The sequence below is a fragment of the Orcinus orca genome, chromosome 2, assembly GCF_937001465.1.
Source record: "Orcinus orca chromosome 2, mOrcOrc1.1, whole genome shotgun sequence".
NCBI lineage: Eukaryota > Metazoa > Chordata > Mammalia > Artiodactyla > Delphinidae > Orcinus > Orcinus orca.
In genome coordinates this window covers 190,691,849-191,175,462 of record NC_064560.1, presented here as the reverse complement: position 1 = coordinate 191,175,462, position 483,614 = coordinate 190,691,849, and the positions used below count along the sequence as shown (strand labels likewise).

At 44.8% G+C, this 483,614-nt stretch overlaps 4 protein-coding genes across 23 annotated transcripts; 2 read left to right on the top strand and 2 right to left on the bottom strand.

The window, feature by feature from the left end:
• The first annotated feature begins 1,684 nt into the window (after positions 1–1,684).
• On the top strand, positions 1,685–49,781 carry ASB2 (ankyrin repeat and SOCS box containing 2). Of its 4 annotated transcripts, XM_033419303.2 has the most exons (11): positions 1,685–1,820; positions 3,660–3,793; positions 20,370–20,646; positions 27,586–27,684; positions 30,776–30,942; positions 31,795–31,950; positions 33,984–34,229; positions 37,228–37,399; positions 44,698–45,262; positions 46,215–46,368; positions 49,075–49,781. In XM_033419303.2, the coding sequence occupies exons 3-11, from the start codon at positions 20,441–20,443 to the stop codon at positions 49,209–49,211; spliced, it is 1,902 nt and encodes a 633-aa protein (XP_033275194.1). In that variant the 5' UTR covers positions 1,685–1,820; positions 3,660–3,793; positions 20,370–20,440; the 3' UTR covers positions 49,212–49,781. The 4 variants fall into 4 exon arrangements, with proteins under 4 accessions (XP_033275194.1, XP_004262410.1, XP_033275202.1 ...); XM_004262362.3 differs by lacking the exons at positions 1,685–1,820; positions 3,660–3,793 and adding an exon at positions 6,567–6,713; XM_033419311.2 differs by lacking the exons at positions 1,685–1,820; positions 3,660–3,793; positions 20,370–20,646 and adding an exon at positions 26,921–27,084.
• A 4,269-nt stretch (positions 49,782–54,050) lies between these two features.
• FAM181A (family with sequence similarity 181 member A) lies at positions 54,051–56,517 on the bottom strand. Of its 2 annotated transcripts, none has more exons than XM_033435828.2 (2): positions 56,169–56,517; positions 54,051–55,456 (listed from the first exon to the last, which is right to left on the bottom strand). In XM_033435828.2, the coding sequence occupies exon 2, from the start codon at positions 55,368–55,370 to the stop codon at positions 54,492–54,494; it is 879 nt and encodes a 292-aa protein (XP_033291719.1). In that variant the 5' UTR covers positions 55,371–55,456; positions 56,169–56,517; the 3' UTR covers positions 54,051–54,491. The 2 variants fall into 2 exon arrangements, with proteins under 2 accessions (XP_033291719.1, XP_049561584.1); XM_049705627.1 differs by having other exon boundaries at positions 56,227–56,517.
• A 98,930-nt stretch (positions 56,518–155,447) lies between these two features.
• Positions 155,448–218,864, top strand: PRIMA1 (proline rich membrane anchor 1). 8 transcript variants are annotated; one of them, XM_049705618.1, is made up of 6 exons: positions 155,756–155,960; positions 156,373–156,496; positions 161,605–161,645; positions 163,475–163,610; positions 202,058–202,187; positions 215,661–218,864. In XM_049705618.1, the coding sequence occupies exons 1-6, from the start codon at positions 155,868–155,870 to the stop codon at positions 215,761–215,763; spliced, it is 627 nt and encodes a 208-aa protein (XP_049561575.1). In that variant the 5' UTR covers positions 155,756–155,867; the 3' UTR covers positions 215,764–218,864. The 8 variants fall into 8 exon arrangements, 5 of the variants coding, with proteins under 5 accessions (XP_033275187.1, XP_004262406.1, XP_049561575.1 ...); XM_049705619.1 differs by having other exon boundaries at positions 211,874–218,864; XM_033419296.2 differs by lacking the exons at positions 155,756–155,960; positions 161,605–161,645 and adding an exon at positions 155,448–155,590.
• Positions 218,865–232,918: 14,054 nt separating this feature from the next.
• UNC79 (unc-79 homolog, NALCN channel complex subunit) lies at positions 232,919–482,620 on the bottom strand. 9 transcript variants are annotated; one of them, XM_049706558.1, is made up of 52 exons: positions 482,509–482,620; positions 445,544–445,664; positions 438,493–438,638; positions 434,452–434,622; positions 425,949–426,041; positions 419,446–419,501; positions 418,643–418,772; positions 391,877–391,941; positions 385,562–385,650; positions 384,903–384,943; positions 382,480–382,508; positions 376,330–376,559; positions 373,812–373,983; positions 365,681–365,911; positions 350,650–350,840; positions 349,948–350,071; positions 347,806–347,946; positions 345,375–345,596; positions 343,147–343,374; positions 338,994–339,135; positions 335,344–335,423; positions 335,111–335,259; positions 332,863–333,020; positions 328,132–328,313; positions 326,170–326,371; positions 325,194–325,373; positions 323,671–323,736; positions 315,546–315,832; positions 312,765–312,947; positions 312,025–312,187; positions 309,416–309,565; positions 307,616–308,833; positions 300,432–300,539; positions 296,916–297,032; positions 294,236–294,319; positions 290,235–290,337; positions 287,631–287,771; positions 284,541–284,579; positions 281,576–281,688; positions 281,402–281,487; positions 280,333–280,506; positions 276,691–276,759; positions 273,186–273,296; positions 265,536–265,640; positions 257,431–257,508; positions 251,754–251,843; positions 249,465–249,640; positions 248,309–248,495; positions 246,503–246,700; positions 244,368–244,445; positions 235,130–235,171; positions 232,919–233,486 (listed from the first exon to the last, which is right to left on the bottom strand). In XM_049706558.1, the coding sequence occupies exons 1-52, from the start codon at positions 482,528–482,530 to the stop codon at positions 233,286–233,288; spliced, it is 7,962 nt and encodes a 2,653-aa protein (XP_049562515.1). In that variant the 5' UTR covers positions 482,531–482,620; the 3' UTR covers positions 232,919–233,285. The 9 variants fall into 9 exon arrangements, with proteins under 9 accessions (XP_049562515.1, XP_049562514.1, XP_049562519.1 ...); XM_049706557.1 differs by lacking the exon at positions 482,509–482,620 and having other exon boundaries at positions 445,544–448,640; XM_049706562.1 differs by lacking the exons at positions 309,416–309,565; positions 482,509–482,620 and having other exon boundaries at positions 445,544–448,641.
• Positions 482,621–483,614: the final 994 nt, after the last annotated feature.

Below are 483,614 nucleotides of genomic sequence, written 5' to 3'. Positions count from 1 at the left end.
GATGACATTGACACTCAAATTGCCTGTGCTTAAGCCTCCAGCTGGTCACTGGGGCTTGTGGTCTATTGCAAACCACAACCTCCCTGCCTCGAAGCATCTCTGGGAGTCTCCAGGGGGTAACAGGCATCGTAAATGTGCCCACGAGGATGTCTGGCCTACTTTCTGGGCCCATCCCCCTCTGACATGGTGGGATTCCTGCCAATTTGCCCAGCAACTGGGGTTTTAGGGTCCAGGGCATGATGTGATTATCAACCACTATGATCACACCGTAAGCTTGGGAGGGAGCTGCGGAAAGCAGAATGGATTTCTGGAAGCTGCGGCTTCTGCCTTGGTGAGCCCCTCTCACCCTCCAGCCTCAAATTCCCTTTTCTCAGAAGAAGGACAATGGAGCAGACGAGCCCCAGGACCTTCTGGTTCTGACATTTCTTCATCTTCTGATCTTTCAGTTCTCTGTGGGACCGAGGCTATGTGGACAGAGGTGTCACCATCACCAAGTGCAGGCGAGTCCCAGGAGGGCCTTGGTTCCTCCATCAGGATGATAACACTTACCTCCCGGGACGGCCATGCAGGTGCCTGGACCCCTGCAGGGGCTGCTAAACGGGGGCATCTGCATCCCTTCCCACCCCCACGATGTCGGGGCGCCTGGTCCACTGCCTGCCTCTTCCTCAGCCCTGCCTCCCACGCAGAACACAGGCCCTCCTTGTTGCAGCAAGCCCAGGAGCGCCAGATCTGGCTGACGTCTCTGCAGTGTCACGTGGCCACTTTGGATTCCCCGAGGAGTAAGGCCAAGGTGAAGCAGTCAGCTGCCTTTCAGCTGGCTGCCCTGCAGAGATGCCAGACGGGTGAGAGCTGCATTTCTGGAGTTGTCACTTTGCTCCCCGCAAGCTCTGCCTCCAGAGCGGCTGGCCAGGGCTGAAGACGAAAGGCTCCTGCCCTCACCGCTCCACTGCAGTTATGGAGGGATGGCGCTGGGCCGGCAAGGAGCTGCTGGATCCAGCAGGAAATGCAGCGTCTGACACAGCCTGGCCCATCCCGGGGCAGGAGGGAGGGCCTGCTCCATGCTAGTCTTGGTTGGGAGATGAGATGCCTTTTCCTCTTGCCAAAGGGCAATAGAGAGTTCCCAGACCTGCTTGAAACATGTTTATGTTCATGGATAATCTGTTCCCAGCAGCTAACAGAGCTAACTCGAGTTCCCAACAGTGACTTAGGCATGGTGACCCAGGTTGGCCCACAGGGTCAGCAGCCTCCAGGATGGCTCAGTCCAAGGCCCACTCACTGGTCACCTGAGCCTGCCTGACCCATGGGAGATGCGCTCCCCTGCTGCACACACCTTCCCCCTGCAGGTGGCAGGTGGGAAGGAAGAAGTACCATGGATGAGCGTCTCCTGAGTGCTGGGCCCTGGGTGGGCTGCTTGAGCCCTGGGACCTCATGTAACCCCTTAACAGCCATGGGAGAGAAGACTCATCACTCTCCTATTCTCAGACGATGAAACTGAGATTCAGAGGGGTGCAGGGCTGTAGCCAGGTCCCACAGCAAGGGAGGGTTGGGCTGGGATTAGCCGGCACCAATGCCCGTGCTGGAAACAGGACAGGGCGGTGCTAACTGGGATTGCATGTGGGTGGTGTCTCTGCAAAAGGAAGATGTTGTCTGCACAGGGCTGACCACGCGTGTCCCCACCAGGCCCAGGACCACCCCCTACTGGGACCTCCTCCAAGGGCAAGACACTCCTCGGAGAAAGAGCTTACAGACAGTTGGTGCTGGGGCTACAGTGCTTCTGCTGCAGATGTCCCGTATCCGAGGGCTGAAACCCAGGAGGCGAGGTAGACGGCCTTCCTCTGCGTCTCCGGGCAGGGATAACTCGGCGCTGCCAGCTGAGGATGGCTGGTGATCTGCGTGACGGGGGAAGAGGTATAGAGCAGGGAACTGTGAGGCTGGCTGCGGCCGTGGCTCTGCCATTTCTTTCTGTCCTGCTGCTCTGTCCTGGCCGCTCTCGTCTGAAGGGTCAGTCGTGGATGGTCATGGCTCAGGAAGGCCCCAGCCGGCTGCAAAGTGCTCGTGTCCCACAATGGATCTGTGCCTCAGATCCGCTACCTGTGACGCCATTGTTCCTCCCTTGACATGCATGGAGGCTGCTGGAGGGAGCAGGGCCGGGGTCAGGCTGCCCTTCGCCAGTCCTCAGGGGCCCCCTCATCCTTGGGGTGTCACCTGCACATCTAGGGTGTCGATGGGGTGTGAGGCTGACCTGCCCTTCTCTCCCATCTGAGGGGCAGGGTTACACCCTCCCTCTGCTTTCTATGAATGGGCAGACTGTCTTCTCTCCCAGGAGTTCTCCTTGGCCCCCAGAGCTGGGAGCTTGATGGGGGTCCAGACTGCTCCAGAGGAAATATACCATCAGTTGGCCGCACCCCAGAGGGCACAGCGTTCATTGTAAAGAAAGGAAGAGGGGTGGGGGACTTCTCTCTGCCTTCTCCTCGCCCCCTCCTTCCTTTCCACGATGCACCTCCCTCCCTCCCAGGACTTGGGGCCTTCGTCTGCCCTCCCCCCCCCTGCAGGCTGCCCTCTGTGCTCTCCCTCCCAGAACTCTGCCCAGGGTGTGGATCTGACTCTTTCCTGTCCCTCTTCATCTCTTGAAACCAAAATAAACTGATATTAAGAGGCAGCCAGGGCTGGGGGCCAGGACGCCAAGGCTGCAGGGGTGCTTATTTTAGCAGGTGATATTCCATCACTGGGTCAGAACTGTCCCAGGACTCGGCACTGAACCACATCCCAGCTCCCGCCCCCTTTTGCTCCTTCTCTGGCTCTTCCTCTCCCCTCTCTCTCTTTCTCTCCTTCCTGAAAGAGGTATCGCTGTCATATGGAAAACATGCTGGGCTTGGCTCCCTCTTGGGTGCCTACTAGGTTTGGGGCTCTATGAACTGCCTCCCTCCCCAAAACTTTACTCATTGAATTCAGATTAAAATAAACATGGAGGGAAGCCTGAAAGGGAGAGGTCTGGTGTGTGTGTGTGTGTGTGTGTGTGTGTGTGTGTGTCTGTGTGTCTGTGTGTCTGTGTGTCTGTGTGTCTGTGTGCGTCTATGTGTGAGAGTATGTGCCGCCAAGAACCAGGATGAGTCTGGTGGACGTGCCACAGCCCTTCCCAGTTTAGATCCAGGAGCTGTGTGGCTTGCGTGTCAGCACGTATAGCAACAGTCATTTAATGAGCACCTACTATGTGCCAGGAACGGTTGTAGGTACTGATACTCAGCAGTGAACAGAAAGACTATTCCAGATGGCACAGACAGGCAATAAACAAGTGACAAATAAATATATAATAGTTAAAGGGGGGTGATAAGTGCTATGGAGAAAAATGAAGCAGGGTAAGGAGCTAGAGAGGGAGGGAGGGGAGGCTCTGTGTAGGATCGGGAGAGTAGAACCCTCCTGGTGCCGTGCGTGAGCCCTGGGGGCTTTCCCTTGGAGGCCCAGCCTTCTTTCTGCTGCCCTGCAGGTTGACCAGTTGTTTGGTTTCTGCCTCTGCATCTCTGCCCCATTTAGCTCTTTCTGTCCCCATAAAAACCTTCCCTGGAGGACTGTTCCACAGGACCACCTCTGGGGCCTTGCACAAAGGCTCCAAAGATCACTGGGGCCAGGACTTCTCAGACGCTTGCGTAATTTGTTATCAGGGACACATAAATTAAAACTGCAGTGAGCTACCACTATCGCCCATCAGAATGGATAATGAGAGAAAAGGTGGAGACTGCCCAGTGTTGGGGAGGCTGTGGAGGAACTGGAACTCTCACACACGGCAGATGGGACGGTAAGTTGGTACAACGACTTTGGAAAACTGGTAGTGTTCCTGAAACTGAGCCTATGCTGATTTTCTGATCCAGCGATTCCTGTTTTAGGTGTTGACCCGACGGAAAAGGGTATGGGTATTCACCAAAAGATAGTCTAGAAAGTTCACAGCTATGCCGTTCATGAGAGCCGAAAACTAAGTACCACCCAAAGGTCCATCGGCAGTAGAGTGAATTAACTGTGATATATTCATAGCATGGCAAGCTCCCCAGCAACAGGGAGGAACAGTCCATAACTACATGAAACAATATAGATGGACTTCACACTATACAGTTCAGTGGAGGAAGACACAGGCGTGACTCCATTTGTATGAAGTTCAAACAACTTGAACCACTAGCTGTTAGGAGAGTGGTCACCCTTGGCAGGAGGTGGTGGGTGGTGGTATTGAGATGGGTGCAGGGAGCAAAAGGGGTCTTCTGGGGTGCTGGTAATATTCTCTCTTTGACGTAGATGCTGGGGTGTCTGGGAGTCGACTGACCTGTATGCTTATGATAGGTGTGCTTTTCTGTGGGTATATTATTATTTAATGAAAAGTTTTTAAAGATTGGTGCTGTTCAGGCCTTGCCTCGGATGAATGAAATCAGAATCTCGGGGGTAGAGGCAGGTGTGGGTAAGTTTAATAGGATTCTGACATACAGCTAAGGTGGGGAATCACCAGGTTAGCCCAACCTGTTCATTTTGGAGCTGAGTGACCTGTGATGTCAACAGACAGGCCAACCGGTGTTTATCTCAGGGTCTGTGGACCTTTATGTGCAGCATCAAGCCTCCCAAGTGGGATGAGTGAAGGACCAGGGGAACAGCAAGTATTCACCAATTTAGAGTCGTAGCCTTGCAGGGCTCCTTGTTCTGCCCCAACATTTGGATTCCCATTACCTGGGGGATAGACCTGCCTTGACTAAAAGCACTGGCTTTTGCATCAGGCAGATGTGGTTCAAACTGCTAAACCGTCACTTATAGATTCTGGGATTATGGACAAACTCCCCAGCCTCTCCGAGCCTCAGTTTTCTCATCAGTGAAATGGGGTGACAGGAGCACTTGCTGGAAAGGTTGTGTGAGTACAGCCAGAAGACGTTATCATATACAAGTCCAAGTGTATCTGGCCAGTCCCCTCCCCCTGCTGTCCACCCCCAATGCACTTTCTGTTCCCCGTGGTGCTTCACCCACCGTCTGGGCTCTTAATTTTCAAAAGATGAGTGCAGGCACAGGCAACAGGATTTGGAGACTGAGTTTCTCCAGGTTTCTTGACTATAAGTGGTTTGTCTCAACTGGCAGGGAGAGGCAAGGCAGAGGGTCACCTGAGAAGGGGCCCTGTGTCTGCCCATGGCCCAGCCCTCCCAGGCCAAATCTGAGGTCTGTGACACATCGATAGGAGAGGAATCTCTGCCCCATGTCTGGCAGGGAGGCCAAGGAAGGAGCAGAACCCCAGGGATGCATTCCATGGAGTCCACTAGAACTCCTTCCTACTGAGAAAAATTCCCAGACATTAAAGAGCCCTAGACAGCCGCCACCTTCTCTTGCACCCGCCACCATGGCACACAGTCTGGGAGGGGCTGAGCGTGAGCTGTCCTTGAAGGGTCGCCAGCCACAGTGGCCTGGGGGGACTGTCCCAGCGGGAGTGATGTAAGTGGCTGGGAGACAGCCTGAGACTAATCATGTCCCCCCGTCCTCAGCCCCAGGTGAGCCCTCAGAACACTGACCCGACCATAGGGCACCCTGAACTCACTGAGATTTATTTCCAGATGAACTACGCAAAGTGAGCCATGCCAGGGGGTCATAAATCCACTATCTGGAAAGGGGGAAGGGGTCTTGGAAATTGAAATTATTTTCCACTTAGAGGAATAGACCAAGTGACACTTCCAGCCCCCTGACTCTGACACCTGAGAGCTGAACACAGGTGCAGGCATATGGGGGCCTGGTACCCCGTGTGCCCAGTGCGTGTGCCTCTATGTGTGTTGTTTTTTACCACCGAGGCTGACATTTTGTGGCACTCCATCGATTCCAGAAACGGGGTATTCTTCCCTGGCCCTGGAGGAAGGGCTCCCTTCTGCTGTGTGCCTCCACTCAAGGCTTGCTCACATGCTTATTTGCCCTTTGTAGCTCCAACCCCACCCCATGGCCTCCAGCATCTAGATCCTGGTACCTCCAAGTATCAGGCTGGGCCACCTGCTGCGCGCGCAGTGATTTCTGCAAAGGCCCTGACACTGAACGCTCTCACCTTCCCTTCCCTCTCATTCAGCCCATCCTCCTCCCTGCCTTCCTGCCTGCTCTCCATCTCCCTCCTTCCTCTCCTCTTTCCCAGCCTCCCTGTCTCCTCTCCTTCCTTTTACTTCTCTTCTCTCCATCCTCTCTTCCCACTTTTCTTCTTTTCTCCCCATTCTCTTCCCTTCTCATCACTCCTACACTTCCTTCCTTGCTCTTGTGTCTTTATCTCCCAGCTCCGTGTCTCTTACCCTCTGCATCTCTCTCCTCTCTCGCTCCCTCCTGGGGAGTTCCAGAAACATATCCATATATGGCCTCCATGTCAGGGATCACAAGTGATGACATCACGGGAGGGCCAAAGCTCCGAGATGCTCTCCGAAGTGAAGTCCGTAATTGACGCGCCCTGGAGGAACCAGGATCGCGGCTTCCCCAGTGCAATCTTTAAACAGGAAATCTGAGATTCATAACATCTTATAGCTTGGCTCGCCATCATTGGTCATGCGGTGGGCCCAAAATAAACTCCCTGGTTCAAAGGAGAGTGTTTCAGAACTGCCTGGCACAGCAGCCAGGAGCCCAGGGCCAGGGCAGAAGGCAAACTCAGGGAGCATGTTCTGAATTAAGGCACTCTCAAGAAAATCTTTTTTATTACCCCTGAATTGTACCCTTGTTTCAGAGCCTAACAGGTAATGCATGCTTTCAACTTTCTTATACAGCAAGATTGCTTGTCGGGCTGGGGCTTACCGCTGCGGTGCCTATCTGTAACCTCTTAAAGTCAAAGTATGTTCTTGCGTCTCCCTCTTTCTCTTATTCTCTCGAGTTACAAAGCAAGCTGGTGATTTTCATTTTGGATTTGGGGGACAAGAATCGGCTGTTTGCACGTACTTGTTGGATCTTCTGGAGGTTTCTGGCTCAGAATATCACTCTGCTGTGCACTTCTAAAAATGGAAATGCAAAAGGAGTTATCAATGATGCTATTGTTGGTTCCATAGGCCTTGGTCAATGTCTATGTCGGACAAATGAATTTCAGAAATGCTTTTAGGTTGAATGAAAGATATTTTCATGCATGGGGGCGTCAATTTCATGTGCCATTTAGGGAGCATGTATGTGTGTGCAGTATTGTCGGGGGGGGCAGGTGATAGCAGCATTGGGTGCCAAGGGCTGTACCTGCAATGACGTGGGGTTTAGGAGAGGGAATAGGATCTGCAAACAAAAACTATGACACCACGTAAATAATGAGAAGCGTTGTGTGTGTGCAAACATGAGGACATATTCAAGGAGGTGATGGCCTTTGAAAGGATGGGTGGATGTCTTCAGGCGGGTGGAGGGTGGGTGGGAGAGGGACCTCCAGGTGGAGGGGCGGCTCGCGCAAAGGCAGACAAGCCGGGGTGGGTCTGGGCTGATGGTGGGAAGTGCAGTGTGGCTATAGCAAAGGGTCAGGAGGTGAGAAGCGGGGGTGATGCTGGGAGGGGAAGCGGGGGGTGGGGATGGGGGATGCAGGTCCCACCAGGTGAGGCAGGAAGATGGAACATTTTCTGATCATTTTTGAGCAGAGGAGGCGTGGGTGGAATCTGACTTCAGGCAGCTCCCCAGGAAGCCAGGGGGATGGCCCGGAATGAAGAGGCAGGGAGGCAGTGACCCTTAGGTAAGTGATGAAGACCTGAGTCGGGGCAGAGGCCAAGCCCCCTGCCCAGGATGGAAGAGCTTATGTGTGAGATAGGGACTGAGGGAGTTCACAGGGGCCCAGACAGATCCTGAGGGGCCAGCCCACCAGCTATAGGCCCTGACCTGTGCTGTCGGAGCCTGGGGCAGAGCACAGTGAGGCAGCCAGGGGCAGATGCTCCAGTCACTTCTGGAACAGTTGGACGGGTCCCGACAGCTGGTGGCAGGTCTGTTTACAACACAACCTCCTCCAGGGGCTGGCAGCCGCCTCCACTGGCACCCTTCTAGTTTGCATCATCCACTCTTGCACAAACAGGCCAGCCCATGATGCCCTCTTCTTCCTCCTTGGGGTGGGGACCCAGTATGACCCACCCCTGGTGACCTTACAATTAATAAGAGTAATCAGTATCTGTGAGTGTTCACTGAGCATTTACCGTGAGCCAGGCACTGAGTCCAGGGCTTGCGGTGGTTGTTCCCAATGACTCTTCTCATGGGCATAAGTTAAAGGTGATGGTTACTCCCATTTCCCGGATGTGGAAACTGAAGTCCCGAGAGGTTAAGGGTCTCGCCTAAAGCCAGACAGCTAGGAGGAGTTGGAGCTGGAACTCAAATCCTGGCCTCCTGGCCGATGGGCCTCCAGTGCCCACAGTCTAAGCCGTGGTCTCTGCAGCCTCCCAGCAGAGTGGCACTGAGGTAAACAGACACGTCCTGGCACCTTCGAAGCATCATAAGGTGCTGTATATTGTGGACAGGCTGGATCCAAGAGAGTCCTCCCAAAGGAGGCACAAAAATATCTCTGGACCCACCCACTGTCCTTCCACTGCTGAGCTGTAGAGGGTCAGGCGGCCCGGAGTGGGCGGCTGTCACAGGACTTGTTTATATCTTTACTTCCCATCCTCGGCACTTTCTTCTGGACTCATTAATGCCTGGGGGTATCAATGAAGTCATTAAGAGCTTTGCGGTTGAGGGAAACGTTTCGGGGAGATGGTGGTAAGGTAAAAGTCAGGTGATTCCTAACCTGCCTGAAGTTTTTAAAGAAAAGCGCACAGAAGAGAGGGGTGGAAAAAGAGAGGAGAAGTAGAGAGAGAGAAGAAAAATATTTAAATCAAGGCAGGAGAGCAAAAAGCAAACAAAAAAAACAGAAAGGAGAACACCCCTAGCTGATTTTGGTGTGATCTCGAAGAAAACAATTTCCAGTCAGTCCTGCGTGTGGTTAGGCTGGGTGAGGAGGGGGCTCTGGGAGGACACCCCTGCCCCGCCTGACACTTCCCCCTCTGAAGCCTGGAGTTAGAGCTTCCAGAACCTTCTGCCACCCAGGGGCCAAGATGAGGGAGAGTCCCTGTGCTCCAGGTACCCAGGATAGGGCTAGGCAAGGCCATACTTGGGCTGCAGAGGGGCGGAGCAGCGGCTGTCAGAGGCTCAGCCCCACACCGTGTGGGGTGCTGGCACAGATGGCAAAGCAAGGCATTCGCTGAGCCCTGGACGGAGGCTGGGGCAGGGGCCTGGAGTCCTGCGTCCAGACTGTATGTGCCAAGCGAGCCAGGCTGACTGCAACAGGAAAAGACAGGGAGATGGATAAGGGGGACCTTGGGAAGGCGCCTAGCTGTGCCAGGGTCAGCATAGCTAGGGCTCACCTCCAGCCACTGCAGGGCCAGGGGGTGAGAGACGTGTCCTCCACTTGGGAGGCTGAGCTGAAGGTAACCCACGAGCCTGGGGACTCAATAGCATGGGGCCCAAAGAGATAAAACTTGGCATTCACGGGCTTCCCTGGTGGCACAGTGGTTGAGGGTCCGCCTGCCGATGCAGGGGACGCGGGTTCGTGCCCCGGTCCGGGAAGATCCCACATGCCGTGGAGCGGCTGGGCCCGTGAGCCATGGCCGCTGAGCCTGTGCATCCGGAGCCTGTGCTCTGCAACGGGAGAGGCCACGGCAGTGAGAGGCCCGCGAACCCAAAACAACAACAACAACAAAACACACTTGGCGTTCACGATGCTTTTCTTAGCTGGTGCTCATGGTGCCACCTCAGATTGTGGGCCTTTGGGCCTGTGTGGAATTTATGCTTCTCCTCGGAAAATGGAATATTTTCCACCAAAAACAGGAAAGAGGTTTTTTCCTCTTGTTCTTTCTTCTTCCCTCTCTCCCTCTCACCCTCTGTTTTGGGGTATCTTCCTCAATGTACAACAATAAGTAAATAATATTCTAAAACTTGTCATCAGGGTCCTAGACCACTTGTGAGTGATTCGCCCTGATTCAGGTTAGCAAGGGGCGCTCAGCCCATTTCAGATGGAGTTTTGGTCTCCCAAACATACAGTGGGCACAGAGGGTCTGGCGGTGTGGTGGCGTGGGAGCGGAAGCAGCTTTGGACAGGTTCAAATCCCTGGCCGTCACCTCCTACCTGGGTCATTTGGGCCTGTCATGCCCCGTCCCTGGGGCTCAGCTTTCCCTCCTGGGCTATGGGGTCAGCTGTGATAAGATCCCCTCGGTAACCTCCAGCAACCCTGGCCCAGCTTCAGAAACCTAAAGTCCTAACTCCCGAGAGAAGCCAGGAGTGTGTAACCAGCATCAAAGTTTCTGGGATTAGCAGAGCTGGGAGGGGCTTTTGAGCTTTAGAGTCTGGACAAAAGGCTCCAATCCCATTAGCTGCCAGGCCCTGGACGCCGGCAGCCAAAGGCGTGTCAGCACTGCCTGTTACGAAGGCCCACCCTGGGCCTTTGACCTGGGCCCCTCTGGGGGCCAATGAAGGTGGCCTGGATTCCACTCTCCCTCCCCCGCAAGGCCGGTTCGCTCCTTAGCCAGAGCAGAGACTTCCAGAGTAACTAAAACCCCTGGCCACTGCCCTAAATATTCGGTGTCAGAAGGTCTGATGAAAAGAGGGGCAGGCAGGCTCTCTGCCACTTACAATCTGGGCCTCAGTCTCCTCATCTGGGCAATGGGAAGAATCCTCCCCTGACTCTGGAGGTTTTGAGAAGTCAAATGGTGTAATACATGAAATTGGCCAGGAAACATTGCAGGGACCCACAGCACCAGTTTTTATTTTTATTTTCAAAATTTTATTGAAGTATTGTTGATATACCGGAGCCAGCGTTTGGGGCCCCGCAAAGGAGGCAAAAGAGGAACTCCTGGAAGCCTCAGGGGTGGCGCCGGTCTCCCCTGTTCCAAGCGGGCCTTGGATCTCGACCACCGCTCCCTCCACAGGCCCCTGGCTTGACTGGTAGGGCACACTACACTCTCGCTTTCCCCGGGAAAGGGCTATTTTTTTCAGGTGTACAGCAAAGTGATTCAGTCATATATATTCTTTTTCAGATTCTTTTCCATTATAGGTTATTACGAGATATTGAATATGGTTCCCTGTGCTATACAGAAGATCCTTGTTGTTTATCTATTTTATATATAGTAGTGTGAGCACCAGCGATTTTTACGGTTTAGGTTTTAAAGCCATAGGACCCAGGAGGGGGAGAGAATGCTTTAATGTTTTACACTCACGAGCTCTCCAGCTGGAAGTGTTTCCTCAGATTTCCTAGGACCCCTCTGGATCCTGGGGGAACAGCAGATCAGAAAGATAAGCTTTGACGTAAACATACTGGGCATTGCAAGGAGAGGGGGTTGAGGACACTGGGGGCCAAGGAACAGCTCAGGTCAATTCCTCACTTCCTCATACGCCCAGGCTCGCCAAGCGGCAGGTATTTAGGACTGCCTTGGGCTAAGGTCATGTGATGTGAGGCCCTGGAATGGATAGATAGATAGGTAGATAGATAGATAATTAATTTAGTTTAACCCAGGCCTTTACTCAAAACTTAAAAAAGAACTGGAGGCTGTGGGTTACATAGGATGAGGGCTAGGTGTGAAGTCAGAAGATGTAGCCTCTGGTCTCTTCCTCATCAGTTTCTTCCTGCTGTGCCTCAGTTTCCTAATCTGTAGAATGGGAACCATACCCTCATCACAAATCTATGGGAACCGTACCCTCATCACAAATGTATCACACAGCTCAAGCTAACAACATACGTAAGAGTGTAAATTAACTGCAAAGGGAGGCGTTAAGGCTGTGGTTCTCCCAGTGCTTGTTGCAGTGTCTGAACCATAGTGCTTTGCATAAGAGCTGAATTGCACAGTCCACACTCACACCTAAAACACCCAGGTGGACCCTGCCTGATATACTCATCCCGCCCTTACTACGTGCGGCCCTGATCCAAGAACTAAGCGCTCACCAGAAACCCACTCTTGTCATTTGTAGGTGGTCACCTCATACACGACTTCAAACCCAGGATGAAGAGGAGTGGGTTGGGCTCTGGGTCCTTCTGAAGTTCCTAGGACAGCGGGTCGTGCCAGCAGGAAGGGAGGCGGCAGAGGGAGGGGCCCTGGGGAGCAGTGGATTTGGAAGTGGTGGGGAGAAGCCATCCTGCACCCAGGCTGGGTTTAGGGAAAGCGTGGAGATCTCCCTCCTTCCCAAGCTCTGACCCCGTTACTGACCCCTGGACCCACCCAGCGGGTCTCTGCAGCATCCCTCTGGGCTACCCGGGACAGCCCGGGGGCCGACAGCCACAGCCGACCCTCCTGACCACCGCTGTCAGGGGAAAACAGTTTGCATGGAAACTGCCAACTGGGAACGAGTTCCAGGTGACAGCATCTCAGCAGGAATGGGTCAGAGCAGAGAACCGCAGCATCCTGGGAGCCACAGACTAATGTTAGCGGATTTTCCTGGGCCGCTGGCCCCATGCCGAGCGCCCTGTCCCACATTTCTATATGTTACCTCGCTTTGTCTGACAGCACCTCTGTAGGCCGGATGCTATCATTATCTCCATTTTACAAAGGGGCAAAACGAGGCAGAGGGAGTGGAGTAAGCTTCTCCCCATCACACGGCCAGCTGGTGGCAGAGCGGGCTTTGAACTCAGGCGGTCAGACACCTGTGGTCACGCCCTCTACCACGCACAGTGTCTTCTCATAATAGCTGTGCTTCCAAGGTTTGACCTAATCATTCATTCGCCTGCCCATCCAACATTTATTAAGTACCTACTGTGTACCTGGCCTTGGGTATGTCCTGGGGTTATGGCACAAATGTGATACAGGCTTGCTCTGTGGAAGTTTCCAGACTCTCTAGGGAGCCAGGCCCACAGTGGGCAGTCAGAGCACTAGAACGTCAGGGGTGCCCTTGGAGGCAGCTCTGAACGCCTCAGCCGTCAGATCAGGGAGGCTTCCTGGTGGAGGAGCTGCGTGAACTGCGTCTGGAAGGGTGACTAGCCAGGGGATGAGGCCAGGAGGGGAGGGAAGGGAAGGCAGATGAGCAGAGGACAGGAAGCCTCTTGTCTGGGCTCTCACTCCTGACTCAAGTCCCCGGCTGAGGGGGAACTTGATGCCCTGGAGGATGACTGCCAGTCCCTTTTCTGCCCGCAACCCTTCCAGCCACACCTCCCACCCCCAGTTTCTGATAAAACATCCAGGAAGCCACTCTTCCCGCCGCAGGCCCCCAAACGGCTACAGAGACCCCACCGCAGCTCCCAGAGAGACCCTGGCTGTCAGAGAGCCTGGACTTGTGGAGAGGGGAAGGAACTGGGGGGAAGAAGGACCACTTTTCAAATGCTATTATTTAGTCCTCACTCCAGTCCTGCAAGCGTCCATGTTTCTATGCCCATTTCACAGATGTAAAAACTGAGGCCCAGCTTAGAAGAGCACTGGCTGTGGATGGACCAGGCACTGTTCTGAGTGCTTTACTGTGTTAACTCAAGGAGCCCCGTCACAGCCACTGTTATCCCCATTTTATAGCTGCCCTGGGAGAGGTGGGGGCTCCCCTGGAGCCAGAATTTGGGGCCCCACAAAGGAGGCAAAAGAGGAGCCCCTGGAAGCTTCAGGGGTGGCTCCAGTCTCTCCTGTTCCAAGCTGGCCTTGGATCAGCTACTCTCGACCACCGCTCCCTCTGCAGGCCCCTGGCTCGACTGGCAGGGCCCACTACACTCTCGCTTTCCCTGGGAAAGGGCTATTTTTTAACCCCAATCAGCCTCCCAGAGGGTCCCTTGAGACCGCTGGCCTCTCTCCAGGACTCAGGCCCAGAAGGTAGCCTAGCCCCCAGGCTGAGGCCTCAGAAATCAAGCTGGACAGCACGAAGATGATGAGAAACTGAGGGCAAGAGAGGGGCAGGGCATCACCCAGGATCTCACCTCCTCACCCCTGCCCTCACTCTGCCATGACATAGGTACTCTTTTAGGTACATTTTAAAGGTGGAGAAATTGAGCTTCTAAGAGGTCACAGAGCTAACAACCAGCAAAGCTGTGATTTGAACCCGGCCAAGCTGACCCCATCTGCTGCTTCTTTTCCTTTTTATTTTTTTCATTTTTTGGCCATGCAGCGTGGCCCGCGGGAACTTAGTTCCCCGACCAGGGGTCAAACCTGTGCCCCCTGCAGTAGGCACGTGGAGTCTCAACCACTGGACCACCAGAGAAGTCCCCCATAGGCTGCTTCTTAATTGCCCCCTCATGCTAAGACTGAACAGTTCCACCTGCCAGTGTCCCTGGCAGCAGCCCTAGCCTGTAACTGCACAGGCCCAATGATGGGGAAGTAGCTGGTATCATACACGTCCTTACCAGCGGCCAGGCCCAGCGCGAGACCCGTCCGTGCTTGAACCTCCTAATTCTACCACCACCTCCTTAACCACAGTACTTACCAGCGTCTCCGTTCTGAACAGGAGGATTCTAAAGATGGGGACTCACTCAAAGCCCCTCAAAGGCTAAGGATCTCAGTGGGAAAATCAAGAGATGTCCGACCCCACAGTGAGGGGAGGGAAGTTCTTCTCCCTCAAGGTCCCTTCAAGGTCAACCCCCATCTGTGGGAACCCACCGTGGTCCCCACCGCGCAGGTGCCGGGTTGGGTGAGGATGGCTATATTACCCCTGCCTGCTCAGAACCCTTGTCAGTGCCACTTACTTGGATTGGTGTCCCTGGAATTCCCAGAAGGAGCACTGGATTTGAGGTAGGAAGCCTGGGCTCAAAATCCTACTTTCCAGCTGCCTGTCCTCATGCAAACCTTTCCCTTCCCCTTTCGGAACCTTAATTGCCTCGTCTATCAAATGGGAGAGAGGATGCATAAGAATGAATAAGTTAATTCAACAAAAAACGTTCTCACTTTCTAGGGCAGTTGTTGGGGCAATGCCATGGAATAAGTGACAAAAGGGAAAGTCTCTGGACGCTGTGTGAGCCACGGGGGAGGGCCTGGGAGTCTGGAATTAGCTGCGGGACATGGCAGTTCCAGGGAACCATCACCTGGCTGTCCTCACCTCCCTAGGAATCTGGTCAAGGAAGGGGTGCTCGCTGGAGCTGGGTGCTGTCCGGGTACCTCTGAGCTACCCACACCAGGCTGCAGGGCCAATGCTGCCTTAGCGTGAGGGGCTGGAGGGGCCCCCTCCCAGCTGCCTGCACTCGACCAGCACATGTATATGGCCCCTTCAACATGGTGAAGTGGGTTGTCTCATTCCCATTTTTACTGATAAAGGAACGGAGACCCAGAAGGGGAAGTGACTTGACCAAGGTCACATAGCTAGTAAGTTGCAGAATTGAAACTAGACCTAGGGTTCCTGACACTCAGATCTGAGATCCTTCCATTCCTGCTTGGTTCGCTATTCCCCCATGACCGATGCTAAGCTCTATACATACGGTGGACCTGTTGAAGTGACCATAAGGGACTCCCAGGGACAGAGAGTTTGGTGTTCACTAGCACGGAGCTAACCAAGCATCTCAACGAGTTGTAGAAGCTTTAGAACTGGAAGAACCCTTGGAAACCTTCTAGCCAAAATCCTCTTTTTGCAATGAGAAAACTAAGGCCCAGAGAGGGACAGGGATGTGGCTGAGGTCACACAGCACTTTAGCATCAACTTGGAGACTATAACCCAGGTCCCTGACTCTTAGTCCTGTGCTCTTCCCCCTCGCCCCTGGTCTGGAGCAGATGCCCTCAGGCCAGGGCACCACGACGCTGGGCAGGCACTGGGCATCGGCACTTCCGGTCAGGGTAGCACCACATGAACTGAGCCTCTGCCTTGTGCCAGGTGGGGGTAGAGCCAAACTCCAGCTCTGGAAAAGCCAAGGCAGGGACCTCAGGCACAGGGAAGCAAAGAAGGGGTGGGAAGCAGGGCCTGGGTCAGCTGGGGGTGGGGACCACCTGGCTGCACAGTGCCCCCTTCCAGGATGGAAGGGATGGAGGGCAGGTTCTAGTCCATCCCGCCATTTAACAGATGGAAAAACTGAGAGCCTGAGAGAGAAAGAGAGACGCTCGTGGCTGAGCTGGGACGTAAACCCCCAAGTCTCTTGATTGCCGTTCTCTTTACACAATAAACAAAATTGAGGTTGTCGGTGCTGCAAAATAATAATGATGGTAATAATAATAATAATAGTACCCCAAACATTAGGCACAAAGTAATTTTGAGGTCAGAATGTCCCTTTTCCCTCCCCTAGGGTGGAGCACAGAGCAGCTACCTGACTCTTGATGTGGAGCTGTGGTTCTCAGCACTGGCTACCTACTAAAATTATCAAGGAAGCCTTGAACATTGCAATGCTTGGCCGCCAGCCCTGGAGGCTTTGAGCTCATGGTCTCAGGTGGGACTAGAGCCTTGGCGTGTTTTCAAGACTCTCGGTCAGGCCTAAGAACCATGCTTAAAGATGATTTTTGACTGCATATAACAAAAAATCCACCTAACATTGGCTTAAACCATAAGGATCTTCAGTCTTTACCTAATAAGCAGGCCAGGATGGGCAGACCCAGCACTGGTTCAGCGGCTCAACAATATAATGAAGGACTCAGAAGACCTGTCATTCACTCCGTCAAACTCACTGTTGCGACACTGTCCCTCTCATGGTTACAAGATAGCTGCCACCACTCCAAGCAGCAAGTCCTCCAACACAAAGCAGGGGTGGCGAGGAGTCATTTTCTTCACTGCTTTCTCTTTTATTAGGAAAAGGAAAGTCCTTCCTGGGAGACCCTGGCAGAATTTCCTTTATGTCTCTTTGGACAAAACCAGGCTACATGCCTACCCCTAAATTAGTCACTGGCCAAGGGGGTGAGATTGTCCCAATTGTCTTGGAACAGTCATGCTTCATCCATGGAAGAGGGCACACTGCTGCCTGAACAAAGCCAGGTTCTGCTATCAGAGAAATTGGGGGAAATGGCTGTTGGGTGGGCAATCAAGAGGGTCTGCTGTACCCTACGATAGTGGAGACATACAGCCACCCGCACAGTAAACTTGAACCAGGCATTCTCCCCTTGTAAGGCATTGGCCTTGGGAAGACCACCCAGGGTCAAGTCCACACATGAATTACTGACCACAGCCCGGAGGGAGAAGTTCTAGCAGCAGAATGCTCCTTGGAAGAAACTGGGTAGGCTTCCTGGAAGAGGAGGCACTTGCTCTGGACCTTGAGGAATGAGAAGGAGTTCTTAAAATGCAGGAAGGAGGGAGATGTGTCCAGCACAGCTCAAGCAAGGGCACTGGGGTAGGAACCACGGCTGGGTTGGGGGAGAGGCGTGCCCTCGCCTTACTTGGAAAGTCAGGGATGCAGAGGAAGAGGGTGAAGGGAGAATGGGAACTGGATTTTGAAGAGGTGGAAGGCCAAGGCCAGGCGTGCAGGCTTTATTCTGTTAGGCAGAGGAAGGACTTGGTGAGGTCTGGGGTGTGGGGCTGGGAGACCACCATGAAGGCCACTGCTGAGGCCAAGCAGGAGGAAATCAAGGACTGAACCAGGCAGAATTGGTGGGGAGAAGCGGGTGGAGGGGAATGACCCCAGGAAGGCTGAGGCAGGGCGCAGGACCGCCGTCCCCAGGTGCCCTTGTGTGCTGCCTTCGGAGCTGCAGCCTCGTCTAGCTGTGTTTGGAAAACCCACATTTGTGTGGTAATAACAACTCTCATTCGCTAGTGCCTTACAGAGCAGTAGGTGTTACTCTTAGGGTTGTGACAGGAAGTAGATGGAAGAGTATCTACCAAGGGTTCAGCCCATGTCAGATCCCACCCCTCGCCCCGCTCCCACCCCAGATGGGTGACCCCCCCCCCACGCTTGTGCTTTATGGCTGGTCCTCCTGCCAAGTGGTGGTTCCCAGTCACCCGTGGAGCCCTTCAAAGAAGTGGGATGCTCAGGCCACACTCCCAGAGATTCTGACTTAATGGGTCTGAGACGGGGCCCAAACACCAATCCTTTCTAGAACCAGTTTTATATTCTTTTAAGTAGATGTGTTACTGTGGTATCATGTACAGAAATGTACAGATCATACCCGAACGGCTCCAGGGATTCTTACAAAGGGAACCAACCAACCATGTAACCACTTAGATCAAGAAATACAGCGTGACTGGCCCCCCTCATGTTCCCTCCCACTTAGTAACCCCCAAAGGTAACCACTCTCCCGACTTCTGTCACCATAAGTTAGTTTTGCCTGTTCTTGAACTTTCTACAGATCGAATCGTGTACGTATGTTCTTTGTTATCTGACTTCTTTTGCTCACTCGGGTTTGTGAGATGCATCCTGTTACTGTGTGTAGCGGCAGTTTGACTATTTCAATGGTGCATACACTACCCATCACCTGAATACACCACAGTGCGGTAATCCATTCAAACGCTGATAGACATTTGGGGCGTTTCCATTGGGGTTTATTTTTATTTTTATTACTTTTTTTTGTGGTACGCGGGCCTCTCACTGTTGTGGCCTCTCCCGTTGCGGAGCACGGGCTCCGGACGCGCAGGCTCAGTGGCCATGGCTCATGGGCCCAGCTGCTCCGCGGCATGTGGGATCTTCCCGGACCGGGGCACGAACCCGTGTACCCTGCATCGGCAGGCGGACTCTCAACCACTGCGCCACCAGGGAAGCCCCATTGGGGTTTATTTTGAATAACGCTGCTATGAATTATTCTCAAAGTTGTCTTTTGGTGAACATATGTACACCTGTCTTGGGCATAGAGACTGGAGTGGGATTTGGGGTCACATGACACGTATATGCCCAGCATTAGCAAATGCCATCCCATTTTGACACTTCTGCCACGAGTGGGGAGCATTCCGGTTGCTCCACTTCCTCTCCACCGCTTGCCATTTCCCATCTTTTTCACTTGAGCCATTCTGGTGGGTGTATAGTGGTATTGCATTGGGGTCTTAATCTGAGGTCTTCCCAAACACTTAGGAAGTTAAGCACCCTTGCGTTTGGTGGTTGGCCCTTTAGATGTCCTCTCTGTGAAGTGCCCGGCCTAGTCTTTTGGGTGTTGGTTAACTAGAGCCACAAGAATTCTACATGACAAAGCACCCGCAGCAAGCATTTAGTCTCGTGCTCTGGCGCTGCGGGTCGATAGGCCGATCTAGGCCAGGCCAGGCTGGGTCACTCAGCTTGGGCTCCCCAGCTTCAGGCTGCAGGCCCACTGGACAGAGCTCCTCTGTGCAGGTTGGGCTGTGGCAACCCCAGGTGGGTTCACTCTGGGGCCCAGCTAAAGGGCAATGGCTCCAAGGGGGAGTCCTGGCGATGGCAGAAGAGCGAGTGCCACTGCACACGCGCACGTCAAGTGGCTGCTTTATCATGTCCACTAGCATTCATTGGCCAGAGCAAGTTACACGGCCAAGCCCAAGCTCAGTGGGGAAGGAAGGGGCAACATTCTGCCTCCAGGGGAAAGGGGAGGGTGAATATTCGCCGAGCAAACAAATATTTGCCGAATTACAGCACTGGTGTTTTCTGAAAAGATCTCATGTGACTCTAATCTTCAGTCAGGGCTCAGAATCACTGACCTACAGCCACACTGCATGTGAGCCGGTCACAATGAAAATCAGGCTAAGCTGATTTGACTTCATTTCCTAAGAGCAGTTGACTCAACCAAAGTCCATTTCTCCTTAAGGCAATTTTTTTTAAGAAGACAGTCCCTGGAATTACACGGCAAATGATTTTAACCATCGGTTTTAACTAGATCATGTGATTCATCTCTAATAATCTCACCTCTAGCACAAGGCAGAGAAACGCATGGATAGGGTGTTGTTGGATGATTGGAAGGAAGGAATGTGGGCACGGTTGTGTAATCTCCTTGAGGGCAGGGATTCTGTCTCTTGGGATCGTGTTGCTGTATCACCAGTGCTTAGAAGAGTGTCAGACATAGAAGAGGTGCTCAGTAAACAATCCCTCAGTTAACGATGCATGCACACGTGTATAGATAGGCTGTCTGGAATGGAAAAATGAATGGTGGATGAGTGGATGGTTAGTTGAATATATAGATGTATAGATGGATGGATGGATAAATGGATGGGTGGTGGATAGACAGATACAACTGAGGGTGAATAATGGAGAGATAGGTGGATTGTTGGATGATTGGCTAGACAGATGAGTGGGTGGATGGGAGCATGGATGTTGGATAGATGATTAGATGGTTGGACAGATGGATGGCTAAGTGAACAGATGGGAGGGTGAGTGGATAAATGAGTGGGTGGGTGGACAGCTGGATGTGTGGGACGATGAATAATTGGATAGATGGGTGGCTGGTTGGACAGATAGTTAGATAGGCTGGTGGAGTGATGAATAGATGAGTGGGTGGATGGATGTGTAGATGAATGGGTGGTTGGGTGGATCATATGACAAAATGAATGGATGAAAAATGATTGTGTGATTGCCACAAGAAAGCACAGCCTTCCCTGTGTGTAAACATAGCTACCTTGCATAGCTCTTAGTGACCAGGGTGGCTTTGATCTCCTCACAGACTTTTCTGATCTGATGCTTGCTCCTCCCCACTGAGTGTCTTCTGGAGGCCAAGGTGAGAGGTGGAAGAGGATGGCCACGGAGATCAGTGCTCAGGGCAGACAGCGTGCCATTGGGCAAGAGGAGTACAACCTGTATAGAAGCCTGAGCGAGGATGAGCTGGTCCAGATGGCCATTGAGCAGAGCCTGGCTGACAAGACTCGGGGCCCAGCCACCACTGAGGCCGCTGTGTCCACACGCGTCAACCGCGAACCTGCGCATTTCTACCCGTGGACCAGGTGAGGGAGGGGAGGCCCGATGGGGCGTCCATCAGGTACAGATCCCAAACACTGTTAGTCCAAGACCAAGTTATCCTGGTCTCTAAGATGCGTTCTCACACTGTAATGACTTTCATTTGTTATCTAAACTTACTGAGCTCTGAAGGCGCCAAGTGCCACCTTGAGTGCTGTACACACTTCGCCTCATTTTATCCTCTAAGGACCTTCTAGGAGGCTCTATGCTACATTCCCATTTTACAGATGAGGAAACTGAAGCTCAGGGCTGAGTAACTAGCCCAAGGTCACACAGCTAGCAGACAGTGGTGCAGAGATTGGAGCTATCTGATTCCAGAGCCCATGGCTCGACCTTGTACCACTGGCTTTATGTCTGGATGCAAAGGAACTGATGTTCTGAATCTGGCCAGGGCTTCCAACCCTTTCTATGCCATCTCCCTGGAAAAACATGTCTGAGAAGCAATGACATCTGCCCAGCAAAACCATCCTGCCTCCTGTTCCGGCTACACATCTCAGCACAACCTCATCCTCCCATTAGCAGGACCATCTAGAGCAGTTCCATGTCACACCAGTAGAAATATGACACGGGCCACAACTGCAGTTCCACAGATGCAATTTTGAATTGTGTGACCTTGGGCAAGTCATTTAACCTCTCTGAACCTCAAACAACAATGGTAATAACAGCAGCAACAATAAACAGACTTTTTCCGATGTCCAGAGCCAGTCGACACGGATGAAGGTGGGTGACGGTACATCTTGACCCTGTGCCCTGATGAAACCTACCAGGGTGTTCCCCAAGTGACTCTGGCCCTTCCAAGGCTGGACCACTTCTGCCAGGAAGGCTGGGCAAAGGCCTGGGATGCCCATCACTCAGGAGCCCCCTCCCTAAAGGGGAAGGCAGGCAACCTCCTTGGGCAGCTGGAAGGAATATGAAGGCTCCAGATTACTGAGCTGACCACAAGGACATCCCATCCTGAGACCCAATCTGAAAAACAGAAGCCCAGGGCCAAGGACTCGTGGTGGCTGATGCTCTAGAGACCCTGGTTCCTGTTTTGGCCGGTTCAGCCTAAGTCAGACCACAGGTTCCTCTTTCTCAGAGGGATCAGAGAGAGAGAAGAGCAAGTTCCCTCCAACCCGGCCTGCAGCACAAGCCATACGTCCTGGGACCTCTGCAGCCTTCTCCCCAGCGTGGGAACCCCCTCCAGGAGTGCTGTAGACACTTGAAAACATTAGAACTGGGCCCTGACCTCCTCCTTCCTCTAGTGGTAAGGAAGTGGCGGCTCCACGTGGGGTGTAAACATTTATCCTGAGAAAGAAAGCGCTCACGCAGCAGGGAAAGGACTTATCCAAGGCCATGCGGCCCTCACCCAAGATCCAGGCACAGTCAGGCAGGGCAGGATTCAGCCTGCATCTCCTCACTCTTGATGTGGCCTGAAGCCTCCTAGGCTCTGTTCTGCCCTTTCATCTCCGAAAGGAGGCTGGGTTGGGCCCTGCTAGGGAAGCAAATCCCTTTCACGGGATTGTTAATCACATTCTCTTCCTCCACATGCCCAGCCCACAGGCGTTCACTTGATCCCAACAAAAGCCACGCAAGGTGGACGTTTCTGTGCCCATTTTACGTATGACAAAACACGCGCCCGGCAGGGCCAGGAACTGAACCAAGGTCTGTCCCACCCTGAAGTTCAGACACTTGCCCAGCTCCGTTGATTCTGCAAAAGCCTCTCTCTATTTCCTGTCCCTCCTCCACCTTGAAGAGACGTCTCCCCACAGAGATTCAGGGTCCCCCAAACAAGAGACACACGGATTTGTGCTCACACTCAGACATGGTGTCACAGTAAGTATGGGGCCCAATAGGGTCCTTGTCCACTTTTTCCCCCAAATATCATAGTGTTCATCTAAGTAGACCCCCGGCAGGCTTAGAAAGCGGACATCACATATGTCCCCAGAGGCTCCACTTGGCCAGCTCCGCCTCATTTTTGACCAGCCTCCCAGGTCAGGCAAGTTGCTCTCTTACTTTCCTGACTGTTTCTTTCACTGCCCTGACTACAACAGTCTATGTATTTCTTTCTGCCATTAACCTGTGAACTCCTTGAAGGCAGCGGCCTCAGCCGTCTTCCTTCTGGTGAGGCCTCGTGTCTAGCACACAGGGCCTGACCCGTGGCAACACCTCATAGCTCTTGGTGAACGGATGAAAGGGTGAATGAGTGAGGAGGTGGCAGACTAGAGTGGAAACAGGAGTGGGTTGGGAGGTTCGGCTCCTTCTTCTGTCACCTACCGGCTGTGTGTCCTTAGGCAAGTTACTTGACTTTTCTGAGCCCCAGCAGCCTTATGCCTAAAATGGCAATAACAAAAACTTGCCCAGGCCTACCGTGCAGTATTCTTATGAAAAGCTAATCAGATGAGGTGGGTGCTGTCCCACATCCTGCAGCCTGAACAACTTCGCTCCTCTTCCTACCTGAGGACCCTGAGTGCCCATCTCAAGGCTGCCTCTGTATCATGGACAAGCTTTTGTGTCACCCTAGGAAGGCATTGCCCGGACTCCTGAGAGTGTCCCCAGGGACACTGTGTGACCTCCTTGGGGACAGGGAAGAGATATTACTCACTTTTGTATCCTCAGTACCTGGCAAAGAGCCTGGATCATTGTAGATGCCCAATGAATGTTTTTAGGCAAATCAATGCATTTTTTAAAAATATGTATTTATTTGGCTGTGCCGGGTCTTAGTTGCGGCATGCGGGATCTAGTTCCCTGACCAGGGATCGAACCCGGGCCCCCTGCGTTGGGAGCGTGGAGTCTTAACTGCTGGACCACCAGGGAAGTCCCTGCATTTTAAATCCAATAAAATTCTCTAGAAATATAATTTATTTCATCAGCTTGTGACCAAAATGGCAAATGTGGACGTAAAGGTCAAGCAGGTCTTTGGGATCCTAGAAATGAAAGTCAGCTCAGCATCCCAGAGAAAATATAATATTCCCTTTCAAAGTCATCTTCCAATTTGTTCCTCTCCCACCACGAGGTAAGGGGTGAAGTCTGAACGTGTATGAGGATCATTTTCCAAGCCTTGGCCCGCTGAGGGCCCCCTGAAAGGCAGACCAACGTCCCATCCAGTGGAGAAGTAGGGTTCATGCACTCATGGAACAGGGAGCCCAAGGGTACGAAAATAGCAGTCCGAGTGGCTCCAGGAAGCTGAGTCTTCCAGTCTTTAAACTTCTGCATTTTATTTAAGGTTCAATTTCTAAGAAGAAGAAGGAAGAAAGCCTGAAGCAGGAACTTGCTCGGGCTGACGTGTGCACAGCTGCAAACAATTCAAATAAGCCACCTACACTTACCGTACACTTACGATGTGCCAGGTGACTTCCCTGCACCTGGATGTGTATCAGGCCTGGTTCCTGTTCTCCCTAAGCTTTCAGTCTAATGAGGGCAAAGGCCCAGAGGTACATAATCATCCAACAGGATGGATGCAGCAAAGAGGCTTGCTTCGGTGTCAGAGGGACACAGGAAGGGTTGATCTACTTCTTAGTCAAGGAGGTGGGTTTTGCAGGATTAATAGGAGTTTGCCAAACAGGCTAGAGGAAGCAAACCTCTTTGAGCCTCAGTTTCCTCATCTGCAAAAGGGAGCCAATTTCATCTCCTTCACAAAGTGGACTAGAGGATGAAATGAGATGACTTGTGCCATGTGCCCATCATAAGACTTGGTACAAAGCAAGCTCTCAATGAATCTTAGCCATGGATGGGAAGGCAGAAGTTGCTGCAGCTTGGAATCCATGTTCTCTACATGTGAGTCCTCTCTGGCCAGCCCAGAAAGGATGCATTGGCCAGTGGGTGCGGGGGATACAGAACTCTCATGGGGGGAATGGGCCTGGAGGGGGCAATCCCGTGTGAGCTCTTCCTTTCTCCAGCCAAGAGGGCAGCGGGCTGGTTCTCCAGGAATTTGAGGTCTTGGCATACAACAACGCAGCACCAAGATTACCATACGGGACACTATCCCTACAAAGGCTTTTGTTTGCTTGTTTTGTTTCATTCATTTAAATTTATCAAGCGCCTGTGGTACCAGGCCCTGTACTCATGACACCTGTGTTCGTGTGAGGACCAGATGGGAGGACAGGTATGGGATGCTGCTCGGTGGCAGGCATGGGAAGATTCTTGTATTTGTCAGCTCCCTCTGCTATTAAGACGCCTGCTTGCCACCCGCATTCAGCCAGGTCCAGGCCAATGTAACACCCTTCCCAGGGCTGGCCTGGGCTTCTCATTAACTCAGACAGGGCCCACTGAGAAGTCAGGGGGCCTTGTCATCACAGCCCTGGTCCCCACTCTCACCGAGCCTGACCTGTGTCTGAAGCCGGGACCAGCTGGACCCCAGGACAGGGCTGTTGGGAGCTGGTGATGGTGACATACTACCGACCCCCACCTGCCCGCCCACACAAAGGACGTGGGGCCCTACCTGGGCCCCTTCCAGGGCATGACCTTTGCCCACATCCTGCCATGTTCCTCTCACTTCTGATGACTCAGCCCTAGTGGTTTTCTCTGCTGGGAATTTCCCTGCTCTGGACCCGAGGTGAAATGGGGCCTGTCGCCTTGATCAGAAAGAGCACGGAACCTGGTCAGCGGCCTGGCTCCCCTTCCGGCTCTGAGCACTCATGCTCCCTGCCCCTAAAGCCTAGTTAACACGCTCAGTTTCAGAGCGCCCAGAGCGGGTCCTCCTGCCTCTCTCCCAGCCCCTCCCTTGCGGCTCTGTGGTGGTGTGTGTCCTCACCACCACCCCCGCCCGACCCCGTGAGCCTCTGAACACCTGGGGATCAACAAAAAGAAATATGCCATCCATCTGCACCCCCAGGCCCTAGCACAGGCTGTGCAAGCATAGAAAGGAGGCGAAGCCATGCCCCATCGTGAGGGAATGTCACCGTCGCCATCTCGCTGCCATCCCCACCAGCCTCACCGTTCCATTGTTGCTGTTATTATTATACCGTCAGAGATATGTCCTAATTTTAGGGTGGTGGGTAGGTTTTCATCAATGAGTTTTACCTGGCTAAAAGCATTCTAACAACAAAAAGTGACGGGAGGCCACACATGGATCAATGATGAGAGTGACCGGGTCCCCAGGGCCATGTAGAGATAGAAGCCCAGGGCTTTGTCATGACCACAGGGCTGGGGACTGCTCAGGTGGGCCTGGCCTCAGGCTGCTTCTGTCTTGCCCAGCATCCTCCGCTTTTCAGGGCCGGGAGCAAGTGCAGATAATGACACTGAAACAGCAGCTCTCAGGGCTGGGGAAAAGGGGCCCTGGCAGGGCCAGTCTCTGCACCCCTGTCCCCAGGATGTGGTGTGAGATCTGTATGGCATCCTGAGTTTCCATGTGAGCTCATTGCAGTGAAGGCTCCACAGCAACAACAGCAGCGAGGAAACCCCTGGTCAGGTCCTGCTTCCTCATTTTGCAAAGGAGGAAACTGAGGCACAGAGAGGGGTGGGGGCTTGTTCCCAGTTTCAGGGCCTGTCAGCGTGGCAGCCTGAGAGCCAAAGAAGGGACAAAGGGGCGGGAGGCACCAAGCCTCTGGAGGAGGGAGCATGTGTCGGAGCTCCGCGGCAGACAGGAGTCGACTCTGCAGCTGCGTGTGAGCCTGGGGCCGTTTCCTGCCTCTAGGAGCCTCAGTCTCTGAGTCTAGGAAAGGCAGTGGCATTGGCACCCGCTCTAGCATTCATGGCATCACACTCGGCCTCGCTGCTCAGGAGCAGGTGGGGGAGAAGGAAGGTGGGAGGTGATGACCGTGGTGCAGCAGGTGAAGGGGGCTGGCATCCTTCCCGTCTCTCTCTGCTCCCTCCCTTTCCCTGTGCCCCGGCCTGGCTGAGGGTGTCCACAAAATCTGCCGGGCCTCAGGGTCACAGTTCCAGCACCTCCGTGGCCCACAGGATGCTGGTCACCTGTAGCAACACCCTTCCCAATCCCGCAGGGGACTCCGCAGAGGGGCGCAGGAGACCAGGCCGGGTCCGCTGGGGTGTCTGTTGCACCAGGGTCCCCAACCCGCTGGAAGATGGGCCAGCATGCCCTGTTCCCATTCCAGCTCCAACCAATCCAGATCTGTGCAGTGGCCACCTCCCCTCCTTTCACCCCTCCTGTCCTCACAACAGCCCAGTGGGGTGGGAAAAACTGAGACTCAGAGAGACGAAATAATGATGCAATGAATGGTGGACACGTGTGGAGCCCTGTGCCTGGCCCTCTGGTAAGCACTTTACACCATTCACGCATTCAGGCCTCACCAGACTAAGTCCCAGAGAAGATGCACCTGTTTGAGGTCACACAGCCAGGGAGTGCCAGAGCCTGGATTTGAACCCGTGTCACTCTGACTCCAAGCCCTGACTCCGATGAACTTCTTCGCGCATCCTTTTGCTCTACCCTTTGTACTGCTTGTTCCCGACCCTGGGACAGCAGGACCCTCTAAGGAGGAGCCAGTGAGGTGAGGGTGGGAGCACAGACCTGGCTTGGCGCCCCAGCTGTGCTCTCCTAGCCCCCCACCCCGGTGAATCTCTTGTCCATCCCTGTGGGGACCCAGCCTGGCCCGCCCTGGGACCGAGCCCCTTTCATCCTGGGACCTGCTGCTGACTGCTCCTCACATCCTCCTGGGTGAAGAATGTCACCTTGCTTCATATCTGCCTCCTGCGTGGCTGCTGGGGAGGGGGACCTTCGGGGGTGGGGTGAGGTTAACCTCATTGTTGTCTTATATGGTCATTTAAATCTCCCAGGGCTTCCTCCAAGGGCCAAAAATAATCTGGAGGCACAGCAGCTGTGTCCAGCGCACAGGGAGGACCCGGCCATCTGCTTTGGTTCAGAGCCCTGTGTCTGTCTGTCAGTCTCTCCCCCTCGCTCTCCCTCCATCCTCGTTCCTGCCTCCGGCCATGACCCGCTTCTCATATGCAGAGTATTTTTCCCTCTTTCACTCCTGCCCTGCACCCTCCAGGTCCGCTGTGTCTCCTGAGAGCGCCACGACCGCAGCCCGCAAGGGCCTGTTCCAGGAGGTTATGCAGAAATACAACCGCAGCAAGTCCTTCCAGCTGGCGTAAGTGCCCCCCCCCACGACCCCCCAGACCATCCAAGCTCATTCTCCTCTAAACTGGGGTTGGGGTGCAGGGATGGGAAGCAGTCCCACAGCCCCCAGGAAGAGGGGTACTCTGGAGGGACTCCAAGGAACAACCCTCCCAGGTGTGTCCCCCTGAGACCCAGCAGCTCCTGCTGAGCTGGGCTTGGTGGTCGCAGGCTCCATCCTCTAGGAACTGCCAGCCAGGCTGAGCTTGTGATTAACCCCTCAGTTCCCCCAGAATGGGCCCTGCGTGCTGGAGTAGCCCCGTAGGGCTCTGAACCTGGGGACCCAGCGAGAGGGGGACTGGGGAGACGGCTCTAGTACTCCAGGGGCTCAGAGCTGAGGCCGATGAGTCAGCCCCCCATTCTGCCTCGCTTTCCCACATGCCATCACCGTGGGTCTATCTGAGCACACCCACGACGCCCACACCCACAAGTTTTGGTTTGCTTCGTTGCCTTTATTTATTAAGTGCCAGGTGCTAAAACCAAAAGATAACCGAGCTGCAGGAAAGGCTCTGTTTGCCTGGCACCAGGGTGCTGGGCTAGGTGAGTCCTTAGAAAGTAGCTCTGTGCTGTTTCCTTCTCTGCTCGACCCCAGAAGCAGCTAAAAACAAAAAAGCGGTCCCATCGCTGGAGCCCCTATTTCCTTGATCGGTTACATTGTGGGGAGGAGACAATTGGCCTATGTTTTGTTTCTTCTTCCCAGCCCTTTTCAAGCCCTGCCACCCCTCTCTTCCTTGGCGCTGCAGGTAGGATTTTGACAGTCTGGAAAAGCGAAACCAGGTTCTGGTCTCAGCGCTGTTGCCACTTCCTGTGAGACTGCCTGTGAGTCGCTGACCCTCACTTAGTCTCCGTTCTCCGTAGAGAAGGTTGGAGAGGACAGAGTGGCCTCCAGGGTCCTGTCCAGCTCCTCGGTCTCTGATGGTCTGATACCCGCAGCAGTTCCCCCCAGCCCTGGGGCGGGCACTTTGGCTGAGCTCGTACAGAAGCTGGCGGTGTGTGTGTCTGAGCACTCCAGGGTCCTTGCACCACAGCTGGACGAGGCCCAAGCTGAGCGGTGCGTCCTAAGAATGTTCTCATGACACCGCACACCCGCCAAAGCCACAAGAACAGCCAGCCCTCCTCCCTTCCACTTCAGCCGGGTCCCACAGGAGACCTTCTGGGAGAGACAGGACACCTACCCCACTGGGGCTTTTCCTGACACCAACCGGGGCTGCTCTGGGCCGCTCGTGAGCGGAACTCATCAAGGTGGCAGTGATGGCGTTGATGGGGACTTCAGGGCTTATCTGGTCAGTTACCCATCGTCCTTGCTGGGTCTGTCCTTAACCGGTATCTGTGCTCTGAAGCTATTAATAACCAGAGAGGCTGAGAGTCAGGAGGAAGTGCTGCTCATGCTGGAGGGGGGAGCAGCTGGGAGGGTAAAGGGGCTGGCCCTGGAGACACTCTGGGCCTATCGTGGCCACTGACAGGGATGACGGCCTTGGGACAAGGCCTGCCTCCGGTCTCACCTCCTCCATCAGGGAAATGGGACCACTTACGCAGCTCTTTCCCCAAGAGTGGACCCACAGCAGTCTGTTGTCCTCACTGACTCTCCAAGGATGGGGGAAGCCAGCTCAGTGCATGAATGAATGAATGAATGAACGAACGAACAAACGAAGTGCTTGGATGAGCCAAGCTAAGAAGTTATCTTTCATATTAGCCCTGAAATCTTTTTGATATTCAGAAGTTTTAAATTGTGAAGGTGTCAAACGTATTAATCCTTCAGGTACTTAAATCTTTCAGCAGCTGAAAGTTCTAGAGGTGAGGAGAAGGGTCCGGAGAAAGGAAAGGGGTTGGGAAGACCCCAGAGAGGTGCTCACTGTACAGACTCCCCCTCTGAAGGGTCTGCGCCTTTGTCTTAGTGCAAACAGGCCCCGAAGGTGGAGGTGCTTGGTAAACTCTGGAGTGCTATGTTCAGGGAAGGAGTTTAATTATCACTAAAACCTCCAGGGGGTCAGTTATCCATCCCTTTGGGGGGCCGACACTGGAAGCCCGAATCCTCCTGGTAGAAATGGTCTTGGTATAGCAGATGCAGCCACTGAAAGCTGCAGGGACAGAGGGGTCCCCTGATTCTCTTCTGGCCACCAAGGAGCTCTTTAAAAGGGATCCTTGGTTTCCATCTGTGGAAGTGAATGAGCCGGCCATGTTTCTAGTGGAGTTTCCCAGTGTGGTACCCAACTTGGAGATAAAGGCATGGGAATACTCCAGGCCCAGGGATGCTCACAGGGGGACGGAACACTGGCAAAGCCCGATCCAGAGCCCTCACCTTTATCTTCTTAGGCCAGTGCGTCCTCCAAACGCTCAGAGGAAGCCATTGCAAAGACTGTGTTGAAAGAGATATAAATACAATCCCCAAAGACACAAGCAAAACTCTAACAGGGAAGAGGCTGTCTTTTTGGAAATAGAAGGGATGAAGGAGTGAAATAATTGTCAGGGTTCTTAAATTCTGAATCCTTCCTCTCTCCCTCCCTTCCTTTCATATTTTCTCTCTCTCTCTCTCTCTTTCAAGCCGCAAGTATTTATTAAGTACTTATTATGGACCAGCCACTGAGCTGTGCCGTGGGAACCAAATCATAAGGGATAAAAGAAAGACACGGGCCCTGTGGTCTTGGAGCTCAGAGTCCAGTGGGGGAGACAGACAGTGGGCAAACAATCAAAGACATGTAAAAGCCAGTGGTTAGCTGAGGGCTTAGGACCGGAGGCAGGGAGAGGCTGACCCAGTCACAGGCAGGCTGAGGAAGCCGTGACAGGGCTGAGAGTCAGAGAGGCCAAGGTCAGGGCCGAGGTCAGGGCAGAGTTTCCAGGGCACACCCATGTGGGTTAGGAAAAATTATTCTCCTTATTGAGAGGACACGGCTGCAGGGGCTGAGCACCTGTCCCAGAGTAGCAGGGCCAAGCAGGACTGTGCGATCCCACAGCCAGCCCCACTCCTGGTCACCAGCACGCCCTGCTTTCCTTCTGGGAGAAAGGCCACCTGGCCCTGCCTCTGCCTGCCCCAGTCCGGAGGAATGACCTGCCCCTTGCTCTTATAGGCCCGTGGACCCTGTGCTAAAGGCCATCAAGGAAGGCGATGAAGAGGCCTTGAAGGCGATGATCAAGGCGGGGAAGAACCTCGCAGAGCCCAACAAGGAGGGCTGGCTGCCGCTGCACGAGGCGGCCTACTACGGCCAGCTGAGCTGCCTGAAGACATTGCACCAAGGTGAGGCGCTGGGCTCTGTGCGCAGCCACAGGTGGGGACGGACGCACGGGCAGGGGCACTCTCCTTGCGGAGCTTTGCCTCACCACCACCATGGTGAAAGGGGCAAGGCAAAGCTACCACCCCGCTCGCAGAGTTAAAGTCATCAAGTGGGAAGCAAGGAAGTGCTTGGGGAAGCAAGCCATCCCGCCAGCGCTGCCCCGCCCATCCCGCCACCTCTCCAGGCCTCCCAGGACAGGAGGGCCGAATTCCTAGAAAAGGAATGAGGGAAGGCTGACTTGTGGGAGAGCCACTGCCAGTTTGTTCGAGAATGTTCCAGGGGCTGATTTGGTGTGGAAAATACCGCAGCTGTGCCTGGGCCCTGCCAAGGCCGTCTCCAGCAGCTGTGACACTCTGGGCAAATCATGCCTCCTCTCTGAGCCTCGGCTCTCCCCCAGGCCAGATGTGGATGGGGAACACCTGCAGGCAGGAGTTACCTCTGCTCTCAAGAAGCATGGACCCCAGGCAGCCCACCACACTCCAGGGCAGGAGCGACTACATGAGACGGACTTCTGGCAGTGGCTGGTGGGAGTGTAAGGGAAGGACAGGGCCATTCAGAGAAGGAGGGGGTTCAACCAGGGGAGGCTTCCCAGAGGAGGTGGCATCTGAGCTGGATTAATATGACCGGGAAGCTGAAACAGCCCTGTGAAAGTGACTGAATCCAAGGCCAGGGCAGTGTGGCAGTGTGGATGGTAAATTCAGGTGGAGGCCACTCACATCTGTCCCTGGAACTGGGAGGAAATTGGGACCACCCCTGTGTTGGAGGGGGAGGTGGGTATCTTCCTCCTTTTGAATTTCCTGGTCTATCCTCCCCAGCATACCCGGCAATCATTGACCAGCGCACCCTGCAGGAGGAAACGGCCCTTTACCTGGCGACATGCAGGGGACACCTGGACTGCCTCCAATCCCTGCTCCAGGCTGGGGCTGAGCCCGACATCTCCAACAAGGCCCGAGAGACACCACTCTACAAAGGTGAGCCCACTGGGGTGGGCTTCCCCGAGGGAGGGTCCAGAAACTAGGTGGGCAATGGGGAGGATTGCTTGCAAATTGTACAACTCCCCAAGGGGGTCTACTTTGATGATGCAGCCTCCTTTAGATGTATAACTTCCATAGTTGAACCATTCATTCATGTACATATTCAGTCAACATTTCCCAAGTCCTCCCATGGGCCAGGCGTGCTGAGAGCCCTGAGATGAAAAGATACGGTCCGTGTCCATGTGCTCTCCCCATCTGGTGGGCGTCGATTCGCAGATGATGTAATAGTTAGCTACTGGCATTGAAGAGCTTGGCACAAGGCACCTGGGAACATTGGGGAGGGGCCCTGATGTGGAAGAGGGCATCCGCAGGAGGGGGTCCCAGAGCTGAGCCTGAATGGGAGGGATTTACCAGCTGGACAAGCAAGGGGAACAGCATAGGCAAAAGCAAAGAGGCGTGAGAGGGAATTTGTACCTCCAGGATGTTCGAGAAAAGGAAACACTCCTGGCTTACCCAATACATCATCCAAGGACATTCACTGGCTGCCCTGGCAGTACCCAGGGTCAAAATCCGAATACTCATGACAGTTGGTATTTATTGAGTGCTTACTAACTCTGTTCTTTTTTCTAACCCTCATATCCATCCACGTACGAGGTAGGCGATGCTAGTATCCCATTTTACAGATGAAGCCGTAAGGCACAGAGAACTGACATGAGGCAGTCAGGATCACACAGCCAGCAAGGGCAGATCTGGGATCTAAACTCCGCGAGCTGGATGTCAGCACCACACTCTGAACTACTCCACGATCAAGTGTTTAGTTCATGCCTATACGCTTAAGCAATCAGCTTTGGGGCTTGCCAAAATGATAGGAACTTTACACGTTGAAAAACTACAGAAATCTCCAACTTTCCCTGTGTCTGGTATCCAGCACCTGGAACATTCCATAGGCAGCAGGAGCCAGGTCCACTGCAGACCTGTGGTGGAAGTGTCTTGCCTAGAACTCATGTCCCCTGGGCACTGGAGCCATCACCTGGAGCCTCAGCTGACCCAGAGAGAGCGCCCAATGTGCTGGGTGACTCACAGCTGAAGCCTGGGCCCTTGTCCTGCATGAGCTCCACGATGTGCCAAGCTCCACCCTAGAGCCTTCGTATGCTACCTCTCTCCACCCTCCCACGGCATCCTCTCGGGAAGGTTCCATTATCTGTGCTTTACAGGTGAGGAAACCAAGCCTGGGGTCCTGTTTGAAGCACTACACAGGCAGCCCCCCTTCCTTCTCACCACCCCCTCTGACTGACTCAGAGAAGCTTCTAGGGACGGTTAATTTGGACAAGTGCCCAGCCTCCCTGGTAGAAGCTCTGCCAGCGCTAAGGCTGCGTTTAGGGCCCACTGCAAGATGAGGCTTATAAGCGACGTCTGAGCAGACTCAGAAGACAGATTTTAGCCCAAATTAAGTGAGTAGCTTTTGAGGAAGTGTTTTGATCAGGACGATGGCACTGCCCTCCTCCTCCCGTTCTGGCTCGTGGAGGACCGAAGCAGGTAACACTGGAAAGGGAGATGAGGTAGGGGCATTCCAGAACCTTCCAGGGGACAGAGACTCCAGAACGGACTACCTGGATTTGAATCCCAGTTCTGCCACTTACTATGTGTGTGACCTTGGGCAAGTCACTTAACTTCTCTGTGCCCCATTTCTCTCATCTGTGAAAGGGAATAACACTACATCCTTTAAGGGTGGTTGGGAGAACTAAATTAGTTAATTATGCAAAGTGCTTAGAATAGAGTGCCTGGCACATAACCAGTGCCAGACACATATCAGCAAATATTAATTCTCATTCGTATTACTATTACTTTTAGTTGTATATCCTAGGTTTATGCAGAGACTGAAACTTAGTGCAGATCCAGTAGATATTTGTTGAGTGAATCCACTTACGGCTGATGAGTGAATGGGTAGATGGACAAACGAATGAATGAAGTCTTGGCTGGCCAGCTCCCGCCGGGGCCCTGCTGACCATCTTGCTTCTCCCTGGGCACAGCCTGTGAGCGCAAGAACGTGGAGGCGGTGAGGATTCTGGTGCAGTACAACGCGGACACGAACCACCGCTGTAACCGAGGCTGGACGGCTCTGCACGAGTCTGTTGCTCGCAATGACCTGGAGGTCATGGAGATCCTGGTGAGCAGAGGTGCTAAGGTGGAAGCCAAGAATGCCTATGGCATCACCCCCTTGTTCGTGGCCGCCCAGAGTGGGCAGCTGGAGGCACTGAGGTTCCTGACCAAACACGGTGAGTGCTAGGGTCCCTGGGTCATGGAGTTCCCAAGGGGCACAGCTGGGAAGGACCTCAGAGACCAACTCTAAGGGAAGGCAAGTTTAGGGGTCCTCTACGGATATACTCTGACTGAGTGATGCTATCTTCCGGGAGTACTGTGTTGAGAAGGATTCTGAGGCTGTGTCTAGGCTCAGCCGGAAATGTGTTGAGCTCCACAAGTGATCCCCGCAATTAGGCACAAACTTGGAGTGGGGTGGCACACGTGCTGTACATTAGCCATCTCTAACCTAGCCCAACAACCTCATTTTACAAATGAAGAATCTGAGGCCCAGAAAGAGGAAGGGACTTATCTATCTATAATCACGTAGCAAATTAGTGATAGAACTAGCCAGAATCTTAGTCTCCTGACACCCTAACCGCTTCTCTTCTATCACGGCCAGAAGGAACTTCAGACAACATTTAGGTCACCTCCTCACTTTATAGGTGATGAAACCAAGGACCAGAATAGGAAAATGACTTGTCCAAGGTCTCACGGAAAATTAGAACTGGGATTTGAACCCTGGTCTTTGCACTCCTTGCCTCTGAAAAATCTTTGTTCACTTAATGGGACAAAATAAAATAATATTGCCTGAACTATCATGTCCCAGTAACAGAAGACTCCAAGACTTTGGCCGACATTCTTTTGGTTAAAGAGTATTATATTCTGATCTACCCCAAGAACACTTTTGATTTCCTTTCTCTCTCCATGGGAAGTGACCCTTCCACTTGAGCAACAGAGAACCCAGAGGTAAGCCAGACGCTGGGGCTGAGTTGGAATAATTTGTTGAGGACCCACTGTGTGCCAGGCACTGCACTAGGCATGAGCACAAGAAGCCAGTGGGGTTTCCTCCACAGCCCTAGGAGCTAGGGAGTGTCCTCATGCCATTTTGTAGATGAGGAGACCGAGGCTCGCAGAGGTTAAATGATTGGTCACAGTCAGAGCCTGGACTCCGACTGCGTCCATCTGACTCCAAACTGCATGCTCTTCACACCCCGCCACCCCGCCCCAGGCCTCGAGAATTTCCATCCTGGGGCTTGGCCTGGATAGCATCCACCTACTCAGCACGTGCCCGAGCAGTTGGGAAAACAGACCCAGGGCAGTTCCTTGCCGCTGGGGACATATCTGGGCTGACCAGCCTGAGGACAGAGGGGCACAGGGAGGGTCCTGGGAGCCAGGAAAGGAGGCTGGGCAAAGGGCGGGGTGCTCAGCAGACAGGCGAGGGGAACTGGCTAACGCTAGACATCTGCCCAGCTCTCCCGCTGAAGCCCTGAGTCAGGGTCTGTTCCCGTTGTGGGCTGAGTCCACTTGCAAATGCAAATATTTTTCTTGTGTGAGCAGGCGGCTCTGCCTGAGGCCGGCGGGGTCCAGGCTTCCAGGGAGCCTGACTCTGAGAGCTCGGCAGTGTCAGAGCCGCTGGCCAAGTCTCCCTCGGGGTGGAGGCAGAACCAGCCTCTGCGCCCCGGCCCCTCCATCCTGGAGAACTCGCATTTGCTGAGCAGCCCCTCTGTGCCAGCCACCTGGTGGGGAGGTTGTCTTAGTTCACAGAATACCACAGACTGGGTGGTTTACGGACAACCAAGGTTTATCTCTCACAGTTTTGGAGTCTGGGAAGTCCAAGATCAAGGTGCCGGTGGATCCAGTGTCCCATGAGAGCCTGTCCCAACTTCCTAGGCAGCCAACTTCTCTCTGTGTCCTCACATGGTGGAGGGGTGAGGGAGTTCTCTGTGGTCTCTTTTATGACGGCACTAATCCCATTCATGAGGGCTCCACCCTCATAACCTAATCACCCCCCAAATGCTCCCCCTTCTAACAGCATCACACTGGGGATTACGTTTCGTAAGAGTTTTCAGGGGACATGAGTGTTTCAGTCTATAGCTGATATTTGCTTACATTGCCTTATTTACTCCTTGCAGTTGAGTAGGTACTATTATTCCCGGTCAACAGATGAGAAAACTGAGGCTCCTAAAGGCTGCCCAAGGCCACAGAGCTTGTAAAGCATGAAACAGAAACTTCAACTTGTTCTTGTCTGGCATGAAAGCCTGTGCTCTTTCCGCTAGACCAGAAATCAGTCATCAAAAATTTTAAATTACAAGAAAGCTTGTGATAAGCTGGATGCCCAGAGAGAGGGGATCTGTGGTTAACAGATGCTCTTGATTTCAGCCCTGACTGACATTTCACTGCCGTCTCAGTTCTATTTCCTTCCGGAATAGGGAGGGACTGGGAACAGGCTGCACCGCTCTTTGCAGAGAAACCCCTGCATTCTCTCCATCACCACCAGGAGACGGAGAAGGCATAGGGGACTGGGCTCACGGGAGACTGTCACCAGGCTGGATTCCTCCCTCCTGCAGCACGGTGTAGTGTTTCCTTCAGAGGAGACAAGAAGTAATTCCTCCCTTATTCCTTGAAATGGAAGGCAGGGAAGAGCAAATCCCAGTGAATACAATTATTAGGGTTTTCTGTACGAGGAGGCTCTGTGCCCTCCTAGAGCTGTGAGGGCCTTCCTCAGGGCAGGATATGGATCCCTTTAGGTGGAATGAGTGTTGAGAGCATGGTCTCTGCCATCTGACCATCTGTCAAGGCTTCTGCCATCGGATCATCGGGGTTCAAGTTTGGGCTCTTCCCTTATGGGCTGGGGGTTCTGGGGCCAGTTGCAGAGGTTCGTCGTCCTTGTCTGTGACGTGGAGATAAAGTTGTTGCTGATTGCATGGGGTTACAATATGCTGCGGACTCAAAGAGATAGCATAGGTAAGGCACAGCGTCTGGCACAGAGCAAGTGCTCAGTAAATCCCAGCATCGTTGTGGCAGCTCAGGATGGCAGACAGCGGGTCTCAATGTAGCAGAAAGGAGCTGGAGGTCCTCTGGGTGATCCAATGTATCACAGTGGTTAGGGCAGCAGCGGTCAGCCCGAGGTGGGCGTTACATCAAGGACAGTGACCGCCCTGATCACTCACCCATCCGCCTCTCCTTTGCCAGGTGCTGAGATCAACACACAGGCCAGCGACCACGCATCTGCCCTCTACGAGGCCTGCAAGAACGAGCACGAGAAGGTGGTGGAGTTCCTGCTGTCGCAGGGTGCCGACGCCAACAAGGCCAACAAGGATGGCATACTCCCGCTGCACATCGCTTCCAAGAAGGGCAACTACAGGTCAGCCCAGGCCCCGCCCCCGCCCCCTGAGGCTCCTCCCCGCCCCGCCCATTCCTCTGAATGCCCCGCCCACGGGGGTAGGGAGGCCCAGGAGAGGTCAGAGCCCAGGCCACGTTTTAGGTGGAAAAGAGGAAGACCCCTCAGCAGTCGGCAAGCTAGAGTGAATGCTTACAACACCAGGAACAATAATAATAGCCAACACCTATGTGGCACTTTCCAGCACTTTACATTAGAAATGTGTTCAATCCTTTTAACAGCTGTACTTTTCATAATTCTTTTAACAGATCTACTGAGGTAGATACGATTATTTTCATTTTTTCTCAAATGAGGAAGCTAAGACAGAGAGGTTGAGCAACTTGCCCAAGGTCACTCAGCTTGCAAATGACAGGAACTCACCTGTTCCAAACGTCACATCTACTGGATTCCACACAGAAAGCCAGATATGAGTCTGGACTAGTGGATATTTCTGTTGGGGATGCAAAGATAACCTCTTAGGCAGTTAGCAGGCATACAGGGGATACCTACAATAATACAAATAGTACCATTGATACTAGCTAGTTTTTCTTAAGCACTTACTGTGCGCTAGGTACTTTGAGTGAGATGAGAGAAGTTTAAGTTTTCAGGGAGCAATCTGGTGGGACGGAAGATGCGCGCGCACACACGCACACACACAAATTCATGACAAATGAAAGAGCATGAAGAGCTGAGGTCCGTGGTGGTCCTAGAGACTAGCATGGGCTGGAAGCAGAGGAGTGCTAGAGCTGGCTTGTACAGCTCCTGTGAGCTGATTGGTCACATTGGTAGCCTGAAAATGGCCATGATGAGAGTATTTACACCATGGAAATTAATGATTGTTAGAAATCAGAGGCCCCTCCTCCCCTCAGAGAGCAAGTTGTTAAACCTCCACCTGCACCACCACTAGCTGGAGGGTCAGGGAAGACTCGCCTAGGAGGTGCCCGTGGAGGATGCACAGGGCCCAGTAATTTCCATTCGACCAGTGTTCCCCAAACTTTGAGCATTCACAGACATTCTTCCTGATTTTAGATATCTGTACCCTCACTTCTTAGTATTTTCCTTTCAAGACGTTATTATTTTCAATGAATTTATTTTCAAAAGGGAACGTTTATCACACTATTAAATTGTTAAAATGATCAAGTTACAATTAATACAAAAACCTTCTCACCTAAAATCCCATCTCGTGTACCCCAGACGACACACTTTGGGAAATGCAGCCCTGTCCTCAGCAGGGAGAAGATCGTGTGTGCTGGAGGGTGTGGGTGGTCTCCACTAAGGCAGAGGGAAATGGGGGTGGAGAATGGAGTGGAGACACAAGGAGACAGAGCTGACTCTCAGGGGCCCCAGGCCCTGCTCTGTAGGTACCCGCACAAATGACCATCCAAGGATGCCCTCCCCGCTCCATGCCCCATACAGGCACAGAGGAGACCCCGCCTTCTCTGGACCAAGTAGCTGGCCGTGAGGCAGACATATCTGGGTTTGAATGCCTCCTGAGGCCCTGGGGAGCTTGCTTAACCTTCCTGAGCCTCAATTCCCTCTTGTGTGAAACGGGAGGTAGGTTGCACTGCCTTGGGGGCTGTTGCGGGGACTAGTGAAATGGACATACGCGGCTATAGAATGGAAATAAAGCCCTCAGCAGAGCACCTAGCACACAGTAGGTGCTCACTGGGTCTGCATTCTCTCTTATGTAGGGAGGGGACATTCCATACTTTTTCAGTGAAATCAATGAAGGGATGAAAGCAACTTAAGTCAGGCAGAGGTGGTGGGCAAGATAGCATCTTGCTCTTCAGCTCCAGAAAGATCCAGCATCAGTCAACAAACATGGATTCTCTTAACCTGACTCCAGAGAGATCCCGAGGGAAGGAGACAGAAGGGCTGACCCTTGAAACCTCCCGGTACGCTGGCTCCCCATACTTGCCTGTACAGCACAGTCACTCTGGGCTATTTTTTTTTTCTTTTTTTTTTTTTTATGGTACGCGGGCCTCTCACTGTTGTGGCCTCTCCCGTTGCGGAGCACAGGCTCCGGACGTGCAGGCTCAGCGGCCATGGCTCGCGGGCCCAGCCGCTCCACGGCATGTGGGATCTTCCCGGACCGGGGCACGAACCCGCGTCCCCTGCATCGGCAGGCGGACTCTCAACCACTGCGCCACCAGGGAAGCCCTCTGGGCTATTTTTTAAATGGCACATCCCAGACACACGGAACCAGAATCTCCAGGAGAGAAGGAGCCCAAGTCTCTATCACTGAAAAGCTCTGGGTCAACCAGCCCAGCCAGACCTCTGGGGGGGAACATTGATCTAATCCAAGCCTGATTTTGCAGAGGAGAGACCCGAGGACAGAGATGGGAAGTGGTTTGCCAGACAGTGGCCGAGCTGGGACTGTCACTTGGCATCCTCCAGTCACGCCCAATGCCTTCAGGTGGAACTAGATGTCAGCAGTCTGGCCCCAGCTGGTGGGGAGTTTGAAAGAGCACTGGGTGTGGCTAAGGATGGCCAGGGAGAAAGGCTGGGCCTCTCTGGAACCACCAACGTGAATGGCTTATGCTCTCCCAGAGTCTCCTGCTTTGGACTCGTGCTGACTCCCAAAGCCATTTCCCTGGTTATTCACCCTCCATTCTCAGACCTCAGTTCCCTCTCGACCCCAAGACTGAGGGGGCCAGGCCACCTTTTGACGGCTGCCCTACACAGGGGTAAAGCCGATTCCCAGCAGCTCCTGCCACCTGGCAGGACCCGCGGCCAGGCAAGCCCCCAGTGCTGCACTCACTCCCTGGGCATGTGGCATGTGGCCCTCTCCACGCTGTCGTCCCTTGGCTGCTTGGGGATTTGATGTGAATTTCCCTAAGCCTTCCGCACCCACCACCTGCCAGGACGCCCCGCCTGTCCGTAGCATGGAAGGTGGCTCCAGCATCTGGGCTCGGTGCTCGCCAGATGGTGTCTTCAGCACTTTTAACTGGAGGGCGTGACCTTTGGGCGTGGCTGAGAAAGGAGCCCCCAAGACCCCAAAGTCTTAGGCACCTCCAAGACACACTTCTTCTTTCTTTTTTTATAAATTTATTCATCTTTTTTTAGTTTTGGCTGCGTTGGGTTTTCATTGCTGCACATGGGCTTTCTCTAGTTGTGGCGAGCGGGGGCTACTCTTTGTTGCGGTGGCTTCTCTTGTTGCGGAGCACGGGCTCTAGGCGCACGGGGTCAGTAGTTGTGGCACACAGGCTCAGTAGTTGTGGCGCACAGACTTAGTTGCTCCGTGGCATGTGGGATCTTCCCGGACCAGGGCTCGAACCTGTGTCCCCTGCATTGGCAGGCAGATTCTTAACCACTGCGCCACCAGGGAAGCCCCAAGACACACCTTTTCTTATTTTTCATTTCCAGTTTAGCAAAGACACCTTATGAGATTAAAACTCAGCACCAAAGATAGACTTATTAAGAAGTAGTATTAGACAAGAGCAGATGGTGCAGGATCCCTTTAAACTGAATTTAGAATAGCACTGAAACCACTGGTTCTCAACCTTGGCTACACACTGGAACCCTGGGGAACTCTTAAAACCCTGAGGCTTGGGCGCCGCCCTTAGAGATATCGCTGTAAGCAATCTGGGTTGGGGCTAGGGCTGCAGGATTCCTAAAAGCCCTCAGCTGATTTTACCAGGCAACCCAGGGGAGAACCAATGTGTAGTTTGTGGCTGACATATAATACTGACGTGTATTTTGGGCCTTCCCTAATTTTTAAATATCCTTTCTCTTTTATTTCTAATTTATATTACCTTTGCAAGCCACTTAAAACTCTTTCTGGGAAAGGCAGAAAGAGAACATTTAATACATTAAATTAAAATGCATTTTTCAACACATTCATAAGCAAGTTAGCATGCCCGTTAATTAAAAGGGAAACTGAGGCTCAGAGCTCAAGGCCTCCCAGAAAATAAGAGGACAGGCCCCTTTCTCTAACCCCATCCACTCCAGGAAACTGGTTTACTGCTTGTACCTTCTGGAGGAAAATGAAGGTTTGCAGCAAAGTTTCTCAAGGCGTGATGCATAGATCACCCACCTCAGATTCCGGGGCCCCTCCCCAGACCTGCTGCATTTTCAGCATTCCCTCAGGGATTCTGAGTTGCACAGGGATTGAGAGCACGCAGTTTGTATCCTCAGCAGGCTCCACTGTCTCTCCGGGGACCCAGAGACCCCTAGGCTTGCTTGTTCATCCAGCAGGTGGCACAGAGTGGCAGTGGGCCTGTTTTTCCTCCTTCGTGGAGGACCTGCTCCTCTGCTCCAGCTCCCCGGGGAAGAGCTGCAGACTTTCCCCCAGAGGGATCCCTCGTGGGCAGGAGTCCCACTGTGCCCTCGGGAACACCCTCAGGCAGATTCTCCACTGGTGGAGCCTTTGCTGGCTCCGTAAGGGCTCAGAAAAGAGGTAATCCTCCCTCAACACACACACACACACACACACACACACACACACACACACACACGCACGCACACACACACGTACACACACACTGCCAGGTTGACACAGTGCTACCAGTGGTATTGGGAGCAGAGCCATTTGTGGGCAGCTGGTTCCCTTGTGAAAGTCAAGTCCATGGTCAAATTTATACTGAATGCTGGCAGAGGTCACACCACCGTGACCCGGTGACCCAGGAGGCTGAGCTGGAGGGTGCAGCTTCCATGCTGGGGAAAGGAGAAGAGAGGGACAGGGAACTAGGCCTCCCAGACACCAAAGTTTCTGCCAGGCAATGAGTACGTTTGTTCTCTTCTTAAGGTGCATTTTGAGCACCTGTGGTCCCAGGACCTGCCCATGGGAGAAATGGGAATGTCCCAGTCTGTCTTGTGGGGTCTCCCCATCGTCCTCCTGCCCTCCTCCCACCAACTGGTCTGTGGGAGAGAAGTGATGACATGCAGTGGGGCGACCAACACTCCCCAGGCCTAGGGGGACTGGGGCATCATGGAAAGGCCTGGTCTTGGGCATTCTGACGCCTGCATTCTGCCCTGGCTTTGCCATCCACCTCCAGTCCAACCTCCACCTCCCACGCCACACCCAGGTCTCAGTTTCACCCTCTGTAAAATGGGAGGCTGGACACACTGATCTCCAGACCAGCATTACAATTACTCTCAGCTTGGCCAAGTCCTTCAGAAGCGTACAACAATTAGATAATTTCACTGTGTTATTTTCTGGGACTCTAGGCAACGTCCAGTCACGTTCCCACATTTCTGCCATTTTCCCTTGGTTCGGCAAAGGACCAGTGGAGACCAGCTGCAACCTGCCAGAGATACCAGCCCATCTGGCCAGTGGCCCCAGGCAGCCCCTTTCGCTGTTTTTCCCGTGCTTGGGCATGTTACGGCTGTTAGGGAGCATTTGTTGGCGATGGCTGTGGTCCAGGCTGAGGCCCCGGCCCCCGCCTTTGACCAGCACCTCAACAGAGCGAGGTCAGGCCTCCTGAGCCTGCACAAATAGAAATTAGGAGGCAATTAGCCCCCCTGGGTGTGTGAATTTCCTTTTGAGGTTTGAGAGGCAGATTTTAAGCAAACACAGCGTCACTAACCATAATAATACTTTCCACTGAGATCCTAAGGGGAGGTCCCTGGCATCACATTTCTAAGAAGCCAGAAGCCCCAGGAGCCCAAGTGCCAGGAGGCAAAGAGGTGTGGGAATGGGCCTGGTGGCGCCTGCTTGCCCTGCCATGGCCACTTCCTTGGAGCCCACACAAGGTCACCTGTCAGCCGGGAATGTGTGGGTTAGGGGCTGTAATCACGTCAGTGGCAAGAGCTTGGCAGGTGGCAGGGGTCTAGGGGAAGACAGCAAATACAAGGGGTCAGGATTCCTGGGGTCAAGCCCCAGAACTGCTTTATGGCCCTCGATCAGTCACTTCATCCCTCCAAGCCCCGCCTGTTACAAAGAAGGCCACAGACCCACTCTGGCTACCTCCACAGCCTGCAGGGAAGATAAAATGGGGCAGGCAAGTAATGTGTTGTGAAGAATGTAAAACCCTGTGACATAGCAGCTCTCTCCTGACTGCCACACAAGAAGCAGAGGAGTGGTTAAGAGTGCGCTCCTCACTCCAGGGGAAATCAGACTAGCTGGGTTCCAATCCTGGCTCCATCACCTACTGGCTGTGTGTCCCTGGGCTTCTCTTTGCTCATCTGTAAATGAGGTTAATGCTAGTACACATCTCATAGGGCTGTTGGGAGGATGTAACAGATTAGCGTAGGTTAAGGGCTGAGAATAGTGCCTGATTCATCAGAGGAGAGCAGAGTCAGGGCTGGCAGCAATCTCCAGCCTCAGCCACAGCTGATCAACCCTCTCCGAGCCACAGGCAGGGCAGAGAGCCTGGGAGAGGCTAGAGTCAGCCTTCAGGGGAAGAGGCTTTGAGACTCCCAGGACCGGGGAGGCGACCTCATGGTCACTGAGGGCTAACTGGGGTCTGGGGCAGGAGTGGCTGGGGCCAGACAGATTTGTCCCCTCCTGTCCCCCAGGACCTGGTGGACCCACCAAGGCCTCAGGGCAGCAAGACAGAGATGCAGGACAGCTCAGCCCTGGAGTCAGAGGAGGGTACAAATCCTGGTTTGTGTTTCCCGATGTATGGCCTGGGCAAGCCCCCTAACCGCTCTGAACATTGAGTTTTCTCATCTGGATTAAAGGGAATGACGAGACATACTTTGTGGGGTGTTGTAAAGAGTAAACCGAATAGCGTTTGTAAAGCCTTTGGATGTCTCCTGGCACACAGTGAGCCCTTGGATACGGCTGTCCCTGCCCGCCCACGCCCACCCACACCCCCAGCCTACCCAGGCAGGGCAGGGTCTAGCTCCATGCTTCACGATGTGGCTCTACTGCCTCCTGAAGATAGTAGCCCAGACAGTCATTAGGTTTGGGGGCCTTCTAATCAATTCCTTCAGATAATTGAGCTGGGAATGGGCAACACTCCTTAGCCTGAAATAAGTCGGCAAGAGATTCTTGAAACCACAGGCCAGTCTGGCTGAGGTTTTTAAGGACTCAGACTTTGGAGGCTAAGGGTTGTGAGTTTGAAGCCCAGCTCCACTCATTACTGGCTCTGTGATTTTGATAAGGTGGTGGAAGCTCTCTGAGCCTCAAGTGTCCTTATCTGTAAAGCAGACCCATTCTCCCCCAAGTGGTAATTGTGAGAACGGCTGTCTCCGCGGCGCCCCCTGCTGGTGGGTCCGTGCCTCCTCACTCAGTGGTTGCGAGTGGCCGAGCCTGGCCCCTCCGCTTCCACCGGGCGCGGGTCCGGCCCAGAGGTGCTGGCCGCCACGTGACCCGCGCGTGCCCGCCCCGCCCGCAGGATCGTGCAGATGTTGCTGCCGGTGACCAGCCGCACGCGCGTGCGCCGTAGCGGCATCAGCCCGCTGCACCTGGCCGCCGAGCGCAACAACGACGAGGTGCTCGAGGCTCTGCTGAGCGCGCGCTTCGACGTGAACGCGCCCCTGGCGCCCGAGCGCGCGCGCCTCTACGAGGACCGGCGCAGCTCGGCGCTGTACTTCGCGGTGGTAAACAACAACGTGTACGCCACCGAGCTGCTGCTGCTCGCCGGCGCCGACCCCAACCGCGACGTCATCAACCCCCTGCTGGTGGCCATCCGCCACGGCTGCCTGCGCACCATGCAGCTGCTGCTGGACCACGGCGCCAACATCGACGCCTACATCGCCACGCACCCCACCGCCTTCCCCGCCACCATCATGTTCTCCATGAAGTGCCTGTCGCTGCTCAAGTTCCTCATGGACCTCGGCTGCAACGGCGAGCCCTGCTTCTCGTGCCTGTACGGCAACGGCCCGCACCCGCCCGCCCCGTCGTCCTCCAACAGGTTCAACAACGCGCCCGGCTCGAACAAGGCGCCAGGCGTCGTCCAGGTAGGAAGGCGCGTCTGGGGGAGTGCGGCCAGGGCCAGTGCGCTCCGGAGACTGGGGGGACTAGTGGTTCACTCGCTCCCGAGGCTGTGTGCACCGGAGGTGGGGTGGAATACACTAGGGAGGCAGCAGAAGATGATGGTTAGCAGGATTTGGAGGCAGTGTGGACTCATGGTCAGTGCACTTTGGAGGGAGTGTAAGCTAGTATTCAGCGCTCTTCGGAGGCAGCAGAACCCGGTGTTAGCATGCTTTAGAGGCAGCAGAACTTAGTGGTTCACGTGAACGATTAAGTCCTTTCTTTGGTCTGCTGTTTTTGGGGAAGGAACAGTGGAGCAGGGGATTGGTGAGGAACTCTGCAAAACTGAGGGGTTCATCACCCCCAGCAAACCTACACCTGGAACATGAGGTTGATTGACCAGGATCCGGGTGGAGGTGAGAGCAGGCTGGTACAAGGTCAGGTGAGGTGCAGAAAGTCAATGACCCCAGCGGCAAGACCTGTCCATGGTGATGACTTAAATAAGCCAGAATGTAAAATGAAAAGGAAATTAGAAACACCCTCCTCTTGGAGATATTAACAATGGCTAATGGCCATCACTTATGGGCTATCCTCTGTGTGCAGAGAAGTTTATGTTTATATTACCTTAATTCTCATAGAAAAAAAAAACCCTTGAAGTTGGTGTCATATACCCATTTTCTAGACAAGGACGTTGAGGCTTAGGGAGGTGACGTGACTTGCCCAAGTTGCCCCCCTCCCGCTTTTGGCAGCAGTAGGCCTGTGTTGATGAGAGAGGGGTGTGGATGTGGAGAACTGGAATCTACCCTGGGCATGCCCAGTGTCTGTCCTCAGACGTGTCCCCTGCCCTCACTGGCCACAGGTTCCCACCTGTAGGATGAGCTTGTCGAGGCAGTGCCCTTGGTCCTGGGTGTCCCAGCACTGGTGTGTGCTCCCTTTCAGTTCTGCGAGATCCTGTCTGCCCCGGAGGTGAGCCGCTGGGCAGGGCCCATCATCGACGTCCTCCTGGACTACGTGGGCAACGTGCAGCTCTGCTCCCGGCTGAAGGAGCACATTGACAGCTTCGAGGACTGGGCTGTCATCAAGGAGAAAGCAGGTAGGGGCTGTCACTGCTGCGGCCGGCAGCTCACCCTGCCTGACTCAGGCCGGGACTCGGGGCCTGTGACTGTTACTGACATTTGATGAGCACCTTCTCGTGCCAGGCTCTGTGCTGCGTGTCACATCCAGTGGCTCCGTGATTCCTCGTTTTGTAAGTGAGGAGCCTGACCCTCAGACTGTCACTGGCGAGCGTCTCACCACTAGTTAGTGGCAGAGCTGGGCTTCAAACCCAGGTTTGATCGACCCCAACATCCCGCCACTAAATCTCTCTAGGATGCTTTAAACAAAAACTCCGGCTCCCCGCGGGGTATCAGGACCTTTAGAGTAAGTCGCCCAGGATTATGGGCCGCTGGGAAGCAGTGTGGTGGGGTGGAGGAGGGAGTTAATGGGCTAGGGCATCTCAACTGCAAAGTGCACACGAAGCACCTGAGCATCTTGTTTAAAAATGCAGAGTCTGCCTCAGCAGGTCTGGGGCGGGGCCTAAAAGTCTGCATTTCAACATGCTCCCGGGTGGTGCCGGTGCTGTCAGGTTACCGGTCTAGGGGCCAGGCCCCCGGAGCTCTGGAACCAGGGGTTTGCTGGGCGACCGTGGGCAGGACTCCCCTCTGGACCTCAGTATCCCTGTCTGAACAAAGCAGGTTGGCAGGCTCAATGTCCAGCCCCACCCAGCTCTGCCAGCTTGGGGTGTTTGCAGGGCCGGGCGTGTACCTGGCACAGTGAGGGGGCTTTGGCTGCGGTCCAGCAGCTGTGTGCTGTGCAGATGGAGCAGCCTAGCTGAGTCAGGCCAAGAATTCCTGTAAGAAATTACGGGCAGGTGAGGCGTCAGAGCCAGTTGAACTGGGTGCTGCAGCCGATACTGAGGAGATGCCTGACCCGAGGCAATCCAGCTGCCCCAGGGCTTTCTCTGGCGCTAGAGGGCACAGTCCTGTCTCTGACCAAGTGCTTGTCAATCACGTAGGACAGAGGCTGACCCACAGAAAGTTATTATTATCCCACCATTGCTGCTGCTGTCCCCAGGTGAAGACGCTGCCTCATTACCTGTCCAGTTGTCCCACAGCCCAGTGCCCCAACTCTTGACTTGCCAGGTTCTCCTTGATCCCTGTGCCCCTTTGAACCCACACTTGCCGTAGGATTTTCCATTTGCACAAATACCTGGGAGCTCTTGAATTGAGGCCCTTAATAAAATTACTGGGCTGGCGATAGTGGGGAGTAGGAGGGGGCGGAGGACGGGGGGAGGGTGGGATGGACTTGCACACTCACTGGGAACTCTAGATGCTCAATAAACAAACGTTCCTTGAATTAATGAATAATTGGTTGCCATCACCGTGACTGGCCACTAGAGGCCACTAGAGAATAGAGCGGTCCTTGCTTAGATGTCGTCCCACCTCTCACTGTCCCCTCCTCAAGCCCTGCCTGGGAAGGGTAATTTCCAACTAAACTGTGTCCATGGAAAAAAATCTGCTGAACCCTTTAGTGTGCTACAAACATTTATTAACAGGAAGAACAAATAGTTCTTAACCAATACTTCTTCCGGTTACTTTAAAGCCCACCCTCCATCTGCGAAACACTTTCCCACGTGCGTTTTCATTTAATGCTGTGACGTTGACATCAGAGACTCCAAAGCCAGCCAGGATACCAGCCCTGGTGGCCCTGTGTCCTTTGCCTACGCAGTGGCCTTTTGCCTTCCCACAAGCTCAGACTTCACTCAGCAGAGAGCGGGGCTGAGCATCCCAGAGGGCAGCGGAAGTGTCAGCAGGGCCGTGATGGGGCAGCTAGTGAGACAGCCCTGCAGCTGGCTGGGCTCCCCCCCTCCCCCCACATTCCTACTGCACCCTGATCTTCCCTGAGTGGCGGTGGCCTCTTTGGCTTGGCACCGCTACTTCCGCTGCCTGGAATGCCCTGCCTCCCTCCCTCCCTCACCTGGCAGATTCCTACCCACCCATCGGGACCCTGCTCAGATACGCCATCTGGTGTGGAAGCCTTTCCCCAAAGCTCCTGAGTGGGTACCCCTGCATCTCTGGCCCGAGCATGGGGCCAGCCACAGTGAAGGCGTCAGCATGTGTTTGTTGAATGAATGAATGGCATTCTTTGATTCAGCAAATACCTACCCTGTTCCCAGGGCTGAAATGAATTACTAGATGCATCAGGCCCTGCTCTTACCTCTCTCTCCCGTTCCCCCCGCCCCCCAGCTGTGAAAACTCCACTGAATGAGGTATCCCGGGGGCCTCCTGGAGGAGGCAGCCCGGTAGGATTCTGGGACCTGCTGGAAGCTGCCCAGTCCCTGCCCCTTGACCCTGACTTCTCTGCACCCTCCAGAGCCCAGAGCTGAATTCCATGCATGGGGGCACTTAAGAGGTCATACTTGCTAAGGCTGTGGGGAGGGGCGGGCTCTGGGCTGGTGTGTAGAGAAGGGGGCACAGGACAAAGGAAATGCCAGTTCTAGTCCCAGGTGTGATCCCCGCTAAGCCCTCACCTGTAAAATGGGTTTGGTACCTGCCCTACTACTTCCCCGGGCTGTGCAGACGGATGAGGGGTGACGTCTTTTCAGTTTCAGGGGCCGGGGTTATGGCGCGTGGGGGTAGTCCAGGCACCCGCTCTCTTAGCCAGCTCCGTGGGTTGGCTACTTCCCACAAGCCAGGGTCACAGACGCAAACCCTCTGCCGCTTGCAAACGGCGAATCAGCATCTCTCTCTCCTTTTTCCAGAACCTCCAAGACCCCTGGCTCACCTTTGCCGGCTGCAAGTTCGAAAAGCCATTGGGAAATACCGTATAAAACTCTTGGACACGTTGCCACTCCCAGGCAGGCTGATTAGATACCTGAAATATGAGCACACCCAGTAACCGGGGCACGTGGAGAAGGAGTGGTTCCCCAGACTGTTTCACTGGGCGTCAGGGCAGCAGTGGTCCCAAATCCAAGGGGGCCTGGTGGCAGACGAGGCTGTGGGCTGCCTCCGCCTCAGCTGGGGCAGCGCCGCGATCTCACCGGCCTCCGGGCCAGGGCTTTGCCCAGAGCAGAGGACAGAATGTGTCACGTTGCAGAAGAACCATGTTTGTTTTCAAATGGACAAGGAGATCCCCGACCTGCTCTGCCATCAGGGATGGCAGAAGGCTCCATTCCTGGGGCCAGGAGATGGGACCAGGGCAGGACTTGGGGTGGTCTGGGGAAGGCAGGGGCCAGCAGGGAAGCCCTGGCGCCGCCTCTGGGCTGTGGCTGGAGAGCTTTTGGGGGTGAGTCTGTCTTTCCCAGACAGCCTTGCTGCAGAGTGTCCCTGTGCCCCTCCCCCTTTGCTCTGGGAAACTCTCCACTTGACTCTGAGCTCTCTCCCCAAAGGTGTGGCCCAGGGGAGTGGGGTGGGGAGACCTCGGTCCCAGAGGGCTTCCTTAGGTACAATAAATGTTGCACAGATGGTGCCCTGCCCGGTGAAGTCCCTTTCGCCAGACCCCTCCGGGGCCTCAGGTCCTTAGCCCAGCTCCTGGCAGGAGTGGGGGAGGAGCAGGTGCTGGGACAGGGCACGTGGACCCCTGATAGTGTCACTTTGGTTTGGGCTTCCGAAAGGCCCAAGGGAATGTGTCCTTCATTCACCAGAAGAGACCTGACAGCCCCAGGAGAGGGGACAGCGTCCTGCCCTGTGGTTGGCGTAGCCACTGTTGGCTTTTCTCTCCCGGTTCAGTTGTCATGGAAACTGGAGCTTCATCACAAACAGGGTCTCAGATCCTACAAGTCTCCTGACACCTGGGCTTGTCCTATACACGTGTCCCCTGGCGCTGTCTTCACGTCTTACCCGTTTTGCTACAAAAGCTGAGATACTGGGAAAAACCATTCAAATACCGGCTCCTGTGAGCAATCGCCGGAGGGATGGACATCGTCAGCCCTTGCAAAGGCACCACACTTGAGAGACAGGAAGCCTCGTGCCCCCCATTGCATCCTTCCGTCCTCACGTGGGTGCAGGAGGAGTCCGGCAGGAGCTGCGAGCCCATTTGGGGTGGTGCAGGTGAGAGAGCTGAAGTCTGGCACGGCTCTAGTTCTTTCTCGCCATCTGAGTCCTGCTCGGCTCGCTGAGATTGCCTTGTTTCCATGGAAGTCCCAGTGACTCATAGGCGCTGCCTTCCCTCACTGGTTAAAGCCACTCAGGTGACACCAGAGCAGGTGACCTTCCTCAGAGTCTGCTCCGGCCCCGCCCCAGGAGAGGCTTCAGTGAGGTCAGACGGAGTTTCTGGCTTTTGGCAAACAAGCAGCAGGGCAGGTTCTGGGTCCCAGGCTGGCTCTGCTGTCGGCTCACTCCTCTGGGGCCTCAGGTTGCCATCCTTGTGGCCCCTGGTGGCCTTGCTGGCTCTGACACGCTGGCTTGCCATGGAACCAGTAAGTCCCAGTGTCTTCCTGAAGAGGATGAGTCTGACAAATGACACCTCCCAGCCAGGGGTCAGAGGGAACCAGGCCACATCTTGCCCACTCCCTCCCGGTACAGGAGGGAAAACAGGCCCAGAGAGGGGAAGGGACTTGCCTGGGTACACACAGCAAAGCCCCGGGATTCCAGCCCAGCAGTGCTTGGCTAGAGTCCCATGCTGTCTTGCTTCAGAGATCCTGAGGAAATATCGAAGGAAACCTGCGTCCTCCCAGACTGGGGATGTTCAACCCCAGGGTCCCAGGGGAAGGGGCCAAGGCGGGCTCAGTGCATAGCCAGAGGAAAGCCCTGAATGAAGAATGCCTTTGCTGACCTGGGAGCCAGAGGGGGTGGCAGTCAATGATGGGACAGAGCAGAAAGATGTTGTTTGGGGGCATTTGGGGTGGGGCTGGGTATCAGGCAAAACTCTTAAACCTACAGCACTTCTCAGGTTGCCTTATGTCCTAGAGGGTCCTAACAGGCAGCGGCCACAGGCATTGGGCAGGATGGGGACGCTGGTCTGAGGGAGGTCTCCCCTGGAGGAGGTGAGTCTTGAGGAGGTGGTGGGAGATGTGGGAAGGGAGAGCTCAGCCCCTGATTCAGCATCAGCACCGTTTATTTGCAGGATGTGGGGCCCGGCTTGGGAGGCACAGGAGTCGCCTTGGGTTCTTAGAATATTGATGTACGTCCATACCAGTCAGTCGCAGCCACTGGTCAGAGCCCCTCCCCTCCAGTGCCTTGCCCAGCCCCGCACCTCCGAATCACCCAGCAGCTGAAGCGTAAATGCCCTGCTTCCCCCTGGGGCGTCGGTTCTGAGTGGTCAGTGCTCACACTGTGCCAACGGTTCCGTGTTTTGACCATCTCTGCTGTCAAGAGGACTGTACAGACACCACTCCTGTGCTTACCCAGCCCCTGGGAAGACTTCAGCCACAGAGGTGTCTAGACAGCATCACCAAACAGTAAACGTCCTGAACGTGTCTTCATTTCGTGAGCAGGGGCACATTTGACCCAGTGCTGGAGATCTGAGCCTGTGAGCAGGAGATGAGTTCCTGGGTTTCATGTTGAGACAACACCATTCACTTCTTGGTTAGGGAAGCAGCTGCTCCTGCTACTGCGGCTGTCTTTTGTTTCTTTGTTTTTAATACTGAAGTTCTCCAAGTTGTGTTTTTCCCCAACTTGCTTCGACGTGGAAAATCACGGTGTCGGGTGCTTCTGTTGAGTGGCATCTTAGTAAAGGTTTCTGCTTCCAGACAAGGCTCTCAGAATTTGAATTAAGGCACTGCCAGGTATCCCCTGGGAAAGATTGAGCCCCAGAGGAGCTGTGGGGACCCAGGCCCGGTGTACTCGAGCAGCACCCCAAGAAAACATGCCTCCCAGAGCTGGGCTCCTTCTCTGAAGGAGTGCGGGTGGCTGGATGACCCGGGCACCCGTTCCCGTGGGTTGCGCACTCTATAAACGACACTGAGATGTCGGTGTGGAAGGACCTACAGACACCGTCCGATAACTAGGAGGGGTGACTCTGGGTTGGTGCACTTTCCATCCTTTGTGAAGTACTAGAGTGCCCGGCACTCACAGCATCCCCACGGCTACCCACGTGGCAGGTCTATTTTCAATCACAGTTTTTGGATGAGGACGTTCTGGCACAGAGAGGGCAAGTAACTTGCCCAAGGTCACACAGCTAGCTGGTGGCAGGGCCCAGATTAGAGCTTTTAACACCCTGCTGTACAATGTGGAGGGGCCGAGCCTCATCACAGTGGGTCCTGCAGGGCCTTTGTAATGATGTGCAGGTGGGGAGAGAAGGGGACATGCCTCCTCCAGGCCCCCTCTCTGTTCTTTAAAACCAGAGCAGCCTGAGGCAAGGGCTCTGGCTGAGGACTCCCTACCGCATGAGCCAGATAATAACTCAGGACAACCCTGCCTGCATCATGTGGCCTCATGGCTCTGAAGTCCTCTGAGACCATCAGGCAGAAACCACCAGAAACCCACCGGCTTCCCAGTGACGCTGCCCCTCCATGTGGATGCCCCTCTCCAGGGGAATGCTGGAGTAAAAACAGGCAGGGTAGCAAGTGCCCTTAGCAATCACTAATCCTGAGGCCTTGTGTTAGGAAGGATTCTGAGGCCATATCCGGGCCCCAACAGAGAGAGTGTGTGACCAGTTGATGGTACTTGCCTTGGACTCAGAAGTGGTGGGTGCATCTGTTTGCTATCTTTGATCTAGCCCCTGCTTTACAGAGGAGGAAACTGAGGCACAGAGCGGGCATCAACTTGTTCAACAGTATGCTGTTGATTTGGGAGCCATAGTCCCCAACCAGGCTGGTCCCCTGCACCTGTCCCGGTCGTGAGAACTGTGTTTTCATGAAAGGAGCCGCTTAGCGCCCATGGCAGCCCCTACGCTCTCAGCCACGGAGCCATGCCACACACAGCAGCGCAGATCCTGGGCCAGTGTGCGGTGCGGGCCAGAGCAATGCCCCACCGACTGTGGTCTGCACAGGCACGCGGGTGATCCCTCGGGCTCTGGCTCTGCCGGCCCCCCACCTCCCAAGGCTGCTGGTTTGGGCACTATTGGGGCCAAACCAAGGACCACTCCCCGCCACCAGTGCCCCCCTCTGTGCATTGTCCCAGGCAGAGGCCCTCATCATTCCATTGGCAGGACACCGAGGGTGTGCCAGGGACTGCAGCAGGCCCGGGAAGAGAGCCATTGGCAGGTAACCTAGGAATCTGAATGAGCTAGACATGATGATGGTGATGATTTTGCCTGTGGACACAGAACCAAAGACTATGTTGAAAAAAGGAGCAATTTGGTCAAACAACCAGTTGTTTTGTCCACAAGGGGCTCTGCTCCTGCTTGGTCTTGGCCCAGTCTCTGCCCTGAGGCTGTGATTGGAGTGGAAGGTACTGCAGAGGGAACCATTCTCATCCCACCCCTCATCCTGCAGGTGGGGCAGAGAGGCCCCAAGAGGAAGGCTCCAGCCCCACATCCCACGGCAGAGCCAGGAGCACAGGTCCCCCTGCCCTGGTCCCAGCCTCCCTATTCTCTAGAGCAGTTTGGACCCTCTGGGTAGCCACACCTTCCCCGCTCTGTTCTCTGGCGTGGGGAATCAGAGCATCCTTTCCCGTGAACTGTCTCCACCCTCCTTCCTTGGAATTGAGCGGTTGGGCCCCAGTGCCCATCCCCAGACATCACAGAGGTCTCTGGGCCACTCCAGGCTTCCCCCACAGCCTCTGTAGGTGGCCCTCCATCTGGGCCAGCTAGCATGTCCTAGGCCTGGGGACCATTCAACTTCATGGACCCAAGATGTGAAAACTGCAAAAGAAATGTCTTTATTCTTTTAGCCTTCTTAATATTTACAAAGAACAAGAAGAACAGAACTGAGATTGGCTTACACAGTGGGTGGCAGATGCACAGGTGCGTAACTCTGGCTTTTGGAACGGCTGGCAGGCCAGAGCAACGCCCCGCCGACTGAGGTCTGCACAGGCCTGCGGGTCATCTGTCGGGCTCTGGCCCGGGTGGAGAGGGGCCGGCCGAGCCCGGCTCCACCGCTCCCAAGGCTGCAAGGGCTGGCTGGGCAACTGCCTGAGAAGCCCCTGCCCCGATCCTGCCCTCCCCCTCCCCCCACACACAAAGGGAAGGCTCTCAAGAGGCTACACCACTGCCCAGCCCACTGCTCACCAGGAGAGCTCCCGGGGTCTCCAACACCCCTGCAGGCCAGCGGTGGGGACCAAGGCCCTCCCAGCCCGGCTAGAGGTAGCCAAAGACGTTGAAGATGGGCGGGGGCATGGCCGGCTTGGTGGGAATAGGCTTCAGAACCACGGGTCTGTACACTTTCTGCCCGGGGCCTTCCACATCCTTGCAGAAGTGGGCCAGCTCGCCGGGGGAAGCCGAGCTTTTCCGCCAGAGGCCCAGGCTGGGGAGCGGGCTCTGAGGCAAGGCCCCTGGAGGGCCTGGGTAGATGGGCTGTCCATGGTACTGGAAGGGGCAGCAGCTCCAGGCATTGACACGGCCCACCAGGGAGACCCCAGGCATCTTGAGTGGCTCCTTTTCAGCGGGTGCCCTTGGGGATGCGGGCACTGGGGCTGTCTCGGGCCCCCGGGGCTCCAAGCCCTTGCAGTGTTTCTTACCCTCATAGGGAGGTCCCTCCCTGGGGCCCAGTCCCCCCTCCAACCCCACGGGGTAGCTTTGGGTGGGCCGTGGCTCTTCCCAGAAGGAAGCCGGCAGCTGTCTTTTCCTCATGGGCACCTGGCCAGGCCTGGCAGCTTCTGGATCCGGCCCGTGTAAGGTCTGCTCCTTAGAGAGACATTCCTCCCTGTAGGGGTTCCCCAACGCCTTCTCCTTGCAGCACCCACCCCCGCCGGGGCTGGAACTGTGGCCAGAATCGAGGGGCAGCCTCCCAGGCCGGTCCTCGGACCCCCTTTTCAGGTGAGGCTCGGCCCCTCTGCCGGGGAGGCCCCGCGGGAGCCGGGAATACTTCTGGGAGAAGCGTTTGAGCTGCTTCTGCAGGTACTTGCGGTGGTCCACTGAGCGGCGGCAGGGTGCAGACTTGTCCAGGGCCGCCTTGATGTCGCTGGATGCCAGGTTCACGAAGTTCAGCAGCATCTTCACGTCGCTGTCGGATGCCATCACCAGGGGACCGCTGCACGGGGCTTTCCATGAAGAGGGCGGCTCTGCAGGCGGCTGGCGGCTCCAGGGAAGGGCACGGAGCTGACCTGGAGGGACACAGCAGCCGTTGGAGTCTCTTTGGGCAACCACACTCAGCCCTCCCCAGAGGGCACGTGGTTGCAGACAGTGGTGCTCACCGCAACACCCCTCAGCCCTAGACAGAGTCCTGGGTCGTGGGACGCTCCTTCGAGCCTCTAACCCTTCCCAGCGCATCTGTGATGCACAAACACATTTCGTCTTCTTGGGTCTGTTGCCCTGCACACGCAGCCGAGGCTCAGAGAGGTCGGGCGACTTGCCCAAGGCGACCCAGCCACAGTGGCATTGCTGGGGCTGGAGCCCACTGTGTCTCCCACATACCACGCCGCCGACATCCACAACCTGCCAGCAAGGTTTTCATTTGCTGAGCCGAGGCAACCGCTCCACTTTAAGGCAAGGCCAAGCCCCCTGTCTCCCCGGCGGTGCCCTCCTCCTCCCACCCCCGCCCCCAGCCCTGCTAGCATCCACCCCCCTCCTCAGTCCCCACGCTCCACCCACAGTTCTCACGCAGGACAGGCAGGACCCCTGTCTGGCACTCAAGCCGAGGCCTGCCTGGCGGGCTGATCTCAGGCTGTGGGCAGCAGGGACTCCCCCGTAGAAGCATCTGCAGCAATTTCATGCCTCCTCGGCCACCACCCGCAGCACCTCGCCCCTCCCCCAGGCCCCAGCCTGCCCCACGTCCCCACCCAGTGGGGCCTGAGACGCCTGGACCTCCACACTGACCGAGGGTGCGGGGCCCCGGGCCCCGCCAAGGTGGCCCGGCAGGTTCCCCGCCGCAGACCTGGGCCAGGCCCGGCGCGGCCGGCGAGCTCCGTGGTCCGGCTGGAGGCAGTTGTGCAGCCCTCGAGCGGGCTGAATGGAGGACGAGTCCCCGGAGCTGGGGGGCCCCTCAGGCCAATCAGGAGCGCCTCTCCAGATACAAAGCATCCCAATCAGGCGGCAGCGCCCCGTTCCCACATTCTTTGCCGTCACAAATTGTCACCATGGGGACCATCACAAAAAAGACAGCTCCCAAATGCAATCATTTCCCGGTAAATTTCTACCCTTCAGCCCACTCTCCTTCTCGGCCTCCACGCCCCTCCTCCCCTTGACCTCGGTTCCCTGATTTCTCGAGGGGGCGGGGGGTGTGTGTGTGTGTGTGTGTGTGTGTGTGTGTGTGTGCGCGCGCGCGCGCGCGGGTATGTATGTGTGGGTGTGCGCGCGCGCGCGCGCACGTTTAAAAAGTCCAAGATTGAGGAGGGGCTGGGCCCAGAAGAGATGGGCTGGCAAAGCTCCCCCAGACTCCAGGCCTACAGCTGCCATGCTCCAGTGCAGACAGACAATCGGATGGGGTGAGCCGGGGCGGGCTGCTTTCCCCGCTGTCCCTGAGTGTTGAGTGGCTCTCTCTGCTCTCTGTCTCCCTCTTTCCCTCTCTCCTCTGTCCTCTCTCTCTCCCCACCCCCTTCCCAAGGCATCGGGCGCTGGCAGGCCTGCGAGGGCGGGCAGCACACTGATGTTGGAGAGGTAGCCAGGGCAGGACTCTCTAACGAGGTGCTGGGATATCCATGGGAAGGGAACTGGAGCTCTCAGGAATCTTGTCTTTATGTTTGCTTCCTCAATTGAGCTGCACAAAGCCTGAATTGCCCATTCAGCGCGGCCGGACAAAAGGTTGGCGTTGCACGGTCCCCTAGCATTTGTAGTCAAACAGTTAGGGACTTAAATCGAGTCGTCATGATGGAGAAAGAGGTGGACAAAGCCCATAGAATTGCCATCAGCAAACATTTTCCTGTGTCATATTAGCCAGTCTCCATGGCTCCCCCTGGCCTGGGGACAATGGCACAAGTTTGCACACTTGGCTACTGTCACCGTGCCAACGCTGGCGGGGCCCGCAAGCAGGGCCGCTCTGAGCAAGTAAGGGAGCCTAGAGCCAGCCCCTGGCCCTGCCCACTGACGGCCCAGAGGGAAGGTGAGGCCGCAGGCGGAGGGAAGCTGCCTGGGAAATGCTGATGGGCGAGGCCTCCATGCCAGCCAGCTGGGTGGGCTCCCACCATCCCACGTTCTGCCTCTTCTCTCCCCTCCTCCTTTCCTTCCTCTTCCTTTCTTTTCCCCCTTTCCTCTGCCACCTTCTCCTCCTGTCCCTAGCCAGCTGACACCAACCCACACCTTGACATACAACCTATAATGCCAAGGACTCCTCTCCAAGGCTCCCACTCCCCCAGACTGGGAGCACTGGCAGGGCAGGAGGACTCACCCAGGAGTGGTGGTCCCACCCCCTCCTGCTGGCCAATAGGCAGCCACCGCCAGCACGAGGCGCCTGCCCACAGCACTGGGCTCCAAGCCGCCTCCTCTCTGGCCTGAGAGTCTCTACAGGCAGAATGACGGGTTCGGAGGAGAATTCAGTTTAGGCATTTATGAGCCAGTGCCCTGTTCTCTATGCCCTCTTCCCCTGCTGCTGAGATGAAGGTGACCTTGGACCGGAGCATCCTGGCTTATTGGCCCGTATCTGCAGCAGCGTCTGTGTGGCTGAGGGCTACACCGCTGTCACTGTAAACCCCTGAGGTTTAGGGGTTACTTGTTTCTGCAGCATAACCCAGCCCACCCTGACTGGTAGAAGCAAGAAACATCCTTTCTGCTCCAAAATGCCCTGCACACACACGGCTGGAGAAAACACTCTAATGCCTGAGGTCACCAGGTTAGGCTCTGGAACTGCTCTCATCACGGCTCCCCACTGCCTGCTGCCCGATGGAGGCTGGGTCAGCCAGTCTGATGTGCGTTCCAGTTCCTCCATAAGCCAGCGCCGGCCCAGGAGACCTTCTCCATTACTCTCTGCTGGGACACTGGCCCCATTCCTGCCTGGCCTCCGGCACACTCCGTGTCTGCTCCTGCCTGCCCCTCTCTCTGGAACGCCTTCTCCCTTCTAAGAGCATCGAGATGCTCTCGGGCCACTCTGCTCAGATCTCAGCTTCCTTTTAGACTCCAGGGCACCTGCGGTCACTCCAACCCACCTGATGCTGCCTGCCTGTGACAACATCCCCTTGCTTTTCAGCCAGTAATGGACCCTCGTCCCCAACAGGTCCCTGAGCTGCGTGGGAGTTGAGTCTGCATCTTTAAAAATCTCCAGAGCTCTTAACACTGGCTGTTCTTCCACCAAATACATTTTGAGGAAAGAGGGAAGGGAGGGAAGGAGGGAGGGAGAAAAACATGGGGTGAAGACAATCGATACTTGTAGGGCATCTGGTTCGCGCTGAGACGCATGCACGTGGACCGTCTCACGTGGCCCTGAGACAGCTCCGAGGGTGTGAGTGTGGCCGTCACAGAGGAGGAGCACGAGGTGCAGTTACTTTCCCAAGGCCCCGCAGCTACTAACCGGCAGCACTTGAACTTGAAGCCAGGACTGTCTGTGTACAAAGCCCGTGTCTGTCCCACCAGCCCTCACTGATTCCCTGAGCTGTCAGGAGGCCTCGCAGACCAGATTTTCTACATCAAGTCCTGGGTTCAGCTCTTGCGTCCTTTCGTTGGAATGTGACTTTCAACTTCCGACTCAGGAACATGGGAGCCGTGGCTATCGGTGACCAGGCGAGGGGAGCGGGGCCAGCTGTGGCTTGAACTGTGGCCTGAGAACCTGATCCACGGCCCCACATGGACGCGGCCGCACCCCAGGCCTCAGGCCAGGCCTCTGGCGCTGCCGGTGACCCCTGCTGGGGAAGGCTTCTCCGTGATTTTCCAACGGGCCGTAAATACAGGTGGAAAAACATCACTAACGATAATCATGCTTCCGTCTAGAGAGTCCTTCCACGGTCATTCTCTCATTGTGGTCCTGGTCCTGTGCAGGGAGTGAATTGTTCTCCCTGTTTACAGTTGGTGACGCACCCAAAGACAAGCCTCAGGCTTCTGCTTCTTGGGCCCAACTCAGGCAGCCCTGTCCCCTCAGCATTCTTCAAGGCCCAGCTCAAACATCCAGGAAGACTTCCACCTGCCAGCACTGTATGCGACACCGTCTCCCATCCCTCCATTTACAGAGTCAGAGATGAAGTCTAACCTCCTTGGCTTGACACAAAAGGCCCTTTGGAGTCTGACCCCTCCTGGGGCCCGGCACGGAGTAGCTTCTCCTTAAGTGGTTCATGAATTAAATACTTGGGCCATCCTGCCGAATAGAATGTATCCTTTGGACTGGAAGCAACTGCTTCCTGTCTAGTGTTATTGTTCATTGCTTGCCCCACCCTCCCAGCCTTGCCTGGGCAAGCTCCAGGTTCTGGAGTTCTGGAGTTCTGTCTGCCGGTTCATTTCTGTATCTCTGGTGCCTAGAATGGCCTTGGCACAGAGCAGGCCTTCATGACTGACCCTTGTGGCTGCCATGGTTGCACTCGATGAGGAATTCTGTGTTCCTTCTCGACTGTGTGTTCCTTCTCGACTGTGTGTGCCTTGAAAGCAGGAAGCTCTTTTTCACAATTGCATCCCCCTGCGCCAAGCAGGGGCTCTAGAAAGCTCTGTTGAAAGCAAGTGAGCTGTGCTGAATTGAACTTGAGGGTCCCGTCCCAACCATCTGCTGTCATTGCCATGCATCTCCTACGTCCCAGTCGTGTTAACCCCGCCTCAAGTTTACCCACGCTATTCATCACGAGGGACTCCATTCGGTACCTACTGTGTGCCAGGACCAGAGGGTGCAAGGGTGGGCGCATTTCACTTGCTTCTCTGTTCCCAAGGCAACTTACTGGCGGGGAGAGATCAACTTTGTCTTGATGATTAAGCATTCATCTTCGGGCCCATCCAGCGGTGAAACGAACGACACCCTAACTTTCCTTGGCTTCCCAAACAAACTATTAGGGACCACCCATCCAGAATCTCTGGATGTCATCTGACATGGTCCTCTTCTAGAATTAGCTGACACCGGTGCAGCCTGAAACTGAAAAGCTAAAGGAGGCAGTGGGCCATGTCTTGTGCCAGCCCAGCCAGAGGGAACCTAGGGAGGTGATCTGGGGCAGTGCGCTTTCAAACTGCTTTTACGCAGAGAAGCCCATTAAGCAATAGTGTGTGGGAGTCCAACATGTAAAACAGTGACAGCAGTGTGTGGTGAGTACAGATTGATTTTGCACACACAAATGCATACTTTCTACTTATTTTGCAAACAGTGGATTAGAGCAAGGAGTCTGTTTTGATGACAGGGAATGTGGAAATAAGGGCCTGTAGATTACATTCTGACATCAGCTGTACTGTCCAGCAACCCCCGCTCAGGAAACGTACAGAGGCTACGCTGGGGGCAAGGGCACAGTGGTCCAGCCGGCACCTCTGTGGATGTATGACGCGGACATCACAAGATGATTTATGTAACCTCCTTACATAATGGGAGTATTTCTATGAAAGACCAGCCTGAGGCTCGCTGTCAACTGTAATTAGAGCAGACGGGCTTCCTGTTTCCTTGTAATGGGAGGTGTCGGGTTGAAATTTGGTGCTGGGCCGAGGGTTTCTGGCCTTGGCGACCTTGCCTCACAACTGAGGCTGAACATTAGTCTGGCTGTGCCCTCAGAGCAGCTAGAGACCTCACGATGACCTGGAGAGGTCACAGCCCAGCTCAGACAGTCCCTGTGTCCTGGGCCACAGCTCGACTGCAGTGACAGAGACAAATGTCAGTGTGATCAAGTCCCATATTGGAAGTGATTTCACTGCATTATTATGAAGCCAGAAGGGAGACTGGCTTTGGAGATAAGACCTCTGAACTCTGCCCATACCTGGCTGTGTGATCTTGGACCAGTCACTCACCCTCTCTGGGCCTCAGTTTCCTGGCTGGATTACATTAGCAGCTCTCAGCCTCCATGTTGCACACATGGTCATTGGTGTGGGGCTGGTGTGTCACAAGTCAGTGTTATTTACAAACGTTCCAAACTTAGAAAGTGTGCTTTTTCCTAACATAAATTAGAGCAGATTCAGCATAATAAAGTTAGGTGAACTCCTTTGCATTCTCTTGTGCTTTCTGGAAAGTTATATGAATGAGCAGGTGAGTCTGAGGACCCAACTCTCCAGGAAGAGAGGCTAGAGCCTCAAATTTTCATTCATCACATGGGTTCTCAGGAAGGGCAGGTTTCAGAGAAAGAATTTTATGTTGAATGAGGTGAGAACAGACATCCGTGCCTTGTTCTTGTCTTGGGGGAAAGCATTCAGTCTTTTACCATTAAGTATGATGTTAGCTATAGGATTTTTGTAGATGCCCTTTATCTGGTTGAGAAAGTTCACCTCTATTCCTAATATGCAGAGAGTTTTTTTTAATCATGAATCAGTGTTGAATATTGTCAAATGATTTTTTTCATCAATTTATATGATCATGTGGTTTTTCTTGTTTAGCCTGTAGATATGGTGAATTATACTGGTAGATTTTCAGATATTGAACCAGCCTTGCATTCCTGGGAAAAACACTCCACTCAGCTAGGGTGTATAATTCTTTTCATATATTGCTGAATTTAATTTGCTAATATTTTGTTGAGGATTTTTTTTTCTCTTCTCTATGTTCATTGTGTGTATTAGTCTATAGTTTTGTTTTTTGTACTATTTTTGTCTGGTTTTGGCTTCATGGTAACAATGGCCTCAGAAAATGAATTTGGCAGTGTTTCCAATTTTTTTTTCCTAGAAGAGTATAAAATTGGTGCTAATTCTTCAAATGTTTGGTAGGATTCTCCCATGAAAACATCTGGGCCGGGGGATTTCTTTGGGGGGAGGTTTTTAACTACAATCTCAATTTCTTTAATAGTAATAGGATTATTCAGATTATCTACTTCATATTGGATGAGCTTTAGTAGTTTGTAGTGTTTGAGGAATTGATCCATTTCATCTACGTTGTTGAATTTATGTGCATAGAGTCATTCATAGTATTCCTTTATTATCATCTTGATGTCTGATGTTATCTGTAGTGCTATCTCATTTCATTCCTGATACTGGTGATTTGTGTCTCCTTTTTTGGTCAGCCTTGCTAGAGGTTTATCAATTTTATTGATCTTTTCAAAGAACAAGCATTTTATTGATATTCTGTATTGTCTTTCTGTTTTCAATTTCATTGATTTCTACTCTTTATTATTTCTTTTCTTCCCCCTTCTTTGGGTTTGTTTTACTTTTCTTTTTCTACTTCCATGAACTTAGATAATTGAGACTTTCTTTTCTAATGTAAGAAGTTAGTGCTATAAAATTTCCTCTCAGTGCTGTTTTAGCTGCATCTCACAAATTTTGACATCGTTTATCTTAAATTTCCATCGGGTCAGTGCGTCCTTGGTATTTCTCTTGATATATCCTCTTTGACCCTGTGATGGTTAATTTTATGTGTCAACTTGACTGGATTATGAGGTACCCAGATGTCTGGTTAGTCATTAGTTCTGGGTGTGTCTGTGAGGGTGTTTCTGGAAGAGATAAGCATTTGAAATAGTGGACTGAGAAGAAGGCATTGCCCTTCCCAGTGTGGGCGGGCATCATCTAATCTGTTGAGGGTCTGAATAAAACAAAAAACAGAAGAAGGGAAGATTTCTTCTCTCCCTGCCTCCCTGCTTGAGCTGGGACATTGGTCTTCTCCTGCCCTTGAACTGAACTGGGATTTACATATTCAGTTCACTTGGTTCTCAGACCTTTGGACTCAGACTGGAAGTACACCCACCAGCCTTCCTAGGTCTCTAGCTTGCATATGGCAGATCATAGGACTTCTTAGTCTCCATAATCACATGAGTCCATTCCTCATAATAAATCTCTCTCTCCCATATATATATGTATGTGTGTGTGTGTGTGTGTGTGTGTGTGTGTGTGTGTGTATAGATTAGATAGACAGATAGATAGATATAGTTTCTCTGGAGAACTCTGACTAATTACAGATGATTACAGACCCACTGATTACTGAGAAGCATGAGCGGTATGTTGATTAATTTCCGGTGCCTAGAGATTTGGGGAGTAATCTTTCTGCTATTGATTTCTACTTTGATTTCATTATGGTCAGAGAACATACACGGTATAACTTGAATTCTTTTATATTTGTTGAAGTTTGTTTAATCACTCAGGGTATGGTCTATCCTAGCAAATATTCCACAAGCACTTGAAAAGAATGTATGGTCTGCTGCTGTCGGCTTGAGGGTTCTATAAATGTCAATTAGATCTTGCTGGCTGATGGTGCTGTTCAGTTCTTCTACATCTTTGCTGCTTTTCTGTCTGGTAGTTCCGTCAGTTGCCGAGAGAGGGGTGTCTAAGTATTCAACTATAATTGTGGATTTGTCTACTTCTCCTTTCAGTTTTATCAGGTTTTGCTTCATATACTCTGCAGTTCTATGGTTTGATGTGCAAACATTTAAGATTGCTATGTTTTCCTGGTTGGTTGACGCTTTTAGCATTATGTAATGCTTCTCTTTATCCCTGGTAATTCTCTTTGCTCTAAAATCTACCTTACTTGATATTAATATAGCCACTCCTGCTTTTAAAAATTAATGTTTGCATGATATATCTTTATTCATCTTTTAACTTTCAACCTGCCTATATATTTATATTTGAAGTGAATCTCTTGTAGACAATATGTGATTGGGTCACTTTTTAACCCACTCTGCCAATCTCTTTTAATTTTTATACCATTTATGTTACATTAACTGTTGATACGTTAGGGCTTAAGTCTGCCATTTGGTCATTTGTTTTCTGTTTCTTTGGATATATCTCTCTGCATAGTTTTATTAGTGGTTGCTCTACGTATTTCAGTGTACATACATAACTGTTACAGTCTATTAGTTTCAACACGTTGCCATCATCTTACTGTTGTCCTAAATCAGTGCTTCTCTACCCAATGCCAGGCTCCTCCTGAGACCAACAAATTCAGAATCTTTTCTACTGGGGCAGTGGGGGGGAAGGTGAGGCCGGCCCCGGTATTTTTAAAAGCCCCCCAGGTGATTCTAATGTGCAGCCAGGATGGAAGTTCACTGCCTGGATGCTCTCTGAGACTCCTTCCAGGACAGATAAATTGGGCAGGTGTAGGTTCTCACAAAGCCTGGAAACATGTCCAGGTCTGAAACTTCACTATAATTCCAAGGCTAGAAGTCACTTAATACAGTGAAGTAAACCTGTGGCTGAAGTTAGGAGGAATGAGACAGACACATGGCCATCTCACCAAGGAGGGCTCTGCTCTTAGCCCATGCTCAGTTTCTCTAGAAGTCAATGCTCCCAATTGTTCTAGAGGCTGGCCATTCACAAAACACCTGAGTCACTGAGTGAGCATCAGGAGACTGGGGAAAGGCTCAGGATCCCTTCGCCACCATTCCTGGGGCCAATTCCCAGCCAAAGAACCAGCCTTTTATCATTTCCTTCACAGATGCCAACTGTTCACATCCATCCCTGGGCAGACATCACAGCAGGTCAGCACCCTTTCCTGCTGACCCCTGCAGTGGCTCTGTACCTTTCAGCAGCCTCCACCAATTAAGATAAAACCCATGGTCAATCCCTACCCAGCTTATGGGCACCTTGAACTCTCTTAATTCACTTTATATCATGTTCATTCTTCACCTTCCACTGCCTCGGATCAAGGTTAGCTTGGAACACACTTATCACGTATCTCAGTTACCTTATAGATCTAGCTTTCAGACTTCATTGGTTAATTAATTCCTTCTGGTCAGAATCACTGTCCACTCACATCCTCCTATGACACGTGGTTACATATCCTCTATTCAGGGGCTCAACAGCAGGTGAGTCTTTGGAACATTTTAAGGAAAAAGTGAAGGGCGAAGCCCCTGAGGGAGGCAGGAGCAAGGGAAGCACTCTGGGCTCACACACACCTGGAGTGGAAGTTCGCTCCACCATTTCTTAGCTTTGGGACTTCGGGCAGGTCACCTTATCACACCAAGCTTCAGTTTTTCTCTCTGTGAAACGGGGACAAGGAGAGCTATGCGAGACTCTTCTAAGGATAGTCAGAGCTCAATGGCTCAGTTCCAAAGCATTTAATGAGCACCTACTATGTGCAAGGCATTCTGTGAGGTGCTGGAGATATCAAAATAAATAAGACACCCGTGCAAACAGCCTAGCAAATAGACCTCTTACTCTATGCTAGAGGATGTTCCCAAAACGTCACCTATATTAACTCCTTCATAATGAACTGGCTGTTGCTATTATCCCCACTCTACAGATGAGGAGACTGAGGCACAGGCTGACTAGGCGACTTGCCTAAGACCCCACAGCCAGAAGAGGTGAAGCTGGAGTCCAACCCCAGCAGATTATTATGGTTTTATGGTTAATCATCATGTTCAATAAGCTCTGAGACTCAGGTTCTTCATCTTTAAATGGAGCTAACAGTAGTTCCCAGGCAGGGTGGATGATGGGAAATAGGAAAGATCATCTTTGAAAAAGACTAACATGGTGCCTGGCTCATAGTTAATGCCCTTCCTCACTTTTTCCTCCCCTCTGAGCTGGGTCCAAACCTGGCAGGTGAAGCCCACCTTGGGCATGTCTCACCCATAAAGGGGCTGATGTGACAGGAATGACACAGAAAGAGTGTCTTAGTACCCCTGTTGGGTGCCCCCAATGGACCGCTGCCCCCACATTCTCGCCACTGCCCCGTACTGATCCCTGCCACCCTCCACATGCCCGTCACCTTGACTGTATCTGGTGCCTTTCTGATGTGTCTCTTCACCTCATCCAGGGCACCAGCCAGGAATGAAAGTCTGTTTAATCTCAACTGCCAACTCGGATTTGATTGGTAATGGCTGGCAGGTGCCCCCTGGAAAGATTCTGAGGGCCCCGCAGTGCTCAGCAGTTAGAATGCCCTGATTGGCTAGTGGTGTCTTCTGTGGGCCTGGATAGAGATGGGCTAGGTGTCCCTGAATCCTGTCTGATATCACAGGATGCAAAGCTAGGGGTATGAAGCTTGACATTCTGGTAACCCAACCTCTGGGGTTTTCATCAAGGGATCAGGGCCCCAGAGAAGGGAAGCAACTCCCCGAGGACTCAAGTGCTCACACTTCCCAGGCCAGAGTTCATCAGCTGAGTTCACCAAACTGAGACTGGGGTGTTAGGCGTGCTGGAGAATGAAGACAGTGAGAAGTTTAGTGCAATGGAGAGGAGAGGTTGCCACAGGGAGTGGGGCAGGAAAAGGCTAGAAAGGAAGGTTGTCCTCCATGTATATTTGCATACAGTAGGCACATAATAAAGTGTGCTGAGTATATGATTTAATGAACAAACTTGAACATGGAGCAAAATGATTGGTTGGTTTCTGAGTCCTCTTGGGAACTCAACAGATAGTCACTTAACAACCTGTAAACAGGTGCCTCTTCAGTGCTCGGCTTTCCCAGCCACAGATCTCCCTCTCGCCTGCTTTGCGCAAACAACACACTCTCATCATCAGAGAGGAGCCCTTGCCCCCTAGGAATGGAATTTCCCAAGAGGAGCGTTTGCTCCCTGGGAATGGGATTTCCCGAGAGAAAGATAGTGGGCAGGGGTCTGACTCCCCTTGAATACTGCAATGTGCTCAGGGTTTTATATCTGCCATCTTGTTTAATCCTCGATGAATGAATGAGTGAGTGAATGAATGAATGAATGAAACTTTCTGAGGTGGGCGTTGTCCTTCCCATTCAACAGATTAGGAAACTGAGGCTTGGGGAGGTAGAAGAACTATTTCTTTTAACTGAGCTGAGCAGCAGAAGAGCTGGGTTTGACCTCAGTCTGTGTCTATACGGCAGCACCCCTCAGAGAAGGGGGGGCATTGTCCCCTCTTGTCTGTCTCTGACCTCACGGATTTCCAGCCCTCTGCTCCCCGTCTGGAGCAACTGTCCCACTTTGGCCATATACAGCGGACTCCTTTTCATCATCTAACTGCATTTCCTGACCTCTGATCACAACTCTGTGTGTATCCCAAATCCAACCCAAAACAACCCCTTTAAAGAATTCTCTGAACAAAGTCCACAGGAGAGGAACATTTGCATGATCAGCAAATGGGCTGTTCAGGCCGGCTTTGTGCATTCCATTCCCGAGGTCCCCAATGGGTCCTGATCAGGTGAGAGGGGAGTCAGAAGAGTTGCCACGGTGAATGCAGTAGGCCCCTCACCTCTGTCCCAGCACCGAGCCTGAGCTCTCCTGGCCATCGTCTCCCCCTTGTATTGCGTTCCTGTGCTTGGTACATGGTATAACCGTTCTCCTTGCTATTCCTCAGTCACCAGGCACTTGGCCTTTGCATGTGCTGTTCCCTCTCCCTGGAACTCCCTTCCCCTAGATCAGTGATTGGTAAGCCACAGCCCGCCACCTGCTTGTGTAAAGCTTTACTGGGACCCAGCCATGCCCATGCATTGACCTGTTGTCTATGCTGCTTTTGGGTGACAGCAGCAGAGCGGAGGGACTGTGACAAACACCAGAGGGCGTGCAAACCCGAAGTATTTACTATCTGGTCCTTCACAGAAAAGTTTGCCACCCCCTGCCCTGGATCTTTGCAGGCCTCGCCCCTTCACCTCCTTTATGTCTTGCCCCACTAGCCTCCTGGTGTGTCTTCTCACCCCCCATCCTATCCTCCTCCACTGGCTTATTCTTCTCCATCGCCCTCACCTCCGAAACACTGCGGCTATTTACTCACCTGCTTTACCGTCTGCTGCCACTAGAGGTCAGTCGCACGGAAGGCAGGAACTTGGACCTTGCTAACAGCTCTGTCCCAGTGCCTAGAACAGCACCTCACACAGGGTGCCGAAAAATAAGTTCTCAATGAATGAATGTGTCCCAGACTCCTGGGCATGGGTCTGGCCCATACCTCTGGGCCTCTGCCTCAGTTTCCTTTGCCAGATCTCTTGCCAGGTCTCTCCCCAGGGAGGCTGAGTCCCATGATGAATGGACGCTGTCCCCAGGAACATCCAGCCTGGGTTCAGGCAAGCCCTGTACCACTTCCATTGCATGAAGGTCTCATCGTATTAAAAACATTTCCAAAGACATTCTAAAGTGTCTTTTGAAGGTACAGAAATGGTGGTATTTTAAATGTTTACGTGTGACAGAATAATGCTCTCCTAACACAGAAAAGCACTGCAATATAATGGTGCAATTTGCAAGATAGTTACAGGGTTTATTTTCAATTTTAATTAATTAAATTCAGTTAAAATATTAATTAACCTCTATTAAAGTAAGCTAAAATAATTAATTTTGAAATAATTAAAATGAATGTTAACTTAGATATTAATGAATAGTGCCCAGGAGGACACAGGTGAATGTTGGAGAATCACTCTTGTTTTTTTGTTTTTTCTTCAATCCTGTCAAATGGTCATCTCATTGGAGGGAATGTCCAAAGCCTGGACCAAAAAAAAAAAAAAAAAGAGTCCCAAACCTCAGTGCTGGGCAACTTCCACTGAGGCACCTGGAGCAGCGCAGGAGGGTCTGCCTCGGCGTCATCTTCACCTCCACTCCCACCCAGCCTGCCCCTGGGCCCCTGTGAGCTCCTAGCAGATGCCTCCTGTTGGGAGCTGTTGCTCCCTGAGACCAGAAAGCACCAGCCAGAGCCTTACTTCCACTGTAAGGAGACACACTGGGACTCAAGTTCACTCATCAAATCCTCCACTTGTGCGGGGCGGAGGACAAGAGCTGCGCCCTGGGGCAGCCGGATCTTCTCCTGGGTAAGCAGTTGGCCCAGAGAACATAGTTTTGATGGCTAGTTGAGTGGTGGTCATAATTTCTTCTGCAAAGACAGTGCATTTTTGCTTTTTTTGTTGTTTGTTTTGTTTTGTTTTGTCTAGTTTGCATTATGCAGGCCTCTCATTGTTGTGGCCTCTCCCGTTGCGGAGCACAGGCTCCGGATGCACAGGCTCAGCGGCCATGGCCCACAGGCCCAGCCGCTCTGCGGTATGTGGGATCTTCCCGGACTGGGGCACGGACCTGCATCCCCTGCATCAGCAGGTGGACTCTCAACCACTGCGCCACCAGGGAAGCCCTGTTTTGTTTTATTTTTTGGCCACACCACGTGGCTTGCTGGATCTCAGTTCCCCGACCAGTGATTGAACCTGGGCCACGCAGTGGAAGTCTGCAATCCTAACCACTAGGCCACCAGGGAACTCCCATAGACAGTGCATTTTGTATATGAAAGCCCTGTTGACTGGCTCTTTACTTCCTGTCTTAACTGCCTGCCAGGACCCTAAGCGCTCTTGTGAGTCTCTTTCTCTCCATCAGATACCTTGAACCACAGGACAGAGGTGGCAGGGACCTTGGAGGCCATGAGAAACCCCATATGGAGGTGGAGAGAGAGGGCTTTGGAATCACAGCCTCCTTTCTGCCACTTATCACCTGGGTGACCAAAGGAAAGCCACTCAAGCAATCTGAGCCTCAGTTTCCTCCTCTGTCACCTACTTGTCATGCCCTTGGAGGAGGCCCAGGTAACACGGGCGTGTGCTTAGCCCAGGGCTGGCTGGTGGTCATTTCCCTTTGTGAAGGCCATTCATTTTATCCAAGCCCCTTGTTAATCGGATGAGGAAACCGAAGCTGAGAGGCGAAATGACTTGCCCAAAGCACCCTTGTGTATGAGCGGCATGAAGAGCCTCCCAACTCCAAAACCAGCGCTCCCACCCTCTCTTCCAAGCCCCTTTCCTGCACCATGTGTTGGTCTGGAGAGGAAAGTGCAGGATTCTTCTGTGGGCGCGTGGCTTTGGCATCAAGGGGCCACGAGAGGGCGCCCTCAGATTTGCTCAGGGTCTCCAGCATTCAGGGCGAGCGAGCCTTTAGGTCCATCTGCCCCAAGGTTTATGGCCTCCCAGGCGCGCAGCCCATGCTCCTGCCCCTTCAGGACTCTAAAGGGAGCCCTCCACGTCCCACCCCACCCCAGCACCTTGAAGGGATTCCAGAGCCCCTGCTTGTCTCCCTCTCGCCTCCACCCTCCAGCCCCTCCACCCCAGGATTATCTAATCTCTGTTTCCTGAGTGGTCTTGGGATCCTCGGGAACCCCGCATTGTTTTTGTCCAGCAGGGGCTTCAGGACCACAGTGATGCTGTTTGCTCGTTGCTTCCACCCACACCCCCATCCCTCTACCCACCCACATCTGCTCAGCACCAGCGGGTGGGCGGGGCCAGGCCTGGGGGATGGAGGAGGGCCCAGGGGCGTCATCCATGGGACACCGCCCCTGCCTCATAGAGGGAACATTCCAGGAGGGGAGCAGACTTAGCTACAGCCCTGATGACAGGATGCTCTCCAGTGCCTTACTGCGAAGCAAGCAGAGGGGCCGGGGGTGGGAGCCCCAGGGCGGGCTTCTGGAGGCCGGTTCTCCTGATTTGAATCCTAAAGGAAGCAAAGGAGTTGGCCAAGTAAAGAAGGCCCCCGGTTCAAAACAGCCACGAGGGGAGACCCTTGCCTCTGGGTGAGGACCCCCACTCTGGACACTTCCCCCCATCTGTAAATGGGAATAATAATTAACACCTACTCTGTGTCTTCTTAGAATGAAAGAAGGCGCAATGACTGAAAATGGAAGCATGTTGGAAACTCTAAAAAGCCATGCCAACCTGGGGATATATATTTCAGCACCAGTGTTGGCATCATTTGCAGGGCTATACCCAGTAAGCCTCCAGTTCACGGTCCCCAGCACACACCCTCCCTCCCCTGACCTGCTGGCAGATGCATTTCCTGGGTCCCTAAGGACATTCCCCTCAGGGACCCTGCTGCTGACCGCACCAAGGCTGCCCACTCCTCTTCCCTACCTTGCCTTTTCCCTGAGTCATTGTAAGGTCCTTCCTAAGGCCTATTAGAATAAAAGCAGGAAGAAAGGCAAGCCAGCCTCCCTGGAGGCCATCCTGCAGCTCTTAGAAGACTAAAGAAATGATCTTTAGACTATGGAAATGATCCCAGGCGACTATGGGCACTGTGCCCCCTGCACCCCAAGGGTGCTGGCCAGGAAGACCTGAGTCTGGGGTGAGGAGCACTGTTTGAATGTTGGCATTGCCCCATCGCCCCTTTTCCATCTTTTTAAACCACACAAATGACAAGCGATTTCCAAATTTCATTCTCCAAACACAGTCCTCCTGGTCTGGGGTATGGGTAGAATGAGAGGTGAGCCAGCGGGATGCTGCAGCCGCCCCCTCCATGTGCCCAGTGGACCACTTTAAACATCACAGGAAGCATGCTTACATTCTAAAGCCTGAAGTTCTCTTTGTTTTGGATTCTCTCCTCACCTGGCCATGTATCACCGAGTGTATTATTCTCCACTTCTCCCAAATACATTCCCCTCCCAAAGAGCAGGACGGAGTCATCTGGGATCTCACCCAGGTGGGCAGGAAGGCATTGCCAGAGACCAAGCAGCCTCTCTGGGGGCTCTGGTTGGTCCAGGAGCCCCCCTGCCCCCGGGTGGGAGGCCTGCTGAGGGTCCTGGGCAACGGATCCAGGATCAAGGGGTCAGCAGGGTTTGGGGAGGGCCTTTCTCTTCCTGGTCAAGGAGGAGTGGGACCACCACCAGTGCTTTGAGAGGCTGGAGGTTCAAATACCTACCCTGCACCCTTTCCAAACCTCTTCCTATGGAAGCCACCCTAAATGCCCATTTTAACCAGACTTCAGCTGGATTTGAATGTTGAGATGATCACACAGGTCAGAATTTTTAGAAAGTCTAATAACACTCAGAGACACACTTAAGCATTGCTGGTGTGCGTGTAAATTGGCATCAACTCTTTGGAGAATCCTTCAGCAGCATCTATTAAAAGTGAAGTGGGTTTGCCCTTAGACTGAGCAACTCTACTCCCAAGAGTCAGTTTTACAGAAATATGTGCACATGAATTGTGCGTGAAGATGTTTTTGGAAATCTTGTTCGCGCTCAAGAAACAAACAAAAAAACAGACAAAGACAAAAACCCCAAACACTTGGAATTTATACAGTGCAGTAGTGCTGGAGTATGGAATGTTCTACAGCTACTGAAAAGAATGGCCTAAACCTACAGGTGCTGACTTAGAAGGATCTCAAGATGGATCATTTCATGAAAAAAAAAAAAGGACAGAATTATGTGTATAGTGTGACCCCATTTGTGGTAAAAAAAAAGAAAAGAAAAGAAAAGAAAAAAGTAAAGGTAAAATAAAGTAGAAGGGAATGCTGAGGAAAAGTTTGGAGGGAATATACCCCAAACTGATAACAGTGGTGATTTATGAAAGATTGTAGGGGTGGGAGAGGGTTGAAGAAGATTTCATTTTTCAGTTCATAAACATTCATATTATTTGATTTTTTTCTTAATGAGCACGTTTTTATGCACAATGTTTTTGTCCCATATATACTGGGCTGGCCAAAAATTCGTTCAGGTTTTTCTGTAAGATGTTACGGAAAAAGCAGAACAAACATTTGGCCAACCCAATATAATAAATATTATATATGGTTTTGTGCTGAGACACCTGCCTCAGAATGGTCTTGCGCAGAACTTTTGAAGTAGGTTGACACTAAAATCATTCATTCCCCAAACATTTCCTGTATGAGCCCCTGTCTCCGTGAGCTCTGTGCTGGGTGCGGAGGACAGGAGGGACAAGGCCCCACAGGGAAAGGCACGTCAACAGATAAGGACCTTACAGCCTGTCAGAAGCTGTCATAGGTGTTTTCCCGGGCACAGCAAGGACAGGAAGCAGGCGAGGTCAGTTTCCCTGGGTGAAATCAAGGGATGCTTCCTGGAGGAAGTGAGTACAGTCTTAGAGATGACCGGAGTGTATCAGATGGACCAGTGGGAATGCAGGAGCCTTGGGGGGGAAAGCATTCCAAGAAGGGAGATGTATCTTGCATATTAAGGACCACAGGGGGAGGTGGTGGGCAATGGGGCTCGAGAGGGGGCAGGGACAAGGACAGAGGTGGGGCTCACCTCTCTCAACTCCTAGCTGTTTCTCTGACATGTAGGAACTCAGCCAGCAGCCAGCAGAGGGCACTCGAACCTCCTCAAACGCCTGCTGGAACAGTTGGTCCAATGGCCTAGGGTGGAGGACGCTGGGTTCTCAGGGCCCGCACTGGGTGCTCAAGGCAGGCGGGAGGATGTGGGTCGTGGGGTGAGTAAGACCCTGGCACGGACGATGAGGGCACAGCATGAAGAGTAGGGGTGCACGAGGGGCCACGGGGCCACAAGCCAGGCACTACAGGGGCATTTCCAGCCTTGACTCCCGAGGCAGAAGACAGCCCCACGTGCGGTGACCTCACAGATGATGCTTTCCTTTCCAAATGCATGTATCTGACTTTAAAAGCAGAGTGGACTTGGACGCTTGCGAGTCGGGCTTGTAGCCGGGAAATGAATGGCTGGAGTCGACAGCGCGCTGAGGGCTGGGCCACCACCCCTCCCCATCCTGTCTAAGCTTCTTCTCAGCTCCTCCCACGTACACGCTCCAGGTGCCTGAGTTCCCAGCCCTGAGGACTCCCTGGTCATTCCGCCTGACACCCAGCAGATGCACCTGCGGCGCTGCTCTGTGCCTGGGCTTCCCCGGATGCTGGGACACAGCAGGAACCGGGGAAGGCCCAGCCTGTTCCATCATGTGCCAGAGACAGACCCTGAACACATCAGGGCTTCTGGCAATGATGGGCCCCACACAGGGCATTAAACAGGGCTACCAGGGGCTTCCCTGGTGGCACAGTGGTTGAGAATCCGCCTGCCAGTGCAGGGGACACGGGTTCGAGCCCTCGTCCAGGAAGATCCCACATGCCGCGGAGCAACGAAGCCCGTGCGCCACATCTACTGAGCCTGCGCTCTAGAGCCCGCGAGCCACAACTACTGAGCCCACGTGCCTAGAGCCCGTGCTCCGCAACAAGAGAAGCCACCGCAATGAGAAGCCTATGCACCGCAACGAAGAGCAGCCCCTGCTCGCCGCAACTACAGAAAGCTCGCGTGCAGCAATGAAGACCCAATGCAGCCAAGAATAGATAAATAAATAATATCTGTTGAGGGGGTGTCCATCGTGTTAGTGGTCACTGCAGCAATTTTCAGCTTCTTTATCAAGGATGTTGGGTCTTCCTGGGTCGTCTCTGATTTGGTGAGAAGCTTGGTCTCTCTGACCCTGGCAGGGAGGATGTCACCATGAACAGAAATGCAGGAGAAAGGAAGGCAGCCCCAGGGGAAGGATCCACTTCCAGATGTGGCCCAAAGTGGGAGCCTCAGATCCCAGACCCAAGCCTGCCCTGGCTCTGGAGCCCCCATCAGCCTCCATGGCCAAGGAGAGTTACACATGCGTTGTCCCCTAAAGATGCAAAAGAATAGAGAGTGAAAAGAGACTCTCACACCCTCCCCTGCCCCAGCCTCCCAGGTTCCCTCCCTGGAGGCAGCCACATTTCCAGTTCTTGGCATATCCTTCCAGAGGTGGTCTAGGCAGCTCCAAGCTGCCAGTGTAGACACGCATGTTCTCCTCCCGTCTGTGTACGTTTGTCCGCAAAGGGCAGCACACTCCGTCTGACCACGGGTCTGTGCTAACGTGTTCTACTGACTTTATTTTAGTGATTAGTCCACAGCAGTTTGTAAATGAGCTCCTGCATAAAGGCAGGCTCTTAATTGGTCTCCCCTTCCTGAAGCCAGGATTCTGTTTCCAAAGCAGCTATTCCAAGCCATGGTCCTCAAATGCCCCTGTAAAATCCTGCTATTGGGAGGTCTGTTGCCAATTAATTGTAACAACTAGTACGTAAAGCACCAAAGCTTTGTGAATGATTTAATTGTTTTTCTGAATGAATGTCAGAAGATTTAAAGTTATTGCTCTAATAATACAAAAATGGGTTAGGAATCTTTTGGTTGCCTGTAATAGAAACAGTCCCAAGCTGTCTTAAATAAAAGGGAGAATTTATTTGCTCTTGTAAGCTGAGAAGTCCATAGTAGTGTCAGCTGCAGGTATGGCTGGCTCCAGGATTCAGACAATGTATGTTATCAGGACCAGGTTGTTCTCTAACTCTTCCACATCCTCCCCTCTGTAGCTTAGGCCCCAGGATTCGCCTGTAGCAGGATGGCCATCAGTTCTGTCCCTACCTCATCTCAGTTTCCAGGTCTAGGAGGTAAGAATAAAAACCTCTTTCCCAGAAGTCTAAGTGAGAATCTCACTGTCTCTGTATTGATTAGACAAAGCTAAACTGCAGTAACAAATAGACCCCAGAATTATGTGAAAACAGTTCAAACTATTAAATTGTATTTCACTCTTGTGTAATATCCATGGTGGGTATTCCTGGTCCTTCCTCCATATGGTTGTTCAAGAATTCTGACTCTTTGTATCTTGTGATTCTGCCATTGTCAGGGCAAGAATCTACAAAATTTTCCTGTAAAGGGTCAGATGGTACATATTTAGGCTTTGTAGTTCTCTATCACATCCTTTCCTTCTTCTTCGTTTTGAAACCTTTCTTAGCTTGTGGATCAGGCAAAAATAGGCCCACAGGCCAGACCTGGCTCACGGGCCTTAGTTGGCTGCCCCCTTGCCCTAGAGGCTTGTCATCTGTATCTAGACAGTGGAAGGGAAAAGAAAAACAAGTAGGTGACACACCCACTTCTTCCAAGTCTTGGCCCAGCAGTGGCACAAGTCACTGCAGCCCAGACTCCATTAAGTAGCCCCAGCCATGGGGCCACACCAAGCTTGGCATCTGCCCAGGAAGAAGAGGAAATGAACTTTTGGTGAGCAGCCAGCAGTCCCTACACAGTCTCATTGGCTCTTATAAGGTCACATGATTATCTTTTAATGAATCTATGGGTGTATCAGCTAGTTTTTGCTGTGTAACAAGCTGTATCAGGTTACTAGGGCCACCATAACAAAGTACCACAAACTAGATGGCTTAAAACAACAGAAATTGATTCTCACAGTTCTAGAAGCTAGAAGTCTGAAATCAAGGTGTCAGCAGGCCGTGCTCTTTCTGAAAGCTCTAGGGGAGAATCCTTCCTTGCTCTCTTCCAGCTTCCAGCAGTTGCCAGCAATCCTTGGTGTTTCTTGGCCTGTGGCTGCATCCCTCCAATCTCTGCCTCCATCTTTGCATGACCTTCTCCTGGGTGCCTCCTCTGTGTGTCTGTATCCGAATCTCCCTCTCCTTTCTCTACACAGGCCTCAGTCATTGGATTTAGGGCCCACCTCAATCTTGTATGACCTCATCTTAACTTTATTACGTCTTCCAAGACCCTACTCCCAAATAAAGTCACATTCACAGATATTGGGGTTAGAACTTCAACCTATCTTTTTGACAGACACAATTCAACTCACTACACAAGCTGTTCTGTCTTCTTAGTCCAGAACCTCATAATGTGATAAGTGCAATAGTAGAAGTGGACACACACAAAAGAATAACACAAAATCAGAGGTGGAGGAGAGAGGATGGTTGGGGAAGGCTTTCTGGGTGGGAGAATGGCCAGGAAGCTCAGAGGCGGGTCTGGGCTGCGGCAGTCACAGATGGACATGTCAACCACTCCAGGTTGGGAAGAAAGGCCCGGGGAGTGGACAGGCCATGAGGGAAGGAGCAAGAGAGAGAGGAAAGGATGGAAGGAGAGGGAAAGGAGAGGAGGGGGAGGAGAGGGAGGAAGGAGAGAGGAGGGGGAGGGGAGGGGAGGGAGGGAATTAACTCAAGACAGGTCAATAGGAATAGAGCTCAAGATACCTGGAGCGATTAAAGCAAGTTGAGAATGACAAGTACGGAATGATAAAACTAAAACGCCAAATGATCTACGCATTTTCTATGAATTCCTAACTGTATGTAAAGGCAGTTTATTTTATTTTATTATTTTTTTAAGTTGAAGTATAGTTGATTTACAATGTTGTGTTAGTTTCAGGGGTACAGCACAGCTATATATAAATATACATATATATATTCTTTTTTCAGATTCTTTTTTCTTACAGGTAACTATAAAATATTGAGTATAGGTCCCTGTGCTATACTGCAAATGCATTTTAAATGGGCTCAAAGGAGACACCACAAAGTGACCACCATGGTTTCATGGTAGGGGTGTCACTGCAATACATGGGGCTGGACCGGGGAATTCTAATTATATCTATAATGTTCTGATTTTTTTAAGGGATAATATATTTATATACTGTTTTCTTTTGCTTCTTTAATACACACAGAGCAAAAAGCCTGGGAGGAAATATGCGAAAGTATCAGTGATGCCAATTCCGGGTGGGAAACAGGTGGTGAGTGTTGTTTAACCTTTACTCTTAAATGAGCATGTATCATTTTGAATAAAAAGGAAGAGAGTGATTTAAAAAAAAAAAATTCTGTGAGTGAAAATGCCCAATTGTCACATAATAACAGCAGTTAGTTCGAGTAGCGGGGACACGTGATGTCATCATTTTCCTATGAGGATTTTTCTCTGTTAAATTTCCCCAAATTAAAATGAGGCCCAGGGTCCAGGTCCGAGCCTGGAGGACCCCAGCATTTGGGAGATGGCAGAGCCCAGAGCAGCCATGCCAGCCTTTGTTTGTCTGGGGCTTGATGAGGTCACAGTTGTGTGTTAGCAGAGGCGGGGGAGGGGGACATAGAGGAGGGGGTGCCGAGGATAAGGAAGGGGAGAGGAGAGGGAGAGAGGACGAGGGAGAGCGGGAAAGGGGTGCCTCCCCATGTGAGCTGCCTCCGCTTCTCCAGGGCTGGGGCAGGAGGCTGGGCTTGGGGCCCCGCGGGCAGAGGAGAAACCATCCTTTCTTCCTAGGTTGCAAACTATGCAGCTTTTCCTGCTCAAGCTTTTAGAGAGAAGCAGAAAAAGTCCAGCTTCACCCATATGTTCATCTCACTCCAGGGAATTTTCTGGAATGGAGAAAGAACCCAAGTGGCATTTGTTTGCTGTGAAAAGCGGCAGAAGAGAAGCTCCACCAGCTGGAAAGTGTCCGAGCCCCAGTGAGCCGCTCTCTGCTGATTAAGTCAGCAGCCCTGGGCCCTGCCACCTCTTATCCCGGAGTTACAGCCTCGTTTTTCAATTATACTTTAATTTGATCATCTACAGAAAATGCCTGGCGAGCACAGGAGTCCAGGAGGAGAGCCGGGTGTGACTCAGCCCGTGTTTCCCTTCCTCGTGGAGTGGATAAAGCACGTTTCCCAGCTCTGGGGTCTGCGACCTCTCGCCAAATCCTGAACCTAGACTTGAGAAAGAATTATTTTAGCTCCATCAGAGTGCCATCTTTTGTCCTTAGTCATAACATAGAAAACGTTCAGAGCCAAGAGGACTCCCCAGAGGTCGAAGCCAGCCTTTTCTCTGACAAGCAGGGAAACTGAGGCCCCAAAGAGCCCTGACTTGCTTGGAGCCCAGCCAGACCCGACTCAAAGACTCTAGATGTCTAAACTAGAATCAAAAGGAGCAAACACCTCAAATGGATGTTGGTGGCTCTGTGGAGGCATCTTGTCACCATAGGAAATGGACGGGCCTCTGCCACCCAAAGGTGCACAGATCGGGGGTCCCGGGGCTGGTGCCAGACAGGCCCCTTATGTCTTCCTGGGTACTTGCCTGCAGTTCCCAGGGCCGCCACCAGGTGGCCCCAGGCATTGCCAACCACAGCTTCAGGGTCCAAAGATCCAGTTTCCACCCCTAGGGACTGCAAGAGGGCAGAGTGCTGAGCGTTGGTCCCCACCCTCTCCCCTCATTGTAAATTCAATCGACAGAACACTGAAAGTTCAGATCTCAAATTTTCTGGGGGTGCAGAAGCACAGGGGGCCTGAGCACATTACCTCCTCTCTCTGAGCCTCCCTCACCCACCTGTGAACAGGTGAGCTAATAGCCACCTGACTCAGAGTTATTATGACAATAATGGGTGTGGAGCCCTGTGGGAATGGCAGCCCCAAAGTTCCCAAATTCCAGACCATAGTCAGATCCTCTGGGAGCTTGTTGATGAGCACAGCCTGGGACCCAGAGTCAGATGCAGAGAGTATGGAGCAGGCAAATCCGTCCGTGAGGGTCCTGCCTCCTCACAGGCAAGCGGTGGATGTGAATATGGCTCGACACAGAATACTCACAAGGGAGGTGTCCCGACCCTCAGCCCTGGTCCAGAGCTGGCCCCGTGCACCAGAGCTATCTTCCCCCAGGGCAGAAGAAGGGTCACCATGACACCTTGCACAGCCCCACTCTCAGTCTGGAAGGAGGTAGACATGTAAACTGTTATGGCCCTGCCTGGGAAGTGGTGACCTTGCAGTGGGACAGGATACACGCTGGGACGCTGTGATCTGCTATGAGGTGCGAGGCAAGGCAACTCTTACTAACCGCTGCCAAAAGCCCAGCACTTGTCCGTGATGGACTCAACAAATGAGAGCAGATTTCAAGTTATTCCTATACAAACATCACTCTCACGCAAGACACATTTTCCAGAATGTTCTGGGGTAGATTTAGCATGACCCTGCAGAGAGCTGGGTGCAACCCACAGGCATGTGTCCTGCTGAGACTGCCTTGGGGCAGTGGAAAAGATGGAGAGTCTCTGTGCTTCGAGCATTATACATCACTGGGTGGTGAGGGGGGTGTTAAGGGATGACATTAGGTAGAGGGGACTCTTGATCTGAGTCTTCAAGGAGGTGAGAGGATGCTCCAGGAAATGAGAGCACATGTGCAAAGGGACAGGGGACTGCCAAAGCCTAATGAGAACCACATGTATTTGGAAAAGGCTGGAGAGAAGGGTGCAGAAGACGGGCAATGGGTGGGAGAGCTCTGTGGGGGGCTGGACCTGGAAGGGCTCCTAATCCATGCTGGGACGCTCAGATTTTACACAGAAACCCACAAGGACCTCTGAAGGCTTCTCATCTCCTCGAGGGCATGGACTGAGGGACACGGAGGCCAGATAGAAGGAGCCGCGGGGAGCCGGAGCAGCGGAAGTGACAGCAGAGATGGAAGACGTTTCGGTTGTGACATCTACGGGATGCTGGTCCACAGCAGGAATGGATGGGCTGAGGACCACAGAGCAACCAGACGGGCCAGAGGGAAGAAGGAGGGGGCAGGAGGCAGGGCACCCGACAGCTGACAACATCTGGGTGTGAAGGGCCCTGAGAGCTTGTGGCTTGGTGAGCCCAGCTCCAGGATGGCCCCTTAGGAAGATGAATCTGGAGCAGAGGGAGGAGGAAGGATTGACAAGAGGAGGAGGAGAGGTGGTAGGAAAATTCCCTCCGCAGTGGCGCACAGAGCAGCTGGAAGAGGAGAGGATGCAGAGGTGGGCACGCATCCAGGAGTGCAGGGGACATGGGTGGACTCCAAGTGAGTGAGACCAAGGGCAGGCTCACGGAAATGTCCAGGGCCACAGAGGGGTCTGCAGAGGAGTTGCTAAAGAGTAATTGGGACCAACTCACTTTGTGATCATAGGCAAATTCCTTCTCTCCTCTCAGCCTTAGTTTCCTTATCATTTAGTTAAAAAAAAAAAAAAAGGGTGGATGACATGGCCTCAAAGGCCCTTATAGTGTGGACCTTCTTGAGTTGTCTAATTAGAGTATATCCCTATGTCTTAAGGAAAACACCAGCTAGCAAGAATGATGAAGACATCTACACTACAAATGGGCCACTTCTGGACATACCCTACACACTGTCACAAGAGTGTATTTTGTGTGAGACCAGCCAGGGCTGCTGTGTACAGCTGCACAGGCTACGCACTGCACAACTCCAGGCACTGCCATCTCTTTAGACTAGAGTAGGAGGGAGCCATGCACAGCAGCCACTCTGCTGAGAGCATCCTGGCTGTTCCATGGACATGCTCCACACAGAACACCTGCAATGCCTACTCCTGGGAGCCTGGAAACTATTCTCTAATGTGATTGGAGAGACTAGGAAAAGCCCTGACTCAGGAAACCGCGGACCTGAGTTCAAGGCTGACCTGCTGTGTTACATGGCAAGACCTTCCCTTTTCTGGGCCTCTGACCCTTTCTCCATAAAGTAACTGGGACAAGCGGGTCTCTGAGGCCTCGTTCAGCTTCTGTGTTCCCATTGCCAGAATTCACTTTTCTCTGTGGAACTTGCAGCAACCCTGCCAGGGTCATGACCACTTCAGCACTGACAGGGCCACATGGCCTCTCTTGGCCACTCCCTGCCAGTCCTGGGAGCTGAGACTTTTCCATGGGCCTACACACTGCAGAGCAGACCCTCTGCTGGGCTCAGTCCAACCCACATATTCCTGGGAACCCCGGGGACTCACTCCCTGCATCAGCTGCTTCCTCCAGGCTGTGGCCATGACCCAGGGCTTCCTGACTGCCTTGGCTGCCAGACCGGCATTAAATGTCCAGGCTGAGCAGTTGCTACCGCAGCACCTGACAGCCGGGTGGCTCTTGTTCAAACCGTCAGTATCTCCTTTAAATCCCATGAGTGAAACCTCTGGATTTGCCGCTGAGAAGAGCAAACAGGACATTCATTTTGGAGACCTTCAAGCCCACGGATAGGGCTGGTGAGATTCAGTTCTCTGCAGAAACTCGACCTCATTACAGAGCACCAATTAACATAATGAGTAGCATGTCCTTCACACTTTACAGTCTGTAAAACCCTTTCCACGCTCAGTAAGTAACTCAACAAACACTAAGGCCCACTCTGGGCTTGCTCACATGGGGGGACATGGACATGAACCAGCATTGCTCAAAATTGCTCACAGCCCGCCTGGCTCAGAGCTCATGTGAGTCTCACAACCAATGAGCTTGGTATTATTCTCAGCCCCAGAGTAGGAAACTGAGGACAGGATGATTAGGTGACTTATCCAAGATCCCACAGCTAGGTCTTGAACGCAGGCAGCAAACTCCAACCCCCAGGTTCTTTGTTCCACCCCACATGCTGTGGCCTGGGGCCAGCATCTTCCCTTTCTGGGCCTCAGTTTCCTGGTCTGTCCAGTGACAGGGAGCCCTGGAATGATGACACAGCTCTGACGCGCGCAGATCCTTTGATCCCGTATCTGAGGTGGATTTGGCAAACAGCAGAGTTAGCTTCCAAGGTCAAGTTGGCAGGTCCAGAGCGCTAAACCAGAACAGACTTTGCCTGAGAAGTCATCGGGCAAGCAGGTGTTTGGGCCAAGACTGAAATATGCACAACTCGCCTTATAAACTATACACAGCCCGCGATCTGAGTTCCAGCTATCCATCGCCCAGCCTGTGAGCTGACGTCTGCCAGCCCTGAGCCGAGTTTCAGCCCCAAAGCTGACATTTCATTTCTCCCCACAGAGTCCCATGTTGTGTATCAGGTGCTGGGCCAGGAGAGGGGAGGGAGGAGGCTCCTGAGGCTGGACCTTGGCCACGCTGTGCACAGGGTGGGAGCAGCACAGCCCACAGAGGGTGCAGGAGAGCTAGCGGGCCTTCTCGACAGTGATGGAGCTCAAGGCTCCCGTGCACCTGGTCAAGCGTCTGCCTGTGGGACCTCAGCACAGGGCGCCATGGTGAGAGCAGCAGGTGGAATTCGAAGCAGCCCACAGATAAACAATAATGGAAAAGAATATTTTTTTAGAAAAGGATGTATATATATATGTATATGTATAAGTGAATCACTTTGCTGTACAGCAGTAATTAACATAACGTAAATCAACTGTACTTCAATGTGGGAAAAAAAAGCAAGTTTGTGAAAACAAGCTCAACTTTTTCCTTAAAGATTATTTGCAAAAAGTAAAAAAAACAAACACAGAACTCAGAAACTTTTAAACTTCATACAATAAAGTAAAAACTAAAAACAAAAAAGAAGCAGCCCACTGGAACACTGGCCCACCCTCTGCTGGATGATTTCCATTTGCCCCTCCAGAGCCACGCCCACTCTCCACACACTTCTGTGTCCAGCAGGGGAATCGCTGGGCGCATTTCAATGACTTCTTTTTTTTTTTTTGCCGTATGTGGGCCTCTCACTGTTGTGGCCTCTCCCGATGCGGAGCACAGGCTCCGGATGCGCAGGCTCAGCGGCCATGGCTCACCGGCCCAGCCGCTCCGCGGCATGTGGGATCCTCCCGGACCGGGGCACGAACCCATGTCCCCTGCATCGGCAGGCAGATTCTCAACCACTGCGCCACCAGGGAAGCCCTCAATGACTTCTTGCCTCTACTTCTCAGTGGGGTCCCACAACGGTAGGCATGAGCATAGGATCGGGGTACCAGAGAGAGAGGCAGGGGTGTTCATTCCCCTCGCTCTTTCCTGCAAAGATGGCAGCACGAGTCAGGCCGTCCTCTCCTACAGTCTCTCCGGGTTTTGATAACTGCTCCTTCTTCTTGCCCCTCAGGCTCCCAGGCGTGGCCAACCCAAGAAGCTGCACCACCCTTGTTGATTTCCCTTAACCCTGCCCACAACTTTGTAAATATCCCCTCTATTAAACTCATGACCTCTTCCACATATGCTATGTATGCTATGGGATTTCTCCCGGGATGCTGACAGATCCAACCCTTTACTGTACATCGTGGAATCTAGGGGCATCAACTTTAAGGTGCACTATTATTTCTACGTCCCTCTAAGAAAGAATGAACCTCTGTCATAACGATGACACAAAGGAGACCCATAAATTATGACACTTCCCTGTCACCTTTTCTCATTTCACATTTATTGAAATAACTGCTTTAGACTTGTTTAGACTTAGAGTTTTTTTTAATCATGTATCACCCTTCTGCACACATTAAAAGGAAAATATAAGCAAAATAAATCAATTAAGGCATTCTCAGACCTTCTCCACACCCAGGGCCCACCTTTGCCTTGGAGTCATAACGTCCGTGTTTGTCCACATGGTGTCGGTTCTGGCCCATTGTGGGCACTGGCAATGCTGCCATTGTCCCTAGGATTTTTTTCCAAGCCACTGCCTGCAATCTGCAGATGTTCATGTGCATGTGTGGGCAATGGAATCTATATTATGACTTTCACCTGCCAGCATCAACTGTCCATTTATAAAAAGGTACATTTACGCAACTTGATCTATACATTCAATGAAATCCCAATCAAAATCCCAGCAAGTTATTTTTTAGAAATCACCGAACTCGTTCTAAAGTTTATTTGGAAAGATAAAAGACCCAGAACAGCCAACACAACACTGAAAAAGAACAAAGTCAGAGGACTGACTCAACTACTCAACTTCAAGACTTATTTTAAACCTATAGTAATCAAAACAGTGTAGTATTGATGAAAAAATAGACAAGTAGATCAAAGGAACAGAATAAAGAGCCCAGAAACAGACCCATACATGTATAGTCAAATGATCTTTGACAAAGGAGCAAAGGTGATAAAATGGAGAAAAGATGATCTCTTCAACAAATGATGCTAGAATAACTGGACATCCACTCACCACCCCACCCCCCACCAAAAGAAAGCAAAACAAAAAACACAAAAGGATCTAGATAATGACCTTTTGCTTTTTATAAAAATGAACTCACAAGAGATCTTAATGTAAAATATAAGACAATAAAACTTCTAGAAGATAACATAGGTGACCTTGGGTTTGGCAGTGAGTTTATAGGTACGTCACCAAAAGCAAAATCCATGAAAGAAAAATTGATAACTTGGACTTAATTAAAATGAAAAAACAGTCAAGAGGATGAAAAGGTTAGCTACAGACTGGGAGAAAATATTCGCAAAACATATATCTGATAAAGGACTCATGTACATTATACATAAAGAACCCTTAAAACTTAACGGTAAGAAAACAAAACAACCCAATTTAAAAATGAACAGAAGATCTGAACAGACATCTCTCCAAAGAAGAGAAACAGATAGCAAAGAAGCATATGAAAATATGTTCAACAGCGTATGGCATTAGGGAAATGCAAATTAAAACAACAATGATACAGCTACACACCTCTTAGAATGGCCAAAATCTGGAATATGGACATCCAATGCTGACGAGGATGTGGGACAACAGGTGGGAATGCAAAATGACACAGCCACTTTGAAAGACAGCTTGGTGGTTTCTTACAAAACTAAAAGTATTCTTACCATACGATGAAGCATTCTCACTCCTTGGTATTTACCCAAAGAGTTGAAAATTTATGCTCACACAAAAACCCACACACAAATGTTTATAGCAACTTCATTCCTAATCCACCAAAACTGGAAGCAACCAAGATGTCCTTCAAAAGACAAATGAATATATAAACTGCAGTACATCCCCCCAAAATGACATATTATTCAGTAATAAAAAGAAATAAGCTTTTTTTTCTTTGCTCTCTGACTGCTGTCAGCACCCCCAGGTGACCGTGCCTGGGCTGACCTGCTGGAGGAGAGGCAACCACATGCGGCAGAGATGAGCCATCCTTCTGGCCAGTTCAGATGTGCCAGTCCCAGTTAAACCTCTGGAAACAGCTAAGACTGGCCCGGATCAACAGAACAGCCCAGCCAACCCATGGTCTTGGGAGAAGTGACGATGGTTGGTTTAAGCTCCTAAAGTTTAGATTTCTATGTAGCCATAGCTAACTAATTCAGGTATATTTGCTTTCTCTCATATTTATCTATGGGTTTTCTTTGCATGGTTATGCTTATACACAATTGGATAACTTGCTATTTTTCATTTAACTTTATATTCGAAGTATGTTTCCTTGTAAGTACATGTTTTTACGACCATCATTTTAATAATTCAAGCATAAGTGTTTAAAACTAGGGATTGGCAACCCACAGCCCCTGGGGCAAATCCAGCCCATCACCTGTTCTTATAAATAAAGTTTTATTGGAACACAGCATTGCCCACATCTATGGGTGCTTTTTTTTTAAAAAAAAATTATTTATTTGGCTGCATCAAGTCTTAGTTGCAGCACGCAGGATCTTCGTTGCAGTGTATGGGCTTCTCTCTAGTTGTGGCACGAGGGCTCAGTAGTTGCGGTGTATGGGCTTAGTTGCCCTTCAGCATGTGGGATCTTAGTTCCCCGACCAGGGATCAAACCCACGTCCCTTGCTTTAGAAAGCAGATTCTTAACCGTTGGACCACCAGGGAAGTCCCTATGGCTGCTTTTGTACTACAGTGGCAGATTGAGTAGTTGCAACAGACACCATATGGTTCAATCAGCTGAAAATATTTATTATCTAGCCGTTTTCAGAAAACATTTGCCAACCCCTGTTTTAAACATGCTTTTGCCAAATTCTTTTCAAAAGGATTGTCATGGAAGAGCATCAATCTTTCTACATCCGGGACAGCATTCAGTGCTTGTTTGTTTGTTTTGCTTTCATATTTACACATTTAAAAAAATGAGAAACATAGTATCTTCCTGTTTCCCTTTGAATTTCTTAAAATACTAGTGAGCCTGTATACTTTTTTCATTTTTTCATTTATTTTTTAAATCACTTCTTTAGAGAATTTTCTATAGCTCATTTATTTACTGGAAGATTTTTTTTTATTTGTTTAGTTTGCCAATTTCTGTGAGCTCTTTATGTAATTAAAGTATCAATATAAATCAATTTCTTTCTTATTGGTCATAACTTCTAAAAAACCCTTGCAGAGGCATGTCTGTGATTTATTCATCAGGTGACTGTGCAATTCACTCAACCTCACTGAGCTTCAGTTTCCTCATCTACAGGCAGAAACAGTTATTTTTTTCATAGTGTTCTGAAAACTTGATGAAAGCCGAAAACTACTGAAGAACTGATAGTTATTATTGGTATTATTATTATCCATGAGAACAAACTAGCAGAAATTAAAACATCCAATGCATTCTGCCTGACTTGAAGGATGATATAGAACAGTGGTTCTTAAACCTTGTTCTGTGAACCCTAATGTAACAGTCAGGGTTCCTTCAGTTGTTAAGTGAGAGAAAGCCCAGTTGAAACAGGCTTAAGCAAAGTAGGAGATCTATCAGCTCAGGTAACTGTAAAGTGCAGGGTTGCAGGTACAGCCAGATCCAGGAGTCCAAACAATGTCATTAGTCCTTGCTTACTTTCTCTCCATCTCCTGAGTCTGCTATCCTCTGATTTGGCTTTATCAGGAAGGCTCTCTTCTGTGGATGCCCACAGATTCTGGCTTTCACTCAACCTACCCAGCAACCCCAGAACAAAAAGCAGACTTCTTATTCGGTGCTTCTAGGAAAAGTTCCAGTGCTGGACTCTGGACCAACACAGGTCACGTGCCTTTCCAGCGCCAATCACTGCAACCAGAGTGTGGCACTGGCTGATTGACCAGGTCTGGTGCATGGAATCGCTGCCTGAGAATGGGTAAGGGTGGGTCCCCGGAGGAAAATCAGGACCTGTTACCAAAGAGGGCATGAGTATGGGCAGGCAGAACCAGATATCTCTGGAGGTGCCTGGTGGGGCACACTGGGAGCTGGGGTACCCTGCTTTCCTCCCCCACTTCAGCCAGATTACCTTCCTGTTTATCTGTTTTATATCGTGGGCCTGCCGCTAAGATTTTGTTTGGAGAACAGCTGCTCCTGCTAAGTGAGTTTGGACATCTGTGATATAGACAAAGGGAAACATGTCCAGAGAGGGGGCTGTGGATATGAGGGCCCTGAACCCACTTTTTGCAAGTGACCATTGAGGAACCAGCCGCAAGGAGACTCTGAGGACATGGCACTGCATTCCTGGAACAAGCATTTATTGGGCATCTCCCGGATGCTAGACCCAAGATTATAGTGGGAACAAGATAAAGACCCATCCCTGGCGGAAGACTCGCATTCTGATTAGGCAGACAGCAACCTGTGACTAGGTAAACATTGCACTGTATTATAGTTAAACCATGGTACCTGCTCTGAAGGAAATGACATAGGATAAGATGATAAAGACTGATGGGGTCAGGGGCCACTTTACCGAGGATGGCCAGGGAGGGCCACTCTGAGGAAGCGACATTTGAGGAGGGATCGTTGAGAAGGAAACCTGCAAAGAGTGTCCTGGCACAGGGAACCGCATGTGCAAAAGCCCAAGGTGGGACTGTGCTTTGTGTATTTGAGGGATAGACAGCTTCAGAGCCTAGGAAGTAAGGGGGGAAAGCAGGTGAGGGTGAGGAAGAGGCCACAACCAAATGATGGAGGATATGACCGGCCTTGGAAGGAGGTAGGAGCCTGGTCCCATACATGGAGGGTGGCCAAGGGGGCAAAAGCTGGTTCTGAGAGGCCAGAGCAAGACGTGGCTCAGGGTGTAGAAATGACAGCTACAGGAAGAGAATTTCCATTCCAGCTCACTCTTCCGTCAGTCAGGCTGCCCTACGATGGAATGGGTGGCTTGGTCCCCGTCCCCAGAGGTATGCAGCCGGGGTACAAAGACAGAACAGACTAGAGCCGCGGGAGGGGGCGATTTCTGTGAAATCAGCAGAGGAAAACAACCGAACTTGATAATGATGCTTAACAAAGTTTACGGTGGCAAAGGACGCACTTAAAACATTTTAGCAGCAGGCTGCTGTGATCAGAGCAATCTCTGGAAAGGATTTATTTACATATAAAAATGAGACATTTCCCAACAGCCTCGCGACAGCCCCTGGGGTGAGGCTCTCATTGGACGGTACCTCCCCCAAGTCTGGAGGCTCGGCCCCTGTGGGCTCCAGCCTCAGCGGGGGGCTGATTGCCTCACCCAGGGGAGGCGGTGGCGCCAGCCCAGCCAGCAGTCCCAAGAGGTACTTCTCCAAAATAAACCTCGCATAAGCATTTAAATGTGCAGCTGAGCACGGAGTACAGTCACATTTTTATTCCAAGAATGCAAATGAACCCCTGAGGGGCCTGGAAGAGGGCAAAGATGCCCTGACCCTGAAGCACTCTTTTTAAAGGCTTGGGTTGGACCCAGCTAAATCCACCAGCTCAGGCCGACCTTGGGGAAACTGAGGCTCAGGGGTCAGCTCAAGGTCACAGAGTGAGGAAAGGGGAGGCGGGACTGGAACCTGGCTGCCTGATGCTTTCTGCCCCTGCACAAAATTACCCCATCAGGGCTCCGTTCCTTTGCCCTGAGGACACTCCCCGATGCAGGCAAGTAGCCCTGGAAGCCTAGGTAACGTGCATCATTCTACAGGAGGGACTCAGCACACTTCCGCTGTGTCTGTGCTGGACCCCAGGACCCCAGGGGGAGAGGGGCCCCTGGCAGCAGCGTCTGCTGGGACCTCGTCTGGTTGCTGCCGTCTGGACTGGGTCCCTCCTGCAGGCTCAGGAATTAGCAACTGACCCTGTGGGGGAGGAAGAGGGTCCCCTCCATCCTGCTCCCCCCCAATGCCCCCAAACACACCCCGCCCCTGCTGCATTAGGTTCTCCTCTGGGCTTCAATCACAGCACAGTCTGGTCCCTTCCCAGGGCCTGGCACAGAGCAGGTGCTCAAAACTTGTTGCTGTGATTCAACTGAAGCTAGTTGCCAGCCCACAGTGGACCCTTCTCCACTCCCCATCGGGCACCCCCTTCCCAGAGGTTCCTGCAGAGAGGGGGAGAAGCAATTAGGCAGGTGTGTCCTGGGCAGGGGCCTCAGAAACCCTGGGAGCTGTCCTGGGTCCCCTGTGACCCTGGCTGGCGGGTCTGGACCAGACATTGGGAATGGAGGTTTCTCAGTCTCCCAGTTTGGGGGCAATCTCAGACACCCCCTCCAGCGCTGACCCCCAGTAATTCATCCTGGCCTGGTGGGCTTGCTAGCAGGACCGTCACAGCTGGGCTCCCCCCCGGGTTTCCTCCCCCAGTGGGCAATCTCTGCTGATCAGGGGCTTGTTCACACCATCCCTAGAGCAGAAGAGACCCCAAACATTTGTCCCTGGAGCATCACACAGGCTCCCAGGGGAGGCGGGAGGACGGACCAGGCATGAGGGTGAATGGGTGTCTCCCCCCGACCCTCAGGTGGAGGAGGGCCCCTCACAGATAACCCTTCTTTCCCAAGACACATCTTGAGTTTACTTTAAAGTCTAGTCTTTTCCATTTGGAGGAAAGACAGTTTTTTCCTTCTTAGGAAGGATTTTGCATCCCGTCGCCTACTCCCAACCGCCACTCCACTCTCCCTGATCGTTATTGTGCTGAAAAGTATTTAACCTCTTTCCCTCAGGCCTCGTGCCCAAAAGCCTTTTCAAAATTTCACTGTTAGGGTTGGCATTCTTTATTGTCAATGAGGGAGGCCCTCTCCCCCACTCGATTCTGTTCATCCTGGTCACCTTCTGATAGAATTGGGCAGGGAAGGGGTGTGCCCGTAAGTCCCCCTCCTCACAGCACCCAGAGCAGAGATTCCTGGTTTTCGCCTGGGACCTGGCACTGGGCTAGGCCCCACCAGCTCCTCCTGGACCCTCGGGTGTCTGCCCGCCTTCTCCTTCTGGTACTGATGACCCTGGGGACGCAATCAGGGCACAAGAGGTAGGGATGCTCTGCTGGCCTTGCCTGGCCAACCAGGTTCCATTTCTCCGCTAGAGCGAGTGCCCTGTCCCCTGTTTGCTGGAGAATTATAACTCACTGTTTTTCCTCTATTGTTGTCATTTTTATTATTGTTGTTGTTGTTTTACATCTTTATTGGAGTATAATTGCTTTACAATGGTGTGCTAGTTTCTGCTTCATAACAAAGTGAATCAGTTATACATATACATATGTTCTCATATCTCCTCCCTCCTGCGTCTCCCTCCCTCCCACCCTCCCTATCCCACCCCTCTAGGTGGCCACAAAGCACCGAGCTGATCTCCCTATGCTATGCGGCTGCTTCCCACTAGCTATCTATTTTACATTTGGTAGTGTATATATGTCCATGCCACTCTCTCACTTTGTCACAGCTTACCCTTCCCCCTCCCCATATCCTCAAGTCCATTCTCTAGTAGGTCTGTGTCTTTATTCCCGTCTTACCCCTAGGTTCTTCATGACTTTTTTTTTTCTTAGATTCCATATATATGTGTTAGCATACGGTATTTGTCTTTCTCTTTCTGACTTACTTCACTCTGTATGACAGACTCTAGGTCCATCATTGGATGAATGGATAAAGAAGATGTGGCACATATATACAATGGAATATTACTCAGCCATAAAAAGAAACGAAATTGAGTTATTTGTAGTGAGGTGGATGGACCTATAACTCACTTTAAATGAGAAGAGGATGACTTCGCAGCCGCCTTCCCCAAGCTTAGCGGTTTAGCACCATCTGAATTCCAATTTGCTTCATCGTTTCCCCTGACATCTGCCTCCTTCCAGTTGCAAAAAGTTTGCTCAAGGCCAAGGAACATTTGCACTTTTGTGTGTCCATTCATTGAATATACATTTATTACCACCTGCTCTGAGCCCAGTTTCTGTAACAGTCATAGTTACTGCGAGGCCCAAGTGTGATGTCCCGGCCTGCTGATGAGGAGACCCAAGCTCTGAGAGGCTCTGGAACTAGTGCACGTCCACCCACCGTAGGAGCCCTGGATCTGAGGTTTAACCCAAGAATGATTTCAAAGTCTGGGCTATGACCAGTGACAACATCACCACAGCTGCCAAAGGGACATTGCTCTGGGGGTTAAACCAGATGATCATATGGTCAAGTGTCATGAACTCAACAAATGTTGGCTGCCCCCTTTTCTGGAGGTTCAGATGAAGAGAAGCTACGTCACAGGTGACTGCCCTCCTGGCTTAGGGACTGACGGGGGCAATGGCATGGCCTGATGGAATTCCAGCCAAAGAGAGGCACAGGTATCGTGCCCTGGGAATTAGAGGAAGGATGGGTCCTGCCAGCAGAGGGAATCCAGGTAGGCTGCATGTAGGAGGGAGCACTGGCTGGCCTTGAGGGATGGGGAGGATTTCAGGGGAAAGAGATCCTGCCTGATCCTAATGTGCCGAGAAGGAATTCTGGGCTGCCGTTTTTCCTCTCCAGCCCCTACCCTTTCAGTGGGCAGGGCCTGCCACCCAGGTAGCCCTGGGATCAATCCAGTTTGTGCCTATAACCCGTTGCTGTGCCTTCCCCAGACAGTCCCAGTGCCCTCCAGAGGTCAGGCCTGGCTCTGTGGGCCTGAGGACACCCAGGCCCGAGTCCCTGGTCCCTGTTCTTTCCTGGGGAGCGCATAGTTACTTCTGCCTTCTCTGTCTCTCTGCCTTTGACTGTGAGCCTCCTGAGGGCAAGAATGGGTCTCATCCAGTGGTATAGCCAGGCCCTGGCACTCACCCCAGGGCCGAGGAAGTGCCCAGTAGGCATCTGTACCATCTCTCCTCCGTCCTGCCCTCCCCACCAAGCTGTCATGCGACCCCAAATCCAAGCCAGAGCGTTCTCTAGCTGGAGCAAGTCACAAGGCAGCTCCGAGCCTCACTTTCCTCAGCTGTGCAATAGGGATAAATCATCCCTGTTCCTCCTTCCCTCCAGAGCTCTTGGAGGTGTCAGAGCAAGATTACTCAGGTGAGAGGCCTTCTGAAAAGTAAGCAGCCCTCTCAGTCTCTCTCTCTCCATATATGCACACAGGAAAAGTTTTTAAAAAATGAATTTAAGGGCTTCCCTGGTGGCGCAGTGGTTGAGAGTCCGCCTGCCGATGCAGGGGACGCGGGCTCGTGCCCCGGTCCGGGAGGATCCCACGTGCCGCGGAGCGGCTGGGCCCGTGAGCCATGGCCGCTGAGCCTGCGCGTCCGGAGCCTGTGCTCCGCAACGGGAGAGGCCACAACAGTGAGAGGCCCGCGTACCACAAAAAAAAAAAAAAAAAAGAGTTTTAAAATATTAGAATCCTTTGCTCACTTTTTGTCTATTGAATGTTTTGTTTTGCCAAATCCTTTAGAACTTGAACTCTTTGTACATTATCAAACGTCTTCACATTGTCATCTCCACTGACCCTCCCTACACGGCAATGGTTCACATTACCCCAATATTCCAGCTGAGAAAACAGAGGATCAGAGAGGTTAAATGACCTACCCGAGACCACACAGCAGGAAGAAGGCTTGAACCCACCCAGACCTTCTTATTTCTATGGTTGGATGAGCTTCCTTGCATCCTGCTGAGCTCTGAGCAGAGTCCCAGCTGATTCCTCAGGTCAGTAAATGCTCCCCCAAATCTGTAACAATAATTCTGACTTTGCCACGTCTCAAACCTAGGCTAAACTAATCTATGCTAAGAGGGTCTCCACAGCCAGCCTGTAGGCAGGGGTCACCCAGGGCCAGGCTGACCTCAGGGAGGATGGCAAAGTCCCACTCTCGAGAGACTCCCAGGTGACAGGACACCGCCACAGAGGCCGATGCTCGCAGACTAGCAGGGGGAGGGCCTGCTCTAAATATCTCCACCTCTAGACGGAGCGGCGCTTCTGCATAATTGAAGCCCCTGAGGAGCATGAATTACTCATCCCTGCAGTTGTCAGCCACCTCAAGTCTAGGCTACCTGGTATTTAAGTGGATGGGGGAGTGGTGTAAATGTTTACTTGTCCGCTTGTGCCCAGGACAAATGCCGGCGAAGTCACCTTTATCCTTATGGAAAGGGGTCATTTGGACACAGACACGCACACAGAGAGAACACCATGTGCTGAAGGTGGAGACTCAATCTCCGCGTTGATTCTACAGACAAGGATCCCCAAAGATTGCCAGCAAACCCCCAGGAGGCGGGGGGTGGCCTGGAGCGGATTCTCCCTCACAGCCTCAGAAGAACCAGCCCTGCTGATAACTTGATTCCAGATTTCTGGCCTCCAGAGCTGTGAGGTAATGCATTTCTCTTGTTCAGCCGCGCAGCCTGTGATGCTCTGATACTGCAGCCCCGGGGAACTAATACACCTCCCTGTCAGACATCGTCAGTGTGAGAAACTCCCATCGAGATCGGAAGGGACCTTTATTCTTGAAAGACATGAGGGTTGGGACTGAAGTCTTCCTCACACATAGGGCTCCTCAGACACCCCTGAGAGCCTGCTGTGGACCCCCTTGTCAACTATAAGCTGTCACTTGCCATGGGCACTTACCATCGAGCTCTACAAGGATTAAACCATGAACTGCTGCAGCTGCTGACTTGCAACACCCCCTGAGAGGAGTTCAGGGTGGGGGGCAGAGATGAGGCCCTCTGTTCTCTGGGAAGAACTAGCAGAACAGGCCTACAGAGAGTTAGATATTTTCAGGAGACGATTTTATAAGCTCAATTCTTGCATCTCCTCATATCTAGAAAAGCACTAAAACCCTTCATGGTGATGATGTCTGCTTCTTGTGACTAGCAGTAACCATCACGAGATTAGCAGAAACCTGCAAAAAAAATATGTGTCTGATTGCATGCACTCCCCCTTCACCAGAATCACATATATACTGACCTTCCCCCCACCTCTTTGGAGAAGTTTCTCAGAGCTATCTGAAATGCTGTCTCCCGGGTCATATTCCTCATTTTGCCCCAAATAAAACTTAACTCACAACTCTCACATTGTGCATTTTTTTAAAGTCAGCACCCTTTACACATGTGGATGTGGATGTGCCCTCCCCAGAGACCCCCTGGGACCTGGGGGTCCCCAGTCGCTCCACCCCCCCCCCGGGGCCTCGGGCTCAGGCTTGGTGGCATTTCTCCAGTGCCCCCAGCCCCCAGCCCCTGCCACACCATGCAGGCCTCCCCTCCCTTGCTGCAGCCCTGATGCCCGTGTCACTGGCAGTGACTCTGGTTCCCAAACCCAGGCTGACCCAAATCTCAGAACGCCACGACGTGGGTGCTCTTTCTGGGCCAGATACCAGCCTAACGCTGCCCTTGGCTGCCAAGGTGACACCGTCTTCTTCAAAAAGACAATAAACAGGCCACCAGGAGCGCCTGGCAGATCTCTGAGCTGTTCCGTCACAGTGACAGTCAAGGTGACAGGCGCACTGACAGATGAATTTCCATCTCTCAGCTGTTACGGTGACCCCCGGTCATGTCCCCACCCCCGCCCCAAGAGAGCCCTCTTTCTGGGGCGACCTCATCATTCACCCGGCAGAAGCAAGGGCCGCATCCTAAAACACCCTGTCTGCTACTCACAAGCTGGGAAGGGTGAGAAAGCTTTCCTAGCCATGTCGGGGGGGGACCCACCGCAGATGCCATCTGGGCTGGAGTGTGGCGAGGGCAATGACCTCCCGTCAGATCCCAAGCACACTGTTCCACTCGTCCTGGAAGAAGGTTCCAAGGAGAACCGAGCCATCAGGCAAGTCACCCGCTGAGGAAGGGTCAGTGCTGAAGTTTCTGCAGGTACCTTGAAGGCCTGGAAACCCAGAGGGAGCCTGATGGATCTGACACAAAGCTCACAAGAGATCCTCAGACTCTGAAAGCACCCACACTTGCCCTTGACCTCCCTTCCACCACCCTGGGAGCCACTGTGGGCCAAGAGGCAAATATTATTATCCCCACTTCCCAGAGGGGAAACTGACTCCCAGAGGGGCTAAGTGATGTGCCTGACATCCCGCAGGGAGTAGGTAGTGAAGCTGGGGACGAGCCTCTGCTTTCAACACCAGAGCCGTGGTTTTCAAGATTTGGTAAGTGGGAGGTTGTGCATAAAATGCAGATTCCTAGGTCCCGCCCAGTGATTTTGATTCAGAGGGTCTGGCCGAGTTTCAGGAACAGCTGAATCTGTTGCAGCCAGTCCACGGCCCACATCTGGGGAAGGGCTGTGCCAAATGCTTGTCTCCACAAGGACGTTCCGTCCGCACCTGGCCGCCTTCTCCAAGCGGCTTGCTGGCAGGAATTTCTCCCTCTGCACATTCCAGTAGTGCATTCTGGGTGAGCCCCCTTTTGTTGAAAGTGGTTCAAATCCCACCTCCTCTACTTATCAGCTCTGCAATATTGTCCTGATTTTCTAATTTGTAAAATGGGAAAAATACCATGACCTGTCTCAGAGTTGTTATAAGCATGAAATGAGTTCATATAGAGAAAATGCTTAGAACAGCACCCAGCACATAATAAGCTCTCAATAAATATTAGCTGTCATTATTATTGCAAACATTTCTGTGGTTATTATTACTACGGAACTATTTCAAGTGTATCTGTCTTGCCTACACAATAAGATTCTAAACTCCTGAAGGGCACAGGGCTTAGCACAGGCTGGGATATACAGCATATACTCAATAAATACTCATTGAGTGTATAAAGTAATCATTAAATGCCTAAGTAATCAAATCTTATCATTAATGTATGGGGGAATAATAATGATCATGGTAACAATATTATGAAGAATAATATTATTGATCACTTGTTGATCACTTAATACATACAAGGATTCCCACTAAGCACTTTACATGAATATCTCATTTAATCATCCCATTACGCATGAGGCGGGCACTACTTGCAATGAGAAAACGGAGGCACAAAGACGTGAAGCAATTTGAGCTACTGAGTAGTTGGGCTGGTATTTTACACCAGATTTTCCTAAGCTAAGAGCTCATTAATGCAAGAGCACAACATTGTGTGTTCCTTTTTTCTTGCTAGACTGGAAGCTTCTCCAGGGGAGTAACTGAACCTTGTTCATCTTGTTTCCCTAGGACAGGCAAAGGACTTCATATAAAGTAGGTGCTCAAGAAAACGTCTGCTGGCTACGTTTGCATGGATGGATGGGTGCATGGATGGATGGGGGGTTGGATGGGTGGGTGGGTGATGGATGGGTGCATGGATAGATGGGTGAATGGATGTGTGGGTGATGGATGGGTGAATGGGTGGGTTCATGGATAGATGGGTGAATGGATGTGTGGGTGATGGATGGGTGAATGGATGGGTGCATGGGTGGATGGGTGCATGGATAGCTGGGGGGATGGGGGGATGGATGGGGGCATGGATAGATGGGTGAATGGATAGATGGGTGAATGCATGGGTGTGTGGATGGATGGGTGGTGGATGGATGGATGCGTGGATGGATGGATGGGGGGGTGGATGGGTGCATGGATAGATGGGTGAATGGATGGATGCGTGGATAGATGGGTGGGTGGATGCGTGGATGCATGGGTGGAATTATGGGTGGATAGCTGGGTAGATACTTGGGTGGGTTGGATGATTGGGTAGATACGTCTTTGGGAGAGCAGGTGGGTAAATGAATGAATGTTCAGACAGAGGGGTGAATGAATGGATGAATATGTGGGCAGATCGGAGAATGAATAAGTGCAAGAATGAGAAGGTGGGTGATTAGATGCATAAGTGAAAGAACACCCTCCCCATATTACTCTGCAGAGTAACACTCATAGAATCATGAGACAGAGAAATGTAGGAAGCAGATGTGTATTTTTGGATAAAAGAAGCTGAGAAATAGTTGTTGGCAATGCTGTTCCTGGAAGGAAGACGGGGATGGGGAAGGCACATCTGGGTTACAGGAAGAGGTGTCCCCTAGTTCGGCATCTTTAGTCTGAAAGGGCCAGGGCTCCACAGCGAAGGCACTAATTGGATTTCATTAAAGTGAAATAGATTTCCTAGCACTGGAAAAGCTAGTTCATTAATTTAATACATGCTCTGCTGGCAGAAGGCACGGGGAGGGGCAGCCAGCCCCAGCTCATCTGGGCTAAGGTCAGAGCTGGGAATGCTGCAGTTTGATGCCACACTGGGGTTCTGAGCACCTGCTCTATGCCAGTGCCTGGGCTGGCCATTGGGTATGCAATGACAAATCAGGTACAATCACTACCTCCAGAAACTCCCAGTATCGGGAGAAGGCAGACACACAACAAGGTGGTTCATGCGCAGTGGCAGGGCACTGGACGAGGGCAAGCAACATAGAATGTCTGGTCTGTGCCCCTGGGGGTCCCGGCAGTTGGGTGGAGGTATGGAGTGGAGAAGGATGAAGCTGGCACAGCTGGTATAAGCGTCATGGGTCATGGTTCGCAAGAGGAAAGCTGTTTGCCCAAAGTGGTGATGATGGTACAAAACCAGTGGAAAAGAGAAGTGGGGTGGGAGTGGGACTTCTGTTCATCCAATTGTTCAAAAATATTTACTGAACACCCACTTTGTATCAGACATGCTGTAGATAGTACTGGACATTCGATGGGAAAAACTGACTTGATACCGGAGCTAAGGAGAGTGGTCTTGGTTGGAATTTAAAATTGGGGAGTTTTGAACATATAAAAGGTGGTTAATGCCCCAGCCCAGTCACCTGGGGAAAGAGTAGGAGGAGTGGTTCGTCTGAGTTCATTCTTCCTCCCAGAGTGGGAATTACTTCCACAGCATCGCTGACAGGTGGCCGCCCAGCCTCTGTTTGCATGCTCCAGTGACAGGGAGCTCACTACCAGCCAAGGCAGTCCTGCCTACCTTTGGAAGTTCTGGTCGTTAGTAACTTCTTTTGCATGTGAGCCCAAGCCTCCCTCCTGATTTTATTCCTAGTTGTCTGAGGAGCTACCCCAGCTTGCTTTTTTCTCTGGGTTGGAGATCAGCTCACATGCAACAGTGGCCATGCCCGGGGCCAAGGATGGCTAGCGGTGCCGTCCACCTCAGCCCCGTCCTGGTTGCCCTTCTTCTTACACAGCATCTTTATAACAACATTTGACCCAGTTGAACATCCCTCCCTGAATGGAGGCGCTTTGGTCCTCCTGAGTGCTTTCTTTTTTTTTTAACATCTTTATTGGGGTATAATTGCTTTCCAATGGCATGTTAGTTTCTGCTTTATAACAAAGTGAATCAGTTATACATATACATATGTTCCCATATCTCTTCCCTCTTGCGTCTTCCCCGAGTGCTTTCTTGTTCTCAATCCTTCCTTGGGCTAATGCAGCCGCAGGTCTGGGTAAGCAGTTTTCTCCTGCTAGCTGTGGCCCAGCCGGGCCAGCTTCTCTCCTGCCCTCTCTCTCCATCCAGTCTTACCCAGCAGGGAAAAGAAATCAGGCTCTGAGTTCTCTCTGAGTTCTGCTGGCAAAGGCTGACTTGCAGCAGATCAGGGTTGTCCACACCCTGAGAGGTGTGGCCATGGACCAGCTCCTGGGAGATAACCCGTTCACCCTTGAAATATTCTTCCTGATGAGAGTGTCTTTGGGCCATGCCAGGTAGTCTACACAAACAATATGATTTATGCTGGGGGCTTTGGGCCACGGGGCACCAGTTTGACCTCTGGAGGGGCTGGAGCCTAAGGTCAGCCATGCCCACACAACTGATGCGGACACCGAAGCTCAGGTGAGCGTCTTTGGTTGCCACACGTTGCTACATGAATCACCTCTGTCTGTAGGACTCTGCTGGGAGAGGACAAGTGGAAGCTCGTGCCTGGTCTCTCCTGACTCTACCCTGTGCCTCTTAACCCATTCATCTGTGTCCTTTCACTGTTGTAAACCATAACCATGAATAAAATAGCTCTCTGAGTCATGTGAGTCCTAACCCTAAACCCAAGCCTGGCCTTGGGGACCCTTGAATGCTTCTGCCACCACAGCATTCATATCTGCTTTGTTACATGTCTGTACCCCACTCCCACCCCCTCAGCCCATGAGCTAGGATCCCAGGTGTACAGATCTTCATCCCAAGATCCCACCATCCACGCTGCTCCCTCGTACCTCAAGCTGGACTCCACAGACAAGGCTCTAGCTTACCATAGATTTTCCCTAAACTGCCTTCTGATTTTTGCTCGACAAATGATAAACATGGGTTTCTCAGGCCAACGCTGTACGTGAGGGGCAGTTACACGCAAGCACTGGTCTGAGGTTCTGGATGGAGAAATCCACAGTGAGCTACGCTGTACAAGCTCAGCAGAGCCTTGGGGCCTCCATCACCATCCCCGTCCCCACTGCTGATTGTGCCGTCTCCCTTCACCTCACAGCTCTGATCCCTGAGAAAGTCAGAGGGCCCTGGGGGCTCGGAGAGGCGCTTCCGCTCACATCCCGAGCCATTGAAGTCCAGAGATGACCATGGCCCTGTCAGCAGGGGGGCCCTTGGTTACCCCCAAAAGGAAGACCAGAACTCCCCTCTGTAGGATGGAAAGAGTGCAGAATCTTCCAAGAGTTGGTTTCCTTGTTAAGACGTAAAAAAAATTGGAAAAGAACAAAGTCTGAGCGCAAAGAAAATCTTATTTGGTGACTTCATAGCTGGGCCCGAGCCTGGCCTGGCCCCAACACAGGCTAGCTGGAAAGGACAGCTGTCCTCACGACGCATGGCTGTGACGAGGCTGTGCCCTCCCTGCCTCACCCCCACCCCTTCTCCCCTGCATCCCTAACCTCTCAGGAAGGAGACGGCCTGAAATGGTTTTGCCTGTCCCTGGTTAATGGGGGTCTGGGGATATGAGAGGGGCATATTCAGCTTCTCCTTCTTTCATTTAATTTTTCTGTTTAGGCAACTAGCTCAGCTTCTAGAAGCAAGACTGGAATCTAAATAATATTGGTGTTTTATGAAACGCTTTTCCAACCATTATCCCACTTGATCTTCATCACAATCCTGGAAATTTGACAGGAATTAACACCTGCCTCCCACCCCCGCTTTCCGCCCTTTTCCAGACAAGAAACAGGATCAGAGAGATTATGTGACTGAGAGGGCAGAGTCAGACTAGAATCTGGTGTCTTCATACAGGTGCCATGGTGGACACTGCCATCAGATGCATTGGCTCCAGGAGAAAGGGAGCTGGAGGGGAAAACGGGTCCCAGCCTCCTGGAGAATGCCCCTGGGCTCTGCAGCTCTGCAACGTTTGCTCATGCTGTCCCCTCTGCCAGGACCCTTCTCCCTGTCTGCAAGTTGGGCTCCTACTCATTCTACAGAGCCCCACCTAAATGTTAACCTCTTAATAAAAATTCCAGGGTACTTGCGGGCCAGCTGGATTATCTGATTCCCTGGGCCGTCACAACTCCTAGGATGACTTTATCACCCTGGACTGTCATTCTTTGACATTTACCTTCCTCATTGGAGCCTAAGCTCCATCTTTCATCTCTGCAGCTCCTGCCCCTAGACAGGGCCTGTCCCAAAGGATACACGCTCTTTAATGTTTATTGGCTGAATGAGTGAATGAATGAATCAATCAATCAAACATATCAAGCTGCCACCCCCTGTGTTTCTTATCCACAAAGCAGATTTGCCATTTTTTGTTATTATCTTATGCATTTATTTTTAATTATTCAAGAAGAACATAATTATATTTTTGCTGTAAGCAATTCAAACTCCACAGAGAAATCCCAATTCCCCCTTGTCAACCCCCCTCCAGCCATCACCCTATGCCCCCCTTCATTCCAGTCCTTTCCCTAGAGAATGCCATCATCACTTTGGGGTGTCTCTTTCCAGACTTCTTACTATGCGTTGACACACATTTATAACTACATACAGAAACCTAAGGCTTTGTGTGTCTTTTAATCTAAATGACATCCCATGTTACATCATATTCTGCAACTTGCTTTCATCACACAATGATATATCTTGGACTTCTCTCCTTGTCAGTTTCAGAGAGCTCCCTAAGCCTTTGTTGTTGCTGATCTATTGCTTATTTATCTAGACTCTTCTTGATGGGCACTGAGGCTTTCCCCAATTCTTCGCTCTGGTAAACGAAGTGGCAGTACCACGTTCAAGTCTTATAATTTCCTTTCCCAGGTGAGTGCCTTCCAGATCGACGCTGGAGCCCCAGGTAAACTCTGGTCCTCCTCCAGCCCATATGCGCAGCAAAGGCCTGGGCTCCGGCCACACTGGTGGTCTAAGGATGGTCAGAATCAAGTTCCTGAGACCAAAGGCGTTTAGCGCAACCCTCCTCTGAGGTTTGTTGCCATTTATACAACAGCCTGAGTCATGGCTTCCACAGCCCGGGAACGAAGCCCTCGTCACCCCCCAAGGGAAAGTCGCTTCACTGCAGGACCAACAGGGTTTGCATGCAGACACGGTTGGTTTGGGGGACTTGGAGGCCTGGGGGCTCAGCCTCAGATCCCTGCTCTAAAGATGGAGGACGGCAGCCCCTGCCTGCAGGGCTGCTCTGAGGGTTAAGGGAGATGAGATGTCCACCGCGCCTCGCGCTGGGCCAGCTCTTCCCAGCTGCTCAGCGCCATCAGCTACTGGATCTGTACCCGCCTCTGCAGCTGCCCATCTGAGAGCCAGCTCAGCCCCACCCTGAGCCCCTGCTTTCCCGGCCCATCCTGCCCCACCCACTCATCCTCATCTTGTCCCTAATGAGGGCAGGTCATAGCTAAGGAACGGTCTTCTGGGATGTTTGGGAATATGAACTTTGTATTTCCTTATGTAAGACAGGATTGGAAATTCACCTGCCACCAAAGTCGCTGAGCGTCAGTGTTCCAGGATCCAGAAAGATCTGTACAGGGGCCAGCTCCTCCTGGCATAATCGAGCCGAGGCTGGAGAAAAAGAAGATAGATCAGCAAAGCACCTGCCAGGGCCAGGGGGCAGACTCCCATCCCCACGGCCTGGGCCCCGACTCAGCGCAGGGGGCTCCGGAGTCATCTGAGTGTTTGTCCGGAGTCACCAAGCTAGGAGTACTGGGACCAGGACGAGGATGAGAGAAGTGACGTTTTCCTCCTAGAGTGAAAGGCCCCTCCCCGGAGGAGGCCACAGGTGCACCGGGGTGGGGGGAGCTGGTCGGGTTGGCTGACTTGAGCTTCTCTTGTTTACTGAGTGATGTTGGGCAAGTCACTCACTCTCTCTGGGTCTCGGTTTTCTCATCTGTGAAATGAGAGCAGGGCTGCTCTCTCACTGGGTTGTTGCAACAGCGTGTGTAAAGTTCTTGGTGACATCTAAAGTCTAAAGCATCAGGTAGGTGCCAGGCCTTCCTGCTAGGACGCTCTCAGAGGGCAGAGACACGTGAACCGCTTGCAAAAGACCAAGGTAGATGAAGTAGGGCCTCAGGCGGAAAATAAGGAGAGGAGTTATAGGGTAAGTTACAGGAGAGAGGGGAAAGGGAAATGTGGACAGCAAGAAGAAATAGCAATGTGCTTTCCAAAGCCCATTTTCACTCTTCCCCCGTTTTACCGCTGTTAGTGTTACTCCTCGGCCCCTGTGGCCCGGGTTGATCTCTGGCGGTGTCTGTGGAAGCCAGCGGGGCCGGGCACCTCCCCAGTCCTGCGGCAGGCGAGCTGATCCCACGTGCTTCCCACTGCGCTTGCCGCTCGGGACTTGGAAGCACACGTGGTGGCCGCAGCATCGTGATCCTCTGGCTCTCAGTCCTCCGCTGGAGACTCCCCTCCACTCGGCCTCACCCTGACCCATATGCTCACCACGTCTCCCTCCCAGCCCCCTGGCTTCTGGGAGAGGCCAAGGAACCCCCATCCCACAGCCAAGGCTGTCCCGAGGCGTAGGGGACACGAGACCGAGAGAGAAAAAGAGAGAGAGAGACAGAGAGCTGGGAGTGGGCTGGGGGAAGGGCAGGTACTCAAGAAAGAAAGAAACAGAGACACAGAGACGCAGAAAGGAAAAGGGAGAACTGGAGAGGCAGAGATATCAATGAGCAGGGCCAGGGCACACAGCAGAAAGTCTAAGCTTATTCTGCAGGTTGTTCTAGGTGTTTGCGGGTGGGGATGTGGTTCTGTTCCCAAACAAGTCAGGTGGAAAGCACAGGGTAAAACAGGAACCAGAAAGGCTTCTCTTCTGCAGGGCAATACTGTGCTCTTGACGTGCTAATGTGGGTGTCCTGAATCTCCAAGAGGGGCCTCTAGGGTTTCCCGATACAAGTCACCACCGGGGACAACAATGACCAAAATCCGGCACCGTGACATACGCTGACACAGAGATTCAGAGGAAGACATGGACACAGAGAGCCGGAGGCTTAAAGGTAAAGGGACAGGCAGACAGGCAGAAGGACACAGAGAGACAGACATAAAGAGAGCGGGGACAGGGAGAGACAGAGACAGAGAAACGCACGCACAGTGATTCAGATTTCAATGCAGAGAGAGAGGCAGGGCTAAGACAAATGTGAAGGCACGTGAAGAAAGAGAGGGGCAGCATCGCAGGGACAGAGGAGTAGTAGAGAGAGACAGGGACCCAAAGAGAGAGAAGTGCTGGGCTGTGCTGCCCTGAATTTAAACCCAGAAGGGCTCTCGCTTGTTCTGAAACGTAAAGCCCAGCAGTTCGGGCCCCTCCTGTAGCTGGCCCGAACACTTCTCCTCTCTCAGCCGGCAGCACAGAGTCTGCGAGACCAGAGGACACACTCCCTGGGGAAAGTCACTTGACCTGCCACAAATTCAGCCACCTCTACGGAGAAGGCCTGAAAAAGAAATCAACCACGCAGCGGACTGGAGACCGTCCCCTGCTTCTGGAAAACTAAGACAATGATCAACAGTTACCACCGCAGCTGCGGCTTGGTTTCCGGAGGGCAAGGCTGAGATAAAGCTCCGAGAGTTAACTGAACCGATTGTAAACGATTTGCCATTAATTTTATGGGTTTGCAAGAGCTTTCGAGATGAGAGATGGACTGCGAGACTTCAGAGACTATATTTCACGGGTGTTAATGCCAATTCAACTCAACAGGCCACCAGCTCTTTTGATCCCTTGAATTCGTGCCTGTTCTGATGAAGAGCGGTCCTAGGGGATTTCTGTGGACACAAGTCCCCGTCGCGTCAGATCTATGTGGATCCTTCTCCCCAGCAGCCCCACCTGTCTCAATCTGTGCTCCAGGCAAGATGTACCAGTAGTCTGCTGCCCTGGGGTGCATGGTGCATGGTGGTCACACAGCTGCTCCCTTCCCCTCATGAGATCTTTCCAAAGCACAAATGTAAACGGGCTTCTCCCCTGCTCAAATGCCTTCCAAGACTCCCAGTTACCACTCAGGACGCCTGATCACCCTTCAGCCCTGGAGAGACGTTAGGCAGAATTCTTCACTGCCTACTGTTCTCTTACCTACTCTGAGGCCAGCGCCTCCCTTGTTCTCAATAAACTCTGGATCTTTCTTCTGCACTGGCTTCATGTTCTGTGTTATGGATTGACTTGTGGTCCTCTCTTCCTTGTCTCCTGGCCCTCTCAGGCTGGCCCCCTGTTTCTGGCCCCACTAGCCTCTTGGACACAGTGATGGGCATGGTGATGAGGTCGAGCTTCTCTGGCTCTGGCCTGCAGGCTCACCCTTCAGTGCTCCCCGATGCCGGCTGCTCTGGCGGGTATACACTTGGTCTTGTATTAGGCTACAGGCCAAACTACTGTAACACGGCATCCAAAAAGACATGTGAAAGAGGCTTCATTGTTTCTCACATAATCGTCTAAATGTAGGCAAACATAGTAAATTATTGGCCTATCTGATCACCCCTTCCTGTATCTGTCCTCTTTGCTGTGTGTCTTTATACTTTCCCCACTAGAGGTGCCAGGTATTTTACTGCCTTGCACCGTGACTTAATAATACTCAGCGAGCTGACTTGTCATGACCAATGGCATGTGGGTGGAAGCCACAACGTGCCAGTGAAACAAGAGCTCATAAGAGGCCTTGCGTGACTCTCAGCCAGCCTGCAGACACATGAATGGAATACATGCTGATTGCTGAGGGCCACGCAGATTTTGTCGTTATTACAGTGACGATCCAGGATGGGCAGACGGCTGCGCTTCATGGAGTTGTCCGTGGGCCCAGGTTAGCCGTGAGCTCTGCCATCCTGACGTGTGACTTCCATCTGTGTCCAAGGCAGCTGCTCCAGAGCCACTGGGAGGGGAAAAACCAAAGACAGGCGGCTGCGTGGCTTGCCTTTAGGGAATTGACCCGGAAGCTGTAGGCAGCTGTGCACAGCACTTCTGTGCATAGCTCATAGGACTGAATTCAGTTACGTGGCTTGCAAGGGGGCTGGGGAATGTAGGCTTGTTATGGGCTGAATTATGTCCCCTTAAATTCATATGTTGACGTCCCAACCTCCAGTACCTCACAATGTGACTGTATTTGGAGATAGGGCCTTTAAAGAGGTGATTAAGTTAAAATGAGGCCACTGGTGTGGGCCCTAACCCAGAATGACTGGTGTCCTTATGTAAGAGGAGATTAGGACACAGACACACACAGAGGGAAGACCCTGTGAAGACACAGGGAGAAGACGGCCGTCTGCAAGCCAAGCAGAGAGCCGTCAGAGGAAATCAACCCTGCAAAGACCTTGATCTTGCACTTCCAGCTTCCAGAATTGTGAGAAAATAAGTTTCTGTTATTGAAGCCTCCCAGTGTGTGGTGCTTTGGGATGGCAGCCCAAGCGGACGAATGCAGGCCACAACTGGGTGGCTGTGCTCCTCACTTAAACTTAGGGGAGAGTGGTGATTCTACTAGAAAGAAGAGAAAAGAGGATGCTGGGAGCAGTTAACAGTCGCCACCGGTCTCCCTCGTGTGTCGGATCTGACACGTCACCCCCACCTTCTCAGCTCTAGGCCCTAATGACATGGGGGTCTACCATGTATCCACTGGCCGTTTACCCAAAGCCAAAGTCATAATTCTCTGCACTTTACTGTGTGCATTTACAAACGCTGTTCTGAGAAGGGGTCCGTAGGTGTCCCCAGATTATGGTCAAGTGTCCATTGTTTGTGATGCTCTTCCCGGGTCACAGACAGGCCGTGCGCTTGTGCGTTACTGACATCATCTTTAATTTGGTGACATACGTGGCTTGGGGACCCCTCAGTCATTCCACCTCCATTAGCCAGCCCCAGGATTAGGCAGAAAGAGAAGTTAAACTCTGATCAAGACGCAACAGAGGCCCCAGCTGGTCCCACAGGCGCTCCGGAGCTGAGGAGGCCCTCAGAGTGTTTCATATTGAGGCAAGGGGCTGGGCCTTCCTACCCCTACAGGGACAGTCATTGGATGCAGGCTGCCCAGAGGTGAGGAGTGGCCTTAGGGGAGTCCGCTCCCTCCAGCTGAAGGCAGTGCCTGGCGAGGGACTCAGCTGCGAGCCCCCAGCGGTCGGAGGTCCCGGCAGCCAGGAGAATGAGGGAATGCCTGGGTCCTGCAGGGGCAGCTGGGTAGTGCACTGCGCAAGCTCTTATTCTAGGCGCTAATTCCAGCTCTGACTACCTGAGCCAAATGTGCTTTCTGTCTCTGTGTCCTTTTCGGCAGACCCGGGGCAAGCTTTGGCCCATGGCTCCAAGAGACACAAAAATACCTAGTCATTAGCCTCTTGGGCCTAGGAGGAAGCGTTCTCTTCTGAATGTCAGAACCCTCGAAGTGTCCACCTAAAGGACTCTTGCTGTTGGAGCTGCCACTGGCCCGGGTGCGGGTGCTGAGGAGGGAGCCTGGCCCAGCTCGGGGCTCTCGGTGATGGGCTCTCCTCTCCTTCCACATCCCATGAGACTCGACTTCTGTGCGCTGGGCTCAGAGGAGCAGTGGGTGAGAGCGGCCAAGCCAGCCGGGGCTGTCTAACCAGAGCTTAGCTCTCTTCCTGGGCTTCCGGACACTCTGGGGCTGCCCTTGTAGGCATTCCTAACCATCTCTGTCCGTGGACCCCTGAGTAAAATGTGATGGAACCGATTGACCCCTTCTCTGAGTAATATTTGTAAGTGCATACAACAAAATACACAGAATTACCAAAAAAACCCCTACAACAATGATATTGGAATAAACTCATCAAAATATTGTAAAAACCAGTTTTGTGATCTAGTACTATATATGTTTTTTCCGTGCATTAATGGTAAGACTGGACAAGATTAATCTATATCTCACACTATCTAATAACAATCTAATATTAAAGTAGTGCGGAGCATAAATGATATTTTGAGATACCTGTGACAACTATAATATGATACAAAAATATCTGTGATTTTTCTTGGTTTCAAAGTAGCGCTAACATTACCGTGGTTTGTTGCCTATGATATAATTTTTCCCACCAAGTTCATGGACACTCCTGAATTCTATCTTCAGACCACTTGGGGGTCGAGAGAACCCAGACTGAGAACGCCTGTTCACTAGTGAGTTAATAGCTAGAAGAAGCTGAGCCCAGCCTTGGAGCCAGGAGCTGGATTCTGCAGCTTAGCTGCAGTTCCCTTCTCCTCTTGCAAGGCTCATGACTTGCACAGCAGTCGTTTAGCATGCCTCTACACGCTGCCTGGGACTGATCATTACTTGGTCATCCATGCATCCATCCATCCATCCATCCATGAGTCATTCAACAAATATTCATAGAGATGGCCTCTGGGCTGATACCTCTATCCCCAACATGCTGGGGAAATTTCAGGATGCAGGGGGCCAAAAGGGGAGATGTGAGAAGAGAGAAAAGGATGACAAATCCAAATGTTGTTGGATTTCTCAACAGCAACAACAGAAGCCAGGAATAATGAAGGAAGAGCTTCAAGATTCGGAAGAAAAGTGACCTCCAATGTAGAAATATGCAGCCAGTAGACTATCACTTAAGTTTACTGCCAGTTAGACTATCAGAAATGCAAAGTCTCAAATTGTTTGCCTCCTGTGGTAGCCAATGCCCAAGATGACCCCCGTGATCCCTGCTTCTTGCTATTCCACCCCCTGGGGGAAGCCAGCTGCTCTGCTGTGAGGGCACTCATGCAGCACTGAGGAGAGGCTCATGTGCTGGGCAAATCAGAGGACTTCTGCCGACAGCCAGCAAAGAACTCAGGTCTCCTTCCACAGCCGTGTGAGCGGGCCTCTTGGCAATGCACCCCCGACCCCATGTCAAGCCTTCAGATGACTGCAGCTCTGCCCGACAGCTTTACTGCAACCTCATGAGAGACTGATCCAGAAGCACCCATCTAAGACACTCCCAGATTCCTGAAATGTAGAAACTGTATGAGATGATGCATTGCGGTGATCTGTATTTTATATATATATAATTTATGATAAAGAATTAGCTCACACAATTAAGGATGAGCCAGTCCCAACAACTGCAGGGTAAATTGGCAAGCTGGAGACCAAGGAAAGCTGATGGTTTAGTTTCCATCCAAAGGCCAGCAGGCTCAAGACCCAGTCAAGTGTGAAGGCAGGAAAAAATCCAGTGTCCCAGTTCAAAGGCAGTTGGGCAGAAGGAGTGCCTTCTAACTCAGCCTTTGTCGTATTCAGGCCTTCAGCTGATTGGATGAGACCCACCCCACACACCAGGGAGGGCAATCTGCTTTACTTAGCCTACGAATTTTTTTTTATATATATAATTATATTTATTTATTTTTGGCTGCATTGGGTCTTTGTTGCTGCGCGCGGGCTTTCTCTAGTTGCAGCGAGCGGGGGCTGCTCTTCGTTGTGGTGCACGGGCTTCTCATTGCGGTGGCTTCTCTTGTTGCGGAGCACGGGCTCTAGGCATGTGGGCTTCAGCAGTTGTGGTGCGTGGGCTCTAGAGCGCAGACTCAGTAGTTGTGGCACGTGGGCTTAGTTGCCCCGCGGCATGTGGGATCTTCCCAGACCCGTGTCCCCTGCATTGGCAGGCAGATTCTAAACCACTGCACCACCTGGGAATTCCCTAGCCTACCAATTTAAATGCTAATTTCATCCAGTTATACCCTCACAGACACACCCAGAATAATGCTGGCCCAAATATCTGGGCACCTTGTAGCCTAGTCATGTTAACACAAAATTAACCGTCACAGATACCAATGGGGGGAAAGTCAGCTGAAAGAGTTGAAAGCGCTCGATTCAGGGCATTTGAAAATGGTGGTGAGAGGCCTCAGGGGACTGCCATTTCCATAGCAAGCCTTTTAGAACTACTTTATTTCATAGATTCTAAGACATCTTTTTCACAAGTTAACATCTCTGAAACTAAGATTCTGTTTAACCATCAATGGCATCGGACAGTTACAACTGGTAGCATTATTTTCTTTCTCACTGGTATATAAAATTAGAATTCACCTTGCAATCAATATCATCCTAGACTCAATGAGATACAGCATTTGACTCTTTATGTTCAAGGTATAAATTTAGTATCAAAACAGAAACTAAAAAAAAGAAAAGATTGTGTCCATGAGACAATTCCCTCACGGACACATGCCTAGGCCAGCCTGGACCAGGATGGAGTAAAAGTGACAACACACTACCAGTATAATGTAGAAGAATCGTGACTTTTTTTTAAACCACTGAACTTTGTTCATATTTCTCTCATTATTAAGGGGATCATGTAATTAGCAATCAAACCAGAACCCTTTTGAGAGTAAAGGAGAGCCACTATTAATGATTCACTCCAGGACAACAGGCATAAAATGAGACTGTCCCAAGCAAACTGGGACTTACGATCACCACTCAGAGTGCTTACCCCACTCTAGCAGTTACCAGCCAGTTACAGATCTGCCTCCCAATCTCTGAAGCCTGTAATCTTTTGTAACTTTCATCTTTGTACTTCTCAGTATCTAGCATGGTGTCAGGTACACGGTTGGTGCTCAATAAATAGTCATGGGATGAATGAACAAATGGCAGGGTTAATGGACTCTGGTTAAAGAATTAGTGGTGGACCACAGAATCAGACTCTAGCTATTACTTTGCATCAGTTATTACTATGTCGTTCACTACTTAATATTCATGCTCAAATGAAGTCTCTCTGAAAGCATGTATAAATACAGGTACACTCAGTTCTTGTGGAAGTTCAGTTTTTCTCAACTAATTTTCCATGGGTTTCTTTCTCTTTTCCCTTCCTTCCTTCCTTCCTTCCTTCCTTCCTTCCTTCCTTCCTTCCTTTCTCCAATTAAAAGAATTGCTCCAGGTCCCAATAAGGCCAGGTACTTCCCTACAGTGGAAACAATACCTCCTACAGATGCCAATACATCTGGATTGCACACCAGCTCTGCCACTAGAAGCCATGTGTCCTTGACAAGGCAGAAGCTCTCTGAGCCTCAGTCTTCCCTTCTGTAAAGTGGTCAGAGAACAGTGCTGGAGCAGGTCATAGGGTGAGGTTGGGCAGCACCCTGCACATCCCCTGTTCCAGGTGAGGAAAATCCTCGGGCACACGGTTTCTCTGGGCCTCGGATGCCCACAACAGCCGAGCAGTGGCTGCTGGTACCGGGAGTCTTCCTCCACCGTGACACTCTGATGTGATAGAGCTGGGGGAAGTAAGACAAGCCTGGAGTATTTCAGCCTTGGAAACTGTGTCCCAGTTGACCTCGATAATTTGAGAAACAGGAGCATGTCTTTTCCTTGATCTACCCATGAAATTGCCACAGCTTCATTCTTCAAAGACAGGCGCTGTCTGAAACCCAGGCTTTACGAAGAGGAAAACCCCAGAGCATTCTCGCAGTGACAGTCCCTGGTCACCCCTGTGTGAGAAATCTCTGTTCCTCCATCTTCCTTTCCTGCTTTGGGCTATCTTCACCCCCAGGGACTTACCTGCTTAAATACTTTGTGTTAATAGCTCTCAGAATGTATCCTTAACGTGTCTGTGAGCCAGTGTGCCCTATCTTCAGTCTTAATGAAGACTCTGATTTAAACATGACCACAGACCTGGGGGAAGTCTGGGGGAAAGATGAGGAGGAAAACTTCCTTAAATTGTTTAGGCTCTGAGGCCCCTCTGAATTGTATTTGAAAATCTCTTACACTTAAATCCATCTTAATTAGAATGGATTTGGCTTCAATAATCGCCCAAACTCCCATTCCTTTAGTGAAGCTGTGAGCATATTTGTATCTCACAGCAGGAAGCCCAGAGGTGGGCGGCTCTGGGTTAGTTAATCAGTGGTTCTGATGCTCCCAACAACAGCAGCAAGAACTGGATTCTTCCCAACCTTCCCCTGGGCCATCCTCAGGGCACAGCTTTGGTCCTCAAGCTGCTGCCCTCTGGACACAGATGAGGAAGAGCAGACAGCGGATCTAAGGACAAACAGACAAATCACTGGCTTGGATTACTTTCCGCACTTGGCAGAAGAAGAAACTGAAGCACAGAGCAGTTAAGTAACATGCTCAAGGTCACACAGCAGAGCCAGATCAGTCTTCTTTTGAAGACCTCTTTCAACTGGATTATGTTGCCTCCCATCTCCTACCTGTCCTGTCTCCAACCAGAGCTCATCACCCTGCTCCTTGCCCAGGAAGGAGCAATAGAACAGGACAAGAATCTCCGAGGTTTGGGAAATAGGACCCTCTCATATCATATGACTATGGCTTTAATGCTGAATGTTTTAAAGTATCTCTACAGTTGCTGCCTCCTTTGTGTCTGAGAATACAGTGAGCCCAAATAAGGCCTCAGAGAAATGTAAATACGAACTGAATAGCAGGCTATGTTGATGAATTATAGTTCATGTTATTAGATGAAACACCAAGGTTACGTAAGAAAATGTCCACACACCCCTCTTTGCTGAGATGCAAATGCAAGTATTCATGAGTGAAATGAAGTTTGCAATCGACTTTAAAATACTCCAGGGAAAGGTGAGGTGGGACAAAGCTATGGTGGCAAAGTCCTGATGGCTGTTGAAGCTGGGTGCTGGGCACATGGCAGCTCACTGTTGTCTCTACTTTTGAATGTTTGGAAATTTCACAATAAAAATTAAAAATAAATTAAACATAAATTTCTAAATCAATAACAAAAGGGCCTCCCAGCCAAGCTAGGAATTAGTCCTGTGGAGTTAGTCAATGGAAACAGAGGGGCTAAAAATAGCAGAGATTTATTTGGTCTCTCCGCATGACATCTTTGATAATTTATCATCCACGTTCACATTTACCACATTTGTTCTCTAGATGTCCTGGATGGAGCTGGGTTTCAAGGAGAGAAAGAAATATTCCCCTATCCCCACTTAAATAAGTGCTCCTGCAACTTCTGATGGTGGGATGGATAGAAGTGCCTTTCTCTGCCCCCCACTACTGTGAGCCTCAGTTTCCCCAAAGAACATTAAGCATGAGGGTACCTGCTTTGACTCTCCAGTAGGGTCCTTGAAAGGAGCAGAGGAAATGCTATAACTGAAAATACTTTTTTAAAAAGCCTTAATTTTCTTGTTCATAAGTGAGACATGGCTCATTGTAGAATATTTAGGAAGCAAGATAATCAAAATAAAGAAAATATAAACGACTCACAGTACCACCTCCCAAATATAACCAGTATTATTTTAGCATATTACCTTACAGGTTGTTGTTTGTCATGCATATGTGCTTTTGTTGCTGTTAATTCACAAACAGGCTCAAATTATGTAACATTTTATTTTCTAACTTAACACATTGGGGACATCTTTTCATATTGTTACAAATTCTTCCACAATATTCTTTTACATTTTAATCATTGCTATGTTTTCCATTATGTGCCTATACCATAATTTATTTAACCAGTCTCATTATATTAGTTTCCTAGGGCTGCCATTACAAAGTGCCAAAAACATGGTGGCTTAAAACAAAAGACATATATTTTCTCACAATTTTGGAGGCCAGAAGCCTGAAGTCGAGGGTTGATTCCTTCTTGGGTATTCAAAGGGAGAATCTGTTCCATGCATGCCTCTCTCCTAGATTCTGGTGGTTGCAGGCAATCCTTGGGATTCCTTGGCTTGTGGCAGGGTAACTCCACTCTCTGCCTCTGTCATCACATGACTTTCTTCCCTGTGTGTCTCTGTGTTTCTTCTTCTTTTCTTGTAAGGACACCAGTCATACAGGATTAAGGATCTATACTGCTTCTATATCATCTTAACTTAGCTAATTACATCTGCAGTGACATTAATTCCAAACAAGTTCATTTTCTTTTTTTTATTTTTAATATTTATTTTATTTTTATTATATTTATTTATTTTTTATTTTTTTTTTTGTTGAGGAACGTGGCATCTTTGTTGAGGCATGCAGGATCTTTCGTTGCGGCGTGTGGGCTTCTCTCTAGTTGTGACTTATGGGATCCAGGGTGCGTTGCCTCTGTAGTTTGCGGCACACAGACTCTCTTGTGGAGGCTCGCGAGCTCAGTAGTTGTGGCATGCGGGTTTAGTTGCCCCACAGGCACGTGGGATCTTAGTTCCCCAACCAGGGATCGAACCCGTGTCCTCTGCACTGGAAGGAGGATTCTTTACCACTGGACCACCAGGGAAGTCCACCAAACAAGTTCATATTTTGCAGTTCAAAGAGTTAGAACTTTAACATGTCGTTCCGGGGATAGAAATCCATCATATTGGTGGGCTTTTTAATTAGCTCATTTGCTTTACATTTTTTTCTTTTTGCTATTACTAATGTCTCAATTTTTTTTTTTTTTTTTTTTTTTGTGGTACGTGGGCCTCTCCCTGTTGTGGCCTCTCCTGTTGCGGAGCACAGGCTCCGGACGCACGGGCTCAGCGGCCATGGTTCACGGGCCCAGCTGCTCCGTGGCATGTGGGATCTTCCCAGACGGGGGCATGAATCCGTGTCTCCTGCATCGGTAGGCGAATTCTCAACCACTGCGCCACCAGGGAAGCCCTAATGTCTGAAATTTTTGAACACATCTATGATTATTTTCTTAAAGTAAATTCTTAGAAGTGGAATTTCTAGGATAAAGACTGTATCAGTCAAAGTTAGGCCATGAAAAGAGAAAGCATAGGTATTGCAAACAGAGGGGATTTAATATAGGGAATTAATTACATAGGTGTTAAGAAGATGAAAAGCAAAAAGATGCTGAGATAACTCAGAGATTAATAACTGCAGGAAGCAGTTACCATCCCCAGGACTTGGGGAGCCAAAGGAAAGAGTTGATGTTACTAGAACTCAGGAGTGTGGAGGAGGAGCCCCCCTAAAGCTCGTGCTTAGACTCCTACAGGAGACACCGCAGTGTCAGTGCTTGGAACTCTCGAGGGAGCACAGACAACTGGTGCTCAGACATCTAAGAGGAGGGCCCACAAGTGATCTCTGATGGAGCACCACGTATCTGATGCTTAGACTTCTGGTGCTCCTCCAGGGGGTACAAATGGCATGGCCGCTGCTGGTGGGGTACAGACCTCAGGTGGAAGCCAAAAGACAGTCCTTTCTCTCCTCCTCTCACCTTCCAGTTTCCACTGGTTTTGAGGTCAGGCTTTTCAATTTATATGTGGTCAAACCTATTAATCTTTATTTTTTTATGGATTTGCCTTTGGTTTTATGCTTAGACAGCTCTTCCCCAGGCCAAGATTACATAAATATTTATATTTTCTTTATTCTTCATGGTTTCTATATTTTTAACATGAACTTTTAAAAATTTTAGTCTTTATATGGAATTTATTTGGGGATATATCAATAGTATAAAGTTAGAAATTATTGAACAGTCAATTTTCCTCTATTATTTGGAATGCCATCTTTATCCTTTATTAAATTTATATGCATATACATGTATCTGTGTCTATTTCTGGACAATCTCTTTTATTCCAATAGTCTGTCTGGTCATTACATTTTATTACATTCTCATAAAAATGTAAACTCCATGACAGTCATCTTGGTACCACCAGTGGCTAGCTAGAATGGTGCCTATCAAAAAGTAATTACTCAAGAAATACACATTGAATGATTGAGTGGACTGTTTCTGTGCCAGAATCATGTTCTTTTTGTTTTAAACTCAGATTTGTTGAGTATTAATTTACCTATAGTAAAATTTTCCCTTGTTAGTGTCCAGTTTAATGAGTTTGACAAACACATACAGTTGGGGAATCACCATCACAGTCAATGTATAGAACAGTTCCACTACCTCAAAAAAAACTATCATGCTTTTTTAAAATTAATTTTTTTAACTTTAAATTATAATTAAAAAAAACTCACATAACATAAAATTCGCCATCTTAACCATTTTTAAGTGTTAAGTACAGTAGTACCATAGTACTAGTGTTAAGTACAGTAGTACTATAGTACTAGTCAGTAGTGTTAAGTATATTTACATGGTTGTGCAATAGATCACCAGGACTTTTACAACTTGCAAAACTGTAACTCTGTATCCATTAAATACAACTCCTTATTCCCTCTCCCTTCAACCCCTGGCTACCACCCTTCTACTTTTTGTTTCTACAAATCTGAAGATTTTAGATGCCTCACATAAATGAGATCACACAGTATTTGTCTTTTTGTGGCTGGCTTATTTCCCTTAACATGTGTCCTCAAGGTTCATCCGTGTTGTAGCAAATGTCAGAATTTCTTTCCTTTTTCAGGTTGCATAATATTCCACGTTCTCTACCAAGTCCTTTTGTAGTGAATGCCTTCCCCACCTCTCAGTCTTCTGTCTCAGCAGTTCGGCCTTTTCCAGGCTGTTACATAAATGGAATCTGACAGTTTGCAGCCTTTTGAGTCTAGCTTCTCCCACTCGGCGTAAGGCATCTGAGGTCCATCCACGTTTTTGTAACTATCAGTAGTTCGTCTCTTCTTATAGCTGGGTAATACGTCATTGTATGCATGCATCACAGTTTGTTTACCCATTTCCCAGCTGAAAATAAATTTGGGTTGTTCCCAATTTTAATTATTATGGTTTCATAATGCATTTTTATAGTGAAACCATTCAGTAAGATGCCAAACATATACCAGTTGTAGCCAGAACTAGTGGAGAAGCAGGTGTCCCTGGAATGTGGAGATAAGATTTCATTCGGGGATTGAGAGCAGGAAGAACTCACTTCTGATGAATGTGGAGAGCATCACTGATAACAGAAGACTTGTGGGAAACCGCCAGGTCCTGCCAATAAAACTGGGCCAAGTGAGCTCACCGGCAGTGTCATGAGGAGTAAGGCATTAGGGACATGAGCTCTGAAAACGAGGAGCTCTAGATGTGGCTCTTTCCTCTGATGCTTCCTTGCTGGTGATGGGGCAACCTCCTGGCCTGCTGGAAGCCTTGGTTTTCCATCTGTAAAATGGGAACACAATAGCACATTCCTCATGTGAAGCTGTTAGTGCAGCCACTAGCGCAAAGTAAGTGCTTACTAATTGCTTCTTTTTGTTAGCTATTCTCTTGGGAAAGTGAGGCTGGATCATGAAAAAGAAAGCCACGTATGGATTCATTCAGCTGTGTTTTTTCTCTGAAGAAAGAATGTACAAACAATGCAGGTGATTATGGTGGTTTTGAAACACGGCTGAAAATTCTTCAACATTCTTCCTTTCAAGACATGAGTCTATATTCTCTCTGCTTGAATCCGGATAGACTTGCAACTGCTTCCACCAATAGAGTAGAGCAGAAGTGATGGCGTGTGACCTCTGAGGCTGAGCCATGAACAGCCATGTGGCTTCTGCCTTGTTAGCTGGGCCTTCTGCTTTTGGAGGCCTGAGCCACCGTTAAAAAGGAGCCTGGCTATCCTGACGCCTGAAGCTGCAGGGGTGAGACTGTAACTGAGCAGGACCCCACGGGGCCTTCCTGGGACAGGCCTTCCCTTATATCCTCTGCTTTAGCTCCTCTCTGTGAAGTACCTAGAAAGCAGGATTTGATGCACATTTCCTGACTTGTTTTACAGATGGGAAACCATACCCCCACCTGCTCCCCACCAAATGGAAGATGTTAACAACTTGATCACCATGAGCCCATAGCCCCAGGCCTCCTGGAGCCTAAGGACTGGTAATGTGAACCCCTGTGACACTGTTCCCTCACTATCAACCAGTCAGAGGGTTGTGCACTAGCTGATCACATATCCCCCCTCACCTGGCTTTTTAAAATGCTTTGCCGAAACCCTTCGGACAGCTCGGGGCTTTTTAGGACATGAGCTACCCATCTCCTTGCTTGTCCCTGCAATAAACCTTTCTCTCCTCCAAACTCCAACGTTTCCGTTTGTTTGGACTCACTGTGTGTCAGGTACATGAACTTGTGCTAACAAGACCACATGCAGACCACACAGAAAAAGAAACCCAACAGGCACCTCAGCCCAGGAACCAGACGTGTGAGTAAAGAAGCTTCCAGATGATTCCAGCTCCCAGCCATTTGAGTCATCCCTAGCTTTGGGGACTCCCCAACTGAGGCCCCAGACATTGTGGAGACAACCCATCCCCTTTGTGCCCTGTCCAAATTTTTGACCCACAGAATTTGTATTCGCAATAAAATAATGGGGATTTTATGTCACTAAGTTTGGGTTGTTTTGTTACAGCCATAGATATCCGGGACGGTGGTCTAGAAGGGATTTAGGAAAAAAAAAAAAAGGAAGGCAAAGAGGGAAGATTTATCAGTGTTCTGCTAGCAGCTGGTGGAAGCCTCCACCCACCCACTAGAGGAGCCTCACACACGTGGTGGGAGAATTAATCAGGCTTTTCCACGGCCTCAGTGAAACATCCCCCCAAGAATGTGTACCTTTGCTTCCTCTGCTTTTGTGCCTACTGAAAACCAGAGACTGACTAATTCAGCCATGATGGCCAGGAGTATTCCGGAGCCTGGAGGAGTTACATCAAAGCGGTAAACCAATAGCTCTGCGTTCTGGTTTGTACAACAGTCTCTTATGACTTCACATGTGTGAATCCCTTAAGCCCAAAACTTCTGGACCTCCTCAGCGGCACAGTGGAAAGTCACAGGCTGAGGCTCTGGGTCTAAATCCCAGCTCAGTTACTGTACCACCTTGGCAAGGTGCTTGGCCTCTGTGAGTCTCAGTTTCCCTGTCAGTAAAATTGAGTCAAGAATGTCTTTTTCGGGCTTCCCTGGTGGCGCAGTGGTTGAGAGTCCGCCTGCCGATGCAGGGGACACGGGTTCATGCCCCAGTCCGGGAAGTTGCAGTATAGTATTAAAAAAAAACGAAAAGACAACCTACAGAATGGGAGAAAATATTTGCAAATGATTCAACTGACAAGGGCTGAATCTCCAAAATAGTACCTCTTAATTTCTCTCCCCCCACCTCCTAAAAAGCTTGAGGGCAAGTTCTAGACACAGTGATTCCTCCTAACTCCCCCTCCCCCTCTCCAGGCATTAATCCTCAGAAAACCTGGCCATGGGAGCCCAGCTTGCTCCTCTCTGACCCCTCCACCTCCGGCTACAATGCTGCCCACACAAGTGGAAACTCTTGGCCTGGCTGTTGGAGCCAGTCTGGCTTCCTCGGTGGACCCAGAGATGTGTCTTGACTCTGCTCCTAACCCCACAGGCTCCGACTTGAGAGGCTGAGGGAGAATCAAATAGGAGACGACAGAGAACACATGGCTGGGATGACAGAGTATATAGTCCCTGAAGGTAAGCAGCCCTGTCCCATCAATTGGTAGGATGGGAGAGAAGACGGGGCTTGGGAAATTACAGCCCCATCAGGCTGCCATCATCTCTTGCCTCTCATGAAAGTGACCAACAGCCCTTCGACTCTCATTTTAAAGATCAAATGGGAGGAAGGATGACTCCATCAGATTTCAGCCCAGGCCGCTGGCAGCCCCAAATGCCAGAGAGTGTGATGGATTGAGTGCCTGAAACACAGAAAGAAAACATGAATCTCCATATATCACTGGAAGACGCCAGTCAGATCCAAGGAGGTACGTGGTCCCTGCATCTTCCGGCCTCAAGACAGATCCTTGTGCTCTCTTGGGGGTCCAGGCCCAGGCTCTGGAACATCAGTTTCAGGAGAGCAGGGGACCAAATCCATTTTGTTCAGCACACATTAGGCACTCAGTAAATATTAGTTGAATGAGTGAATGAACGAACAAACACTTGTTCTGTCTTTCTAGCTATGAGGTTTTGATCAAGTCACTTTGCACAAATCAAATGGCCTGTCTTGGCCTCAGTTTCCTCATCTGTAAAATGGAACCAGGAATATCTACCTCTCCAGGGTTGTTGTGAAGATGAAATGACATCGTACAAAGAAAGCACAGTGGCTGGCATCCAGTACAAGGTGCCCAGGCAAAGGAGAGGCCAGGTGGGAGAGTCAGGTCACGAGGCAAAGTCCAGACGGGTAGGATGAGAGCCAGAAGGCCAGGCAGGGCCGGGGGAGTGGCTCTGTAGGGCACAGTCCTGAGACGTTTGGGGCAAAGATGGCTCAGCTTTGACTCATCATCTTCACTCACCGCCCAGTTCTCTGTCTGCGTCCCGTCTGCCTCAGAGGAATCATGCAGAATGCTGTGACATGTGCTTATCGGATCCTTCACTCCCGGTGACAAGAGAATGGTATTCACAAAGGATTCACGGAAGGGGGTCCCTTTGTCAGGAACAGTTCTGAAGGCGTTGTGGAGGGAGGGACATCTGTACCTGTCTGTAACAGGCAGACAGAGCATGGCTGGTGGGGCTGGAACCCAGGCATGTTTGTGGGCTGGGTGCACCTTCTCTGGAGGCTCCAAAAGGCCAGGCTGAGGACTTCACACTTCACATCAAGGCAGTTGGGAGCTATGGAAGGTTTTAGAGCAGGAGTGATGACTCCAAAAAAATTCCTTAGCTTTGTTAAACAATTAGTGTTTTGACTCTTCCACAGAAAGGGGTCAGCAGTTCAACATTAGCGCCTACCATCCAGGCGAAAGAAAATAGCAGGGACGTGATGGCAGGAGTCACGAGCTCTGGGTTCAAGCCCCAGCTCTCCTGCTTACGGGCGCCAGTCCCACAGGCAGGTGACTTCACTGCTCCAAGCCTCGGCCTCCTCGTCTGATTACTGAGCTGGCTGCACGAGGATTTTGTGTCAACGCCAGGCAGGCTCTAGCGCAGTCCCCACCTGGCAGCAGGAGCGAGCAAGTCTCAGCTGGATTTTATTAGTATTTGTGTGAAACAGAGAAGGAGTGGGAAATGTGGTGAAATAAGTTATCTTGAAAGGGGGGAAAAAGACTTCCCTGGTGGCGCAGTGGTTAAGAATCCGCCTGCCAATGCAGGGAACACGGGTTTGATCCCTGGTCTGGGAAGACCCCACATGCCGCAGAGCAACGAAGCCCGTGCGCCACAACTACTGAGCCTGCGCTCTAGAGCCCGTGAGCCACAACTACGGAAGCCCACACGCCACAACTACTGAAGCCCACGCGCTCTAGGGCCTGCGTGCCGCAACTACTGAGCCCACGTGCTGCAACTACTGAAGACCGTGTGCCTAGAGCCCGTGCTCCGCAAGGAGAGAAGCCACCATAATGAGAAGCCCGCGCACCGTAACGAAGAGTAGCCCCCGCTCGCCGCGGGCACCTAGAGAAAGCCCGCGTGCAGCAACGAAGACCCAGTGCAGCCAAAAATAAAAAAAGAAAGGGGGAAAAAGAGGGGCAGGCAGGACATTGAAGTTCAGGTTGTCAGATGTGGGCGTCACCAGGGTGCCTTTGGGAAGTGTCCTGTGAGTGATAGCACCAAAAAATAACTGACCCTGGGTAGGAGGTTAAGTTCTTCTTTGCCCCCAGGATTCTTCTCCTGCCCCTCCAATTTTTCCAAAGCCCTAAGGGGCCTATTGGCTGAAAGAGGCAGTGTGTGGGTTTCTTCTCTCAGTGGGGGATGGGCTGGTTTGTGGTTGAATCTCGGGTTTCCTCTGGCCAAGGGCTGCCTGGTTACAGATCCCATCTGAGCGTGGGGTTCCTGGAGATGCACCCTCACTCCCCATGGCCAACACGGCATCAGGATCATAAACTCACTTTGTTTCCCCATAGATGACAAACAGACAGGGAGAAGGGAGCGGGGATGAAGCCCAGGCTGGTGCCTGGAATCTGGGATCATGACGTAGCCTGTTGGAATGGGATCCTTGGCCCAGAAGGTACACTCTGCAGCCTGGCAGCCACTGGCCTTGGCAGTTGGCCAATGTTCCCAGAGCCCCTGGCACTGACTGCCTTTCTGCTTAAATAGGCTGTGCCTTTGCAGAACGGGGAGAGGGCTACGAGCCCAGTGTCCACCTCAGCTTAGCAGGACGTACCCAGTCCACAGGTCCAGGCAAAGTTGGCTTAAATAAACACAATGAGGAAAAAAATCTAACTGGTCACTCATGGCTTCTCACTGGGACCTCCCCGCCACAGCCCCGTAGCTGCCATTTCCTAGCCCTCCAGACTCACTCCCTGCCCCGTTTACACCTGAGCATGCAGCCAGATTTCTCTTCCCAGATTACAGCTCTGGTCAAGTTATTCCCCACCTCAAAATGTCTGCTGTGCCACTATGGAGAACAGTATGGAGGTTCCTTAAAGAACTAAAAATAGAATTACCATAAGACCCAGCAATCCCACTACTGGGCATATACCCTGAGAAAACCATAATTCAAAAAGAGTCACATACCACAATGTTCATTGCAGCTCTATTTACAATAGCCAGGACATGGAAGCAACCTAAGTGTCCATCGACAGATGAATGGATAAAGAAGATGTGGCACATATATACAATGGAATATTACTCAGCCATAAAAAGAAACAAAATTGAGTTATTTTCTGTGAGGTGGATGGACCTAGAATCTGTCATACAGAGTGAAGTAAGTCAGAAAGAGAAAAACAAATACTGTATGCTAACACATATATATGGAATCTAAAAAATAAAATGGTCATGAAGAACCTAGGGGCAAGATGGGAATAAATAATAAATAAGATGGGAATAAGCAGACCTACTAGAGAATAGACTTGAGGATATGGGGAGGGGGAAGGGTAAGCTGGTACAAAGTGAGAGAGTGGCATGGACATATATATACTACCAAATGTAAAATAGACAGCTAGTGGGAAGCAGCCGCATAGCACAGGGAGATCAGCTCGGTGCTTTGTGACCACCTAGAGGGGTGGGAGGGAGGGAGACGTAAGAGGGAAGAGATATGGGGGTATATGTATATGTATAACTGATTCACTTTGTTATAAAGCAGAAACTAACACACCATTGTAAAGCAATTATACTCCAATAAAAATGTTAAAAAAAAAAAAAAAAAGAAACATGTCTGCTGTGGCTAAAAATTACCTGCACACTCCTCACTGTTGTTTTCCAGGCATCTCTGTCTCAAGGCCAATCGCAAATGCTATCTCCTCCAGGAAGTCTCTCCTGATTTATTTTTCTGAACTGTATGTGACTGCCCCCTTCACAATCCCCGTCAGCTTTCACTTATATCAGAACCGGTCCCAAGGCCTGGGGTGTAACACACAGAGCCAAGGAAGAGAAGAGGCAGTCCTTCCCCAGGGAGAGCTGATGGCTTCCCCAAGGTCCTACAACCACACTGCCATCTGTGAAATAAAGAACATGGTCACACAGAGAGTTACCCACCAAAACTGAGAGGCCGGGGAGGTCAAGCGCTGGGCAGCTTTGGTGTGTGCCTGAGTGTGTGTGTGTGTGTGTGTGTGTGTGCGCGCGCGTGTGTGTGAGTACACGTGTGTGTCAGGGAAGCCCGGGGGCTGGGAACATCCCAGGTTGACAAATTTAAATCAAATTAGAGCGTTAGAACTGAAAGAGGCCTCAGATCGTTCAGTCCAACGCTTTATACACAAGGAGGCTCCAGAGAGGGGGTGGGATGGATTTCCAGTTAGAGATCACAGGAGTCATCATTTAGTTCATGCAATCACATGGTCATTTGTTCTTTCAGTTATTCAACAACTTTACTAAAGCCCTGATAGATTCCAGACCTCCTGCCAGACTTTGGGAACCCAGAGCTGAAGAAGAAATGGCTCAGCCTGCACGAGGCTGAGTCCATGGGGAGTGACAAGTGCCAGTCTGGAGGTCAGCCCAAAGCGAGAAGAAGCAGAGAAGGGAGCAGAGGCCCTGTTGGGGGTGGCAAGGTGGGTGGACAAAAAGTGATCCCGGAAGGCTTCCCAGAGGAGGTGACATCTGGTCTGGGTGTGAGGAATGTTTAGGAGTTTCCTGCAGGGTCCAAAGAAGTAGAGTTAGCAGAACCCACGCATGAGGACTCCCTGCCCACTGCTCTTCCCTACCCTGCACTGTAGGATTTTAACATGTGAGCACAGCCTGAAGGTAGTGGGAAGAAATGGGCCCTCTGTCACCCCAGCTTGGCCCAACCTCCACATAGCCACAAGCCTGAGGCTGCGTAAGGTACAGCAATGATTGGTCCAGAGTGACTCTGAGAGAGCCTCTGCAGGGAGACAGAGAGATGAACAGCAACTCTGGGGCAGACCTTGTGTTCAATGATCCATCCACACTGCAACGCTTGACACTTGGAGTGGAAAAGACTGGGTCATTTTACAGACAAAGCAACTGAGGTCTATGCAGACAGAGCCGCCTGCTCAAGCTATGCAGTAAGTCAATAGCAGAGCTGGGACTCAGAACAGGCTTCTCAGCTCCTAGGCCAGCGTGCTTCCCTGGCGGGGAGTCAAAGAAATCAGGGAAGCCTCCCCTAGGGAAGCATCAGAACACATTATCTTAAAAGTCTTTATAAAACTCACAACCAGGGCTTCCCTGGTGGCGCAGTGGTTGAGAGTCTGCCTGCCGATGCAGGGGACACAGGTTCGTGCCCCGGTCCAGGAAGATCCCACATGCCGCGGAGCGGCTGGGCCCGTGAGCCATGGCCGCTGAGCCTGCGCGTCCGGAGCCTGTGCCCCGCAACGGGAGAGGCCACAACAGTGAAAGGCCTGCGTACCGCAAAAAAAATTAAAAGTAAATTAAAAAAAAAAAAAACTCACAACCAAAAAAGACCGAGAGCCTGATAAGAAATACAGCCAACACCAAATGTAGAGGTTAGGAGATAAGTCAAGACAACTTGTAAAAAAGTGTTTTTCAGGGCTTCCCTGGTGGCGCAGTGGTTAAGAATCTGCCTGCCAATGCAGGGGACACGGGTTCGAGCCTTGGTCCGGGAAGATCCCACATGCCGCGGAGCTACTAACACTGTGTGCCACAACTACTGAATCTGAGCTCTAGAACACGGGAGCCACAACTACTGAGCCTGTGTGCCACACCTACAGAAGCCCGTGCACCTAGAGCCCGTGCTCTGCAACAAGAGAAGTCACCGCAATGAGAAGCCCTCCCACCACAACGAAGAGTAGCCCCCGCTCGCCACAACTACGGAAAGCCGGCGGGCAGCAACGAAGGCTCAACGCAGCCATGAATAAATAAATAAATAAATATATAAGTTTTTAAAGGTGTTTTTCAGGCTGAGGGTCATTGATTCCCCTTCCTTCAAGAAGCATTCTCCCTTGAAGACTCCCCTCCGGTTGCACTGGGTGTCTCCACCAAGCAACCCGGGAACGGAGTACCGTGTATCCTCATCTACACTCGAACTTAACAGACCTCTTCTCCACAGTGAAGGAGAAGCTCCTTGAAGGCAGGAATGGTGTCTCTTTTATTGCTGTGCTCCAATTACTCGGCGTATTGTAGATGCTCAGTAAACATTTGTTAAGTTAATGACTGCGTAAAAAAAAAAAAAAAGAGTAATGCTTCTTCCTAAAGATAAGGTCTCTGCTGTAAATTGAATTTCCATCCATCATCTCTCTATTCTCCCATCCCTCCTTCCAACCACCATCCTTCCATCCATTCATTCCTCCATCTTTCCATTCATCCATCATTTCCTGCCTAACCCCTTCCTCCCTTCCTCCTTTCCTCCCTTCCTCCGTCTCTCCCTCCATCACCCATTTATCTATGTATCCAACACCATTTTTTGAGTACCACCATGGGCAGGCCGCTGAGTTAAACAAAGAGAAACGGAGTCTGGTCTCTGAAGTGAAAAGCTTTCTGCTGGCAGGGGCCTTCATAGAAAACCATCATCAGTGTTTTGGAGAAGACAGCAGAGTAATTTAGAGATGTGATTTAATCAATACTTCCTGGTCCCTGAAATCCATCTCTGTTAAGTGACCAACAAAAGACGGAGGCCAGGGAAGTACCACTGACAAGTGAGAGGGGAGAAAACTCAGTGTGACATCTGATGGGGAAAAGATCCACCTGCTGGGTTAGGGCTGCTAAAACCACCAGACACCTTTGTTATTAGTAATCACTGTACAAGGGCTCCTGACAATGAAAGCAGCGTCCCCATGCCTGAAGCTCTGCTGCAGGCAGCGACAACAGGTCTCAGATAATCACCTGAAAATTCCTCCTTGTGGGAAGCTTTGCCTCCAGCTTGACTCCAGTCGGCCTCCACACAGCCCATCACCACTCAAGACCCTCTGCCCCCAGAGAACCTGCCCAAGGGCAGCAGTGATGGTAGTAGCTGCATATTCTTGGCAGCAGGACACGCCTTCACATTCTTTTCTCCTTTGAGCCCTTCCCCTTTCCCAGCTAAGAAAACAGAGGCACAGGAGGATGAACCGACTTGACAAGGTGATAAAGTTTGCAACTGTCAGCGGGAAGGCAAACTCCGTTCCCTGACGGACTGCTCCCCTCCCCAGGCCTTCTGGGGACTTGACTCAGTATCAGGACATAATTAAAATCCTAAATGGCATTTTCCAGGTGACACCCAGAGTGAAAACAGCCCAGTGCTGGCCTGGAAACTAGGAACATTATTAGGACTTAAAGTTAACACCCCAGCACGGTGTTCTAGTACCCACGCTCACGATGCGGGTGGATGCCCCCTGAGCTCCAACTGCCTTTCAGAGGCTAGGAGAGTCCTTAGTCAGAGTACTGTATCCATTTCAAAGCAAGAAGGCATTCGTGAGGGCTGCCAGCTGTCATTTCTATAATGGAATTTGCTTTCAAAGCCCCAGGTCATGCTAATGACAAAATAAAGCACACTCAGGAGAAGTAGGCTCGAGCAAGGCGGGTGGGAAATGCCAGGACACCTCCAGCAAGGGCGGGGGGGGGGGGTGCGGAGCACCGAGAGTCACGACTGAGTTGCCTACACTTGTGTGCTTTTGCACACACGCACACATGCACATGTACTCACACACACTCCATGGGGAGGTTCTGGAAACCAGGGAGGGGGGATTTAACCTGGGACGGAGATCCTGGGGGGCACTCGAGAGCTGTAAGTCCGTTAAGGGCTTTTTACATGGGAGAGAAATTAGAATTAATTTGAACGATGGTTGCTCCTCATTGAGTGCTTACTATGGGCCAAGCCCTGCACTGGGGGCTTTTATCTTCTCAGTCAATCCTCACAGCAAACGCAGGAGGGATCCTTTTCATCCCCATTTTGTAGGTGACAAAGCAGCGGCTCAGATGTAAGACCTTTTGCCCAGAGTCAGAGCGCTGGTAAGGAAGGGAGCTGGGACTTGAAAGCAGATCTGTCCTCCTCTCCTTACTACTCCACCTCCCTGCAGGTGGAAAAAAAAATACTATAATAAAACAACAGGTTGGTGTCTCCACAGGGCAGAACTGAATCTCATGGGGAGATGTCACAGAGATGAAGCCACTGTCTCAATCCAAGAAAGAACTAAAAGCCAGGGCTGACCCCAAGTGGAACGAGTGGTGAGACACCTGCCCCAGGAGGTATGCAAGAAGCAGCAGAAACCGGTCACTGGGATGACCTGAGGGTCTGTTGGCTCCTGAGGCTGAAGCCAAAAGAGCTGTTTTTCAGCCCCCGCACAGAGCATCCACCCTCACTTCCGACTAGCCCCCGAGCTCCCAGGCAGAGGCTTCGCCCACATCCCGCGCTGCATGGCTCAGGGAGCTGCCGCGTGACAGTCCGCCTCCGAGGGCACCTCGACCCGTGGGTCGAGAGCCCCCATCGCCAGGGAGTTCCCACGCAGGCTCCGCCCCGCAGTGGCTGAGTCAGGAGCTGCCTGGTTGTCAGCACCGCCGGCAGCCCCGCCCACGGCAGGCGCTGCGGGGAACTGCCGCCCTGCTAACCGCCCCTGAGTGTCAGGTGCCACCCTCACGCACTCTGCCCCAGGCGCTGCCTTCTGCGTCCCCAGCTCTGGAGCACTCTCTGAGTGCCTGCTATATGCCAGGGCGGTGCTCAGGAAGCGGAGTCCGGACTTGGATGGAGTCCACCAGTGCATTGCCGATCCGGCTTCTCCGGGATCACCCCATGACTCAGTTTCCCCATCAGCAAGACTGAGTAGTCACAGCCATGACCCAGGCTGGCAGGAGCACTAGAGGCGCTGATTAACATGAAGGGCAGAGAAGGGTGCCCGGCACACACCGGACAGCAGTCACTACAGCCTCACTTAGTGCCCCCAGCAGGCCAGTGAGATCTCGCTTCACAAACGAAGAAACTGAGGCTCAGAGAGGCAAAACCGTGCTCTCAGCTGGCAAGGGGCGGAGCCAGGACGGGAACCCGCAAAGTTCTGACACCAAGTCCAGGCCCCTCATCACTTCTCCTCTGCTCAGTCCCAAAGCCTGACCACACCTCTGCCACATCCAGCAGCCCGCCCCCACCCCAAGCTTCGGGTCACACCTGGGGTGGGCTGCTGTGACCATTTCCTCTTGGCTCTCCCGATCTGGGGTCCCAGCAGGGTTTTCCCATCCAGCTGGAGGTGGGACTCTCATCAAAGAAGAAGCAGCGTGAAAGGTTTGGGCCAGATAGATGACAACCACAGAGGGCAGACACTGGGGCAGGGGCACCAGGAGGGAGGGGGCTGAGGGCTGAGGCTCCTCCAGTTAGTCACTGGTAACTTGGGACAAGTCATTCCACAGTTTTTTCATCATGAAATGAAGAGAGAAGAATTCTTGCAGGGCTGTTGGAAGGATAAAATGAAACGATGAATAGAAAGTACCTAGCACGGCGGCTGGTATAAAAAAGGTGCTCAGTAGCTGAGAATTGGAATTAGGGGTGGAACAAGCAGAGCTCACCAGGGGATCAAAGGCACCATCTCTGAAACTTGCTCTGCCCCAGAGGTAGGTCCATGGCTGATCTGCTCCCCATAAGTCATTCTTCTCTTAGTCCCACAACCAGGGATTGAACCTGGGTCCTTGGCAGTGAAAGCGTGGAGTCCTAACCATTGGATCTCCAGGAGATTCCCTCCCCGTAGGTCATTCTAATGTTTATTGAGCACCTACTATGTGCAGGGTTTTCAGCAGCTGCAGCGCTCTGCATTGAGGCTACGGAGGTGAATGGGGTGGGATTCCCAGCCTCAACAAGTGTCTATCTGGGGAGCTCAGACACACAAAAATAGCTCCAATACACCGTGTGATGCCTCCGTGAAAGAGGAGCAGGTAAAAAGCAGTGAGTATGTGGCGGAAGGAAAGCGCAATTCCGGCTGTGGGAGGAGGGGGGAAGTGGGGAGCTGGAGGTCAGGGAAGAACTCTAGCAGCTGGGCTTTAGGGGACAGGATTTGAATCAGGAGATGGGCGAGGGGCTTTCATCGTAGCAGGCACAGCCTCGGCAAAGGTGTGGTGGCTGGAAGGGCTGATGGAGCTCCAGGAGGGCAGAGCCCTGCGCTGGGAGTCTCTGTCCTTCCAAGGCAGGTGAGGTATGTTGTGAATTCCGCACGTTCCGTGTGGACAAGGCTGGGCCTGTACCCAGGGCCTGGCATGCATTAGGCACCCCGCAGAGATCTGTGGAATGAATAAGACGTGAACCAGTGTCCAGTTCCTCTGAGTTTTGTCCAGCTGTTTTCTAGAACACGTAGCTGAGTAGCTTACGGATTTAGTTTCTGGAAAAACTGCTCGGGTCAGAGTTCTGTGTCTGACTACCTTGAAGAGTTACCTAAATTCACCATTAGTAGTGAAAGTTAACATTTATGGAGCCCTGCGATGTGACCGGTTCTGTGCTAAGCGGGTTCAAGGATTGCGCCTTTAAGTCTTTATAACGACCATTTAAAGCAAGGGCTGTTGTTTGGTTTAATTTACAGATGAAGAGATCAAGGCCCAGAGAAGCTAAGTAACTTACCCAAGGTCACACAGCTGATAAAGGCAGGAGAGGAACTTGACTATAAATAAAGTGTTCATGCTTTTCACCACGATATGATGTTGCCTTGTCTCTAAGTTGCTGTACTTTTGTGTCCAATATTATTTGGACTGGAAAGAAAATGCATCCTCAGAGAAATGTTTCTACAGTGTAGATTTTTAATTATCTTATTTTAGCTGTAAAGTAAAATAGAGGTATATGTAAAATACATAAATATGTAATATAAGTAAAATAATATGGAATAATAATTTGAAAGAAGAACTAAATGACACTCATTTAAGAAAAGATCGATTCACTCACTCAACACTCAACATTATTTGGCGCCTACTGTGTGCCAGTGAGGCGTTATTCTCAATGCAGTGGTGAACAAAGCAGACAGTGCCCTCAGAGTTTACATTCAAAAATAAATGATAAGTGGATGATGGAAAGAGAGAGAGATACAGAGTGTGATGAGTAAAAAACTAAATAAGAAAAATAAAAAGTAGAAATAAATCTGAAATTTAGTATTGCAAAGTATGAATCTAGGGTGAAGTAACAAAAATAGGGTGAAGTGATACACAGTGACTCGGTGATTACTTCAGATGGGGTGGTCAGATCAGGGGGGCCCTCTTGGGGAGGGGGCAGTTAAGCTGAGAGGTGACGAGAAGGCAGCTGTCTGACCATTCTAGAATACGGGAAAGGGCAGTGCAAAGGCCCTGAGGTCAGAACCACTTGGCACATCCCTGAAAGAGAGAAAGAGTTCTATGTGCCGAGGTTGAAGAGGTGGGCAGGGTACACCATGGGGACTTCCTGTGCTGGGCGAGGGGGCTGGATTCTGGTCCAAGTGCTGGGGGAGGTTTGGAGGAAGTTGATGGGTTTGACTCCCACTGTTTCAAGGTCACGCTGGTGGCTGTGTGAGGGCGATTGGACTGCAGAGGGCAGGAGAGGAAGCTGAGGTCCAGAGTAGTGACAGTGGAGATGGAGGACAGGGTCACACTGGGGACACACTGCATTTTGGAGGTGAAGTCAATGGCTCCTCCTGATAGAGGAGATAGCGGACAAAGGGGGATGGAGATATTCTCCATTTCTAGGTGCTCTGCCCAAAAGACCAGGGGGACGGTGGTGCCTGTAAAGGCACATCTGGATTTGGGGAGGGGATGGTAATCAAGGGGGCTCCTTCAGACGCCCACGTAAAGTCCATTCTGGAAATACCAGCCTAGAGCTATGGACCTAGCGGGGTAGAGACGTCCATCTGGGTGGCATTGGCATATGGATGGTTCTTAAAGCTGTGAGCCTGGGTGGGGTCCCCTCAGGAGGGAGGGAGTCAGACAAAGGAGGTGGCCCAGGTGTGCAGAAATAAACAAGAATGAGGGACCAAGATGCCGTGTAGGTCTTCTCAGAGGAGGAAGGGCAGCACCGAGAGCTGAGCTGGGCGGCCAGAAAAGTAGGGAAGGCCAAGAGGAGAAGGAGGAAGCGGCCGCTGAACTCACTTGCTGCCCATCAGCAAGATGCTGGCAATGTGCTTGGCTGGAGTGAGCCGGGGGGAAAAGGAGGTACGGAAGCACCAGAGATGGTAAACGGAGACTGAAACAAAGCTCAGCTGAGCTTTTCATAATTTGTGCGCCGGGAAGAGTAGCAGAGAAATGGGGTGACCCCTGCAGGGGGATGTGAAGTAAGGAGAGAACATTTTAAAGCTTGGAGATGCTAAAATATATTCCTGTGCTCCTGGGAATGATCCAGTAGCGAGGGAGGAATTGCCAGTTTAGGAGATCATGGATAATCACAAAGCTGTACCGGGAGGGAAGGCAAAGGGTTTGGGCACGGAGTGTACCCACTGGTTGCTTTGAAGCCAAGACAAGGAGGGAACCCCTGTCCACTTGATTCCTGGCTGAGGCAAGGCTACCAGCTGAGAGAGGGAAAAGTATGCATTGTCAACTTAGAGAGCAAAGAGGAGTGTGGGAGGATTGGGGACAGGGTGGAGGCCCCCAGGGGCTCACGTGTGCCGATCACAGGCTTCAATGTGCTCAGAGCGGTCCCTGTATAAATAACATTGCGGTGAACATCTTTGCATATCGACCCGTTCCTATATTGTGCGCTGTTTTCTCAGAATTGAGTCCTCGAAGTGGCTGTACACATGGTTGTGTGTACAGCTTTTCCATTTATTTGATTCATGTTGGAGTGAAGCATTTTTTCATAAGCTTACTAGCTACTTGTCTTTTCTCTTACTGTAAATTGTCCTTTTGTGGCATATGTAAAGAGTCTCTGAGGTAAATCTCAGTGAGGTGATGGCCACACAGCCCATTAGGAGTGAACCAGGGGGTAAGCTTGCAGAGAGGGATTTTCTGGCTATCTCTTCTCCTGACAGTTGCAAGGGGGTAAAAAAACAAAAAACCTGTAAACTGAGTCAGGGCCATAAACAGCATATTTTGAAGCTAATTTAAAATAGGAGGTTTCTTTCAAACTGTTACCTCTCTCTTTCTTACATAAACACAAACACGCACATATGTGATGATGATAGCGAGGAATTATTTACGGAGTTCTATCTCGGCTGAGCTTTTTGTGATGACTTTTATTAATTATTGAATCATTCGATAAATAATTCATGATTTTCCTGCTGGTGAAGGCATCATCAAAAACTCTTGAATACCCGTCAAGCCGTCTCCTGGTCTTCCTGAAGCCGCAATAAACCCTGATTGTATTTCCATGAATGTGTGAATGTGTGTGTGTTTGTGTGCGTGCCCGAGTGTGGGCCAATGAGTGTGGAAGCCTGGTGTGAACAAGTGTGCGAGTGGTTATGCGTATGAGTGTATATCGAGCATGTGGTGTGAGTGTGCCAGTGGGGCGGGGCGTCTATAGCCAGGTGAGAATGAGTTGAAAAGGAATTTCTCTGTGACTCTATTCTGCACGTCGTTATCATTTCTTTGGCTTCTGGTGGTGGGAGCAATAGTTCTTTCTTTGTTATCTGTATAGATCGTTCCTTAATAAAAACAGATTTGGGATAGAGGAAATTGTAATAAAAAAATATGTGTGCCTTGGGGAGCAGTGAGGAGCTGGGGGGGCCGGGGAACGATGGGGAAAATAAGGAATGTCACCTCCACCAGGAAACTTTCCCTGATTCCCCAGGCTGGGCTTCTCAGTGTTTGGCACCTAATAGTTTTGGACAAATCACTGAAGGCTATAAAAGATAAAGAAAAGGAGAAGCTCCTTTAAAAAGGAAGACAGACCCAGCCATCGATCTCATCAGCAGGGCTTCTAGTCTGACCCCTTTGGAGGAGGGACCTGGGGCTCAGCCTGGAGATGGAAGGGAGATGGCTATGGTGGCCAGTTTGAGTACCCTGTGTACTGGGGTTGTTAGTTAACATGTCTGTGCTTCTGCCTATAAAATTACAACAAGAAATCCCTGCCCTGTGACCACTGGGGGCTACTGTTAGAGCCTTGAAGAGAAGTGAGTGCTTTGTGCCCAGGGTCCCCAGGGCTTCGTGGGAGTGGAAAGAACAGGAGACAGAGGACAGTTCTCAGTTCCTGCCTGGTCTCTCTACCATTAGCTGGCTGTGCAGTGAGGGGCAAGTCATCTCGTTTCAATTAGGCTCAGTTTCCTCAAGTGGAAAATGGGACACCATCAAGTATGAGATGGGAGCAAATGAAATCAAGCAGGACCATGGTGAGAATTAAATGGCTAACCCTGGCACACAGGGTCTGCACACAGCTGGCTCGTGGTAACAGTTTACTCGTTCCCTGTTCATCCCCAGGGGGCAGCATCTGAGCCCACAGATTGCCGTCTAGTTGCAGCACCAGTTACTGAGAAATAAGCATTACCATAACCAACTCTGTGGATGTGTCCACTTCATTATGCTCTGGCCGGTTTTGTTTTATGCATTTGGAAGCTATTATGTGCCACCACATTTAGGATTGTTATGTCTTTCTGCTGTATAGACCTCTTTATCATTATGAAATGTCTCAGCTTTGTTCTGAAGTCTACTGTGTCTAATATTAAGACAGTCACATATCAGCTTTTCTTTGGTTAGCATACACATGGTACATCTATTTCTGTCCTTTTAATTTAAACCTATGTCTTTATAGTTAAAGGACATCTTTTAAAGGCAGCATATAGTTGCTCTTTTATCCAGTCTGACAATCTCCGCTTTTTAATGGACATTTCGATCCATTTACATTTAGTATAATTATTGCTGTGGTTGGGTCTATGCCTACAATCTTGCTTTCTTTTTTTTTTCTATTTGTCTCAGCTCTTTTGCTTTTCTATTTCTCCAGTACTTTTGCTTTTCTACTTCTCCTGTTCTTTTGTATTAATTGATTTTTTTTTTAGTTTTCCATTCTATATCCTCTATTGCATTTTTAGCTATACTTCTTTTCATTATTTCTACTGATTGTTCTGAGGATTCTAATATACATCCTTAACTTACCATGTCCCCTTAGAATCAATATTGTACCACTTCATATTTCACTCTTCACATTTCAAATTTAAGAACAAGATTACAATTACATTTATCTTCTTATCCTTTGTGATATTATTGTCATATATTTTACTTCTACATAAGTGATAAACTTAACATTATAATGTTATCATTTTTACTTTAAGCTGTGACATTTTTTGTTAAAGAGATTAAGAGAAGAAAGTAAAAGCTAACGTGTTATATTTACCAACATCTCTATCATTCTGGTGCTCATCATTCCTACCTTCAGATCTGAATTTCCCTTTAGATTCATTTCCATCTAGCCAGAAAAACTCCCTTTAGTGTTTCTTGCAGCACAGGTCTGGTGGTAAGAAATTTTCTCAGCTTTTGTTTACTTGAAAATATCTTTATTTTCCCCTCATTTTTAAACAGCTTTACTGAGCTGTAATTCACATCCCACATGATTCACATATTTAAAGTGTACAATTCAATGGTTTTTGGTATATTACATTATTGATTTTTTTAAATTGTGGTAAAATATATATGACATAGAATTTGCCATGTTAACCATTTTTAGTGGCATTAATTACATTCACAATCTGCATGATTATCTCCACTATTTCCAAAACTTTTTCATCACCTCAAATGCAAACTGTACCTATTAAGCAATAACTCCCCATTCCCCACCCCAGCCCCTCTAATCTATTTTCCGTCTCTATGAATTTGCCTTTTTAGATACCATATATAAGTGGAATCACACAGTATTTGGCCTTTTGTCTATGTCTTATTTCACTTAGCATATGTTTTTAAAGTTCATTCATGTTGTAATGTGTCAGTACTTTGCTCCTTTTTAAGGCTTAATAATATTCCATTGTATGGATAGACCACATTTTGTTTATCCACTCATTTGTTGATAAATACTTCGTTGCTTCTACTTCTGACAATTATGAACAATGCTGCTATGAACATTAACATACAAGTATGTGTTTGAGTCCCTGCTCTCAATTCTTTTGAGTTCGTTCTTCTTTCTTAAAGATATAGAACTCTATATTGACAGTTTATTATTTTCTGTGCTTTTAAGACCTTATTTCATTTTCCTTTGGGTTTCCATTGTTTCTGATGAGAAGTCAGCCTTGATTTTTGTTGTCCTCCTGTATGTAATATGTCATTTTTGCCTGACTGCTTTTAAGATTTTTGTTTGGTTCTCAGAATTCTGACTATGATGTTTCTAGGTTTGCTGAGCTTCTTGGACCATTCATTGGTGATTTTCATCAAATTTAGGAATTTTCAACCATTATTTCTTCAAATATTTTTCTACCCTATTTTCTCTCTCCATGTCTTCTGGGACTTTAAGTACATGTGTGTTATACTGTTTGATATTGGCTCGGAGGTCACTGGGGTACTCTTCATCAAAAAAAATTGTTTTCTCTCTGTTCTTTAAATAGGGTAATTTCTGTGAACTGTCTTCAAGTTCACAAACTCTCCAATCTGATGTTAAACCCATCCAGTGAATGTTTCATTTCATTTCATGTTGTATTTTTCTGTTCTAAAACATTCATATGGTTCTTTTGCTTCCATTCCTCTGCTGGGATTCCTCATCTGTTTGCTCAATCAGACCATCTTTTCCTTTAAGTCCTTGAAAATATTTATAGTAGCTTCTTTAATGTTCTTGCCTGCTGATTCCAACATCATGGTCATCTCTGGATCTGTTCCTACTCACTGCTTTTTTATTATTTATTTATTTATTTTTGGCTGCATTGGGTCTTCGTTGCTGCGTGAGGGCTTTCTCTAGTTGTGGTGAGCAGGGGCTACTCTTCACTGTGGTGCATGGGCTTCTCATTTTTGGTGGCTTCTCTTGTGGAGCACAGGATCTAGGCGTGTGGGCTTCAGTAGTTGTGGCTCGCGGGCTCTAGAGTGCAGGCTCAGTAGTGGTGGTGCACGGGCTTAGCTGCTCTGCGGCATGTGGGATCTTCCCGGACCAGGGCTCAAACCCATGTCCCCTGCGCTGGCAGGCGGATTCTCAACCACTGCGCCACCAGGGAAGCCCCTACTTCTTTTTTCTTAATTATTGGACATACAGGTGTTCAAATCCCATCTCCTCCACTTTTTACATGTGCAACCTTGGGCAGATTAACATCTATTAGAGTATTTCCCCTTCTATCTACTAGGAACAGTAGCAGTTACTTTGCAGGATTGTCAGAGGATTGAATAAGGTACCATATGTGAAGAGCCTAGCACATAGTAGGCGTTTAATGCAAGGTGGCTATTACTGACCTTCAAGATTAGGCTCATGAGACATCTCTCCCACAGGAAGCTCTTTCTGATAACTCCATTTGGAGTTGGTTGCCTCTTTTCTGTGCCCCTCAATACCTTGGGCTTACCGCTCAATGGCACATTATTGTACTATTTACTCACCCCCGTCTCTCCTGCTAGACTATGATTCTTCCGAAGTAAGAACGGGTTGTATTCAGCTCTGTGTCCCTGGCTCACAGTAGGTCCCAATGCACATTTGTTCCACCCAACCAAAGCAGCCCTTTTCTGAGAAGCCAGGAGCAGTTTCACAGACAGCACAATTTACTACAGTCTGCAACATGGTAGAGAGTTGCAATAGTTCAGGAATTCCCCACGGGCCAGCAAACCTGGGGTCCCTTGTGCCTCCAGCCCTGTAAAACTCTAATTGAAGCTCACGCTGCATTAAGCATTGCTTGTATTAGGTCTCGAGGCAGTGCAGTTGCTCTTTGCCTCTAATATACTACTGACATTTCATTTTTGTAGCATCAGTGTCTCATTATTACCCATGGCTTCTGCCATGAGACCATAAACACCTGGTACACGCATCAGGCTTTTCTCGCCACGTGACACTCTCATATCTGAAACTGCCCCCAATCCTCCCCCTCCCCTCTAACTCAGAAACCTGACTGCTGGTCCACTGTTCTGTCCAGTGAACTCACGAGGCAGATATCCGTGATGGTGAGAATGATGATAAATGGGCCGATGAAGACTAAAGCTAATGAACTGAGGGATTACCGTGTCCCAGGCACGTGCTACCCCACTTAATCCTTATCAACTCTGAGCAATGGGTGTCGTTATTCTCATATAAGAGAGGAGGACTCTGGAGGCAAAGGGAGATGATGACTTGCCCAAGGTCATGTAAATGGTAAGAGAAAACTCAAACTTGCTGACTCTTTGTCCAGTGCTCTACTTTTTTTTTTTTTTTTTGCGGTACGCAGGCCTCTCACTGCTGTGGCCTCTCCCGTTGTGGAGCACAGGCTCCAGACGCGCAGGCTCAGCAGCCATGGCTCACAGGCCCAGCCGCTCCACGGCATGTGGGATCTTCCCGGACCGGGGCACGAACCTGTGTCCCCTGCATCGGCAGGCGGACTCTCAACCACTGCGCCACCAGGGAAGGCCTGTCCAGTGCTCTTTTCTGTGGACTGTTGGTGGTGCTCAGCAACCCCTGACTCCGTGGACAGGTGCATGTGCCCAATCTTACCAGTCACATCAAGATGCTCCTGGCTCTGAAAGCTCTGGGGAGTGGTGTTTTTTTTTTTTAAAGGGATGTGCCTATCTGTGACGAGTAAGGTGGATGGGGTGACCTGGGAGATCTGGAGAGGGCGAGGTCCACAACAATTGTAATGACAGACGTCACTTTTTGAGGACCCATTGGAGCCAAAGCATACGCTGGGCAATTGACTTATATTATCTCAGTCCTCACAACAATCCTGCAGGGTAACTATTATTCCCATTTCACAGATGTGGAACTGAGGCCTGGAGAGATTCAGTAACTTGCAGCTCCCCAGTGGGCCTGCTCTCCCCTATCCCCAGGCCTGTGTCTATCCTCTGCCTCTTTCCCTGCCTGGTCCGCTCCTGGTCACCATTTGAGTGAACTGAGAAGTCACCTTCCTGGCCTGTGGCTCCCCCAGGCTGGGTCCGGGCCCACCTGGCCCCATAGCAACCTTGCCCTTCACCTCATCATGGAGCTTCACATACCGCACTGTTCTTACCCATTTTCTACCCCGAAATTGAAACGGTGAATAGCTCACATCTCACTTGGCTCAATGTGTTTAAATGAATTAGTAAACGTAAAATGCCTGGCGCTGTCTCTGGTGCATAGTTGGGGCTCAGTAAATGCTGTTACTTTTTTTTGTTTTTTTTTTGGCCACGCTGTGTGGCATGTGGGAGCTTTGTTCCCTGACCAGGGTTCAAACCCACGCCCCCTGCACTGGAAGGGTGGAGTCTTAACCACTGGACTACCAGGGAGGTCCCAATGCTGTTACTTTTATTGTCTCTGTTGCTTACCATAATACCAGGCGCACAGCAGGCCAAGAGACATCTGTTAAATTAAGGAATGAATTACTACCATATGGCCATGCATTCACAGAGCCAGGGATATGATTCCTCTTATCCCTGAAACCCACACATTGCCTCTGTCACCCAGGCTGGATATGCGGGATGACCCCCAACTACCTGTTGCTGACGTGCCTTGACCTCCAGGCAGCACCCCAACTCCTAACCCACCAGCAGAGACAGGTGAGTACACTGGGAGCAGGGCTCTCTGCGACAGAGCTCACAGAGGCCTAAGACCACTGCCCAAAGCACCTTGGGAACGGAGGGCCCAAGCTCTGTCCTCTGCAGGGCTCGTGGAGGGAAGGGGACTCTCTGCAATTTTTCTTGGAATTTTCCAACATAAAACGCTGACCTTTCTCTTCTGAAAGAACAGGGTTTTAAGACTGGATTTGTTAATTGGCCTTCCCTGGTCATCTATGCGAGCTCCCTCCTCTTGCTGTCCTCCCCTAGCAAACCTTCATTTTGGTCCAGGCCCTACTCTCTGTCCATCCTCCAGACCCACGGCCTCTATCATCCTGAGGTAGCCCTTCTTCAGATGCAAATTCCGGGCTCCTTTGCTCCTTGTTCAGTCTGCTCTAATGATGCATGCCCCACCTCCTGCAGTGCAGCCCAAGGGAATCCCAGCTCCTCCCACCCAAATACTCACTTTTTCGTAACAGGGGAGCCACACCGCCAGATCCTTGGCCTGTCCCGCCAAAAGCAGACCGACCAGCAGGAGGGGGCTATGGCTGCGTTTCTTGCCCAAGCTAGAAATCATGTGCCCCAGGCATACGCCCTGGCACCTGGGGGTCCAATGGACCTCATCCCTCAACCCATTTCATTGGCCAGTTCCCCTCTTCCTCTTCATCTTCCCCTCACCGCCACCACCATCATCATTATCATCACCATCACTGCTAGCTCTTATTAAGGGCTTACAGTGTGTCAGGCACCGTTTGGAACACATTACATAGGTAAACATCATTTCATATAACTAGATCCCTACACTACTTTGGACAACTAGGGCCTGATCCTAGAAAACAGGTCCACTTGGTGGAGGTCCTGAGACCTCCACTCTGGTAACTAGACACTGTAACCATCATGGACAGAACACCTGGGACTTCATCCCAACTACCCTTCTAGAACCGAGGTTGCTGATTTGCCAGGTTCACCCATGAAACTGACTTCTCTTGAGCGTTGGCACTAGACCAGATGGGGTCCAGCTGTGCTCTAATACCTGGATCCTGGATGTGGGTTGTGGGATCTGCCATTAGGGCCAGGCCAGCAGGCCAGGGCAGCTTTGCCTTCCTCCCCTTACCCAAGTCATGCCTGAGTTCCCAGCCTGTGTCACGGCCAAGCCCACCTGGGTTAGGACATGAATTCTCCATTTGAACATCCACAGTGACCCAGTGCCCCCAGTAACTGATGAACTACCTGCTTGAATTGTCTTGGTGGTGACTGCCATCTTGAGCTGCCTCTCTAGTTCTTCTCCTCCCTCTACCCTCTCAGCTTTTATAAAAGGCAGGATGGAAACATCACGGGTGTGACTCTTGTTAAAGCTGAAAAAGTCCATGTAGAGACATGGTTATCTTGTTAAAGCCATAAGAGAAAACCTATTCCGTTTTATTTTATTTTATTTTATTTATTTATTTTCTATTCCATTCTAGACTGAAGTTGAGGGTCCCCCATGGAGAGGACGGTATTCCAGTTCCTACAGCTGCAAATCGAAGTACAGCAGCATCAAACAGACCTTTGTTATGCTCATGGATTCTGTGGCTTGGGAATTTGGGAAGGGCTCAGTTGGGCAGTTCTTGCCTGGGGTCTCTAATGAAGGTGCCGTTAGATGTTGATTGGAGCTGCAGTCATCTGAGGGCTTGACAGGGCTGGAGGATCCACTTCTAAGGAGAATCATCACATGGCTGGCAAGTTGGCACCAGCTGTTGGCTGGGAGCCTTGGTTTCTCTCCACAATGGCCTCTCCATGAAGCTGCTTGAGGGCTCTCATAGCATGGCAGCCAGCTTCCTCCAGAGTGAGATATCCAAGAGGCCAAGATGGAAGCTGCAACACCTTTTATCACCCAGTATTAGAAGTCACTCACTGTCGCTTTCACCATATTCTGTAGGGGACACAGGCCAGCCATGATTCAGTGGAGGAAGGGTCTACACAGGCGCAAACACCAGGAGGCAATGACCATTGGGACCATCTTGGAGGCTGGCTGCCATGTACACCATTCTCGAGGAGGGAGCAGGTCCCCCAGGTGGGAATGGAATTGGGCGCCAAGAGAAGATGCCACATCCCTCCCTCGGTTCTGGATTTGAAGGTGTCAAGATGTCCAGCCACACTCTCCTAAACTGTGGGTGCCACAGTCCTGTCCACCATGCGAAATAAGACTGAGGAGGAGATAAAAGGACCCTGGGATGGAACCCAAACTGGAAATGGGTAAATGTCACTGACACTTTTGGCACCCGCCCTACCCCCCTCGCTCACCTCTGATGCCAGCTGTAGCTGTGGTGGACAGTTCTGGGCACGCTGCAGAGTGTCAGCTACAGCGCCAGACACATCTTGCTTCCCTGCCTGGTGCTCACTTGGCCCCGACACAGGGCAGCCCAGAAATGCAGAGGGGTTAACAACCCCTACCAACAGGGGTGGTAGTCGGTGGGTACAAGCCCCTGCCTCCTTTCCCTTCCGGGAACGATGCTGAGTTCCTTAGGGGTCCTCAGTGAAGCTGAGCCCCAGTGGCCCACAGCAGTGTGATAAAGCACTTACTATTGCCTGTTTCTCCTTCCCCGTTCTCTCGCCTTTGGAATAAACACCTGTCACCCAACTCCTTGACTCAGACTCTACTTTGAGGGGAACTCAAACTAAGATTCATCTCACATTCTTTGTGGGCCCCATTTCCTCAATTCATAATATCCTCTGCTGGTTCTTTTATTCAGCAGACGCTTTTTGAGCACTTGGTCTGCACCAGACGCTGGGCGCAAAGGCAATGATCTCGGTCCTCGAAGACCTCAGCCTTGCCCACGGCAGTCCTAGACAAAGGCACCGACTATTAGCACGTTGATGAAGCCAAGGACCCGTGTGTGAAAGGAGCCCAGAAGAGGGGTCTCTAAATCAGACAGGGGTCTGGAGGTCTTCTCAAGATAAATGATGCTTGAGCTGAGAGGTTCAAAGGATGAAAAGTTGCTAATGAGACAAAGCATGGGGTGAGGTTGGTTTGAGCCAAGAGAATTGAAAGGGAACAGCATTGCCGAGGAACTACTGCTAAGGCTCTTTGTTTTTTTTTTTTTTTAACACTTCTGGAGGGCTTTTCCAAGTGCCCAGCCCTCACGTGGATTATTTCATGGAATCCTCACGACACTTTATGCGCTAGGCATAATTGTCGCCATTTTATAGATGAGAAAACAGAGGTAAGAGTTAAGTAATTTGCCCATGGTTGCCCACCCAGTAAGTGGCGGAACCATAATTCAAACCCAGGTCAACCTGATTCCAGATCCCAAAGTCTCAGCTCTACGAACATACTTGCTTGTACGGTTAGCAGTACATGTGGAGGGTGGTGGGGACAGAGCGGGGACAGGAGGCAGGTGCTAGGTCACAGACAGCAACAAACTCCGAGAGCTTAAACGAGGGAGTGACAAGCTCATGTCTGGTATTTTCCAAAGATAATTCTAGGCATTGTTAGAACATTCTCTCCCACGTTCCAGAGGATGAAAGAAAGGTTTTTGTCCATGTTGCACCCAGAGGGATAAAGGGCAAGCAGCGCCCCCATGAGGCTGGAATGGGGAGGCAGCAGGTGGGTAACACCATCCTCGTCCCAGTATCCCCCCACCTCACCCCAACCCCGACCTTAAGAAAGTGCCCTCCAGTGCGAACCTTCCAGGGCCCGGGATTTCATTAAGGAAAGAGGCATTTTCTTTCAGGTTTATCCCTCTTGGAAAGCGTAATAAGCATCACCTAATGAGCATCAAGGGCCTCCAGGGCGCAAGGCTATACACGATGACTATTTTTGACTCACCCTGTTTTTTTCCAGGACAATCTTAATTAAGTGGAAGGTGCCAGTGGCTCTAAAAGTATTTATCAACTGCCTCTCAAAGTGACTCTGATTAATAGCAGAGGCGCAAATGTGTCGCCATAACCAGGTCACATGACATAATACAAATGACTGTCTGTTGCTATTTTTAAATAATGTTTATTAGAATCCCTTGGTGCATAATAAATTTAATTTACAGCAGCTTGAAGCCCAGCCTGCACATGGCCTCCTGTGGCTTAGTTCATTAACACACTCAGGGAAGAAATGAGTTTTCTCCTTAATTCTCCCATTCCATTTCTCCTTTCTAATGAGGCCAGACAGTGAAACTCTTCAGGAGAGAATTTCTCCACTGTCTGCAGTAAAAATCATTCCTAAATGTTCAAATTTTTTAATTATCACAGAGGCACACAGCACAAATTCATGTTAGACGGCTCGGGGCAGAGCTGGAGAAATAAACAGTGAATCATCCATTCTCACGTGAGTGGGTGCAGGCCCTCAGAAGGGAGGACAACAAGAGGAGTCCTGTGGGTACCAAGAACATTCCAGTTGGAGACTTGGAGGCTTTTAAACAAATCCAACTAGAAAGTCCCCCTAGAAGCAGTAGCAGAGCTCTGGACTAGGAGACCAGAGACCTTGAGTCTAATTCTGCCTCTGAGTTTTGATTAGAAGACCTCTGAGGGCCTATCGAGCTCTTAACTGTCTGATTCTTTCCATTTCTGGGCCTGAGGACCAAACTGAAAGACCAAACATCTCAATCAAACTATCATGTAGAACAGGAGTGTACAAACTTGTTCTGTAAAGAGCCAGAGAGTAAATATTTTAGGCTTTGCAAGCTAAGAGGCAAAATCAGGGATATTGTATAGATACCTACATAATAAGAGCAAATTTCCCCAAGTAATGATTGATGAAATTAGAAATCTAATAATTACGTATAAATTTTGTAGAATAAGTCTACCAATGAGAAGAATGGAATTCCTTTTTGTGGGATAGCATTTGTTTAATTGAGGTTCAAAGTAACTGTTCCCTATCATCAAAACGATTGAAAATATTCATCTATAATAACCTTTCTTAGCTCATAGGCTCTACAAAAACAGGGGGCGATTTGGCTTGCAGGCCATAGTTTGCTAACAGCCAGAATAGAAGAGCATCTAAGAGTGTGGGCTCTGCAGGAAAACCACCTGGGTTCAACTCCTGGCTGTACCAGTGATTGGCTGGGAATTTACGTAATCTCCTGTTCAAGCTATCCAGCGTCACAATAACGCTGCTAAACCTTGGTGGTGTACAGTGAGAACTATCTACCTAGCTCCCAGATCTGCGGAGGCCCCCTCGATCTGGGTGGGCTCTGCTGATCTGGGTGGGTTTACTCATGCACCTGGAGTCAGTTGCAGATTGGCTAAGTAGCTTTGCTGATCTCGGCTGGGCTCACCCACAGGTCTGAGGTTCAGTTGGTTGTTGGCTGATCTAGGGTGGCCTCAGCTGGGAGCAACTCAATTCTGTTCCATGGGTCTTTCACCTCTGACAAGCTAGCCAGGGCACCATGTGACCATGGGAAGAGAAGCAAAAGTAAGAAAACCCAGTTACACAGCACCCTCCAAGCTCTGCTTACACTACACTTCCCCATGGGTCCAAAGTAGGTCATCCCACGTGTCCAAAGTAGGTCACAGAGGCCCAGAGTCAGTGGGAGGGCAATACCAAGTCACGTGGCATAGAAGGTGGATGCCGCAAGGGGCACACTCTGGAACCACTGATGCAGACTCATCATTCTTTCCCAGTTTCCTTATCTATAAAATGGTGACAAGCACAGTAACTACCTTATAAGTTTGCCATGAAGATATAAGGAGTTAACACTGTAATATCTTTGAAACAGAGCCTGGTGCTGTAAACGGCCGAGAAATGGTAGTCGTTCTCATTGCCTGGTTTACCCAACTCTGGGTACCAGCATCTTAATTCTATTCACTGTGTAGAATCTATGCATGCTAAGGAGCTACAGATAAAAGTACCTGGAAAGAATGTTTTACTCTGGGGCTCTTTTAAAGCTTTCTCTATGCTCAGTTAGGTATGGACCATGGATGCCAGAAGAAGTCTGGTGGTGTCTGGTCTCAGCCTGCCGCTCCACCCATTAAGGAAGTGCAGAGAGGCTGGGAGAGAGGAGCTGGGCTTTCAGGGAGACATCCCCGTGCGTTCCAGGTTGTGTGGCCCCATGCTGTCCACATGGGCTGGCTGCCTCTGGTTTAGAGGCTCTTTCACACTCTTGCAAAACTCAAAGGTTTGCCTCCCTCCGGACGGTCCACCTGGCCTGCTGCTGCCATGGGCCCCTCAGCCCCCTGCCTCTCTGACCTGAGCTCCATGAGGCTGCCCTCTGTCTTGCTCATCATGGTTGCATCAACACGAGGGGCTGCTCAAGCCTCTCCCAAGCAGGTAGGTGTCACTGTCTCCTTGGAATACGATCCAAAAGAGGGCCCCCATTACTGGGGAAAAACGGATATCCTTGAACCTCTTATATAACATAATTAAGCACCCTTCCTGCAACACAGCCTCTGGGGTTGCTCTTTCTTGTCCGATGTCCTAGGGGTGACATACATTTCACGTTTAAGAAATCTAACATATGAACTCCACAGTGCAAATCAAGAAATTGCTAGTTGTCTAGTTGTTCCCCAATATCAGTATCTCTCTTATTCATCAGTAATGGCATCTCTGATTTTAAGCTGGGCACATAGCTGCTCTGAAATGCTTTTCCCAGCTTCCCTCGCAGCTAGGTGTTGTCATGTGATTATGCCCAGGTCTATAGGCTGTAAGCAGAAATGTCATTTGATACTTTCAGAAAGTGTTCTTAAAGGGAGGAAGCTACCCTTCTTTTTCTCTTCCTTTTCCCTGCTAGTTGGAATGTGGATCTGATGGCTGGAGTTCAAGCAGCTATATTGGACCATGAAGTAAAAAGAAACCTACATGCTGAGAACTGCAGATCAACAAGCTAGAAAAAGCCTGGACCCTACTCTGTGGAGCACCATACTAGCCCCAGGCTTCCTTTTACCAGAAATAAACTAACATGTTTAAAGCCCCCACTGATTACTGATCATGTCTAGTACTTGCATGGTATTTTAGAGTTGACAAAACCCATTCCCATTTATGTTCTTTTGTGATCTTCCCAGGAAAAGAAAGTAATTTCATTGTTCCCATTTTACAGATGAGGAAACTGAGGCTCAGAGAGTGTAAATGATTGCCCAAGATCACACAGCTAGGTAAAAGCTGCTATTCAAACGTAGACCGTGTGACTCTAAGTCCAGGCTCTCAACCAGCACTCGCTTTGCCCACCTTCCATCTGAGCACCCCTTCACTCATATCCCTCTTTCCCGTGATGCCAGCATGGTCTTTATAAGTCACAAATGTACGATGCCATTTTCTTGCTTAAAACTGTTAAATGCTTCCCTACTGCCCCCCAAATGAATTCCAGATATGTTAGCATGGCTCACGAGGCCCACCACGGTCGAGTCTTTCCTTCCCGCAGCTCTTTCCTTGTACTTTCCCACCCTCTTCTCCAGCCATGCCCAAGAACACATAGCCAGGAAGCAGCAGTACTAAGATCCAAACGCAGCTCTGTTTGATATCAGAGTCAATGTGTTTTTCTCCCAAATCGTGCGCCCCACCCCTACGCCATCAATTACTCATTGCTCACACAAGACGGTAAAAAGGGCAGCTTCTAAGAGGCAGGCTACAGACAGCACAGGACAGGATGAGGTTGGTGGGGCGTTGGGATAGGGGAGGGAATCTTTCCTGGGCAAAGCGATGTAAGCCAGGATTTGAAGGATGACTAGGACTTTGCCATGAAGATGGAGGGAAAGCATTCCAGGTAGAGGAAACTGGACATGCAAAGGCAGGGAGTTGTAAACAGCAAACGTGTGCAGAAAATCACAGTTTGGTTAATCTAAAGCAGAAAGTACAATTATGCCGAGATGCTGAAAGCACTAGGTTCTTCCTGAAAGTTTGCAGCCTGCGCTCACCTCTATCACAGCCCTTCTCACACCGTGTTTATAAGCATCTCTTCCCTTCTCTGTCTCCCCCACTAGCCAGGAGCTCCCAGAGGGAGGGCAGGGACCCCGACTCAGGCAATTCTGATCTCCAGTGCTCAAGTCTGGCCCACAATCTGTATTCTATAAATGTTCGTTAAGTGCCTAAATGAGCACAGATTATCTCAGTTATTTCAGGGACAAACACACCAAGGTAATCCTTCTCATCATACTCTGAGGTAGGCATGCTCTTTGAAAAGTTATAACAAATAGCTGAGCGATGGGCCAGTCAAAGCGGGTGTTAGCAGATCTTCAAGTTCCTGGATGCTTCCGACATTTCTGACTAAAGTAAATGGCAAAATTCCTCATTCCCTGAAAAATCTACAAAGCTCAAAGACTGGCTCCCAGGCAGAAGCCATTCTGTGAAAACCCTAGTGTAAACAAGAGGAAACAGGATTCAGCAAGTTCACCTTGTGATTAAAAAAAAGTCACCCAAACATTGCATCAGAAAGCAAGACACAAAATGGAAAATTCTGTAAGTTGTCTCTCTTTCCGTTTACTCCTTCAACAAATATGTACCGGGCCGTCGTAGGTCAAGCATGCTCTAGGCTTGGAGTGTGCTGGCCTCTCGGTTTGGGTTCTCCCCAAAGCGGTGTGAGACCAGGACTCATGGGGGTGATCTGTTTGGAAGGTGAGCCCAGAGGAGGAGGGAGGAGCCAGTTAAGGCTGTGTTAATGGAGACAGTTACCCGGCCCCCTCACCGCAGTCAAAAGGGCCTCAGTCCACTGAGGGAGGACCCCCAAGGAAGTGTAAGAACGAGCTTCAGAATAGTCTTCAAAGAAAGGCAGGCCAGGGTATGTGTCCACAGCCCTACTCCATTGTTCAGGTCCTTCGGGAGGCCTCGCCCCCCGCACTTCTGGTTTCTCCCTGCTTTCCTTGGCTCTCAGGCAGCTTACTGGGCGGGGCAGGGGGTGGGGGGAGGGGGGGAGGACCCCAGCGTGCAGAGGAGCTGTCCATCATGGCTGTGCTGAAACCAGTGGTGTGTTGAGCGGATATGGTGCAGGATACAGGAAGTATCCGCTCCAGGGTATGAACAGAGGAATCCAAACCCCCTGCCCTCAGGAAGCTTACATTTTAGTATGAGAGGAGACACATACTGATCACAGGAAACAAGTTTTAAAAGTGTGTATTAGGAAGCAATATATACTAGTGAGAAAAATAAAACAACATGGGAGAATGGGGAAAGCCAGCAGGCATTGGCTATCAAGTTAAATAGGGTGGTCAGCACGGGTCTGGGTAGAAGAGTGACAGGCAAACAAAGACTTGAAAGGTGTGAGGGAGTGTGCCCTGCTGAAATGGGGGAAGGGCGTTCAGGCAGAGGGAACAGCCAGGCCCAGGCCCTGGCCCTGAGGCACGCTTGGGTATGAGTGTTTAAATAACAAGGAGGCTGGAGGCGGGGTAACAGGAGACAGTGAGAAGGGAGGTTGGAGAGTGAAGGAGACCCTTGCACAGAGGCCCAGTGGCACTGGGTTCTACAGTCATTCTCAAATATTTACGGAGCCCCTGTTAGACGTGGGGGGCTGCCGGGTGTCTGAACTCAAAGATGAATAAAACAGAGCCCCTTCCCCCAAAGCCCGCACAATTAGGAGAGGAGACAAACTTGCACCTAGGTGGAACAGACAGGATTTCTTGAGGGCCTGCGCTGTGAAGGCACTGGGCTCTACGCTTTACATGCGTTATTTCTAGTATTTCCCCCTGTAGCCCAGCAAGGTGAATGTCAGCACCCTTGTTTTGCAGACAGGAAAAGTGAGGCTCAGAGAGCTGAACGGAACTTTCCAGATTCCTCCCCTGGTCAAGCAACCCCAATACCAGAGTTCTTTCCATTAAGTCCACGCCCTGCTGCATCCCTGACTGCCCATGTCCTGATAATTCCAGTGCCACGATGGAGAGGTGTGTAAGATCGGGAGAAGGGAGACAGGGACAACTGTATAGGAATTAGCCAAGTTGGCAGGAGGAGAAGGGATTCTCAGCACAGGAAACAGCGTGAGCAGAGCTGGGAGATGTGAAACAGCAGGAAGTGCTGGAGCACCAAGGACAAAGAGGGGAGTGAGTGCGGAGTGGCAGGGCCTGGGGACGCTTGGGCGCTGTGTGAGAGTCTTCTGGGGGCTTGAAAGCAGAGAAGAGAAACGGTCCTATTTGCAGCTTAGGAATCATGTATGTGTCTCCTCCCTCTACTAGAATGTGAGAAATTGGGGAGGAAGATCTATCTCCTTCATCCTGACGGCTCCTGCTTGGCCCAGCACGTGGAAGAGAAGAGATGAAGCCAGCTCTCTCAGCTGGGCTGGCATTTGGACTTGACCCACTGGGCCAGAGGGGTGGCCCCCCGAGCAGTTCCAATCAAATGTCCTCTTGGATCATACCTGTGTGGACTCTCCTGTGACACTGGAAAATGGCACTGGACCAGGCGGCACCACCAAGCATGCCCAGTCCTGACAATTTCCCCCAAAGTTTTGGTCCTTTCTTAGGATTTAAGAAAGGACAACAAATGAGGGAAGATACAAGTGGTTTTAAACAAAAGTTTAAAATCCGGGCTTCTTCCTGACTCTCCTCCATGTCCAAACGTCTGGCTGCAAGAAATCTAGACCAAAATGTTCTTGGGGAAAGGGCCTAACTCAGAGTCTGGGGCAAGGCAAATCTGCCCACATAGCCCTTGTAATGAATCCAGCTCAGCTCTTAGGTCACTGGTTGGAGTGTGGGACCAACCTCAGAAAGACCAGTGAGGTCTGGGACAACACCTAGGAGAGACTTGGGTTCCCGTTCCCCCGATACGAGGGCAATCAGGAAAATGTCCTCTCTGGACAGAGTCATAGCTGATCTATCAAACGTGACATAGACGATTCCATATTTCACTCAAGCAGAGGTAATGAACGATTTGGACACCACCAATGTCTTTTTCAATAACTGTGTTTATTTGCAGTATTTCAAGACGTAATTACCCTGCATAACTTCATGGTTCAATGAGGGCTCTTTTACTGGTCATAAAGTGTTTCCTTTGTTTCCTTGTGTTTTACTTAAAAAGATTCCTGATGCCAATTAGCACTTTTGCAAAAGGGCAGCGTTTTTGCGCCTTTATCCGTCAAAATAATTAGAGACTCCTTCGCTGAGCAATTATTATGTGCCAGGCTAAGTGTTTATATGAATTATCTCAGTTAATCCTTCCAAGAACTCTGCAATCTAACTCTATCTAAATACTATAATTCCTGATAGACAAAGAAAAGGAGGCCAGCTTTTTTTTTTTTTTTTTTTTTTTTTGCGGTACGCGGGCCTCTCACTGTTGTGGCCTCTCCCATTGCAGAGCACAGGCTCCGGACGCGCAGGCTCAGCAGCCATGGCTCACGGGCCCAGCCGCTCCGCGGCATGTGGGATCTTCCTGAACCGGGGCACGAACCCGTGTCCCCTGCATCAGCAGACGGACTCTCAACCACCTCGCCACCAGGGAAGCCCTTTTTTTTTTTTTTTTTTTCCGTAGAGGCCAGCTTTAAAGGTTAGAGTATTCTACAAAGACTCCACAGGTTATAAGAATCAAGCAGTCTGGCTCAAGAGCTGGTGTTCTCAACCCTCATGAGACTCTTCCCACCTAGAACTTGCCTGGATGCACAGGAGTGGGGACCTGAAGAAGACCATCTGGATGCTTAAGGAACCCCTTTGAATTTGCTGTGGGCCTTCAGAGGTTGCGGTAGGAATGCAGTGTCCTACTTCATTTTATGCATGTGGCCACACCCTCTAGAGCCCATGACCCCTCCAAGAACTTGTCTGAGCCTAAACTCCCCAGGAACCGGAAGTAAAGCAGAGGTAATAACAAATGTGGGGGGAGCGAATTTCTAGGTCAGAAAGAGCAAGGGGAAATTGGCAGGGAGGTAGGGAAGGAAGGAAGGCAAAGAAAATGTGGGCCCTTCACTGGTCTGGCCACAGCTTTGCTGGGGAACACAGCCAACTGCTTAGTCACACAAGACAGACTCGAAGAGGCCAGATGGAACCAGATGGAGATGGAACCACGGATGGAGAAAGGGTGATGGATCATCTCCCACATCTTTCCCGACCCTGTCTCTCCTTGATCCAAGTCTGTATCACAGAGACTTAACTCTCTACACTTTCAGGTCGTCTTCCTTGGCCCCTACAGATAGCTGCTCTGGGAGTCGGATCCCATCCACCATGGTGTGGGGCTTCGTCTGAGTATGGGATTGGTAGTAGGAGCCCAAACCTCCATGAGTCTGGTCCCCTCCATTGCTGTTGGGACCCCTCCTACAGTGGGCATGATGGAGGCCACACTGAAGCTCAGCTCTGCCAAGGCGGGGAGGCTGAGATGGCCACAGTGATAGGAGATGGGATGGTGGTAGCTCTGGCCGCCCTCTCCAGGGAGCAGAGTAAGGAAGCAGGTGGAGCCAGACAAATCTAGGTGCCTAAATGTGGTCTAATAGAGTCCACCCCCTGCATTACTCAGAACTGTTCACATCCTTCTATGCTATTTGCAAGTAACTTGAGAAGAAAATGCCATCAATTTGAGAGTGAAGGTACAAGTCCAACTGTAACTTCCTAACAAGACAAAAGATGAGCAAGCCAAGCTATAGTCCCACTGCTGCAGCTGGTCCTAGGGCCATAATTGATATTCATCATCTCCCCCCCCACACCTCCCATTCTAGATTTCTATGGCCAGCTTTTCAGCTGGTCCGGGGTTCTTACCTGGACGGTCTTTGGACATCTTAACTGCCCGTTCATGTTATCTCTGAGCAGAGAAGCTCCAGAGAATCCCAGAGTATCAGCTCGAGCTGCCATAACAACATACCACAGGAGGGGTGGCTTAAAGAGCAGAAATTGGGCTTCCCTGGTGGCGCAGTGGTTGAGAGTCCGCCTGCCGATGCAGGGGACACGGGTTCGTGCCCCGGTCCGGGAAGATCTCACATGCCGCGGAGTGGCTGGGCCCGTGAGCCATGGCCACTGATCCTGCGCGTCCGGAGCCTGTGCTCTGCAACGGGAGAGGCCGCAACAGTAACAGGCCCGTGTACTGCAAAAAAAGGAAAAAAAAAAAAAAAAGAGCAGAAATTCATTTTCTCACAGTTCTGGAGCCTGGGAGTCCCAGATAAAGGTCCATAGAGTCGGTTTCTGGTGAGAACTCTCTTCCTGGCTTGCAGAGCTCTTCCTCTGAGCACATGCAGAGAGAAGGAAAGAGAGCTCTCATCTGTCTTCCTCTTCTTGTAAGGACACCAATTTTATTGGATTAGGGCCCTACCCTTATGAGCTCATTTAACCTTCATTTCCTCCTGAAGACCATTTCTCCAAATACAGTCACATTGGGGAATTATGGCTTCAACATACGCATTTGCGGGGTGGGGGCGGGTACAAAATTCAGTCCGTAGCCAGATATACTCTTCCCCGTGCCCACTGCGTAACAGCAAGCCTAGATCCCCATGGTAATCAAGGATGACCGCCCTGCCAGTATAGCAACTCCTCTCTCTGACTGCTGGTCCACTGGCAAGAGAAGCCCAAGGTGCCCAGGTAGAACTGAAAGCCGTAAGGCTTTCAGTTTTGAGCATCCCTTACTGTGTTCACTGGTGGAGGCATCAGCTTCTAGGAGCCAAGACCGCTAACCCCTTAGTGTCTACATTTGCAGGAACAAAAAACACAGAGTCTGCAGGTATCTCTCTGACAGGTGGGCTCAGAGGGGCCAATCGTACTTCACTCCTTTGTTCCCAGATTTCGTGTGTTCTTGCTGTTGGAGACACATCTATCAACTCACATGCAACCAGGAGAACAATGGCCCAACCCCACAGTTCGTTGTCTCCAAGCTGATGCCACGGCTCAGCCTTCAGCAGACCAAGCCATTGTTCAGGGAAGCACTAAGATGGCCAGAGAGAGAGGCTGGCTGACTTCCACAGGATGGGTCATCCTGTCCAACTGATTGCTGAGAGCCTCCTTGGCAATAGACACTCCCTGGTGAGTATGAATATGAGGCAGGACCATCCGTACCCTTTGTGTCCACCCCTATGCGTTCATCCATTGACTATTTACCTGACCTCCATGCCCCTGAGTTTTCAGTATTGTTATTTCCATAAACAATTAGCTGAGCCACTTCCCCCTGCAGACCTAAGATTTTCAGGCTTGTTCGCCCAAATATTCCTATTCTAAATCACAAGGTCCAACTCTTTCCCTATCAGAGCCCTGATGTGAACAGCTGGGTGGCTGCACGTGTAGTGTTCTTTCCAGCTCTGCCACCCTTACAGTCAGATCCTGGCCCTATTGTTCAGGTGTCTCGTGGATGTCAAGAGATGAGAGTGTCCTTAAAGCTTTCACAAAGTATGCCTCAAGTTGGCAAATAGCTTCCCTATCACTTTCTTTTTGCAAAATCTCCAGTGCTGTCAGAAGACGCCATCTAACCTCACAGTCTTTATGATTATCATTGATCAAACACAGTGGCCACTTGACCTCCCATAGCCTTGCTTTTTACCCACGTCTCATCTCGCTTAGCCAGAGGTGAAGCTTTACAAATAGTAATGTCAAATATATGCGTGATTATGACCTGCTTCCCGTCAGTAATGGGGCCCCTATGGCTTCCAGATAGACGGGAAATCCAGCTCCAACGTCTGACCCCGAAGACTTGCTTTCTGGACCACCTGTGGTGCCCATTGTCCCCGGTTCCTTAGGAGACAAAGCATGAAGCAATGCTTGCTTGCTAACACTTTATTGAGGGCTACAATTCTAGGACAAGAAAAAGAAAAGAAAACGGAAGTAAAGGAAGGAAGGAGGACAGTAAATACAAGGCTGTGGGTTATCCAGGTGGCTGCATCTTTGGAAGAAAACATTGCCAGTCACTCAATCACACCTCCTGGACATCTCCTGACAGGCCAAATGGAACTACGACCGTCCATATGCTGGTTCCCTCCCATCTCTTGTCTTTTGTTCGTCAAAATTTGCTGCAAGGTTTAACGCCCCTGCATTTCTTTTTTTGTGTGTGTGGTACGCGGGCCTCTCACTGCTGTGGCCTCTCCCGTTGTGGAGCACAGGCTCCGGATGCACAGGCTCAGCGGCCATGGCTCACGGGCCCAGCCGCTCTGCGGCATGTGGGATCTTCCCGGACCGGGGCACGAACCCGCGTCCCCTGCATCGGCAGGCGGACCCCCAACCACTGCGCCACCAGGGAAGCCCGCCCCTGCATTTCTCGAGGAGAGTTACTGCCCTGGTAGGCAGATCCCAGGTACCATGGGTTGCTTGGTCTTCACCCTAACAGAGGTGTGATATTCCATGGCGTTAGGAGGGCTGGGAGAACGTGGAGCCAGCTGACACTCAGGAGGTGCGTAGACTGGGTCCAGGACAGGAATACTGAAGATCAGAATGGATGATGCAGGCTTTCCAAGAGGCACAGCCTGCCTAGGGTCTCCTGAAGTGTTGGACCTCTGGTTGGGGCCAGTACTTCTGAATCCCAGGTGAGCAGCTGTGTGATCCTGGGAAAGTCGCATCTCCGAACTTGTCAAATGGGGCAATTACATTCACCCCACAGAAGTGTAAGAACTGAATTAGAATGTGATTTAAGAACATGTTTAAGTAGCAAAGTGTTCCATATAAACCTCAGGGGCTGCTGTCATATCTAAAGACTGAAGTTGTGGACTGAACAAAATACCCTGGCCAGCTTAAGTGGAAAGGCATTAAAATACCGTGTTATTTTGACCTCAGCTGACCAACAGGGCTCATTCTGTGCCTCATTCTCCTGCTTCAAACCACTGGTGAAAGCAAGTCATCCAGGAAGCCCCTCCTGCCCCAACACCTATATTTTCTCCCCATCCCTCCTCCCACTATGATGGGCCCCTTAAAGGCAACAAGAAGATCTGATTTGTCCACTGTTGTATACCCAGCATCGAATGCTCTGTCTGGCCCTTAGTAGGTGTTCCAGACACTATGTATGGAATGAATGAACAAATGAACAAGCATCTCCACATCTTTGCCCAGGGGGTTCCCAAGGCCTGAAATACTCCCCAACTCCCGGCTGGTCACCCAATCTTGGAAGCCTTTCCTGACCCTCCTTCCAACAGAAGGACATGAAGCTGCAAACACCTCACATTTCAGAGTTTTCACTGCTCTCTCCTCCCCTTATAGTGCTTTTGTCACACACAGCTGACAGCAGAATGCCAATGGACAGTGGAATGGCTGGTTTTGTTATCTGTCTCCCAGATCAGACCCCAAGCTCTTGGAGGGAAGGGACAGGGCCTCGTTCACGACTGTGTCCAAACACCTCCTTGGTTCAGATGCGGCTCTACGGAGTTTGCATGGAGAAGAGCCTCGGGTCAGCCCTCAGTATGAAAGAGGTCGCTAGGAAATTGGTCTGAAAGCCGGTTTGCAGAGCAGTTTATAGAGTGTGTGTTTACAGGGGGTGACTTAAGGGTACCCAGAGAGATTGGGGAAAGGAACTAAGTAAATGCTCCTTCGATGAATGAGCTATGGTGTCTGACTCTCCGCTCTCTGTCCTGACCCCCTGGTTCCTTCACCCAACCTAAAAATAAGATTGTCCATGCGTTGGGGGCGGGGGCGCTCTAGAGAGCGCCTCTATAAATCAAAGCGCTCGTCAGGTGCTCTCACCCGACCAGCGGAGGCCATGCATACCTGTGGTGCGGCCTGGCGGGGCCCGGGGCAGCTTGTTTGAAAGAAACGTAACGCGCTACTTCGCCACCGACTTGTTGATAATCTCGCCTCAAACAGGAGTTTGAGATGGCTGACGAAAAGCAGTGGTGGAGAGATCCTCCCCGGGGCCGTCGGCAACTCCTTCCAAGGTGCAGCCGTGTCGCTGGAACGGTCCCCCCGCCCGGGACTACAGAGGGGAGAACACAGCACTTGGCCCCGAGAGTGGCGGCCTGCACCTCGAGCCCGGGCAACCGGGGCGCCTTCGGCACCGTCCGAATGGGGTGGAGGAGGGGAGGGATTCCGCAGGGATCGAGCGCAAAAAGGGGTCTCCACGAGTCAGTCCTTACTCCTTTCCCGCCCCCTCGGAGAAACTTGGTCGGGGGGGGACGGCAGGCAAGGAGCAAGACCCTCGGGAGCTGGAGTCTGCCTCGCGGGTGGATAAATAAATTATTAAGCGCCCAATACACAATAGCCTCACTAGATGGAGACGAGGAATCACTGCAGCGGCGCTGGCGGCAGCTGCGGCGGCGGAGAGCGCGGGCGGGAGCGCAGCCCCGGGCGGGAGGCGGGCGAGCTCTGGCTCGGCTCACGTCTGTTTTCCTTTTTCGTGCATTATTTATTTCGCCTCCGCCCGCGGCCCTGCGGCCAGAACAGGCGCTCGAGGCCAGCGCCTCTAGCCGCTGCTTCTCACGGGTTGGCGTGACGGGCGGCCGGAGCTCGGGCACACCAGCGCCCCGGGCAGCCGCGCGGCGCCACCGGGGAGGGCGGGGACCCGGGGAGGGCACGCACCGCCCGCTCCAGGCGGCTAGGAGGAGACTTTCCCCGCCCTCCGCCTCCGCCTCGGCAGCCCGCCCCGGCCGTGGGCGCGGGGTGCAGCCCCTCCCGCCCCGCGCGCGGCCAGGCGCAGCCCGGAGCCACCGCGCCCTGCGCTCCGTGCGAGCGCGCCCTGCCGGGGCCCCCGGCTCAGCCGCCCCGGAGGCCCAAACCGCGCGCAAACTTTTGCTCCAGTGCCCGGCGCTCCTCCCAGGCATGTGAAGCCCCCAGGCGCCCGCGCAGTCACCAGGGTGAGGACCGAGGCCCCGCCTAGAGGGCGGGGGACTGGGGCGGCGGCTGGCTTTAAATGGGGGCCGTCCGGCCGCTCGGGAACAGATTCTGCCGCGGGGGGGAGCGGGCGCCTCCCTTCCTCGCGCCGAGGATCGGCTGGGGCCGCCGCCAGGCAAGGTGGCGTAAGGCCCCGGAGGGGTGCGGGCGGAGATGGAGACGCGGGGGGAGCTCGTGCCCTGAGGCCGAAGGCCGGGGCTCGGCAGAGCGCGAGGGCAAACGGGGCGCGCACTGAGGTGCATGTGTTGCAGTGTGCGCAGTGAGGGCCGGTGGGGCAGAGAGGGTGCACGCAGCGTGTACATGCGGGGTCAGCGAGCGTGCGGGCAGGAGTCGGTGGGTGTGCACGGCCGTTTCTGTGGGTGTGCACGCAGGGTGAATGGTGCCCGCCGGGTTTGAAGTGTGCTCTCAGTGGGAGAGAGTTGTGCATGGCTGTTTCTGGGGGGGTGCACGGGCCTCAGTAAGCGTGCTTGGCTGTTTCTGGAGGTGTGCATGGGGCCAGGGTTTGCGCGCAGGATTCCGGGGGCGTGCACCACGACGGACTGTAAGTTCTTGGATGCCGGCCCCTGTGAGTGTGCATGAAGGGTCAGCGAGGATGCAAGCTGGAATGAAAGGCCAGGCTTGGTTTACGAGGGTGCCCCAGGGTGCGGGGCGTGCCCGCCCAGCCGGGACTGCTACGTGTGTGCGGGTGCGCGACCACGGTGGTGCCGGCGGCGCCTGCCTGACCCGAGCTTTGCTCCCCTGACAGTTCGCCCCGGGAGCGGGTGCCGCGGGCCGAGATGCTCCTCCGGGACCTGGTGCTGCGCCGTGGCTACTGCTGGCCCTCACTGCTGCTGCACTGCGCGCTCCACCCGCTCTGGGGCTTCGTGCAGGTGAGCGGTGGCGCGGGCTGCGCGCGCCTGAGGACCTCCTGGTCAGGACCGGGTAGGGGGTGGTTGTCACTTCACTCCCACGACCCTGGCTTCCTGAAATCGCCCCTCTGATTGGTCCTGGGAAGAGTTTAGGAAGAGAAAGGATGCATACTCTCGCTCTGAAAGATAAGAAACTCCTGAAGGAGGCTTCGGTCCTGGCCTGCTGAGGCCTTCAGGACAGCGCCTTGGAACAGAAAGGGCTGAGGGAATGCCTTCTTGATGATAATATTCTATTGCAGAAATGCAGACAAAGAAACCTTAGAGCTTTTACAAAGTTAAAAAGAAAAATGATACCAAGAATATACCTTCTTTATTTCCCATCAGAGCCACTAGTAAGCTTCATATTAGCCTTCTTAAACTGGACTTCAACACAGAAGGGGTTGTTTCTTGTAGGTAGTAGAGTTGAGGATGTGGACAGGTTTTGCGAGGTGGCCACTGGTGGGGGAATGTAAGAAAGAGCTGTCCATCTAGAAGGACTGCCTGAGGATGGAATCTTCACCCCGGGTCCCCCAGTCCCCAGGGCAGAGACCAGGTAGCCACCAACTCGAGTGACCTGTGTTAGGGTCAGAGAGATGGTAAGATGGGATGGTCCCTAGTCCCTCCCAGAATGCACACAGTCAGCAGTACAGTGGAATGGTGAAGAGGTGGACTTTGGTGTCAGCTCTGAATTTTGAGCCCCAGCTCTGCCCCTTACCAGCTGGGGGACTTTAGACAGTGCGCTTAACCTCTCTGGGCTCTGGTTTCTTCTTCCTCCCTGTGCTATTATAAGTACTTGATGAGATAAAGATTACTTAGCGCAGCTCCTGAACCATAATAAACGCTAAATGGTAGCTGGTGCTGCTATTATTGATGTTAGTAATAGTAACGTCACTCCTCTGTCTGGCTAGCCAGGTACTCTGTTGATTGCTACGTAGTCTGATCAACAATTTTGAATGGTTTTGATCAGCATTTTTACCATTTCAGTCATTGAAATACCCACTCTGGGGTGTTTGCAGCTTCATGTCCTTCTGTTGGCATTTTGGGGCTTGGGGACTATTCAGGTAGTTGCCCTGAGTAGGAAGTGACAGTCCAGAGAAGATGGGATTGAGCAACACTGCTTGCCAGGCTGCCAAGGCTCATGAGCTGTCCCAAGTGACGGGGCGTTGCTGGGAACCAGGGTGGTCAGTCCTGCTTGTATGGCAGCCCTGGTGAGCCCTGGAGAGAACCAGGGGCTCTAATGCTGGAACCAGCCAGCTCGGGGGAGAGCTCGAGTGGGGGAGGGGCATACCCCCTGCTGCAGCGCCAGGCCCATCTTGTGCTCTCTTCCCTGGCTTGCTTCTGTGTCACTCACAGTTGTTTTCCTTTCGGAATTTGACAGCTTTGTTTAATGTGTGAAGCGGCAGTTATTAAACTCAGCTGTGCCTCCTTGGGATTCAGAATTTTGTCACTTCGAAACACTTGGGTGGTTTGGGACCAGTTTCTCTCGTTCAACTTTTAGCTGAACCTCAGGTGTTAAGCTCACTTCCTTTTTGTATTCGTTTGTTTACAATTTTCCCTCTTCTGGGAGACTTTTTCAGCTAGTACAGAGAGCAACATGATGATGTTGTTAATCTCCAAGGACTGGAATTTTCTGCAGGAACTAGCAGGATAGAAACAGCAGCTCCACCACCTCCCTACCCACTCCCACCACCAAAAGAAAGGATTTTGTAAAGTAGCTTTGTTTTTTAGCAGTGTTCTTCAGCCAGGCAGTGCTCACACAAGCAAATGTGTGTGTGAGTTTGTGTGTGTGTATTTCAGATGCTGTTTACTCAATACAAATCAAGTTTTGTGGAAATCAATTAGAAAAGAAATCCTCCAGGCAAGTAGAACGGGTAAAATCTTGGCTGGAGGCACTGGAAAGATTAATCTACAAATGATAAGGACGGAGAAGTCAAGGGAAAAGGGGCTTTGGAAGGAATGGATTTGGTTTTTGAGCAAAAGAGCCGAAACCAGAAGAGAGGGGAGAAGGGGAAAAATCGAAGTGCACAAAGCCATGTGTTTCCCTTTAATTGGAGAGAGTGTCATTTGTCACGTCATAGGAGTTTCTTGAATATAAAGAAATCTATCTGTGCTTTCATGAGCTTTTTGCCTGAAGAATCCCTCTAAGTAGTAAACATCTGGAAGGGGGAGACCAGCACAATAATTGGTGAAGCAAGAGGTCTGTGGTCCCTCAAAGCATCAGGTTCCAACCTTGAGATCAGCCCGGAGCCTCTGGCTGCTGCCTGGATGATAAGAAACGTAATCATTACAGTCAGATGACATTAAATGGCCACAAGGTTGGTGGGGGCACTCTTGAGGCTCTTCCCTTTTTTCCTTCATGTGTCTGGAATTGAGATTTTGAGCTTTTGTGACTTAGGGTTCTTCTAAGTTCACTTCCACATGAGTCCTTTTTTTTTTTTTTTGCAAGTGAAGAGGATGGCAGGCTGGCGAATTTATTAGGTGTGACAGGAGTGTGTCTCATCAAGTTGCTGTGGCGCTGCAACAGTATCGAGTTACTGTCTCGATAAAAGATGCCAGAAGCCATCATCCTTGTGGGCGCCCCCCTAAAGCAATTGTCATGGAGACAGGCTCTGATCCGGGCCTGTGGGTCTCTGTGTGGCAATGAGGAGCCATCCCAGACCCAAGCGATGCCGACCCCCTGCCCCTGTGGTCAGTCATTACAGCTTCACTTATCCAATTGTGTGCAATTATTGGGCACCTACTGTTTGCCAGGCCTCCCGTGTTAAGTGCAAGAGATCTAGGGGTCCCTGCCTTCATGGCATTGACAGTCTAGCACTGGAGAGATTGTTAGACAAGTCACAATAGGCAGGGGTGCTCAATAGGAGCAAATAGCTTAGAAACAGGAGCTTGTGGAGGATTCAGAGAAACCTCGCGGATGCAGTGCTTCAGCTGAGACACGGACAAGGAGAAATCAGGAGTCAGGATGCAAGCGTGAGTGAAGTGTCCAGGCGGAGGAGGGAACAGCCCCGAGGTGGGAGGAGAGGGCAGGGCATTGGAAGAACGCGGGTGAGGCCTCTGTTGTAAGCCACTAACATCGTGTCTTACAGTTTGGACTTGATCCTGAGGGCTCTGGGGGCCGTGGAAAGTTTTAAGAAAGAGACGACACAACCTCAGATTGGCATTTTAGAAATCTCAGTCCAGCTCCAGCACAAAGTTTGGATTCAGGGAGGGGGTGAGGCAAGGGGCACAGGGGCTGGTGAGAGGAGGGTTGCCAGATTTAGCAAATAAAAATACAGGCGGTCCAGTTCAATTTTCAGATGAACAATGGATCGTTCTTGAGCGTTAAGTATATCCCATACAATATTTGGGACATATTTATACTTAAACAATGTTGTTGTTTCTCTAAAACTTTACAGGGTGCCCTGTATTTTATCTGGCAACGCTAGGAGAGAGGCAGGGCTACCCAGGGGGGGATGTGATGGTGTCCTGGTTTAGGGCTGTAGCACTGGGAGTGAGGAGAGGTGGATGGATTCAAGGACTATCTAGGAGGACTGGGCCAGAGAGCTACACTGGTTGGCCAGAAGTGGGAGCTGGCTGCCCCAGCACTGTGTCCCCCAGACCACGGTGCCAGGGACCAAATCCAGTGACTGCGGAAGCTCTCTGGGCCCCAGGATTCTGGCCCCAGGAGGACGCGGCAGAGCAGGGACAGGATGGCAGGAGATGGCGAAACCGGAATAAAAAGTGGTCACAGGAAGTCACGATACCGGCTTTAGGCGGGTGGTTGACCTCTCTGGGCCTCTGCTCCTTCTTGGTTAAGTCTAGCTAAGAGCAAGTGACTTCAGGGGCAAGTTTCTTCTCCTTGTAAGACTCCCCAGGATGTAAACCAACCAAGCCAGGCATTGAGACAAGCTCGTGGTACTGAGGTTTCCTCTCTGCTGGTCTAAACACAACACTGCCGACCCGCAGAATCCCAAAGTGGACCCGGAGCTGGGGGATGGGGTAGATCCCATGTTTCTCCACTGCTGGGCAGACAGTCCCCGGCACACATTTTTACTGAGCGCCGACGGAACGCCGGGCCCTGTGCAACTTTGGTAAATCACTTAGCTTTTGCCAAGCCTGTCGTCCCAGCCAGTAAGCGTGGATGATAAGAGCTACCTCTCTTCATTATCCTCATGGCGAAAGGAGAGCCTGTTTCCCATGACTGACACACAGTAGGGCTCAGGAAGTCACGCTTAGTCAGGATTGATAAAGCACAGACCCACTACCTTTCTGCTCCAAGATGCTCACAACTTAGTGTGGAAGGACATTAACAGTGGGAAAAGGGCCCCAAAGGGGAGGGTTTACGAGGTGAAGAGGCAGCACTGGGCAGCTGGGTCTCATCTGGGGGGGCGTGGGGTTCAGGACAGATTGCCTGGGAAAGCCATGTAAGAGCTGGGTTTGAAGGATGCATAGAAGTCGGCAAGTGGATAAAGGACCTGTGTAACCAGCTGTCAGTCTAGGGAGGCTCAGCGGCCACAGGCTTGCACTGGACCAAACCAGTGAGGAGCCCCAGGGGTCCCCGCCTTGGGGAGAAGGACAGCCCGCTCAGGCTCGCTAATTTTGTGATGACCTTTGGGTAAGCAGTTATGCCCGCTCGCATTTCAGTGGGACCGTTACACGAGAGACCACAGATGTTTAACACGCCGTGTGTGCCTGCACTTCCCCCACTTCAGCCTTGAAACTTGGCCCTGGTTTCCCTGCCTGTAATTTCATCACATTAAGCACTCTTATCCATATGTGCCCTTACAGCCTCTCACGAAAATAGGTCATTGTTTTGGGCCAGGTTAAAGAAACGTGCTCCCCTTGAACGTTCTTGCAGAAATTGCACCTCGGAGGGTGGGAAAGTAATTGCTTTGGTGATGGCATTGCTTGAGGTTTGCCCACTTGGTAGAGTTCAGCGGAGGAGCAATCTCAGAGGCCAGCCGTTGGGAGAAGGGAGAGTTCGAGCAACCGCCATGGTCTTAGAAGGTCAGAATCCAGATGGTGATGGGAGGGCTGACAACTACGCTGGGGGAGAAGCCAGTGGATTTGCCATGACATCTAAGGAGTTAATCATCTCCGTAAAATAACAGAAAAGGCTCACGGTCTGAGGAGATGCTCTTCCCGGCGGGAGGTAAGATTGCCTTCCAGAGTTTGAAATGCAGTCAGTGGTCCTTTAAAAACACTAAAAGGTGGTGAGCAGGAGCTTCCTGGCCTCGTCAATATTAAGTCAGGGCTGTGAATCAATCCACCGCCTGCTGCCATTCCGGTAGCCGTTACCCATCCTGTTCACACCTGCCAAGTGGCAAGGGAGCAGCCGAGCCCTGCTGGCTCTGTCTGCGGGCCTGGAGCACGTGCAGCAAAGGGTCTGCACTGGCCCCCAAAGGCAGGCCTTCCGTGGCTGGTTGCAGGGAAATTGGGGATCTGGGTTTCTACTCACCGGAGATGACAGCCAGAGAGATGAACTGTGGGCATCACTGAAGTAGGGGGTGACCACCAACTCTTCCTTCATGTCTTTAAATCAGCTGTTCTCTGGACAGGCAGAAAATGCTAGGTTCAAAGGTCTATGGCACTCTGCCATAGAGAGGGATGTTGGCAGTTGGTCTAAACCAGCCATTCTCTCACTGGCTACATAGTTTAACCTGGGCTGCTTCAACAAATACGCATGCGCAGCTCCGCCTGTAGAAATTCTGACTTAACTGGCGTGGGAAAAGCTCGAGCATGGGTATTTTTTAAAGCTGCCTGGAGATTCTGATGTGCAAGAAAGGCTGGGAACCGCTGGGTGAACACAACCCACTTTTGCTCCCCTTTTTAGTTTACAGATGGGGAACGTGGGACTGGTGTTGAAAGAACACCAGCCCAGGAATCAAGAGGTGTGGATTTTGGTGAATTCCAGGCATTTCCTTAGGTGTTATGATGGCGAGAGAAAAAACAAAAGGCCTGACCCCTGACCCCATAGACCTTAGAGTCCAGTGGTAGATAGGCGGCTGAGCTAGGTAAAGGCCCCCGTGTGGATTTCTGCCTCACAGAGTGAAATCCGGTGCCAGGAGCACCTGTAAAATGGAGATCTGACCTGGTGGGGGCGGGGGCGGTCAGAGATGCTTCCCTGAGGAGGTGATGGCCAAGCTGAGTAATGGCTAAAGCAGAGGGAAAGGTGTCGGAGAAGATTCCAGGCCACTGGAGCAGCGTGCTCAAAGGGAGGGAGCGTGACCAGGCGCCAGGCACCGGAAGGAGGGCTTTGAGAGCAGAGCAGAAGGCCAGAGCAGGAGGGGAGGGGGGCCCTCCCTTGCAGGGCCCTGTGGCCCGGTGATTCCCCGGAGCTGTGGGTGAGCGTCCGGGCGTGGCGGGGCGGGGGGCTGCAGGCAGTGTGGTCAGGTGTGTTTCCCACAAGGCCACTCGGGTGGCTCGTGCATCACACTGGGGAGGTTGCTCTGCTCCCCTTCGTCACGTGCGCCACCAGAGCAGAGGCCTGGCCGGGTAAGGTTCCTCCCCCAAGGTGGGGGGGCCTTGGCCCAGAGTGGACACAGAGAGGCCATCAGGAACTGTGGCCAGAGAGGAGGCGAGGGCTTGGTCCTGCACCGTAGCCGGATAGATGGGAGAAGCGGTTAGGTCAGGTTACGCAGAAGGTAAAATCAGTGTCCTGTCACCATCTGGGTGTGAGAACCTCAGGCGGCCACTTCTCCTGCCTGGGCCTCAGTTTCCTCATTTGCACGATGGGGAGATTCTAGAAGCCTCTCATGAATGCCCAAGCCAACTGTCCCGGTCCCACAGAGCTGGAAATACAACCTAGGTCTCCATCCCTGCCAGGCCAGCCCCGCGTAACACTGTTCCCTGCGACCCAGCCCAGTTTCTGGCTCTTCCTCCTGCCTAGGTCTGGGGAGGGGTGCGTGCGTCGGGGTGGTCCCCTTTGGGCTCCCAGATGCCGCATTGGCTTCTCTCGGGCGCCCGTGCCCATTCCTGCAGGTGACACACGGGGAGCCCCGGAAGTCCTGCTCCAAGGTGACGGACAGCTGCCAACACATCTGCCAGTGCCGGCCCCCGCCCCCACTGCCCCCGCCCCCACCGCCCCCGCCGCCTCCCCGACTCCTCTCCGCCCCAGGTAAGTAAAGGCTCAGCTCTGGTTCCGGTTTCTCTTCGCGTTTTCCGGGGCCCAGGAAGGACCTGGGAAGCAGGTTCCCGGGAAGCCAGGAAGCAGAGGGCAGCCTTGCTTCCTTTGTAATTTTCCACTGGCCGAGCAGGAGGGAAGCCAAGACCCAACTTTTCCCTGCAGTCTGCAGAACGCCTTTCCCACAGAATGTTCCTGTGAGATGGAGAAGGATGTTTCTCCATTGGTTAATCAGATAAAAGTCAATCTCCATTTGATGAGTGGCTCTGCCTGGATTGTTCCGAAGGCCAGACCTTGAAGGGGGGCAACCATGGGCACTGGTCTGAAATACCCCTCCCATGAGCATGGTTTCATTTTTTGATTTTAATTCATGTGTAAGGGAGCAATTAGTATAGAACCGAGGTGGAGGCTCTGAGAGCAAAGTTACACGGGTGCCGTTCAGCTATTTGCAGCAAGTTCTGCTACACACACACACACACACACACACACACACACACACACACACACACACACGCGCATCCCCTCCCCCGCCCCGTCACTTGTTTTCCTTGATTTCATCTCTGAACAATCTGATTGCAAACAAAGGAGGGTTTCTTTGCCAGAAATGGCTTCAGTCCTGACCCGTAGGGGTTAAGTTCCCTGCTTACAATTGCCAGTTGATAAGGTCTCTAACAAGAGATTCTGTATTCGGGTTTGATCACTCAAGTTGCGGCCTATAGAATGCCCAAGCTCATGTGTGGAGCCACCTCATTAAACACATCTCTGTTGAGTTATTTGGGGCATGTTTTAAATAACTTTGACGAGGCTTATTCTCTGGTAAGCCGTGTTTCCAAGCTTGCGGTGTGCAGGCAGGGATGCGGTGTTCTGGTGGAATCTTTTGCAGTTCCCATGTGTTTCTGCACTTTGTCTGCTAGGCCCCCACCTGTCTCCATTCTTCCCTGACACACGTGGCTCAGTGCTTCTCAAAGTGTGGCCCTCAGCATCGCCTGAAGCATTCGTTTTAAAGTGACACTGCACAGGGCCACTTCAACCCACTGAGTCAGAGCCTTTGGGGTGGGACTTAGGAAGTGGCATCCTAACAGGTTCTGAGATGATGCAAGTGCAAGTTAAAGTCAAGAACCTCAGCCTACCAGGCCCTGTGCTCCCGGCCTCTGCAGGGTCCTGCCATCCCAAGATGCTCACCCTCCTTCTCTCTCCTGAAGGAAACCCTGGGCTGTACTGTAGGGCCCCACCTCAGGCCCCTGGCCCCTCACTCCCTTCCCTTCCATGAAATTCCTTCTCCCTCTTCTATTCAAGCTCCAGGCCCCTGCTGCTTCCAGGTGTGTTTGTACCTAAATGGATCCACATCCGCCAGTTAGAGTCTGTTCAGTTCATCTTGTGCGAACCGAGCATCTGTGCCAGACACAGACCTGAAAGACCATTCTGGTCTCTGGGATCTCTCGGCCTCAAGGAAGGCCTTCTGTCAGCAACCGACAAAAAGTGACCTGAGAGGGCACAGAAATTGTCCTCCAGGTGCACTGGAAATCCTTGAGTGGCTGGGCCAAACTACAGCCACAGTAACATTGACTTGGGTCTTCATAATAAATGGAATTGTTCTAGGTCATTGAAGGGGTGGTGGGGAAAGGGCATCCAGGCAGAAGGACCATCGAGAGCAAAGGCTTGGAGGTGTGACGCTATGGGACTTCTCATGGGAGGTCCAAGCCCCTCAGACTGTGATGTGCCTGTGTGCCTGGCCGAGTAGATCACATTTCATCCTGTGAATCGCTGTTTGCCAAACATTCCCCTATCCAGATACCTCCTGTTGTTTGCCTTATTTTTTTTTTCTTTAAACAGACTCACTTTTGTGTTGATACAAATTAATCTCCAAAGAAAACTTTAATAACTACCATCAGTGAAAAACCAGAATCACTTGCGTAAGTAGAAGGTGACATAAAAACAAATGCAAACACACCGGTGTTTTAAAGTTCTAGCCTGTCGTGAAAGGTTCTGAGCTCGAGGCCTCCTTTCTTTCTGCTAAAAAGGGAGCGCAGCAGGTGGTAGGTAGACGGGTGGCAGAGCTGTAGTAGCCCCGTGCGGAGATATTTCTCAAGAAAGAAATCAGAAGGTTTGTGAGAGAATCAAAAGGGGCCTAAGTTTCTTGTTCTATGTTTCTGTGTGTCTGAGCACCAGGTCCACGTGTCATCCAATACCAGCTCACTTACCTGCAGGGACACGCGCCCCATCCTTTAGGAAACGCTACTCTGGGCAGCGATGAGCCCACGAAGGTATTAAGCAAAGAAGTGACACGATCCCACACCGTCCGCTTCAGAGTCAACTTTCCTGACCATGTGGAGGGTGGATTGGGGTGAGCTACCCGACTGGGGTAAAGAGGGGACCACTGAGATACTTCAGGCCCCAGACCAGCCATGAAGGCCTGAAGCCAGGTGGGGGGCTGTGGAGAAGGGGAGGCGGGTGGCCGTGCCAGGTGTGAGGGGACGGAGGCCTCCTGTGAGCTTGAGGCCTGAGAGCACTTCCGGGTTGGAGGACAGCAGGTGTAGTTTGATTCTATGGTAGGACTTTTTCAGTTACAAGTAGCAGAAACCCATCTTGAAGTGGCTTAAGTGATGCAAAAACTAGAGAGAGCTGTTCGTTTTTTGGCTCATGTATTGGAATATTCCAGCAGCAGGTCTTATATGATGATGGTACTGGGTTTCTGTGTCCATCTCTCTCTTGTGATTTCTCCCGGGTCACCTTTTCTCTCAGGCAGGCCCAGTCTCTGTGGCTCCAGGCTCCAGGATTCCATCAACCTTACAGTTAGTAATCTCCCTACAAGGAGAGCTCCTCTTTCTCAATCATTCAACTAAAGACCCAGGGCTGACTTTCACTAGACCAGCTTGAGTCACATGTCCATCCTTGAACCAATCATGATGGCCTACGAGATGGAATGTGCTGATTGGTCAGGCCTGGGCCATGTGACCACGGTTGACAGTTGAGGCTTATGGATAGAGGTTAAGAGAGTGGTGGCTTCTGAAAGGAAAATCCAGGTAGAGGGGTTGTAACCCAAGGATGAAGACGTGGACACTGGGCAGGAGGACAGTGGATGCACCCCACAGCCATGGGGTTCCTGGCAGATTAGACCAGTGGCAGAGAATGTATTTTGTACACTGTCTTGGTCCTCACTGAGCTCAGCCCAGAACCCCACACACGAGTACTGCCTGGTAATGTCAGACAGAGCTATGGCCACGTCCACAACTTCTGCATATTCTTTAATCCCTGAGGATTTAGCCTCTCCCAGAGGGCACGAGGCTTCAGCAGGTGTGCACGGAGCTCCCCAGGTGCTGGCAGGGGCTTGGAAGTCAGCTATGATCAAGAGAGGAGCAGCTCCTGCCCACAGGGAGCTCACGGTGCGGTGGTCCATAATCTGCAGAGGGTGTGTCTAGGAGTGTCCTTTCCTGCCATCTTTCTGGATACACTGGCTCCAGGCACATGCCAGCCTTTGCTCCTTTGGTCATCAGGTGTGCCTGCATCCCTGCCGCTCACAAGGGCTTCTGATTTACCTGGTGAACGTTTGCCGAGTGTCTGCTCTGCGTCCAGCCCTGTGTCGGGTGCACTGGAGGCCCACAGAGAGTTGTTCTCAATGGCGGGGCCCGAGTCATGAAAAGACTGAGAACACGGCATGAGAGGTTGAGACCCTGAGCCTGGGTTGATGTGCTGGCTCTGCCACTTCCTCTGCATGATGATAAGAGGGCTGATAAACTTTTTTTTTAATTTTTATTTTATACTGGACTATAGTTGATTTACAGTGCTGTGTTAGTTTCAGGTGTACAGCAAAGTGAATTAGTTATACATATACATATATCTATTCTTTTTCAGATTCTTTTCCCATATACGTTATTATAGAATATTGAGTAGAGTTCCCTGTGCTATACAGTAGGTCCTTGTTGGTTATCTATTTTATATATAGTAGTGTGTATATGTTAATCCCAACCTCCCAATTTATCCTTCCCCCCAGCCTTTCCCCTTTGGTAACCAGAAGTTTGTTTTCTATGTCTGTGAGCCTATTTCCAGTTTGTAAATAAGTTCATTTACATCATTTTTTTTAGATTCCACATATAAGTGATACCATGTGATACTTGTCTTTCTCTGTCTGACTTACTTTACTTAGTATAATAATCTCCAGGTCCATCCATGTTGCTGCACATGGCATTATTTCATTCTTTTTTATGGCCGGGTAATATTCCATAGTATATGTGTACCACATCTTCTTTATGCATTCATCTGTTGATGGACATTTAGGTTGCTTCCATGTCTTGGCTTTTGTAAATAGTGCTGCAGTGAACACTGGGGTGCATGTATCTTTTCAAATTATGGTTTTCTTCAGATATATGCCCAGGAGTGGGATTGCAGGATCATATGGTAGGTCTGTTTTTAGTTTTTTAAGGAATCTCCATACTTCTCCATAGTGGCTGTACCAATTTACATTCCCACCAGTGGTGTAGAAGGGTTGAAACAGGGCTGGTAAACTTAAGCCTGAGTTTTAGGTGTGAGGTTTTCACCCACCAATGGGGTTGACTGGAGGATTCAGGTAAGGGGCAAGCACTTTTGAAAACTGGACCGGTGTCCATTGCTGCTAACCATTGTGGGAAACGGTATCCATTGCTGCTAACCATTGTGGGAAAATCTTTCTGACAAGGAGCAGCCTCTGAGTGTTAGACTTAGGGAAAAAAGAGGTGCTTTGGGAGAACGATATTTAATTCCAAAAAGGGCAGGAAGGGAGGATCAGGACAACATGGGAGAATTTCCAAGTAGACCTCGGATAGGCAGGAGCACGGGGTGGCCGGACAGTCCACGGAGAGGCTGAAGCAAAGGCCCGGAGTTCGGAGCCCGAGGATCAGGCAGGAGGCGCCCTGCTGCAGGAATGTCCTTCTGCAGGAGTGTGGACGTCGGTCCATGTGTCGGGGATAGAGGGAGAAAGAGGACACAGGGAAACCTCTGTACCTACTCACACAGACCTATAAAGTCGCCTGTAAAAGGAAGAGCCAGAAACGTTTGCCAGAATTGTTGGGCATCCTCCCTGTGGCCACGCAGGCCTCCCTCTTCATCCAAACAGCACCTGCTGCTGCCCTGCTGCTCCGGGCTACCAACGTATCTCAGGTTGGCCGGGACTCTCCTGGTTTTAGCCCTGAAAGCCATGCCTCCTGGGAAACCCTGTAGTCCTGGGCAAACTGGGATGGTGGGTCACCTACTGCTGGGCCACCCTTCTGGCAGTGGCAACATGGTCTTTCAATTTATTTCTTATGTTTTATTTAGTTTTACTGTGAAACTTTCAAGAGCACTGTCCCCTCACCCCCCGCCTCCAGCTCCATTCTAGAACGTGTTGATCATGGGGGCAGCTCAGCCCCACATTTGTCTGTGGGTCCCCAGCTCGGCTGCCCCTCCCAGCCGCCCTGGGACGTCTGTTGAGACAGCCTTGCCCTGAGTCCTACTTGCCACCGAGAAGGAACTTGGAAAGGGTTCTTGTGATGTGGAAGATTCTTGACCAGCATCTCCAGTTTCTGCCCTTTGTTTCCCAAGCTCTGCCCACGTCCTTCACACTTTAGGTGGCGACTGCCTAGGGCAGCTGCACTTTGTAAACTTTTGCAAACAGTGGGAGGCACTAGACTGGGTGATTCTCAAATGCAGGTGTGGTCCGAATCCCCTGGTGGGCTTGTCCAAACACAGGTTGCTGAATCCCATCCCCAGAATTCCTGATTCAGTAGGTCTGGGGTGGGCCGGAGGATTTGCATTTCTAATATATTCTCAGGTGACACTGATGCGCTGGCTGGCCAGGGCACACCCTTTGAGAACCAGTGTCCTAGAGAACGGCAGTCAAGTCAAGGGGTTTTGGAGTTACGTGCAGCTCTTCCACTCCGAGCTCTGCGACCCTCGGCACATCTCATCCCTCTCAGCCTCAGTTTCCTCATCTGTAAAATGGAGCTAATGGTACTTAACCTCAGGAGGGATTGCAGTGAAGACTGGAAATTATACAGCCTGTACTTGGCAGAAACTACATGCTTAAAAGTGGTGTTACAGCACAGTGGCTCAGCCTGGCTGTCCTGCCCTCTAGATCTGGGGTCCACCCTTGTTTATGAGCTAAGTGATTTGGGCAACGTGTCCTTAACAGCTTGGGACCTCAATTTCCACATCTGTAAAGTGGGGCTAATGACAATACCCGCTGCATATGGGCTGGGCGGTTGTGAGTATTCCATGCCATGAAGTTAACACAGCGCAGAGCCTGGAACCCAAGTGACACTCACTGAATGGCAGCTAATAAGTAATACTAATGATAACAGTAGTAGTAATAATTATAATAATAGGTCACTGACGTTCAGGTTGGGAGTTGTTTAAACGTGGTTCCGGCACCTCGCTGCTGAGAAAGGAACATCTGATTAGAAACTCAGGGAGGAAATGAGTGCTTTAAGGATGTGTAGATGCCCCTAGGTATTCAACAGAAAAGAAAAGGTTTACTGAGAATACCACTCCTGCCCCAGTAGGGGCAGCTGTCACCAGGCTTGTGATCCCCGGGGTCAGCCCCAGAGTCCCTGGGTGAAAGTATTTCTGGAAGGCATGGGCAGGGGTGAACCCTGGCAAAGCAAAGGAATAGACGTGCTCGAGGGCCCGACCAAAAAGCCCACGGCAGCTGCCAGGGCTCAGGACTGGGCCGACTTTGTAAATGTCAGCGATGGCCCACTCGTCCCCGCGTGTGACTCAGACGCTGCGGCCGAGGAAGGAGCCGTGTACCAGCCCTCAAGGAAGAGCATGTACACCCCCTCCACGAGACCTGCTTCTGAGGCTGACGGGGCCAAAACAGCTGTGGCAGAACAGAGGCGTGAGCCTGCATTCCCATAGTGCCTGTCTTTAAGGGGCTCAAAGCTGAGATAGATTCGATTTTTCGCCTTCATTTTATTCTTAGGAACCCGAAGAGAGGTTGACTCCGCAAAGGTCACACAGCAGTGGTGGAGCTAGGAATGGGGCCACCTGGTTCCCTTCCTATGTGCCAAGGGCCACGTTTTAACAGAGAGAAGCAAATGGGACTGTGGAAGTTCTAGAATGCTTTTCTACTCAGCCAGAACACTAGGAGAAACTGGTACTCAGCCCCCGGTACTGAGGTGGAAGGTCTGTGCTTCCCTTCCCCTTTAATCCTCACGTACTCCTTTGTAGGAGGTCGTATCAGCCCCGATTTCCCTTAGGAGCCTGGGACTCAGAGAGGGTGACTTACTTGTTCTCGGCGGCCCAGCTGGTAAGGAGGGGAAGTACTTCCAGGTCACCGGATTACTTCCTGCCGAGTCCTCTGCCTAACTCTCCTCCTCCATCCCTGAGAGTCCGCTTCAGGGGTCCCCTTTCCTCTCCTTGAATGGGCCTCGCTCCTTCCTGTCTCGGAGCCTCTTGTATATACCAGTCCTCGTGTCTGCCAGGCATCCCCTCAAAGTAGTTAACCTCAACTCAGGCAGATCTCAGCTCAAATATCCTCCAGAAAACCTTCCCTGACTTCTACAGAGGTCACTCCGTTGCCTGTTCTGGGTCTCGATGGCTATGGGGTCAGTCGCGCCAAAAGTTAGTGGTTAAAAAAACAACCCAAGTGTACTGTCCTTTCCTCTCAGCAGTTATGGGGGGTGACGGGGCTCCACCAGGAGGGTCTTGCTCGGGGTCTCCGTGCAATTGTAATCAGTTGGCTGGAGCTGGAGCCACGTCGAAGGCTCCCTTGCTCGTGCCTGGTGGCTGACGATGGCTCCTGGAGGGGTCCCCAGCTGGTCTTGTTTCTCCACGTGGCCTGGGCTTCCTCACAGCATGGTGGCAGTGTTCCAAGCTTGAGAAGCAGGTAGAAGCTGTACGCCTTTGATGATGTAACCGAGGAAATCATGCGGCATCATTTCCGCTGCATTCTGTTCCTTGGACTTGAGTAACCAAGGCTGCTCAGCTTCTAGGTTCAGGGAATTCGATCCTACCTCATGGTAGAGGAGTGTCAGGGAATTTGTGTACGTTTTAAAACCACACACATACATACACACACTCTTTGAACTTTTTCTTTTCCTTTATAGCAATCATTCTACTCTTTATATCTAATTAATCATTTGACTAATGCCTGGGCTTTTTGCTGGATACAAAGAATTGCGTGTGTCCGCCGTGTCCACTTACAGCCCCAGCTTCTTAGCATATGCCTGGCACATCACAGGTCCTCAGTAGCTACTAATTTGTTTCTTTTGCAAAGATTCTTAACGCTCTACTGTATGCCAGGCACTGTGCAAGGTTCTGGGCACTGTGCCAGGCACTGTACAAGGTTCTGGGAGTGCAGCGGTGAACAGGATGGAAGGGTCCCTGTGTGGGGGACAGAAAATAAACCAAAAATATCGCCAGAAAAATAGAAGACAGTGTATCCTACAAAGGTAATTAGAATCACAAGATCTGATAGGGGGTGACTGGGCGGTCACTTAGATTGTGTGGTCTGGGGACAGGAGATGACATTTCAGCTGAGACCCGATTGAAGGGAAGGTGTGGGCAAGGAAGACGTGGGGGAAGAGCGTTCCCAGCAGAGGGAACAGCAGTGCGAGTTCCTCGTGCGCTCGGGGTGTGTGAGGGGCCGGGGCTGCTGGCTGAGGCGAGGCCCAGGGGGAGGGCCTGGGAGGCCAGGGAAGGGGTTGGGGTTTTATCTTAAGTGTAAGCAGAAGCTTCGAGAGGGTTTTGAGCAGGGCTGTGGTGTGGCCTCATTTATACTTTATAGAGCCCGGCTCCCAGCAAGGAGGGTGTCCCTTCGGTCCAGGGGGTGATGGGGGAGCCTGTGAGGTGGCCTGGATGGGGGGAGGGGAGAGGCAGCAGCGTCAAGGCCTGGTCTGATTTAAGATGGTTTTGGAGGTGAGGTGATGGCTGCGGTTGTAGGGAGCAAGGGCAGCAAGGATGCTGTTAGGTCCTGTGGAATGAAGAAGCGGGGAAGCCTCAGGACGTCACTCACAAGCTCCCCCTCCTTGGTCCCCTTGGACGTTTGTGATCTCAGCAGCGGGATAATGATGCAGACCCGGGTGGTGCTGGGAAGAGGCGAGCGTGTGACACGGGACTTTGGATATCCAACACAGGCTGTGTCACTTGGGTCGCTTCTTGTTTCACGGGCCATGTTGGTGCCAAGCTGGTCTTCACTGCCGCCGTTGATCTGGACCCTGGGGTATTGGATGTTCATCATTTGCGGGAGGAGGGGTTTCTGTGCTGTTATCTTTGAGCCACTTATCTGGTCTGTGAGTAGTAGGATCTGGTGGCTGGGCCCGGCTCTGTCTCTTACCAACTGCGTGCTGGCCACTCAACCTCTCTGAGCTTCCGTTTCCTCATCTGCCGAAGGGGGTTCAGGATGCCGTCCTCAGAAGGTACTTGGGGAGCATGAATAATATGTGGGCCTAGCCCAGCACCCGCTACGTTCCCACTCCCAATAAATGGGCTTTTGTCAATATAATCCTTGCTTGAGCAAATCTCTTATCCAAACCAGTCTCAGCTCTCCCATCCCTAAGAAGGCCTGGCTGGCTCTGCCCTGAGTTCCCCTCGACACTGAGCATCACGTGTATGGTAGCGTGATTTTCTTGTGCCCGAACTCGAGTGTCTGATATCCGTAATATCTTTCGGTACATGGAATCGTTTGTCTTCCATGTATTTGCTCATATCCAGCAAATAAAAGATTACAAATTGACGTGGACTTTAATTTCTTAACAAACCTATATTCGTTGATTTATTGAACAAATGTTTGCCAAGAGGTTGTGCCCTGGCAGGTCTCGGGGCTGCAGAGATGAGCTGCGCACAGCCCTGCCCTCGGGTAGCCTGCCTCTGGCTGGATGCCTGAGCCCTGCTGCATATCGGCATCCCCTGCGAGCTTTAGACACGACTGATGCCCGGGCCCGCCCTCAGTGGAGGTGCTTTTTGCATGAATCAAGGTTGAGACCCTCGGCTGGAACCAGAGGCCAGAGGCAGGAAGGGGTCTGTACCAGAAGGAGGAAGACGTGAGGGCCCAAAAGACTGATGAGGCTTGCACGTGCGTGACCTCCTGGTACGGCTACAGACGCTGTGATGACCCCAGAATTGGGGCCACACAGGGCAGGGAGGGTGCGGCCCCCATAATGGAAGGGGAGCCTGCTGGGTGGGGGGCATGATCCTGGCTAAAGGGCCCCGCCTGTCGCATTGGGATGGAAGGCTGGTTCTGACGCCCTCTGACTCTGGCCTCACGTGGACCTCGTTTTCCTCATAGGGCTGTTGAGAGGGTACATGAGTTTGAAGGTGACGGTGCTTAGAACAGTGCCAGCACGGGGTGATCGCCCTGCCAGACGTAGCTATTTCATATTATTACGGAAGTCATCTAGAATGTCCCTCTTACGTCCGGGTCAAAGCGGCCAGCCTGGCCTGTTTAGTTTCTGATCCAGTCCCTGAGGTCGGGGACTGTTGATTCGTCTTTGTCCCCAGAGACAGCTCAGAGCTTGACATGGAAAGCGCGCACTGAGTGTTTGACTATATGAATGCATGTGTGACTAAATGAGGAAGACAGAAGAGAAACTGTCCAGGGCAAGGGGGTAGAGAGGGGACTGACATGTTTTTAAGCGTCTGCCATTTGCCAAGGAGCATTTGGGACCATGTCTTATTTAGGGCTCGATGGAGGGTGGGGTGTCGACTTACCCAGGCAGAGCTGCAGCCCTGGCAGTTGGAAGCCCAGCCAGCGAGCCCAGGAAGGGCACCAGCAGCACCTGGTACAAGCTGTCACCTTTTTCCACTGTCATTGCCACAGTCAGACCCAGATGGACCCACATCTCCTAGCTAGGAGCCCACACCTCTCTTTAGCAGCCGAGAAAGCACGCCAGCATTCGAGCGAGTGCTCTCCTTTCATAAGGATACCTAATTCATATATTTAAAGAGCAGCAAATCACTCACAGACATTTACTCATTCAACAAACATATGGAGAGCTCTGCTGAGGCCACAGACTGAGGAGGACACAGTGGGTAAGACAGGGCGAACCCAGGGAAGCTTCAGCGGGGGACGATCCGGGCTCTGCTTTCTCTCATGTGGAGTTTGGGATGCCTGTGGACAGCCAGGAAAGGCAGAACACACAGGAATTGTAGGCTAAACGGAGCACCAAGTGTCCGCAGGCCGTCGGGCCCCTGAGAGGAGCGGGTCTGTCCTCGAGCAGGTGTCCTACAGGAGGCACTGGCTGAGCTGAGCGGGGATGATTCTCCAGGTGAGGGCTGGGCGTGCTCACAGCACAGAGAATGGCAGGAGCAAAGGATGGGAAGCCACGGTGATGGGAGGCATGGTGAGAGAGGAGTGGAGGCGTGGCAAAGCCTGGAGTCTCAGACTCACTGCCCGGGCGGTGCGAGCCCTGGAGGGTCCGACTGGGTCCGACTGGAGAGCTGCCACCTAAGCTGCCTTTACTCAGCCCTGGCTGGGGTCAAAGTAGAAGGAAGTTGAAAGCAGAGGGTGGGGAGGAGACGGTGGCCTGGGACAGGCAGCCGCTATGAAGCGTGAGAAATTTCAGGACTCAGTGACCAGCTGCTGTCCAGGGTGAGGGAAAAGGAAGACTCTGTCCTGGAGACAGGACACGAGGGAGAGGGATGGCCTCAGGAGTTCCAGGCTTTGTCACGAGGCATTGGAGGTGGCACAGGACAGCGGGGGAGATGGTTGGCTGGTGGGTCTGGAGTTGAGGGCAGAGGGCTGAGCTGGCCCTAAGGATGGGGTGGGAGCAGCAACGGCCTTGGGGCCAAAGTCACTGGAGATCAATCACCTGGGGAGAGCAGGGGGAGGACAGAGCCTGGGGTTCGGGGAAAGAGGAGCCCGAGAAAGGGCAGCCAGAGGGGAAGGAGGAAAACCAGGAGAGGGGAATAGGCAAGGAGTCGAGCGCTGGGAGGGCTCACGGGATTCGTAACCAGGCGCTGGTATCCACCCTCCTGTATCCACTTACCTTCTCCTCTAGAGTGGAGAAGAATGAAGGAGGAAGAAGCTTAAGAACTGAAACAAATGCGTGCTCCCACTTAGGGACCACTGGAAGTCAGGTGGTGATAAAGTTAGTCCAATCCAGGGAGGCTTCAGGGAGGAGGCGAGCCCACTCTGCATACCTGCAAGGTGGGGAGAGGTACGATTGGCCTCAGGAAGATGAGCTGAGTGGGAAAGGGCATGAGCAAGGTAGGGGAGCTAGTGTGGATGTGGCTGGGAGCAACCAGGGGCCCCCAGTGGAAGATCTGGTCTGCGTTGTCACAGGTGGGTGTGCTGATCAGGGTTCAGAAGCAGAGTCCCCGGGATGCTAGGAGCTGAGGCTGGGGGAGGCGATGGCAAGACCGGGAGACCTATATTCATTCAAACATTTCTTGAGCATTTCTACATTCCAAGAGCTTGGGCTACACCGTGGAACAAAGTCAATGCAGAGCTGCTACTCTGGCAGGGGAGAGAGAGCAGAGAACAATAAACTTGGTGAAACTTTAGGCTGTAGGGTGTGCTAGAAATGTAACTGCTATGGGAAGAAAGCAGCGAGGGGTGGCCGGACACTGCAGTTGCTACAAGGCGAGCAGCTCCACTGGGGTCTGCCCCAGAGATGCTGGGACCAGGGCTGTCCTGGAACCAGGACAGAACCATCTGATTTCAGGTCCCAGCGAGCCCCTCAATGAGCACTCGGATTCGAACAAGGCTCTGATGAAGGGCTTTGTAAGTGGCCTGGTACTGGTGTAATTAAAAGAGGGAAATGGTTTATGCATCTGCCAGGTGGGGGATGAACGCCTACCACCCAGTGCTTCCGGGTGTGACGCCTGAGTCCTTCATCACTTTCATGGCACTGTGATTGGCTATGCAGCCCAGATCTGCCCCACCTGTATCTCCAGGGCCCTGGGACTGGCATTCCCAAAGCCACCTCTTGGGTCTCAATCCTGGCACCCAGGTCTAGCCCAGAGCAGAGGCCTATTGTGGAGGAACCATCATGGAGGTCATTTCTGTGGGTACAGGAAAAGAGTTGAACTCTGTAAGAAACATGGTGATAGTTTCTCTGAAGTGAATCAATGCTGACAAATGAAAATAACAGTTAAGAGTTTAAATATACTCAGAAGCGAGAAGCCACTCTTTTTTTTTTTACTGAAGTCTAGTTGATGTACAATATTATATGTTACAGGTGTACAATATAGTGATTCACAATTTGTAAAGGTTAGACTCCATTTGTAGTTACTTAAAAATATTGGCTATATTCCCTGTGTTGCACAGTATATCTTTGTAGGTTTTTTGTTTTTTGTTTTTTCTTTAATTTATGGCTGTGTTGGGTCTTTGTTGCTGTGCGCGGGCTTTCTCTAGTTGCAGCGAGTCGGGGCTACTCTTCCTTGCAGTGCGCAGGCTTCTCATTGCAGTGGTTTCTCTTGTTGTGGAGCACGGGCTCTAGGTGCATGGGCTTCAGTAGTTGTGGCTTGCGGGCTCTAGAGCACAGGCTCAGTAGTTGTGGTGCTTGGGCTTAGTTGTTCCATGGCATGTGGGATCTTCCCAGACCAGGGCTCGAACCCATATCCCCTGCATTGACAGGCAGATTCTTAACCACTGTGCCACCAGGGAAGTCCCTGTAGCTTATTTTATACATAATAGTTTTTCCTCTTAATCCCCTACTCCTGTATTGCCCCTTCCCCCCACTGGTAACCACTAGTTTGTTCTCTGTATCTGTGAGTCTGCTTCTCTTTTGTTACATTCACTAGTTTGTCGTATATTTTAGATTCCACATATAAGTGACGTCATATAGTGTTTGTCTTTCTCTATCTGGCTTATTTCACTTAGTGTAATGCCCTCCAAGTCCACCCATGTTGCTGCAAATGGCAAAATTTCACTCTTTGTTCTTCTTTCTCTAGTTGCTTTAGATGTAACATTAGGTTGTTTATTTGAGATTTTTCTTGTTTCCTGAGGTAAGCTTGTATTGCTATAAACTTCCCTCTTAGAACTGCTTTTGCTGCACCCCATAGGTTTTGGATCATCGTGTTTTTGTTTTCATTTGTCTCTGGGTATGTTTTGATTTCCCCTTTGATTTCTTCAGTGATCCATTGATTGTTTAGTAGCATATTGTTTAACCTCCATGTGTTTGTGGTTTTTGCATTTTTTTTCATGTAGTTAATTTCTAATCTTGTAGCGTTGCGGTCGAAAAAGATACTTGATATGATTTCAATTTTCTTAAATTTACTGAAGCTTGCTTTGTGGCCCAGCATGGGATCTATCCTGGAGAATGTTCCATGTGCACTTGAAAAGACAGTGTATTCTGCTGTTTTCAGATGGAATGCTCTGTAAATATCAATTAAGTCCATCTGGTCTAATATATCATTTAAGGCCTGTGTTTCCTTATTGATTTTCTGTCTGGATGATCTGTCCATTGATGTAAGTGGGGTGTTAAAGTCCTTCACTATTATTGTGTTACTGTCAATTTCTCCTTTTATGTTTGTTAACACTTGCCTTACATATTGAGGTGCTCCTATGTTGGGTGCATATATACGTAAGATTGTTATATCTTCTTCTTGGATTGATCCCTTGATCATAAAATTGCATTTTTTTTGTGGCTGAGTAGTATTCCATTGTGTATATATACCACATCTTCTTCATCCATTCATCTGTTGGTGGACACTTAGGTTGCTTCCATATCTTGGCAGTTGTAAATAATTGGGGTACATGCGATGAACACTGGGGTTCATGTATCTTTTAGAATTAGTGTTTTTGTTTTTTTCAGGTATATACTCAGGAGTGGAATTGCTGGGTCACGTGGTAGCTCTATTTTTAGTTTTTTGAGAAACCGCCATCAAGAAGCCACTCTTGGTTTCTGCTATAAAAAAGCTCACAACCTGGGGCTTCCCTGGTGGCGCAGTGGTTGAGAGTCCGCCTGCCGATGCAGGGGACACGGGTTCGTGCCCCGGTCCGGGAGGATCCCACATGCCACGGAGCGGCTGGGCCCGTGAGCCATGGCCGCTGAGCCTGCGCGTCCAGAGCCTGTGCTCTGCAACAGGAGAGGCCGCAACAGTGAGAGGCCCGCGTACCACAAAAAAAAAAAAAAAAAAAAAAAAAGATTATAAAAAAGCTCACAACCCAAAACCCTTCTAACTTTTTGGTCAAGAACCAAATGAAACTAGAGTCCGGATGCCCAGTGGGAGATTGTTGCAGGTGTTCAAACATCTGCTGAACTCTTGCTCTGGGGTGGATGCTGTGGCAGGAGCTGGGGATGTGAGGATATAGTGGTGATTACATGGCAGAAACGGAGGCTACAGAGAGGGCCCTACCTTGGACAGAGTGGCCAGGATAGGTCTCTCCGAGCTGTCTGATATTTGAAGGAGAAGGAACTAGCCTTGTGAAGACCAGGGGGAGCATTCCAGGCAGGGAGAATAGCATGTACAAAAGCCCTGTGGTGGGAACAACTGTTGTGCTGGGTGTGGTGATCAAGGGGGAAAGTGGTTTAAAACGATGTTAGAGAGGTTAGTACCAAATCACGCAGGGCCTTGAAAACCATACTTTACATACTACAGAGCTGGATTTTTTCCAAAGTGCCATGGAAAGCCACTAAAGAAGTTTGGACCAATAAGGTGGCACTAACAGATTTACTTTTGAAGACAATCATTGGTGGCCAAGTGGAGAATGGGCTGGAGGGGAAAGAGAGTTATAGGGAAGACCAGCCAGGAAGCTATCGCTGTTGTCCAGGTGATGGGAGATGGAGTCCTGGACTGGGGCAGTGGCCAAGGGGAAGGAGAGGTGGACAGACAGATCCCAGACACAGTTTGGAGAGAGAGCCAGCAGGATTGGGTGGAGAAGGATGAAGAGGAAAAGGAGAGAGTCTAAGAAGGAGATACAAGGACGAGAAGTTGATGCCAACCAGTGTCTGCCAACAGTTTGGTGGCCCTGGTACCATCTGCTGAGCAAGGATGCTGATTCACTCAGCTCATTTGTACGGAACACCTCCTATGCACTTACTGGGTGCTAGGGTGAGCAACATAGAGATAAGTAAGAACTGTTCCCTGCCCTGGAGGACCTCACCAGCCATGGGAGGGGGGATAAAAAGCTGTCATCCAGTGCAGAGTACAATGGATACAAAGTGCTGCTGAGCCCAGAGGCGGGAGCTCTGAACCATCAAGGATGACTGCTTGGAGGAGGTGGCATGGAATTGAGAGCAGTTAGGATTTTGAAGAGCAGACGTGGGGAGGGGTATGAGGGTTGATGGAAAAGGTGCTCCTGGGGAAAGAAACAGCATGAGAAATGTGGGGAGTCAGGAGTCCCAAGGCCTTCTGGGAACCTGAGCGTGGTCCCACTTGTTGGGAGCGTGGGATACCGGGGCAGGGTGATAAGAGTGGGCGCTGTCTTGGGATGGACCGGCTGAGGAGTCTGGATGTGATTCGAGAAGAACTAAAGCTTTTGAGCAGCTGAGTTAAGCCAACCAGGTGGTGTTTGAAGACTATTAATCTCACAGAGACAGGAAGGAGGCCGAGTCCACTGCACATTTGTGTGTCTCTTTCTAAGATTGTGCCAAGATGTTGGCCTTGTTTTGTTCCCCTTTACAGCCCAGTGTATGGGGACTTGATTTATGCTGGCTCTCCATCCCATTCCTCTCTCTAAATATGGTTAGGTTGCAAATGCGGATGGTATCTGTTAGTCCTGCAGCGTGGGCCTTCCTTCAGTTTATCAAGATTGGACAGGGGGCTTCCCTGGTGGCGCAGTGGTTGACAGTCCGCCTGCCGATGCAGGGGACACGGGTTCGTGCCCCGGTCCAGGAAGATCCCACATGCCGCGGAGCGGCTGGGCCCGTGAGCCATGGCCGCTGAGCCTGCGTGTCTGGAGCCTGTGCTCCGCAACGGGAGAGGCCACAGCAGTGAGAGGCCCGTGTACCGCAAAAAAAAAGAAAAAAAAAAAAAAAGATTGGACAGGACCTGACAGTGGCACCCATGCACCCCTTTGCCCTTTGGCCTCCAAAGAAAGAACCCAGTAAAGGTTCAAGGTGTCTGGGACCAGCCTGTCTGGGATGCTGGGATGCTCGCACTGGGGCCTCTGCCAACATCCAGAGAGGTGGTGACGGCAAGTACTTCTTCTTGGTCACTCCTCTTCCAGGAAGGCCTCCCCTCCTCTAGGCCTGGAAGTTGGGATTACGAATGGGTTGCTCCAGCTGGCTTGTTGGGCTGCCTGGGGAAGAGCTGTTTTTCTTCCTTTCTTACTCAGCCAGGAGAATTGCTGGGCTTAAGAGATTCCAAACTCTGATTGTGCTGGAAATACAGATACCTTGACTACTCAAGAGTATTTTGATTCTGTGAAACAGGCACTTTTCCTCTTTCCCCTCACCTCCCTCTCCAGCCCTTTCCCTCATACTCAAGTTCATACTTCTCCAAGTTCAGATGAATCTCCCCCACCCAACACACACACACACACACACACACACACATACACACACACACACACACACACACACACACACACACAGAGGCAGTGCCCTGCCCTCCGACACCCTCTTTCCCTCTCTCACCTTGAGCTGACTTTGATCCTACCTGTGGTTCTCAGTCAGGGGTAAATCAGCCCCTTAGAGTCCATTTAGAAAAGTGGGGGAATTCTTGTTTGGGGGGGGCGGTGAGTGCTGCTGGCATTTGGTGGTCAGGGGCCAGGGATAAGAAATGTCATGCAGGGGGCAATTTACACGACAAAGGCCCTCCCCATGATACAGGGATCCGGCTGAGAAACTGCTTAGCCGCCAGGCCTTGTTTTGAAGCAGCCAGTCTTCAAGTCCTAACCCGGTGTCCCCAGGAGAGTTCTCTCTTTCCATTTTTGGAAAACTCAGTGACCCGCATCGCTACCCTGGAAGACAGTTACTGTCTCTTTCGATGATTCTGTTTCACTTTGGATAATGGCTTGAGGCTAGTCCACATTCATTTATCAACCATTTATGAAACACTTTGCGAACAACAGAGAGATGCAGAATAGGCAAGACCTGGCCCAGGTCCTTAGAGAGCTTGTGTTTACGTTGCTGAGTGACTCTAGAGGTCTTCGATGACCCCAGCAACTCACAGTCCCCTGGAAGGCAGAGAAGGGGTCTGCTTCTTTCCCACGTCCGCCCCACAGAGCTGCTTTACGTGGCCTGCTCGCGACAGGATGCCGTTCACGCCTGTCGGCATTCTGGTTGGCTGGAGGACAGGGCTCTTGGTGATCCATTACCAGGGCTTTTGTTCTCCCCTATGCTGTCAATGCTGATGTATGAAATTGAAATTTGACGCGTGGTCTTACGTGGTCAGGTACTTGTATTAGGCTGTGTCTTTATAGGCGTCATGTTTTTCTTGACTTTCATTGGTCATCTTGTCTTATATCGGGTGCCCTAGGGGCAGAGCCTGAGCTGGGTTCAGCTGTGTCATCATTGAAGGAGGGTCCTCAGGAGGGAAGTGAGGGAAACAGGACCCGAAACGGAAGGAGCCAATCAAGGGTGTGGTTTCAGGGGAACCCACAGGGAGCTCAGGATGTGAGTGGCTCCAACGAGGAAGCCGTGAGGCAAGGGGGCAGCCTTTTATGCTTCCAAATCGCTGTCTGCCCCAGTGGTCCGTGGGGGACCCCAGCAGCATCTCCTACATCGCTCAGAAGCAAGGAGCATCTCCATCAGGTTAGGTGCTGCACAACATGCCCTCAATTTCTTGGCCCAAATCAGGCAGAATCCTTTGCTATAAAGACCTACCCAATTTTGTCCTCCTACCTTTGAGATTTTTAAGTGTTTCCCCATTTTTGTTCCTTTCATTCCCTTTGTCCCCCATTTCCACTGGTCTCCTGATCCCACCAAGACAGAGCCCGGTGCCCTGAAGTACCCAGCTCACCTCAGAGACTTGGGGAGCTGGAGGGGTGCACACGGAAGGGGATGAGTCACCCCAGCCCTTAGCCACAGCTGATCTGCAGCGCAAAGCCCCCTCCCTCAGGCCCCACCCCCAGGCCCGAACCCTACATTCGTCTACAGTGAGAAATACACAAAAGATTTTTGTCTCATCTCTGAGAACATTCTGGACCTTATAACCAGCAAAGCAGTTTATCTCCTTTCTCAACCCTAAGATGCTTTCTGCGGCCCCTTAAAGCCCTGTGGGATTACCGGCTCTGACGTTTACTGCTCCTCATTCCGGGAGAGACTATAGGAGGGGGAGCGTGCTGGTGGCTGTTTATTTAGTGCTGCTGTCTCCGAGGTGCAGCCGTTAGTAATACCGCTAATTCCTTTCTTGCTTTTTTTTTTTTAAAGCACATCCCACAACTTATCCATCCTCCCCTTGGACGTTTTCCCACTCTGTGCTGGCTCAGGCAGTTCTGTCACTGCCCGGAAAGTTTCTAGATTCTTCCCTATAAGGGTTTGAACCCGCGTGGCCAAAACGGGGAGGAAAGTTAGGCATGTGATTTACAGTTTACAAGGAGGATTCCGGCAGCTGTGTGGAGGATGGATGGGGGAAGGGAGAGACCAGTTAGGAGGCTGCTGTCAAGAGGGCAGGTGAGGGCGGAAGGGACGGGAGGCCAAATTCGAAGGAAGAAATGACGAGACTTTTGTTGCATTGAAAGGAGGGAACGGTGAGGGGAGGGGGGGTGTCAGGAAAGACCCCCCAGTTTCTGAATTGAGCAGCTGGGTGAATGGATGATTGGAGAAGGAGGGGGTTGAGGGGTGAAAAGTGAAGAGCTGGGTTTGGGACACAGACAGTCTAAGCTGGTCTGTGGACCACCTAAGTGGAGATGCTGAGTCAGGAGCTCAGGGAAGATGCTGGGTCTAAACGGGAAATATGGGAGTGGCTGGCACCTGGCTGGTGTTTGAAGCCCTGGGACTGGATACATCTTCTGGGGAGCGAATGGAGAGAGAGACAGGTATGGGAGAGGCCGCCTGCAGCTCCAGGACCTAAGAATGCTGCGTTCACTTTCTCTCTGTTTTTCGAGATGACAGCTTCCTTGCCTTCCTTTATTCCCAGAGGCATAAACTTTTACAGCTGATCCGTTACTGAGGCCATCACCTGGGTCATTGCCCCCCAGAAGGATGGGAAAGGCAGCCATATCAGATACCACGCTGATGGGCCCGTGGCCTCACGGGCCACACCCAGTGTTTAAAAAGAGAAAGAAACAATATGTAACCATCAAAGATAGTTCACATTTTAAAACTCCTGATTTCGGTGTTCTCTTAAAAATCAGCACCTCGCAGTGCTGTGGAATGAAGTGAGAGCTAAGGCTCAGAGTGGCGTCCTCCAGGTGACGAGGGCAGTTTGAGGCAGTGTGGGGTTGGGAGGGGAGAAAAGTAGAGAGAAGGAGGCTGGAAGGACTTGGGGGGGCGGGGGCGGAGGGGGGCGCCTGGAGGGACTGTAGTGAGTGTTTGTTCTTTGCTAAGCTTGGTGATCCCTTCGTGCTCCTCTAGGGAATCTTCGGCAAATGCTCATTCCTCATTACTGCCTGTGGGTTGGCCCCGGGGGCTGGGGGCGGGAGATGCTGAGTTGGCCTCAGGGTGAATTTGGGACAGGAGGCAAGGCCCCAGGAGCCCATGGCACCTGGTTTACTGTCTTTGTCTAACAGAAGCACTGGAAAGGCTCCACATCCCTTATCTGAAACTTGGGACTGGCTGTGTTTTGGAAATCGGAATGCTTCAGATTCTACAAAAGCGGTATCATATATCAATACATATCATATATCAACGGATTAAGTCACACCTCCAGGCAGTCCAGCAGCCAATAATATTCCTGCAGTGAAACGTGTGGCTATCCACACTAAATGAGACAATCACAACCATAAAGAAACCCACTTCCCCACAGCTCAGGTTTTGCTACCAAATTAATTTCGGCAGCAAATGACAAAGAGTTGAGGTCCTGCATTTGAAAAACATCCTCTTCTGAGCTGGCTAGATAAATCGTGGCATATCCATACCTTGGCACTCCATTCAGCAATTTTTTTAAAAAGGCAGCTCTGTTCATACTGACGTGAAAGCACTGCCAAAATATATTAAGTGAAATATATATTATATCTGACAGCATCCCTGGTGTATGTATAGGATGCTGTCTTAGTCTGTTCTGGCTACTCCAGTGGAATAGACTGGGAGGTTTATAAACAACAGAAATTTAATTCTCACAGTTCCAGAGGCTGGAAGTCCAAGATCAAGTTGCTGGTAGATTTGGTGTTTGGTGAGAGCCCCTTTCCTGGTTCATAGAAGGTGCCTTCTTGCTCTGCCTTCACATGGCAGAAGGGGCGACAGATCTTTCTACAGTTTCTTTTATAAGGGCACTAATCCCGTTCATGAGGGCTCCACCCTCATGACCTAATCACCTCTCAGAGGCCTCAACGTTTAACACTGTCACTTTGGGGGTTAGGATTCTGACGTATGAGTTTGGGAGGCACACAAACGTGCAGTCCATAAATGGTGTTCTCACTTGGAATATATATAAATACAACAGACCTGCTGTCTCAAGGGACACATGAGAAATCAGGTCCAGTAGCCTCTGGGGAAGGAAACTGGGTACCTGGGCTAACCCTTAGGCCTCCATGTCCTTTCACTGACCAGCGTCTGGATGTCTTGAGAACCTTCAGGGTTATTGATCATATTTTACAGTTCAGATTCCCTAGAACTGAGGAAATCTCAGCATCAGAAGAGCTTCTGAGACTCCACCTCATTCTCAGGGGAGGGGGCTGAGGCAGAGCCGGCCTCTGCCCAGGGCCGTGGCTGCCATGGCATTTGTTTGTGGTACCTTGGGTTTTCTGAAGCAGGTGGACACAGCTGGTTCCTAAAGTGTCACCCTGTCTGTATGAGGCAGCCCTTGTTTCAAGGCCCCATTGATGTCCCTGTCAAAGGCAGATGATGGGACAGTTGATTATGGTGACCTGTGTGGCCAGCTGTCATGAAAAATAAAGAACAGGCGACAGTGTCTGGGTTCTTGAGGTGCTCAAGAGCCGTTGGATTTTGGAACAATGTGTCCAGGGAGCTTGTGACTATAAGGAATTAAAGAGGGGAGGGCTTCCCTGGTGGCGCAGTGGTTGAGAGTCCGCCTGCTGATGCAGGGGACACGGGTTCGTGCCCCGGTCCGGGAAGATCCCACATGCCGCAGAGCAGCTGGGCCCATGAGCCATGGCCGCTGAGCCTGCGTGTCCGGAGCCTGTGCTCCGCAACGGGAGAGGCCACAGCAGTGAGAGGCCCGCGTACCACAAAAAAAAAAAAAAGGGAGTATTTATCCTGAATGTCATATAAAAAGTTTCTCCCAATCTCTCCCTTGCTGAGAATTTTATTTCCCTTTTCCATCACTCCTGGGGTCCAGGGTGGGCATGACTGCATTCCCAGGTCTTGTGCACGTCTCACGGATCTTCGGTTGAGTGAGTCCTGCCCCCCACCCTTAAGAGGAGTGAGTAAAGGGCTAGAGAAGGCTGGGAGTGTGGCCGGGGACACTCTGCATGGAAGCCATGGGTCTGAGGTCGAGGCATCCCCCGGCAATGTTCCAATCTGTTCTTCCAGCTGGGCCAAGGCGCCCTGCCGCCAAAATCCAGTAACAGTGGTCTTTGCCTGGTTGGCAATAGGATGTGGTAGAAAGAAGACGGACTTTGACATTAGATGGTCCTGGAATCCTGGCTTCTCCGGTGACCTCTCCTCACTGAGCGTTTGTAATTGGGGACAGTGACACCCACGTCTCCTGATGGATCAGGAGACCTCAATCAGGTGATACACATGCACGCAATGTGGCTTAAAAAGGGCTTAGCAAAGGAGGGGCTGTTATTATCATTATAGTTGTATTAAGCTCCTTGAAATATTTTTAAGACATAAAAGTAGTCCTCCATAAAATTTTCTGAAACCTTAGGCATTTGCTAGTCTGCCAATAGATAAGAAACACAGAACACTAGTGAAGGCTCAGAAACAGCCTGGCAGCCCCAGTCTAGAGGTCTGACGTGTGTGAACGCAGGCGACAGTGGCCGTGACTTTGTGTAGATGGCGATCACAGCACCTTTGTATGATGGGCAAGTTGTTCCTACTTCACCTTGTGGGATTTAATGCATCCTGGACCGTGACCTCCTGCACCCGGACTTTGAGTTGCTCTGCCCAGAACGGGACAGAGACACCCTGCTCCACTGTGCCTTCCACTCTAGAGGGAGTCCTGTTTGAAAAGAGGGTGGTATCATCTCTCCAGTTAAGAAAGGGACGGTGTCCAGTGGCTTTTAAGAAGAATCACTATTGTTAAGTCTTCTCCCCAGGAAAAATGACAGAGTTCTGCCTGGCGGGTCAGGGAGGAACGTCCATTAGTTTCCGTCCCCTTCTTTCACCAGAGAAAAAACAAGACAACGATATGAACAGTGCCCCTTCCCAGCTCCCAAGTTTCTGTGTCACCCTCACCAGCACTCAGAGAAGGCTAAAGGCTACCGTTTCCTGGAAGGGGTGTCGGCCTGCCCTCCGCCCCTCCCGAGAGTGAATGGGCTCCTTGTTCTCCGATTTAGAATGAACTGGACTGTGGGCAGCAAGGGCACATTGTCTCCTGCCTTGGCAGAGAGAATTACGGATGCTTCGGAAAATAATGCCTTCCCCTCTTCTTGGATGCTGTTACGGGCAGTTCCGCTGGGCAGCCTCTCAGTAGCTGGGGGTGGTCGTGGAGGCAGTTGGCTTGGAATCTCAGGTTCCAGCTGGGAGGCCATGAGGCCTAACTCCTTCCGTTGGCTGGGACGGGTGTGCTGGACTCTGGGAGGCGGGTCAGGGCTGCACTATTGGCCGTGCCCGCATTGGAGGCATCCATCTCTGCACCGCGTGGTGGAGCCAGGGAACAGCCCTGGAGACCTTCCAGTCCCCTGGTTTTCAACAGGGAGATTTTGTTCCCCAGGGAGCATTTGGTCATCACAGTTGGGAGAGGGATGCTCCTGGCACCCAGCGGGTAGAGGCCGTCAGCTAGTGTGTCCAGTGCACAGGACAGTCCTCACAGCAAAGGAAGATCCAGCCCAAAATGTCAACAGTGTCGAGACTGAGGAACCCAGCTCTAGACCAAGCTCACCACTCCCATCTGGCATATGGGCATTTGAAGTCCAGACTGATGAAGTGACTTTCAAAAGTTCCAAACAACGCCACCAGGTTATGTGGCCTTGATCTTGAGAATGAGCTGCTTGTCCGGAAAGAGATCAGAATTCCCAGGCAGGAGCCCGCTGCCAAGTTGAGACCTTCTGCCCGGGGTCAGCTTGCCCCGTCCTTCAGACAGGCCAGCGTCACGGAAGTTGTCCACGGGGAGTGTGATGGTGGGGTTCTCGTGGGCCTGGCCCCATTCCCCTGCAGCAAAACCACTGCACAGCTGCTCATCACGGAGGGCAGAGCCACCGCTTCATTATCTCAAAGGCAGAGTGACCACTCTGGGTGACGTGTTCCACTCACCAAGCCACATGGCTGTTGAGTGTGCTGGCCAAGCGTGGGTGTTAGGCTGCGCCCCAGCACGCTTACAGCTCCTCAGAGAGCCGACCTGTTGGGCCTCCCAGCTGCTGTCATTGTCCTGGAACCTCCCAGCAGTGGCAGCGGAGGCCTTACAGCTCAGAAGCTCTGCCTCTGTGACTCTGCCAGTGGCTCTGTGACTCTGCCTCTTTGGTCCTTAGGAACCCTCAGTTTCCTTACCTGTAAAATGATGCTCAGAGTTCCTGCCTTGGCCTATTTGTGGGGGAGGAGAAATGAGAATGAAATAAAAGAATCTGAAGAAGAAAGGGCTTTGAAAAGAGCACAGCCGTCATACGTGTGGCTGTCGTCATACATGTGGCTGCCGTCATATGTGTGGCTGCCGTCATATGTGTGGCTGCCGTCATACATGTGGCTGTCTCATTTTGCTTCCCATGAGGTATGAAAACTACTCTTGGCTGCCTCTTTGGAAAGCGAAGCAGGACATCTCACCTCTCATCACCCTGGACACGTGGCAGTGCCGTCCAGTAGACTTCCTGCAATGATGTAAATGATCTGTACCCGTGCTGTCCAGTACGGTAGCCATTAGCTACATGTGGCTACCGAGCACTTAAAATACGGCTATAGTACAAGTGAGAAACTGAACTTTTAACTCAATTTAATTAAATTTACGTAGTTACATGTGGCGGGTGGCTACTCTGTCGGAGCGCAGCCACAGACCATCCCTACAGGTTTCTTTCCTTCTTAATACTGTGGTTTTGCCCCAAAGCTACAGACATTGCAGGTTTCTTCCTTTTTCAACAAAGACCAATTGAGCAGCAGTGATCTTTTTCAGCTGTGTCACTGTCCCTTTGTAGTCGCATTCAGGACAAAAATCATCCTTGGGTTAACCCAGCAGGGACCTTTTAAACAGAACTTAGGCTCAGTCCAGAGAACTAGCAAAAGGTGGTTCTGGGAAGGAATCTTCCAGAACATAGAAATCACACATGAATCTCGTTGGGATGTAGTTTTATTTATTTGAGGCCTTAGAAGGCAGGCCATGATCTTTCGGTACCATGGTGACCTCGAGTCTAGGGCTCCTGACGTGGAACCTGTCCTCAGAGACAAGGATTCTTAAAGGAGGCGTTCCCAGGGGAGACTGGAAGGCAACAGAGGAGGGGGGACAGGGCGGGGAGGAAGCCAAGTGAGAGTCCAGGAGGCCTGAGCCTGACCCCATAGGGGGCTCTGGAGGCTTGGTGATGTCTCACCACTGTCCCCAGCCGGTGGCAAAGGCTGACTGTCCCACCTGGTACCTGTCATGGGTTGAGGACTCTCTGGGCTTTGGAGGAGTAAATTCCCAGGTTCTCTGCCTGTGCTCGGCCACTCTAGCAGCCCCAGGCAGTCTTCTAAAGAAAGTAGAGGTGCCCAGGGAAGTCAAGGTAGCTGCATGCCTCCTGCACCTCAGTGCAGGTGGGAAGCAGCGCCCGCCTTACCTCCCACACCTTCACAGCCAAGTCGGGGCAAGGCAGCTGCAGCAGCTGATGTCCAAATGCCCAGCAAATAAAAAGACCCCGAGATGTACCCATGAGAGGGGCCAGTGGGAGGAAGGAGGGGCCAGAGGCTCTCCCGTGCGCTTAGAACGGTCCGGGGAGGAATGGAACAGAGCCGCCTGTGCCGCTGCTAAGCTGAGGCTAAGCCTTTCAACAGAGCAGGAGCCAGAAGCGTCCTGGAGCCTAACGCCAAAGCGGCGGCTGTCCCAGCCTTAGGAATCAGCCTGCTGCACTGAAGGACAGTTAGTGTCGGCAGCTCCTGGGGGTGTCAGTCCTAAATCTGCCCCCGTCCCATTGCCTCCACTCACGGGCCCTAGACCTGACCTGAAGAGCCACCAACATGTTATGGTGGTGACCCTGCCCTTTGTTGTCTGCCCCTGCAGCAGGGCCGCGGATGGTACCTGGCATATTACCACAGTAATGCTCCCCACCCGCCTTCCAGGGAATGTTGTGCCCCCGGCAACTGACCACTTAGCAGGCGCGGTGTGGCCAAGTCAAGACTGTCACTGTTAAAACTCCCAGACAGAACAGAGCCCTGTGTCACATGTCTAGACACCTCCCCACCAGGGCACTGGTGGGACATTTGGAGTAAAGGGACTTTCTAAAATATAAAATAAGGAGTGGAACGTGTACTTGTGACATGCAAATATGCGGTATAATTTCAGGGGTCTCTCAGATCAGTTTTCTAAGCTTGTCTGAGAATCTCAGCTGAAGACCACGGAAGTTAGGGAGGGGTGGACACACTCATTCTGTAAAAGGCCAGAGAGTAAATAACTTAGGCGTTGCAGGCCATACAGTCTCTGCTGCAGCTACTCAGCTCTGCCGACGCAGCAAGAAAGCAGCGGTGACAATATGTAAATAAATGGGCGTGTGTCTGTGTTTCTATAAAACTTTATTTACAAAAGCGGGTGGTGGGCCAGATTTGGCCTGTGGGCCCGAGTTTGTTGACCCTTGGGCTGAGTTGATCCTGAACCCCTCTTCACAGTGATGACGGCTGTTTGGACCGAGCAGATTCTACCTGACGGGGCAGTCATGAGACCCCGTCATCTAAGTGCCCTCTGGAAAGGGAGAAAGTTCTCCCAACAGGTATTGAGTGTCAACTCGGTGCTGGGGCTCTGCTGGGCATTTAACATAAACCATTGGGGGCATGCTCCTGTCCCAAGGTCATGAGCCTCTCACGAAGATGAGCCCATTGCGCTCCGTCAACCTATGTTGGGTCTTCGTGTTCGGGGAATTCTTATTTTTTTGTTCTGTAGTTTCCTGCTCTTTGTACCTAAGGCACATGCCCAGTATCTTGGTGACGCAGGAATCAAATGTGTATTTAGCTGGTGGTTAGTGAATTAGTGTCCATTCTTCAGCAGACTGGACCACAAGGGCAGCGTCCCTGTGTGTTTTTGCCAACCTTCCTCTCCCCAGCACCTAGCCCAGTGCGTGGCATGTCGTAGGCTCTTAGCAGATAGGTGTTGAGTGAGTGAATGGATTTGTCCTCGAACAAGGAGGAGTCGGGGCAATGAGGGTGAGCTCACGTGGTCCCCCAGAGCTTTCCCCTGTGGCACCGTCTCCTCACTTCTGGACAGCGCTGCGCTGTTCTAGGCTGGCTGAACGTAGCCCTTCCAGGCAGCGGTGCATCTGCAGCCCTGGGTGGGAACCGAAGGCTCGGCAGATCTGGGGAGGGTCCCCAGGGCCGGGCACAGAGAAAGTGTGGGCTGCAGCTCCAGAAAGACAGCAGAGCTACTGAGTACAAGTCCCGGCCTTGAGGAGCCTCACAAAGAGGGCTGTTTGGGTGAAGAACAAGGGGAGACGTGTTCTGCAGTCGCCATCAGAGGCAAAATTAATTGCCCCAGGCAGCGGCCTGCTGTTCTCAGGCCTCCACCCAGGCCTCTCCCTGGCATCGGGAAACACCAAGGCTGCCCCCACCATAGACACTTCAATCCAATTCATAATTTTCCTTTCTTAATTAGGCACGGGAACGATGGAGACAATTCTTAATAATGTATTGGGTTTTTTCTTAATGCCCCCCCGCCAGGAGCCGATCCTGAGAATCGTGTCCTTTACGATAAGCGGCCATATTGCCACCACGCTGGCTCCATGCCCGGGACGCCGGGCAGAAGTAGATAAATCAGAGGGGTGAGCATCTCGTGGAGCTCAGGGAACCGGCCGGGACTCACAGATGGAAGGGCCCAGAGCCCCTCAGCAGGGCTTTAGCGGGGTGGTCCCATCACCAGGGGGGAAGCAGAGGCTTGGGGCACCAGCTGCCCATTCCCCATTCTTTCCCTTGCAGCCTAGGCCAACCCAGACAGGACCTTGCCATAGGGCTGTCCCCTGTCCCCAACCCTATAGGGCTCAACCAAAATGCCACTTCCTCAAAGAGGCTTCCCCAAAGCCCAAGGTGACACCGATTTTCCCCTTCCACACCCGGCATTGCTCCCCTGGATTTGCTGGCTCGCTGGTTTTTGGTCTGTGTAGCAGTTACGGGTTGGCCCTGGAGCCAGATGTCTGGGTTCAAATCCCAGCTCCACCACCCACCCAAGTGGAGCTGGGCGTCTTCACGTGACCAGGCGGTGTGCCTCAGTTTCCGCCTCTGGTCCAGCACGTCTTCACTCCCCGGGTGCACCCACTTCATCATACACGCTGGGCAAACCCGGCTGCCCCCCGCCGGCAGCTGAAGGCAGCTGGGCACAATGGCCAACCTGGAGCTGGACTCGCCTTCACATCACTGGCCCTTCAAGCTCCTCCCTTCCCCAGCCAGACCAGTCACCCACCTGCCCTCCTAGAAAACCAGATCGCCTTCTCTGCTCCCCTGGAACGCCCACCCCCTCCCCCATCCTGCTCTCAGCCCTGGCGCTGGCCTGGCCTCCCTCCGAAGGCAGCTTCCACTGACTCTCACCTGTCATCCCCCCACCTTTCCTCCACAGCACAGCTCCTGCCACCTGTGCACAGGCCGCCCCCTCTCCTGGGTCCTGCCCACCAGCACTCACACACGCTGCATCTCCCGTCTTAGAATCCTTCTCTTGCCACCACTGCTCGCCCCAGCTGTGGCTCCATGTTGCTGTTCCCTTTTGCAACACAACTCCACCAAAAAGCTGTGCATACTTGCTGTTTCCATTTCCTCTCCCCACATCCCCTCCTAGATGGCCCCGGTCAAGCTTCCTCCAGCGCTTCCGCAAAACCACCTGTGTGGTGGTCAGCGGTGACCGCCACGTTGCTCCGTCCAGCGGCTGGCTCTCAGCCTCGTGGCGTTTGTCCGTCAGCTGCAGCGGACACAGCGGACTGTCCCCTCCTCCTTGACGTCCTGCTCTGACTTGGCCCCAGGACCCCACATCGCCTTGGCCCCTGTCCCTGCTGGCCTTTCCTCCCAGCCTCCTTTGCTGCCTCCTTCTCTGTTCCTTGGCCTCGTCCCGTGGAGCTCCCCAGGGCTCAGGCCTGGACCCTCCTCTCCACTCTGCCCACGCTCCCTCACTCGATGATCTCATCCCCTCTCGGGACTGGGTGCTGACAGCTCCCAAATTTATGCCTCCAGCAGAGCCCTTGCTGCTGAACTCAGAATCTAGATCCCGCTGCTGGGTTGCCATCTCCCTTGGGTGTGTGATGGGAATTTCAGACTTTACTCCCGACCTCCACACCCAGCAAGACTGTCCTGCCCCAGCTTTCCCCATCGCTTGACGGCAGCTCCATCCTTCCGCTTGCTCGGCCCCAATCCTTCAAGTCATCCTTACCTCTGCTCTGTCTCTCACACCCACATCCAAGCTTTCGTGAACCCTACCTTCCAAACATATTCAGAATCTACCTTTGCCCACCACCTCCACTGCTGACCCCCATCTGAGCCACCGTCAGCTCTCTCCTGGGCTATCGGCAGTATCCTCCCAGCTTCCCACACTGGCACACACCCCCTGCCACACACACACACACACACACACACACACACACACACACACACACACACACACACACACACACACACACGGTCTATAGTCTACTCTAAACACAGAGTGATTGAGCCAATGTGTAAGTCACACCTCACCACCCCTCTCTCCAGACCCCTCAGCGGTACCTCATTTCTCGGTGTAAAGGCCCACACCTCTCTCATGGCCTCCAGACCCTGAGCCATCTCATCTCCTCCCGTCCTCCCTTTGCACACGTCATGCCAACATGCCAGGCCCGCAGTGACCTCAGGGCCTTTGCTTTGGCTCTTCCCTCAGGTACCTGCATGATGAACCCCCTTACCAAATCCCAGTCTTTGCTCAAAAGTCGCCCCTGGGGGCCACCCTACTTCGCATTGCAATCCACCCACCCTGCACGCCAGCACCCTCAGCGCCCCCAAAGCTGCTCTGTTTGGTGGTAAAGAAGGGCATGGCAGTGTCCACAGGGAAAGAAGGCTGCCTGTTTTCATGCCTCTAACAGCAAGGAGACAGGTCTGGAAGCGTCCAGCAGACTGTTCCCCCCGTGTCATTGGCCAGAACTGCATGACGTGCCCACCTCTGGCCCAATTAGGAGCAGAGGGCTAGAACGACCAGGCCTGGCTGAGACCTGAGCTGGTCCCGCCTCCCCAAGGCCTGGGCCCTGTAGAGGGGATCAGGGACACAGGAGGAGAGCTGGGGCTCTGCGAGGGAGAAGGGGAAGGATGCGGGGGCAGCTGAGGGGTGTCTGCTGTGAGCTCCCTGATCTCATATCTCATTTAATCCTTGCACCAGCCCGGTGGAGGAGGTGCTGTTGTTTCCTCCCAATTTATAGTGGAATTTAAATTGAGATTAAATCTAAAAGATTAAATGATTTTCCCAGGGTCGGAATCTGGAATTTAACCCCAGATCCTTCCAGGTCGTTTGAAGAGCCACTGTGCTGAACTGGGGGAGGTACCCCAGGGATGAGGGGCCTGGTGACAGTGATAACCAGACAGGGCTCCCCAGGAGTCAGGGAGAGGCAGGTGGAGAGGAGGTCTGAGTGCTCAGCTCCGCAAAACTGGTGGCCTAGCTGTGGAGCAGAGGGCGTGCTGACCCCCAGGCTGGGGCCTGAGCCTGGAACGAGGGCAGGACAGGAAGGGGGCAGCTCACTGATGGATGCCTCCAGCACAGAAGGTGGGGATTTGAGAGAGGCTGCACACACGTAGCAGTGGCGGAAAAGAAGCCGAGGCGGAGAAGATGTTTGGGGGGCCACTGGTAGCGCAGTGAGGGGAGGTCCAGGGGCCCTGGGCAGCCCTCCCTGTGAAGCCCAGTGAGCTGTCCAGCCCGCCTGGCCCTTGTGGCTCCAGCCCCTCTGGAGTCCTGGTGGCCAACTGAGGTCTGTCTTCTGGCTGAGCCCCTCACCAGAGGCTGGCTAAGGCCTCCCGCGCTTCCATAGACCAACGAAGTCCATCTACAGAGGACGAAAGCCAGGGAATGCTCAGCTGCAACAGCCCCTAGAGCCCGGCTGGCAGGAACAGGAAGGGGGCTCCCGGGCTGGGTGTGGAAGTCAGTGGAGACCAGCGACAGGACTGCGGGAGGTGTAGTGGGCAAAACAGATGGCCCTCCGCGCCGGCCCGGCACAGCACGGCTTCCCCGGAACACTGCCCCTCCCCGGCCGCCCTGGAGGCCAGGGACCCCCATTCAGGCTGCAGTGTCCAACCTGCAGGGTGGAGAGGGAGGGGCCCTGGGTTCTGGAAAAGGCAAACTGCTGAGGCCCCCCCCAGAAGCAGGGAATTCACGCCTTCTGCCTGCTCTTACTAGGCAGCCTGGGGCTTCCTGCTGTGGGAACCTCAGGTCTGGGGGAGGAATGGGGAAGACTTATGGAAAAGGGGGGTCTCTGTGCTGCACCCAAAGCCAGATTCCCAGTGGCCGAGAAGGGGTGGAAGGAGCCCCCGCGCTGAGGTGCCGATGCTCACTGCTTTCATCAGAGCAACTCAAACGAGGCTTCTCCTTTCTCTCCAGAAACGGGGGCTGATTGCAGGGCGTTGTGTAAAGCATCAAGGTCTGAGCTTGTATCTGTGGTTTAAAGTCCGGCCACACACGCTGGCAACGTGCCGGTAGGAAACGAGTGAGCGCCTCACCCCAAGCTGGCCCAGGCAGGGGGGTGGACGCCCCTGGCACAGACCTCCCAGTGGAGGCCTGTGCCGGTGAATGGAGAGCAGCGGCCTGAGTTGGTCCCTTGTGTCCCGCAGAAAATGGGCTCTGTGTGGGGTGTGAGAGGGAGGGGCCGTCGCCGTTGGATTTGGGGTCTGTGTCAAGCAGCCCAACAGAGGTGGGGCTGGGGACCCCGAGGCAGTGAAGGGAAAGGGCCGTCAGCCCGTGAAGGAACTTCTGAGAATCCAGGTCCTTCACGGTCCTTGGGGGCAGCACATAAAGCAGGGCTGGGGGACGGGAAGCCCAGGTCTGCCCCTCCCCTCCTCCCGGCCTCGTGTCCTCCTTTGTCTGAAGGGTCTGGGGGCCGGGTGTTGCCACCACACAGATGTACTAGCAAAGTTCCTGGACTCCTTGCTGTCCTCGTGAGCCACATAAAACCAGCAGGGGTTTTAGGCGAGCAGGCAGAGGCAAGACGAGAGTAACCATCCTCTTAAAGGCTCTTCAAACACTCCACCAACTCGCAGTGTGTGCATGATTCCTAGACATGCTGGACCCTCCACGTGGGCGGCAGGGTGTGGAAGTGAAACGGAGCCCACCCACCCTGAGGGCCAACTGTGCCCCGAGACCGTCCCTGGGATCGGGGCTGTGTGGCCCCCTTCGCATCTGCTCCCAAAGCCCAGGGCAGCACCTGATACCCAAGGGTGACGAGTCCCTGGCCGTGTCGTGAGGCCCGGGCCAGCTTCTGACCTCAGTTTCCACAGCGCAAAGGCTGAGCGTGTCCGCTGTGGTTTGAGAAGCATGTTTACAGACATCAGCCCCTCAAAGGAGACCGGTCTCTGCAGCCCAGGGCACCCTTGACACTGCAGCCCACGCTCAGTGGCTGTGATCCGCCCAGTGGGCTGGGAGCTGAGCTGTGAGGGGCAGGAAGCAGAGTGGCAGCTTTCTGTGCAGGTCACACCTCCTCACCTGGCCGTGACCAAGGCCAGCTCCTGGGCATCAGTCGGGAAGCCACTCGGGTAACCTGGGCAGGAGGCACCAGACTGTGAAAGTTGGAGACGTCTAAGGATGGCCTAGAGGCTACTGCATGCCTGTGGTGTCACCAGCAGGGCCTGGCAATCAGGCTGCGCTCAAGGAACACTGAGCCACGTGAGCGTGGGGCTGGCCTCCGCAGGTGGCCACGTGCGGGTCCAGAGGCCGAGCCAGGGAGAAATCACAGCCTCCATCTCACAATGGAAACATCAGGTTAAAACAAAGAACATGGCTCTCCCTCCCTTCTAGCAATCCTTGAAAAATATCTTGCAAAACTAAGGTTGTTTCTACCCAACTCACTGTTCCTTTGATTCATTCATGCCCCACTCAGTTCCCCTCCTGTCAATCAGACATCTCCGGTGCACAGTGGGCTCTGAAGAAGAGATGGAAGTGGCAGGCCCCAGGTCCAAGGTAAAGATGCGCTGCGTTGGCCGTGAGTGTTGTCACAAGGCACACCTGGTTCCAATCCTGGCAGGCCCCTGCCTGTGTGTCCCCACTGCAGAAGGGGGACTAATAGTGGCCTCAGAGTTGGTGCCGCGCAAGGGAGGGAGGTCCTCCTGGTACCCTCGAGAACACTGTCTCCGTCGTCCCATTTGATAGACACAAATACCCCAGTGAGGAATACAGGAAAGGCGTCCCAGAGAGCGGCTGACCTCACGCAGTTCCTCTGTGACACCGGACCTCAGGCAGGTCCACACACCCCAGCAGGAATCTCCTTGGTCTGCTTAGCCCCCGTGATACCGTTCAGATGGGGACATCCAAAGCGACCCCTCTGCCCCCAACTGCTTCTTTTCCAGACACCTGTGGGGGCATCTCGGCCTCTTCTCCATTTCTTTTCTAGCACTTACCATAATCTGTAATTGTTTATTTGTGGGTGCTGTTGGCTCCCTCTGCTTTTCTGCAGGTGCCCTTGGGGAGGGGCCTCGTCTGTCTTGCTTCCTCTCGGCCCCATTTCCTCGATGTTCTCAGTGGGCTAGACCTGGGCGGCATCTCCCTTCCAGGACCGATATTTAGAAACTGTCTCCAGGCAGTAAGCTGGGGCAGCCGTACCGCTCACCTTCTCTGTTTTTGTTTCGTTTTGTTTTTTGACTGCGCTGCACAGCTTGTGGAATCTCAGTTCCCCCCACCAGGGATTGAACCCCGGCCACAGCAATGAAAGCCCGGAACCCTGATCACTAGGCCTCCAGGGAACTCCCACCTCCTTTGTTTCTTGTCTCTCACTGCCTTTTGTTGCCTTGATGTCCGTTGTTTTGAGACCATTGTTTTGTATATTTGGTACATCTTTTGGATGTTGGGAGGGGATGGGTAGTGATGCCAACTCTGGGCCTTGTTACTCCACCTTGGCCGGAAGCTGCAGTCCCAAATATAAGCTTTTAACGCTGCATTTCTTGACTGAAAAGACAGCAGCTACTGCGAAAAAGCAAAACTGAGTCCGTGTTGTTCTAAATCGCTCTCTGGTTGCCGGGCTCATTATCTTTACAGGCATCAGGGGTGTTTAATGAATACAGCAGACAAAGCCTCATTGAGTCCCAGGAGAGAGGGTGTCGTGACCCCTGAGATATCATGACAGCTCCTGCCTGTCTGTCGTGTTTGCAGAATCTTGGCAGGGAGCGAGGGGGAGTGACAGAGAAGTCAGCTCCACGACAGCCTCGTGTCAGGGGCTTCACGCTCTGGTGGCCTCAGCACCCTCCTCCGTCTGACCACCTGCCTCTCACAAGGCGTCACCCTCCCCTTGAACCTTGGCGCCGAGTGGCTTCCTCTCCTCGGCCACAAGTGACCTTCCCCTTGCACATCAGCACCTCCTGTGTCTCCTCTCCTCTTGGAGCCTGCCGTCTCCTTGAGCAAGGTGATCAGGTCTTGGGCAGCTGGCATTAGACCCGGGAAGGGCACAGTTTACATCTAATTCACCTCTGTACTCCCAGCTCCTAGCACGGTGCCAGGCACAGAGGGTGATTAGTAAATGTGTGGTGGATGAATGAACAAATGAATGGATGAGTGAGAACCTTCATGATTCTGTCTTCTCGAATATGAGCCATCCGTCTGCCCACAGGGTAAATGGTCTTATCACATCTGGAAAGGAGTACTGGCCACGCCCAATGAGAAGGAAGTTCAGGCAGGGGCAGACCTGGCCTGCAGCCTGAAGATCCTGGGGTCCTAATCCTGGCCCCTGGGAAAGCTGCTTGATCCCCAGCCTCAGCATTTATTCTCTTTTCTGAAATGACACCTCCTAGGCTTCCTCAGACTCCGACATCCCCTGATCTTTTCTAATGTAAAAGGCATGAGTCAAGCAAGGATAAATAAGGATGCATTCTTTGAACACAATAGCTGTTTTCTTGGCAAAATCCAAGATTTATGCCTTGGACTGTTCACAAAACACCTCCCTTGCTTGGGGTGGTTTCCTCACATGCAAGTGGTGAGCAGTACACTGCTGAATATTAGAGGGGGACCCTCTGCAGAAGGACCCTCTAGAACAAACCTCCCTGCTTTCATTATCAACTGTGTTTGAAAAAAGTCAGCAAGAAGGAAATTCCCACCTCATTAACAGCGAATATAAAGGAAAGAACATCACGAGACGCACTCTGAAATTTAGCGTCTAATTCCAAACGAAGTTTAGAATCAACCCTTTCTTCTGTTTCAAGTTGATGGAATTTCTCAACAGGGGCCCTGGTGGCATTCTGGAGGGACAAGTCTACCTTGCGTGGGAATATCCGGGTCACTGTTGTTAATATCCATAGCTGCTAGGCGACCAAAGACAGCCCCCACACCCGGATTTCCAAATGCCCCCAGGAGGGATGCTGCCCCTGGCTGAGGCCACACACTGGTAGATGAATGCCCTGGCCATGGGAGTGTTGGGTAAATTGTGGGCCACTGGTGTGAGGGTTACCATGGGCTGCAGGCTTGACCCTGGACACTTGCCCAGAGGTGTCATAGCCTGGGTGGTAGAATGGACAGAAAACAAAATTGCTTCCCTTGGCAGTGAAAATGCAAACCATTGGGGGCCGGGACCCCGTGTATCTGGTTGCTCTTCTGATTCTCCAGCAATGACCACTGTTGTGGGGAATATCTGTCCCCAGTCACCCTGGGGAGACTGAGCGAAGCCAGAGGCACCCCCAAGATGAACAATGAGGGGGAAGGATTTTGTGTTTGATATTTCACAGAAAAAGCACTGAAGAAGTTCATCATGGGGAAAAATGAGAATCCTTTCGGATTGCCTCTCCCTTATTCTAGAGTGTGTTCCCCTTTTGAATTCTATATTCTCTATCTCTTCAGTGTTGCACTTTCTAAAGGCCGGCTTTCACCGGGCTGAGAGCAGCCGTGTGGCTCAGTGACATCCTGTTCCAGTCATTTCTTAGGATGCTTTTCTGAATCTGCTTGGTTTCTGTGTGGATCTGAGCTCCACCTCTGGGGACCTTGCACCTGTTAATGGGGCTTTAGCACCTGTTCCCTGGGAAGCACATAAAGGCTTCCTGGATCTCCTAATCCAGATGCAACAATGCCACAATTTGATAACAGTTTGGTAACCTGTAACCCCTCCCTTCTCTCCATTTTTCCTTGTTCCCAACAGGAGTATACAAGAGTACAAGCACTTGGGGAAAACAGCACGGCAATTCCTTACAAAGTTAATCATACACAAACCACAGGATCCAGTGATCCCATTCCTAGGTGTTTATCCGAGAGAAACAGGAACACGTGTCCATATCAAGAAAGTATGTCTATACCATGTGCGCAAACGTTTATAGGAGTTTTGTTCACAAAAGTCAAAACCCGGAAACAGCCTAGGTGTCCATCAGCAGGTGAACAGGATAAACAAATTGCGGTATATACATACAATGGAATACATCTCAGCTATAAAAGGAAGCAGTTACTGAAATATGCAGCGATGTGGGTGAATCACAAAACCACTGCTATACAAAGGAAGCAAACAAAAATACACACGGCATGATGCCATTTATGTGAATTTCAAGAACAAGCAAATCTAATCTGTGACTTTAGAAAGCAAAACAGGGTTTTGCTGGTTGCCAACAGGGTAGGGATTGATTAGAAGGAGGCACAGGGAAGCTTTCTGGGGTGATGGAAATATTCTATGTCATGATAAGAGGTGTGGCTTACACTGGTGGACGCATTTGTCAAAGCTGATCAGATGGTACACTTAGGATGGGTGCATTTCACTATATGTAAATTACACCTTGATGATTATAACAATAACAACATCATCAATAATAGTAATTTAATAATGAAGCCACCCATGGTGTCCTTTGGGAAATCTGTCACTATCCCCTGTTACTATTCCCTGTCATTTTCCTTTGGGAAATCTGTCACTGTTGTACCCTTCGAGGTGCCTATTATTATTATTATTTTTTTTTTTTTTTTGCGGTACGCGGGCGTCTCACTGTTGTGGCCTCTCCCGTTGCGGAGCACAGGCTCCGGACGCGCAGGCTCAGCGGCCATGGCTCACGGACCCAGCCGCTCTGCGGCATGTGGGATCCTCCTGGACCGGGGCACGAACCCGTGTCTCCTGCATCGGCAGGTGGACTCTCAACCACTGCGCCACCAGGGAAGCCCTCGAGGTGCCTATTATTAAGTCTGGGGCATAGTTTTGATTCTTTTGCATATATTCACGTCTTGAAGAACTGCCCCAAACTAGTAATGTCTGTATGTCTGTCTGTCCATCTGTCCTCCCTTACAAGCCCCCTGTCTCTTTCCCTCCCTCCCTCTCCCTTTTTCTCTCTCTTTCCCTCACTTCCATTCCTTTTGCAATTCCAGGCAATTCTTTCCAGTTGGGTCGAGGTCTTCCAGAGCCTCTGGGATAGGCTGTGTGATGTCTCTGCTTTTCTCAGAGCCGAGTAAACCGGCTCTGTTGCAAGCCTCATCTACACCTGTGTGTGGGTCCACCCACACAGCTCATGCCAAGGGGGAGGACAGGTTCACCCCAAGGACCCCACGGACTGAGTAACGACAAGGGTGCCCTGCAGCACCCGTGTCATATGCTTTCCAAATTGAGGGCACCCTGTGCAGGCTGAGACAGCTGCGGAAACCCACCACATGGACCAACCCAAGAAGGGAGAAAATTTGCCTCTTGCAAAAAATTAGCTTACGAAACGGATGTTGACAGGCTTCCCTTTCTCTCCCCCGCCCATCGTGCTCTGCGGGCCCTGCTCGTCACCCTCACCTTCAGAGGAAGCAGATTTAATGTCCCAACTGAGAGAATGAGATGTTCTGTTACTTTTCATGGGAAATTAAACCCGACCCTGCTGTCAGTTAGCTCATGCCAAGGGAGGATGGATGGCCCCGGGTGCGGTGCTTGACCCCAGCTCGGAGCACGTTGCCTGGCTGGAGGCCAACCATGATGTCACCTGCCGCTGGGCGGGGGTGGGGACAGCAGGACAGGTTGGAGAGCCTTCATCTGGGTGATGGATGGCGGTGAGACCAGCCTTGGTGTCACCCGCAACGGTCCAGCTCTGATGCCGGCTGGGACCCACTCATCCAGGGGACACTCAGGCTGCTCCCGTCTCTTTCAGCTCCCAACGCTACCTCGTGTCCCACTGAGGAAAGCTGGTGGTCGGGGCCGGTGATCATCATCGCGGTCTGTTGTGCCTCCCTGGTGTTTCTCACTGTGCTTGTCATCATTTGCTACAAAGCCATAAAGAGGTGAGTGCTCACCCAGCTCTGAGCCCAGAGGGGAGCCCAGCTGGGCTCAGGGGTCCTCTGCCCACCCCCATTCTGTTTTTGGTTGTTTTTTAATAATAAAAATTGTTAAGCGTTTAAGAAGCAGAAAGAATGTACAGTGAACACCCATCTACCTTCACCTCGATTCAACAGTTACCAAGATCTGGCTAATATTTACTCTCTTTCCTTTTCTTTGTACCTTTTTATTTGCTGAAGTATTTAAAGTTGATCTCAGATATTATGCCCCTGTCCTTTTAGGGGGTTCAGCGAGCAATTTGATGAGCGCCAATTATATGTCAGGCTCGATGCGGTATAAAGCTCCCCTATCCGTAAGTCGCAGGCCCTGCTGTGAAAAGCTGTCTCCAGGCCTGGGAGCATGGAAATAATCCTTGCAGGGTGGGTGATGGAGCGGCTGGAGGGGGTGCCATGCTGGTTTGGAGTGGGAACTGGGTTTCGGAGTCCGATCTAAATTCAGACTCCAGTTCAAGCTGTGTGACCAGGAGGAACTCAGCTCTCTGGCCCTCAGTTTCCCTATTGGTAAAATGGGAGTCAAGAATAACGGTCTCACCCTGGGGAACGGTGAGATGCCTTCTGTGAATGGCCTGCATAATATGTATACTCTGCAGTGCCTGGCATACAGTACGTGCTCACCAAGTACTGCACCAACTTTCACTGTTTCCATAGTCAAAGACAGAGGAAGAAGGCTGACAGAGGAGGGAGCGAGGTTCTCTTGGGAGGAGAGGTAGTGATGCCTCAGAGAAGGTTTTCCGTGAATGTGCCACCTCAGCTGGGTTTTGAAGGATGAATAGGAGTGTTCCAGCAGGATCATGAATGATCCAAACAGCAAATTATCTTTCAATAACACTCTCCGTCATTTCTGTTAACTACCATCTCACTTGAGTTGGGGTGTGCAGCTCAATATGGTTATTGTTGGGGCCTGAAGAGGTTTGAGGTGTGTCCAGGGTCCTAAGTACGGCAGAATAGGCCACGGTGTGACCCCCCCTGCACTTACAATACAGTAGCTCTGGCTATGTCCTTTGATTTCCAGTTCTTAGCCTCCTCCAAAAAAATGGCCTCCCTGGCCTTGGGGGATGTTAGGGGAAGATAAAAATCAAAAGACAAACAATAATGTTGCAAAACGCCAGCGGGCCATAGGGATTGTTAATATGTTTTTAAGAAAGTTTTTAAAAAATTCCCTAAGGCCCAAAGTTAGAGGATCTATTCTGAGCAATCATAAGACCAAAGTTATTTAACTTTACCCTTTTAGTCGGTTGTTCTGTGTGATTTCACTTTAATCATTCAAAAGCAGAAAGAGTAAAATATCAAAAGTCTTAACATGCATATGGTCAGGGCTGCATCAGGCCAACAGCCTGGGAGTGTCCTGGTGACCAGGCAGGAAAGGCAGAAGGCATGTGAACTCTGATGGGGATGAAACAGCATTTGAGCTGAGAGCCTGCTGCAGCGGGAGGACGATTTTAAGAAGCAGAGCAGGGGAGGCATTCCAGGCACCAGGAAGCCCCTGTGACGGGGCAGATGAGGCTGGAGGGAACCCTGAGCCCGACGGCGGAGGCGTCTGTCCCACCAGGCGAGCTGTTGGCCCGTGATTCAGTAGACACAGGGAGCTACTGAAGGTTCTGGGGGAACAGTGTGCAGGACCCACCTGGGGCACTGCCAGAGAACGGGGCAGCAGTCCCCTCAAGGACCCTCCTTCCCCCAGAGACAGGCTGCAGCATCTTCTTAATAAGCTCAGGCACTTCCAAAAGATACAGCGTCGCTTCTGCCTCTCTCTCTCTGCCCCAAACTCTCCTGAAGAAATGGGCTACCTGCTCCAAGGGCAGGAGGGCAGGGCGAACCAATCAGAAGAAGTTGACGGTCACAGCTCCGCACCGTGGCGTTGAGGCCAGCGGCGGCCTTGTTTCGGCGGAGCGGCGGCCCTCACAGGTGTGTGGAGGCCCCGCCCTCACCTCCTTGGAGCAACCGGAGGGGCCTCCCGTCTCCTTCCGCTGGCTCTGGGCTCTTGGTTCCCGGGTCTGTCAGCCGCCTGGAAAGACAGAGAACTCACCCAGACGGCTCAGTGGATCCCTTCCATGGTGTGGCTGGGACTCCTTCCCGGAGGGTGGGCGGGGCTTCCTCCCAGGGGTGTGGGCGGGGCTTCCTCCAGGGGGTGTGGGCAGGTCCACCGAGCGGTGGAATTCGTGAAGCATTTCAGGACTAAAAGCGGTGGGAGCTCTTAGCACCCCTAGGACAACGGAAATAATACAAGGGGGAACCTAGAGAGCCCGGAGACTCGAAAGAAGGGCTAATCAGCAGGACCTGTGGTTGGAACTGCGGGAGATGCAGCCCCAAAACAGCAGGTGGGGGGGAGAAAACTCCCCACCCTTTCTTTCTCCAGGCTCCCAGGTCTCCTGGAGGTGCCTCCCATTGGCCAAACCCAAGAAACAGAGGAGCCCAGGAGATACTGCATAGGTGTCAGCCTCCCGGGCCCACGTAGTAAACGGAGCACAGTCCCTCTTCTGCCCCAGCGCCCAGATCAGCAACCTCCTCTGGGTGAAGACCCAGCCGTCTGCCGTCCAGACCCTCACAGTCCAGAGAGGGCATCCCTGGCGCAGGAGGACAGATAATCAGTGACAGGAGGGGCTGCTACTCACGGTCAGTGGGGGCAGAAATAGAGGCCAGTTCTCCCAGAAGCCTCCTGGAAGGAAGCTTGACCTGGGGAAGGTGAGTTGGGGGAGGAGCAGCAGAAGCTACGCCCGGTGTAGGAGAGCAAATGCCCCCTCCCGGCTCCCCCAGTTGACCCTTTAAGAGATAGCCTGTCGCAGGCAGCTGTCTGTGCATTTCTCTCCCGAGTAAATGGAAGATTTCTTGCTCACAGTCAATTCTTTTTGGTTAATAATTCATCTGAAACATGCCTTTTCTCTCAGGAAACAAAAGCATTGCATGTCGCTATAAAACCATTGAAAGGAAAATTCAGTGATAGACCCTGCTTTCTTAAAACAAACACTGTCACAGCCTGGAGTCCTAGGGGAGGATTTCCAAGAGATCTTTGTGAATGGCCACAACACAGCCTTTTGGAGGCAGATTGCTGGGAGGACGGTTCTAGGATCAGCTGGGATGGGAAGGAGATGATTCTGGAGATGCCAGCTCGGCTTGGCATGTGGGTTGTGGCCGCAGGGATGAGAGAGACGGGGTGGGGGGGCAGATGCAGAAGGAGCACCCCCATGGTGCCCTCACTGGGCATTGACCTCGATGGGAGGTGGGGTCTACTTAGCACGTTCCACACACAGACTCAGTGACTCAAACGTCATCCTGTGACTCAACTAATGTTCCCAAGGTCCCAGCTCTGTGCTGGGAGGTAAGGTGCTCAAGGCATCCAGGTTGGGAGATCCCAGAGGAAGGGGCGCCTCACCTGGACCTGGGGGCTTGAGAAGTTTTTTGGAAGGAGATGGGCATCCCATGTGTTAGTCAGTGGGACTAACACGTACAGTGGCCCCCAAGTCCCCTGTCAATAACCCAAATTCTGGAGGGTTCCCAGCCGTGGGGAGCCCACGCGGTCTGCATTTCAGTAGCTCCTTGCTCTGAGCTTGCTGTGACCACGGGATGGTCAGGCCCCAGAGCCCTTGGGCGTTCTGGACCTCGTGCTCCATCCAGGCCGCTTCCCCACCCCAGGCCTGGCATGTACCCGTCATCAGACAACAGGACAGCCTGGAGCTGTTAAAAGAACCCAGAACTGGGAGTCAAGACCCCCGCGTTCTGTTCCCAGCCCCAGCCCAGCTCAGTGGGTATCACTGCCCTCATCTTCAAAGTGAGGGTCCCTCAAGCCTCTCTCCGGTTCCCTGAGCCTTTGTTTCTCTGTCCTGGCATGGCAGGCAGACCACTGCCACTAGGTCCTTCCACCGCCCAGACGTGTAAATGCTGGGCCAGGGGCCAGGGCTGTGCTTGGCCTGGGCGCTTTGGTGGTGGGTGCTTCAGGCACAGCCCCTGTCTTCACTGCACACATCCCTAGGGGGAGAAGTGGGTGTTAGATTGCCCCCCAAAGGACCGGGAATTACAATGGGAGAGGACTGCCTGCAGGGGAGACCAAGGCTCTGTGAGCAGGGACGACAGAAGAACCTCTTGGTCTAGGGCGGGACAAGGACCTCAGACAAGCCGGAGTCAGCGAGAGGCATGGAGATCAAGCTCCAAGGTGTGGGGTGCCCAGTGCCTGGGTAGGAGGGCCAGGTGGCACCCCACAGGCCTGTGGGCCCTCAAGAGTGAGGTCGTTCTCCTAGGTGGGTTTGCAGCTTCTCTGCCGGCCACACCCTTCATGCAGACGCCTGCGTTGCAGAGATGGCCTCACCCCTCCCAGCCCCCTCCCTTGAGCTACCCCCACTCCCAAGGCACAGGAAGAACACCTTGCTTCCTTTGCTGGTGCATGGCACGGGTCTTTCACCCTCTGCCACCGATTTGCCATTAAGCCACTCGACAACCATTTCCTTCTAATTTACAGGGTATTGGCTGAAAGACCAATAAAAGGCTGCAGAACAGTTTGGCCTATCCTGCAGGCTGCTAATTGCAGACAATAAGCAAGCATGCTGCTCCCTGGGAGTACGCTGCGGTGTGCACACGTGTGCCTGAGAGTGCCTGGGCACCCGCATCATTGCTGGGCTCCCGTGCACATCAGCTTTTCGTGGTTGAGTTGCTTCCAGGAGAACAGACACTTTTGAACACCCAAGTCTCCTTGATGGGCCTTAGAACCCACTGACCGGCATAGGCTGCTCAGTGAGCCAGTGCTGGACCACACATATTTATCGAGCACCTACTATGTGCTGGGACCTAGACTAGATGTCAGGGATGTAGCGATAAACAAGACTGGGTCCCTGCCCGCCCCCTCCTTCTGGGGGAAGCAGATCAAACATACACACACTGACAAATTAATAAATGAAGTGCTTTAAAAGACTGAGTGCTATGAAGAGGAAAAAAGAGAGCCTCGGGGTAATGAGGGAGAGGAAGAGAAGGGGGTGGGAGAGGTGCTTCCGCTACCCCAAGTGTCAGGAGTGCCGTGCGTGCCTCTTGAGGCGGCTTTATGGTTAGAAAGTATGCTTAGGGCTTTGAACGTTCATTATCACTTTTTAATTTAATTTTTATTTTTATTAAAGCAACACATGCGCATAGTTAAAAATGTCAAATGAGTCACAGCCTATTAAGAAAACCAGCAGCCCCCTGATTGTCCCTCTTTCACCCCAAATCTCATTCATAAGAGGCAAGCACTTTTTTTTTTTTTTTTTTGGCTGTGTTGGGTCTTCGTTTCTGTGCGAGGGCTTTCTCTAGTTGCGGCAAGCGGGGGCCTCTCTTCATTGCGTTGCGCGGGCCTTTCACTGTCGTGGCCTCTCTTGTTGAGGGGCACAGGCTCCACACGCGCAGGCTCAGTAGTTGTGGCTCACGGGCCTAGTTGCTCCGCGGCATGTGGGATCTTCCCAGACCAGGGCTCGAACCCGTGTCCCCTGCATTGGCAGGCAGATTCTCAACCACTGCGCCACCAGGGAAGCCCGAGGCAACCACTTTTGGGTGTTCGTTGTTCCTTCTGGTATTTCCCTGCATATTCTAAGTGATGTGGATACTCTATTTACCTTTTCTTTCAATCTGAAACATTATCAATTGACTTTTCACTATAGCAGACACAAGGTTCAGGACCCTATCACTACCCACAGACGTACAAAGCACTTCCCCGCTTCCCATCCGCTTCCTATAGGTGTCTCCTGTGAGAGGTTCAGTGACTAGCCAGTGTCTCCCTTAGTAAGTGATAATGTAAACATTGATCCCAGCTGACTGAACTATGATTCGTTTCCTTCCCTGGAGTGAGCAATGCCTCTTCCCAATATGGTCAAATACATCAGGTGATCAATCTGTCAGTTCCATGTTTGTCTTGGAGATCCGTCCTCCTCTGCAGGTGGATGGTAGCTCTCTGGGCTTGATGCACAGCTGTTGCATTCTCCAGCAGCCTTCCAAGCTCCCCTCTGGGAACTTGCTGCCCTCAGCTCTCTCCCTCTCCTTCTCCCACTCCAGTTCTTTATTTCTTTAGCTTGACTCCATCGTGGAATTTGTCCTAGATCTTTCCTGAATCATAGACTCGAGAGCGAGTCAGTTTAGTGAAGTTAGTTTTCTTTTTAGAATTGACGTGCTTTCTGGAGCTTTGGGATGGCCCAGAAGAGGGTTAGCTCTTACTGAGTGTGTGGCAAGTCAAGAAGACCTGGTTCCCAGGCAGCTGGAATGCCATGGAGGAGGGCAAAGGAGATTCCTGTGATGTCTGAGCCACAATAAACCTCCGTGGTCGTAGGAGGAAGCTGAGACCTGGATGGGGACGAGACGTGGCTCAGGTCACAGAGGGGTCCAGCCCTCGTCTCACATTCTTTGAGGATGCAGGGAGTTGCCCTCCTGGCTTCCAGCTGAGTCCTTACTGCTCACTCAGGACCCAGCTCAAACACACCTCCTCGGACATGGCGCCCTGGGCTGGGGTAGATCTTTCTTCCCCGCCAAGTGCTAGAGTTGTAGCTCTCCCTGGATTTACATTTCTGCTTTCTGCTCTAGGTCAGTTAATGTTGGTGTTTGCATGTGCATGTGCTCGTGCACGAGTGCGTGAGTGACTATGCACACGCACGCACACGCACACAACAGGCACATTAGACGGGGGAGTGGTCGTCCCGTCTCACTCATCTCCTCTCTCTCCTCCACAGCGCCTGGCACACGCCTGGCATGTGGTACTCTTCCATGACTTCCTGTGGTGCGAATGGAGGCTTGTTTGTACAGACTTGCCAGAGTCTGCCTTTAAAAATGACAAACTCTATGTACAATTTCAGTAAACTTAGTCTTTTTGTTCCTCTCCCTCTGGGTGAGTGAAGTAGGATCTGCTCTTAGAGTGAATAATGTGTGCACGGTTTTAATGCCTGGCCTCACCCCTTCATCAGCTTCCTGACCGTCTGCCATGTCTGCCCCCTCCCGCCAAGCCCCTTCCCGGTACCCAAGATCCAGTGCTCGCACACTGACTCAGCAGCCCCCTGTCACGCCCGAAGAGGCCTGGCCTCCCTGCCACGCGCACATGACACACTCTCAGACTGAGACTGCCTCAGAGGAGGCAGGCCCTGCCATCTGCCGCCTCCCCTTCCGCCCCAGAGGACACGCCCAGCAGCCCAGCCCTCTCTTCCCTGGCCTCTGCTGAGCTGCCTAGTCAGGGTCAGAGCAGGGGCCAGAGGAAGACCAGGTGGGCTGGGTTCAGGATTCGGAACAGGAGTGGAACCTCTTCATCCAGCCTCAACTTGCCATGAACTTCCAGGAGCAAGAAATTCACCTCGAATCCATCTTGCATCCCTGGGGTCTTGAGACTGAGGTTATCTTTTGCACCAACACCTCTTGGGACAGGTGGGGGCCTAATGCAGTGATTGGGTGCTTGAGACCCAGCCTTTCCCGTCTGCCACTTCTATAGCAGTGCCACTCCCCCCAGGCCCCCAAATCCAGCCTCTCTGGCTGGAATTTGAGACTCTCATGTCTGGCTGTACCGTGAATTAAGTTAAAAGTAGTACGCTCCAGGGAGGGACCCTTTTGGCATCGGTGTTGAGCACAGATGCATGGCTGTGCTCAGAAACCGTCTGACTTCCTTTGGGACCTGGGCTGGATTCAGAGAGCTGATTCCAGTGCTTTGCGGCAGGACCAAGACTCAACCGTCTAACTCCCGGGCCAGCACTCCTTCCCCTGAGCCACGCTGCCATCCTCTCGGCTGTCCCAGTGGTGGGACCAACACACAGATTTCTTCTGAGTCCCAGATGCCACAGGATCTCTCATTATTTTTACCATCACCACACCTCTCCCTCCAAGAAGAGACTGGGCCCAGAAGGGGCTGGGGCGCAGGGTGTCCTGACCTGCCCTGGGCTGAGATACTTACTTGGGCTTATTTGTGCTTCTCCCCCGCCCCATAGGGGTCCACATGCTGTGGCGGGTGATGGAATCCCATCCTGGTGGTAGGAGGCGGGCTGTAGGGACCAGCTGCTCTGTCTGCCCGGGATCCTCGGGTCAGGAGCCCTGTGGGGTGCACCAGCGGATGGGAGACTCAGACGGGTCCCTGCTTCTTAGGCCTTCTTTTGTCACCAGGAAGCTCCATCCTCCCTGAACTCGTCTCTCCAGACATTGGGGCAAGGCCATGGGGCAGGGTGAGGGGTAGACAGGAATCCCCGATACAAGGAGTCCTCTGATGGCTCCCACTGCACTCAGAATAAGATCCAGATGCCTGGTCCTGCCAGCCAGGTCCCGTGGAGGACATGAGTCCCAGAGCCTCCCCAGTGCCATCCTTCGACTTGCTCAGCAGATGTGGCCAAACAAGGAAGCCCTGGTGGTTGGTGGGGGGACGGTGAGCACAGGGGACGCGACTGGAGTGCGAGGTTCCCCAGCCACATGGCTGGCTCGCCGTCCCCTGGTGGTGGCGGAGGGTGCGGGGCGGGAAGTGGGGCTGCTGCTCCTCACGGTCAGGGACGCCCTCTGTGGCCCAGAAAGGCTTTTCTTTGGCTTCTTGACGAGGTTTGGAGAAATCTGCAGTCTACAGAGGCGTCTCATGGTAGAACCCTGTGTGTGTGTGTGTGTGTGTGTGTGTGTGTGTGTGTGTGTGTGTGTGTGATATACGTGTGCATGTGTGTGTAGTATGTGTATGTATGTGGGGGCATGTATGAGTGTATATGTGTGCATGTATGTGTGGGTTTGTGTATTGTGTGTGTGATGTGTGTAGTGTGTGTGTGAGCATGTGTGTGATATACGTGTGCATGTATGTGTGTGTATGTATGGGTGTGGCGGGCATGTATGAGTGTATATGTGTGCATGTATGTGTGGGTTTGTGTAGTGTGTGTATATGGGTGTGTGATGTGTGTAGTGTGGTATGTGTGTCTGAGCATGTGTGTGTGATATATGTGTGTAGTATGTATGTATGGGTGTGGCGGTCATGCGTGAGTGTGTATGTGTGCATGTATGTGTGGGTTTGTGTATTGTGTGTGCGTGTGTGCGTGATGTGTGTAGTGTGGTGTGTGTGTCTGAGCATGTGTGTGTGATATACGTGTGCATGTATGTGTGTGTAGTATGTATGTGTGGGTGTGGCGGGCATGTATGAGTGTATATGTGTGCATGTATGTGTGTGTTTGTGTAGTGTGTGTGCATATGGGTGTGTGTGTGATGTGCGTGCAGTGTGGTATGTGTGGGTGCATGTGTGCGTAGGTATGTGTGTGTGTGTCCGGAGTGGGCTGTGGAGAGGATGAATGCCTTTGGAAGAGGGGGTCTGAGACCTCCAACCTCACTTCGCTGAGAATGACCCTCCGTGGGGTGCGTGAGACAAGAAACCAGCCGACAGCCTCCCTCTCGAGCCCTCAGAGCTGTTCTTCGCTTCCAGTTACCCCCAGAGCAGGGGCTGCGGGTGGGGCCTGTGGCAGCCTTGCCGGCGTTGACCGAGAGGGCTCCGCCCTGCCCAGGCTGGACCAGCCGCTGTTCCGCAGGCAGTGAGGCATCGGCGCCGCCCTCCAAGCAGAGAACGGGGGGCCCCCTGTGCACCAGGCCGGGGTGGGGTGGGCGTGGGGTCTCAAGGTGGGAGACCTCACCCTCCGACAGCTGGGAGTCGGGCACAGAGCCAAGGAAGCGCTCACTTCCCTTTCTCTTGGTTTTAGGAACCAGGCCATGTAGGCAGCCGTTTGCGCCCATCTCTTCCCACACAGACCGGGTGGAAAGGCCTTTCTTTGGTTTAGCGGGACCTCCCCGGCTGGCTCACGGAGGGGCCCGGCTGGGTCCGCACGAGCCTCCCTAGCACTTCAGGAGCCCTGCAGGGCGCACACTAGGTGGGAAGTCTGTGCGGACTGGAGACCGCTGGCTGCTCCCCGCTGACCCCTTTCCAACCGCAGTACTGAGAGCTAACACACACTTACGGAGCGCTTACTGTATGCCAGGTGCTCATCTAGGGGCTTGACACGAATTAACGTATTTAATCCTCCCCACGGGCCTATGAAATGGACACCATTATTGTGCCCATTTTATAGACCAGGAAACTGAGGCCTAGAGAGGTTAAGTGGCTTGCCCAAGGTCACACAGCTAGAAAGTGGTGGAGCTGGGTTTACTGAGCCTGATTCTTCCTCCCAGCACTTCTGCAGCGTCACCCTGAAGAGCCGTGCTTAGAGAGAGGACGGAGATGGGGTTCAAGGCAGAGGCTTGTCCTGCCGTAGGTAAAACTCCAGCTTCCACCGGGCTCCAGTGAACCCCGGAAGGGCTTCAGGACTGGGCTCCCCAGGGAGCAGAGTGGACGGGGGCTCAGCTCCAGCGGGGAGGGGGGCAGACCAAGTTCACTTCTCAGAAAAGCCCTTGGGGCAGCTACTTCTCCCCTCAGCGCACCCAGGCCCTGGGACTGCTCCTGAGGCAGTGTTGCGCCAGCCAAATGTTGCCTTCTTTGCTGGGTGGAGCCGCTGCCGAGACCCCCTTTCCTGTCTGGGAAGCTGGCTGAGTCACTGAGGAGGCCCTGGAGCTCTCTCCTGGCCCTGCCCCCAGTGTCCCTCCAGCCACTCCCTCTGAGCCACCGTTGCCCCCAAGGCCCCGGGAATGCAAAGGGGTCTCCCAGCCAGCAACCTGCGTTAGCAATGTCTCCTCTCCTCCTGACAGAAGGAATCCTGCTCAGTTCCTACCTACTCCCTAAAAAGGGCAGGAAGGGCTTCCCTGGTGGCGCAGTGGTTGAGAGTCCGCCTGCCGATGCAGGGGACACGGGTTCGTGCCCCAGTCCGGGAGGATCCCACATGCCATGGAGCGACTGGGCCCGTGAGCCATGGCCGCTGGGCCTGCGCGTCCGGAGCCTGTGCTCCGCAACGGGAGAGGCCACAACAGTGAGAGGCCCGCGTACCGCAAAAAAAAAAAAAAAAAAAAGGGCAGAAACTCTGTGCCCTCCAGGCTTTGTCCATTTCCCTGTGAGTTCCAGGACCCCTTCATCTCTTCATTATCCACCCCGCTTTTTTTCTTTTTTTTGGCTGTGCCACGAAGCATATGGGATCTTAATTCCCTGTCCAGGGATCAAACCTGTGCCCCCTGCAGTGGAAGCGCAGAGTCTTAACCACTGGACCACCAGGGAAGTCCCTCATTATCCACCCTTGAAGGCCCTTAAGCCTCATCTCCCCTGCCCTGGACCCATTGCAGCTGAGTTTTCAGACCTAGCCCAAGAGTGAATATTTATTAGGGAGAAAAACAGAAAAATCTTTGGGCCCAGAGATTTTTGCCTCTATTTTCTGGAACCCTGATTCTGATGAAATCCCTCTATATTAATGATAAATTTAGGAATCTCACTTAAGTCCATCGGTGGCCTCATGTTAGGGGCAACAAAGGATCCTACTGTAAGAATATGCATCCCCACACCCGATTTTCCAGGCTGGGTAAAACTCCCTGAGTCAGAAATCAAGCCCACCCAGCGAGGTCAGAGCTGCTTGAGGCCCCTGGAAAGGGGTGGGTGGGACAGGAGGAAAGGTAAAGGAGACGGAGGGAGAAAGGCGCAGGGAAGAGGTCAACTCAGAGTCCGTCATTTCCAGGAGCCCATCACAAACACGGCAACTTGTCTGAGCCCTTTCTGAATTCCAGACAGTGTCTGTGAGCATCTACATAGATGGGGTGTTCAGACCCTAGAACATAGCATGTGCTGGGTTAAAGCAAAATGCGACAGGCTTCTGGGAGGACTCTTGAGAACCCTGGGGAATCTCCAAGAGGAGGACGGAGGAGGGCCTTCCTAAGGTGATTGGACCACAGAGCCCTTTTGGCAGGGGGCGGGGTGGGGGGGAATGCCTGCTTTACCATCAGTAGCAGCAGGATGCTGATTCAGCAGAAAGATGTCTGGACCAGGACATGGTAGTGGGTGGTGTTCCAGGTCCCACCATAAACTAGCTGGGAGGTCCTTGGGCAAGTCACAGCTCTCCCTAAGCCTCAGCTGCCCCGTGAAATGAATCCCATAACTTCAGGCCTATCTTCTTCAGGGGACCGTTGTGAGAGGGGACAACCACAGGGGACGTGTGATAACCATGTCACCTCTGAACAGGCCTGGTAGTCCCACCCCGTGAAACTACTGATAAGCTGCTCACAGACCCTCCCTCCCCTAAACTAATCACCAAGGCCCTTATCCCACAGGCATCAAACAGTCTCCACCTACCAGGCCTTCTCCTGATGGGTTTGGGGAGGCTCTGAGGACATTTGAGAAGGCAGATGCAATCAGTCCCTAGGCTTTCAACCATGACCGCAAGAGTTCAACTTAGACAACACACAAAGCCAGTTCAGGCGCAATCCCAGCATTATTGGGGATACAGGAGGTGTCCGAGCTGCTGCCTCATGGGCCTCAGATCCACCCAAGAGACAGCAGGATTGTGGCATGGGGTCGGGCTACGCAGCATGTATGGCATGGACCTGTTGGGAGGCTGTGGCCACTCGGGCCTGGGGCTGGGCGCCGAAGCCCTCCTGAGCCATGCAAGAGAGGAGGTGGGATTTGAGCCAGGCCAGAAAGCCGTGCTGTGAATTCAGAGTCTCAGCGGAGTGGGCACGAGCCTTCTCAAAGCCATCCTCCCAGCCTTCCCAATGCCCTGCGTTCGTAAGACGAATGGCTCCTGGGGTTAAAGGGCCTCTGGAGTGAGTTTCAAATGGCTCGATGTGAAGCGTTTGAGAACCACTGGGGTGCACTAGTTTAGTCTGGACATTCGCCATCACCACAACCACCACCGTTACCATCTCTACCGTCATCATTATTACCACTATCTTCAACTGCACCACCATTACTATTACCACTGTCATCATCGCCATCATCACCACCACCATGACCACCACTCTCATCACCACCATCAACTCCACCAGGACCTCCACCCCCATTACTATTACCACCACTTCCACCCACCATCACTACCACCTTTACCATCAGTGCCACCACCCCTGTCATCACCATCACCGCCTCCACCACCATTACCACCATTACCACCATCCACTTCATCACATTTTCCACCTGCCTTTGATCACACAGAGATAAGATTATAAAGTCCAACTACTAGCACCTCTCCTCTCTTAACCGTCTGCACCCCAAATATTCATCGTCATGTCTGTCGGCTCATAATCAAAGAGACCAACCCAAGCCTGATATCATACTAGGCTGAGCGTACATTCTGGTTTGTCCAGTACAGTTCCAAATCCTGCCTGTTGTCCCTGCTTCATTATTCACGGCTCCCCTCTTTCACTGTCAGCTACGTTTGCATGACATTATATTGTCACCCTAGTTTAACACCACATCCCGCTTCTGATTGAGTCCCACGAAGATTAGCACCCCAAGGATGCTGACCTGGAACAGAGCCTGGCGGGAAAACTAGGAGGGTGAGATACCCCTCGCCAGGCATCGATAACTAATGGATACCCCTGCCTCCCCCTCCCTTGCCTTCCCGCTGCTGCACCGGCCCCCAGGAAACCCCTGAGAAAAGAGGAAAACGGCACCGGTGTTGCTGAGTATCCCATGACCTCCTCGCACAGCAACAAAGGGGTGGACGTGAACAGCGCCGTGGTGTGAGTCTGCAGGCCCTGGGCCGCTGGCCAGAGGGGCACCTCGGCGGCACTAGTGGACACAGGAAAGCAGGTGGACACGAGCTGACACTGGGCTTGTCGGGACTTCATTGCCTTGCAGGCCTCGAGCCTCCCGAAGGAGAAACCATACTCTGCCCAGCCTTGCCCCCTGGTCAGGCCGTGGGCAGGGGCAGCGGACACCATGCTGAGCCAGGCTCACCTGCGTGCAGCACCCGGGGCAGCGCTGCCACCCGCGGCCCCATCTCTTCCTTGTCTTGCGTTTGATCCGTTGACTGTCTCCGGGCTGCTGTCTAAAGCACACGCTCTGAGAAGGCAGGGAGTCTGTCTGCTGGGGCGGGGAGGCATCCCCCTTTAGCCAAAAGGAAACCTCTCCTCCCCCCCAGGAAGCCCGCCTGCTTCTTCCTTGACAAAGCTGTCCCCAGCAGAAGCCAAGGGCGCATCCGTGAGACGTCCCCGTTCAAAGGTGCTTCCCACACATCTGTCCGCCGCCCCGTCTGCAGCTGTCTCAGTCTTCAGGGCCTGCCTTCTCCCTCCCGTCCCCACCGACGCCTGGGGCCCCTGTCTGCTGACCCCCTGCCACGGAGGGCCGTGAGCCCAGCCTACAGAGTCCCCTCCGGACCCAGCAGAGGGGCCCATTCACACCCCGGGGTGGAGTCTGGCCGTCCAGGGAAAAACGACTCACTGAACCTCAGACCCGGGGCCTGGGAATGGCAGGGGCCACTACGCCTGTCCTCAGGTTCATTCCCTCACCTGACCCTCAGAGGAACCAACGCTTCCATGTGAGCCAGGCCCTGCCTTTCCCCCGGCAGAGGCTGCCACTTGTGCCAAACCCACCGCCGGCCCTCTGGGCTGGGCCCACCCTGCCTGGCGCTGGGGCCCCTGATGCTCCCCTGAGGCCTGGTACCCAGACCCTTCCCTTAGAGTCTCCAGGCCTCCCGTCACCCAGAAGGAGGCAGTGTTCTTCCTGTGGCTTGCTTTGAATGTCTTTTATGTTCTAAAAGCGCTGAACCCTCCAGAGTGGTTGGTAGATGAAGGGAAGAAAAGGAGATGTGAGGAGAGGGACCCTCCAGGCCTGGTGACCCCCATCTACTGGCCCGGTGACCCCCATCGGCCAGCCTCTTTGGCAGTCGGCCACCTGCCCCGTGGGCACATTGCTAGGCCCTTGGAGACAGCAGCCTTGTGGTTCTGCACAGCCCATGCGCTGGGAGAACACGCCCCGCGGTTCCCTCACCGCCCACACACCTGCTGAGAAGGGACCCGACCCAGCCAGCGGCTCCACTGGCTGGCTATGTAGGGACTTAGCCTGGGGACCCTGACCGCCTCCTAAGCCATCAGTGTCGTTCTCTGGGGGGTGTTTGGGCCACAGGTGAGACTTTCCCATCCAGGGGAGACTGATAGACCGAAAACCAGTCCCCATTTGGGCTGAACCTTGAAACATCCATTGTCCAGGAGCCCTGGTGCCCACGGAGTTGTCTGTGGGCCAAGCGCAGGGAAAAAGGTGAGTGTGCTGTGACCCTGACCAGGTCCTGCTCCCAGGTCAGCGGGTACAGGCTGAGGACAGGTCCAGGGCAGACTCTCCCAGAAAGGATTTTTCCTGCTTTTCCATTTTCCCCGTGCGTTGAGGCCTGAGTGTGGGTGTGGATTGGATTTTGCTCTCCCTGTGCACCTTAGCACAGGGCCACCTGTGGCCTGCATCCCTGGTGAGCACGTGGCAGTACTCACGGTTCATGCCCTCCAGTTCCCAAGGATGCAGACCTGGGTGACAAGTGGGCCAGAGGCTGTGGGTCCTCAGCGGGGCACACCCCACCCCAGCGCACTTCCCCCACTGCCTGCAGCCTCCTGCTAAGTTCCCCCTGATCCCTGAACAGAGACCCAGGCAGGACCCCAGCCCTAAGCACACGCCATCCTGGGTTCGGAAGTGATAGGAGAGCACCTTCAGGCAGAGGGAAGGATCCGAGCTAAGGGATCGTGGAGTGCTGGACAGCCAGTCTCGGGGGGACCCCGAGGGGGGCAGGTCACAGCACGGCTTTTGCACAAACCTACTGGTCCACCTTCCCCAACCCGAGCTTAAATTTAGGAGGCCCGGATTTTGCAATTAGCCTAATCCTCCAGCCCCGGCGAGGCTCCCCACGAGGAACCCCAGTGGACCATCCATCCATCACTCTGGGGCCAGTATCCCCTTCCCTGGAGACACACAGCCAGGGCTCCATGAAAAGCTAACGTTTGTGCGTAAATTCCCCCAAATTGGGTTTGTCAAATCTCCTCTCACCAGTTAGTGAAAACTAAGAGAAGGGCCCAGTTTTTAAAAGAGAATTCACTTGAGAACAAACCCAGAACCGGCCATTTGGAAGACAGCTGTCACGGGTGCAGGGGGAGAGCCCCACTGGATTTTCAGCTTAAGCAACAGAAGCAACAATAAAACTACCCCAGCCTGGTGTTTGAGCTTAGAACTTTAATTTAAGGAGTGTATCTGCAGCCCCTAAACACGGACCAATCCTCAGACTAGTCTGAACTTTCGAGAACGAAATGCACATTCCTTCTCTGCATTTTCTCAAATAGGTATTTTTCAACCGTCTCCTAGTTGAGCCCAACTTTCGAGTGGCATATAGATCTCCCAGAGTTTTCAGGTGTTCCTTAGACGCTTCTAAAGTCAGTTTTAGAAGAAAGACTAATAGCTGTAAAAATATAGACATATATATTATATATAGTTATATATATATATTTAAAGAGATATCTATATCTATATCTATATATAATTACTGTACTCTCTGAATCTGTACAAAGTATGATTTAAACAGCCCAGGTAGTGTGAGATATCCAATGCATGAATGTAAATACCCTGAGACCTGCCTTCCTAACCGTGTGCCGAGAGTACCCGGGAAGATGGCTCTTATTCCCAGGAGTTCTGTCTCAATGGACAAATACACGCATCGGTGCCGTCTTGCCCACCAACAAGCCACCGATGTCGACTCTGTGCTGAGATGTTGCACAGGAAGCAGGACCGGCAGCGCTGGGCGTGGGCTCTGTGTTACTTACGACGAAGAAAGCATCATACCTTTTTATTTTCAATAAAAATATACTTATAAAGATGGCTGTCAGCTGTCCTTTGTGGCGCAGTGGGGAAGGAGAGAGCGGACTGAGTGTGGTGGTGTGGTCCTTCCCTGAGGCCCTGCTATAGACCCAGGTACCTTGGGTACCTGGCTGGCCGTGGTACTTTGCTTGCCTGGTTTCTATATGGTTTTATCGTAATGCCCCGAGGCTGGCATTTGTGGGCATTCCAAAGTACCAAGCCCCTCCGTCAGCCCCAACCCGGCCACATTGATTCTTGACTCAAGTGAGAGGAGAGTGTCCAACCATCCTAGTTCGCCTGGGACTGGGGGGTTTTCCTAAAATATGGAACGTTCAGAGCTGAAACGGGAAAAGTGCCTGGCGGACTGGATGAGCCAGTCGCTCTAATTTGACAAGTGCTCACGGGAATCATGGGAGCCAGGGATCCGCGGGCCACGCTGGAGGGGAGACGGGTTACTTCTGTGGCCAGTGACGGGCCTCCTACTATATCTACCCCCAGGTCTAGACCTCGGCCCCCAGGGTCAGTCTGCAGCTGCTCAGATCACTGTGGTGTGGCCTACCCTGTGCCCCCAAGCAGAGGGACCCCAGCCCCACCCGGAGCAGCCCTCTTTCCCTGTGCTTTTGGAGAGAAGAGGCTCCTGTCTGATGGGCCAGGCAGGATGGAGAAAGAAAACAGTTGCCCCTGCAGCATCATCGTTTTTATCTGAGGAGTGAGGAAACAGTTTGGAGATGGAGTGACAGCCAAGGTCACGCAGACACAGGAAACGGGTGGGACTGGGGTTTGCACCCAGACTTGGGTGTCTTCAGCATGCAGCCACTGGACACGGCTGAGGGGGACCCAACCCAGACTGTCTCCCCACAGCTGGGGTGCTGCTGGACCCCATCACCTCTACCTGGGTTCCCCACGGCTTCAGAGTCAGCTCCGTGGAGGCAATTGGGAGGCCCCTGTGTGCCCGGAGTTGGGGGCCTGGAATTTCTCCAAGCTGACAGCCCAGGGGGACGTTGGCTCAGTGCAGCAGCTCTGGAGGAAAGGGCCTGTGTCTCAGGCATCTGGGGTCAGGGCAGCGGAGGGGAGCCGTGGAAGTCCCTGCTGAGAGCCAGGAGGCTGTCATCCCAGTGGCACAACCCCCGACCTCCACCTGGGATTCCAAGAGCTGTCATTTCCCGAAACTTGACACGTGTCCTGGCAGACAGTAGGTGCACGGTGGGTGGTGGCCACCATTGCTGTCACTGTCACTGCTGTCATTAATAAAAGGCTGCCACCCAGGCCACAGGGAGAGCTCCTCCGCCCACTGGCCACTTACCCGGGTCCCCTGTTGGGGGCTGGTGAAGATTCGGTGGGGCACCTCCGGCCTTGCTCCCGAGCACCCCAGCCTGGCCAAACTCACAGCAGCAACGCCCAAGGCCAGCAGGGCGTGTGGCAGGGAGCACCAGGCCTGGGTGTGAGGCTCTGCTGACCCCTGCAGGTGCCCGGCGGGCAGGAAGCAGCACCAGCCTAGGAGAGGACAGGTGCTGGGGAGCCGTCAGCCCAGAGCGGCAGAGTGCCCCCGCCCCTTCCCATCTCCACCCCGCCTTTCTGGGGCTTTTGGCCACGCTTCCAGCTCCAGACGGAGACCAACACGGCAAACAACAGCGGGTGCTCCGGCCGTCTGCCAGCCCCGTGCCCACCCGTGAGCCTCGCCCCTCGTGCTCGGGGTCCTGCTGCCGCCACCCAGGTGTGGGACACGGTGAGATCCACAGATGACCGGGATGGCCGCACGGAGCTGTGCTGGAATGACTGCCCCTGCCAGTGGGGGGCGGCTCTTCCTCCTTGCTTCCCTCAGACGCCGCACTGAGACTCACCGTGTGTGACATCTCGGGAGACGGTCCTGTGAGGTGGAGGGAGCAGCGGCACGTGGTTCCCGGTGCGGCCTCGCTGCGGCCTCATCTTTGGCCATGCCCACCCACCCCACCTGCCTAGGGACCGGCCCCACTGGACCTCCACTTCCTTCCTCCACCCTCCCCTGCCACCCACCCCCGCCCAGGAGGGAGCCATTAAGCTCCCTCCTCCCTCTTCCCAAAGTAGCTGTCAGGAAAGCGCCTGAAAACTTCCTTGACATAGTAGTTTTGATGCCCTGTCTCCTGTTTCCATCCCTGGCACAAACAGTGCCACCAGTCCAGACTCCGGGCGCCGCTGTGACTGCCCTTATCCAGCACATCCGACCCCTCAGGCCACCCCTCCTTCCCATCCTCTGCTGGGGAGCGGCTCTCCCGAAAGTACATCCTCAGGCTCCTGACTTCAGCTGTCAATCATTTGCTCAGTCATTCCCCAAATACTTACAGAGCATCTGATACGTGGCAGGCAGCACACTGGACACTGGGGTTCAGCTTCGCCGATGCTTGAGGTCCCAGCTCGTCCCTGCCCTCAAATCCGGCGGGTCCCGCCCTGGCCCTCCAATCGGCTGTCCAGTCCCACCTCCGCTGTCCCAACCCCCAGCGCTGGTCCCACTCCCCACTTTCCCCAAACTCTGCCTCATTCCATCTAGCCTCTGTCTGCCCACAGGAACTTCCTCAAACCTACCCCGCTGACGGCTAGGGACCGCTCTCTGGCCACGGTCTCTGGCCTGGCTGCCCTTCCCTGGGCCATCCCACACCGCTCACTGCAGCGCCACTCCACGTGCACACCTCCCCGTCTGCAGGTTTCGGGCTCCCCTCCCCCACCCCTTGGCCTGGCTGCATGGCCACATCTGATGTGCTGTGCAGATCCTCTCAGAAGCTGCCTCTTCCCTGACCACATGGACCAAAAGCCCACGGGTGCACAGAGCCCAGTGATTTCTACCTTCTCTGGACGGCACAGACAGCCCTGCGTGCACAGCTCTCATGTCTGCCCTCTCCCGTGGACAGTTCCAGAAGCTTTCTCCTCTCTTGTGTGAACCTGTCACCCCCTGGAGAGCCTGCATCCACTCCTACCCTAGGTGTTGATCATGCTGTGTCCTGGGGATTCAGAGAAACAGGAGAGGGCCCCACCCCCAGGAGCAGTTTGGTGGTGGCGATGCAAACAGACAGTGACACCAGTGTGGAGATGGAGGGACACCCAGGGTCGACTTCCCAGCACTTCACATACATCATCTCTTTTAATGCTTCCTGCAAGCCTAGGACGATGTAGATCATCCCTATTTCACGGAAGAGTAAACTGAGGTTCAGAGAGGTTCAGAGGGGTTCAGTGGCTCACCAAGGGTCAAAAGAGCAGTAAATGGCAGAGCCGAAATTCAGACCCAGTTCTGTGTGGCTATAAGTTCTAGGTCCTTCCAACCCAGACAGGCCCTCAGATTTCAAATGGTCCATCCCAGCTAGATTTACACCCGATTATCTTCCCAGCCCACGAAAAGCAAACAGGACACTCAGTGTCCCCAGCCCCTGGAAGCTGGAGTCAGGGATTCATGGATCTAACATGAATCAATTTTTGTGATTTCTTTTTTTTTTAACCGATGTATAGTTGGTTTACAACGTTCTGTTAATTTCTGCTGTACAGCAAAGTGATTCAGTTCTACATATATATACATCCTTTTTAAAAAAATATTCTTTTCCATTATGGTTTATCATAGGATATTGAACATAGTTCTCTGTGCTATACAGTAGGACCTTGTTTTTTATCCATTCTAGATATAAAAGCTTCCATCTGCTAACCCCAAACTCCCACTCCATCCCTCCCCCAACCCCCTCCCCCTTGGCAACCACGAGTCTGTTCTCTATGTCCATGATTCTGTTTCTGTTTCACAGATTGGTTTATTTGTGGCCTGTTTTAGATTCCACATATAAGTGATATCATATGGTATTTGTCTTTCTCTTTCTTACTTCATTTAGTACTAACATGAATCAATTAATATGTGATTCTGGCAAGTCCTCTCCCCTCTCAGAGCCTCAGTTTTCTCACCCGTAAAATAAGAGTAATAATCCCTGGCCAGCTGCTTCTCCAGGATGTGCACATGGGAGGGACTGGAAGGGTCCCAGCATCACCGGATTGAGGTCACAGCAGTTGGGTCCTCATTCCAAGCCTGCAGGAACCTGAAGCTCTCCTGTCCTCTCTACCCATCCCTTGGGGACTTACATCTGGCTACAGACTTCAGAGCCTTCAGGGTTGCCCCTGGTCCCCAACAAGCCGGCCGTCACGTGACACCCAGTCCCTGCTTCCTGGGTCTCCACAGAAGATTCTCCAAGTCCTGTGAGACATTCATGTAGGGGACGGCTTTAGGGGGGCTCTGTGTAGGTGGGTGAGGGGAAAATTGCCTTCTCAGTCAGTACTGGCACCTGGACCCTGAGGATGCCCCCAGCCCCAGGGAAGGAAACAGAGATGGGCCTGAGACCCAGGCGGCCCCTCCTTTCTCAGTCTTCGAGAAGGCCTCGCCCCAGCCATGTGAGCCACAGACTCGGGGGTCCCTCCACCAAAGGTGGGGAGCCCACGCCAGGCCCCCCAGGGGTAGTAGGGGCTCCCTGAAACCAGAGGGACCTGCAGGGCTGCCCAGAACAATATGAACGGCGGCCCTGGACCTCCTGACTCCCCTTGGCTGGCGCAAATAGCCTGCTTCCCGCCAGGCCCAGCTGCCGCTGGGTGTGGGTGCCTGAGGTACCCTTGGCCTCGCATGTGATGGCTCTCTGTGGGTGGCCGTGTGGCCTCAAGAGGGTCTTCCTGGGACGGCTTCTCAGGGACAGGAAGCAGAATCCTGCCCCCACAAGGTTGCACTGGGCTCTCATCCTCCCTGGCCCCTGGTGGGCATCGTCACCCCTGCCTTGGCTGCAAGGGCGGTCTTTCAGAGTCATTCCCTCAACAGAAGCCCTTGACCTTTGACCTCAGCCCTGTGCTCCTGCCCTCATGCCACATCTCTATTTCTTCCACTAAGTTTCCTCAGGGGGATGGGGGTCCTTTCCTGTCGCCTAACCACAGCCAGAGCCATCTGGGGCCAATAGAGAAGCTCTTCTAACAGTGAAGCCCAGAAGGGACAGGGTTCAGGCTTAGTTCTCTTCTCCCAGGAGCTTCCTGAGGGAAAGCATCCTCCTTTTTTTTTTTTATGAAGACAAACACAAGCCCCCCTTTCCCAAAGGAAATGAGTGTCTACGGACTCCCAGCTAAGAGGGGCCCTCAGGAATTCCTCCCAGAACAAAGAGGCAACTTGCTGTCTCCACCGTTAGAACTGGAAGAAATCAGAAGCTTTTGTTTGTTGCTCCTCGTGTGCCCGCCCTACACCCCTTAATTAAAAAAAAAAATGTCCTTTCCAGACTCGCTGATACATGGGGATAATGCAATTATGCAAAGGGAGTCAGGCAAGGCCCCCCCACCAAAGAAAGAGTGGCTCTGATGGTGGGCGTGCAGGTTGGGGGACGTCTGAGTAGGGGGCACTGCACCCCTGACGTGAGCGCAACCCTAGGAAGTCCAATCCCTGCCCAGGAAGACAGAGGGGCCCAGAGGATCGTGGCGACGCAGCTAAGCACACAGACGATCGCCAGCGAGGCCACTCTGAAGCTGTCCTCAAAGAGCAGGGCTGAGGAGGGTCTGGTGGAAGGAGCCCCTTTTCTGTGGAATTCCAGGGGGGCTGGCTTCATGCCACTGACTTTTGCCTGGAGGTTTGGCCTCAACCTTTCAAATGGGACGCATTCTCAGCGGTAAGTCTGTTCTCTGTGAGAACTTCATTTTCGATTTCATTCTTAGTCAAACTTAAAGAAAAAAAAGTGTAATAAACATGTCTGGATCATAGGAATACATACTGAGATTTCAGGCCCACATTTGTGTTCACCGCCCGGTGACGACAAACAGCACCATTTTAGTCGTCGTGGGTGATGAGAAAAGAAGCCAGCTGGGCACCGTGGCTGGCTGGCCTCCCTGCTGCCTGGCCTCTCCGTGCAATCCCCCTCCTCTGTCTGCCACACCCTCCCAGAGAGCTCATCCAGTCCGGGGCTTCACACCCCATCAAACATGCATGACCCCCACGTTCGTGCCTCCGGTCCCCACTTCCCAATCATCCCCAGACCTGAGTGCGTCCAACTGCACACTTGCTGTACGCGGGCATCTCATCAGAGCCCGGAAGGACTCCTGGCTCTCCCCTTACGACCTCTCGTCACCCCATTGTCCTCACCTCCACACCTGGCCTCTTCAGCACCTCTGTTTCTCAGCCCAAACCCTGACAGTCAGCCTTTATTCCTCTTTGCCTCTCAAAAGGGACATGTTCTCAGGGGTGATCATTTGTCAGTGGCCAAAAAACCGGCAAGTCCTATCAACTCGGTCTCCAAAACACTTAAATCCATCTGCTTAACTCGGCCCCGACCACCCCCATCCAAGCCACCATCACTTCCTGCCTGGACTACAGTGACAGCCCCTGCCTGGGCGCTCTGCTTCCACCCCTGCCACCCCCAGGATTGTTCCCACAAAAGCCAGAGGGATCCTTACAAAACCTAAGTCAGACCGTACATGAGTTAAAAACCTGCCCATGACTTTTTTCATACTTAAACGCCACACTCCGTGCACTGGCTCACAAAGCCCGTCCTGACCTGGCCCCTGCTTCTCCGGCACCCACTCCCCTTCGTCACCCTGGCCTTCCTGAGCTCCTCACATGTGCCAGCACCTTCTCATTTTAGCTCTTTGCAGCCACTCTTTCCTTGGTTATCACCTGTGGCTTTCTTCAACCAGCCCTAGTCTTTCTCTAATCTGTCGCCTTAGTAGTTTATTTTCAATACAGCACTTCTCGCCAGCTAAGGACACTTGTTGAGAAGTGTATGCATTTCCTGGCTTTCTCCTCCCACATGAATATAAGATGCGTGAGGACAGGGACCTGCTCTGCTTTTGGGTCTTAGTCATTTCCAAGTCTCTAGACCCCCAGTGTGACTGACACCAGAAATGTTTGTAGGATTCATTGATTAATTAATTGTGGGTTACACATTTAATACCGTACACACAGCGTCAAGAAAAGAATACAGCACTTTATTTCCCAAAACTGTTCAGAGTCCCCACCTCACCGGGTGTAGCGGGGTTGAGGCGATAGAAAACCCTGAATTTGCAAATTGATGGTGTTTGGGCCTCTTCTGGTTTAACTAGTTTCTTTTGGATGACTCTGTCTCTTTGGGACAGACGCTCAAACTGCGAGCCATCTCCTCAGCCCGGCTCCCCTCCAGGAGGCTCCCAGGTGTGCCCCTGAGGGGGTATCCGTGGTCTCGGGCACAGGCAGAGGCAGGTGCAGACCACGTGGTACCTTCGGGGTCCTGGCAGGTCTCGTGGCAGGCCTGGGCTGCTTCTGGGCCAGGTGACTGCAGAACTGTGCCTGGGCCCTTCCGGTCTCCAAGGGTGACGGCACCTCCAGCTGTCCACACTGTGGCAGGCTCTTCCTCCTGACCACGGGCCCTGCCCATCTTCCTGCTCTCTCAGCTCCAGCCACGGGGACTCTGGAACCTGCACGCTCCCGCAAGCCGGGAGAGAGCTGCCGGGGCTGGGTGCAGGATTCCATCTGCAGCCCCCAGGCTGCCCAGGGCTGCCGGCCCTTCTCCTGGAGGCTTGTGCACCACCATGTGGTGGGGCTCCCTGGGACATTCCCATCAGGGCATTTCTACAATGTTCTCACCCCCAGCAGGGAAGCTGCCGACATGCCCACCTGGCCTCTCTGCCCTGCCCTACATTTGTCTCCCTTTTTCTTTGGCCAACAGTCCACTAGGGTCCAGAAGAGGCAGGCTCTCCATTCCCTCATCCTGTGTGACCAGAACTTTCCCTGCGTCTGAACCCCCTCCCACCCACGCCATCCATGGAGCTAGGCTGGGGAACGCGATTTCCTGGAGAAGAACAAAAGACATATCCATTTATTACTTTCAAAATATCATCCCCATTACAAACACAAGGATGTGTTCACACCATGTGAAGTCCCAGCGATGAGAGAACACACCATATGCAGGAGGATTTCCCAGTTGCTCATTCAAACAGAGAAACGCGGGGGAGCCTTGAGTCACCACACGCAGCCCAGCAGCGTAGGAATGCCGCATTCCAAAGGATGGGAGCCAAGGTCCCATTGCAAGCTGTGATTACATCTCAGCAAAACACCAGCTGTCATTACATGGCATTACAGTTGGAAGAAGAAACGGCTGCGTGAATGTCGGCTTCTTAGCCCACAGCCTGGCATTCCCAGGAGTAGCGAGTGTTCCTTAAAGTTCCACTCTTATTCCTGTTTACGACTCCCTCTCTGTGCTAAGTACCTGACAGACATCATTTCGTTTACTCTTCACAAAAACGTCAACAGAGAGGAATTAGCATCTCCATTTTGCAGCTGATGAAACTGAGCCTTAGCGAGATGAAGTACTTGCCGGTGGTCATAGAGCGGGTCAGCGGGAATGTCCGCAACTGGCCTGGCCGCAGAGCCTGTGTGTGTTCCCCTCCAGCTGCCCCCCAGCCCTGAGCCCAGCATCGGGCTCTCTAGCTGAAGGCTCTGGGCACACCGTGCTGTCTGAAACTGGCCGATCCCCTCTTGGGAGCTTTCCCACCACCAGCCCCCAGCACCCCACCTGGGCAGCGTGATTGTCCTCACCTGGAGTGTTTCTGTCCTTCATGCCTGATTACTTGCTTGTTCCTTTCTTTTCCAAGTGGCCACCTGAAGGAGCGGAAATCAGGGCATCTGCCAGGCAGCCCCGGGAGGCTCCCCTCTCCACCGGCCTGCAGGCGGGGGCCTGTCTGGACTGCATGATTAAAAAGCCAGCTCTTTGTTCGACCAGATCCGTGCCTTCCGCCAATGTCCCGGGCACCCTGCAGGGAAGACCTGCTGCCAGGGCTCACCTTGGAGGGACCAGCCCTGACTAGAAATGAGGTCGAACTGATGGGTCGGGGTGTGGAGGGGGCCCATGGCCACGCAGATGGAGGTGGGGGAGTGATGCCAGGGAGAGGTGGGCCACTGTGGGGCTGAGAGCACGGCCCCAAGTCCTGCTTGGCCACTGGCTCGCTAAGTGACACTGGGTCAATCCCACCCCGTCTTAGGCCCGTAAAATGAGATGGTCGGTCTAAACTGGGTGGCAAACTCACAAGCCTGCCGGGTGGAGCAGGTGAATGGGTGAAGCACCAACTGGGAGGCAACAGGATTTCTGCCGAGAGGCTGTGGGGTCTTCCTGCTTGGGAGGCAGAGGTCAGTAGTGGGAAACAGTACAGAACTGTAGACTGCATGCTCTAGCGGAAGTATTCAAACTGAAAGGGGAAATGGAAAGTTCAAGTTCATCAAACAAAATATGCTGTGGGCCAAGTTTCACCAGCAGGCTGCCGGCTGCTGACTTCTGGTCTATGTGACTCTAGGGTACCTTGCGGTCAGGTGAGGAGCAAAGGACTCTACCCATCGTTGACCTGCCAGAATTATGTAGTAGAAAGAGCCAAGGCTTTGGAGGCAGACATATCTGGATTCAAAGTTTGCTCTGCCTCTTACGGAGTGACTCCTGCAGATACTGTCTCTCCATGCCTCAGTCTCCTCATCTGTAATATGGGGTTAATAACAGAAGTACCTGCCTCACATCACTGTTGAGAAGACTAAATGAGACTGCTGTAGCTAAAGTGCCTGACATGCAGTAAGCCCACAGAGGGTAGCTATGGTTATTGGAATTAGGGGCAAGTCTCAGCAGGGCTGAGCGAACTCAGACCCCTAATCTAATAGAGTTCATCATCCCAATCTGATGAATTCAGAAAATTTTATTCTTTGCCATAAAACTATTATATTAAGTGGGAAACTAAATGTGATTTAATTTGTGAGCTATAATTTTTTGGCAAATAAATGAATTCCCAAAGTAAAGGAGAAAATGCCTTTGTCAGATGAAGTGACAGTGGCTCAGTGGAAATTTATTATAGATGATTAATAAACAGAGAAACCAACAAGACTGAGCTTCCTCCAAAAGAGCCCTCAGATTGCTTTATCCCATGCTCTTGGCACATTTCAGCCAAAAGAGGCCAGAATCAAAGAAAGGGAGAGAGAAATTAACATTTACTGAGGGAAGCTCTGATGGAGTCAGTTGGCCTTCTGGTCCTAATGCTACTACTGCCAGCTTGACCTTGGATGAGTCATTTAACTTCTGGGCTTCAGTTGCCTCACCTGCAAAGTGGGAATATTAACGGGGAAGAGAGGGCTAAGAGAAGTAAAGATAATGTTTGTGAAGTGCTTAACACCTAGTAGATACTCAGTAAACGGTGGCTCTGTGGTTTCACTTGAACCCCCTTCAAAAGAGGCTCACTGCTGTCAGTGGAAGGAACTGGCCAGCCTCTTACTGATAACCCTTCCTCTCCCAGAGGGTTTGACTCATAAAAACATAGTTTGGTTCCATTCAATTGAGTTCCAACCACTCCCTTCATTCTTCTTAAGACCATTACTGTTAAAACACCCAATTTGCCCAAAATACATAGTTTCAAATTAATTCTATTAAAGAGGTATATTAAATGATGCATTGTCCGATTAATGCCAGAAGCCCTTGAGTCCCAGCTCACGAAAGAGTCTTGGTGGATAACCCATCTTCTCTGATCCAATCCAACTTTATTTGTCCTGTTGTAGCTTGGAAATGGAGACGAAGTTGCTGCAGTCACTTGGCCTCAGATGAGACTCTTAGGGAAGAGAGTTGCTGAAAATATCCCATCGTCAGGCAGAATGACACGCTTGTAAAGAATGGCATACAATGAAGACTGGACACCCTTGGTTAATGAGCGCGTTTCAGCTCCCATGGGTCTTGTAGGTCTTGCTTCTGAGGGACTGGCTGAAGGAAAAACCAGATGAGCCTGCAGCTGTGAGCTGTCCCCTCGTTTGGTCTTCATAAGGTGGCACAGGTTTCCTCGGAGGTCCATAGAGTCTGGTACAGTCTCCCAAGCACCACCTCAGTCCTCCACTCGTTTGTGCTTTCCATCCCCCCAGGGAGATGCGTAGACAGCTCCATTTTACAGATAAGGCAAGACAGAGGTCCAGAGAGATTGAATAACGTGTCCAAGGTCACCCAACTAGTAAGAGGCATGCTCACTGCAAAACAGTCATGGAATCTACGCATTTGCAGATTTTGGCCCATTCTACCCTTGGGAATCTCAGAATGTTCTGTTCACATCCTGGAACCCGTAGGATTCCGTGAGGGAAGGAAAACTGAATTTATTTATTTATTTATTGGCTCTTCTCCAAGCCAATAATCAGAACTGGCCAGATCTGGATTGGAGTCTCTCTGCCCTCTCTGCTGTCAGAGCTGTCACCCGGGGCTGGACTGTGTGGTAGCAGGAGTCTATATGGACCGTGGTTGAGAGCACAGTCCCTGGCGTCAGACAACCTGGGGTCATGTTCCGGCTCTGCCTCTTACTAGCCGTAGACTTTGGGCAAGGAGCTTTACTTCTCTAGGCTTTAACATGAGAATAAAAACAGTAACCGATAACTCTTATTGAGGGCTTACCATGTGCCCGGCATTGCTTTAAGCTCTCTCCTTGCATTCTTTATTTCGTCATCTCAACAACCCTATGAGGTAGAATGTGTCACTGTCCACATTTTACAGATGAGGAAACACCAGTAATGCAACTTCAAAAACCCTGAGGCTTTGGGGAAAATATACCCATGCGAGGGTTCAACTCAGTGCTCCTCGGTGGCCTTCACCTAGGCCAGAGGTCAGGAGACTTTTTCTGTAAAGGGCCAGATGGTAAATGTTTTAGGCTTTCAGGACTATTCAGTCTCCTTCATGACCCTTCAACTCTGCCGTTGTAGCACAAACACAGCCAGAGACAATGTGTAAATGGCTGGTGTGGTTGTGTTCTAGTAGACTTTTTACAAAAACAGGCAGTGGGCTGCAGTTGTCTGACTCCTGACCTAGGCGAATGGCTTCTCCTCTTCCTTGTAAGGACCAATCCTGCTAAACTTCCATCTGTCCCGTCTTTTCCTGGCTTCTTTCTTCTAAGTGCCTGAGCCCCACTTGCTGGAGAGGCTACCACAATGACATAACAAAAGAAGATGAGGATACTGGGTAGGGGGCAGGGGGGAGTGAGTGTAAGCCAGAGAAGCCTGCTGGTCTCTGTCAGCCAATGAAGTGGCAGGGTCCCAGCAGGGGCAGTATTTTGGTCAAGCTGGTAGGAAAACTGGTCCCACAGTTCTGAGGGGCGAGGAGGGAGACCTGCCTGGATGGGACCAAGGACCCAGGTTGTGACTGGGGTAAAGGAAACAGGTCCAGATAGCAGGAAGCATTAGAGGCGACCCAGTCAAGAGGGCTGAGCTAAAGGGTCATCTCCAGCCCTTGGGGGGATGCAAATACAAAGGGAAATTGAGGCAGAAGTTCATTCAAGGAACTGGGCAAAGAAGATGGAGAAGAAGCTGTGGATGACTCTGGACCTTGTCTACTGGTAGAATAGGGCCACCAAGATCCTGGCCACCTGTGGCAGGGTGGGCTCAGGACCACTAAAGAGCTGGGCCTACAGCTGAGCCCAGATGGGGAAGTCAGTTAAACCTCCAGGGAGAGCAGCCAGGGCCTCCTGCTCCAGCCTGTGTCTGTAACCCCCTCTAGGAATCCCTGCATAAAAAAGAGAAAGTCACAATTTAGCCCTTGCTGAGCCCACTGGGTAGCTCAAGAAAGACCTGCTGCTTAATCAAATCCGTTCCATTCAATAGACACTAATTAAACATGTACTATGAGCCAAACCCTGGGGATACAGAGACAGGACATATCCTCAAAGCCGTCACAGTTTACAAGCGAGATAAGTACATGCGCAACTTTTTATCATACAAGACCAAATGTGCACAGAAGCGTAACCAAGCACGACTGGGACGGAGGAGAATTCTGAACAGGGGAAGGCCTTTCCAAAGAGTTCATTAGCAAAATATGAAGAAGAATCATTTCTATAGTCTTACTATAAGGACCTATTTGTTCCCCACAAGTTTTCATAAGAATGGAGATCTGCGCGCTTCCCTGGTGGCGCAGTGGTTGAGAGCCCGCCTGCCGATGCAGGGGACGCGGGTTCGTGCCCCGATCCGAGAGGATCCCACATGCTGTGGAGTGGCTGGGCCCGTGAGCCATGGCTGCTGAGCCTGCGCGTCTGGAGCCTGTGCTCCGCAACGGGAGAGACCACAACAGTGAGAAGCCCGCATACCACAAAAAAAAAAAAAAAAAAAAAAAAAAAAGAATGGAGATCTGCCACCCTGTCTTTCTAGAACTCATGTGAAATACTTAACATTTGAGGACTTGTTTTCCCCTGAGAAGCATTAAGATATCGGACTTCCCAGAAGAAGAGAGAAGCTTCTTTAAAACCAACATAAAAAAAAAAAAAAAAAAAAGTCTCATGCCCTCATGAGTCCCTAGAGAATGGACTTCAAATAAACTGTGTATTTCGCTCACCAAATGACCTTAAAGAAAGCCTTTTCCTCTTAAAATTGTACTTAGTCTTAATGGAAGTTAGAAGTTTTAAAAGTTTAGAAGAAATGGTTGTCAGGAACTAAACTCTAGCTCTATAAACTGATTTTAAAAAACCCCAGGCTCACAAAGATAATAAAAAATGCATTTAATAGCATGTCAATATACAGCTTAAATGTATATTAAGTCTTCTTTTAGTCAGTGCATTACAGGGATAGAGAAGAGAAATATCATTTGTGAATGCACAGTCAAATGTTAAATATAAGTGCTGATAAATCTTGGTGCTCTTACACTATTAAAATTCCGTTTTATGAAACATAGCTCCAGGTGCAGTGTTCTGTGCCAGCGTGGGGAATCGTCTGGTCCAGTATGCAATCTACAGTTTTAAATTGAATTGTATACAAGTATTAACAAAAGAATAAAATTTATTATTCACAAAACTAAAGTGGTTGTCATAAAGCTTACAAGAAAGTACAGCCTAGGACTAATGAGTTGAAAAACTAGTTTTAAAAATAATAAAACTTACTGGACAGTCCTGGAAAATGATATTATAAAACAAAGAAAACAGTTGGCACAGTTTAACCACCTAATTTCTAAGTGCACTTTGTAATGGTCCTTGCAAGCTGCCACTTTTCCCAGGATAATGACAAAAAGCTTCAGTCAAGTGTCACTGGCTTATGGTGACGGGTTTTTTTTATTGCATTGCCAAGAGTGGATTTTAAGAAAAAACACTACAAAGGTTTCAAAAACCCTATTTATTCTCTATCATCAAAAATAGCAACAGGGGGACTTATACAACTTTTCTGTGAGTACCCACCAGTCTATTTTTTTTTTCTTAAAAAAAATAGAAGTTAGTTAAAGAAAAATGATTTGGTTTTTAAAAAATAATGTAAGGAAACACTTAATCGGATAGCCCAAGGAGTCATCAGAAATGTGTAGCAAGAAAGCTTCATTTTGGCCCTCTCCGGCCTTTGCACATCTTTTACTAAACTAGAAAGAGAATGTACAGTACCAATATGTTCCCCAACCTGCTTGGATCGAATTGTTTTGTTTTGAAACCCATTATTGCTAAACCAGAGTGTTGACACTGAGAGCCGAGGAGTCCGCTCATAGAGGATAAAATTGAGAGGCTGCTTCTGAGGACTGGATCTCCACCTGGGCCATTTTGAACTGGGTGCACTGCAGCCACTTGCGCAGGGCCGCCAGGCTGGCACTGCTCTGGGTGGAACCCGGCAGCGTCCTGAGGCTGTGGTGGTTCACGTTGTTCTGAATGGCCTGGAGGCGAAGCTGGAGTCCCGCAGATAAGTGCTGTAAGAAAGGGCAAGACGGTAGTTTAGTTTCTTTCCTGCTCGGGTTCCCCGTCAACCCAGGGAGTGCCGGCCTGGACTTCTTCTGCAGGCGGGACTTACACGTGGCACGGGAGCTGTCTGGCCTGAAGAAGGCCAACTCCCAAATTTGGGGAGGGCTCAGGGCAGAGGGCGTGGGCCGGTGCCATGTTCTTAGAGCCCACCTGGCCCAAATCCATCCAAATAATGCCCCTCCCATCTCGACTCATTCTTTGCAACACCAGTGCAGGGGCTGACACTTAGACTTGTCCCCCGAGAGCTGTTTGCTATGTGGGCCTGGTGTCGCGGGCTATGCTGCCAGGCTCCCTGGGTTCAGATCCTCGGTCCTCTGTAAACACCTTGGGGAACAAGGTTTTTCGGTCTGTGTTTGGATTGTCTCATGGGCAAAGTGGGGATAGTAACACTCACCTGACGGGGTTATTGTAAGGATAAGTGATTTAACAGAGGGGTCAGAACAGAAGCCGGCACATAGGAAGGGCTCAGGACATTTTCATCATGATTATAGTCTCTCTGTTCTCACGTTCATGCACACGTTCATGCACACACGAAGGAGCTAGGTTGTAAGCTTTTCTTATTCTTCTTAGCTTTCCATGAAGTTCTGTTGGCCTCCACTTAGCACTCTGGGCAATGTCAAATTGCCACAGATGACCGCCAAGCAGGGGGAGGGCAGTTTGGAATACCTCGGGGTGAAAGTCCAAGCAGTTTTCACAACAGAAGCTAGTGGTGCAATGAGGTTTTCAGCAAAGCCATTGGCCCTACCGGTGGCCACAAACAGCAGTTAGGCCGTGAACCAGTACTCAAAGCCTGTGGGCACTGCTGACAGCTGTATATCTCTCTTGGTATCCCTTGAAGTCACCTCCCTTCCTTCCACAAGCATCCCTCCCCAACTCTGGGAGGAAATCCAGCAACAAGGCTTCCATCTTCTCCCCCTCCTCCCTGATACTCCCAGTGCCTTAGACGGGACCCAGTTTGGGAGGGAGAGGGTGGTGAGCTTTGCCATCTTAATGTTAAGCCCCAGTAACTAGATTTACAGCCATGGAGTACGTCTGGCCCTGCAGTGACAATGCGTCACTCAAGGCGGGGCCTGGCAGTGAGAACTACGTTCTGTCTCCCCCTCCCTGGCTGTGGGACCCTGTCCAAGTTACTCTTCCTATGTTTCCTCTTATATAGAATGAGGGGGGGAGTGGGCAGGTCCCTTCTAGTTCAATTCTGTCGTTCACTGAATGTTATCCTCTCTTAATAGAATTCTTCCCATCACAAAAAGTCAGTCTTAGTGGCCAGGAAATAGCACCGGACATGTCTGGGACCAGATCCCATGGGTATCCTCTGAAAGTAGAGTAGCTTTTCAGCCTGTGTTCTAGTCAGTAGCGGAGCCTCGCCCAGACTGTGGGATCCTCCCCCTCCCCCTTCAATCAACGATGAGTAGGACAGCGGCTCCTGCTGTCACCTCGGCCCACAGGCCCCCTACCTGTCCCGCAGGGTCTCCTGCATTATCAGCCCCCAGAGACCAGGAACAGGTAATGAGTGGCGCATTGTAGAGCCCTGTGAATGTTATGAGCTTCTCTGGAGGGAACTGAGCTTCCAGTCCACCCGGGGGTGACTTACCTTGATATTTGACTGAATCATTGGCAACCACATAGGTATCAGCTGTATGGAGAAACACAGAAGGCCCATTATTACTGTTCTCCATTCTCCCACATAAGCTCCGCTTACTGCCTGGCAAAGCAAGGCACACGGAATCCCTTTAACATCACAAAAGGATGTGGGCCTCCGATGCAGAGTTCCCCGCTATCAGACAAATGTCTCTCTGAGGCCAAACCCTGCTGAGCTGGTGGCATTTGGAGGTTAATAAGCGCCCCATGAGTGCCTGAAACACACACCGTAAATGACTGATTGTCTCTTGAAAGCTACCAAGCATGGGAAATTAAATGTGTATTTATTTAATTAAATCCTCTCTTTCTTGAAATAGAATTTCCTCCACGGGATCTTTAGAACTGAGTCTCCAAGTAGCATGGCGAAGCTCTCTGCCTGTGGTCGTTAAGAAAAGATCACTGGGAAGCGGTTAAAATGCTTAAGTGATGGACAAAGACAAGCCCTGAAGTTGCCTGGCTGTGATCTGGAAGACGAGACACAGCACGAGTGAGTGCCGGCCGGGGTTTCAGCAGTGTGGGTGCACGGGCAGGCGAGCAGCGGGTCCCTGCTCCAGCCGGGAGCAAGGCTCTCAAATCTTGGGCATCTGGGGAGCCCTGCCCCTCCGCTGCCTCTGATTTGCCCTGAGACCCTTCCTAGGAGGTCACAGGTGCCCCGCCCGAGCTCCCCCAGCAGCGGCTCTCCTCTGTCCGCTTTGGTCTCTTGCCACACTTCAGCCCTTCCGAACGCAAGTGTTGACTTGTGTTCGTGGCCTCATAAATCCGGAAGTCAGGGACAGAATACATTTCCCAAAGTGTATTCCACAGAACTCCAGTTGGGTGGGATTTAAATGGGGAAGGGGGGCTATGAGCTAATAAGTTTGGAAATGTTAGTTTCTTTCAGGACTGTTCAGATCTTTAATATGCTCAAATGCATCATATCATTTCAGTCCACGCTCCTTCTGACCCAACTCCAATAGAGTTGATATGGGTTGCATTGTGTCCTCTCATATAGCCGTTGTAGTCCTTGCCCACACAGCCTCAGAAGGGACCTTATTTGGAAATGGGGTCATTGAAGATGTAGTGAGTTAGGATGAGGTCACTCTGGAGTAGTGGGGACCCCTAATCCAATATGACTGGTGTTCTTATAGAAAGGGGGAAATTTGGACACAGATAGGTACACAGGGAGAGCAGCACGTGAAGGTGAAGCAGAGATCAACAAGCCAAGGAACGCCAAAGATGGCCAGCAAACCCCCAGGAGCCAGGGGAGAGGCTGGGACAGATGCTCCCTCACAGCCTCAGAAGGAATCAATTCTGCCATCACCTTGATCTCATAACTTCTTGCCTCCAGAACCATGAGACAATACATTTCTGTTACTTCAGTCAGTCACCCAATTTGCAGTGTTCAGCAGCCTAGCAAACTAATACAAGGGCACTCAAGGGAGCAAAGCCCAGAGGTGGGAGTGTGCAGAGAGGTGAGGAAGCAGTGGAGGTTCACGTGATGCTGAAGGGTGAGGTTCTTAGCACAGGATCATGAAAAGCAAGTTTAGAAAAGCAGAGTGAGGCCTCTTGATGTTTGGCCTTGATGTTTGGGAAATACCTGAACTGACCTCTTGTTAAGAATCCTGAGGGACGGGGAGGTGGGTTGAGACCAGGGAACACTGAGTACTCTGCCCCTGGGTGGACACCTTTCCCAGGGTTGCCCCACGGGCTAAGGGCCTTTATGAGGCAAACAAGGGGAATACTGAGGCTGATTTTAGAAGTGCTTTTGTTATTTCCCCTCTGATGTAACACAAGACCATAAGATTCTAAATAGACCTGCAAGGGGCCTTCAGGTTTGTGATTTACCAACCTGACTGAAGGCATCAGGTTAAAGTTCATTGTGAAGGACAGCGTTATACAATCCAGCAGTCATCCTATTTCAGGAATGCTAATTTGACTGTTTTGAATAACGGTTCATTTCAGTACCCTTTTGCTAGTGGCTCCTACAAAGCTGTCAGTAAGAATTAGATGTAATTTATTCTGGGCACTGTAATGTTATAATAAAATTGGTTGTTTTTTTTCTTCTCCAAAAACAATATCCAGAAAACTGAAGGACACTTAAAAAAATATGTTTTTCATCAAAGTCAAAGGGATACTTTTCCTCTTATCTTGGTTTATGTTATGGGATAAATTGAAGACTTCCTGCTCAGTTGGACTATATTCATTTCACTCCATGCTTTTTCCAGCCCTCAAAATAAAATTAGTCATGAAACTTTCTCTTTCACCCAAGATGGAGTAACAGAGACCAGATTTACAATCCTGCCTAAAACAAAACTAAAATTCCAGATGAAGGGTAATGAAACAATGATTTTCAGACATTAAGCATCAGCAATGCAGGACAGTGATCACTGAGGGAGAGGAAACAAACAAGGTGACCCCTACAGTTATCCTAGCTCACTGCCTAGACAGTGTTTTCAGGCAGTAGCACAGGGAGAAGGAACCCAGGTAGAGTCTGGTGGTCTTCCTGAGGTGAGGAGATGGAGCTGGGAGTCCAGGGAGGCCAGGGGAGCTAGAGTTTGTAAGGCAGAGTAGTGGAAAGGAGAGAGCTGTAGAGAGAGAGAGAGAGAGAGAGAGAGAGCGCTAACTCTCTGAAGATCTGTAAAGGGTTCCCCTTGAGTCTTCAGCTCACTACTGACCAGTATACACATGTGAGAAAATTATCCAAGCCTGAAGAAAAAATAACCTAAAAAGATTAGAGGGAAAAATCCCTGGTAATCACATAGCAATAGTTTGTGTTTCCACTAGTTATAGTGGAAAAATCTTGCAAATCATAGAACACCAAGTAGAGTACTCAGGATATTACCTTACCAGTGAAGAAATAGTAGCCCTAGACAAACTGCTGCTCCAATCCTACCTAACAAAGCTTAACACCAAGTTTCAAAGGCATAAAACTGTTTCTAAGTAATTTAACTATGGCATAGAGTACAGTTCAAGAATGCTTGTAGGAATAAAAAAATATCTAGCACCCAAAAAAGTCAAATTCAAAATGTCAAGAATCCAATAAAAAATTACCAGCCATGCTAAGAAGCAGGAAAATGTGATTCATAATGAGAAGAAAACTCAAGTAACTAGAAAAGACCCCGAAATGACACAGAGAACAGAACTGGTAAACAAGGACATTAAAACAGTTATTACAACTATATTCAATATGGTCAAGAAGGTAGAGGAAATACTGAGTATGTTAAATAGAGGTATGCAAGAAAATCTTAAAGAAACAACAGCTGATACTTTTCCAGATATAATGAAAACTATAAATTCACAGATCCAGGAAAGTCAACAAAATCAAGAACAAGAAATATGAAGAAAACTACACCAAGGCATATCATCATCAAATTGCTTAGCAACAATGGTAAAGAAAAAAATCTTCAGAGCAGCCTGAGAAAAAAGACATATCATATACAGGAGAAAAAAATAAGAATGACAAAGATTTCTTCTCAGAAACAATGGAAGCAAAAAGACAGTGGATGAATAGCATCTTCAAAATACTAGGGGGAAAAAAAAACTTTGAACCTAGAATTCAATAACCACTGAAAATAGCTTTCAAATATGAAGGCAAAGTAAAGACTTTCTCAGACATACGAAAGCTGAAGGAATTAAGCTTCAGTAGACCTACACGAGAAGTTGTAAAGAAAGTCCTTTGGGCAGAAGGAAGATGGAAGTTTAATTCTACAGAAAGGAATGAAGAAAACTGAAAAATGTAAATATGGCAAAAACAGAAAATATAAAACAAAATTTAAATTGCTTTGAGAGATAATTGTTTAAAGCAAAAAAAAATTATGGTTTGGTTTATAACATATGTAGGAGTAAAATGGATGACAATCATAGCACAAAGTCTGGAAATGGAAGTATACTGTTGTACATTCTCATACTATACATGAAGTGGTACATTATTACTTGAAGGCAGATTGTGTTAAGTTAAAAATGTTGACTATAAACTCTTAAGTCAACCACTAAAACAACAACAGCTAAGACATATAGCTAATAAGATAACTGAAAAACACATTTAAATAACCCACGGGTCAAAGAAGAAGTCAAAAGGGAAATTAGAAAGTATTTTGAACTGAATGGAAATGAGAATATATCAAAATTCAGAGGAATACAGCCAAAGCAGTACTTAGGAGGAAATTCAGAAAACCAAACACTGACAGCTGAATAGAAAAAGGTTCTCAAATTAATGACCTCAGCTTCCACCTTAAGAATCTAGACCAAAAAGTGGAAATTGTATCCAAAATTTAATCATTAAAAACTCAATTAGTCAAAAAGAAGGTAGAAAAAGAGGGAATAAAGGACAAAGAACAGATGGGAAATAAAGAAAACAAATAGCAAGGTATTTTAAGCCAAATGATATCACAAAACACATTAAATGAAAATGGTTTAAAAATCCCAATTAAAAGGGATTGTCAGATTGGATTTTTAAAAAAGCCCAATACCCAACTACATGCTGCCTATAAGAAATATACTTTAAATAAAAAGACACAAATAGGTTAAAAGGCTAGAAAAAGATATACCATACTAATACTAGTCAAAAGAAAGCTAGACTGCCTTTATTATTACCAAAGAATATTATCGAGGATAAAGAGAACCATTTCATAATTTCAATTCATTAAGAAGATACAACAATCCTAAACATTTATACACCTAATAATAGCTTCGTAATATGTGAAACAAAAACTGGTATACCTGAAAAGATAAATTAGGGAGATATTTCAATACCCCTTTTCAATAACTGATAGACTAAGTAGATAGAAAAAGAAGGAAGGACATGAAAAAATTGAACGATACTATCAACAAGCTTGAATCAACTGACATAGGAAACTATATTCAACAACAGCAGAAGACATATTCTTTTCTAGTACACACAGCATTTACCAAGATAGACAATATCCTAAACAAGACTCAATAAATTTAAAATGAGTCAAATTATACAAAGTATTGATATTTTCTCTGATCATAACGGGATTGGATTAAAAATCCATAACAGAAAATCGCTACAAAAGCCTCAAATATTTGGAAACTAAATTATTGCCTCTAAATAAGCAATGGGTCAAAAAGGAAAGCAAAAGGGAAGATAGAAAGTATTCTGAACTGAATGTAAACGAGAACAGAACTACCAAATTGTAGGATGCTGCTAAACCAGTGCTTAGATGGAAATCTTAATCACTTATGTTATAAAAGAAAAAAATCTCAAATCAGTGAATTCCACTTCCACCTTAAGAAACAAGAAAAAGAAGAGCAAATTAAATTGGAAGTCAACAGAAAAAAGAAACTGATAAAGAACAGAAATTAATGAAACAAAAACTACAGAAAAAATCTATGAAAACCAACCAAAAGCTGGTTATTGTTGTCATTGTTTTAAATCAAAAGCTCACTAAAATTGATAAACCTTTAACCAGATTGATCAGAAAAATAAAAGTGAGATCACAAATCACCATTATCAGGAATGAAAGAGGTAGCATAACTACTGATCCTACAAATATTAAAAGTATAATAAGGGAATATTATGAGTAACTTCATGCCAATAACATCAACTATTTTGATGAAATGGACAAATTCTTTGAAAGACACACTGTCAAAGATCACTCAAGAATAAGCAGATAACTTAAATAGCCCTGTATCTATTAAAGAAATTGAATCTGTAGTGTAACACCCTCCTGCAAAGAAAATTCCAAGCCCAAGCAGTTCCACTGGTGAATTTGACCAAATATTTAAGGAGAAAAAAAAAATGCCAAACATATATAAACTTTTCCAGAAAATGGAAAAGAAAGGAATACTTCCTGACTTACTCTATAAGGCCATCATTACCCTGATACCAAAACCAAAAATAGTTATTACAAGAAAAGAAAATTACAGTCCAATATCCCTCATAAACACTGATGCAAAAAAATTATTTTAAAGTGTTAGCAAATAGAATTCAGCAATACATAAAAGAATAATACTTCAAGACCAAGTGGTTTGTCCCAAGAATATAAAGTTGGTTTAACATTCAAAAATCAATCCATGAATCTCACTGTTAATAGTCAAAAAAGAAAAATCAAATGACCATCTCAATAAATGTAGAAAAAGCATTTGACAAATCCTACATCTATTCCTGACAAAAATTCTTAGCAGACTAGGAACAGAAGAGACCCTTACTCAATCTGACAAAGGGTATCTATGAAAAACTAACAGCTAACATTTATATTTAATGAATGCTTTCTTCCTAAGATCAGGAACAAGACAAGGTTTCCAACCCTCATGACTTCTATTCAACTTGTATTAGAGGATCTAGCCAGAGCAATGAGACAAGAAAAAGAAATTAAAAGTATAAAAATTCAAAAGAAAGAAAGAAAACTGCTTCTACTTGTACATGACATAATTGTCTACAGAGAAAATCTGATGAAAGCTACAAGAAAGCTACTAGAACTAATAAATGAGTTTAACAGATTGCAGGGTATAAAGGCATAAATCAGTTATATTTCTAAATACTAACAATAAAATACCAAAAATTTAAATGTAAAAAACCAGACTATTTATAATACTATAAAATTACTATACACTTAGGGATAAATTTGATAAAATATTCTAGTCCTGTATATGGAAAACTATAAATATTGCTGAAAAAAATTAACAAAGACATAAATAAATAGAGTGGTATACTCTGTTCAAAGATTGGAAGACTCAATATTGTTAACATCTCAATTCTCCTTAAAGTGATGTATACATCAGTGCAACCCACATTCCCAGCAGGCGTTTCGTAGTAACTGACAAGTTGATTTTAAAATGTGTCTAGAATGCAACGGACCTAAAATAGCCAAAACAACTTTGAAATAGGTGTAGAAATTTAGAGGAGTAACACTACATGATTTCAAGGCATATTAGAAAGCTATAGTAACCTAGACAGTGTGGTACAAAGGTAGACAAACAGATCAATAGAAATGAATTGAGTATCCATTAATAGAACCATACATGAATGGTCAATTGATTTTTGACAAAAGTGCAAAGGCAATTCAATGGATAGAATTTTTCACAAACAATCCTAGAATAATTGGATATCCACACACATAAAAAGTACCTCAATCCATACCACACACATCCACAAAAGTTAACTCAAAATGGATCATAGATATAAACTAACACCTAGAAGAAAACATATATAATATCTAGAAGAAAACACAAAGAAAACTCTTTGTGATCTTGGATTAGGCAAAGATTTTCTTAAATACAACATCAAAAGCATGATTCATAAAAGAAAAATTTGATAAATGGTATTTCATCAAAATTAAGACTTTCTGCTCTTCACAAGTCACTGTGAAGACAATGAGAAGACAAACACAGAAAAAAAATCTTTGCAAATGACATATCTGATAAAGGACTTGTATCTGAAAATTCAATAATAAGAAAAAAACCAACTTGATTTTTAAAATGGGCAAATAATTTTAATAGACATTTTACCATGCAGATATATGGATAGCAAATAAGCACATGAAAAGATGTTGAGCATCATTTGTCAACAGGAAAATGCAATTTTGCAGTACACAGTTCTTAGAATGACTAAAACTAAAGATTAACTACATTAAGTATTGACGAAGATGTGTAGGCACTGGAATGCATACTGCTGGTGTGAATGTAACAGGGTACAATCACTTTGGAAAACAGTTTGCCAATTTCTTTAAAAGTTATACACATATCATACAGCCTAGCAATTCCACTCCTTGGTATTTATCCAACACACCTGAAAGCCTATAGCTACACAAAGACTTGTGTATGTATATTCGTAACAGCTTTATTTGTAATAGCCTCAAACTTTTGGAAACAGCTCAGATGTCCATTAATTGATGAATGGATAAACAAAATGTGTTATATCCATATAATAGATACTACTCAGAAATAAAATAATCTACTGATACATGTAACATGGATTAATGGTAATATAATTATTCTGAGTGAAGGAAGGCAGAGAAAAGCATAACTACTGTATGAATCTATTTATATGAAATTCTAGAAAATGCAAACTAAGCTATTATGACAGAAAGCAGATCAGCAGGTGCCTGGCGATGAGGAAATGGGGTACAGGAAGTGGTGGAACAGAGACTAACCAATGTGTATGAGAAAACTTTAGCTGGGGAGGACAATATTCATTATCTTGACTGTGGTGATGGATGGCTTCACGGGTATAATATGTGTGATGTGAAGATATCAAATTGTACATTTTACATATGTAAAGTTTACTGTGTATAAATTATACTTCAATAAAGCTGTAAAAAACAAAATCAGGTATGATCACCCAAGTGTCAGTCATGTAGTTTCTCCCATAGTGTTGACTTTTGCTATTGACTGTCAAGCTAGATAAGCTGTATCTATCCCTTTTTAACCAACAACCTTGCAGTTTTCTGGTAACAGTCAAGTTTTCCCTAAAATCGTGCTGCTTTTCTTCAGCACTGTGTGAGTTAACTTTACAAATGTCCTTTACTGAAGGGAGTCAACCAAGGAGTGAAATAGGAAGTTATAAGGTTCTAAACTGATGCACTCTGTGGGTTGGCGGGGGGGAGGTGGGTGGTGATGGTGGCTGGGATAGTGGGATATAGACATGGAAGGCAAAGAAGGAAGTGGTACAAGAAGAGGAAGGCAAAGAATCAGTGAAACAGAGAGGTGGAATGATAGGAAGGAAAGGAAAAAGAATGGAAATAAAAAGAGAAAGTGAGTGAGCAACCAGGTTCTCCTTTGTTCTTTTATCTTTTTATCACACTAGCATGTTTCTGATGTCCCTGGATAGACAACAAATACCTGAGTTACTTTCACACACTGTACAGTGATTTAGAATAGTTATATTAGAAACTAAATTAATTTATCTTAGAGAAAAGTATCCGCTACCAAGTCAAACAATGACAGAGTATTTTCCTTGGTTGTCTGGATATCTTGCAAGGCGAGGCTCCACCAAACAATTTACATGACTCTAGGGTCATTTCCAGATCAATGCTTCTGGTAATATTTTAATTACTTATGTTGCATGCAATCATGGTGTGACATACCGAACCCAGCAAGAGTTGTTATAGGAGCCCGATTCCTCCAGCCCCAACTTTGAATGTGAAAATTAAATCAGTTTTATTTTCCTCTTCAGAAGGTACATTCAAAATAAATCCACATTTGTTTTTAGAAGCAAGAAATGGTCTATAGAAATCATAAGATTTTCCTACCTTGACAAAAATTGTTGAATTGCATTCTTGCAGTGCCTCCATTAAACTAATCACATGGAGACACACCATTTCTACCATCTGAAACAACAAACAGGAAAATCAATTCCACTCAAGGTGATACGGAAACAGTCTGCAGCCGCATGCCCTGTGCCCACGAGGACATTCTGCACAACAACCAGAGGGGACCAGGGGTATTTATTCCTCTCTAAAACTTCAACCAGAAACTGAATTTTATAGGCTGCAGAGGTTTCCTCATGCCATGCCTTCCTCATCTAACTTGGGGCTGCCAATGAATTCAGGTATCAATCTCGCTAATCTGCACCACACTGCGATTCACACCAGAGGATAAACGGTTTCTGCTTCCTTCATTTCCAACTGCAGAACTCTTGGGCTTGGGTCTTTTCTCCATCTTGATCGATCCTTTCTCCACAGTTTCTTCACTTGGAGCGGCTGTTTCATTTATTGCACCACCTCTGTTTGAGGCTTTATTCTCCGTGGAACAAGGCAGTCATATTTACGACAGTTTAAAAATACCATAGAAATGATATCCCTCATCAGAAATCCCTGTGGCTAGATTTTAAACACTCCAGGGGGGATTTTACCAGACTGGCTTATGTAGTTTAACAAAATTTTCAGAATTTAAAATTAATTCAAATTCATTTGTAACACCATTTGTGCAAGATTCACCAGTAACAAATTCATTTCCAACATTTGAATATTAAGAGACATTTGGAGGAGAGGTATTAATGGTATCAAAAAACGAGGACAATAGAAGGAAGCTCTGAATCTCTAGTTTAAATTTAAGGTCCCAGTTTCATTGTCTGTAACAGAGCAGAATAGAATACTTGACCTCCAAGTGCTTCTTCAGTCCCAGACTCTATGATCTAATAAATGTAATTATCTATGCGGTGGTCAGAACTGTTGGTGTACCCTAAAGTTTTCACATAAATTTCCTTTAAGTTGAATTAAAACCCCTCTCTCCCTACAGAACTGCCTTATAATATCTGCTTCTCTAAAGAAAAGAAAGTGCTTCCCTAAAGGAAAAATATAATCCCCTTTCCAATTACAACAAAAAGAAAATGTTTCTTAGACTAATATTCAATCAGTCAAAACCATTGCAGAATGCATTGGTGGACAGTGAATTACTGGGTTTCTGGGCACATTGGAATCATCATTATGGCGTTCTTCCAGGCCCTTTGCCCTTCACAGATAAGAATTCTACTGATGAAGCCCCCATAACCAAGACACTGGATGCTGCTTTCCCAGCTGAGAATCTTCCTCCAAAGTAGCAAACTAAACCAAAGGACTCCCTTGTAAATTCCTTCCATACACCCTCCAATCGTGACTCCATAGGACTAAGCTAAGCTTGTTCAATGAAGTGGGCTCATGCTATCCATACCTCAGCTATTTTCCAACAAGGTGAGCCATCCACATTAAAATGGAACTGGATTTGAAGATTGAGGAGCTTAGGTCCTCAGAGGGCAACTCAAAATGGTGAGACTCTTTTCAGCTTTGGGCCCTAAGTAGAATTAACACGTACAGTCAATACGCTCTTTTTTTTTTTTGGTACGTGGGCCTCTCACTGTTGTGGCCTCTCCCGTTGCGGAGCACAGGCTCCGGACGCGCAGGCTCAGCGGCCATGGCTCACGGGCCCAGCCGCTCCGCGGCATGTGGGATCTTCCCGGACCGGGGCACGAACCCGCGTCCCCTGCATCGGCAGGTGGACTCTCAACCACTGCGCCACCAGGGGAGCCCCAATCTGCTCTTAAACACCACAAAGAGATGACTTAACTGGCTATGGTTTTTCCAAATTGCCTTAGAATCAAAAATAATATAAATCTCCCTCCTCACTCTCTGACTTTATAGCACAAGACAACTCTTAAAGGTAGAAGTTTCACATAAATTTCCTTTGGCACTAGGCAGAGAAAACAAAAATGGTTTTTACTGAATTTATTTGTTTGCATTGTTTTTCATCAAAATTATTATGCAGGTAGAACACCCAGGTTATAACATAAAAATTCACCAATCCATTTATGTACTGTTACAACTGAAGTCTTTAAAAAAACATGTAATGTGAGGACTGAGAGTGGTTTTTGAGATTCTGTCCAAGAGGGGAAACTCATTTGTGAACTCACCACTTTGTTATGGGCCATCAGCTGAAGGATGCTGGGTGTCACCCTACTCCAAAATTCTAGTGCTGTCAGTATCGCTGTGAAGCTGAATTCATTCTGACTTTGAACATTTGTAGCTACAGCACTTTGTTCACAATATACGGTCCAGAGCTGAGCAAAGATAAATGCATGGAAAAGAGAACACATGTGCAACACGGAGGTCTGAAAAGGAAGAAAACAGGGAACCGTTACATGCTAGTGGGCTGTGATGCTCCAAGGAGCCCTCTCCGCATGGCTTCGGCTTTCCAAGGAGCACAGCCAAAGTACATGTAATTCAAGTGATCCAAGGCTGGAGGAGTCGTCTCCAAGTTACAAACTCATGATTCATCACCTCCAAACAATCTGCTCTTCACTCAGTTAGTGGGAGTGTGCTTAGAGACCAAGCATCTTTTCAGAGAGAAGCCACCTTAGTTTGCAGAATAAATCTACCCTCCCCCTTGCCCTTTAATGAAACTGACGTTCCTATCCCTACACTAGATTAGGAAGAACAATCATTCTACCATTTTAGGGTGTTTGCTGATCTGTAACATGGAGATAACAGTACCCTCCTCAAAGAGTTGTAGTTAAGAGTAAATGAGGTGATATACATGAACGCACTGCCCAGCACTTAATAATTATACTACTATTAGTAGTGACAGCAGTAGCAGCAGCAGCAAAGATAGTATTCCTAACTAGTAGTGAGTACTGATAGTATTCCTGACTAGTGTAAGTACTGATAGTATTCCTAACTTGTATAAGTATTGATAGTATTCTTAACTAGTAGTAAGTACAGATAGTATTCCTAACTAGTAATGAGTACTGATTGAGTAAGCACCTATAATGTCCCAGACACTGTCGTAAAGACTTTTTATAGATCACCTCCATAATTCTCAAACCATTTCATCTATTTTACAGATGAAAACCTGGAGCTCAGAGAGGTTAAGTAACTTTTTCAATGTCACAGAATTACAAAGTACCATCATGAGGACTCAAACACAGATTGGGTTGAAATAGTAGGAACTGACTGCCTAATTCCTTTTGCAAACACCATTCAGGTCATTTGGATGGGTGCTCTATTTGATTTCAGAATAAATCTATTGCAGGTCAGCTTGCCCTGGCCTAAATCCCAGCTGTTCCCAAACCCGCCGTGACCTCCTAGAATTTGCCTAAGCTCTGTGAGGGGACCTTTTCTCCTCATAACTGATTAGTACCAGTGTGTCTAGTTTGCTTGTATAGGTTCATGATTGATGCTTGCCTTGGATTGACTTTATTCCCTTAAGCACATCATCTGTCTCTACAATTTATAAGTTCCTCTGTGTAAGTGATTCCAACATATACTTTAGTGAGCTCCCAACTGGCCTTATTTTCATTTTTTATCTTCATGTATCTCTAGAGATTTAAGTTGAAAGGCAGTGCATAAAAAATTAGAGTGTAAATTATCCTCCTCTTCATATTTGGTTCTAAAAACTGATCACAGAATTTTTATTATATTTCTATCCTTGTATTGCTCTTCATTATTTTGAGACAGAAATGCCTAGGAAGCTAACTCTTGCTTGCCTCCATAATTTATCTTCATAAAAGTAAACCGAAAAACAATTTAGGGGGAAGAAAAGATAGTCTGGGAATTTGAACAACTTTAAATAAGGCATTAGCACAAAGTTGCTTTCCTAGCATCCACAGGAGGGCAAGTGATAAGATGCATTTTCTTCTCAGAAGAAACATAATTGGCTGATAAGGGTTTCCATTAGCAATTTTGATGCATTTGGTTTTAATCTTGCAGAAATCACTTACCTTTGATTGCTCTGGAAATCCAATCAGGATAACAATAAGATGATCTGCAATATGGGAACCTGCATCCAGAGGTATTGGCAGGCAGGGAAAGGAGGCATTTGGACACACTGCATTATGAGTGAGGGAACCCAGAAGCAGCCAGGACAGCAGCCGGATGTGAGAGACACACTCAATGAATTCTTTTGGTCTATTAGGGAGGAAGGAAGTGTTAGAGATGTTTTTGTGTTTTCAGTTTCTTTGTGTGCTTAACAAATGCTTATTGATGGAGGGGTTTAAAAGTGTGGTCTTGTAGGCAGTTACATGAAGTAAAACACCAAAGCAACAAAGTGAGAACAAAATGATAAATCTGTTTTTCTTGTTTTGCACTCTAATCCTGGATCTTAGCTTCTTGAGCAAAGAGTAGCCTTTGGCGACACAGGATTAAACATCATTCTTCCGCAAACCTGCCTGCCATTCTGACTAGCTTCTCTTTCTAAACTCTTTCCTTTCTTCTCATTAGAAAGTTCTCGGATATCCCCACCAGAAGGGAAGGAATAGAAGAGGAGATAAAATACACAGCCACCCACATTCCTGTTCTCCAGTAATTTTCTCCCCCTGCCCCCCTTACACCCCACTCCAAACCTTTCCTCTAGCCAGGAAGCTGCCCATGCAAGATGGCAGGTCAAGCGTGCTCCAAGGTCCCAAGTAAACTAGCCCACGGGCACCTGTCTCTTCTCAGCCTCCCTTATGGGCAGGGTCAGGGGCTCACACCTCCTTGAACTCTATTTCATCTCTGATGTAGATTCTGTTCAAGCTATAATCTAAGCTCCTTGAAGGCAGAAGCTATGTAAGTGCACAAATAAATACCTATCAATTTACTTAACTAGTGGGAATTAAGAGTTAAAGTGATAGTTCTAAGCTCCAAGTTTTCATCATCCATCAGGATGACTGAGGTCTTTGTAGGAGGGCAAGTTTTATTGCCAGCATGTCATGAAGTACTCGTGTTCAAAAATGCTGCCAGTTCAGCAAATAAGTATGGAAATTGGTCTCAATTCCCATCTCCCTAACCAACCATATTCTATTCTCATAGATCTTCAATGCATTCAGTAGCTCTTACTGAGCCCCAGGAAACTCAGGGGTGTTTCCTGCCTCGTGGCCCGAATAATAAGGGTCTTACCCTTGTTGCATTGCAGAAGGGGGATGATAGAGCCAAGGCAGATAGCGAATCACAGCTTTGTTATCTCTGTGGTTGCCCCGTGAGATTTCCATGGCTGCAATCTGAGCCAGCCCAACTTTGAGATGGCCACCAAAGGTATCTTCATGCAAAGGCTGGGAACACGTCTTCATGTGGCTCTACAAAACCAAGTGGTATTTTGTGACTTTGGCAGAGTAAATGGGGATGTTCCAGGGCACTCTTTAAGAAGATCAGGTTGTCATTTCCACATCTTCTATCACCACTCCCAAGCATACAACCCATTTAAACTGCTTCAGGGGCTTCCCATTGTTCTTAAGATAAAGGGGAAAAAAAATTCCTTAGCATGGCCTAAACAACCTGGAATGATCTAGATACTTCAGATTTCTGCATCTTACCCCTTCATCCTTGTGGTCCAGCTACACTGGCTCTCCACGTTCCCTTCCATCACTGGCCTTTGCTTATGTTGTTCTCTCTCCCTGAAATACTGTTTCTGCCTCTCTTCGCCTAATTAACCCTATTCATTGTTCAGATTTTAGCTCAAGTGTCACCCCCTCCAGGAAGCCTTCCTTGATCTACTTTAGGAGCCTTCCTAACCTCCCTGGTAGGTCATGTCACCCTATTAGAAGCTCTCATGCTGCTGTCTACCTCTTTTTCATAGCAATTGTGAAAGTCACAATTTCACTTTAGTTTGTATGAAATTTTCATTAAAATTGGCCATCGCTGCCAGACTCTAACTGAGGGCAGCCACTGTGTCTGTTTTTGCGGATCATCACATCCTTAAATGCCTAGAACAGTGTCAGGCATGTTATTGGTGCTCAATACATACCAGTTGAATTAATTCAGAAAAATTTCGTTGCTCAGTGTGGCTTAGTGGAAAGAGCAGTGAACTGGGAGTTGAGACCTAGGTTCTAGACCCAGTTCTGTCCTAACAGTCACATGGCCTTAGCTAAGCCACTTGCCACTTGACCTTTCTGATCTGTTTCCTAATATGTAAAATCGGAGGGTTGGATTATGTCTACAGTCCCTAACCTTTTGGTCATCATAGATCCTTCCTATTATTTTTCTCTGTATTTTGGAAGTGGCTATAAAACTATTTAGGTAATATTGTTTCCTCTTCAGACAGCGAAGTGGTTTCAGCGTGGGCAACCAGGTTCAGCACGTGCGTGAGCAAACACTAGGGGAGCTTACTCAGAAATGACTGGATTTGGATATTGTGAGAAATCATCAATTTAAATTTTGATTCTACTCTCTGCAGAGCATTTGCAAGTCTATCCCTATCCCAAGAAACACTTGGATCATCTGAGCAGAGTCTGGAAACTGAGTTGGGTGCTGAAGGGACCGTAGCTTTAGCTGATGAACTTCTGGGACGACTAGATCCTATTTATCAAAAAGCCACATTTAGTGCTGGACTGCAATCTGGCTGCTCATCGGGCCAGGTCTGGCTCCTCTTCTGCTCTTTGTCTGGGGCCTTCCTCAAATCTCTCGGACTATCAATCTTTTAGCTCCCTAGTCTTCTCGCGGCAGGGAAGTTGACTTGCATCAGCAATTCATTCCACCCTGCAAAGCAATCAATATCCTCAACAACCTCACTGGGATTTTATCCATATGCAAATTAAATGTTGTTCTGTCTTTAATTATTTTCTGGAAGGAGATAGCTTTAGTGCAGATAAAAACCATAAACAACTTACGTTTGCATAAGGTGTACACATTTCATACAAACTAAAGTTTACAAAAGTGTCTTCACGTGCATTATTTCACACCAAACTTTGGAACGGGCAGCAAAGGTAGGTTGATTTAGGTGGGTTTATTAGACTTCCTTTGCTAATGAGGAAACTGAGGCTCAGGGTAGTTAAATGGGTGGCACAGTGAAAAGAGAATGGATTGGGGGTCACTACAGTCTTAGGTCACCCCTGACTCCACCACTTAGCAGTAGCGTGATCTTGAGCAAATGACTGCACCACCTTAGGCCTCAGTGTCTACATTGGTAAAATGGGAATATTTTACAATAGGGGTATTGTGAGAATTGAATAAATGGCAAAAGTAAAGGTATGCACAGAACTGGAGCCGCCATGGAAATATCCTTTCCTTTCTTCACTCCCTCTTCACAGAGGTGGAACTCGGTTCTTCAGAATCCCAGGACATGGGCTCATTCAACAGTGCCACCACGGCCTCTCCAGGTAATGATAAATTTCCATCCAGTCTGCTTAATTCCCTAAAAATGTCTCTCCAGTCTCGCTAACCTGAGGGATGAGGGGACGCAGGCCCTCTTACCTTCAGTTTGGTCAGCGTGTGCATGTCTGCCATGAAGTCCAGCACGTCGTTGATGTACTGCCGCACACACTCCATCGCCGCCGTCCCGCACTGAAACACACAGGACACGGCGGGGTGCGCACTCTGAGTCACGGCCTGCACTTTTGCCCTGATGGAAGTGATTGTCTCGCTCTGGTTTCACACTGTTTACTAATGAGTTGTTTCATTTTCTGGATTTCTGACTCACTTCGTTACTCTCAGCCATAGCCTGTGATTGTCTGCCCCAACTTTGGACAAAAATTAATAAAAAGGTTTGTGGTGGAGAGCAAAAAATGGGATGGCCTAGGGAAGACAGGGTTTACAGGCTTTTTTTTTCCACTGGGTCATTGAACTGATTTTGTTTGCTTGTTTTTAAACTGGTTGGTATATAAAGATTTAGCCTATGTAAAAGTCATTAGTATTGGTCTTCATGACATGAATCACCTCAAAACAACAGTAACACTTTATCACTCCAGGGAGTCTTAGACACACAAAAAATATGTACCACCAAATTCTACCACCATAATCTTAGATGTCTTTCTCTATCAAAAAAAAAAAAAAAAGGACATAAACGAATATCATGTTTGTTGAAAGAGTCAAAAATTCTTATATTCAAGCACTTACAACTTCTTATACATAGTAGGTACACTATTAAATAGATAAATTTATCATTGTTGAACTCTTGCTAGGGAAAATTAAAGAAACAAAAGGGTCATCTTCCCCACATACTAGCAGCGTGCTTGATAAGTTTTAAAGGAAAAAAAAGCATACTTGTGTTTCAGGTTATTAAATGGAATAAACCTGCTCTCTCAGGGCAATGCAGTGAATTTAGGATTATGAACAAAGAAAAGGAAAATGCACAGACAGGCTGCTACATCAAAGCTGTATGAGAGAACTCATACATAAGACTGGATATAGTGTGGATCAAAAGCAGGCCCTCTTTGAAGCCATCTGAATACTATGCTAAGGCCTTTCTTAGCTTTCTTTAGGAAAATCTGGAACATTATATACTTAACTAGCTCACCCAGTGGCTCTCGTTTTCCCATATTCATGTAAATCTGCACAGCACTGAACTATATCACCTTCTATCTCTTCTAGAATGTTACGCCTGTCGGTTCCTCTGACAGGATAACAAACAGTAAAATAAGGTCATTGGCAGTTCTGTCAAGAGTGTTTTCCAAGCATTTCATATGTTTTAAGGTTTTCTTCTTTTAATTTAAATCAAGTGAAGGAATTATAAAAGGTTATTGTGCTCCTGCTTTGGGAATATTAGTCCCTTAGTGCAAGAAAGGATTTCCCCCCCAGTTTATTCCATTTTCTCTGACCTTTCACATGTCATGCAAATAAGAGCATATACTCTGCTCCTGAATTTCTTGAAAGGGATTTGTTTCTTTCATAGGCAATATTTTATACCATTTCAACTAGGCAAATGTCACAGAAAATAATTACTTGGAGCATTATTCAATATTTGTCTTTTACTCTTGAATTTCAAAAAATGAGAGGAAAGAATTTACTATTACCAGTTACTTTTGCTCTAGAGACAGTAACTAGATCTAATAAAAGGCTTAAAATACACTGTCTAGTCAGGATAACTTCAGTGAGCCATCTACACTTATAAAACAAAGCATATAATTTCCAATTGCCCCCCTTTTTTCTTTTACTTTGCAAAACATAAGTATAACCTTAGTGTGTTATTTTAAAAGACCAAAAAACATAAAGAGTCTAGCTCAACTTGTTTCAAAAGACTTATGTTTATTTCAGTGGGAAAACTGATGATAAAGGAGTTGAAAACATACTCTAATCTCAAAAACATGAACTGAAGTGAACCACATCCAATTCTTTCTCAAAACTTGTATCTGATTTTAAAGTTACATTTCTTACATTATAAAGATAACACGTGTTCAATGCAGAAACCTTGGAAAATATAAATTAATAAAAGAAAAAGAAAAATCACCATAATCCTAATTCCTGCTCTCCACCTCTGAGACAGCCACTGTTAATATTTCCAAATATTTTTTAATGCATATAACATACACACATATATAATTTTTTATAAGATTGAGATAGTTTTTTTCTAACCTGCTTTTTAATTAGATTCATCATAAGCATTTTCCAATAATTAAATATTCTTTGAAAATTTGATTTGGTCCACATAATAGTCTATCTTATAGATGTATTTTATTTTATTTAAATAATACCCTAATGTTGCACATTAATTTTGTTTCCATATTTTTGCTATTTTAAATCCTACTTTAATAAATATACTTGTAGATAATTCTTTATGTGCTTGTAGATAATTCTATATTTAATTACTTTCTCAAACATATTCCTAGAAGTAGATTGGCAACTCTTTTTCAGCAAAACTGACTATCACCAGTAGCTTATAAGAATTTTTGTTTCGGGCTTCCCTGGCGGCGCAGTGGTTGAGAGTCCGCCTGCTGATGCAGGGGATGCGGGTTCGTGCCCCGGTCCGGGAGGATCCCACATGCTGCAGAGCTGCTGGGCCCATAAGCCATGGCCGCTGAGCCTGCGTGTCCGGAGCCTGTTGCTCCGCAACGGGAGTGGCCACAACAGTGAGAGGCCCGCGTACCGCAAAAAAAAAAAAAAAAAAAAAAAAAAGAATGCTTGTTTCACTTCATCATCAGTAAGTTTCTTTGTTAAGAAAAACCTGCTGATTTGCTAACTGATTTTAAATTTTTATATTTTATATTAATTTACAGTTCACTGATTACTAGTGAGGGTAAAAGGCTTATTTTGAATGGCTTATTGGTCATTGGAAAGGGTTCTATATGTAGAGCTATAACTGTTGCTATTTTGTTGTTTTGGAATATTTGTCTTTTGTTGATTTCAATAAACCTTTATATATTAGGGATATTATTTTTTAGCTATCGCATAGGTAGCAAATATTGAGTTTTAGAGAATTAAATAAGGAAACCAGTGAGTGCTGGGCAGAGACTGGCTAGCTACTCACAGAACCATTTTTCTTCTTCCCTAGGATGCACTAGACCACATTTCCCATCCTCCTTTGCAGTCGGGTGTGGCGGAGTGACTGAGTTCTAGCCAATGGAACGTGAGTAGGAGAAATGTGCACCACTTTTAGACCTGGTCCATGAAAACGTTCCATGTACCATATTCCCTTCTCTTTCCCCAACCACCAGCTGATTGCAGAGGACTGCACATGACAGAAGAAAACTGATCCCCAAGTGCTCACGTGGAAGTCCTCCTCCCTTTGTTAATCAGGACACCCACTCAAACTTCACTTGAGCAAACAATAAACTTTTTTGGAGCTAAGTTGCTAAGAACTGGAATTTTATCTCATAGCATCTTGTATTACCCCAACTATTGTCAAGAACCTTTAAAAAAAAACCAGAATCTATTAATCTACTCCTAGAAATCTATTATAAAGAAATAGTCTAAAATATGAACAAAGATTTAAGCACAAAAATGTTTATCACACATTAGTTACAATTGCAGAATACTGAAAATAATGAAACTATCCAACAATAAGTAGTGTTTGTTAATAGTATTTTTTTTACTTTTAGTTGTATTTTATTTTTTTATGGACATATGTTTGACATATAACGATGTAAATTTAAGGTGTATAACATGTTAATTTGATGCATTTATATATTGTAATATAACCGCCATCGTAACGATAATTAGTACCTATATCACATTATGTAATTATCCTTTCTTTTTGGTAGGAATAATTAAGTTTTAGTCTCTTAGCAAGTTTGATTATTATAATACAATATTGTTGTCTATATTCACTGACCTGTGCATTACATCTCTAGGACTTTTTTACTGCTCATTGTAAGTCTGTACCCTTAAACATCACCTGTCCTGTGCCCTATCTCCATTAATATTATTTTTAATAGTTAATGTTTACTCAGCACTTACTACATATTTAACACCATGCTAATGTGCTTTACATGCATTATCTCATTCAATCCTCAACCTAGACCTTAGGCCCTATTATATCCCATTCTACAGATAATACAAATCAAAGCATCATGGGTTAAATAACCTTCCCGATCACACAGCTAGTCAATGTCAGGCCTCACACTCAGGTGTGAATCAAAACCCATATTGTTAACCACTATTATATGGTGCAGTCACATGAGGTAATGTCACTTTGGGGAAAATGCTTATGACATTTGAAGCCAAAGCTGCATCTATATTACGGTTTGACTATATTTAAAAATATACATAGAAAAAGAAGAAAGAAAATACATTAATATGCTAGCAGTAAAATTATCTCTGGGTTGAATGACTGTTATTCTTCCTCTCTCATAATATTTCTCCACATCAAAAAAAAAAATGAAGTAATGTTTAGTGTGCTGTGGATAAAACTGGTATACTTATAAATGTAAATGAATAAAACCTTCTTGGAAAGCAACATGGGAATACGTATTGTGAAGATGTTCCTGCCCACTGGCTAAGGAATTTATCCCAAGGATATCATTCAAAATAAACATGAAGAGGATCTTTGTGTATATGCTATATACTATGCTATGCTATACAAGCAAAGAAACTAGAAAGCATATAGATTTCCAACAATATGGGAATAAGCAAATTAGGATACTGAATAGATTAAAACATGTAAAAAATTTCTAAAACAATAGGGTTCTTATTTTAGGGCAGAAGGATTATAAGTGATCTTTTTTCCTTATTAAAATTTTTCTCAGACTTCCCTGGTGGTGCAGTGGTTAAGAATCCTCCTGCCAATGCAGGGGACACGGGTTCGAGCCCTGATCTGGGAGGATCCCACATGCCGCGGAGCAACTAAGCCCGTGCACCACAACTACTGAGCCCACGTGCCACAACTACTGAGCCTGCGCTCTAGAGCCCGCGAGCCACAACTACTGAACCCACGTGCCACAACTACTGAAGCCCGCGCGCCTAGGGCCCATTCTCCGCAACAAGAGAAGCCACTGCAATGAGAAGCCCGTGCACCGCAACGAAGAGTAGCCCCCGCTCGCAACTAGAGAAAGCCCACGTGCAGCAATGAAGACCCAATGCAGCCAAAAATAAATACATAAATACGTAAACAAATAAACTAAAAAATATTTTTTTCTCTACTGAAAATTTAAATAAATTTTTTCCATTAATAATTTATATCTCTAAGTTTTCTCAGTTTGTTGCAATAACCTTGCTATCAATAAGTTATTGTGGTTTCTCATATTCAATCCTATCTATAAGAATCTCAACATATTTCACCAAACAGTTCACTAGTTGATGATAATAGAAGTATTTTTCAATTTTCAGAGGAAATATTATAAAGGAAAACAAGGTATTAAATGCTTATTTCTTTCTGGCAGTAGTTAAATCAAATTGGTTAACAGAAGCCAGTGTAAGAAAACTGATTCTGGAAAAATTGAACTTTAATCAAATCTATGCTGTATGCCTGGTAATTTCTTCCCTCTCCTTAATTGGCTGCTTCAATTTCATTCATGTTTCCCGGAATTAAAAGTTTCCAGGGGCAGAGATTGATTTAAATTTTCACTAGTGCTCTTTCAAACAAGATACTAATGATTTCAATTTTACAGTGTTTGTTCTATCAAAAGCGAACCAGGACACAGGCCAAAAGTACCTCTTGGCTAAATGAGGAAATGAGGAGTAATAGAAAATGTGGATAGTTAACTCGGTCAGGACTTACTCCAGGTACAGAGGCGATCATCTGCTTGCTCAGGATCGTTGACTCAGCTAGTTTGGTTCCAGCATCTGCACAAATAAACTAATAAGAAATTGAAAGGATAATTATTTTTAAGAGCATTTGGACAGTAATAAGGAATTTGTAATTTTATTAACTTGGCTTAAATTCATTAGCGTCTACTTTGGTGACAAGCTGCCCTAGATATATGGGACTTGCTAGTCATGAGAGTTCATTCCTACCAGAAATTCAGAATCGTAGTACTGGGATTAACACACAGATTCTCACTTTAACCAGACAGTAGTTCAGTGGCACTGAAATGCCACATTCAGTCAAGGAAGAAAGGAAAGGTGTCACATTGCCAGATTTATTCTGAAGTCATGCTATTTATTCTTCAGCACTTTTTGACAGTTCCTGAATTTTCATAGATTTTCCGGACTTCTGTCATTATACCATACATTTTGACTGAAAACAGAAAAACAGTCAACTTCAGAGTGAGGACTGTACCTGTTTCTTCCCCTCCGAGGCCCCTCAGTATCTGGTCTTTCTCCTCCCACTTCATTCATGCCTATCCTCTGTGCTGATAATGACCCCCCCCCCCCCCCCCGCTCCCTCTCTGTGTCCCCACAGGACTTTCCACACATTTCCATTGTAACAGTCATCACATCAGGTTGCAATGATCTACAAGTCTATTTCTCAACTGGCTACAAGATCTTCGAGACCACAGATCTGATGCAGCTCACTCCTGGCGCTAGCTTCATGCCTGACATCTCGGAGGGGCTCAGCAAGAGTTTGTGAAATGAGACGATTAATCAGGTATGACTCGAGATCACGGTGAGGATGGATTTGTCAGCTTACAACCTGATTTGCTTCATTACAGATTTTTACAGGTGTTTCCCACTTAATGCAATGCCCAACTATTTATTAATGGTTTTAGGGGAAAAGTCAAACATGAAGTCTGTAGAGTTTGCTAAGAGCAGCTAGTTCCTGCTTAGTTTCTCTTTCCTGGCCTCTGGCCCCAGTGACTTGAGGATCCAAAGCTGCTGCTACCCAGAGCTCAGAGGTTCTCAAAGAAGCTTTGACCCTGACAGCTCTTCCTTCTAATTCATTTCACTCTCATACTGGAAGAGCATGATAAATTTAGGTAGGTCAGCCAGGCAGGCATGGTCCCCGTCAAACTGAGGAGAAGCAGTACAGATCGGGGTAGCAGAAAAAGTCTCAAGGAGGACGAGGAACAAAACCCAGCATGTTGTCAGCTTAGCCAGAGATCGGAATCTAGGCGTTATTAACAGGCAGCATTGGCCAATGAGGTGAAGCTCTAACGTCAAAAGACTTTCTGAGGGTCAGGGGCCTGTAGACTTCTCATCTGGGGCCATGAGCTGGTTTTCAAGTGTGGGAGAGGCGGTCCTCCCTGAAAGGTATTTCGGGACAGGTAACTGAGCTGGAGCTGAGACGACAGCAAGCAGAGCTGTCCCTGAAAGCCGCATGGCAGGAGTGGACACAAATCTCTAGGCTCACATTCTATCCTCTCCATTTGCCTCGCAGACAGTTAGAGAAAGCTGAAGAATCTATTTGGCTATTAACTCTGAAGACCAGCTAGTAACATCTAGGGAACACCTAAAATTTTCTATTATTTTATTCAAGAATGCTTATGTCTGCTCTCCTAACTTGGACTTATTTCTAATAAGAAAAAGTAAATAAATGAGGATAAATAATAATAATGAAGCCTACAACCTTGGCAAACCTCTAAGTAAAAAAGGAAAATATTTGAGGGACTTCTCTGGTGGTCCAGTGGTTACGACTCCATACTTCCACTGAAGGGGGCACGCGTTTGATCCTTGGTGGGGGAACTAGGATCCTGCAAGCCGCACAGTGCGGCCAAAAATTTTTTTAAAAAAAAGAAAAAAGTAAAATATTTGATAGAGATACATAGTGAAAAGAAGGAACACTCCCAACCTCCTGGCAGATGCTGCATGTTTTCCCAAAAAATGTATTTTCAAAAGCTATCAGAGTCTGCCATCTAAGACAAACGACTTACAATAAGTTCCAAAAGCCCCGTCAGGACTCCAGCGTTTTAATTAATTTCTTTACAGCAGAACCAAGAGACTGCACAGCTAAGAGAGGCAAAAAGAAAAGAGAGAGATGTATCTAACTGTGGGTGAAGCGGGTAGGAGTCCTCTGCAGTATCCTGTGTAAGGATGGTGTAAACCCTGACCCCTAAAGTATGCTTGCAAGCCTGGCTGTGCCCCTAAGGGCAAGAGAAAATGTGTGAAGAAGCAAAATTTCAAGTGTCTGTATCTCCCTCAGCAGAAGCGTTTCTCCCTCACCAAACTCAGGTTAGAGCTTCACTTTATTGAGTAGCATAACGTAAGCAGGTTGTTAGCCATGTGGTGTTAAGATTTGAGGCCAAATTCAAACGTCCGATCTGCGAGAGCTAATAGATAACTTCAGAAGTCAGAGTTAATTTTTTAAAAAATCACTCTAAAAGTTATGGAGGTGTCTCAGAGAGTCTGATGCACTAAAAGGCATAAAAGTACATAAACCTCTAAAATCATCTACTATTCTTTATCAATGTCTTTTCCTCCAGTGTAATTTTACATAATATGTATGACTAAAACCCTAACAAACCTTTCTGTCTTCATTTTATATAGCTGCCAACTGAAAAACTCCATTATTATTTTATAGAGTTGTTCAAAATATAAAGATATAACAAAATCAGAGGGAAAAAGAATGATGGCTATAGAAGGAAGAATTCAGTACTTTTAGATAGAAATATGCCACTGAAATAGGCACTCCCGCATGAATACAAAAGAAACGCAATACCCATTATGTGTCATTACTAAAATCATTATCAAAATGATACTCAAAATAGGATCACCACCTCTCATCCCGGAGAGTGATCAGATTATTACTAACGCAACAAATATTAATTACCCCACATCAATAGTATCTGGGAATTAAAAACAACAGCCGTAACTCTGCCGTTTCTTTGTCCTCCAGCCCACAACCAAACTATCTTTAAAAGAAAACCTTTCACCCACATGATTTCTCACAGCTTGATTATGCAGGTGTATCCCACACAGTGGGAGTGTTACATGCAAATTAGCAGAATGTCTACTCTTGACACATAATAGGAGCTGAGGAAATTCTTTTGGATTTGAGCCTATATAGATTTTATGGTAGCTTTCAATGAGTTATCACTCCATTATGAAAACTCTAATCCATCCTGAGAACAATAATAATAGCTTATTACACATGAAATATCTACAGCATGACAGCAGAAGAGAAAATGTTATAAGTGAAAGCAAAAATGTCAACAGATCTGAATTGAAACAAGATAGGGCAACTGTCCAAAGTATAAAAGGGGAACTACACCCCGATGGTCAACAATAGTAGATTCTGAAGAATACATATATTTTTTCTATTTGGAAAATTCTTTCCTGTCTCCACGCCTCTTTTTCCTTTTTTAAAAAATCCACTTGAACATTTAAGGCCACCTGATCGTATATGTAAGTTAAAACAAATAACAGGAGTGATGGCTGAACGACCATAATACAGCAGACTGGGAGATACTCCACAGTGCCAGGCCTCCAGGAAGAAGTTCTAGAAATTGAAAACCAGATTGGTACCTGTCACGGCCTTGAAATGTTTAGAACCTGAATGACCCTGCATCCCTTGGGCAAGTGTTCCACTGTCTTTTAAAGGAACACTCTTACTGCCAGAGTATTTGGTAAACAAAAAAAGTATGGTTTACCCACGAAAAGAATTATAAACAGCCTCATATCTGTGAACTCATCTATCTACTAAGTTATTAATTAGAGAAGTACAATAGTAGAGGGAATGTCCTAGTGGTTCCCTGTGGGGTGAAAGAACGAATGGTAAATCCAAGGTCTGAGCAACTGACTCTCTTCTCGCCAATGGGGCTAGTGTCACTCATGATGGATCACCAGGGGACTTTTGGTTTTTTTTACTTCTAAGCTTTAAGAAATTTATCTTTTTTAAAATTTTATACTGGAGTGTAGTTGATTAACAATGTTGTGTTAGTTTCAGGTGTACAGCAAAGTGATTCAGTTATACATATACATGTAGCTATTCTTTTTCAAATGCTTTTCCCATTTAGTTGGTTACATAATATTGAGTAGAGTTCCCTGTGCTATACAGTAGGTCCTTGTTGGTTATCCATTTTAAATACAGCAGTGTGTACATGTCAGTCCCAAACTCCCAATCTATCCCTCCCTCTCACCCTTCCCACCAGGGGACTTTTTCCTTCCAGTTGTTACTTTCTTTTCTTTTTCCAAGTTGCATTTTCAGTTAAACAGAGCCACCTCCAGTGTCCTGAGATGACGGTCATGATATCCAAGAAGGAAGTCGCTGTCTGCCCCAGACACATTGTTCATATTGTGAATCTGGTCTCCCAGGTACCAGGAACTGACACTGCCCACCAGTAAAGGGGAAAGCTTCTCTCTGACTCCATGCTAGATTCTCTGGTTTAAGAGAAACTACCAGAGAACAGGCTACCACTTCTGCTACCCGCCTGAACATTTGTCAAGGGCAAGAGAAAAAGGAACGGGGAAACACTGCAGAAAGATGCACCGCTTTCTGTAGTGAGACAAAAGATGCTTCTCCCTCATCCCATGAGTGGCCCTGTGGCAGACTTTTCTCCACGACTTAGCCAGGAAGCACAGTGGGGAAAAGGGAACTACTTTTGTTTTTTTTAAGGTATGCCTCACTTTTATTTCTCTCAGTAATTTTTTCATTACTGGTTTATTCTGAGTTTATAGAACAAGGATATGTTACTTCAAAATGGCATGGTGTTTAATATTTTTTGTTGGAGAAGGTCAAAATGTTATTCACTAGGTTGTTCCTCATGGGCATGATCTCAAAATGTCCCCCCCCCAGATATCTCTTTGATCTAAATAATTTTACAATCTGATTTTTAAATTTAACTTAATGACTCAATGACAAATACATATTTGTTTTTAAAGATGAAAATGTTATACATTTGAAATGGCATGAGAGAACCCAAAATACACAGAAGAATTTACTTTTTTGTCTTCCTTCTTCCTAAAGCTAATTTGTGTTTATTTATTCACCTAGCTGTGATGCAATAACCACTGTTTTCATGGTCTCCCGAAGCACTGAGCAATTTAAACTGTCGGTGTTCTTTCACCGTCTTGTGACAAGTTCTTATTACAGCCAGCTAATGTACTTCAGAGAAAAACCCGCCCCCAGTTGCAGTCACAAAGCGGGGTGCTAGAACCCAAGAAGATCAGCCACACAGACCGGCTCTGCCAGGACTGAGGGCAATCAAGGGACCAGCCTCTGACGCCCGCAGGAAAGCACCCTCAGGGCCTGGAAACTGAGGTTGCTTTGAGGTGGCATGTCCCCAATCTAAACGCTATCAGAAGCAACTGACTTCCAGACACTGTCAACCTGCTGGCCTTACCTCTCTCGTGGGCTACTTCACTAAGCCTAGGTCACCTGCCCTCTCCGTCAAACCAGTGTTGATCTTATTAACCTCTATGGTCAGTTGCATCAAAGTTACTTGTACTCAAAAGTGGTGTTGCTGCTGCTGTGTGAAGAGGTAGGACTGGCCAATGGCAATCCACTGGAAGAGATTCAATCTGTCTCTTCTTAGGAACACAGATATTTCCCAGCTATGCTTTGCTTCTGTCTCCCTCTTGGGCTGTCCAGCATCTTGGTACAATGGGAGCCATTTCACTCTGACTATATCATGCCCAACATCCACTGCCATCACTTTCCAGCAGTCACTCCTCTCAGAAAGCATCACTGTGCCTGGGAAAGCTCTTTAAACATGACTTAAGACCATTCTTCACTGAAAGTATACCAACTTTTTATTAAATCTCAAGCCTTTGAGAAAAACTCCGTTCTGTTCCCAAGGATTACTAGTATAAGGCGGGGGAGGAAGCGGACCAGTTAGTGGATATTAAATGGTTAATGACAAGGGTATTCCTTCTCTTCTCCCAGGTAAACACCCAAACTTCTGCACACCCTTCAAAAACATACGATCCCTTTTCTACACCACTTCCCTCCTCAGTACACACCTCTGCTACCGTACCCATCACACTGCGTCGGGAATTTTTGTTTCGATGTCAGCTACCCCTATCCGACAGGAAACTCCTGGGAGGAAGGGGCCATGACATTCATCTCTGTTTCCCCAGCACCTGGGCCAGGTCAGGGCTCATAACGGTTAATGAGCCTTCCTCCATTTCCCAGGCTGAGCTGGCCACTCCCTCCTCTACAGTAGTTTATATACCGTGCAGACTTTCAGTATACTGGTTAGCACGTTATAAGGGTAGGGCCTATGCCTTTATATCTCTATATCCTCAGAACCTAGCCGAAGATAGGTGGTCAGTAAATATTTGTAGTGGGAAATAATGCCAGATGATGGAAGACCTTGACAATTCGGGTACCACAAGGTCACCGGAGGTTTTCGATGCACAGAGTGATATGATAAAGAGCAGAGTTTTAGCAAAATTCCTCTAGGCAGCCATAGGCTATAAGACTGGATTGACGTGGGGAGAAATAAACGGTGCAAAACGCTAAGAGCTATTAACGGTAATCCGGGCAAGTGATGTGCGGGGCCTGACTAGGCTGTGCTCTATACTGATTAGACCCTGTGGTCAGGTGCTTACGCTACTTATGCCAGCTGTGTGATCGTGGGCAAGTCACTGAACCCCCCCGAGCCGCGGTCTCCTCATCTGTGGTACAGGACCAATTCCTCTCACGGTTGAAGGAGTGAGGGGGATATATAAAACCCCAGCATGCTGCCTGGCACTTAATAGGTGCTCCATTAATTTCCCCTTCTCCCTCATCTCTCCAAATGGCACCCAAGGTACCTAAGATTCAGGGAAACCGACAGCTTGATATCAAGCTCCATTTTCCTTCATTCATTTAAGCTCAACCTTGTAGGCCCAGACTCTGGGACTGGTCATAACGCTCAGCAGGGAGAACTGAAACAGCTGTGACACACTTCCTGGGTACTTTGCACAAACGCAGGCTGAATGATACCCTGATCCCAGCTGCAGCTCATGACCAAGTCTTTAAAACCAGGCTCAACCTTTGGGGTAAGAGGCAGGATCCCAGTTTACCTGATCCCTTGCTGACACCCCTGGCATGGCCAGCCTTTTTCTAAACCCATCCTCATGTCGTTATTCCTAAATTTATTCCATCTTTCTGCTAAAGCCTCCCTTTATTGCTTGAAGATGGTCAGCCTCTGGTGCTGAACTCCAACCCCAGGCAGAGTTTGGCCTGCACCCACCAGTCCTCTGTGACCCAGTTCAAACGCCACTTCCTTCATGAAGTCTTCCCTGATTTCACATCATATGAGGTAAGATGCCTCCTGCTCTTAACTCCCCCCTAGGACTTTATCTACATCTCTTTCTCACTCATGGCACTAATTGCAGCCTATCTTGTGTGATCAAAACCTGCACACTTGCCTAAGATGCTGAGCTTAGGATGCCAGGGATGGAGAGCTAGAGCCTCTCGTAAGCAGCCCTACAACCAAAAGCACTAATCTTTGCAAGTTCTCTAGAGCCTGCCTGGTATGTGTTCAAGCCCCGCCCCCTGCCTTAGGGCTCCTGTGGTGCTGGTTCTTTCACACCCACCCTGGTTGGACTCAGTCCGTCCTGCCTTTTGATCATATCTGGCTGGGCCCACCCTCACTTTCACTTCTGCTTCACAGAGATTTGGCGACCCATCCATACTCATGCGACTCCGCGATCAGACCTCAGCCTCCGGGTCGCTCATTTTTGGCTTCGTTAGTCCTGCCTCAGCTCTGGTAGCCATTAATGGGCTGCCCCTCCAACCTACTGGACCATAAACTTCTCGCGGACACATTATCGTTTCATTCTTCTTTTTCGTTTTTCACAGAACTAGTTCCACAGTAGGAACAAAATAAATACTCCTTTTCCGGTCTTTTTTGGCCAGTGGAAGTGCCAAGTGCATAGTGATAGACAGATCATGGCTCACGTAAGATATTATTTCTTATCTCTGGACAGACATTTAATTTATGCATATGTCCCACACCTTCCTTAAATTTTCCAAACATAAGTGAATTTCATGAAAAGTGAAATGAGGCATAAGCCTACCTGGACAAGCAGAAGGAGGTTTGTATCCGGTAAAGGAGATTTGAGCTTCAGGGCCTGCAGGAGTTCTAGAACAACACTACGAGACAAATAGAATTTATCCCTCTCCTAAACGAAACAAGAGAGAAGAAGGTAAGCGATTTCTAAAACTTCAGTTAGAATAGATCTATGTCAAAAGAGCTTCCAAAAGAGTCACAGATCAGAAATAAGAAACAGTATTTAAAAATGCATAATGAACTGTCCTTAAGAAATAAACCCAAGAAAAAAGAAAAAGGGCATTTTTGTGTTTGTAATGAGTTTAGTGAAGCACTGAGAACACATAATTTAATGGATGAGAAAAAGACAGGCTACCTCTTAAAGACTGAAACCACGAGATTTGGTTCTTATTCACAGAGGAGAGGTTCCAAGAACTGCAGAAACTAAACAAATCTAAAAGGATGTTTTTCAATAGAAAATGATTTAGAGAAAAACATGTAACACTGTTGAAAGGGTCTCATATCCTCTCAAAAGGAGCTTACTTTTTAAGTGGACTATTTCAAGCATACAGAAAAACAGAGAGGGAATGCATCATCTACCTATTACCCATCTTTGTTAAATCATAGCATTTTGCTTTATTTAATACTTTTTACCAAAAATCAAACATCACAGAAATAGTTGAAGCTACCTATAGAGTGCTCTCTTTTCTTTCTCCCTTCCTTGAAATAGCCACTATTTTGAATCTGGTGCTTATTATTTCATGTACTACACTTTTACTACATATGTATACCTCCATTATAAGGCTTACTGTTATTTTTGCTTGTTTTTAACTTTCTATAATGTTATCATACAATGCAAATCTTTCTGCAACTTATAATTTTTTACTCCATTTTACATATATATATATATATATATATATATATGTATATATGTATATATATATATATATATATATTTTTTTTTTTTGTGGTACGTGGGCCTCTCACTGTTGTGGCCTCTCCCGTTGCAGAGCACAGGCTCCAGACACGCAGGCTCAGCGGCCATGGCTCACGGGCCCAGCCGCTCCGCGGCATGTGGGATCTTCCCGGACCAGGGCGCGAACCCGTGTCCCCTGCATCGGCAGGTGGACTCTCAACTACTGCGCCACCAGGGAAGCCCTCCATTATATTTTTGAAGTGAGTCCCTGTTGATACATATGTTCTCATTCTTTCAACTGAACAGTTTAATGATGTTTTATTGTATGAACATACTGAAATTCATTGATCTGTCCTTGTTAATGCAATGCTAGAATATTTTCAATTTTGTAAGCTTTATTTATTGTCAAATATAGCACACATGCAGAAAAGTACATAAAATGTAAGTGAACAGATAAACAGATTAGCACAGATTGAACACTCATGTAATCAGCACCCAAGTCGGGTACACATCACAAGTACCTTAAAAGTCCCCTATGTGTCCTTTCTTGATCATAACCAACTTATTGGAGACCCTGTAGGTCTGTATCCACTGTCTTTTCTTTCTACTCATTCTCACTTGTGGTGTCTTGCCTCCTCATATGTCTGGTTATCTTTGCATGTTGCATCCTTTATTTTTAAAATATTTTTAGAAATAATTTGAGGCCTGAAATGTTATCTTCCTCCAAAGAGCTTTCTCTTCATTTTTTTACCAGGTACTGGAGGCACTCGTGATCCAGGGTTACCTTAATACACATACAAACCTTGTAATATCTTATCTTGGGCCACCAAAGGTCTTGACAGGGATCTGTGTCCATGTGAGGACAACTTTACTTCTGGGTTATCTTTACTTAGTGGTCCCAGCCAAAAGGTGCAGGAGGTGCAGGATCAGAGAGTCTCCACTCTTGGAAGGTCCTGGATTCTGACTTTTTTCCCCCTACCCTCCTGGATCTTCCAGAATTGTCACATCTTTCAGATAGGCAAACACCCCCAGAGCAAAAAAAAGGTCTTCAGTGCTAGGCTCACATCTCTGCATTTCTGTGTTCTCTCAGATCTTAGCCTGGTAATTCTATATCTGGTTAGCATTTTGATGATTTTTAAAAGTTTTCAGAGAATAGTTTGTTCACTTTTTTAAGAAACTTTTCAAATCCAGTGGGAGGATACATTCAAATTATCTAGTCCATCAGTATCAGGAGAGAAAGTCTAGGATATTTATTGGAATTATACTAAATTTATAGGTTATTTTGTGAGAATCAGCTATCTTTATTATGCTGGGTCCTCATGAACATGAGATCTGTCTCCATTTATTTAACGTTGTTTAATAAAATTTTCTGGTTATCTCCATAAAATTATTGCATATTTTTGTTAGATTCATTTTTTGTTGCCACAATAAATGCTAGTTTAAAAGTATATTTTATAATCATTTGTAGCTGAATAATTAAAGGTAGATGATTTCTGGGTATTCATTTGTATCAGCATCCTTGCTGAACTCTCATAAAAGTTATAAAAAGGTGTCTAGATAGATTCTCTTCAGTTCATTTGTAATCACATCATCTATGAAAAGGGAGAGTTTTTTTCCTTTCTAATCCTTATACTTTGATTTCTTCTTCCTGTCTTACTCAACTGAGCAGGACCTCCAGAACTAGAGCAAAGAGAAGCAGTGATAATGGCCATTCTTGTCTTACTTATGATTTTAAAGGGACTACTGTTGGCATTTCACCATAAGTATAATGTTTCCTAGAGATTTCTGGTAGACATCCTTTATCAAGTTATCCCTTTTAGTCCTAGTTTGACAAGATTTATCACAAATGGATGTTGAATTATATAGAATGCTTCTTTTGTGTCTCTTGAGATAATGATAAAAGCTTTTCCTCCTTTAATCTGGCAACATAAATAGATATTCTAATATTTAAACCAATTTTATATTACAAGAGAATCCTCACTAGGTCATGAGGCTTTAGTTTTTTTTAATTTTTTAAACTGAAGTATAGTTGGCATACAATATTATATAAGTTCCAGGGGAACAATATATTTATTCACAATTCTTAAAGGTTACACTCCATTTATAGTTATTATAAAATATTTCCTATATTCCCCATGTTGTACAATATATCCTTATATTTTATACATAATAGTTTGTACCTCTTAATCCCCTACCCCTATACTGTCCCTCCCCACTTCCCTCTCCCCACTGGTAACCACTAGTTTGTTCTCTGTATCTGTGAGTCTGTTTCTTTTTTGTTATATTCACTAGTTTGTCGTATTTTTAGATTCCACATATAAGTGATATCATACAGTATTTGTCTTTGTCTGACTTACTTCACTTAGCATAATGCCCTCCAAGTCCATCCATGTTGCTGCAAATGGCAGAATTTCATTCTTTTTTATGACTGAGCATGAGGTTTTATTTTTAATGCATTAACTTGGGATTATTCATTCAGAATTTTTGCATCTTTGAAGTATAACTGGCCTATAATTTTCCTTTCCCCTATTGCCCTTGTCTGGTTGGTATCAAAATTCTATTGGCCTCATAAAATATGTTGCAAATTGTTCTCTTTTTTTCTATTCTCTGTTTTAGTTTGCATAAAGTAGAGCTCAATCTGCTCCTTAAATGTTTAATGAAAGTTGTCTTTAAAATTGGAATGGTTTTTAAACTTAAGATAGATAGCTAGTGGGAAGCAGCCACATAGCACAGGGACCTTTGTGCTTTGTGACCACCTAGAGGGGTGGGATAGGGAGGGTGGGAGGGAGGGAGACGCAAGAGGGCAGAGATATGGGAACATATGTATATGTATAACTGATTCACTTTGTTATAAAGCAGAAACTAACACACCATTGTAAAGCAATTATACTCCAGTAAAGATGTTAAAAAAAATTGGAATGGTTTTTAACTACTGATTCCATTTTTTTATCATTTAAGTCTAGCCATCTTTTTTCTGATTGTTACACATTACATTTTTTCTAGAAAATTGTCCCTATTTCCCAAGATTTCAAATTTACTGGCTAAATCTTCTCTTTATATTCTTCATTTCTTTATCTCCCTTTGCTGCATGCTATATAATTTCTTCAGATCTATTTCCATTTCACTAAATCCCTCTTTGGCTATGTCTAATTTGCTCTCTAACCTGTCCACTGAGGTTTTTTTTATGTCAATGACTATTTCATTTCTAGAATTTCTACTTTGTTCAAATCTATCTGGTTTTTTTTTTTTTACTGACTAGATCTTTTCTCAAGTTTTTAATTCATCTTTTAATGCTTATCATTCAGAGTATGTTTTTATAGTCTCTATCACATTGTTCTAATATTGGAAGTTCTTAGGGGGAATAATCTGATTTTTGTTGACTATGCTAAAGTAGCTCATGGTGGATTATTTCTTCACATGTTTTGTAATTTTAGATCATGATCTCATGTTCATCCGGATTTTAATTATGGGAATCCTGTTGGGCCTAGGTTGAAGACATATCCCTCCAGAGAGCTTTGAGGATTGATTTTGAGCTTGCTTCTGCCAGACACTCCAATGCAATTACTTGCCCAGCACCAATTTATTTGACTTTTGGGGGTTCACAGAGCATGCAAATTCTAAACATGTTCAAAGACAGGCTCATGTTTACTAATTCTCAAGGGAAACTACAAATCTTTCAGTTCCCAGGCTCAGATAGAGCCCATTCTTTGTCACCTCCATATAAGAATATATCCTTTCCAAATCAAACTTTTCTCAAACATATAGCCTTTCAAGGGTTCTGGCTTTCTCCTGGGGACAACTCAGCTCCAACTCCCAGCCTGAAATAGTCCCAAGACTTCATTTCCTTTCTCTGTATGGGCTTTAAAACTCAAGTCACTAAGGAATATAACAAAAAAGAAACAGACTCACAGACATAGAGAACCAACCCGTGGTTACCAGCAGAGAAAGGGAAAGGGGTAGGGGACTAAGAAGTACAAACTATTGGGTATAAAATAAGCTACAAGGATATATTGTACCACACAGGGAATATAGCCAATTTTTATAATAACTATAAATGGAGTATAACCTTTAAAAATTGTGAATCACTATATTGTACACCTGGAACTTATATAATATGGTATATCAACCATACTTCAATTAAAAACAAAAAACTCAAGCTACTGAGTTACCAAAACAATCAACTTCTCTACCCCAGGACTGCTACAATATCAGCTTATATGCTTACCACTCTGGTTCTCAATTCCCTTTTCATTTTTTCAACTTTCATTCTTATAAAATTTGCTATATATTTAAAATCATGTTTATTACATTTCATCCATCACTTCTAGCATTTTAAGTGGGACAGTTTTCAAGTTATCGAGACTGCCCGATTGCCAAATAGTCTCCAAAGCTATTACCTTTCTATGTCTTTTCTTGGGCACATGAAAAGATGCTCAACATCACTAATTATTAGAGAAATGCAAATCAAAACTACAATGAGGTATCACCTCACACCAGTCAGAATGGCCATTATCAAACAAATCTAGAAACAATAAATGCTGGAAAGGGTGTGGTAAAAAGGGAACCCTCTTGCACTGTTGGTGGGAATGTAAATTGATACAACCACTATGGAAAACAGTATGGAGGTTCCTTAAAAAACTAAAAATAGAACTACCCTATGACCCAGCAATCCCACTACCGGGCATATACCCTGAGAAAACCATAATTCAAAAAGAGACATGTACCACAATGTTCGTTGCAGCACTATTTACAATAGCCAGGACATGGAACCAACCTAAATGTCCATCGACAGATGAATGGATAAAGAAGATGTGGCACATATATACAATGGAATACTACTCGCCATGAAAAGAAATGAAATTGAGTTATTTGTAGTGAGGTGGATGGACCTAGAGTCTGTCATACAGAGTGAAGTAAGTCAGAAAGAGAAAAACAAATACTGTATGCTAACGCATATATATGGAATCTTAAAAAAAAAAATGGTACTGATGAACCTAGTTGCAGGGCAGGAATAAAGAGGCAGACATAGAAAATGGACTCGAGGACATGAGGTGGGAGGGTGAGGCTGGGGCAAAGTGAGAGTAGCATTGACATATATATACTACGGAATATAAAATAGTTGGCTGGTGGGAAGCAGCAGCATAGCACAGGGAAATCGGCTCAGTGCTTTGCGATGACCTAGGGGGTGGGATAGGGAGGGTGGGAGGGAGGCTCAAGAGGGAGGGGATATGGGGACATGTGTATGCATGTGGCTGATTCGCTTTGTTGTGCAACAGAAACTAACACAGTATTGTGAAGCAGTTGAGGAGAAGCCTCAATTAGATACTGCTATTTCTTTAGCTATTTCTTATAGTTTCTCATTATCTGTGAAAAAGGTGGGAATGCCCTAGATCAAAGCTTTCTACAACTAACAGTCATTTTGAGTTGCAGAATGAAGAAGGGTAGATGACAACAGGAAGAGAGAGGCCACAGAAGTTATGATAGATTATGAGGGGATATAATGCATGATGAATATTTAAAACCAAAAATATCTTGAATTCAAAATAGTGGAAGGTCCACTGTAATCAATACTTATAGTACACAGCATAGAAAGTACAAACTCATTATGATTCCTCCTCTATAAAATATATAATTTAAACAAATCAAACATAAAGAAAATTAAGAAATAAAATGACTTCTAAAAATAGAATATCTTTTCATTGTATTTGCTGCTGTGTCTTTTTTTTTAAGTGGAAAAAAAGAAAAGTTATTTTTCAGGAAGGATTTGAAAGAAGAAAAAAACACTGATTATTTTCGTAGTTAGAAAACATATTGTTCCAGGCAGAGTAATAAACAGTTTATAATCATAAAGATTAAAGAGAAGGTTATCATGAAACACTTAACATGGTGGAATGGACACAAGATGGTAAGAAAGGAGACAAGGATGTTTTAAATAGAATGAAAACCTTGATAAAAGTTAGATTTTTAGGAGGAATTAAAGGGCTTGTAGAAGTGGACAACGTGAATAAAGGAGTATTCTGAATGTTTAAGAGGGAACAACAGAAACAGAAAGCCCATTGAAAATAAACTTGGAAAATTTGGAAATTGGAAAAGTAGCATTTGCACATTGTTCTTAAGGACAGAAACGCTCTCAATTTGTCCTGCCTTCTGCTTTTCCATTAGGACAGTGTCTATCAGCACCAACAAGGCTGCTATATGCACTGGGCAAGCAGTACTTTTCCACTTCCTCAGTAGTGGGGCAGGGGATACTAAAGATAATGCAATAGAGAAACCATTGTCAAAGCAAGATGACAAACGATGAGATTACAGTCTCAGAGGCCAAGAACCCAGAACTGGGGAGACAGACAAATGATGAGAATTAAGGAGCTCTCCACAGGCTTTTACAAATGACAAGCTGGTATTTTTCTACTCTGGGTATAAAATTGATATGTACTGATGGCTTGCCCACTAATCATAGGATGGTGAACTTGAAAAGGACATTAGAGGTCATTTAGACCATTATCTCATTTCATTCGGAATACCGCTTCTCCTCTAAACCATATGACCCTCAGTTCTCCACATCTGCATATATAACGTATAGTTTATATATTTGTGTGTGCGAAGTGTTTCCTTCTAATGAATTTTATTAGACCTCAGTTGAATTACTCACTTTTAACTATACTGAGGCAATTAACCTAAGAGGGATTTGATACTGATTAGAAAGAATATGTTTCTGCCAGTTTTTTGTTTCCCAGGGACACATAAACACACATGCAACCTTACCTTAGTGAAAGCTCGGTAACATAAGCCACACACCTCCACCAGGTAGGCCAAAGTGAAGATGGCATTCTGAATTACAAAGCTGAGCAGTTTTGAAAATGGTTCCAACAAACTCTGCAATGAGATTGGGGCCAAAATAAAACCAAAATCAATTGCTGATTCTTTCATTTAAAAAAGTATTAAAGTCTAATGATACCTTAACGAATGGGATCACTCTTTCTTAATTTCAAATCTGTTGACAGGTGGCTACTGTAGCAACCCTGTTTGTCTAACAAGAACAGAACTGAATCTTCAATCAATGGCTCAAAGAGCATGAATTAATCATTTTATTGCTAAAAAGAATCCATTTTTTTCCATGTGGCATCATTTATAAACCTATGTAACTCCAATCTTATCCTCATACCCACCACCAGCAATCAAGACTCTGTGAAGTTTGCTTTAGGATCTCCCGCTCTATTTCTCTGAATCTTTAGGCATGTGTGAGTTCATCAGACCCAGCTCCTCTAGAAGCCTGTCATCTCAGGTAAGTAGCACAAACCACCCTTGCACGTAAGTACCAAAGCACTATTAGCTTAGATAATACACATCAGGACCCAGCTTCCTGCCAGTGTTTACCAGGAAGGCTGTCAGTTTTGGTTTCCCCATCTGAATCCCACCCATAAAGGGTCAGTTTTAGATCCTTATGCTTTAAGTCATTTAGAGACATTTATTGGGCACCTACTAAGTCGCAAGCAGAGTTACACGCTTTTGTTTCGTTTATCTCATTTAAATTTCTGATAACAATCCTGGGGAGACAGTATATTATAATAATTAATGACACAAGCTCTAGAATTTCACACCAGTGTTTGCAAACTTTAGCTCTCTGTGACCTTGAATAAGTGATTTAACCTCTCTGGACTTAATTCTCTTCCCTGTAAAATGAGGATAATAATGACCTCCATCTCAATAGTGTTGTGAGAATTAAAGAAGATAATGTATGTAAAGCACTTGGCAACAGTAAGCCTTCCATCACTGTTAGTTATGAACTGCACCATAACTCTCTGAAGCTTAACTATCCCCATTCTTCAGCTGAGGCAGTTACGTAGGCAAGTAACTTGCCTAAGGCCATCCAGCCATTGAATGGAATTCAAACTCAAATTCCAGGGCAATTTTCCAGAGGGAGAATTGCTCTGTAGGGAAGACAGGATTTTAACTGGGCTCCAAAAGACTTCGATGCTGTGATTTCCACTACTTCTCAACCTCTATGGTCCTAACTATCTGGATTATGAAAGTAATACATGCTCAGTGTGCAAACGCAGGATCTGTAGAAAAGTACAGATAAGGAAATAAAAGTCATCCATATTCCCATCACCCAGTGATAACATTTTGATATATTTCTCTTCTTCATCACACACCAGTTTACTCAGTTGAAATCTTACACGTAGATATAATACTACATTTTGTTAAGATAACGTACGAAATTTCCAATGCTATTTAATTCTTCATAAAGATCCATTTTAATGGCCACAAAAGTCAGATTTTATTATATATAACATCTCAATAAATATGTTTTTGCATGAAATTTGCATTTTCTTCCTTAGAATAGATTACCAGAAAAAGAATGACTAAATCAAAGAATATGTGCATTTTTGAGGTCCTTTTTCCTTATGGATACAAAAATGAATTCATTACATGATAGCTGCCTCTGAGGATAGGAATTATGTTTGTTATTTGTATTACCCGCAAAACCATGCAGTGCTTTCCATACAGAAAATCTTAGAGACATTCTTTGAAATAGTATTATTGATTCAGTATTGTTTGCTTTGTATAAATGTTGTTGCCTTAAAACACTAATAATGAATGAACAGGGATAGGGATAGAAATACGTCTCTGGTTGATATACATCCTTATTGGTCAGAAAAAGAAACCTGAATTCAGACCTATATAGAAACTTGCTCTTTTATCTAGCAAAGCAGCATGGTAATGGGGCAATACAGTACAACAGACAAATAAAAAAGCTTGAAATCAAAGGACATAGATTCAAGTCTCAAATCTTCCAGTAACCAGCTCTGTGACCTTGGCCAAGACACTTCATCTCTCTGAGCCTGTTTCCTTATCTGTAAATGAGCAGACTAGACCAAATGATCTCTATGCAATTTTCCAGCATAAACCATGAGTCTATGCAAGCACAGTCAAGGTAAAAAGTTACAGGGGATGTGGCTTCTTGGTATATTAACTAGTAGCTACAAGCCATTGCAATACAAATTATTGCACTATTGCATATAGTGCAGCCTGGGAATGTAGCCAGGAATACGAAAGTAAATGAGCCATAGTGCTGGACTTCATAAAGCTCACGGGCTCACTGGGGAGACTTCAGTATAATATAACTGCTCATATAGAGAGCTCTGTCAGGTACTGTGGGATCTGATATAGGAGGAAGTTGCTACAGAAAACGTGAGCCTTTATAAATTAGAATGGAATTCAGATTCTCATCTTGAAGAATGAGAAGGAGTTCACTCACCAGCAAGGGTACAAAGCATTTCAGGCAAAGGAAATGGCCTAAGCAAAGGCAAAGAAGTATGAAATTAAATAAGATTATAAATGTACAGCAATTAGCACAATGTCTGCCATATGGTAAGTGCTCAGCAAACAGTGGTTATTGTTTCGCTGATGATAATGATGATGATTCTGAAAGTACGCAGGAAGCACAGGGATGGGACAAGTAGCCAAAGACTAACTAGGAAAGGTAGGCTTGCAAGTTAATGAAGTACCTTCTTGTATGCTCCATTAAGGAATTTGGACATTATCTTAAAAGAAGGGAGAAGTTATCAAAGATTTTAAACAAGGAACCAGTGCGATGAGATCTGTGTTTGGAAGGATCATCTAGTTCATAGTATTGAGGATGAACTGGTGGACATGGCCCAGGACTAAAAGGACCAATGATACTGTAATCTATTAGAGTTCTTCATACTAGGCACTTTCAGAAGGTTGAAAGTGGCAACTACAGATTATCATACTAAGTGAAATAAGTCAGAAAGAGAAAGACAAACACCATATGAAATCACTTACATGTGGAATCTAAAGTATGACAGTGAATCTATGAATGAAACAGAATCAGGGACATAGAGAATAGACTGTTGGTTGCCAAGGGGTGGAAGGTGGGAGAGAGATGGATTGGGAGTTTGGGATTAGCAGATGAAAACTGGTATATCTAGAATAGATAAACAACAAGGTCCTACTGTATAGCACAGAGAACTATATTCAATATCCTGTGATAAACCAAAATGGAAAATAATATGAAAAAGAACGTATATATATGTATAACTGAGTCACTTTTCCGTACAGCAGTAATTAACACAACATTGTAATTCAACTATACTTCACTAAAAAATAAATTTAAAAAAAAAGGTTGAAAGTGAAGCATTCATTATGTGATAACTATTTCTTCAGTATTGCTTCCTATATGTCTTTTTAGGTTAAAAAAATAACCAAATAACCAACTGGTTATGTTTTTCTGAAACATACATACCCTTGTGGCATTGGTAGAGGGTATCTTCAAGAGGCAAATCATAATTCTCAAACTGGAATCTAAAGAACACTATGAACAAATACAAAAAAAGTAAAAGTCAGTACTCTTCTTAACATATCTTTTGCTTCATATATTTCCTCTAAGCATTTATTTTAGGGAAAAAAAATCTGAAATATAGCTGCCTCCTTACAGTTTTCCATGCCATATATTCATGTTGAAAAAAAAATAATTCTTAGCTTTAAAAGTTTCATTAAACCATTAATTAAACAGTGTTAAACAATTAAATAATATTAATTGATATTAAATGTGCCCAATCCTAAAGAGGTCTATTAATTTGTGAAACGTCCTGTTGAAAAAAAAACCTACTTAGATCAATTTAAAACCATTAGGCTTATTAGTCCAAATAAAGAACATTTCATCTGTCATTTCTCTGCTACGAAAAGATATAACAATAACCTAAGAAAAAGCAGTAAAATTCCTACAACAGAAAATCATGCCTCACAAATCAAGTAGCATATTTTGGCACAATTCCACATCAAAATGTACTTTTTAAATAACGTGTACTGGGTTTGGGGGAAAATGTTATAGCAAGAATAAGCAATGATATTATTTAACATTGTTAAATATATGAAAATAGCAGGTTACAGTGAAATCTCTGCAGCTGTGCACAATACGAACCTCTTTAAGATAGTACAAACGAAGCCAGTGTTTCTCCAAGTATGATCCCTGGACCAGCAGCACCTCTATTACCTGGAAACTAGTTGGAATGCAAATCCTCAGGTCGCAACCCTACTGAACCAGAAGTTCTCAGAATAAGGCCCAGGATTCAGATTTTTAGCAAGTCCTTCAGGGACACTGACACACACCGATGTTTGAAATCCACTTCTCTAAATTGATGAGAACAAACTACAGAAGGTCTTTCAATGGCTTAATGTTTTCCCCAGAGATTAAATACACAGCATAGGATGATCAGAGGCAGTGCCCAGACAAAATCCAGCAGGGCAAGTTTTCAGATAAATGCTGAAAGCATTTCACAAGTATCAATACCTCCTAAGGGAACCACTGGTCTATTTAATCTGCTCAATACCCATAGGAGTTGACGTGACATTTACATTACTTTAAACCAGGGGCTGAAAACCGGGTGCTCATCAGGTCCCCACAGTGACCTATGAAGGAAGTCAGGAAATATCTTAGGAAACGTGGGGAGATGAGGATTGCATTCTCAAATAACAGTTGGCTAGAGTGGAGTAGCAGCTGACCCCATTAGAAAGGACTGGTGCTCTCCAGTTCTCAAGGGTCTCAATTCTCCTTATCTCACTCCACTCCACTCATTAACCTTGCAGTCAGGGTCCCTTTGGACAGGACTGATTATTACAGATTAGGTTTACTAATTGTTTCCAGCTGGCAATACTTCCAACTAGTCCATGTTCAAGTTAAATATTTTCATTATAGCACCGCCCTACAGGCATTTGAATTTGCCATGCCTGCCCCACACCTTCTCTAAAAGTGTGTGGCTCCTAAGCAATGAATGGCCCTGAATGGCTCTCTGCTCCTAGGGAGGGTCCATGTGGTTGTGTTAAAATGCATGCACTTGAATATTTTGGTACATGACTGTTTTTGAATTATGGTTTTCTCAGGGTATATGCCCGGTAGTGGGATTGCTGGGTCGTATGGTAGTTAGATTTTTAGTTTTTTAAGGAACCTCCATACTGTTCTCCATAGTGGCTGTACCAATTCACATTCCCACCAACAGTGCAAGAGGGTTCCCATTTCTCCACACCCTCTCCAGCATTTATTGTTTGTAGATTTTTTGATGATGGCCATTCTGACCGGTGTGAGATGATATCTCATTGTAGTTTTGATTTGTATTTCTCTAATGATTAATGATGTTGAGCATTCTTTTCATGTGTCTGTTGGCAATCTGTATGTCTTCTTTGGAGAAATGTCTATTTAGGTCTTCTGCCCATTTTTGGATTAGGTTGTTTGTTTTTTTAATGTTGAGCTGTATGAGCTGCTTGTAAATTTTGGAGATTAATCCTTTGTCAGTTGCTTCATGGACTTGAGGATACGGGGAGGGGGAAGGGTAAGCTGGGACGAAGTGAGAGAGTGGCATGGACATATATACACTACCAAACATAAAATAGCTAGCTAGTGGGAAGCAGCTGCATAGCACAGGAAGATCAGCTCGGTGCTTCGTGACCACCTAGAGGGGTGGGATAGGGAGGGTGGGAGGGAGGGAGATGCAAGAGGGAAGAGATATGGGGACATATGTATATGTATAACTGATTCACTTTGTTATAAAGCAGAAACTAACACACCATTGTAAAGCAATTATACTCCAATAAAGATGTTAAAAAATGCATGCACTTGACTTCCTAAGTGTATATGTACAATAGCTATGTACATATATAGTTTCAAAGTACCAATTCTCTTTGCTTGGATTTATTCAACTACTCTAGATTTCTGGATAGACAAGAATCACAGGATGTGAGAGATGGCAAAGATCTCAGTATTCCTGCTTCTTACAGTAATTTCAGACTCAAAGAAACCAGCATACACCAAGGTAAGGGTCCCTGAATTATCATCCTTACAGACCTTATTTGGGGGTCGCATTTTCCAAATTTGCCAATTTGGGAAAAGGTATTATCAGAGGTGGTTGGTCTTTTTAAAACATTTTACATATATGTAATATTCATTTCAGAAGTAGTGCTGCCAACGTGTAACTTCACTTGTCAGATCCAGTTTTGCTGCAAGTTGAATATTTTTATCTGTGACCTGGATAAAGCACAAAAAGCTTGTGGAACCAATGAGGTTCAAAGACACAGCAATGGCCACTCCCAGCTACCTCCTTTCTCCCTGCTATAGAGACCTGAGTGCCTCTAATTCACCCTTGTTCTAGAAGGACTCTAGGAGTCTGCTAGTGAAAGGACACTGGATTGGGAGTCAGAAGACTTGAGTTCTAATCTTTACACTGCCACTATCTCTCTGAATTTGCAGATCTCCATCTGGAAAATGGGAGCATTGGAAAGGATGGTTTTTATACCAGTTTTGACAGTATAGGATTCTGGTTTTGCATTTAATGGGTTCATATGGAAAATGTTCCTTAGGCTACCAGATTTCTAGCTAGGTAATTTTGTGTGTATTCTTGGAGGGCGGTGTGGCGTTGGGCAGGGGCGGGGGGAGGGAGGAGGGGGAGGAGGGGTAAAGTTGTCAAATAGAAAAATATCATCTTGGTCTTTCAAGTACTTTATTCACACACACAGAAGCAATCACTTCCCTTTAGATAATGCTCTAAAATTGAAGCCTTACATTATATATGTCTGGTCTCCTTTTAGATGAAACTATTATGCTTTTATTTAATATCCTTTTGAGAAAAATTTCTAGATAAACACAATCTACTAACGTCTTCCTGAACTTTTTTATGTTTTACTCAACCTGAAACATGAAATCACTAAGTCAAAAGGTCCACTGCATATTACTGTCAAGCTGTAACATTTGAAGAGAAAACCTAAATAACACTCTCTACTCTGTGGCTAAAGGAGACTCCTTATAGCCCTTTATGAAACATTCAATCACCCAAGACCCAGATGATCTGCAAACAATAAGGAAGTAATTTAAAATGAAATCCTGGGCTCAGCTTACCTTCAGAGGCAAAACACAAGGCAGCTTGGCAAAAAAAGTCTGAAACTGGTTGCTGATGATTGCCCAGAGGCTACTAGGAGAATCCATGGGCAAAGCTTCCATGAAGGTAGCAATGTTTTCCAAACAGCGTATCATAGCACCCCCTGCTGGTAAATTCTTTTTGTTATTTAGACCCTAAAAACACAAAGCATAGGCAATCAACTGCTGAAACAGTGTGGGAATTCATACAGCTATTTGGCGAAGATCAGTTTTTAAAAATCATATACTCGCACTATAAACACGTGTTGTGTGCCTGCTATAAAGGCTACTCATTGTAACTTCAGGAGTACAGGGAAAAATGGACAAGTCCACACAAAGTTGGGGGGGAAACTGTGATCTCTGACTCAGTGAGAAAGGGTGAAATGTGAACAGGAAATTAGAAACACCTTTTAAGGATCTACAATTGGTGTGGTTAGGTGTCAAGAAACGCAGTGAATGATGCTTGTTGGAAACTCCACCGGCCAAAGACTGAGGATGACTACTATAGCAACAGCAAAGTCCCTACGGCAATCTGCCAACCCTCCAAGCTAACTGAGAAAAGCTAATGAGCAGAGGACAGGAGACAGACTCCAAGTAAAGCGATACAGCGAATAAGCCGTGGAGGTGAGAAGTAGCTTTAAGTCTCATGATACAGAAAATAAGCAGACCTCGAACCCAGATCTTGTGATACACAAACAAACAGTGAAGCTGAAACCTGAATCCAAGTCTCGTGATGCGATGCACATGGATCTGCGCACCACCCATTCTGAAAGCTGGAGAGTTTTGTGGAGGTGAGTGTTCCACGCCTGGCATCCACCTCTTAGCGAAGGGGTCCAGAGACTTCAAGTAAATTCTAAGTCCGCACTAAACAGCAGTGTCCAACCGACACTATTCTATGTGTTGGCAATCTTCATTTTTTTAATTTTTTAATGTTAAATTACTTAAAATTTAATTTGACATTTAAAATTTAATACTTAAATTAAATGACTTTGAATTTCTTCCTCAGCAGTGATTTTGGCAGGGGCTCAGAGTGCCGAGAAAGCAAACCTACCTCCAAGAGCTGACTGAGGACAGCAACAGAGCTCAGTTCATTGAAGTCCATCAGAGACGTGGCCAAGGTCCGTAAAAAAGTCCCATCTGGAAAGACAACCATCAGATTTAGTAGCGTTTGGGTTTCAGCGACTAGCCACGTCTGTGGTGTCTGGATTCCCCATGGATGGATTACCTTTGATAGTGCTCTGGAACAGCTGCGGGAAGATGCCATTGGGAGCCAGTTGATGGAAGATACAGCGCAGGAACTGCTTGGCCACCCCCGCTGCATTGCCGGGGAGCATCATGCTGGCGTTGACCAGGGAGAGAAAACACAAGGAATCTTGGAGCAACCAGCATGAGTTCAGGTATTTATTTACTTATTTATTCACATACACATCAGTCCTCTTATGGAATATCCCACTGTCATTTTCATTAGCAAGATGAAATATTCTAGTCACATGGAATCCCTGTTAACGATACGTTTTTAGAAAGAGGGAACCAGGTAATGTCAGAGTTGGTCTCAGACTAATTCCAGCCACCCCACTGTACAGATGAGGGCTCCCAGTCAGAGAGAAAAGGTGACCTACAAAGGCTACAAGTCCAGAGAATGGCAGAGTCAGGACTAGAATCCAGGATGGGGATTATCAGCAAGATCCTCTCAGAAAGTGGCGTTGGCTAAGAGAGAGAGCCCCTCTGAGAGAAAATGCAGGAGGGAGATGTTCATTCCTACTGGAAGATCTGGGAAGTTTTCTTGGGGCATCTGAGCTGCTACTTGTAAAAAGGTTAGGACTTTGATATGTGCAGTTTTCCCCTTTACCCTCTGCACTACCAACTGCATGTCAAAACAGGGAGCCAAGAGATGATTATTTGGCCTTTCCCCTTAGACCAAAGTATCAGAAAGGACGTTCCCAGAGGTGATTGTAGCTGAGTTGCTGAAAAGAAGGAGGAAATCAAAGAGCCCAGCTGGATAACTAGTAAAAAATCCGTCTTGTCTAATTGTTTCTTTCTGCCTTGTCTACCCTGATATGCTGGCTCAAACTTATAGGTCAAAAATGTTCTTCAGGAAGAAATGACACCAAACTCTCACAAACTCTTCCGAAAATTAGAAAAGGAGGGAACCCTTCCCAGTGTATTTTATGAGACCCTAAAACTAAAATCAGATAAAGCATTACAAATAAAACAAAACAAAAACCAAGAAGGAACAAAATGAAAAGAAAAAGGACAGACCAATAGTCCTCATGGACATTGACTCCAACTGTAGATAAAAAGGATGATTGACCGTAACCAAATAGAGTTTATCCCAGGAATGTAAGAATCACTTAATATTCAAAACCCAATCAATGCAATTCAATATCTTAAAGAATAAAGGGTAAAAACCATAGTTATTTCAATAGATAACAGAAAGTGCATTTGATAAAATTCAACATGCATTCATGATAAAAAACTCTCAGCAAACTAGAAATAGAAGGAACTATCCTCAGTCTGGTAAAGGGCACCTATGAAAACCTATAGCAAACATAATTAATGGTGAGATATTAAATGATTGTCTTGTAAGAGCAGGAACAAGGCAAGGGTGCTCATTCACATCTTTACTTTTACACTGGAGGCCCTAGCCAATGCAAGAGAGTAACAAAAAAGTAAAAGGCATAAAAATCAGAAAGAGGTGAAACTGTCACTATTTACAGACGATATGACTTTCTACATACAATTGCCTTTACATTCTAAGGAATCTAAAAGGCAGCTACTACAACTAATAAGTGAATTTAGTTTATTACATTACAATATTAATACAAAAGATTGTATATCTGTATATCAGCAGCAAAAAGTTAGAAAACAAAAATATTTTAAATTTCATTTACATTGGCATTAAAAACCCAAAATTCCTGGGAATAAATTTAACAAAAGCTATGCAAGGTCTCTACAATGAAAGCCATAAAACATTGCTGAGAGAAACAAAGACCAAATGAAATGACAATAGACACCATGTTTATTAATGGAAAGACTCAATATTTTTATGATATCATTTATCCCCAAATTGACTTAGAGTCTGAATACAATCCTAGGAGGCTTTCCCCCGCAGATTGAGAAGCTTTTTCTACAATTTATATGGAAATGTAAGGAATCTAGAATATCCAAATCAACCTTCTTTTAAAGGATGACCAAAGTTGGAGAACTCACAATGACTTCAAGACCTACTATACGGCTACAGTAATCGAGACAGCGCGGCGCCAGCACAAGGATCAACATATAGATCAGTGAGACAGGACAGAGAGCCTAGAAATAGACTGAACCTAATACGGTTATCTGATTTTAACAGACACCAAAGGGATCCAATGGGGAAAGGGAAAGTCTTTTTTTTTTTTTTTAATGGTGTTGAAATAACTAAGGTATTCACATGGATAAAATGGAACTTCAGCCCCTACCTCACACCATACATAAAAATTAATTTGAGATGGATCATGTAAATGCTAAATATAAATGCTAAAACCATAAAACTTCTATTGGGAGACATTGGAAAATATATTCTTGACTTAAGGATAGGCAAAGGTTCCTTAGATAAACAATAAGAAGGAATAGTCATAAGTTGTTTTAAAATTTTAAAACATTAGACTTCATCTAAGTTAAAAACTTCTCATCAGAGCTTCCCTGGTGGCCCACTGGTTAAGAATCTGCCTGCCAATGCAGGGGACACAGGTTCGAGCCCTGGTCCGGGACCAAATGCCATGGAGCAACTAAGCCCGTGGGCTGCAACTACTGAGCGTGTGCTCTAGAGCCCGTGAGCCACAACTACTGAGCCCGCGTGCCACAACTACTGAAGCCTGTGTGCCTAGAACCCATGCTCTGCAACAAGAGAAGCCACCACAATGAGAAGCCCATACGCCGCAACTAGAGAAAACCCAAGCACAGCAACGAAGACCCAACGCAGCCAAATAAATAAATAAATTTATTTTTTTAAAAAAAGTATTTGTTGACTGAAATGAGTGAATGCAGGATTGAATAAATGAAGGTGTGAAGAGAAAATGAACGAGTGCTCTCTGGAGCTGCAACTGAACCTAACCATATTCCTCCCGTGGTAAACACTCTAGTGTTTTAGAAATGGATGAACATGCACAGGCGACAAAAAGAAAGTGAGATTTGAGCTCATTTTAGGACCTTACCTTTCTGCTTGATTAGAAAAAGTTGTGCTGGATGCCAATCTAGGAAATAAAGTAAACAGAGTCACAGGAGTATCTTAGGGTTTCATGATGAAATGCATGAGTACTCTATGCCGCATTGCAGCTCCCATTTAGATGGGGGACATGTAAAACCATTGACAATTCCTTTGACCAGGGACAGAGGATCCACTCAGGGGTCAATCTCCAGGGTTCAATTTAATCTAGTTTCTGAAATCTGCTTTCTGCATCAAATATTTCCATGGAGATGCATACAGTTGAGTTAGTTGAATAGCACCCAGTCAATCTACAAATATGTCCTTTGCAGCCAGGTTAGACAGATAACAGAACAGTATTTGACCCAGTCCATCCCCATATTAACTCAACTCAAAATTCATTTCTTTGTATACAACTTCTGAAACCTCACTGCAAACAAACCACAAACTGTCAAAGCCTCTGTAAGATAGCAAAATAGGTAACGGGTATTTGTCAGCTAATCGTTGGGTTGAAATGACGTATTGAAAAGAGAAATGTATTAGGTTAAGTAATCAATATATAACATGTAATTTTTGAAAAATATAATTATATGGTTCTATATGCATGGAAATATTCTAGATGTATAGAAAGAAAAAGAATGTAATAAATTCGTGGGTTTAGAAAAACATGTCTTAATCAGTGAGATATTGAAGAAACAAACAAGGAGAATGCTATAAATTTATTTACTTAAGACCACAACAGTGAATCGAGTCAAGAATGCATTTGGACGGGAATAGAGGGTCCAGCACCAGTAACACCAGACATGATTCCCAGTTTCTTTGGTTATGGCCTCTCTCATACTAGTGACACTACAATGAATAGATAAGCATTGGCAAATGAAATAAACAGTAATTAAGGGTGCAGCCAATGTGATCTTGAAGGCTGCATCTAGAAAAAGGGGTGGGTAAATGTTAAGAGATCTAAGTAGAAAGCAAAATATGAAATCATATGGAAAGCCTTGGGTGATAAATGAAAGGATGTGCTGAACTTACACACTCTTAGAACATGCTGGAAATAGTTCCTGTGGGATTAGAATAAACTTAAGTGTTCGTAAATCCACATTGCCTCACCTGGAATTGAGGTATGCAAGGAAAGCCTGAATCAGGTGACTACTGAATCTGCCTTCTTGGTAGGTTTGGTTGCTAAGAATTGGGCAGCTTGCTTTTTAATGCTCTCCCTGTCTCTTGCTAGTCTGCCCAAAGGAGGTACAGATTTAACGATTTTTATATGTAAGTATGTAAAAATGTATCTCTATTGTTTTTCCTTTGCTTTTCTTCAAAACTTGTTTGTTTCCATCCTAAGAATTGGCAATGCTTGAACATGATTTATTCTCCCTTATGTTAAAACAAAATAAAAACCCCTCTATGTGTCTATTACAACTTAGATCAGCTATTTCAAGGAGATGGTAACAGACCAGAACAATAATTCTGTCTGTTCTAAAACTGAAAAGTATTGATAGTAGGAATCGAGACCTTGCATTAATAAAAAACTTTCAATTACACAAGTATTGCTGATAGCTGGTATAACAGTTATTCCACATTTATTATGATTAGGTTAAAATCAAGGGCTTAATTCATCTTTTCTTACCTATCTCCCTGTGTTCATCACTTACTTTACACACTGGCTATTTCTAAGTATTAGAGGTGGAATAGTTATACCAAGTCTGACTGCATACTCCTAAGGATACACACACCTAAGGATACTACAGAAAAATTTGGGGAAGGGGGATAAGGGAGTCACATACTTCTGGGCTTGAGGGGTTTTTAATGCTTCCCTGTTTGTCTTTAACTTGAAATCATCATTTTTTTCATTAAAAAGATTAAATTTTAGCTCCATCAAGATTCATTCTCTTTCCTCCATCAAATACCAGGAATTTGCAGAATCCAGGTTTTTTCTCCAACCTCCTCTATAGAGACCTTCCCTAAGAAATCATTTCCATCCTGAACTCCCATAGCATTCACCAAACATATCGCTCATGAATACAGCTCTTAATCATGTCCCATCTTTTATGGCTACTCAGTTATTCCACACATCCCTGTCCTCTTCAACAACTAAGCCATAGAGCACTTGAGGGCAAGAGCTAGGTGTAATGCCTGCAACCTAAAGCACCTAGCTCTGTGCTAGCACAGATTGGAAACTTAACACATTCATGGGGAGTTAACTCAGTCCTCTCCTATACGTTGTGTATGCTAGGACTACAATTTGTTACTGAATTTGAACTTTACTTATATCCATGAAGTACATCACTTTTCTTCTAATGTCCTATCTTACTAAATGGAATTTTCTTAACATGAAAATTCTCAAAGCAGCTAAGTTTTAATCAGTCAGGCTGAAGGCTCTGTTCCCAAAATGAGTGCATCTTTCCTTTTTCTGAGTCAGAAGTATAAAACTACTATACTTCCATTTATCCCTTCACGTGACAATGCCGCAAGTTGCATAATTAAGTGAGCCACCCTGATTACAAGTGCCTAGAGAACCCATCTTAAAACAGGTAAAGTGAGGGACTTCCCTGGTGGCACAGTAGTTAGGACTCCACGCTCCCAAAGCAGGGAGCCTGGGTTCGATCCCTGGTAGGGGAACCAGATCCCACATGCATGCCGCAACTAAGAGATTGCATGCCACAACTAAGGAGGCTGCCTGCAGCAACAAAGACCTGGTACAACCAAATAAATAAATAAATATTTTTTTAAAAAACAGGTAAAGAAAGATAATAATAATATCTAAAAGTTACAAAGTGTTTAGTGTGAATTATGCACAGGTCTGAGCACTGTAACATACACTGGCTCACATAGTAGTTAATAGAGAACAACAAACTAGGGTTTTCTTAGTGCAGTTTCCTCTAGCTCCACTCTGACGTTGTGACTCATGACCCTACATGGCTGTAGAATTCAACCAAAAGTTTGGTACATTCAGTTTGTGAAATTAGTCTGAGTTGATCCCACAAATATCAAGCATCTGTAAGGTTACAAAATGTTTCACTTTGGAATTGGCAGTTTTTATTTAAGGATACAGATTACGTAAGGCTCCTTCCTACCAAACAAAACAGAAGCTGACATTCACCTTCCCACAGACTGCATGATATCCAGCAACAACGGGGCTGCCAAGTCTGGGCTTAAGTGAATGAATGTGGAGAGGACCACAATGGCCAGCCCAAGGGTTTCCTCATCATACTCTTCAAGAATGGCCCCACAGTCATGGCATCTGCAAAGAAAAGAGAGGAATGATTTCCGTGAAAGCCGACAGTGGTTTCAAGGTGTAAGTACATGCAGCCATTTTTGGTGAGTCTTGGAAAAGTCCCCAAAAGGAGGTCAGCGGTCCCATTCTAACAATAAATAGAAAACTCCAGCACCACCATCACCTTAGACACAGAAATAGCACACACACCAGAGATCAGGAAGGTTCCGCGGATCACTGAAAACGGTCTTTCAACTCATTAGTGTCTGGCCTTTACACGAATTAGTGCTCCCTTTTACAATGAGCGCCAATTGGACTAATAGTTTGAAGCTTCTGGTTGAAGGATTTTCTGCATGTGAAATTATTGCTGGGGATAGTCACTAACTAGATTTTTTTTCATTTGTTGAAATTAAAAGTAAAAAATGTCTAGACAAAAATGGAAGCCTTCCCAATCTTTCAGATTTAAAAACATCCTATTAATAAAGACGTAGACATAGAGAATGTACTTGAGGACATGGGGGCAGGGAGGGGGAAGCTGGGGAGAAGTGACAGTAGCATCAACATATATACACTACCGAATGTAAAATAGATAGCTAGTGGGAAGCAGCAGCATAGCACAGGGAGATCGGCTCTGTGCTTTGCGATGACCTAAAGGGGTGGGATAGGGAGGGTGGGAGGGAGGCTCAAGAGGGAGGGGATATGGGGACATGTGTGTGCACATGGCTGATTCACTTTGGTGTACAGCAGAAACTAACACAGCATTATGAAGCAATTATACTCCATAAAGATCTATTGAAAAAAGAAATAAAACAAAAATAAATAAAAATTTTAAAATCCTATTTGTGGGTGAGAGACAGAATAGTCTAGTCAACAGAACCCTGTAGAAAGCCTAGGGAGTCTGGATCAAGTCTCTTCTCTACCCGTCACTCAGATCAGTTTATGAACTCACCATGCCTACTGAGAGTGCAGTCTATAAAAACACAATGGTCCCTGCTCTTAAGGAACTTCCAGCTTATTGCTCTTTGTAGTATCTAATGTGGGTTCAACTGACGTCATCTCAACCAAAGCGGAGCTCTTTTTCTCAGTGGCCGCTGAACAGATTTATACGGTGAAGGGAAAAGCAAGGGAGGCAGCGCTAAAATAGCTACTGTGACCTTTCCATCTGAAAACTTCCTGATATACATATATATCACTCCTTACAAACTGACTTTTTTAAAAAAATATAGGATTCACACTTGTAACTAAAAACGAAGATAAATGGAGTACACACAAAGGCAACCGGGAAGACAACTAGGAAATATTGAGACTTGGAGGAGGACACAAAACGAGAAAATTATACCAAAGAAAGAGCTAAGAAGAGTCCTCCACAAGCAACTAGGTGCTCCCCATGTGGACATGGTAAGGAGCTGTTCAAGACAGGCCTTTCACTTCTTCAGTAATGACGGCCAGCTGTGGCCAGCTGCATGGATCCTCATACCAGCCCCTTCCACCTCACCTTCCTCTCCTTTTATCACAAGCCTACTCAATTTCTCACGTGGGTCACCTTTACCAGGAAGCCTCCCCGGCCCAAGGGATCTCTCCAAATTTGAAATTGTACAAGTCTTATTCTTTATCATATTCACTGAACAGCATTTATGTGCCAGGAAATGTATAGGGAGCTCAGAGTATAAAGTACAGAAGAAAGGGTACTAGTCCCTAAGGAACTCACAATCTATTACAGAACATGTGTGTATAAACACCTAACGATTAAAATATAGCATGATAAGTGGTAGAATAGAGAGATGTATCAAATACTATGGAAACTTGGAGAATGGCATGATGCGTTCTGCCTTGTGAAATCAGGGAAACTTGGCCTCAGGCTGGGTCTTGATGCATGAATAGGAGTTCACCAGGCAGAGAAAGTACAGAGTGAAGGGCACCTATGAGATCACAGAGGAGAGAACACATCAGGCATGCTCTGGAGAAGGTGAGGGGGCTAGGGAAGGAGTTCCTGGTGAGGAGTGGTTAAGTCCATACCTTCACAACCTAAAGGGCCTTTTACAATCAGCTAAAGCATTTGGACTTTATCCCATAAGAAATCTGGGGGGACTGAAGGCTGACAAACAGAGAGGCAACGTAACCAGTCTGAGATTCAGAGAATGAATTCTACCAGCTGGATCATATCTCAAACTTAGTCCCACTCTTAACAATTTGAAGTTTCTGGATGAGAGATTTCATTTGTGTGAAATTATTGCTAGGAATAATCAGTAAGTGGACATTACTTGCATTCATCCAAATTAAAAAAGAAAAATGCCTTGGCATAGATGAAAGCTGCCCATACAATACTGCATTTCTAAAGTAACAAATGCTTACCAACACTTATGGCTACAGCCATTTGAAGAACAAATTATGACTTAAAGGTATAGCATGCCTCCTCTGATATTTTCTCACAACCATGGTGAGCAACTTCTCAAATTCTGTAAACAGTGAAGAAAATAACTGTGAGCTTACTTGTCTGTCATCACCGTCGGCTGCTCGTCTGTGAATTCTTCGGGTGCTGGTACAAACATACTCACAATGCTGGGTGCTGACAGCAGGCTGGATTTCGTGGCACCTGGGTAAGCAGCAAAGAAAGAGCTGGTGAATAAATACGTGTGTCTGGGGGCCAGAAAAAGCCCTATTCTCCTCTTATAAATCCTCCAAAGATCACATTCACAGGGATGTAACAGGGACAGCCCAATTCCATTGTGAAAACCCGTCAAGAGTGAAACGAATTCAAGAAAGACTGATTTGTTTGGGCTCATATCATTTTAAGAGCTAGACTCCTATGGTTCATTTTGCTTCTTGACTCTGAAAAAAAATCAGAAAGAGTTCAGGTGTGCCAACAGGGTACTAAAACAGAGAGGGAAAAAAGTGTGTGTGGGGGATCTATTCAAGGGTATCCTTAAATGAGTTACAACCCTTAATTGCTAGGCATAAATGGAAGCTGCTCATACAATACTACATAAAATCACACATGCATGCCAACACTAAAATGTTGCTAATTTGGAAAGGGAACCAGATCCTAGATCTCTACACACCTAAGCAAGGGGAGAAGTTTGAGCTAAGAAATATCAGGAAAGTTTTCTACTTTGTAAATTAATATAAGCCCCAAAGCAAAAGACTTCATTTTTCAAACTGAAATCTTTATGAATGAAATATGAAGTTTTTTGAATGAACCATCTGGTGACTTCAGCCAATCGATATCACAGAGTTTAGTACTTTGGGTTTTGCTGCCTTCAGAGAAATCTGAGGCAGGAATCTAGTGCTCTAGTGATGAGTAAATCTGGAGATCCAGGAGACTGTTCTCCATTAAGAAAACTACCAGCGCTAGACAGATTCTCCAGGAACTATGGAAATAAGGCACTCCAAGAAGAATACCAAAGTGACAACTCAGAATAATACCATGTTCTACAAAGTACTAACTGAGACTCTGAGTTCTTCAAACAGGAAAGAAGCCAGAAAAACCCAATGGTCGTTAAAGAATCTGTTTTTCATTAAGGAACTGCTAACTTTGTGCTGAAAAACAAAACAAAACTGTCTGGTCTTTCCTTAAATAGGAGAAAGATAATGATTCAGAGAATTGGTTTCTAAAGGAATCAACATAAAAAATTTTAGAAACCTCACCAAGTGGGCAAAGTATTTCAATGTGAGGGAGAAAAAAATGGTATCAAAGCCTTTGATGCTTCCATACTATACAGACTCCCTTGTCTGATCAAAGGCTACAAAATCTGTTTATAAGGAGACCTTCAGACCCAAACAGCAAAGGAAATTATCTGAAAATATCTTGATGTCACTTCTGAGGATCCCAAATGGGAATCCAAATTTTGCTACTATATTTATCAGCTACCTCTGAGATAATACTCTTTCCAATTATATCATTAACAAAGATCTCCAGCTGTTTCATAAAGATGATGCTTTGAAAGGAAGCAACATATTTATTACAAGCAAAAGTATAAATTGATTAATAATAGAAAAGGCAAGAACTGGGCCAAGATAAAAGAAGATATGATTGATTATTAAAACAGTAAGGTAAACTGCATGAAGTTGCTTCAAGAAACCAAAACATAGAAAGTTCAACTCCAGTACTCCACATTTCTTGAACATTGACACACCACATCTGCCAGATGCCATAATGCCTGTGCTAAAAGTGGAAACTCAGCCCACAAGATACGTGGTGATATATATACAGTCTTACTAGAAACATAAGCAACTGATTTTTTAAAAAACCAACAACTCTGAGTCAAGGCTTTCAGAAGATGCTTGCTAATTACTATTGCATACATAGAAATCACAATTCAAGTGAAGAAAAGTGGGAATCCAAGTCATTTGGGTGGTTTCAAGCCAATCCTTACCTAATACAAATGCCGAGGAACATATTTTTTTTTTTTTTAAAAGAAGATGTTGGGGGTAGGAGTTTATTAATTAATTAATTTATTTTTGCTGTGTTGGATCTTCGTTTCTGTGCGAGAGCTTTCTCTAGTTGCAGCAAGCGGGGGCCACTCTTCATCGCGGTGCGCGGGCCTCTCACTATCGCAGCCTCTCTTGTTGCGGAGCACAGGCTCCAGACACGCAGGCTCAGTAGTTGTGGGTCACGGGCCTAGTTGCTCCGCGGCATGTGGGATCCTCCCAGACCAGGGCTCGAACCCGTGTCCCCTGCATTAGCAGGCAGATTCTCAACCACTGCACCACCAGGGAAGCCCAAGGAACAGATATTTTTGACAACAGCATCATGAATTTGTTTTTCCACACAACACAGAATGTACAAGGCAATTTTTATGACAGTCATTTATAAAAGCAGATAGGTTAAGTTATGAGACATTGGCCACCTTATGGCAACATTAGCTGAATCAATGGATTTCTAAATACTGCTTATGATAAGGGAGCAAAGAGTAATATACAAGGAGAAGGTGGGCAATGCAAAAAGGAAGCCATTGACCTCAGCCACCTTGTGCTATAGCTGAGTCACAACTAAGTCTGCAGTATGAAGGGCAGTCCCATTATCTCCCATCATCTAGGGCAACACTTCTGGTGCCACCCCTACTGGTTCCCCTACTGAATACCCAAAGTGCACTGTATATGGAATTAGGAACAGAAACAGAACATCCTTAGAAACTTGAATAAAGAGGGGACCTCCTCCAAAGCCCAACTTCATAGCTGGAGAATTTTTTGTTTGTTTGTTTTTTGAGGTACGCGGGTCTCTCACTGCTGTGGCCTCTCCCGTCGCGGAGCACAGGCTCCGGACACGCAGGCTCAGTGGCCATGGCTCACGGGCCTAGCCACTCCGCGGCATGTGGGATCTTCCCGGACCGGGGCATGAACCCGTGTCCCCTGCATCGGCAGGCGGACTCCCAACCACTGCGCCACCAGGGAAGCCCATAGCTGGAGATTTTGACAAAAGCTTCTTAGAGAGTCTTGGAGAAAGTATACAGGTGCTGGTTTGTCTCAAAGCGTAAATGCACACATCAGTCCCCTAGTTATATCAATGGACTCTTCAGTTTACCATGAAAGAGACTTTCTTTGTTCCCATTACCTCATGCCACTTTTGCTTCTACTGACCGAGTCACTAGATCACGGACAAGCACCAGAGTTTGTTCAACCACCCTGACTTCTGCTCATAAAAGCTTTTCCTAAGCCCATAAATGAGAAGAGTCTCATCTCATCGGATACAGCAGATAAAACTGCTACTCAATGCCAAATAAATGTTAGCCAAAGCTGGAGATAACTGTCTCCTCATTCCTAAGGAAAATCAGAAGTGATATGGTCCAGGATAATAGGTTTGCTTGATTTATGGGACTAGCTAAGAGATGTGGTCATAATTCATTTTTGCTTTTTGGTTGTCACAAGTAATAGGTTAACCTGCCTTCTAAATTAAAAAAAAAAAAAGAACAAAAGTAATGATTAACTAGACATAAGATGAATTTTAAAAATACATATTCTGATTATCTTAGCATAGATTTATTCTCAGCTTGCTCCTATGATCATCATAAAGTCAAGTGTATATTTTGTTCAGTTCCGGATAGCTGAAAAGAAGCTATTCATCTATGATCTCAATAATCTAGAAGAAACATAGATAAGCTGGGCCATGTTCAGAGAAGGAGATACAGGATGATATGGAAAACTGATACATATTAGGAGGAATACCAAATGACCAGGGATGTGTGGTTTAGAAAAGCCTGAGGAAACAAGCAACTGGTGGCTTTCTTCAAATATCTAAAAATTACGTGAGAGAGTCTAGACTTGCTTTGTGTGGCCCCAAAGGTTAAAAATTCACTATAAGGAAGAAATTTTTGTCAGTCATGTTCAAAGATGAGATGTCGAACATTCCCAGGTCCTGGAAGCGTTTGAGCAAAGGTTGGATCCACTTCATGGAGCTGCTGAAGAAGAGATTTCAGCACCTGCTGGGTGACTAGATGATTGACATATATGGTTTCTTTCACCCTTTCGGTCTGAGATTCTGCGACTCAGCTCACCTCTCATTCTCAGTGGCTGTCCCTCCAGGTCAGGGTTTAGGCACATTGGCACATTACACTGGCGTTTCCCAGGCTGTATCTGTTCTGTGGATAAATAGAACATTTCAGTCTTCATTGCGGTCAATCGCGCACAATTCACAATACAAAGAATTTAACCAATAATCTCTTGGGGCCATATTGTGGTGATTGTTACTGTTGATTATTAACATTTACAGGAAACATCCTAGATTTTAGGGTAGGGTTGCTTGGGGTTTCACTACAAACCTGCCATTCAGGTGTATGAGATGCAGCTGAAAGCAGGAGAGTATCTAAAACCATCCCTAAAAGTCCAGATTCTCTAATCCCTCCCCCAGAAAAGCTCAAATCGCAAATCTCTTGATATGAAATGAAAGAAATGAAAGGCTAATGTCACAGCCATGAAAGACATGTTTTATGCAAATCAATAAATACGTAAGTGATCATTTGTGGCAATGACCAGATCGATCGTACAGAAAACATGTGGAACTGGTAGCAAGGAAATGACAGGCCTTTGACTGAGGGCTGCAGAACAGGAATAAGGGGACAGGGGCAAATGGAGGAGTAGTGCTTCAGGAACATTTTTTTCATGTGAAAGATGAGGCAAAGAAGCAAGCCATCAGATGCACATGGGGGGAGAAGAGGCAGGTATCCTCTGAGCGAGCAGGTACATGCTGAGGTGAGTCGATCGTGACCCATGCTTTAGGCTGCCTTTCTCAGTGTGTCTGCATGACCAGATCTGTTCTTTTGGAGACTAGCAAGTCACTGAATCAACGTATGTGGTATAAAGTGACATGCCACGTAACAAAAAACTCCACTCTCATCAACTCTCTCTGGTCTTGGATGTGGGGAGAATTTTTATGACACTAATAAAAAAAAAGAATATTGAGATGAAGCTCTAGGAGGACTTGGTGACTAGCAAACCAACTTGGAGGATGGAAAACAAGCCCAGGAAAACTCAGACGAAAGAAATTCAGACAGCATGTAAATGGTTAAGTATTAGATGATAAACCAGAGTGACACGAACAAGGCTGAGGTTTAGTTGAAAAGTGAAAAATTCAGTTAAATGGGTTATTTGGCATCATGTAGGGTTTTTTTTAGATTAAAATTTGGATTAGAAATTGAGATCTATTTGCCTTTTTATAACTCTACAGAGTCAATCAAACTAAGCTGTAATTGTAGTCAGAATCTAAAATGGATAGCTTAGGCTGAGCTTGCTACAGAGAACAGCAGCATGGTAAAATAATCTTCAGGTCAACCTAACGAAAGATGGGCATTTAATCATCAGAGAATGAACCTAACAGCAGCTTCCATTCTCAGTTTTACATAGCACGAGCTCAGTAAAGAGAGGAACAAAGTCCTCTTTGGTGTGAACAGAAAAGCTTCACCCAAACCCAGTAAACTCTCAAGGCTGGTTATTCAATGTCTTTCTCCTTGTCTCCCTTGCCCGTTGGCTTTTGGCCATTTCATTATTCACTACCACTTATCACTAAAAAGAAGACAAAACACTAAACCTTTAAAATGTTAAGAACCTTAATAAAGGCCAGGAGAGTTGAAATTATCTGTTAAATATAGGATTGGGTATGGTGTGTAGGATTTAGTTATCTAGACAAGCTCTCTTTTTTTTCTTGAAGAACAGTGGGGAAAATAAGATGAAATATATGTAAATATTATGGTTGTGAAAAATTAACAGTATCTCAATATTCTGGTTTTGTGGACACTGTAATTCCTGGTCATAAAGAAAGCTATTAAAATAATTTTATATAACTGTAGCCAGAAAGTATACTAACCACGATACAAAAATAGTCCTATCCAAGTGTTGGCCCCCAGAGCATATCACAGTAGTAAACCCTGACATTTTCAAAGTGCATGCGCCTTGCAAGAAGCTTTCACATATATAATCTTGTAATCAAATGACCCATTTAATTAAAAAAGAAAAAAAGAAAAGGCAGGCACTCAAAAGAGCAGAACTGCAGCAGTACTACTGGCTTGAGAAAGTAGTACATGTGCAGAACGTGGTAACAAAGTTTAGAAAATGCAGAGTGATCATGTTTAAAATAGACATGTCATGGCGGTCAATTCTTACTTTAAAATTGAGGTTAGAGGCAGTTCCATCGTTATGAGCATGAGGGTGTGCGGCTGCAACCTGGTGACCCTGCTGACTAAAACACAGAGCTCATACTCCCAAACCTACCGGCAGATCATGACGTCACTAAGCTGACATTTGTTATTATTGTTATTATTACTATCAATAGTCCCTCATTTTTGATAACTCAGAGTTTATAAAACAGAGAATATTGATAATCTGGTGTTTTGTTTTGTTTTCTAATTTGCATCATGAAATCATAGTTCCATTCCCTCCTTTATGCATTTATATCATTTAACCCCCAAAAAGATAGCCTAACATCTGGTATCTGGGTCTTAGAGGAAAACAAACAAACAAACAAACAAACAAAAGAGTTGGACCAGCCGAGATGGAAGAACCGGTGGCTCTAGAATACTTGGAAAGTTTAAATAGACTTATTAATTACCTTAGGTTAAAAAAATTGTTTGAACCACAGAATATGAGAAAAAATCTATTCCTTCACAAGGAAGCAGAGGGGACACAGAGAAAGTGGCATTTGCTAATCTGAGAGGTAAAACAAGAAGAAAAAGCTTGACCCACCAGTGTCCCAGTTGCTGATGTTATGGGGGGCGCTAGACTGATGTTCCAGCTGTCGCTTCATTAACTGGCTCATTGTCAGAGCTCCCAGGGATCCCCTTTTCATCTGCCTATACTGAGCTATATGGAGGAAATTAGGAGATAATTACTAGGGGGAATAAATATGCACAGCACACAAAGGCTCTACACATCCATACAGACTCTTAATTGAACCTTCATTGGCTATTCATCATTGTTTAGTGAGTTGTATGCTCCTGTCCAGTTGAAAAACTAAGGCACTATGCTATTTCTGGTGCCTGTCTTCACTCGATAAAGAAAGAAACAGTGCCTATGAGCACTTATCTGTAACCTGTAAATATTTACCCCAGTTACAACAATATGATATTTTCATTTACTTTTTAATTTATATACTCTGCCTTGTTCCCAAAAGGATTCAAGACAGATACTACTACTTTGAATTTATAGCTTAACTTTCTCTAATGGAGCTGTGCATACATGCATAGTTTCAGTTTCCATTATATCCCTCTGAGGGCCCCGTGCATGTGTGTGTGTTTGTGTGTGTACATGCACATTTTGGAGTAGGATGACACGTATCAACCCCAGTTTTTAGGGAGAAATTGAAGGAAATGAAATTATGTTCCTTGGAACCAACCAGCAAATGAGGTGGTCGTAAAACCAAAACATGTTGACTCCAAAGTCAATGCTGTTTTCAATCTCTGTATGAGCCTCTGCCTACTGTTGGAAAAATGTGAATTGAATAACATTCCACAAGTATATTCTAGTACACATCTTTGTTTTTAAAAAAAATAGTGGTAACATTTTTATCTTGCAATTAGGCATTGACAAATATCCCATGATTGATAAGTCACGTACATAAGCATCTCCAAACCGGAAAAACAGTGAAAAGCACTTCTGACAACAGACTGCTGAGTGAGAAAGCAACCTGTCTCCTACCCTCCTATCCCTCCTCAAGTGGTCCCACCAATCCCTGCCACCAGCCCAGTGAGAAAGGAAGAGCATCGCTAAGAGGCCTTTTATACACGATCCCAAACAACTGGATATTTGAGAATTCGTGGTTATTCACTCTCTTATAAGGACAATTTCAGAAACTGAAGCTCTGAAATACATGGTCTAGAAGGGGATGGTAGAAACCGAGATGTCTTTATGGCCCTAGAAAGCCTTCCTTACGTGTTATACACAGGTTTCACAATCACGGTACCAGGGCAGCAACTTGGTGTGATGCGAAATCAATTATGACATTATTTTTAATGTAATTAGCATGCTGTTTGATTCATGGTGGTCATGGCATGTTTAGCTACAAAATAATCAGCTGATAAACTGAGCAAAAAAGAGGGGTGTGATGAGAATTCTTGTGTCTTGGAGTCCATGTTAACTAAATTCATGGAAATGACTATGCAAACTAATGAAAAATCTGATTTTTGTGGTTGATTGGTAAATTTTGCAATTTCATGGTTCACTTGAAAGTACAGCTCCAGGTAAAATCCAAAGGCAGAAATCTTTTAGAAAATTTAACAAATTTCAAGTAAAATTCAAAAGCAGAAATCTTTTGGAAGATCGACAAATTTAAAAATTAGCCCCATCTATCAGACAAAATCAAAGAAGGGTTAGAAACCTCTAGTGATTGATTAATTTCTCCAGTCCTCAGTATTTTTTTAAAGACAGAAGAATTCCCTGAGAGTAAAGTCCCTTAATGTTTAGCTCAGTGTGTAAAGCACCTGGCATTATGTCTCTAAGAACACACCACCAAGAGCTATCCAATACATGCTTTAAATGGAGAGAAGGAGGAAGGTGGAAATTTAATGATGCACTATGCTGAATCCAAAAGGGCTAGATTCAATCATGACTTCAGGATCATGATTCATTGATACACTTATTTTATGATACATGTAACTAGCACTGAAGTCAAACTGACTCAAGTCATCCTATCTCAAATTATATCCAACTTGGAATTCTAACTATAATTCACTTTTTTCAGATGACTCATGCAAATTAGGAGGAGAAGATACACTTTCATGATTTTAGTATATGGACTTAAAAATGGGCATTTTTTCATGTTATAAAACAGATTTTTTGTGATAAAAGAAGAACAGTTAGATTCAGAACGAGGCGTTCTTCTTTGCTGCCAAAAGGGCAAATAACTGTTACTTGAAAATGCTTTCTTAGAATTTCTGTAATCTCTATTATAACTGAATTTGAATTATTCTAAGGCAGTGTGGTATACTAAAAAACACCATGGGCTTGAAAAATCAAACAGACCTAGCATCAATTCCTGTCTCTATCACTTAATAGCCGTACGACTTTAGGCAAGTCACTTAGCCTCTCTGAACCTGTTTCTTAGTCTATTAAAACTGGGTCAATAATATCTGCCATGCAGTGCTGATGCGAGGATTTAATAAGATAGCAGTGTGTTAAGAGAGCAACCACTTAGCACAGTGCCTGGAACGTGGTGTCAAATAATTGGTAGCAATTATGACTATTATGTCTGTAAATGCCTGGAGAACAAGAGGTGTCTTATTTATTCACCTGTGATCACCAGTACCAAGCACAGTGCCTGGCACTCAGCAGACACTTAATAAATAGTTGCTGAATGAATGAAAGCATGAATAAATGAATGATGAAGATGACGACGTTGTTCCATACTACCAGTCCAGCATTTAAGTTAAGATCTTTATCTGGTTTTCAGGATCATCTTTATTTCAAAAGACTGTCAAAGGAAAATGCACTAGCCCTTGAGGCAGTGGCCACATGGAACACAAAATACACCAGCACAGATGACAAGGGTTTGCAGAAGTTGCACCACTGTTTGTATCTCTGATTCCTACTGAGAATTTCCCATGCTAAAGTCTTTTAATTGACTCCACTGAGCCAGGTGGACACCCTTATTTTCACCTCAGTGGAACTCAAGCTCCTCATGGGCAAAATACAGGACCCAACAAACAAGGTAGTTTCAAAATACTGAATAGTTGCCTCCAGTAGATCCAGTAATACTTCATGCCATTTTAATTTTCCGATCCAAAAGCGCTATATTCAATAATAACTTTGGGATCATGATATATCTGATATATTTATTTGATGATAACTTAGATAAAAATTTTGTCAATGATGGAGGTGATTCAAATTAAACAAAGGTGTTTCATGTAAAATTCTGTCACAGACAATGTTTTTCACTTGTCCCAAAACCAGTTCCATGTTTTATGTTTAGGCTAGTCATACATAATACTTATTTTATTGAATTATCCAGTGATTATACCTTAACAAATTAGGATTCTTGGCCTATCAGTAGCTGTACTGATCTATGAAACACTTGAGATGCTGACAAAAGTGGGCCTATGTCTCAGGGTCTCTGAGAACATACAACACAGTGTTACCTAGGAAGCTAACACAACGTTAAAAAAAAGAAGAAAAAAACAATACCAAGAGTGTGAAACCTGAAAACTATGCAGCAGATAATGTTCCAAATCAATGTACAGGTGAAATGATCACCAAAGGAAATCTTACTTGATATTGAAGAATGGCTACTTGTTTCTGGCACACCTGCTTCTAATGTAGGGGCAGATGAGGATTCTCGTGGCATTTCCAAAGTTGAAAGTCCTTTAGTAGCAGGATCTACAAACAGAAATATTATTTAAAACTCAGGACATTGATTAAAAGCAAGTTCAAGAACCTTTTTCATATATTTTCCCCTCTTGCCCAATTCTCCTATTCAAATCATTATATACTTTCTGGCCCTACTAACTACTTTAATGGAATCACATACACACTGGTTTCAAAGTTCCGTGGGAGTTGTATCCACATTATATTCTGCATGTGTTGCCGTGCCTCTCAGAAATTAACGACAGCACAATTACAAAGCTAGAGCTCAGCGCGCTCATATCACATATCTCTGCACCTTTCCGGAACTGAATTTCTTTTCATACAAAACCCAAAGACACCTACAGTTGATCCACCTATATCATTCCACCACTCCACCTTTGTCTGGCAATTTCCTACTCATCACTTACATCTCAATTTATATAGACAATTCCTCCTCCAGAAAAGCATCCAGGACCCCCACCCCCAGATTCAAACAAAAAACTGAATCATGTGACCCTCTTATGCAATCCCAGAACACCCTGTCCTAACCTGTACCAAAATGAACACGCCATAATGTAACTGTCTGTTTACCGGTCTACAACCTTTGCTAAATCATAAGTAATTTCAGAGCAGGGACTGTATCTAACTTGGAATAATTACTTACCAATTACTCAGGTTTTCGATTTTATTAGTTGAGCAAGAAAGACGTATCATTTGCTTCTGCTGTTGACAAATGCATCTAAGGTAAAATATTTTCTGCATATAATATTGTCTTTTTCATCTATGAATAATGGGAAACAAGCTGTCCCACATTATTCTAGGTAAAGATTATCCTTTAAAGCTTTTTGAAAGGTTTAGTGGTTTATCATGGCAAACCCCTAAAACTTTTTTATAAACTTCCTTGACATCTTAAGCAACACTCACTGTATATTGAGCTCAATGAGCAGCCTGGAATTACCACTGTGGGCTTCCATGATTATAACATGTCCACCCTAAACGGCTTCAAGTTCTTAAGCTTCATGACATCTGTCTCCTCCTTTTCAGGTTATCAATTGTTTTTCTTGCCACAGAGCAAGTCACCATACATTCACACATACATAAAATATAAGTATGCAGATGCTATTCTACTATTGGGTGATCATTAAACTTATTAAACTGTCAGAAATAAAAGTAAAATAGATCCTAGGTGAGGGCTGAGGAGAAAAGCTTTTAAGCACTGATTTTGGAACATCTATTTTTGGTTCTCAGAGGTCTTTCTGAATAGATACATTTGCCAGATAAATACTTTCTTGGTAACAAAAGAAGTATAACTGTTACAATGTTTCCCAAACTCTCCAAATACAGCATAAAAATAACTACCCATTAAAAATTCCTTAGTGATTAAGCTATTGCTTTTCTCTTAGGTATTCTCCACAAACCACAAGTTTAAAACATGCATAATTACCTCTTACCCTTATCTGCTTCTGGTTTACATTTGCTGCTACTCTGGCATAAAATCCCACCGATAATGTAGAACAAGAAAGCTTAAAGGCAAGAATTCTTTAACAGATTATTGAGACTTTTAGGGTCTTGATACGCTTATTAAAATCCTTGGTATCTTTAATTTTAAAGAAACGTCATAACTGTAAGATACTTATTAATAATCATTAGTGTACCAAGATTCTTTAAGCCAGGCAATTTTTGCTCAGTCCTAAATCATTTTATGAAGCCTTCCATTTGTATATAGTTTAAGACAACAAGTATTTGAATAGAGCTATACACTTAGCTTAAAATTCTTCTATTCAATTTTTTATACTGATGTGAAGAAAATGTCATGTTATTGATTCATTCATTCATCAAATATTTGCCACCACTCTACTAGGTACTTGGGATACAATCAAAGAACAAACCAGAGAAAATTTCTTGCCTTTGAGAGAACAGTGGGGACAGACAGACAATAATTAACATACATAAAAGTAAATAAATTATTATATATTAGAAGAATAATTTTTTATAGAAGAGAAACAGAGAAGAGAAAGTGATTCTAAGATGCCGGGCAGGGGTGGAAAGGTGGGGTGTGGTCCAGGCCTCATGGGGAACCTGATGTTTGAACAGAGAATTAAAAGAAATGAGAGAGGGAGCCAGGCAGGTATCTGGAGAAGACAGTTTCAGGCTGAGGGACCAGCCGGTGCAAAGGCCCCAGGGTAAGAAAACGTAAGGAGTGTTCAAAAAATGGCAGGAGGCCACTGTGGCTGAAGAGAAGAAATGTGGAGAGAACCAAGCAAAATGAAGTCAGAGAACTAATGAGAATCAGGACTACATAAAGCATTTTAGGAATTTAAAGGACTTGACTTTTTACTACGAAAGAAATGGGAGCCAATGGAGGGTTTTAAGCGGAGTAATGGTATAATCTTGTGTTTTAAAGGATCATGGTGGCTGCTGCGTTGGGCAGATACGAAGGCAATACGGTAAAAGGCAGGAGCCCAGTTAGGAAGGAGGCTATGGCAGTTGATCCGCATGAGAGATGTTAATGGCTCAGACCAGGGTGGAAGCAGGGCAGATGGTGAGAAGGAGTAGATTCTGAAGGTAGATTAAGGTGGCCAGATAAAAGAGGACACCCAGTTAAAATTTAATTTGGGATAAACAACAGAAAATTGTTTAGTATGAGTATGTCCCATGCAGTTTTTGGCAGATGAGGCCCCAATTCTTCACTCCTCTCCGAATCAATGACCGTTGCCATGTAACGTAAAAGTTCCTCCCACTAAAGAGGCAGAGTGTATTTCCCCTCTTGACTTTGGCTCCAGCCAGGTGATTTGCTTTGGCTCGTGGAATGTTTGCAGGCATAACATGACCAACGGCTTGCCAAGCTCCTGTGCAACAGGGCTTGCTCTCCTGTGCCTCTTCCATCACCCTAAGAAAAATATTTCCAGGCTTCATGGGTCCCAGGAGGCTGGCCACCCAGTCCAGCCTAGATTAGCTGATCTGCAGATAGCCAACAGCCCTTGAATTGAATAAATGCTTATTGTTATATGTTGCTGATATCTGTATGTTTATTTGTTACACAGCATTATTCCAGCAGTAGGTACCTAATAGAGTTGTCTCAGTATACAGACAGTATGTAAAACTACAAGAGTAGATGAGATCACCAACACGCTGAGTGTAGATAGACCTGAGAAAAGGACCAAGGACAAAGACCCTGGGGCACTCCCTCATTAGGGAGTTAAGGAGGAACCGAAAAAAGAGATTGAGAAGGAGTGACCACTGAATATGCAGAAAACCAAGAGAATGTGTATCCCAGAAGCCAAGTGACGTGGGGGTGATCAGCTCTGTGAACTATTGAGTCAGAAGATAATATCTAAGAGCTGACCATTGGATTTAGCAGTGGAGGCCACTGGTGACCTTGACAAGTGAAGTTTGGGTGAACTCTGGAAGCCTCATAGGAATGATGCGTACTTTTTAGAAAGAATAGTATGGGAGAAAATTGGGAATAGTGATAGTACAGATAACTCCTTAAAAAGTTTTGCTAAAACCTAGAGGGTATTATGCTAAGTAAAGTAAGCCAGACAGAGAAAAACAAATACTCTATGATTTCCCCTATATGTGGATTCTTAAAAACAAAACAAGTGAACAAGCAAAAGAGAAACAGATTCATAGATACAGAGAACAAACTGGTGGCTGCCAGAGAGGAGGGGGATGGAGGGATGGACAAAATAGGTGAAGAGGATTAAGAGGCACAAACTTCCAGTTATATAAAATGAGTCATGGGGATGTAACACACAGAATAGGGAATATAGTCAACAATACTGTAGTAGCTTTAAATGGTGATAGATGGTAACTAGACTTATCATGGTGATTATTTTGTAATGCATATAAACATTGAATTGCTATGTTGTACACCTAAAATTAATATAATATTCTATGTCAATTATACTTCAATAAAAAGGGGGGGACTTTTTGCTAAAACGGAAGAAGCAAATGGGATAATAATGGGGAGAATTAGGATCAAGAGCTTTTTTAAAAAGAGGGAAATAAGATGACGTTTGTATATTCAAGTCAAAGATACCTTAGAAAAAACTAAGGGAGGAGCAAGAGGGGAGATTTCTGGGCGTACATCCTTGAGTAAGAGAGATGGAATCATGTCCACATGTGGAAAGGCTGACTTCAGACAAAAACACAGTTCACTTGCAGCCCCAGCTAGGAAGGCCAGGTGTATGGGTGCAGTTGATGGAAGGGAGGCAGAGGAAGGGGTAGGAGGATGTGGAAATCTCTTCAGATTATGTCAAATAGGAAGAGATACTGAAAGTCTGGAAAGAAAAGTAGCTATGAAATAATCAGGAGAATGGAAACGTGAATGGACCAGGGAAATATGGTGTGATGCCAGGTAGCTTTAAGGACCCAGCTGAGGTTCATGGTCATGAATTTAAAATAAGACCAGTCAATATTGTTATGCGTTTTTTTCTCCAGCCACACTCATCTGATAGGTACAGGTGTTGGTAGACGGAAAGGCAGATTTGATGAGGGCTGTGTTTAGCCAAGCAAGTCTGAAAAAGCAGAGGTCAGGGATGATGTAGGCAAGAAGGGATTGTAATGATTGACTTGAGAAGGGAAGACATGAAGAAGGGGAGGAACAGTGCAAGGCAATAGGATCAATACAGTGCTGTCGAGAGAGAGAGGAAATGGTAATCAGAGAATGGGAGACATTGGACTGACACCATGGACAGGCTGCAGTTATTGATAATAACAAGTTCTGTGATATGACCATAGGAATAAGTAACTGAGTGAGGGTGGAAGATGAAAAAAAAAGTCTCTGGAGAAGACGAATTCGAGGAACTGAGAAGCCAGAGTGTCAGAAAACACTGTACTAAGACACTGTACTATGTGTATTAATACTGAAATCAACAAGAATTAAGACAGGAATAGTTTAGGAAAGAGTAAAAAGAGCCAGGAATTAAAATTGTCAATAAATGAGAAAGTCAGGGTAAGTAATGTGAGATTCAGAGCTGGGTGTTTTTAAAGACAAGGTGGGAATGGTCTGAAGGCGGAAATGATGAGCAAGGAAGATGCCTACACCCCGGCCCTAGTCCAAGGACACGCTTCCTCAGGGAAGAGCTGGGTTTCCATTAGACTAAGAAGGGAAAGGAAACAGAGCACATGAAGGACCATGAATTTCTGATGGAGGAAAAGTTTCAGGAATTGCGATAAGGTGGGAGAAAGGATCTGGACAGGAGATGTGCAAGGCCTTATGGAAATTAGAGTGAGAGAGATGAAGGGTGATCTGGAGCTTCTTGCAGGGACTGACATGAACAGAAGGAAAGTACACAATGCCATTAGACTTGGCAGACTCGAGGCAATTAGCAATGTCAAGGCTGTGAGTCCAGGCCTCCCCTGACTATGACTGAAAGAGGCAAGAAGGTCTGGGGAAGCCTGAGTCTTACTCTGAGCACATGGCCCTCCTTCCAACACCCAGCAAGGAAGGGTAGCTCTGCATGTCTGTGGCAGGTGGGACACTACGCAGATATAAAATGATTATGACAGTATAACCTATATTATAAAAATTTTAAATACGTATCATCTTAATTGTCAGATACTTTCCTTCTTGCTCTGGTAACAAATATATTAATATAATACCAATCTCTTCCCTGGTAGCCTGGGGAACAACCTGACATAAGGATGAATAAAGAAGGCAACACACACACACAAACATACATACCACAACCTATATACAGCCTATATATCATATACACCCACCCTATTGACCTCATATAGTTTCTTATATACCCACCCTACAGACCTTATATGGTTTCTTATATACCCACCTATAGACCTCTATAGTTTCTAGGTCAGTGCTTTGCTCCATCTATATGCAACAATTTTCTTGGCTCCAAATAATAAAAGGGTGTCCCAGTTTCCCTAGAAACCTTCTTACACTTTCTTGTTATTATGAGAATCTTTTTCTTCCCCCTGCCTGGCTGGAGCATGGCCTTTTCCAAATACATTAATGTTCATTTGACAAGTTTTTACAGAGCCCCTTGAAGGTACACAGCTCTGTCCTATGAAGTAGAGAACAATTGGAAAGCTCAGGAAATGCCCGGGGCAAATAAAAGGGCTGAGCCTGTTCTCTGAGGAGTTGCTTTTGTTATGGAGGCGGGGAGAAGTGCTGTGTGACCTGGGGCAGGGCACGTCCCCTCCTCCGAGTGTCAGTGTCCTCTTATAGGAAATGAGGGATTATACTAGAGGTCCCCAAGATTTTTGCCAGTGCTCAATGTTCTGTAGTCTACGGATCTACTAAAATAATCATCCCTGGCCAATCTCATTTTTTCTAGAGATTCACATTCTTTTTTGTTTTTTTTTTTAAATATGGGCTGAGAAATGACGCAACATTCTGATCAGTATTATGGTAACAGAGAAGAGAACTGTGTTTTAGGATGAGGTGGACTACCAGCTTGTCACTTTTTCAAGTTAATCTTTCTTGGAAACAGTGCCTCCAAGGAAACACAAGAAACAGCATTTGAGGCAGGAAGTGCTCGTACTATAACAACTTCACCATCAACTCGTGACCATGGATTAGAGTCTAGGTTGTAACTGGGCTCTTTTTGGTTCCTGAGGGCACACAATGTATGCCAGACTGCTGATACTTGCTTAGAATATGTAACCAGTATAGACCCTAAATGACTATACAGTCAATTCTTAATCATTCCAAGCACTCTCTGCTTTATTTTAGCCCTTCATGATATTTTAACTGTATCATAATTCACTAAAGTATAGCAGGAAAAAAAAGAAAGCAGTAAGAGTTCAATTAATGACTTTTGCTGTTTGAGGAAAACGAAAATGATACTTGGAATGTCTTGATATGAATTAATCATGGCCTCTTGTTGTCAAGGATGATCAAGAATTGAGTGCAGAGTTTAGAAACAACCAATACAGAAAACTTTATGGAGCCAATAGAACCACATCTGAATCCAACACACTCCAGTAAGCAGGAAGGGTTCAGAGTGATAATGAAGCAATTATAATGTCATTCCTTGCCATTTTAAAATTGAGAGTTTGATGCGTATCAGTGCCAAGACCCTAACAAGTAAAATGCAGAAACGTGAACGTAAGGCTGGGAGGAAGAAGAGAGACGCGCTCACCTGGATCTTTCTGATCTCCCAATTTGTCTAGAATGTTGAAGGAAATGTCAAGGTACTCTCTCTGGATGGCACTGACCGCAATCTTCCTCTGTTTCCTCTGCCTGGGGACAATCTGAATCTTAAATTCAGATTCCTCAGCTCCCTCCTCTTCTGCCTTCCTTTCAGGGTTCTGTTCTGCGTCTGATTCAGCACTGGCGTCTGGCTTCTCACTTTCCATTGGATTCTCCGAATCTTCAGGGACTTTGAGGAGGACGGTTTTTGCCCCTGAACTTGGCATCAGCCCACCGGGCTTCGCTTCCTCAGTGCTGGGCTCAGGGTTATCGTCCAGTGACATCTCAGGGAGAGCAAGCGTCTTCTGAAGGAGGTCTCGTTTTTGCTTAAGCGTGAGCGGGCTGCCACAGGAAAACCCTTGCAGCTCCTCAGGCTTTGATAATTCTTCGGAGTCCGTGGGGTCTTCCAGAGCTATGAGAGGGGGGTCCCTGTCACCCGCCGACTGGTTATTTCCTGAGTCCTTAGGAGAAAAGTCTTTGGAACAGTCTTCCACGCTTACTCGCACGAGGGGCGTCGTACTGAGGCTGAGGACAGAGGGGCGGTTGCGGATGGAGGGAGAGGAAGCAGCATCCTTACCAGAGGTACCATCGTCCCCTTGGTCCATGGTCTCCTCTTCATCACTCTCTACTATTCGGAGAGGGGGAAGAGGTTCAAACACAAGGGAGTCGCTGTCCGATGTTGAGAGCGTAGAGTGTTTTTCAGGCCCAGATGTTGAATCTGAGGACAAGTCTATCAGATCTAAATCCTCTTTGGGAGCAGGCTTGAGTGGGGAATCCACTTTCACCTCAAATGTCTCCATGCAGTTTAACCTAACTTCTGGTATTACAGGCCTCCGAGCTTCTTGAAAACCTTCCAGAGCTGGGTTCTCGGGGATTTCGGCATTGTCAGACCTCGTAGCAGAGTTCTGTCTAGACCGTCCATGGTCATGCTGTCTTTGCACGAAATAAGCAGCTTGGGCTGGAGGCTTGTCTATGTCACACCGGTCTATGCAGGACTTCCTACGGTGCTCATCTAGTGTGAACAAGAGGGAGTCTGCATTCCCTATATCAAGAGACTTTTGTTTTAAAGAGCGCAGCTTCTTTTTCTGAATGCTTTCTTCTCTCACACAGTGTAGAATGTTGTCTTGTAATGCACCCGTTTCTCTATATTCAGCCAGTTCTATTTCACCTGATTAAAACAGAAAAAGCTAGTACTATTTTACTTGGAGATTTCACCTTTCTCTTCCCCTCAAACTTGGGCATATAATTGGCATCAACCATAATCATAATCCCAGCTCTACTGGAAGGTAAAACTGACTTCCCGGCCACATTTTCATAAGGTTCATTCTAATTTCAAAACCCAGAAAACTCTGGAATGAGAGAACCCCAAAAGGCAGTTTAAGATCTTATTTCTGAAATCAGGCTTCGGGATAATTCCTCAGCTCTGTTCATTCGTGCACAGGAGAGGGGATCGCGTTTGGCTGAGGCGGATCTAGGAAACTTTATTCAAATTGTGTGGAAGAGAAGCAAACATTTTGCAACAAATCAAATCAAGCAATGGCCCTCTAAGACGATCATGACGTTAATGATGTATCTGTCAGTTCACGTATATATATAAGTGCATATATATATATACTGGTTGTGCATACATATATATCAAATCAACGGTATTAAAAATGTGTAGTAACATAATAAAATTGAGATTTCACCCCCAAAAAATGGTAGAGTACAACATTTCTGCATAAAACTACTAAGAGGAAAAAATTCATACTTCTCTGAACATTCATCTCAACCGGCTGATATTTCACCATTTTGCTGCCGCCTATCCTTTTCAATCTTGCAAAAAAAGTTTGAGACTCTTTATTGCAGGGTCCAGTAGGTGTATCATGAATATCAGATTCATCAAAAACACTATCTTCTTCTAATTGGGGAGAGAAAGTCAAAATTACACTTAAGAGGTTATTCTCTCTTAGGCTGTATCTACACAAGCATTTCATTGAAAGCATTACGGAACACAGCCTGGGGTGGTTCTAAACCAGCCCAAGTCTAGCCTGGCTTGGCATTTCATTCAGGTGTCAAATTATTCATGCGTTGAACAGAGCAACTGTTACAAGTTTGCCCCTCATACTTCATGTCACAGTGGGCAGCATTTTCAAGACAGGCATCTCGATATTCCAATGGGACCCTCATGGGAAAACTTTTCCAATGTACTTAAAACCAGATAACCAATACACGTCAGGAATCTGGGACACTCCTTAAATGTGCCTGCTTTGGGTGAATTTTCAGGCTGATTTGGCAAAAGAAAATTAAACAAAATGAGTGGATCTTGCCCCTTCCAAAAATATATGCCTTCCTGGGATTTGAGAACTGGCATAGACACAGCCTAACAGTACATGCACCTTAAACTTTGTGAATGCAAAATACTGTACTCTACATTTGGCAATGAAACACACAACACACAGAAAAAGCTTAGAAAAGCCACCGGTCATCTCAAACGCTCCACAAATGATTATGGACTGATAAACAAAGGAAAAAGAAAACAGAAAATAACATTTCCCCATATTAAAGTAAGAGTTTGCCACAGGTAGCTATTATGAATCCCAGAAAGAATCTTTGACTCTTATGGTCCTGAGGCCTCATAAACAAACTGGTCACTTAGAGTCCTATCAAGCTTGTTTCTATGTTCTCTTCTATCCACATTTGGCTACTTTTAAATCAAAGAGAAACCCAAAAACACAGTAATGAGGAAAAGGTTGCTATTTTGCAACCCATGAAGTCCACTGAATAAATTTTCTTCTTGCATCCTTTAGAAAGGCCAAAGCCATGTACAAAGCAGCAAGAGAAAAGGCTACAAAAGTGCATTTAATACCACAGTAAATGGAATTAGCCTACTCTTCAAGTTGAACATCACTGAAATCATAGTATTTGGCCTATATTTATATCTACCTATCTGACAAAATGAGCCTCAGGTGTGATTATGATTATTTAAGACTTCTTGAGTATAAGGGGAGTACCAGCATAGGGTTAAGTTTTAAGGACCGATTCTGTCTTAAAACACAAGATTCTATAAGTTAATGAAATTTGAAGCAGTAGATGTTAGACAAAGTAATCATAATAATCTTTTTGGTCAAATAAAAAAATAAGCGTTAATGATCAAAATGGATACAAAACTCCCAGTGAACTTCTGCGATGATGAGGAAGCCTATCAACACCATCTGTTTAATTTATTTCCTTTTTAAAAATACTCTCCTTTGAAAAATACAGTTTTTTGAAAAAATCATTGTGTAACTTCCCTTACATAACTTGGAAATAATTCTCAAAATGTACTGAATGAGAGAGATGGAAAGACTTCAAGATGGCTCCTCCCATCCAGAAAGGTTCATCTGGGATTGGCCCAAACACTGAGCCCACATTGACGACATCTATAGTTCAACTGAATCTGTCTAATTTCCCAGAAACTAGGGCCTAAGATATTCTTCAGGAAGGATCTGAATGGTACCAGAACTTAATGAACTTAGTTCTGACAGCTCTATCTCTGGCCAACCTAGGCTCTTGGACCTTTTGGCAATAAATGAACAGTGGAACACTGGCTCCAATCCCTCCTATCCAGGCATTTCCAGAGCAGTCCCACCAAAAAGGAATCTATTAACACCACAAAGGGCCACGGGGCACTTGGCTTTCTCCCAGGACTGGATTGATGATGTCACCTTTTACGAGTCTAGTCACCCTGCGGCATGCACTAAAGACACACACCTTGGCTCTTCAGCTCTCACCTGAAAACATCCAGGCTGGAAGTTTATCTAAAGTTTCATTCTACTGCCTCCTTTGCCAAAAAGCTATCAATATAAAGAGCATTGATACTGGAAATAATTTAAACCTATGCAGCAAAAATGTTTCATTTCAGTTGCCTTAAATTAATTCTTATTGAATAAGGAGGCGAGGAAAAAACACTTCAGCAAATTTAGGCTCCATTCAAATCTATGAGCACAAGGTCAGGAGCAAACTAGAGATGGACAAGATTATGGCTCCACTGAGTGCCAACCAAGATTTACTTCATAGTCCAAAGCAAGATGTTTCCAACATATAGGAAATGGTTTACAAAGCCTCCTTAACTAAACAGCAGACAATTTTTTTTACAAAACACGATTTCTTATGAAGGGGGCTTTAGAAGCATATCAATTATTTCTCTTGAGTGTTCATTTTAAATAATGAAAGCAGCAACATTCATGGGAAAGTTGGAAAACTAATGAAGCAGTAGGTCATTTTTTGACTCCAGAATGATATCTGGGGGGGCTCCTCCATCATCTAAGAAAAACATTGTCCAGAAATGTATTACGTATGCAAGCTAAGTTTGAGATAGAATTGAGATATGTAAAGTACCTTTTTCTTTTTCGCTGTATCTGCTTATGTTACTGTTGTCACTGTACAAAGGTCCTGCCGTGGCATGGGGCTTGCAGCTATGATATTGTGCATTGAGTGTATTGACTGTTATGTGAATCAGATGCAGCAGGACCTTGCTGATATCACAGTCTCGGTATGGATACTGCTCAATGAAATGGAGGGAGAAAAATATAAATGGTTATTTTGAAGGGTAAATTTTTCCACTTGATCTTGCTAGATACTTTTCTCAGTCTCTTCTGGGTATAATAAAAAGAAAAATATAGAAAAGCAGAAACATAAATTCTTATCATGGCCTTATTTTGACAAGGGACTGTATTCCCTTCGTCTTGCACCAAATCATGGATGGCAATGCATGCCATTTTGTAGTTATAATTCCTTTCAAGAAAATTACCTGGCAGAATCATTTGGTGTATGAATACGATTTTAAATAGTTTTCTTGTTTTCTGACATAATAATCAATATATAGATAAGATATGAGTTTCTGAGCATAAAGAGAGATTATTGATCAATATTCATCAGATTTCGCTTTAAGCATTTTGGAGTATACACTGGCATGGTCTACATTTCTATTTTCATTCCAATGGCTCTTTACTTCTTGACACTAATTGTGTATCATGCATCTTCCTCTGAAGGTCAAATTACTATCCTACAGAGATCTCTTAAATGTTCTCTCTAAGAGAATCATTCCACCCAAAAAATGAGTGACTACAGCAACTCACCTTGTAAAGGATGACAAGCAAGGCCTTCAACCACATCTGCCGGATGTGAGGTTTTAGGGACCAGAGAGAACAACGAGGTGGCTGTTGGAAATAATGCCGTAGTTGAGGACAAGAGCAGTATTTGAGCACCTGAACCACCAAGGGGAGAAGGTGTTTTCCCAAATTAATGTTATAGTCCATAACCTGAAATAGGAAAAAACGTAATAACTGAAGGAAAACTATAAAGAGCATTTATAAGCCAAAAGGAAAACTTTGAACCATCAAAACACGGGAGAAATATTTTACAGGTATCTCACAAAATAGTAATAGTAACGGCCAGTACATATAGAGGGGGAAAAATCCTAGCTCACAAGAAATTTAATAACTTGTAACTTAAATAGTTTTAATCTACTTACCTATTTAATTTATCTACTTAATTATCTGTTGAAAATAAATTTTATCTTTTAAAATGTCCTATTAAACTATTAACTAGAATTAAACTAGAATCAATGAAAACACATAGTATTGGTAATTATGTAGGGAAATGGGCATTCTCAGACACCACTAGCAAGAGTATTTCTCAACGTTTCAGGAGAGCAATTTAGAAACATGTACTCAGAAGTAGGAAAAAGCACATAGCCTCTAATACAGCAATTAAATATATCCTAAGGAAATAATCCGACAGGCATTCCCAGATGTATGCATAAAGATATCCAGCATTATAGCCACCGCAAATTGAAAACAACCTCCATATTCAACAATATGGAATTAAATAAAAGATTGTTTATATGACAACAGAATACTGTGTAGCCATTAAATGGAACATGGTACAAATTTATTTACGTAATATGAACTTCATAATAAATTTTAGGTTTAAAAGATACATATATGTATATATATACATATTCATACACACATCAGGCACATATATATATCAGTATGTATAAATGATCCCATTATTATAAAAAAATATGTGCACATATACATATACACACATATGTATGTATGCATGTATATATGAATGTATGTAAATCTGGAGGCAGTGACATACACCAAAATGTTAGTAAGTTATATTTGTCATGGGTTTCCTGGAGATTTGCATTTTAAATTTTTTCTTATATATCTAAAATAAATATGCATAATGTGAATATAGAAAGAGAGAAGTGAGGGAGGAAGGGAGGTAAAGTTTGGTATCTGAAATGATGTATTCTCTCTCCATCATAGACAGCTGAGTATTAGTGAAGATCCATCTAGTTATCAACACCAGCAAGAGACGTACATATTGCTCCCCCTGTGCTTCTCTGTGTTCATTATACTAACGATCTATTTGAGCTAAATAATAACAGCTACCGTCACTGAGTCCCTACCATGAGATAGGCACTGATTAAGGCGTTTGCAATATGTTGTCTCTAATCTTTCCCCCCAAAATCTATTACCAGTGAGCAAAGAAGCAAGGATGCTTAACAGTTAATAACAGTGGCAGAGCTGAAATTCATATCCATTTCTCTCTAGCCCCAAGTTCTACACCCTTTGCAGATTGGGACAGCCATTTCGGACAGTGAGATTTGTAACATTGGTCAAATTAGGCATATATATACCCAATGATCTGTTACGTCTGCTCCTGGACCCATATCCCAAAGGAATTCTTACACTGGTGAATAAGGTGCACGTACAGAATGTTCATTACTGATCTGTATAGGGTGGTGAGGAGTTGGGAGCAATGTAAGTATCCATCACTGGGGGACTGGATAGTTAAATCATGGAAAATGTATACCATGATGTATAATACAGCAGTTAGAAGTAGCAGAGAAACATGAAAAAAGCCAGTGATAAGGTGACATGAAGTAAGTTGGGTGATTAACTCAACTCTCCACTTGAAGCCAAGAAAGGAAAATGTTTTTTTAAAAAAAACCTACAAACAAAACTTCCACACTTCTTTATTGTTTAATGGGTAGAGTTTCAGTTTAGGATGATGAAAAAGTTCTAGAGATGGACAGTGGTGATGGTTACCTAACAATGTGAATATACTTACTGCCGCTGAAGTGTACTCTTAAAAATGATTAAAATGACAATGGAATATTACTCAGCCATAAAAAGAAACGAAATTGAGTTATCTGTAGTGAGGTGGATGGACCTAGAGTCTGTCATACAGAGTGAAGTAAGTCAGAAAGAGAAAAACAAATACCATATGTTAACACATATATATGGAATCGAAAAAAAAAAAAAGGTTAGGTTATGAAGAACCTAGGGGCAGGATGGGAATAAAGATGCAGACCTACTAGAGAATGGACTTGAGGACACGGGGAGGGGGAAGGGTAAGCTGGGACAAAGTGAGAGAGTGGCATGGACTTATATATACTACCAAATGTAAAATAGCTAGCTAGTGGGCAGCAGCTGCATAGCACAGGGAGATCAGCTCAGTGCTTTGTGACCACCTAGAGGGGTGGGATAGGGAGGGTGGGAGGGAGGGAGATGCAAGAGGGAAGAGATATGGGGACATATGTATATGTATAGCTGATTCACTTTGTTATAAAGCAGAAACCAACACACCATTGTAAAGCAATTATACTCCAATAAAGATGTTAAAAAAAAAGATTAAAATGCTAAGTTTTCTGTATGTTTTACCCCCCCAAAATCCCCAACTCCCTTTATGATATCAGGCGGTTGATGTCCTCCACGTACCCCTGCCTAATAAAGTAACTTGTGCAAAACTTTACACTTAACCAATGTCAGCTAAATGGAATTTAATGACTTGTTTGTACTAAAAGCCTAACGGCATGACTCCTGAAAGCTTACACTTACTTGGGCAATTCCTGCAATAAACGCATTAAAACAAGTTGACAGGCGCATTTTTTGAGGTGCAATCATGAAGCAACCTTCCTGCTGGTCGTAGCCAAGTAAGACATACAGGTGCCGCTTGACCGTGTTGAAGGCCTTGGCGCTGCTGATGTCTGACTCGGCGCTGCTCTCATCCTTGGCCATGAACTTCATGAGCACGGTAATCAGCTGGTGCACTGTCTGGTGGTCGATCCCAGCATCTTCAGGGAGCAGGTCCTTGATGGTGTTGTCATTCTCAGGGGATTGTTGGCCTGTCAGTACAAGAAAGGCCATCGGTGGGTGGTTCCCCCACAGGTAAGTTTACACTAAAAACTCACTGATCAATGAAGCACCATAGCACCCTGTTTCATTCTTTATATCGATAAAGCCTCTAAATATTTAAAGGTCTGCTCTAGACAAACTTAAAGGCACAATATGGCCTACTGAGCAAAGCACTGGTCCCAGGGTGGAAATTACAACGACCAAGTAATTTGGGAAGAATAAGGGAATGCAAAAAAAAAAGGAGACACTATAAAGCAAAGTTATCTTCAAACAGCAAGACAAATACCTACACAAACTTTGCATTTAGCAAATTTTTGAATATCTTGGCAAAGTTTTATCCTCACTAATAAAGAGAAGTTTCCCTTCCAGCTTTGTAAAATAAGCGTGTAAGAATAACCACAAAAATCATTTTCCTAAAATCTACTGAGCGACTAAAACATCCATTGAGTTATTTTGTCTAAATTATAATCTCAATTCAGTTACGTTCAAATATCAGCTGATGCAAAAAGAAAAGTTTTCTTCTCCAAATCCTAAGATATTAGCAGTGTGTACTCTTTGAATGATATAGTCAAAATTAGAAATAGCAAATTATAAGCCCTGCTGTATGTAATGAGAAACATATAAGGGGTGGGAGGGCACAGACAGAAAGAAAGAAGCATGAACTTTTAAAAACAGAGAAAAACACCACATGAAGGTGAGCTGAAAGTTCACATGGAAAGAAAAAAAAACCTTAGCCCTTGACTTACTCTTAACCTAACAAATAATTATATCTGAGTAGGTCCCTGACATTGACTTTCTCTGTTATTTCTCAAAGTCAGAAATTATACCCTGTCTCCCCTTGTTTTCTGCCTTTTCTGATCTGGTTTAGTTTAGGACTTTGAGGGAAGGAAGAGTAAGATTTGCTCTTCCATATTTATGTTTATGTTTTGGGCCTTATTCAAAATACCCTATATGCATTCTTGTCCTTCCTTTGACAAGCCACATGAGAATTTCTAAATTGGAAACAAAGTTTTTGCCTGGTGGGTTAGACCCACACACCAGCATTCTCATCTCTCATCCTGAGAGGAAACGTTCTAAATAATGACAAGCTTTGGTTACAAATCATTACAAACCAAACTTTGATTCTATCCATTTTAATTATGGCATGCAGGATACAACCAAGGGTTAGGTAGTAATTTATATCCTTTAACGCCTCAACTAATTTGGCAAAAATCTCAATCTTCTAGGACCAGCCAAGAGAAGCAAGATAGAAGAAATGTTTCCTGGAGACCACAGAAATTAGCTGTCTCAAGCCTAAACACTTTCTCTGAAGTAGTGGCATGAAGGTAATGTCAAATTCCAAATTTACTAGTTTAGAACTGCACGTAAGGTTACATGCTTGGTTGTCTAGTTTTCCCAAGATGATCAGAAGAATGTTGATCTTTTCAAAAGTGATACACTGAGATGGGATAGTTGACAATGAGTGAAGAGGCAGCAGAATCAACTAAGTCTAAGAACCTCTAGTATAGGGGAAATCACCTAACAAACTTCAATATGACTCTCGGACATTAACAACATTTTTCGGTCTCATAGAGTCTGTTCACAAAGGAATAAATGTATGCAATGTACTTTAGAGAAGTTTTAACCAAAAATTATTCAAATAAAACCTAAGGATTTGTTTATTACACTGTTTCACATGCAGAGAGTGGTCAATAAATTGTTACTATTATCATTATTTATTAGGCATGCATGACCCATCAGGAAAAAAAAATCAATTCATGTGGAACACCCTATTTCACGAAAGGTCATAAATGTAAAGCATTACTGTGTATTATAATTAAATTAAATGTCTGAAATAGAAGATCAGACCAAATCCTTATTTTAAAAGTTTAAAGAACTATCTTTTCAGCATTGAAAAATATTTAGTCTTGATTTTTTTTTTTTTTTTCATCAGAGTATTACTTTACAACTAGCAGGAGGGTAGTGCTCTGGGCAAGCTTGGGCCAAGAATGTGACAAGTGTGAGAATCTAGGTTACCTGCAGGGTTCAGTGTTATTGTAGCAGCAAGCAATGGCTGTTACGATGATATAGCTTCATTCCTCAATTCGTTTTAGCTCTGGGGGGCAAGGTTTAGGGGAGCATGTATCACTCAGCCCTGCTCAGCCACCTCCAAGTCTAGACTGGCTTGACTCCAAAGTTAAAAATGGAACTGAGGAGGAATTGAGAAGGAGATGCAACTTTGTTTTTTAGCCCTGAGAGTCTAGGGGACTCAAACAGAAGAAAGGGAGATCCAGACAAGGCCCAGCTAGGAGGACACTGGCTCCCTATTTCCTCCTATCTAGTTCAAGTCTAGAAAATACACTATCAGGCTTCAAGTTTAAATATTTCAAATCTCTTCGCCCCATTGCGAGTAGACATTCATTTTCAAAGTGTGTAACCTTAGTTTTTCCCATCAAATCATCTTTTCCTAATGACTAAGTATCATTCACAAAGGCCCCATCCTCATTTTGGATTCATCTTCATCGATCTGCAGTGGTTAGCTCTAAGTTTGCTGCTCTTTGCTTTCCCTGAATAGCCAGTAATGAGTGATCTTTCACAAACCATTAAATGTACTGAAAAAAGAACTAGTTAATGGAACTTTTTGCATAAAGTGAAAGAAATCTCTTTTCATTCCAATAATTTACCCCTCCAAATGTGGGCTTTGCAAGTCTATGCTTTGTATGTTGTCTTTCTTTAAAAATAGTGTAAGCATGTGACTGACACCACTCTTCATCAGGAAAAGGTACCTTAATCAAATCCCTAAGAAAAATGAGCTTAGGAAAGCTGAAATTTTCTTTATGGATGAAGACAATATTACTGTTTTAGTTATCTATAAAAGATATAAAATTTCCAGTTTAAAACTAAATGCCTATAATATTTTCTCTAAATGTGACAATTAAAACACTTCCTTTTGAATTCTAGTCTGTGAAATTCCTATATCTGTTTTAACTATAGAGATTTAACAGGTTAAGGGATTTGATTTTATCATTTTTGTAAAGAAAAATGTAAAAATCTTTATTCTCATAGGGGCAGAGCTACTCCTACCCTCACTTTAACATGGACCGGGTCCATCATGACCTGTCCACAGAGTGGCACAGCTGATTGAAACGCCACAGTATAATACAGTTTTATTTATTTATTATTCAGAAGATGTGAAACCAGGCAGGACCAGGATCTGCTTTTCCAGACTTATCTCCTATTGCTCCACCCTAAATGCTCCACAGTCTTACACACGGGGCTACTCCTGGATCTCAGAACGGGGCCAGCCTTTTCCCACCTTGGTGTCTTTGCTCGTGATGCTCTCTTCACCTTGCACGGTGGTCCTCCACCCGCACCCCCAACTTTATCCTATGGATCTGGTCCCCAGAAGCCATTCTTATTAACATGCCCACCCTCCTCTCAGCAACTGGGGTCCCTAAATCTATACATCTACAAAAACAAAAAAGGAGGGAAGATGGGTGAGAAAGAGTGCAGGAAAATTTCCTTTAGCATTTCCCAACTCTCATGTGGCAAATAACTATTATGCGAGGCAGAACTTTTTTTTTTTATCCATTTGCTGTATTTCCCCTGTGAGAACAAAGACTCCTTGAAGGCAAGTGCTATGTCTTATCCAATTTTACATCCCTCACAGAATACGGGACAGTGTTTGATATATAGTAGATGCTCATAATTCGTATATGTTTAAAGTGCATTGAATTCAAATAAATATTTCATATCTTTTCTACATGGGCAAAAACCTGATGAAGTCCCCAAACAGCAAGGAAGTGGGTAGGGAAATAGGGAACATTCCTCTTTGTAAGTCGACTCACTGATCCCTCTGTCAAGCCGACAAGTGACAATTAGGTAGTGGAAGGAAGTTTCTATGAGTTTACTCTGCATTTGGTCCAGAGAAACCAATGATCAAGCACTATAAATGAGTCTGCATTACGTTGGTAGTTCTAACTACACTGCCTCACTGGTCTCCGTGGCTCATTAAAACAACTTAAGGCTTCGTTCACAGCAGTTCTGTCCTGTATGCACAGAGCCACAGGAGGGCCGTAAAGCTGGGGCTGGTTACTAGCTGCATAGCCTCATGTGCTCCCCATCCCTGCCTTTGCCTCTCCTATCCCACATCCTATCACCATGCATTTACCTCCTATCCACCTGTCTAGGCCTGGCTGAGTCACCTGTCCACAAAACCTTCCTTGTTCCCTCCAGCTCTCCTCCCATTGCATTTGACGTGAACGATCCTGTAGTACTATCACTTTCACACGAGATGAGAGTTCACCTCTGTTCATACTTTATCTCCCTTACTTGACTATAAGCAAGTTGAGAGTACAAGAATTTCTGATGTATCTTTACATTCTTCATATTGTCTAGTACAGCAGGTGCCCAGTAAGTGTTTGGTCAATAGAAACTGTCATTTTCCGAAACTATCATTTCAATCAAGGTCATTCCTATAAAAACAATTGAATTCTTTGATTTATTGGCTCTTAATGATCAATAGGCATTTTGCAAGTTAGTGAAGACATGAAATGTAAACCACCTCTGGAAAGAAAGAGAGAGCCCAAAGAGAAGTAATTTGGAATTCTAGGCAGGACATTGAGGGAGGCGGGAAATACAAGAGAGTTTTACCAGTGCTACCCAGTACTGGGTACCTTCTCTTGTTGACACAAATTCAGACCAGGAGATCTCAAGATTTCTCTGCAGGCTGGAGTAGAATTGAAAGTATATATGTCCCTTTAGAGATCAGGATAGCTCTAGACCAATCTATAAGTCCTGGTCGGGAAAGGTCCTTTGGTCTGGACACTCATGGGCTTAAGTCACACTGGAGCTTGAGTGCCCAAGTCAGCTCCCTGATAAGACTGGTGTCCTCACGTACCCCAAGGCAGGGACACCCTAAGACCAATTTATTGAGAAGAAGCTGTAGTGGAAAGAAAGCAAATAAAGTCTCCTGGACTCAAGTATCAGTCTCTATCTAACTAACTAGTTATATGTGATCATGAGCAAATTATATAAGCAGAGTTACTTAGTCCCCCAGGACCTCAGTTTTCCTGTCTGTATGTAAAGTGGAAAAAAAAATAATACTTTATGTATATGCAGAGTTGTTGTGAAATCGAAATTAGATGATTTGCATTAAAAACACTCTTTATAAAAAGGTACTATACATATATAAAGTGCTATTGTCGTTATTAACATTATATACCTACTATTGTTTAATTATTCATCCCAGGGGATGAGGAAGAAGATATAACTAAGTTTCCCATGATCACATGGGGTTGATACCAATTTTCCAGTACGGTCCAATGGTAACCTACCATAACTGCTGCATTATATTCAATTAATATTCAACAGGTGTTCTGAATCACCAAAAGCAAAGATTTCCTGGTTCTCACAGCATCAGTGAAAAAACAGCTTATATCTAATTATAATTATACTAAATTCAGACTAGCAGGTAAAATTGTATATTTCATCAATTGGGATTAAATGAAGGTGCTGAGCTCCTGCTAGCATTACCACACATGCCTTGCAAGAGAGATCAAGACATCTGGGCTTGAGACCCAGATCTGTCACCAACAAGCTTGTGAAACTTGTTCCTTTCTGGGAACCTCAGTTTCCTCTTCTGGAAAATGAGAATGTTAACATATCTCTAACGTTTCAGCTATGACAGTCTATGAATTTTACTTATATGCACAAAGGCCTTTGATATGACTCATAAAAGTCACAGAGGGGGCTTCCCTGGTGGCGTAGTGGTTGAGAGTCCGCCTGCCGATGCAGGGGACACGGGTTCGCGCCCCGGTCCGGGAAGATCCCACGTGCCGTGGAGCGGCTAGGCCTGTGAGCCATGGCCACTGAGCCTGCGTGTCCGGAGCCTGTGCTCCACAACGGCAGAGGCCACAACAGTGAGAGGCCCGCGTACCACACACAAAAAAAAAAAGTCACAGAGGAATGCAACTCTTCAGTAGCCTTGCAGAGTTTACCCTCTATACAAGTGCATTTCTGCTGCAAAATTTGCTGTGGGCAATATGTAAATGCTAAGATCAGAGAGCCATAAACTGTAAATCCAGTGTCCAAAAGTTCAGCCTAAAGAGCAACTAAAATTAAGTCTTGCTGCATAATTAAAGGACACCTGCTTTATTTCAGGCCTGATCAATAAGAGGTGTTACACAGAGGAGCTCATTACTTGTACCAAACAAAAGCATGTTCGTTAAATAGCAAGGTCTTCGGTTTCCATTTAATTACTATCTTAAACCACTCTGTACAATCTTGTGATTATCCTGGCGTGTTTTGCTTCCAAGTTAAAACACTCAGTGTTCAGTAAATAATAATGCAAAAATGAAAAACTACTTTGAAATTGCCTTTAAGCTGAGCCACCTGTTTCCAAATCTAAGCAAGTTTTGCTTATGGTGGTGTCATGTAATTATCTTTCCAGAAGCATTAGCTTTATACTTAATTTAAACAATACTGTTATCTGCCCCTTTTCCATCTGATCACTTTTGATGGGACAATTAGACGCCTAAGGGCTTTTCTTCAAGAAACATATGTACATGTTTTTCCAAAGAGATGTGAGAGGACTCCTACGGTTGGATTGTTAAAATGGATAATAATAATCAAAGACTAGCTTTTCAACTAAGCCTTAAGACAAAAAGAAAAGACAGGGTAAGATAAAGGTAACTTATGAAATTGCATAAGACCAATCTCAAAAAGACCTAACTGAAGGGAAAATGGAAATTTTCACATTTTAAATGAAGCTCAGGATCAGAAATTCTTTTTTTATTCTTTTTTTTTTTTAAATCCCAGCACAATTGAGGCCCGAGTGATGCTCAAAACAAGGTAGAGGGACTCTGCCAAGTGTGTGCTCCCCTTTTCTCATCAATTTTAAAAGCAAAAATGCACTTAGGCCAACATCTGCCATGTGCATTCACAGTATTTAGGGCTCTCCCTCTTCCCCTCGTCTCCCACGCCTAACTGCTTCTCTTTCTACCATCGTTTTTACAACACATTCTTGAAAGTCTCCTTACTTGAAATACTCTCCTTCTGAGAGTATCGGTACCATTCTGAAAAGTTTATTTTAAAACTACTCTTAGATGAAAAGCCAAACGTTGTATAGCATGATACATAGGTGGTAGTTACCAGGTTTGTTTTGGACAAATAAGCAGGTATTCAGAACCTCCACAATTTTCCCAGCAAGTATGGCATCATGTGTGTAGATAACATTCAGTCTGTAACAGGCTCGCCAGCGTCCCTTCAACCCTTAAGATACTTCATGATAAGTTAATCTATCAAGAACGTCAAAGGACAGTTACACTCTACCAAGCAGAATATGATCCCATGGTCCTCTAAACAATGGAAATCCTCCTTTCTCGAGAGACAGAAATGCATGTAAGAGTTGCAAAGAATCGGAAATGGCTAAGGGGATGAGTGAATGATGGTGGTTCAAATGTATAACCTTTTAAAATGTAAATGAAATGTTTTTCCTAGAGCAGATATATATGAACATAATATTTCTATGTGTAAAAACACATACAAATATAAGTACTAGGTATAGTTCTAGTCATACTGGCTCTCGGGGGAAAAGTGCATACTCAGGTAACATGATGCTTCTTACTGGACCATAAGTTAACAGGATCAAAAGTCATCTGCCAATTTTAAGATGGAAAGAATTGCCATGTCAGGGGCTCAAACACTTGAGCATCTCGAAGGGGTAAAACCCTTCGAGCTTTCAAATCCTAAATACATCACTCTGGTCCAGTTAGAGACATCGTATTCTTTACCTCGTCCACCTGTGATAGACACTTGCACACGGCCCTTCAACGTCAGAAGTACCCACCTGGCATCTGTTCGGGTGTCCCACCGAGAGCTGGAGCAGACTGCTCATGCCTGGTCAACCTCACAGCTTAAAAATCAACAACAACTCTATTTAAATAAGCATTAAAAACAACTTGAGCCTAGAAAACATACTCAGTGCTAACTGCACTGGATAGCAGGAGCAAGTTTAGTTTTCATATTTGTAATTAACATCACATACAAGATGTTTACGTCACAGAAGTTCTGTGGCTTTCTTTGAATCTAAAGAACATCCTTTAATGTTACTTCAATTCTTATTCTTCAAAATTGTCATGTGAATCAATTAACAAGAAATAACAATAAATAAACTTTATATCCCAAACTGATTAGTTAGGTTATAAAAGAGCTGGGAAATTCATATAGAAATTGTAATTTATTGAATCTAGCTACTGGTTTCTAGAATCTGATGCAGTTTCACTGGGCCTAGCAATGCTAAAGGTTATTCTTAAATGGCCATCTGTTATTATCTTTGCTCCCTGAAAAGCTGGGTCATTGATTGCTTAAAGAGCTTTCATTGACTCTTCCAAAGTTCAAAATACCACATTTCCGTAGCTTGTCATAAAATAGAGAGAAATGCAATAAAAAAAATAAAATCATATTTATGATTAAAAATGGTTATGTTACATATAGCTGACTTCTAAGAAATGTCAATGAAAAAACAAACATTTCAGCTTCTGACAGGATAAGAAAATATGTTTTATGGTGTTATTTTATTAACTACATGACATTATTTAAAAATTAAATCATTTAATAAATGTTACAAGTTAGTATTATATTTAATGTACTTATTCACTAATATGATGATTTAGTTATGAATTTTTAATTATTTGTCTTTCATGAGCCATTGCTAATCATTACAGTTCATCTAGTCATTTGGTAATTTTTTGTTTTCTTTAAAAGTGCAATATAAAAAAAGACCTTTAGAAAACAAGTATATATGGTCTTTTTTTAGTTGGCAATGATGTTTGTTTTTATTTATAAATTATCTGGTGAAGTTGGGCAGAAATTCAACTTATCAGCCTGTTTTTTCTATTTTGAAAACACCATTATTATTGGTTTTCTAGGAGCTTGTTGGCTGGCTTTGTCATTCATGAAAAAAAAATGCATTCCAAAGTTCCACTCTACCCTCTTAGTTGCCATGGGTCTTGACAAAGTCTCATCCAGGAAGCTCTTAGGTTATAATGGTGGTAGTGGAAACTTTCATATTCTAGGACTTAGGAGCAAACGCTTCTCCTGCGTCTCATGCCATGCATCAACGGACTTAACTGCCTTCTACATTTCAAAACCATCTGCTGCTGGATCGGGGATTTGTTTCACCAGCAACTGGGAAAAGCCACCCAGGGCATTGAAACATCTGAGGGGATCCTCTAGGGAATATGAAGGCCAATGCAGCTGAAGGAGCTCAGTTTGCTAAATACACTACTATCTGTGAACATTCAACAAGACATGTCAGCCTCAGAAAGACATCAAACAGATTTAAGGGAAGGATGGAAGAAGATACTCAACGGATTTTGGAGGTTAGGGTCTCAGGGAGGGAGAGCGCCCTCTTGGACTCCGCGGGCCCTTTCACGCTGTCTCTGAGGGAACGCACACTCTTCTGGCGGTTCCTTGCAAAACGAGCCCTCTTGATCTTCCACAATGCTGCATCACTGAGATTAGCGACATTGGTCCTCACAGCAGTGATAGCTTTGCAAAAGGAATTAGAGGTGATCATTTTCCTTAACTTGCTATGTTATACAAGTAGTTTGAAACAATCCATCTGTGTATATTTTCAATATTAAAAGTCATCTTCCATGGATACATTTCTCATTCATCTATCTCCCTCTATAAGCCTTATATTAAAAAATCATGGCTATTACCTATTTTGACTATCATTTATCATTTTTCTGTTTAGACCATAAGATTAAAGTATCTAATTTTGTTATCACGGGATAAATAGTTGAGTGACCAAAGTCTTTCCTCCATCTGTTTAGAGCTCCAGGTAACTGATTACTAAGCATGGAAGAGTAAATTTACAAAGTGCAAATATATCTCACAAAATTGCTCACGGACATTACAAACATGATGGTTGAATAATATTTAAGGAACACAGAGTCACAAATAGTTCTCATCGGTCCTCAAATAAATGAGATTTTTTTTTTCATTTTTTTTTTTTTTGGCCACGCGACATGGCATGTGGGATCTTAGTTCCCCGACCGGGGATTGAACCCATGCCCCCTGCATTGGAAGCGTGGAATCTTAACCACTGGACCGCCAGGGAAGTGCCTAAATGAGAAAAATTTTGATGTTGGAATGCCAGAAAATAGTTAACCTGCAGATTACCTCAGTAGATATTCAATAAACATTTGATGAACTGAGTACATGAAGTCAAGGTATCCTCCATAATGGGAAATTAAACTACATGCGGAGTATCTTCTGTTTATCCAGCAAGCACCAGAATAGGAACTGTGACTGTTTAAAGCAAGTTCTTTGTTTTGCTTACTTGTAGGAAAAGGAAATTCTTTGTTACAATCCAAATGTAGCTGAGCTTCCAAAGAAAGCGTTTCAAATCTGTTGACAAAGAACTCCCAACTCAAAGCAGGAATATCTTGCTTAAGAAAATGCAAGAGTAAAAGCTTGCTCAATATTGTGGGTCGATCTTTAACCACAGTATCAAACTGGAAGTCAAGACAAAGACACAGACCCTGGGGAAAAGGTTAAAAAAAAAAAAAAAGGCAAGTCAGATGTAAATACACCAAGCAAAGTCAGTGAAACAAGGCAGCCTCCTCAATCCATGCTTACAATGAAGAATGATTCAACTGAAATCTTCTTTGATTGCATTTTTGGTAGGGAAAAAAAAAAAACGCAGAAGAGGAGCTTCTCCTAACTGTTGAATATCTCTTGAATTTTGACTCAGAAATCTGAGCTAAATGTATATTACTGATTCTTCTGATGCATCGAATAATAACCACTTAATCCAAATACCCTCAGACCAGTGTTTCTTTCTTTAATGTCTGTAGTTTCTATTAAGAGAAGCGTACTTCCAAAACTACATTTTAGAATACACAAGAATATGGTCTTTAAATTCCCTTTCAATGCTAAATTCCATGATTCTACAAGAAAGGAAAGTCATCTTGTCTTCTTGGAATGTGAGTGGAACATAGAATCTTAAATCCAAGTTGGAATGGACTGAGCATCTATTTCTCTAGTATGTGAGTCTACCGTTTCCCTTTTTTTAACTGAATGAAATTTTAAAACTAATTCATCCAATTATGCTATTAATTCATTCAACTCTCATCTAATGAGTGCCTCCTATGTTCCAAGCCCTGAGCGGGGGTTAGACATACAACTACCTTGTCTTATTAAGACCAACACAGAAGGACTATCCAGAAGACAACTGGGAATTTTTACATGGGGAGGTATGGGTCCACAAGCAGCAGAGCTCTACAATTTTTCAGATTCTGCATAGTTTGCCCTTTCTTCTTAGTCTTTTTTACAAGAGAAGCTCTCACACTGGTTTGAGAGACCTTGTGTACACACACACATACACACACACACACACACACACACACACACACAATTAAGAACATGGACATTATTATGAGTCAGACCTGAGTTTGTGCTGCCACTTATTAGCCGCGTGACTCTGAAAAAGTTACTTAAACTTTCTAACCCTCAACTTCTCTATCTGTAAAATGGGAACACACACAATATTATTGTGAGGATTAAATGAAGTAATGCATGATGGGACACTTCTCATACATTGCCCCGGAAACACAATACCTGTTTGACAAATGTTAGTTCTTGCCATTATTATTACTTTTAATAATAACAATATAATAATAAATCAGGTGCCAATGTGGAAAAACAGTAGATCAGGACTTTAGAGGTTCTAGTCTTGGTTCTCCCATGAATTCACTCTGTGTTCTTTGAAAAGTCACATTATCTCTCTGAGACTTGGTTTTTTCAAGTATAAAATAAAGGTGCCAAATAAGGTAAATAAACAACTCTCTCCAGGTCTCATATTTCATGTCTCTTTGATTTTACTTTGTGGTATTTCATTTCAGTAGTATATTTGCCATCTCTTGTTTTGCTTTGGTTTATATTATAATTCATCTGATTTCTCTTTGCATCTAGACTCAGTGACAAGGGCTTCTGCCCCAGGAGCCAGCTGAATGGTATAAAATAACCAACCTAGTTTAAAAATCTGCCACACACACAAAATTATACAATAATTACATCTGTCAGAAGCGATGGCAGCATAGGGACAAAGACTGGAAAGAAAGAATCAACAAATAAAAACAATACAGTGTGGTTCTGGGATGCTTTTCTCGATGTAAAAACTTCCACTGTTACCATCATCATCAGTATTCTATGTGTTTATGTGACAAATAATTCAATGAATTAGTAGAGTAGAGCAGAGCACCATCCGCAGAGCAGATAATGCACATCTGAGGGACGTCACCTGCAAGGCTGGCCTCTTTATGGTGTCAAGCAGGAGACCAGCCCTCGTAGCCACAGCTGGGTTGACGTCCTCCACAGCCGTCAGAAAGCAGCAGAAGGCGTGTGCCAGGGAGTACTTCAGCAGGTGGTTTTTGGTCACTGAATGAATATCCAGAAATCTACAAATTACAGCCACTTTTTCCACTGCAATGTCAAAGGCAGAGAACAAAAAAAATTGACATTTATTTAGACGGTCTGAGAAATGAGCCCACAGAGAAAAAGCTAACTCTGGGCCCCCCTACACTGATGTTAAATACCAAAAGGAAATTCTAATGCCACCTTTTTTTTTTTTAATTAATTTATTTACTTATTTTTATTTTTGGCTGTGTTGGGTCTTCGTTTCTGTGCGAGGGCTTTCTCTAGTTGCGGCGAGCGGGGGCCACTCTTCATCGCGGTGCGTGGGCCTCTCACCGTCGCGGCCTCTCTTGTTGCGGAGCACAGGCTCCAGACGCGCAGGCTCAGTAGTTGTGGCTCACGGGCCCAGTTGCTCCGTGGCATGTGGGATCTTCCCAGACCAGGGCTCAAACCCGTGTCCCCTGCACTGGCAGGCAGATTCTCAACCACTGCGCCACCAGGGAAGCCCTAATGCCACCTTCTTTAGTGTTCCATTTTATCTGTGCAGCAGAGACCGTTTCTACGCAGTGTAGTATTTTTATGGCAGGCAGCCTTGATTTAGTTCTGGGTTTTCTTTTCTTTTCTTTTTAATGGTCTTTACCTTTGTTTAACTTTCAGCCACATTTCAAACTTTTCAAAATGCCTCCATGCTCATACCTTTGTCCATTCTATAGAGGTTCTGCAGACCACACAGGGATGTGGGACGTGCCCACCAGGGCTGGCTCTAAGTCCTTAATATGTCATGAAGTGATATGACAACCAGTCTTCCTGGGGCTATAGAAGCCACATATTTCTTCCATGAAACAGATGCACCATTATTCTGCACATCTATATTAAATTATTCCAGCCACTCTTCAAACATAGCTTTATAAAAAGTTATAATGAATAGTGAAGCATTATAGTTCCATGCAAAGACATTTCAGGACTTTACTTGAGCTGTTTCAGCAGCCTAGATAGAATATTCTTTCTATTCTTTTCTGCTTATTGACATTCTACCATCCTTAAAGAGTCTGCTGCTGAAATTCTACTGTTCTGTAAAGTCACTCTGACTTCCCAGAGTGGCCTTTCCATCCCACGAACTCCTGCAAAAATACTATTCATTTACCTATGGCATTTGTGTGTTCATATATAGCTATATGACATATCTTCTGTTGTCTGAATTATATCTATACCGTTATCTTCTGTTGCCTTGAATTATATTTATACTGTTATAGTTTCTTAACCTCTTACATGTTTATATTTGATCTCATCAATTAAATTAGGAGCTTCTTGAGGGCAAGAATCTGCTCTTACACTCTTTGTATTGCTCCCATGATAACTAGTACATACAGTATTTATTCAATAAATTCACTGATTCACTTATTTTTAATTAACCATAATGGAAAAGAATATGAAAAATATGTATAGGGTTTCCCTGGTGGTGCAGTGGTTGACAGTCCACCTGCCGATGCAGGGGACACGGGTTCGTGCCCCAGTCCGGGAAGATCCCACGTGCCGCAAAGCAGCTGGGCCCGTGAGCCATGGCCGCTAAGCCTGCGCATCCGGAGCCTGTGCTCTGCAATGGGAGAGGCCACAACAGGGAGAGGCCTGCGTACTGCAAAAAACAAAACAAAACAAAAAAAAAACTTCCCTCTTAGAACTGCTTTTGCTGCATCCCATAGATTTTGGGTCGTCGTGTTTTCATTGTAATTTGTTTCTAGGTATTTTTTGATTTCCTCTTTGATTTCTTCAGTGATCTCTTGGTTATTAAGTAGTGTATTGTTTAGCCTCCATGTGTTTGTATTTTTTACAGATTTTTTTCAGTAATTGATATCTAGTCTCATAGCATTGTGGTCAAAAAAGATACTTGATGTGATTTCAGTTTTCTTAAATTTACCAAGGCTTGATTTGTGACCCAAGATATGATCTATCCTGGAGAATGTTCCATGAGTACTTGAGAAGAAAGTGTATTCTGTTGTTTTTGGATGGATGTCCTATAAATATCAATTAAGTCCACCTTGTTTAATGTATCATTTAAAGCTTGTGTTTCCTTATTTAGTTTCATCTTGGATGATCTGTCCACTGGTGAAAATGGGGTGTTAAAGTCCCCTACTATGATTGTGTTACTGTCAATTTCCCCTTTTATGGCTGTTAGCATTTGCCTTATGTATTGAGACGCTCCTATGTTGGGTGCATAAATATTTACAATTGTTATATCTTCTTCTTGGATTGATCCCTTGATCATTACGTAGTGTCTTTCTTTGTCTCTTGTAATTGTCTTTATTTTAAAGTCTATTTTGCCTGATATGAGAATTGCTACTCCAGCTTTCTTTTGATTTGCATTTGCATGGAATATCTTTTTCCATCCCCTCACTTTCAGTCTGTATGTGTCCCTAGGTCTGAAGTGGGTCTCTTGCAGACAGCATATATACAGCTCTTGTTTTTGTATCCATTCAGCCAGTCTATGTCTTTTGGTTGGAGCATTTAATCCATTTACATTTAAGGTAGTTTTCGATATGTATGTTCTTATTACCATTTTCTTAATCGTTTTGGGTTTGTTATTGTAGGTCTTTTCCTTCTCTTGTGTTTCATGCCCAGAGAAGTTCCTTTAGCATTTGCTGTAAAGCTGGTTTGGTGGTGCTGTATTCTCTTAGCTTTTGCTTGTCTGTAAAGCTTTTAAGTTCTCTGTCGAATCTGAATGAGATCCTTGCTGGGTAGAGTAATCTTGGTTGTAGGTTTTTCCCTTTCATTAGTTTAAATATGTCCTGCCAGTCCCTTCTGGCTTGCAGAGTTTCTGCTAAAAGATCAGCTGTTAACATTATGGGGATTCCTTGTATGTTACTTGTTGCTTTTCCCTTGCTGCTTTTAATATTTTTTCTTTGTATTTAATTTTTGATAGTTTGATTAATATGTGTCTTGGCGTGTTTCTCCTTGGATTTATCCTGTATGGGACTCTCTGCGCTTCCTGGACTTCATTAACTATTCCTTTCCCATATTAGGGAAGTTTTCAACTATAATCTCTTCAAATATTTTCTCCATCCCTTTCTTTTTCTCTTCTTCTTCTGGGACCCCTATATAATTCGAATGTTGGTGTGTTTAAAGTTGTCCCAGAGGTCTCTAAGACTGTCCTCAATTCTTTTCATTCTTTTTTCTTTATTCTGCTCTGTAGTAGTTATTTCCACTATTTTATCTTCCAGGTCACTTATCCGTTCTTCTGTCTCAGTTATTCTGCAATTGATTCCTTCTAGAGAGTTTTTAATGTCATTTATTGTGTTGTTCATCATTGTTTGGGAGGTGGCATTTAAACGGAACCTTGAATAGAAGAGGATTTCAGATGGAGAGCACAGAATGGCCAACACATGGATGAAGGGAAGCAGGAAGCAATGGAGAAATAGCAATGGTATATGTAGAAAGAAGAGTGGGAAATGAGGCTGCAAACACTTGCAGTTAGACCATGGAAAACTTTGAACGCCAGTTTAAGGAGTCTGAACTTTATTCTCTGGGCACCGAAAACCCATTAAAAATTTTTGAGTAGAAAAGCAACATAATCGGAGCTGTGATTCAGAAGATTAATTTGGCAATAATCTAATCCTTAAATTGTAATGAAAGAGCATAGTTAAATATTTACCTGCCTTATTTGTATTCAAATGCCTATAAAATGTGGCCAATACTATGTAGACTTTTGCTAGAAGGTTTTACTCTAATTTCATACAACATTATGTGCTATCACATAAATAAACCAGCCCCTGGGATTCATGGGGCATTAAAAGCAGGAACTCTTTGAAGTGGTCAGTTATTAGGGAACTGAACTCAAAGTAGAGTAGTTAACTCACCTGATGGAAGTTCCATTTCTCTGCTAAATTTTTGAGACACTAAAATATATGAAACCATTCTGATAAGGCACAGGTTGGTATGCCAACCCTGCTTGCTGCCCCCTGAGAACGGGAGTACCAGCAGATTAGGGTGACAGTGAGACCAGCAGATGCAAGACTAAGAGAGCACATCCCAATTCCTTCCTTACCATGTTCCTCTGGGAACTTGCCATTCTAAGCAGTAGGAATTATACCCATCACTTCACCAGATTTGGTCACTGATGCTCCAATGGCAAGAGTACAACAGCAGAGTTTCTCAAACTTCACTGAATTACCTGGAGAACTTGTTAGAAAATATAGACTTCTGGTCTCACCTCCTGAGATTCTGATTCAGTAGGTCTAGGATGAGGCCCCCAAATATGCATTTTTACCAAACATTCCCAGGTACTCAAATGCAAGTAACCTATTAGGTGACTACATAATTTATTATTCAAGCCAGGACCCATTTGAGAGTAAACAAGGGTGCAATTAATAAATACACCTGGACAACAGGCATAAACTAGGACTATCCCAGACAAAACTAGACATGGTCAACCTACCTAAGGACCACTCTGAAAAATTCTATTATCAAGGGCTCAACTAAGTAGAGCCATCAAAGAACACTAGCAAGCAGGACAATGCATTCTAAAAAGAAGGGAGGGGAAGGGAGGGCCAAAAAGAGATGTCATGACTAGACATCTGGTTTACCTTGTGACCCAGAGAGAATTTTTAAGCTAATACAGAGGTACCTGCTTCAAACCTCATCTTCCAGTCTTTGCTGTTGAAATTGCCATTAATGATTGTCCAAAAGATGTCAGCACCATGAGGAAGTGACAAAGCGTGAAGAAGGAGAGGAACTGCCAATGAAGATAGCTGGGAGAATTCAGATTTGACGACTCTCCACAGGCTGGGGAATCAAGAGGAAGCAAAGTGGTTACAGTTATGACAATCTTTCTAGGAAAAGAATCTTATTATCTTAGTTTGTGGGAAGTATAGTTAACAGAGGGCTGGTAGGGATGCTTTTGGTGAAATTCCACTCATTCACAAGAGTATAACCCTTGGAAAACCGTTCCTATGCTCTTTTCCTATGTTAATTTTTTTAAAGAAATTACTTTTATGTAATAACATAGGAGAACACTACCAGTTAACAGTGCATTTTTAACATAAAAGTTAAAAATTGTATATTATAAATGAAGGTACATAATTGAACAATGACTGTTAAATAATAACTGATATCAGTTATGTTAAGATGATGGGGTGATAAGTGATTTTTTTAATTTTTCCTCTTATTCTAGCAAAGAACAACTCTTTCTCTATTAAGAACAGCCTCTCCACCAACTGGCAGGGCTGTCAATCAAGTTCCCCCACCTTCTCTATCCTAATAATGAACACAAAACCCAGGGTGATCAATGTCATGAAGAGTGATTAGTCCAGGGGTGGGCACGTGACCCAAGCATGAGAGTGCTAGCATCCTTTTTCCAGGTTTTGATATGCACTCTGAAATCTCAAGAATGAAGTGTAATGTCAATCTAGGGCTGCTAGCAACCCTCTCTCTTTCCCACCTCACAGGAACAGCCTGAGGAGAAGAAGCCAGCACAGAGAGAACTAGGCTAAGTGATGGGGAGGGAGAAAGGGGCGGGGAAAGAGAGAGAGAAAAAAACAGAAGAGAGAGGTATCCCTGGTAACATCTTATGAGTACCTGCCATTCTTAAAACCAGACTACTACTGGTCAAAAACATACCTTAGCAAGTTTAAGCTAAGTCCCTATCATTGCATGCCAGAATAGTGCTGACTATATATTTCTAGTAATAATGTTTTCAAAATTTTTATTCAATTATTTAAAGTATGCCTTTTATTTCTTTTTGTTTTGTTTTCTATTTGGCTCCAGAGTTAATATCAGAATCAAAACTATGTTTGACTTTAAAAACTTATAATGCAGCACTAAGAGAAAGAAGAAGTGACACATTATCTCCGTTTTACAGAGAACATATTGAGGTACATGTCACTAGAGAGCCTTGTTTTTGAGAAGACGTACTAAAGCTATGGAATGAAAAGGAGTAACTTTCAAACACTGTGTGCTTCATCTTAATAGTAGAAATCAGACAAATATAGATCTAATCCCAACCCTGCCATTAATTGGCTGTGTAACCAAGCATAAATTTCTTAACTTCTCTGAACTTTTGTTTCCTCCCAATGCTGGTTGTATTAAATGAAATGATATGTAGTACTTATCACATAGTAGGTACTCAAAAAGCTTGAGCTACTGTTATTGTGTGATGAAGGATGATGATGCTTCCAGAGCACAAAAGTAGGTCTTATATAAGAAGAATGTCCAAACAATTGCCCTCATGGAGCCTGCAACTTAGTTGAAGGAGGCAAAGCATATATATATATATATATATATATATACACACACATACATACAGCACTAGTAGAAAACCGTCTCAGTGACAAAAAATTCCGGATTTGGCCAGTAACATATAGCTCTCCCAGTTCTCTAAGGCAGTCTTGTTTGAAAAATGGAAGAGTGTCCCTTCCCCAAATCCCTACATTGTCCACCATGGCTTTTGTGTCAGGGTGGTACTTTGGGGGAAAAACCTGGGATACAAAGCCCAAAGGCTGAGGCAGAGATCCCACGGCATCAGCAATCCAAATGGCCTGGGTTCATATTTGGTAGAGATCGCTTTAATAACAACAAAAGTCAGCCCACCTAGAGTACACAATATTCTTAAGCCATCTAACAACTGAAAGGCATAAAATAATCCTTCTTTTGCCTTTTCTACTTCTAAAGTACCTAGCAAAGACAATTACTATTCTTCATATTGACATACTCAAAAATTAGACTACATAAAAGAAAGAAAAGTAGTTCCCATAGGTAATTAGCCTGTGCTAGCTGAGAGAAATAACCCAATGAGTTGGTAAGTCTTATTCTAAAATTGATTTTCACAGATAAAAGCCTAAAATATGAACAAACAAAAAACTACTAGAAAGACATACCTTGCAATCAACATATGATCCTGAATATAGGCTAAAAACTGAGGATGATCTTTTTTAGCGCTGTATAAACACTCTCCGTGTAGACAGAGGATCTTCAGGCAATTGAGCATATTAAAAAGAATGTCTGGCTCTTCAAACTTGGCCATTTCCTATGCAAAGAACCACAAGTTTACTGAGTTATCTAAAACGGCAATGCTACTAAATATAATATTCAAATATTTCAAATAATATACCTGGAAAATGGTGTATATTAGTCTCAGCGTTACTGGAAGCTGCTGGTAGCAAAACTTTCTTTCAGTATCATTCTTTATTGCTGGGAAGAAATAATTACACAAAGGTTGGCATAACTCCTTCCCCTCACCGTTCATGAATTGATCAAGACCATAAAACAAAGAGGAGTAAACACAGAAATAGAATATATTAAAAAGTGTTCATGTAATGGGTTTATCTGTTCTCCAAGGTAGCATGTATCCTTTCCACGATGCAAGTGCAGGAAACCTTCTAGATTTAGGATCCTCAGCTTCCACCTTCCACTGTGTATTCAGATGTCTTTGATTCCCTGAGGCAACCCCAGCCCAGCCTATGCTCCTGTGGACAGCTATTTCTGCTGATACCTGGAAGGGGCTTAGGGCCTGCCGAGGTTTGCCCTTCTAACTGAAAGGGAGATAAGCAGGTATTAAAGAGAGATATGCAACTTATATTAGCACCTAAGGAGGGATTTACCCCAGGACTCAAGTGTGCACTCTTCACACGTGCACAGGACCCCCATGTGCAAAGAGGGAGGCTTTTAAAGAAGTCAAGCATATTCAGGTCACAGCTACTCATGGTTTTATCCTCCTGTGAGGAGCTCTAAAAAGACCTTTGGGACTTCCCCCGTGACAAAGTGGTTAAGAATCCACCTGCCGATGCAGGGGACACAGGTTTGATCCCTGGACCGGGAAGATCTCACATGCCGCGGAGCAGCTGAGCCCGTGAGCCACCACTACTGAGCTTACGTGCCACAACTACTGAGCCCACGTGCTGCAACTACTGAAGCCCAAGCACCTAGAGCCCGTGCTCCACAGCAAGAGAAGCCACCGCAATGAGAAGCCCGTGCATCACAACGAAGCGTAGCCCCTGCTCGCCGCAACTAGAGAAAGCCCGTGCGCAGCAACAAAGACCCAACGCAGCCAAAAATAGATAAATAAATAAATAGATAAATAAATTTATTTATTTATTTAAAATAAGTAAATAAATAAATAAAAAGACCTTTGCCTCTATAGTGGGTAGTGGTGGTATATTTTACATGAGGCATGCTAGAGAAAAGAATTCAAAAGTTAACCAGATATAGAAACTAACGTAAAATGTTTTCAAATCACCATTCTAAGTTTTGGCCATTCCTAGGATCATAGACAGTGAGAGTCAAACCCTCTTGGTGTATATACTAGTTTATTGGGGATCTTCCACCCCAATGTATTTTAAATACTTGTTATCAGCACTAAACTCCATTCGGTCTAGCATGAAAGAAACTTTTAACATTTTTAGTGGAGGACATCTCTGACTGCTATAAGGAATAGGCACCAGGCCACAAAATGCAGAAACAGGAAATACTCTAGAATGAGAGAGGGAAACCGCTGAACACGCGTCAGTAGAGCACCCATCTGTTCTCTGACAGAGGAGCTCAAGACCAACACCTGGAGACCCACAGAGCAGAAGCAGGGTCAGCATGCGTAGCAGCCAGGATGGCCGGGCTTGGAAGAAAATTCCTCTTCCCTGAGGACACAAGTGATAACTGTGTCCTGTAAGACAGCAGAAAGTAAAAGAAGGAAAACAGACCAGAGGCTGTGACCAGAGCCTGAAGTAGTGTTTGGGGGAGATGAATAGAGCAAGGGTTTAAATAAGTGGAGTTTACAACAATTAAGCAAAGGAAAGAGTAATTTATAAAAACAAATTGCTTCATTTTAACCATTGTTCAAATAAAATGTTACATATAAATTAAAATGGTAGTGAACTGATTTGTGTGCTATGTCAGGTTTAAAAATATATATTTACATCTAAAGAGTACAGGTTATTGGATCATAAGTGAAATCGTTGCTTCCCTTAGGCATCAATGCCTGATAGAAACATGGCCCTGGGATCTAGTCTCAACCCTGCCACTAACTAGTTGTACAATATTTGGGTTTCCAATTCCCAGTCCCCCGCCCCCAAATATGCCCAGAATCAGGGGTGAGCAGGTGGAACTCATTTCATTTTGTGTTTCAGCTCCTCAGATGACCCTGATGCTCTATTACAGTTTTGAAATCATGTTAAGCATAAAGCATAAATCAGGGCTTCCCTGGTGGCGCAGTGGTTGAGAGTCCGCCTGCCAATGCAGGGGACACGGGTTCGTGCCCTAGTCCAGGAAGATCCCACATGCCACAGAGCGGCTAGGCCCATGAGCCATGGCCGCTGAGCCTGTGCGTCCGGAGCCTGTGCTCCACAACGGGAGAGGCCACAACAGTGAGAGGCCTGCGTACCGCAAAAAAAAAAAAAAAAGCATAAATCAGGAATGAATAACTTGTGCTATATGACCATGGGCAAGTTGCTTAACCCATCTTGGATGTACTTTCCTCATCTACAAAGTGAGAAGGCTGACCTAGATCCGCAGGTTTCAAATTCCTTGCTATGGAATCCTTTGTTGAAAGAAAATCTTACTTAGAACTCCAACATAGGAAATAGCGCAAGTCAAAACACTCTGGTTGAAGCAGGGTGGGGAGCCTGGGTCTTTATCATTTGCCCACATGTTCTCACCAATTGCCACCCCAATTAAGGAAGGTCAAAAGGAAACAACACAGAGATTTACAACTCCAAGTACACACTCAAAACCAATGAAGTAGGTTATCTCAGGTGTTCCCTCATCTAAGTTTCAATGGTTCTAAATAGTGTGAGGCAACATATACATCCTCAACTGACTAGTTACACAATCATGCTGAAGCAGTTAGTTTCAACCAAGCATTTTGTACTAATGATGTAGTTATCTTGGTCTGATAAGACACCCCGTGACTTGCAATGAGCCCCACAAAACAGTCACTTAATAATGTTTGCTGTCCACTGAAGAAATGATGGAAAGCTTCCCAAACTTTGGTTCTGGGGAGTAGGCTCCCCAGGGGTCAGGTATTCTAACAATTCAGGATAGTGGAAGCAAGAAGATAAAAATTCCGAGAGTGTCACAGTGCAGATCCAGAAACCAGGCTTTCTCAGAGGCACGTGGAGTCCCATCCTAAATTCCTGAAACTCCTTCAGAGTTTGAGGAGCTGGAGATGATTCCAGGCCTGCCTGCCACCTTGCTGGTCCCAATTCACCTACATAGAGCCTTTAAGCAAAGTAGAAAGAGGTCACCTCTCTTCCCAGCTCTCAGCAGAGCCAACTAGCCTTAGAGTACGACTTGTACAGCTATTCACGGTGAGGCCATCCAGGATTACAGCCAAGCCCCTGGGGCTCAGAAGCTGCACGAGCTCAACTTTGGTCACCACTATCCAAAAACACTGTGCTTTGGCCAAATGCCCTGAGTGGCTTTCAAGAGTGTTGGCAGCCTCCACTTGGGCCCTTCAGCCTTGATTCACAGCTACTTCTCCACAGAGAACGTGATTCACTATATGTAGAGGTGATGCTTTCACGGACAGGGTAGGTTTTTATCGATAGCAAGAAATATGCTCAGTGACCTCTCTTCTGTGAGAAGCACAAGCTGGATCTGTTCACTTCATAATCCTGAGAGAAATGGTTCATGTGCACAAGTCTGTACTGAGGAACCCGAGTCTGAGCTTGCCCAAGCCGATGGTGACCTAAGAAATCTGGGCTCTGAGCGTTAGACCTGTGCAAACTGGGATGTGCACACCTCTCTCCCCATCAGCCAGAGTCCACCTACCAGCACGTTCCATGGGCTCGGTGCGATTGCCTGGGTTCTCCTCATGCTTAGTTGCTGGGTTCTCCTCGTCCTCACCTTCCGGGCCTATAATAAACTCTGGTCTGGAAGAAAGGAGGCTATCCTCAAGGCTGTCTGTGGGCTCCTGAAACAAATACGACAAGCAGCCAGATGAGCAGCCCTTTGGGGATGTAAAGAACGGTTCCACTTAGTTCCACAAAGATGGATGAGCGCCTGCTGTGTCCCAGGCCCTGTGCTGACCCCAGAGGGCAAACACATGTGCCCCCATAGAGACTTGAGTTTATTGCCACAATGGTTAAAGGAAATTTGGATCAGCTGTTTTCTGAAATATTTTCATTCCCTTAAAATAAATATGGAAAAAATCTCAAAAACATTGTTAAATCTTCCTAGGCCTGCTTTCTCATCTCTGCTGTAATCCCTGTGAGCATGTCTCACTTGCCAGGTGATTCCAATCCATGCTCATTTTGTTTAATCACAGCACTTAATTAGCAGAGAATAATAAGGGGTTCACACCAATATATTCAGATACAAATACTGGTTGCTGGGGGAAGTCAAATTTTTAGGAGCAAGAAATTTCTATAATATGTGAGTTAAAGAGAGCAAGGTACGGCAACCCAGGTGTCCATCAACAGATGAACAGATAGACAAAATGCATACAACAGCATATTATTCACCCTTAAAAAGGAAGGAAATTCTGACACATGCTACAGCATGAATGGACTTTGAGGACATTATGCTGAGTGAAATAAGCCAGTCAAAAAAGGACAAATTTTTTTTTTAAACATCTTTATTGGAGTATAATTGCTTTACAATGGTGTGTTAGTTTCTGCTGTGTAACAAAGTGAATCAGCTATATGCATATGTATATCCCCACATCCCCTCCCTCTTGCGTCTCTCTCCCACCCTCTCTATCCCACCCCTCTAGGTGGACACACAGCACCGAGCTGATCTCCCTGTGCTATGTGGCGCTTCCCACTAGCTATGATTTCACATTTGGTAGTGTATATATGTCCATGCCACTCTCTCATTTTGTCTCAGCTTACCCTTCCCCCTCCCCATGTCCTCAAGTCCATTCTCTACGTTTGCGTCTTTATTCCTGTCCTGCTGCTAGGTTCTTCAGAGCCATTTTTTTTTTTTTTTTAGATTCCACATATATGCGTTCGCGTACGGTATTTGTTTATCGTTTTCTGTCTTACTTCACTCTGTATGACAGTCTCTAGTCCATCTACCTCACTACAAATAACTCAATTTCATTTCTTTTTATGGCTGAGTAATGTTCCATTGTATATATGTGCCACATCTTCTTTATCCATCCATCTGTCGATGGACACTTAGGTTGCTTCCATGTCATGGCTATTGTAAATAGAGCTGCAATGAACATTGTGGTACATGACTCTTTTTGAATTATGGTTTTCTCAGGGTATATGCCCAGTAGTAGGATTGCTGGGTCATATGGTAGTTCTATTTTTAGTTAAAAAAGGACAAATATTGGATTATTCCACTTATATAAGGTATCTACAGGAGTCAAACTCATAGAAACAGAAAGTAAAATGGTGATCTCCAGGGGTTAAGGGGAGGGAGAAATGGGCATTATTGTTTGATGGGTATAGAGTTTCCATTTTGCAAGACAAAAAGATTGGTTGCACAACAATGTGAATATACTTAACACTATATCTGTATGTCTATATATAGATATATAACAAGCTGAAAAATGGGTGAAAAAGAAGATTTAAAGAGAGAGAGAGAATGTACTAGGAATAGCTACCGTTTAAAATATCCATCTCTAGTTATCCTCCTATTCCAGTTTTATTCTCTCTTTCAACTCCCACCTTCAAATATCCTCTTCTAAAATCATCCTCTTTTAGGGGAAAGGTTGGGGGAGGGATAAATTAGGAGTTTGGGATTAACATATACACAGTACTATATATAAAATAGATAATCAACAACGACCTACTGTATAGCACAGGGAACTGTGCTCAATGATCTGTAATAACCTATATGGGACAAGAATCTGAAAAAGAATGGATATATGTATATGTATAACTGAATCACTTTGCTGTACACCTGAAACTAACACAGCATTGTAAATCAACTATACTCCAATATAAAATAAAAATTAAATAAAAAAAATTTTTACATAAATAAAATTTTAAAATATCCTCTTTAGCTAACACTTTAACCAGTAATTACTTTAACCAGTAATTTGAAGAATTACTTGATAGCCAGCTGAAAGCAAGAAGGAGGTAAAGATTGATGGGATACACGAAGGACACCAAGAAGAAAGAAACCAGTGCTAAAACGGTGTCTGGGAAGGTTCTGAAGAATATCTTTGCCAACTTTGCAGTTTTGCTGAGGCTGGCCCTGTTCCTTGGTCACCCATGAACAAGACACTAAATCAAATTATAAACTGAGTTTCATAAAATTCGATATGGCAAAAAATTTCCTGCTGCATACACCCAGTTTTCTTCGGCATACACCCAATAACTCACGTATAATTTTCTGTAAATGGAAACATCATCAGCTCCCAAGCCAGAAAACATGGATTTGTCCTCAACTTTTCCATCGCTAAACGCTAACTAAACACCAAGTGCTGTTGATTCTCTTTCCTAAAAATCCGTCAGGTCCACACCTTCTCTTTATCACCACCATCATTGCTTTAGTTAAGGCTCCCCTGTTTCTCCCCTGAGCGACAGCATTACCTTCTGACTAGATACCTGTCCCTGGCCTCCAAATCCTCTAATCTCTCTCCTCCACTGGCAGAATTTCTCAAATTCATCAAATTATATATCACCACCCTGATTAAAATTCTTCAGGATTCCCCCATTGTCACCAAGACAAAATCCTTACCTCTTAGTTTGGCAGACAGAGCCCTTAATAAATGTGACTATAAAACTGAGTCTACCTTTTACTCCTTTGCCATCCTCCTCACTGCTCTAGCCACAATGAACTACTCGTAGTTTCCTGAGTGTATCATCACCCCCTTTCCTCTGTATCATTTAAACAGAGAGCTTCCTGGGTCTCAGCAGTCCTCCTCTCCTATCACCTTCATTTCATTAACTCCACTCCTCCTTCAAATATGTGCTCAGCAGACATCTCCTCCGGAAAGACCTTACCTATCCCCATCACACCTCTAACCTAGATTCATCCTCTCTCTGTCCTCCCATAGTTGTCTTGTTCATCTCTTTCTCACTATGATCATCGTAAGCATCTTAGGTTTTTCATTTACGTAAACGTCTTCCTGATTAGGCTCTAAGCTAGACGATGTTTTCGAACCATCTATTACTGTGACTGCTTTAGACTATATACCCAATGACGGTGTTAAAAGACCGTACTACAGGAACATTATGTTGTGGCAGGTAGGACTAATGAGTTACGTGGGCTGAAAGGTATTTAAAAACTGAAGAAACACTTTACTGCATATATACTATACATCCCCAAAGAATTTTTTAAAAGAAGTCGCTTTCTACCTAGACAAACACTAGGGGAAGAAAAAGAGAAGATGGCGAACACCGGCTCAAATGATTCAGGTTCATCTACCTATGATGCTATGTGAGTATTTTGGTGATGTGTGTATCTTAGATGAAAAATAGGCTAAACAGGGAATAACTAATATATGGAGTAGATAATTCATGGCATATATTAGCTGTTCCCTATTTAAACAATTTTCTTAAAAAGCAGAAAATGAAATGAAAGCTTTATTGGTTGTTGATCAAGTCAATTGGTGTTATACGCTGAGGTGGCCAAGGAATTTTCAGCGTCCATATCCAATCTACTTACTCAATATTTGATGTCTATATTTTGTAGTATTCATTTTTATCTAAACTTTGTAATATAACTTTGTGATAAAAGTTATTTCAAGAATACCAGTAATGCTTTGTATTTATGAAAACTGTATGAACGGATATACTACAACCCTAACTCAAGACTCAAGAATTCTGTGTAATGTATCTCCATCTCATGTCTCTTTCCAGGAGCCTGAGTTAGCAGAAGGAACAGGGAAACTTTCTTTTAACGCAATCTCACATATAACCCAGCATGGAGCATAAGATAATACTGGAGGAAGACTCCATTACACCATCTACTGCAGTCTTTATTACCATTAGGCATGGATCATCTCACGTCTTCAACTGCTTACCACCAGCCGGCTTTCTTCTTTGGGAGCCAGTCTCTCCAGGAGCTCACAAGCAAGCTGATAGCAGAGAATACTAGACTGACATAAGTTACACTCAATTGCTTTTTCTTCCTTCTGGCAGGTGTGGGAGCCCCCCCAGGGGGCTTGGAAGACATTGTTTATAATGGAAATAATGTCCTTTGATAAGCTGTGTTCTAAGCCCATCGTGATCCCATCATCTTGTAACTCCATCTGAAAGATACCAAAAAAAAGCCAAAAAAAAAAAAAAAAAAAGAAGAAGAAGGAGTTTGGTCCTTTTGTCCAATATTTCACTGGCACACTAACTGGGGACAATTTTCACTAACTGATGACAATATAAATTATTTAAAGATGATAAGGCTTACAGACCATGAGCATACATTACTTTCCATGGAATCTTCTAAAAAGAATATAAACACAATACAAAGTAATAGGAATTATTTTTTAAATCATGTAGGACATTTAAAAGAGAGTTCTTTTTTAAAGCCATCACTTTGTGAGATTTTACACATTTAAAAAATGCTGTTCCTCACCTAGTGTCCAGATCTTGGTTTCTAAATACCATTATCCACTAAAGGAACCAGGACTCCTTGGAGAAATGGCTGATTCCAGGGTTGGGGCTAGGAAAATATAAAATGAGCCTGGAACATTCTGTCATGTGAGACATTAAGGAAGTGTTCAAAGAATGATGGGAATATGTCAAAAGAACACAGAAGCCAGTTTGAAGGGACTCTCATTGGCCAAATGTGGGATGAAATGAGCCTCAAAATAAATAATCATAGTAACAGATTTTAGCCCACTGAACAAAAGAATCCATGACTACATTCGGGTATAAGTAGATTAAACAAATAAATATATAAATGGGAGAGGCAGGGAACCTGCTCCTTCAGTAGAATGCCAGCTAATAAATTAAAAGAAATGATGGAATTAGAATATTATCATTTGGTAACCAACAGAGTAAAAATTGATTCAGGCATGAATCATCCATGGATACTAAAACTAGAAGGTGAAAGTCTGATGAAAAACAGGAAATCTGTCTTAAAGTACCTCCCTACAAGTTAGTTATTAATTACAAAGGGGAAAATAGTGGCTTTGTAGTAGAGAAATCTGGCAGAAATCACCTTAACCAAGTTATTACCACCAGTAATGGGACATTATCATGTCATGTGCCCCCCGATATCATGCACTGAAAACAACATAACATCACATCTGTGGTATGACTGACAAAAATGCTTAACTCAAATTGATTCATAAGGAAACATCAGACAAACTCAAATTGAGAAGTATTCTATAAAGTAACTGGACTGTACTCTTCAGAAATGTCAAGAATATGAAAGATAAACAAAGATTAAAGGACTAATAAATCAGGACAAATCACTGTAATGAGTGATGCTGGATTGTGTCCTCAGTCAAAAATAACTTTTTACTTTTACTATAAATATGGTATGATTATTATATCAATTTTTAAAATGAATAATTTCTGTAAGTTTTATAATAGATAATAATATTATAACAATATTAATTTCCTGATTTTGATAACTGTCCTTGGTTATGTAAAAGTATGTCATTTTTTAGAAAATATACTCTGAAGTATTTAAGGATAAAGGGATATCCTGTTTGCAATTTACTTTCAAATGGTTCATTAAAAAATTCTACAATTCATACATACACATAATTAAGAGAGAGAGGAGAAATAAATGTGGTAAATGTTGACATCTGGAGAATTTGGGGGAAGTACTTGGGAATTTTTTGTAGTATTCTTGCAGTCTGAAATTATTTCAAAATAATAAGTTAAGAAAAAATGTTCTCCTGACCAAACCCTTTTTTAAACTTTTCTTTTAAAATTAACTTCAAAAATCAATTTATATAATATATTAAAATCAGCCCATCACTATTGAGTTGTACCTTGCTCTTCCCCAAAACAGCATTACCCAGTTTGTTCACCAAATTTGTTCAACAGAATCAATTCTAATGATGCTAGGGTGTTTCTAAAATTCATAACCATTCTCATGTGTCAACATCATTGAAGTTATTCATACGTATAGTATTTTTCAGACTCCTTAGGAAATCCCCATAGAAGTTTGTGAAATGTCTTAAGCGATGCTGCATCATTTCAGTAAGTGCCAAGATGTCCAACACATAGAAATAATCACTATACAATGCTTTCCCTCATTCTTCACCTCTGAACTAAAGGAAGTTCATGCTTCAGCTACCTGCTTCAGGAGAAGATCAAACATGAGGATGAAACAATTTAGATTCATTTCATCATCTTCACAATCAAAGTCAATAGTCCTTCCTCCTTGATGTCCAAAATTCTTGAAAGGACTACGAAATGGGCTACGCATAGGACTCCGAAATGGACTCTGAAAAGGACTATGAAATGGACTCAGCATATTGTGCTGAACTCGTCGACCAGGATCAGAGGCAACACTCACCTAGAAGAAAAAACATTAACACACATAAGTGAACTCACAGGAGCTCAAATGGCTGTACAAAATATTTGAGGACTCTGTGTAAGGTATTTCCAGCTGTCACACTGATTTCCTTCCTTAGCCAATGGCATTAGTACCTCCAAATCCTATGAATCTTCTCAAAACATAAAAATAAGAAATAAAATATCTAAACTTTCTAATTGTCAGGTGAATGAAACATAAGTACCCTGAAGAATGAAGGCAGCTCTCTTTGCCATTATATTTTTCATTCCGTAAAACATTTCCAATTAAACTAAACTGTCTGCATTCTACTTAAAACCATAACCTGAAAAATGATAACTTACAGAAGTAAGGCATTGCAAGATCACTTTTAAAATCATTAGCACAGAATCTCAGATTGACATGACTGGTTAAAGAAAAATGGTCTCTGGGTATAATAAGTATTAAACTGTCATGAAAAAACAATATATGTCAAGCCTGCTGTACTGTTTATTCTCCGTTTGCCAACCCAATCCTTCCCCCCCAGAAGGCCCTCACTGCCCTCTTCTGCCCTGTTCTATGCCCAAGGATGCCCAGGACTGAGTCTCTCCTGGCCCTCTTGCTGGCTGGCTTCCAGTTGGGTTCAGTTACTGAGAGGCACCAGTGGAAGACCTGAAGCTGAAGGAGCGAGAGGTAGGAGTTATTTCTTCCCACTTCCTGCCTCCTTTGATGCTACATCTTTGGCAGTATCTCCACCCTCTATAGTTCCTCTAGCCAGCCTTTCCTTATAATTTCAGCTCCCAAAAGGCCCAGGAAAATTTTCCCTTGCTCCTTCAGCCCTAGGGGTATAAAGGCTTCCTAGTGAACTACTGCTGGCCCCTGGGTGCCTCACCAACCCCATCGCCCCCTTAACCTTTCCCATAACTCTATAGGCAGAGTATCCATTAAAATCTCTTCATTTGAACCATCCAGGATAAATTCTGTAGCAGGACGCTGACTGACATACCTGTACATCATTCTGAAATCATCTTTTTTCTCTTTAAGATCTCTCTAATGATCAGGAATCTCCTTGAACACCATATTTAAAATAAAAGAGTACCCCCATTAAGAATCAGAATACCTGGATAATGATAGCGTTATCTATGGCAAATCACTTCAGTTCACTGAACCTCAGGTTAAGTAGTTGTAAAATGAGGCTCATGAGCTCTTCCCAACTGCCTCACACAATCCTGTGATGTCATTAAGTGTGAATACGTTACACAGTATAAAGTGCTAATAATGTACTGTAATATTAAAGATTACTGGACAGATCAATAAAATATAAATGTTTGGCAGCTGGCTCCTATGAGGCAGATGAGAAAAGAAGTAATGATTTTTTAAAAAGAAAGCACTGAATACAAACTATGATCCCATGATCACGTTATATTCTCATTTTCTAATCCCTAGAGAGCAGGTAGCATGACTGGGGGCCTGCAGCATACAACTGGGAAAATGTTATGGGGAGGCTTGGCACGGAGACAGGTGAGAACAGTCCCTGCCTTGGAGACGTTGATGAGAGTCAACCTCTCCAAAACTGATCATGGTCTGGGAATGTCAGAACAACAGCAGAAACTTTATCAGGTCCTCCATAGAAAAATTATCACAGATGTCCAATAGTTCTTGTGCACTGTACACCAGACTATATTTTCTCATCCTCAAAGGTACAAAGGGGTCAATAAGATGGGCTCAGTTAGTTTACAGTGACAACATCACTCACAGTCACCCCTAGTTGATCATCTTTTCCCAAAACACAATAGGGAAAAACAAAGAGCAAGCAAACAAAAATATCCAAACTGCTCATTCCCAAAGTGAAGCAGTGATCTGCCCACTAGCTGGTAAAGAATTCTCATTCACCAGAAAACAAAACAGAACAAAATTGGATAGTACCCCAAAAGCTCAAGCTACTCTTTTTGGTTTATCGAGGATGAAAGGTAGCTAGCAGAGATGTGTAGGAGAAAAACTCAAAGGAAAATGAAAACTCAATAACTTACTGATTACAGACTATACCAAACATGTCTTAGAACAGTGTTTTCTGTTATTTAATGTGCTTAAAAGGTTAACAGAGTGAGTGGGATAGGATGAAGAAAGCATTTTCAGAGCAGTTTATGAGGATGTGACTTTAAGGCCCACTATAATTGACAAGAGCTTTCAAAATCTTAACAAGTAAGACAAAAACAATTGTGGCAATAATTACCCTTCGAGCTGCAATGTTCCCTGCCAGTTCACTGACTCTTGATTTTCTTTGATTTGCCAGTTCTTTAACAGAATTAACTCCATCAGAAAACATACTGATTAATAGTTGAAGTGGAACCATGATGTCTAACTCCGATAATACCTGGGGAAAAAAGGCATATGTCCCCCAAAATATAAACAATAAAACTCAAAAAAACTATGTTTAACATTTTTCCCTAAGGTGACCTATTGAACATAAGGACATTTAGCCTCACACGTATTCTATCTGCGGTCATCCTCAATTATTCATGCTAAAAAGTTCAAAGCTATCATTGAACATTCCCACTCCTCCACTCCACACACCCGATAAATCGCCATGTTCTTTCTATTAAAACTTCTAAGTATCTCCTGATGCTGTCCCCTCCTTTCCATACCACTGCTGTTGCCTTAGTTCATCACTTTTCTCCTGAACTAGTATAATCTGCGAGCAATCTTCCTCCAATCCTTCCCCACTCTGACCTGAATGCCCCATCCGACCTTGCTCTCTGGTGCAAGCTCAGGTACCCTTCTGTCAAAATCATGTTACTTTATCTGTAATGAATTTTCTAGAAATAGATGCCTCCTTCCTTCAGACAGAATTAATCCATCTGTCTTCTCCGCTTTCTTAAAACTTTGTACATACCTTTATTAGAGCAATTATCACTTTTTATTATATTTGATTATTTGATACTATCTCCCCACTGTGAGTTCCTTGAAAAAAGGAAGTATGAGGAAAGGATCATTTCTTATCCCATTTTTATCCTACTGCCTATTACTGTGCCTGGTACATAGGAGCTCTATAAATGTTTCTATAATTAATTAATAAATGAGTCAAGCCAATCACTGTATTGTTCACTCTATTCCCCAAATGGTTAGACCAGAGGTTTAAAACCTCCTTCAACTACAGAGTGCTTTGAAGCACTCTGTCTTCAAAGCAAAATTGTGTCAAAGCCCAGTCTGTAAAACATATAAGCTGTAATTGCTCTAGCTATGGAGAACCTCTATGCTCTGGAGGTTTACAGGCCTGTCTGCTCACCTCCAGATGGCACAGCTAAAGGGTGTATAACTGAATAACGGAGGCGCTATCTAGCCATCTGCAGAAGGATGGGCTTTGCTAAAATGGAAATTATCTTATGCAAGTCTACTCGGGGATGAAGAGTTAAAATTCTGAGTCCCAAAAATGACTTTTTTTTTTAAATCCCTTTACTACTTGTCAGTTATGAAAAATATTATTCTTTAGTTTACAACCCAGAAAGGCATCTCCAGAACTTGAAAAGCCTTTGGGATCACATCCTTCCATGATACAGAAATGTATCTGCATCCATAGCTAATCTAAATATTGACTCTGTCCTCCTTTTCTGAAATTGTCCAAATTTTATAACAGGAATTCAACTCAATTTAATACATTTTTAAGAATGTACACTAAATAATAAAGTATGTGCCAGATGCTGAGAGGAAAGGATGAGGGAGTTATAAATTCAAAAATGAAAAAGACCTGGACCCTGCAATCCAGGCATTTGTAATCAGGAAAAGAGATAAAAGTTAACTATAATATTAAACAGAAATAGAGTTTACACAGAGAACCTATATGAATACTGGGGGAAGGAATAATGAACTCTAATGGGAAGATAAGGGTGTGACATAGGAGAAAACTTCATAGATAATTTCGGAGCTGAATTTTAAAGAATAAGCTAGAGTTCACATATGGAGACAGGAAATGAAATCATTCCAGGCTGAGGGAATAGCATGAACTACTCCCTAAATCAGTAACTTTCAACCTTTCCAAGTAAAGGACCTATTTAATATCAAAAACTTTATCAGAATCCCACAAGACAGCTATTACACTTTTAGTATCTATTGATAGAAAAAATATAAGAACCAAAAGCTACTATGAATTCAGTAATAGTATTGCACAAATTTGCATTTTATTAACCACAACTATAGCTAATATATTTGAAATATAGCTATTTGTCTATGCATATGAGTTACTAGTCTACAAATAGTCCTGAGCAAACATACGTGTTTAAGGATTCTTTGCAATAACTCTCTGCCCCTCTAACCAAGGAGCTAAAGTTCATAGGCTAAAAACTAGTGCCCAAAATGATCAAAAGTATCATTTACTTACATGAAGCCACAGTAAAGCTTGTTCCTGCACAGAGGAAGGGTATCCTGTGAACCGACAACTAATAAAGCCAAACATCTCTTCCATTGAAAAAGGTAGAGGACAAAGCTCAATGTCAAACATTTTGCTGAAAAGCAGAGCAACAAAAGTAAATGACCAATGGGCATATAGTAGGGTCTACTGTTGCATTTCCATCTATATCTTATTTGGGGAGCCAAACAGTTTAGTCTGTGTTCTGAACTATTAGCTTGTTTCATTTTACTGAAAAAGCTTATGTCGTTGAAATAGATATAAATAATTCATACAGTTGTTAATAACATTGGGGTTCATACTCATATCAGGTTTAACAGAAGGAATTGCATTTCTAGGGAATTGCACTTCTAGGGAATTGCTCCCCAGCATCTAAAAACACTGTCCCTTTGTACTTCTCCCACTTTATCCAAATCATAATTACATTTGAAAATAAACAATATGGTGTATCTTTTTATTATCCCGTAAGAACGAAATCCTTTCTGAACAATTACAAATCATCTTAGCACAATTTATAGCAACTATTTCATTTTGAACCTTCCAATTTTTCTATAGGATCATTTAAAAGTAAATGAGATTATACAAAATGCTTAGCACAGTGCCTGGCACACAGTACATGCTCGATAAATGTTAAACATCATAATTAACGGTCACTTCATTAAACTACTTACCCACCTTAATACTTCCCTGAATTCTTTTAACTGATTATCTGGGACTTCTGTTCTGATGGCTTCCAGCCATTCTGGCATGATACACTCCCACACGGACTGACTGATCACATTGTAGGGAATCAGGCAGAGGATTCGGTTGAGACCTTCCTTCAACTGAGTCACTGTGCTACAGGACTTATCCCAGTATCCACCAACCTGATGGCATTTCCACAGCCACAGGGGAAAAGAACAAAGTGCACTTGTTACATTTATACTCAAGGAAATACTACATGAAATGGGTACAAAGACCACTATCCATTACATCTGAAACCTGGGCCAAGTATATTGAGTAAGATTTGGAAAAAACTACAAACCACCAGGATCCCTTTGTTACCAAAAAGAAACCATAGTTACACATAGGTCCAAATAATGATCACAGACTGAATTTGAACTATTCTACTGCAGACTTCTCAAATCACACATGAATTAAAATTCCAAAGATTTATTCCTAGTAGGGTGAACAGGCTATTGGAGTGTTTTTCCTAAGGTTTGACAAACCCATTGCAAATATGTGCAGTTACACCTGTGTTTCAAAGGAACACAGATTTCTACTACTGTACACTTTGTATTGAAGATTTTTCATATGGAAAACGAAGGGACAGAGAGTACTTTTTTCCCCTATGCTGCATATTCTGCCACAATTTTTTCCCTAAGAATCTTCTAAGGCTGGTTGAATCCATGACTTTTTTAAAAGCTATATTTTTTACTAAATAAGATAGTATATTAATTTTCTAATGCAGAAAAACTTAAAATTACAAACTGAGGTTCTGTTTGTAATTCTGATTTTAAATAAAGATCCTATATTACTATTATACGTATCAAAGTAACAAAGGGTTGACTGGTCCTAGATCTTTACTATATAACACAAGATTTGTGAGAAAATATGTTATTTTTTTCCTTCCAGTTTTATTGAGTTATAATTGCCATGCGGCATTGTATAAGTTTAAAGTGTACTGTACACCATAATGATTTGACTTACATACATCATGAAACGATTACCACAATAAGTTTAGTGAACATCCGTCACTACAGATACAAAATTAAAGAAATAGAAAGATATTTTTCCCTTGTGATGAGAACTCTTAGGATTTATTCTCTTAACAACTTTCACATGTAACATACAGCAATGTTCATTATATTTATCATGTTTTTACATTATATCCCTGGTACTTATTTATCTTATAACTGGAATTTTGTACCTTTTAGCTGCCTTCATCTAATTCCCCTTTCCCCCACTCCCCACCTCTGGTAACCACAAATCTGCTCTCTTTTTCTATGAGTCTGTTTGTTCGTTTTTGGAGTATGATTGACCTAGAGCACCATATCAGTCCCTGTTACACGACATAGTGATTTGATATTTCTATATATTTCAAAATGACCACCCTAATAAGCCTAGTTACCATCTGTCACCGTATAAAGATATTACATAGTTATTGACTATATTCCCCACACTGTACATTTCATCCCTGTGACCCATTCATTTTGCAACTGGAAGATTATACCTCATAATCTCCCTCACCTATTTCTCTCTTCCCCCTAACCCTCCTCCCCTCCTGGAACCACCTGTTTCTTCTTTGTATCTATAACTCTGTTTCTGTTTTGTTATGTTTATTCATTTGTTTTGTTTTTTTAGATTCCACATATACGTGAGATCACACAATGTTTGTCTTTCTCTATCGGACTTATTTCACTTAGCATAATGCCCTGTAGGTTCATCCATGTCGTCACAAAAGGCAAGATTTCATCCTTTTTTATGGTTGAGTAATATTCCATTATATATGTACCACTTCTTCTTTATCCATTCGTCTATTGATGGACACTTAGGTTGCTTCCATATCTTGTCTATCATAAATAATGCTGCAGTGAACATGGGGATGCATGTATCTTTTCTAATTAGTGTTTTTGTTTTCTTTGGACAAATACCCAAGTGGAGTTGCTGGATCATATGGTAGCTCTATTTTTAATTTTTTTGAGGAACCTCCATACTGTTCTCCATAGTGGCTGCATCAATTTACATTCCCACCAACAGTGCAAGAGGGTTCCCTTCTCTCCACATCCTCACCAACACTTGCTATTTGTCATCTTTTTGATAACAGCCATTCTGACAGGTGTGAGGTGATATCTCATTGTGGTTTTGATTTGCATTTCCTGATCATCAGTGATGTTGAGCATCTTTTCATGTGCCTATTGGCCATTTGTATGTCTTCTTTGGAAAAATGTCTATTCAGGTCCTCTGGTCAATTTTAATCGGATTTTTTTATAAGAGTTGTATGAGTACTTTGTACATTTTGGATATTAACCCCTTATCAGATATATCATTTACAAATAGCTCCTCCCATTCAGTACGCTCTTTTCCTTTTGTGAACGTTTCCTTTGCTGTGCAAAAGCTTTTTAGTTTGATGTAGTCCCGTTTGCTTAGTTTTGCTCTTGTTTCCCTTGCTTGAGGGGACATGTCTAAAAAATATTGCTAAGACTGATGTCAAAGAGCATACTGCCTATGTTTTCCTCTAGATATTTTATGGTTTCAGGCCTTACGTTTAAGTCTTTAATCCATTTTAAATTTATTTTTGTATACTGTGCGAGAAAGTAGTCCAGTTTGATTCTTTTGCATGTCTAGTTTTCCCAACACCGTTTATTGAAGAGGCTGTCTTTTCCCCATTGTACATTCTTGCCTCCTTGGTCATAGATTAATTGCCCCAAAACTATCTTATTTTAAATGAATCCAATTTTAAATATTTAATTGTTATATCTAGAATTCCACATCATTCAAAACAAATAAACTCAATTTAAAGTTGAAATATCTATTTGGTATCATATTGGCCAACACGCTAGATGATTGACTAGACATTTTCAGGAAGTGACTACATTTCTGGGGTTGTTGTTAGTTACATAGACTCAGCAGAGCTACCACTGATAATGTTGCGATTGTGGAATGTATCATTACTGAGGTCCCTTTGGCTATTTAATTTATGGTTAAGCCATATAAAGGCCTATTGGTTTTGGGTCACATTTTGGAACAGGTATCCTTATGGAGATACTAAATTCTCAGTGACCAGACAATGGATCCTTTGATTTGGAAAAGTTTTTATGTTTAAAAGGATTTTAGAGAGTTCTCACCCTAAATAAATGTCCTCTTACCAATGGGGAAGGATCAGATTGACAGAAGCACACCAAAAAAGGATCACAGCTAGCCTAAAAGACTCCCTTAACAAAACTGAAGAACAGAAATCTGATTTAGAAAGAAAAATAAAATCCACACCCACCCTAAACCTCCCCCCTCCACCACCTCCCTCCTACGAATGACCCAGTTGGAGGTTGACATTCAGAGCCTGGTAGGAGCCATTATAAAGGCCTTCCCTCAGAAGTTTAATTGCGCTAAAATGGAATGATCTACTTGGAGAAAAGGAATATATCCTAAAACCTTTGTCACACAATTTATAAAAAATATTGCAAAGGCACACAGCTCTAAATCTACAAATCTCAGATCATAGGAGTCTTTTGTTTTCTACTTTAGTTGAAAATCTCGTTTCTGATATAAAGAGGTTACTTCAAAGTAATGTGGTTGCATGGACAGGCCAGCTCCCTAATGTTATTATTGAGGCTGTCATCTAATTCTTTGAAGAATTAAAAATAAGTGGCCTTGCCTTACTAATTGAATATTTACAAAAACTAAACTGTGGCTCTAGAAGAATCCCAAAGCTCATCCATCCTTCTTACCAGCCCCAAAGCCTCCCCTATTCATCTCAAAATGATTGCAGCTACCGTAAAAAGGCAGGACATTGGAAAAGGGACTGCCCTGCCCTTCAGAAGAAGAAACACTTAAACAGCAATTGTCTTAGGCCCAGCCTCCTCAGACAGGCTCCTCTGAGTCCTCTTCTCAACTAAGGCCTCACCTTGGACCTGTTAAAAACTTCAGACTCTCAACACAAATAATTTTGTCCACCTCCCATGAACCTCCTCAAAATGCCTGCTTGTAAAAGCTCAACGCTGCCAAGAGAATTTATTGTTTGTCCCAGTCAAAACCTGTTAAGAGACAAATCTGCCCTTGAAAACCCTCTTAGATTGTTATCTAGCAAGCTTGCATCCTTTCTCTCCCTCTTTGACATTTAAATCTTCTACCACCCAGCACTATCTTCTCAAGGACTTGAGAATCATCTCTTTAAAATGCAAATGTTCAAGGAATTAACTGTGGCTCTCTAAGGGGTGCCTTGCTTTTATTTGTACTATTGCCTCCTCTCATAAAATAGGAGAAATTTATTTCTCCTCCTGATAAGCATCACTTAACACTCCCCTTAACAAACCTCCAATGCCTTTTTCCTTAGCATACTCCAGCCTTTAAAAAGTAACTTCTTAGTCAACTAAAACAACTGTCTAAGGCTGAATCACAGCCTCTATCAGATTATATATCAGGGCAAATAAAAAGCTCTTAAGGGTCTCCCCCTACAAATACTGCTTAAAAACTTTAACACTATATTGAACAGATTAACTAACAACTTGGTCCATCTGCTAGAAACATAATTTGAATAAAAGTGAGGTAAAGATGAGAACCAGCTCTTATATAAACTAGTGAGTTTTGTATTAGGTCTGTATTTTCTATAAGGTCTGTATTTGTGTCTGCCTGTAAGTTTATGTATGTATGGTATGTATATATGGTATTTTCTTCCTCTGGATGGTTTTGCCAAATTATTTATAAAACACCTTAAAAGATCTCTATTCTAAATGGGCTTAAAAAATATAAGAGCTTTTAAAAATTAAATATTCCTCCAGTCCCTCCCATCAGGAAACTTGCACAACCCTCTTAGATGGCCTTATCCACCAGAGGGCAGACAGCAGAAGCAAGAAGAACTACAATCCTGCAGCCTGTGGAACAAAAACCACATTCACAGAAAGATAGACAAGATGCAAAGGCAGACGGCTATGTACCAGATGAAGGAACAAGATGAAACCCCAGAAAAACAACTAAATGAAATGGAGATAGGCAACCTTTCAGAAAAAGAATTCAGAATAATGATAGTGAAGATGATCCAGGACCTCAGAAAAACAATGGAGGCAAAGATCGAGAAGATGCAAGAAATGTTTAACAGAGACCTAGAAGAATTAAAGAACAAACAAACAGGGATGAACAATACAGTAACTGAAATGAAAACTACAGTAGAAGGAATCAATAGCAGAATAACTGAGGCAGAAGAACGGATAAGTGACCTGGAAGAGAGAATGGTGGAATTCACTGCTGCGCAACAGAATAAAGAAAAAAGAATGAAAAGAAATGAAGACAACCTAAGAGACCTCTGGGACAACATTCAACGCAGCTACATTCACATTAAAGGGGTCCCAGAAGGAGAAGAGAGAGAGAAAGGACCCGAGAAAATATCTGAAGAGATTATAGTCGAAAACTTCCCTAACATGGGAAAGGAAATAGCCACACAAGTCCACGAAGCACAGAGAGTCCCACACAGGATAAACCCGAGGAGAAACATGCGGAGACACATAGTAATCAAACTGACAAAAATTAAAGACAAAGCAGCAAGAGAAAAATGACAAATAACATACAAGGGAACTCCCATAGGTTAACAGCTGATTTCTCAGCAGAAACTCTACAAGCCAGAAGGGAGTGGCATGATATACTTAAAGTGATGAAAGGGAAGAACCTACAACCAAGATTACTCTACCCGCAAAGATCTCACTCAGATTCAGTGGAGAAATCAAAAGCTTTACAGACAAGCAAAAGCTAAGAGAATTCAGCACCACAAAACCAGCTCTACAACAAATGCTAAAGGAACTTCTCTAAGTGGGAAACACAAGAGAAGAAAAGGACCTACAAAAACAAACCCAAAACAATTAAGAAAATGGTCATAGGAACATACATATCGATAATTACCTTAAATGTGAGTGGATTAAATGCTCCAACCAAAAGACACAGGCTTGCTGAATGGATACAAAAACAAGACCCATATATATGCTGTCTACAAGAGACCCACTTCAGACCTAGGGACACATACAGACTGAAAGTGAGGGGATGGAAAAAGATATTCCATGCAAATGGAAACCAAAAGAAAGCTGGAGTAGCAATACTCATATCAGATAAAATAGACTTTAAAATAAAGAATGTTACAAGAGACAAGGAAGGACACTATATAATGATCAAGGGATCAATCCAAGAAGAAGATATAACAATTATAAATATATATGCACCCAACATAGGAGCACCTCAATACATAAGGCAACTGCTAACAGCTATAACACAGGAAATCGACAGTAACACAATAATAGTGGGGGACTTTAACACCTCACTTACACCAATGGACAGATCATCCAAAATGAAAATAAATAAGGAAACAGAAGCTTTAAATGATACAATAGATCAGATAGATTTAATTGATATTTATAGGACATTCCATCCAACAACAGCAGGTTACACTTTCTTCTCAAGTGCGCACGGAACATTCTCCAGGATAGATCATATCTTGGGTCACAAATCAAGCCTCAGTAAATTTAAGAAAATTGAAATCATATCAAGCATCTTTTCTGACTACAACGCTATGAGATTAGAAATGAGTTACAGGAAAAAAAAGTAAGAAACACAAACACATGGAGGCTAAACAATACGTTACTAAATAACCAAGAGATCACTGAAGAAATCAAAGAGGAAATCAAAAAATACCTAGAGACACATGACAATGAAAACACGACGATCCAAAACCTACAGGATGTGGCAAAAGCAGTTCTAAGAGGGAAGTTTATAGCTATACAAGCCTACGTCAGGAAACAAGAAAAATCTCAAATAATCTAACCTTACACCTAAAGGAACTAGAGAAAGAAGAACAAACAAAACCCAAAGTTAGCAGAAGGAAAGAAATCATAAAGATCAGAGTGGAAATAAATGAAATAGAAACAAAGAAAACAATAGCAAAGATCAATAAAACTAAAAGAAAAAAAAATTTAAATATTCCCCAAACTCTCAGAAATATAGGAAGCAACCCAAATGTTTTTCAAGTTCATGTGATTTTGAAACTGAGCAGAACCTTGAGCCCCCACCCCACCCCCAAGTACAAAGGCCCCTCTATGTCCCCTGCCTCTTGTTTGTAGAAAAGCTGAAGTCTCCCAGGCCTCCCTGAGTCACCAAAAAGCAGGCTCAAACAGTTAATGATTAGGACTAGAGTGTCACAGAATCTTTCAGTGTCTGGTGCACATTCCTGAGCTGTTTTACAGATACTCTAACTGCCACCAGAGGGGAAAAGCTGACTGCATGATGACCAGACTGTAGCCATGACATAAGGTGCTCCACTTGAGCAGTACTGAATCTACGGCTAGTACATTTCTAAGAACTGGCCTCAAAAGAATGGGATTAACATTATTGCTCATAATAATCTATATCTTTGTGGGCATCAAAATAATTATAGCTTGCTCTGCCCATATATATAAGTGGGCAAGTAAAATTGTCAGCAAAGAAATGCTATAGACCCATGTTGACATCTTTCACTCTGAGAATACAGTGCTCTATGTCAGCATGAAGAAGTTACAGAGAACAGACCTTCACCCCTAATCCCACAGAAATGGAATGATGTCTGAAAAGTGGGGATTTGTAAGCAGCTCTTTTGCCCCTTTCCTGTTTGCCTATTTCTGTTCCCCTCAAACCTTATAGGAACGAGATCACTAGACAATTTAACCTAACTCCTGACTTATGCTCTCCTGAGTGCACACCATGCCTTGCCTAACCTGTGGATTCTTCTCCTGGATTAAAAGAAGCAAGAATGAAGAATTAAGGAGTTAAAGAATAACAAGCTCTCTACCCCCAGCAGCCCCCTTAGCAATCCTGCAGGCAGATCACGCAGGCAATATAACATCTGAAGAAAGAGTCAGCCAGTCTGCACCCAACGGGGAATGATGCAGAACCCAACTTCCTGCCTCAGTGATTCAGAGATTCTTTCCCCTTTTTCCTTTTAAAAATTGTCATGGGGCTTCCCTGGTGGTGCAGTGGTTGAGAGTCCGCCTGTCGATGCAGGGGACGCAGGTTTGTGCCCCGGTCTGGGAAGATCCCACATGCCGCGGAGCGGCTGGGCCCGTGAGCCATGGCCGCTGGGCCTGCGCGTCCGGAGCCTGTGCTCCGCAACGGGAGAGACCACAATAGTGAGAGGCCCGCGTACCGCAAAAAAAAAAAAAAAAAAAAACTGTCATGGCTGAGCACAATCTTCCAACTTGGTCTTGGGACATGAGTTCACCTCTTCAGATTGCTGGCTTTTCTAATTAAAGCAACTTTCCTTTCTACAAATACTTGCCTCTCAAGTATTGGCTTTTGAGAAGTGAGCAGCCAAATCTGAGTTCAGTAACAATTTGTGTAAATCTTTGATAAATAAGACTATTTTAATACTGTTGGTTTAATAAAAACAGCTGCATCTTCTGAGTTATCAGCACTGAGTATGATATGAGCATACATTTTTATTCGACGTGGGTTTACTAGTCAAATAAGCTCATATTATATTTACTAGAGGTTTAAGATTATAAAATTTATAGATTCCATTTTAATCAAATTAAATTATTATTATGACAAGCTTTATTTCAACAGTAATTGTGTGTTATAATATGTCTTCTTAGAAGTAGGTTCCAAAATCTTTTTGGTAACCTGAAACTAAATTTATATTGAGTTAAATAATAGATATTCATTGAATATCTAGATCATTTCTAAATAAGATAAAACACCAAAACATTAACTACTGAATATAAGTTTAATTTTATCTACTTTTGGCTTCTTATTTTTACAGAGAGCTAAAGCTGTTTGGATCTGTTAATAAATGTGTTCATTTTGCCACTCTGAGAAATTATACTATGAAGAAGCATATCCTCTAGAAGTTATGAGATGGTATAATCATAAAATTTGCTAGTATGCTACAAAATGCTGGTATGTGACAAGCAATTCACAATTGTTTACTTCCTGGTCTTCGTGGAAAAATAGAGGTTATTAAGTGTTGAAAATTATAATCAACATATAAATGAAACTTCTAGAAATGATAAGGATGAAGGAAAAACCTCTTTATGCAAAATATTCAAGGAATGAGGGGTGTTCTTGTCAAGGGAAAAGATTGTAATTCTGTCCTAAGGTATCAATAGTGGTTTAGAGGTTGTGTGAAGGCTTTCAGATGAGAAAGAGGAAAGTGAAGGACAAAAACCTGAATGAAAATATGAAGTTGTAAAGGAACTGTGTGTGTGGGGGGGGAACATGTCTTCATCATGTCCTCAATTATTTAAAAGAACCGAGTCTTCTCGATTTTAAATTATGTTAGATCCCATATTTACTTTTGATATCTGTATTGCCATTTTGGTTAAATGGATAACTAAGTATCATTTCATAGTGACCTGTCATCCTGGTTAATTAAGTGTCCAAAACTTTCGACATTTTGACAACTTTTGATATTTTGCTTCCCCAGATCAAATCCTTATGCTCGCTTCGGCAGTACATATACCAAAATCAAATCCTAAATAAAATCCTGATCTCAAATTGACTTTGAGCCTTCTGAGAGGGCCTCTGGAAAACCTCAAAGGATTTGTTCTCTCCTAGTAAAAAGAGATGTTAAGCTAATTAGGTCTATTTAATATGTTGAACTGCATGAAAATCATGGTCAAATAAGAAGAGATTCTTAACCTTCCCTAGCTTATATCTGTATAGGTAAATGTTTTTAACATAAATATTCCAGGAATTAGATGTAATTTCTAAAAATCTGTCAACGCCTTTTTTGTTCACTATTATATTCTTATGCTATTTTGCCTGATAGTATACAATAATGGCATAATTTTATCATCATAATTCCAGTTGCTCTCATCAGATCTTTAATACAGCCATTTTAAGACTTTATCATTCACAGTTATTGTTTTATTCCAGTGTTTTCCAGAAAGCTCTTGCAATCGGCTACTATCCAGAATGCTTCATCTTCAGCAAAAAGGACTGTCTCTGAGACCCATGGAAAGGACTATAACAGGTAATCTGGGGTACAGACTTCTGATGGAATTGCTCAAGTAACTTTGAGACCATGCCACTGGACTGAGTAAAGATTCCAGAACTCTAGTGGAGAAGCCAATGGGTTCATAAAACTGCTAACCCAAGACCAAGCAGAACAAATAATTAATTACATGGGACTGAATGAACTGCTGAAGGAAGATGGTAATTTTTATGTGTTTTTTACTGCTGGTTCATTAATATTCTGTTTTCTGGGTATAAGATTTCTCTTAAGCTATCTATAACTCATGACTATTTAGTAGATTATACCTTTGTAAACAAAAGCAAAACATTTCTTTTTCTCCCTACCTGAACCTCCCAGAATTCAGAAACTCTTACAATACTCTTATTTATATGGCAATATAACTATTTCCACAAGTTCAGTAAGAATCTGTTCTCCTTGTAACAGGACATAATTGGAAAAATTGGTTATATTATCAAGGCTTTGACTGAAATGTCATATTTGAGAAAGATATGCATAGAATCAAATATGACCAGACAGCTTTAAGGAACTAAGGTTGACATCATGGAACCAATGCTTATAAAGCCCTCTTGGAAAAAACCAGCCTGGTACCTGACTTATGATGTTCCCAGCCTACAGGCAAATAAGAAAAGTCACTTCTTGACAGGCCCAGGAAACAGAGTATTTTGGGGACCTCAAGAAGAGAAATTCACCCAAATCTATAGGTACTGAAGATAAGTATGATGACAGATTGGCTTCCGAGCGTGGAGAGGCTTTTAAAAGTCCAATCTGAGGGACCTTCCTGGCAGTCCAGTGGTTAAGACTTCACCTTCCAATGCAGGGGGTGCAGGTTTCATCCCTGGTTGGGGAGCTAAGATCCCACATGCCTCGTGGCCAAAAAACCAAAACATAAAACAGAAGCAATATTGTAACAAATTCAATAAAGACTTTAAAAAATGGTCCACATCAAAAAAAATCTTTAAAAAAATAAATCAATAAAAGTCCAATCTGAGATTCTTTAAAAAAACTTCCAGCAAAGCAAATTTTTAAAGGCCCATGGGGTCAAATACCATTTTTGCTGCACTTATGCAAATAATCAGGCCAAATTTAATGAGACTAGACTTACGTTGTGAACAAGAATCATCTTACTTTGATTTTCTTTGATCAAAATGGTGGTAATTGAGAGACAAATTTTATGCTTCAACAGAAAACTATAACCCATCCTGTGGATTTTCAGATTCTAGTTCTGTTCATTGCCTTTGAGCTATTTTTAACCTCTTTATAAACTGGATCCTGCTGTCTTGCACATTTTCATCAATTAATGTTTCCAATTTTTCTACTACCCTCTTCACTTGGTGTCACTAAGAACTAAAACCTGACTGCCCAGTTCCTCATTGAGACTCTAGGTTGTCTTGTCCCAAAGTCCTGTAAGCTGAAGCAGGACAACTTGACATAAACTTCAAAGGACTTATTGCTGCAACAGTTTAGGTCACTGAGGAAGTTCACCAAACATCCACATCTTCCATGCTCTGCTCTAGGAAATAACCATGACCATGACACTGATGGTCTCATTCATCATCTAAAGATGCTTCAAGCCCAACATCTAGAAATCTTCTTGACTGGCTGCCCTTCGGACTCAGAAACTAGGTTTATTGTCTACTCTAACCACTAATCTTTGTTTTCTTTTTGTTTCCTTGTTCTAATTTATGCTCTTTCCCTCCTTTTCAGATCTCTTACCTAGCACTTCCTAACTCAAATCTTCTTTCCAAGTCAATCAACCTAGATTCCTTTTTGTGTGAAACTTCTAGGGAAGTTACAGATAGGAGAAATGTGGGGACCCACTCAGACCCCCAGAGTTGGTATAAAGATTATTTTTTATCTTTATGAAGTGAAGATTAAAAAAAAGTGAAAACATTTGAGCTAAAGAAGATGTAGAGAGAAACCTTATCTGAACTTCCCTTACCTGACTAAAACAGAGCCTCCAGAAAAACATGGCTGCCATTAACCCCCTTCAAAGGAAGTTTCCTGTGAATTCAGCTGCCTTGGAGACAGGCTGCCCATTTCCATTGGCATCAAAATGCCCAAAAGAACTTTCCATATCTTCCCATTCAAGCCTCCTCCGAAATGCCTCCTCCCACCCCCACCCCCCGGAAGTTTGGTATATAAACCTTTTATCTCTGGTTATTAAAGAAATAACCCGTCAATGAAGAGTACTCCTGTGCATAAATATTAATAAATTTTGTCTCTTCTCTTGTTAATACGTCTCTTATCAATTAATATGCAGGCTCGCAACCACTGAACCCAAGCTATAAGAGGAATAGTTTTCCTCCCAACATAATCACTTCTTCTTATCTTTCAGAATCAGATCACACCAGTCCTTTACTATTCCAAAAGGAACAATAATAGAAAACATATCAACACAGTCAAAGAATGCCAGGAAATGGCATTCTTTGCACATTTCCATCATGCAAAAATCTAATTTTATATATGAGTCAGTAGGTGGCACCAAAGAAGAAAGAAATGTATCTTGGTAAATGCAAAGAACGCTCTGACTCCTGGAAATCTAATAAAACCTACTCTTTAGAAGGTCTGTGTTCTGTTTTATCCTTAAATATCTTATTTAAACTGAAAACTGGGACTTCCCTGGTGGCACAGTAGTTAACAATCCGCCTGCCAATGCAGGGGACATGGGTTTGAGCCCTGGTCCGGGAAGATCCCACATGCCGCGGAGCAAATAAGCCTGTGCGCCACAACTACGGAGCCTGCGTGCCACAACTACTGAAGCCCACATGCCTAGAGTCCGTGCTCCGAAACAAGAGAAGCCACCACAATGAGAAGCCACGCACTTCAACGACGAGGCCCTGCTCACTGCAACTAAAGCCCACGTGCACCAATGAAGACCCAATGCAGCCATAAATGAATAAATACATACATAAATAAATAAATAAATGAAATAAACTGAAAACTGCCTCAAGACTTCATTGAAAGTAAACCCAAAAATCACACAAAAAAATTAAAACTTAGAAAATACCTTGAAAAAAAATTCATATATTGCTGCCAGAAACTGATTCTAGATATCCATCTTGCTGGGTTAGACACAAATCATATTGTATTCAAGAAATATGATGTCTTACCAGCTGTATATCTGAAGCCTGTGATCCACCGAGGCAGAAGCAAGAGGATAAGCACAGAGAAATTTGTCCTATAAGCCAGAGGAAAAGGAGCATTGTGGCAGTTCCTAAATCTTTTGGGCATTCCAGATGGGAGGGCAGGGACCATTCATCTCTAGAAATATATGTGAAACCACAGAAATTGCCCCTAGTCAAATGTTAGCCTTTCCACAGACTGTAAACCAGAAAAGGACTGAGCTCTTGCCACCTCATGGAAAGGCTTTTTTATTTTCTCCTGTTTCTTAATAAAAATATTCAGCGATATCAGGAAAGAATATTTCCTTAAATTTCTTAAAGATACTTTGCACATTCATCTTGCCATTCTTCCCCATCACAAACTATCATCAAAGCAGCACATCACTTAAAATGTAGCTACTAAACTCACTTAGCTATAATAAAAATTAATATAAATAAATAAAAGACTAAGTTAAAGAGAGATGTCCCTCTTCTACAGTCACTGATAATACTCTAGCGGCTAAGGTAGTGTAAACAGATAGGGTAGGGTGTCCCCAGAGAAAGAGAACCAGGCATGGCTTTTTGACAGAAAAGGAGCCATTTCACCTAAGCCATTTTGTGATCTAAGCCTGGCCACAATGCTTGGCCTTGAACAGGTCTCAGTAATTAATGATTTTAAGGGCAGGAACAAAGGAAAAGCAGTCAAGAAACAATAGTTCAGCAATAAAGCAGAGTCCTAGTTCCTCCTCAAGAATATACATCACAATCTGATACATATTTTTGAGTTCTGCAGGAACTAAGCCCCACCCCACCCCCACACCCCCTACCAGGTAGAGGATGGTAACTACATGCTGAGACCCCAGACTGGTCGGAACCTAAGGAATGATGATGTTGACCTTTTCTGACCCCCTGACTTCTACCCACTAAAGTCTGGACTCTGTCCATCTTTGCCCCAATTCTATGCTGAATTCTCTGCTCAAGCCCTTCATGAATATGCACATACCCTTAGCTTAAAACTTCCCCAATTTTGCTGTTTGGAGAGACACTACTTTGGGAAAGATCCCTGGTGTTCTCCTCACTTGCTGCAAGTAATAAATCCCTCCTTCTCCAGCTCTTTGCCTTGGTTGTGTCTTTTGGCTCGACACCCACCAAGAGGCAAACCCAGTGTTTCTGTAACAATAGTGCTTCTCCCTAAGTCCTCCTCTCCAACAAGGTCCAAGCTGTAGGACTTGATGAAAACAATTCATATTTTATAGCAAGACAAGAAAATTTTAAACATAAAATTTTTCTCTGGGCTTCCCTGGTGGCGCGGTGGTTCAGAGTCCGCCTGCCAATGCAGGGGACACGGGTTCGTGCCCCGGTCTGGGAGGATCCCACATGCCGCGGAGCGGCTGGGCCCGTGAGCCACGGCCGCTGAGCCTGCGCGTCCGGAGCCTGTGCTCCGCAACGGCAGAGGCCACAACAGTGAGAGGCCCGCGTACAGCAAAAAAAAAAAAAAAAAATTTTTCTCTGCCCATTTGGGCCTCCTCCATCCCCTTTAGTGTGTGTTGTGCAACTGCATTAACCAGACTTCCTTAGGAGATAACATTCCTTCTTAACCTCATCAAGGGTCACAACTCCTTAGAAGATAACTTCCCTTCTTGATCTTGTAAAGGGCCATGATGACCCATGACCCACTACGTGCTTTGTATGTGTAGATCTGGATTCTGTAAACTGTCAATAATACATCATTTGATGTAAAACCCTTTGTCTCAAAATTTTACATACCTGGGCTTTGACCTCTAATGGGCGGAACAGTCCTCAGAACTTTCTGAAAGACTCTCTCCTGGGTTATAATCCTCAGGTTGGCTCAAATAACATTTTCCATTTCTTTCTTAGATCGATTATTGATTATGTTTTTTCATCGACAGCCTCCACTTACCCTGGCAAATTCCATTGGTTTGGGAAGAAGGCACATGACCATGACATCAAAGCGAACATCACATACTGTCTTCAACCACTTGGTGACAAACTGAGGCTTCAGCTTTTCCACTAAACTTCCAACTTCATCATCCATCATATACGCTGTGGAGTGAAACCACTGAAACACCATGGCCACCAGCCTGGCCAAGCTTTCCGTAGGAGTGTTCTCACTGGGCGTGCAGAGGCTCACCTGGAAATAGGTAGATCAGACTCTCCTTCAGCCTCCTTACATAATTATTACATGTTTGGTAAAAGACGAAAACAAAAGAAAGATGCCCCGTATAATCCATTTGAAATAGGCAGAGTTTTTTTCAGGGGGTTTTTTGTTGTTGTTCTTTGAACCCTTTGAATGCCTATTTATTTATTTAAATTTTTGAACCACTTTAAGAATTACTGAAATATGATTTGTTTAAATTCTTATTAAAACTACATTTATGAGTAATTGAAATCTCCCCCCCTTGACAGGAGTGACATAATACCACTGTAGGGTAACTGCTTTACCTTGTCCTTCTCTTCTTGACATCTGCTGCAGCTTATTCACTTAACAAGAGGTAGAGGCCTTTTCTGGTTTTTGGTTTTGTTTTTGTTTTGTTTCATTTTTTAATGTAAAACTTGTCAATATTTGGCCAGGGAAACAAGTCTTTATAGCAATTGTATCTCTATCTTTTGGGCCAAAGTTTTTTTTGTTTGTTTGTTTTTTGTTTTCTGTTTTTTGGTTTTTCTTGAATTTTATTTTATTTATTTTTTTATACACCAGATTCTTATTAGTCATCCATTTTATACACATCAGTGTATACATGTCAATCCCAATCTCCCAATTCATCACACCACCACCCCCACCACTTTCGCCCCCTGGTGTCCATATATTTGTTCTCTACATTGTGTCTCTATTTCCACCCTGCAAACCGGTTCATCTGTACCATTTTTCTAGGTTCCACATATATGCGTTAATATATGATATTTGATTTTCTCTTTCTGACTTACTTCACTCTGTATGACAGTCTCTAGATCCATCCACGTCTCAACAAATGACCCAATATTGTTCCTTTTTATGGCTGAATAATATTCCATTGTATATATGTACCACATAATCTTTATCCATTCGTCTGTCAATGGGCATTTAGGTTGCTTCCATGACCTGGCTATTGTAAAGAGTGCTGCAATGAACATTGGGGTGCATGTGTCTTTTTGAACTATGGTTTTCTCAGGGTATATGCCCAGTAGTGGGATTGCTGGGTCGTATGGTAGTTCTATTTGTAGTTTTTTAAGGAAGCTCCATACTATTCTCCATAGCGGCTGCATCAATTTACATTCCCACCAACAGTGCAAGAGGGTTCCCTTTTCCCCACACCCTCTCCAGCATTTTTTGTTTGTACATTTTCTGATGATGCCCATTCTAATTGGTGTGAGGTGATACCTCATTGTAGTTTTGATTTGCATTTCTCTAATAATTAGTGATGTTAAGCAGCTTTTCATGTGCTTCTTCAGCATCTGTATGTCTTCTTTGGAGAAATGTCTATTTAGGTCTTCTGTCCATTTTTGGATTGGGTTGTTTGTTTTATTAATATTGAGCTGCATAAGCTGTTCATATATTTTGGAGATTAATCCTTTGTCCGTTGATTCATTTGCAAATATATTCTCCCATTCTAAAGGTTTTCTTTTTGTCTTGCTTATGGTTTCCTTTGCTGTGCAAAAGCTTTCAAGTTTCATTAGGTCCCATTTGTTTATTTTTGTTTTTATTTCCATTACTCTAGGAGGTGGATCAAAAAAGATGTTGCTGTGATTTATGTCAAAGAGTGTTCTTCCTATGTTTTCCTCTAAGAGTTTTATAGTGTCCGGTCTTACATTTAGGTCTCTAATCCATTTTGAGTTTATTTTTGTGTATGGTGTTAGGGAGTGTTCTAATTTCATTCTTTTACATGTAGCTGTCCACTTTTCCCAGCACCATGTATTGAAGAGGCTGTCTTTTCTCCATTGTATAGTCTTGCCTCCTTTATCAAAAATAAGGTGACCATATGTGTTTATCTCTGGGCTTATCTCTGGGCTTTCTATCCTGTTCCATTGATCTATATTTTTGTTTTTGTGCCCGTACCATATTGTCTTGATTACTGTAGCTTTGTAGTATAGTCTGAAGTCAGGGAGTCTGATTCCTCCAGCTCTGTTTTTTTCCCTCAAGACTGCTTTGGCTATTTGGGGTCTATTGTGCCTCCATACAAATTTTAAGATTTTTGGTTCTAGTTTCATAAAAAATGCCATTGGTAATTTGATAGGGATTGCATTGAATCTGTAGATTGCTTTGGGTAGTAGAGTCATTTTCACAATATTGATTCTTCTAATCCAAGAACATGGTATATCTCTCAATCTGTTGGTATCATCTTTAATTTCTTTCATCAGTGTCTTATAGCTTTCTGCATACAGGTCTTTTTGCTCCCTGGGTAGGTTTATTCCTAGGTATTTTTTTTGTTGTTGCAATGGTAAATGGGAGTGTTCCCTTAATTTCTCTTTCAGATTTTTCATTATTAGTGTATAGGAATGCAAGAGATTTCTGTGCATTAATTTTGTATCCTGCAACTTTACTGAATTCATTGATTAGCTCTAGTACTTTTCTGGTGGCATCTTTAGGGTTCTCTATGTATAGTATCATGTCATCTGCAAACCGTGACAGTTTTACTTCTTCTTTTCCAATTTGTATTCCTTTTATTTCTTTTTCTTCTCTGATTGCCATGGCTAGGACTTCAAAACTATATTGAATAATAGTGGTGAGAGTGGACACCCTTGTCTTGTTCCTGATCATAGAGGAAATGCTTTCAGTTTTTCACCATTGAGAATGATGTTTGCTGTGGGTTTGTTGTATACGGCCTTTATTATGGTGAGGTAGGTTCCCTCTATGCCCACTTTCTGGAGAGTTTTTATCATAAGCGGGTGTTGAATTTTGTCAAAAGCTTTTTCTGCATCTATTGAGACGATCATATGGTTTTTATTCTTCAATTTGTTAATATGGTTTATCACATTGATTGATTTGCGTATATTGAAGAATCGTTGCATCCCTGGGATAAATCCCACTTGATCATGGTGTGTGATCCTTTTAATGTGTTGCTGGATTCTGTTTGCTAGTATTTTGTTGAGGATTTTTGCATCTATATTCATCAGTGATATTGGTCTGTAATTTTCTTTTTTTGAGTATCTTTGTGTGGTTTTGATATCAGGGTGATGGTGGCCTCATAGAGTGAGTTTGGGAGTGTTCCTTCCTCCGCAATTGTTTGCAAGAGTTTGAGAAGGATGGATGGGTGTTAGCTCTTCTCTAAATGTTTGATAGAATTCGCCTGTGAAGCCATCTGGTCCTGGGCTTTTGTTTGTTGGAAGATTTTTAATCACAGTTTCAATTTCATTACTTGTGATTGGTCTGTTCATATTTTCTATTTCTTCCTGGTTCAGTCTTGGAAGGTTATACCTTTCTAAGAATTTGTCCATTTCTTCCACGTTGTCCATTTTATTGGCATACAGTTGCTTGTAGTAGTCTCTTAGGATGCTTCATATTTCTGCAGTGTCTGTTGTAACTTTCCTTTTTCATTTCTAATTATATTGCTATGAGTCCTCTCCCTCGTTTTCTTGATGAGTCTGGTTAATGGTTTATGAATTTTGTTTATCTTCTCAAAGAACCCGCTTTTACTTTTATTGATCTTTGCTATTGTTTTCTTTGTTTCTATTTCATTTATTTCCACTCTGATCTTTATGATTTCTTTCCTTCTGCTAACTTTGGGTTTTGTTTGTTCTTCTTTCTCTAGTTCCTTTACGTATAAGGTTAGATTGTTTGAGATTTTTCTTATTTCCTGAGGTAGGCTTGTATAGCTATATACTTCCCTCTTAGAACTGCTTTTGCCACATCCCGTAGGTTTTGGATCATCGTGTTTTCATTGTCATGTGTCTCTAGGTATTTTTTGATTTCCTCTTTGATTTCTTCAGTGATCTCTTGGTTATTTAGTAACATATTGTTTAGCTTCCATGTGTTTGTGTTTTTTACTTTTTTTTCCTGTAACTCATTTCTAATCTCATAGTGTTGTAGTCAGAAAAGATGCTTGATATGATTTCAATTTTCTTAAATTTACTGAGGCTTGATTTGTGACCCAAGATATGATCTATCCTGGAGAATGTTCTGTGCGCACTTGAGAAGAAAGTGTAATCTGCTGTTTTTGGATGGAATGTCCTATAAATGTCAATTAAATCTATCTGATCTATTGTGTCATTTAAAGCTTCTGTTTCCTTATTTATTTTCATTTTGGATGATCTGTCCATTGGTGTAAGTGAGGTGTTAAAGTCCCCCACTATTATTGTGTTACTGTCGATTTCCTGTGTTATAGCTGTTAGCAGTTGCCTTATGTATTGAGGTGCTCCTATGTTGGGTGCATATATATTTATAATTGTTATATCTTTTTCTTGGATTGATCCCTTGATCATTATGTAGTGTCCTTCCTTGTCTCTTGTAACATTCTTTATTTTAAAGTCTATTTTATCTGATATGAGTATTGCTACTCCAGCTTTCTTTTGGTTTCCATTTGCATGGAATATCTTTTTCCAACCCCTCACTTTCAGCCTGTATGTGTCCCTGGGTCTGAAGTGGGTCTGTTGTAGACAGCATATATATGGGTCTTGTTTTTGTATCCATTCAGCAAGCCTGTGTCTTTTGGTTGGAGCATTTAATCCATTCACATTTAAGGTAATTATCGATATGTATGTTCCTATGACCATTTTCTTAATTGTTTTGGGTTTGTTTTTGTAGGTCCTTTTCTTCTCTTGTGTTTCCCACTTAGAGAAGTTCCTTTAGCATTTGTTGTAGAGCTGGTTTTGTGGTGCTGAATTCTCTTAGCTTTTGCTTGTCTGTAAAGCTTTTGATTTCTCCATTGAATCTGAATGAGATCCTTGCCGGGTAGAGTAATCTTGGCTGTAGGGTCTTCCCTTTCAACACTTTAAGTATATCATGCCACTTCCTTCTGGCTTGTAGAGTTTCTGCTGAGAAATCAGCTGTTAACCTTATGGGAGTTCCCTTGTATGTTATTTGTCATTTTTCCCTTGCTGCTTTCAATAGTTTTTCTTTGTCTTTAATTTTTGTCAGTTTGATTACTATGTGTCTCCGCATGTTTCTCCTTGGGTTTATCCTGTGTGGGACTCTCTGTGTTTCGTGGACTTGGGTGGCTATTTCCTTTCCCATGTTTGGGAAGTTTTCGACTATAATCTCTTCAAATATTTTCTCGGGTCCTTTCTCTCTCTCTTCTCCTTCTGGGACCCCTATAATGCGAATGTTTTTGCATTGAATGTTGTCCCAGAGGTCTCTTAGGTTGTCTTCATTTCTTTTCATTCTTTTTTCTTTATTCTGTTGCGCAGCAGTGAATTCCACCATTCTCTCTTCCAGGTCACTTATCCGTTCTTCTGCCTCAGTTATTCTGCTATTGCTTCCTTCTACTGTAGTTTTCATTTCAGTTATTGTCTTGTTCATCCCTGTTTGATTGTTCTTTAGTTCTTCTAGATCTTTGTTAAACATTTCTTGCATCTTCTTGATCTTTGCCTCCATTGTTTTTCTGAGGTCCTGGATCATCTTCACTATCATTATTCTGAATTCTTTTTCTGAAAGGTTGCCTATCTCTACTTCATTTAGTTGTTTTTCTGGGGTTTTATCTTGTTCCTTCATCTGGTACATAGCCCTCTGCCTTTGCATCTTGCCTATCTTTCTGTGAATGTGGTTTTTGTTCCACAGGCTGCAGGATTGTAGTTCTTCTTGCTTCTGCTGTCTGCCCTCTGGTGGATGAGGCTATCTAAGAGGATTGTGAAAGCTTCCTGATGCGAGGCACTGGTGGTGGGTAGAGCTGACTGTTGCTCTGTTGGACAGAGCTCAGTAAAACTTTAATCCGTTTGACTGCTGATGGGTAGGGCTGCGTACCCTCCCTGTTGGTTGTTTGGCCTGAGGCAACCCCACACTGGAGTCTACCTGGGCTCTTTGGTGGGGTTAATGGCAGACTCTGGAAGGGCTCACGCCAAGGAGTACTTACCGGAACTTCTGCTGCCAGTGTCCTTGTCCCCATGGTGAGTCACAGCCACCGCCTGCCTCTGCAGGAGACCCTCCAACACTAGCAGGTAGGTCTGGTTCAGTCTCCCCTGGGGTCACTGCTCCTTCCCCTGGGTCCCGATGTGCACACTACTTTGTGTGTGCGCCCCAAGAGTGGAGTCTCTGTTTCCCCCAGTCCTGTTCAAGTCCTGCAATCAAATCCCACTAGCCTTCAAAGTCTGATTCTCTAGGAATTCCTCCTTCTGTTGCTGGACCCCCAGGTTGGGAAGCCTGACGTGGGGCTCAGAACCTTCACTCCAGTGGGTGGACTTCTGTGGTATAAGTGTTCTCCAGTCTGTGAGTCACCCACCCAGCAGTTATGGGATTTGATTTTACTGTGATTGATTGCGCCCCTCCTACCGTCTCAGTGTGGCTTCTCCTTTGTCTTTGGATGTGGGGTATCTTTTTTGGTGCGTTCCAGTGTCTTCCTCTCAATGACTGTCCAGCAGCTAGTTGTGATTCTGGTGTTCTCGCAAGAGGGAGTGAGAGCATGTCCTTCTACTCCACCATCTTGGTTCCGATCTGTCCAAAGTTTTAAATGTACACTTTCCTTCTGGCTATTAGGAATTGTATGTTAAGAAGTCCAAGACTGGCCTTCAGAAGAAGCTGAATCAGGCATTCTCTGCCCCTCAATCAGAGTTTGGGACTAGAGCTGTGTCCCAACCACCTTCTGCTACTAACTGGTTGTTAGCAGTGACTGTGGGCAAGTTGAACTGCCTCTCTGGGCTTCTCTGTCCTCATCAGAAAAGTGAAGGGGTAAAATAGGCAGTTTTTAAATTGATGGAGGACCACTTAGCCTGGAAACTGTGTTCTTCTCTACAGAGAGAGATGGACTGTAAGAATTTCCCCTCGAGATTGCACCTCCCTATAAGCTTTTCCCATATAAGAAATCTGTTACATAATCTGCACTAGATACTTTTAACAAGTTAAGTCTACAAAGTGAAATTTCATAAATATCTTCAGTAAAAAATAATCTATATATATTTCAGTTCTAAAATGATCAGATTTAGCCAAGAATTTCCTATCAGTAATAATTCTGAAACCTTAGAGCCCCCCCAGTTCACCATATTATAAATAGACTTTCCAAAACTGCTCATCACTTAGTAATTCAATCATTCGGAAATAATCTCTTATTAAGCACTGAAGTAGCGTTCAGGAATATAAGAAATAAGTAAAACGCTATCTTTGCCTTCAGGAGTTCACAATAATAGTCAGTATGTCATTAAATAATAAGTTCTAGCAGCAAGACATGCGAAATCAACAATTAAACTCCAATTTGGCAAAACAAAACAAAGCAAAACAAAACCAAAAAAATGTGTGAAAGCATAAAAGAGATGTATCACTTTGGAGACTTAGCCCATGTCTCCAACGGACAAAAACAAAAGTCTGCTTTTCTGCAGAACTGGCAAATTCAGCATGCTTGGAACTTTGGATCTGTATGTTTGATCTTTCCTGAATGAATACTGCAGTTGAATCAGTCAATAGCAATCAAATTCCTTGCATTGGTTTGGCTATAATTTTTCTGGCTGTATTGCAGACTTGCCATAAATACACAAAAAGCTCCACAGAGACTGAACTTTCAAGCAAACTTTCATGTCGATCGGATGAATGATCTGTAAATTATATTGAATCCAATATTTCACAATATACCCTAGCAACTTTCCCACTTGTTTATTGTCAAACTGTGCATTTCCAACAGTTTAGGGTCTGGCACGGTAGGTTTCAACACCTGGCTATTCATTAGAATCAACTAGGGAGCTTTTTAAAAAGGTCCCAAGATTCTGGGGTGGAATCTGGGCAATGGCATTTTTTAAAAGCCTTCCCAGGTAAATCCAATGTGCAGTCACTGTCCTAGAGTATAGAGTCCCTATGCTAAGTTTAATTTTTCACTATTTACTATTTACTTCTTTAAAAAGAACAGAAGAAATTCCTCATCAGCGCAATGTTGGAATGAAACATAAGAAAGCAGAGAAGAGTTAACTTCTTTTCTTACTAAGAACCATATCCCAAATTGACTGAGTAGCCGCTGGTCGTGTTTATCATCATCTTTGTTGTCAAAGTCAGCGTTATCCAGGGAATGGTGGGAGGAGGAGAGGCCCAGCTGCCGCCGGCGATTGAGCTCATGTTCCCGCTGCTCAGCATGGAACTCGGCTTCTTTCAACAAGCTGCCAAAGGGGAGAGATTTCAAGTGAGACTGCCAAAAAACACATTCGAGATTATGACCTATTCAGAGCAATTACTTCATGAGTACTCAAGCATTACTCATTGCTCTCCTTTAAATTAGAAGGAGCCTAATTTCCTTACTATTTTCTACTCCGTCCCCATTTCAAAGATGAACAAACTGAGGCACAAAGAGGCTACTTCCTCCAATCAATTAGAATCAAACAGAACTGATGCCTTCTGGCTTCTAGTTCACCAACCATCCCACTATATGTCAACGCTTCTCCTATATCTAATATGAAGCTGTGTGGACATCAAATGCATAATACAAGGAAAGACTGAGGAACTGGTACCCAGATGGAAAACTATTTAATATCTAGTATTCAAAGACCTGACAGTGAGCAACGAAGATTCCTTTTTCACTTGCTAAGCAAATGACAATTTAAAAACATAATACCCAATGTTGGCAAGGGTTTAGCAAAAACTATCAGTTTCATACAGTGATGTATGAAATTCACATACACTCTTGGAAAATCAGTTTGGTAATGTATCAAGCACCATTAAAATATTCAGACCCTTTGACCCAGTCAACCACATCTGGTCATCTACCCTAAGAAAAAAAATATACGAACAGCACTATACACAAAAATAGTTATCAGAGTTATTTTTAACAGTAAAAAAAAAAAAAGGAAGAAATTGAAATATCTACTGGTGGAGGAAAATAATCTAGATAAATATTATGTAGGCACTAAAAAGGATAAATGTGGAAACTACACAACATGGAAAAGAGCTAATGGTATAAAGTTACATCAAAAAGAATGTGGATACACTGTGATTACAGTTATATAAATAAAATATGCATTTGAATAAACCTAGAAGAACATGTGCAAAAGTGATGATGATGACAGCAGTATGGTTGATTTTTTTTTCTATTTCCAAACTTTCTGTAATGTTTTATTTAGCAAACATTTATTGCACTTCTACATGTATCAGCCACTGGGATAAGAGAAACAGAAGACTTAGTCCCTAGCTTTAAAACTTGCATTCTGGGGCTTCCCTGGTGGTGCAGTGGTTGAGAATCTGCCTGCTAATGCAGGGGACACGGGTTCGAGCCCTGGTCTGGGAGGATCCCACATGCCGCGGAGCAACTAGGCCCGTGAGCCACAAGTACTGAGCCTGCGCGTCTGGAGCCTGTGCTCCGCAACAAGAGAGGCCGCGATAGTGAGAGGCCCGCGCACCGCAATGAAGAGTGGCCCCCGCTTGCCACAACTAGAGAAAGCCCTCGCACAGAAACAAAGACCCAACACAGCAAAAATAAATAAATTAATTAATAAACTCCTACCCCCAACATCTAAAAAAAACTTGCATTCTAATATTTTTTCTTAATTTTTAAAAATCTTGCCTCAGTGAATATTATACAAAAAGAGAACAAATCTAGAGGTTATCACTTCTAAAGCTTCCTTTTTTGTGTGTGACAGAAGGAGAAAAAGCCAGAAGCCTGCAGGATCAGGCCCCTGCCTTACTCCACAGCCTTCTGGTTTACTCCAGTACCGAATTATCTAGAGCTCTCCCATCCTTCACTGCTATCAGTCAGGTCTGGGACAGCCTTATTCCCACCTCTCACTCTGACTGGCGCCTCCACTTCATTCCCCTAAGACCCCCTACTCTGTGTTGTCATTGTGCTCACCACACTGGATTGCAATTTCGTTCTTCTGTTTTTATAGTCCCTACATGGGTAACTTGAAAGCAGAGGTTACATTTTACTCTCTTCTGTCTTCCAAGTGTCTGATACATGCCTGGCACATAACTGGCATTAGATAAAAGTATTTGTTGAATGAATGAATTAAAACATCGTCACTGCAACATTGTGGAAGTTGAGCTGCCCAGCTGAGGGCACTTGAAGTTGAATTAAATTTGCACAACTCGGACTTCCCTGGTGGCGCACTAGTTAAGAATCCGCCTGCCAATGCAGGGGACATGGGTTCGAGCCCTGGTCCGGGAAAATCCCACATGCCACAGAGCCACTGAGCCCGTGTGCCACAACTACCGAGCCTGCGCTCTAGAGCCCGCGTGCCACAACTACTGACGCCCACGTGCCTAGAGCCCGTGCTCCGCAACAAGAGAAGCCACCGCAGTGAGAAGCCCGCACACCGCAACGAAGAGTAGCCCCTGCTCGCCACAACTAGAGAAAGCCCGCGTGCAGTAGCAAAGACCAGTGCAGCCAAAAATAAATAATAAATAAATAATTTTTAAAATAAAAATAAATAAATAAATTTGCACATCTCAATGTGAACAGGGTGGCTCAAAGCAAAGGCAGTGTTTTCAGGGTAAGTTTCTAATGAAGCTGTTACCTAATCACCGCCTCCACGGCGCAGACAAGTTCCTCGGCACCACATTCTCGAGTGTTGATGGGTGGAGGGGAGGTCTGATAGAGGTGGGTCTCCGAGGCAGCTCCCAGTTCGTTACTGTGATGATTTGAGTGGCATCTTTTGCAGTACCGAACAGGCCTGTTTCCGTGACGACCACAACACCCTGCTGAAAAGCAGGTGACAACAGCTCTTCTAACGTGGGAACTGCAGTTCTAGAAGAAAAAGAGTGAAATCAATTAAAAGTCACCACTGAGGTAAATCTGGCTACTAATTGGAACAAATGGAAACTTAAAGGGCCACTGGAAGTGGCAGCGCATTTCTGAAGTGCCACTAGTTTCCAAAATGCAGGTCATCTCTAACCAGTGAGATTTCAGCTATAGTTAAAAATAAAGGTGAGAAGTGGTTTCTATTAGTGTGAGTGGTAGAAACGTTCTAAATATGAGTGAAACTGTTGAAAAGTCCTCTGTAAAGTGACCTCAGCCATGGGGTATGGGGGTCTTCCTGGATTATTTCAAGTTAGCATTTCAAGAGTTTTCAGCAGAAATATGAAAAAAAATTAAAACTGTGGTCCAGAGAGAGTGCATCACAGCACATCAGAGTCGGAAACAAACAATTTTAACCCCTAAAATAAACTTTCAAAATTATTTTATCCACCACCTAAAGGGCCGATTTCCACTGCAGCTCATCTGTCCTTGGTGCGTTCAAGGACAGGCAGGGAGCTGTGCTGCACCGAGCTAATGACCCCAAAGCTGGCCTGTCCATCCCCACCGGCACTCTTTCTATCAAGACCTAAAGAATATGTCAGTGGACACCACAGGAACATCAAAATACAGCAAGAACCATTCACAGACTCAGCGGCTGACATCAACTAGAGGAAAGGAGTCAACAGATGAAGTGAGAAAGGTGGTGCAGTATAAGAGAGATTCTGAAGCTCAGGGGGGTTTATTATCAGAGCTGCCCTGACAAGAAGCAGGGGAGAAAGGCAGCGCCCACAGAATGCAATTTGAGGAGCAATCAGGAAATATCCCTGACCTCTGCACAAAACTGTGCCCAAGCCTTTTAGAGATGTCACCACCACATAACCAATGTCTTGTGTCAAGAGAGCATTTCAGTCTTTCAATAGAGCTTATTAAGATGGAACATACTGAAAAAGAATGAATATATGTATATGTATAACTGAATCACTTTGCTGTACATCTGAAACTAACACAACACTGTAAATCAACTATAATCCAATAAAATTTTTTAAAAGATGGAATATAATAGGGGAAATAATATCCTAAGCCATTATGAACTCAGGGCTTGAGGAAGACTGAAAACCTTCCATGACAGATATCTTGCGAAGTGCGGAGACAGAAGAAGGAAAAAGGCAAGTACAAGACCTATATCCAAACATTGACAAGGTACTGAATTGCCTATCGGAACAACCATTTCAAAGTCAGGCTTGTTCCACTTCGATTTTAGCACAAGGCTTTGGATACGAGTGCTAGGAAATCTCATTTTCTGAACAGGACCCAGGTCAATAAATCATAAAAGCAAGTTTAAATTTTTTATGATCTTTTTTCCCTTTTATTAACAAGTTTTTTTTTTTCCAAAAATAAACAAATTTATTTAAAAAAAAACAAAACTGTTCTTGTGAGGGTCAACAGTGACCTCATTGTTACTAAATCTAATGGTCAATTTTTAGTCTTCTTTTATTAGCAGCATTTGATGCAGACCATTCTTTCCTCTCTGATACACTTTCTTCCCTTAATTTCTAGAATACCATGCTAATTCTTCTCCTACGTGACTGGTTGTTCCTTTTCAGTCTCCTTTGCTGGTTCTTCCCTTCCCAGACCCTTCCCAGACTTAATGTTGAAGGAAGGGTACAGGTTTGGTCCTCGGTCCTCTTCCTTTTACTGCCTAAACTCACTCCCTTGATTATACATCTAGTTTCAAGGTTTTAAATATAATCTACATTCCATTGATTCCAAAATGTATATCTTCAACCCAGACTTCTCTTCTGAACTCTCTATGTATCTTCCACTACTTCGTTAACAAGTTTTAAAAAATTATTTGTTAAAATACAGTGTGCTTCCTCTGCATCTGAAGCCCAGGTCTTCTTCAGCATCCAAGTCAGCCCTGACTTCTCCAAGTGAGGTGTCTTTCCTGCTTTGTGCCTTTTCTTTCTCTTTCACTTACTAAATTTCATTCTGGAAGCACATGAATCCTTACTGGTTTGGGGCTTCTCCAAACCAAACCAAACCAAACCCAACCACATCACTAGCAGGGTGGGTTATATCGGAGTACATTGTTAGTGTTTATTTCTTCCTTTCAGTTATAGTTAGTCTTTGTTCCTCTGGGATTCCCACTGTTACATAAACAATAGGATGTGGATATGGGTTTAGTGGGTAGTTATTAGCTATAATAAAGTCCCAACGTTTAAGGCCTGCAATTTCCAATCCTATTTTCTGGTCACAAATTATTTACATTCTTCCCACATGCAAATTCCTGGCTGGAGGTCCAAGGTCTTCTTGTCTAAATTAAGTCCAGCTGTGGGTGAGGCTCTTTTGGTTTAGTTCCTCAGATATGCTTTCATGAGCCTTGAATCTGGATGGGCTGTGGCTGCTTCAACCAAGAGAGCACGGCAGAAGTGATACTCACAGGACTCCCAAGGCAAATTCTAAAAGGACATGCAGCTGCCAACTTGCTGTCTTAGAATATTCTCTCTTCAGAAGCTTCCTCATCAGGATACTCTTAGAACTGTGCCATGGTCAAGGCACATGGAGAGGCAATGTGTAAGTCTCTACTCTAAGCCCAGCCTTCAAGTCACCCCATCCCAGAGCCCAAACATACGATCTAGATGTCTCTAGGTAATTCCAGCCCCTAACTAGTCAAGTTAGTCTTCCCAGATGAGGCCCCAAACATCATCAAGCAGAGATAGGCTGTGGACTGTGTCCTGTCCGAATCCCTGACCCTCAGAATCTGTAAGCATAATTAAATAGTTGTTGTTTCATGCTGCTACATTTTGAGTGATTTCTTAGGTAGTATCTGGACATACTGTGTATGTTAGTATCTGGAATATCAACTAAAAGTCAACCTGCCTTATCCCCATGTGCCATCAATTCTAAATAATATCAGCAATAAAATACTTTGCCCCTAAATAACCTTTGGTTGGTCAAAGTTCTAAACAGTTGCTGTGGTTCCTACTAAGTTTTAATAATATATTTCCAAGCCACAATCAGTCCTAAACCCTGTGGACTCAGCTACATGCATTCATTTCAAAAGTAAATTAGAGAGATTTCCCTTAGGTTCAGATTCAGCTGGGCATGTTTTCAAAGGTTCGCTCTAGCCACTCTGTTTCACTGCTTTGAATTTTAAACATAAATAAATAATTCCAAGTGGTCTCACAGAACAGCAGAATTGAAATAAAGCATCTGTCTCTTGATCCTTATTTGATACAATTTTTTAATTTATTTTTTTACTGAAGTATAGCTGATTTACAATGTTGTATTTGATACAATCTTGATGTTTATCTCAAACCTACTATTCAAATGTAGGAATATGTGGTACTGAATATGTAGTACTGAAAGACACAAACTTTGCCCAAAGCAAGCTCAAACAATTCTGATCTATTAGGAACTTAAGGAAAGTTCTCCAAATTAACTTTCATATAAAACACAACATTTATTAAAGGATAAGTAATAAAAATGTGCTAATTTTAACCTTATTACTGAAAATAATTTTGTCATATAAAGGAGGGGAGTGTTAAAAAATGATCCACCCTGGGTGTCAAGTATGTTATGTATACCACCAGAGCCAGGAAATGCCAATTTAGAAATAAAACTGTTTCTCATCCTAGTCTCTCCAGCTTGTAAAAGATTCTCAAAGTAGGAAATAGCCTCGGAATAAAAATGAAATCAAAAGTATGCTGAATGACTATATGATCCCTTGTTAAAACTTCAGAAAGCTATATAAGGCGATGCCCAGTTGAGCCTTTCAGCTAGAACAGGGCTTCTAATAATGTTAAGGGCTGAAATGCCCAAAGTATAGAAGGCATTTCTATACTCAAAAAGAATTATAGATGTGCCTTTGAGGGCACTGAACCCCAATTAGATTCATTGAAAATCCACAAAGTTTTAAAGAGAGGCATACTAGCAAAAGTACCACCAGCAGACCAAACGGGACAGACACAGTTCAACACGAAAAGAGGACTATGGAACCCCAACTTCTACATACAGGAAGCAGACTGAGAGGGTTACTCAGCTGCAACATGGGCCATTTCTTATTATAAAGGAAAGATGTCTTAAAGAGTGGAGCAAAGATCCCAGGAAAGAAATGACTTAGGAAGCTATTCCCAGGAAGCAAAATCAGATCCTAATCAAGGCATATTTGCTATTCCTTAAAGACAGAGGAACTGTTGACATGTTCCTGGCTGGAGCTGCTATTGACTAGTAACAGCTACCTGCTTCCCCTTCCTCTTTCTGAACAGAGGTCTATTGCTGTTATCCAATCCCTGTCTCGCATTTTGTGTTGGGTATGTAACTTGCCTTTTTAGTTCACAGGTCTCTGGTTCAAGAAAATTCGTACCCGAGGGGTTTCATCAGTGACCAGACCAGATGCAGATCATAAGACAATGGACTTTAAGCCTGAAGCCATAAATGGGTAAGACTTTTGGAGGTCTTATAAGGTGCTGAGAGTATTTGGTACATGGAAAGAATGTAAGTAATGATGCCCAGAGGGTAGATTGTGGTACATTAAATATGACCACAAAATTCTTGCTGCTCCTTCTATAAAGAAGAGGAGTCTATTTCCCCACTCCTTGAAACTGAGCTGTCCTTTGGACTTGCTTTGGCCAATGGAATGCAGCAGAAGTGATGCTGTGTTAGAATAAAAGGTATAGGATACAAACTATGATTTAGAAATTAGTAATGAGTGTTCTTCTTTCTATAGTATAACGCTTGGAAACGCAGCATCGTAAATGTGATAAAACATAACATTTAACATTGTAAAAAAAGAAAAAAAAAGAAGTGATGCTGTGTGACTACTGAGCTTCAGGTTCAAAAGGCCTTGCAACCTCCTCTCTCATTTTCTCAGAACACTGATACCTTGTGAACAAATCCAGCCTAGCCTCCTGGAAGATGAGACACCTAATGGAAAGAGGGAGGGCCAGACACCCCTGTCATCCCAACCATTCCAGCCATCCCAGCTGAGGCCCCAGACATGGGAGTAAAGTCATCTGGGACCAACCAGTTGCCAGCAAACCCACTAACTGACTGCAAATATCAATACATGAGTGAGCCTAGAGGAGTTTATCAAGAGAACTACCCAGGCGAGCATAGGCAAAACTGCCGATCCACAGCATTGTGATCAAACAAATGTTTGTTGTTAAAAGCCAGTACATTTTAGGATGGTTTATTAGGTGGCAATAGATAACTGAAACAGCCCTGCAAAGGTATCCACTCATAAACAGCTCCCAAAAAGCGTAAATGACTTGTACATAGTCTCATAGCTAGGTGGGAATAGAGCCGACCAGAACCCAAGTATCACAACCAACTAGTGCAAAGTTCTTTGTATCACACCATACTACCTTCTCTTGTACTTTTCAACAACTGGAGCAAGAAAAGAAGATGGAAATGGCTTAGGGAAACTGTCATGAACAGTGGCTATTCAAAAGTGGAATCGTTAACTAGAGATATCATTCAACTTACATATAAATTAATATTTTCCATATATACTTGGTCTGGGTATGTTTCTGACACACATATATTGGACTATTTGCATTCCACTTCCAAACAATAAAGACTTTTAGCAAACACGATCATCCTTTACCAAAGTTAAGTTGCATGTATTGCATTGTCACTCAAACCTTTTTGTATTTAGACTTCTATCCCAGAGTTACACATATGCTTTTATTTCAGATTACTTTTCAGAAACACTGTGCATAGATGGGTAAGCAAAAGCAGAAATGTAAATAGAGACCATCCAGACACAGCAATCTTGCATGCTGAATTATTTCCTTTCCCCCTTCACAAATACAGTGACATGTACACACTGGGAAACCATGGTGCAGAAATGAGGCAGATGTCAATGAATGAATTTACATACAAACACAGCAAATCATGCCCCACCACACAGATGGTTTGCTCTTACCTTCTTCTGACATATAGCAGATATTTCAGCTGTAAGGGGAAGGTACACAAAATATCAACAAAGAAAGAGAGCCCGTTTTAAATAAGGGCAGCCACCAAGGTGAGCAAAAAACAAGCTTAGTAACACAACCTCCAGACTTGGCCAAAACAGCTTCTCCCTTCTCTCATAAACTGTCATCTAGTTATGTTTAATGAGGCTAAAAATACCTGTGGTATGTTTAATGAAGCTGCAAATATTTTCACCTATCCTTAGAAATAATTCAATCTTCTCAGACATGACGTAGAATTCAGATCAAATAACTTTAACCTCACCCCCTCATTTGACAGAGAACAAAATTGAGGGTTACATGGCTTCTTCAGAGTCACACAGGCCATCAATGGTACAGGCCAATCTGGAGCAAATGTCACTGGATTCCCTGTCTACTGTTTTTCCATTATGCTATGACACTGAGTTGATGTGATATGCTTAGAGTTTCACCATGGAGATGATTTGCTATATCAGAACTATAGAAAAAAACTTAATAACTTGGATGAATTAGACTCAAACTATCAACTTACATCAGTCTTTAACTAGTGCAAAACCAGCTGCAGGCTTATTTAAGAGAAAGCAATTTCAAACCCATGGATTGGCCAGCTGGAGTAAAGCTGTCAAATTACTTTAGTACTTCAGGATTGACTTTAATAAATGGATAAAAACTCTTTTTAGTGGGCATGCCAATTATTTCCATGAAAACTGATGCTTGGGTGTAATTGAAAATAATTTTTCCAAGAATCTGTTAACATTTCCCATGAAATAGTAAGTGCTCAAAAAATAGACTAAATGCCTATGTCACAATTTATTAAAAAGATCAAAGATAAATGTCTCCCAAACTGTGTCTGGAAATTATGAATTAGCGGATGGCAAATCAATGAAATTAACAACTCAGTTGTTAAAACTGATTTTGTATAATTAATGGTTATTTAACAGTTTGATATCTTGGAGTTTATCTTAACCTGAGGTTAATGGGTCACATCTCTGGATAAATAATGAAAAGTTATTATCAGTTTTCTTCCACAGATGAATATCATCTGCAGATCATGGCCAGAATTCAGCAACATATCTGAAATTTAAAACATAGTTTAGAACCTGACTATGGGTTTTACCTCGGAGCACTGGAAGTTCACTAATTTAAGGGGAAAAAAAGGTTACCTTTACCCATGTAAGCCCAAATCTTTTTACAGATATTCTTTTTTTTTTTTTTTTTTTTGCAGTACGCGGACCTCTCCCGTTGCGGAGCACAGGCTCCGGACACGCAGGCTCAGCGGCCATGGCTCACGGGCCCAGCCGCTCCGTGGCATGTGGGATCTTCCCGGACCGGGGCACGAACCCGTGTCCCCTGCATCAGCAGGCGGACTCTCAACCACTGCGCCACCAGGGAAGCCTCTACAGATATTCTTATATAAAATTTTTAAATGTCTCTTTAAAGGATATAGAGGCTGACATTATTGACCCATTTTACAGATGCAGAGCACTCACTAAACAATTTATTTCTTCAGGTTGAGATAACCTAATATTAAGAGTTAGACTACAAAGAAGGAGTGTAATTATCATCAGGCAAAGACCTTAAGTTTTGAAAAAAGTGTTTACCGAATTTAGTTAACATGAGGTTTTTACATTTCTTTTTAAGTGAGGCCTTTCATAAAAATTCTTTTATTATCTACCTCTGAAGTTATAGATCAAGTTCTTCCTGGGTGCCTGATCTGTGCTCAGTATGCCCCCAGCTTTTTCCGCTTTTCATCTTTCCTCTGCTAAGTATTTTTCCTGGTCATTTCATCCTGCAATTAGGTGGCTGGAATACCTGCTTCCCCATGTGTAGGGAAACACTCTGTCTGCAACCTGCCAACTTATCAGGCACAGCTTTCAGAACTCTAGCAAACTGCAAGCATTACAATCTCGTCTTTTCACTGAGATGGGTCAGATATATTTATCCCCATTTTACTGAAGGGGAAACTGACTCTCAGAGCGATTAAATAATTTTCCCTAAAAACACAGAGCTGGTAACCGTGGCAGGAGAAAGACCCATTATTTATGCTCTTCTCACTGATGTTCCTTATTTCCTTTCTGATGTGCACAGCAAACTTGCAGGCAACACCTGTTATATACACAGAAAACCCCTTAAGGCAGAATCCAGCTTTGGTCATACAGAATCCTAATTCCAACACCTACCTCTAATTGTGGTGGAGATGATACCTCTTCCCTCATTATTAAATGTGTGGGTATATTACAAGCAAGACACTGATATCATGCTTCATATCAGTGAATATGCACAGAAAGTAATACTTTGGTTGCTGTCTTTGTAAAATAAAACAGTACAAAAGGAGAAAAATCAACGGTGCCATTAGTCATGATTACTCATTATTCATCCCTTCTGAAGTAAGCCATACCTTGCGGCAGAAGAACGTCAATCAACCATTCACTGTGGTCCCTATAAAGAAAAACAGAATTCATTTTTGAACTTTGTTGCAATGTTACCCTTCCACATGAATGCTTATAAGCTGCATGCTATTGCTAAAAGGCTTTTACTATAAAGGATGTGTAATTAAGAGCACTATCATAATAAACTTTTTAAATGCCGAATGCATTCCAGCTAAATTATAAATTATAGGCATTTCATCATATTCAGTTATCTTTAAATGATACTTTCCAGATGCTAATTAAGTCAACCAAAATACAGCATGATTTGTACAAAGCTGAGTGTGATTCTGTGAAACGAACAAGCATAGAAAACCCATATGAATTTTATGTCATGTTTGAAAACCACAGCTTTCTTTTCTTTTGCTCTGCGGCCTTTTTCACAGGGTCACTTGAAGAGTGGAGCTGTTTTATTAAGTGGAATTGCTTTCTCTTGTCACATGGAGAGAAATACTGCAATTTTTCAGAGCTGAAATCTTTTCAAATGCAAGTTTGATATATATTAAATATCTGACAAACTAACCTTTAAAAAACAGAGAGGCTAGTGGAAAATGAAGGTAACAACCAATTTAAGTCGAAGTGATTATTCTTCTCTTCTCATTGTAGCCCTATTTCCTTTTCTTATACCTACCCTGCAATCCTCTGGCTGCATTCTTCACAGAGATACAATGGGGGTGGTTTATCACCCAAAGCTACAGACAGGGAGGGGTCTATACACATCTGAAACACATGAAAAGACAGAATGAACTCTCCTGTTTATCACGTTCCCTATATCAAGCGCACAAATGTTTCGATAATAGATTTTCGAAAGCAAAGCAGAATAAATATTTTCAGTAAAACCCATTCAACCTATAACTGTTTTCCCACGTTGGAGGTTTAAATGTGGCTGCTGTGGTTTTTCATTTCTCCTGTTATTTGCAATTCAAGTCACAAATAGTGTCAAGAAATCCACCCTCTGGACTTCCCTGGTGGTGCAGTGGTTAAGAATCTGCCTGCCAATGCAGAGGACACGAGTTCAAGCCCTGGTCTGGGAGGATCCCACATGCCGCGGAGCAACTAAGCCCGTGCACCACAACTACTGAGGCTGCACTCTAAAGCCCGTGAGCTGCAGATACTGAGCCACAACTACTGAAGCCTGTGCACCTAGAGCCCTTGCTCCACAACAAGAGAAGCCACCGCAATGAGAAGCCTGCGCACCGCAATGAAGAGTAGCCCCCACTCGCCACAACTAGAGAAAGCCCGCGCACAGCAACGAAGACCCAATGCAGCCAAAAATTAATTAATTAATTTTTTTAAAAAAAGAAATCCACCCTCATTCTATAAAGATAAAAAATCATCTTGTGGGTTTCCCTGGTGGCTCAATGGTTAAGAATCCACCTGCCAATGCAGGGGACACAGGTTCGTGCCCTGGCCCGGGAAGATCCCACATGCTGCGGAGCAACTAAGCCCGTGCTCCACAACTACTGAGCCTGCCCTGTAGAGCCCACGAGCCACAACTACTGAGCCCATGTGCCACAACTACTGAAGCCTGTGCGCCTAGAGCCCATGCTCCGCAACGAGAAGCCACGACAATGAGAAGCCCGCGCACCGCAACAAAGAGTAGCCCCGGCTCACCGCAACTAGAGAAAGCCCATGTGCAGCAACGAAGACCCAAAACAAAAACAAAAACAACAACAAAAAATCATCCTGTTCTGTGGCTGTTCAAATTGCTTCTGTATTACTCATATAGTAACTCCTTCTTTAATGCAGTAAACACAGTAATCTCTCTTTGGGAAAAGGAAAATGTATTATTAAGATTTAAAAATCATAACTGTTACCGAAATGCTGGCAGTAGAGAATTTTGCTTCTCAAGATAGACCTCATTCAGAAAACTTAGCATTAAATCTAACATTGAGTGATTCACTTTTCTTACTCTGGAATAAGTTCTATATATCCAACTTTCAACTTCAGGTAGTTTTTTTTCTTCCACATATGAACTGTAGTTTGTTTAACCCTGTAGTGCTCTGTTCAATTTTGAGTTATTTATGCCTGTTTTCATTAGTGTAAGTACAGAGATTAAAGTATTAATCTTAAATTGATCATTAGGATATTTCAAATATCTGGATGTTTTAAATCAAATGGACAAAACATTCAATGACTAGTAAAAAATGAATTTTGTACTTTGCATTGGTTTAAATGTCTATGACTTACTGAACTCTTTTTTTTTTTTTTTTTTGGCTGTGCTGGTCTTCGTTGCTGCGCTCGGGCTTTCTCTAGTTGTGGCGAGCAGGGGCTACTCTTCGTTGTGGTGCTCGGCCTTCTCATAGCAGTGGCTTCTCTTGTTGTGGAGCATGGGCTCTAGGTGCGCAGGCTTCAGTAGTTGTGGCACGTGGGCTCAGTAGTTGTGGCTCGTGGGCTCTAGAGCACAGGCTCAGTAGTTGTGGCGCATGGGCTTAGTTGCTCTGCAGCATGTGGGATCTTCCTGGACCAGGGCTCGAACCCGTGTTCCCTGCATTGGCAGGTGGATTCTTAACCACTGCGTCACCAGGGAAGTCCCACCAAAGTTGTCCTTTTTTTAAAAATAAACACTTATTTATTTTATTTTTGGCTGCATTGGGTCTTTGTTGCTGCACGCGGGCTTTTCTAGTTACGGTGAGTAGGGGCTACTTTTCGTTGCGGTGCACGGCCTTCTCATTGCAGTGCCTTCTCTTATTGCAGAGCACGGGCCCTAGGCACACGGGCTTCAATAGTTGTGGAGCACGGGGTCGGCAGTTGTGGCTCACAGGCTCTATAGCTCAGGCTCAGTAGTTGTGGCATACGGGCTTAGTTGCTCCATGGCATGTGGGATCTTCCTGGACCAGGGCTCAAACCTGCGTCTCCTGCATTGGCAGGTGGATTCTTAACCACTGCGTCACCAGGGAAGTCTCAAAGTCATTTTGAATTCTGTTCCTGCCCTTCAAGAAGTAATCAATCTATGCTACAGCTGAGTATGCAGTTTACATGCCTAGTACACAAATTCTTCTAGAACTTCACTCTGCCTTTTCTTTAGGCTTTTTTTTTTTTTTAATGATTTGAAGGGGATAAATGAACTGAACTTATGACCCAAGCAGCCTGTCATTTAAAGTTAAAACCCTTAGGAGTTTCAATGGTTGGGGAAGTAAGAGTTAGAATTCCTAAACTTAAATAATTATACCATCAAAATCTGTAAATTATATATTCCCTGGTGCTAAAGGCCCAGTGTGAAAATTTTCCTTAGGTAACTTTCATGCTTCCTTTGATACAGTGAATAACTACTTTCTGGTGTGTTAAATCAGGGATTGGCAAACTTTCTGTAAATGGCCAGGAAGTAAATATTTCAGGCTTTGTGGGGCATAAGTTCTCTGTCACAACTACTCAGCTCTGCTGTTGTAGCATAAAAGCAGCCAGAGACAATATGTAAGCAAAAGAGCACAGCTGTGTTCCAATAAAACTTTACTTGCAAAAACAGGCAGCAGGCCATATTTAACTGCGGCCATAGTTTGCTGACTCCTGTGTTAGCTAATTATCTGGGATTCAAATATTTCATAAAGTGATTTTCAAATAGGACCAAGTAAAACCAAAAAACAGAGTGGGATATAATGAACTATAATTTCCAACATACTTTCATTTTAGGATCCTATCATAACTTTTGGCTCTTGCCTTAAAAGTACTTTTTTGCAACCTACTGCAATATATATATATATATATATATATATATATATATATATATATATATATATAAATGCTTTTCTATTTGGCAAATCATTATGTAACTGAGCAGGACCTTATGGGGCCTTCCCGAGACAGACCCTTCCCCCATATCCTCTGCTGTAGCTCCTCTCCGAAATACCTAGTTATATAACAGTATCTGATGAACATTTCCCGAGTTGTTTTACAGATACTAAAACCACCACTAAATGGAAGAAATTAACTACTTCATGATCACGAGCACTTTGTAGCCCCCAGACCTACTGGCACCTAAGGACTGATAATGTTAACCCCTGTGACATCACCGTGTTACCTCACCATCAACCAATTGGAGAATTGTGCACGAGCTGATCACAGACCCTGCGACCCCTCCCCCCTGCCCCCACCTGGCCTTTATAAATGCTTTGCTGAAACCCACCAGAGAGTTACGGTGTTTTCAGCACTAGCCGTCCCAGACTACTTGTATGGCGCCTTACAATAAATGCTGTGCTTTCCTTCACCACCAGCCGGTATCAGTAGACTGGCTTTACTGCACACAGGCGAGCAGACCCAAGTTTGGTTCATTACTGCCTAGAGGTATAACTCACTATTATGGAGATATTAGGCTTTTTGTGAAAATAAATCCATTTTCCCTGAGTTTTTCCCATGCACTCCATGTAGACCTCTCCTTCAGTATAGGTACTTTACTCTCATTTCTAATGAGTCATTGATACCTCTGTCAGGTAAAGATATTTTTTCATTCCATTCCAAAGTAAAAACTCCTAGGATGTTAGAACTGTGAAGAGTCATTAGAGGTTAGCTAGTTGACCTCTGACATGTTAAATGAATTAACATGACCCTTCAGATTTGTGGCTAGGAGTGTCAATCCTGTTCCGCACTGAACAGGTCAGTTTACATCCACATTAATATGTTCACATCTGACTGTTACATTTAAAAATAGTTATTTTCTGTCTATAAATATAATACATGCCCAAGGTAAAGGCTTCAGATAATGAAGAAAAGGAAAGAAGAAAATTTAAATAACTCATTAACCCTCCATCTCAATGCAATCACTGGTAATATTTTGATGAGAATTAACTGGTTGGTGTTCATTATGAAGATGAACATAAAATTCATATATGTGATTTTTAAACTACATTTGCATCATACTGTACACTTCATAATTTCTTTTTCATTTAACATTATTCTGTAAGCATCTGGATGTTGGGTACCCTTGATTTACATGTCATATGCTCATATCTCTGTGGGTTTGTGGAGTGCTCATATTGTAAAGAAAGAATAACCCTGAGCCAGACCGGTGGTCGTGCAAAAACAGCCTCTGCACAGGAAATGACAAGAAGAATATTCCCTTTCTGGGAAGCATAGAGTGAAAATGTAAAAGGAAGCCCTTCAAGAAAACTGGGATTGAGAAAGTAAAATTTGGGGGGGTGAGAAAAACGTTTAGGAACTAGATAGAGGTAGTGGTTGTACAACATTGTGACTGTGATAAATGCCACTGAACTGTCCACTCTAAAATGGTCAGTTTTATGTTATGTGAATTTTACCTCAATTAAAAAATGACAGAAAGTGGGATGGTTTGGCTTCTCCTGGAGGACTGGCTATAGGGAATGGCCTGTGAGAAAAGTGAGGCCAGGCCAGAGGAGTAGACTGGGCTGTTTGCCTAAAGAGAGGGAGAATTTCTAATTCATGATGACTTCTGCGGGAAGGAAGCCAAAAACCATTACTAATCAGGAAGTCAGAGGACTCCCGAGAATGCAGTCTGACATAAAATCAAGGAAAAAATAACTGGAAAAATTAAACAGATTTTCAGTACCTCCTTTCTGTTGATGTCTGGGTGAACGAAAACAGGGCACTGTAACTTAGGCAGAAAGAGGAAAGGACAGATATAGAAACTACGGGAATTGCGAAAGTCTCACCACTGTGAAGAATTAAGCTGAATACTATATGAACTCACTTGTGTTTAGCTCAAAATGTCCTCACACCAAAGAAAAGTACCTTTGAACCCCAAATGTTTATGGAAGTTCAGAGGAAGAGTACACATCGTAGAATGGGAGAGGACTAAGCTTCCTTTGGTGGGTTACCCTCACCTGCTCTTTCTCAGCATAAATTCATTCAATTTACTTTCATCAAAAGCAGAGATCAAGCATAATAATATAAGGATGTCCTTTGTTGGTAAGATATATCTAGATGACAATGTGATAACTGGCACTCCTGTGCCACTTTTGGTATATGAAATACATGTTTTATTCCATTTAGAGTTCCTTTTGGTTCCATTTATATTTATATTTTTTATATCTCATTTTACCTCTTCTACTCTGTTTCTAAAAATTAGAGTATTATTTTTCTATTATTTGATAATCTTTACAATCTACCTCTCTATAGAACAAGAGAGGCAAACTTCCTTGACAATAGGTTCTAAAAAGCAACTTGAACTCTAATCACTTGCCCTAACTCCCACTCCTCAGAATTTAAAAATTAACCCTTGTAAATCCAGACACAGGTCTCTCCGGCCAAGTGTTGTATCCGACAAATATACCAAAAGTAATTTTGTTAAGTGGTGTAATTATTTTTCTTAATTTTCTACTTCAAAGATTCAGGATTATAACAGGACAGAACCAATTAGATGTGGTAGGAAAAGAATAAGGCTGAGAGTCAAGGTACCTAGTTCTGTCTGCGTGACCTTAGGAGAGTGACTTGACCTCTCTAAACCACTGTTCCCTTACCTCTTTTGTAATTTTCCATGTGTTTGCTGTCCAACTACCTCTCAGTCATTTCAACTAAGTCATATCTGTGATCTGAGCTAAGACTTAACAATTTTATCTGTTTTTGTCCTACGACTCTTGAATTCACATAGTCACACACTAGACCACTCATAACTTGTAGCAAACACATGAAAACAGGGCCAAAGTACATTCCCCTGAGTTTATTAGCCCAGACAGAAATCAGTCAAGGACTATGTAAGTGTTTCACCAGAATTATTCTGATAATTAGCGCAGTTCTCCACAGCACTTGGCTATGAACTCAGAGTCAAATCTGCAGATATCACTATTCATTGCTCTGTCTTGAACCAATCCACCAGAGTACAGTCAGATCCAAGTAGAGAACAGTCATTTGAGATGACCACAGAGTACAGGCTTCTGCTTTACAGAGAAGGATGCAACCTCCATTTCATTCAGCAATTTGCTCCTGATAATTTGACCACTGACAATATAATACAGCACCATGTCTAATCAAACAGTACCTTCACAGCTGGTTTGTTAATTGCATTGTGGCATTCAGTGTGCTGGCAGTGGATGGGGTTCCAAGCTGTAAAGCAAAGCATAGCTGATGAGTATTTCTCACTGACATTATTCATGCCCTAGGAAAAACACAGCAGATACTTCACTAGTTTTCCTTAAATAGAACCATCATCAGAAGGTTTCCTAAAATAATTATTTTTTTTTCAGTCTATGAAGTATTTTTAAATTAAGCAAAGATATCACAACCCCATCCATTTTCCTATGGGGAGAGACAAGCTAATATAAGGTGGCATACCCAATACCATAATATTATTTCACAATGATATACCATTAGTAAATTCTTAGAAGTTTTTACATCTATGTTTTCACTTGATCCTCCCAACAACCCTGTGTGATAGATACAGCAGATTATTAACCTCATTTTATGTGTAAGTTAAAATTTAAAAGGTTAAGTAGTTTGCTATGGTCACAGAGTTAGTAAATGAAAAGCTACGACTAGAACATATATCTCTTGGTTCTCAAAACTGTGCTCTTTTCACTATAGTATACTATGCTAAACATCCTAGATTTTTGGCACCAGGAAGTGTTTCAGATTAATAATAACTGAAATGAGTAGTAAGGCAACCTCCACCATTCCATTTCCCACCCATCCCCATTAAATATGGAGACTGAAAAGATGAGTTTCTTGCCCAAACGAAATGCGTCCCTCTCACACATTAGTCACAGTCTAAACCTCTGCTAGTTTGCTAATACCCAACTCCTGAACACAGTATACACACAGAATGAGGACAAGAACCAAGTGATCTGAGACAGATCAGAAAGAGAATTACAATTACTTCTCATCATCCAGATGATTCTGTAGCCCAAGGCACTTAGTTAACAATATTCCACCATAAAAAAAATGCAATAGGATTTTATGTTTGAAAGTAGGACATTTTTCTAAATCGCCATGTTCTAATCCTATAGGACCATGGTTGGCCTAATATATAAAAATCTGCAGATGAGAAGATATTCTTAGTTACATGTCTAATTATAATCCAAAAATATTTGTTATTAATGATCTGAGCCTAAGTTGTGCTCTGAACATTTTGTAAAATTTTCTAAGAGTGTCCCAACTTCAATTCTTCTATGCTATTGTTAGACCAGGAATAAGACTATGTGTCTGATTTGGAATTCAGGAAAATATGGTCAACAGAACCAGTGACCTTAAAAAAAATACACAATGGGTCTATTTATTTAAAAAGAAGTACAGACTAGAACTACTACTATAATAACATAATATCATATTGATTATATCTTTTGAGAGAAAGAAAGAGGAAATGAATGAGTAAGGAATGGATGAATGAAGAAATAATTTAAATAAAGACATTCCATATTTGTTTCCTACATGTGGAAAAGTCAAGATACAGTAGCAACAAGTTTTCTTGTGTAATTAGAGAAATCTAGAGAAAAAAGAGTGCCTTCAACCAGTACAGAAGTTGCAAATACATGGAACGTGTACCCCATTCCTCCAATCCCAAACTCATGACAGATAAGAGCATTCTTTCCTGCTGAGTCTAGAACTGGCCTTAAAATCTTTCTCAACACTGAGCTCCAGGAAGTCACCACTAATCAAAACAGAGTTGGCATACAAGATGAAATCTGCTAACCATCTCTGAATCCATGTATTATGAGAATATTTGCAGATCACTTTATAAATATTAAGAAAAAGTTCATGACATTTTAAGATAAAAGTAATATTTAAACTACATAACAACTATTATGGCACAGGTACAAGCAAATTAGAACGTGAAATGGCCACAGCACTTGATCAGAGTTCCAAAAACTCCTGCTCTGCCAGAAATTAATGCTTTATATGTGGATGGTGGGGATATCTAAGAGGTCCTACTCCTCTTTTTATTCTATTTTTACAGGGTGTCAGTAACTTAAGCACAGGTTGTAGAATACCTCCTTTAAGTTCACCAAAGTCACACTAGATTTAAGCTTACTAGGCCAGTGATTATTGGCTTTTGTTTTGTATCACAGATCATCTGTAAAGGTTTTTAAAATATGATGCCTGGAACCTCAAAGCCCAGGTATCTGTAACTGGGAAAAGCAACACAGTTGATTCTGATACAAGGACAATCTACATACCTTACCATATGGCAAATATTTTCATGATAGACCTCCCTTTATTTGAAAATAAAAACAAAAATATAGCATAAACATGGCAGACAAGAATTCTGCTTCCAACAATGACAGAGTAACTTGTATTAGACTCGCCCTCTTACCATAAATAACTAGAAAACTAAAAAATACATGAAACAACTGTTTTAAGAAACCTGACTACAGGTAGTACAGGACAATGACCTTTGAGAGAAGAAACAATGAAATGAATCCTACAATTACCCTTGGTCTCTTCCTGGAAGCAAGTTCCAGGTCTTGGTCCTAGAGGTAGAAAGATAAGCACAGTAGGGTGGTTTCATTGAGTTGAGGGGACAAAAAAAGAATTTAGAAAGGCAAAGCGGCTTAAATTTGCTGGGTAGAGTACCAAAAACGAGGGATCTATGCAAAGAAAGAGCTCCAGATATCTGAGTAGGAATCCTTTTGGGTCTTTGGCTTTACACTAAGCTGAGCATGTGTAAGGCAAAACTCCATTAAGCTGCTTAGAGAAAACTACGGGGGATCTGTAAGCTTAATAATTCCTACACCTCATACAGGGCTGAGAGATATTTGAGCTTCAACCGGCCAGAGTGGAGGGAACTCAGTGAAAACCTGCGATATTCAATTGAGACTCTAGGAGGTCACACCTTAGTAGTTGGGCTAAACTAACATTAGGGAAATGGCTAGTCCAGGTTCACCCTAAGAAAATATAAGAACAAGGCTTGAAAGGGTCAAGCTGATCCACCAGTAAGCTGGCTGCCAAAACAAACTTCAATGCACTGTAATGGAAGGCAGCAAAATCCAGACACTCAATAATGTAATGTTCATGAAGTCCAGTCAAAAATTACTTGATATTTGAAAGGGGAAGAAAATATTACCCACAATTAGGAAGAAAAAATTGGCCAATATAAACAAACCCAGAAACTACAGAGATGAGGTAATTAGCAAACAAAGACTTTAAAACAGCTATTATAAACATATTCAAAGTAAAACATGAACACAATGAGGACAGAGATACAGGACATAATAAAACAACCAAATGGAATTTCTAAAAATTAAAAATACAATATCAAAAATTAAAAATTCTCGGAATGGGCTTAAAGGATGATTAGACAATGCAGAAGAAACGATCAGTGAATTCAGAGAGGTAACAACAGATCCTACCCAAACTGAAGTACTGGAAGAAAAATAAATAGAGCTTCAGTAAGCTGTGGGAAAACATCAGGCAATATACCTGTGGTTAAAAGCCCAGAAGAAGCAAGGTTGTGGGGGTGGGGGTGGAGGCAAAAATTTGAAGAAGCAATGGCCAAATTTTTTCAAGTTTGATGAAAACTATAAACCCACAGGTCCAAGAAGCTCAATGAATCTTAGGCAAAATAAAAGCAAAGAAAATAACACCAACACTCATTATAATCAAATTGATGAAAACCAATGATAAAGAGAAATACCTTAAAAACAACCAGGGGAAAAAAGACATTACTTACAGGGGGACAAAGATAAGAATGATCACTGGTTTCTCGTCAGAAACAATGCAAGCCAGAAGACAATGGAACAACATCTTTAATAGGCTGAAAGAAAAAAGCTGTCAACCTATAATTCTAGACCCAGTGAAAATATCCTTCAAAAATGAATATGAAATAAAGACTCTTTGAAGGCAAACACAAGATAAGAGAATTCATTGCCACCTGAGTTCCACTACAAGAAAAGCTAAAGGAAGGTCTTCAGGCTGAAGGAAAATGATACCAGATGGATGCTAGGGCCTACACAAAGGCATAAAGAGTTCTGAGCATGATAAATATAGTGAATAACTACAAACAACTTTCTATATATATAGAAGTAAAATATTTGATAAAAAACTAAAAGGATGGGAAGGGGAAAATGAAAGTGCACAGGATTCTTGCATACGTGTAAACCAGTATAATATTACCTGAAGGTAGACTATGAAGTTAAAGGTGCATATGGTAATTGTAGAACTGTATTCTTTTTAAAAAGAGGTATAACTAACAATTTAAAAAGAGAAACATGGAATAGTAAAAATTAACCAAAAGAAGGCAAGATATTAAAATGAAAAGGAACAAAGAATAGATGGGAAAAATAGAAAACAAGCACAAGGTGATAGACTCAAGCCCAACCATATCTGTAATTACACTAAGTATAAATAGCCTAAACAATAAATACATTACATGTAAATAGTCTAAAAGACAGAGATTGTCAAATAGGATTTAAGTTTTTCAAAAAGCATGACCAAATATATACTGCCTGTGAGAAACACACTTGAAATACAAAGGTAGAGAAGTTAAAAGTAAACGACAGAAAAACTTATACCATTTAAATGCTAGTCATAGGAAAGCTGGAGTGTCTATATAAATTCAGACAAGTAGACTCCAGGACAAAGAATATTACCAGGAACAAAGGAGGATATTTCACACTGATGAAAATGTCAATTCATCAAGATAACATAACAGTCATAAATATGTGCGTATCTAAAGATAGAGTTTCAATTTACATGAAGCAAAACTAACAGAACTAAAAGGAGAAATAAGTCTATAATTAGTGTTGTAAATTTGAACAATCCCTCTCAGTAACTGATAAAACAAGCAGACAAAAAAAATCAATAAAAATAGAAGACTTGAACAACATGCTCAACAACTTGACTTAATTGATAACTATAGAATTCTCTACTCAATCACTGTGGAACAGACACAGTGTCTAGGTAACATTTACTGAGACAATATTCACATTCATAAAGTAAGCTCCAAAAATTTAGATGGAGTGATAGAATAAAGTATGTTCTCTGACCACAATAGAATTAAACTAGAAATAAATAACAAAAATATACCTGGAAAAAAAATAAAAAAATATACTTCTACTCAATCCATAAATCAAAGAAGAAATCACAAGGAATATTATAAAATATTCTGTTCTGAAATACAATGAAACCACAGCATATCAAATTTGTAGGATGCAACTAAAGGAATGCTTAAAGGGAAATTTATAGCTTTAAATTCTTATTTTGGAAAATTTTAAAGGTCCAAAATAAATGATTCATGCTTCTACTTAATAAGATAGAAAAAGAAAAAATTAGATTAAATAGTAGTAGAAGGAAGAAAATAATAAAGATAGAAGCAGAAATCAATAAAATTGAAAACAAAAGCAACAGAAAAAGTCATAAAACCAAATGCTGGGTTTTTTTGGAAAGTTCAATAAAATTGATAAGCCCCTAGGTAGCCTGATGAATAAAAAAATAGAGAAGAAGTAAATTATCAATATCAGGAATGAAAGGTAGGACATCACGGCAGATACTGCAGACATGCCAATAAATTGGACAAGTTGGATAAAATGCCCACATTCATCAAAAAACTTGGTTACACAATTACAAAATTCAACTCAATTAAAAGCAGACAGTTCAATGCCCCATAACTGTTAAATTGAATTCATAATGTAAAACCTTCCCACAAAGAAAGCCCCAAGGCCAGATGGATTTACCAGATGGATTCACTATTAATTATTAAAGGGATAAATAATACAAATCTTACATAAATTCTTTCAGAAAATAGAAGAGGAGGAAACACTTTCCAACTCATTTTATGAAGCCAGCATTACTCTATAAACAAAACCAGATGAAAACATTATAATAAAAGAAAACTAAATCAATATCCCTCATAAATGCAGGACCAGAATCACTTAACAAAAAATTAGCAAATTGAATCTGGCAATATAATATAGCCAATAATGTGGAATTTATCCCAGGAATGCAAGGTTGGTTTAACATTGCAAAGTAAATCAATGTAATTCACCTTATTAACAGAATTAAGGGGGGAAGTCATATGATCATCTAATAGGAGAAAACACATTTGACCAAAATAGACATTCACTCATGATAAAAACTCTCAGCAAACTATGAATAGATGAGGACTTCCTCAATATGATAAAAAGCATCTGTGAAAATCCTACAGCTAACATCATGTCTAATGGTGAATGTCTGAACACTTTCCCCCTACAGATGAAGGAAAAAAACAATGATATCCACTCTCAGCACTTCTATTCAACACTGAACTGGAGTTATGAGCCAGTGCAATGAGAGAAGAAAAGGAGAAAGGAAGAAGGGAAGAAAGCAATGGAAGGAGGGAGAGAGAGAGAGGGAGGCAGGCAGGCAGGTAGGCAGGCAGACAGACATACAAATTAGAAGAAAAAAAAGTTTAATTATCTTTATTTGCAAGGAAGCATAATCATATATACAGAAAATCTTAATAAACTTACAAATAAGCTACAAAAATTAATAAGTGAATTTAGGAAGGTTCAAGGATATAAAAGTCAAAATACAAAAATCGATTATATCTATATAAATAATGTCAATAAACAAGTAGAATATTACATTTTAAAACACTACTTATAATAGCACCCAAACCCATAAAATATTTAGGAATACCTTTAACAAAATATCTACAGGACCTGTACACTGAAAACTAGCAAATATTGTTGACAGAAATTAAATACGACCTAAATAAATGGCTAGAAATGGCACGTTTATGGATCAGAAGACTCAATATTGAGTCTTTTCTCAGGAGGTCGATTAAACTACAGATTAAACTACATATTCAATGTAATCCCAGTCAAAATGCAATCAGACTGTTTTGTAGAAACTGACAAGCTGATAGTAACATTTCTATGAAAATGCAAAGGTCCTAAAAATAGTCAAACAATTTTGAAAGGGAACAAATCTGGAGGATTTACACTACATAATTTCGAGATTTACTATAAAACTATAGTAATCAAGATAGTGTGATACTGGTGAATGGACAGACAATGAAATAGAATATGGGGTCTAGAAACTGATCCACACATATGTGGTCAATTGGTTTTCAACGAAACAGTCCAGGTAATTCAATGTGGAAAGAGTAATTTTTTCAACAATTGAACTGGAACAATCGGATATCCTTACGGGAAAAAGTCAACCCTTACGTCCCACCATATACAAAAATTAATTCCAAATGGATCATATACTTAAATGTAAAAGCTTAAACTATAAACTTCTAGAATAATACACAGGAGAATTTCCTTAAAACCTTAGAAGAATTTCCTTATAACCTTAGGGGAGAGGAAAGAACCATAAAAGAAAAAGGATCGATACACTGAAATCTACCAAAATTTGAAAATTTTGCTCTTTGAAATACCTGAAAAGGAAATCCCCTGATTAAAAGAACATATTCACAATACATATATCTGAAAAAAGTCTTCTATTTTAAACATATAATAGACAAGCAACCCAATTTAAAAATGAACAAAAGATTTCATTGAGAACTTCAAAAATATATGTGTGTGTGTGTGTATATATATATATGTATATGTATATATATATATATATATATAAAAGCACCTATAAGGATGTTCATTAGCATTAGTCATCAGAGAAATGCAAACTAAACAACAACGTGGTATTACTACTTGGCCATCAGAATGTCTAACATTAAAAGACCAACAATCCCAAGTGTTGATAATAATATAGAACTAGAACTCTCATATACTTCTGGAGGGAGTATAAGATGGTACAACCACTTTTGAAGAAGTGTTTGGACATTTCTTATAAAATACACTTACCATATAATCCAGCATTTTCATTGCCAGTTATTTATCAAAATAAATAAATGTATATCTTCATAAAAACACTTTGATATGAATGTTTATAGCTTTACTCATAATAGGTAAAATGTTCATCAAGAAGTGAATGGATAAACTGATATAGCCATACAATGCATTACTACTCAACATTTTAAAAAGTGAACTACTTATATACCAACATGGATAAATTTTAAAAACATTATGCTGAGTGAAATAAGCAGACACAAAAATAGTACATTCTATACGATTCCATTCATATGAAATCCTAGGACAGGCAAAACTAGTCTATAATGACAAAAAGCAGATCAGTGGTTGCCTATGGTGGATGGACTGAAAATAAAACTAGCAGATATTTGTGGGGTGATGGAAATGTCCCGTATGTTGATTACAGCTTTGGTTACATTAGTGTATACACTTGTCAAAAGTTATCAAACTATGCTTAAAATGGGTCATTTTATTGCATGAAAATTATATCTCAACAAAATTGATTTTTTAAAAAAATGAAGGACCAACCAAATGTATACTTCAAAGGAAATGAAATAGTATACTGAAACCTGAGAGAAAACATTTGTCTGAAAATTATCTAGTCAATGAATCAAAAGATTTTAGGAAAGTGTGTGGCATCTGCAACATGAAGCAAGAACATAAGACCTCTATAAAAACAGGAGTAGACAGTCACAGAAATTCAGGGTGACATAGGACACTAACAGAATGAGATAAAAATAGAGTTAGGTAAGAGACATGATAAACGTAATTAAACTAAAAATTAGATAGCAAAATTAGAGACCCTCATTTAGTGCAATAAATAGAGCTGATTTGGGGAAAAAGTCAAGTAAGTTATAGAGCAAACCAACCTGAAAAACTAAGAATATAGAGGAAAAGATAAATGTATGGAAAATAGTGGCTATTAACAGCTACACAGCACAGAAAATGAAAACATGACCTATGAATTACAGGTGTTCCTGAGGAATAAACCAAGACAGTTTGAAGAAAGCAATAATTTAAAATTTCATTAATGCAAAATTTCCTGAAAAAAGGACCTGAATTTGCAGATTGAAAGTGTTCTTCACATTATAGAAATTAATGAAAAGATACTTATATAGAAATATTTAAGAAAAGGGTTTTTTTTAATAAATAGATAAGGCTCCAAGAATTAAGAACAACAAAGCTAACTCCTGTAACAGATAAGAATCACTGGTCTAAGATTTGTCTTCTATGACTCTGAAATTCCAGGAAACTATGAAGCATTTTTTACATATTTTTCACAGTACGGCAGAGGTTATTTTCATGTGTGAAGAAATAGAAAGACATTCTTAAATATGCCTGACCTCAAAAAATATATATGACCTTCATTTCACCATTGAAAATATTACATTAAAAAAAGTCTGGGTTCCATTTCTCCAGAAACAATAGACAAATAAATTCAAGTCAGTTCTCCTAATGAGAACAATTAGAAAACCGGACAAGATTAAATGCAAAAGGAAATAAACAAACAAACAAAAACCCAGAGAATTGTATGGGAGAATTATGGGGCCATGATCCAAAAGAAAATGGGATTGCCAAAAGGTAGGCCTGGCATTTGAGGCCACTCTTTCTCCTTTGCCTATTTCTGTTTCTGCCAATTCCACAAGATGAGCAGATTTCAACAGACTCTCTGAAATAGGGGAACTAAATTTGGAATTGGGTGACTACCAAGGAATGGGAAACCTAAAAATCTCCCTGGGCTGTGGGTAGAGGTCCCAAAAGGTCACACCTAGGAGTAAAGAGGAACCAGAAATAGACCACCCCTCACAGGGACTGAAGACCAGCTTCAAATCATCTCAAGAATTGACCACAGATTTTTTTTTCTGAGCTGCATTAAAGTGACCTGGGTTACCAATTCTACAGCCTCCTGCCAGAAGCAAACACACAAATACTCTCTGAAGAAACATAACTTAATCCTAAACCTCAAATTAACTCCATAGTTTTTCTATCTAATACCTTGCACACAATTATTTAAAAAAATACAAAGACAAAGACAAGAAAAAAAAAAGAAATGACAATAGAATCAGAATCTCCAGAGATCTGGAATATTGAGTTATCAGGAAAAGACTTTAAAATAACTATGCTTAATATATTCTATAAAGTAAGAGACAGTTAGAGAATATAATCAGATATTGGAATTTTTAAAGAACCAAATGGAAATTCTAGAACTTAAAAATACAATTAACAAAATTAAGAATACATTTGGGAAGTTAACAATTAATGATGGGGAAGAAAAGTCAGATAAAAAGATTCAGAATGAAGCATAGAAAGATGAAATGAGAGAGGAGAATACAAAAAAATATTCATAGAAGACATGGGAGAAAAGATGTAACATATGTGTCATTGGAATTCCAGAAAGAAGGATGAGAATATGGTATAAGCCATTATTGAAGAAATAAGGGAACTTCCAGTTACAGCCATGATGTTTTAAGAATGTACTGGACTTACCCTTCAACTGGACAAAATGTATAAAGCAACTTGTTTCCGACACTGGGCATAGATTTTAACACAAGGTTGCAATCCTCTGAAAAGAGGGGAACACACAAATTAAGTTCTACATTCACCTTGGTTTTCTGCCTGGGAACACTTGCAAACTGCAGCAAAGAGAAGTGAAACCCAATTAGTAATTAGCATTTTCGGTGGGTAGAGGAAACATCAGAGTGAAGAAGTGCTAATGCAACTGGAATTTGTAAGTACAGTGAGAACAGCAGGGAGTGCCAGAGAATAGGTCCCATAAATCTGTGTAAGGATGCTCCTCAGGTCCTTGGCTTAATCCTAAACTGCATGGTCTCACAGAAAAACTTCACAAGGACCAGCAGAGAACACATACTGAATGCTTGAAAGCTGAACAGAGATTTTATAGGTCACATTGTGCTAGAGATGCACTGTATTTCCAATGTAGCCAAAGTGAGGAACGTTGGTGAACACACCAGATATTCAGGAGACCACAGATAGGTCACCACTAAAAAACTAAAGGTCAATATCCCTGATGAATATAGATACAAAAATTCTCAATAAAATACTAGCAAACTGAATTCAGCAGCACATGAAAAGGATCGTTCACGATGGTCAAGTGAGATTTATCTGTGGAATGCAAAAATGGTTCAACATACACAAATCAATAAATATGATACATTACATTAGTAGAATGAAAGAAAAGAATCATAAGATTACCTCAACAAATGCAGGAAAAGCATATGACAAAACTCAAAATTCATGATAAAAACTCTTAACAAATTAAGCATAGAAGAAAAATATCTCAACATAATAAAGGCCATATATAACAAGCCCATGGCTAACATCATACTCAATGGTGGAAGGTTGAAAGCTTTTCCTCTAAGATCAGGAACAAGACAAAGTACCCACTCTCACCACTCTTATTCAACATAGTACTGAAAGTCCCAGCTACAGCAATCAGGCAAGAAAAAGAAATAAAATGTATGAAAATTGTAAAGGAAGACATAAACCTGTCTCTATTTGCAGATGACATTATTTTATATATATAAAATCCTAAAGACCCAACAAGAAAACTGTTAGATCAATGAATTCAGTAAAGGTGCAGGATACAAAATTAAGATACAAAAATCAGTAGCATTTTTATATACTAACAATGCATTTTATGAAAAAGAGATAAATCAATTTCATTTACAATAGCATCAAAAACTATAAAATACTTAGAATAAACTTAACCAAGAAGGTGTAAGATCTCTAGTGTGAAAACTACAAGACGTTGATGAAAGAAATCAATGACACAAATAAATGGAAAGGCGTCCCAAGTTAATGAACTGAAAGAATTAATATTGTTAAAATTTCAATACTACCAAAAGCCATATATAGATTCAATGCAATTCTGTCAATATTACAATGGCATGTTTTATGGATGTAAAAAACACTCCTAAAATTTATATGGAGCCACAAAAGACCTCAAACAGCCAAAGAAATCCTGCAAAAGAACAAAGCAGGAGGCATCACATTCCCTGATTTCAGGCTACACTATAAAGCTATAGTAATCAAAACAGTATGGTACCAGCATAGAAACAGACATACGACCAATGGAATAGAACTGAGAGCCCAGAAATAAACCCAAGCATATATGGTCAATTAATATTTGACAAAGGGAGCCAAGAGTACTCAAATGGAGAAAAAACAGTTTCTTCAATAAGTGGTGCTAGGATAAGTGGATATTCACATGTAAAAGAATGAAACTGGATCCTTATCTACTCACAAAAATTAACTTGAAATGGATTAAAGACTTAACTGTAAGACCTGAAACCATGAAAATCCTAGAAGAAAACATAGGAATAAGACTCGTTGACATGGGGTTGGTAATCATTTTTTGGATATGACACCTAAAGCATAAGCAACAAAATCGAAAATAAACAGGTGGGACTCCACCAAACTAAAAAGCTTCTGCACAGCAAAAGAAACCTTCAACAAAGTGAAAAACAACCTATGGAATGAGAATAAACATTTTTAAACCATATATCCAAAATATATAAAGAACTCATGCAGCTCAATAGCTAAAAAGAAGAGGAAAACAATTTAAAAATGGGCAAAAAACCTAAATAGATATTTTTCCAAAGAAGATATACAAAAGGCCAACAGTACATGAAAAGGTGCCCAACATCACTAGTCATTAGGGAAATGCAGATTAAAACTACAAGGGGACTTGGGAACATGGTGGGGGAGGGGGAAGCTGGGGCAAAGTGAGAGTAGCATCGACATATATACATTACCGAATGTAAAATAGTTATCTAGTGGGAAGCAGCAGCATAGCACAGAGAGATCAGCTCCGTGCTTTGCAATGACCTAGAGAGGTGGGATAGGGAGGGTGGGAGGGAGGTTCAAGAGGGAGGGGATATGCAGGTATATGTATGCATATGCCTGATTCACTTTGTTGTACAACAGAAACTAACACAGTATTGTGATGCAATTATACTCCAATAAAGATCTATTAAAAAAAAACACACACAATGAGATACTACCTCACACCTGTTAGAATGACCAGCATCAAAAAGACAAGAGAGGGCTTCCCTGGTGGCGCAGTGATTGAGAGTCTGCCTGCCGATGCAGGGGACACGGGTTCATGCCCCGGTCCGGGAAGATCCCACATGCCGCGGAGTGGCTAGGCCCGTGAGCCATGGCTGCTGAGCTTGCGCGTCCAGAGCCTGTGTTCCGCAACGGGAGAGGCCACAACAATGAGAGGCCCGTGTATCACAAAAATAAAATAAAATAAAATAAAATAAAGACAAGAGATAACAAATGCTGACATGGATATAATGAAAAGGGAACCCTCATGCACTATTGTAAATTAGTGCAGCCACTATGGAAAACAGTAAAAGGAACACTCAAAAAGTTAAAAATACAACTACCATTTCCACTTCTGGAAATATATCCAAAGGAGACAAAAATACTAACTTGAAAAGATATCTACACCCCCATGTTCACAGCAGCATTATTACAATAGCCACGACATGGAAGCAACCTAAGTGTCCATCAATGGATAAACAGATAAAGAAGTTGTGAGTACAAATTTCCAGTTATAAGATAAATAAGTACTAAGGGTGTAAGGTACAACATGATGATTATAGTTAACACTGCCGTATGATATATAATAAAGTTGTTAAGAGAGTAAATCCTGATTTCTCATCACAAGGAGAAAAAATTTTTTTCCTTTCTTTCTTTTCTTTGTGTTGATATACGCGATGATGGATGTTAGTTAAACTTACTGCAATAATAGTTTCACAATACATACAAATCAAACAATCATGCTGTACACCTTAAACTTATACAGTGACATGTTAATTATTTCCCAATAAAACTGGAAAAAAAGAAAATTTCAATCAAATAGAAAAAAAAAGAATAGTTTTCAAAAGAAAAAAAGAAGGCAGCTTAACCTTCAAAAGAGCAACAACTTGGCATGAAACTAGAAATCAACCACAGAAAAGGAAATGAGAAAAAATGATCACATGGAGACTAAACAACCTGCTACTAAAAAAACCAATGGGTCAACAATGGAATCAAAGAGAAAATTTTTAAAATACCTTGAGAAAAACAACAATGAAAACACAACCATACAAAATCTATGGGATGCAACAAAAGACAAATATATATATATATATATACATATATATATAACTGAATCATTTCACTGTACAGCAGAAATTAACACAACATTGTAAATCAACTATACGTCAATAAAATTTTTTAAATTAAAAAAAAAATCTATGGGATGCAGCAAAAGCAGTCCTAAGAAGGAAGTTTATAGCATTACAGGCCTTCCTCAAAAACAAGAAAAATCCCAAGTAAACAACCTAACCCACCACCTAAAAGAATTAGAAAAAGAAGAAAAAACAAAACCTAAAGTCAGCAAAAGGAAGGAAATAATAAAGATAAGAGAAGAAATAATAAAGATCAGAGAGGAAATAAATAAAATAGAGATTTTAAAAAAATAGAAAAATATCAATAAAACCAAGAGCTAGGTTTTTGAAAGTATAAATAAAATCAACAAACCTCTGGCCAGGCTTACCAAGAAGAAAAGAGAGAGGACCCAAATAAACAAAATAAGGAAAGAAAGAGGAGAAATAACAACCAATGCCACAGAAATCCAAAATCAGAAATCATAAGAAAATACTATGAACAGTTATATGCCAATAAAATAGAAAACCTAGAAGAAATGGACAAGTTTGTAGAAACATACAGCCTGCTAAAACTGAATCAAGAAGAAACAGGTAATTTGAATAGACCAATCATAAGAAGTAAAATAGAATCTGTGATTTTTAAAAAAATCCCGGCAAACAAAAGTCCAGGACCAGATGGCTTCATTTGGGGATTCTATCAAACATACAAAGAAGAACTTATACTTATCCTTCTCAAACTCTCCCAAAAGAATGAAAACGAGGGAAAACTCCCAAAGTCACTCTATGAATCCACCATCACTCTGATACCAAAACAAGACAAAGACACTACCCAAAAAAAAAATTACATGCCAATATCTTTGATGAATAAAGATACAAAAATCCCCAACAAAATATTTGCAAACTGAATCTGAGAACATATAAAAAGGATCATACAACATGATCAAGTTGGATTCATCCCAGGGTCTCAAGGATGATTCAATATATGCAAATCAATCAGTGTGATACACCACATCAACAAAAGACAAAAACCACATGACCATCTCAATAGATGCAGAAAATGCATTTGATAAAACTCAACTTCCATTCATGATAAAAACTCTCCCCAAAGTGAGTACAGAGGGAACATATCTCAACATAATAAAAGCCATTTATGACAAATCCACAGCCAACATAATACTCAGTGGTGAAAAGTTAAAAGACTTCTCACCAAATTCTGGAATGAGACAAGGACGCCCACTCTCACCACTCTATTCAACATAGTATTGGAAGTCCTAGCCATAGCAATCAGACAAGAAAAAGAAATAAAACGTATCCAAATCAGAAGGGAAGAGGTAAAATTGTCATTATATGCAGATGACATGATACTCTATATAGAAAACCCTAAAGATTCAACACAAAAACTATTAGAACTGATAAATGAATTCAGCAAGGTAGCAGGATACAAGATTAACATACAGAAATCTGTTGCATTTTTTTACATTAGCAATGAAATATCAGAAATTTTTTTAAAAACCCATTTAAATCTCATCCAAAAAATAAACCACCTAGGAATAAATCTAACCAAGCAGGTGTAAGACTTATACACTGCAAACTGTAAAACACTGATAAAGGAAATTGAAGATGATTCAAGGAAATGGAAAGATATCCCATGCTCCTGGATTGGAAGAATGAATATAGTTAAAATGGCCATACTACCCAAAGCAATTTACAGATTTAATGTGAACCCTATCAAATTACCCGTGACCTTTTTCACAGAACTAGAAGAAATAACCCTAAAATTTATATGGAACCACAAAAGATCCAGAATTGCCAAAGCAATCCTGAGGAAAAATAACAAAGCTGGAGGCATAACCCTTCCAGACTTCAGACAATACTACAAAGCTACAGTGATCAAAACAGTATTGTGTTGGCACAACTGCTGGCACAAAAACAGACATATAGGTCACTGGAACAGAATAGAGAGCCCAGAAATAAACCCAAACACGTATGGTCAATTAATCTTCCACAAAGGAGGCAATGGAGAAAAGACAGTCTCTTCAGCAAGTGGTGTTGGGAAAGCTGAACAGCCACATGTAAATCAGTGAAGTTAGAACACTCCCTCATACCGTACAAAAAAATAAACTCAAAATGGCTTAAAGACTTAAATATAAGACATGACACCATAAAACTCCTGGAAGGGAACATAGGCAAAACATTCTCTGACATAAATTGTAACAATATTTTCTTAAATCAATCCTCCAAGGCAAAAGAAAGAAAAGAAAACATAAACAAATGGGACCTAATCAAACTTATAAGCTTTTGCACAATGAAAGAAACCATAAATAAAATGAAAAGAGAATCTACAGAATGGGAGAAATTATTTGCAAATGTAACGACCGACAAGGGTTTAATTTCCAAAATACACAAAGAGCTCATACAGCTCAATAAATAAAAATAAAAATAAAAAAATGGGCAGAAGACCTAAATAGACATTTCTCCAAAGAAGACATATAGATGGCCAACAGGCACATGAAAAGGTGCTCAACATCGCTAAAATTAGAGAAATGCAAATCAAAACTACAATGAGGTATCACCTCACACCAGTCAGAATGGCCATCATCAAAAAGTCTACAGATAAAAAATGCTGGAGAGAGTGTGGCAAAAAGGGAACCCTCCTACACTGTTGGTGGGAATGTAAATTAGTACAGCCACTATGGAAAACAGTATGGAAGTTCCTTAAAAAACTAAAACTAGAGTTATCATATGATCCAGCAATCCTACTCCTGGGCATATATCCAGAAAAAACAAAAACCCTAATTTGGAAAGATACATGCACCCCAATGTTCATAGCAGCACTATTTGTAATAGCCAAGACATGGAAGCAATCTAAGTGTCCATCAACAGATGAATGGATAAAGATGTAGTATATATATACAATGGAATACTAGTCATAAGAAAGAATGAAATATTGTCATTTGAAGCAACATGGATGGACCTAGAGATTATCATACTAAGTCAGACAGAGAAAGACAAATATTATATGTTATCACTTATACATGGAATCTAAAAAACAGCATAAGCAAACATATTTACAAAACAGAAACAGACTCACAGACATAGAAAACAAACTTATGGTTACCAAAGGGGAAAGGTGGGAGAGGGATAAATTAGGAAGATGGGATGAACAGATACACATTACTATATACAAAATAGATAAACAACAACGATTTACTGTATAGCACAGGGGACTATATTCATTATCTTGTAATAACCTATAATGGAAAAGAATCTGAAAAATAATATATATATATACATGTATGCATATACATATATATATGTAACTGAATCATTTTGCTGTACACCTGAAACTAACACAGTATTGTAAATCAACTATACTTCAATTTAAAAAAGAGCAAAAACTGACAGTTCAACAGAAACGATGAAAACAAGAAGATCATTAAATACCTTCAAAGTACTGAAAGAAAATGCCAATCTAGAATTCTATACACTGAGAAAATATCTTTAAGAAATCAAGCCAAAACAAAGACATTTTCAGACGAACACTAACTGAGAACATGTATCCCCAATAGAAAGGCACTAAAGGAAATACAGAAGGATATTATTAAGGAAAAACATTAAATCCTAGATGGGAGCTTACAGATATAAAAAGGGAAAAGAGCAAGAAAAAATCTAATGAATACTGACTGCAAAGAACAATAATAATTATGTTTTCTGTAATTATTAAAAATAGAAAGAGCATAACAGCATAGCATGAAAGTCAGGAGTGTGTAAAAGAAGTTAAAATCTTCTGCCATTTTACAGAAAAAGGTAAAAGTACTATTTTATACTGGACACTGACAAGTCAAAATGCATGGTGGGGCTTCCCTGGTGGCGCAGTGGTGGAGAGTCCGCCTGCCGATGCAGGGGACACGGGTTCGTGCCCTGGTCCGGGAAGATCCCACATGCCGTGGAGCGGCTGGGCCCGTGAGCCATGGCTGCTGAGCCTTCGCATCCGGAGCCTGTGCTCCGCAGCGGGAGAGGCCACAACAGTGAGAGGCCCGCGTACCGCAAAAAAAAAAAAACAAAAAACAAAACATGGTGTATGGTAATCCACCCCCCCCTTATCTATGGGGGATACGTTCCAAGACCCCCAGCAGATGCCTGAAACCATGGATACTACTGAACCCTGAGTATAATATGATTTTCCTATACATATATATCTGTGATCAAGTTTAATTTATAAATTAGGCACAGGGCTTCCCTGGTAGCGCAGTGGTTGAGAATCCGCTTGCTGATTCAGGGGACACAGGTTCGATCCCTGGTCCAGGAAAATCCCACGTGCCACGGAGCAACTAAGCCCATGCACCACAACTAACTGAACCTGTACTCTAGAGCCCGCGAGCCACAACTACTGAGCCCGTGTGCTGCACACCTAGAGCCCGTGCACCACAAGAGAAACTACTGCAATGAGAAGCCTGCACAACGCAACGAAGAGTAGCCCCCACTCGCCGCAACTAGGAAAGCCCGCATGCAGCAACGAAGACCCAAAGCAGCCAAAAATAAATAAATAAAATAAATAAATTTGTTTAAAAAAATTAGGCACAATAAAAATTAACAATAATAACTAATAATGAAGTAGAACAATTATAACAATATACTGTAATAAAAGTTATGTGAATGTGGTCTCACCCTCTCAAAATATCTTATTGTACTGTACTCACCCTTCTTAAGATAATGTGAGATTAAAATGCCTGCATGATGAGATGAATTGAGATGAATGATGTAGGAATTGTGTTGTTGTGTTACACTACTATTGACCTTCTGACAATACATCAGAAGATGGATCTTCCGCTTGGGGTGATCCTGGATCATCAAGCCATGATGATGCTGATGATTGGATGTCAGGAGAATATGATGTCTATGGTTGGGAATCCCAGGTGGGACACTGCAGGAGGGTGTGAGATTTCATCATACCATTCAACACAGCACACAATTTTAAACTTATGAATTATTTCTGAAATTTTCCATTTAATATTTTCGGACTGCAGTTGACTGTGGGTAGCCAAAACCATGGAAAGCAAAACCATGGGTAAGGGGGGACTACTGTAATCTCTAGGGTAATGTTTAAAATTAATGTTTAAAATGAATAACTCACCAGGACAAAGATGAAATATTTAAATATACTCAATTAGTGCAAAATAGGCAAAAAGAGAGAAAAAAGAGAACACAAGAGGCAGGAGAAATAGAAAATGGTGGATTTAAAATCAAATATCCTAGTAATTACATTGCATATATATGGACTAAGTGTTTCAATTAGAAGACAAAGATCATGAAAACTGAGTTTAAAAAATAGAACTGTATGCTACTTACAAGACACACATGAAATAAATATACAAATCTTAAAAAGCTGAAAACAAAATGATCAGAAATTTTATACTACACACACACTCATGAAAGCTGGTGTAGCTATATTAGAATAAAACACAGTAGATTTTGATATTAAAAAAAGCATTACTAGAAATAAAGGCATGCATTTCATAATGGTAAAAGTTTCAATTCACCAGAAAGATAGTGTATTCTAAATTTGTCCACACCTAATAAAACAGCCTCCAAACTTATACAGCAAATACTGACAGAACTACAAGGAGAAATACACAAATCCACAATCATCAGTGGGAGAGTTTAACATTCTACTCTTGGTAACTGATGGAAGAAACATACAAAAATGCAATAAGGATATAGAATATTTGAACTACACAATTAAGAAATTTTATTTAATTGATATATTTATATAGAACACAGTATCAAACAACTGCCAAATATGAGCTCTTCTAAGTACACAGGAATGTTTACAAAAATGACCATAAGCTCAGCCCTAAAGAAAGTAGGGCTTAAAACTGTCAGAGGAATGAAATAATACAAAGTATGTTGTCTGACTATAGAGGAGTCAAGCTAAAAACCAGTATAAAACTTCACTACGAAAATCCCCATATGATTAGAAATTAATCATCATCCTTCTAAATGACCCATGGGTCAAAGGGGAAACCATGAAGGAACTTAGAACTCAGCATAGCATAGGAGGTTTTAGCCCATACAACAAGGCAAGAGACATAAAAGCCTTAAGGACTGAAAAGGAGACATTAAACTGTTATCATTCAACAATAATATAATTGCAAACATGAAAAATTTTTTAAAAACAAAACTACAGATTCATTATTAGAATTAAAAAGTGATTTATCAAGGTTGCTGGATATAAGATCAATATACTAGAATTAATTGCATGTCTATATACTAGCAAAAAGAGTTAGAAAATGTAATTTCTAAAAGATATATCATTGACAATAACATCAAAATAAATAAATAAATACCTAGCAACACACTACATGAGACATAGGCAAGACATCTACACAGAAAACTACAAAACAGCATTGAGGGAAACTAAAGAAAGCCTAAATAAATGAAGGGAGATACTATGCACATGGACTAGAAGATTCAATATTACACAGATGTCAGTTCCCCAAATTGATCTATAGATTCAAGGCAATTATCAATCAAATCCTAGTTGTTTAGGTATATGTTTGTGTGTGTTTAACTTGACAAACTCTTCAACTTAGCAAATAGCTAGGAATAACCTTGAAGGAGGAAGAGAAGAAGAAAGAACAGGAAGAAGAGAAAGCAGGGGAGACAAGCAAGAGATCAACAATTACAACAAGGTAGAAAGACTTACACTGAAGGATATAAAATTTTATTATTAATGTACATTAATTCAGACAGTGTAGTATTGTGAAAAGGAAAAATACACAAATAGAACTAAATAAAGAATCCACAGACAGAGCCATCCTCAAATAGACACTTGATTTATGACAAAAATGGTGCTACAGAGCAGTAATAAAAGGACGATATTGGGCTTCCCTGGTGGCGCAGTGGTTGAGAGTCCGCCTGCCGATGCAGGGGACGCAGGTTCGTGCCCCGGTCCGGGAGGATCCCACATGCCGTGGAGCGGCTGGGCCCGTGAGCCATGGCCACTGAGCCTGCACGTCCGGAGCCTGTGCTCCACAACGGGAGAGGCCACAACAGTGCAAGGCCCACGTACCGCAAAAATAAATAAATAAATAAAAGGACGATATTTTCAGTAAATGATGTTGAGTCGACTATCCATAAGAGGAAAAAAAAATTGTGCCTTACCTCACACCATACAGGAAAATTAGTCCCAGCTACATCTACATGTAAAATGTAAAAAACAAATATTCTATAAGATAATGAATAATATTGTCATAATTTTGGAGTAGGGAAAGATTTTCCTAGGATATAAAAAGCACTGTATATAATGAAAAAGATTGCTAATTTGATTACATTAAAAATAAGGAGCTCAGTTAATCAAAAGTCATCATTAAAAGAGAGAAAAAATTAGAAAAGATATTTGTAACATATGTAACTGACAAAGATTATATAAAGAGGATATCTAAATGGCCAATAAATATATGAAAGTGTTCAACCTCATTAGTAATCAGGGAAACACAAACTATAAGCACAATAAGGTACTTCTACAAATCTTCGAATATGACTACAATTTTGAAAACAAATAAAATTAAGTATTGCTCAAAATGTGAAATATAGACAAAAAGAACTCTCATACACTACTAACAGTAGTACAAACTAGTACAACCGTTAACTAGTTTTGGAAAACTCTTTGCCATTATCCATTAAAACTGGATAGATTCATACCCTCTGATCCAATAATTCTACCCTAGGCATATATCTAGCAGACATGTGTTCATGTGTGTACCAAAAGATATGGGGAAGGATGTTCATGGCAGCATTATTTGTAAGAGCCAAAAAGTGTGAACAGCCCAAATATCCATTAATAGTAAAATGGATACATAAACTGTGGTACATACATTTGGTAAAATATTGAGAGAGATATATATATATATAGTAATAAAAATGAACAAAGTGCATTTATGCTCAACCCACGGATAAATCACACACACACAGACACACTGGCACACACACACAAATAATGTGTGATTCCATTTATATAAAATTAAAAACTAGGCAAGAATGATCTCTGATGTTAGAAGTCAGGCTATCAAAGAAATGGGAACAAACCGATCCTGGAACTGAAGATTAACTGTACTTAAGACAATCAAGATGATACTGGTCAGACCACCAATAACCAATTTCAAGATGACTGTCAGAGCTGACTGTTCTGTTTCTGCATATAGCCCCCTCCCTCCATCTATAAAAGCTCTTGCCCACTGACTGTTGGCAGGGCGGGGTAGAGGGGGTGTGGGAGGCAGGGAGTCGGCCTTTGGACAGGAGTCCCCCCACCAACCCCCTTGTGTGCCGGCATCCAAAATAAAGCAAACTTTCCTTTCCAAAAAATAAAAAGAAGGCAGGCTAGTGGTTACCTGTGGGACAGAAGGAGAAGGTAATCATGGTAGTAAACATGGTGGGAGGTGTTCCACATATACTTAAAATTTGTATTTTTTTACATGTCTATAATGCACCAATAAAATGGTTTAAAACATTTTAAATTATGTGGACATAAAATCAATATAATAAAAAGATAAATAAGTCAATGAGGAGGAAGTTAGGACATAAAAGGACTGGTAGGCCTTCTTGTATTTTTAACTTGTATACAACTCAAGAATCCAACTCTACTAATGTAGGGTTAGATATGTGGTAGAATAGACCAAAGTTTAACCTTGTAGTGCTATCTTAAGTCATTCTCGATCTACTTCTGCCACAATCTCGGTCTTGGAAAATTATATATTGTGCCACATTTTTGTCCTCTAATTCAGATGGAAACTACACAATAACTTGTGTTCATCTTTGTTAACAAAGGCTAAATTATGTACTATTGGCACACTGTAGCAAGAAAATTGCTAAGTAATTTCTTTCTCCCCCACAGCAGCACTTTATAGAACAATATAATGGCTATTTCATTCCCAAGAAACTTGTAATTTTTGCATCTTTAAGATTTGTATTTAATGACCAAAATAATTGGGGTAGTTTTTGTTGTTGATAAATACTAATAAACTCAAAAGAAGCAAACATTGTAGATTACCAAATCCTCACTATTGGATCATCATCTTCATATGAGCTGTAAATATTCCCATGTTATTACGTTTTAAAAGCAATAAATAAATTAAATACATATATGTATTGTTAAAATTATGGTGAATTACTAACAATTATTAAATCTAGGTGGCTATATATGTGTTCATAGTGTTACTCTTTAAACTTTTCTGTATTTGAAAAATGTCATAGTAAGGAGGGGGGGTAACTTTGTACAATTATATACAATATGACCTCTATTGTATTTTAAAATGCTCATCAAAAAAACTGGAGGGAGGGGCTTCCCTGGTGGCGCAGTGGTTGAGAATCTGCCTGCCAATGCAGGGGAAACGGGTTCGAGCCCTGGTCTGGGAGGATCCCACATGCCGTGGAGCAACTAGGCCTGTGAGCCACAACTGCTGAGCCTGCGCGTCTGGAGCCTGCGCTCTGCAACAAGAGAGGCTGCAATAGTGAGAGGCCTGCACACCGCGATGAAGAGTGGCCCCCACTTGCCACAACTAGAGAAAGCCCTCGCACAGAAACGAAGACCCAACACAGCAAAAATAAATTAATTAATTAATAAACTCCTACCCCCAAAATCTAAAAAAAAAAAAACTGGAGGGAAATATACCAAAATGTTAATAATGGTCATTTCTAGTTAGTATTTTTTCCTTCTTTCATATTTCTATGATTTTTCTAGAAGCAAATTTTCCTTTTATAAAACATAAAATTTACTTTTTAAAAAGGAAATAAATCACTGGGAAGACATACAGTGTTGCTGGTCCCTAAGAAGGCATTTCATCTTTGAGCTTCCAAGTCCATAAAATTCTATCTCCACATAATTTTTTTATTGAGAATATTTAGGGTTTCAATGCCACCTAAATACCGAAGATACCCTTTAGTGCATATTTCATTGTCGAAAGCATTGCAGAAAATTTTCTAGTGCTCCAGCTAAAGTTTAATTACAGAACTGAATTGAACAGAACAATGTGGATTTTCAGTTAAGATGATCTAGGATCAAATTCAAGCTGTGCTCCTTTATTATCTGTGTGAACTTAGTGCTGTTACTTAAACTCTCTGTCCTACGCTTCATCTGTAACATTGCAATAAGAAAACTACCTCTCAAGGTTTTTGTGAGAATTAACTGAGAAAAATGTCTATAAAACCCAATATGGCGCTTGGTCCATAAATTTTGTTCAACTAGGAGAAGGCTAACATATTAAATGAGATAATAAGCAGCTAGAATGACGTCAGACAGAGAGCCAGTGCTGGATAAATAGTAATACATAGATCAGAATGATTAATGTTTTTCCATGATCCCTTGTTTCCTGCACAAAACACGATGGTCAACTAGCATGGTAGTTCCAAGAGAGCTGTTTCCCAAGGCCTTGGACAGAGGCTGGCAGGTAGAAGACAAATAATGACACACTGAAAGGATGGAAGTGTGTGGAGGGATGAGTACAAGAATGGACTGGAGAATGAATGAATGCCTTTAGACAGAGACATCTTGTTCAGATAAGCCAAGAGAAGATGAGAGCGTCTCTTCTGATCTCGGTAAGCATAGGCTGAGCTATTCTGAGGAGACAGGTTTGGCTGGCTCTTCCAAGAGGGTATGGTCATGGGGGTAAATGGAAGTGGCTGTCAGTTTGCCAGGCTTCTCATATGCTCTGAACAGGCAAATCTCATCATGTGGTTTCTCCATTTAAAACCTGTGCATGGGGCTTCCCTGGTGGCGCAGTGGTTGAGAGTCCACCTGCCGATGCAGGGGACACGGGTTCGTGCCCCGGTCTGGGAAGATCCCACATGCCGCGGAGCGGCTGGGCCCATGAGCCATGGCCGCTGAGCCTGCGCGTCCGGAGCCTGTGCTCCGTAACGGAAGAGGCCACAACAGTGAGAGGCCCGCGTACCGCAAAACAAAAAAAAAACAAAAAAAACAAAAAACAAAACCTGTGCATGGTTTCACTTTGCTGCTAGGATAAAATCCACACTCTTTCACGGGCCCTGTCAGACTTTCTGCTTCTCTCTGGCTTTTCTCCTCCTGTCCCTCCACTATCTGGCTGCATATGACTTTTTCCAGTTCCTAAATACGATCATGCTATCTTCGGCCTCCAAGTCTGAACCCATGCAGTTCCTTCTGCCTCAAACTCACATTTTAGCGGTTCATGATTCACTCCCCTTATGACTCTATCTATCGTGCGTATATCTTTCAGGCATCAGCTTTCATGTCACACACTTGAGGACTTTCCTTGACAACTTAACCCTCCCCAAATTTGCCCACCATCAGGGTGAGTTCAAAGGCTCTTCCTGTGTGTTCCCACAGCTCTCTGTATTTTGCTCTACCTTAGTGCTTATTACACTGTCAGGTAGTTTCCTGGTCTTTCCCCCAGCTGGAATGTTCGCACCAATGTCTTAGCCTGTTTTTTTTACCACTGTATCGCCAGTGCTTAGGATAATGTCTGGCTAATAGTAGATGCCCCATAAATATTTGTTGAGGAAATGAATGAATTTCCATATCTAGACTGCATTAAGCTCCATGGGGTCTGGTTTTGTGTCAGTTCTTCTAACATCAACACAAAGTATAGTGCCTGGCATTATACTTTCTCTTTCCTATAGTACTCTTCAAATATGTATCAAATGAATAAATTTCATTTGATACTAGTTACCCATTCATACATCACATAAACGCTTATTTCAGGGATCTATTGAGAAGGGATTGGTGTCAAATATTTCTGTCATTTCACCTTTTATTTTATTAGTGCTTCCAACTTCTTGCTTTTACACTCAAATTATCCACTCAGCAACGCTTAAACATTCTCCACTAGCAATGATATAAAACATCAATGATACCAATTTCCATTTTTTTAAATTTACCTACTATCTACCTTCATCATTTCAATTAATACTATTGTTACCACTAAGGCCAATATTATTTGTTCTGAGTTTAGAATAAGCCCACCAAGCACCATCAATACCTCTAACACTTGGCTTTAATCAGGAGCATAAAACAGACACTTGAATTATGTTAAATCCCCTCTGAACCACCTCAAATCACCTTTGGAAAGATGATGCCAAGAAAAAAGTATTTTCTCAGAATATCAGTATACAGCTCCACAGTAACTTGAATAAAAGCTATGCCAAAATATCCATCTCTTCCATTTTCAGAAAAATATTATACAGTTAAGTGGGGGGAGAGGGTAGTCAGGGGCATCAGAAACTCCATTAGCCATAGATTGCTTCTTTGATTTTATAACATATAAACATAAACTACATAAGGGTTAGTTAGTTTGGTTTTTGGTAAATATATGTCTTTACAATAAACTCGGTGTTTACTTGTTGGTGATTAATTATACCAGTATTCACCAAGGGTTGAGTCTTCATGTCTACCTAGGCTTTCAGGGTCATTTAATTTTTATTTAGTGCCTGAACTGGTAATGTTGAAAGCACTCCAAGCCTTCTCAACAGAGCAGAATTAGCCACTTGGGATTTTGCTGAATCTGAGCCAATCTGCAGCATCACTGACTGCGCACACCTTTGCAGCGATCAGCGTTAGCAGTGTTAAGACCAGAGGCCAGGTGTACAGCAAATGGGACTGGAACTTAACATGGTTTGCTATGATGTCATAAAAGCTTTTGAAATTAATTTTAATTAATTTATTTTTATACCACCTAGTTTCAAAAAGGATTTATGACAATGTCTAAAGGCACAGTAAATTTAATCTAGCAAGATTAAAAAATACAAGTAAGTGAGGCAAATGTGGCACAGAAGAAATAAAGGTGGGGCATCACAGAGCTAGCCTAATCTTACCTGTGTACTGTAAGCCCCTGTACTCGCTTATTGCCCCAGGAGGTTTTAAATTGGGCCAGTAATGAAACAGCATTTGCACAGCTGGAGGTTTCACCTGTGAAGGCCCATAGGCTATCACATACAAAAGATCCTAAAGGAGACAAGAAGCATATTTTCACTAGCATCATCAAATAAAAATAAAGGTAGCTCATTCAACATTACCAAAGCAGTGAAAATTCTAATGGAGAGATTGAGCTGGTTAATTTCCCTGGAATCTCATCATCCAGATGGGCTTTGCAGATTAAATCATAATATATTTTTTATTATTTTTATGGGTCCTGTAAATAAGCCCCCCAGTAGTGTTCAGATGTACACTATCTTTTAACGAATTCTTCTCTCCTCAGAATAACGTGAAAGAAAGATTTTAGAATAGCATAAAGCCAGTTTGCCAAATACTGCATTTTTAAAAACATTTCCCTAAAACATGTTTCTTAATAATTCACATCTCCTATTTGAAAGAAGAAAGTTTCCCAAGCAACATTTCAAATCAAGTAAAACTGTCACATAATATAGTATCTGCTAAATTTCAAGAATAAGATATATCCAATTACATTTTCTGTCAAGCCACTGTGTTCTTCAAGTATCATTTCTGCTCTAAATGGTAAATAATTAACCAGTAAGGAAAGGATTATAAGTTCTACCATAACAAAATAATAAGACATCAATAAATTTGATCTAAACAATAGTTTTAATATGCAAACAATTTTTACTATATTATACAAATTGAACTTGTGACTATGAGTTTAATGTGGCCCCAAACTTACTTTCCAGACTTCTTGTTTATATTTCATGAGGCATTCCAATAATTGACAATGATATACTGTAAGGAAGAAAATATAATTTGAACGTGAAATGTAAATACCAGACAAAAGGTCCTTTAAAATCAACTATATTAGTCTAAATTATATTAGACTTTCCACTCTAGTCATTAAATTAGAAATTACTTATTTTCATATATTCATGCCTTTCAAAAATCATATAAGCCCTTGACTTTATCAAGCTTTATTCCAAGATCCTTGAGAAGTATTTTATTCATCTTAACAAAGGAAATATTTAGAAAACTCCCTAGTAATCATACTTTTATAACATAAACTTATATCAATGTAATCAAGAACTGCACGGGGAAAAAAATAGCCTAATAGGATCATAATAACAGCTTACATTTATTGAGCGTTCATTATGTGCCAGGTACTGAGCTAAGAGCTTTATGTATTATGTATCTCATAACCACCATGTTGCAGTTAAAAAAGTGAGGTTTAGTTTCCTACCTTGCCCAAGGTTGGACAGATAGCAAGTGACAGACTGATGGATTAGAATGGCAGTCTTTTATCACCAACTCCATCTTGTTGAGGAGTCCTTAAAAGCTATACAACAGCAATCTTCTTTGATTTATTTGCCTATGTTTACTTGAGGAATAAAGACACTTTCACCTTAGTTAGATACCCGTTTTGTACCTTCCCTAATCTATCTGCCAACCCTATCATGGCACTGAAGCAGGTCTCCCTTTAGTCACCGATGACCTCCATGTCGTTCGATTCTATGAACATTTATCAGTCTGCCTCCCACTTGACTTTCAGCAACATTTAGTACTGCTGACCACCCTCTTTCCTTGACTTCATGACTGACCCTCTCCTACTACCTGTGGCAGACACTGTTGTTGCTACTCAACTGCTAACAACAACCCTTTCTTCCTTGTTCAGCTCCCAGTACGCAGACTGCCAAGCAAGACAATTTCCCAGATTCTGTTGCAGCTAGGGATGGCCATGTGACTCAGTGCTGGCCAGCAAGACCTAAGAAAGAATCTGCTGAGGAGTTTCTGAGACTCATTTTTCCTCTTTGACAGAAGGAAAGAGGCACACCAGGAGACCTTTCTCTGATTACCCTGACTGATCCTATTTTTGATAGGATTTGATAGGATATATTTTTGAAACCTGTTTTTAGATGTAGTTGTGTAAGAATATAATAACCTCCACTGTGGCATATCTTGCAAACATGAGGAGAAGTTCAAGAGAAACACAAAGATGGTCTCTCAGGCCCCTGATACTGCAGAGCTGTCTCCAAGACTTCTTCTTCCACTGGGCCAGTATCTGTTGGAGTTCCTGAAGGCCTGGTCATAAGTCAAATCCACTTTTCATTCTGTGCTCTCTTGTAAGCAATGTCACACTCATATACAGCAATATATCAGAGATACTGCAGGTTCCATTCCAGATCATAGCAAGAAAGCAAATACTGCAATAACGCGAATCATACAAATTTTTTGGCTTCTCCATGCATATAACAGTTATGTTTGCACTATACAAACATTAAGTATATTAATGTATACTTTATATAAACATAAAGTATATATTAAGTAGTCTATTAAGTGTGCAATAGCAATATATCTTAAAAACCAGTGTACACACCTCAGTTTTAAAATATTTCATTGCTAAAAAATGCTAACCATTGTCTGACAATGCAGGGTTGCCACAAAACTTCAATTTGTAAAAAACACAGTATCTGTGAAGCACAGTAGAGCAAAGTGCACTAAAAGGAGGTATGCCTGTACAACTTCAGGTACCCTCTATATGCAGTTCAGTGAATAGCACTGGACACTTACATGAGGGCTCAAAGTTCATTACTTCTAGCCCAGAACTCAGTTCTGGGTTCATAATACAACTTCCTAATTACTATTACCTCTTTTTTCTGAAGAAACCTGATTTTTTTGCATTTTTGTGTTTTGGATATGTATAACTATTACTGAGGTTATGTGTGATTTTTTTCCACAGTTTTATTAAGATATAATTGACATATGACATTGTATTAGTCTAAAGTATATTATTTTCTCTCAAATGTCTCAAAGACACTTCTAACATAACATGTCCAAAGTAGACCTCATGATCTTCCCTTAGAAACCTGGTCTTTCTCTTCCAGTGTCTCTTTTTGCAGTGAATGGAACCACCATGCACCCAGTTCAGAAGCCAGAATGCAACCGTATCCAATACCTCACCACACCCTATCAGTTTTACTTCCTAAATAGCTCTCAGGATGTATCCACTTTTCTCGGCCTCAATCAACCCTGACTTTTACATGCCTACACAAATGCAATGGCCTCCTCATGGGTCAATCTGTATCCATTCCAGCTCCTTCTTAATCCATTCTCAACTGCAGCTCGGGTGACACACACACCACCACTCAAAGTCCTTCAGCACTTTTCCATTAGACTTGGGATAAACGCAGGACTCCCAGAGCCCACGACATCCTGCATGTTCTGGCCTGCAGAAGTCTACAGTCTCATCTCACACCAGGCAGCCCTCACTCTGAGCTCCAGCTACAATGACTTTTCAGTCCCACCTGCTTGCCAGGCTCCCTTCTGACATATGAGATTCCTCTGCCTGGAAACCTCCACTCCCTGATAGGCCTTGTTAATGCTACTCATCCATCAGTCCTCAGACCAAACGTTATATTCCCAGAAAAGCCCTCTCTGACCTCTTCAATAAAAGAAAAATCCCCTTTTATAGGGTCTCATCATAGCACAATGTACATCTTTCGAAGAACCTGTCACAATTGAAACTGGGCATTGGCTGTTACAATTATTTGATTACTGTCTTCTCCTTCCACCACACAATAAGCTTTATGAAGAGAGGAAAGGGGTCGGTTCTGTTTTACTAATTATGGTGTTCCCAGTGCCTGGCACATAGCAGATACTCAGTAACTGTTTGTGGAGTATATAAATGGTCCTCTAGACTTGGAATTTTCTGAAGCCATGACTGAGTTCTCAAGCACAGATGCTCCGAGGTACTTTCTCTTACACGGTGTCTGCTATTCTCCATATGTTTGCTACACGAACCTTGCTCAGAGGAATACACTGACTGCCCATGAACAGACCTAGAGAGCCCCTTTATTTAAACTGCTTCCCCTCCTCAAAAATATACAATGGAGAAAAGACAGTCTCTTCAATAAGTGGTGCTGGGAAAACTGGACAGCTACATGTAGAAGAATGAAATTAGAACACTCCCTAACACCATACACAAAAATAAACTCCAAATGGGTTAAAGACCTAAATGTAAGGCCAGACACTATAAAACTCATAGAGGAAAACATAGGCAGAACACTCTTTGACATAAATTGCAGCAAGATCTTTTTTGACCCACCTCCTAGAGTAATGAAAATAAAAACAAAAATAAACTAATGGGACCTAATGAAACTTAAAAGCTTTTGCACAGCAAAGGAAACCACAAACAAGACGAAGAGACAACCATCAGAATGCGAGAAAATATTTGCAAACAAAGCAACTGACAAAGGATTAATCTCCAAAATATACAAGCAGCTCATGCAGCTCAACATCAAAAAAACAAACAACCCAATCAAAAAATGGGCAGACGACCTAAATAGACATTTCTCCAAAGAAGACATACAGATGGCCAACAAACACATGAAAAGATGCTCAACATCACTAATTATTAGAGAGTGCAAATCAAAACTACAATGAGGTATCACCTCACACCGGTCAGAATGGCCATCATCAAAAAATCTACAAACAATAAATGCTGGAGAGGGTGTGGAGAAAAGAGAACCCTCTTACACTGTTGGTGGGAATGTAAATTGGTACAGACACTATGGAGAAGAGTATGGAGGTTCCTTAAAAAACTAAAAATAGAACTACCATATGACCCAGCAATCCCACTACTGGGCATATACCCAGAGAAAACCATAATTCAAAAAGACACATGCACCCCAACGTTCATAGCAGCACTATTTACAATAGCCAGGTCACGGAAGCAATCTAAATGTCCATCAACAGAGGAACGTATAAAGAAGATGTGGAACATATATACAATGGAATATCACTCAGTCGTAAAAAGGAACAAAACTGGGTGACTTACAGAGACGTGGATGGACCAAGAGAGTGTCACACAGAGTGAAGTAAGTCAGAAAGAGAAAAACAAATACTGTATATTAATACATATATTGTATATTAATACAAATATTGTACATATATGTGGAATCTAGAAAAATGGTATAGATGATCTTAATTACCAAACAGAAATAGAGACACAGACATAGAGAACAAATGGATACCAAGGGGGAAAGGGGTGGGGGTGGGAAGAATTGGGAGATTGGGATTGACTCATATACACTATTGATACTATGTATAAAATAGACAACTGATGGGAACATACTGTATAGAACAGGGTACTTTACTTAATGCACTGTAGTGTTCTAAATGGAGGGGACACATGTATAAGTATGGCTGACTCATTTTGTTGTGCAGTAGTAGAAACTAACACAACACTGCAAAGCAACTATACTCCAACGAAAATTTAAAAATAAATTGCTTCCCCTCCCAGAACGCCCCATTTACCTTATCAATCAAAATTCTATCCGTATTTTAAGACCCATTCTTTGCTCAAGTGGCACAAAGCCTTTCCTGATCATTTCAACCCACAGAGTTCTCTTCTCTGATGAATTAATACAGCCTACAGTATTTATTTGGTACTTTTTACATACTACTTTGCATTGTAAATTAATGACTTATGTAAACATGCCTAATCTTCCCAATGAGACATGAGCTCCATAGCAAGCATCATATCTTACATTTCAGGGTGGTTTTCACAATGCCTAGCACGGAGCCATGGACACAGGTGTTTTGCAATGAATTCCTGGTGCCTGAGCAAGAACCCTGCTCCATCCTTGATACACAATCAGCTACAAGGACCAGGCTGCCACTTGCTGTCTCCCCTAAAAGTTCAAAGGATAATGATGCCCTACCCGCTTGATCTCAGAGAGTCCCCTGGTGGGTAGCACCTCACTTCTTATGTTTCCCCCATCATAAGATTAATTTGGGGTCCCAAATGTCATTCTTAGTATAGAATAGCTAGCTATACACGTTCCCCCATGCACAGATGAAGATACAGATTAAGAAATAACAGAAGTATTTGATCACAGTGGTTTCCCAATGAAACGTTCAACTCCAAGAAGACAATGGCAGATTGCAGAGATCTGTGTTGCTGTTTACTGAGCAGTGCTTATGATGTGTCAAATCACTATGCTGAAGAAGCACTTCACACACACTTAAGTCATTAAATCCTCACAACAACATTTTAAGGTACTACAGGAAGAATTCCCATTTTATAGATGAGGGAACTTGGTCTTAGGGGAGTTAAAGAACTTGCTCAAGGTTAAGCTACCTGGCAATCTGCGCTGAGCTCAGATATGAACCCACATACCCTTAACCTCACGATTCTACCCAACCCGCTCTACTGCCTCCCAACTTCAAAATTAGGACCAAACCCTGATGATGAGACTTTAGTTAACTAACTAGATTCTATGTGAAGGAGTTTTTTTCAGGACATAAAATCTAATAAATATAAATGACATTATGAGGATCCTTTAAGCCAGAGTGAGACACGAGGTATAACTTCCCCCCAAATTTACATTTTAATTAAATGCACATAATAATCATAAGGAATTTCATATTTAAAGGATGACACTCCAGGCTAAGAAGCATTAAGATTTTAAATGAAAAAAATTGTTTTCCTTATGCTGAGTCAAAAACTCAATTATTATTCATTATGTAATTAAGCAGAAGGCTGAAAACAGGGCCACCAAATTTGTTTACTTTCCAAATGAAAATAAAAACTGAGTTCATATCTTAGCATGTGACTCCAACAGTCAGCCCCGTTTTAGGTCAGTTTCCCAAAGTTCATCTGCAATTACACTGATGAATGGAAATCCAACAGAATATATCAGATTATATCTGTCCCACATTACTAGAAATCAAAGAAACACAGATCAAAATGACATATTACTTTTTATCTGTCCATCTCTATACAAATGTTATAATAACACTCAGTGACAGGTTACAATGTACTTTCACGTATAATTAGTGGGAATGTAACGAACGATTTATGTGCAAGGATATTCATGTGGTGTCAGAGTAGCGAACTCACAAAGTAGTCCCAGTGGTTATCTTTAGTTGTTAGAATTGCAGGTGATTTTTATATTTCTAATTTAATTATTTCTATATATTTATATTCAAGCAATTTCCAGTCAGTGTTCTAAAATTGTGTTCTCAGACATTCTAAAAAGATCAGTAGTCAGCAAGATGACTGCTAATAGCAAGAGGCAAAGGAAATTTATTTCAAGTTGAAAGTCTGTTTTCTAACACATCTCCAGTTTCTATTTACCAAGAGAAGTTCTTCTCACATGAGAATTCCTAGCTTGCTTATTTGATGTCTTATTTAATTATTGGTTTGGAATTACTGAAGCCATCCAAATTTTCACTTACCTGGATTGGATGTGTACTGCATTGCAATCATTAGCATGGATGATGCGGAGAGATTAACGTGGGCAGGAACACCTTCTCTCCTTGAGGAGCCCACTGAAACCAAAATTTTTTTGATTAGACACAATTTATTTATATATATATATTTATATATTTGTACATTTATATTTAGTTGCTACTTTGCATAGAGCATGAGAGCTGAGAAGAAACTTGAAAAAAAATCAATAGAAGTTTTGCATAAATAAAACCACAAAATTTGTCCTAGCCTACAAACGCTACAGTAGTCATTATCATAGGCACATTTAGGGAGAATCTTCAAGGAGCACGAGTAATGCCAGAAGGTAATGTAATCGTTTTATCAGAATTGTACTTAAATGTGATCTCTGTTTCCAAGATGTTTATATCTAGGTAGAAAAGAAAGAAAAAACAGAATCCTCCATGTACCCAAATATAAGGCATATTGAAGGTTATCCAAATAAGAAGGTAAAAATAAAACGTTTTTGAACACGACTTGAATGTATTAACTTTAAGAGATGCAGATGAAAGAGTCTACTTTTAATAGGTACCATATGCATTCAGTTATATCAATGTTAAAATTAGTTTCAACTCTCACCTATCATTAAACAATTTTATTCAAACCTTCACATGTAACTTCATCATCAGCATCTTAATCACCATGACAATCACTTTTTTAGTTTTCCAGAGCTTACCATCTTCACATCCACCTGAGTTGTTTGAAATACAGCACTTTTTGAATCTGTGAATAATGCTGTTGCTGGACATTTTATCCTATCCCGCAGTATTCAATCACAAAGTCAGTTGGTTTCTTCAAAATTCATCTTTTAGTCGTATAATTGTGATCTCCATGTGATAACCACTTACATACTGCTTTTAAGAGACATCTTTAAGTGGCTTGTTTAGGATGACATCCAATACTGTATTAACTTTCTTTCTCTTTCTTTTTTAATAGAGGGTATCAGGTAACCTCTATAAGCATCCAGAACTATCACTGATGGAGGTCATTTGGGGTAATATGTTGTCCCCAGAGTACTTTATTATTCTAAACACAGTAACTGAGAAAGGACTCAAATATAAAATGAATTCCTTTTCTCAGGATAATTGCAGGAATAGCAGAAACCTCTCCTTAGAGCTGGGCTCCTATAGCAAATTGTCGAGAAAGCATGAACAGAACAGTAAACAGTGACTATAACACCCTCAAAAAGTCAACTCTCAATTTCCAACACATACTGCAGAAGACCATCAACATAGACAACAAGAAAAAAGCAGATAACCCTAAAATCTGCTTTATTTTAAAGTATTAAAGTGCAATGTGTGGGAATAGTATCTCACCTACAACCAACAAGAATAAGGCAACTTATAATAAAACACAGGTATAAAAGAATCATTAAAGCACTAATAAAAGGTTTGTTGTATAGTAAAGTAGAGAAGACAAAAAAAAATTTAACATGATTCTTCTTTTTAACGTAAAACACTGAGCACCACAATGGACAGTGGCTTTACAATAGTTTTACAGAAATAAACAAACAAATAAAACAGATCTATAATTAAGTTCCATTTACCTGAGTTTGCTTTTATTAGTAACTTACTGCTGGGCTGCTGCTAACCCACTAAGCAGGTGATATTCAGGTACATAAATTAGTTTGGTTATACAATATAAATAAAAATTAGTTATTATACAAAGATGTGAGGATCAGCTCACTGCTCTTAGATGTTAAAGCTGATTAATCAAATACGATTAATCAAGGAAAACAATCTTTGTGCCAAATCCTAAAGAACAAGATTCAGTTTCTCTCAGAGTTTAGACAGGGAGGTGGTTCAAATTCAGCTTCCAGGGCCCCATACCTAGAGAGTCTAACTCAATCAGTTTGGAAGCAGGAAAGCTACATGTTTAATAAGGACATCAAGTGATTCTGACCAAGTGGGCCTTGGAGCTGCATTTGAGAAGTACTACTACAGGAATGAGAACAAGAAAGGAAATACTCAGTAAGGTGTCCAAGTGTAGGAGGAATAATTGCATGCCCTTGTGTTCTTTCTTTAAGGGGGAAAAAAGCAAAAGAAAGTGTAGTCTTTGACATACGCAAGGAAAAATAATTATATGTATACTATATCCATTCCTTTTGGGACAAGTGTTTTCACCTTCGTTTAAACTCATTTCAAATTTTTAAACTGTAAGTGTTTCTAAAAAATGAAAACTACTTATTAAGGTAGGCTGAGAAGCACTGTGCCTGGAGGCCTTTAAAAATGGGAGAGATGGGACTTCCCTGGTGGTCCAGTGGGTGGGACTCCACGCACCCAGTGCAGGGGGCCCGAGTTTGATCCCTGGTTGGGGAACTGGATCTTGCATGCATGCCACAGCTAGGAGTTCGTATGCTGCAACTAAAAGATCCCGTGTGCTGCAGCTAAGACCCGGTGCAGCCAAAATAAATAAATAAATAAATATTTAAAAAAAAAAAAAAAGGGAGAGATGCCCAAATGTCTCAGATGATTTAGATGAAGTTCATTTCGAGAACAGGACAAATGGCTCGGTGACCTCTGCATGTCCCCCCTACCCCTACAAATCTACGCTCTCCCTCAAGAATGGTCAGCCACAAAGCCAAGAGTGCTCCCGTGGCTCCAGCCCTCAGAAACTGGCTCCAATATTTCTATAAACAGACAGCGCCTTGCAATTTCATAGCTTTCTAACAGACTGAACAAAATCACCACAATTCTAATTTAATAAACATGCAGAGGCACACATCATTTATTGAATCTTGTTAAAAAGGCACGAGGCAAACAGATGTGCAGCTTGTCCCCATGAGGGTGTCTAAGGTCAAAGCTACACACGATGGAAGGAAGCAGAGAAGTAATAAAAATAAGAAAATTTTACATTTAATGTTGTGCTCAGAAAATACAATTAAGTTTTAAGACCTATTCCCTGATCTTCCTAGCACCACCAAAACAATCATTACCACCATCCCCTCCTTCTATGAACAATAACAATTTCTTAATCTGTTTCTGCATTTTATAATTCCTAACGTGTTATCATGTATAGCTCTTATATGATTCTCATTAAAAAAAAATGTATATGGGAAAAACCATCTTATAAACGAGAAACCAAATTTTGCATGTGAACACCAACCTAATTATTAGGACTACAGCCTGTCACTTGACTTCACAGCTAATGTGCTAGTCACTTATTTATTCACAGAGTATTTTTCTTTTCAGTATCCAGACATTGTTCTAGGCCCTTGAGACACAGCCATAAATAAGATAGGCAAGTCTTTGTCTTTATGAAGCTTAAATGCTAGAGCTGTGCTATCCAATATAGTAGCCACATGTGGTTAAATTTAAACTAATTAAAAGTAAACTAAATTAAAAATCTCTCTCTCACTAGATACATTTTCAAGTGTTCAGTTGCCACATGTGGCTAGCGGCTATTCTACTGGACAGCACAGAATTTTATATAACATTTCCATCATTGCAGAAAGTTCTGTGGACAGCACTATTTCAGAGGAACAGGCAAACAAATACCTGTGAAGAAATATAAAGCAGGGCAAGGGAATATGTAGAAAGCAATGGAAGGTCCTATTTTAGCTTGAGAGTAAGGAAGGACCTCTGGGAAGACTATGATGCTTGAGCTGAGACCTGAAGGGAATGAGGAAGCAAATCATGTGACCATTTGCACAAAGGGCTTTTGACACAGAGGAAAAGCAAAAGCTTGGTGCCTTTATGAAACTGCAGAAAGGCCAATATGGACAGAGCAGAGTGAACATTAGCAGACACAAGTGATGAAGTAGTAAGATAAGCAGGGCCCACATCACAAGGCAGAGGGCCTTGTGGGCCACGGAAGGGTGTTGAATTTGATTTGTAGGAGTGATTGGAGGCTATTACACGTTTTCGAAGAGGCAAGTGACATGATCTGACTCACATGTTTGGAGGATAGCTCTGGCTTTTTGGTGGAGAGCAGGCTGTAGGGGGGCTAAGAGTAGAAGCATGGAGACCAGACCAGAAGCTACTGGTCTGGTCCAGATGAGATGAGAGACAGTGGTAAGAAGTGGTCTGAATTGAAATATATTTAAATAAACCCCTCTAGTCTTATACCTTTTTAAGGGGTAAAGGTAAGGGAATCACCTGGGAAGAAGAAAAACATTCTGATGCCAGTTCTACCATATGACAGAACCATTTCCTGTGCTGCCTGGATTAGCAAGTGGCCTCTGTTTGTGTAAGCAGAGGTAACTGTGTTCCATGGGATAGGGTTTGAGCATAAGATACCTGTGCTGTCAGAAGGTCATATCACTTCAACATAAAGGGAGGACTAAGACACCATGAACCTGAAGTCTATGTAGCATTAAAATATGTGCAGATTGGTAGATTAATAAAAAGTCATAGAGACAGGATTGCCCATCAACACTGCAGAGGTGTTCTGTCAGGTTCTATGAGATCAAAACCTGACATAGCAATTACCGTTGTTATACAACACACTCTAGGGGAAGAAAATCCCAAGCCTCAGCAGATGGTCCATTATTATTTCAAGCAATATTTAAGATGATAAAATTTCAGGACAACATGTGATTTTGAGCAGAATGTTGGAATTAGTTGCAATGGGATTTGACATGTCCGTTATTTGACTGAGTGTTACACATTGATATAACATCAGACAATATTCAAAGGTCATTCCCATATGTTATGTCATGGTCTTCACAACAAACATTGTGATGTAGACAAGTGAGGTTATGATTATTCACAAATTTACAGCTAAAGAAACTAAAGTTTGATAAGGTTGAGAGAGTCAGCCTACAATTCAGCCCTTCTGGATTCCTATTCCAAAACATTTCCCACAATTCAATAATAAAGCTCTTAAAGTATAGTAAGGTCTACTTTATAAAAACAATCATTAGCTAATAAAACAGATTTTATATATAAAAGATTATTTAAATACCATCAATATCTTGTGTTGGTATTTTACTGTCTTTTTTCTATTATCTTTACTTATTAGTGTTTGGAAGATCATAGAACATAACACATATCCTCTGTAGTAGCAATAGAACAAAAAAATGATACAGGGCCAATGGTTTGGAAGCAGACCTTCAATTAAATCATACAATTGCTTTTAATTCAATGCAAAGATCTAAATGAACCTCTTTTTTTACCTGAGGATGAGTGATTTTTGAGGAAATTTAAGTTGGAAAAGAAACTAGATGAGACTGCACAGTTCAGGATACCAAGATACCGCTAGAAGGCTCTTTCACTGATTTAATTGTTCAGCTTTACTATTCACTTTAAAATAATGTATCCTACATCACATAATGTTCATTTGGGACCCGCTTTTTCTTTTCTCTGCCAAAATATCATCTTCCCAACATCCATATTTCAATTTGGTCCACAAATCACAGAACCTTTGTGGAAAAAGAGAGGTTTCCATGGTGAAATGCAAATGACTTTTTCAATTCTTAGTAACTCCTTTAATATATAAACAAAGCCTATTGCACACATGTGGAATAAAAACAAGTGTATCTTAATATATACACAAGGAAAGAGTTAACAAGAAAAGGTTATGTCAAAGGAAATTTTTACAATAAATTGCAGTTTGCTCTGCAGCACCTCAAAGGAGTTATTTAAAATAAAAGCACAGTACTTGGTTTAATGACAAAAATGACATAAAAGACATAACTGATATACATGCAAGGCTCTTAAACTGAAGGAGCTGCAATACCTCATTAGGTCCACTTGAGAGCTCAGACTTTCATCTTCTAAGTCCTTAATGATATAATCATTTAACACCTGAAAAACTGTCCATGTATTACATTTGACCTTGTGAATACCATACCAAAGAGATAAAAGCCTTTTTGTCTTAAAGACTTTATCAAATACTCAGAAAATGCAACATCCTTCATCTCAGGCCTGAAATAAAAATATTCTCGAAGAAGTTAAATGCTCCCCTCTTGTTCTGGTCAGAATTTCTACACACTGAAACAACTTCCAAAAATAAAACCAACCTGGGTGCAAACAACAGGCACACATTCTCACATCAATTCAGTTTGACTTGATTAATCTGGAGCTCAATTCCCTCCATCTTTGGATCTATGTCCTTTGTATCTACTCTATGAAGGAATAAGTACAAAAGAAATGCCTGAATCGTTTAATAGAATTTGGCTTTAAAGATTAGTACCACAATTTCTTTTCAAAGATTTAAAGATGATACAGACTGGCTACTGTTGAACTATAGGAATAGTGATGAGAAACGAGAAAGTCAGAACTAGGAGACTAAAACCAGAGCAGCAAAATAAATGAACCAGATCAGTGATTGCATTGGAGGAAGATATGTGCCTCTTACGTAAAATAAGATTGATGTTATTTAACCTAGAATTATTAAGACAGAAATAACCTTAGAGATGGAACATTATTTTCTAAACCTCTCCTTTACAGTAAAAAAAAAATGGAGACAGAAATGACTTGTCCCTACCCTTTAAACGAACACCAAGCTACTCCACTAATAAGCACTAAAATTTTCACACAATTTTTGTAAACTCAACTTACTATTTTGTTCTCCTTAGTTGCCAAGTTTACACTTTTAAATAAGTAAGGATTCCAATGTGACTACAAGGCATGTTTGGGGGTCTGTTTCTAATTAAGCAGAAATTAATAATCAAGGGTGAAGAAACAAGTTGCCAGCTGTCACATGCTCGTTTGCTCTTTATAACTTCAAGGGCCTGAAATACGCACTACATCTCCCAAAATTATTAACTTATTTCTAAGAAGGAAGGATACAGTGAATTTACACTCATTATTAGAAAGATACAGCCTCACCTGCTATTCTTAAAAGAAAAAACTTTCTATGCTTAAGTTTAACAGTTAACATACTTATTAAAAAAAATACAGGGGTGCTTCCCTGGTGGCGCAGTGGTTGAGAGTCCGCCTGCCGATGCAGGGGACACGGGTTCGTGCCCCGGTCCGGGAAGATCCCACATGCCGTGGAGCGGCTGGGCCCGTGAGCCATGGCCGCTGAGCCTGCGCATCCGGAGCCTGCGCTCCGCAACAGGAGAGGCCACAACAGTGAGAGGCCCACGTTCCGCAAAAAAAAAAAAAAAAAAAAATACAACTATGCAATCCTAAGGCTGTATCCATAAGCAAGTACTTGTCAATAAGGATACACAGAACCAAAAAAGAGAACGATCAAATATTCTATTACTTGAACAGTATAATCAGTCTGCTAATTTTTTAAATAGCTCTATAATTTAGGCAGAAGTCAGACTCTTTGTTTAAAAGACATGAAAATTACAATTCCATAGCTAAAATTAAACTGAATTGTAAAATAAGTAAATGTGGCTCAAAGGTACATATGTTTACCAACTGTTATTACAAAGCAACAACTTTAATAAGATCATAAAAGTACATAACATTAAAACAGTGAAAAATGATCTCTAGGAATTGAATGTGACCAACACAGGCATTATTATAGAACAAGAGTTGAGGGAAGGAGAGAAGTAAACTAACACTTATTGAACACTAGGCATTGTGCTAGCACTCTATCAACATTCCAGTTAATCATCTCAATTGTCACAGCGACCTTATGAGGCAGTATTATCATTATTCTCATTTTACAGGTAAGAAACAGAAAGGTTAGGTAACTTGCCTAAGCTCACACAGCTAGTTGGTAGCAGAGCTGTGATTTGAATCTAGATATGTTTGACTCCTAAACCCATAATCTTTTCAGATTATCCACTGAAACGTAAATTAATTAATCACCCATTTCTTTTAAAAAATACTTTAGCAGGACTTTGATCATAAAAAACACAACCCAACTTATTTTTTTCTCTCTGTTATCACATCTGGAAAGCCTGCAGAATTAAGTTTATAAAAGTGAAACAGAATTCATATCGATTCCATGTTTATAAGAGTACCTTGCACATGAGTTGTAAATTTCAGCTTTTTACGAAGTGTTTTCATAAATTTTGACTTGTTTTGTCATCACAACACCCCTGTGAGGGAAAGCTGATGATATCATCATTCTGGAGATGAGGTTTCAACTATGTCAGTCGCCCAACCTCACATCATACGTCAGATTACAGATAGAACTGAGACCACAGGAGATCTACATATCCTGATTCTATCCATTGCTCTTCCCGACACACCCTACTTCTTTCAGATGCAAAAGATAAGAATTACTACATCAAAGGCAGCACTTTGCTCCACCCTTTTTTCTAAAGTAGCCAAAAAATATCATAATTTATATGGAGGAAATACAGACTGTGCCTTGACATGTTCCTTCTTCCTATCCAATAAGATCAAACTATGTGAATACAACAGTTCTAAGGTATAATTGTATTTTCATTTCTTTGATGTTCACCATACTATTCATGCTGAAATAACTGCATTTAAATCAAAGCACATGTATACAGCAAGTGATTCCATTATAATCTTGAAAATCTGTAGCCTAAACAGCAAAAGCAATTTCCATTCACACAACACATAAAAATAATCTAGTATTAGGTAAGACCGAACTTACATATAGCCATTGGTAGAAAAGATGTGCTGAGATATTCAATAATATCCTTGTGCAGAAACGGAGGAAAGGTAGCTAAAGTTGATATCATCGTGTAGGGCAAAGTACTCAGAATATCATCATTGAGAAAGGGGAGCAAACACGTAGTTGTATAAAATATTGACTGTCCAAGATCTACAAAACAAAATGAAGTAATCAGTCACTGAATATTTTGCCATCTAACAAAAAATGCTAATTTTACATTTTAAGTTTTTATGAACTGGTTTAAATTATAAGCAACCATCACTCCCTTCCTATCAAGAGTTCTGCAGAGTGCGTACACAGTCTTTGATGAATGATTGCATTAAGAAATATACAGGGCTTCCCTGGTGGCACAGTGGTTGAGAGTCCGCCTGCCGATGCAGGGGACATGGGTTCGTGCCCCGGTCCGGGAAGATCCCACATGCTGCGGAGCGGCTGGGCCCGTGAGCCATGGCCGCTGAGCCTGCGCGTCCGGAGCCTGTGCTCCGCAGCGGGAGAGGCCCACGTACCGCAAAAAAAAATATATATATATACAGTTGATTCATGAAGAACACAGGTTTGAACTGTGTGGGTCCACTTACACATGGATTTTTTCAATAAATAAAGTACCTGTATCTTCATTTTACAGATCTTTAAATCAACTAAGTGTGGGGAAACGTTTGTGTTCAATTAGAGATCACAGTAAGTGGAACCCAAAGAACTAGGGTTTGAGTCCTGATTCTATCCAAACTGTTTCAGCTCCCTGCCCTTAGGTGAGTCATTTATCAATTCCTTTGTTTTTGAGGCAGAGAGAGCAACAGAGATTGCAGATTTTCAACTGTATGGGGGCTCAGTGCCCCTAACCCCACAGGTTGCTCGAGGGTCAACCATATCTATGATGTGAGCTTTTCCTCAACACCTTATCCATCTTCAGCAGTACTTGGTATTCATATTACTCCCTGATTTCATAAATTAAAAGCACTTTCCAAGTGATTAACAAATCTTGAAATCCTTCCAGCATTCTTACCTCCGTTACATTTTACACAAGATCACTGTGGCACAGCGATGTTAAATTATTTTCTCACGGGAATTTTTAGAAAAGTCAAGGGCAAGACTGGAAATAAAACCACGCTATTTCTGCTCCATCGACCAACAATCCTCCTACATCTGGAGTCCTGGGCAATGAAGTAATCTGCGTCTTCCAGCACAGCGGCAGATTCAGCACGCACCAAAGAAAGGAAGCCGTAAACTGATACTGCATGACCCTGCGCACTCAGTTATCAATTATCACAGAAGGACGTGCCACCTAATAATAATCTTTCTAGCAACATTTTTAAGTGATAGGAACAGTACCTACCTCACTTCATTAGAAGGATTGTTAGGAGGTTTAAATGAGAAAAACGTAAAGTGCTTAACATAGCACCTAATGTGTGCTCCACAAATATTAGATATTATTATGAATATTAATATTGTTATTACTATTACCTGCACAAGGAGTAAAAATAGAGGACATTCAAAAACTCATAACGATTTAGCTTTAGAATGCATGTAAACCAAATCCCATTATACTGAATATATATTTTGATGTCTCTGGATCTCCTGATATACAGGTCATCAGCCAAGACTTGACAATGAAGACTTTTTCTCATTTTCACGTCCATTATAAAAGAAAATTATTAGACTTGTTTGTCTTGTAGCAGATGCACCTTCTTTGTGCTATTTTGATGCCTAATGTTAATTCTGATTATCATTAGAATTAATATGCCACCTCAACAAGCAATCAGCTGACAGCTGAGAGGATGTGACCACACTGCCCACTGGGGAGTGAGGGTCAGTCAACCTTGGGCTCAAATTGATAAAATCGAACATTCACAAGTTTATTCCTAAGAACTGACTGAGCCTGTGCACATAAGACACCTCAGCTGCCTTTTAGCCTAGTTACAGAACATTGGCACTGAAAGGAACCTGAAGCCCCCCTGGAATATTTTTCAAATGAGGAGACTGAGGCCCAGAGAAGGGAAGTGATTGCCCAAGATCACCTGAGAGTTAGTAGCTGAACTGCAACAAAAATGCAGCTCTGGGGCTTCCCTGGTGGCGCGGTGGTTGAGTCCGCCTGCCGATGCAGGGGACATGGGTTTGTGCCCCGGTCCGGGAAGATCCCACATGCCACTGGGTCCGTGAGCCATGGTCGCTGAGCCTGCGCATCCGGAGCCTGTGCTCCGCAACGGGAGAGGCCACAACAGTGAGAGGCCCACGTACCGCAAGAAAAAAAAAAAAAATGCAGCTCTGCTGGGTACAGTGCAAGTGCAGTGGTTCTCAAACTTGGTGTACAGAAGAATCACCCAGAGAGCTAGTTAAAAATTCAGATCCTCAGGACCCACCCCTCAGTCATTCTTATTTAGAAGTTCCAGCTTGAGAACCAGAATTCCACGTTCGGAACTCCCTCGGAAAGTCTGATGTCATTCAGATCAAAACAGGGTTGTATTGGTTTTTAACCTCTAAGGGATGGTCTAGTGAGTTTTTCCTATCTTCTAAGATCTGTTATGCAGAACACAGCCTATAGATAACAGTAAAGAGGAAGGTCACAAAATAGCTGTGGGTAAAAGAGCAAAAATACAAATAATCCCCCCTGAAATTGTCACAATTTACACATTAACTGCAGTTAAATGGGCTGTGAGATACCAAAGTGAATGCTTTTATCTTAATCAAGGGGCCCTAACTCAGTGGCCCATCCCAAGACCAGGCAGGTAGTCACAAAGGAAAAGCACTGACAAGTTCACCACCATGGCAAGCTCCGGGAATATTACATTCAAAGAGTCATCTCCTTTAAGTTCTGAGCTGGGATGGGATCACAATAAAAGTGACTAGACTCAAACAGCTACAAAATTGTACAATAAGCAAACTCACAAGTTTCTACATTTTTTTATATTCACTGTTATACAGAATTGTAAATATAAGAAAAAACAAATTAATAATCATTATTTCATCATTTTTATAAAAGAAGATTTCTCTTTTAAGTTCAGAACACATCTTACTAAATAAACCATTAAGCATTCTCTTAGGAAAGTTAGCAATAATTAAAAGACAAAATAACCTCCACCACCCACCCATTTCTGAAATTCCAATTATTTGGACAGTGAAACTTTGGTTATCATACCTCCATGGACCAAATTATCAGTGCTTTAAAGTTAAGACAACTGGTGTATTAAAAGCTCATTTGCTGCAAAAGTCATTTTTCTTACTGTATGATTTTTCATTTGATTCTCCCAAATATAATATTGAATACTTAAGCAGTAGATATTATTGTGCTCCTTTTTATGGGTTAGAAGAATTTGGTAAGCATGTAAGATAATGAAATTTACTAAAGACACACAGTAGAAAGAGGAAGAGTTAAGAAAAGAAGCATGCTCTTAGGCTTCTGTCCTAAAGCACCACTAAGACTGTGTAGTGTATACCATACACGGCATGCATATACTATATATGGCATATAGCACCACTATACACTGTACCACTTGGTCAACACTTTCTAATAACTATTGATTGTTTGTTAAATTTGGAAGAGTTCTTAGAGATTTCTTATTATCTAACCTCCTGGGTTTAAAGACAGGAAAAATGAGTCCCGGAGAGATTCTGTGATTTGCTCCCAAAAATCACAGAATTAGTCAGTGGATATGACGTGCCCTTTAAGCTCCACCTCATACATTTTCTGCAGGGCAAGTTTTTAAAACTTAACCCCCAAATCGTAATTTCAACCAGAGTCTCCCTGATAAGCAGATCAGGGGAGAATATGTAAGTTCCTTTTATAGTCTTCCTCCTTTCTCAAGCCCATTCCCCCCACCCACGGGGGGACCCACTTGGGTAACATCCCTCTGGCCATAAAACAGCAAAAAATGATAAGAAGGGAAACACCATAATTAAGTTTCAGTGTAAGAAAGGTTTTAGCCACACAAAGACCTTTCAAGCAATTTATTATAATAACAACAACGGTCTCTAGCATCTATAAACATACATGTACATTTTCAAAAGTTTTGATTAAATGCTCACCATGTTGGCCATGCTGTAGTAAAGGAACTAGATCCAGGAGAGTCACCAAAGTCACGTAGAGGCCTTGATAGTCCAAAGAAGGGTAGTCTGACAAGTGAGCATCACGACTTTGCAGGCCACGTTCAGAGGGAGCATCTCGCAGGACGCTGTAAAGGAGGGAGCGAGTAACAGTAGGGTTGATGGAACTGACCTGCGGTCTTAGAGATGGGGTGAGTGGGAATGGCACAGGAAAAAGACACATGGTCATGGGCACTGTCAAATTGGAGGCATCTTGGTTTTCCTTCTTCCCTGTGCGGGACAAAATGCTGTTGGGGGGACAAAGAAAAAAAAGAGACAACAAAGACACAAAGAACAGCACATTACATTGAAATGACACTCTAAAACAAATAATAAAACACCAGATACATCCCACATGAGATGCAATTGCCACACCAGCAGCATCTACAAATCTAGTACGGGTCGCAGAGCTTCATGCGCAGAGATACCAATAACGTAAGGCTTATTTTGTGGAAGTTGCATTGCATCTCATGTGTTATCTGGCTAGTAAGGAGCAAAAATATAAAAATGCATGTTTCAGTGCCAAACCCATGTTTTACAGTTTATTGATTCGATGAAGGCGAGGTTTCCGGAAAGGAAGAATGATGGCTTTGTCTAATGAGTTAGAGCTTTCATTGCTAATTAAAAGGAGCTTTCAAAGCAAAGGAAGTTTTCAGCAAGACTGTCTTAATCAGGTAAAGAAAAACTTGCAAAATATAGGTATGGCACTTGCAGAAACATGTTTTAGCAAAGAATAAACATGTGTGTTTATTAAGAGAGTCTTAAAAATCACATGTTTATTGCATCAAAATAATGTCTATATGTATATTATGATACTGTTTCATGACATTCTGTCAGTATCATTTGAGATAATGAAGTTTAAACAGGCATATGAATTTAGAAATAATACATATTTCTAAAATGTTAGCTAAACTACATTGGAAAAGCTATAAAATAATATAGAGTAGATGGTCCATAGCATATGTTTGTGAACTAATGATAATGGTTATTTATGTGTGTTTTTTAAATTTTGCATGTTGGGGAGGAAACATTTTATTTTATGAATACAAACAGAGATTTATTAAATAGTTACCTTCAAAATTCTAAAGACTAAGCAAGCAGTATCTGTCATATAGCTGCACGTCATACAATAAGATCTCATATATATATTACTGCTGCTACTTACGTTATTATTCAACAAAACTCACTAAAAACTAAAGGAAAGATAATTTACAAAGTTAAAAAAATTTTAATGGAAGTAAAAAGAAATTCTTAAAAATAAATTGGCTTTCTTTTAGCACTAATTTTTAAATAAAAACCTTTTAGTAAAAGCAATAAAGCAGAAAAGTTGCTAATTTAAAAATAGAAGAAATGACTGCTTAGCCAAATGTTTAGTTTTTTTTAATTAGGTTATACTATTTAATCATTAAGACATTATAATGGTAATATCTACACATTATACTGGTAATATCTGCTGCACTTACAAAGTGCTTTGATATAGTACACTTCGATGTTAATCAAAACAGATAACAATTTATAAATGTTTCATTACATAGAAATAATCTTATCTTACACTTATTCTATGTGCATCAAACATTACTAAGTTCTTAGTTAATGATATTACATTTACAATTTTACAGTGGTGTGAAGAACTGGTTAGTGTCAAGCATGCTCGCTATTTCAAATTTACATTTATTTTTATTTATTCTTAGTGCAAAATATGTTACAATGTAAGAAAAATGACTACATGCTTTTTATTTGCCATGTGCCTAATTTACCTCGATTTCCTTTGTCTTCTGTTACCCAATGTCCAGGGAAAAACAATTAATAATAATAAAAATAACTTCAGAATAGTTATATAATACTTCTTAGCAATAAATAACTTAAGATTTAGTGTAACTTTTTTATTTTTAAAGGGATTTAATTTACCTTTTTTGTGTGTGATGTATTTAACTTTGTAAGCATATACTTTACAATGGGATAATATCAACATTCCAGTTACCCCTGCCTGCCTACATCTATTATAAATACCATCAGACTTTATACTTTCCTCATATAACTCAATTACTCCTAAAAGTACCCCCTTTAAATGTTATATTCTTGATAAACCCACTCACCAAAAATCTGTTTTAAACCTGTAGGATTTTATCCCACTGAAAATTCCCTTAAAATCACAATGGATGTAAGTCAGAAATATTATTTCCCAAACTTCAGCCCTAAATTAGCCTACTACCAACATCCTTCTAAAATTGCAACATGTGGCTCTTATAGAAGTGGCATGGAAAAACAATACTTTGCCTTAGAGAATAAAATTAGTTGTAGAGCATACATTAATGCTTTTCTCTAAATTAAGTACATTGCTCTCATCAAACTTTTCCTTGGTGGGGGAAATATAGCACATTATTCTTTTCAAATACACAGTAGTATTTTTCCAAAGTTTGATATAATTTAACAAACATTAGTGCAATCAACTTTGGAGGCTCTACATTGGTATTTTTCCCTTCCTGTATATGCAGGGTTTCCAAATGATAGCAGCACCAACTTCATATACGTAGGGAAGAAAAAACGTCAGCACTGAAACAGTAAACTTCTTTCTCACTGCTTTTAGATTTAATAAGTAGGTGATTGAGAAAAAATGGCTGAAGATGAATAATCCATGAAACCAGTTTTAAATTACCATTCATGTTTCAATGTAAGGAAATGTTTTCATTTGTGCAAAAACTTAAGAAGGGCTCATGAATAAATGTACAATGCATTGTGATTTCATGATGTTTTGTGAAGTTTATTCATTAAAAAAAGGAAACTTATTTCCCCAACCAAACTGTCTAAATTGGGAATAATAAAACCATCTTCCCCATCTGAGATTCTTTCCCAGAGGTCTGTACACCCAACCAAAAAGAATATTAAGAATGCCCTGCTCAGAAGAGTCTGACCCAGCAGACAACTCTTCACCTTTCCTCTTCACTCCTGAGATCCTCTTTAGCAAGCATTTACTTCCAACATCAAGAGAAACCAAGAGAAGAGGAACACCGTGGGTGTGGGGAAAGATGAGGAGTCGCCCTGAGGTATCTATAGCACAGAAAATTAATGTCATATAAACTTTCTATAAGATTATGAACTTTGACATTTGAATTAGATCTACGCACTTCATAAAATTTACTTGATTATGCTGTGCGCTAACGCTACTCTGTGGACAATAAATCAGTCATTTGAAGGTCTGTATTTTGTTCCTAAGCCATTAGAAATTAGAATTCAATTAAGATATCGAACTGAAACTAGAATCCCTTTTAAAAACATATTAAACATTTACTAAAGAGTTAGCAGCAAGTAGCTTTCTCCAAACTCAATGACTTTTTTAAAAAGATTGTATGTGCTAGCAGTTCGAATGGCACCAGAAGAGTGATCTGGGGGAAGGAATTCCAAAAGAATGTTTGAAATAGGAAGACTAGAAGAAAGCCTTTAAATGTTCTCCCAGATAAAAGGCAAGATCCCTATAGAAGACCTTAGATGTTTAAAATATGGTCCAAGAATGCTTCTAATATAAAATGGACAGATTACTCTGCAGCCATGAGGGGAGATTAAACTTGATGATCTGCATAGTCACTTTTAATGCTAAAAGCAAACAAAAACCTAAACTCTGAAGTTGTGTATAAACTGTGTGTCCATTGCCACACTTAGATCCCTACGAAGTTAAAATGAGGACACCTCAGCACTCACACAAAATCTTACCCAAGACCCTCGGTCACTGCTAGATTAAGTAAATGCTCTAGAAGAGTTCCTGTGATGGATGAAATTTGGACTCAAGTCAATTCAATTCAACAAATACTTACTGATCCCCTTCTAAGGACAGAACATTGCTCTAGACTCAAGGGCTAGCAAGCTGAGTAACACAGAGGACTTGCCTTATGCTCCCCTAGAGTTTGGGGAACCTCCATGAACTCTGAGTCCAATAATAAACTAAGTGGACCTATGTGGACTGTTCAACTGCTGATATAGTCAATTATGGTCTCTATATTTCTCTGCAAATAATCTCTCCTCTCCTATGGATTAAATTAATTGAAGTTAAACACCTAGCCTAATCTCTGCCTTTGAAAATATGTACAAACCTCTACTGAAATCAGAGAGAGTTGCGTGCATGCATGAATACCAAAGGACTATTACTCTAAAAATGCAATTGTGACTTAAATGATGCTGCTGGAACTTCAAGTTGCATATTTTAACCAAAATAATTTTAACTTCATTGAGAATACCCAAAGAGAAAGACAGAGGGTTACTCTGTGAGAATTTAATGCTTTCTTGTTTCTTTCCAAGAACCTGAATTCTGAAAGCAAGAAGTGCTTCTGAATGTATATAATAAATTATATAAAATGCAAAGGAAACCATCTTGTTTGTAAGTAGAAAGCATTACTGTCAAAGAATCTTGGACACCAAATACTTAGACCGTCTTATTTGTCTTGAACTTTCTAACAGCATAAGTAAGATGAAGAATTAAAAATATGATTATTACGGATGTATAAACCAACAGTGAGAATGATGAAAATGACCATAACTTGGTCTAATACACAGGACAATAGTTGTAAGTTCTGTATTACTGGAATTATAGGAAAGTAAACAAAAGAGATGAAAACTTTTTTAAAACTGAGGTAGGCAAAGAGAAGAAAGAAAATGCATTGGGTTCAGCCCAAGAGTTGAACCTGTGAGTATTAAAGTCCAACCAGGGACTTGTTACATTCCTCAGTGTCTTCTTTCTTCCTCCCACTTGATGTGTGTGTGTCCTATAGGCTGTCAACTCTGCTCTGACCTACTAGCCACAACGAATTGCTGAGTGGGAGATAGCACTAAAACATCTGGAATTGAAACACTGTTCACATCACCTCAGGTATAGCTCAATTTAACTTTCAAAAGGATGGGGACTTCTCTGGTGGTACAGGGGTTAAGACTCCAGGCTCCCACTGCAGGGGGCATGGGTTCAATCCCTAGTCAGGGAACTAAGATCCCACAAGCCAGGCAGCGCGGCCAAAAAAAAAAGATGGTAAATCTTTGCACCAAGCACTTCCTTTCCTCCCTAGATCTCAAAGAGAGCCAAAATTATACTCTATGGACTCATAATGGATGCCAGCATTCCCAAAGGCCAAACCAAGTTTTTACTAAGAGAAGTGGATTACGATAAGCAGCAATAGTAAGGAGAAGCAGCATAGCCTAACTGTTCAGCGCGTGTGCTGTGGAGTAGGACTCCCAGGGTCGAATTCTGGTTCCAACGCTCACCAGATATGTAACTTTGAGCAATTTAACCACTCTGGGCTTTAATTTCATTATATATAAAATGGGTATAATAGTATACTTATTTAATAGAATTAATATGAGGGGTTAAATGAGATGACACATGTAAACTGCTTAGAAAAGTGCTTGACATATCATTTCTATTATGTATTATAATATAATATTGCTATGATAATAATAGCTATTGGTTAGTACTACCATTTGTTGTGGCTGTTGATATTGTCTCCCTTTGAAAATGGACTCAATTGCATAGAGTCTTTCCCAACAGCACTTGAATAAACTATTTTAACACTAGTTTTACCATTAAAATGCTGTCACCCATGATCATATTCTAATGATTCATTGCTCAAGAAAATGGAATCCTCATGTCTTGCAAACATGACTTCAATATCCCAAATTTCTTAATTTTTTGGCACCATGACTAAGACCTTAGCAGCAAGTTTCAAACTGCCAACTAGAATGTCACAGTTTCTTTGCAAATGGAATTCGGAATTTGCTTCCTACTGAAAAGTGTCTCTCACTTAGAGAGCTTTCAGAATTTGTGATAAAGGAAAGTGTTTCCCGTTGAGAACCCTGACCTCAAAGACAGAAGGAGAATTCAAGAGGACAGAATCCGGATGCCTTGGTGACTTATCTGATTATTACTGTGAAAACTGAGCTAATTATTCCACTGCCATTGGAAAAGAGAAATGTCCTATAACAAGGTCCTAAACTTAACTATGTAAGTATGAAATCTACGAATCTGATCAACAGAATCCCTTTAACATAGAACAAGGACACTAAGGGTTCTAAAGAAGAAGAGACATTCCAAAGAATAAGAACACAGAGATAGTGGCACTGAAGACTAGGAGCTGACTTGATCTAGTGAGGCTTCTTTCTACAAGGCATTCAGTCCGCCCAGGGCAAAGCCTTAGACTGCTGGGAACTCCAGTGCCACTACAGTCGTTCTGAGCTGGTGTTCTTTCCCTAATGCCTATCTTACAAAACTTTTGCTGTTATATAGCTGAAAGAAACGTGTTTCTAAAATCAGATTTGGAGTGAGGAGATCAGGATAATGGAGGAGACCAAGCCTTAGAATTTAATGGAAAGCGAAGTGTGCTCTCACCTCTTCGATGTTATTTCCCCGACAATTGAGTCTTTACCTGAAAGTCTGCCTGTTTTTCCTAATGAGAACTCTGAGGCAGATGGTTCCTCCCTGTCTCTACCTTATAGTCAAAGCAGACAGTATAAAAGGGTGGCCGTGGTTTTGTTTGTTGTCCTCCATATCGATTGTAAAGCATATTGAACACTTGAAGTGTTACATGGATTAAAAATAATTGTTATTATCATAAATTATGCTTCGAGAAATAGGAAATACTACTGATGAACTTAAAATGCTTCGTAATTCTGATTTTCTTTAAGACCATAAGTGTTTCCTGCTCTTAATTTTAAGCAAATGTAGGTTCTCCTTTTAATTCCACTCTATATTAGTGCCAAACATATAACTTTTATCACTATATAGATCTCTTGAAAAGGCGTTCAACTGAGGAAAGCAGGCAGTAGCCATTTTTATCAGTTAGGCCTCTGATCTCATCTGCTATATACACCCAGAAAGCTTGAGTCCAGACTCTTCTGGCAGAGCACTAGAAAACATAAGGCCCTTCAAGACTTTCAGTTCGATAAAAATTTAGGTCCCAATCAATTTAGTAGAACTACCTAATAATTCTTTCAAAGGACAGGATATTTTAAAGCTTACCTTAACAAGGTCTGAGAAAAGTATTTCAGGGTGTTTGCAATATCTGTTCCTGAAGGTACAGGATAAATGTTGTGGAGAACTCGGTTATGATATTCCTGTAAGTACCGGATCTTGGAAGCAACTAGATAAAAGCAAAAAAAAAAAAAAAAAAAAGAAAAAAAAAGAATCATCTTATAATATTTATTAGGCATACAGTTATTTTTTTTAATGATCAGATACAGGAAGTTAATCAGTATTTTAAGGAAAATATGTACATTTTTACTGGAATTCCATGATGGAAACAATTATAAAAGGCCTTTAATTTACTTATAATTGTATTCCACACACAAAATTAGCTATAGTTATCTGGCTTAATATCCTAGTCACAAATTAGCCGTTACTTTTTATCACTAAGAAAGGCAGTACTCCAAATCATCCTATAATCACCCCCAAGTTAACTTATTATTAGCAAAATAATAATAGATATATATCTCTGCCACCAGAGAATTATATTTAATAGTGCTTAACTAAAACTGGAGAAAACTCAAAAGGTCTTTCAACAACACTAAAACTCCTGAGATATAGGGAATCCGTTGCATAATAGCAACAATCAAAACCAGATTTTTAACGCAATAAGGGATCATAAAGTGTGTTTAGTGAATGTTTGAACTGTGAGAATTGTTAAAGTAGATTAACTTGGTGAGTGTTAAGTAAGAATGCAATGACTGTGTGGTAACAAATTACAAAAAATGAATGTCACATTTTTCTTCCAAGTAATTTCATAAATTAGGAGACTTCCTAATAGCTTTCTGAGCTTGGCTGCCCAGATCTTCTCAAGATTCAGGAGGGACTAAATAGGCTTATTTACCCTCCTAGACCTACCTGGAGTCACCAGCATTGTCCATATTCCTGACCTGACCTTTGACCTGGCAGCAGTGAATGGCCCAGTTCTAGTCATTCCTCTTTGCAAATCCCAAGGGGCCATGATGATCAACGTCTCTCAGGTCTCCTCTTCCACAGAGCTCTCAACACTGTCCATTTGTCCTTTCAATCTTTAAGGCTACCAAAGGAGCCTTTTTAGGTGGTATGGCTCACTGTTAGCAGTTAACAGAAGACATATCAAGTCCTGGAGAAGCACGGCCTTGCTGTTCCCAACAGCCCATGGAAACAAGCTCCTGGATACACTCTAACTGAAATGCTGGCTTAAGCAACTTGAAGAAAGTCAAAATGCTTTTGATAGGCATGGGATGTAGAATCACAGAATGATGAGACAGCAGAACTAGAAGGACCTTAGTTAGAGACCTTTGCCCATAACCATTTCATTTTAAAGGTGGGGAAAATGAGGCACATAGGTAGTCAACGGCCAAGCTAGACTAGAACTTATGAACCCTGACTCCCATCCAGTGCTCTTTCCACTATGATATACTCTAGAACACCATCTGAAATGAAGTCAGTATGCAGACAGATAGTGGGTGTTCACTGCATGACATCAAAGCAGTTTTCAGCTGTTATTAGGTTAATTATAGATTCTAAATCTCAAGTATACCATTTATCAGATTTGCCTTTTTTCCCTCCTACTATCTGCACTGTTTCCATAATATGGTTAGCATTTTCCCACACAAATAAGTCTACATTGTAGATAATAACTATATAACTTGAGTTTATATAGCACATCACCTCTGAAGAAAGCAACAAGTTTAAATCCATTGTCTCAATTAACCCCAATAAGTGTTTGGTTGTAAATAATTTTTTTCCTGAGATGATAAAAATTTAGGTAAAAGTAGATGATAGTTGAAAATGTTTCAGTTACATAATCTACAAAAATCCATTTTCTTCTCCATGTTTTTGATCAGCCATTCATCATCTTTTTTAAAATTACATTACAGGGAACCCCTATATTAATACATAGTTCTGAGATCCAAGAATTTGAGATATGTGCTAGGCCAGCATACACTTTCTGCATACCCGCCATCACAATAATGCTTTGTTACTGTGACTTTTCTCAAGCTTTAACATTCAGCAGGTTTCTGTCGAGTATTTCAGGAATACCATTAATCATTCTACCACCTTAAAAAGGTGTTGATAGTGTAGGTTTTGGACAATAAGCTCAAATGAGGAGAAAAGTCATAGATCCCCCAACTCAATGCTTGCTCGTCATTCAAGAACTACAAAACTGTCACTACACAAAGACAGTGAGCATTCGAAAACGTGAAATGAACAAATGTGCTTTTTACAGTTCCTTTCATTAAAACACAGCAAAGACTCCTTTCAATGGGTATCCAAACATGCAAGGGAAAGCACAGAGTCACTCCCTTCTTTGAGATCTTTTAACATTTTACAAATGTTACAATGTATTGCCTTTGTTTACTTACCTGTTTATTTTTCTTTACCAGGTTGTAAATTTCTTGAAGGCAAAAACTATACCTTATTCATGTCTCTATCCCAAGCCTAACACACTGCCTGGCACTTAATAGCAGGCACTCAATACATTTGCAGGATAAATGAACACATGAATTATTAATTTAATAATAGCACTATCACTTCGCGGTTTTTTGCATATATACTTGTCTCCCACACTAGATTGTGGACTCTTTTTATCCCTAGTGCCAGACATCTAGTAGGTGTTCAATAAATAATTGATGAGTGAAGATGGGGAAAAAAGGAAGAAAGAAAGGGGGAGAGAAAGAAGAACAAAAATAGTGGTGAGTAATCATTAAAAACAATTTTTTTTTATAGAACCGGTTGGAAAAATGTTCAAGCTAATTTGTTCATTGGTGAATGCAACAAAATCCTAGCAGTCACTGATTTATTTAACTTTCCTGTTTTCAACTATTTAAGAACAGCCAGAAAGGTCCCTGACATACAGTAATTTGTAATTGTGCTGAGGATGTGAATGAAATTCATTTACATTTCAACTTTGCATACAAGAGATGGTTGTTTGAGCACACAGCAACCTCATGGCAGCAGAGGGTTCATATGTAATAATTTACTCCACCCATACGCCTAAATATTGCTGCAGAAACTCAGATAATTGGGTTGACTGGATGTAAACAAATCGTCTCCAATCTCACCTGACCCTAAAGTTACATTTCTCTACTAAGCTCCTTCTTCTACCCTCTTCAATCACTGTTTCATCCTTCTCCACACTTTTCAAGACTACCCCTACGGCCAGTTTTTTTTCCTTATACTTTAAGAAAACAGAAGCCATCTGCTATAGACTGAATTTTGTCCCCCAAAATTCGTATGTTGAAGTCCTAATCTCAAAATGTGACTGTATTTGGAGATCAGGCCTTTAAAGAGGCGATTAAGTTAAAATGAGGCCCTTAGAATGGGCCCTCATCCAGGCTGACTGGTGTCTTTAAAACAAGAGGAGATTACAGCCCAGGAGAGACACCAGAGATGTATGTGCACAGAGAAAGGGCCATATGAGGACACAGTAAAAAGTCAGCCATCTGCAAGTCAAGGAGACAGTCCTCAGGAGAAATCAAATCTGCCGACACCTTGGTCTTGGACTTCTGGCCTCCAGGACAGCAAGAAAATTAATTTCTGTTGTATATGCCATCCTGTCTGTGATACTTTGTTATGGCAGCCCTGGCAAACTGACTAAAATACCACACTAGAGGAAGTCCTCTAAGAGTATAAGTAAAAGCTAAGAGTCTGAGCTCTGAAATCAAACAGCTCTGGACTAAGAATTTGGTTCTCTCTCTACTCAACCCCAGTTTCCTCAACTGTAAAATGGGTATAATCATACCAACTTCATGGGGCTATTGCGAATAATAACTCACTTACTGTGCTAATAACTTAGCATATACCTAGTACATATTCAAAATACAGTAAATATCAAACATCAGTCCCACCACGAGTGCCCTCCATCCATCAGTTGTCTCTCCTACATCATTAATTTCTCCCTCCCTACGAAATTATTTCCATAACCATTCAAATAAACTCTAGAATCTCCCTTGTCAAAGGGAAACAAAAAACTTTCCCTCGACTTGACAATCCTTTCCAGCTATTGGCCTCTCTTCAGAGCCAAGATAATAAAGAGTTGTGTACACACTCTCATCTCTCCATCATTTCTATTCTTACTTCTACTCACTCTGCAGCCTGGCTTCTACTTGCACCACTGCTCAGAATCTGCTTTTTCCACCATCGTCTAGAGTCTCTATGTTGCCAAATCCAATGGGCACTTCCCAGTCATCATTTTACTAGACCTTTCAGCACATTCCATCCCTCCAATCCCTCCTTCCTTGAAACTCTCTCGTTGGTTTCCCTGACAACCACATTCTTTTAATCTTCCTCCTACCTCCCTAGTGTATCCCTCTCAACACACTTTGCCACCTCCCTTATTACTTAAAGTTTAAATGTTGGAATTCCTCAGGACTCAGATTCTCTGCTCCTCTCTCAATACTCTCTCCACAGTTCCATCCATCCAAAGGGCTTGAAGCACCATCTGTACCAACTACTCTTGAATGTATATCTCGGGACTTCCCTGGTGGTCCAGCGGTTAAGAATCCTCCTTCCAATGCAGGGGATGCGAATTCGATCCCTGGTCGGGGAAATAAGATCCCACATGCCGCGGGGCAACTAAGTCCGCGTGCCACAACTACTGAGCCCATGCGCTCTGGAGCCCGCATGCCGCAATGAAGAGCCCACTTGCAGCAACAAAGGACCCCGCATGCCGCAACACAGATCCCGCGTGCCGCAACTAAGACCTGACGCAGCCAAATTAATTAATTAATTAAAAAGAAAACTACGCTGAAAAGAAAACTGTATATCTCCATCCCAGATGGGGATGGGTCGCTCTTCTGAGTAACAGACCTTATCTATTCAATTTCTCTTACAGATATTATGCAGCAAACATGTCCAACACTAAACTCTTATCTCTTTCCTCACCACCATCCATGTAATCCACCAAGTCACCCCAGCAAAATGTCCTCGACAGCTCCTATTCCCTCTCCCCCACTCCTTAATCCAATCTGTCACTAAGTCCTGTCAGTGCTACCACCAAAATACACCTCCAACTGTCTTCTGTTCTTTATCTTCACTGTCGTCACTGGGCACCGTCATCTCCCCATCAATTCTAAAAGCCTCCTTACTCACCTTTCTGCTTATTTCTCGCCTCTCTCCAGTTCTTTCTCCTCAGAGAAAACAAAGAGATATTTTTTAAATATAAACTGTTTCATGCAAATCCCTCAGTGGCTATCCATTGCCCTCAGAATAAAATCCAAAATCCTTAACCAGGTCCCTGCCTATCTTCCAACCCGTCATACCACAAAGGCCAGACACATTGGCTCTTGCCCCAGTTTTTTTGAACACACAAAGCTATTTTTTGCCTGAAAATCTTTATACGTGCTTGTCCCTCTTCCTACTATGCTTTTCATTCCATATTTTGTCTGTCTAACCCCTTCTCATGCATCAAGGCTGACTTTTTTTTTTTTTCCCATACGCGGGCCTCTCACTGCTGTGGCCTCTCCCGTTGCGGAGCACAGGCGCCCGGACGCGCAGGCTCAGCGGCCATGGCTCACGGGCCCAGCCGCTCCGTGGCACACGGGATCCTCCTGGACCCGGGCACGAACCCGTCTCCCCTGCATCGGCAGGCGGACTCTCAACCACTGCGCCACCAGGGAAGCCCAAGGCTGACTTTAAATGTCACTTCCCCATGGAAGTCTTATGTCTAAATTGATTCCCTCTCCTCCACCCTCATTTTCCTCTCTCACAACACCCTATTCTTTTTTTCACAGTAGTTAGCACAATTCTTAGTTATATACTTATTTGGGTGATTGTTGACTATCTCTCCCAAGCGGACAGTAGGCTCCAAGAACTATGTCCCCTGTTCACCACTGTATATGCCCAGTGACTAGTGACTAGTGGGTGCTGAATTTGCTGGATCCTAGTAAGAATGAAAGGAAGAGCAGGAGGGAGGTAGAAAGTGGCTTTCTGCAGTGGTTAAATGGGTTACACTTTGCTTCTTTATGAAAATAGCCAAGGAAGCCAAAGGTTAAAGCTGTGATGAAAATGAAGAAAACATGAAAGGGGGGTCTAAGAAAGTGATGGTTTTTATCCAGGCAAACACAAGTCTAATCTCTGCTCTCTGCTTCTTCATTGCTCATCCTATCCCTACCATCTTGGAAACTGCTACATCTTGAGAGAAAGAGCCACGGAAACAAAATTCAGTCATTCATTTTAGGCATAGATAGAAAACTACAAAAATACTTTAACAAAAATAAACTAATAACTTGTTTTTCTTTAAATCTTAAGCATTTTCCTACGTCTCTAAATATTTTAATTAGGAATCCATTCCTATTTTAAAATTTTTAATTATCTATGCTTATTACCATAAAAGTAAAAAATTCGGGTAAGAAGATAAAAATAACCTGAAGGCCCACTATTCTGAGACAACCACAGATAACATTTTTGGTATATTATCCTTCCTGAAAATTTTCTCTTCATAAATATACATCTACAAAAATGGAGTTATACTGTATACAGATTTAGAATCTGCTTTCCTCACTTTCTATATCTGAAATATATTTCTACATCATCATTTCAATAACTTTATAATTGTGAATCATAATTTATTTACCAATCATCTATTTGTGAACTTTTGGGTTATTTTTACTATTCTATTCAATGCTGCAAAGAATATACTCTTAAATATGTGCACACATCTTTATTCCTTAGAATAAATTTTTAATTGTGTAATTGCTGAGTCAAACAGGAAAAATACTCATTTTAAAGCTTTCGGTAAGAACCGAGACATTACCCTTCAGAAAGACAGTATCTCTTTACATACCAATAGTATATGTATAACTAATAATGAATAATAATGTTTATCGAATGTCCACTATTTATCAGGCACTCTATATACATTATTTCTTAATATACATTATTTTTAATCCTCACAATAACTTTTCAAAGTGGTTATTATCATCTCCACTTAAGCTGAATAAACCAAAGCTCAGAAAGAGTAAATGACTTGCCCAAAGGCACCAAGCTGGGAAGTAGTAGAACTGACAGTTTAACGGGTTACAAGCCAGGCTTCTCCACCAGGTCACATGGTTCCTTAATGATTCTTAATAGTTTAATAATATTTAATTATTAAATATGATATAGCATGAAATACTGACATTTCTCCTATTCTATTGTTCGACATTTAGGTTGTTTCCAATATTTCATTAAGTAACACTAGAGTGAACAGACGAAATATTAGACTAAATCTGTTTATTTTTTTAGGAAATACAAAATGAAACTTGCTTACTTCACCGGTCCCACACTTTTCTGCCTGAAAAGCCAAATCCCTTTAGTCCCTGAAGACCCACCTTAAGAGTCACACCATTCAAGAAACCTTCTAACTGACGCTTATCACTGCCTCCCTTTCGGAAAACTTAAAGCACTCGTTATCTGCCTCAAAAATTTTGCCACTTAATTATATAAATTTTTCACTGGTAATAAACTGTTCTGGACGGTTCTAAATGAGTTTCATGTTTGCAAATCTAGTCTCCCTAACAACACTTTAAGATCTTTGAGGACAGAACTCATATATCATTTGTAATGCCCTTAGATCTTGTCACAATGCTGGGCACATAACAGATGGTCACGTTAACACAGGGGTTGAAAGGAATTAAAAGTTTAAACGTCAGCTATCTTACATCTTAACGTCCTCTAGATAAATTCTTTAACATTCTAGTATCATTTACACAAATAAGTAATTTCCAGATAAAATTTGTTTCTACAACATGTAATTAACCCAGAACTCTTTTCCTGATTTATTTTCCCCTCATCTCTCACTCAAAAGAACTCCAAATAATCATTTCACTTTATATAGTCCAAACATTTTTATAGGTTCTTCATTATTTTTTGCAGTATTTACTCTTTTGTTTTTTCTTAGAATAGGCCACTTATTGTACTTTTCCTGACTTGGACCCTAAACATGCTGGGTAAATGTTGTGGAGCCATCACAACGTCTTGCAGAGAACTCTGGGAAGCAGTGAGTTTCCACCTACAGCTATGTGTGAGCCTCAGGGGTTCTTGTTTGCTTGTCTGCTTGTTTGTTTGCTTGTTTTGTTCTGTTCCTTTTTTGCCAAGTGAGAAATTAAAATAATACTTCCTCCACATTCTTTGCAAAAGTTGATTATTAACGTTGTAGATTTGGAAGCATATATCTTAAATCCATCTTATTTTTTATTGGTTTCCTCTTCCACTCCATAAAGTCTAAGACTTTATGGATTTGCTGTGATTGCGTCCTTTTAAACTATTCATCTTCTTTTCAGTTTAACCTTTCATTGAGAAATGACAGACATAAACACAGAGTATTTGGACATACTTCACAAATTTGGATTGCTATAAATATTCACTTCAGTGGTTAAAGTAAGAATTATGCCTGGTTCCTTTTTCACTTCTTTTTTTATTAATTTATTTTTGGCTGCTTTGGGTCTTCATTGCTGTGCACGGGCTTTCTCTAGTTGCGGCAAGCAGGGGCTACTCTTCGTTGCGCTGCGCGGGCTTCTCATTGCAGTGGCTCCTCTTGTTGCGGAGCACGGGCTCTAGGCGTGCGGGCTTCAGTAGTTGTGGCACGTGGGCTCAGTAGTTGTGGCTCACGGGTTCTAGAGTGCAGGCTCAGTAGTTGTGGTGCACGGGCTTAGTTGCTCCACGGCAAGTGGGATCTTCCTGGACAAGGGCTCAAACCCGTAACCCCTGCATTGGCAGGCAGATTCTTAACCACTGTGCCGCCAGGGAAGTCCCTCATTTCTTCTCTTGATTAGAGCATCAGACGCCTTAATCACCCTACATATCTGTCCTAACTTACTATTTTTGTGTCTCTCAAAGTGTTTGTTGTGTCCAATAGATTCTACTCCTTGGACCAATTGGTTCTATCTAGAAATAGTCTCTAAAATCTATTCTCTTCTCCATCTACATCTACATCACCTTAATTCAAGCCTGCATATCTCTTTCCTAGATTACTGCTGTCACATCCAGACTGATCCCCTTCTGATCCTTTTCTTACATGACATCCGGAGTAATCTTTCCAAAATGCAAGTCTTCCTCCTTTCCTGCTGGTTGAAATCCAGATAATTAACTCAGCATATAGAGTCCAGCATGAATGGATCCCTGCTCATCTGTCAAGCTTCATCTTCCGTCTTTTCACTAAGTACCACACTTCAGCCATAATGACTTGCAAAAACCCCCGACACGACGCTCTCACCCTTCCATGGTTTTGCACACACTATTCTCTCTATAGGAATACAACCCATACTTCTCTGCCTGGCCACCTCCTAAGAATTCTTCATATCTCAGCTATAACCACTTCCACCATAGACAACTAACCCTCCCTACCACAAGCTGCATTAAATGGTCTCATTGGCACTCTCACAGCACACAGGGCTTCGCTCTATCATAGCCCTTATTGCCACATGCTATCGATATAATTATTAACTAACGGCCTCCTCCACTGCTCTGAGCCTCAATTTCCTAACCTATAAAACAGGGATGATGATATCTCTCTCGCAGCGTTGCTAAAGGATTTAAAATATTACATACATAAACTGTTTAGCACAATGACTGGCACATAGTGGATAATAAATTGCTACTAAGATTAGCAGTTACATGTGAGATCCTTCTGCTTCCCCCTTTCCAGTCCAATACTCTGGTCCCTCGAAATGGAATGACTGTAGAGTAAGGAAAACACAGCAGTGATCTTTCATCAACAAAATCAAGCATAACCCCCTACACACACACACACACACACACACACACACACAATATAAATACTGCGTTTGGTACTAAAACCCAGTTCTATATTCAGAAACTCATCTTTTTTAAAGAATAAGTACAGCTAATAATAAAGATGTTCAGAAATGGAGATGTGGGGAGAACAATGCAGCAACGCATGGCTTGGGAGTTCTAACGAGGAGCCAGAGTTCTTTGCAAATCCTTGACCAAAGAATGATCCTCCTTCTTTGAGGAAGGTCACCCTCTTGAACTGAAACCTCCTAAAAGTAACAAATGAAGGGAGACGGGAAAGGATACACGTATTTAGAGAGCCACACAGCGAAATCTCCCCTCAAAAGCAAAAAGATGTCACATGTCACAAATCTCATTGTCAATTCTTCCAAATATTCTTATACTTACATGTATAACCTTCAGTGAGTTTTACTTCCAGGAGACAAACTTTATATGGCACTTTCAGCAGACAGGAGAGGTCAGCGAACACTCCCATTCTTGGGCAAGTGACTCCAACACCACCATCATCATCGTCATCATCATCATCACCATCAATCACATTTGTATAGCCATTTACATTTTTCCAAGCATTTCCACATACGTTATTTGTTACATTTTTTGAACAGTTAACTTGTGAAAAACAACACGTCAGGAGTTCTAAGACATTTTTGACATTGAGCAAAAGTTAAGCATCAAAGGTGAAGGGAAAGATACTAGTGTTCTTATTCATTCATCAGATATTGTTGATTGAACACTATGTGCTAGGCACCTTGAGGCATGGGTAAATCAACAATAAAAAAAGACATAATCCTCATCCTCTGAGTCACAATCACAATAATAATTCTAAATTCTGAGTGTTTACTTTGTGCCAGTGAACATAAAAATAATAGTTCTTTTTTAATAATAATAATTATTATTATTATTGCCATATTACCAATGAAAAAACCAAGGCTTAGAGAGGTTAAGTAATTTGCCAAAGGTCACACAGGAGGTAAATGATAGAGCACTTACATGTCACCTATAAAGAGAAACAATTGAACAAACTGTGGCCCACCATACATTTTTTAGCATATTTTTAAAAACACATAGATACATAAAATCGTCCAATGCTTTCACGGATGAATTAGTGAGACCTGACCGCTTGCCAACTGGAAAACCTCTTAACATGGAAAAACCTCATTTGTCAGAAATGGGGCACTGGAAATAAAGAAAGGGGGAAAAACAATTTATTCAAGTGAAAACTGAAGATTCCTGTTTGGTTCCTATTGCACTGTTGGTCCTGAGAGCTTGTGCTAGGAACTGTGAAAGTCAGATTCATTTCATATTGTGATGGAGAAAGTGATAAAGGCAGTGAATCTTCTTCAAGTTGAGTGTTTGTTGGATATTAGTAATATTTGAAATGGAATATGAATCTCTACTTTATTTTAATACAATCAGGTTAGGTTATACAAGTTTGTTTTTAGAAGTTTACTGGATAGCTTCCTCAGATAAAGATTTTGAAATTGAAGAATCTAAGAGGCCAAAATTTAAGTACCTCACATCCCATCTGAAGAGTTACTCACAAGCTTGTACTTTCTTTCTGATGTGACGAGACCTCTGAATACTGTACTTGAAACTGCAAGGATGGGGGGAACAAGAGTATTACTGATTTGTTCAAGGAAGTATAAATCTAGACATACGGCTTTAGCAGAAGAAAACTAGAGAATATTTTAACTCTCATTGCTAAACTGTACTGAGCTGTCTATAAGCATAGATTTTTGAGGAACTGAGGAGATATTTGGTAGAAATTTCAGAGATATGCCAAGGTTGATGAGTATGAATCATTCTTTAAGTTTCTACATCTAAGTGCAATACCCAAGACATATCTGAATTATCAACCATCTATCCAATCAGTGTGGTTCCACCTCAAAAGAAAATGATTGTACCGAAAATAAATTATACTCCTTAAGAATATGCAGATATCGTGCAACTGCCTAAATAAGAACCTGACTTACAGACAGCGCTGTCCTGAAACTTAAGTGTCTGGTTACACGGACAAACTCAAAAATATCTGGGATCCTGTTTTCCTGATAAAGTACACTCTCTTCCATGACAGCGCTACAGTCCAAATTGAGATTCATGATCAACCTGCAGTTAAAATTCAGATGTGCTGTGACTCAGAACATACTACACAATACTTAAAAACAATTCAGTCCATCACACAACAACATTTTCTCTAACCTGATCAAAACTGAACACCAGTGAAATATAAAATGATAACTCTTTAGAGACTCTTTTTTTAAGACTCTTAAAAATATAACGTCTCCTTAGTATTTACCATGTGCAAGGCAAAGCTCTAAGCACTTTACCCTTTTAACCCTTGTAAGCCTCACAACAATCCAATGAGGTAGGAGCTATTTTATTCCCCTGCCCTTCTTTTTGTACATATGAAAAAACTGAAGGCATTGTTATCAAGTTTAAAAATTCAGGCCTACATGTAATTTGTACTTTCACTCATTCAGCAAATATTTACTGAAGGTCAACTATGTGCCAAACACTAGGGATATAACAATGCATGAGAGAGCTGCAGCCCTTGATCTCATGTTGCTTATGATAAAGTGTGAAAGATGAATGGAAAGGGCAAAATAAAATTGCTTTAAAGGTCTATAAAGATATGGGAACTAAAACAGAGAATAAAGCAAAGGATAAGGAATGCCTCCTTTACATAGGGTGGTTTGGAAAAGCCTCTCAGAAGAGATTATATTTAAGTTAAGACATAAAAAATGAGAAGACAACAGCCATGAAAAAGTGGGAGAAAGTTTCTAGGTTAAGACCACAAAAGTGAACACAAGCATCTAAATCACGCGTACTTGAAATGCTACCAAACTACAGTAAAAGATTTTTTTTAAGACAAGAAGAAAGGGACAATAAGCAAGAAGACACACAACAACATAATTCTGGAAGCTTGAAAACCAATAGACAAGTAGCCATTGACTTGGCAGATCAAACAAAGTCAAATCCCAGGCCAGCAGTGAGGAAAGCTGAGAAACAACGATGTGCATCTCAGAATTCTCAAAAGGCATGGAATTGGCAGCACTGTTAGCTCTGGAACTGCAGGGGTGGGAGGCTTGGGGGTACGAATAGGAACTTTTAAAAAGAGGGATTGTTTGAAAGCTGTTTAAGAAGCAATTGGGGGACTTCCCTGGTGGCGCAGTGGTTAAGAATCCACCTGCCAATGCAGGGGACACGGGTTAGAGCTCTGGTCCAGGAAGATCCCACATGCTGCGGAGCAACAAAGCCCGTGCACCACAACTACTGAGCCTGCGCTCTAGAGCCCGCGAGCCACAACTACTGAGCCCATGTGCCTAGAGCCCGTGCTCCGCAACAAGAGAAGCCACCGAAATGAAGAGTAGCCCCCGTTCGCCACAACCAGAGGAAGACTGCATGCAGCAACGAAGACCCAACGCAGCCAAAAATAAATAAATAAATATTTTTTAAAAGAAACAATTGGATCCCTAAATTCTCTCCCTACCTCACATCCCTGAGGGAGCACCTCTCCCCAACTCAGCAGAGCTGAAGTTTATTGTCTAAAGAGAATGTACACCAGAGGGTCTCTGGGATGGAAGAAACTAAACACAATTGAAGACCAAGGTAACCTACTTAAACACAAGGAACTGGTGGTTATATGAAGTGTGAATACTGAATAGAGAGTAAGTCAAACTCTGCCCCCTCCCCACACACACACCTAGCAGCCAGACCCTTACTCTTCAAGCTGTAGATTAGAAGTCTCTTTTTTTCTCCTTCCTTCTGTGAATCTGACCAGTCAAAGAGGAAAGACCTAAAGACAGACGGTGACATCAGGGGTTCCCCCAGTAAATGGCCCACCGACATGCTCAGGCCAGCTCCTTAGTCCCAACCCGTAATCATGAGTGGATAGCAAAGGACGTACAGCCCTCTAAAAAAAAGCCTCTAGCATGGAAGACAAACGGAAGGAACAAAACATCAACTTGGAGAAAAAGAATCTATGTAAGAGAAGGAAACCTTTTAAAAAAAACTGTCATTAATATCAGAAATATAAGACTCTATCCACAAATGATAAAAAAGCAATATACAGAGAACAAAACAAAACAGAAAACAGTTCTTAGAAATTAAAAACATGATCCCAGAAATAATCAATACTCAATAGAAGGGCTAGAAGATGCAGTTGAGGAAATTTCCCAAAGTACAGCAAAAAGAGAGACAAAATAAGAAATGATCAATCCTAGAGCTCTAACATGAGAATAAAAGGAGCTTCAGGAGAAAAAGCAATAGCAAAACCAAAAGGGTTAAAAAATTAACATGGGAATTCCCTGGAGGTCCAGTGGTTAGGACTCCGTGCTTCCACTGCAGGAGGCCCGAGTTCAATCCCTTTTTGGGGAACTAGGATCCCACAAGCCACGCGGCACAGCAGAAAAAAAAATTAACAAAATTATTTTTTTTTAATTTAGAAAATGGCAGATTAAAAAGGTCCACCAAAATGAATAAAAATAGACATATAACAAAGCGCATCCTTATGAAATGTCAGAAACTGGTGACAAAAAAATTCAACGTGCTTCTAGAGGTTTTTTTTTAAAGCAACATCACTTAGGAAAGATCAGGAATTTTGGACTTCTCAAAAGCAACACTGGAAGCAAGGCAATAATGAAACAATGCCTTTAAAACCCTGGGAGAAAAATGATCCTCAAAGTAGAATTCTATATTCAGGCAAACTATAAATCAAGAATAAAGACATGTTTATACATTACTGGTTTCAAAAAATTTATTTCCCATGCATTCTTTCTCCTGGGAAAGACCCAACTGTGCATCAGGCATAGACAGCAACTGGACAAGATCAGAGCACTGTGGTCCAAGACAGAGTGTTGAAAGCTGTCATCACAAAGAGCCCCATACCTATATACAGGGTTGTTTTGTTGTTGTTTTTCTTGTTTTTTTTAATTTATTTATTTAGTTAGTTATTTTTGGCTGTGTTGGGTCTTTGTTGCTGCACGCGGGTTTTCTTTTTTCTAGTTGCGGCGAGCGGGGGCTACTCTTCCTTGCAGTGAGCAGGCCTCTCATTGCGGTGGCTTCTCTTGTTACAGAGCACGGGCTCTAGGCGCGGGCTTCATTAGTTGTGGCACGTGGGCTCAGTAGCTGTGGCTCACGGGCTCTAGAGCACAGGCTCAGTAGCTGTGGCGCAAGGGCTACGTTGCTCTGTGGCATGTGGGATCTTCCCGGACCAGGGCTCAAACCCGTGTCCCCTGCATTGGCAGGCAAATTCTTAACCACTGTGCCACCAGGGAAGCCCTATATACAGGGTTTTTAACCCAAGGCGGAAGGCCTGGGTGAATGTGCCCCAGACTCTTATTTGTTCTCGAGCCAGCAAAGCACCTACTCTCTTGCACAGTCTCCTGGAACAGCTAAGAACACTCATTTTACTCCCAAAGAAGTGTTCCTTGACCTACTTCTAAGGGCTGGGGGTAGGTCATGTTGAGCTTAAGCAGAAAATACAGAGTAACCCACTCCCCAACCATATTTTTGCCAGAGGTCCAGTACCTGGCTCACACTTCTGCATCTGGCAAAAGCCCCAGCTGTCTTGTTTTTCTGGACTCACTCCTGACCTTGCTCAGTGATGTCCCTGGAAGGGACTCTCATGAATACTGAATTCGGACTGTTTTCCAGAGACTCTATTTAGTTTCTCTTGATGTTATGAAAGAGGACATAAAATTATATATACAGATTCAAAAATAATATTAAATGCATACTCATGTACCCACCACCCAGATTAAAATATGGAACATTTCCTGTATCTTATGCGTATCTATCTCTAATTTCATCCCTCTCACTCACCATAAAGGTAAATACTTTTCTAAATTTTCTGAATCATTTCTTTGCTTTTCTTTATAGTTTCATCCCCGGAGCATGTATATAGTGCATATAAACATTATACTATTTCATTTCAGAAAACTGAAGAGCAAGCCTAAGCCTAGTGGTATAAGGAAAGCTCAATATTGCCATTGATTAGGAGGCTCCCATATTTACAAGTTTTGGTCATCTCCTCTTAATGGCAACAGGAAAAAAGAAAGGACTAAAGGGACTGCTGTGACTTCATCTTGATACAGACGTAGAGAGTGGGTGAGGAGTCACAAGCCTGGTTCTAAAGGCAACAGCCATTTATCCAAGAAATGGATCTTAAATACCAGAGAATAGGGATTTTAAAAGAGTCATGTTAAATACCCTAAAGGAGGAGGATTCCAGGAAGAGGGCAATGGCAGCAGCATAGGTTACGAAGCAACCCAAGCCCCTCCAATAAAAACGGAAAGGTCAATGAGGGTGACAAACCCAAAGACTGGCTGACAAAACTATCTACAACAAAACTAGGTGACAAGGTAGCCCCATGAACCAATTACAAGTGGATAGGGACAAACTTCTGTTAGCTACACTTCCATGCAACATCAGTATCCATGTTGGAAGATACATAGGGAAGACACATAAAGGCCTCTGATGGTCCTCCGGTCAAAAGAACTCTCAAATCATCCACAGGTACTCACTGGAAACTGTGGTGTCCCAATCTGAAAATAGAAATCAAAGCAACGAGGGAGTTCTTCAGATGATAAGATCTGATAATGATGGAACAGACTCTCAACTCTAACAAGTAACAAGCCAAGCCTAACCTCGAGATAAAGCTCTGTGTTCAGAAGAAACTGCAGGGAAGAGAATCCCAATCCCAAGAGAGAACAGTGTAAGGATATTAGACGCAAAGAAAGTCCAAATTAAAATGGGAAAGAAAACCAAAGAAAGCAGGTCTCAGAAAGTACACGAGTATATTGTTTTATCACTCTGCCCAAAAAATAAAAAATGAAAGAGGAGCCCTAAAGTTATCCTGAACCACCCCCTCTGTCTTTAAAAATTGTAGAAAAGCCTATTTCACTTTAAAAATGAGCAATGGAAAATCCCATATGAATTTATCATAAGAGAAAGAGAATAAGAAGCAGAGGCACGCGCACTAAGCAGATGAAAACTGTAACCCAATACTTCAAAGCAAAAGCTAAAAGAAATTAAGAAAATGATTGAAACTGTGTTGTTAACACACTGAAATTAGGTGACTAAAGAAGAGATTGTGACAATCAACGTGAAAGAACTCTAGAGAGAATTAGAAATAAAAGAAAAAAATATTTTTTAAATGAAGACTAAACCAGTAGAAACACAGGAGTAAATAAACGCAATGGATGATGCTTAAGAAAGATAAAGCATGGAAAGGAGGAACTCTTTAAAATTAAAAAGAAGGGCTTCCCTGGTGGCGCAGTGGTTAAGAATCTGCCTGCCAATGCAGGGGACACATGGTCTGGGAAGTTCCCACATGCCGTGGAGTAACTAAGCCAGTGTGCCACAACTACTGAGCCTGTGTTCTAGAGTCCGTGAGCCACAACTGCTGAAGCTCGCACGCCTAGAGCCCGTGCTCCGCAACAAAAGAAGCCCCCACTCGCCGCAACTAGAGAAAGCCTGTGTGCAGCAACAAAGACCCAATGCAACCAATAAATAAATAAAAGAATCTGCCTGCCAATGCAAGGGTCATGGGTTTGAGCCCTGGTCCGGGAAGATCCCACATGCTGCAGAGCAACTAAGCCCATGCACCACAACTACTGAGCCTGCGCTCTAGAGCCCAGGAGCCACAACTACTGGGCCCACGTGCCACAACTACTGAAGCCCACGCGCCTAGAGCCGGTGCTCCGCAACAAGAGAAGCCACCGCAATGAGAAGCCCGCGCACCGCAACAAAGAGTAGCCCCTGCTTGCTGCAACTAGAGAAAGCCTGCGCACAGCAACGAAGACCCAACACAGCCAAATAAATAAATTTATAAAAAAAAAAAGAAAAGAAAAGAAATGAAGAGGCTCTAGGTTATGATAAAATAAACCTCTACCTACAATCCCTCTTCCTCTCACAGAAAACAACTAAGAAGCTTGTACATAATGAAAAAGCAACCCCCTGAAGGTACAGGAGAATGAACAGAAGCGGATAGACTCTGATAGGGAAATTCCAGCTACCAAGGAGGAGGGAAGACAGGCAACTATACCAGCAAGCTCCTGTCTCCATGGGCCTGGAGCTAAGTGCAGCCCACGCAGTGTGCACAGTGGTGAGAGCAGACATAGAAAAACCCACAAGCTTTTTGGCCTGGGGAAACAGAAAAGGAAAACTGGCAAACTGTGAATGTTGAAGAGAGTAGGGGAATCTACCTCCCTGACTGACCCCTGAACCACACGAGTACAAAACAGACTCTAAGCAGCCCAGCAAAAGGCAAAAGATTTGAGCAGAGTAAGGATTTACTGCATAAGCAACAGAGTTTTACGGTTCAAGTCCAGCCAAGAAAATGATCCATTAAAACAAAGGAAACACTATTTGCCAGTGGGAAATAACAGAATCCAAAGTTTTCACAACTTTACATTCATAATGTCCAGGACACAATCGAAAATTAGCCAACATATGAAGAAGAAAGAAAATAAAACACATTCTCAGAAGAAAAGAAAATCAAACTAGTTTGATCACTAAATGAAACAGAGGTTGGAATAACAGACAAGGTATAAGCGACTACTATAATATCCTCAATGAAGTAAAACAAAACATGCTTTCAATGCTTGAAACTCTCATTAGAGAAATGAGAAGTCCCAGCAGAAAAATAAAAATAATAAAAGAAGAACGAGATGAAAATTCTAGAACTGAACAACATAATTTCTGAAATAAAAACGTGACTTGATAGACTTAACAGCCAAATGGACATGACAGAAGGAAGAGTACATGAACTTGAAAACAGAGCAATAGAAAGCAACCAAGGTGAAGAACAGAGGGAAAAAAAGGTTGAAAAAAACAAAGTGAACAGGGCCCAGAAACCTGTTAGATAACATCAAACAGTACAATTAAGGATATGTAATTGGAATATCAGAAAAGGAGAATGGAAAGAATAGAGCAGAAAAAAATGTTTAAAGAAATAATGGCCAAAGATTTCCCAAATTTGATAAAAGACAGAAATTTTCAGACACAGAATGATAAGCAAACAACAAGCAGAATAAACTCTAGCAAACTATGCCAACAGAAACCCATATGATATTCAAACTACTGAAGACAAAGATAAACAGTATATCTTGAAAGCAGCGAGAAAAACAATATATTTTATCCATATTATGGGAATAATACAACTGATGGCTGAATTCCCCTCTGACACCATGAAGGCCAGATGGAATAATACCTTTAAAGTACTGAAAAAAACAAGACAAGCTGTCAAAGCAGAACTCTATATTCAGCACAATTATTATTCAAAAATAAAAGCAAAATGGAGGGGATGAATTGGGAGATTGGGATTGACATATATACACTAATATGTATAAAATAGATAACTAATAAGAACCTAATGTAAAAAAAAATAAAGCAAAATGAAGACATTTTCAGGCAAAAGAAATCTAAGAAATTTGGTCATAAGCAGAGTTGCAGTTACAGTTTTTGGGCTGAAGAGAAAAGATACCAGATAGAAACTTGTATCCTCAGAAAAGAACGAAGAGCATCAGGAATGGCAAATCTCTTGGTAAATACAAAAGACTATATTTTCTTTTTCCTCTTAATTTCCTTATTAACTATACAATTTTAAAGTTATAACATTGTCCTGTGTCGTATATAACATATGTGTATGTATTACATATAACTATAAATTAAAGAGCGATATGAGACTATAAGGTTGCAAGGTTTCTATATTTTAAATAAAGTAGTACATTATTAACTGCAAATCAACTGTGAAAATTAAAGGTACGTTATAATTGCTAGGAAGCCAATAGGAAATTATAAAACATTAAAAGAAAATGGATGGAAAATATACACCACACAAACAGTAAACAAAAGTAGGCTGGAGTAGCATTATTAATATTAGATAAAACAGATTCCAAAACAAACTACATTAACAAGGATAAAAAAGACACTTCATAATGTTAAAATGGATGATTCAACAGGGAAACATAACAATCATAAATGAGTACGAACCCAGTATCAGAGCTTCAAAACACAAGAAGCAAAAAATGACAGTTTTAAAGGGAAAAATAGAGAGTTCCATAGTCATAGTTAGAAACTGCAATATGCTTTTATCAGCAACTGACAGAAAAACTAGACAAAAAACAGCAAGGACATAGACGATTTGAACACATCAACAAACAACTGCAGAATATACATTCTTTTCAAGTGCTTATGGAATGTTTACCAGTCAGTGTAGACCACGTTTTGGGCCATAAAACAAGTCTTAATTAATGTCAAAATATTGAAGTATATAGAACATGTTCTCTGACAAAAGTGGAATTAAGTTAGAAATTGAAAACAATAAATAAGATAATCGGGCAAAATCCCAAATATTTAGAAATTAAACAACACCCTTCTAAAGAAACTTTGGGTCAATGAAAAATATTACAAGATAAATTAGAGAATATTTTGAACTGAAATATAATAAAAATAGAACCTATCAAAATTTGTGGAGTGCAGTTAAAGTAAGGCTCACATGGAAATTTATGGATTTAAGTGCCTATATTCAAAAACAAGAAAGGTCTCAAATCAATAAACTTTCACTCTAAGAAGATGGAAAAAGAAGAGCAAATTAAACCCAAAGCAAACCAAAGGAAGGAAATAGTATAGATAGTGACAGAAATCAATAAAATAGAAAACAGAAAACAATCAAAATCAGGGCAACTAAGCCCACGAGCCTCAACTAGAGAGCCCATGTACCACAAACTACAGAGCCCACGTGCTCTGGAGCCCACATGCCACAACTACTGAGAAGCCCGCGGGCCGCAATAAAGATCCTGCATGCCGCAACTAAGACCCGACCCAGCCAAAAATAAAATAAATATTTTTTTAAAAAGAAATAAAAGACAGACATAGCAACAGATTCTACAGATATAAAAAAGGGTAACAAAGTATTATTACACACAACTTTAAGACAATATATTGACAACTGGACAAATTTGTCAAATGGTCAAAATAGACAAATTCCTTGAAAGACACAAATAACAAAACTAAGAATAAATTAAAGCAAAACAAAAACTTGAAGAGTTCTATATCAATTAGATAAATTCAATTTAAAATTTAAAACATTTGTTAAAAAGGAAAGAAAAAACCTTCAGGCTCTGATGGCTTCAAATGTCAATTTTATCAAAAATTTAAGGTAAAATGAATATCAGCTCTATACAAACTCTTTCAGAAAATGTAGAAAAAAAGAACATTTCCTAACTCATGAGGTCAATTTTACCCTGATCTGAAAACCAGACAAAAATATTACAAGAAAATAAAACTGCAGACCAACATCTCTCATGAGCATAGACACAAAAATCCTTAACAAAATACTAGCAAATAGGGAGTTTCTTGGTGTCTAGTGGTTAGAATTTGGTGCTTTCACTGCCGTGGCCCAGGTTCAATCCCTGACTGGGGAACTGAGATCCCACAAGCCATGCTGTGCAGCCAAAAAGAAAAAAAGTAGCAAATAGAAACCAACAAAATTTTACAAGGATATACATTATGACCAAATGTGGCTTATTTCAGGAATGCAAGGTTGTTCAATATTGTGAAAGGCTCAAAGCTTTCTACCTAAGACCGAGAACAAGGCCAGGATATCCACTCATACCACTTTTAATTAACACTGTCCTGGAGGTCCTAACCAGTGCTGTAAGACAATGAAAAGAAATAAAAGGCATAAAGATTTGAAAGGTAGATGTAAAACAATCTTTATTCACAGATGACATGATGATGGGGTGTGCTGAAAACCTTAAGTAATTCCCAAAAAAGCTACTAAACTAATAAGTGAACATTGCAGGGGTGCAGAATATAAGATCAACATACAAAACTCAATGGTATTTCTCTAAACTAACACCAAATAATTAGAAAATGAAATTTGAAAAACAACTACATTCACAAAAATGCTTAGGAATAAATTTAATGAATGACATGACAACTACAAGACATTACGAAGCGGAATTAAATAAGATCTAAATAAGTATACATATATATCATTCCAAGGATTGGAAGACTCTATGTTGTTAAGATACTAATCCTCCCCAAATTGATCTATAGACCAAAATTCAAATAAGCTTCTTTTGAAAAAAATGACAGGTTGATTTCAAAATTTATATAAGAAAACAGAGAACCTAAAACAGCTAAAATAATTTTGAAAAATAAGAGCAAAGTTGAAGGACTTACACTACTCGATTTTAAGCCTTACTATAAATTTACAAAATAAAGACAGTATGTCACTGGCATAAGGATAGACATATAGATGGATAAAGAGAATTGAGTCCAGAGATAGACCCACATATACACAGTCAATCAATTTTCAACAAAGGTACCAAAGTAATTCAATGGAGACAAGACAGTTTTTATAAGAAATGGTGTTGGGACAACTGGATATTATTCGTGGAAATAATGAATGTCAAGGGGCTTCCCTGGTGGCGCAGTGGTTGAGAGTCCGCCTGCCGATGCAGGGGACACGGGTTCGTGCCTCGTTCTGGGAAGATCCCACATGCCGCGGAGCGTCTGGGCACGTGAGCCATGGCCACTGCGCCTGCGCGTCCAGAGCCTGTGCTCCGCAACGGGAGAGGCCATAGCAGTGAGAGGCCTGCGTACCCTCCCCCCAAAAAAAAGAAAATAGTGAACGTCAAGCCTCACCTCATACCATACATAAAAAGTGACTCAAAAATGTTCATTGACCTAAATATTAGAGATAAAACTATTATATTTCTAGAAGTAAACACTGGAAAAAATCTTTATGTCATTGAGTTAGGCAAAGATTTCTTAAACAGGAGACCAAAACACAAATGATAAAAGAAAAAATTAATAAAAATGGATTTCATGGTTTAAAAGTTTCACTTCTCAAAAGTCATACTTATGCAAACACAAAGGTAAGCCACAGAGCAAAAGCGAAATTTTTCAGAACAAAGGCCCTCTATTCAGAATACGTAAAGAACTCTTACAACTTGATAAGAAGACAACCAAAAAAAAGCTAATAAAAATGGACAAAACATTGGAACAAACATTTCCCAAAAGATATACATATGGCCAATAAGCACATAAAAATATGTTCATCACTGCTAGTCCTCAGAGAAATGCTAATTAAAACCACAATGAAATACAGCTACACACACACTAGGATGACTAAGTTAAAAAGACTGTCAATAGCAAGTGTTGGTGAGGACGGGATATGGAGCAGCTGCATTGCTGGTGGAAATGCAAAACATTACAGCCACTTTCAAAAACAATATGGCAATACCTTACAACAGTAAATACCATATTGTCAAGCAATTCCATTCTTTGGTATTCACCCTAGAGAAACAAAAACATATGTCCCCATGAAAACATGTACACAGATATTTTAGCAGCATTATTCATAATGGCCAAAAACTAGAAACAACCCAAATAATAGATACAAACCATGGAACACTACAGAGCAATAAAAAGAAACAAAATATTAATACATGCAACAACATGAATGAATCTCAAAAACATTATGCTAAATAAAAGCAGTCAATTAGAAAGACTATGTACTGAATGATTCCATTTATATGAAATTCTAGAAAAGGCAAACTATAGTGATGGAAAGCAGATCAATGTCTGCCTGGGGCTGGGGGTACAGGAAGGAGATCAAGAGCAAAGGGGCACAAGGAATCTTCTTAAGGTAAGAGAACTGTTTCATATACTGGTTAAGGTGGTGGTTACAGGATTCTATCTGCTTTGCAAAAGTCATTAAACTGTGCTTTGAAAATGGGTGAATTTTATTATATGTAACTATTTCCACAATAAACAAAAAGAGGACAAAGTAACATGCATTCCAATATGTAGGTATTTGGGCATGTCTACACTAGAAGACAGAATGATATAGTCAGATGCTTGTATTTACTTATATTGATTAAGTTTGGATTTATGAGAAATAAGGTAATATTTAAATGAATAGTGTCAATTTTATTTATATTTGACATTTCAAGTTAAGAGCTAAATAAACATATATACATGTGGAATCACCATGAATAGGCTAGTTCATATAAAGACTAATAAAGATATACTGCACAGGTAATTCTTTTAAAAACTCAAAAGAGGGGGCTTCCCTGGTGGTGCAGTGGTTAAGAATCCACCTGCCAATTCAGGGGACACGGGTTTGAGCCCTGGTCTGGGAAGATCCCACATGCTGCGGAGCAACTAAGCCTGTGCGCCACAACTACTGAGCCTGTGCTCTAGAGCCCGCGAGCCACAACTACTGAAGCCCACACGCCTAGAGCCCGTGCTCTGCAACAAAAGAAGCCCCTGCAATGAGAAGCCTGCACATTACAACAAAGAGAAGCCCCTGCTCACCGCAACTAGAGAAAGCCCGCACACAACAACAAAGACCCAACTCAGCCAAAAATAAATTAATTTTTTAAAAAAACTCAAAAGAAATACAGAGAGAGATTTTTAAAACATTCAATAGAAAGTGATCCATACAGAAGATAAGCAAAAAAGACCCAACATACATATGATAGGGATCTCAAAGAATGTCAAATGATAGACCAAAATAAATATTAAATTATATTCTATAATTTCAGAACATTTTCCTAAAATTAAAAAAAAACTTGAATTTATACATTGAAAGGATACACCACAATCACTTCAGCGTGACCAACGCTGAATCATATTACAGTGAAAATTACTTTAAAAAGAAAATAAAACATCATTTGGGCAACTAGGCAAAAAGGCTAAGACACTAATACGGGAAAGAAAACAAAATTGTCCCCTGACTTTTCAACAAATTCCTAATACCCAAAGAACATGGTGTAACAAATTTAAGACACTCAAGGAAGGGAAATATGAATCAAGGATTTTACATGTACCCAAACTGGCCTCCAAGTAAAAAGCTGCAAACAAACTATTATAAACTTGCCAAAACTCAAGGTACATTGATCCTGTGAGCCCTTCCAAAAGAATCTCTCAGAAAAAAACACTCAGACAACCAAAAAGACTGAGAGAGACAGTGATATAAGAACCACTGGTGAGCACTAAATATAAAGATTCCTATAGAACAAAGATAACCCATGGTCATAAAAGAGAGAATATAGCAGACAAGTATAATCATCAAAAATTGGGGTCGGGGGAATAAGGAGTGCATATGGATATGACTGTCAATTAAACGTTAACTGGAAATAACAGGATATTACTTTAGATCAGATACTGGGATAGAAGGAGCAAGGGCGAAGAGGTTACAAGCTAATTTCAATATTTTTCAATGTAGGGAACCAGTAAGTCCGAAAAAAAAAAGTGGACTAATGGTATTATATAAAGGTATTAGTATAAAGTTAACCAACAGAATGAACAAGCAGGTAAAACCAACTGCATAATGAAATAACGTAGATACAAAAGACAAAAAAAAAAGTATGACAGAACTGAGGCCAAACATATTAACCATATCAATAGATGTAAATGGGCTTAACTCACCTATCGAAAGAAAAGGATTTTCAGATTGGCTAATAAATCAAAATCCAACACTATGCAGAATACAAGAGACACACCTAAAACAAAGAGATTCAAAAGAGTTAAAAATAAAAGGATGGAGAAAGACATATCAGGCAAACACAAAAAGAAAACAGGAGTCTTAATCTTGGTATCTGACAAGGTGGAATTGAGACCAAAAAGCATTACAATATATTAAAAAGGCCACTTCATAATGGTTAAGGCTACAATTCACAATGAGGATATTACAGTTATTAATATTTATGAACCCAATAACACAGCAATAACTTTAAGCTGAAACTTACAGGAGATGCAACTAGAAATAGACAAAAACACACTAACAATAGGAGATTTAACATACCTCTCAAAATCCAAGATCAAGCAGACTAAAAATTAATAAGGGTATAGAAGACTAAAACAACATAAATCAGGTGGATCTTTTAGATCTATATCAAACTTGAACACCAATAACAGAGATTACAATTTCTTTTCAAGTACACGTGGAACATTCATAAAAACTGACCTAACCTTACACCACAGAGAAAAGCTCAATAATTTCCAAAGAATAGAAAAAATGCAAATATCATCCTCAGACTGTAATGCAGTAAAACTCAAAATCAATAACAAAATAAAAAGATGTTAACTAGACATGTGGTGATCTTTTGCAATATACACAAATACTAAATTATGTGCACACCTTAAACTAATGTTATATTTTAATTATACCTCAAAAAGAAATGAAAACGCACACACAAAATAACAAAATAAACAAAAATGCCCTTCCATGTGGAAATTTACAAGCACACTTTTAAACAACACTTGAGTCAAAGGCAAATACAAAATTAAATTGCAGAACTTTGTGAAAATAATAATAAAAACCTGACATCAGAATCTGTAGCCTACAGCTAAAGAAGTGTCATATAAAATATATTGCATGAAATGCCTGATCAAAAATATTAAAATAAATAAACACCCGACTCAAGAAGCTAGAAAAAAAACACCAAAGTTTAAAAAAACGATGTCTGGGACTTCCTAGTGGTCCAGTGGTTAAGACTCCAGGCTTCCACCGCAGGGAGCATGGGTTTGGTCCCTGGTCGGGGAAGGTCTTCATGCTGTGCAGTGCAGCCAAACGAAAAAGGAAAAGATGTCTGGGGAAAGGGGAATTAATAATAAAAGTAGAAATTAATTTACAAACCAAAAAAAAAAAAAAAACAGTGGAATTAATAAATAAATCTAAAACTCGTTCCTTAGAAAAGAAATGAATAAAACAGACAAACCACTAACTAGATCAGGAAAAAAGGGGATAGGGATGGGGAGAGAAAACACAAGTACACAACATTAAATATATAACATTAGAAATGACAAGGAGAAAATAAACATCAAAATAGGGGAAATCTTAAATTTTCTAAAAGAGTCTTCTGCATAATTCTATGCAAACAAATTCGAAAACTTAGATGAAATGAAAAAAAATTTAGAGAAATAAAACTTACCAAAACTGACCCCAGTAGAAACAGAAAGTCTAAATAGAACAAGGGTCATAGAGGAAATAAAGGAAGAAGTGAAAAAGTTCCACTACAAAAAAGCAGCAGGCCAGATGATTTCACAGGGGAACCCTAACAAACTTTTAAAGATCAGAAAACCTCAATGTTACTTTAATGATTCCAGAGCATAGAAAAAGAAAGAAATCTTCCAAACTCATTTTATGTAGTCAGTATAACATTGTTTCCAGAACCTGACTAGAATTACTCCCCACCCCACCCCAAAAATGGACCAATCTAACTTGTGAATATCACTGCAAATATTATTAAATAAAACATAAAATCCAATCCAGCATATTAATAAAGTTAACAGAAGAAGTCATATGGTCTCCATAGATACAGAAAATAAACTTGACAAAATTCAACACCATTCAAGTTTTTTTAACTCAATAAAATAAGAATTGATGGACACTTCCTTAGTATATTACCTCAGCCCCCCCAAAATCTTACTTAATAGAGAAATACTAGAGGCTTTGCTACTAAAATTCAAAACCACACAAGAATACGCTCTATGCTATATTTAACATTGTGCTGGAAATATTTGCCAATGCAATTAGAAAAGTGAAGGTAATTAGAGATATAAGAATTGAATGGAAAAGAATAAAATTATTTTCTATTTGCAGATTATATAATTATATATCTTGAAAACCCAAAGAATTGATGGAAAAGCAATTACAAAAAGAAAATAATTTGGTAAAGTAAGGTTACAAAATAGGCATACAAAAATCAACAGCCTTCGGGTATAAAAATAAAAATATAGAAGAAAAGACAAATCTCAATTATGATAGAAAAAAAAGGATTTCAAAAAACATTAAGCAGGGGCTTCCCTGGTGGCACAGCAGTTAAGAATCCGCCTTCCAATGCAGGGGACACGGGTTCGAGCCCTGGTCTGGGAAGATCCCACATACCTACGGCGAAGCAACTAAGCCTGTGCACCACAACTACAGAGCCTGTGCTCCAGAGCCCACGAGCCACAACTCCTGAAGCCCGGCGCCTAGAGCCCGTGCTCTGCAACAAGAGAAGCCACCGCAATGAGAAGCCCGTGCATCACAACGAAGAGTAGTCCCCGCTCGCCGCAACTAGGGAAAGCCTGCGCACAGCAACAAAGACCCAACGCAGCCAAAAATGAATAAATAAAATAAATAATAATAAAAATATTTAAAACAAAAAAAACACTAAGCATAAGCTTAACAAGAAATTCTAAAAGCACCCCCTCTAAAAGCACCTTTTTGGAAAGGCACAGAAAGACTTGAAAATAATTGGAAAGACATACAATGTTCTTAGATAGTGAGATTCAATATCCTGAAGATGCCAGTTCTCCCTAAGTTATTTTATAAATTTAATGTGATACTCAAAAATACCATCAGGCTTTTTTCTGGACCTATGCAACTTGATTGTGAGATTAGTTCGGAAGAATGAAAAAGAATAGCCAGAAGAACCTGGAAAATAAGAAAAATGTTGAATGGGGGAGAGGGGATTCCAATACAATTCTCTACCAAAAAAAAAAAAAATTCAGCCTACAGTTTAAAAAAAAAAGGAGAGAGTGTAGTAATGGTCATAAGGAGCAAGTACTGGCTGCCTGTGAATAAGTCATGCCAAGTTCACTTCAATTACTTATTTCTTTGGGGGAATCTGGACAGAGTAACAAAGGAAAGCTAAAGATAGAGTATATACATCTCAGCAGAGTAGACTCAACTGTAAGCTCCTCTAGAGCCTGGTACAGAGCCTGACACACTGCAGACACCCAATAGATATTTGTTGAATAAGAGAACAGACAAGTTGATAAAATATGGATTGGGTAGTACCACAGTAGGATGCACTTGCAGTTGGTGAAACTGTCTTATCTAAAATGTATTGATCAATGGCTCAAAAGCAACTTGAAACAAGCTATTTAATGGCACACCACATTCTTTTTTTTACTTCTTTTCTCCTGATCAACATTTTTATTTTGAATATTTTATATAGGGATGCATATCATTTTGGTAGTTGATGCAAAACTAATGGAGAAATGTCTATTATGTTGAATGATAAAATCAGGCACAACAATGAGACGACACTAAAAAGATGAAATTAGTAGTTTGTAGTGGGTTGAATCGTGTTCCCCAAAAAGTTATGTTCAAGTCCTGATACCCATAAATGTAACCTTATTTGGAAATAGGGCCTTTGTAGATGTAATCGGATTAAAATGAGGTCATACTGGATTAAGCGAGGCCCTAAATCCAATGACTGAGGTATTTATAAGAGAAAAGAGAGGGAGATTGGATACAGAGACACAGAGGAGACACAGGCCATGTGAAGACGGAGGCAGAGATTGGAGTGATACAGCACAAGCCGAGGAACACCAAGGGATACCAGCAACCGCCAGAAGGTAAGAGAGAGGCAAGGAAGGCCTGCAGAGGAAGCAAGGCCTTGCCAACACCTTTATTTTGGACTTTTAGCCTCCAGAATTGTGAGAGAATAAATTTCTCTTGTTTTAATCCACCCAGTTTGTGGTAATTTGTTACAGCAGCCCTAGGAAACTAGCACAGGGTTAAACAAAGCTCTATTATCGTCCCACTGCACAGCTGGAGAATGAAGGAAAACAGGCTTAACAGGTATTTCCTATGGAAAAGATCTGGCAGTTTCAGCAGACCAGAGGCGTGACATTATAATACAAAGAGCTAAAGGACTCTTTACATTTTGAAATATAGATTCCTGTACTCTGCACTAGTGAAGGTATGTATAAGGTATTGAGTCTTTTTCAAGTGCCACATTTAAAGGACGACATAAGAAGGACCTGGAACGCATATTAAAATGTAATGTAGGGCTTCCCTGGTGGCACAGCGGTTAGGAATCAGCCTGCCAATGCAGGCGACACAGGTTCAAGCCCTGGTCCGGGAAGATCCCCCATGCCGCGGAACAACTAAGCCCATGTGCCACAACTACTGAGCCTGCGCTCTAGAGCCCGTGGGCCACAACTACTGAGCCCATGTGCCACAACTACTGAAGCCCGTGCACCTAGAGCCTGTGCTCCACAACGAGAGAGGCCACCGCAATGAGAAGCCTGTGCACTGCAACGAGGAGTGGCCCCCGCTCGCCGCAACCAGAGAAAAGCCCGTGTGCAGCAACAAAGACCCAATGCAGCCAAAAATAAAATAAATAAAATTAAAAATTTTTTTAAATGTAATGTAAAAGTAAAATGCCTCGAAATTAAGTCATGCTATCATCCAACATCAGTGAGCAGTTACTGTATGTATATGGTATATAGTCTAACATCTAGGAGGAGCTCACCCAACTCCCAAAGAGGTGGAGCTCTAACATGGGTCAAAGGTGATAGGAAGTTATTTAAAGATAGCAAGTGTTTTAAAGAAGAGAATGATAAAAATGACACGATAGCCTCTGTATTTTAGATGGATCACTAAGGGGACTACGTGAGGATAGATTTGATGGGGACAAAAGCAGACACAAGGAGATAAATTAAAAGGCTGTTATAGTAAAGAAATGATAAATTCCATAATTAGGATGGTGATGGTAAGAATAAAGAGGATGTGGGGTACCTGAGGAATATTTAAGACATAAAACCAGAGTTTTACATAATACAATAACACTTGACTCTCAAAAGTATTATGAGAATGAATTAAGCTAATATATGTCCAACTGCTTAATACATAATAGGCATAAACAATAGATATCTAAACCCTCCTTTCTAGAGATCTTAAGATTCAAATACATATAACTCTGACATGTTAAATTGGTTATATGTTTAGGAGTTATCTATTTTCACTTCTAAGGCAAGCTCATTTCTTCTTAAGATAGCATTTTATATATATATATATATATATATATAAATGTACAGGTATATAAACACACATGTGCATATATATACATAAGTACCTATGTACACACACACATATCCTTTAAGTTTTGTCCTAGTGTCAGACCAAGCTTCTAAGACCAATGAAGATGAAATACACTCTGAAATGCTGAATATCCCTCCAATTTTAATCCCACATCAAATAGTAAATGAGACTCACACAATAAACTATGTACTGTTTAGAAGCGTTGTCCTTTCAAGAAATGTCCAGAAGGAGAGAAAAACAAGACAGAAATAGAACGTATGGGTTGAAAAGAGCTAAATATTCTAAATGAAATGACTGAGCTTTCCACACTACAGGAAGCGAGCTTGTTGATAAGTATACATTTTTGCTTAATGTAGTTTTTTTATGCAATAAACATTTCATTTCTAAGCCAATGTATGTGTTCGTTTATGCAGAGCTACCCATATCTTTTCAGAATATGAGAAACAAATGCATGTGAATTTCCAACATAATAATACTGCAAAATGAAAATCCCAATTTAAAGCCTATTTATTGGTTGAGTAATCAATACAGAAAATTTGCACAGGCATACTACCAAAGGATCCAAGTCAAGTTACAGCATGAAGAGTCCCTGACTTCAGATGTATTGTCACTTTATCTTAAAAGAAAAAAGAAGCTGGTTGCGTGCTAAGATTGTCTACCAATTAGGAATCGTGATTATTATGCTGAATATACTAAGAGAAAATTTTAACTAAGAGAAAGAACCAAAAATATAATGAACATTCAGGAAAAGTGTAAGTTGTTATATAAATACTATAAAATTTGATTTAGCAAATATGTTTTAAGTACTTTTGACAACTATATTTTTATTTACCTGTAAATCCATTTGAAAAGCATGTGAACATTGTATATAGTACAGAACTTCACATTAATGAAAATATGAAACCTTCAGGTGAATGATATCCATAATGTAATTATGTAATCCTTCTTTATGAAAGACATTTACTTCACCTTCATTCATTTTTACTTATTCAAGAAACAGTTTTTGTGCAAACACTGCCCTAGACAATGATTTGCATGCTGAAGACACAGAGATGAACATAATACCGTCTACACACAAATTAGGGCAACTAACAAGAAGACTAATTATTTCAATACAGTGTGAGCACACGAGTAGGGCATACAGGGGAAGAGTGACAATCACGCAGGGCTTCCAAGCTAAATAATGAACAATAAGTAAGCATTAGGAAGGCAAAGAAAAGGGCCGAAAGAGAAAGAAAGCATTTCAGGCAAAAAGAACATCGTGCACTGGAAGAACTGGAAAAAAATAGTCCAATGTAACTAGATCAAGGAGTTAGGGCAGGGATTTAGTTGGATGGGCAAGAATCATTAGGGCTTAAATACTAATGGTAGAGAGTAGGAGAAGTTTAGGAAGACTCCCAATTTTTTGACTTAGGTTAATTGGTGGATAGATCATGGAGCCATTCACCAAAATGAGTATTATAAAAAAGAAGTACAAGTTTGGGACAGAAGACAATGAGTTTGGGTTTGAGTTGCCTATAGGACTCTTCGATAGGCATAGAGGTCATAGCTCAAGAAACACGTTTAGACTAGAAAATAGAATTTGGGTGTCATCCACATAGAGGTGATAGTTAATACCACAAGAGTGAATGAGAGAAAGAGTCTGTGGGATTTCTTTTTTTAAAAAAAGAGAGAACTAATGACAGAATCCTGTTTTTAAAGATAGGGAGAAGAAAGGTAGCCCTAAGAAAAAAATCTGAGTAGGAATGGCCAGCAAAGAAAGAAGAAAAGGAGAGTTTAAATAAGGAATAGAAAAGCTAGTGTCAAATCATGCAGAGAAATCAGAGCTAAAAACCTGGTGTTCTTTTTGCGACCACAAGTATGGTTAATAGGTACACTCTAATATTTACACATGTGAAAAAAACTAGAGTTCCGTCTATGAGAAGTCAGCTATGTTGTTGTGCAAAGATTTCTAAATGACTACAGGTTGCAATGTTATTCAAAGGAGAAGGGCTTTTATATTTTAGTCACATTACCAAATAATGTACATAAAAATAAATAAAACTACCTATTGATTTCTCTAAGTATGACCCTTAAATATGTAGGGGATAGGGCTTCCCTGGTGGTGCAGTGGTTGAGAGTCCGCCTGCCGATGCAGGGCACGCGGGTTTGTGCCCCGGTCCGGGAAGATCCCACATGCCGCGGAGCGGCTAGGCCTGTGAGCCATGGCCGCTGAGCCTGCGCGTCTGGAGCCTGTGCTCCACAACGGGAGAGGCCACAACAGTGAGAGGCCCGCGTACCGCCAAAAATATATATATATATGTAGGGGATAGGAGGAAGTTCAACTTCAAATCATACTGCTAATTATCTATACTCTTAAAACTGTTTGTTTTGATGTAATCAAAAGATTTTTAGTTATTGAGATAAAGATGCTGAGTAGGGTAAATACATTAAACATGGCACACATTCACATTTCTGTAATTAGCTATACTGAGATTATACCCCAAATATCAGCAGGTTAATTTCCAAATTTGACAAACATTTTGATGGATATTTATATGAGTGATTTATGTTAACCAGATGCTACACTGTCATCATAATACAAAAGGTGATGGATAGGCAGTTCATGCCCTAGAAATGTTCTGTTTAGGTGATCAGCCAGTTCCCTGCTAGATATATCAAGTCAAGGAATTGCCATGCAGGGATCCACTCCCACCCAAATACGTTAGGTTGATTGTTGTAGAAGAGACTTGGAGACAAGCAAAGGAGAAAAAAAATAGCCCAAGAGTCCATGTCCCATTTAAACAATGGCTACTTTTTTTTCTGCTCCACTCTAGGCTGGTGGTGGCGGGGGGAGTGGGGGGACTAGATCCAAACTTTATAATTATCCTTATTTTAGCAGTAAGCACAAGGTTTAATACTTGATGATAATGATAATAATAATGAGCTAACTTATTTATTAACTCCTCATTATATGCCAGGATTCTGTGCTATGCACTTTTCATGGATCACCTCATTTAATCTTCACAACTATGACTATCCCCATTTTACAAACAATGCAGTTGATGTTTAGAGAGGTCGAGTTAACTTGTCCAAGGGCACAGAGAATGCAAGAAGCAGAGCCAGGATTTAAACCCAAGCAGCAGTCTGATTCTAGAACCCTGACTCTTAACTTCTGCTGCTATCAAAAGCAAGCTTCTTTTGAAAGAGCACACCCAAAGTGCCCCAGATTGGTCAATTTTAACTCTTAAAAGACAGGGAAAATGGGGGGCGGGGGGTTAGATTCCTCTTTCTCCTCTTTAGAATCCCAAATGAAAGAACTATAAATTCTTATTTTTATCATTCTATATCAGCTACATAAACATTTTCACTACAGTGAACTTTGACTTTAAGAAAAAGAAGCATTTCAAGGAAAATACCTGTAACTCTTGTGCAATCGCCTGAGAAATTGCTAGGAAGCTTTCACCTCCTGTTATGATGTTCTGCACAAAGCACAGGAAACTGATTGAACGTATAAAACAAGCTCCAAAGTATATCTTAACTATACCTACACTCTCTTTCATCATTATCACTTATTTTATTAACGAAAATGCTACTACATAAAAATAACATCATCTTTCACATAACTGGGATCCATTACATTTCAAAGGTTAAGTCACGTAATTTGTTTGGTTGAAATGCAATACTTCCTCTTGCTGGCTCAACCAAACTATGTTCACTTCCTGTACCAAAGAAACCTGTACCTACATCAAGAGGCCTCAGGAAAAGAGTAACAGAAATATTATTTTGACACTGCATTAAGCCTCCATCTCCCCTTTGGTCCTTAGGCAAACAGTACTATGCACACTTCTCCTGAATGCAGAAAAGAAATGAACTCTCTCGTTCTCTCATGTTCTGGTGGTCTTCACATCCAGTAGAAGAGAAAAATCTCACGGCCCTCCCTTCTCTTTCTCCTTCCTCCTAGCCGGACTCCTACAGAGTCCAAGAATCACAGATCTGCAACTTCACTTTATTAAAAAGTATTCACCCTTCATAAATAGTAACCATGCAGCCTTTCATGTATTTGCTCTATTTTCGGGTATATAATGTGCACTGGAGTGTCAACTCATCCATGTTAGTGCACGTCAAAGAGAGAGAGAAACGAGATTCTTAACTTCCCTCCACCCTAGATAAAGATGCCGAAAAACACCCAAAGCACCTTATCCTTTTCACAGCCTACTCCTGTGTTACCTCCTTTGCCCTCCAAAATGCTAACGGCTGAACAAAGATAGCTGCTACTCCGACTCCTTACTTTACAGATGAAAACTCTGAGGCACAAAACGATTAAGTTAATTGCCCAGTTAACTGTCTCACAGTTAATCAGAAGGACATGAAAAACTCAAATCCGTACGTCCTAGCTTCAAATATGGTATCCTTTCCATCTACAGATAAAAAAAAATAACAAAATCTGTTTTACAAAAAATTCTAAACTACCTACTAAACTACACACTATGTGCACTACACAACCAAGTCCACAGATAGATTTTATCCATCTTGGCACTAAATGCCCAGGAAAGAGACAAGACAAAGCATCCAGTGCATCTCAAAATATAACAAGGAAGAGGACAGTAATACTCACTGGCTTTAACCTGATATTTCTTACATAATATGTAACTATAAAAGCAAATGACAGGTAGTAGTTTTTTTAACAACTGTACTAAAATAAAACCTTTAAGGGTGTGTTATCCTCAAGTTCTGCACCAATTCCAACTATGTTACCATTACTCAAAACGTAATGCATAATTTTTTCAAAAGCCTCTGTAGAAGCCAAATTTATCTTTGAGGGTTAGATTGAACTAAAACAGGCCAAAAAAATCACAAAAGAACTTCCTAATGATTTAGAAGAGATGGACTAATAAGTGGGAAATGATTGTCAATATCATAACTATCATTTATTGAGTACTTGTTATATGCTGGACTCACTACTCAACATTTTATGTGTATTCTCTCACCTATAATCACAACCACCCCACTGGCATTATTACCCCAGGTCTACAGATGAGGAAATAAAGTTCATAGAAGTCAATTATTTTGCCCAAGGTCAAACAGTAAACGGCAGAACTAGGATTCAAACTCAGGTGTTCCAGATTCCAAGAAAAAGAAAAGATTTTTATAGAGGTACAAGCACTGGATGGTAGGTGCTCATAAAGGATCTCTAATGAAGCATCAATCTGGGAATTCTATGAGTCTTCCGTTCATTTAACCTACCTGGTGAATAAGTGACATACTGCATTTTAACAAATACAAGCTACTGCCCCAAAATAATGAGACTACTGTTTTTTGGTGTCTCACAAAATGGCTTTAATAGCCATTCCAAAGAAGAATTAAAAAGACTTTCAAGCAGTGACAACATAACTGTGTGCTGCTCTGAAAGAAACTAGAGTCAATTCGTTGAATAGCTTTTGGTTTACTTGTCAAAAATTCAAACTCATTGCTTAATAAAAAACACCTTTTATTTACAGAAGTTTAAGTTCCTGAATCCTTCACATGCACTCAGGAAAAGGTTTCATGTTAATCAACCTACCAAGTACATACCAAAGGCCTACTAATGCGCACTGCAATAAGAAATGCTACAGGGAGCCTATTAGAAACTTCCTCTGTCCACAAGGAGTTAGCAGCTTGTTTCCAACCAAACACACAGCCAATCATTCCTGGGAAAACTAAAATCCTCCTGCTATTTTTTTATAGTTTGTGTGAGCTGCTCTACAAAGGAAACCTCTCTGGAAAAATAATTAGATCATTTTTCCAGAGCCCCTTTCACTTTCTTGCAAGCAGTGGCTCTGGCTTTAACCTCTGGTTGTGGTTAGTTTTAGCATTAGTGCTGGTGTTACTGAGCTGATTTTCCTCACACTGAATCCAGAATTCAGACTCCAGAATCCTCCCTCCCCCTTCTCTGCCTTCTAGCCTCTCCAACCCAAAGTGGAAACTGCAGACTCGAACTCCCCTATGGCTCCAGCACCGAGAACTGGGCATGCTCAGAAGGCCCGGCAGGCTCGGGTGGCACTGACAGTTCTCCGCCCCTGATGTGCTGCTGCCCCCCTTCCCCCACTCCAACAAGAGATACTGAAATGTTTATCTGAAAGATACGAGGCCTCTTCTTCCCGAAAATGACCCCATTTTAATTTCGTTTCGTAGGGTCTTTCGGTCTTGCCAAACCCCACCACCAGCCGCATAATTTTTCAGCACCGGGGACAGCGCCGCGCTCCCATTAACGTCCGCCCTCCCCCCACCTTCTCTTCCCCCCCACGCCCCACCCCCCACCCCAACTTCAGCCCCCACCCCCGCACCAGCACGAGGCCAAGGTCTCCCAGCAGCCGCAAACGCTGCAACTGCAATAGCTCCCAGCCGGGGGCCGGGCCGGAACGCCGGGCCGGCTGCTACTTACACTGCTCCGCTTTGGTGGACATGGTGCTGTCCAGATGCAAAGGCTTTGCCCCAAAATCTGTGTCGTGTGAGCTCCCTCGCTCCGCCAGCGATGTTGCGAGGAAAAGAGCGCATACCCCCCACCCCCACCCCCTCGCTTTCCCCCTCCCTTAGGCCCGTGTCGCTACCATTCGGACAAAACGCACATCAAATTGCAGAATTCGGTCCCGGAAGGTTAGGAAATCGCCCCCGGAGAAATGGGTGGGATTTAATAGGCGGCCAAAGGCTTCCTGTCCGTCCCCTCCTGGAGCTGCCCGCGTTGATGTGGGCGGGGAGACCGAAAGGAGGGAGCAAGCTGCGGCTCCTGGTGAAATGGGAGAATGGGCTCGACCGGGGGAGGAGGATTTCCATTCATCAGGCGCACGGAGGGGACGGGTGTTTCCCAGAGAAAAGCCTCTTAAAGTGCCGGAGTCCCCGACCATTTGGATCTCCCATTGGCGTTCTCCGGGCCTGTAAATCCTGCTCCGGGAGCAGCCCCGGTGTCTCAGCGGTGTGACCGGAGAGGGACACAGGTGCGTCCCACGCCTGGTCTCAGCCTCCGTGCGGCAGGAGGGGGAGGCGGATCAGGGGCGGGCTGGAGAGAGCCGGGGCCGGAGGGCGGCGAGGATGCTCCTGAGGACCGCGAGGAAGGAAATGCAGAAGTAACCCTCAGCATGGCTTCCCGGCGTGCTGCGGTCCGTGCCCTGTCTCCCCTCTCTAATGGGCTCTCCTGCTGATGATCAGGATGGGAGGTCCCAAGGCCAGGGGGCTGTGAGAAGACTTTAGAAGTCGAGTCTAGGGAAGGAGGAGATTTCCACGGATGGTGAAGCTGGAAGAGCCACAGAAAAGGAAAATGCAAGATTGGAAACAGGAGGAACCTAGGTGGGCTCCCATGCAATCACCCAGGAGGGAGACGGGCACGTTAGGAAGCCCCTCTGCTGGGAAACCAAATGAAGCCAGTAGAAAAAGAAGGCGATGGAAACACACCTCAAGCATATTAATAGGAAAATACTTAAAGAATCAAGTAGTGGAAAGACATTCTGAGCCTGGACTTGGAGTCAGGAAGAATCAGATTCAAGACTCAGTTCT

Bases quoted from the DNA above. Each gene is read 5' to 3' on its own strand.
- FAM181A (XM_033435828.2), bottom strand. From the start codon at position 55,370: ATGGCATCCGACAGCGACGTGAAGATGCTGCTGAACTTCGTGAACCTG.
- ASB2 (XM_033419303.2), top strand. From the start codon at position 20,441: ATGGCCACGGAGATCAGTGCTCAGGGCAGACAGCGTGCCATTGGGCAA. The intron at 27,685-30,775 runs GTAAGTGCCCCC...TTGCTCTTATAG, and splicing joins AGCAAGTCCTTCCAGCTGGC to GCCCGTGGACCCTGTGCTAA. The intron at 34,230-37,227 runs GTGAGTGCTAGG...CTCCTTTGCCAG, and splicing joins GAGGTTCCTGACCAAACACG to GTGCTGAGATCAACACACAG.
- PRIMA1 (XM_049705618.1), top strand. From the start codon at position 155,868: ATGTGTTGCAGTGTGCGCAGTGAGGGCCGGTGGGGCAGAGAGGGTGCA. The intron at 155,961-156,372 runs GTGGGTGTGCAC...CTCCCCTGACAG, and splicing joins GAGCGTGCGGGCAGGAGTCG to TTCGCCCCGGGAGCGGGTGC. The intron at 202,188-215,660 runs GTGAGTGCTCAC...ACCGGCCCCCAG, and splicing joins TGCTACAAAGCCATAAAGAG to GAAACCCCTGAGAAAAGAGG.
- UNC79 (XM_049706557.1), bottom strand. From the start codon at position 445,734: ATGCCTAATAAATATTATAAGATGATTCTTTTTTTTTCTTTTTTTTTT. The intron at 391,942-418,642 runs GTAAGATTAGGC...TTTGCTTTACAG, and splicing joins CAGGGGCTTACAGTACACAG to CTTGGAACCCCATCCACTGC. The intron at 246,701-248,308 runs GTAAGTGATTTC...CTTCCTTTTCAG, and splicing joins GATTTCCAGAGCAATCAAAG to ACCTCCGTGTTGCACATGTG.